Source organism: Homo sapiens, chromosome X (assembly GCF_000001405.40).
Source record: "Homo sapiens chromosome X, GRCh38.p14 Primary Assembly".
Taxonomy (NCBI): Eukaryota; Metazoa; Chordata; class Mammalia; order Primates; family Hominidae; genus Homo; species Homo sapiens.
In genome coordinates this window covers 50,369,632-50,946,347 of record NC_000023.11, presented here as the reverse complement: position 1 = coordinate 50,946,347, position 576,716 = coordinate 50,369,632, and the positions used below count along the sequence as shown (strand labels likewise).

At 40.0% G+C, this 576,716-nt stretch overlaps 3 protein-coding genes and 3 pseudogenes across 19 annotated transcripts in view, besides 9 other annotated features; 3 read left to right on the top strand and 3 right to left on the bottom strand.

Annotated features, from left to right (window-relative positions):
• HMGB1P15 (high mobility group box 1 pseudogene 15) lies at nucleotides 14,655-15,433 on the top strand (annotated as a pseudogene).
• Nucleotides 29,707-35,613, bottom strand: BMP15 (bone morphogenetic protein 15). Its single transcript, NM_005448.2, has 2 exons — nucleotides 35,237-35,613; nucleotides 29,707-30,591 (listed from the first exon to the last, which is right to left on the bottom strand). The coding sequence occupies exons 1-2, from the start codon at nucleotides 35,562-35,564 to the stop codon at nucleotides 29,741-29,743; spliced, it is 1,179 nt and encodes a 392-aa protein (NP_005439.2). The 5' UTR covers nucleotides 35,565-35,613; the 3' UTR covers nucleotides 29,707-29,740.
• Nucleotides 39,986-40,993, bottom strand: H3P44 (H3 histone pseudogene 44; annotated as a pseudogene).
• SHROOM4 (shroom family member 4) lies at nucleotides 132,154-370,814 on the top strand. Of its 17 annotated transcripts, none has more exons than XR_001755718.3 (11): nucleotides 132,154-132,446; nucleotides 250,411-250,562; nucleotides 308,040-308,174; nucleotides 310,680-313,170; nucleotides 318,673-318,734; nucleotides 327,384-327,497; nucleotides 338,164-338,967; nucleotides 343,535-343,715; nucleotides 347,813-348,082; nucleotides 349,384-350,650; nucleotides 368,764-370,814. XR_001755718.3 is itself a non-coding variant. In XM_017029682.3 (10 exons), the coding sequence occupies exons 1-10, from the start codon at nucleotides 132,330-132,332 to the stop codon at nucleotides 349,651-349,653; spliced, it is 4,596 nt and encodes a 1,531-aa protein (XP_016885171.1). In that variant the 5' UTR covers nucleotides 132,154-132,329; the 3' UTR covers nucleotides 349,654-359,552. The 17 variants fall into 17 exon arrangements, 8 of the variants coding, with proteins under 8 accessions (XP_016885171.1, XP_016885172.1, NP_065768.2 ...); XR_001755717.3 differs by lacking the exon at nucleotides 368,764-370,814 and adding an exon at nucleotides 357,759-359,552; XR_001755716.3 differs by lacking the exon at nucleotides 368,764-370,814 and adding an exon at nucleotides 354,204-359,552.
• Nucleotides 132,606-133,107: an enhancer, noted in NCBI's record as "H3K4me1 hESC enhancer chrX:50556241-50556742 (GRCh37/hg19 assembly coordinates)". NCBI's record gives its function as "activates a minimal SCP1, AML or CMV promoter by ChIP-STARR-seq in naive H9 embryonic stem cells {active_cell/tissue: H9 hESC(naive)}" and the evidence as "EXISTENCE:reporter gene assay evidence [ECO:0000049][PMID:30033119]".
• Nucleotides 147,305-147,599: an enhancer, noted in NCBI's record as "tiled region #11230; HepG2 Activating DNase matched - State 9:DNaseU". NCBI's record gives its function as "activates a minimal TATA promoter and a strong SV40 promoter by Sharpr-MPRA in HepG2 cells {active_cell/tissue: HepG2}" and the evidence as "EXISTENCE:reporter gene assay evidence [ECO:0000049][PMID:27701403]".
• Nucleotides 147,305-147,599: a silencer, noted in NCBI's record as "tiled region #11230; K562 Repressive non-DNase unmatched - State 24:Quies". NCBI's record gives its function as "represses a minimal TATA promoter and a strong SV40 promoter by Sharpr-MPRA in K562 cells {active_cell/tissue: K562}" and the evidence as "EXISTENCE:reporter gene assay evidence [ECO:0000049][PMID:27701403]".
• Nucleotides 219,642-220,177: an enhancer, noted in NCBI's record as "NANOG hESC enhancer chrX:50469171-50469706 (GRCh37/hg19 assembly coordinates)". NCBI's record gives its function as "activates a minimal SCP1, AML or CMV promoter by ChIP-STARR-seq in naive H9 embryonic stem cells {active_cell/tissue: H9 hESC(naive)}" and the evidence as "EXISTENCE:reporter gene assay evidence [ECO:0000049][PMID:30033119]".
• Nucleotides 248,179-248,710: an enhancer, noted in NCBI's record as "NANOG hESC enhancer chrX:50440638-50441169 (GRCh37/hg19 assembly coordinates)". NCBI's record gives its function as "activates a minimal SCP1, AML or CMV promoter by ChIP-STARR-seq in naive H9 embryonic stem cells {active_cell/tissue: H9 hESC(naive)}" and the evidence as "EXISTENCE:reporter gene assay evidence [ECO:0000049][PMID:30033119]".
• On the bottom strand, nucleotides 296,608-296,707 carry RNU6-935P (RNA, U6 small nuclear 935, pseudogene; annotated as a pseudogene).
• Nucleotides 310,940-311,441: an enhancer, noted in NCBI's record as "H3K4me1 hESC enhancer chrX:50377907-50378408 (GRCh37/hg19 assembly coordinates)". NCBI's record gives its function as "activates a minimal SCP1, AML or CMV promoter by ChIP-STARR-seq in primed H9 embryonic stem cells {active_cell/tissue: H9 hESC(primed)}" and the evidence as "EXISTENCE:reporter gene assay evidence [ECO:0000049][PMID:30033119]".
• Nucleotides 364,199-364,969: an enhancer, noted in NCBI's record as "OCT4-NANOG hESC enhancer chrX:50324379-50325149 (GRCh37/hg19 assembly coordinates)". NCBI's record gives its function as "activates a minimal SCP1, AML or CMV promoter by ChIP-STARR-seq in primed H9 embryonic stem cells {active_cell/tissue: H9 hESC(primed)}" and the evidence as "EXISTENCE:reporter gene assay evidence [ECO:0000049][PMID:30033119]".
• DGKK (diacylglycerol kinase kappa) overlaps nucleotides 475,523-576,716 on the top strand; it is a 105,417-nt gene continuing 4,223 nt past the window's right edge. Inside the window, exons 1-27 of the mRNA NM_001013742.4 lie at nucleotides 475,523-476,314; nucleotides 521,990-522,100; nucleotides 523,822-523,902; nucleotides 525,841-525,945; nucleotides 542,164-542,299; nucleotides 542,751-542,857; nucleotides 543,165-543,287; nucleotides 545,209-545,311; nucleotides 553,013-553,196; nucleotides 553,899-554,007; nucleotides 554,772-554,911; nucleotides 555,939-556,020; nucleotides 557,730-557,821; nucleotides 558,695-558,794; nucleotides 559,762-559,990; nucleotides 561,524-561,628; nucleotides 562,084-562,180; nucleotides 563,745-563,852; nucleotides 566,271-566,367; nucleotides 566,614-566,721; nucleotides 567,657-567,770; nucleotides 568,116-568,250; nucleotides 569,430-569,590; nucleotides 570,183-570,324; nucleotides 571,291-571,377; nucleotides 574,514-574,624; nucleotides 575,799-575,922. Of these exons, the coding sequence (NP_001013764.1) occupies nucleotides 475,670-476,314; nucleotides 521,990-522,100; nucleotides 523,822-523,902; nucleotides 525,841-525,945; nucleotides 542,164-542,299; nucleotides 542,751-542,857; nucleotides 543,165-543,287; nucleotides 545,209-545,311; nucleotides 553,013-553,196; nucleotides 553,899-554,007; nucleotides 554,772-554,911; nucleotides 555,939-556,020; nucleotides 557,730-557,821; nucleotides 558,695-558,794; nucleotides 559,762-559,990; nucleotides 561,524-561,628; nucleotides 562,084-562,180; nucleotides 563,745-563,852; nucleotides 566,271-566,367; nucleotides 566,614-566,721; nucleotides 567,657-567,770; nucleotides 568,116-568,250; nucleotides 569,430-569,590; nucleotides 570,183-570,324; nucleotides 571,291-571,377; nucleotides 574,514-574,624; nucleotides 575,799-575,922 (3,736 nt within the window). The 5' untranslated portion in view covers nucleotides 475,523-475,669. The remainder of the gene's footprint in view (nucleotides 476,315-521,989; nucleotides 522,101-523,821; nucleotides 523,903-525,840; nucleotides 525,946-542,163; nucleotides 542,300-542,750; nucleotides 542,858-543,164; nucleotides 543,288-545,208; nucleotides 545,312-553,012; nucleotides 553,197-553,898; nucleotides 554,008-554,771; nucleotides 554,912-555,938; nucleotides 556,021-557,729; nucleotides 557,822-558,694; nucleotides 558,795-559,761; nucleotides 559,991-561,523; nucleotides 561,629-562,083; nucleotides 562,181-563,744; nucleotides 563,853-566,270; nucleotides 566,368-566,613; nucleotides 566,722-567,656; nucleotides 567,771-568,115; nucleotides 568,251-569,429; nucleotides 569,591-570,182; nucleotides 570,325-571,290; nucleotides 571,378-574,513; nucleotides 574,625-575,798; nucleotides 575,923-576,716) is intronic.
• Nucleotides 475,563-476,360: an enhancer, noted in NCBI's record as "H3K4me1 hESC enhancer chrX:50212987-50213784 (GRCh37/hg19 assembly coordinates)". NCBI's record gives its function as "activates a minimal SCP1, AML or CMV promoter by ChIP-STARR-seq in naive H9 embryonic stem cells {active_cell/tissue: H9 hESC(naive)}" and the evidence as "EXISTENCE:reporter gene assay evidence [ECO:0000049][PMID:30033119]".
• Nucleotides 495,623-495,917: a silencer, noted in NCBI's record as "tiled region #2913; K562 Repressive non-DNase unmatched - State 24:Quies". NCBI's record gives its function as "represses a minimal TATA promoter and a strong SV40 promoter by Sharpr-MPRA in K562 cells {active_cell/tissue: K562}" and the evidence as "EXISTENCE:reporter gene assay evidence [ECO:0000049][PMID:27701403]".

Below are 576,716 nucleotides of genomic sequence, written 5' to 3'. Positions count from 1 at the left end.
AAGCCTGATTAAAGACTCTCGTTGTATATGTTGTAAGTCAGAAGAAATTTCTTAACACATATGCAGGAGATCTATGCAAACATTTTTTAACCAATCTATCAGAAAGAGAAAGAAACACAAAAAGTCAGCCTAGGAAATATTAACTAGGGGGCAGAGAAAGAGGAGCCTGCAAAAGAGAAAAATTATCCTAGGGACATAATAATCAGGAAAGTAGTGTCATAAAAGAAGAGAGGAATGAGGAGAGTTTCAAGAAGAGAATTTCTTGCATAGTTAACAAGATCAAATAGTATTGATTAGTCCAGGCAGATGAGGAGATAAAAGCACTCATTAGATTTAGAAACAAGGAGGTCATTTTTTGGCCCTGTCAGAGCAGAGTCAATGGAATGAGAGAAGAAAGTTGACTGTGAGATTTTGAGTGGGAGGCAAAAAAATTAGAGGCAGTGTAAGTTGAAATCTCTAAGAAACTTGGTTTTGAAGAGGATAATGGAGAAGGGGGAGGCAAGTTGGTATGAAAGTTTATATTTTTTTAGGATGAGATTCAAAATGTAAGCCAATGAGGATTCACATTAGAGTAGGAGGCTGATTCTACAGAAAAAAAATAAGGAATAAATTAAAGTGCCAAGTAGCTGATAAACTGGAAGTGAATAGCATAGAAAGTATAAGGCACAAGAATGAGCAGATAAAGAGATAGAAGCGATAAAATCCAGTAACACTGAGCACACCCAGTGCCAAGATCTTGGCTGTTAGTAACATTTTCCAATAAAAATATTCAATCAGGGATCCTTAGACAAATGGCTGATTCTAGGTCTTGGTCAGAATATATACAAGATAAGCATCTTATAAAGCCAAAAAGCAAGGAAATGCTCAAAATTTTTAAAAACCCACATATCTGTGGATGAATGTCAAAGGGACACAGGAGCCAACTGAAAAAGTTCCCAATATCCAAAACTGAAGCAATTTGGGCAACAACATAAATAACATAGTATATAACAAGTAGAAAATAAATACCTATTAGCCCACACTTACATATATAAATATATAAATGGAGGACAATAGACAAATTTCCTGTGGAGAAGAACTCTAAATAATTTATGTTGTTATTACCCTCTCAAGAAAATGGAGAATTCTTTCCAAAGAGTACAGAATGAAAATGGGGCAGGAAGAGTAATTTTGCATGGAGAAAGGTGTCAAATGCTATCTCAGCCAGGTGATCAAGTAATTAGGAGACCACAGTAATAAGTCACATTGATAGCATGTATGCTTGATATATGAGAACTGCACTTTACCTTTGTTATCTTCCCCCCTGAAACCCATAACCCTAGTGTAATCATAAGAAGTATATCACACAAATCCCAATTGAGAAACATTCTCCAAAATTCCTAACAAGTGCACCTCAAAATTGTCAGCATCATCAGAAACAAGGAAAGTCTGAGAACCTGTCACAGCCAAAAGGAGCCCCAGGAGACATGATGACTAAAGGCACTGTGTTGTCTTGGATGGGATCCTGGAACAGAAAAAAAAGCATTCAGTCAAAACTAAGAAAATCTGAATAAAGTATGGATGGTAGTAAATAATAATGTATCAATAAGGGTTAATTACTTTTAAATGTACCATAGTAATGTAAGATATTAATAGTAGGGAAAACTGAAAGTGGGGTATATGGGAACCCTTTTTGTACTATCTTCACAACTTTTCTGTAAATCTAATACCATATAAAACTAAAGTTTTGTTATTAAAATCATAGTAAAAATAAAAATAATGGAGAAACTAAGATAAACAAAAGCTGAAAAAATTATTTACTAGAAGACCTGCTGTATAAGAAGTACTAAAAATAATCTTTCTGGGCTAAAATGGAAAACACTAAATAGTAACTCAAATTGACAAGAAGAAATGACAAGCACCGGTAAAGGTAGGTAAATATAAAACACAGTATGAGTGTATTTCCGTTTGTAACCCTATTCTTCTCCTATCTGATTAAAGAGACAATTGCATATGTAAAGTAATAATTCTAAAACTATTCATGTCTTTATAATGTATAAAAATGTCTTTTGTATGACAAAAGTAGCACAAAAATAGAAAATAGAGCTATACTGAACCAAAGTTTTTGTATACCTTTGAACTTAAGTTAGCATTAACCAAATTAGTTTGTTTAAGATGCTAATTGTAAATTCCAGAGCAAGTGTTAACAAAATAACTCAAAAATGTAACACAGGAAATGACAAGGAAATTAAAATGGTACAGTAGAAAATATCTATTTAATACAAAAAAGCAGTAATGCAGGAAATCATACTAAAAAATGTCTCTAACCACAATGGAATGAAATCAGATATCAAGAACAGAAGGAAATTTAGAGACATTGGCAAATATGTAAAAATTAAACAACCCAGTCCTAAAAAACTAATGGATCAAGAAGAAATCACAAGGGAAATTTAAAACTACTTTGAGATAAATGAAAATGAAAACACAATGTTTCAAAATGAACGGGATGCAGCTAAACCATAGTTTAGAGATGAATTTATCACTCTGAATGCCTATATTTAAACAGAAGAGGCTGGGCACAATGGCTCATGCCTATAATCCCAGTAATTTGAAAGCTGAGGTGGGAGGATCGCTTGAGCCCAGGGGTTCCAGACCAGCTTGAGCAACATAGCAAGACCCCATGTCTCTACACAAAATTAAAAAATTAGCCAGGCATAGTGGCACACACTTATAGTCCTAGCTACTCAAGAGGCTGAGGTAGGAGGATCCCTTGAACCCAGGACACTCAGGCTACAGTGAGTTGTGATCACACCACTGCACTCCAGCCTGAGCAACAGAGAGAGACCCACATCTCAAAAAAAGGAAAGAAGAGAAAAAGAAAAATCTCAAACCAATAGCATACCATACCATCTTTAAGAAATTAAATAAAGAGGAGCCATAAACCCAAAGCAAGCGGATGGAAGGAAATAATAAAGATTAGAATGGAAACAAATGAAAGAGATAACAGAAAAACAACAGAGAAAAAAATGAAACCAAAAGTTTGCTCTTTGATAAAATTTAAGAAAATTGACAAGCCTTTAGATAGCAACATTATTATATCTGTAAGACCTCATGTAGCAGGGTGAGGCCAACCTGTGGTATTGATCTTGATTATGCCCTTTAGGGGTACTGGATTTAACCAGTTAGAAAAAAAATCCCATTCACCACAAAGGTCTATCTTAGAAAGCCATGTGACTTTTTACTTGTTTCCGTACTTTAAAAACACTAATTCAGGCACAGCACAACTCTGGCCACTTAGTTTAAGCTGACCTGAAATCCTTTTGGGACTCAGGCAGTGTCATGATAGTATGAGTACACACAAGAAGTATAGTCCCAGAAGGCTCATGTAGTACCCCTAGAAACAAAGAATTTATAATTATTAGGGTACCCCAAGTAGGACATACATTAGGCAGTACAGCTTATCAGGACCCCAACGTGGCCTCCATAATGGGAATTCCTGCCCTAAGTTTCCCAGTCCAGTCTGAAAAATTAGAATTAGTCTTGATTTCAGAGAAAATGACTAAAGTAATCTGTTCCAAACGGGTTTGCTTGCACATAACATCAGTTTATCAGCTTTATAAGCGTGGACAGCATTTGGAGGTATTCTATACAGAAGGTACAGGATCTGGGGCCACCCATTGCTGTCTGAGTCAGCATACCAACAGATATGATCATAGGCTCTGAAGTTTGCATACAAAGCACTTGCAGCTGTTTGGAAAGACAGCATGAGGAGTTTTCCTTCAAGACAAAGGGAAAGCTTCAAGGAATGGTTCTGAAAAACAGAGATCATTAATATCTCCCCTCCCCACTCCTCCTCATGCCTCCACAGGTGGCAGGGTTTTGATTTTTCTCCCACTTTTACAAAATGAGTGTGTTCCATTCAATTATCAAAACTTTACATTTTCCCCAATCATATTTTTAATTCTCACTCAGACCTTTTTGATAGAGGCAAGAAGCAGACAAATGCCTAGGCAGACAGGGTGGGGTCCCTGGTGAAACCCCACCTCCAAGCCAAAGACAGTTTAAAGCCTGAAAGCCAAGCTACAAGTCAAATTCACTGAGAACCTGTCTTCCTGTTTGGTGTACATTCCTCTGATTGATCTCCCCAACCCTTCTCCTATTTTACATATACCTATGCTTCCCTAATTGATTTTTTACACTGTTATGCCCACCTTTGAGTGGTACCTTTAACTTTTTTTGCATTCTCACAAATCAATCAGTACTCACTCCCTTATTCTAAGCCTTGAAAGCTCTGGACTCAGCCACAGTGAGAGAGAAACCACCTGACTCCAGGTGGCGGACCACCCTTATGTCCCCTCTCCACTGTGAGCTATTTCCTCACTCAGTAAAATTATTCTCTGCCCTCCTCATTCTTTGATTGTCAGTGTATCCTCATTCTTCTTGGACACAAGACAAGAGCTCAGGACCCACCAAACATGGGTACAGAGAAGGCTGTAACATTGTGGCCCTCTGTCCTCCACCAGCAGAGGGCAGCTGCCCCATGTGACAGAAACAGTGGCAGGGCCGAGCCAGCCCCAAAGCTGTGGGTCGAGGCAGGGCAAGGGTGTTGCCAGCTGGGTATCTCTGGCTGGCAAAAGTGATCAAGAAAAATTCTGTGTCATTTTCATCTGGGCAGGTTGTATGTAGGAGGGACAAAAGCATTTTCACAGGACAAAAATTATACAACATAACCAGAAAGATACATGTCATGATAGAATTTTGAGTTTCAACACTTTTCAAGATAGTTTTACATAACCTCACACCCCTTTTGTCCTGACCACTTATCCAAGTGGGCAGCCTAGAAAAGCAAAATCTCTTTCTGAGGAGAGCTGCATTAAATAAACTGCCTTACTGAGATGTGTGCACCAGGAGAACAGTAAGGGAAGTAGTTAGGCCATCAGTTTATTGTTGCAAACTGTAATTACTCAAGAAAGTAAAACAAATCAACATCAGTGAGACACCCCTAAGAATGTGTCAAGTGTCCAATCTGTCATGAGTGGACAGAAGATTCATATTCCTTGTAATATGTCCATCCCTAACTTATAATTTGGGGAAGGAATCACAGGTTAGGAACACAATTAGCCTCTGCATCAGAAATATAAGTCAATCAGCAACTCAATCTTAGATGGTTTCATCAGAGAACAAGCCCTTCCTCATGGGCATCTGCAAGTGATCCAGATAGTCCATCCAGCATCAATGACGTTTTTATAGACTAGGATCCCACAGAAGGGTGTTTAAAACATGCAACAGAGTCCCAGAATCAGAGTTCTGCTAATTGAGCCTATGCCTGCTTTCAGTTATGCACAGCTCTGCTCAGGCTGAAACTGCCCATAGAAGGCACTATCAGCTTAGAGTCAGGTTCAGGTAATTAAGATCTGTGAATTAAGAATTCCAAAAACAGCCAGTGGTTTTTCTTCAACAGCAGCAAAGTCAAAATGTTGCAAAGACAGATAGCCATGTTCCCAGTCCAAGGGACAAGCAAGGATTCCATAAGCCCTTAGCATCTATTTGACTCACTCAAAGATAGGCAGTGGGAAATCATTAGCCTTTAAGTGTCAGACTCTGACAGTCCATTTGCAACATAAAAATTTCTTTTTAAAACTCCAAAAGTAAATCTCCATCTAAAAATTGTCTCTTATTTCCTGTTGTTTGCCCTTTCCCAGAGGATCCAATAGACAAAAATCATAGCAAATAGCATCAGTTAGAGAGATTTATTCTGTTTGCAATACCCTAAGCATTTAAGTTATAATATTCTCACTGGGGCAAAAAGAAAGCAAATTATGTCCCATTAACACTTTCTTATATTGAGGTGATGTCTCTAGAATTTGTGAAATTATAAGAATTTTATCATACATCTTTCTATGAACTGAATATTTATGTCTCTCCACCCCCCGAAAGTCTGGTTTTGAATCCCTAATTCCCAGTGTGATGGTATTTGGAACTGGGGCCTTTGGGACGTGCTTAGGTTTACATGAGATCATAAGGATGGACCCCCCTCCCTGTGATGAGATTAGTGCCCTAATTAGAAAAGAAGAGACCAGAGCTTGCTCTCTCCTCTTGCCGTGTGAAGATACAGCACAAAAGTAGCTGTCTGCAAACCAGGAAGTGAGCCCACCACACTAGACACAGAATCTTCCAGCACCTTGATCTGGAACCTCCCAGCCTCTGAAACTGTGAGACATTAATGTTTGTTGTTAAATCTCAATCAATGGTATTTTGTCATAGCAATGTAAACTGATTGAGACACGTTTAAATGCAATAGTCACAAAAATACAATGTGAATTTTTACAATTCTCTCCTTTTTTTTCTCACTGCAGACCCCTAGCAGTAAACTCAGCATGTACATTGTTAACATTATGGTTGCTTGGAGATCACTACTGGGATTCAAGATGTGTGTATTTGGGGGAGTCGAGGAAGAAGCTGCTCTGGTATCTCACTGGTTTCCCTCCCCCCTTTTCTTTTTCTCTCTGGCTTAGCTAAAGCTTTGCTCTAGCCAAGGGAACGGATTTAACTTTTTGTCCCGCAACTTGAAGGATAGAGCAATGTAAGCTTTTAACATTTTTGACCCACCCAAAACTTACCTTTGGAAATGTTTGGGCTGTTTTTCCTTCTACCTGGAGGCAAAAAAACAAAACCAAAGCCACTTTTTTGCATTTCTTTTTTGCCCTTTAGAATGACTAAAAGCAGCTAAGGAATCCAGCAAATCAACTCTCAATATAATATACCCCAGTAATAAAACAAATGACAAATCACATGAACATCTCAATAGACACAGAAAACACTTTCAACAAAATTTATCACCATTTTTATGATTTTTTTTTTTTTGAGACGGAGTCTCACTCTGTCACCCAGGCTGGAGAGCAGTGGTGCAATCTCAGCTCACTGCCACCACTGCCTCCCGAGTTCAAGCAGTTCTCCTGCCTCAACCTCCCAGGTAGTTGGGATTACAGGCACCTGCCACGGTGCCCAGTTAATTTTTGTATTTTTAGTAGAGACGGGGTTTCACCATGTTGGCCAGGCTGGTCTCAAACTCCTGACCTCAGGTGATCCGCCTGCCTCAGCCTCCCAAAGTGCTGGGATTACAGGCATGAGCCACCGCGCCCAGCCCCATTTTTAAAAATCTCATCAAACTAGGAATAGAAGGAAATACCCTCACCCTAATAAAGGACATCTATGAAAAAAGTATTTCTAACATAATACTTAGTTGTGAAAGACTGGATACTTTCCCCTTAAGATCAGGAACAGACAAGAATGTCTGCCTCTAGCACTTCTATTTAATATTGTACTGGAGGTTCTAGCCAGGGTAATTAGTCAAGAAAAGAGAAATAAAAGACATCCAGATTGTAAATGAAGAAATAAAACTTTATTCACAGATGAGACGAACTTGTATATAGACAATCCTAAGAAATCCACAAAAAATTTGGAGCCAATAATTGAGTTTAACAAAGTTGTAGGCTATAAAACCAAAGAGGGTTGGGCACAGTGACTCACACTTGTAATCCGAGCAGTTTGGGATGCCGAGGCGGGCAGATCACCTGAGGTCAGGAGTTCAAGACTAGCCTGGCCAACATAGCAAAACCCCATCTCTACTAAAAAGTACCAAAAAATTATCCAGACATGGTGGCGTGTTCCTGTAGTCCCAGCTACTTGAGAGGCTGAGGCAGGAGAATTGTTTGAATCCAGGAGGCGGAGGCTTCACTGAGCCAAGATGGCGCCACTGTACTCTAGCCTGGGCGACAGAACAAAACTCCATCTAAAAATAAATAAATAATACATTAAAAAAACAAAGTGGAAAAAAATTGTTTTTCTATTACTAGCAATGAACAATCTGAAGATAATTTTTAAGAATCCATTTCAATACCATAAAAAAAATAAAATAATTGGGAATAAATTTAACAAAAAAAGCACATGACTTCTACACTGAAAACTATAAAAAAAACTTTGAAATATAGATCTAAATAAATGGAAAGATACTCCATTTTCATCAATTGGAACACTTAATATTGTTAAGATGGTGCTACTTTTCAAATTGATCTATAGATTTAACACAGTCCCTATCAAAAGAGCAGCTGGTTTTTTTTGGTTTTTTGTTTGTTTGTTTGTTTTGTAGAAACTGTCGACCTGTTCTGAAAACTCTTATGGAAATGCAGGGGAATCTAAATATTTTTAAAAATCATGAAAAAGAAGAACAAAATTGGAAAACAACACTTCCCAATTTTAAAACTTACTACCAAGCTACAATATTCAAGATTGTATGTTAATGGAACATGGATAGACATATAGATAATGTAATACAATTGAAAGTCCAGAAATAAACTCATATAGTAAACTGATTTTCAACAAGGGTGACCTGACCATTCAATGTGTGAAAGATCTGTCTTTTCCACCAGGCGCGGTGGCTCACGCCTGTAATCCCAGCACTTTGGGAGGTCGAGGTGGGCAGATCACAAGGTCAGGAGAGCAAGACCATCCTGGCTAACACAGTGAAACCCTGTCTCTACTAAAAATTAAAAAAAATTTAGCCGGATGTGGTGGCGGGCACCTGTAGTCCCAGCTACTCAGGAGGCTGAGGCAGGAGAATGGCGTGAACCCGGGAGGCGGAGCTTGCAGTGAGCCGAGATCATGCCACTGCACTCCAGCCTGGGCGACAGAGCAAGACTCTGTCTCAAAAAACAAAAAAAGGAAAGAAAGATCTGTCTTTTCAAAAAATAGTGCTGGGACAACTAGATATCCACATGGAAAGAGTGAATTTGGACCCCTACCTTACATTCTGTATAGAAATTAACTGAAAGTGGATCATAAACCTAAATATTGAACCTAAAACTATACAACCTAGAAAAAACATAGTGGTAAACCTTTGTAACCTTAGATAAGGTAATAGATTTTTAGATATGACATAAAAATACAAGCAACTAAAGAAAAAATAAGTTGGATAGACTACATTACATTAAAAATGTGTGTGCCATAAAGATACACAAGACAAAAACCCATGGAATGAGAGAAAATATTTATAAATAATATCAGATAATGATCTAGTATCTAAAATATGTAAAGCATTCTTACAACTCAATAATAAAAGATAAATAACCCAATTAAAAATGGACAAAGGATCTGTATAGATTTTTCTCAAAAGAAGTTATACAAATGACCAATAAGCACAGGGAAAGAAACTCAGCTTCATTATTCATTTGGGAAATGTGAACCAAAAACCACAATAAAATACCACTTCGCCTCCACCAGTACGGCTAAAATAAAAAGACAGACAACAAGAAAATTTGTGAGGATATGGAGAAATAAGGATCTTCATGCATTTCTATTGGGAATGTATAATGATGCAGCTGCTTTGGAATACGCTTTTATAGTTCCTCATAATTTAAGAATGGAGTTACCATATGACCTAGCAGTTCTGTTATGAGGTATATAGTATATACTCAGGAGAAATAAATGCATATGTTAAAACAAATACTAATACATGAATTTTTATAGCAGCATGATTTACAATAGCCAAAAAGTAGAAGAAAAAGTCCATCAACCAATGAAAGGATTAAAAAATATGGCATATCTATACAATGGAATCTTGTTCAGTAACCAAAAGGAATAAAGTACTGATATATACTTAAACATAAATGAACCTTAAAAATATTATGGTAAGTGAAAGAAGCCAGAAACAAAAGGCAACACACTTTATATGATTCCATGTATATGAAATAACCAGAACAGGCAAATCCATAGAGACTAAAAGCATAATAGTGTTTGCCAGGGGCTGAAGGGAAGGGGAAATGGGGATTGACTACCAATGGATATGAGTTTCCTTTTGGGGTAACAAAAATGTTCTGGAAATAGTGGTGATGGTTGCACAACTCTTTGAATACACTAAAAAACACTAAATTATACATTTCAGTGTTGATGAATTTTAAGATACGTGAACCTTTATAAAATAAGAACCAAAAAAAAAACCTTCTAAATCATGGTATATTCTATATGTTAATAGAGCCTTGAGTTATAGAGGTGTATGTATTTGTTAAAATTTGTCAATAGTACAGTTGTGAGTTGCGCATCTCACTTGACATAAATTTTACCTGAAGAAAGAATAAAGCACATATAAATATTGATCTCTAGTTAATTACATGCATACCAGAATATCCAGAGTTGAAGTATTCTGATATGCAACTTTCTTTGAAATGAATCAAAATAAGTTGGACTGTTGAATGGACAGAAGGATGAAAGAGAGATGGATATCTAATAAAGCAAATATTGAAAAACATTGTTGGTAGAATCTAGGTAGTGAGCTTATGGATATTCAATTTATCATTCTTTCAACTTTTCTGTATGTTTAAGAATGTTCATATTAGTCAAGATAGGAGGATCATTTGAGGCCAGGAGTTCAAGACCAGTTTGGGCAACATAGCAAGACCCCATCTCTTCCAAAAATTAAAAAAAAAATTAACCAAGCATGGTGACACATGTGTGTAGTCCCAGCTACTTGGGAGGCTGAGGCAGGAGGATTGCTTGAGACCAGGAAATTGAGGCCGTGATCATGACACTGCACTTCAGCTTGGATGACAGAGTGAGACCCTGTCTCCAAAAAAGAAGAATGTTCATATTAAAATGTTGGCCAAAAATGACCCTGTTTTATCTATACCACATTTTAATTAACACATCACCTTTCTCCATTTCTTATCTACCAAACTTACTACATTCATTCACCAGATATCTGTTGAGGGCTGTTATCTATTTGCCAGGAACTGTTCTAGATATACTGGATATATTTATGAACAAAACAGACAAAACTCCCTGCCTTAGTTGCTAGTGGGATTCAAACAACAAACAAACAGAAGTATAACTTGTCAGGTATGGGCAAATACTATGAAGATAATTAGAGTATCAGGAAATAATTATCCATACTAATGCATCTACTTCCACATCTTCCTCACTCTTCAATGTCTCATAATCTAGGTTTTATTCCCACCATTTTAAACTTCTTAATAAAACATAATCATTTTTCTTCAGTCCTCACCGCTCTTCTTCACAACTTGTCAGCAGCATTCAACATTGGTACTCAGTCCCTTCTTAAATGCAGACCCCCGTCTGATGCTCCACATTTAGCTACCTTCTAATAACTCTCTTTAACTATGGTTTCATATACCTCCACAGCTTCATTTATCAGGTATTTCCAGTTCTGACTTATCTTCTACATCCTAGATTGGTATTTTAACCACCAGAAACACCTTTATTCCTAGACATCTTACCAGTACCTTAAACTTCATACAACCAAAGACAAATTCATCATTGACCCCACAGGACCATTTTGTGCTCTGGGTTTCATGTATTTAGAGGTGGTACTATACAGGGTACAAAATTCAATTCTACCTTGGTCTTATTTTCTCCCTCAAAACCAATAAGTCACGGAGGCCCGCCATTTATTTCTTAGTAATATCACTCAAGGACCTAGGCATCCTAGTAACATAGGAATACAGGAATCTGAACAATAACCTGGTTGCCTGTACTTATTTCTCAGCTTTTTTGGTACCCGTTTGGGACTTGCAGCCCTCCCAAAAGTGATATTATAATCCCCTTGGATTGGAAGAGGATCTTCTACCAGACAGAAATGTAAAGAGCATGGTCAGCAACAGCTCACATAGAAGGAATCTTGATGAAAGCCCAATAAAGTACCATCTCTTCCAACTTGGCATGGTGATCACAGCTCATCACTCTGTATCTCAGTTTTCTCATCTGTAAAGTGAGAAAGATCGAATTTACCACATAGGGCGTTTATGAGGATTTAAAGTCTTAATACAGGCCTACCTTGGAGATATTACAGGTTTGGTTCCAGACCACCACAATAAAGTGAATATTTCAGCAAAGCAAGCCACACAAATTTTTTGGCTTCCCTGCCCATATAAAAGGTATGTTTATACTAATACTGTAGCCAATTAAGTATACAATAGCATTATCTTTAACAAACAATGTACATACCTTAATTAAGAAATACTTTATTGCTAAAAAAAAAATGCTCACAATCACCTGAGCCTTCAGTAAGTTGTAATCATTGTGGAGATGAAGTGTCTTGCCTCAATGTTGATGGCTGCTGACTGATCAGAGTGGTGGTTGCTGAAGGCTGGGATGCCTGTGGCAATTTCTTACAATAAACAATAAAGAAGTTTGCCACATCGACTATTTCTTTCACAGAAGATTTCTCTGTAGCATGAGATGGTGTTTGATAGCATTTTACCCACATTCCTTCTAAAATTTGGAGTGAATCCTCTGAAATCCTGCTATTGCTATACCAACTAAGTTTATGTAATATTCTAAATCATTTTCTGTTATTTTAATAATGTTCACAGGATCTTCACCAGGAGTAGATTCCACTTCTCAAGAAACCACTTTATTTGCTTATCCATAAGAAGTGACTCCTCATCCATTCAAGTTTGATCATGAGATTGCAGCAATTCAGTGACATCTTCAGGCTCCACTTTTAATTCTAATCTCTTGCTGTTTTGCTACATCTTCAGTTACTTTCTCCACAGAAGTCTTAAACTGCTCAAAGTCATCCACAAGGGTTGAAATCAACTTCTTCCAAACTCCTGTTAATGTTAATATTTTGACCTCCTCCAATGAATCATGAATGTTCTTAATGGCATCTAAAATGGTGAATTCTTTCCAGAAGGTTTTCAATTTACTTTGCTCAGATCCATCAGAGGAATCACTATCTATGGTAGCTATATGTGTTTCTTAAATAATAAGATTGAAAGTCAAAATTACTGCTGATCTATGGGCCGCAGAATCATATTGTGTTAGCAGGCATGACAATAACATGAATCCCCTTGTACATCTCCATAGAGCCCTTGCATGACCAGGTGCATTGTCAATGAGCACTAATACTTTGAAAGGAATCTTTTTTTCTGAGCAGTAGTTCTCAACAGTAGGCTTAAAATATTCAGTAAACTATGCTATAAACAGATGTGCTATCATAAAGGCTTTGTTGTTCCACTTACAGAGCGCAGGCAAAGTAGATTTTGCATAATTCTCAAGGGCCCTAGGATTTTTGGAATGGTAAATAAGCACTGGCTTCAACTTAAAGTCACCAGCTGCATTAGCCCCTAATGAAAGAGTCAGCCTGTCCTTTGAAGCTTTGAAGCCAGGCATTGATTCCTCTCTAGCTATGAAAGACCTAGATGGCATCTTCTTCCAATATAAGGCTTTTTGGTCGATGTTAAAAATCTGTTATTTAATGTAGCGATCTTCATCAATAATCTTAGCCAGATCTTTTGGATAATTTGCTGCAGCTTCTCCATCAGCACTTACTCCTTCACCTTGCACTTTTATTTTAAGGAGATGGTTTCTTTCCTTAAACCTAATGAGTCAACCTCTTCTCACTTTTCTTCTGCAGAGTCCTTACCTTTCTCAGCCTTCCTAAAATTGAATAGAGTCCATGCCTTGCTCTGGGTTAGGCTTTGGCTTAAGAGAATGCTGTGGCTTGTTTGATCTTCTATCCAGACATTCAAAATTTCTTCATATCAGCAATAAAGCTGTTTTGCTTTTTTATCATTCATATGTTCACTGGAGTAGTACTTTTAATTTTCTTCAATAACTTTTCCTTTGCATTCACTACTTGGCTTATTCTTTGATGCCAGAGGCCTAGTTTTTGGCCTATCTTGGCTTTTGATAGGCCTCCTTCACTAAGCTTAATCATGTCTAGCTTTTGATTTAAGGTAAGAAACGTGATTCTCTTCCTTCCACTTGAACACTTGGGGGCCACTGTAGGGTTATTCATTGGCTTAATTTTAATATCATTGTGTCTCAGGAAGTAGGGAGTCCTGAGAAGAGGAAGAGAGATGGGGAAATGATCAGTTGGAGCAGTCAGAACACATACATTTATTAAGTTCACTGTCTTATATGGGTACAGTTTATGGTACCCTGAATCAATTACAATAGTAACATCAAAGATCACTGATAACAGATCATCATAACAGACATAATAATGAAAAACTTTGAAATATTCCACTAATTACCAAATTGTGACAGAGACATGAAGTAAGCACATGCTACTGGAAAAATGACACAAATATACTTGCTTGATACAGAGTTCCCACAAACTTTCAATATGTAAAAAACGCAGTGTCTGTGACATGCAATAAAGTAAAGTGCTATAAAATGAGGTATGTTTGCACACACAAAGATTTTATAACAACTCATGGCATGTATTGTGCCAGATAAGTGTTAGCTGCTGCTATTATCACTATTCTAATATCTGGATTGGACTCATTATTTTTAAATGTGAGTCAGTCTCATTCCTTGGATTGGAAGGTTGAAAAAACTAACAAGAAATGTCAATACTTATTTCATGCTTACTATATGTGAGACACCATTCTAAATACCTTACATGCATTGGCTTAATCTTCATAACAGTATTATTAATAAGCTTAAGATTTGTTATTTTTCTCATTGTATAAATGAGGAAAGTGAGTTCCAACTCTAGCTATCTTCTTTGTTTAGGCCTCAGGAAAAAGCAATCATTAGAACAACTATGGAATGAGGTGGGCCTATATGTATTGAACATGTTGTTAATGAACAAGTTAAGAAGAGACTGTGCAAAGCAACATGAGTGATTCCATTGGTTTTAAGAAAAAGTTCAGGTTACAGAGTGGAGAGAGCGAGGAGGCTGCATCTGGCTCCCACTCTCACAGCCACTGCAGTACATTGAGCTCCATAGAGACAGCTCCAGGGCAGGTGAGAGCCAAACAGGCACTGGGTGATTCTGCCTTGCTGAAGAAAAATAACATAGGCAAAGGAGATCCTAACAAGCTGAAAGGCGAAATGTCATCACATCATATGCAATCTTTGTGCAAACTTCCTGGGAGGAGCACAAGAAGCAGCACCCAGATGCTTCAGTCAACTTCTCAGAGTTTCCTAAGAAGTGCTCAGAGAGGTGGAAGACCTTGTCTGCTGAAAAGAAATGAAAATTTGAAGACTCAGTAAAGGTGGACATGGCCCATTATGAAAGAGAAATGAAAATCTATATCCCTCCAAAAGCAGAGACCAAAATGAAGTTCGAAGATCCCAATGCACCCAAGAGCCCTCCTTTGGCCTTTTTCATGTTCTCTTCTGAGGATTGCCCAAAAATCAAAGAACATCCTGGCCTATCAATTAGTGATGTTGCAAAAAAACTGGGAGAGATGTGGAATTACATTGCTGAAGATGACAAGCACCCTTATGAAAAGAAGGCTGTGAAGCTGAAGGAAAAATATGAAAAGGATATTGCTGCATTTGGAGGTAAAGGAAAACCTGATGCTGCAAAAAAGGGAGCCATCAAGGCTGAAAAATGCAAGAAAAAGAAGGAAGAGGACAAAATGAGGAATATGAAAATTAAAAAGGTAATAATGATGAATAAGTTGGTTCTAGCCATTTGTTTATTGTCTATAAAACATTTAAGCCCCCTGTACACAACTCACTGCTTTTAAAGGAAAAAAATTAAACTATAAGCTGTACATAATTTGTTTTTAAACCTTACAGTGTCTTTTTGTGTGTGTGTGTGTAGTTATCCCACTACCAAATGTGTCTTTAGATGGCCACAAACTGCCTGGTATGGTATAGGGGTTGTAAATTGGCATGGGAATTTAAAGCAGGTTCTTGTTGGTGCACAGCACAAATTAGTTATATACGGGGATGGTAATTTTTTCATCTTCAGTTGTCTCTGGTGCAGCTTATATGAAATAGTTGTTCTGTTAACTGAATATCACACTAATTGCAAAAAAGTTGTAGCAATTTTGCTGACATTATGAATGCTTCTAATACAGTTTTTAAAATTAGTATTGTAGTCCTTTTCATAGGTCTGAAATTTTTCTTCTTGAAGGGAAGCTAGTCTTTTGCTTTTGCCCATTTTGGATCACATGAATTATTACAGTGTTGATCCTCTCATATAGGTAGCTGATAAAATGCTTTTGTCTACACACCCTGCATATCATGATGGGGGTAAATAAAGTTAAATTGAGATCATCGTCATCCATAACTGAAGCTCAAAAATCTTAATCAGTTGATAAATTTCACATAGCCCACTTATATTTACAAACTGAAGAGTAATCAGTCTACTCACAGCATGGGATTATTAAGATCAAACATTTTGAAAGTCCGTCCTTTGAAGCACTAAATAGAAAAGTGTGTTCTAATCTTTACATGAGGACTCTATGTTCTTTAACTCCCATTACCATATAACGGCAATTGTATTTTGCAGTTCTGACATTCAAGAAGACTTGAGACTGTATCCCCAAAAGGTGTGAGCTTAAAATATAAGACTGCCATATTAAATTTTTGGTTGATACTAGTAAAGACTATGAAAATGCTGGCTGTAGATGTCTTTTCCCATTTATCTAAATATGAACTGCTCAGGAAACTCAAAACTCTCCATAAAAAGTATTTTTAATTAATTGGACCAGCTTTTAAAATGAAGATGCCACGTTTAAAATAGGTTACATTTTCCTATATTACAGCTTGCCCCTTTATAAATCAAATAGATAGGAGGAAAGAAGATACAACCTTTGCAACTCAGTATGAATTATTTGATTTATTTAAATAATTTTTCTTTACAAAACCCAAACTCATTCATTAGTCATGTTTATCTGCTTAGCAGTTTAGGGAACAATTTGGAAATTTTGTTTATTTTGATATTATCATTTTCTTAAAGTGCCAGTATTTTAAAATAACATTCTTGTAATTTTACATGCTTTTGTGATGGAGTGCTATTTTGTTATACAATTTTGACTTGGATTATTTTCATTTACATTTGTTTATGTAATTTCAGGAGGGATAATGAACATCTGAGGCCTAGATGATACTAATAAACTAATAATTACAGAGATTTAGAAAACAGTTCAGCTACATATGTGTAAGTTTATACAAGAGTTCTGGAAGGATACACAATAAATTGGTAATAGAGACTGCCTCTGGACAGTAGGATTTTATATTTTTAGTACTATTGGGATATTTAACTAGGCATATGCATTACTTTTATTATTTTGAAAGTAATTTATTTTTTAATGCACCCTCGTGAGGGACCCAAAGCCAGAGGCACCCTACTAAGCTGTGCCCAAATTCTTGATCTGTAGAAACTAAGATGGTAAATATTGTTTTAAGCCACTAGGTCTTGGGGTAATTCTTTAGGCAGCAATAGACAACTAACACAGATTATATCTCATCGTTGCATGCAGTCATTCCATAGAGTCAGAGACAGTGTACACTTTAGGGAACAATTTTACAACAGATATCAATTGTAAAACAACTCTGTGTCCAGCTATGGGAGGCATAATAGTATCGTGGTTAAGAGCAGGGACTCTGAAGTCAGACCACTGGGACTCAAATTCTGGTGCCATCCCTTATCAGCTAATGACCTTGTGCCGGCTATGTGACCTCTGGGCTTCAGTTCTACATCTGCAGAACAGAGGTAATAATAAGAGCCACCTTATAAAGTGGCTGCAGGGAATAAACAATATAATACTTGTAAATTATTTAAAACATTACCTGATTAATAAGCATTTGATACATGCTGCCTATTATCATTCTTATGAGGATGATAAGAGAGGGTATAATTTTTGGTTTTGGACCACTGGGATATAAGAAAATAGTAAGAAGTAGGGAATTTATACACAGGGATCCTTCCTAATAACGTGCTCACTCCGGGTTTATGAGGGGATGTAAAAGATGAGAAGACCACAGTGTGTGTATACTCTAGAAAGAGAAAAATAATCCTTATGTTATTGGAAAATGTAAGACCTGTGGTGAATGGAGAAAGGCAGGGAGATGCGCCATATGATGCAAGGGTTCTGCATTCCTGTGGGATAGGAAAATTTGTGAGCTGATGTTAAATGTACAGGTCTAGAGAATGTCCATAGGAAGCACAGTCCTTCTTCTCAGCACTGCCCAGCTGTTGACAGACACAATGCATGTGTGTGTACTAAGTGGAAGGGTGAGATGAAGGAACAACAACAAAAAACATTTCTTCTACCTTGTTACACTGAACTCTCCTCAAAGTCAGAGCCTCCTCCTTCTCCTTCATTTCTTCTTTCTTTTTCTTCTTTTTTGTGACAGGGCCTTGCTCTGTCGCTCACGCTGGAGTGTAGTGGTGTGATCATAGCTCACTTCGGCCTCAAACTTCTGGGCTCAAGCAATCTCCTCATCTCAGCTTCCTGAATATCTATGACTACAGGCATGCAATACCACACCAAGATAACATTTAAACATTATTTTGTAGATACGGGATCACATTCCCCCCATGGCTGATATGTGGCCCAGGCTAAGTAAAATAATTCCCCATTTATTGTAATGCTGTCTTGACAAGTCCTACTGCTAGTAAGAAACATATAGGACAGGCCTAGGGAACAATGAACACATAGTAACAGCACTGATGGTTGTCTCTCCTCCTGGTCACATATTATTCTCAGCCATACCCAGCTTGATATAAAGTGTATATCTTTTTAGTAATATACAATAAAATATACTATAACCCAAAAAAATCAATTATGCCAATACTTATTTAGGCCTACTGGTACAGAAACAAGAGACAACAAATGAATTGCTCAACACAAGCAGTTTATCTCCCTTCATGGTTCTGTCTACTTTCCCCATGGTCTCAGCCCCAAAGTTTTTGACTACACAATATCCATTCCTAAAAAGGGGACAGTTTTACATTACCTGAGTCACCGCTCTCCCAACTACAGTCATCAGAGTGTGGAAAGAGATATCCTTTGCTTGGGTGAAAGAGAGAAAAGTGAGCATCAGACTTAACTTTGGATGCCAACACTAGATCTGCCACAGTAAAGCCCAGCAACAGGCAGACTCCACAGCTCCAGGCCCCAGGCCAATACCCATGGACTAAGTTTCTAGGCTTGCCCCAGCACCAGGCTGGACACTACAACCCCAGACTCCAGGCTGGTATGGTAGACTGAATCTCTGGTTTTCCCTACTGCCAGGCAAACCTCAGTGGCCCCAGGCTCTGGACCACCCTCAGTGCCAAGCCAGCACCAGGCTTTGGGCCCACACCAGTGCCAGGCAAGCCCCCCTCAGACCCAGTCTCCAGGCACATCCAGGGCCAAAGCCAATCCCAGGACTCTAGGCCTCAAACTTCACCCAGCACCCTAGCACAGGACAGCATCCACAGCCCTAGTCTTCAGGCCAGCACCAATAAACCCATCCTCCAGGCCAGCCCCTGAACACATAGGCCACAAGCCTGTTCCATGTTTTAGACTAGCCCAGAGCTGTGTCAGCCCCCATAACGCCAGGATATAGGCCTGCTCCAATCCACATATCTGATAAGAGGTTAATATTCAAAATATACAAGGAACACAATTCAACAGCAAGAAAACAAATAACCTGATTAAAAAATGGGCAAAGAGCCTGAACAGACATTTCTCCAAAGAAGACATAAAATGGCCAAAAGGTATATGAAAAAATTCTCAGTATCACTATTATCAGCAAAATGCAAATCAAAACCATAGTAAGATATCACACGTGTCAAGATGGCTATTATCAAAATGACAAAAGATAGAGTGTTGGCAAGGGAGTGAAGAAAAGAGACTACTTGTACATGGTTAGTGGGAATATAAATTAGTATAGTCATTATGGAAAACCGTATGGAGGTTCTTCGAAAAACTAAAAGTAGAAGAAGTACCATATGATATGGTTTGGCTCTGTGTCTCCACCAAAATCTCATGTTGAGTTGTAATCCCCATTGTTGGGGGAGGGACCTGGTGGGAGGTGATTGGATCATGGCATCAGATTTCCCCCTTGTTCTTCTTGTGATAGTGAGTTCTCACGAGATTTGGTTGTTTAAAAGTGTGTAGCACTTCCCCCTTAGCTCTCTCTCTTGCAGCCTTGTGAAAACGTGCTTGCTTCCCCTTCACCCTTCTGCTACGATTGTGGGTTTCTGGAGGCCTCGCCAGCCATGCCTCCTGTACAGCCTGTGGAACTGTGAGTCAATTAAATGTCTTTTTTTTATTTTTATAAATTGCACAGTCTCAGGTAGTTCTTTATAGCAGTGTAAGACCATACTAATACACCATATGATGCAGCAATCCCATTTCTGGGTATTTACCCAAAATATTTGAAATCAGTTTGTGGAAGATATCTGCATTCCCATGTTTATTGGCTACTTACAATAGCCAAGTTATGGAATCAACCTAAGTGTCCATCAGCGATGAATGGATAAAGAAAATGTAGTATATGTACACAATGGAATACTATTCAGTCTGCAAAAATAAGGAAATTGTCATTTTCAACAATATGGATGGGATTGGAGAAAATTATGCTAAGTGAAATAAGCCAGGTACAGAAAGACAAACACCATGTGATTTCACTTGTATGTAGAATCTAAAACAATTGAACTCATAGATACAAAGTAGAATGGTGGTTACCGAGACTCAGGGGTGGGGATGCTGGAGAGATGATAGTCAAAGGCTACAAAATATCAGGCAAAAGAAATAAGGTGTTTGAGATCTATTGCACAGCATGGTGAATATATTTAATAAAGTATAGTTAATAAAGTTAATATTCACTATGCATGGTACTGTACATTTCAAAATTTCTAGGAGAGTAAATTTAATGTTTTCACCACAAAAAGTGGTATTTGTGATCATAGAGATGCTAATTAGCTGGATTTAATCATTTCATGTTATATTTATAAATTATACCATGTTGTACCCCATAAATATATGCAGCAATCAATTTTCAATTTACAATATTTTTTTTAAAAGACAAAGGATAAAGTGTTGACAAGGATGTGGACAAAAAGTAACCCTTGCACACTGTTGGTGGGAATGTAAATTATTACACTCATTATGGAAAATAGTATGGTGGTTCCTCAAAAGATTAAAAAGAGAACTACCATATGATCCAAAAATTCCACTACTGGATATATATCCAAATGAAATGAACTCAATATGTTCAAGAGATATCTGCGCTCCCATATTTATTGCAGTATTATTCACAGTAGCCAAAATATGGAATCAACCCAAGTGTCCATCAATGGATGAATAGATAAAGAAAATGTGGTATATGCTTTAACCTTTTTTCAACAACAGATGCTGTAGAGGATGTGGAGAAATAGGAATGCTTTTACACTGTTGGTGGGAGTGTAAATTAGTTCAACCATTGTAGAAGACAGTGTGGCAATTCCTCAAGGATCCAGAACTAGAAATACCATTTGACCCAGCAATCCCATTACTGGGTATATACCCAAAGGATTATAAATCATTCTATTATAAAGACACATGCACACGTATGTTTATTGTGGCACTGTTCACAATAGCAAAGACTTGGAACCAAACCAAATGCCCATCAATGATAGACTGGATAAAGAAAATGTGGCACATATACACCATGGAATACTATGCAGCCATAAAAAAAGAATGAGTTCATGTCCTTCGCAGGGACATGGATGAAGCTGGACACCATCATTCTCAGCAAGGTAACACAAGAACAGAAAACCAAACACTGCATGTTCTCACTCATAAGTGGGAGTTGAACAATGAGAACACATGGACACAGGGAGGGGAACATCACACACTGAGGCCTGTTTGGGGGTGGGGGGCTAGGGGAGGGATAGCATTAGGAGAAATACCTAATGTAGATGATGGGTTGATGGGTGCAGCAAACCACCATGGCATATGTATACATATGTAACAAACCTGCACATTCTGCACATGTACCCCAGAACTTAAAGTATAATATAAAAAAAAGAAAATGTGATATATATACACAGTGGAATACTATTCAGCCATAAAAAAGAAATCTCGTCATTTGTGATAATGCAGATGAACCTGGAGGATGGAGGACATTATGCTCAGTGAAATGAGCCAGGTAAGAAAGCCAAATACTGCATGATCTCACTTACACATGGAATCTAAAAAAGGAGTTGAACTTACAGAAACAGAGAATAAAATAGTGGTTACCAGCAGCTGGGGTGGGAGGTGTTGAACAAAGAATAAAAAATTTCAGTTAGATAGCAGTAATTTTAGGAGATCTAGTCCATAACATGCTGACTATAGTTAATAGCAATACATTGTATTCTTGAAAATGCTAAGAGATTTTGTATTCTCACCACAAAAGTATTACGTGAGGTAATACATATTTTTTTTTATTTTTTTTTATTTTTCATTTTTGAGATGGAGTCTCACTCTGTCACCCAGGCTGGAGTGCAATGGCATGATCTCGGCTCACTGCAACCTCTGCCTCCCTGGTTCAAGTGATTCTCCTGCCTCGGCCTCCCAAGTAGCTGGGATTACAGGTGCGTGCCACCATGCCCGGCTAATTTTTTGTATTTTTCAGTAGAGACGGGGTTTCACCATGTGGGCCAGGCTGGTCTCAAACTCCTGACCTCATGATCCACCCGCCTCGGCCTCCCAAAGTGCTGGGATTACAGGCATGAGCCACCGCACCTGGCCGGTAACACATGTTAAATTAGCTTGATTTAGTTCTTCCACGGTGTATATTTCAAGTCATGTTGTACATGGTATATTGCATGCAACTTTGTCAATTTAAGAATAAAAACTTAAAAGTACAGAGCATTCCCATATACCTTTTTCTCCCCAACACATCTTTCAGCTTTCTCCTGTTATTAACATTTTTCACTGGTGTGGCACATTTGTTATAATTGATGAACCAGTATTGACACATTATTAACTGAAGGCCATAGTTTACATTAGTGTTCATTCTTTCAGTTGTACAGTTCTATGGGTCTTGACAAATACATAACATGAATCTATTATGGAATCATGCAGAAGAGTTTCACTGCCCTAAATATGCCCCATGCTCCACGCCTCCCTCCCAGCAAACCCATGGAAACCATTGATCTTTTATAGTTTTGCCTTTTCTCTGAATGTCATATGAACGGAACCATACAGTATATAGCCTTTTCAAACTGGCTTCTTCCATTTAGCAATATCCAGTCAAGGCTCTTCTATATCTTCTCATGGCTTGATAGCCATTTTCTTTTTATTGCTGAATTATATCCCATTGTATACATGTACCACAGTTTGTTTTTCATTTACCCATTAAAGAATATCTTGGTTACTTCCAAGTTTTGGCAATTATGAATAAATCTGCTATAAACATTTGTGCGCAGGTTTTTGTATGAACATAAGTTTAACTCAAATAAGTATCAAGAAATGTGATTGCCAGATTGTATGATGAGACTGTAGTTTTATAAAACTGCCAGACTGTCTGCCAGAGTGGCTACACCATTTTGTATTCCCACCAGCAATGAATGAGAGTTCCTGTTTCTCCATATCCTCACCATCATTTGATATCAGTATTTTGGGTTTTAGCTAGTCTAATAGGTGTGCAGTGGTACCTCATTGTTTTAATGATATATGTTGTTGAGCATCTTTTCATATGCTTATTGCCACATATATGCCTTTTTTTTGAGATGGAGTCTCACTCTGTCATGTAGGCTGGAGTGCAGTGGCATGATCTTGGCTCACTGCCACCTCCACTTCCTGGGTTCCAGTGATTCTTCTGCCTCAGCCTCCCGATTAGCTGGGACTACAGATGCGTGCCACCATGCCCGGCTAATTTTTGTATTTTTAGTAGAGACGGGGTTTCACCATATTGGCCAGGCTGGTCTTGAACTCCTGACCTCGTGATCCACCCACCTCAGCCTCCCAAAGTGCTGGGATTACAGGCGTGAGCCACTGTGCCCAGCCCATGCCTTTTATTTTTTGAGGTGTTTGTTCATATGTTTTCCCCATTTTTAATTGATTTTCTTACTGTTGAGTTTTCAGAGTTCTTTGTATATTTTAGATACAAGCCCCTTATCTAATATGTTTTGCAATTTTTTTTCAGTCTGTGGCTTATCTTTTCATATTCTTAACAGTCTTTCACACAACAGAAGCTTTAATTTTAACAAAGCCCAACTTATTTTTGCTTTTTTAGATAATGCTTTTGGTTTTGTCTCAGAAAAGTCATCACATAACTCAAAGTTATTTATATTTTCTCCTATGTTATCTTCTAGAAGTTTTATAGTTTGTGTTTGACATTTATATCTATGATCAATTTTCAATAAACTCTTATTGAAAGTATAAGGTCTTTGTCTAGATTTGTTTTTGTTCTAGCACTATTTGTTGAAAAAATTACTCTTTATCTGTTGAATTGCCTTTGCTCCTTTGTCAAAGATTAATTGACTGCATTTGTGTGGATCTATTTTTTGGGTTTTCTATTCTGTTCCATTGATCTATGTGTTTATTCTTTCCCCAATACTACAATACCTTGATTACTGTAACTTTAAAGTAAGTATTAGTCACATATCTATAGTAAACCACAGCTAACATCATAATTAATGATGAAAGACTGAATGCTTTCACTCAAGATCAAGAACAAGAAAAGAATGTCTGCTCTCACAACTTCTATTCAATGTTGTATTGGAAGTTCTAGCCAAAGCAATTAGGCAAGAATAAAAGGTATCTAGTTTGGAAAGAAAGAAAGTAAAACTATCCACATTCCCAGATGATATAAACTTGTTTACAGAAAATCCTAAGAAATCTACACAAACTATTAGATGTAATAAATGAGTTCAGCAGGTCTGCAGGGTATAAATTCAACACAAAAAAATGAATTGTATTTCTACAAATTAGTAATAAACAGTCTGATTTAACAAAATGTAGAAAACAATTCCATTTATAATATCATCAAAAATAATTTTAAAAGCTTAGGAATAAATTTAAGTAAGACATCTACTGAAAATGTTAAAACATCATTGAAAAAGTTAGAGTCCCTAAATAAAAAGATGTCTCATGTTTACAGATCAGAAGACTTAACGTCAAAATGGCAATACTATTCAAATTTGTCAGTAGATTCAATGTAGCCCCCATCAAAGAAATCCGGCTGGTATTTTTGTAGAAATTGAAGAGTTGACCCTAAAATTAATATGGAAATACAAGTGACTCAGAATAGCCAAAACAATCTTGCTAAAGAATAAAATATTTGGAAGAATCACACTTTCCAATTTTTTTGTTTTGTTTTTGTTTTTGAGACAGGGTCTCACTCCATTACCCAGGCTAAAGTGCAGTGGCATGATCTCAGCTCACTGCAACCTCTGCCTCCCAGGTTCAAGCCATTCTCATGCCTCAGCCTCCCCAGTAGCTGGGATTACAGTTGTGCGCCACCATACTCGGCTAATTTTTGTATTTTTTTTTTTAAGTAGAGACAAAGTTTCACCATGTTGTCCAGGCTGGTCTTGAACTCCTGGCCTCAAGTGATCTACCTGTCTTGGCCTCCTTAAGTGCTGAGATTACAGGTGTGAACCACCACTCCCAGCCAACACTTTCCAATTTCACAACTTACGACATATCTACAATTATAAAGACAGTATTGTCCTGGCATAATAGACATATGGATCAATGGAATAAACTTGAGAGTACAGAAATAAACTTATATTTATGGTCATTTTTTACACATGTGCCAAGACAATGGAGAAAGATTAATCTTTTCAATAAATGATGCCAGGACAACTATATAACCACATGCAAAAGAATGAAGTTGGACTTTTACCTCACACAGTATGCAAAAATTAACTAAAATAGATTTAAAACCTAAATATAACAGCTAAAACTAGAAAACACTTAGAAAAAAACATAGGCGTAAATTTTCATGACACTTGGATTATTCGATTTTTCTCCAATGATACCAGAAGCACAAGCAGCAATAGATAAAAATAGATAAACAGGGCTTCTTCCAAATTAAAAACTTTTGTGTTCAAAGAACACCATCAAGAAAGTTAAATAATCCACAGAATCAGAAAATATTTGTGTATCATAGCTCTGATAAGAGATTAATATCCAAAACATATGAAGAACTTTTACAACACAACAAGAGACAACACAATTTTAAACTGGGCAAATGGTTTGAATAGACATTTATCCAAAGATGATGTGCCAGTTGCCAATAAGCACATGAAAAGATGCTCCACATCATTAATCCTTAGGGAAATGCAAATCAAAACCACAAGGAGGCACCATTTCACTTCCACCAATATGGCTAGAATATAAAACACAGACAATAATGACTGTTGATGAGGATGTGGAGAAATTGGTACTCTCATACATTGCTGGATTATAAAAGAGTGCAGCCACTTTGGAAAATAGTTTTGCAGTTCCTTAAAATGTTAAATATACCATATGATATACCATTTCTACTCCTAGGTGTATACACAAGAGGAATGAAAATATGTGTCTACACAAAAACTTCTCATGAACATTCATGGCAAGATTATTCATAATAGTCAAAACATAGAAACTTGAACTTCCATCAGATTGATGGATAAAGGTTTGGTATATCCTACAATAGAATATTATTCAGTAACAAAAAGAAACAAAGTATGGATATATGCTATAACACAGGTGAATCTTGAAAACATACTAAAGCAGCCAGTTACAAAAACTAAATATCATGTGATTCTATTTATTTAAATGTCCATAATCCAGAGAAAAAGAAAGTAGACTAGTGGTTGTCAGGAGCTGTTGGTAAAGGTTGGGGGAATGGGGATTGACCACTAAAAGGCATGAGGTTTCTTTTGTGGTGAAATTAGATTGTGGTGATATTTACACAAGTCTGTGAATATACTAAAAACCACTGAATTGTACACCTTAAATAGTAGCTTTTATGGTAAATTACACCTCAATGAGGCAGTTTTTAGAAAATAAGACTAATACCTCCTACTTCATAGTGCTCTTGGGAGAATTAACTGAAGACATGAAATGTTTTACAAGATTAGGCCAAATAGTTTGTGTAACTGAAGTTCTGCCTGCTTCCCAACTTTGCCCAGAATTGGTTGTGACATACTACCAAGGTAAATGCAAAAGAGATCCACGATCAGACACAAGTTTAAATGCCTGCTCCTGCTCCTTTTGCACCCATACATTAAATGAAGTTCCAGCTTACTCATTGGGATTGTTGGGACTATGTGGACTTGCTTCCTACTTTCCCTTTCCAGATCAAGTAACCATTTCTCCCCACCTACATGGGCAGACAGGCCCCACCCCCACCCACGCACCCTCCTCCACTAGCAAGCATGTATTCTTCCTCTCAGAGGAAGGTTTGAGGTATAGAACTCTAACTTTGGATTTGAGAAAAAGTACTGAACTGAAGCAATATTTCAAAGGAAGAATCCATAACATCATCCTAAGTAACCCCATCCTGCCAGTGTTTTTCTTGGGTATTCTGATAACTCAGGGCTTAATGGATAATAGGGCCAATTAATCCTGAACCTTCCATAAACAGATTAAGTTTCCTATGTATTCAGCACTCACAAGGCTAGGAGATCATGACTTTCTGAAAATCCCTAAGAACAAAGATGCTGAACTCAGGATCTGGTCCTATAATCGAGGTCCATCTTCAGGCCTGTTAGATATTTGTGCCTACCCCAAGTAGGCTGGAGAAATGGCTAGACTGGAAGCCCATAGTTCCCCTCCCAGATAAATCTGCAGCATATATAATGATTACAAGAACTGCCTTACTTAACATAGCTATTACATTCTATTATAATTTAAATCATGATTTTGAAATAGTAGGATATAATAATCATCTTACTTGATACACAAACTATTTTATATTACATTGATTCCCATGGAAAAATAAAATATGTGAAAATTGAGATGTTCCATGTCAGGAAGAATGCATCACTCACAAAAAAATGTCATAATTGAGTGTTTGTATTCATTAAGGACCTACTAGATGCCAGGCTCTTATAATATAGAAAAGGGTAAGATGCAGTTGAAACTCAAAAGGGGCTCCGTGTTTTTGTAAGAATAGACATATATACTAGAGCGTATTAAAGGCAGGTATAAAGTGCTATATGAACACAGAGGGACACCTAGAGACTTGCAAAATATTCAGTCTAGCTGAAGATGGACCTTGGTTATAAGACCAGATCCTAAGTTTAGCATCTTGGATCTTAGGGATTTTCAATAAGTCATGATCTCCTAGCTTTGTGAGGTCTGAATACATAGGAAACTTAATACACACCTGAGGCTGGTATGTCAAGGGGACATTGAGAAGATGAGAAATGCCTGAGTTGATTCTTAAGGATACAGTAAAGAAGGTAGACAGGCAAACTGATGTTAAGGAATAGCTCCTCAGTCACAAGAATAAAATTTGCATTTATACACTTGCAAGATATTCAGCCTAGTTGGAACCAGCTTTTGAAGGGAGTGGTAAAAGGAGTTAGTTTACAATGAATAGGTAAGAAACGTAGGGATTTGACAAACACACATACCTACCCTAAATCAGTCCCATCCCATGAGAATTGCCATAAGACTAGTCAAGAGCAATTGGGCAGGGAAAGACTTACTGGCCCCTTAGGGGCTTCCCTAAAGGGGCACCTTGGCGAGGGCTGATGGCTAGCAGTGTTTCCTTAAGAGAGAAGAACTTCAGAGGACGCTCCAGCCCTGCCCCTCAGGGATTAGGGTTGAATTCCTAGCCATAGCTAAAGGGAACAAAGGAAATAAATTCCTTCCAATCTCTCCCAATTCTAAAAACAGTCAAGATTTTCTTCAACAGTGAAATGATTTATTTGCAACAAAACCCAGTCCCGTCATTTAAATACAGTATAGGAGTAGAAAGGAGTCACACTGCAAGCATCATTTATTTCAAGGCATCGTTCCATGTCTCCCAAAGACAACAAGCCCTTCTCCCTTAGAGACCCCGGTCCAGATCCAAACTGAACACAAGAAACAGGCAAGCCCAGAATAAAGTCAGCTCCAGGCCTTGGCAGGTTTCACCCTTATTCTGTAGTCCTTCCTTCACAGCCCTCTAATCCCCTGCACCCCCAATCAGGCCAACTCCTAGCCTCGGAGCCACCAAGGAACTTTGTAGGATAATTTACAGGGGTTTAAGTGTCACATAAGGAAAATACTCTGAACTCTATTGTTCCATAGAATACTTAAAATAACTCCCCCATTCATAATACTAATCAGCAATGACAGGTTTTCTCTTCTTCACCATAAATGCAGGTTTGAAGTAGATTATCTCAGACAGCTCCATACTCTAGTTTCCTTATGGGCTTCATTAAATGCTACTGTACTCACCTAGGACAGGAAATAATCCCAGATACTTTTCCCAGATTCAGAGGCTAAGAGGAAAAGCCCTGCTGGTTTAGAAAAACATTTCCTTCCTTCTAGTCCCTCAAAAGATTTCTATAAAGACTGTTACCTGAAAAATTTCCAGTCTGAGAAAAGTTTTAGAAGGTAATACTAACACAGAAGCAGGCAATTTATCTGATTAGCTACTAGTAGTTTCCAGGACATAGGAGGCAAGAAGAGGAGTATAAAATCCCAAGCTATTTTCACCACCCCAAATCTTATAGAGCGTCAGAATATGGACACTAGGAAAATATGGACACCCACCTTTCCCAGGCTGGGAAAAGTTGGAAAATTTCTGAAGTTCTACCACTACTGACTGCTGACTTTTGACAAAGCCCCAAGGAAAGTAAAATAGAGGACATTTTACCCAAGCATTAAGGGCTCTGATTAGTGGTCAAACTGTACTGATTCATGCTAGGGGACTGGTATCAGAACTGTTTCTATAAACTGACTAGCTCACAAGTGGGGGAAGAGACTTAAGTAACACTTAAGGCAAGAAATATAACCTACAGATTGGTACAGGATTACTTGCAGCTTTAACACTGATATTTTAAACTCTCCTCCAGTTTCCTGGGAAACCTGATCTAGCCGTACTGTTGCTGTCATCTGCATGTACAAGACTCAGCAATCATACCCTCATACTCCTTGTACAAAATACTCCCATTTGCCTCAATCATAAGGACACTAATTGGAACATACTTATACGGGACACAGGAGGGCCGGGGGACACTCTGGTCCACCAACTGATTGATAAGGTTCTGAATAATGGCGTGATTGGGGGAATTGAGACCATCGCGTAGTACTCGGAGACAAGTTCCTTTACAGTAGTTTGGGGTGTAGAAAGGGGGAGCAATGATCCAGTGATCCCAACCCAGCTGGCGGAAGCTGATTTGGAAAGGGTGGAGGGAACACTGGTTATTTTCAGGCCCGCTATGTTTTGAGGAAGAGGCAGTAACCTCAGCTGAGATACCATCTGCTTGTCGGGTTCTCCGGAGAAGAGATTCCCTTTCCATGAACTCCTCCATGCCCCTGGGAAGAAATTTAGCCTTCCGAATGCTTTTATGAGTATCATTGAAATAGAGTAACAAGAAGGCAATGTCCAAGGATGAAGTGCCATGCCAGAGCTCAAGACCACCACTATCTTTTTGCTGCTGACACATAAAACGGAGTCGTAGGATCCTGTGTCCCTTGTTATTCCAGAACCTTTGCTGAACAAGTTGTGTGATATCCATCTCTTTCCAAGCGTTAGACATCAGGGAAGGTTTTGAGGAATCTCCTTCTGAGGAAGGGAAGTGGTTGGTTGGGTTTTTCTGCACCCAGGGCTCCACATGGCAGGAGAGATTGAAGCGAGTTAGTTGGAGATGATGGCGGTAAACCACAGTGGCTCTAACTAGTTGGTATAGTCCTCGGTTTGGTCTGAGAGGAAAGCCCAGGATCTGTATATGCCAGGTACCTGCAGAAGTAAGAGGGAACAAGAGCAGAGGTTTAGCTTCTTACCTCTTAACATGAATATTCCTCATAAACTGTCTTGATATAGACTGATAGCTATAATCAGCCCTAAAATTAACTCAAGATAATGATACTATCATTTACTGAGCACTTACTAATACACTAGATGCTTTACATGTATTAGCTCTTTAATTCTTAATAGTCTTATGAGATAGTTATTATCCCCATTTTGCAGATAAGGAAATTGAGGCTCAGAGAAGCTATGACAAAGGACACACAGCTGGTATGTGGTAGAGTTAAGATTTGAACCCAAGTCTGTTTTTCTTAAGAGAAACTGTCTCACTGTTAGATTACTTACAGTGCTGGGCTCGGGGGAAAAAACTCAAATATAGAATTATCTTGTGTGCATACTGTATGTAGGGGAGAAGATCAATATTATTATTAGTTGACCATTAAATGTGTCCATTTAGAATTGTTGAAACATACATGGATTAAGAAAGAGTCTCATGTCATATCACTATACAGATGCAGCTTTGGGACAACAATTCAGTATTGGGTGCTATGGCCTGCTATAATTTCAAACTCAGGACCAAGGCACTACAAAATAATTTTGTCTATCATCCTCTAGTACAGACAGCTATCTTACCACTTCTGCCTTCCATCTACTTCAAGAATTGCTTCTTAAGCATCTTTTCCTCCTTTGGCCCTTAATCTCTCTCTTTACCACTCCTTGCTGGAAATTGTTCTCCATTTACCCCATTCATTTTACCACTATTCCTCTATATACTATTTTCAACACAGTCTTGATCACATAAATATTTTGTTTGCTGAGAAGTCTACTAAAAGCTGGATGCTGCTTTGTGAATAAGAGCTTTAATCCAAACTGTAGTGCTGACACTCAACGGCCAAAGGATTGAAAGGTTACATCCATGGTGCTCCAAACTTCTGCACCCCCTCCCGGCGAAGGTCAAGAGCAAAGATTACAAAAGCCTGGCACCACAGGAAAAAGCCACCTCTCATCTTCAGACATCTTATCAGTAAATAATTCCATGTTAATTTGTATTTATTCACCTAGTCCTTCTTCTCCACTGAATCCACAAGCCTGGAATTCTTCATTAGATGTGGCATTTTTAACACAGAAGTTCTTTTACATCTTGATGTTCCAGAATTTTTTTTTCCAGAGTCTCCCTCTGTCACCCAGGCTGGAGTACAGTGGCACAATCATGGCTCACTACAGCCTTGACTTCCCAGGTTCAAGAGATCCTCTCACCTCAGCCCCCATGGATAGCAAGGACTACAGGTATGTGCCAACATGCCCAGCTTTTTCTGTTTTGTTTTTTGTAGAGACAGGGTTTTGCCATGTTGCCGGGCTGGTCTCGAACTCCTGGGTTCAAGCGATCTGCCCCCTTTGGCCTCCCAAAGTGCAGGGATTAGCCGCCCTTTGAGCCACTGCACCCAGCCCCAGAATATCTTTAAAAGTTCAAATTCCGGCTGGGCGCGGTGGCTCACGCCTCTAATCCCAGCACTTTGGGAGTCTGAGGCGGGCGGATCACCTGAGGTCAGGAGTTTGAGACCAGCCTGGCCAACATGGTGACACCCTGCCTCTACTAAAAATACAAAAAATTAGCCGGGCGTGGTGGCAGGCACCTGTAATCCCAGCTACTCGGGAGGCTGAGGCAGGAGAATGGCGTGCACCCGGGAGGCAGAGGTTGTAGTGAGCCGAGTTTGTGCCACTGCACTCCAGCCTGGATGATAAGAGCGAAACTCCATCTCAAAAAAATAAGTAAAATAAAAGGTCAAATTCCAACTCATGCTTAATATACCCTTGGGCTTGGCGCACTAGACATTATTCACACAAATCCAAGCCAGGCTTGTATTTGCTTTCTCAAGTTATTCCACACTCCCATCTTACAGTAATCTTTCTTAGAGGCCCACCCTTAAACCTGCTCCACCCTGGCTATAAAGGAACTCAACCCAAACCTCTAGCAGGCTGTCTGGGGAGGAACTGCCCTTTTCTTTGAGACCTTGACATCACATGTTTCCTGAAGCAGGATGGGGTTGCTAAGAATCAGAGCCAGGAAGGGTCTGGTCAAAGCTTTTCAGGGAAAGGGCTGAATCACACATCCTGTGTGATTGAACCTGTCATCTGTCTCTGGATCCTTTCCACAGTCCCTAGATACCAGTATATTCCACAGTGAGACCAGGATACATGTCTAATTCTAGGCATCCTCCTTTCTAGCCTCACATCATCTGTACAAGCCTAATTTTTTCTTAATTTGTGGGGTTGTTGTTTTTTTTCCTTGAGACAGGGCCTCACTGTCACCCAGGCTGGAGTGCAGTGGCACAATCATGCCTCACTGCAATCTCAACCTCCCAGGCTCAAATGTTCCTCTAGTCTCAACCTCCCAGGCTCAAATGATCCTCTGGTCTCAGCCTCGTGAGTAGCTGGGACCACAGGTGTGCACCACTACACCCAGCTAATGTATTTTTATTTTTTGTAGAGACATGTCTCCCTGTGTTGCTCAGGCTGGTCTCAGTCTCCTGGGCTCAAGTGATCTTCCCATATTGGCCTCCCAAAGTGCTTGATTTTTTGCAACTTTCTGCTGCTCTTAGGATCCAGATCCCTTATCACAGCCTACAAGTCCCTGCTTCTCATTAGCCTCATACCCTGCCATTTCCCACAATGCTCATGAGGATCCAGCCATACTGATTTTCCTCTGTTCTTCAATTGGAACCAACTTGTTTTCACCCTCTAGGCATTTGCACCTGTTGTTCCTCTGCCTAAATCAGGCTTCTCCCTACTCTTCTCATGCCTAGTTTATCTTATAGACCTGAGCTCAAATGGCACTTCTTCAAAGATACATTCCCTGACAAGTCCATGGAAAGGGAAGGTTTCATTGCCATTCTCTATCTTAACAACCTACTTCATCCTTTGATAGCACTTACCACAATTCACAATTTAACTGTGTGTGCTTATTTGTCTCCCCTACGAGAACATATGTTCCATGAAAGTAGGGGTTTTACCTATCTTGATCACATCTGTATGCCTAGTACTCAGTAGGTGCCAACATTTGGCACCTAATATTTGTTCAATGAATCTCTACCCACACCATTTTCTCTTTCCTAAATCAGAATGCACTTATCTGCCTCAATGCATGACCTCTTTGCTCCTTCTGCAAGGTCAGTTTCAAGTACTACCTCCTCCATGAGGCCTTCCAACAGTCTCTTCACTTCAAGAAATGAGCCATTTCTTCTCATAGGTCCTGGGAGCCCTACTGTTTGTCCTTTCCAAAGCACTTGGCATACTGTAACATTATTATGTAATTATCTATCCATTCCACTATACTGGGAACTTCTAGAGGTCGGAAAAGTATTTGCTTCTATATACCCAACCCAAACACACTGCCTGGCACTCAATTAAAATCCAGTGGGGAGTCAGAACAGCAAGATGATTAACACACAGGCTTTGGGCCTGAGAGCCTGGGTTTGATACCTGGCTCTAGCAATTACTGGTTGTATGACATGGGTAAGTGACTCTGATCCTCAGTTTCTTCACCTATCAAGTAGGCATGTTAATACTACCTAATCTGGTAGTTGTGAGGATTAAGATAATGTTTATAAAACATTTTGTGCAATGCCTGGCACACAGTAATCTCACAGTAAGGGTTAGGTACGAGAATATTTATTGTTTTGCTTGGGGAGGGGATTAAGTCCTGTCCCTTTTCATCTCAGACTAGTGAAGGCTACAGATTGATCTCACTAGGTTCCCAAGAATTCCTTGAAGTTGATGACTGTCTGCATTCTCTAGAGAGTCCTACACTTCAATAGCCCACTGTTGTCCTGCAACAATGTCTGATGCAAATGTTAAAAGCAAAATCAAGCATGATGGGGACAAAAAAAAGTTCCAAAATACACTTAGTCCCAGAATCCCAAAGTAGCAATATGGCCCAAGTAGAAAAACTATTGGGGGTACAAGGATATTGGAATACTGCATTTAAAGACTTAAGAAGTTACCGACAGACTTTAGAATCAGACAGACTTCAGCTGCAATCCCATCTCTGCGACCCACTATCTGTGTACCATTTGCAAGTTACTTAACCTCTCCGTGCCTTAGTTTTAAAATTAGGCTAATTGCATCAAGACAGTTAAGATAGTAGCTTTCATTAAGAAATACAGTAGCACATGTTCACAGAGCCAGGTATACAGACCCTCAGATGTAAGCTTATTTATGTCCTTTCTGAGGCCTTATAAGTTTCCCCAACTCAGCAAGCTGTACTCTAAGAGCAAAACGCCACTTAAATAGCCCTCCACAAGAATATAGCTGGATATGTCTCTACAGTTTTCAGAACTATCACAAGCAATAAAAGTTTCTGTGAAAGATAGGTGATGGCACATCACTCAGTTGTCCTGGGGCCTGGGAAAGATTTCTCAGTAGGCACCAAGGCAATCTGTTCTTAAGTTGATGCCCTAAAGGGAAGTAGGCTTGGCGCTGGCTTCTCCAAAGCTTGCCATCCTTTGAAAACCAAGCCTAAAGAAACAACCTGCCCACAAGGCAACAAAGCCTGACAGTAAACCCACCAATTCCCTTTTCTCTACACTCCTCTCCACTTCTCTCCCTTCCAGGGCAGTATGGGGGCATAACAACTCACCTCTGTGAGGCCTTGCCACATTGGTCAAGGGCTTCACCAGCCTCACCATGGTGGCCCCAATGGTGCGGTTCTCTCTAGGGTGCCCATGCGAGTCAGCTGAACGCCGGTACAACTCCAGCATGTACCGCAGTGAATGCCCTAGGAGCCGGGGCTTCCTTGGCTGTTCGCCAGGGGATTCTTCTAGCAGCTCCTCAATCAGGGGCAAAGTAGGGGCCTCAGCCAGAAGGGCAATAGAGGACTGCCCTCCTTCTGCCATTTGGGCCCTGTGTTCCATGAAAAGCACGAGTTCACAAAGAAAAAGAATTCTAAGAATACTGAGGAGGACCATCTTGAAAGGCTTAGTGTTCAACAACAGGCCCCAACACAAGCCCAAGGGACGTCACTCTGACCATTTCCTTTCATGCAGATAACTGCATCCTGGCTCCACAACCAAGGATGGGGCAAGAAAAAGAAAGGCAGGCAGGCCCTATGTTGCTTTCTCTAAGAGGATCTCCTGGACCAAAGTTGCCTCATAACTTGGCCTCTTTGCATCAAAAGAAACAGAAACAGAAGGTGGGACAAGGCAGCATGCCCCTCCCGCTCTCCCGGGCTGAGAACAAGATAGTACCTATTGAGAGGCTCAGGTAACTTAAAAGGAGAGGTCCATTTCAGGACCCACTTCCTTAACTTATCCACTAGAATGAAAAAAAGCAGCCTGATCCTACTTGCCCCTACAGCCTTAAAAGTAGTCCCTTAATCCATCCTTAAAGGGCCAGAGGCCTCCTGTTCCCATCCTACTTCCATGCCTCTAATGCAGCATTTCTCAAAATATTGTCTGCTAATAATCTGCAGTGAAACTATCTGGGGTGATTATTAAGAATGTAGACTCCTGGGTCTGAACCAGGATTCTCTGGGATGGCGTCCAGAAATCTGGCTCTTTACCAGTGCTCCAAGAAGTTCCTATGAAAACCTAAAATGTGGAAACTACTGAGTATGGCTGCTGGAGCTTGAAGAAGATGCCGTAACAGTGGTTCTCAATCTTGGCTGTAGATTGGAATCATCTGGGAAGCTTTAACTATTATGAATGCCTGGGTACCATTCTGATGTAATGGGCCTGGGTTGTAACTAGTGCATCAGGATTTTTTTAAGTTCACAAGTGATTTTAATGTGCAGCCACGTTTAAGGACTCTGACTTATAATTTTCTGGTTTACCTTGGAAGGTGTTGAGATCCTTATTGGGCTTCATTAGAGAAGCCTGAGGAAGGGGAAGAGTAATCTATGGGAGCTAACCTAGCCCAGATGGTTAATGTGAAGCAGCAGGGCTCGGCCAGTTTTAAGGCTGCCTCAGACCATTATTCTGCAGAAAGATAGTAGGTATAGTCCTGGCCGTACCGAAGTAGAAACATATGGGGATCTGGAGAGAAACTGGGGAAGCAGGTCAAGACCTGGCTCTAGGAGATGATGAGTCAGGCTTGATTTGTGGGAGGCCTTTACCTTACACCAGGAGTATCTATGGACAGACATTACTGTGGAACAGGCGTGGACTTGGTAATCAGGCAGATCTGTGTTTGAGTTGCAATTCTGTCCCTAGCTGTAATTTAACCTTTCCAAGGCAAATTTCTAGCTGTAATTTAACCCTTCCAAGACAAATTTCTTCACTTCCCTACACCTTAGTTTTCTCATCTGTAGAATGGAGATAACACGTTTTACCTCACAGGTTGTTGTGAGGAAGCAAGGAAATAATCTATGTTAATTGCACAAAGCCTAATTAGACACAAGACATAGGGTTACATGTTCAAATTTATTTGTGCTCTTCCTCTGTTTTTTTTTCTAACATGACCTTGGGCCCTGGCATGTAGTGTAAAACAAAAGGCATAGGTTTACGGGTCCTCTACATCTGGACTCAAATTTCAGCTCAAAAACTCATTAGCTGGGTTACTTTAAGCAACATTTCTCCCAGACTTAGTTTCTTCATCTATACTGCTGGCTCCTTCAGAGAGCTGTTGTGAGGGTTGTATTGTATAATATACAAGTAAGGGATATAAACAGATGATTCACAATAGGCAAAATTTAGATGGTCAAATGTATGAAAAGATGTACTGGAAATCAGAAAAACGCAACTGAAAACAACATTAAGATACTATTCAACACCCAGTATTGATAGCACATTAAATGGATCGATAGCACATTAAAAGTCTGGCACTATTAAGTTCAGGTGAGGATATGGAACATAGGTATAATATATAGAATATCTATATAGATATTCTATATAGAGAGATTCTATATAGAGAGATATGGAACATCTCACACTGCTGTTGAGAGTGTGATTTGGTATAATAATTTTGGAGAGCAATCTGGCATTATCTCTGTTAAGGTTGAAGATATACAATTCAGCAATGCTATTGCTAAAGCAGTAGCAGTTTTAGATACTTTTGTCTGTGACTTACAAAAATGAATACATTTTACATTGCTACCCATTACAAACACAAGCACACACGCATATATACCTTGAAGTAAATCTTTTCTGAAACAATACTTATTCTTACAACATATTGGAAGAGGCAATACAGTTGACCCTTGAACAACATGGGGGTTAGGGGTGCTAACTCGCCCCCCCATCTCCCATGCAGTCAGAATTTGGTATAACTTGACTCCCCAAAAACTTAACTACACGTCAACCTTGAACAACATGGGTTTGAACTTCACGAGCCCACTTAAACACGTTTTTTTTTTCCCACCAAACATGGATCAAAAATACAGTATTCTCAGGATGCAAAACCCGCTTACATGGAGGACTGACTTTTTGTATGTGTGGGTTTTGAAAAATAGACTGCACGCGACTTGAATATGTGCAGACTTTGGTATCTGCAGGAGGTCCTGGAATCAATCTGTCATGTATACAGAGAGGAGGGATGACTATACTAATAGTCCGCTGTTGGCTAGAAGTCTTATGGATAACAATCAATTAACATATTTTGTATGTCGTATGTTTTATATACTGTATTCCTACAATGAAGTAAGCCACAGAAAAGAAAATGATTTTAAGGCCAGGGGCAGTGGCTCACACCTGTAATCCCAGCACTTTGGGAGGCCAAGGAGGGAGGATTGCTTGAGCCCAGGAGTTCCAGACCAGCCTGGGCAACATGCTGAAACAACGTCTCTATGAAAAATACAAAAATTAGCCAGGATGGTGCATGTACCTGTGGTCCTAGCTACTCAGAAGGCTGAGGTGGGAGGATAGCTTGAGCCCAGGAATTCGAGACCAGCCTGGGCAACATGCTGAAACAACGTCTTTATGAAAAATACAAAAATTAGCCAAGATGGTGCATGCACCTGTGGTCCTAGCTACTCAGAAGGCTGAGGTGGGAGAATTGCTTGAGCCATAAAGGCGTCACTGAACTCCAGTCAGCCTGGGTGATAGAGTAGGACCCTGTCTCAAAAAAATGATTTAAAAACATAAAATACGTTTACAGTATTGTACTGTATTTATCAGTACTCTAAGTTTTACATCGTCTGTCTGAAATGGCAGGTAACCACAGCTGCAGATCTCAATCTATGATACATATTAACCAATTCAACTTTTTGTTGGAATGTCATGACTTTGCTTTTTAGGAGCACTTCTGGCAGCAGTAGTGGCACTTCATGTGAGTCCCACGGTGTTATTCATGGTTTACAGTATTGCACTAAACACGATGAAATGTACATGGTGAAACGTACAGGAGAACTACCAGAGATGGCTTTTTTTTCTTTTTTGAGCCAGAATCTCACTCTTTTGCCCAAGCTGGAATGCAGTGGCATGCTCACAGCTCACTGCAGCCTCAAGAGAGATCACTTTTTATCTCCATATGCAATTTATTGTTAAAGCAGACCACTCAAGGGGAGATGATTAGCATCACATGGTGGCATTTTAAGCAGATACTCTCAACACTTGAGCTCACCACCATGGCAAGAGGAGGTGGGTACGTAATTTCATGCAGTTATGATTTAATACTGAATCTTTACATTTGTTTACATTTCTCTTCACTGTGAATGGCACCATGTATGGTCTGTGGGTGTGTAAATTTTGATAAATTTTAACTTTTTATAACAGATTTGTGTGTATTTTATGGTAGAAAATAATAAAATAGACTAGTTTATATATATATTTATACATTCATAACATATGTAACTTTTTCTTAAGTTTTTTGATATTTCTAGGCTACACAGTTCATCTGCAATTTTTACCAATTGTTGAAAATCTCCAAAAATGTTCTAATATATTTATGGAAAAATATCTGCAGTTCAAACTCTTGTTATTCAAGGGTTAACTCTATATCATGGCAGGTGAGAACACAGCTCTGGAGGCAGAATCCTAAATTTAAACTCCAACTCCACTGCTTGTTAGCTTGACCTTGGATAAACTACTCAACTTCTCTGTGCCTCAGTTTCCTCATCTGTAAAATGAAAATCATAGCCTCTCTCTGCTACAATGTTCTAACATGTAAAACAGGATTTTTGTGAGGATTAAATGAGTTAACAGATGTAAAGCACTTAAAAGAGTGCCTGGCACAAAGTAAGTACTAGATGTAGGTTAGTTATTATTATATTTGATGCAAGCTGAATTCCCCAGAAAGCTGGGGCTCAACCTGATATGCCACTTCTAGCCTCAGGAGTTGTAGAGCGGCAGCCACACAACTCCCTCCTTTCCTAACCCCTTCCCTGCTTCCCAACATTTTCTTTGTTCTTTAACCTCTGTCTGTTACCAATTTAAACTTCCTATCTTTCTTTTTTTATAGTTTAATGTATTTTAATAGCTAACTTACAGGAACAGCACAGAAGACAGACAACATTAAAAACATGTACTTGCATGTAAGACAACTCAATTAGAAAAGTATAGTGAATGGATGGAATCTACTGTATGATAAAAAATGCTACAAACACCATTTAGTTGCCGTCGATAAGAAATTAACTTGTTTAAAAAAAATCCAAATGCTGGCATTGTCCAGAAAAATTTAACAGATTTATAATTGTTATAAAGTTGAACCGCTGAAACTTGTTCACTGAAACATTTTAACTTGCATTAATGCTTTATGTCTCCACATTTATATTAAAAATTCAAACACAAATGAAAATGGAAAAACTGTCAATACCTGATTTCTGTCCCCTATTTTTCCACTCACAATCATATAGTTAGGTACATTTTGACCCCATGGAAAAAAAAATATCTAACGTTCAGAACTACCAATAACAGGAAGAAGATTTTTTTTTTTTTTGAGAATGAAATGTTTCACATCATGGTGTATTCTGAAACACGTTCTCCACGTATGTGGCGTGCTAGCTGGATGTCTTTTGGCATAATTGTTACACGTGTGGCATGGATAGCACACAGGTTGGTGTCTTCAAAAAGGCCAACTAGATAGGCCTCACTTGCCTCCTGCAAAGTACCGATAGCTGCCCTCTGGAAGCGCAGATCTGTTTTAAAGTCCTGAGCGATTTCTCGCACCAGACGCTGGAAGGGAAGTTTGCGAATCAGAAGTTCAGTGGACTTCTGATAATGTCTAATTTCACGGAGTGCCACAGTACCAGGTCTGTAACGATGAGGTTTCTTCACCCCTCCAGTAGAGGGCGCACTCTTACAAGTGGCTTTTGTAGCCAGTTGCTTCCTGGGTGCTATACCACCGGTAGATTTGCGGGCAGTCCACCTTGTACGAGCCATGGTATAGAGACCTCCTTCGTTATCCCCCTTCTGCTTCAGGTGGAGCTCTGCAAGCGAGAGGCGGCGGTGGTGTTGGAGAGCGAACACCACTTCCTATCTGTATTTATTTATTTATTTATTTATTTATTTATTTATTTATTTTATTTGAGACGAAGTTTCGCTCTTCTTGCCCAGGCTGGAGTGCAATGGCACGATCTCGGCTCACCGCAACCTCCGGCTCCCTGGTTCAAGCGATTCTCCTGCCTCAGCCTCCCGAGTAGCTGGGATTACAGGCGCGTGCCACCACGTCCGGCTAATTTTGTATTTTTAGTAGAGATGGGGTTTCTCCATGTTGGTCAGGTTGATCTCGAACTCCCGACCTCAGGTGATTCGTCTGCCTCGTCCTCCCAAAGTGCTGGGATTATAGACGTGAGCCACCGCGCCCGGCCCACTTCCTATCTTTCTATTCAAAACAACTATATTAAAAAAGAATTCAACACAACTACATAAAAACAAACAAAAAAAAAACAAGATGTCAGAACAACTAGCAAGAGGTCTATATAGAGGTTTGGGGCATGGTTCTTTTTGATGTTTCAGTGATGTTGGCTTGGGTTTACATATGTCAAGAACATTTCCTTGCCATCTCTTTTAGTAGTGGGATTTTGATACAGGATCATAAGAAGTAGAAAGAGAAAACATATTACACTGGAAAGAGCATGATTTGGGTTTAAATTCCTGGTTCTGTTATTTTTTGGCCAATGCTTAACCTCTCTGCTTCTCAGTTTTCTTAACTGTAAATTGGGGATATTGTTTGCACTTCTATTAAATGAGATAATGTATCTAAAGTATCTAGCACGTAGATAATCCTCAAGCGCTCAATTTTTTCATTAATAGCGTGCGATTTTAAAGTATACATAAAATATATCTGACTGAGGCCCAGTGCGGTGGCTCAGGCCTGTAATCCCAACACTTTGGGAGGCCGTGGCAAGTGGATCACTTGAGGCCAGGAGTTTGAGACTAGCCTGGGCAACATGGTGAAACCCTGTCTCTACTAAAAATACAAAAAATTAGCCGGGCATGATGGTACATGCCTGTAATCCCAGCTACTCGGGAAGCTGAGGCAGGAGAATTGCTTGAACCTGGGAGGCGGAGGTTGCAGTGAGCTGAGTTCCAGCCACCTCCCTCCAGCCTGGGCGACAGAGTGAGACTCTGTCTCAAAATAAATAAATAAATACATACATACATACATACATACATAAAATATATCTGACTGAAGGAAGCGTCTTCTCAGCACCACAGTGGAATTCCATCCCTCTACCCAACAGGGCTTCAGGAGACTCGCCTGGCTGAGTCTCCTATTTTCATTTTCTAAAATGGATATTAATAGCACCATTGTAGAGGGTTGTTGTGAGAATGAAATAAGCTTATGCATGTAATATGCATACTTTGTTCTGGACACTACAGTCAACTTTCTTATTTTCGGAAAGATATAGTTTCTTATTTCAAAGAAAGAATAAAAATCCAACCCTATTCTTATCATCAGACTTGAAAAGTAGTTGACATAATTGTTTTCTGGAAATGCCCCGTGGTGGGCCCAATGTATGCAACAGCCCTAAACCCCCAGAAGAGGGCACCAGCTGTCTCTCTAGCCTTCTAGTTGATAGGGGGTAGGGAGGGGCCGTTTAATAGGTGATCGGAACAAGATCTAAAAAAGGATATATACCAGCCCTTCCTGCTTTAGAAAAAGCCAGTATGTGAAAAAAACTAATTATAAATCAGACAGTTTAGGAGGTGATTACTGACTTGACAAAAGGACACAACAAAACGGATCACCGCAGTTTACTCTGAATAGCAGGAACCCTTAAAGCTCAGTATGGGTTACTTTTTCAAACTACAATGTGCTGGGCACACTAGTGAAATGCATGAAGTTTACAAAGAATTGATTTTTATCTAACTTTTCAGAATATCGCTATTGTATTAAGCACACATGTATAATGGAATTCTTCCGTTAAATGAACATAATTTACATTTTCTTGCAATTGCATTTATTCAACAAATATCTAGTAATCACTTCCTATCTGATTGTGTTAGGTGTTACCGTGCAGGCTAAGAGCTAGGCTGCTTGGTTTAAATTCCAGCTCTATCACTCTTAGCTTGGTAATTTAGGGCAATTGGCTTAATCTCTCTGTGCCTTAGCTTCCTCATCTAATAATAAGGATAATAATAGCATCATTTTAGAGGGTTGTTGTGAGAATGAAATAAGCTTATACAGCTATTAAGTTGGCGCAAAAATAAGCTTATATAGCTATTAAGTTTTGCCATTGAAACTAATGGCAAAAACTGCACTTACTTTTGCACCAACCGAATAATATGCATACTTTGTTCTAGACACTATACCAGTCCCTAAGAGTACAGAAATTAACAGGACAAGTCCTCTATCTGCAGTGCTCCCAGGCACTATGCTAGGCACTGGGGTTGGTTGGCAGACACCAAGATAAAGATTTCTATCTCAAGAAAATAACAACCTGGATCAGGACATAATAGATAGGAAACATTTCCCATAGCCATGACATTTCCTCTGATTACTATTCTGAGTTCGTGAGAAATGGACCTATTTCCCAGATAAATTTTATCTTAAAAATAATTTTCATTTTCCATAAAACAAGAGTATGTTGTGTTATATAAAAGTATTTATTGATTTGGCACTAGGCTACATTCTTTTACATATTATGCTTTGTTTAATCTTTATATCAACTCTATGAGGTTAAAGCATTATTATTCTCATTTACAGGTGAGAAAATTGAAAATAAAAAAAGGTAACTTGCCCAGGGTAGTAGCACAGCTCTCAAATGGTAGAATCCACTAGGATTTGGACCCCAGGAAGGCTGACCCTTCTTGTGCTTTATTAGTTGCTATATAAGCTGCCAATGAGCATTTGGCACCTTAAGAAAACACATTTCCCCTGTAAAATAATCCCACAGAGACTTCTGAACATGGCACGAAAATCTAAGTTCTGTGAAGTCAAAGATCATGCCTATTTTATTAATTATTGTAGATGCTCAATAAATATTTGTTGAACAAATGGTTGCAGTAGGAGCTTATCATTCTTTCAGAAATCTAGGCTGATGGGCAGACTCTCGTTGAATATGTTGTAATGTATCCTTAGAGAAAGCTCTTCTGAGTTTTGAAGTGCAGGAAAGTCTGAAACAACCACATTCCTCAATTCTTTCAATCCCATGTAGAAAAAAAAATTAATATTGCCTGTATTAAGAAGCCCTTGTGACTCTCAATCTGTAAAGATTTTAGCAGCCCCAAGACAAAAAGTGACTCCTTTGCCATGCCTAGGTAAGAAGATTCACTGCTCCCAGCACTTAGAAATGGGCATTGTACCAGCCTCACTAGCCTGAAGACCAGAGCAGGTCTAACCCAATTGCAGTTGGTTCAGGTCCAGACTCGGATGGAGCCAAATCAGCCTCAGGTCATGGACTCAATGCTAAGACATACTCATCAAGCCTCAATAGTATGCCAAGAATTGTACTAGGTAGATGATAGTGAAACCCCATATAACAAGCAAAACAAATGCAAAGTCCTGAGGATGCAGAAGACCTGTGTGGATGGAGCACAAAGAAGAGAATGGGGGTAAGAGTTCCAGGTAAGAATGGTGTGATAGATAGGAGCCAGAACATGCATGGCCTCGTAAGAGATGCTGCTAACTTTTGTTTATCTTTCTGAAAATTAAAACAAGGGTGGACAAAGTAGAAAAAGGCACTCCTTCTGGGTATATAGAGCCCTATAAATGCATGGTTTAGCAAGGAGAACACAGGCTGGATTTCCGTCCTCACACGCCCCTTTGACAGGGTACGTTTGTATTGGGCTCCAACTGCACAGCCATGCACAGCTACTCTATTTATAAGGCTTTTGGCCTTCCCTGTGCTTTAGCCTCACTGTTCTTCTGATTTTCTTTCAGTTTTTCCAACAAACTAGATTACCTTTTGCCTGAAGATCTTTACATATATTGTCTCCTCTACCCAGAATATAATCTCCTCTCCCCTTCCCTAGGGTACTCTCACTCAGCTTTCATCTGTCAGCTCAAGCATCTCTTCCTTGAGGAACTCTTCCCTTAGTCCCTAGGTAAGATCTAAAAAGTATTTGAGGAATATGTGCAATGAGGTTGACACTTGAATTGGGTCCACAGTTACAAATAGGGTTTTGATAGGTGGAGAAAAGAAGGTTGCCATTCCAGGATCAGTTCAGAATTTTTCAAATATTGCCTTGAAAATTGTAAGAAGGACCTGAAGAGCAGTGTCATCTCTACCATGGGTCCCTTATGGGGAGTTGGGCAGCATTTGTAAGGCACAGCAGTTGTAAGAAAGAAGTTCTGATACAAGTCACTGATACTGATTATCTACTGTATACTGGATCCTTTGTGCATTTGTTTGTTCATTAATTACAACTGTGAAGTAGGTACTGTAATTGTATTCCTGTTTTAGAGAAAGAGGAACTGAAGTTCAAAGCAGTTAAGTGATTTAACCTGGATCAAACAGTTATAATGAAAGGCAGATTTGCACACAGGTCTCTTGACTCCAAGTCCTCGGCTTTTGTCACACCTTTGAGTCTGTACTTATCTTCTACAGCACTCCTCAGATTTGGATTCCCGTGCTAGATCTCCAGAATTTGGTCTTCAGCGTGGCAACAGAGTTGCTTCTATCCAACAGTCCCTATGAGAGCTCCTCATGATGTTTCTGGGATCTTTAGGCTGGAGGGGGTGTCCAAGTAGAGAATCTCCAGGAAGAGAAATCTAGAAACAACCTTGTAAACCTTAGCATGAGAGTGCAGAATTTTAACTGTTATCATTGCTTACAAACCATAATAACTCCCAGGGAAACCAGGGGAGTATTTATTTTTTTAGTCAAGTAAACAAGCAAGAGCTAAGCATGATAATCTCTGAAGATCCTTTCAGCCTTCTCATGGACAGCATTAGCTGGTGGAGCCACTGGAGTTTTTGATCATCGCTGGATAACCAAGTCATCAGTAAAACATTGACCATATTCCCATCCTCTGTCCTCCCACCGTCTGGTCTCCGTAGCCATTTATATATATAAAATATATATAAAAATTTTATGCTAAAGCAAATGACTAGGCAACTAACTTCCTAGGAAGACTGTCCTTCCCCTAAAAGTCCTACAGAGACTGGCTGCATAATTATCACTCCATTTTCTACTGTATGTCAGCTTCCCAGGGATTGGGCATGGCTGAATAACAATGGAGCCTGGTCCAGAACAACTCAGTACAGGGAAGGTGTTGTGGATACTTGGGCAGAGAAAAGGGAGGTTTAGAATGGGCTCTTCAAGCACTCAGCAGCTACTCTGCTGTTCTGCAGATCTATAACCCCTGTCTTCATCTCAAAAGCCAGTGTAGAGTTTGGTGTTGAAATGAAAAAGACCTAGGGCTTGGAACTAAGCCATGCACTTGAGACTGACAGTAGGGAGCATAAGGGTTTTTTTTTTTTTTTTTAAGGATGGTCACTTTCTCTCTCTAAACAAATCCTGACACTGTCCTACTGAGTCAGACAAGGTCAGAAATGCCTCTATCTTACTTTTCACTTCTGATGTCTGGAAGAAAGTAGACAGGTTAGTGTTTCCCTTTCACTGTCCATAAGAAGTGTTCCTTTCCCCTACTACTATGACAAGACTTTTGGAAAGACCAGAGCTTACAGATCCCACGGACCCAGGAGCCAGAATCTGGAACATAACCACCAGGTGTCACAAGGTTTGGAAGCATAGATTCCTTATGTCAGATTTTCTACCTTGGGCCCTGAGTTTAACTGCTCCATTTGAACCACGAGGAGGGTAACTCCAGCTCTCATGTTGAAACTGAAAGTTGAGGGAAAAAAAAAAACCTTGTGAAAACTGAATTAGCCCCAGATAAATTGATTGCCAAACTTGGAAACAATCCAAAGCTTCAGCCAAATCTCTAAGCAAACTTCAAATGTTTTAGATTCTCAGGAAAATATAGTGAATATTTTTATTGTGTTTTTCCTTTTGACTCTTCTCAGGTTAAAGAAAAGCTGGTGAAAAACCTAGGGAGAGGACTGTGGGCAAAAGAGAACAACGCGGTATAATACTTAGCTCAAACTTGGAAGGTAAAATAACTTGGAACATTGTTAAGAACTTTACTGAGTTCTGAAAGATAGCCCTTTTTTTTTTGAGACCGTCTTGCTCTTTTGCCCAGGCTGGAGTGCAGTGGCATGATCTCAGCTCACTGCAACCTCCATCTCCCAGGTTCAAGCGATTCTCCTGCCTCAGCCTCCTGAGTAGCTGGGACTACAGGCGTGTGCCACCACACCTGGCTAATTTTTGTATTTTTAGTAGAGACGGGGTTTCACCTTTTTGGCCAGCCTGGTCTGGAACTCCTGACCTCAGGTGATCCACCCGCCTCTGCCTACCCAAAGTGCTGGGATTACAGGCGTGAGCCGCCGCGCCCAGCCATCAAAGATAGCTCTTAATCAGAGTATCTATTCATCAGACCCTGAAGTAGGTTCCCAAACTGAGAAGGCCCTTCCTCTTTAAGAGAGGAATATATGCTTTTTGAGAAAAACTTGTACTCATTCACTCATTTATACATATATTCACTGAACAAATATTTATTAACTGCCTCCTATGTGTCAGTTCTCAGTGTTGAGGGCATAAACAAGAGCAATACTTGTGGAATTTACAGTCAAGTAGTGAAGACAGACATTATGTAAACAATCTCACAAATAAATACTTAAAATTATGATAGTGTGTGTAAAAGAAAATTTTAAATCCTCAGGAGCCCCCAAACTTCTAATGCAAAAGGGAAGGTCACTCTTCCAAATGAATAGCTGTTCCTAACATATTATGCATCAGCTAGATCTCCACGGAAAGGTAAAAGGTCTCAGATATCTGTGAAGGACTGCCCGCACCCCCAACTAAGTTATTTGCTGGCCTTCCATAAACAAGGATATGCCACATGTGACTTTAGGTCTACAATCTAAGTCTAGCTCCTAATACTAAAGTCTGTTTGATTCTACACTGATAATGTCATTACAAGCTTATCCTCCCAGGTGCAGAACAAAGTCAAGACTCCTTCCTCCACCTACCTAGAGACTTCTGCATAATTGATTTATCTTTTACTCCCTTTTTCTTTCCAGACATTCACTTTATCTTATATAAAATGTAGATTTACTGAGCACTAACTAGTATCTCACAGGAATGCAACTATTCACCCAAACACCTACCTGCCTCTCTTCCTATATGCCTTCCCCGCTTTAAGGAAGTATACAAATACAAAATCTCCTGAAAACCTCTTCAGAAAAACAGCCATGGATGTATCTGTGATTCGTTTTCTTCGCAGACACACCCTAAAATAAACCGCAGTGATTGAGACTTATACCTCAGTCACTCATCTCAGTTGTCGAGTGCTATGAAGGGAAATTATGGGCTCCCCTGGGAAAATAAACCAGCAGGATATGAAGGTGGGATGGAAGACCGAATTTAGTCAGATGGGTCCAGGAAGATTCACTCAAAGAAGAAATATTTAAGCTGGTATATAAAGGTTAAGTAGGAACTCAGCAGGTAAAGATTTGGAGGAAGAATATTCCAGGAAGAGGATACACCAATATAAAGACTCTGAGGCCAAACTTTTGGGTGTTCTGGGTGTCCCAAAGGAATTGAAAGAAGGCAAGTTTGGCATGAGCACACAACACGAGATAAGGCTGGAGAATTAATCAGGGGTCAAAGCATGCAGCGACCATTTAGACAATACAAACAATTTTGGATTTGGGAGAGCAAGTTATCAAGAATGATCAAATTCTGGTATGCTGCACTGGAGGAATGGGGTTCCATGTTATTGAGTTGGTGAGCACTGGAAGAAGTACATGTTTGGAGACAAAAGGAGATAATGACACACACAGGAGATGGAAACACTGGATAGAAGAGGGCGGTTCCCTGACAAAGGCCCCACCCTCAAGCCCGGAGACCCATGGCCCTAAGTGAGAATAGGCATTTCTGTTTTTGTGCCCAAAAAGTTGCATTTTGGCCCATCATGCCCCCCTATCCTGTATCCATATAAACCCTGATCCCCAGGCTCCAGAAGCAGATGAGCAGACAAGAAGACAAGGAGACAAGCAGATGAATGGCAGAACAATGCAGCAGAGAAAGAAGAGGAGGAAGGTCTGAACGTCAAGAGGAGTTCAGCTAAGGGTGGTCATCAGAGAGGAGTCTGGCCACTGGACAGCCAAACTCCAGTGGAAGATCATCTTCCCACTGCATCCCCCCTTCTGGCTCCCCATTCATCTCACTGAGAGCCACCTCCACCACTCAATAAAACCCCTGCATTCATCCTTCAAGTCCACGTGTGACCCGATTCTTCCAGGAAGCGGGACAAGAGCTTGGGATACAGAAAGCTGTCACACCGACCCTCTGCCCTTGCAGAAAGGCAGAGGGTCCACTGAGCTGGTTAACACTCAAGCCGTCCATGGACAGCAAGGCTAAAAGGGCACACGCCCATTTGGGCTCCTACACCTGTCTGTCTGCTCCCCCTCCCATAAGGGGTTTGAGCAGCGGCAGTGACTGAACAGATGAGTCACATCCCTGTTGCATGTCCTGTGAGGGGGGTCAAGGAACTCTCCCGTTTCATCAGTGAGTTTGATTTTGGTTATTATGATTTCAAGTACATGCTAAATAGGTAACTGGATACACAAGCATGCCTTATTTTATTGTGCTTCTCTTTATTGCTCTTTATTACACTTCACAGATACTGTTTTTTTCTGTTTTGTTTTGTTTTTGTTTTTGTTTTTACAAATTGAAGGTTTCTGGCAACCCTGTGTTGTGCAAGTTTATCATGCAATTTTTTTTTTCAACAGCATATGCTCACTTCATGTCTTGTAACAGATTTTGGCAACTCTCACAATATTTCGAACTTTTTCATTATTATTATATTTGTAATGAGGATCTGTGATCAGTGATATTTGATGTTACTATTGCAATTGTTTTGAGATGCCATGAACCACACCCACATGAGGTGGCTGACTTAATCAATGTTGTCAGTTCTGCGTGCTCCACCAACAGGCCATTTCCCTGTCTCTCTCTCTTGACTCCGGCCTCCTTATTCCCCGAGACACAACAATATGAAAATTAAGCCAATCAATAACCATACACTGGCCTCTAAGTGTTCAAATTAAAGAAAGAGTTACACATCTCTCACTTTAAATCAAAAGCTTGATTAAGCTTAGTGAGAAAGGCATGTCTAAAGCAGAAATAGAATGCCACATTAGGCCTCTTGTGCCGGTTAGCCAAGTTGTGAATGTAAAGAAAAAGTTCTTTTTTTGATACATAATTGTTCATATTTATGGGGTACATGCTATTTTTTGATGCATGTATACAATATGTAATGATCAAACCAGTGTACTAAGGATATCCATCACCTCAAACATTTATCATTTCTTCATGTTGGGAACATTTTAAACTCTCTCTTCTAGCTATTTTGAAATATAAAATAAATTATTGTTAACTGTAGTTACCCCACTGTGCTATCAAACATTAGAATTTATTCCTGTTATCTAACTGTATGTTTGTACCCATTAACCAATTGCTCTTCATCCCCTCCTTTTCTAAGCCTCTGACAACCACCATTCTACTCTCTGTGTCCATGAGGTCAACTTTTGTAGCTCCCACATATGAGATAGAACATGCAATATTTTTATTTCTGTGCCTGGTTTATTTCACTTACCCCAGTGATCTCCAGTTAAATCCATGTTGCCACAAATGACAAGATTTCATTTTTTATGGCTGAATAGTATGCCACTGTGTATATATACCTCATTTTCTTTAACCATTCATCCATTGATAGACACTTAGATTGATTGCATATCTTTGTTATTGAGAATAGTGCTACCGTAAACATGGAGAAGCAGGTATCCCTTTGGTATACTGATTTCCTTTCCTTTGGATAAATACCCAGTAGAGGGATTGCTGGATTATATGGTGGCTTTACTTTTCGTTTTTTGAGAAACCTCCATACTGTTTTCCATAATGGCTGTACTAATTTACATTCCCACCAACAATGTGTAATTGATCCCTTTTCTCCACATCCTCACCAGAATTTACTATTTTTTGTCTTTTTGATAATAGTTATTCTAACTGGGGTGAGATGATATCTTATTGTGGTTTTGATTTGTATTTCTGTGATGATTAGTGATATTGAGCATTTTTTTCAAATACCTGTTGGCCATTTTTATGTTATCATTTGAGAAACGTCTATTCACATTCTTTGCTCACTTTTTTTAATTAACAAAATTGTGGGTACATGGTAGATGTATATATTTATGATATTTATGGGTTATATGAGGTGTTTTGATGCAGGCATGCAATGTGAAATAAGCACGTTATGGAGAATGGGGTATCCATCCCCTCAAGCATTTATCCTTTGAGTTATAAACACTCCAATTACATTTTAAAGTTATTTTAAAATGTTCAGTTAAGTTACTATTGACTACAATCACCCTGTTATGTATCAAATAGTAAGTATTATAAATTCTTTCTATTTATTTGTACCCATTAACCATCCCTGCCTCCCTGCCAGCCCCCACTACACTTCTCAGACTCTAGTAACCATCCCTCTACTCTCTACGTCCATGAATTCAACTGTTTTGATTTTTAGATCCCACACATAAGTGAGAACATGTGATGTTTGTCTTCCTGTGCCTGGCTTATTTCACTTAACATAATGATCTCCAATTCCATCCATGTTGTTGCAAATGACAGGATCTCATTCTTTTTATGGCTGAATAGCACTCCATTGTGTATAAGTAGCACATTTTCTTTATCCATTTATCTCCTGATGGACACTTAGGTTGCTTCCAAATCTTAGCTATTGTGAACAGTGCTGTAACATACAAGGGAGTATAGATGTCTCTTCGGTATACTGGTTTCCTTTCTTTTGGGCATATACCCAGCAGTGGGATTACTGGATTATATGGTAACCCTATTTTGGTTTTTTCCCGACTGTTCTCCATAGTGGTTATACTAATTTACATTCCCACCAACAGCATATGAGGGTTCCCTTTTCTCCACATCCTCGCTGGCATTTGTTTTTGTTTGTTTGTTTGTTTTTTGAGATGGAGTCTCACTCTGTTGCCCAGGCTGGAATGCAGTGGTGCGATCTTAGCTCACTGAAACCTCCACTTCCCGGGTTCAAGCAATTTTCCTGCCTCAACCTCCTGAGTAGCTGGGATCACAGGCACCCCCCACCATTCCTGGCTAATTTTTGTATTTTTAGTAGAGACAGGGTTTCACCAGGCTGGACTCGAACTTTTGACCTCAGGCGATCCACCTGCCTTGGCCTCCCAAAGTGCTGGGATTACAGGCGTGAGCCACCATGCCTGGCCGACAGCATTTGTTATTCCTTGACTTTTGGATCCAAGCCAGTTTAACTGGCATAAGACTATATCTCATTGTAGTTTTGATTTGCATTTCTCTGATGATCAGTGGTGTTGAGCACCTTTTCATATGCCTGTTTGCCATTTATATGACTTTTTTGATAAATGTCTATTCAAATCTTTTGCCCATCTTTTGATTGAATTATTAGATTTTTTTTCCTATAGAGTTGTTGAGCTCCTTATATATTCTGGTTTTTAATCCTTTGTCAGAGGGCTAGTTTGCAAATATTTCTCCCATTTTATGAGTTGTCTCTTCCCTTTGTTGATTGTATCCATTGCTGTGAAGAAGCTTTTTAACTTGGTGTGATCCCGTCTGTCCATGTTTACTTTGCTTGCCTGTGCTTGTGAGGTATTGCTTAAGAAGTCTTTGCCCAGACTAATGTCCTGGAGATTTTCCCCAGTGTTTTCTTATAGTAGTTTTATAGTTTGAGGTCTTTTGCTCACTTTTTAATGGGATTATTTGTTTTTTTTTTTTTTTTTGCTTTTGAGTTGTGCAAGTTCCTTGTATATTCTGTTTATTAGTCCCTTGTTGAATGAATAGTTTGCAAATATTTTCTCCCATCTATAGGTTGTCTCTTTGTTGGTCATGTCAATTGAAGAATCATGAGGTTCCTAAATTTGGAAAGGAGGGCTTTATTTCTCATAAAGGAATGAAGCCTGCAGGCTGGCCATCCCACAGGCTGGGATATGTAGCCTCTGCCCAGTAGCCGAGAGCAAGCACTTTGAGGGAGGGAAGCATAAGACAAGAATTTATGGTGAATGGGTTGGCTAAGTATACATATTCAATAAGTTATAGGAAGAGTCATGAATAATTATGAAAGGAGATGCGTGCACATGTGCAATTGAGCTTCATGCTTCTTCATCAGTCACGTGTACAAAAAATGGCAGTGTTAGCATGATCCAAGGGTGGAGTTTTTGGACCTCTAACATCAAATGGTAAAACAGAGGACATGAAAACCCTCATTGCACATCCTCTGTAAACTGGCCAGAACCACTCTCTGGTCAGTGGTCTTTTATTAGGAAGAGATGCATTATGAAGCTGCTGAGCTGTCATATTGAAACTGCAAAGACAGGGAGTCTGGTCATGGCCTCAGATGATTGGCTAAAGATGATAAAGGAATGAGTTATCCTTTTCTCACTTTCCAGAGCTAGTTTCTGCTCAGTCCTTAGGAAAGAATTCTAGTTGAAGGTTAATAAAGAAGGAGCATAATCAGGTATATCCAACCCCTCATCCATCATGGCCAGGAACACAGTTTTTAAGGTTTATCTGGGGTGCTCTTGGCTGAGAGAGGGTCTTTTCAGTTAGCTGGGGGACTTGGGATTTTATTTTTATTTCTCAATTATTTATTTTGCTGTGCAGAAGCTTTTTAGTTTGCTATAGTCCCATTTATCTGTTTTTGTTACCTATACTTTTAAAGTCTTACCCATAAAATCTTGGCCTAGACCCTGTGCAGAATTGTTTCCTTGTATTTTCTTCTAGTCATTTTATAGTTTTTGGTCTTAGGTTTAAGTCTTTAATCTATTCGGAGTTGATTTTTGCATATAGTGTTAAATAGGGGTCATGCTTTATTCTTCTGTATATGAATATGCAGTTTTCCCAGTGATATTTTTTGAAGAGGGTATCCTTTTCCCAATGTATGTTCTTGGTGCCTTTGTTGAAAGTCAGTTGATTGTAAATGCATAGATTTATATCTGGGTTCTCTATTCTGTTCCATTGGTCTATGTGTCTGTTTTATGCTGATACCATGCTGTTTTGATTACTATAGCTTTGTAATATTTTTTAAAGTCAGGTAGAGTGATGCCTTCAGCTTTATTCTTTTTGCTCAGTATTGCTTTGGCTATTGTGGTCTTTTGTGCTTCCATATTAATTTTAGTATTTCCCTTTCTATTTCTTTGCAGAATGTCATTGGTATTTTGATAGGGATTGCATTGAATCTGTAAATCACATTGGGTAGTATGGTCATTTTAACAATATTAACTCTTGCAATCCATGAGTATAGGATATCTTTCCATTTGTTTGTGTCCTCAAGTTGCTTTCATCAGTGTTTTATAGTTTTTGTTGCTGAGGTCCTTCACTTCCTTGGTTAAATTTATTCCTAGATATTTGTCTTTAGCTGTTGTAAATGGGATTGTTTTCTTAATTTCTTTTTGAGCTAGTTCATTGTTGGTGTGTGGAAATGCTACTGAACTTTGTATGTTAATTTTATATCCTGCAACTTTACTGAATTTGTTTATCAGTTCCTAGAGTTTTTTTGGTGGAGTCTTCAGGTTTTTCCAAATATAAAATCATTTCATCTGCAAAGAAAAACAATTTGAGTTTCTCTTTTCCAACTTGGATGCCTTTTCTTTCCCTTGCCTGATTGCTCTAGCTAGGACTTCCAGTACTATGTTGAATAAGAATGATGAAAGTGAGCATCCTTGTCTTGATTCAGTTTTAGAGGAAAGGCTTTCAGCTTTTCCTCATTCAGTATAATATTTGCTATGGATTTGTCCTATACAGCCTTTATTATGTTGAGGTATGTTCCTTCTATGCCTAATTTGTTGAGAGTTTTTATCATGAAGAGATGTTGAATTATATCAGATGCTTTTTCTGAATCTATTCAGATGATTATACGGTTTTGTCTTTCATTTTGTTGATGATCACATTTCTTGATTTGCATATGTTGAGCCATCCTTGCATCACTGGGATAAATCCCACTTGATCATAGTATATTATCTTTTTAATGTGTTACTAGATTTCATTTGCTAGTATTTTGTTGAGGATTTTTACATCTATATTCATCAGGGATATTGGCCTGTGGTTTTCTTTTGTTGTTGCTTCCTTGTCTAGTTTTGATATCAGAGTGATGCTGGCCTTGTAGAATGATTTAGGAAGAATTCTGTCCTCATCATGTTTTGGACTAGTTTGAGTATCAATGTTAGTTCTTTATAAGTTTATCTGTGTTCTCTTGTACTTCACTGAGTTTCTTTAATATTATTATTTTTAATTCCTTTTCAGGCATTTTATAAATTTATTTTTCTTTTTTTAATTTCTTTTTCTTTAAGATCTGTTACTGGAGTATAATTGTGTTGCTTTGGAGGTGTCATATTTCCTTCTTTTTTCATGTTTCTTGTGTACTTACATTGATACCCGGTGTAACAGTCACTTCCTCTAATTTTATGAATTATCTTTCATAGGAAAATCCTTTTTCACATAGATGTGTTTGTAGTGTTGATTGGATAGGGTTCTTTGGCTATGATTCTGGGTGGGCACAGTTTGTATTTTCTGTATGATTTCTTTGGCTCTAATCAGTGTCAGTGGTGTCCATGAGTTACTCAGTGGGTTGGCTGCAGTTATTAATGGAGGCTATGATGAGGCTTTTCTGTGGCTGGGCATGCCAGGCAGGCCAGTCCTTAGGTACTAGTGCTGTTAGCAGCAGGCAGGCATGCCAGTCTTTAGACCTCCAGGTGGTGTGCTCAGGTGCCAGGATTGGCAGCAGTGGGCCAGGTGGGCAGATCCTCAGGCCCTCAGGTGGTGTCTGTGATATCAGTGGTGGTAGTGGCAGTGACAGGCCAACTCTCAAGCCTCTGAGTGGCTCCTGTAAATGTCAGCAGTGGTGGCGGGCTGAGCAGGGAAGTCACCACGCCCCCAGGCGGCATACACATATGGGTGCTGGTGGCAGTGGTGGCAGACTGGACAAGCCAGTTCCCAGGCCCCCAGGAGGCATGCATGGGCACTGGTGGTGGGGTGGGGTGGGGTGTGGTGGTCTCACCCTTATGCCTCTAGATGGTGTGCATGTGTGTCCATAGTAGTAGGCAAGGTGAGCCTATCCCCAGGCACTGGGACTACATGCATGGGTGCTGGTGGCAGCAGCAATGTGGGTGGGCAGGGCAGACTTGTCTTCAGGTCCCTGAATGGCATGCATGGGCACTGGTGGTTGCAAATGGGGTTGTTCTATCCTCAGGCCGCTGGACAACATGTGGTGGTGCCAACAGTGGTGGTGGCCGGTGCGTTGAACCTGTACTAAGGCCTCTCAGTGGTGCTCACAAGCACCAGCTGTGGTGGGCAGGGCAAGTCAATCCCCACATCTCAGACACTGCATTCGTGTACCTGCAGTGGTGATGGTGGGAAGGGAGGTCTGTGCTCAGGCCCCCCAAATAATGCATAGGCAAACTGGTCCCTAGGCGCCTTGAAGGCACATGCAGGTGCATGGTGGCCCTGCCACTGTAGGGGGCAGTGTTGCTGGCAGTGGCAGTAGCCCCATGTAAGCAGCTCTCAGGCTATGGTTACCACGTATTTCAGCTCCCTTTGTTTGAGGGGCAGCCTCCCTGGTACACTGCACTACCCATTCCCTGGGTTTTAGAACACTGTGTGGGCTACAATGCTGGTACCCCTGCTGCACCACTGGGTCTAGCCAACATCGGGAGGCTGCAACCCTCTGGGTGGGTGTAGGGGGATGTCAGGAAGGCTCCAGTGATGTAGAGATATAGGGGCTGTTGGGTCCCAAGGCAGAATGTAGTCTATGGGGGCTGGGCTGTCAAAATGGTGCCATGGGAGTAGACTACGTAGTTTATGGGGGCTGGGCTGTCAAAATGGTGCCATGCTGCAGCTGCACCTCTGGAGGTGTGTAGGACCCAGCTTAAACAACCTCTCTGAGACAGTGCTGCTACATGGATTCCAGGCAGCTTCCTATACTAGTTTCGGGGCCTGCAAGGGCCAAGGGGCTCTCCTGTGGCTAGGATTACAGGAGTCTGGAGGAAATGCGGACTGCTGGGGATCTCTCACTTACTTTTTTTCTGTAATGCTCAGTTCCTCCTAGCTGTGAGCTAATTCTAGCCAGGCAAGATGCTTTACTTCCCTCTCCTTCTATGCCTTAGAGGTTCCCTGTCACTTGTCCACTGAATTCCAGTGTTCTCTTTCAGAATCTCTACTTAATGTGTTCTTATCTACGTACTGTTTTGGTCCTTCTTTGCAGGTGAAGTGAGTGTCAGGTGCCTCTAGTCAGCCATCTTGAAGTACACCTCCCAGGAAAAGTTCTTGAAGGACATTGAAAGTGCTACTTCAGCAAACACATGAATTATAAGAAAGAAAAACAGCCTTTGTGCTGATAAGAAGAAAGTTTTTGTAGTCTGGATAGAAGATCAAATAGAGAAGAAGAACAAATCACCTACAACATACCTTTAAGCCAAAGCCTAATCCAGAACAAGGCCCCGGACTCTTCAATTCTATGAAGGCTGAGAGAGGTGAGGAAGCTTGCAAAAGAAAAGTTTGAAGTCAGCAGAGGCTGACTCACGAGGTTTAAGGAAAGAAGCCATCTCCATAACATAAAAGCACAAGGTAGAGCAGCAAGGAATAATGAATAACCTACAGAAAGTTATCCAGAAGATCTAGCTAAGATCACTGATGAAGATGGCTACACTAAATATCAGACTTCCAATATATACCGAAAAGCCTTATATTGGAAGAAGATGCCATCTAGGACTTTCATAGATAAAAAGAAGTCAATGCCTGGCTTCAAAGCTTCAAAGGACAGGCTGACTCTCTTGTTAGGGGTTAATGCAGCTGGTGACTTTAAGTTGAAGGTAGTGCTCATTTACCTTTCTGAAAATCCTAGAGCCCTTAAAAATTATGCTATATCTACCCCACCTGTGCTCTGTAAATGGAACACCAAAGCCTGGATTACAGCACATCTGTTTACAGCATGGTTTGCTGAATATTTTTAAGCCCACTGTTGAGAACTACTGCTCAGAAAAAAGAAGATTCCTTTCAAAATACTAGTGCTCATTGACAATGCACCTGGTCATGCAAGGGCTCTATGGAGATGTACAAGGGGATTCATGTTATTTTCATGCCTGCTAACACAACATGATTCTGCAGCCCATAGATCAGGGAGTAATTTTGACTTTCAAGGTATTATTTAAGAAATACATTTCATAAGGCTATAGCTGCCATAGATAGTGATTCATCTGGTGGATCTGGGCAAAGTAAATTGAAAACCTTCTGGAAAGGATTCACTGTTCTAAATGTCATTAAGAAAATTCATGGCCAGGTGCGGTGGCTCACACCTGTATTCCCAGCACTTTGGGAGGCCGAGGCAGGCAGATCACCTGAGGTCAGGAGTTTGAGACCAGGCTGGCCAATATGGTGAAACCCCATCTCTACTAAAGCTACAAAAAAAAAAATAGCCATGCGTGGTGGCATGCACTGTAGTCTCAGTTACTCGGGAGGCTGAGGTAGGGGAATTGCTTGAACCCGGGAGGCAGAGGTTGCAGTGAGCCGAAATCATGCCTCTGCACTCCAGCCTGGGCGACAGAGCAAGACTCCATCTCAAAAGAAAAAAAAAAGAACATTCATGATTAATAGGGGAAGGTAAAAATATCCACATTAACAGGAGTTTGGAAGAAGTTGATTCCAGCCCTCATCGATGACTTTGAGAGGTGGAGAAAGTAACTGTAGAAGTGGTGAAAATAGCAAGAGAACAAGAATTAGAAATGGAGCCTGAAGATGTGACTGAATTACTGCAGTTTCATGACCAAACTTGAATGGATGAGGAGTTGCTTCTTATGGATGAGCAAATGAAGTAGTTTATTGAGAAGTGGAATCTACTCCTGGTGAAGATGCTGTGAACATTGCTAAAATAGCAACAAAGGATTTAGAATATTACATAAACTTAGTTGATAGAGCAGTGGCAGGGTTTGAGAGGACTGACCCTAATTTTGAAAAGAAGCTGTACTCTGAGTAAAATGCTATCAAACAGCATGGCATGCTACAAAGAAATATTTCATGAAATAAAGAGTGAGTAAATGTAGCAAACTGCATTGCTGTCTTATCTTAAGAAATTGCCACAGCCACCCCAACCTTCAGCAACCACCACCCTGATCAATCAGCAGCCATACACTTCAAGGCAAGACCCTCCACCAGCAAAAAGATTAGGACTCACTAAAGGCTCAGATGATCATTAGCATTTTTAGCAGTGAAGTATTTTTAATTAAGGTATGTACATTTTTTAGACATAATGCTATTACATACCTAATAGACTGTGTTATAGTATAAAGATAACTTTTATTTGCACTGAAATCCAAAGAATTCATGTAACTTGCTTTATTGCGATATTCACTTTATTGCGGTGGTCTGGAACCAAATCTGCAATATCTCTGAGGTAAGCCTATACCATTCTGAAGCTCAGAAGAGAAATCTAGAAGTATAAAACTGGTATTCATTGGCATATACACTGTTATTGAAGACATGAGAATGGTTGAGTTCATGTAGATAAAGTACAGGGTGAGAAAATGAGAGAGCCTAGGGTGAAACTCTGGATGATGCCAACATTTGAAAATTGGATAAACCTAAGAGGGACAAACAGGCAGGACAAGAGCTAGGAGAGTGCTGAGCCCAGAAGCCAAAGACAGTGTTTCAGGAAGAAGAAAATGATGAACTGTATTGAATTATGCACAGTAGTAAAGAAAATGAGAGCAAACAAGTGACCATTAGATTTAGCATCAAAGTCATAGAAAACAGGTAATAGTTCTGTTTGGTGGAGTGAAGTAGCACTAATGTGATCGTTTTGTGTTTGGAAGTGAATAGAAGGAGAGGCAATGGAAAAAGGCTAGAAAATCCTTATAGAAGTGTTGTTATAAGGAGAGAAAAATGGTAGCTGAAGGGAAATGTGGGGTCCAGAAAAATTTTTAGTGGGAGAAAGTTGTAAGTGTTGATGTCATGTACCAGTTCTATTTTTCAAGATCCAAAAACCAGAAATTGGTTAAGGTTAGGCCATAGACAGAAAGCTTGGGCCCATAGCCAACAAAAGCAGATTTCCTTGGGGTGCCCTGATCAGACTCAAATAGACTGCTCTCAATTGCTTTTAAATAAGCTATACTTAGTTTTTCTGATGTCCCCTAAAGAAAGAGGTGTTTATCTGTAAGTTTAATAGGCTAAGGCCCTGTTTTTCATTTGGATGATATCTTAATGTTGTCCTTAGCTATGTTCAAGATCATCTATACTGCGACTATAAGAGTAAGCTTTCTAAAGCACGTCTCATTATGTCACTGTCCTGCTTAACACATTTCAGTTGTTCTCCACTACTTTCAGGATGACATCGCAAACTTTTCAGAAAGACAAACAAGGCCTTTCTGATCTGATTTGATCCATAAATATTTATCAGACTTCATCTATGTTCATATCCACATTTGCATCCTATCCTCCATTCAAACCAAAGTACTAACCATTCTTTCAACCAGCCAGTCTCTCCCTTAATCCTCCCTGCCATTTCTCATGCTGCTTGCCTTGCCTAGAACGCCTTCAGCTGAGGTGGTCAACAAAAATTGGTAAATAAATGAATAAGCAAATGAAGGAATGAATGACTTTACCTCAGTTTCCTTGGCACTTTTTGAGAGAAGCTGTACATAGTAATGAGTAGGGTGTTTATTTGGGGAAGCTGAAGGATACTTAAGTGGTGGGACTTCTGGAAATCATTGAGGTCCTCACTGCATTAAACCATCACTCCTATTAGACTGTCTCTGGATCATATCCCATGAGAGTTTCATTTTCCTGAGCAAGGGATTGGTATTACTGGAAGTCCCTGAGGGAGGCAGAAGTGCTAAAAAAGGAAGAGGGGCCCAGATGGAGAAACTGGAAGTGAGAGGTAGGTGATAGGAAACAGTTAACAGTACCATTTTGCTCAGAACTGATGTTGTTGTGATGGCACGGGAACAGAAACAAGCCAATTTAAAATATAAGTAACTACAGGGTAAAGGTTGATTTGCAGCTTAAAACATACTTTAAGCAATTTTAATCATCCTGTTGTTGAGCTAAAAAGCAATTAAAATCACCTTTACTCTCCATCCCAGATGCCCAAGATAGAGAACTAAGTAGAATGCAGCAGGAGGGTTCAGGCCATTTCCAAAGATAGATCCCTTCCAGCAGATCCCTCTGGGTTTGAGACACAGTGGCGTGGGTATATTAGGATCCCCCAGCAGAGCCAAGTCCATGAGATAAACAGATCCAGAAAGTCACAAGCTTTTCATAGTCCTTGTGGAGGGCCAAAAGGACACCTGGCTCATAAGTATCACAAACCTGGTGAACAAGCCAAGAGGCTTCCTCCTCTGGTCACTTTCAGGCCTACCGAGAAGGAGATTAAACCCACCCAGTCCTATGGGCTTTTTGGAGCTGACTAGGGTTGATATTTCTGGGATTTCAGTACCCCAGATCAAAAGATTCCCACTCTTCTGCAAGAACTGTAACAGGAGACAGGAAGTAAGAAAATAAAACTCCATTATACTTTCTCTCTGAAACTCTACTCCTTGTAAACTACTAAACATACCTTCCTTGCACTGGCCAATTTTATTAGTTATTTGAGGAAAAGGAAATTTGAGGATTGGATAGGAAACAGAACTTGAGAAGGCATACGATACAAATAAGCTTTACGGTCCTGTTTTAAAAAATCTGTTCCCACAGATGTTGTTGAAGGGTGGTGGAAAAAGTATGGACCTTGAACTTGCTTTATTCCCATTCCACTTATGCCAACTTATTACCTATATGACTTTGAAAATGTCCCTCACTGGGTCTTAGTTTCCCCACCTGTAAGATGAAGTTATAGTGCCAAGTTCACCCATATGAGGGTTAAATTCTTGCTACCCAGGAGGTAGTCAATCAATGCTAGTTAATTTTTCCCCTATTTATGGAAAATGATGGGGTGGTAGGTAAATCCTGTTCTGAGGGACAAGGATTTTGAAGTCCTGAGGTCTAAGTTGAGCAGAAAGGGCTTGGGTAAGTACTTAGATGGGATTTGTAGAGGGGAGGGTCTTTGAATTGATAAAGTACAACTCTAGTTGGGAATTATTGTCTGGGTACCTTCTATATAAATAAGCTGAGTTTGGAGGGTAATACATAAGTGAGTGATGTAACAGGGTCTGTGACAGCAAAAAGTCTGGATTTTTTACCCTGCCTGGCTCAAATTTGCACGTATGTTGTCTTGTATATACCACTCTGTTTTCTCAACTCTAGTAGCTTTCTAAACAGACCCAGAACCCTCCTGCCCCAACTCCCACCATCAAACCAAGCTTTTATACAGACTAATAATTATTCACAAACTATGAATCTCTGGATACTCCATGGGGAAAGGAAGAGGAGGGTGAAAATTGGGAGAGAGATAGAAAGAAAGACAGGGTGTCATTAGCAGGAGAATGAGATTTAGAAAACAGCACTGGAGAGGTGCTCTAAAAAGATGCTTTGCATAAGAAGGGGTATGGTTTGGCATTTAACTTGCAGAATTTGAGACCAGAAATCATAACTATCTATTTGCCAAGAGTGGAATTTGTTTGAGTGGTCCAATTGGAGGGCCTTGCTTTGAGCCACCTAACATAGAGATTGAAAATATGAGTTTCTATTGCATGACATGGACATGTTTACAGGATTATTAATGGTTTTGTAGCTATGAGTACAGCTAGGAGCATTCGAAAATGATTTTTGCCCTGCCATCAATTGAGTGATATTTAAATTGCTCAATGGCTTATGTAAGAAACTCTACAAGTAACCATCTTAAACATGCTTTCCTCTCAATGTTTCTACTCTCTGGAGATCTATTTTTGTCTCTTTCTTTCGTTTCACCATCAAACATCTGGCTTCATAATTACTTGTTCAGTGACTTTGGCTCCTGCCATTCAACCTATACTTTATCTCAGAGGTTCCAGTGACCTCCACATGATCTAAATCTCTGTCTGCCTCCTTCTTGATCTCCTAACTTTGCTGATTTCTTCTTCTTTGAAACTTCTTTTCGTGCTGGGCCCAGGGGGGCCCAATAAGTGTAGATGTTCACTTGGCATGGGTGGGTCAAGAAGGTATTCTAAGCATGAGCAAGAGCATGGGAGAAAAAGAGAGCACACACTCCACTTAGGGAAATGCAAATTATGAGAGATAACTAGAGTGTAGCAGGAGAAGTGTGGCAGGAAGCCAGAGAGGTTGGTAGAGGTAAGATCATGAAAGGCCTAGTATCTTTACTGAGGAGTTTAGGAGCCTAGGAAACCATTAAAATATTTTAATCAAGAGAGCAACAGATGTGATTTGTACTCGAAGAAGTTTTCCCTGGCAGTGGTGAGGAGGTTGAATTGGAGAAAGGCAATTCCAGTGAAAATCTAATAATAATTTCTTGAAGCCTGAAAAAATAACATATACTAGGAAAGTAAACAGGCAAAATAATTAAGAAAATTGTACAAAAGGCCAATTAATAAGGGCCAAGAAATGCAAACACTAGGAAAATAACCCTGTGGTTAAACCCACTATGATGGTTACTTTTATGCGTCAACTTGAATGGGCCACACAGTGCCCATACATTTGGTCAAACATTCTGATTGTGTCTATGAGGATGTTTCTTGGTTAGATCAACATTTAAGTTAATAGACTGAGTAGAGCAGATTGCTCTCCCTAATGTTGGTGGACTTCATCCCATAAATTAAAGGACTGAATAGAACAGAAAAGCTGACCTTCCTACAAGTAAGACGGAACTCCTCCTGCCTTCCTTCTTGAACAGGGACATCTCCTCATTCTGCCTTATGACCCAAACACTGAAACATCTGCACTTCCTGGATCTTGAACCTGCCAATTCTCAGATTGGAACTTACACCATTGGCTCTCCTGGTTCTTAGGTCTTTGGACTTGGACTAGAACTATACCATTGGCTCTCCTGGGTCTGTAGCTTGCCAACTGCAGAGCTTGGGATGTCTCAGCCTCCATAATCACAGGAGCCAAATGTATATATGCATATATATATATGCATATATATATATGCGTGTATATATACATATATATATACGTGTATATATATATATACACATATATATACATATATATACATATATATACATATATATACATATATATGTATATATATATACATATATATATACATATATATATACATATATATATACATATATATATATACATATATATATATACATATATATATGTATATATATATGCATTCCTGTTGGTTCTGTTTCTCTAGAGAACTCTAATACAAATTTTGGTACCAAGAAGTAGGGTGCTGCTGTAACAAATATCTAAAAATGTGGAAGTAGCTTTGGAACTGGATAATGGGTAGCGGCTGGAAGAGTTTTGAGGTGCATGCTAGAAAAATGGATGTTAAAGGCAATTCTGGTGAGGTCCTGGGTGGAAATTAGGAATAGGTTATTGGAGGCTGGAAGAAAAGCAATCTTTGTTATAAAATGGCAAGGAATGTGGCTTCATTGTGTTCTAGTGTTTTGTGTAAAGTAGAACTTGTGAATGATGAAAATGGATATTTAGCAGAGAAGATTTCTAAGCAAAGTGTTGAAGGTGAAGCCTGGATCCTCCTTACTGCTTATAGCAAAATGTGAGAGAAGAGAGATGAATTGAAGAAGGAATTGTTAGGCAAAAAGTCACCTTTTGCCTAACACTCTACCCATTATCCAATTCTAAATAACTTGGAGAATTGGAAAATTTTCAATTTTTCCATATTATAAAAAATGAGAAAGCTGTTTCTGAAGAGAACACTAAGGGTGTGGCTGAATAATCATTTGATGAAGAGATTATGGGTGCAACACATGGATTTAACCAACTATCTCAGCAGAAGCCAGGAATAGAGATGGGATTATACTGGGAGAAACATACCAACAGGAACTAAAGAAGACAGAAAAAAAATGAGACTAAATGAGGAAGGCTGTTGGATTTCTTAGGTCCTACAAGACCAGACCATAGAGTCATTCACCTGCCAACATGCACTATTCTTCAAGAAAAGGGAAGAATGACTCACCCCAAAGGTGATTCAGAGATCATCATGTCTGCCTCCTTGGTTTCAAAGGGTGGTGCCATTGCCTCAGTTTCAACTGAAACTAAACAGCTTCTAAACAGGGACATGGGGGTGAAGCCACTGCCCCATTGGGTCTGGAAGGTGGATATCAAGCCAAAGAGGATTATTTTTGAATCTTAAGATCTAATAAAACTTGTCCTGCTAGGCTTTGGATTTGATTGGGACCCTGCACCCCTTCCTTCTTTCCTACTTATTTTTATCTTATGCCTGTCTCATCATTGTATTTTGGAAGCACATGACTTGTCTGGTTTCACAGGTTCACAGCTGGAGAGGAATTTTGCCTCAGGATCAATCATACCTCATTTCTCACCCATCTCTGATTTAGGTGATATTTAGATGAAACTTGGGTCTTCAGAATTTAGAGTTGATACTAAAATTAATTAAGAGTTTTAGGGCTGTTGGGATGATATGAAGGTATTTTGCCTGCTATAAGGACATGAATTTCAGAGGCCCAGAGATAGAATGCTATGAACTGAATTGTGTCTCCCCAAAATTTATATGTTGAAGCCCTAACACCCCACATATTGCCTTTAAGGAGGTGATTAAGGTTAAATGAGGTCATCAGGGTGGAACACTGATGTAAGAACTTGCATTACTATAAAAGAGGAAGAGACACTAAAGATCTCTATTTCTCTCTTTCTCTCTCTCTCTCTCTCTCTCTCTCTCTCCCCACACACACACACCCTCACCTCCCACCATGTGAGGACATAACAAGTAGGCAGCCATCTGTAAGCCAGGAAGAATTTCAGTCTTGGACTTTGCAGCTTCCAGAACTGTGAGAAAATTAATTTCTGTTGTTTAAGCCACCCAGTCTATGGTATATTATTGTGACAGCCCGAGCAGAATAAGGCACCCACAAACCCTGATGCTGCATTGCTTCGGTTCAAGTCCCAGCTTTACCATTTGTTGAGCAGGTGAACTCACATTATTGATTTGGCTTTCCTCTGCATCAGTTTTCTCACCTCTGACATATATTTCCATGTTTCTGCAACGTTTTTGTAACTATCCTTTTAATTTTGTATAGCCTTTACCCTGTTGTTTAGTTTTAAGTGTTTTTCTGTATTTTTACTATCATAAAAATATCCATAGATATAGCCTTTTTTCTATTAAATTTTTACTTTAGAATTGAATTTCAGGAGTGAGTTTGCTAGATTAAGGAGTGAGATTATTAGGCCTGGGGGGGAATTGGCTTTTTCCCATGGTCATAGACCATCTAAACCACCCCACATGACAAATGTCATTACTAGCCCTTTCAGGCCAATGTTTTTTTTTTTTTTGCAAGTCAGTTTCTGTCAGGGTTATTAGCTTGGAACTATCAGGCCTAGGATCAGCAGCTTTTCCTCTGTTCTAGGAGTAGAATCCAGAGTTGCTACTTGAGAGGATCAGGGCAGGGTCTCCCTAAATTGCTTCTTTGAGCCTAGATGGAAAAAAATTGGAACCAGTAGTAACCATTTTGATCAGGATGGCTGGTTGTATCAGCTACCCATAGTCTCTGGGAAATGAATTTCAGTTTTCAGAATTGGTTCCCTCCTATCTATAAAAGGGAAGCCTCCTACACAAGAATGCTATGCAGACAAGTAAATATCTGCCCATAATATAAAAAGATACAAGTGTCTAAAAATATCTTATTTGTACAGTGATATTCCATTAGAGCACAGTTCAATAGGACCTGAACTCAGACATACCACTTGGCAAGTGCACACAGCCTCAGAATCTATAAAGCACCTCTACTTCCATTATTCCATTGATCCTTACGACAAATCTGTGAGATAGAGACCATTAACCTCTATATTGGTTAGGATATAATAGGTTATGCTGAGATGACAAACAACTCCAGAATTTTAGTGGCTTAAACCAATGAAAGCTTTTGTGTATGTGTGTGTGTGTGCATGTGTGTGTAATATATTCATTCATGTCCATTGCTAGCCAGTGGAGGACTCTGGTACATGTCATTTTTACACAGAAACCCAGGCCAGTGGAGGTACTATCATTCGGAATGTTATCTAGTAGTAGCGTTAAGAGAAGACAGAGAATCACATGATCTCTTAAATGCTTCCACCCTAAAGTGACACATGTCACTTCTACTCATATTTCATTGATCAGAGCAAGCCATATGGCCATATCTAGCTTCAAGGAAGAAAAGAGGTATAGCACCCCTATATTACTGAAAGTAGAAAGGAACTGAATATTGGTGAACAGTAGTATTTTCTACCACAGTCTTCTTTTACAGCTGATAAATCTAAGGCTCAAAGGACTGACATGTTGAGGGAAGCAGTTTGAAATTATAGACTGAGCTTGCAATAAATGATTTTTAGCTATTGTTACTAAAAGACTTCATGCTTTCAGGGGAGAGAAGGTCCTCGGAAGCTGAGAACACGGGAACACAGGTTTTGGAGCCAGACTTTCCTGGGTTCAAACCCCAAATCATGCCACTTACTAACAGAGTTACTTCAAGCAGGTGACATCACCTCTCTGACCTTCGATTTCCTCATTTATAAAATAGGGATAAAGGATCAAAAGGAAAAGTTTGCAAGGTTGATGTGATGATTCCCTCACATATCAGTCCTTCGAGCCTTAGAGTTAAATGGAGTTAATGTGCATAAAGTGCTTGAGCCCAAATTCAGTTATTCTAATCCCAAATTTATCCCTTTACCCCCTTTCCTCTGCTAGGTATGCCAGACCATAAGCATCCTATGGAGCAACTCTGGGTCTGATTCTTCTCTGGCTTTCTATCTCCCATTGTGACATGTGAATAGGTGAGAGAATAGAAAGAAGGGGAAAACTTGAGACAAGAAGGACAACCATTATTACCATGAGTTCAGAAATGCCTTTCCATACTCTGTTCCCTCTCTTTGCAATGCCCTTTCGTGTCTCCTTTGCCTAGCCAACCTCTACTTATCCTTTAAGGCTTAGGTCAATTCAATCACTTTTTTGGGACATGTTTCCAGATTCCCTCATGCTGAGTTTGATGCCCCTTCTCTGGACCACCCCTCCAAAAAAAAATACTATGTGCCTAGATCTATCTCCTTAGCATGATGCTTTGTAAAGGTTTAGCACACAGCAAGTGCTTAATACATGTTTATTTAATGAATGGGTAAGTGCTTTGCATGGCATACAAGTCCTTGTTGATTTTTCTGTCTGGCCTCAATTTCTTGTTTCTTTTTTTTTTTTTTCTTTTTTTGAGACAGGGTCTCGCAGTGTCACCCAGACTGGAGTGCAGTGGCATGATCAAGGCTCACTAAAGTCTCGGCCTCCCAGGCTCAAGGGATCCTCCCAGATCAGCCTCTCAAGTAGCTGGGACAGGTGTGCACCACTGCGCCCAGCTATTTTTTTTTCTATTTGTTTTTATTTTTGTAGAAACGGGATCTCACTATGTTGCTCCTACTGGTCGCGAACTCCTAGGCTCAAGCAATCCTCTTGCCTCGGCCTCCCAAAGTGCTGGAATTACAGGCATGAGCCTCTCTGCCTGACCTCTGACCTCATTTCTCTCCATCTATCTCCTGACCTTGCTCCACCCATTCCCCCATTACCTCAAAACACACACTTGCTATTCCAGAAATACTACAATTTTTAAGGACCCTGGAATCCCTCAGACTCTTTAGGCCTCCGCCTTTGTAGATGCTGCTTCCTCTGCGTGACATGTTCTCTCGCTATCTGGCTGCCTTTCAAACGCTTAGTCATTTTTTTAGCAGAGGCTGAGGACATGGTAGTCTGCCACATGGGCTGTGAACCCAGGCTGTCTGAGTTTGAATTCCAGCTGCGGTCATTAGCTGTGTGATGTCAGGCAAGTTGTCGAACTTCTCTAGGCCTCTATTTCCTCATCTATAAAACAAGGCTAATTAATGTACCTACCTAATAGGCTTGTTATGGAGATTAAATGAGTTAATACATTTAATTGTTTACAAGAGTACCTGGTACGGAGTAACCTCTATGTAAGTGTTTGCTATTATCATTTAAATCTCAGCATAAACACTACCTCCTTTGTCTAAGCTTGGGTCATAAATTGGCAGCTTCCAGGGCATGTTTTATTAGGACCACATGGTGTTTAATTTTTTTTTTATTACAGTGCCCTCCAGTTTGGTGCAAACTCTACCACTCCCTGCATCCACCTGTTTGATTCATTGGCCTGGTCCTGAAGGCTTTGGGTTTGCAATCTGGAGCAAGCACATATCTTTCCTAACCCCATCAGACAGAATACCATAGGCTCAGAGCATACCTGCATTAAAGCAATTCTATAGCCTTGTAATCGCTTTCTTGTCTGAGTCTTCACTCCACTGTCAGCTTCTTGCTTATGAGGATGGTGGTCTCAGTATGGCTAGTACCTAGAATGCTGCCTTGCACAAAGAAGTGCTCAATAAATACTTGCTGACTGACTGAATGAATGACGAAATGAATAGTTAAGGTAGCCCCTATTGTCAGTGAAGAGCAGGCATCTGGAGAGAGCTGCCGGGCTTCTTTGCAGGCATGCCTAAACTCAGAAGCTATCCTCAGAGAGCTTTCTGGCCTTGGCTGAGAGATTTAAAGAATTCTCTTTAACCCCTTTCCTCCGGGGCCATATCTTCTCTGACAGTCATTAATAGGATCAAAATAATGAGACTTAGCCACAAAAGCTAAAGAAGCAAAACACAGCACGACTTCCTTTGCCTTTGTAAGTAATTTGGAAGTTGTCGGGATAAGAGTTTAAGTCTCCTAAATGAGAAAGACACGCGTTCTTTTTTGAAGATAACAAGCTCAGGGTTTGCACGAAATTGTCCCAAAACAACATTCCATCTTTAGAAGTGATAAAATTTTTTTCTGAGTTAAGAGAGTCTGGGTGTATTCATAAGTTAGTCAGTTAGGATTCTAGGCTGTGTAACCCAGGACACAGGTTTAAGGGGAAGAGCAGGCTTCTTAGAGGTACTCCACTCTGTGCTTGGCAAATGTATCTTTGAATGAGTGTATGTATATTTGAGAGTGGTGATAATGTATGTCACACATCCTTAATGGCAACAGTGTGATCCAGTGGAAAGACCGCTTGATCTGGCGTCAGACAAAGCTGGGTTGGAGTCTATGGCAAACAGACTTTAAGGTGGCAATCACAGTCTCCATCTCCTGGTGTTCCTGCCCATGTGTAAGCCTTTTCCCTTGAATATGGATGGAACCTGTGTCCTGTTTCAAACCAATAGAATATGACAAAGATAATGGGATATCACTTCTATGATTATATTCTGTTTTATAAGATACACTCTTGCTAGCAGACTCACTCTCTCCCCCTTGGTGGCTTTCAAGAAGTGAGCTGCCAGGAATCCTGCAGCAACAAGGAACTGAATGCTGCCAACAACCACACAATGGAGACACAGATTGTTCCTTAATCAAGCCTCCAGATGAGCCCCCAAACCTGGCCAATGCCTTGGTTGTGACTTTGTAAGGCTCTAAGCAGAGGACTTAGCTAAGCCATGCCCAGACTTCTGAGCAAAGAAACTCTGAAATAATAAATATGTAATGGTTTAAGCTGCTAAATTTGTGGTAATTTATTATATACAGCATAGAAAATTAATACAGAGTCCTAGCTCCACCGCTCCCTGGAAGTATAACTCTGGACATGTGCTTTCCCCTCTCTTTGCCTTGATTTGCTCATCTGTAACATAGGAAATGATGACCATGTAATTGCTTGTCCTGCCTCCCTTCTAGAAGTACTGTAAAATCCAATGAATGTGGGGTTTCTTTGTAAATCATAAAGCATTGTACCAATATAAGGAATAATTATTACTTTTCTTTTTAGACTCTCCAGGGTCTAGCAGTTAAAGCAGGTCACCTGGAAAAAACAAAGAGAAGATGGGGAATAAATAACCAAAAACTATAGTGGCCATAAAACTGACACTGGTTTGTCTGGCCCAAGTTGTAAAATATACTTTTATAAAAAAAAATCCCTGGGGGGCAGATTGAATCATCGCAAGCTGTTTGAAAGTCATCCTAGCAGATCCTGAAGGTGCCTGGCTCTTTTGGCCACACACTATCCAATGGCTCAGTGCAATGCCTCACCCTCTTTGTCTCCATCCACCTCTCTTCCAAATCCCCACGTACAAGTCAGCTCCAAAAGCCATTATCCAATAGGCTCATTCTTCCCAGCTGTTGCCAGGTGGAGTACAAGGCTGCTGACAGCTAAGGGAGGGTTGAGCCTCTTTCAGAGACAGACCAGCAGTTCATATGGCCACTCACAGCGATTCAATCTGAACCTGAGTTAAGGAAAAAATGTTTGTTGCATGCTAGGGTCACCAGACCACTTACACAGGTTGGTCATCAGCCTGCTCTTCCTTGAAAGTAGCAGAAATGTAGGTGCTATTCAACTGACCCAAGCCCATTCTGCTTCTTAGCTTGGCATTGTACATGCTTTTCAAAGCTCTTCCTGCTCTAGCCCCTGCCTCCCTCTTCTGCATCCTCCATCCAGGCAACTTCTGTCTCTTCTTCAAACACTGGCTTAGGACCTTCTCTTAGCCATTCGCACTCTATCATAAAACAGAGAAACCTATAATAATAATAATTATTATAGTGTCTATATGCTGGGTACCTTCCTAAGTTTATTGCATATATTAATTCATCCAGTCTTCACTATGACAATCCTATTAGGAATGAACTGATATTATGATTTCCATTCTGTGGATGAGACTATAAAGGTTAATATATTACTGGCAAAATATAGTAGTGTTCTGATTTGAACTCAGATACATTGAAGATGAAAGCCATGCTCTCAGTCATCATGCCATGGTTTGCTTTTTGTTTTCTTGTCTATCTCTCTCTTTAGACTTTGAGCTCCTTTTGAGCAACAATTTTATGCCCAGTGCATAGTACAAACCTTGGCACATAGTAGTGCTTAATAAATGTTTATTGGATGAGTGAAAACATGAATGTATAGTGAAAAGAGTACAGAACTTGGGATCAGAAAGCCTACTGTACAGCTTGGAATCTATCATCGAATGATTCCTGTGGCTTTGAGTGTGTGAGTTAACCTTTCAACCTTTCCATGTCCAAGTAGCATAGTGTTGGCTGGACACAGTGGCTCATGGCTGTAATCCCAGCACTTTGGGAGGCTGAGGCAGGAGAACTGCTTGAGCCCAGGAGTTTGAAACCAGCTGGGGCAACATAGTGAGACCCCATCTCTATAAAAAATAAACAAAATTAGCCAGGTGTTGTGGCATGTGCTTATAGTCCCAGCTACTCGGGAGGTTGAGGTGGGAGGATTGCTTGAGCCCTGCAGTGAGCCGAGATCACGCCACTGCACCCCAGCCTGGGTGACAGAGTGAGGCCCTGTCTCAAAAAAAAAAAAAAAAAAAAAAAAGGCCGGGCGCAGTGGATCACGCCTGTAATGCCAGCACTTTGGGAGGATGAGGCAGGAGGATCACGAGGTCAGGAAATCGAGACCATCCTGGCTAACATGGTGAAACCCCTTCTCTACTAAAAATACAAGCAATTAGCTGGGTGTGGTGGCACGTGCCTGTAGTCCCAGCTACGCAGGAGGCTGAGGCAGGAGAATCGCTTGAACCCAGGAAGCGGAGCTTGCGGTGAGCCGAGATCTCGCCATTGTACTCCAGCCTGGGCGACAGAGCAAGACTCCATCTCAAAACAAAACAAAACAAAAAAACAAAAACAAAAACAAAAAACCCAAAAAACAAAAAACATAGTGTTTACATATTTAGATTTACATAGGAATCAGGCTGCCTATGTTCAAAATAAGGCTCTACCACTTACTAGCTGTGTGACCCTGAGCCGGACTCTTAAACTCTTAACCTTTCTGGGCTTCAGCTTCCTATTCTGAAAAATTAAGCTAATTGTAATAACCAGATAATGGGTTTGTTGTGAGGAAAATATGAGTTAATATATACATAGTGCTTAGAACACTGTCTGGTACATAGCAAGCGCTTCACGAATGTTAGTCATTAATGATATTATTGTGCTTTAGCATGCTCACAAATAAAAATCAGGATAAGAATATTTATCTCACCAGGCTGTTGTGAGGATTCAATGAGACAACGGTTGTGGAAATGCCCTGTCATGTGAACAGCACAGTGTAGATGCTAAAGCTAAACTTAGTAACTGTCCCAAAACATTTGTTCAGGTCCTGAAACATTGGTTCAGTGTAGCTTAGCTTCACACTCACAAATGAGAGGCAAACTCCCAAAAGTCTGGAGAAAGCCAGTAGGGATGGCATTGCCCGTGCTAAGAGGCCCACAACTTCTAGAGTATGTGTGAGCACGGTGTTATATATGTAGACACTGTCCCTCATGTAGACTATGGTTGTCTGGCATTTGCCCCTTTAAAAGGCCAGGAGGTGGTTAGGACTTGGTGGGAAGAGTGCCTGGGAACAAAAAGGAACAGACTATATCAAGCAACATGGCAAGGAGAGAGGATCTGTGAAGCCTTAGGAAAAGGCTCCGCCCTACGCACCTTAGGTCTCCACTGAGAAAGGGGAATGACCAAGGCACAGAGCAAATGAGTTGGACACCATGAGCGAGAGAGAGAGCAGTGGGGAGGAGGATAAGGAGTCAAGCAGCAGTCCAGCAACTCTGGTTCTCAAGAAGGAAGGGAGTAGGGAGGAAAATAACCACACATTGCTCTAACATCTTGGGCTAGTATGTAGGCGGTACCTGAGGAGATTACAGTTCATACATGCTAGGATTTCCAGAGACAATGACAGCTAAATTTTGTTTAGGCTGTAGACTCTCTTTGATCTTCTTAGGACAAGAGTCTCATTCACCCAGCCTCACTGAGGGCAAGAGGAATCCAGTCACTTTAAGCAAGCAAAACACATTTTTTAACAGTGAGGAAAATGTGAAGTGTCTGGAAAATCCCCACTTGGGTTCTCAGAGCCCCTTACTGCTAGCAGCTGCTGACTGGGGTTTGAGACAGATGGTACAAAGGAGGCAGAGAAGGAAGGGAGGGAGAGATTTATGGACAGGCCAGAACAAGAAACTGATCCAAAGGAGGCTGGAGTATAAGAACATACAATGCCTGGACTGGAACCAGAGATAACAGTGAGTGCAGGATGCAGCCATTCTCCCCATGTGGAAGCTGGAGCACAACTTGCAGTATTTTCTTTTTGTTTTGTAATACCCACAGTGACTAGCATAAGGATGGCCATGCAAACACTCCACTGACTGTTTAACAGCAAAAGGGCTGCTGAGCGAGGACTTAGTGCAGTTTGGAAAGCCTAGGAGACCTCAGACTAGGTGTGAGAGCTGTGCTATACATCTTGTAGAATTTTAATATGATTACAACAAAAATATATCGCTAGAGCTACATGGCTAGCTGTTTGGCTGGCTTGTACTGAATCTGTTGCTCAACAACTGGATTTTAATATGGATATTCTGAGCCCCTAATTGGGGCCTAGCCTCAGGAGAAGGGGACTATAGCAGATAAAAAGAGGTTGAAATCTAGTCCTTGCTACCTAATTGGGAACAGAAAATAAACGCTTTGGCTCCATTACAAAATATACTGAAGGGCCATATGAGTAGGCTCAGAGACCACAGGAAGGTGAAAGTGGACTGAGTTGCTGGACCTTGAAGATGGGTAGATTTGTGAAGGTGGAAAAGAGAAAAAGTAGGGAAGGAGGGGAAGAGGGTACTTTAGTAAAGCCATGGAGGCTAGGATGAGCATAGTCTGTTCTAAACACATGATCTTCATGCAATGTAACATTTAATGCTTATTCAAAACACTTTCTTCACTCTTTGATCTAACAAAGGATTGGCTTGATAGTTAGGAGAGTAGTCCTGGGTCAGGAAACAGCACCATGGTTCATTATTCTGGGTTTACCACTACACTAATTGACTATATGACCTTAGACAGGTCATTTACTCTCTGTGTTCTCTGCTTTCCAATCTGTAACAATAGGGGATGGAGGGCGAAAGTAAGATGGTTCTTACAGTCTATTTCGGCTTCAATCATCACAGAAGTGTTTTCTATAGGTTAGTATTCTTTAGAAACAACTAGAGAAGCTTGTAAAGAATGCAGATTTCTAGAGATTCTGGTTTATTAGACCTATGATGGGGCTTGGGAAAATGTATTTCTCACAAGGAACACAGATGATCCTGCTGCATGTGACTCACATGTGACTGTGAGGCCAATGTCCTATAGGTTAGTATTCAAACAGATGTTAAAGACTGTTCCTGGGGTTCTGGATGGCTGTAACAGGAGTCTCAGACCTCCTCTCCCCTACCCTTGAGCTAGCTCGGAATCAGCTGTCACTCACCATTTAGGGACACCAACATGGACCACTCAGCTATAATGTGTCAAGGAGGAGTGGTGCCTCTTTTCTACACTTGTGGGGGCATGTTGCTGACTGGCCATAGTCACAGTCCAGGAAAAACTACGAATGCCTGGGCGGAATGGCCTGAGCTGGCCACAGGATGGGGCCAGGCACCCAGACTCTTAACCTGAAGGAAATTCACCCTCTTACCTATCCCTCCCTCATCCACATGCTCCTAACAATGGTGAACACCGCAAGGAACCCATATAATAGCCCCATGAAGTGAACAGGGCTTCCTGGATCTAATCAGAGGCAGTAACACCAAGAGCTAAAGCCCATGACAGCCTGAGCCCATTCTGCTCAAAAGATTAAAGCTCAGATTCAGGATGGTGGGCAGGGGAAGGGGCCACAGTGTGGACTTGGGACCTTGACTGCTGCTGGAGTAACAGCCCGTGTGTCTTTGGGAGGAAGAGGTTCCAGTTTTCCATCCTGCACCCCATAGGCTTCCCTTGGCCACCCAGGGAAGAGGCAGGGCTGGAGCTGGGCAGCCAAGAGACAGACAGAGCTGACCCAAGGCACCAAAGTGTCAGGTGCAGAAGAGGCCTGCAGGCCACCTGTCCTCCTTGGTCAGCCCTTCTCACTCCAGGCCCTCACCAGGCTCAGGCTAGAAAAGCTTTCAGGTCACCTGTTGCCACCCTCTTTCCCTTCTGCCAGCTTTCCCTCACCAGCCTTCCTGCCAAGTGCTCCCCATATATCTTACAACTGAACTGGGATGGACCTGGAAGTTCCCTGCCTCTCTCTGCAGGCACAGGATTCCACTTGTCAGAATGTTCTTCCTGCTGATGAACCAAGCCTGCTCCCCTATGACTTCCTCCTACTCACTCAAGTTCTGTCCTCGGACTACCACCCAGACATAACTGCTCCTTATTTTCAGGCATGCCCTTCACATATTTGAACACAGCAACCTCTGCCAATCTTGCTCCACAGCTAGGCTTCTCTTCCCTAAACAAAATACTCTCAACTCTTTCAGCCAGTCTTCATCAATGCCAAAGGAGTTGATGCTGATACTGGTGTCTGAGAAGTACTACAGTGAGGTATATAAATGCCCAACTTGGGCAACTTGGGCTTGATTCAGACTCGTAAAACTTTGGGTAAGTCATTTTGCCTCTCTAAGACTCAGTTTCCCATGTATGTGATATTTTTCTTTCTGGTAATGAAATGTGTTTACATGCTATGCTCTCTTGTGGGATATAATGGCAAGCTTATATATGGCTAATCATGATTTTTTCTATAAATCCCAATATGGCCTTAATAGGCTCTCAATTCCTTTAGATATGTACCCAGTGCATTCCTTGTATACGTATGCATATTACGTACATGTGCATATACAAGGAATGCACTGGGTACATATCTAAAGGAATTGAAATCAGTATGTTGAAGAGATTGCAGCACTATTCATAATAGACAAGATATGGAATCAATATAAGTGTCCATCAATGAATGAAAGGATAGAGAAAATGTGGTACCTATACACAATGGAGTACTATTCAACCATAAAAAGAATGAGATCCTATCATTTGCAACATGTATGAAACTGGAGATCATTATGTTAAGTGAAATAAGCGAGGCACAGAAAGACAAACATCATATGTTCTCAGTTACTTGTGGGATCTAAAAATCAAAACAATAGAACTCATGGACATAGAGAGTAGAAGCATGGTTACCAGAGGCTGGGAAGGGTAGTGGGGAACTGGGAGGGAGGTGGGGATGGTTAATGGGTATAAAAAATAGTTAGAAAGAATGAATAAGACCTACTATTGACAGCACAACAGGGTGGCTATAGTCAATAATAAATTGTACATTTTAAAATAACTAAAAATGGTGTAATTGGATTGCTTGCAACACAAAGGATAAATGGCTGGGTGCAGTGGCTCACACCTGTAATCCCAGTGCTTTGGGAGGCAGAGGCAGAAGCCTCACTTGATCCCAAGAGTTTGAGACTAGCATGGGCAACATAGGGAGACCCTATCTCTACAAAAAAAAATGCTTGAAGGAATGAATACCCCATTCTCCATGATGTGATTATTTTACATTGCATGCTTGAATCCAAACATCTCATGTTCCCCATAAATATATACACCTACTACTAACAAAAATTAAAATTGAAAACTTTTACAAAAGAAAATGTGGTATATGTATATAATTAAATACTAAAGCCTTTTTTAAAAAGGAAATCCTGTCATTTGCAACAAAATGAATGAATCCAGAGGATATTATGCTAAGTGAAATCAGCCAGCCACAGAAAGACAAATACCACATGATCTCACTCATATGTGGAATTTTAAAAAGTCAAACTCATAGAAGTAGAGAGTAGAATGGTGATTATCAGAGGCTGGGGGTGGGGGATAGACAGGGAAAAGGGAAATGCAAATCAAAGGGTACAAAGTTCAGTTACACAAAAGGAATAAGTTCTAGTGATCTATTGCACAGCATGACTATATTTAATAATAATGTATATTTCAAATTGCAAAAAGAGTAGATTTTAAATGTTCTCACCACAAAGTAATGATAAGTATGTGAGGTTATGGATATGATTGGTTCATCTGGGGTAACATTTAGCTAACAAGTTGTTGTTCATGTTGTAACATTTGCTCTTGTCATTGGTTATATTCTTAATTTTTCATGTTTCATGGTTACTATGTTTTCCATTTTATCCCTAATTTCCCAAATGTATCAATGGCTCAAAAGTGGTTCATTCAAGTACAAATGCAGTTATGAAAATCAGTAGTAACTAAAGGTAACATTAAAAACATAGTGAACTTGAATTTGGGGTAAATATAGAATATGAAGATATATGCATTGGGACCGGTAAATATGCAAATATTATGATTTAATATAAAAAATTTAAAATGCCTCAGAAATTAAGGAGAAATTAAAACAATGAATATCTAAACACTGACTTTTATTGGGTGGAGATTATGTCTGTTGTAAAACTTTATCCAGCGATGCCACAATAGCTTTCACAACATTTTCATACAAAGCACAGGGACCTCTCTGGTAATCAGTCAAATGTTTCCAGAAAAAGCAGAAATAATGGTTTTCCATACTACATTGATGCATATTATTACTAAAGGGAGATAACAGGCCCAAACTACAATGGCATCAACCAAAATTTCACTGCTTAGAGTATATGCACTAGTTCTAACAGTATTTCCAAGAATTTATAACGCTAATGAAAGAGTTTATGGCTACTATTATATTCAGAAAAAGTTCAGAATGAATTTTTGGCACAATTCCTTTATCACTATCATATGTTGGATAATATTATTGAATTAAAGAACAATACATGAATGTGAACATGCTATGGGATATTTTCAATTGACATATCTGATACACATATGCAACAGAAATGCTAGTGAACATTTATTCCATGTATCATTCAAAAACAATCCTTCAAGAGAAGATAATATTTACTATCTTAAAGATCATTTTGTGATATGTGAATCAAGACTGGAAAAAATCAGGCTGAAATTAATATTGACAAAGCAGCAGCTATGCACACAATAAGGAAGGATGCTGCAGCCACATGAATAAAGAAGTTGTGTCTGAATGTCAATTCATACTTAGTTGTGGTCAAAGAAACATTAGTGGTTGATAATATCTCTCATGGCTTTGATTCAGTGTTGAAGAAAAGAATCAATATTGGAGTTATGACAATGTATCTCCTATCAAATGTTCATCTTTTCATGATGCTAAGTGAAGAAATGGATAGCATAGGACAGATCTATTTTTTCACACTGATTTATGAGAGCTATCAAGGAGAAAGATATTCTCCCAAGTTTTTTGAAGGGTGAAGCATAAAGCATTTCTTCACAACAGTGATAACACCAGAAAAGATTATCTGTATGATTTCAATTGAATTGTTCAAGAGGTATAACTTGGCAATACATTCTGTATTTTCAACAGCCTGAGCTTATCACTTCAGGGCTTAAATATTAAATGTTATGATATCAGGATTTCTTTGGATTACTTAAATGTGATACAAATGGTTTAATCAGCAATAGTTTTGATTTGATGATTATCTTCCCTTAATGAATAAGATAATTTGGCATTTTTAAAAAACTTCATCCACATGCTGTAACAAAATGTGAAAAAAACACCTTTCAGAGCTATATGTAATCAAAGAAATAATTAGATTCATCTTCCAAGTTGAAACATTTAAACCTTTCAGCTTTTAATTGTGAAATGCTTATTATTTTCCTGTCTAATGAAGTATTGAAAGTAGTCTTTAGTGAGAAATCATTCTATAATTTCTAGGTTAATGTTCCATTCAAATATAAATATCCAAAACTGTCTGTCAAAGCCACCAAATACTCACTGCCATTCCCAACAACTTAAATTCATGGATCAAAATTTTCTTTTTTAGTGAAAATACAGCTAAGAAAAGAACCCAAAGGGATATCAAATCTAACCTATAACTCAGTCATTATTTATCTAGATATAGGTGTCATGGTGAAATATTGCAAAGAAATTATTGTCATCATTATAATAAAATTATTATCATTGATTTTTAAAAGTCAGTTTACTTGTTCTTAAAGCTTGTAATGGATATTTGTGTGTGTGTGTGTATGTGTGTGTGTGTGTGTATCAAAAGCATGGAAAATACTAACCTATATAATATGGACTGGGGACTGGGAAACCTCCAACCCAAAAATATCCCTGCATGCCTGAATTTCTGCTGTGAGAGTTTTTTAAAAAAAAATTTATAATCAAAATGAAAATCCCACTGACACACTAGCACATTAAGCTTCTGCCAGTTTTCAATGTCGTTTTGCAGGTGAATTGATTAGATCTTTTCCCAAGTAATTGATAGATTAGAACAAATTTTTGTAGGGAAAAAGTTGGGGTGGGAAAGACAGGCCAGACCATAGGATTATAGTCATCATTTAGGATGCTTTGAAACAATACTGATATCCAGGCTCCACCATAGACAATTGATTTTCCTAAGTCCCCAGATGATTCCATCATGCAATCAGAGTTGAGAATCACTGACCACTGGTCTACACGCTTCCAGCCAGTTTTGTTTTAATGTCGAGGTGGGGTTAGGGGTAGGGGCTCTTGGGCTCCTGACAGAGCTGCAGGGGGAAGAACACCTAGCAACAGAGAAAGGGAGATGCTGGGAAGAGAAGAGGACACTAATAAAAAGGAAGATAGAAGGGGCCTTGTAATAAAACTGGTTTAATTTTCAGTTCAAATTTTATTCGAATTATTTAGTTCAGATGGAATACATATGGTCTCTTTCAATTTTCTAGAGCAGTTTGTAAATATGTCAGTTGTTTCTAGGGGGAACTAGCTAAGAAATTTAGCAGTAACCTCAGCAATGTATGTAAGCAACTCCCTGCTTGAGGCACTCTTGTGGAAGGATGGAATGCGAAGTGAACTCTAATAGGGAAGCGGGGGTGGAAATACACACACACAAGGAAAAACTGTCCCGGCAAAACGGCTATAAAACTTTGTATGACTGGAGTAAACCTAATAAGTGGGGCATTTTTTCTTTTACTCATGGAAGGGAAGAAGGAAGAAATGTTAGAGGAGAGAAATCACCTTTCTCTCCTTTACCTCCTTGCCTCCACTTAACGTGTTCTTTCAGGCTATGAGAGGGAGAGACAAAATAGAAAGGAAATTTCTATCTGACAGCAGAGATGAAGGCTGAAGAGATTTTGAGGCTGAGCAAGAAGTGCAGGCTAGCCTGCCAGGAAAGGCATTCCTTTCCAAAATATGGCAAGGAAAGGGAATTAAGGATAAAAGAAAGGAAACAAAGATATCTAATTGTATCCAATGGCTTGCTTCAAAGTTGCCCTAAAGTATCAGCTTTTAAAGGGAGATATTTGTTTAAAGTTCTCTTAAGATTGGCCATATGTTTGATATAAGGAGGTGGGGTACTGAATTGTGCTTTTAAATCTTATGGCCCTGAATTCAGAATTCCCATGTGACTCTCCAGAAAGACACATGCCTTTCTATTTATCCTTTGATATTGTGCACAGACCACCCATTCTCCAAGACTAGCCTCCTGAAATGGAGAGGGCTCTTCAAGCAGCATGGTGTAGTGCAAAAGCCTGGGAGACTTGGGTTTCAGACAAATCTGGCTTCAAATCTCAGCTCTCCTCTCATAAGCTGTGTGATCTTGGGCAAGGTACTTGGCCTTCCTGATTTGCAACTTCCTCATTTATAGGATGGGGAAATGATAGTGCCCACCAGTTGGTTTTTGTTTTCAGGATTAAATGAGATGATGTATAATAGCATGCTTAGCATGTAGTAGGTGCATTTATAATTACAATACCAGGTATTGAGCTGTATTTCCTTTTTGTTCTTTTCAGTACTAAAAATGTCCTGTGAGGATGGAACCCAAAATTAAGGAAGATCAAAAATATAATGTTGAAATGAGGAACTAGTAATATGCCCAATTCACCACAAAGACAACTTGAGTTTGCAAAGGTGAGACTTTTCTGGCAGATCGTAATTGCTACCACCTTTTTCTTGTATGCATCAAATCAGAACCAGTGTCCATTTTCTCTATTTGATTAAAAGAAGAGTATTTAGGCTGGTCACAGTGGCTCATGTCTGTAATCCCAGCAATTTGGGAGGCCGAGGTGAGTGGATCACCTGAGGTCAGGAGTTCAAGACCTGCCTGGCCAACATGGCGAAACCCTGACTCTACTAAAAATACAAAAATTAGCCCGGTGTGGTGGCTTTGCACCTGTAATCCCAACTACTCGGGAGGCTGAGACAGGAGAATCGCTTGAACCCGGGAGGCAGAGGTTGCAGTGAGCCGAGATTGTGCCACTGTACTCCAGACTGGGAGACAGAGCGAGACTCCATCTCAAAAAAAAAAAAAAAAAAAAAAGAGTATTTACTATTTAGAAACTGGACACTTTATAAAGAAGGTTAAATTGTTGATTGCACAAATATCAGACAGTATGGCTCTCAACATAGCTCTATAAAGACCACCTTGGTCCAGGGATATCCAGCTCTTAACAGAACAAGTCGTTTATCTCACCAGTTCAAAGTGAATTATGAAGATAATTTTTAGCATTAAGGAAGATAACACAATGAATCACAGGCATTCTGTTTTGGGGCCATCTAGTGCTTGAGGCTACCAGGTAGAGTTTTTCTCCTGGGAACCATGAAATCACCTAGTAGGCCTAGATCCTCTTGATCATATTACAGCTACAGTTGACCAGCAATCCTTATCTCACTTTGTTATAGCTATTCAGGCTGCATCTGAGTCACCAAGTAGTCCACAGATAGAGCTACCTGCAGTGGTATGCTACTGGCCCACACCTGCTCATAAAAGCTGATAGTTATATTTTCAGGAAGATCGCAAGGAGGCTATTAAATACAACCATTATTCCAAATTAAATTATATAAACTTATAATCAAAGAGAATAAATACCCACTCATCATTTATTAATTATTTTACTACATTTACTGTTATCTATGATTTTGAAGTTATTTGTATCTGTTTTTATCTATATGGCGGAAATCCTATATGATGGCTTGCATCTCTTCTCAACTCTGCATTCAGTGATGCCACATGGAGAGCTTGAAATTGGCCATGGTGGTAGTATTTACAAGAAGGAAAATGACAAATGCCACAAATTACAGTCCTTTTCCCCAGAGAGCTGGTTGTTAAATATTTACCAGCATACCATTGGACTTGTCTCCCTCAAGTCTCTAGGGAGTATATTGGCCATCATCTCAAGTGGAATACTAAGACCTCTCTGCATATCTCTATGCCCCAAATGGTATTTCCTGTACAGCCTTGTAATTGGCTGTTACTCCTTACTGCCCTCTTCACATTCTCTCTGTCTCCTCCCCATAATGTCCTTCTGTCATTTCTGTCTCCTGTCTTTATAAAAATATCTCTTTATATCTCTTCTTATTGGGAGCATATATTGGACTCATTTCTCCCCTTTAAACCCTTAAGGAGCTCCAAACCCTTTTAAATGCAAAGAAAGAAAGAACTCTGGCTTGTACTATAATTGAATGGAGATATGCTGGCTATATTATCCATTTATTTATTCATACATTCATACAAATGTTTTAATAAGCATTTACTATGTGCCAAGCAGCTAGGTACTGAGAATCCTCAGTTAAAATAAGACATGGTCCTGCCCTTAACCTCACAGTCTAGAAGGGAGACAGACAAGTAAACATAAAATAATTCAATATGATAAGTACTGAAACGGAAATATGTATAGAGTGTCATGGGAAACTAGAGGAGATAAGTGCTAAACTTTTCTTGAGAGGGTAGGGACTGGGAAAGATTTCACAGAAGTTATATCTGGGTTGGTTATTGAATGATGAGTAGACACTCTTAAGGCCACAGAGGCATATAAGGGCATTCTGAGGATTGTAAACAAGGACTTGGTGTATGGGGGCATGGCAAACATTGTAGTTCAAACTTTTCAGACTTACGAAAACTTGGGCTAAATTGATAAAGACTTGAGGAGGGATAAAATACAAACTAGAGTGTCTCTGGGGATCTAGGTATATAGGAAAAGAGGCATGGTCTTTTCAAGGTACCACAGTATGGCTGAAACAGTTCCAACATTTTTCTGTCCTTATTCTCAAGATTCAAATTCCTGAGAGAGGGTGTGTTTGACATACTTTATATTATATGCCCACCCATGCCTTGGCTAGGGTTGGACATAGCACCCTGATTGACAGTACTACTAAAACTGTACCCAATGGGTTAGGAAGAGTTCCCTGGAAAGGAAAATCATGGCGTAGGTATCACAAGAAGTGAGAATGGATGCTGCTTGGTCAAAATCAAAAGGTATCCAGCAGTGTCGTCTAATTCAAGTGGCATCTCTAGCTGTGGCTGGGTCTACTCCTAAGTTCTAGTTTCTGATGACAAACTTTCCCTCCATTGTTATAGCTTTTACCTGGCAGTCTCTGCAATGAACTTGGCACCTGAGCTATAGTAACACTACCTCTTTCCTGTCTTCTTGCAGCCCTAGTGGTAGTAAGCAGGTTTCTACTATTGTTGATCTCTGACTTGCCTCGCTTTCTCTTCTTTGGCCTTTCAGCCCTCCCAACATGTTTTCTCTATTAAATTTCATCTATTGAACGTTTGATATAGGCTCTACTTTTCTAACTGGTATAGTTCCTACTCCCTTTGCCAGGCTAACAACTGACAAAAATGAACAAAAGGGGCCACTAGGCTCAGAAGAGCCCACATACCAAGGCTGCAAATAGGGCTATTCCATTTACATACCTGGACTTTAATCTTAGAACCACTAGTGCTGAGCAAGATTGGCAGAGAAAGCTGAAAAATCACAGTAGTGTATCAAGGGCGAAAGAAATAGCTATAAACTGTAACCAAACATTCACTAAGCTGTTGTTTTGTCCTAAAACTCCATGGGGGGTATTTTAAAAATGAGTTTTCCATTGAGTTAGTTAATTATTATAGGCCTTTTCTCGTGACCTTGTCCCTTTTTTGGAAATAAATGCTTTGTTGTTGTTGTTTTAGAGTAGAATAATGCTGTGTCTCAGCTCAAAGCATGTGTGTGGGGTGTGGCATGTGGTCTCTTAGGGAACCACGTGAGTGCAGGGGTCTGAGTGTACACGATTTCAAGTCTGGTGACTCCAGTTTAGACTTTTCATCTCTAACTTTTATATAGGAGAACTCTGACCCTAGACAGTGAGGCTGGAGATTTTTGCTGTCTCATCAGGCCAGTTCTTTCCTCAACCCAATCGAGTCCATTTCTGCATGATTTGTCATTATTGGCCAAGAGAATTTAGGGCCAGCTAGGGGAGAAACACCTGGGTTGGCATTAGGGCAGGATTGGGACTTTAAATTCCTTATGATCTCCATTAGTCACCCTCAAAGTCCCCAGAAAAGCATACAACCTAATTCAAAATAGTATGCTTGCTATGCAAAAGCTTCAGAACAAATTCCCTAGTTTGCCCTCACCCTGCACATTTACAAACAGAACAATTATCCAAGCTTCTTCTACTTGGAAACTCAGGTGTCTCCATTTCCCCAGAGCATCATTTATTTGAGAATTACTTGAATTTCTTTCAATCTCTGAATTCGGGGTCTATGGCCTTTTATATGGCTGTTATGACCAGCAACCCTGTCTCTGTAGAATGGGGTTAAGCCAAGATCTGTGTCCAGCCATAGCTGGTCTGGCTTTATTTACTCAGATATTGATTCACCTAGGTAAAAGTCCACTAGTATAAGGGCTGTGGAGCCACTGGTGAGTGACATGACTGTCTTCTCCACTTGGGAGCAGTAGGAAAGGGAGACACGAGTGGAGGTCAACTCACTACTGGACACCTGTTCTGGATTTCTCAAAGAATCCTGATACAGTGCTGCCAGATATTGCCACAAAGTTTCTAGCTACGGCATTAGGAAAATGAGCCACAGGTTATAGGCCATATTGCAGGTCAGACCAGAGGTTCTCAAACAAGATCTTGCATCAGAATCACCTAGACGGCTTACAGAAGTTCTGTCCTTTAACAAAAACATCATAAAGAAAGCAAATATTATCAGAATCAATAGGGTGACTACAGTCAACAATAATTTATTATACACTTTAAGATAACTAAAAGAGTATAATGGGATCGTTTGTAACACAAGGAAAAGATAAATACTTGAGGTGATGGATACCACATTTACCCTGATGTGACTGTTTTAGGCCATTCTTGCATTGTTATAAAGAAATATTTGTGACTGGGTAATTTATTTTAAAAAGAGATTTAATTGATTCACTGTTCTGCAGGCTGTAAAATCATGGCACTGGCATCACGTGGCTTCTGGGGAGGCCTCAGGGAGCTTATACTCATGGCAGAAGGTGAAGCAGGAACAGGCACATCACATGGCAAAAGCAGAAGCAAGAGTGAGAGAGTGGTGGGGTTGAGGGAGCGGGGGAGAGGTGCCACACACTTTTAAAGGACCAGATCTCACAAGAACTCACTCACTATAGCGAGGAGAGCACCAAGCCGTGAGGGATCTGCCCCCATGATCCAATCACCTTCCACCAGGCCCCACCTCCTACACTGGGAATTATAATTCAACATGAGGCTTGGGTGGGGACAAATGTCCAAATTATAACAATGATTATTACGCATTGTATGCCTATATTAAAATATCTCATGTACCCCATAAATGTATACATCTACTATGTACCCAAAAATACTAATTTTTAAAAAAAGAAGAACCAGTTTATCAGAATTCTGTAAAACAATTAAGGGTTTACAACAACCAATCAAGTGAATGCTTAATTATGAAAAATGCAACTTCAAAGTGGTAGGGAAGCTCTGTGGCACTTTTACTTGCCCTTCCCTCACCTTCTCCTCTGTGCGGCAGTAGTCTTAGCTCGCATTCCCAGTATAGGATCTTGGTCCCTGGTTCCAGAAAGAGAAGCAGAGATCTTATTTCCAAACTACTGAGTATGTCTATTCTAACCTGTCTAGGGGCTACCTGAAGGATAGACACAAGGTGCTCATCTCTGTTTCACCTGGCTTGAAATTCAGGCTGAAAAAGCATTTCTCATTGCTTGAAAACACTGAAAGTTGAACTGGCAACCCACAGATGCCTCAGCCAAAATATTACTTTTAAAATTTACAATTAGTCAGGCACAGTGACTCACACTTGTAACCCTAGCACTTTGAGAAGTGGAGGTGGGAGGATTGCTTGAACCCAGGAGTTCAAGACCACTCTGAGCAACACAGTGAGACCTCCATCTCTGCAAAAAATAAAAAATAAATAGCTGGGTGTGGTGGTGTGCACCTGTAGATTCAGCTACTCGGGAGGGTGAGGCAGGAGAATCACTTGAGAATCACTTGAGTCCAGGAGTTCAAGGATCCAGTGAGCTACTGCACTCCAGCCTGGGTGACAGAGTGAGATCCTGTCTCTAAATATATATATATTATATATTTATTATATATATTATATATTTATTATATATATTTTATATATAATATATATATATATATATATATATATATATATATATATATATATATATATATATTAGATTGCCCACGGCCTGAGAATAAAAGCTGGGGAGAGTTTCTTTGGGAAATTCAAACATTCAAAAGTGCCACTCATACAGAAGAATTAAGAAGGCCACATGCATGCCTAGGGAGAGGCACATGCTCAGAAAAGAGCTGAGATGCCCCTAAGCTTTCAGCCTGGGCTGATCATTAGCCAGTCTGCAAAGATTGCGAAAGGTATTTCTTTATTTGTTTGTTTATTTTGAGCTATGGACATTCAAGGAAATCGCTGTCAAAACACTAGTAGCTGAATATAAGCTAGGGAGCAGACACTTCAGTGAACACACACAACATACCAAAACTTATGGGATGCAGAAAAGGCAGTGCCTAGAGGAAAATTTATAGCTGTAAATGCTTACACTAAAAAAGAAAGAATATCTCAAATCAGTAACCTAACTTTATGCCTTGAAGAACTAGAGAAAGAAGAGAAAACTAAAACAAAAGCTAACAGAAGGAAGGAAATAAGACTAGAGTGGAGAAAAAGAAAACAGAGAATAGAAAAACAAAAAGAGAGAATCAATGAAACCCAAAGTTAGTTCTTTAAAAAGGTCAATAAAATTAACAAATATTTACCTATCTGATGGAGAAAAAGAGAGAAGACATAAATAAATAAAATAATCAAGTGGGGACATTACTACTAATCTTACAGAAATAAAAATGGATTATAAAAGAATACTATGAACAATTGTACACCAAAGTATTTAATAACCTAGATGAAATAGATAAATTATTTGAAACACACAAACTACCTAAACTTATTTATCCCAGGAATGCAAGAGTGGCACAATGTAGAGAAAAATCAATCAATGTAATAAAACACATTAATAGATGGGAGAAAAATCCACATGATCGTCTCCAATGATGCAGAGAAAGCATTTGCAAAATCCAATACTCTTTTATGATAAAAAAAAACTCTCAGAACTAGGAATAGAAGAGAACTTCCTCAACATGTTACAGGGCATTTACACAAACCCATAATGAATTCCATACTGAATTGTGAGAAACTGAAAACTTTCCCTTTAAAATCAGGAACAAGACAAAGATACCCACTCCCACTACTGCTATTCAACATTGTATTGAAAATTCTAGCCAGATAAATTAAACAAGAAAAAGAAATTCAGGGCATCTAAATTGAAAAGAAATAAGTAAAACTATCTCTACTTGGAGATAATATGATCCAATGTATATAAAGTGCCAAGGAAACCAGAAGACAGCTAATAAAGCTAATTAAAGAATTCAGCAAAGCTGCCAGGTACAGGACAAACACAGAAAAAATCAGTTATGTTTCTATATACCTGCAATGGACAATCTGAAAAAGAAATTAAGAAGGCAATTTCACTTACAGTAGCATCTAAAAGAATAAAATACCTAGGAATAAATTTAACCAAGCAGGTGAAAGACTTGTGCAGTGAAAATTATAAAACATGGCTGAAAGAAATTAAAGACTTAAATAAATGGAAAGACATCTCATATTCATGGGTAAGAAGACTTAATATTTTTATGATGCCAGTACTACCCAAAGAGACTTACAGATTCAACACAGTATCTACCAAAATTCCAACAGCTCCCCTTTTCTTTACAAAAATGGGAAAGCATATCCTCAAATTCATATGGAGCTGCAAGGGCCCTGAATAGCCAAAATAATCTTCTAAAAGAACAAAGTTGGAGGACTCACATTCCAGACTTCAAATCTGCCTAAAAGGCTACAGTAATCAAAACAGTGTGCTACTGGCATAATGAGAGAAATATAGATCAATGGAATAGAATTGAGAGCCCATAAATAAACCTATACATCTATACCCAGTTGATTTTTGACAAGGTTGTCAAGCCTATTCAATGGGGAAATAAATAGTCTCTTCAGTACATGGTGTTGGGACAACTAGATTTCTACATGCGAAGAAAAGGGCTTTGCACTCCTACCTCAAACCATGTACAAAAATTAACTCAAAACTGATCAATGACTTAAATACAAGAGTAAAAAATCATAAAATACTTAAAACATGGAAGTAAATCTTCATAACCTCAGATTTGGTAATGGATTCTTAGATATGCCACCAAAAGCATGAGCAGCAAAAGAAAAAATTACTAAATTGGATTTCCTCAAAATTTAAAACTTTTGTGCATTAAAGGGTGTTATTAAGAAAGTAAAGCCGGGCACGGTGGCTCACACCTGTAATCCCAGCATTTTGGGAGGCCGAGGCAGGTGGATCACCTTTGGTCAGGAGTTCAAAATCAGCCTGGGCAACATGGTGAAACCCTGTCTCTACTAAAAATACAAAAATTAACTGGGCACGGTGGTGCATCCCTGTAATCCCAGCTACTCAGGAGGCTGAGGCAGGAGAATCGCTTGAGCCCAGGAGGCAGAGGTTGCAGTGAGCCAAGATTGCACCATTGCCCTCCAGCCTGGGTGACAGAGTGAGACTCCATCTCGAAAAAAAAAAAAAGGAAAAAGACAACCTACAGGATGAGAGAAAATATTTGAAAATCATATATCTGAGAAGTGTTTGATATTCAGAATATACAAAGAAAACCTACAACTTAACAACATAAACAACCCAATTTAAAAATGTGAGAAGGACTTGAGTAGATATTTCCTCAAAGAAGATATATAAATGGCAACAAACATATAAAAATGTTCAATATCATTAGTCATTAGGAAAATGCAAATGAAAGTCACAATGAGATGCCTCTTTATACCTACTAGGATGACTGTAATTTAAGAAAATGGAAAATATTCAGTGTTGGCAAAGATGCGGATAAATTGGAACTCTCATACATTGCTGGTGGGAATGTGAAATGGTTCAATTACTGTATAAGATAGTTTGATGCTTCCTCAAACATCTAAACGTAGAATTACCATGTGACCCAGTAATTCTATTTCTAGATATATATCCAAAAGAATTGAAAATAGTTTTCAAACAGATACTTATACACTACTATTCACTGCAGCATTATTCACAATAGTCAAAAGGTGGAAATGGTCGGGCGTAGTGGCTCATGCCTGTAATCCCAGCATTTTGGGAGGCCAACGCGAGCAGATTACCTGAGGTCAGGAGTTCGAGACCAGCCTGGCCAACATGACGAAACCCTGTCTCTAGTAAAAATACAAAAGTTAGCCGGGAGTGGTGGCATGTGCCTGTAATCCCAGCTACTTGGGAGGCTGAGGCAGGAGAATCTCTTGAACCCAGGAGGTGGAAGTTGCAGTGAGCTGAGATAGTGCCACTGCACTCCAGCCTGGGTGACAGAGCAAGACTCTGTCTCAAAAAAAAAAAAAAAAAAGGTGGAAGCAACCCCAGTGTCCATCAGCATATGAATAAATAAACAAAATGTAGTATATACATATGATAGAATAGTATTCAGCAGTGAAAAAGGAATGAAGTTCTGATACATGCTTCAACATGGGTGCACACTGAAAACGCTATGCTGAGTGAAATAAGCCTGACACAAAGGACAAATATTTTATGATCCCACTTATGTGAAATATCTACAAAAGGCAAATTCACAGAGATAGAAAGTAAATTAGTAGTTACCAGCATCTGGGGTGCGGGAGAATGGGGAGTTAATTGCTTAATGCTTACAGAGTACCTACTTGGGTTGATAAGAATGTTTTGGAAATAGATAGTGATGATGATTGTACAACACTGTGAATACAATTAATGCCACTGAATTAATTAAATGGCACTTAAAATAATTAAAATGGCAAATTTTATGCTATATATATTTTACCACAAAAAAAAAAGAGAGGAGAGGAGGTGGTTAAATTGGAAGAGAAAGAAATGAAAACAATGAAAATAACTTCCCAGTTGCAAAAACAAACCCCAAAACCTGAAAATGCAAACTGATCTATTGTGACATGAGGAAATTTTGGGGGGTGATGGACATAATCGTTATGTTGATTATGATGATGTTATATATACATATACAGACACACATGTGTATATATACATATGTGTATATATGTGTATATGTATATACACACACACATAAGAGAGAGAGAGAAAGAGAGAGTCATCGCCTGGTATCCACAGAATATTGGTTCCAGGATCTCCCATAAATACCAAGTCCACAGATGCTCAAGTCCCTTACATAAAATGGCATAATATTTGCATATAACCTATGCACATCCTCCCACATACTTTAAATCATTTCTAAATTACTTGTAATACCTAATACAAGGTAAATGCTATGTAAATGGTTGTTATACTTTATTTTTTATTTGCATTATTTTTATTGTTTTAAAAGTATTGTAACTTTTAAAGTTTATTCTTTTGAATATATTTAATTTGAAGTCAGTTGAATTTTTGGATGTGGAACCCACAGATACAGAGTACCAACTGTATGTATATATGTATATATGTCCGAATTATTAAATTGTACATTTTTAATGTGTTGCTTATTATATACCAATTATACCCCAACAAAATATTTTTGAAAATTAAACTTAATACAAATCAGTTTTATTAAAGATTTTGGGTCTATGTTAATAACAAGGTAGAAGATAGACCCAGTCTCTGCTATCATGGAGCTTACATCCTAGTAGGGGAAATAGGCTTTAATCAAATAATCACATGAACCACTGCATATTATAAATTGGGATATGTTCTCGGAAGAAAAATTATGTGGAGCTCTGAAAGCATATTTCTGTGGGGCGTCTTCTAGTCTGGGACTGAGTAGGGAAGGCTTTCCTAAGCAAATGTCCTTTGAATTGAGGATTGATAGATGAATAGGCATTCATTCCATGTGGATTAATGGAAATGAAGAGATGGGGAAGGGGGCAGATTTTTAGTACAGGGAACAGTTTATGCAAAGGCCCTGAAGTATAAAAGTGCTTGGCATGTTTGAAGAACTAAATAAAGGCCCGTGTGGCTAAGGCATAGTCATCAAGAAAGGGTGGTAAAAGGAAAGACTGAAAAAAGTAGGCATACTCAGATCATGTAGTATCGTATAAACCATATAAAGATTTGAGTCTTTATCTTAAGAAAAGTATGAAGCCGTTGAATGGTTTTAAATAGAAATGAAATGTTAACTTTGAAAGGAACACTTCGGCTGCTATGTGAACTGTAGGACAAAAGTAGAGTGAAAGAAACCAATCAGGAAGCTACTGCAATGAACGGTCCAGGCATGAGATGACAGTGGCTTGATCCATGGTGGAAGTAGCAGAGTTGGCAAGAAGTGGACAAATTGAACATATTTTTATGAACTAGATGACAGAATGGGTTTTGAGGAAAAAGTTATGCCTTGCAATAATTCTTATCAAACTACAGCCTGCAGGCCAAACTGGCCCACTGCCTGTGTTTGCACAAGAGTTTTATTATAACACAGCCACATCCATTCATTTACATGTTGGCTATGGCTGTTTTTGTGCCACAACAGCAGAATTGAGTAGTTGTGACAGAGATTATATGTGGCCCTCAAAGCCTTAAATATTTACTGTCTGACTCTTTATGGAAAAATATTTGCTGATCCCTGATCTAGGATGATTACTCTAGGTACCCAGCTTATATGACTGGATGATGGGTAGGCGGTGCAGATAGAGAGAGAAGAAGGTAGAGAGGGAGGGAGAAAAGATAGAAGGAGCAGCATCCTGGGGGAAGAAGTGTAGTAATACAAGGAGAGAAAAGGATGTGAGGAGTGGTCCTCAGAAAGAGAAGGAAAAGGGCAGAGTTGCAGCTTCCGTTTTTGCTCAACTCTGGTAGTTGAGTGTTGTGGGGGGTGCTGGTATTCAGGAGACCTTAAGACACTCTTTGCAGACCTCAGAGGTGATGCTCACTGATGCTGATTCCAATCACAAAATCTCTCTCAAACACTGCTGTGAATACTAGTTAATGAAAATCCTGTACTGAATAGCAGGGCAAGGGGGTGTTTCTCAGGTAAAACCCCTGAGTATAGTTTGGATCGTCTGAGTGCAGCAGAGTTAAGGGGTGAGACCTTAATAGCCACAGTGCATATACATGTATGTGCCCGAAGTGTTCAGACAGCTCAGAGAACTGAATGGGAGGCTGGTAAGAAAGGAAGAGAGATTTCTTTTCATGCCAACATTATTTTTATTCAGTGGCTTGATTAGGGACATTTACAGAAGACACAAAGCAGGAAGGGCAATGACTAAGGTGGAGAATGACTCAAAACCCAAGTTATAATGTTTATTGCGTTCTTAGTACATGCTAAACTCTGTTCTAAGCATTTGACCTGTGTTATGATTCCTTATAAATAATGCAATGAGGACGGGTGCAGTGGCTCACACCTGTAATCCCAGCACTATGGGAGGCTGAGGCGAGTGGATTGCTTGAGCCCAGAAGTTCAAGACCAGCTTGGGCAACAGGGCGAAACCCCATCTCTACTAAAAATTTAAAAAATGGCCAGGTGTGGTGGTTCACGCCTGTAATCCCAGCACTTTGGGAGGCCGAGGCAGGTGGATCACTTGAGGCCAAGAGTTAGAGACTAGCCTGGCCAACATGGTGAAACTCCGTCTCTACTAAAAACTCAAAAAATTAGCCGGGCATGGTGGTGCATGCCTGTAGTCCCAGCTACTTGGGAGGCTGAGGCAGGAGAATTGCTTGAACCCAGGAGGCAGAGGTTGCAGTGAGTCAAGATCACGACATTGCACTCCAGCCTAGGCAACAGAGCGAGACTCCATCTCAAAAATATATAAATAAATAAATAAATAAATAAATAAATATTAGCTAGGTGTAGTGGCGTGCACCTCTGGTCCTAGCTATTCGGGAGGCTGAGGTGGGAGGATCACTTGAGCCCAGGAGGTCAAGGCTGCAGTGAGCTGTGATTGCAACACTGCACTTTAGTCTGGGTGACAGAGCAAAACTCTGCCTCAAAAAAAATGCAATGAGGCAGGTGCTCTCACTATAGCCATTCTACAGATGAGGAAACTGAGTCACAGAGTGGTGATGCAACTTGCCTAGGATGACACAGCTAGTAAGTAGCAGGGGTAGAATTGGAACTCAGACAGAGAAAGTATCTGCTCTTAGTCACAACATTATGAACCCAGATAAAGTCAAAGAGAGACCTAGCCTTGGGGACAGGAAGACATTCTAGAGAAAAATATCCCAACTATACTTGGAAGTTTTACCTAAGAAACACACCCTTGCCCTGCTAGACAGCACAGGGTTTTCATTAGCAAGTACTCATAGCACAGTGTTTGAGATTTTGTGATTGGAATCATCATCAGTGGGCATCAGCTCTGAGGTCTGCAGAGAGCATTTTAGGGTCTCTTGAATTCCAGTACCCCACCCACAACACTCAGCTGCCAGAGTTGAGCAAAAACAGAAGCTGCAGTTCTACCCTTTTCCTTCTTTTTCCGAACTGCTCCATTGCCTTTCTGAGGACATACTTTTCTTTCATCAGGTGCCCAGATGCCAGCATTTATCTTCCTCTGCATACTGAAACCACCTTTGCAAAATTATGACTAGAGATAGTGAAAGAGATCCAACCTAACCAACTTCATCTTGCTTCTAACCTCCAAACTGTCCTTGGTCATTCCTGGGTGTAGGCTGAACTAACTTTGGGAGGAACTTAGTTTACAGTTTATAATAGTTTATAGTTTAAAACAAAGATGATAACAGCCATTTCCCAAAACAAACCTTCTTGCCTGGGGACTAGACTGCCTCTGTAGGACTAGCATTAACCACAAGATTAGAAATTATGATTTAGGAGTCGTGCAGCTGGAGGCTACAAGATTCCGACCCCCTCTAAACTGCTCCTAAGATCAGTGCTTGAGATATTTTGCAGACCCTGCACTTGATGGATCAGATCAGCTGGCAACACCCAGATTGATAAACTGGCTCTTCTGATCTTGAGGCCCCCACCCAGGAACTGACTCAGCACAAGAAGACAGCTTGGACTCTCTATGATTTCATCTCTGACCTGACCAATCAGTACTCCCAGCTCACTGGCTTCCCCCACCCACCAAGTTGTCCTTAAAAAGTCTGATCCCTGAATGCTCTGGATTTGAGTAATATGCTCCAGACTGGTTTGAGTAATGATCAAATTCCAGTCTCCTGCACAGCTGGCTCTGAGTGAATTACTTTTTCTCTATTGCAATTTCCCTGTCTTGATAAATTGGCTCTGTCTAGGCAGTGGGCAAGGTGAACCCACTGGGCGGTTACAAATTTGGGAGCTCGTCTGGGATTGCCCTTGTGGCTACCTGCCCATGGTTCATCGCCATCCACCTGGCGATGGATCCAGAGGCCAGCCCAAGTGGCCACCTAGTTCTCTTGGACTGGGGTCTGACTCTGGTTCTCTACTTATGCTCTATCTGGTGCTGCTGACCCAATGTGCATTGGATTTAATTGCAATGGAGAAATAGTCCTGGGAAGGAATCCCATAACTGTAGCCCCATTAGAGGGTGTCGGTCTGTAGCCCCATTGCAGGGTATCTGGGTTGGTGAGTATCCTAGGCATTGCCAATGCCTCCTTCCTTCTCCTGACTGGCTCTGTAGCCCTATGGTGGGGTGTTGGTAGCCCCATTGTGGGGTGTCTGTTTGCAGCTCCACCTCAGGATGTCTGTCTCGGTTTGGCTCCTTCAGGGGTCTCAGTTTGTCTGTAGCTCCATTGGGTGGTGTCTGTCTTGGTTCGGCTCCTGGAGGGTCTCGGTTGGCTTTCCCTAACTAGTAGGAAGAATCTTGGTTCAGGAGACTTCTCAATCAGGAAAATTTGGGGGAGATTTCTCAGACAGAGAAGGGGAGGGTAGTTTGGAAGGGATATTCTTGGAGTTCTTGGTTAAGGATCTGATTTGGAAGGCCTTCTGTCTGTCTTGTCTTTGTGTGCATTTGTATATGTGGAGGGGATCTCAGAAGGAATTGCTGACGGAAGTCCAGCAGGCCTAACTCAGAGAACCCCCTTATTTGTCTGGTCACATTCCATTCGGTAAGCCCTAAAAAAAGCTCAACAGGCTTGTCTCAGGGTGACTATCTGGTCTTTGCCTTGCCCAAAGATCACCCATTGTGAATTATTATTTGGAAGTCAGCCCTCCCCACCTGGAGTGGATCAAAGACAACAGGGACCAACAGAAGAAAGTCCGAACTTTGCCAGGTTGATATTGGGTGCTGAATGAGGTGACTAGTGTCTGTTCTGTTACGTGTATTTTGTTGGGCTGGAAAATGTTAATTCGGTTACCCATGCAGCCTGTTGGGCAACATCTTGCAAAATTGACAATCTTTTGCCTATGGTTCCATAAAACAGAAAAGGGTGGCTTTTCAAGCCAGCCCAGCAGGCTGGTTGGTTAAAACTTTGCAATGGGTTCCTGAAACGAATACAGGATGAAATATCTCTGTCTTGTTTTGTATCCTTAAGAGCTTAACCTTGTGACCATGTGGGGATACTTTCTCTTGGTTTCTGCAATCCAGAGGACAGGAATTTGGGGGTTCATGTCATAGCCCTAAAAATTATCTTGAGCAGTTAAAAGCCTTTGCAAGCTTGAAATTAGCTGCTCTAGACTTCTTCTGGGAAAAGCAATGGAAACTGCTCAATGCTGTATAACTCAGTAGCTAAGCCTTTGTCTTTTTGACAATGGCAGCCTGGATTCAATTCTTGGCTTCTGGAATAATTCATTTCTGGTTTGTTATGTGTGTAACTTTGCCATTTATTGAGGGTTTTTTATTAACCCATCGATAGCTTCTGTTCTTCTGTTCTTGTCTTGGTAAAAACAAACAAACAAAAAAACAAAAAACTGCTTACCATTCCTTTGAGACACCGTATGTGTCCGTGGTTAAGTCATAACCTTAGTTAAAATTTATTAATTTCACATGGGAGGTTGCCTGCAGTAAAGTTCAAAAGCCAGAAATATTGACTGACTGTCCTGGCTAGAGTCTGGCAATAAAATATTTTAATTTTTTTTTTTTTTTTTACAAAAGGAGCTCTGTGGTTAAAATCTTCTTAATTAAAAACGGATATGTGGCTGGGTGCGGTGGCTCATGCCTGTAATCTCAGCACTTTGGGAGGTCGAGGCGGGCGGATCACTTGAGGTCAGGAGTTCGAGACCAGCCTGGCCAACATGGTGAAACCCCATCTCTACTAAAAATACAAAAATTAGCCATGCGTGCTGGCACATGCCTGTAATCCCAGCTACTTGGGAGGCTGCAGCATGAGAATCGCTTGAACCTTGGAGACGGAGGTTGCAGTGAGCCGAGATCACACCACTGCACTCCATCCTGGGTGACAGAGCAAGACTCCATTTCCCCACAAAAAAAGGAATGTATATACAAGCTATATGTATTTAAAAGGACTTTATCTTTTTCCTCTTCTTGGATTGCGTTTTTCCGAAAAAAAGTTTTATTCTTCTTGGTAGACTGAATTGTTATTCTCCATTTTGTCTTCTTGCCACTCTTGATGCCTACATGAAAGAACCTAAGATAATTCTTTTTTTTAAAATTTTTTTATTATACTTTAAGTTCTAGGGTACATGTGCACAACGTGCAGGTTTGTTACATATGTATACATGTGCCATGTTTGTGTGCTGCACCCATTAACTCATCATTTACATTAGGTATATCTCCTAATGCTATCCCTCCCCCCACCCCAACCCCACAACAGGCCCCGGTGTGTGATGTCCCCCTTCCTGTGTCCAAGTGTTCTCATTGTTTAATTCCCACCTATGAGTGAGAACATGCAGTGTTTGGTTTTTTGTCCTTGCGATAGTTTGCTGAGAATGATGGTTTCCAGCTTCATCCATGTCCCTACAAAGGACATGATCTCATCCTTTTTTATGGCTGCATAGTATTCCATGGTGTATATGTGCCACATTTTCTTAATCCAGTCTATCACTGATGGACATTTGGGTTGGTTCCAAGTCTTTGCTATTGTGAATAGTGCCGCAATAAACACATGTGTGCATGTGTCTTTATAGCAGCATGATTTATAATCCTTTGGGTATATACCCAGTAATGGGATGGCTGGGTCAAATGGTATTTCTAGTTCTAGATCCTTGAGGAATCGCTACACTGTCTTCCACAATGGTTGAACTAGTTTACAGTCCCACCAGCAGTGTAAAAGTGGAGAACCTAAGATAACTCTAACAGCCTGAGACTCCTGGAGAAAAGCAGAGGAGGCACCACAGAGACCATTCCGGGAAAAACCTCTGTTTTCCTCACAGAAGCCCAGGAGGTGAAAGAGAATAGATCCCTCTCAAAATATAAGGTTCTAAGATAATTCTAACAGCCTGAGACTCCTGGGGAAAAGCAGAGGAGGCACCACAGAGACCATTCTGGGAAAAACCTCTGTTTTCCTCACAGAAGCCCAGGAAGTGAAAGAGAATAGATCCCTCTCAAAATATAAGGTTCTGTTCTGTTTTGCATTGCCTTAGTTGATGGTTTTGACCTTTGTGGGTGTCAGAAATTACTTTGCATTATGAAAGAAGCTTGGTGTGTAATAACTAGGTAGGAAATACACTTTTGAGGATGGTTAATGGCAGTTATGGGGGGATACTTGGCTCTTTGATGTTTCGATTAGAGAAGCATGCTTTTGGCCACCTGGAATAGATGGAAACATCCCAAACCCCCACTAAGAGATGAGACTCCCATGGGGGATGAACTGATTACAAAATGGGCTGGTTGGCTTTGGGTTGCCTTGCAATGAAAGGCACGGTAGAAGCACTGCACTGTCTTCTCCCATAGTTTTCCCTCCTTTTTGGGGATCCAGGATCCAGTATAAAATGGCACCCTTAATTTTGGGGATCTATCTTTGCCTTTCATCTGTGTCTCTTTATTAGGCCCTAGAAACTGCATGGTTTCCTGGCCCTGTTTCTCCAAGGGCTCCACCTTGAAGCCTGTAATCCAATAAAGAATCTGGCAAATGAAAAATCTTACAACTACTGGATCTTCTGTCTGTCTATTTGTATGTGTTATGTGTGTGATGTTTATATAAAAGAGCTCTAATTAATTGGCTTAGGAAAATAAGCACTTAAGTCAAATATTTTGTTATAAAAATAGAAACTTTAGGGCTGGGCATGGTGGCTCACACCTGTAATCCCAGCACTTTGGGAGGCCGAGGCAGGTGGATCACCTGAGGTTGGGGGTTTGAGACCAACCTGACCAATATGGAGAAACCTCATCTCTACTAAAAATACAAAATTATCTGGGTGTGGTGGCACATGCCTGTAATCCCAGCTGCTCAGGAGGCTGAGGCAGGAGAATTGCCTGAACCCAGGAGGTGGAGGTTGCATTGAGCCAAGCCGCACCATTGCACTCCAGCCTGGGCAACAACAGTGAAACTCCATCTCAAAAAAAAAAAAAATGAATAAAAATAAAAATAAACTGTAATGCTATTTTGTTCACATGACTTTAGTAATCTTTTGGAAATAAAGACAGTTTTAAAGATTATTGGTAAAATAAAATGTCTTCAAAACATAGACATTTGGTCTAAATTAAGGTCAGATATCAGTTGTGCTAAATGCTTTAAGATCATAAACTGCTTCTTTGACTTTTGAAAATTGTTCAATTTATCTACTTTGGAGCATTAGATTCTAGATAAGGCCTGGGGACATGTGGAGTTAGCCATGCTCCCACTACCTATGCTAGAAAGAGTCATACCTTATCTTCACTTCTGTATAATGTCCTAGGTTCCACCCTTAGTACATAATTAAAATTGCTTCTTAGGTTTTTCACCAAAAGTAAAAGTTGCTAAGAGTTAACATTGTAACAGGTTATTGAGACTACTGGAGAAACAGTTTTACATACAAGGTATGTAAGGAAAGTAGAATGAGTTTTTGGTAAAAGATTATGAGAAGGCATGGGAATATGGCTTCTTTTAATGGGAATGTAATTTTGTATAGTTCATAGGGTTTTAAAGATTATCTTAACCTAAAAGAGTAATGAGACAAAACTGAAGGTTTAAGCAAAGTGAAAAGGGTTTGTGAAGGGTTGGTCTTGTAAAGAAAGCTCTGTGGTTATGAGCAAATTGGCTAAGATTTGAAGGGGATTATTTAATTTTTTTCCTGTAGGTTAAAACATTAAAATCATAATGATTTGGGGTCAGAATCTGGGCCTATGTGTCTGAATAACAGGGTTTTCTTAGAACATTAATGGACTATTTAATGGAAAATTATAAAGGGTTCTAAAACATTTGTGAAAATCTTACCTTATAGTCAAATTAATTAAAACTGGATAGATTTATAAAATTTTATGTAAAAACCAGCTTTAGCATGAAAGATGTACTCATGCAAACATGAAGTTTGGTTTTTTGGAAAAGATTTTTATGTAATATAATGAAAGGTTTTTGTTTGCCCCTTTGGGTAAGTGGGAGGGGGAAAAAAGGACAGAAAAGAAACAAATTCAGTTGGCCTCTTGTTATCTTCATTGGGTCTTGTTTGGAAAGCTAAGTCTCTTCTATCAGAGTAAAGATTTTTGCCTTTAAAAAAATTTTTTTTGAGTTACCGCTTAGTATAAATAAATAAGCTGTGATCCTATTTTGTGAGATCCAGTGTTTTAAACCTTTGATATTTGACAGACTTTCAAAAATCAGCTTAGTTATAAAGTATGTGATTTTCTGACCTAATTAATCCTCTAGACATTAGGCCCTCTGAAGTCCAAAAATGACACATTTGGCTTATTTGATATAAAAATCATACAGGAAGCATTGCCAAATATGAAATGGTGCTTGACTTTCTGTGGGCTATATTTGTGTAAATGTGTTATTGTTATATGTTCCAAAATTATGTGAAACTCCTATAATTCTGATATGACTTAGTGTATATTATCAGTAATAATTATAATTGTTATGTTAAATTATTGTGTGCCACGGAGGTAACAAATTTCCTTGTCAATTGTCTTTAACTGTGGCTGCCCTAATCTTTTTGTCATCCACAGACAATTCTTGTCTTGTTTTGATCCTGTTTAAATGATGGTTTTATTTTATTTTATTTTACTTTGAGACAGAGTCTTGCTCTGTTGCCTAGGCTGGAGTGCAGTGGTAGGATCTCGGCTCACTGCAACCTCCGCCTCTTGGGTTCAAGCGATTCTCCTGCCTCAGCCTCCCGAGTAGCTGGGACTACAGGTGCATGCCACCAAGCCCAGCTATTTTTTTTGTATTTTTAGTGGAGACGGGGTTTCACCATGTTGGCCAGGATGGTCTCAATCTCTTGACCTCGTGATCTGCCCACCTCGGCCTCCCAAAGTGTTGGGATTACAGGCGTGAGCCACCACACCCAGCCTAAATGATGGTTTTATAATCAGCTATGAAACTCTATCAGGTGCTCTTAAATGCAAGTTTCTGATTGATAACTCTGGAAATCGTCACATTACAATAGAGGAAACACTTTCAAATAGAAGGCTGAAGTAATCTTTTTTGACTTTTCACTTAAAACATTGCTAATCCTTTTATGTTTTCCAGAGTCAAGAAGGCTTTTCTTTTGAACTATTTACAGCTTTTAACAATTGAGTAAAATGTACTCCTGCAAACAAAATTTGGAGCATATTTGTTTCCCTCTACCTGATTTCTCCAAAATTTGGAAACTATTTATGAGTATTCTCAACTTATGGCAGTATAGTTATTTGCATACGTGCAATAAAAATCTGTTTTCTTTTGTAACAGACACATTTGGAGAAACTGGTTATTTTACCAAGGCTTTCATTGGAATGGTATGCTTTCTTTAAAGAATCAAAGTTGGCTGGGCATGGTGGCTCACGCCTGTAATCCCAGCACTTTAGGAGGCTGAGGTGGGCGGATCACCTGAGGTCAGGGGTTCGAGACCAGCCTGACCTACATAGAGAAACCCTGCCTCTACTAAAAATACAAAATTAGCCAGGCGTGGTGGTGCATGCCTGTAATCCCAGCTACTCGGGAGGCTGAGGCAGAAGAATTGCTTGAACCTGGGAGGCGGAGGTTGCAGTGAGCTGAGATCATGCCATTGCACTCCAGCCAGGGCAACGAGAGTGAAACTCCATCTCAAAAAAAAAAAAAAAAAATCAAAGTTGACTTACAGAGCCAGTAATAACCCCTTGGGGAATCTGGCCTCATACCTTGTCTACACAGTCCCTGTACAAGGTTCCTGACCTGTGGTAAGTAAAGAATGTCACTTTCTGAGAGGCCCAGGAGCCCCAAGTTATCTTGGGACCTCAAAAGGAAGGGAATTTACCCAAATCATAGGTATTTGAGGGTACAAACCCATGGCTGGGCTCAGCTTTAAAAAAGCTTTATATGAGATTCCTTACGGAACAGAGTTCCATCAAAGCCAATTTTAAAAGTCTATGTGAAAAATAATTATTCTTGCTGTACTTTATGCAAATAATCAGGCCAAGTACAATAAGACTAAAGTTTATTTTATAAACAAATCAATTCTATCATGATTTGTTTTTAATAAAAATGAGGACTAGAGAGAGAAAAATTATGCTTCAAAAGAAAAACTATAGTACACCTCTTGTTAGCTGTTCTTGAGTTTTTTCTGCAGTTTGGACTAAATCCTAAATTCTTTGTGGGCTACAAGTCCCCAAACTAATGCTTTCAGATCTTTACTTTTAAAACTGGGAATTGCACTCCTTACCCTAGTACACATTATTTACCTTATAGTATGCTGTTCCCTTAAATGCAGTACTAAAACTATAGATGACAATACTAACACCTTCACGATGCAAGCCTTGGAACCCCAGCCAGGCCTGCATGAGTGTGCTCAGACAGTGGCAAAGTGGTCCTAATCCTCTCACCTTGGGGTCAACACCTACCTCCACTACACCCCTGATCAGAAGGAAGAAGTTAGAGTAGTCTTTGCTCTTTTTCCATCTTCATTAGCCAACACCTTAAGATCAAGGTGTTATAAAACGCAAAGGGAGGGATTGAAACTGCCTTTGCAAAATTATGCTTGAGACAGTGAAAGAGATCTAACCTAACTGACTCCGTCTTGCTTCTAACCACTAAGCTGTCCTTGTTCATTCCTGGGCGTAGGCTGAACTAACTTTGGGAGGAACTTAGTTTATAGTTTAAAACAAAGATGATAACAGCCATTTCCCAAAACAAACCTCCTTCTTGCCTGGGGATTAGACTGCCTTTGTAGGACTAACATTAGCCAGAAGATTAGAAATTATGGTTTAGGAGTCACGCAGCTGGAGGCTACAAGATTCTGACCCTCCCTAAATTGCTCCTAAGATCAGTGCTGGAGATATTTTGCAGACCCTGCACTTGATGGATCAGCTGGCACGACCCAGATTGATAAACTGGCTCATCTGATCTTGTGGCCCCCACCCAGGAACTGACTCAGTGCAAGAAGACAGCTTGGACTCCCTGTGATTTCATCTCTGACCTGACCAATCAGTACTCCCAGCTCATTGGCTTCCTCCCACCCACCAAGTTGCCCTTAAAAACGTTGATCCCCAAATGTTCAGGGAGACTGCTTTGTGTAATAATAAAACTCTGGTCTCCTGCACAGCTGGCTCTGAGTGAATTACTTTTTCTCTATTGCAATTTCTCTATCTTGATAAATCGGCTCTGTCTAGGCAGCAGGCAAGGTGAACCCACGGGACAGTTACAATACCAGCTGCTTAGCTAGAAAAAGCCTCTCCCTTCCTCACTAGACAGGCTACACAAATCACCACACTGGCTCATCAGATTGTCTGCCCTCAGCCCTGATAAAGCCATGCCCTGGCTGTTTGCGCTGGCTGCCTTTTCTCCTCACTTGCTGTATCATTGAAAGGCTAGCCAGACCAATAGCAAAAAACAAACAAACAAACAAACAAACAAACAAAAAACAAAAAACAAAAAACAAAACCCAACCCTCCCTATGACAAGATTTGAAATACCTTGCTTTGCCTGGGCCCCAGGAAACAAGTTCCAGACACCACCTCCATCCACCCCATTTACCTGTGCTTGCTGCCACCCCCTACAATACCTCACACACTACCATCCGTCCAGAAGCCCATATGCTGTCCTCATTTCAGGGTCATTTTCCTAGTCACCTTGCTCTCCTTTTCAGTTAAATTTCCTGGAATGTCTCTGCTTTGCCTGAAGCTCGTTCTGCTTGCACTTCTGAAGCCGCCTTCCTAGCTGCTATTTTCAAATCAGCCTTTACCTGAAGAACTGCTTGGAACTAGAATTGGTATGGCTTTGCCACATCTCTATATAGATTGGAGATTTTATCCTTTTTAATAGTCTTTCATCTCCTTCTCTTCCCTCAGGCCTTCTCCTCTTTTCTCAATGTGTAGCATATTCGAATTTCATGGTCAAGGGCAAGGCTAAACAGAGTCCCTTCCACTTCTGAGGAGTCAAAGAACATATGTAGGGACAGGTGTCATTGCTGCCACTGCCAGCTCTGCCTGCCTGCCTGGAAGCCTTGAAGCCCCTTTATTATGTCTGGTATAAAGTACACACCCTAATTCAAGGAGCTTAACAATCAACATGAATCACACTTAGAAATCTAAGATTCTGAACATAGGCCCAAAACACAACCTAGTAGGGGTTATTAAGGGATGATGGAACTTAGCAGCAACCTGAATAGAAAAGACTTGAGGGCTTCAACCCCAGGCCTCAGTGCAGTGTGGTGTAGCTGCCAAAAAAGCAGTGAGGATGCAGTAGTTTTATAACCAAAAGTGTGGTGTCCATAGCAAGGAAGATGACAGTCCTACACAAGCCCAATGTACAGCCAGCATATGATGGCATGGCCATACTGAGTATTAAAATATTAAAATCCTTCCAGGCCGATTAGTATATGGCAGCAGCTGAGAACCCTCCAAGTTCCTCCTCTGTTACCCTAGTAATATCCTGGACCCTTGACTTTTCTATAGATCAGAAATTGGTGGGTTAGTGCCAGACCCAACAGAAATACCACAGGACTTTCATCATTGCTCACACATTCTGATGGATTATGTCCACGCTTTAATCAGTAGGGGTATCCAATCTTTTGGCTTCCCTGAGCCACATTGGACAAAGAAGAATTGTGTTGGGCCACACATAAAATACACTAACACTAATGATAGCTGATGAGCTAAAAAAAAAAATCACGAAAAAAGTTCTTAATGCTTTAAGAAAGTTTACAAATTTGTTTTGGGCCACATTCAAAGCCATCCTGGGTCACATGCAGCCCATGGGCCATGGTTTGGACAAACTTGCTTTAATGCATTATTAAATATATTGGATATTATGTAAATACTTGCATTATCACCCCCATGTCCTACTCTACCCCATCCCAATGAGAACACACCAGTTAAGGATGACAGCAGTAATCAGGAAAATCACTTTATAAAAAGCAGTAATAAAAGCAAACCCTCTGCTAAGTGTTTTACATGCATTAGCTTATTTAAGCCTCATCATGACCCTATGAGGTAGAAACCAATATTTCTGCTTTTATGCTTGGGAAACTGAATCACAGAGAGGTGAAGTGACTTACCCAAAGTTTCCCAGAGAAGGTGGATCAAACCCATGCTACCCAAACTTATATGACGTTTCCAGAATAGAAAAATCAATAGAAACACGAAGTAGAAAAGTAGCTGCCTAGGGCTTAGGTGGTGGGGAGGAATGGGTTACAAATAAGTACAGGATTTCTTTTTGGGTTCATGAAAATTTTCTAAAATTGATTGTGGTGATGGTTGGGCAACTGTAAATAAATGGAAAAAACTAAATTGTGCATTGTAAATGGGAAACTTGTATGGAATGTGAATTATATATCAATAAAATTATGTGGGAGAGAGAGGCAGGGAGAAGGCTTGGCTCACCAGCAGAAAGAACGTTCTGACAAGTGGAATCCTGTGCCTGCAGAGAGAGGAAGGGAGCTTCCAGATCCATCCTAGCCCACTTGGAAGATACATGGGGAGCACTGGGCAGGAAGGCTGGGGAGGGAAACCTGGCAGCAGGGAGAGAGGGTGATAACAGGTAATCTGAAAGCTTTTCTAGCCTGAGCCTGGTAAGGGCCTGGAGAGAGAAGGGCTGACCAAGGAGGGCAGGTAGCCTGCGGGTCCCTTCTGCACCTGACACTCTGGTGCCTTGGGTCAGCTCTGTCTGTCTCTTGGCTGCCCAGCTCTAGTCCTGCCTGATCCCTGGGTGGCCAAGGGAAGCCTGTGGGGTCCAGGATGGGAGACCGGAACCTCTGTCTTCCCAAAGACACATGGGCTGCTTCTCCAGCAGCAGTCAGGGTCCCAAGTCCACACTGTGGCCATCTCCCCTGCCCACCATCCTGAATCTGAGCTTTAATCCTAAGAGCAGAGGAGCAGAATGGACTTAGGGTACCATCTACTCTTGGCAGCCGAAGCTGGATAAATGTGAGCCACTGAGATGAGACTCACTTTTACCCTTGGCCATTCTCAAACTATAGGACACCTTCTACTTGAAGAATAGAATTGGAAACTCCCTAGCTTAACTCCAGCAAGCTGTGTAATCCCTGTATCCAATAAGCCCCACCTTGGCTTTAGTATAAATGTAATAGCAACAGCATGACTTAAGGAAAAGGCCAAGAATACAGGTTATCACCTGGTTTGCAATGTGACCAAAATACCAGTGTTATTAGTGTCATTGATATACTTTTCCAAGGGTAATGATAGAAGATTTTAGAGACTTAGTTAAATCATCTCTTTGCAATGCTATGGTATTGGCTGTCTGCCTAATTATCGCTGGCAGGAAGATCTCAAGGAATTCAAGAATTCTCTGTGGCAGCATTAGAGGTGGACACGGAATTGTTAGCTAAGAATGCTTTCCTAGGCCCAGGACTGAGATGCTCTGCACAGTGATTAAAAACCTGGAGTTAAAAATATTAACACGCTTCTGTAATGGTTTGTGAATAATCACTGCCCCAAGTCCCTCATGGATTCCCTTGGTCCTGGCCACTCAACCTCCTCCTCCTTATGCTCCTCCTACTGCCCAACTTGATCCAGCGACTACAGGACAATGACTAACACAAAGGGGCCTTCCAAAACCCAGCTCCTACTGAGACCAAGGGTGGTTAAATATTTTGAATATTACCACCTAATTAGGTCCCAGGTCTTTTGTCTGGGAGAGGAAACATGAGACTTGTGGTCAAGCATTTCCATGGCAAAAAGCCAAATTTAGAAGAATGCTATTGCACTGTACATAGAGAGGAAATATGGAGTGATTTCTGTCAGGAAGAAAAGTCAATGAAGGGCTAGGTCCTAATTCCCAGCATCGTGACCTGAGGTGAGACACTTAAGCTCTTTGTAACAAGGTGAATTTAATATTATAAAGTTAATTAATATGTTCCAAGAGCTTATGATGAAGGACAGGAAAAGTTTTTTAAAATCTTTAAGTTGGGATTTGTTAATTACTGTTATTATTCCTCCGATAGGTCTTAGTACAGTAGATTATACCAGTTTTTTTGTAATACAAGGATCCTCCTTGAAATACCTGTCAAACTTAATGATAATAGTTAAACATTTATAGAGCACTTACTCAGCCAGACACTATTTTAAGCACTTTGCATGTAGAGCCTAATTTAATACAACAATTGAGGTAGACACCACTATTGTCACTATTTGATGTTGAAGAAATTTAAACCTGGAGATGCTTTAACTTGCCCACATGGCTCACCTGGTAAGTGACTAAACAAGGGTTTGAACTGAGGCAGTCTGACTTCAGAGCCCACATGTTTACCCACTATGCTGTATTTATATGGTCGAACAGGCCTTACTACGATATGCCAGGGTGCTTTCACATAAATTACCACCATTTACTCTTCCAACATCTAGCTTATTAAGGCATTCATTATCACCTTCATGTTTCAAATAAAAAACTGAAGCTCAGAGATGAAGCCACTGCCCCTAAGGTTACCCAGTCGATAATCATCAGAACAAAAATGCTATAAAGGACAGTTTATTGCCACAATTGGAATATGGAATATTCCATAAATGAAATGTAGAGTGTAGGTTATATTAAAGTAGCATGTAAATGTTAAATTTAATGCTGGTGATAATGGTATGAGGATATGTAAGAGAATAGTGAAGTGTTTATGATTAAAAGGGCTATGATATATACAATGTACTCTAAATGGTTGGTTCAGGAAAAATCAACTATATGTGTGTATAGATAGATAGATAGATAGACAGATAGATAGACAGATGATAGAGTGAGTGGCAAATCATAAAGGAAATGGGGAAAATGTTAGCAATAGGTGAGTCTGTGTAAAAAACGTATGAGTACTCTTTTTATTCTTATTCTCATAATTTTTCTGTAAATGTGCAAGTATATTCAAATAAAGTATGAACAAATACAGGTCACAATCCGTACCATCCTATTTAGGAGCCCTCTCTGCTTAGTTTTGTAGAGGCTCTCATGGCTCCAGAATAGCGAAAGATGTCACCTGTGGATTTATAAGTTTTGACAATAGAAACTCACCACAATCATTTGCGGGAGATCTTCCAGGAGAAGAATAGTTACTCAAGAAGGATTTATTGTGTTCCAGGCACTGTGCTGCATACATGTTGGGATAAAAGGCAACTAAGGCAAACTTCATGCTCTCAAGAAATTCGTGAACAGACATGTAAGCTGTGTGTCAAGTGCTATAATTAGAGGTATGCACAGGTTCTAGGAGAAGCCAGAAGAGAGATACCTTATTCAGCCATGGGTGAGGATCAGAGGTAGTAAGGAATGTGGAGAAGTCAGGTAACATTTCCCAAAGAAGACTCAAATTAAGCCTTGAAGGGTTTTGCTTGGTGAACAGTAGGATGGGAAAAAGGACATTCTTGGCAGATTGTAAGAAATGAAAGAGGCAGGGTAGTAGTTAAGAACACAGACTGTCTGGGCTCAAATCCCAAATCTACCACTTATTTTACTGCATGACCTTAGGTAAGTTAGTTTGTCTCTCTCTGTCTCAGTTTTCTCATCTGCCACATGGGGATGATGACAGCACCTACCACGTAGGATAGTTGCTGATGATTAAATTACAAGATATGATACATTTAGGCCACTACCTGGCACATAATAGGTGTCCAATAAATATTAGCTCAGTTCATGTCCCTTTCAGGAAACTAAAAGTTTCAATCAGTAAAGTGCAGGGTTCATAGCAGGGAAGGTAGAGAGACAGGAGGGAGGATGTGATGCCAAGCTAAGGAATTTGTACTTTAGCCTAAAGCTGATGTAAATTTATTGAAGAGTTTTAATGACTTGCTCTATTAATAATTTGTGCTTTAGAAATGTCCCTCTGGGCCGGGTGCGGTGGCTCATGCCTGTAATCCCAGCACTTTGGGAGGCCGAGGTAGGCGGATCACTTGAGGTCAGGAGTTCAAGACCAGCCTAATCAGCATGGTGAAACCCTGTCTCTACTAAAAATACAAAAATTAGCTGGATGTCATGGCGGGCACCTGTAATTTCAGCTGCTTGGGAGGCTGAGGCATGAGAATCACTTGAACATGGGAGGCAGAGGTTGTAGTGAGCCAAGATTGCTCCAGTGCACTCCAGCCTGGGTGACAGAGCGAGACCCTGTCTCAAAAAAAAGAAAAGAAAAGAAAAGAAAAGAAATGTCCCCTTGGTGTGGATAATGAAGAAGTATAAGAATGCAGGCAGGGAAGGGTCATTGCATCAACTCAGATGAGAGGAGTTGAGGGTCTAAGATAGGATAGTGGGGCAGAGTAGTTATTGAAGAGAGAACATTTTCAAGAGACATCATGAGAATAAAAGTCAATGTTAACTCCCAGGTGGAAAAGGGCTCCACCCTTTGAGATAAGGAACAGAGAAGTAGAGGGGTTTTGGAGGTGGTGGGGGGCAAAGATGATGAATTGAGTTTTAGCCGTGGTAATCTTGACATCAAGCTAAACTTGGCTGGGCTTTGCTATCATTTAAGATTCACAAAGCAAATTTTACTATTTTCTACCTGTGTGGCCTTCAATTAGCTATATGCCTTTGCTCCACTTCCTCAATTATAAAATGATTGTGATGATTAAAATGTCCTAGTGTAAGTGAAAAGCTATCAATAAAGTGTGATGTATGATACAGATGCCAGATATTTTTCTTTTGGGGAGAGCTGACACAGAGAAAAAAAAGCTTGATTCTTGGGTCATCTTTTAGGAAACATTTCCCCTCTAGAGGAATAAAAAGAGCCAAGAATCCCTAGGAACAGACTTGTCCGTCCTAAGCCTGTCTTTTCCTCTCATCCTAATCTATCTAGACTAAAAATAGTCAGGTCAGAGACGTTGAAATAAGTCTTAAAGGAGGCAGAAGAATCCAGAGCTGAAATGAGGGGACTACAGAAGGCAAAACTTGAGGTAGAATTCAAAGATTCTGAGGGTATGTCACCTTTATTGAGATTTGACCAACTCCCAGATAATAATGGTTAAACTCCAGACTCTGACTTTTGCAAAGTGCTTGGTTCTCATCTACTCTTATCAAGGTAAGTATGGTTTGTGACTATAGAGGCCACACAAGAGGTATCCTAACTCTCAGTACCACAAACTAACCTTTCTCTGTAAATCCTTAACGGCTTGTCTACAAAAATTGTACCCTTGCTCCAATGACCTTGCCTCCTAATTTTCCTATGGAAGTCCTCACAAGCCCCCAGATTCTTTAAGAACAACAGAAAGAAAATTAACTATTTAAGTTTCAAAACTGATTCTACTTGTAGAATGTGAAATATCTGGGGGAAAGAGTACACAGTGTTTCTCTTCAGTTCAGCTTGGCAGAGATTCACTCATTAACTGGTATTTTTATTGGGCTCACATTTTTGTTGTATCCCCATATCTTGTGACCCTGATCTTTGAATCAATCATCTTTGAATCTATAGGCTCAACATATACACACCCGTTTCTCAAAACCTCTGTCCTTTTTTGTATAGGTGATGAGGAGCTTTCCTTTCCTCGCCTCTAAAACAGAAACATTAATACTTATCTTGGGAGGACTAAATTAGATTATATGTTGAAAGTCCATACCTACCACATTCATTCAAAAAATATTTACTGAGAACCTACTATGTGCCAGGCCCTGCATAAGCATTGAGGATTGTCAGTGGACAAAGACAAATATTCCTACCTTCATGGAATTGATATTGTAGTGTGAGAAGTCTGACAAACAACTCAATAAATAAAAGTATAATATAACAAACAATGATAAGTGCCATGGAGAAAAATAAGACAAGGTATGGGGCTAAGTGAGTGCTAGTCAGAGTTGGAGGCCACCACACAATAGATGTTTCAGAAATAGTAGTTATTTCTGTTAGGGATCTTTAGTGTCTATACCTCAAGCATTCCTTGGATACAGGTCCTAAGTGCTTGCAACAGTTCAAAAACATCTATCAAAACCTAAGTATGGCTCAAGCACGTGATAGGTTTTAGGGGGTATAAAGATGAACAAAGCATGATCCATGGCCAGAAGGATCTTTTCAACATATTGTAGTAAGTGATCAGACATGGGGTGTGGAGTACAGAGGGTACAGGAAAGTCAGTTAGCACAGGCAAGAATCAGGAAAGGTTTTCTGGAGGTGCTGATGCCTAAGCTTAGACTTAAAGCTTAGGCATCCTGAGAGGAAAGGAATTGGAAGGGTGACCTTGGCAGAAAATAGAACACAACCAAAGTCATAGGCGAGGTGAGTAAGAAGGAACTACAAGAAGTTCATGGGATGGAGAGTGGCAAGAGATGAAACCAGAGAAGTAGGCATAAGTCAGGGCATAGAAAGTAACGTCATAGACATCACTCAGAGATAATTATGGAATAACTAAGTTCTCAAGAGGGAAATAATATGGTCAGACTGCATCTTAGAAAGATTACTTTGTATAAAAACACTTTTTTTCTACAAAGCAATCTTTGTAGGATAAATTACAAGGAAGTCAAAACTAGAGGCAGGGAATCCAGATAGGACACTACTAGCATACTCCAGGTAGGGGAAGATGAGGACCCTACAGAAGATAGAGAAGAAAAGATGGATTTGAGAAGTATTAATATTTAGAAAGAAAAATGGGAAGGCCTTAGTGACTGGTTTACCTAAAAAATGAAAACTCAGTAGTTACTCCCAAGTTTCTGATGTAGGTGACTGAGTGGATGGTAGTGCTATGATGGCAAGTACAGAGCAAAGGATGGATTCCTTGATGAAAGATGATGAATTTAATCTTGGACCCTCTAAACCACATTCAATGACTTATTTCCAGAAACCACTCTTTTGGGGCTTGGTATAATATAAGGTTTTATGTGGGCCTAGACTATACTACAGAGGTAATAATAAAAATTTACCTCATAGGATAAGGAAGACAAAGTTTTATAATGCACATGAATTGCTTAGCACAATGCTTGAAAAATAGTAAGTGCTAAATAAATACAGATTTTGTATTAGCTATTATCATTAGGCCCATTCTTTTCTCTTCTTTTCTTTTCTTTTTTGAGATGGAGTTTCACCCTTGTTACCCAGGCTAGAGTGTAATGACGCAATCTTGGCTCACTGCAATCTCCACCTCCCATGTTCAAGTGATTCTCCTGCCTCAGCCTCCCAAGTAGCTGGGATTACAAGCATGCACCACCATGCCCAGCTAATTTTTTGTATTTAGTAGAGACAAGGTTTCACCATGTTGGTCAGGCTGGACTCAAACTCTTGACCTTGGGTGATCCACTGGCCTAGGACTCCCAAAGTTCTGGGACTAAAGGCGTGAGCCACCGCGCCCGGCCAGCCCTGTTCTTTTCTAGCCTCAAATCACACCTCCCACTTTTGCTCAACTCTCCTAAAATTTCTTTTAAGGTTTTCTAGCTGACTTGCCTCTGACCTCTTAGTATACTTCTTTGGGAGCTGCCCCATAGATTTCTATAATCTGCATTAACCATCCTGCTTACTTTCCAGTTTCTTCGTGGTTTTGAAAAGAGCTTTGTCTCTATTCTGCAAATGTTTTCCCTGCTGAATCACCACCTCATGCTCCCCTTGACCTTCAGATTACTGTGCTTTGTACTGCTTGCTTAGACAAATTTTTAGCAGGTACTTCTCTCCAGGCACCAATCTGATCAGTATCAGCATGATCATTAAATGCTCCCTCCATTATCTGATAATTTGTTACCGGAAGAGACTGCCCAGTGCAACAATTTTGATGATGATACTTACCATACATTTAACACCTATTTGGCCAGGGGTGTGACATTTATTCTCCCAATTAATCCCTATAAACCCTCTGAGGTAGGTACTGGTATTATCTCAATTTTATAGCCAGAAACTAACACTTATTCAGCATTTGCATGATACCAGGTACTGTGTATATTCTGTTTGGGCTGCTATAAAAAATACCATAGGCTGAGTGGCTTATAAACAACAGAAGGCTGGGTGCAGTGGCTCACACTTGTAATCCCATCAATTTGGGAGGCAGAGGTGGGAGGATTGCTTGAACCTAGGAGTTCGAGACCAGCCTGGGAAACATAGTGAGACCCTATCTCTACAAAAAATATATAAACAAATTAGCCAGGTGTGTTGATGCATGCCTTTGGTGCAAGCTCTTCAGGAGTCTGAAGTGGGAGAATCACTTGAGCCCAGAAGGTTGACGATGCAATGAGCCATGATCACACCACTGTACTCCAGCCTAGGAGACACAGCGAGACTGTGTCTCAAAAATGAAAAAAAAAAAAAACCCAGAAATTTATTTCTCACAGTTCTGGAGGCAGGGAAGTCCAAGATCAAGCTGATGGCAGGTTCATGTCTGGTAAGGGCCAGCTTTCTAGTTCATAGATGGCCATCTTTTTGTTGTGCCCTCACATGGCAGAAGGGGCAAAAGCTCTCTGAAGCCTTGTTTATAAGGGCACTAATTCCATTTATGAGGGTTCCTTATGACCTAAATCACCTCCAAAAGGCTCCACCTTTTAATACTCTCACATTGGGCTTTGGATTTCAACATATGAATTTTGAAGGGACATGAACATCTAGTCAATAGCATACTATGTTAACATTTTGCATGCATTAACTTATTTAATTCTCATACCAACTCAAAATGTAAGTAACATTATTAGCCCCATTATTCAAATGAACAAACTAGGCCTTAGTGTAGATAAGCTAAAGTAACATGCTTAAGGTCACACAGGTGATAGTGACAGTTCAGGGATGGAAATATGAGCATGTTTGCTCCTATGTCCTGCTGTATGCCACAAGGGGACAAGAAAAGGAAGGACTGGAAAGTGGGAGCCTGACTGAATATGTATGTCTGATTGGATGAGTGGATATGGCTACTGTATATCTTTTTATTTAAAAACAAAATTAGGTCAATTTCTTAGATGGTGTTACTTCTAAGGTGATGATCAGGAAATAGAGTTAAAAGGGCTGGAATTTGAAATTCCTTCTCCAACTCCTTCCCACTCCCCACCTCCTACCCAAACACACATTAAAACTTCTAATTCTGACATCAATAATCAAAGGCATTGAGTGTGGAGGAATAGACTATACTTTGACCCACGTCCTAACATAAGAATTTTCATTTTCTGCAGTCCTTTCTAGGTTGTATCCATATAATACAATTTTACATTGTTGTAACTGCTTTGTAATGTATTCATTTAATATTTTAAAGTAAATCTTTTATCATTCATATTTCATTTACTGATAGGCCCTAATATATATCAAATTGCTCAACATTTAGATTATTTTCCATTTCTCATTAGCAAAAGTAATATTGCATTGACAATCTTTGTGTCTATAGGCTTTTGTTTTACTTCTGCTAAAGTCTGTCCTTAGGACAGAATCCCCAGAGAGGAATTGTAGTATTAAAGGGCAGGAACATAATTATGGTTCGTGAAGCAAATTACCAAGCCAGTTTCCCAAAGGATCGGACCTATTTGCATTGTAGTTGTAAGAGGGCAGGCTCATCATGGCAAATGGATTTTTTAGTAGCCATTTTTCTTTCCATGTTTTTAGTTGAGTTTAATCTTTATTGCTTCTATGATGAGGTATATACTCAAAATAGCAGGAAGGCATCAATAAAGAAAATATTACAATTAAGGAATGAAATAACTGGCTACAATTTTAAATCCATTTGAGATAAATTTGTGTCCATGGGGTCTCCCAGCAGTCTAACATTTCATTACTTTTCAGATCTACTGTTCCATAATGAGATGGCAGGTGGAAGTACACCCAGCCTGGCAGGAGCCCCAGTTGGGAAAGCTTAGGTTGACAGTGGGAACGGACATCAGCCAGTGTTGGGGGACCTGGTGAGTGCTGTAACCAAGAAACAGAAGGCAAAATAACGGTTTGAGGATGGACTAATAACTATCTTTGGCAACAAAGTTTTCTCCGTTTTGTAATTAACCTAGTAGTATCTCCGTCATACAGAAAATAATTTGTACTCAGACTAATTAGAATCAAGAAGTAGCATTGGCAATAAGGAAGGGAAGTCCAGGCCCCTGCTTCTAGGGACAATGGAGAAACAGAATAATAGCAATGCTTATTCAAAGAGCACTTTCCATGTGTCCAATATTGTGCTAAATGCTTCCCCGAGCTTATCTTGAATTCTCATAGCAACACTGAGATTGGTACAATTAAGTCGATTTTATAGATGAAGAAGCTGAGGCTCAGAGAGGTTGAGCTGGCAGACAACATGAAGAGGTGGTTAACCCATTTATGCCTGAGGTTGCAATTTTTTTAATTTTTGCAATCAGACCTTTGCGATGACGTTGAGCAGTAGGATATAAATAACTCCCACATGCTTAGCGTTCCAATAATGGAACACTAGGCGTAAATTGGTAGCAAAAGCTCGTTGGAAACCTGGCTTCCCATGTTACTAGTTATGTGACTTTAGGCAAGTTACTTAATTTCTCTGCCCTTCAACCTCTTCCACTGGTAAAGGAAGATTAATATAAAAGCTTACCTTATAAGATTGTTTGCAAGAACTAAAGGAAGTAATACATGAAAAGTGCTTTAAACAGTGACAAGCACACAGTAAGCACTCACACTAAGCTGTAATCATTATTATTACCTAAGATGCCATAGTCAGTAAAGAGGAGAGCTTGGATTCCAGCATATGTCCGCTGACCTCCAAATGTTATCCTCTCATCATTACATCAAAGGCTCCACTTAGAACCAATATACGTTGTTAGCAAAACCTGGTCAGCCACACAAGCTATTTGTTTGTACTCCAGTTCTCATAGTAAGCCATATGAAGTGGTAATGTTAGAATTTAAGAAAGTCTTTTCCTAGCTTTTGTGGATCACCAACTCTTCCCCGAGGGGAAAGACCACTTCTTCCTTCTCTGGATTCATGAGGCTTGGAAACTGGCTGACTGCGAAATAATCTTTTCACACTGAGAGATCCAAGATCGTAAGTTCCATAATAAAATAGAATCCGCCAGGCCAGAGATGAGCTACCATTCTGTTGAATTTTCTTTTATTGAAGCCCAGAAGGTATATTTAAGCTCAATTTTAAATCTCTAACCCAGGGCTTTGCCTCAGGTCAAGTGTAATAGGTAAAGTGATATTTAAGTAGGGAGGAGCTGCTGTTAATACCTAACCATAAGAGTTAACACTTATTAAGCACTTAAAAATATTCCAGGCATGATTCTCAATGCTTCATATCAATTTCTGCATTTAATCCTCACAACAACCCTATATGGTTGGTACTATTCCCATTTGGCAGAAGAGGAAACTAGGCACAGTGGTTAAGTAACCAGCCGAAGGTCACTGAACTATTATAGTAAATGCAGATGTTAGTTCAATCCAGGACCCTAGAGCCACAACCACTATACTATACTGACTTCCATTAATGTTAAGGGGTTAATGAACAGGCAAAGGCTAATCTTAGTGTCTAGTACAGCCCCGACCCATAGAAGACATTTATTACATTTAGAACGTCAAATGAACCGTTTACTATTTATGCCTCTTTACCATGCAACCCAGTAATAATTATGCATATAACCAAATAAATTAGAGTCATGTTATTAATTTGTCTAAGTATCAAATTAAACTGTTTGCCTGGATTTGGCTTTCAGTATCGCTCTCTGTAATTTAATCATCTGTTAAAAATGCACGGCAGAGCCATTCATTCATCCTTCATTGATTGAGAGCACCTACTAGAAGCCAAGCCCCCATACTGACCTCTAGCAATACAGAGGCAAATAAACATAGGAACTCACACTCTAGTGGAGGAGACAGGTACACACACACACACACACACACACACACACACACACACAAAATGATACAGTGTAATCAGAGTTACTGGTGGGGGAGAGGAATATGGGAGCATAGAAGAGGAAAACTGAGTATAAGCATATAGTGCTTTTGCTGCCCAACATATCTGCTTTTGGTATCAGGTCTCATCCCACCTAGATTCTGTTTCTTTGGTCATTGTGGTTGGTTCAGACATGTACTCAATTCTGGAACTTTCGCTGGGACTTTTAAGAAAATGGATCTGTGTTTCCACTGGGGTTGCTAAATGGTAAGATGCAAATCTATAGTTCTTGATGGCTATCTTGGCCATCATGTGGGAAAATTTGCTTGAGAGTTTAGTTAATATAGGAGAAATCAGAGCCAAGAGATAGAAGGAGATTGCTGAGACACCATTTGAGCACCTGGATCTAGAACTGCCTAAAATTATGCCTGAATTTTTCTTAGTATCAATAACCCCCTTCTTTTGGCTTAAGCATATTTGCATTGTATTTCTGTGACTTACAAGCAAAAGAGTCCTGATTCATAGAGACATCTATCTAGACTCAGTGTGTGTGTGTGTGTGTGCATGTTGATTAGTTAGAAATGGCTTCCTGGAAGAAGTGAGGCCCGAGCTAAGTCTTAAATTGTTAGTAGGAATTACCTAAGCAAAGGAAAAGCTACTCTGGGCAGAAAGACAGCATGGATAAAAACATAGAGGTATGACACATCATGACATAGCAGGTGCTGTAAGCAGTTTGGTGTGGCCAGAGGGTAAAGTGTGAGTCAGAGGAGGGAATGACAAAGCTGGAAACCCAGGCAGGGGTCAGTTTGTGGAGCACCTGGAATACATGTTAAGAAGATGACAATTAACATTCCTTATAGTCCTTGTCTATAATCCAGCCAAATTGTTACATTTTTGTATTAGTTCTCCAGTAGCATGTAACAGTAAACAGCATCAAAGTAGAACGTTTCCTAGGCCTGGAGCTGGGTTAGTCCCAGGGTTCTTTTTTGGGTTCTAAGTCACTAGAGGAGCCTCTCTGAGGTGTCCCATTTGCTGGCCACTCTACGTGGGGCAAGCCTCATATTCCACTCCATGATTAAAAGATCTATCAACACAATAGCCAGAAAGTTATTCTTATATAACCAAAAATGCCTTTGGTATTCCAGGCCCACGTCATGTATTTAGCGATGATTGAACATCGACTATGTCCAGGTCCTGTACTGAGGAACATATTGAGGATCCAGACATGGTTCCTGCCCTCACAGAATATCCAGCACAGGGAAAGAAACAAGTACAATAAAATATAAGCAGCACCATAATAGAGAGATACAAAGGAGGTAGTAAGAATATCAAGGGAGAACAGTCTAAGGTTGATTAAGGGTGCAAAGGAAGGTTTCTTTCTATAAGTGTGAATTCTGTACTGACTTGAAGAAGGAGTAGAGGTTTACCAGATGGACAAGGATGAAGTGGAGGGTATTCCAGAAAGAAATAATAGCTTATAAAAAGGCTGAGAGTTACAAGAGAACAGGTTGTACTTGAAACCATGCATAATTTGGTACTTTCAGAGAGCCATGTGTTGGGGGGGAAAGGGAACAGAGTTGAGGGGGCATGGGGGTAGAGTGCTGGGTATTATGTAGGCAGGATCCATGTATTAAGAGTCTTAATCAAGGAACTCAGAATTTATTCAGTAAGCAATGAGGAACCATTGAAGAAAATTGGACAGGGGAGTGACATAGCTTGTGCTTCAGAAAGAGCACCCTGGCTGCAAAGTACAGTTGTCCCTCAGTATACGTAGGGGATTGGTTCCAAGACACCCTCCCATACCAAAATCCGTGCATACTCAGGTCCTACAGTCAGCCCTGTGGAACCCATAGATAAGAAAAATTGGGCCCCTGTATATGTGGATTTTGCATCCAGTGAATACTGTATTTTCAATCCACCTTTGGTTGAGAACAATCCATGTATGAGTAGACCCACGTAGTTCAAACACATGTTGTTTAAAGGTCAACTGTACTGCAACGTGGAGAATGGATTAGATGCATCTGGGCAGAACTGCAGGCATCAGAGAACCTTGTTAGGAAGGTATTGCAATGGTCTAGGTGTGAGATGGCGATGGAGTGGCAGTGGGCATGGAGAGAAGTGGACTGATGTAAGAACTAATTTAGGACCAGAAATGACAGGGCTTGATGATTGAGTGGACATAGGTGATAGGAGGAGAGAAAAGAAAGAGTTAAGTATCATTTCCAGGTTTCTGAAGTTTACTCTAAACCAATGACAGAAAAAAAAAAACACTGAAAATGCCCTATATATTAGAACGTCAAGGAAGTGTTTCCAAAGAGACTCTTGACAATTGTTTCAGAATTTAGGAACCTCTTTCTCTAGTAAGTTGAGCTGCCAGACTCTCAGAAAAAAGCAGGTTTCCCCAATTTGAACATAAAGTCTTATGTATGAGTTTGTTCATGTGTCCGTATGGGTAGAAGGGTGTATGTGCACACATCCAGGCACATGTACACATGCCTGGGACTACTTCCCCCAAAGAAAATATTTGGAGAAAGCAATTCTTTTCAGAAGCCCCTCTGACACTCCTGGACAAAGGCAGCTGGTCATTCTTTCCTCTTTGGGCTAGGTCATTCTGGATCTGAACCAAAGCAAAATGATTTTCTCTTTAGCTAATATATCACAGATGGGGTCATTTCTACTAAGTCAAGAGTAAAAATAAATTATCAAAAAGGAAAGAAGAATCTATCTATCTATATATCTATCTAATGTATATCTGGAAAATACGGGGCAAGGGAGTAAAACAAACCAAACTCTCAAGCTTCCCATCCCATTTTCTATCTGTCTGCCTCAACTGCACATCACCCATGTCTCACCTCCCATGACTTGTTGAATATGTGCATATGTTTGTGTGTGTATCCCTGACACCACAAATAGTTCTTTTGACTGCCATCTGTGTATTTCTCAAGAGCTTCACCAAAACTGTAGTGAGGGCTTTATCTTGCTCAAATGCCCAATGAATTGGTGTACTTTCTCTGTCACTATAGGAGGGCAAAATGATGAACAACTTTGGAAGGGGAAAAAGTTAAAGCTGGGGTTTGTGCGTATATGCATGTGTGACTTTTTTTCTTTCCATGGTTGGATGAATTGAGGTCAGAGCTTAACATGTGCTGAAAATTTACTTTATGAATTATCAAGTAGTAATGGCTCACAGAAAACAGTATTTGGGAAATAGAATAAATTGGCTAACACACAGCTCAAAGCAAGGGGTAGCCCCTGTCTGAACTGGGTACCCAGAAGAGGCCATCTTTCAGCCCACATATTGGATCTGAGCAGTTCATCTGATTTTTACATCCTTGCTATGAGGAAGGAGTCAATTGCTGGCTGAAACTTCTCTAGAGCAATGGCAAACATGCATCACAGCCCAGCTAAACTTGTACCAAGTGAGTGACTTCCCCAAGGGCAAATGGAGAGTTTCCAATTGAGCTGACACTACTGTGAGCTTAGGACACAAACAAACCAACTCCTGCTTCAACAAGCCTTCTCTGAGAGCACCAACCACCACAGATAGCAGCCTTTTACACACACACACACACACACACACACACACACACACACACGAATGCTGTCTAGATTTATTAACTCAAGAAGGATGAAGAGGCTTTGAATCTAGTCTCAAATCTAATACGAAGCCAAGATCCTGAGATTCCATAAGAAAACTGGCATTTTTTTCTGAATGGATAAAAGAACCAGATGACCCAGAAGAGACACTTCAACAACAGAAAGATTTTTTTATAAAGTTACCCAAGGAGCAACATAAACTCCATATTTCTCCAGAAGTATGTACTTATAAGAATTTATTTACCTTAAATAATGTCAGCTATAACATTTTATACTAATGTTATACTAACTTTAACTCAAAATAAACAGACCTTGACTATAAATCTTTCCCTAGCCCTAGGCAAAATTTCCCAGGAATCAGACACACTCTTTAGTAGGACGGTCTACTTAGAATTCTCCTTTGCTGCACCTGCCCGTCCCTTACATACCTGCACACCCTTAGATGTATAGATAAATGGGAAGGAGAAACTTGCTACTATTTTCATGTAATCTGCATATGAATAATACCTAGAACATTCAACTTTTTTCCCCTCTCCACTGCCTATGATTATTGACCCAGATTCTCTCCCCTGTGAGAAACATCCAGAAGTGTCAGGGTAATTGTTTGGGCAGCGTAGGGTAAATGGGGAAGGAGAGAAACAGAGGCCCTAGAAACCCACGTGGAATACTCCAAGAGATTCAACTGATGAGACTAAAAATGAACACCTTTTGATATTACTTCTGACAAAATCTGTTTCATTAAAACATGGTCTGGTTCCCCTTTTGCCTGTTAGGCAACTGGCCCAGGAATAGTCGGCCCACCAACACCTGAAATTCCAAGGAAGTGTAGGAAGAATGATTAGTTAAGCAATGAAACTATTTTACCTTTGGTTTCATCTGTAAAAGGGTGACTATAATTCTGACTCTTACCTTATTTTTCCCAAGGGTGTGATGAAATTAAGAAGATGACTTGACATCATTTATCAAGTATGTTAGAAGTACGGGCCACAGAATGCTAGATAACAATCACAAAACACAGGTTAGATTTCTTTAGTATTATAATCTGCCTATGAAAAATGAGAATTTCCTTAGTCTGTAAACAATCTTCAATCTTTGAGCCAGCACAGAAAAGGCTTCTGAAATAGTGACTGCTCTCCCTCTTCTGACACTGCTAGCACAGAGATGAGAAGAGGAAGGTCTGTGGCCCCAGAATGAAACAATCGGCAAAGAAATGGGCTTAAGCATTCTTTTCTGGTAGAGCCTGCTTCTAGTAAAGGACAAAAAGCATTATGATAGTTATGTGAAGGTAGCCCTCAGAGCCAAATTCAAGGAACACACCTTCATTCTCTCTCCTTCTTTCACCCATGCACATGCAGATCATTTTCCTTAGGACCACATGGAGCTTTGGCCTAATACCCACACACACTTCCTGTTATAGGTATCTAGGCAATCAGAGGTACATTCACAGACAGGCTCACACAGACACTCAGGAGACAATATGGAATAGATAAGTGGACAGAAGGACACAGGCTGATTAGAAAATAGGTTGAATAAATACATTTTGGAACAGTAGTGAATAGTAGCACACCTCTCATTCATTCCCAAGTTCAGAACCAACTGATAGACACAGGAAGGAAATAAACAGAGATTAAAACTATCAGTTTATCACTGTTAAAGTCTGTATTGGAAGATAGGGAATAGAAAGTCTGCCATAATAGGCTTCCTAATACTCCCTACACTTAGCGATACAGACTTGCCAACTCACCCATCACATGAAGAGGGGGAGACAGGCCAGGAGTGTTATTCTAACAGAAGTCCTCCCATGTGGAAACATGAGGAGAGCAAAACGGAGGACTCCAACTCCCTTCCTTCTCTGCAAAAGAGGGGACTATGATAGAGACATGATAAATAAAGTTATCACAGGATGCTTCTGCAACCTCCCTGCCTTACAATCTCGGTTCTACCACTTCATGGAGCAGTTTCCTCACTTGGAAAACAGACTTAATAATGCCTACTTTGTAGGCCTATTATAATACTTGCCAATAATATATGGAACATGCCTTGCACAGTACCTAGTGCTTAGCAAGCATTCTTTCAGTCTAGGGCAAATTTAACTTACTGAGTGAATACCTTTTCCTTGTTTTGTTTCTTTTGTTTGTTTGTTTTTTGTTTTGAGACGGAGTTTCACTCTTGTCGCCCAGACTGGAGTGCAATGGCACAATCTCCACTCACTGCAAACTCCACCTCCCGGGTTCAAGTGATTCTCCTACCTCAGCCTCCCAAGTAGCTGGAATTACAGGCACCCACCACCACGTCTGGCTAATTTTTGTATTTTTAGTAGAGACGGGGTTTCACCATGTTGGCCAGGCTGGTCTCGAACTCCTGACCTCAGGTGATCCACCCGCCTCTGCCTCCCAAAGTGCTGGGATTACAGGCGTGAGCTACCGCACCTGGCAGTGAATATTTTTTTCTATTGAAACATTCTTTCAGTCTGGGCAATATAAAAGACCCCATATCTACAAAAAGTACAAAATTTATCTGTGCATTGTAGTGCATGTGTGTAGTCTCAGCTACTCAGGAGGCTGAAGGGAGGATCACTTGAGCCCAGGAATTAGAGGCTGCAGTGAGCCGTGATCACACAACTGCACTCCAGTCTGGGTGACAGAGTGAGATCCTGTCTCAAAAGAAAAGAAAAAAGAAAATAAAAGAAAGGAAAAGAAAAGAGAAAGGAAGGAAGGAATAGAGAGAGAAAGAAAGAAGGAAGGAAGGAAGAAATAAAAAAGGAAGGAAGTAAGAAAGAAAAAGGAAAGAAAGATTGGTTCAGTAAATATGTAAGCTCTTTAAGAGAACCTTTTAAAATAATTTCATTTTTATCAATATATAATAGATGTATGTTATTTTCGGGGTACATGTGATAATTTAATACATTCATATAATTTGTAGAAATCAAATCCATGTAATTGGGATATCCATCACCTTAATTTGCCTCTCTTTAATCAAGAAACATTTGAAGTATTCTCTTCTAGCTATTTTGAAATATATAATAGACTATTTTAAACTATAGTCACTCTACTGATCCATCAAACACTGGGTCTTATTTCTTTTATCACGTTATATATTCTTACTCATTAATAAACCTCTCTTCATTTCCCCCTTCCCTCTACCCTTCCCAGCCTCTGGTGATCACAAATCTACTCTCTATCTTCATGAGATACACTTTTTTTTCTTCTTTTTTTTTTTTTTTTTTTGAGACAGAGTCTCGCTCTGTCGCCAGGCTGGAGTGCAGTAGCTCGATCTAGGCTCACTGCAGTCTTCGCCCCCCAGGTTTAAGTGATTCTCCTGCCTCAGCCTCCCGAGTAGCTGGATTACAGGCATGCGCAACCACACCCAGCTAATTTTTTTTTTTTTTTTTGTATTTTTAGTAGAGACGGGGTTTCACTATGTTGGCCAGGATGGTCTCAATCTCCTGACCTCATGATCCACCCACCTTGTCCTCCCAAAGTGCTGGGATTACAGGTGTGAGCCACCACACCCGGCCGAGATACACTTTTTTTTAGCTCCCGTAAGAGTGATAACATGTGATGTTTGTCTGTCTGTACTTGGCTTAGTTCACTTAACATAATGACCTCCAGTTCCATCCATGTGGCTGCAAATGAAAGGATTTCATTATTTTATTTTTTTTTATTTTTGGAGAAAGGTTTTGCACTCTGTCATGGAGGCTGGAGCATAGTGGCAGGATCATGGCTCACTGCAGCCTTGATTTCCTGACCTCCTGACCTCCTGGGCTCAAACAATCCTCCCACCTCACCACCCCTAAGTACCTGGGACTACAGGTGTGCATCATCATGCTCAGCTATTTTTTTTATTTTATTTTTGGTAGAGATAGGAACTCCCTATGTTGCCCGGGCTGGTCTTGAACTCCTGGGCTTAAGCAATCTTTCCACCTTGGCCTCCTAAAGTGCTGGGATTACAGACATGAGCCACCACATCCAACCTCATTCTTTTATTATGACTGACTAATACTCCATTGTGTATATATACCACATTTCCTTTATCCATTCATGCATTGATGGACACTTAGGTTGATTTCATATTTTGCCTACTGTGAATAGTGCTGAAATAAACATGGTAGTGCAGATATCTCTTTGATATATCGGTTTCCTTTCTATCAGATAAATAACCGTAGTGGGATTGCTGGGTCATATGGTGCTTCCATTTTTAGTTTTTTGAAGAACCTCCATGCTGTTTTCCATACTGGCTGTATTAAATTGTATTCCAACCAACAGTATATGAAGGTTCTCCTTTCTCCCCATCCATTATTATCTCTTTTTGATAAAAGTGATTTTAGCTGGGGTAGGGTGATGTGATATCTAATTGTGATCTTGATTTGCATTTCTCTGATAATTAGTGATATTGAGCATTTTTTTCATAAACCTGTTGGCCATTTGTATGTCTTTTGAGAAAAGTCTATTCAGACCTTTAGCCTGTTTTTTAGTTGGAGTATTCGTGTGTGTGTGTGTGTGTGTGTGTGTGTGTGTGTGTGTGTGTTTAACTATTGAGTTGTTTGAGTTCCTTATATATTCTGGTTATTAATCCCTTGTCAGATGGGTAGTTCACAAATATTTTCTTTTATTCTGTGGGTTGTTTCTTCACTTTGTTGATTGTTAACAAATGTTCTTTTAGTCCATACCCAAAGTGATCTACAGATTCAGTGCAATCTCTATCAAAACTCCAAAGGCATTTTTTTTCATGAGTAGAAAAATCCCTAAAATTGGCCAGGCGCGGTGGCTCACGCCTATAATCCCAGCACTTTGGGAGGCCAAGTTGGCGGGGGCGGGGGGCGGGGGGGGCAGATCACAAGGTCAGGAGTTCGAGACCAGCCTGGCCAATATGGTGAAAACCCATCTCTATTAAAAATACAAAAATTAGCTGACCATGGTGGCGGGCGCCTGTAGTCCCAGCTACTTGGGAGGCTGAGGCAGGAGAATCACTTGAGCCTGGGAGGTGGAGGTTGCAGTGCCTAGATCGCACCACCGCACTCCAGGCTGGGCAACAGAGCGAGACTCCATCTTAAAAAAAAAAAAAAGAAAGAAAGAAAGAAAAAAGAAAAACTCCTAAAATCCATATAGAACCACAAAGGAAGCCAAATATCCAAAACAATCTTCAGAAAGAAAAACAAAACTGGAGGCCTCACACTTACTGACTTCAAAACATATTACATTCGAGGTTATTATTGATAGGGGAAGATTACTCCTGTCATTGTATTGTTTATTTTCTGGTTGTTTTGTATATTCTTTTTTTCTTCCTCTTTTATTGTTTATTTTTGCAGTTGGGTGGTTTTCCGTAGTGATAACTCTATAGAGATAACAAGTGTTGGCAAAAATGTAAAGAAAGAAACCCTCATACACTGTACACTGTTGGCAGGAATGTAAATTACTGTAGCCATTATGGAAAACAGTATGGAGGTTCCTCAAAAAATAAAAATAGAACTACCATATGATCCAGTAATCCCATTGCTTGGTATATATTTAAAGGAATTGAAATCAGTATTTTGAAAAGATATCTGCACTGCCATGTTCATTGCAGCATTATCACAGTAGTCAAAATATGGAAATGATCTAAGAATCTGTTGATGGAAGAATAGATTTAAAATGTTTTGTATACACACACGCATACACACGCATACACAGTTATGTGACACGTGATAATATTTTGATCAACAGCTGACTGAATATACAATGGTAGTCTCATAAGATTATAATGGAGCTGAAAAAGTCCTATCACCTAGTGACATCTTGATGATTCTAATCCTGTGTAGGTCTAGGCTAAATTGTGTGCTTGTGTGTTAGTTTTTAACCAGAAGGTTTAAAATGTAAAAAAATAAAAATAGAAAAATGTTTATGGAATAAGGATATAAAGAAAATATTTTTGTATAGCTATACAATGTGTTTGTGTTTTAAGCTAGGTGTTATTACAAAATAAAAAAAAATCTAAAAGTTTAAAAGTAAAAAAGTTACAATACGTTAAGGTTAATTTATTATTGAAGAAAGAAAAAATGTTAAATAAATTTAGTGTAGCTCAAGTGTACATTATTTATAGAATCCACAGTAGTGTACAGGAATGTCCTAGGCCTTCACATTCACTCACCACTCACTCACTGACTCACCCAGAGCAACTTTCAGTTCTCCAAGCTCCCTTCATAAATGCCCTTTACAGATGTGCCATTTTTATCTTTTATACTATATTTTTACTGTACATTTTCTAGGTTTAGATATGTTTAGATACACAAATACTTGCCATTGTGTTACAATTGCCTACAGTATTCAGTATAGCAACATGTTGTACAGGTTTACAGCCTAGAAGCAATAGGCTATACTATATAGCCTAGGTGTGTAGTAGACTATACCATATAGGTTTGTGTAAGTACACTCTGTGATGCTCACACGATAATGAAATTGCCTAACAATGCATTTCTCAGCACATATCCCAGTCATGAAGTGATGCATAACTCTATATATATGTGTGTACCCCTTCATTTAAAGAAGAAGGAAATCCTGACATTTTTGACAAAATGGATGAACTGGGAGGACATTATGCTAAATGAGATAAGCCAAAAACAGAAAGACAAATACTGCATTACTGCATGATCTCACTTATATGGCTGGGGGTGTGGGAAATGGAAAGATGTTGGTCAAATGGTACAAATCTTCACTTATAAAATCAATAAGTTCTGGGGATCTAACATGCAGCATAGTGACTATAGTTAATAATGCTGTGTTTTATATTTGAAATCTGCTAAGACAGTAGATCTTATGTCTTCTTACCACACACATGCAAAAAATGGCAGCTGTGACGTGATAGATGTGTTAATTAGCTGATTGTGGTAATCGTTTTACAATGTATGCCAATATAAATCATTATATTGTACATCTTAAAAATATACAATTTTATTTTTCAAATATACCTCAATAAAGCTGGAAGAAATGCTCATTGACAGATGAATGAATAAAGAAAAAATGTGTATTTTTTATATGAAATTGAATCTTATTCAGCCTTTAAAAAAAGAAGGAAATCCTGTCATATGAAATAACATGCATAAACCTGGAGGACATTATGCTAAGTGAAATAATGCAGTCACAGGAAGACAAATGCTACATGATTTCACTTATATGAGGTATCTAAAGTAGTCAAACTCATAGAAGCAGAAAGTAGAGTGGTGGTCACCAACAGGCTGGGTGTGAGGCGAGAGTTCTTGTTCAATTTAGGTAGATTCAATCGTGCAATATGAAGAAGTTCTAGAGATCTGGTGTACAACAATGTACATAAAATTATAAATACTGTTCTGTACAATTAAAAATTTGTTACGAGGGTAGACTTCATGATACGTGTGGTTTTTTTGTTTTGTTTGTGTTTTTTTTTGTTTGTTTTTTTGCTTTTACCACACACACAAAAAGAACAAATCTTGTCTTTTTCTAGAGCAAGGATATTTTTGTTTTTGTTTTTGAGATAGAGTATCACTCTGTTGCCCAGGCTGGAGTGCAGTGGCGCAATCTCAGCTCACTGCAACCTCCACCTCCCGGGTTCAAGTGATTCTCCTGCCTCAGCCTCCCCAAGTAGCTGGAAGTACAGGCGCGTGCCACCACGCCCGGCTAATTTTTGTGTTTTTTTTTCAGTGGAGAAGGATTTTCGCCATGTTGGCCAGCTGGTCTCCAACTCCTGACCTCATCCACCCGCCTAGGCCTCCCAAAGTGCTGGGATTACAGGCGTGAGTCACCACACCCAGCCTAGAGCAAGGATTCTGAAGCTAGGGTCTATAATCTCAGCCCAAACTATATATAGCATTGTGTGAACATGTGTAGCTTTCAGGGGGAGAGAGTGCATAGGTTTCTCTAGAATCTCAAGAGGTTCCTCATTCAAAAAGGAGTTAGATTAGATCCCACAGGGGAGGGAAAAATAAAATTTTTAAAAATGATAACAAAAACAAAAAAGCTACAGGCACTGCGATGAGGAAAATTGTATTCAAATTTGAGTTTAGAAAAAAGGTTCAGCTAAGGAAGTTTTAAAAAAAAAAAGCTCAGAGAAGGACTGCTATTTCAGTCTTCCTTCTTCCAAAAATGTAAACTTCTCAATAGCTTTTGAATGAATACAAGACTCCTGAGAGGAATGTTTAATGAGGTGGAAGTACCTAGCCTGGTTTTAATTTATCTCTCCCTGGTTGGCCTTTTGCCCACCTCCTGTGTCTACTCCCTTGTGGGTCTTTTGTTATCCTTCCTGACTTTTGAATATTAGCATATTTTAAATATTAGCATAATCCAGGATTCTACTTTCTGGGTGAGATTCTAATTTCTCTGAGTGAGATTATATACTGCAAATAATGGCTTCAGTTATCATCCAAGTGTGTATTATCAATCACCACCCCTTCCTTGATATGCAGTTTCCTATTTCTACCTGCCTAGTGGACTTTCCACCTTTTCCCCACAGGCAATTTAACATACTTTAGAATGAATTTATCATCTGTCTGATAGCTCCAGCGTGTGCATGCACTTTACACACACACACACACACACACACACACACACACACAGAGTAATATACCCCTCGAATGTTCTCCATTGCTTTCTTTTTACTTGGTTCAACTCTATCAAGATTTTGTTTGCACATATACTACGTTCAGGCACTTGCCAGGAAGTAGTCACAGAATTTGTAAACTGTAGAGGAACTTAAGAAATCAAGTCGCTCAACCCCTTCAACTTACAGAGAGTGGGGGTGACATGCTTAATATCCACAGTGAATTAATGGCAGAACTAGCTTAGAATCTAGGCATCTCAAGTTCTACCCTGTACCCTTTCCACTATGCAGTCATGCTACCACTAACTGTATACTTCCAAAGAAGAATGAGATGCCTGCTAGCAGCACTGATTTTTATCAATAAAGAAGCAAGATAATCTAGCCACCTTATGTTCAGAATATCTACTACTTATGCACTGTTTGTACAAGGGGCTAGGTAATTTATGTTCTGCTGTAATGATGAAAAGGATAAACTGAAGAGTGCAACAAGACATCATTGTAGAGTAAGGCTTGGAATGAAAATAGGTTAGTTAAAGACTAGCTCAGTGCTTGCTTTCATAATAAGGTTGTGAGAGGATTTTTACTTTTTCCTTACCAAAGTGTTTTCATATGTATTATTTCATCTTAGTCTCTCAACAGTCCTGGGAGGTAGGAAAGTCAGGGCTTATTAGCTAAAGTTTACAGAGGAAGAACAGGAGACTGAAAAGAGTTAGCTCAGTGATTTGCCCAAGGTCACCCATCTAGTTAGTGACAAGGCCAGGGCTCAGATGTGTGTCTACTGCTTCCAAACGTCTTTCCTCTAGTCTAGACACATAATTCTAATAGTCCTTGAGTGATGACTATATATCCTGTGAACTGAACTTTACAGATATGCTGGGACTGAAACACGCTGGATTCTACCAAGTTACAATCATAGAAATATTATCCGAAAAAGAAAAAAAATGCTGAGTTTCAAGGTGGGGCAGGGCAAATGAATGTTATAACATAGGTTAACACAAGTAAGAATCAACAAGTTGAGTTGCCATTTTATCAAATTTTCTGCTTTCAAATAAGGAAAATATAAAACAATAAACATGATCAAGACGGTGTTTGTAGGCCTAAAAGATCGAGGATGGTTTCCCATGTGCATCATCTCTAAGGACTTTAAAAAGGCAGGCTATAAACACCTAAATTGCCATTTTATTAAAGAAAAGTCAGGGCAGCATCATATATGCAGACAGTCCAGGGGGGTGCTAAGAAAAAAGGATTGATGGAGGGGGGTGACTTTGAGAGACATTTCAGTGGCCTGCTGCAGCACACCGCAGGCTGCTGTGCGTTGAAGAGGCAGTGACAGGTGAGGAAGTAGAAGTAGAGAGTGGAAACCTTGACCGCAGAAAGCTGGCTGTGAAGGAAGGGGCCGCAGTGTGTTTGTTGGCCATGAAGAAGAAGCTGCACAAGAACAGGGGAAGAAACTGAACAGGCGAGACAGAGTGGGAACATCCTGTTGAGTCACAACTGAGTTGTCAACACTTTCTCCGCTAGTGCGAGGCCCTTTAAAAATTCACTGCCCGCATGTGGCTCCAGAGAAAACACCTCAAAGAGAGAAGATAACCTGTCCAAGTGAAGGCAGAGAAATCAGCACAAGATTCAGTAACAAATTCGCTTTTCAGGACTATTATTGTGGCTGTTTGGTCTATTACAAAAGCCCAGCTCAGAAACTACAAGGTCAAGCTTGAACAGATGTGCAGAGATGTTCTGGACCCAGTCTAAAAGCTGATTCTTCCCAAAGGCACAACATTATTAATTGGCCAGCTTATCAATGGATGCTCTTTCCTGTAGGTTTGTTTAGAGACAATACTGCTAGTCATAAAGTTTGCTGATTGCTGGCTTGCTCATCTCGGTGGGGCAAGTGCAAGGCCGTGCCAGGAACTCCAGATGACTGGAACATACACAAGCACAGTGCTAGCCATAGACACCAACACTGAGCCAGGGTGCGGGGGAGCCCGAGCAGGGGGCATCCTCAAAGTGCTTCTTTATTTAAACTATGCTCTGGGGCAATGTTTCATAATGACCCCACACACCTAGCGCGTACACACAGAGCAGTCTACACACACAGCCTCACTATGTCCGCTGGCCTGCTGGCTTTGCTTTCCACCCCTCTAGGCAAGGTCCACAAATTAGCAGCCTTTTAACCCTCCCAGGTCTCCGTTCTCGGGACCTTCAGAAGAAAAAGGCAGTCAGAGAAACATGAACGCGCTAATCAGGAAACCAGCGTTTCAGCCCACTCAGCCACGCGGGCCGTCCACACTAACGACTTTCACCTCCCCTCGCCTGGGCTGGCTGGAGGGGCGGGGAACCCGGCAGTAAAGAGGAGGACCAAAGAGGGGCCCTGCTTGAATGAAACAATGTAACAATTGATGTGAGGCCTCGCCTCGCTCCCACTCCCCAGCGATCCTATAGGCGAGGTCCCAGTGACTGCCCCTCCCCATTGCTCCGTTTTCTTGTCCATTACGCGCTATCCCTCCGCCTCTCCTTCTTTCTTTTCTTTTCTTTTTTTCCCTTCTCCTTTTCCCCCCTCTCTCCCCCTTTCTCCAGCTCCGTGTCATTTCCTCCTTGCGCTCGCTCGCTGCCTGAGCGTCTCCAGCCGGGAGAGTAGGCGGAGCAGGGCGGTGCGGGGTGGCGTAGAGCTGGAGGGCGATGGTGGCGGAGCTGCTGGGGGCGGAGGCAACGTAGCCCCCTCGGAAAAGGAGCCCGGCGGCGCCTGAGCCCAGCCGAGGATGGAGAACCGGCCTGGGTCCTTCCAGTACGTCCCTGTGCAGCTGCAAGGGGGGGCACCCTGGGGCTTCACCCTTAAGGGGGGTCTGGAACACTGTGAGCCGCTCACAGTGTCTAAGGTAAGAACTGGCGGCTGATGTCCTAACGGCGCCTAACTTTGAATGGACAAGCGGGTGCGAAGGCTGCCGCTGGACGGGGCCCTCAGGCCAACTTTGAAACTTAGGGCTGGGAGCGAAAGACCCTCTGAGCGGCACGGAGGGGTCTTGCCACCAGTCCAGGTGCAGACATCCCCTAAGGGTGGCTGGAACACGAGCTGGGAGCACAACTGGCCCCCGGCTAGAACCTTGCGCGCAGACACACTCGCGAGGGCGCTGGGGCAGCCCTTGCTGCCCCACGTCGGGGCGGCTACTTCCCTCAGTTTGGGCCGAAGGAAGTGGAGGCTGTTGGGGATTTCTCCTTGGAGGCCTCTGCGTCCCTGCGGGACAGTGAAGGACTGAAGGGACAGTCATCGCGGCTTGGCAGCTCTCTTGGCAGCGTTGTCCCCTCTATCGACCGGCGGGCCGTCCCTCCCAGGCAGGTTGCAGGGCTAGGGGCTGGTGTGGGAACGGAGATGAGGCCATTGGTGGCTTTTGCCAGCCACACTTCCCACGGCCGGACGCGCACACATCCATTCAGCTCTTGGGGCGTTGTTGCCGCCGGTTCGGCTCGGCCTCTCCCTCCCTCCAGAGTCCTGCCCCAGCGCCGGCGAGATTTCCTGCACGTTGAGAAGTGTGGAGGAAACTTGCGCCATGGAGCGCAGCTGTGCTGGAGCTACTGCTGTTGCTGCTGCCGCTGCCGCCGCCGCCGCCGCCGCCGCCGCCACTGCCGCCGCCGCCGCCGCCGCCAGGGTTTGTTTGTTTTAGGAGTCTGTGATCTGCTGGAAGCCAAGTTGCAGCTGAGGACAGGAGAGAGGAGCTCTCCTGAGTGCTCCAGAACCCCCAAAGCGAGCCTCCCCCGTAGGGGTGAGGGCGAGGGGTAGGGGCAGCTGGAGCTGTTACCAGGAAGAGTGACTTGTGGGACGACTCACCTTGAGGTGCCAGATTGCCAAGTGAACGGACTTTACGAACTTTATTCCACTTTTTTGTTGTTTCTCTTAAATCCTCAAATCCGAAAAGCCCTCCCGCTTCCAACCCGCTTAAATGGCAGTTGAAGTTGTAGATGTGGGTTCAGGCTGGAGATAGAAAGATGTGTCTTTTCAGCAGGGAGCAAATATCACTTTTTTTTTGCGGGGGGGTGGGGTTCAACATTGGTCACATCTCAGCAGAGGGTTCAGCAAACGTCCACCGCAACACACACCCACAATAACCTGTGCGGCATTCGCCTTGCATTGGAGCCTGTGGTTGACTTCCAGTGTATGGGATCCTTCAGGCCTTGGGGCCCACACTCTTAGCAACCCTGGAGTGTTGCCATGGGTGTACCAATCAGATTGAGGAGTCTGAGGTATGCTGAGGCAACATTTTGAGGGGCTGGCAGGGACCCCTCTGATCATTAGCCTCCCCAAACTAGCCCAGATCTTCATCCAGCACCCTTTCCCCCATACTTGTCATGTACTTTAACCAGCCTGAGATGCGTTTGTCATCCACTGTCACAACCCCTCCTGAGGCAGTCTCCCTCCAGTGTTCTCTGGAGAAAGTTATATGCTTTTTTTTTTTTTTTTTTTTTTTAACAAAAACACTCAACTCCTTTGGTGAGGGGAATCCTGGCCTTCAGGAATTTCTTCTAATCAAGCTCCTCCTCTCCCCACTCTTTCCACCAAGGTCACAATGGGATATGCAGCCCTCCATGATCTGGCAGTTCCTCCCTTTCTTTTTCTCCTCACACCGCCCACAGAATTTCCACAGTCTGCCTAGACAACCTGCCTTGGAGAGGTCATTTTTCAGCTCTGCCCAGAGCTGACCCATCTTGAGAAGCACCCCAGAGAGTGCTTGCTGCTGTGGTCCCGGATTATTTTGTGAGCCAGTGAGAGCATGGCAGGGGGTGTTACTAAGTATGGGGCAGCCAGCAATTTGTGGTCTGGCTGGGGGATTATTTGAGAGGGTAGATGAGGGTTTCCTTGGCCAAGCTGTAGAGGAAGTGCTTCGTGTGTTGAGAGGCAGGGTGCCTTTTAATGATTCCCTTTCCACTGAATGTACAGTTGACCCCTATTATATGAAGGCTCATTATGACATGCATTTAGATATGCAAGGGATAAAATTATTTCTCCCATTCCTCCCAAATAGCCTAGTTCTTAACAGTAAAAGTCAGTTATAACTGGGTTGGCTTCAACGGTATATAAAGGGACCATAGTATTTTTTTAAGCACAATGATTGCCTGTATTGTGTTTTTCTTGACAAGACACTGTTTTGGCATATTTCATTAATTCCCTCTTCATTTTTCAACCTTGATTTTATTTCCTTTTATGATTCAGAACAATACAGCTTTCTCCTTGAAAACAGCCTTCTTAGTCTGTACACACTGGTTGGGATGGGTGGAAGGTAATAGAAAGATAATTGGGTTGGCAGATTAAAAACTTGGGTTCTAATCCTTTTTCTGCCACTCTCTAGTTCTGGAATCCTAGGTATATCACTTGCCCTACCTGGGTCTAGGCATCCCCATATCTAAAATGACATTCAAGTGGGTGGTCTTTAAATGATACTATGACAATCTAGTAGCCATGTTTTTGTTTGTTTGTTTTTGAGACAGGGTCTCACTCTGTTGCTCAGGCTGGAGTACAGTGGTGCCAGCTCGGCTCACTGCATCCTGTGCCTCCCAGGCTCAAGCAACCCTCCCACCTCAGCCTCCCAAGTAGCTGGGACTACAGGCACACGCTACCATGCTTGGCTGATTTTTTGTATTTTTGTATTTTTGTATTTCACCATGTTGCCCAAACTGGTCTCCAACTCCTTCAAACAATCTGCCTGCCTCAGCCTCCCAAAGTGCTGGGATTACAGGCGTGAGCCACCACTCCTGGCCAAATAGCTAATCTTTTATGCTAGCTCTGGCTCTCTTCTCAGAAGTGTTGCTGCAGAGTGAGGAAAATGAAGCTTTGCTTCATTTGCATACAGTGTTACTATTTACAATGTGCTTCCTCATCCTTTATTTCATTACTCTCTTGCAGCTACACTGTGAGGCAGTCAGGAAAGATTGTGGAGAAACTGATGGAAAACCCGAGACTGATGTATTCAGTGGCTTACCTATGTCTATCATACTGAGAGTCAATGGCAGTCCTACTAAGAGAGTTTCTGATTCTTCTGTTAGTACTGTGGTTTGTGAAGGAGCACAGGGCAATAACTTTCAGGGATGTATCTAGTCTTATTAGCCTCCTAATGCAGTGTCCCTTTCCATGCCAGCCTGTAATTCCATACTTGGTGACGGACTGGGTTGTAGGTACACTCTGATGGAGTCTGGGCTCAGAGTAGGAAAGGACTATTTTGATGACCCCAAATCACTTGTGATGATCTCAGGTCAGGGAGAGACAGAGGTAAGGTGCAGGAAGCATGGTGGAAAATGGCAGAGAACCTCCTTTGTGGAAAAAAAACCAGAAGCGGTTTGCATCAGGGATGGTGTGGCATACATGCTCAGAGATATCTTGTGGCACAAGTGGAGATATCTGGGGAGTGGGGGAATTTGAAAAAGTAGTGATTAGTGGGGGAAGAGGGTATGCAGTGTGAAAGTCTAGTTCATAGTTGTCATGGGAGACCCTTTGGACCAGGAAATGATCAAGTTGGGGAAATCATCAATTCCTGCTGGTTCCTATGATTTCCCTGAATATGGGGAATTCAACTGCCTGATTTATGGACACTTGTATAGTACCCCCCGACAGTCAAGTGGCAAAGAAAGAGAAAATTTTTTAATACTATTGCTGGATGCGGTGTCTTGCACCTGTAGTCCCAGCTACTCAGGAGGCTTAGGTAAGAGGAATCCCTAGAGCCCAGGAATTCCAGGCTGCAGTGTACCATGATTGGGCAACATAGTGTGACCCCACCTCCAAAAAATAAAATACGATTGATTATCCTAAATAATAAGGGATAGTTTATGATGTTTCCCTATATTGTGGTGTTTCGAGTGAGATCATGGTAACAAGTAAAAGATACATGACCCATAAAGGAATAGGGCCCATGACATTGGCATTATTGATTCCTTTGGTTAACATGTTACGCTACCTCATTGACTCAGAAGTACTGTCTGGATGGAATGGGGATTCTCTTCTAATCAGATGTGTCTGATGATATGTAGGCTCATGCTAACATATTTTCCCTTTTCTTGGCTCGTTTATGGTAGATGTTTCTATCTGGCATAGTGAAGCAAGTGGGGCTAGTTACTGCCCTGGAACAAAACAGAGTGGGGTAGGGGAGTAACCTGGAGGAGAAAGAAGCTTTACTCCCATCCACTTGATGTGCTCTGATATTGCTATATAATTTTACACTCTCCAGACCCAAGTCTCTATTTGCAGAGTGGGGCCTAGGCATAACTGCCCCATCTCTATTATCACAGATGATGAGACAATGAATTAGGCAAACTCTAATAGTGTTTGCCATCCTTAGCCTAGGACAGTGGCAGGGCATGCTCATCAAGTTGTTTTAGTCTGTATTCCATTCCTAGTCTGACCTTATTTCTAGAAGCACACAGAGAGGCAGTTGAGACTTCAAGAGGATCTGGATAAACTCAGATAGAGGTTGTCTTGTGGCTGGAAGTAAATTTGGCTGTGATTTTGAATTCTTATTGGGTGCAGAGGTGGTATTATGTGAACAATGAGAGTTCCTGTGAAATCTTTTGAGCTGTGTTACAGACCAGTGCCTGGCACTCACAAAGGGACCTTCGTGGGGTGTGCATCTTTGGAGCTTAGTCCAGCCTGGTTACCTACATGAATCCCCTCCTCATTTCTGCCTCTAGAATCACCAAAGATGTCCACTACCTCAGTTTCCCACCTGCTGCCCTATCCCAGAAAGTAGAGGGCATTTTGAGGCATGGATTAGAAATCCATCAGAGAGATACAAAGAAGGTTGGAGGGAGGTGGAGCAAGAAGGGTGGGTGGTATGGCTGGTAACCCTTGGCTGAGCTTTGAGTCGATACTACTTTTGGCCCTGCTGGGTTTTCATAATACACCTGGTACCCCATTGAGAGCCACATGTATGCTTGCTGAAGTTAAAAAAGGTCAAGCCTATTAGAGGATTTTCCCTCTCCAAAACTTCACACAAAGAAAATAATTCAACTCCATTGTCCCTTAAAAAAATTAAAATGATTTCCCCCCTTGCCTTCCCCAACCCCCTCCCCAGGAATTTCTTTAAAGAAAAAAGAGAGACTCAGACTTGAGATTGGAGGTTATGGATGATTATCTGGAGGGAACATCATGGCTTTTATAGTTAGACTTCTTTAGAACTAAGGGAAAAAAGATGCTGACCCATCTGAGAAAAGTTAATGAAGAACAGCAGGGATTATGGGAAGGGCTGCTCTCACTGCCTGCCCCTCTACCCCTCAAGCACCAAGGGGCAGACTTAACTCAGTGCTCCCAGAGTAATTCTGTTCTTGGTAGAGACCTAGAATCAAAGAATCTCAGAGTAAAGAGAGCCTTTTAGAAGTCACCTAGTCTAATCTTAACCATTTCATGAGCCTCCTGTGCAGTGTCCCTGAGCTTGTTCTACAGTAGTCACAGGGGAGCTCATTCCCTTCTAAGCCTATCCATTCTGTTGCTGGAAAGTTTTGACTGTGGACAGCTTTTCCTTTGTTAAGCTGCAATCGTTTTCCTTTTAGCGATCATCCATGGGTCCTAGCTGTATCCTCTGGATAGCATCACACAGAACAAGGGTGCTTCCTCTGTCTTGGGACAGCCCTTGGGATATCTGAAGGCAAATATTATATCATCTTGTTTCACTTTTCTAGCAGAGCCCTAGCTCTTTCAGCTGTTCCTTATGGGATGTAGATTCCAGCCTCTCCTCCTGTTTCCTCCTCCCACTCATGATGCACTTCAGCTTGTCCATGTTCCTCTTAAGTTATGGATCCCACAGCTGAATACTGTAACTGAGGAGAATCTGACCACAGTTGAGTATGAACATTCTTTAAAAAAATACAGCTGAAGATCACTTTGGCTCTTTCTGGCGGCCATGTCATACCAAGGCCCTGTGTCAAAATCTTTTAATGGAAGTAGCTGTGCTGCTATTAAGCCATACCTGCCTAAGGCCTCTATGAAGGCATCTGGGACAGCCACATAATAGATTTGGGAGGGACACATTTCATCTCCTACTATTTATTTAGAATTGCCTCTGCCCCTAGCCCTGGCCAGCCTTGGTAAATGCATCGTAGGGGAGATGAGAGAGAAGATATAAGCCCTGACTTCAAGGAACATGTATGTTTAAACAAAGAGATTATTAAGTTACAGAGAAGGAATTTGTATAATAGAAGAAGGAAATGGCATTTAATGAATAGTGTCAAAGTCAGAATTCCAGATCTTTTTTATTTCCTTTTTACCTCTCTGAACTTAATTTTTTCCCCTTCTGGAAAGAATAGTTGTCTCCAAGATTGAAGATGCTAACCATATGTGCCATACACTCTTCAATTTACAGAGCCCCTATGTAGGAATATAGAGACAGCAGTCTCTGTCCCTATCCACTGTCAGATATATATTTCCCTGCATACCTCCACTGACACTGATTGGAAAAGCCCCTGCTGTTGCTGCCATCCTTCAGCTCTGGGTTCTTCTGTCTGTACCTGGAATACACACAAGAGTGACTCCTGCTGGAGGTCTTGCATCCACAGCCTCTTTCTCCCCATCTCCCCACATTTACCAGTTGTCATCTGAGCTGGAAAAATATCTTTCGTTACTACTAAAGCCTCGATCAGGGAGTGGATTGGAGTGGGGCTTAATCTATATTATTACTGAAGGGTAAGGGGTCTGAGGAAGAGAGTGTAGAGGTCTAGGAAACGTGTCTTCACTGACACAATGTTATTTATAATGGTTACATTCAGAACAGTTCTGGAGAAGCCTATTTAATCCATAGTGTATCATTGATTAAATTACACAACCTAACCATCATTTATAATGTCCTATCTACAGGAAACAGAATTCAAAGCTCCAAGCTGCTTATTTATAGAAGATATTCTTGGGAAACAATGCATTCATAAGTTAGGAACAAAAAGTGCTCTAGATAGCTCTGTTACACAGTTCTGGGGGAGTTTGGGATTCTGCTACCATTAGTGCCCAAGGTGTTCATACCTTTGATGCTGGGACCAGATGTGTGTGCATGGTTACATTTCCCTCTGAAACGGAATTCCAGGTTTCCCTGAGAGTTATCTTGTAATCAGCAAGTAACGTTTTTATATTGGTTATGTCGGTATCAAGATCACTTTCACTCAGCTTCCATGGAGCCAAAATTTTGTCTCCTGGTGCTCCCTGAGATATACTCCCTTCACACATAATTCAATAAAATCATTAATGAATAAGTTGAGTTACTATTTTTTATGGCTAAAGATTGGGTTCCAAGGACTGGGAAGGGGTAGAGGTTTGTCTCCTTATACCTCTTTGCCCTATCCAGTGTAAATAGGCCAAGTGGAAAAATTGTCTTACGCATTAGTGTTGCAACGGATGATCCATTCTTCCTCACATCACACTGGCATGTTTGCTTGGTCAGATAGCCATCCTGGCCACGCACTGAAGTTGCAAAAGTCAAGATGACTTGATCTTTCAAAGTGAGCTCTAACCTCTCCCCTTTGACTTCACATCCACATCCTCCTCTTTCACTGTGAATCTATGACTGTACCATATCGCAACACAAGTACTGCCTAGTAGCAACAGAGACACATTTTCCATGCATCTAGGCTGTCCTTCTTTCATGTCAAGTCTTTAGTTCCCATCCCCCACCCAAGAGCACCAGTTGCTTGAGGCCTACATTTTGGACCGTCTCATTCAAGTGCCATTGCCCCTTTGTTCATTCATTGACTGCCCTGCCCTCTGTCCAAAACCCAACTTTTTTTTCTTTTTTGGTCACAGTGAGCCCTTCTAGTCTGCTGTACCAGCTTTGTCCCTCTTGGCTCAGCCATGCTTCCAGTGGTGGCGGGGAGGGGTGGTGGGTAGGGAGGAGGGAGAGAGAAGCTCACAGAGTTGAGGTTGATAGGTTTGAAAACAATCAGCAAATCATAACAGAATCAGAGGGAAATTTCCTCACACTGCATCTCTCTCTATCCTGTTTCAGTGATGGACAGAATCTCTGTTCTTATATTCTTTTATCAACTTGCTGAATAATCATGGCATGCTACTTTGGCTCTCCACACCCTCCTGTTTCTTCTCATACCCTCCATGGGACAAGTTCTTGCTTTACTGAAGGGTTGCTAAGGACCCTTACTTGGTCTAGGCTGTGGAAGTGTGAAGGCTGACTGACAGCAGGCAGCTCTTGGAGTGCATTGCTTTTCTCCACACTCCTACTTCCTATCTTTCTAGAAGTGGCTGTTTCCTGGTATGTTCTCAGGGAGGACATGGTCTGTTAACTTTCACTCAACTCTTTTAATGTTACATCTGTGAGGAATGCGGGAGGTGGGACTAATTTGACAGGATCAAGGGTTAAGCCCAGTTACGAACAGCCCCTTTGTGGTGTCTTCTGTCCCCCACCCTAATGCCACTCAACAGTTTCCTAGCTGTATGATCTTCTCTCTTTTTTCCTGAGCCTCTGGCAGGGAAGTTTTCAATGGTTCTCCTATACTGCCTTTCACGGTCCATAAGAAACTGATTTTTCGTTTCGGGGAGGGGGTTGGAGGTGAGATGAGGTAGAGCTAGAAGTAAAGCTGGTTTGACTAGTTATTCTGGAAAGGAGTTAGAGTCTTATGGCTGTAGCCCCATCTTTACTTATGAGAGGATGACAAGCTAAAGCCTTGTCTTTGTTGGGCTGCCTTGCTGTTTTCCATTTCTTTTTGTTTGTGTTTGATATAAGTAAAAGCCACCCTGAAAAATTCTACAGGTAGGCAGCTTTGGATGGCATCTTACTCTGACTGAGAGTGTGAGTGATGACATCTTGAAGCTTCAGGGGGTAAGTATCAGGCTTGACTCTCACATTCTGTAGAGGATTTGACAAGAGTTTGGAGCTCTGTATTAACTTAAATTGGCGATCAGGAAGGATCAAGACAACAAGCAAAAGTAGACCAGGCAAGGATTTGGATACTTCAGTTGTGTGGCTGTGCCTCATTGAGTTCAGTAACCTCTTGAACCCAAAGGTGGTCAAAGCCTAGACATGGTGGGATCGGAGAGGTAGTGGACCGCTGTATAGCAAATACTGCTATTTTCTAGGTGTTTTACATGTATTTTCATTTAACTTTTACAGTAACTCTTTGAGGCCAGATATTAATGTCTCCATTGTGCAGATGAAGAACCGAGACTCAGGAGAAGTTAAGTGAAAGACTCTAAGTCATATAGTAAGTGGGACAACTGACATTCAAATTTACTTCTGTCCAACTTCAAATCCCATGCTCTTTCTAAAATAGTGTGTTTACACAGGTGAAAGACAGAGAAATAGAAGAGAACTAGATAAGAATGAGAGGTTGGGGGACAGACGGAGGGAGGGAAATGAGGGAAATGAAATTTGATGCAGAAACTGATAATATTATGAGTATCTATTCCTCAGAGGTCAGGGTCAAAGGAAGGTCTTTGTTTTGTTTTAAATCTCAAATCAAGGTAAGGGGACTGGGTCGGTATTCAGAAAGCCTAAAGTTTAGTCCCAACTCTGCCACTCTTCATTTGTGTGACCCTGGGAAGTCATTTTCATCTCTCTATCTCAATTGCCCTATTTGCAAAATGAGAGTAATACAACCTGCGCTGTTGTCCAGTAGGGAGAGAGATTCATTTTATCATTTATTTCATATTATTATTAGCAGTATATGTGATGTAAGAAAGCAAGCAAGCGCATTCCACAGGTGTCCCTTATTAAACAGGAATTCTCTTAAGAAAATTTTGAGCCTAAAAATTGAAGTGTATGAAGTTACCTAATCATTGGGAATTATGTGAAATGGCAGGGCAGCTTTCGTGTAATGTCTGCTACTGCAAAAAGTTGGAAGACCAGCCATGATTTCTGCTAATGTCTGAACAGCCAGCACTTTGAAAGGCTAACATCTTAAGAGCTCTCAGTTAGGCCTCCAATCAATCAATCAATCAATCAATCAACTGATCAACTAACCAACCAACCAGTCAACACAGATTTGTTGAGCACTTTGTAAAGTGCCTAACCCTAAACTAGAGAATACAAGAGTTAGCCACCATAGAAGACCTGGTTTCTGGATTCTCAAAAGAGATGACAGTTTTGTTGAAGAGCTGCATTACTATAAGCCCAGGAAACAAAAAGCTTTAAGTACTGAAACTGTGGGGTAGGATCTAAGAGCAACATTTATTCAGTGGGAAGAGATTTCATTGTGGGCTGATGTAGCTGGGTGTTTTGTGAAAAAAGGAAGAATTGGAGCTAGGCCTTGAGGGATAATACAGGATTTAGGTAGGTAGGCCTGGGAGGAAGAAGGACGTTGATTCCAGTTACTACAAGCACTGCATGTCCTAAAGACACAGACAGAAGACTGAGACCAGTTTGTTCACTCCACAGTGTGTTGACTAACAGCATAAGGGCAGAGCATGTAGTGTTTGTTCATTTATCCACTTATTAATTCATTCATTAAATTTTATTGAGTGCCTGTTCTAGGAGCTGAGCTATTCTTCCTATGGCCAATGAAACCAGCACAGAGCTCCATAGATGTCACTTTTATTTGTTTTCTAACAAATACTTTATAGTGCATATTCTGGGCACTAGTTTTCTAACTTAACACATATTAGCTCTTTTATTTTATTTTTTGAGACGGAGTCTCTCTCTGTTGCCAGGCTGGAGTGCAGTGGCGTGATCTCGGCTCACTGCAACCTCCGCCTCCCGGGTTCAAGCGATTCTCCTACCTCAGCCTCCCGAGTAGCTGGGACTACAGGCGTGTGCCACCACACCTGGCTAATTTTTGTATTTTTAGTAGAGATGGGGTTTCACCATGTTAGCTAATTTATTAACTCCATTTTACACATGAGGAAATTGAAGAAAGATTAGGTGACTTGCCCAATGTCATATTGCTTGTGTGGATGGCTACATAAGTGAGTCAGTGGAGATCTTCTTGATTCTTGCAGACTAGTGGGATATAAAGGTGAATGGATTTGAGCCAGGTATTCTGGATACCCCAGAAAACTGGGCTATAGAATGGATGCAAGTTGGAAGTAGGTAGCCATTTTGTGGTTTGGATAATCAGTGTATTAAGAATAAGGCACCTAGTCTATGGTCATACCACCCTGAACCTGTCCGATCTCATCTGATCTCAAGAATAAAGCACCTAGCACAGTACCAGTCACATAATTGCTTCCATGAGGAAAGACCTGAACTGAACAATAGATAGGTAAGGTCATTTTGAAGGAATCAGCCCATCTTGGCAATTTGCTGACTTGTCATACATTAGTGAGTTGCCAGAAGTTAGTGATAATGCATACCATTGAAGAAATGAAGAAGAGGTAGGAGTCAGGGATTAATCTAATATGTAAAATCTAGAAGGCTCTGAGAGATTATGGGAATTGGGAAGACCAACCAGGTTTAGTTCAGTTTTGGATCTTCTGAGACTGAAGTGTCTGTAGGCCAATCAAAAAGTCCCTAGGCAGTTGGGGAGCATGTTTATTTAAAGCCACTGATCAGTTAAAACAACAAAGCATTATTTTAGGAACATAATGATCAACACAGACAATTTACTAATCTACTGGTTGTTGTGGAAACGAGTTAATTGCCAGACAATCTTATGCCCCAAAGATAGTAGAACAGACCTGCATTGTTATTTAATGGGCTTTCCTGGCCATAGCTTTGTCTTGCTATCTCCTCCAATCTGTGGGATGCTTTGTCAACTGAGGTGTTACTGGCTAAAGTTCATTTTGTATAACTTAGAACTTGAAGTGATAGGAATCACTTCTTGGAATGCCTTTCCGTTGCCACTTTTGTGCAACATCACCCGATTTTCTACATGGTGAAGAACTGAAAATCCGAATGTTGTAAAGATGCTTATGCCATGCAACCTGGTCTAAATTAACTCCTTCCCTACCTTCTTGTAGACTAAAGTCACTTCTTGCTAAAAGGCTAATGACCACATGGGTTCCTTTACCTAGCTCCTCTCTCTAACAACATGAAATAGCTTGTAATTTATATTTGAAATTGATTTGAATCTGTAGCTGCTGGGGAGATTTTTGTGTAAAAGATTGCCCAAGTGCTCTGATTTTTACAAGCGCCTGCTTGCTAACTTCCCTCTGTTGCGTGAGCCCTGGTGGGAGGCTGATACTCTCCTTTTCTGGAGGTAAGGGGCTCAAGATGTAATTTGCGTGTTTTTCCCATGCCTTTGGCTGAAGAAAAGTGCAGTGTTCTGAAACCTGCCCAGACCTTGCACATACTGTATCTGCTTAAAGAGGGTTTTGGCTCTTAGCCCTTCTCAGCTGCATTAGGGTTCAGGTTACATCCCTCTCCCCATCTAGCCACTAATAAAAGCCAAAATAATTAAGGATCAGGGAGAGTTAATTCCCACTGCTAAGACCCAGGTGGGGCCCTTCCATCTCCCATCCCCTAGCTTGGAGCCCTAATTTAAGGCTGAACTTTAGTCTAAGTCTATAAGTGACAGTGATCTGGAACAGGCCCCAGAAAAGCACTTGACAATCAGGTTTTGCCCCATGCTGGCAGTACGTGTTCTCTCTCTCTCTCTCTCTCTCTCTCTCTCCTCTTTCTCTCTCTCTCCTTCCCTCCCTCCTTCTCCCTCTCCCCTTCCCTCCTTTCCCTACCACGTTGGCATCTTAGAGGAGACCAGTGACCCCAGGGATCAAGCCAACTGATTCTGTTGCAGCAATGGAAATAATGTATCATACTTCCCTTTCATCTAAACTGGGAGATTCAGATGAAGCTTCTGTTTTTTTTCAAGCCCTTGACCCAACTTCAGTACAACATTAGGAGCCTCATTCAGAATAAGAAACATCATTGATATATCTCTCAACTCAAAAGAGTTGCATAGTAATGAGCTCTTAGTGAGCTCAGATGGGAAAGGGCAGCTTTGAAGGAGGATCTTGCAAGAGCTGGGACAGGCAGGAAGAAGCCTCATTCTGGAACAACTACACTACTGTAGTGGCCTCCTCAATGGTTTCTTTCCCTTTGATCATCCCCTCCTCCCTCCCTTAAAATTATTTAATGGTTCCCTGCTGCCTGTAGAATAGAGCCCAAACTACTTTTGCCTGGTATTACAGACCATTCTCCATCTGGCTCCAGTCTTAGCAATCCTTCCAGGCCCCAGGTTTTCAGGCAGAACGGTTACCTCTCTGTTCCCCAAACCCACCTGGGAAATTCTGGCCTCCGATTTTCTCACCATGATGTTCTTTCCAGTGGCTAGACTTCACACTGCATCCTTGGAAGGACTTCTCACTTCTCTGGCCCTCTCCATAGGACCTAACCTTCAAGCCCTACCTCTAAGCCTCTAGGGCATCATCTTTGATTGCTCCTGGTGGAAGCAATCAGAACCTCCCCTCTGAAATGCCGGAGTTCTGATTTTCCAGTAGCTGTCTTTGGGTACTTTGGCTGTCTTGTGTTTGGTTTGCTGGATCAAGATCTTCTAGACGACAATGGCTGTATCTTCTATATATTTTCCATAGTCAGCACAGAGTAGACTCTCCATCATGGTTTGCTGGTTTAGATAATATGTAAGAAGAGTCAAGCAAAAATTTTTTACTCCGTGATTGGTAATCTTTCCCCTTTCCACTTCCAAGCCTAAATTAGAGAATATGACTAGATGATCTGGATATACTGGCCAAGTTTCCCAAACTTTGTGTGACACCCCACCTAAGTGGGGTGAGCCTTGAATGACACACACATGGGAACTAGAGGCAGAGGGAACACTTAGAAGAAAATAATGTTGGGGACAGAAGTTGAGAAGGATCCCAGAGGCAACCCAGGATGAGAAGGAGCAGTAGAGGATGGGGTTGGCTACCTGCTTGTCCCCAGGCTGCCTGAAGTTTGGTTTATAACAGTTGAATTTCATGCTGCTGCTGGAGTTCCTGTGTGTAAGCTGTGTTCCGAGGTTTGCATGTGGGAGAGGCCGGCTGGCTGATGATTGCAGCATTTCCTATGGTGTTGGGACGCGTTGCTGTGAGACTCTTAAAACAACAGCCATCCCACTTGTTGCTATGTGTTTAAGGTGGGTGTAGTGTGTGTCTTCAGTGAAACTCAAGTGTTTCACTGCTTTAGCTGAGAGGCAGTAGCTTTGGGTGAACACACTCTGTGTGTGTATGTGTGAATGTATATGCATGTGTTTTCACTTTTTCTTAAGCAAGCTCTGACATGTTGTGTCTGACTGGCCTTGGATGTGAGTCACTGTCTGGTATTTATACCCAGTGTCTTAAGTGTCCTTATTATTTGACCATGATATTGCTATTCTCCCTATTTTACTCAAAGCTGAGAATGCTGAGAAGGGCCAAAGGGAACTCACTCTGTCTTCCTTCCAAATGGGGTCTAATCTCATTGGTGGTTAACTGTCTCTGTGGCAGTCAATTAGGTTATGTAAGGGCACTAAAGGGAACAGGTTGAAATTCACAGTAGTAGTACTGTGACAGTTTAAAAGACACACTATAGGGCTTCTCTTAGTTTGTTCCTGTCCAGGATACTGTTGGAGAGTTCACCCACTGGAATGACTTTAGGAACAGGCCTCGAAAGGGCCTTAGCACAATCACAATAAGTATGAAAGGAGTACAAACAAACTGAGAAAGCCTTAGAGAGGAGATGATCCAGCCTTTGCAGGCATTGGTGAGAGAAGCAGAGAATGTTAGCTTCCTCCTTACTGTTGTTTGTATTAAGTCCTTCCAAGATTGAAAATTTTGTCTTAGAAGCAGGCTCATAGAGTGTGGGAATGGTAAACCCCATCAGAGGCACTGTTGTTATCAAAGGGACAGAGCCTCAGATAGGAAGGACATGGCTGCTAGCATGGTCATTTGGAGGCCAGGCAGCCAGTAAATCATTTGAGAATGAGTTAAAGGTTCAAAGGGCAGGAGGGAATTCTTTGGGTGACCTCATAGGTGCTTGAAAAATCAAAGGGATAGCTCGTGTGCTTTTATGTTTTCAGGCCTGGTTCGGAGGGTCAAGGGAATGGAAATGCACAGTAGAAAATTGGCATTGCTGTTTTTATGTGCTTGGGAACCCTAACTCCGGGCTGGTGATCGTCAGAGTTACCATTAATTAGATGCATATTTTGTTCTGGGAATTTTATATGCATACTCTCTAATCTTCTCATCTCTACTTACTGTAAATTAAGTAGTAGTATTCCTATTTTACAGATGAAAATAATGAGGTTCAGAGGGGCAAAGTAATGTTCTCCAAGTAACCAAGCCAGTAAGTGGTAGAGCTGTGATTTGAACTCAACTCTACCTGACCCCAAATCCTATGCTTGTCCTACTATACCTTAAAATTTTACTTCAGCCCCAAAGCCCCTTTCTGTGTTTCATATTGTCTTTTTAATACCACTGTTAACTATGATGACTATATTCTGTGTTTCATAGCATTGGAAAACGTGGGTTTCACAGATCAGTCAGTTTACAACTTTGCTGGGAAGCTTGTTAAAAAACACAGATTAGACTCTGAGGATGAAATAATATAATGCACGAAGAGGTACTTAGTAGTGTCCCTATTCCAAGATGCAGAAATTGAGGCTAAGAGGGAAGTAACTTTCCAGAATTCATTGGACCAGTAACTGGCAGGGCTGGTATTCAAAATCCAGTTTATCTGATTTTAGAGTGCCTGTTCTTTCCCATGCTCTTGTTGCCTCCCAAACTAGAAGGGGAGTAAGCAATAAACAAAAAACCAGACTTGACCCTCTCGGCCCCTACAAACCTACCCTTCTTACTGCCCTCTCTGTCAATAAATTTTTTTTAAGTGAGGGGTGGCCTCCCTCTCTCCCTCTCCCCTCCTTCCTTCTCTTCTAGCACAATTTATTTATTTAAATGTTTATTTTGGGGATAGATGATAAATGTTCATGGAACAAAATTTTTAAAACTATATAAATGGGTACATCTTTCTTCATTCATGTCCCTAAACCACCTAATTTCCCTTCCCAGTGGCAATCACTGTTACCAATTCCTTGTGTACTCTTCCAAAGACACCCTTCCAAAGATACATTATATGTAGGCATGTTGTATATGCTCATATACGTGCATGCTCAGTGTCTCTGTTTCCTCACTGCCTGTCTTCCTGAATCCTCTCCAATCTGGCTTCCAATGAGGTCTTCCTGAGGGCCAAATATACTGGCCTTCTCACTGTTTTCATCATCCTTGTTTTCTCTATACAATTATTGTTTTTCAATAATTTGTTGAATAGGTAATGTAGTTATGTGGTTTAAAAGGTAGTTAGTATGAAAAGGCGGAGAATAGTTTCCCAGTCATCCTTGTCTCTCATCTGTCCAGTTTCACCACTACCTCCCACTGTGCTTAGATATTTCTGTGTGTCTTTTCAGAGCCTCTCTATACATACACAAGCAAATGTCAATATAGATTCTTTATTTTGCCTTTTATACAAAAGGTAGCATACTAAAACAATCTTTTGCACTTCGCTTTTTTCACTTACATATCCTAGAGATCTTTCCCTATCAAGCATACAGAAGGTTATCTCTATTTTTTAACAGCCACATTGTATTTAATTATTTAAACAGTTCTTAGTATTGCTAGTCATTGGCATTGTTTCCAAACCATTCAGACTCGACCTTCTCCAAACTCTGCTGCCAGTATAGCTCCTGTAATACTGAACTCTCCTGTTTCTGCATCTTCTCTTGCTGTTTCTCCATTCTCCTCTGTAAATCGACTGCCTCTCTTATCTCTATCCTGTGGATATTCCTCAAGGCTCAGCACTCAGTCCCTCCCCCCGCACTCTTTTCTCTGTTTCTTCTTTCCCTATTCTCCCTCCCCCCATCCTTTCCCCCTCTCCTCTTTTCCTCAAGAAAGCAACGATGAGATCTCATAACTCCTGAATCTCTAGTCTTAATCTTTTCCACTGTCTGATAGTATTCACTGGAATATTTCTTTTTTACCTCATACCCCAGTATGTCTAAAATGGAACTTATCTTCCCCTTGTAAAATGGGCTCTTTCCTTGGCTTCCCCACTCAGCTAGCATTAAAATCATGGAGTCATTGCTTACTCATCCCATATCCCACATTCTGTCAGTCTTGCTTCCTTTACAATAGCCCTCATATCCACCTGCTTCTTTTCAATTCCTGCTACTCCTACCCTCTTCCAAGCTCTTATTACTTTATGTCTGGTTTCTGGATTCCTGGCTGGCTTCCCTGCTTCTAAGATCACTCCTGTTAAATTTATCTTATAAGACACTTCTTCTATCCAAGAATTTTAGTTTCCCTTTCTATACAATGAGGAAGCTGGACTGACTGGTTCATCTCAGAGGTGGGTTAAAATCCTAGCCCTACCATTCCTTCCACCTCCGACATTCTAGACCAGAACTCCATCCTTTCCACCTCTAACATTCTAGACCAGAAATCTTCCCAGTGTCTCCCCACCTCCCACCATTTCCACTCTCTGTACTGTTCTCTTTCACTTGAATTGTTGCTATGGCTCCATGCTCCCAGCAGTGCCTTGAAAAAATCTTTCTTCCATATTGGTCCTAGAGTCTTTATCCTAAATTAACTTACAGTTGAAAGGAATCTTAGAGGCAGGCCATCCAAGCTGACCAACACTAACCTGCTGCCTGAGTGCCATTAATAACACCCTTGAATTTGGTTGGTCAGACTGTTCTTTTGAATGCTTCCATTGATGGAGAACATTATCTCATAAGCCAGCCCTTTGTATTGTCAGATAGCAAGAGTTGTTCTATATCTCCTACCACAAACTGACACCAACTGATCTGCCTTTATGATACTCTATTATTAAAAACTTGCTTCATCTTGATTTAAGTTCAAACCCCTCAGGTCTGGCATCCGAAGTTCTCCAGAAATATGGCTCCTATCTTCCCCTGTAGGCTGAAATCATGGATACTTCCTTTGCACTTCATCCACATTTTAAAAAATAGCTAATATTTATTCAGCACTTATTGGATGCCACTGTTCTAAGTGATTTTACATGTATTATTTAATCCACATGGCAACTATATATGTTTCTATTATTCTTCCCCATTTTATAGAGAAAGAAAATGAGGCATATGGAAATCCAAATGGTTTACCCAGAGTCTCACAGTTAGTAAATGGTAGAGCTAGGATTTTAACCCAGAAAGGCTATCTCCAGAGCACATACCCATAATCACTGCCATACACAGTCAGCCTCAAATGTGACAATAATTTTCTGAATATGCCCAGTGACTTGTTATCATGGTTTCTTAAAATGCATTTCTAGTCCCAGCTACCTGACTAAATCTTACCTGTTCCTTGAAGCCCATCAGAAATTACCCTTCCTTCTGGTCCCATTCTACCCCATCTTCCATCTGGTGCTCACCATGTTCTTTCTAATGAGCTGGGCATGCTTGTTTTATATACTTCATGGGATATGCTCCTTGAGGGCAGGGCCCACAGACATAAACTGCTGGATTAGGCTTTTAACCCCAAATCTGTTCCATAGAGCATTTAACAAGTAGAGCTAGGCTTTAGGAACTTCTGAAAGACTTGAGATTTCTTCTTTTTGAGTTTGTATGAATCTCCTCTTTCTAAATCTGGCTCTAAATTCTTTCTTTCTTAGGCTATTAATTCATTTCTGTTTATTGCCCAATAGTTTTGCACATTTGTTCCCAGGTACTCTCAGGGCCAGAAAACAAGTGTTGTTATCCATGGTTTTATATATATATATATCATATATATATATATATATATCATATATATATATATATATCATATATATATATCATATATATATATCATATATATATATCATATATATATATCATATATATATATCATATATATATCATATATATATGAGATATATATGATATATATAAAGATATATATAAAGATGTTGTTATCCAACATATATCATGTATGAGATATATATATATGCACACACCTATATTTATATATATTTATAGACACATACACATATATATATATATATATACACATTTATACACATATTCATACATATATATACTGGGAGCCAAATGAGGAACAATATTAAAAAGAAATTTCATTACATCCCTTATCTGTGATCTGACTTCCTTAATATTTATAACTTCTGATCTCCTCTCTTCCTTGTCCTTAACATGTATTACTATGCTAGGTAGATAAATAGGTAGGTAGGTACCTCACCACACAATCTAGAGATTGTGAATCTAGAGACTGTGAATTTTAGTGTGTGTGTGTGTGTGTGTGTATGTGTGTGTGTTTGTGTGTGTCAGAGAGAGAATGATGGAGGGTGGTTGGGTAGTTGGAGGGACAGTTTTTTGAGTGCAAAGCTTCCTTGTCTTCTGTGCTAAGAAAGTCTCTTTAAAATGCTGCGTCCTGCAGAACATCCCTCCCCCAACCTCCTCCTTCTCTTCTATTTCTTCTCTTAATTTCATAGTGATTGTAGTTTCCCATGTGTATTTTGTAAATGAGTTCTGTCTAAAATTTGCCAAGCTCTCTGTTCGAGTGAGATATGCTCATCTAGCATGTTAGACAACAACATGATTTACTACCCAGACAGGCTAATTCAGCGGGTAACACATCATTCTCTGAAGGATCACGGTACTGTTAATTCAATGTGTACCAATTTAATTATATTTCAGAAGTTAAAAAAAGTTAAATAGCTCCAGTTGCAGTGTTCTAGTTCACTAAGCATTGACTATAAATCATTAGTGGTTACTTTACAAATTTATGTTGATGCACTGGCTGGTATTTTACATAAGTATAAGCCACCTACCTCAGGGTGTCTAACTTGGTTTTGTAAAGTACAAAATGTGCTCTTGATTTCTCTCTCTGGCCCCATAATATCTTCATCAACCCCCACCCCAACCCATACAACTTTCACAGGGCCCCTTTTTTTCTCCCTTCACATATTTCATCAGACTCTTTAAGGAAGTCATAGACTGGTTGTGATTATTACTGAACCATATGGGAACCACACATCTTTTTTTTTCCTTCTACTTTCTTGTATAATGGTTATGACTTCTTAAATGAATTAAAAAGCCCCAAGATTAGTTTTTAACTATTGAAAGACTTAAGGCCAGGTAGCCCTGCTTTAATTTCATCATTCAAAAAAGCCAAAGTTAGTAACCCCTCTTTTTTCTTTTCTTTTAGATATCACCTGAAATCTGTTCTCCAGAAGGGTGATACTAGTTACTGCAATATACATTAGCGTGCAGCATTCATGACCCTTTATTGTTTTTACTAAAATCTTCAGGATTAGAAGGGTCTGGGAGTCATTAGATAGTCTCCTCTTCCAAAATGGGTTGTGCCTACTAGATAAAATTTGACTAAAAAGCAATGATACTGATTTTTTTCTCCAGTCTTTACTTTTGTATTTTCGATGTCAGAAAGTATATTCATATGTCTTGTTAAAATTTTACATTCATCTAACTTACTTTTTATTGTAGTGAGAACATTTAACATGAGAGCTACAATTTTAACAGGATTTTAAGTTCACAATACCACACTGTTAACCATAGGCACAATGTTGTACAGCAGATTTGTAGAACATCTTCATCTTGTATTACTGAAACTTTATACCCCTTGAATAGCAACTCCCCATTTCCCTCTCCCCCTGGCTCCTGGCAACCAACATTCTACTCTCTGCTTCTGAGTTTGGCTATTTTAGGTACGTCATATAAGCAAAATTATGCAATATTTGTCCTTCTGTGACCAGCTTATTTCATTTAGCATAATGTCCTCCAGACTTATCTATGTTGTTGCATATTGGAAGATTTCCTCTGGAATGATATTTCATTGTGTCTTATGCCACATTTTCTTTATTCTTTCATCCATGGACATTTAGGTTGATTCTACATCTTGGTTATTATAAACAATGCTCCAATGAACATGGGGTTTTAAATATGTTTTCAAGATCCTGATTTCTTTTAGATGAATACCCAGAAATGGGAATGCTGGATCTAGTATGTAGTTCTAGTATTAATTTTTTGAGGAACCTCCATACTGTTTTCCATAGCAGTGGCACCATTTTACATTCCTACCCATGGTGTACAAGTGTTCCAGTTTCTCCGTATCCAACACTTATCTTTTCTCAAAAAAAATGGCCATCCTAATAGGTGTCAGGTGATATCTCATTGTGGTTTTGACTTGCATTTCCTTAATGATTAGTGATGTTGAGCATCTTTTCATGGTCCTGTTGGCTGTTTATGTGTCTTATTTGGAGAAATGTTTACTCAAGTCCTTTGCCCATTTTTAACTGGATTTTGTTATTATGCTGTTGAGTTGTATAAGTTCCTTATATGTTTTGGATATTAACCCTTTATCAGATAAATGCTTTGCAAATATTTTCTTCCATTCCATAGGCTGCCTTTTCTTTTTTTTTTTTCCTGAGAGAGAGTCTTGCTCTGTCACCCAGACTGGAGTGCAGTGGCATGATCTCAGCTCACTGTAACCTCTGCTGCCCGGGTTCAAGCGATTCTCCTGCCTCAGCCTCCCAAATAGCTGGGATTACAGGTGTTCACCACCACACTTGGCTAATTTTCTTTTTTTGTATTTTTAGTAGAGATGGGGTTTCACCATGTTGGCCAGACTGGTCTCGAACTCCTGACCTCGGGTGATCCACCAGCCTCGGCCTCCCAAAGTGCTGGAATTACAGGCGTGAGCCACCATGCCCAGCCTACCTTTTCACTGTGTTAAAAGATTCGTTAGTTGTGCAGAAGCCTTTTAGTTTGATGTTGTCCCACTTGTTTATTTTTGCTTTTGTTGCCTGTGCTTTTAGTATCATATTCAAGAACCCATGGCCAAGACTAATGTCAAGAGCCTTTTCCCTCACATTTTCTTCTACAAGTTTTGCAGTTTCAGGTCTTATGTGTATGCATATGGTGTAAGAAAGTGGTTTGATATCCAGTTTTCCCATACCATTCATTGAAGAGACTATACTTTCCCCATTTTGTAGTCTTGATACCCTTCTCAAAGATCACTTGGTCGTATATGGGTGGGTTTATTTTGGGGCTGTCTCTTCTGTGCCCTTGCTCTATATGTACATACTGTTGATTACTATAACTTTGCAATATCAATTGAAATCAGGGAATCCAGCTTTTTCTTTTATAAGATTGTTTTGGCTATTTGAAGTTCTTTGCAATTCCCTCTGAATTGTAGAGATTTTTTTTTCCTATTTCTGTAAAAAATGCCACTAGGGTCCCAGCACTTTTGGAGATTGAGGCAAGAGGATTGCTTGAACCTAGGATTCCAAGACCAGCCTGGACAACATAGTGAGACCTTGTTTCTACAAAAAAAAAAAAAAAAAAAAAAAAAAAGTCAGGCATGGTAGCACATGCCTGTAGTCCCAGCTACTCAGGAGGCTGAGGTGGGAGGATTACTTGAGCCTGGGCAATCAAGGCTGCAGTGAGCCTTGATCATGCTACTGTACTCCAGTCTGGGTAAAAGAGTGAGACCCTGTCTCAAAAAAAAAATGCCATTAAGATTTTGATAGGGATTACATTGATTCTAGATCACTTTGGGTAGTATGGACATTTTAACAATAAGTCTTGCATTCATTAGCATGAATGTCTTATTTATTTGTGTCTTTGATTTCTTTCATCAATGTTTTATAGTTTTCAGTATACAAGTCTTTTGCCTTCTTAGTTACATTTATTCCTAAGTATTTTATTATTTTAGGTGCTATAGTAAATGGGATTGTTTTCTTATTTTTTTGAGGTAGTACATTGTTAGTGTATAGAAACACTGTTGATTTTTGCATGTTGATTTTGTATCCTGTAACTTTACTGGATTTATTAGTTCTAACAGTTTTTTTATGGAGTGTCTAGGATTTTCTCCGTATAAGATCATGTTATCTGACAACATACAAGATCATGTTACCTGGTAAGTAAAAAATAATTTTACTTGTTTCTTTCTTATTTTGATGCCTTTACTTATTTTTTCTTGCCTAATTATGCTGGGTAAGAATTCCAGCACTATGTTGAACAGAAGTGGCAAGAGTGGGCATTTTTGCCTTGTTCCTGATCTTAGAGGAAAAACTCAGCTTTTCACCATTGAGTATGACATTAGCTGTGGGGTTTTCTTATATGGCCTTTATTTTGTTGAGGTAATTTCATTCTATTTCTAGTTTGTTGAGAGCTTTTTATGAAAGGCTGTTGAATTTGTCAAATGCTTTTTTTGTATCTCAAAATGATCATGTGCTTTTTATCCCTTATTCTGCTAATATGTTGTATCACATTTATTGATCTGCATATGTTAAACCATCTTTGCATACCAGACATAAATCCCACTTGGTCACAGAGTATCATCCTTTTCCTGTGCCATTGAATTCAGTTTTCTGGTATTTTGTTGAGGATTTTCGCATCAGTTTTCATTGGGGATATTGGCCTTTAGTTTTCTTTTTTTGTAGTGTCCTTATCTGTATCAGGTATAATGCTGGCCTCATAAAATGAGTTTGGAAATGTTCCCTTCTCTTCAATTTTTGGGAGCGTTTGAGAAGGATTGGCATTAATTCTTTTTCAAATATTTGATAAAATTCACCAGTAAAGTAATCTGTTCCTGGGTTTTTCTTTATTGGGAGATTTTTAATTTACTAATTCAGTCTCCTTACTAGTTACAGGTCTGTTCAGATTTTTTTCTATTTCTTTGTGACAGTCTTGGTCAGTCATATGTTTCTAAAAATTTATCCATTTCTTCTAAGTTTTCCAGTTTGTTGGCATATACAGTCATGCATCTCATAATGATGTTTCAATCAATGACAGACCACTTATGTGACAGTGGTCCCATAAGATTGTAATACCATATTTTTACTATACTTTTTCTATGTTTAGCTATATTTAGATTCACAAATGCTTACCATTGTGGTATAATTGCATAAAATATTCAATACAGTAAGATACTGTATAGGTTTGTAGACTAGGAGCAATAGGCTCTATCATATAGCCTAGGTGTAATAGGCTATACCATCTAGGTTTGTGTAAGTACACTCTGTGATGTCACACAGTGATGAAATCACCTTATGACACATTTTTCAGAACATAATCCTGTCGTTAGGTGATGCATGATTGTAATTGTGGTATCAGTTGTAATGTCTTCTCTTTCATTGATGATTTAATTTATTTGTATCTTTCTCTTTTTCCTTGGCCTAGCCAAAGGTTTGTCAATTTTGTTGATCTTTTCAAAAAATTAACACTTCATTTTGTTGATCTTTTCTATTATTTTTCTATTCTGTATTGTTTATTTATGTTCTAATCTTTATTATTTCTTTCCTTCAAGTAACTTTGGGATTAGCTTTTTTTCCTTATTTTTCTAGTTTCTTGAGGTGTAAAGTTGGGTTATTTGAGATTTTTCTTTTTTAATGTAGGCATTTGTCACTATAATTTTCCTCTTGGTACTGATTTTGCTGCATTCCATCGGTTTTGTACATTCTATTTTGTTTTTCATTTATCTCAAAATATTTTCTAATTTCCCTTTTGATTTTTTTGTTTCACCCATTGGTTATTTAGGAGTGTATTGTTTAATTTCCACATATTTTTGAATTTGCCAGTTTTTTTTCTGATATTGATTTCTAGTTTCATTCCATTGTGGTCAGAAAATATACATGGTATGATTTCAATCTTCTTCAGTTTGTTTTGTGACCTAGCATGTGATCTATTCTGGAGAATGTTCTGTGTGTACTTGAAAAGAATGTATATTTTGTTGCTTTGGGTGGAATGTTCTATGTTTCTGTTAGGTCCATTTGATCTATAGTGTTGTTCAAGTTCACTGTTTCCTTTTGATCATCTGTCTGGATGTTCCATCCACTATTGAAAGTAGAATATTGAAGTCTCCTACTATTATAGTATTGCTATCTATTTCTCCCTTTAGTTCTGTCAATGTTTGCTTTATATATTTCGGTGGTTTAATGTTGTGTACATATATATTCACAATTCTTATATCATCCTGTGAATTGGCCTTTTTTCATTGCACATTGTCCTTTGTCTCTTGTGACAGTTTTTGGCCTATTTTGTCTGATATAAGTGTAGCCACCTTGCTGTTTTTTGGTTAGCATTTGTATGGAATGTCTTTGTCCATTCCTTTACTTTCAGCCTGTGTGTCCTTAAAACTTAAGTGAATCTCTTATAGACAGCATATAGTTGGATCTTGTTTTTTGATCCATTCACTCACTCTATATCTCTCAATTTGGGAGTCAACCCATTTATATTTAAAGTAGTTATTAATAGAGAAGAACTTAGTATTGCCAATTTTGCTTATTATTTTCTGTCTTATAATTTTTTTTTTTTTTTTTTGAGACGGAGTCTCGCTTTGTCACCCAAGCTGGAGTGCAGTGGCTCGACCTCGGCTCACTGCAAGCTCCGCCTCCCGGGTTCATGCCATTCTCCTGCCTCAGCCTCTCCGAGTAGCTGGGGCTACAGGCGCCCGCCACCACGCCCGGCTAATTTTTTGTATTTTTTAGTAGAGACGGGGTTTCACCGTGGTCTCGTCTGTCTTATAATTCTTTTTTCTTGTTTTGTAATGTCTTCTTTTGTGTTTTGATTTCTGTATTGAGTGATTTCTCTTTTTCTTTTGTGTATATTTTCAATAGGTATGTTCTTTGTAGTTAGAAGAGTTTACATTAAAATATCTTATAGTTATTGTAGGCTATTTTAAGCTGATTAACAACCTAACTTCGATCACATACAAAAACTACAGTTTCCCCTTCACACACTTTATGCTATTAATGTCACAATTTACCTATCGTTTTATTTTTATCATTAACATTAACATATTTTATATTTACAGTCTAACACTTTTGCCTTTTAAATTTTATACTAGAATTAAAAATGTTTTACCTACCACTATCACAGCATTACATCATTCTGTATTTGTTTATATATTTAACTTTGCCAGTGAATTTCACACTTGTCTGTATTTTTTGTATTATTATTTTATGTTCTTTCATTTCAACACAAAGAACTCCCTTTAACTCTTTATCATTTCTTGTAAGGCAAGTCTGGTGGTGATGAACTCTCTCGGGTTTTTTTGTTTGTCTGTTTGGTCTGGCAAAAGCTTAATCTCTTCATCTTTTTGAAGGATAGTTTTGACAGGTATAGTATTCTTAGTTGCTGGTGGGTTTTTTTTTTTTCTTTTAGCGCTTTGAATATATCATCTTCTGGTCTGCAAGGTTTCAGCTGAGAAATCCACTGATAGTCTTTTGGAGGTTTCTTTTATATGACAGGTTATTTTTCTTTTGCTACTTTCAAACTTCTCTTTTCATCTTTGCCTATGGACAATTTGATTATAATGTGTCTTAGTATGGATTTCTTTGAGTTTATCTTATTTGCCATCTATTGAGCCTGATGGATCTGGATGTTCATTTCCTTTCCTAGATTTGCAAAGTATTTTGCAACTATTTATTTGAATAAGCTTTTTGGAACTCTTTCTCTTTTTACTCTCCTTCTGGAACTTCCATAATGCATATATTGGTCTACTTGATCATGGCCTTTAAGTCCCTTTAGCTTTCTTCACTCTCTGTAATTCTTTTCCTCCTCTGACTGTATAATTACCAACGACTTGTCTTCAACTTTGCTGATCCTTTCTTTTGCTTGAGTCTCATGTTGAACCCCTCTAGTGAATTTTTTGGTTCAGTTATTATATTCTTCAGCTCCAAGATTTCTGTTTTTTTTTTTTTCTTTTTTGAGACATGGTCTTGCTCTGTTGCCCAAACTGGTGTGCAGTGGCAAAATCATAGCTCACTGTTGACTCAAAATCCTGGGCTCACGTGATCTCCCATCTCAGCCTCCCATGTAGCTGGGACTACAGGCGAGTGCCACCACGCAAGGCTAACTTTTTAAATTTTTTCTGTAGAGACAAGGTCTTACTATGTTGCCGAGGCTGGTCTCAAACTCCTAGCCTCAAGCAATCCTCCTGCCTCAGCCTCCCAAAGTGCTGGGATTACAGGCATGAGCCACCATGCCCAGCCTGAATTTTTAATATATATATTTTATATCTCTTTTTTGAAATTTTTACTTTGTTCATGTGTTGTTCTTCTGACCTCCTTGAACATCTTTATGTTAGTTTTGGCTGTCAGGTAAATCATATATCTCCAATTTATGATACCAGGACATTTATTTTGTCCCTTTGTTTGGGATATATTTCCCTGTTTCTTCATGTCCCTTGGCTCTTTGTGTGAGTATCTGTTCATTAAATAAATGGCTACCTATCCCAGTCTTCATGGCCTAGCCTTATACAGGAGAAGACCCTCATCAGTCAGGCCAGCTAGAGATTTAGGGGGCCTTTTAAAGCTTTATGCTATTCCACCCTACTTTCTTTGTTCTTAGCAGGGTAACTGCAAGGCCAAACCGCCATCTCTGATCACACTGGTCCTGAAACAGAGTGTGCTGGGTCCTGTCAGTACTTCAATACAAACAAGACATAAACCAGTCCTTTGTGCATCCCCCACAAAAAAGGTTGGAGCACGGGACACGTGGTCCAACTCCTTTCCTCACCAGAGAGAAGATAGGAGCTAGGGATTTTCATCTGCTGGCTCTGTGCTAAGCTGGGAAGAGGGGTTATAGCAACTGCTAGCCTAACATACTGTCTCTCATCTCTGGTTCCAAGGTGGCTAGGTGCTAGGTCCCATCATCACTCTGAGACAGGCAAAACTGAAGCCAATCTTCTGGACAGCTCCTGGAAAAGTTGGGGCACTGGACATGTGGTCTAACTCCTTCCCTTCCTAGGGAGAATTTGGAATCTGGTGAGGGGGTCTTCCCAATTGTATGGCTCTGTACAGGGGGAAGTTATTATGCTGACAGGGTCTCTCAGATTTCCCTGCTGGCTTTAATGTGGTAGTCTCATCGTACAGGAGTCTCTTATGTAGTTTCTGGATTTTTCAAAAAGGGAATTTGTCTATATTTTGTTGTTGAATTTGTTTGTTCATGTGGTTAGGAGAGTTGAGGGTTTTCTATTCCATCTTGCTGATGTCACTCAGGATACTGATTTTTATTTGTTTGGAAAATTAGTCTTATTTTATTAATATATTCACTATGATATTCAGGCAAATTGACTTAATTTTACATTTTATTGAGATATATTTGATGTACAATAAGATATACATGGATATACATGTATAAATACGTATATAAATTGATGAGTTTTGAAATGTGTGTGAAACTATTACCATAATTAAGATAATAAGCATGTTCATCACACCCAAAAGTTTCCTTGTGCCCCTTTGTAATCCAGCTCCACAACCCCCAGGCAACCATTGATGTGCTTTCTATCACTACAGTAGCTTGCATTTTCTAGAATTTTATGCCAATCGAATTATACAGTGTGTATTTTTCTTTGCCTTCTTTTACTCAGCATAATTATACTTATATCTGTCTATGTTGTTGCATATATCAGCAGTTTGTTCTTTAATATTGCTGAGTAATATTCAATTGCATAGATATATCATAGTTTGTTTATTCATTCACCTGGTGAACATTTGCATTATTTCTGGCTATTATGAATAGTTTTTCATAGCTATTATGAATAGTTATTCATAGCTATTATGAATAAAGCTGCTATGAACAGTCACATATAAGTCTGTGTGAACATATACTTTCATTTTTCTTTGTTAAATCTATGAATAGAATGGCTCATCATGGTTAAATCTATGAGTAGAATGGCTGGGTCATATGGTAGGTATATCATTATCATTTTTTAAAGCTGTCAAATCATTTTCTCAAGTGATTGTAAACATCTTAAGTCAATACTGTAGGAGGGTTCCATTCCTCCACATTCTCACCAACACTTATTATGGTAAGTTTTATTTTTTTAATTTAGCCAGTCTAATAGATATGTATTGGAATTTCTTTGTAGTTTTAATGTATATTTTTCTAATGGCTAATGATGTTGAGCATCTTTTCATCTGTGTATTTGCCATATGTATATCATCTTTAGTGAAGTGTCTATTTAAATCTTTTGTACATTTTTATTGCTTGTAATACTAATATTGAGTTGTAAGAGTTATTTTTTATTCAAGATATAAGTCCTTTGTTGGATATGAGATTTGCCAATATTTTCTCCCAGTCTGTGGCTTGCCTTTCCATTTCTTAATAGTGACTTTTGAAAAGTAAAATGTTTTAATTTTGAATTTTCATAAAGTCCAGTTTAATGATTTTTTCTTTTATAATTTCTGCATTTGTGTCCTATTTAAGAAATTTTTGCCTTAACCGATGTAACTATGATTTTTCTTTTATATTTTCTTCTAGAAGTTATATAACTTTAGCTCTTGCACTTGGGTTTAGGATCCATTTTGGGTTAATGTATGTTTTGTGAAGTAAGAGCTAAGGGATTTTTGGGTTTTGTTTGTTTTTGCATATGGACGTCTAGTTATTCCAACACTATTTGTTGCATATGAACATCCAATTGTTCCAGCACTATTTGATTAAAAGATTATCCTTTTCCAGGCCAGGTGCATTGACTGACACCTGTATTCCCAGCACTTTGGGAGGCTGAGGCAGGAGGATTGCTTGAGGCCAGGAGTTTGAGACTAGCCTATGCAACATAGCAAGACCCCATCTCTACAAAAAAACAAAAACAAAAACAAAATAAAACCACTTTTTAAAAATTAGCTGGGTGTAGTAGTGCCTACCTGTAGTCCTGCTATGCAGGAGGCTGAGATGAGAGGATAGCTTGAGCTTAGGACTTTAAGGCTGCAGTGAGCTAGAATCACACCACTACACCTCAGTCTGGGCAACAGAGAGAGACCCCATCTCTAAACAAAACAAAACACAAAGATTATCCTTTTTCTACTTAATTGCTTTGGTACCTTTGTCAAAAATCAATTGACCTTTTACATATGGATCTATTTTTGGCGACGCCGTTGTGTAACATTAACCCATATGTTTATCTTTATGCCAAAACCACACTGTCTTGATTACTGTAGCTTTATAATATGTTTTGAAATCAAGTCGTATAAGTCCTCCAACTTTGTTCTTTTTAAAGGTGTTTTGGCTATTCCTTGTTTGAATTTTTATATAAAGTTTAGAATCTGGCCGGGCACGGTGTCTCACACCTGTAATCCCAGCACTTTGGGTGGCTGAGGCGGGTGGATCACCTGAGGTCAGGAGTTCAAGACCAGACTGGCCAACATGGCAAAACCCCATCTCTACTAAAAATACAAAAATTGGCTGTGCATGGTGGTACATGCCTGTAGTCCCAGCTACTTGGGAGGCTGAGGCAGGAGAATCACTTGAACCTGGGAGGTGGAGGTTGCAGTGAGCTGAGATCACGCCACTGCACTCCAGGCTGGGTGACAGAGCAAGACTCTGTCTTAAAAAAAAAAAAAAATTAGAATCGACTTGTCAATTTCTATTTAAAATGGCTGCTGGCATTATGATTGGGTTTGTGCTGTATTTATAGATCAGTTTGGAGGAGAATTAATGCCTGAGCAGTACTGATTTTTCTAATCTAGGAACAATGTATATCTCTCCATTTATTTAAATCTTATTTGGTTTATCTCAGCCATGTTTTGTAGTTTCACTCTAGGTCATGTACATCTTTTGCCAAATTTATCTCTAAGTACTTTCATATTTTTGATGTTATTAGAAATGGTTTATATTTTAAAATTTCACCTTCTGATGGTTGACTGCTACTATGTAGAAATATGTTTGATTTATATACATTAGTTTTATGTCCTGCAACCTTACCAATCTCACTTATTAGTTCTAGTAAACTTTTTCTAGATTCCTTAAAATTTTCTGCCTGCCTGATCATATCATCTACAAATAAAGATGATTTCACTTCCTTTGCAATCTGTATCCAAACCTCATTTTAACCAGCTGTACGTGACTTGGATGTTATATAACTTCTCATTTTATTTTATTATTTTATTAGTCCTTATTGTGGTAAGAACATTTAATGTGAGATCTATTCACTTAACAGATTTTTAAATGTACAATATAGTATTGTTATTTATGGGCACAATGTTGAACAGCAGAACTCTAGAACTCATTCATCTTGCATAACTGAAATTTTATTCCTGTTGATTAGCAACTCCCCATTTCCCCTTCTTCCCAGCCCCTGACAGTCACCATTCTATTCTTTGCTTCCATGAGTTTGACTATTTTAGATATTCCATATAAGTAGAATCATGTAGTATTTGTCCTTCTGTGACTGACTTATTTCACTTAGCATAATTTACTTAAGATTCATCCACATTGTTGCATATTGCAAGATTTCCTTCCTTTTTAAGGGTGAATACTATCCCATTGTGTGTATCGATTGTATGTATACATCACTTTTTGTTTTCCACTCATTCATCTATTGTAGGATATTTACATTGTTTTCACTATGTAACTTCTCTTAAACCTGAGTTTCCTTATCAATAATATGGAGATTGTAACAGTACATACTCAGAGGGTTATTGTGAGGATTAAATGAGATAATGTGGATAATGTTTCTAGTACAGGACCTGGCAGAATTATAGCCCCTATATGTTTCTCTTTTGGGCCCTCCTCCTATTTCACAAAGTCAACATCCATAAGTAATGGTTGTCCTCCTGACATTAATTTCCTTTTTAGTGTCTCTCATCAGCTAATTTATCCAAACCTTAAAAAAAATGGTTTATATAGTCAAGCTGTTTTAAACCATGGGAGTGATGTGCTTTCTGTTTACTAATTGTATACAGTTGGACTTAATTTTATTAGATTTTTTTTTTTTGAGATGTATTCTCACTCTGTCACCCAGGCTGGAGTGCAGTGGCGTGATCTCAGCTCACTACAACCTCTGCCTCCAAGTTCAAGCTATTCTCCCAACTTAGCCTTCCAAGTAGCTAGGATTACAGGCAAGTGCCACCACACCAGGCTAATTTTTGTATTTTTAGTAAAGATGGGGTTTCACCATGTTGGCCAGGCTGGTCTCGAACTCCTGACCTCAAGTGATCTGCCCGCCTTGGCCTCCCAAAGTGCTGGGATTACAGGTATGAGCCGCTACGCTCGGCCCATTTTATTTGTTTTAAATTGACCATTTTTAAGCCTTTCATATGAAGATCTCCAGCTTGATGCTATTGTCCCTGAGATGTGGTAACCAGACCTGTACACAATATCCCAGGTGAGAGCAAACCATGAAGAGGGAATTTAGGGGCAGGATGAGGTGAGGGAGTGAGGGAAGAGAGTATTTTCTGTCTTTATTTTTTTTTCTTTCTGTTTCTGATCTAACTAGACCGATAATTGTTTTGGCTGAAATAGCAATTTGGGCTGGTGTGTTCAGGAAACAGTCTACAGTGACTTTCATATCTCTTTCCTTGTTCGGAGCTGATAGCTTGGAGCCCATATTCCTAGAGACAGAATCTGCATCCCCCCCACTCCCCATCCTTAAAAAAAATGGCATTAATTATCTTATAATTGTCCCTGCTAAGCCTCTGAGTCTGTATCTGGAATAGCTGGGAGGCCTCTTGGTCTCAGCATATATGCGTAAGTAGTCAGGGTCAGACAAAAGCCTCCCTGGAAGTGTCCTGTGGACCCTTTCAGCCTTAAAACTTCTGGTTCCAACATTTGTTTTCCCTTCGTGAGTGTAATATGGAGCTTAACAAATTATGTTGGATGGTGGTTATGATGTTTAATTTTGTGTCAACTTGACTGGGCTAAGGGATGCCCAGATAGCTGGTAAGACATTATTTCTGGGTGTGTCTGTGAGGGTGTTTCTGGAAGAGACTAGCATTTGAATCAGTAGACTGAATAAAGAAGATCACCCTCACCAATATGGGCAATCATCATGGGATCTGTAGGGGTCCCATCCAAATAGGAAAAAAATAAGGCAGAGGAAGGGCAAATTCTCTCTCTCTCTTCTTTAGCTGGGCATCCATCTTCTCCTGCCCTTGGACCATTGGTGCTTTTACTTCTCAGGCCTTCAGACTCAGACTGGGACTTACACCTTTGGCTGTCCTAGTTCTCAGTCCTTTGGCTTGGACTGGAACCACAACACTGGCTTTCCCCCCAGCTTACAGAGGGCATATGATGGAACTTTTTAGCCTCTATAATCAGTGAGCCAATCCCTCATAATATCTCCCTTCCTATATTTATCTTTATATCCTTTTAGTTCTGTTTCTCTGGAAAACTCTGATTAACCAAAGACCATAACTCTGTTGGGAGTTTTGGATTTTAGGTTATCAAGTGAAACTCTTATATCCAGCTATAAATACTTGAAAAGAGATCGAGTGAGTTAGAAATGAAAGATGAAATATCTGGATCTATTTGGGGCCAAAAGTTTAATGTTTGTCTCTACAGTCCTAGTTTTTATCAATATGAAATCCCCTGAAGACATAGACTACAGGGTTGCTACTAACCCATATAGTGCTTTTGTGCCAATTACAGAAAGACTGTCTTTTCTGCAGGTGGATTCAGCCCTGTTTTGAGGCATGAGACTTGGCAGGTGGAGCTTAGGTTCTCATTTACTCCCTCAGCCTCGGGACTTTATGCACTGTTTACATGCCATGTGATTTCATTAATAGCACTTTTCATGATTTCCTTTTCAGATAGAACTCACCTTTGTTTCTCCAACTCCTTAAATTTGAATTTTCCAATTGTATCTTATCACTGCCATCACTGACTCATTTTCAGCTGCAGCATCCTTTGAGGTTGCAATGCAATTTTCCTTTTTCCCTACTTTCTTACCCTTTGCTTGGTATACCATATTGTTGATTCTAGATGCCATGAACTCTGCCTACTACTTAGTTGGCTTTTAAAAATTATCTTATTAATTTAGGTGGCTAAAATATCTCATCTGTATGCATAGATAATTCAGTGTCTATTTCTCTTCCTTTCTTGTAATAAATGGGACTGACTGACTCAAGACTCTTTTGCATACTTTTTTACCCAAGGGATTTATTACCTAACAGCCACACAAAGAGGTTCTCACTGATACGCCAAACACCATGCTGGGAGCTTCAGCTGTGCCTCTGGCCCCTGGGCCTATTCTCTCCACTAGATGCTGCCACCGCTTGCTATGAATTTGGAAGAATCCCAAAGGCCACCACTCCCCACATTCCCCTTCCAGGAATGTCCTTCCAGGAAGAGGACTATTTTCCTAGCTCTGGCCCTAATCCCAAGCATTATCCCCCTCTGACTTCTCTTAACAGCAGTGTGTGTTTTGCAGATGGTGACTGGGTGAATTCCCAGGGCAGGAAGGAAGAACCAGAGATAGCAATGTCCAGGAGAGGAGTGTTGGAGGCACATTGCGAGACTCTCTTCTTCTTCCTGCATGTTCCAGATTCCCTGATTCTAGCTTAGGAATATCTGTACATACTTCCTGTACAGGGGCAGTCTATGTAGCTGGGGATGTAGACAGGTTTCCATTAACCATTTATTGGCCTGAAATCCTGATGGAGAAAATCCCAGAGACCCAGATGATTATCCTTGGCTTGCTCTTTACAAACTGTTCACTTCATGTTTAAGTCACTGAATGCAATATCCACAGTACTATTTTAATTATTTGTATCACTAAGCTTGTGAGTTCTTACAATGCTAATCCTTCTTTTCTGAAATCTGGGCACCCAAAATAGTCAAACCATCAACTTTTACCTCATTCTATATTACATCTTCGAATCAACTGTTTCTTTTCTCTGTTGTCTATAAAGCCCTCTTCTTATAAGGAACATGGACTCTGAAATCCCTCAGACCTGAAGTCAAGTCAAGCTGTGTAAACTTTGCCTTCTGTAAAATAAGATTACCATTAATCTTGCTGAGGAGTTGTGAGAATTCAATAAGAGTATGCAGACACCAGAGACTTAAATTTCAGGCACGCAGTCTGTCATGGAACAATTCTATATTTATGATTATTAGTGGCCTAAGTTTTGAAATACTTATTATAATTACCTTCTAAAAACATTTAATACCTAAAACTTATACAGTGGTAACTCGGCCAGATGCTGTTCTAAGAGTTTCCCATCTCTCTACTCATTTAACTCTTACAACAACCTTGATGTGGATATTATTAGTATCTTCATTTCACGGATGAGGCAATTGAGGCACATATAGGCCAAGTAATGTGCCTAAGGTCATGTAGCTGGGAAGTGTCGGAAAGTGATTCTTGATCTCAGGCTGGCAAGCTCCAGATTCCCTTTATTAAAACCACTATGCTATAATAAATAAGTTTTATGGTTACTTTTAAATATGGTCTTTAAAACTATTTTTACTTGATGAGCACTTATTGAGGGCATGGATGGTAGAAGTTGAGACAAAGGAAGAGGAAGATTTAAGTTAATACTTTTTAATGATCTTACATCTAAGAAAGGGGATGAATAAACATATGTGAAAGACACAAGGACAGTTTGGAATGAGTCAATAAATCTGTGAAAAAGCTGTGAACACTTTGCTCCATCTGCCAACTTTAGGGCCTTCTAGACTAGTGTTTCTCAAATATTACTGTGTATACAAATCACCTAGGGAACACTCTTTGATTCAGTAGGTCTGGGTGGAGTCAGAGATAATGTCTGTCTAAGAAACTCCCAGGTGAGTCTGATGATACTGGTCCAGAGATCACACTTCGAGTAGGAAGGTGCCACATTGCCACTTACCAATAGATAACTTGCAATGAGGGTCTACTACGTAATGCAGTGCTTTCTAGTTAAGCAAAACATGTTGAACACTTTTAGCTGATTATATGGGAACTTGGGTGATAATTGAAGAATGTCATAGAATAATTGGCTAAAAAATTAGTGTGATATGTGAAGGGTACTCAAGAGTCTGCAGTAGTCTGAGCAAAGGATTAACATGGTCAGAAAGCTGATTCTTGATACATTGTGGAGGGTGGATAGAGGAGACCAGAAGACTGGGGTATGTCCAGCTGGAAGACTGGTATGGAAGTTCAGGCAATGGGAGGGTAAAGGCCTGAAGTGTGATGATGGCAGTAGAAATGGGCAGGAAGCCCTGGCTTTAAGAAAGATTGATTACTACAGAACACCAAAAAAATCAGCACATGTAGGATTTCCTCAGCAATATAGCTCAGAAGTGACTAGCACTCTAATGTTTGAAAAAGAAATCACTTCCACATCCATCATCTTATTTCATCAACACAGAAACTGTGGGAGATTAGTAATTACTTTCACACCCATTTTACAAATGAAAGCAGCAACTTCAACCATTTATGAGAAAAAGCGAACCTAATTGTAAGAGCAAAAACACTGTGGAAAGGGTCAGAATTATTAATCTTGGTTTTTATAAAATTGACTTTTTTTCATTAACAGAGTAATATATTTTGATTATAAAAGTAATATATATTTGAGATCACACTCCTGGTCATATTGTCTGTATCCTTCCCTCCAGTTCTTCCACTTAATTTATTATGGTTCTTTTCCCTTGTCATTATGATTGTTTTGAAAATTTAATTTTAAATTACTGCATAATAATAACCCATGATATGAATGCATTATAGTTTAATTTATTAGCTCCATGTAATTGCCCATTTAGGTTTTCATTTTTTGCTATTATAAATAACATTGTAGAAAACATCTTTGTATATACATCCTCATTTAAACATCTGATAATTTACTTAAAAACTTACCAACTCTTTAAAAAGTCTTCTTATCTATTTACAGCCATCTGATTTAATGCTTGATAAAGGATCATGTCAGTCTCCAGCTTGAGGTGATTACCTAAGCATCTCATTGTCCCAGATTATACAGTGAACTCCCACTGGGCTCCCGGGCTCAGGAAGTAATGTCTTGGAAAATTCTCCTGCATTCTAGTGTCATCACTGATCTTGGGTCTCCTCATTCTGGTCCATCAGCAACAGGTGTGACTACCCATTGGGGTAAAACAGTGAGGGGAAACTAAATAAATGCCTAGTTCTTGCCTTATCAGCTCTTTGGGGAAAGAGCTGTGGGATTATGAAGGAACAGGTCAAATCAAAACACTAGTTTATGTAGCTTGAAAGTCTATAGAGAGGCCGGTGCGGTGGCTCACACCTGTAATCCTAGCACTTTGGGAGGCCGAGGCAGGAGGATCAATTGAGCCCAGGAGTTTGAGACAGCCTGGGCAATATAGTAAACCCCGTCACTACGAAAAAATTCAAAAATTAGCCAGGTGTGGTGGTGTGCACCTGTAGTCTCAGCTGCTTGGGAGCTTGGGGTGGGAGGATGGCTTGAGCCCAGGAGGTTGAGGCTGCAGTGAGCCATGATCATGCCACTGCACTCCAGTCTGGGTGACAGAGCCAGACCCTGTCTCAAAAAAAAATAAAAAAAAAGAAAAAAAGTCTTTAGAGAATAGCAGATATGTAAATGATATTGTGGATGCTTTTGTTTTCTTCTTTCTGCTAATTTATATTTTTGTGGTATCTATATCAAAGAGGTAGGAAGGCAGTGTAGCATGGATCTGGAGGCAGACAGAGTTAAATGGAAATTCTGTCATTTATTTTCCATGCGACCCTGTGCAAGTTATTCACCCTCATTCTTCATCTGTGAATTGCAGATAGTGTTATTTATATGTAGATTTTCTGATGTGAATAGATGATCTAAGCCACTAAGCATTTGGTGCTGTGTCTGGCACACAGTAATGCTCAATACTACCTTGTATTATTATTATTAGATATTGTCTAAATAAAAGGTTAAAATATACGTATATATATGTATAAAATGTGTATATATGTTATATTTAGAAATAACACAATAGGTAGGATTTTAACAAAGCCTAGAAAGCCAATTTTGATTGGCCCTACTTCAGGAAAGCAGCTTTTCTCTGGTACTAGGCTGCCAGGGGAAAGGTGCTGCTGCCCCTCGCCCCAGTGTTGGGGGCCTGGTTTCTTAGTTACATAGGGCTGGCTCTGTTTAGCAGCCATTGAATTGGAAGACTACAAGATTTGGAGCCACAGACATCTGGCTCAAAGGCTGGAAGTGCTCTTTCCTAGTCAGTTGCCCCTCAGCAATTTCAGGGAAGCAACTCCCTGTATCTCAGTTTCCTCACATGTCATAACGGCAATCATACTTAAGTCCCAGGATTGTTGTAAGGAGAATTAAATGAAATGATGCCAGTATTTGGCTTACGGTTGAGTGCAAATTCTTTTCTTACTGGAATTTCCTCCTGGCTTTTGCCATACCACACCTTCCACTGCTTCTCTAGCTTTGGTTAAGCACCAGTTCCCTCATATGTCACACCTGGGTGAGACTTTGGCTCTTAACAGTATCCCCTTTTACTTGTCACCCAAGTCAGATGTTGGGCTCATAACATGAGTATGTAAAAATGTCCTTTTCATCAGGCTATTCAGAATTTTACTTCCCAGACTCTGTTTCTTCAACATCCCCCTTACCTGCCCTTGTGAGCATGCCATTTCTTTCTCTTTGCTTGCCTCAGAGTGCCCCACCTCTTGGTCACTTGGGTGGGCGTTAAGGGCTTTCCATATCGAAGCCAAACATTCTTTCCAGCCTGTAATTCTTACCCCAGTACTCTTCCTGGAAGCTGGACTGTCTACTGGTTAACCCTTCCCCCAGACCTCCCTCTTTGTATTCATGCCTAGGATTCTTCGCTCCTGAGTATGATCTTTGATCCAAACTGAGCCTGACTCTGACCTCGCTTGCTGGGTGCTGATTATTTTTGTACCTCTGATCCATTAGGCATATGAGCTGTAGTGGAAAGAGCCCTTTAGATACCATTGACTGTCCTACCCAGAGCCCAATATCAGCCATTTCTAAGAAGCTAGGCTGCTAGTTAAGGTAGTTGACACTAACATGGCCCTAAAAATATTCTGGGCCCAAACTGGTATCTGCTGTCTAAACTCAGCATTTTGGAGGTCCCAACCAAGTATCCAGAAACTTGGAACAGATCCAAAGCAGCAGCATCAGGAGGGTGTTGGCACCACTTGCTCACAGGCCCTTCATCAGGAGTACTGGGAAGCAAGTGAGGAAAAACAAAAGGATTGTTCACATGGGGAGGGTAATTCAAGACATGAGTGTCAATTTAAGGAATGATTATATGACAAAAGTATATTCTGGCAAAATAATGTCAGAAATATCAGTTTTTGTGTTTTTAAAGTTTTTTTCCTTTTATAGTTTGCATGTAGAATCCAGTGCTCATAAATAGTTTGCCTCCTGATAAATTAGCTTGTTTCCTTTTATCAGATTAAGGTTCTGAAACCTATAGTGTTTGCCTTTGTGTCTTGGCTGCTGGGAAGCTCAGATCAAATTTGAACATTCGATGAACATATATGTAAACAAAAGGTTTCCTTTTTAAATAAAATAACCTCATTTTCTGTTTTTTTTTTTTTTCTAAATCTTTCTTTTAATTTTATGACCCTGTGACATCAGAATTTTTTTGTAAGGTGCTTCAAATCTTTTTGGATATAAATGGCCACCTGGTGGGTGAGGATTATAATCCTTAATTTTTGGCCATCCTGAGAAGTAAGCAAAAGTATTTGAGAAACTCCCCAGTCTCCCTTGAACAGGACAACATGCCCTTTGGGGAGAAGTACCTCTGCAAGCTTAGTTTAAGTGGGATAGAGGGAACTGTTCGTGGTCCTTGGCATTTTGCTTTTCAAGAGATGTATTCTCAAGTCCCAAGGTGTTTTTTTCTGAGATTAGATGTAGGTGGTTTAAGTGAAAAATAGCACATTTTGGACATGTCAACAAGAGTGTTGTTGTTGCCTAATACCATACTGAGACCCTAGAAAGGCTGGAGTGTCTTCTTCAGTGTGAACTCTGTAACCAATACATTTGTACATCTGATGAAAGGGAACCAGGCCCTAGCTTCCTTTATCAACTCCAAAAATGTAGCCCTAAAGTCCTCAGTTTGGGAATTCAAGGGGACAAGTGATGTTCATGTGGATGCCTTAGCACCTTGGAGACCTCCACCGCAAAAGTGGCTTATTTTGTAGGCTAGCCCTTCTTGCCTGTATTCAACCTCAAAAGAGAGATGACATTGCCTCAGGGAAAAGGTGTCACCATCATCAGGTTAATTTTTCCAAAGCCCATGTTTGATAATGTCATTTTTCTGTTCATCACTCTTCTTTGGATCTGCCTTCATGTTCATCTCCTCTGATCTATCTCACCGATGGTACCCTGGTCATTGCTTTTAGCTCAAACATAATTCATTTGCCAAAAAGAAAGTGCCTTTCATAAAGCTGTGCAAGAAGCATAGGCTTTAGTGTCAGTCAGACATAGTTTAAACCTTGGCTTTTTCACACTGAAGCAATGGGGGACAAACCTCTGTGAACTTGTTTCCTTACCTGTACAATGGGTATTTCTCTGATATGATTATTGTTGAGATTAGTATATTAAGGCATCATTTATAATTTACTGGTCATATGCTATTTATAGCATCATTATTATCTCATGTATTCTCTAAGTCATGTACTAAAATTAGCACATAAGACAAAAATCATGAATCGTTGAAACTCTTCCTGGAAATCTTTTGTATTGCAGTACAGTACTGTATCTGTTGTGCATAGAAGTCTATACAGTAATTCTCTAAGTTTGTTAACCTGTGAGCTGAACTAGAGAAATGAACAAATGGGAAGTATTTATGTAGGTGTCTGAATATTCAAACCATTCTAGCTCTAAGATGACCTCATGGTGAATAAGGGAACAGTGGAGAATTCTAGATGCTTTGTTTGTTGATTTGTTTCATTTTGATTTCATATTAGGTAGGCCTCAACCTTAAGCCATGTTAATAGGTTTGTGGTCGTGAAAACTTACATTGTATGTAAAGCACTTAGCCTGGTTTCTGTCACTACCAGTGAGGATTTAATAAAATGTTAGTTGTTATTTTTCGTAATGGTAGTATGAATAGTAGTAATAGTAGTACTCATAAGATATGTGACAGCACCTAACACAGAGCCTGGTACATAGTCATTGCTCAATAATGTTTGCTAGATTTGGTTAATTGGATCTATATGTTTACTTTCCATATTCTTTGTAAGTGTAGTAAAGAAGAATTTGGCAACCTGTTTTCTGTCTTCCCAAGTTTCCTGCTGTGGCCCCTTGGTCATTGGTCACATTTCAACTTGGAGTTTGTTCTCAAGTAAGCCTCTCAGGTGAATGGGCCTGTGATGCACTAAGGATCAGATTGCACATTATCTGAAGGCAGGGAGTCTGCCTTATTCATCTTTGTATGCCCACAGTTCCTAGCATATGATAGGTATTCAATGAAGGAATGGATGGATGGATGGAGGAAGAAAACGTTTGAATCAAACAAAGACTGTCTTTGCATTTGTGAGATTTAAGGGATGAAGGTTCAATTTGAGCTATTGCTGATTTTGGTCACCTGGGTTTTGGCATCAGGCTCTAATAGTGCTGCTTCCTTGAAACCTTGCTCTGAGCTAGAAACAGTTATGCTCTTAATGGGGTCTTTCTGGCGTAAGTAATCAAAAGTATAATAACTGGCTTTGATACATTGTTTTGAGCACTTCAAGGGAGAAAGGGCCCTAGAAGAGGAAGGTGGTAGAGCATCAAATAAGAGAATGAGATTTGGAGTCAACAGAAACCTCAGTTTACATCCTAGTTTTGTCACTTTCTAGCTGTGTGTCCTTGGGAAGTCCCTTAAACTCTCTAAGCTTCAGTGTTTTCTCATCTCTAATATGGGGACAGTATTACATACCTCATAAGTACTGTTATGAGATCAAAATATAAGTGTACTTAAAACCAAGGTACATAGTAACTGCTCAGTAAATGTTAGCTACTATTATTGTTGTTACCACATGTTTTCTCTCCTTTCCAAAATGACCGTAGCTTTATTGTTTTCCACATCATCAAAAGCAATAATGTTTGTTGATTTAATATTAACTTAGAAAATACACAGAAGTTTAAAGAAGAAAATTAAAATTAGCCACATTCCTACCTCCTAGAGGTAACAGGCATTGATATTTAGGTGTATGCATATCTCACACTTCATTCTTCCATGTTTATACACACACACACACACACACACACACACACATAAAAAACAAGGTCATATTATATGTAATGTTTTCTAGCCTATGTTTTTACAACTAACAATACGTTGCAGAAATCTTTTCAGATCTACAGAATCACTTTAATGGTATCACTGTATTACACTTTATGACTATATAAATACTACAGGTATTTTCACCAGTACCATATTAATTGACATTTAATTTGCTCCTAACATTTTGCTAATATAAACAGTGCAACAGTGGCCATTTGTGTACGTACACCTTTGCACACTTATCTGATTATTTTACTAAGAGATATTTATAGAAAAAGCAGAATTGTTAGGTCAAAGGGAATTAGTCACACCACATAATGGATTAATCTTTATTAAATGGCATAATGAATGGGAGGATGCTGTGTAAACTGTCAAGTGCTATGTAAGTATGAGTTATTGCATTGCAACTGTTATTGCAGGAGGCGTGGCAGACCAATGACCTTATGGGCTAGAAGAAGGCAGAAGGCTTAATTTCTCCCAGATTTCCATGAATACACCTAGATGAACAGATACACACAAATGGATGGTTACTGTTTATTCTAATGGATCTACATTTCCACTCCCTCTCCCAAACTGCCAAAATGAAGAAAGGTTCTTGCAATCTTGAAATTAAACAATTGTTTTTAAACATGGCTGCTTCCAGCCAAATGTTCAGATCTGTTTTTTGCCAACCACACAGTTTAGGAAAGCACTCGAATAGAGAAGCACAAGGTCTCCCAAGCTGCTTCTGCCTGAGTTGTTCTGCTGCGCTCTAGAGAACCAAGACTGAAGGCCTGGCTACTTTCTTTGTGTGTGAAGGGAGGGTGGGGAAGGCAGATTTGGGGAGAAATACCTTTTTACTAAGACAGGGGTGGTTGGTCAGTTCCAGCTTAAAGATACCTTGGTCACACCTTCAGTGGAGGCATTCAGCTTTCTAGTGAGCCTGACATTCCACAGAGTTCAGGCCAGTCTAGAGAGCCTAACTGACCTACCCACTCCTCTGGCTTCCTGTTTTTCTAGCAGCCAGAGTGCCTCTTGAGCGTAACTTTATTGTAAGCATTGTTGAGTAGGGGGAAGTGTGTGTTGAGAAGTCTTGAATCTGGATCTCCTCATCTAACAGCCTGCATTCTCTCTGACTTCAAAGGCTGGGCATTCATCCAAGAATGATGCTCTTGGCCTCTGCTAGAAGGTGGGGCCAGGTGTGGGAATGCAAACAGACTGGGGGCCTGTATGAGGGTGGAAGGCAGCAGGAGACTATGTGACCATGGAGAGGAGCAGACGCCTGGTACTTGGCCAGGCTCCACCTTACAAAGGGTGCTCCTTGCAGGAATGTTTTCAATGATGTCTGTCAGGGAGCTAGGGCTATTTGAACCTCTAAGTCTGAATTGGGTGATGTTTGCCATAAGCAGTAATAAGCATGGAAATAATTTACTCTGGGACCTTGACTGCATTAGTATGAAATCACTGGCATACTGATGGGGCCTATTGATCCTCAAACTGTTTCCTGAATTCTCTCTGCAAATCCATTCTTTCCTGTCCCAGCAAACCAGTTGTCACTGCTGACTGTGTATGTATGCTGCTGCCTTGAAACACAGTATGTTGGACTTATTCATTCACCTTTCTATCCAGGTCTTCAGCTCACTGAGCTGTGAAATTTCCCCCTCCCAATCTGTTTACTTTTCTTCTGACTTTGTTTGTAAGCAAACCTGTGTACATACCTTTTCATGTGTTTACATGTATTTCTTGGAATGCATGCTGGCTCCCCGAGGCTATTTGTAAGTCTGTGGCTCTTTTATATAAAGGGATGTATCTCCTCTGAGTGTACCTAGTCAGGCACTTCAATTGAGTGCAGTGGGGGTAGTCCTTGGGGCAGGGGAGTTGCTGTGCTGGAAGAGTGATTGACCCTTCTCTTGGACAGGAAGGCTTTGGTAAGACCTTAATTGAATTATGACTCTGGAGAACAGGGAAGCTTATCCACCATCATTGGGAAAAAGATGGAAGCTTACACTGACTCTGGAAGTAAACATCTTCTTTTTATTCCCCCCGAGAACATGTGGAATGAACTCAGATGACTAATGCAGTGTCTAGATTCAAAAGGGCCCTTCTGTTCAGGAAAGTCCAGGGCTTGAGATATGCAAGTGGGCTTAAGCAGAGGTTTTGAATGGTTCTTATGTTCCCCACCCTAACCCTAGACTCTAAGCCCTTCAAGAGTACGTTGTTATTTTTGCATTTCCTCACTGGGCCTTGTACAACACAGACACTTAATAATTGGTGAGTGGATTATTAAGGCAGAAGGGTAGACTGGTTGGCCTACTGAGACTATTGATGGCCCTACAGACTCCCACAGAACTCCACAGGAAGGAAGGCTTAAGCCCAGGAGGTCTTGTTTCCAGAGCAGGCCTTAGACAAAGGTCCCGCCCAACCCTACTCATGAAGTAATTGGCAGAATGGCTAGAACAAGTGAATGATTGTGCCATAATTAGTTTATGACCTGAGGGCATGCCAGTTTGTAGCCCTGCCAGTCTGCTAGCTGCCACCAGCACAGATATGCCTCATAAAAGCTCAAGCAACAAAGCTGTGGTCCTATTGGGCCTGCGACGCCTAATGATTCAGGCCTATGAACTGAGAGAAACTGAGCCAGTGTGTTAACATTTCCTGAACTGACCTTTTCTATTTTCATTTTATGCAAAAGTAACCTTTATATTTATTACAGCTGTTAATTCTTGCTTTAATTGTAATGCTTTTCTTTTTCCCTTTCTTTCCTTTTTTTCCTTCTTTCCTTCCTCCCTCCCTCCTTCCCCTTTCTTCCCTCCCTCCCTTTCTTCACTCCTTCATTCCCTTCCTCCTCTCCCCTTCCTTTCCTCTTTTTTTCCCCTCCTTCCTTTCCTCTTTGTTTTGGAGCTGGGAGAATAGTTAGAATAGGGCAAGAGGGAGCATCTGGCCCATTGTGTGACAATAATTGAAATCATTTCCTTCGGATCTGCTCAGGAAATGGCTCAGCCAACATCTCCTTCAAGTCTCACCCTCCTGGCCTGCTGCTGGCATGATTGTTTTCCAAATATTCTCTTCTAGTTTCCTGAGAGTTCAAGAAACCCAACCTTGGTAATGAGAAATCTATCAACCTGCCAACCTAATTCCTATAAATGTATACAAGACTGTTGATGCCAGACCTCAGCAGATCTGGATTCTGAAACTAGGTTTTGCTTCTGAGGTTCCATGAGTTCCTCTTTCCTTTCCTGCCTATCAACCTGCATTATATTTTTACTTTAGATGCTCAGCATATGTAATCTTTGGACCCATTAAAGTTGAATTAATAATGTATACACTATTTGTTGCTGACAAAAGCACTAAGCAGCTCACGTTCATAGGTGGGGGAAAAGATTTACAGATTCCTGAATACAGGTTTTACATATAAGAAATAAAGCAATTTACAGAATGACCAAACTCGAAGGATGGCTCCCATTTAGTGATTTCTTTCAGAACTATAAGGATTATTGTTTCCAACATCATACAAGCAGACTTAACGCCCTTAGCCCCATCCAGGGAATAGACCTAAGGTGGGAAATTCTTCACTTTTTATATCTTCTTCTCATCACAGCCAAGTTTTCAAAGCTTAAATTTCTTCTGAGTGTTTTGTTTTGTTGGTTGTGTGGCTCAAAATGAAGGTATCCTTCTCTTTTAACATTGCCAGCAATCGCTTTACCCACCCAGAATGTTCTTATTTCTATTTATTTTGAAATGCTTTTAATGTGTCCACTGACTTCTTTGGTAGGAATGGTATCCAAGTCTTTCACAAAAAGGCTCTAATATGTTTATATTAGCCTCTATATCTGGGGACTACTTTGATTTCATTTTTGAAGGCTAATCATGTATGGCCTTAAGTAAAACCTCCAACTTAGAACCAACATTTTGTTTTTAAAAAGTAAGTTTGAGATTGAGTCCTTGATGAGAATTATGACTGTGTAATTTTCACATATTTGTGAGATTCAAGCACATTATTATTATGAAGCAGTAATAAGCTGTAATGAACCAAAAAGACCTCAGTTTTAAGAAATGTATTTTAGTTGACAGTAGGCATATTACCATGACTCTAATAGATGTATTTGTTATTACTTGTCCCCAGATTTCTTTTTAATCACAACATGGCCAATTCTATTCACAGAACTTATAATTTATAAAGTTTAAGGCTATCTTTCTTGATCAAAGGTGTTTCCATGTTTCCATATGAAAATATTTCTATTATGGACTAGAGGAGTTTTGCTCAATACATAGCGTTCATGAAAGGCAAACAGTTTTACTAAGAGCCTGTAATTAAAGCAAAACCATTTTTTTTAGCAATACCCCACTTATCCTGAAGCTCAGAGAACAGCCTGGACTCTGGTAATAAGTTTAAAAAGAAAAAAGAAGCCTTTGAGATTTTTCAAACAGCTGCCAGAAAGCCCATGGTGCAGGAGAAGAGGCCCTCATGTCTTGACCTCAGAGAGACCCACTGGTCCTTAATTTAATGGGAGCCTGATATTTCCTCAGTTACAGCAGCAAATTAGAATTTGGGGCGGCAGGATGGGTGGGTTTGAGGAGGTAGTTTACTCTAGAAATAGACACAGTGACAGCTAAGTAACAGACACCCAGGATGGAGAAATCATAAAAGCAAAGACCTGGCAATGTGGAATAGGCAGATACCCTTACACATGAAAATATAAGATTGTGTGGTATTGACATGCCAGATTTTGCTTAGCCATTCTATTATTGGAGATTTAAGTTATTTTAAAATTTTTACTCTTATAAAAAGTGATGCTGTGAATGGTTCTGCACAAATTGCATTTCTTCTGTTTAGAGTTATTGCTTTCTGGTATCTTACCAAATGTGTAATAACGAGGCCAAAAGGTATGAGCTGTTTTATAGCTGCTGTTACATGTTGCCAGATTGTACTCCCAAAAGATTAAACTGCATAAGTGTGCCTGTTTTCACAGATCCCTGCAGCACTGAATGTTATCATTTTTAACCTTTTTGCTAGTTTAGTAGGTATATAAGTATACTATCCATTTGTTTTAATTTTATTTAATGAGGCTTTTCATTTTTTAGTGTCATAATTTGCTGTTTCCTCGTTCATCTTCTTTCACCACTTCTCAAGTAAAATCTGGGTAATGACCTTATATATTTTTATCCATTCTCTATATTTTGGATAGTCAGCTTCATCATTTATATTTGTCACATATTTTTCCAATTTTATTGCTTTCATTTTTATGTATGCTTTATCATATTTCACTATGCAAAACTATTCCTTTTTACATTTATATATTCAAATCCATCCATCCTGTCTCTAATGTTTCTTTCATTTTTCAATATTCAGAAATTTACCACTCCTCAACAGCTGGGACAAATATGTGATTCTGTCTTCCCCACTCCCCCAGGGTGTTTTTTTCTTTTTTGTGTTTAATTTTTGGGCCCATCTGGAATTTATTCAAGTGTATGGTATGAGGTATGGATCTAAAGTAAAATCTCCATACTGATATCCAAATGTTTCAGCAATTCAATTTGGCAAATATTTCTTGAACTCCTCCTATGTCTCCTATGTGATAAGCATTGTGTTAAGTTCCACAAGAAAGTTTTTTTTTTAAATGAGGCAAAGTTCATGCTCTTTAAGACTGTGATCCTGTGTGTGTGTGTGTCTTTCTGTCTCTTGTTCGCCCTCTTTCTCTGAAGAGGGAAAAAGTAGTGGTGGCAGGAATAATGTAGGTATTTAAATAATTATAACAAAGCACAAGGGAAACTATGATAGGTATCATTAAAAAGGTTAGAAGCAAGAAGCTGTGGGAATTTCAACAGGTGAGAGACTTGACCCATTTGAGACCAGGAAAAGCGCCAAGGTGGAGGTGACATTTAAGGGTTCAGATGGTTCAGATGGCAGAAATTCATTCATTAAAAAAATGTACTGAATATTCTGACAGGCCTTGTGGTGGGTCCTAGGGGCAGAGATGGACAAAACACAATCCCTTCCGTTAAGGAACTTTCAGACTAGCAAGACAGGGTGATGACGGTGAAGGAAACATACCAGGTGAAGGTAGTAGAAAGGGAAATAAATGTGGTTGGAGAAAGTTACAAATTGGGGAACAGTGGAGATTGAGTCTGGAAAGAAAGGTTAGGGCTAGTTTAAAGTAGACTTTAAATGTTAGGAGGCATTGGTTCTTTCATTGTTTGGGCCTGCAGAAAGTTTAAGGGTATAACAGTGCCATGATCAGCATAGATTTCTCGGCCAGTTCATGTCATTTGGAAGGCTGTTGTTTATCTGTTTGCCAGACAGTTTACGGAAATGTGAATGAGGTAGATGTGTGCACCATTTGATATTTGGGATCCTTGGCAGTATCAATTATACTCTTTACAGTGTCTATCAATGTGTCTGACTGATCTCTATAATTGGCAAAGTTTGTGATGTCTTTCATATATTGTACCTGCTTCCTTTTTAGCAATCCTTCATTCTCCCTTTCAAGTAGTTAGAATCACCTGCCTTTGTGTAAGTTACTAAGGAGATATTTTAGAGTGAGTCCACCAACATGACTAAAATGAAATGTCTGGTACTTGATGGAATAAAGTTTGGGTATCTTGGATATTCAGTTATGGGAAAACAACTCATTTTTACTTTCTGCTGGAAAATGAGGAGGCTATATGCATGAGACCGAAAATTAACTTGAATGTAGTCACTCATATGAGCATACACCTAATGAATTTGTGAAATATTTTCTTTCTTGTTGTGGGCATTGTGTTTGTTGGTCTATATACATAAAGCCTACACTACAGAAATTAAACCATTGGTAAGCAGAACCAACTCATCTGCAAATCTAAAAATGGATTGTGATATGGTCTGGCTGTGTCCCCACCCAAATCTCATCTTAAATTGTAGCTCCCATAATTGCCATGTGTCATGGGAGGGACCTAGTGGGAGGTAGTTGAATCATGGGAGCTGATTTTTCCTGTGCTGTTCTCGTGACAGTGAATAAGTCTCATGAGGATCTGATGGTTTTATAAAGGGAAGTTCCCTTGCACATGCTCTATTGCCTGCTGCCATGTAAGTCATGCCTTTGCTTCTCCTTCGCCTTCTGCCATGATCGTGGGGCCTCCCCAGCCATGTGGAATTGTGAGTCCATTAAACCTTTTTTTCTTATAAATTACCCAGTCTCATGTATTTCTTCATAGCAGTATGAAAATGGACTAATACAAGTTGGTTTCCAAAAGCCAAGAAAAGCATAATAAAAGGCTTAAAAATCAGTGGTTTAGGAGCAGGACTTCCAGAATGGCTGTGTGAGGAGCTAAACATATTCTCTCCCCATTGAAGCAACCACTTAACTGGTGAAAATTATTGAAAACAACTATTTAAAGTCTCTGGAAATTGACCTCAGGGAATTCAGTATATTGAGATGAATTAATTCAAGAAAATCTACTAGGTCTCAATAAGAATAAAGGAAGTCCAGCTAGCTGTCATCACCTCTCCCCAACCCAGCTCTTTGTCGTGGAAGCTATACTTTGGGCAGGTATAGCCAAGAAGATGGGGCATCCTTTATGCCAAGCTCCTAGTCATAAGACTACAGTTTCACCTGAAGAGAGACAGGCTGCTCTTTTTCCCCCCACTCGCAGTGTCTTTTTCCCCCCACTCTCAGCTTCATGTTTTAGAAGCTCTATTTTGGGTTGGCGTAGTCAAGAAGACTGAGGTTCCTTCCCCACCCCAGATCCCACTTGTAGGGTAGAAGTTCCATACCAGGAGGTACAGATCAAAAAGATGGGGCTACCATCCCCATCCTCCAGCTCCTGCTTATAGGGTGATATCACTTAGGTAGAATCAGACTACTACCATATCTTCATTCCAGTAAGGAACGACAAAAATTCTGCTCAGGGTGTTAGGAAAGACTGGAAGACTGGCAGGTCAGCAGCGCTGTTGAGGGCTGACTTTATTTGGAACAGAGAATGGAAAAACTCACTCCTAAAAGGTGTTTTCAAAAACGGTAGAGATCTTTATGTTGAACAACTAGTAGGAAGCTAATAGTTCATGTAACTAGAAGCAACGAATTAAATGGCAGACCAGCCAGAAGTTTAACAGACAGAATCAAGGGGAGAGACAGCTAAAAAGAGTCCTGTTAAGATCACTGGGGGTCAGGATGGCATGCACATGTGCTACACTGCATTGACTCAAAAGCAACCAGAAAGTGTACTTGAGAGCTACTAGTCACTGCTTGAACATGGAGCCAATTTATAAGTATTCCCCAAGCCACACAGAAATCCATCATCAAAGTTCTATATCATTAAGGCTTAAGGGGCATAAGCACAATTCTGACCAATCACTAGGTAAATATTAAGTTATACTGACCCAGGAGCTACTCTGAGGTAACAAAGAAACAAACCAAGGAGAAAAAACTGAGCAGTAACATTGGAGATTTCACAGTGCAGGGAAATTAGACTTCACAAGATTAGTCCAGGCAAACCACCAAACAGCAAGCCCCATGGTAGTGGTGGGAAAGCTAATCAGAATCTAGATTTGTTACAGTATATCATCTAAAATGCCCAGTTCTCAAACAATTATGAAACATGCAAAGAAACAGAATAGTGTGACCATTGTACAAAAAAAAGCAGGCAATATAAACAACGTGTGAGGTTGTAGGGGTAGATAATATATCAGACAGACACAAACACTTCAAAATAACTATTATAAGTATGTTCAAAGAACTAAAGGAACCAGCCTAAAATGAGAAAATAACAAGTCAAAGAGATAATAAAGAGAGAAATTATAGAAGAAAAATCAAATGAAAATTCTGGAGTTGTAAATTACAACAATGGAAAGGAACAATTTACTGGAGGGGCTCTGCAGTAAATAAGGCTGGAAGAAGAAAGAATGAATTTGAAGATAGATAATTAGAGATTATACACTCTGAAGAACAGAAGAAAAGAATAAAGGAAATGAACAGAGCTCCAGAAATCTGAGACACCATTAAGTGCTTCAACATACACATGATAAAAGTACTGCAAGGAGAAGAGTATAAATGGGGCAGGAAAAAAATGAATGCATAATAGCTGAAAATTTCCAAAACATGATGAAAAATGTTAATCTACATATGGAAAATCCTCAAGAAATTCCAAGAAGGATAAAGGCATAAAGATATACACCTAAGTATATTACAGTTAAAATGTCAGAAGCCAAAGACAAAAGGAAAAGTCATAAGAGCAGCAAGAAAATAAATGACTCATAATGTACAAGTGAACTCCAAAAAGATGAATAGCTGACTTCTCATCAGAAAGAAAATGGAGACCAGAAGGCAAAGGGATGACATAATCAAAGTGCTTGAAGGATAAAGATATCAACCAAGAATCCTGTATCTGGCAAAACTACCTTTCAGAACTATAGGCAAAATAAAGACATTCTCAGATAAACAAAGACGGAGATAATTTGTCGATGTCAGACTTCCCTTACAAGAAATATCGAAGGAAGTTATTCAGGCTGAAAGGAAGTGATGTCACACAGTAATTCATATCCACATGAAAAAAAACTAAGAGTGCTGATAAATGTAATTATGTAGTAACTATAAAAGACAGCATAATTACATATTCTTATCTTCCCTTAATTGATTTAAAAACAATAGCACAAAACAATAGCAGTATAATTGAATTGGGGGCCTGTAACATATAGAGAGATACTTAACAATGACAGCACAGAGTAGGCTGAAGGGAAGGAAGTTGCAGTGGAGCAAGACAATGACATCAGGTAGTCTCTCAAATGCACAGGAAGAAATAAAGAGTACCAGAAATCATAAATAAGAAGCTCAACATAAAACTTTATAAGTATAGTTTTATTTCTTTTTTGTTCCTTCAAACAGCATAAGATTATTTAAAGCAACAATTATAACACTGCACTGTTGAGTTTGTACTGTATATAGACAAAATATATATGAAAATAAAAACACAAAGGAAGAAGGAGGAAATGGAGCTATAGTAGAGCAAATTTGTAAATATCTTACTGTAATTAAGTTAGTATAAAACTGAAGTAGAATATAAGATGTATATTGTAATTCCTAGAGCAATAAATAAGAATATAACTTTAAAAATAGAGTTTAAACAACTCCATTAAAAAGGAGGCAAAGGACATGAGCAGATACTTTTGAAAAGAAGACATACATGTGGGCCAGGCGCAGTGGCTCACGCTTGTAATCCCAGCACTTTGGGAGGCCAAGGCAGGTGGATTATCTGAGGTCAGGAGTTCGAGACTAGCCTGGCCAACATGGTGAAACCCCGTCTCTACTAAAAATACAAAAAAGCCAGGCGTGGTGGTGCAGGCCTGTAGTCCTAGCTACTCGGGAGGTTGAGGCAGGAGAATCGCTTGAACCCAGGAGGTGAAGGTTGCAGTAAGCCGAGGTCATGCCACTGCACTCCAGCTTGGGTGACAGAGCGAGACTCCGTCTCAAAAAAAAAGAAGATATACATGTGGCCAACAAGCAAGCAGATGAATGAAAAGCTCAATATCACTGAGCATTAGAAAAATGCAAATCAAAACCACAATGAGATACCATCTTAACCAGTCAGAATGGCTATTATTAAAAAGTAAAAAAATAACAGATACTGGAAAGGTTGTAGAGAAAAGGGGACACCTATACACTGTTGGTGGGAGTGTGAATTAGTATCATAGCTTTTGAGGAAACATAGATGGAGCTGGAGGCTATTATCCTTAGGAAACTAACGCAGGAACAGAAAACCAAATACTGCATGTTCTCACTTGTAAGTGGGAGGTGAATGATGGGAACTCATGAACACAAGGGAACAACAGATACTGGGGTCTGCTTGAGGATGGAGGGTGAGAGGAGGGAAAGAAAAAGAAAAAATAACTATTGGGTACTAGGCTTAATACCTGAGTAATGAAATAATCTGTATAACAAACCCCCATGGCATGAGTTTACCTATATAACAAACCTTCACATGTATCCCTGAACCTAAAATAAAAGTTAAAAAAATAGGGTTTAAAATTTAATAAAGAAATTAAAATGCTACATTGGAAAATACCTATTTCATACAAAACAAGGCGGTAAAGAAGGGACAGAAAATATTTTGTAAAATACGACATATGGAAAACTAATAGCAAATGGCAGATATTAATTCAACTGTATTAATAATAATGTGAATGTGAATGGAGTAAATAACCTGATAAAAAGAAAGAAATTCTCAGACTGGATAAAAAAACTGAGGTCTAACTGTATGCTGTCAAAAAGAGATGTACCTTCAATTCAAAGATACAAATAGGTTAAAACTAAAATAACAGAGAAAGATATACCATGTAAACTGCAACCATCGGACAGCTGGAGTAGCTGTTAGTGTTATCACACAAAATACGTATTAAAACAAAAAAAAATGTTGTCAGGTGTGCTTGTTCATGTCTGTAATCCCAGCTACTTGGAAGGCTGAGGCAGGAGGATTGCTTGAGGCCAGGAGTTCAAGACCGGTCTGAGCAATATAGTAAGATCCCATCCCTAAAGAAAGATAGAAAATTAGCTAGACATGGTGATGGGTACCTGTAGTCCCAGCTACTTGTGAGGCTGATGTAGGAGGATTGCTTGGGCCCAGGAGTTTGAGGCTGCAGTGAGCTATGATTGTACCACTACACTCCATGCACTCTAGCCTGGGTGACAGAGACCTGTCTCTTAAAAAAAAAAAAAAAAAGTTACTAGAGATAAAAAATAAATATTTTATAATGATAAAAGGGTCAATTAATCAGGAAAATATAACAAACATATTAAATATTTATATACTTAACAACAGGTCCCAAAAATACATGAAGCAAAAATTAACAGAATTGAAGATAAAATAGACAATTCAACAATAATAGTTGGAGATTTCAATACTCATTTTCAATAATGGATAAAATGATTAGAAGATCAACAAGAAAATAGAGGACTTGAACAACACAATAATTTAAATAGACCTAACAGATATTTGCAGACCACTCCACCCAACCACAGAAGAATATACATTCTTCTCAAGTGTATGTGGAACAATCTCCAGGATAGACCCATATGCTAGGCCATAAAACAAGTCTCAACAAACTTAAAAGAATAGAAATCATATGCAGTAAATTTGCAGATCACAATATAATTAAATTAGAAGTCAACAACAGATGGAAATTTGGGAAATTCACAAATATGTGGGAATTAAACAATATACTCCTAAATAACCAGTGGGTCAAAGAATAAATCACTGAAGAAATAAGAAAATAAGATTAATGAAAATGAAAACACAACACATCAAAACTTACAGACTGCAGGAAAAATAGTAGTCACAGGGAAATTTGAAGCTGTAAATGCCTATATTAAAAAGAAGAAAAAATGTAAAACCAATGACCTAATCTGCCTTAAGAAACTAGGAGATTCAGAAGGAATTTTGCAATGTAAATGCAAAACCAGTGGAAGGAAACCAATAATATGATAATTACTAGAGTTGAAATAAATGAAATAGCAGAAAAACAGCATAGAAAATCGATGAGACCAAAAGTTGGTTGTCTGAAAATATCAACAAAATTGATCGTTTGCTAGCACTGCCATAACAAATTACCACAGACTTGGTGGCTTAAATAACAGAAATCAATTTTCTCACATTTCTGGAGACTGAAAGTATAAGATCAAGGTGTCAGTAAGTTTGGTTTCTCCTGAGGCCTCTCTTTTTGGATTGCAGGTGGCTCACCTTTTCAATATGTTTTCACCTGGTCTTTCCTTTCTGCATGTGCATGTGTCTAGTGTCTCAATATGTGTCGTAATTTTCTGTTCTTATAAAGATACCTTTCAAATTGGAGTAGAGCCCACTTTAACAGCCTCATTTTAACGTAACTATCTCTTTAAAGGATTTATCTCCAAATTCATTCATGTTCTGAGATACTGTTGAGTTAGGGCTTCAACCTACGAAGTTTGGATGGACAGTTCATCCCATAACAATCAACAAAATATATTGACAAAGAGAAGACTCAAATTACAGATTTCAAGAATTGAGGAGGGAACATCACTTCAGAACTTACAGAAAAATTAATTAAAAAGTATAAAGGAGCACTCCAAACAACTGTATGCAAACAAATTAGATAACTTAGATAAAATGGATACATTCCTGGAAAATGCAAATTATGAAAACTGCTCAAGAAATAATAGAAAACCTGAACAGACAAGTATGAAGATTGAATTAGTAGTTTAAAAATCTTCCCATAAAGAAAAGCCCAGGTCCAAAGAGTTTTACTAATAAATTCTACCAAACATTAAAAGAAGAGTTAATACCAATACTTCACAAACTCTCCCAGAAAATAGAGGAAATAAGCGTCAACTCATTCTACAAGAAAAGAAAACTATAGACCAGTATTCCTTATGAAAATAGATGCAAAAATCTAGAACAAAATACTTGCAAACTGAATCTAACAATATGTAAAAATAATTATACGCCATGACCAAGTGGAATTTACCTTAGGAATGCAAGGCTGTTTTAACATGCAAAAAATCAATGAATGTAAACATTGCATTAGTAGAATAAAGTACAAAAACAACATGATAAACTGCATACATGCAGAAGAATAATTTGACACAATCCATCACCTTTTCATGACAAAAACCCTCAACAAGTTAGGAATAGAAGGGAATTTCCTTAAGCTGATAAAGGGCATATACAAAAACCTTACAGGTAGCATCATACTTAATAGAGAAAGACTGAATTCTTTTGCTTTAAGATGGGAACAAGACAAATATGTCTACACTTACCAGTTTTATTCAACATTGCATTACAGATTCTATCCAAGGCAATTAGACAAAAAAAGCTAATTTGTCTTTATTCATAGATAATATTATATTTTATACAGTAAAACATAATTTTTCATCATGTCTGTAGGATATGACATCAACATAAAAAATCAATTCTATGTCTTTATAGTAATAATCTGAAAATGAAATTAAGAAAACATTTTCATTCACAATAGCATCAAAAAATGGAATAATTAAGAATACATTTGACAAAAAAGTATTTTGTACACTGAAAACTATAAGACACCAGTGAAAGAAAAGAAAGACTTAAATAAGTAGAAAGATATCCCATGTTTGTGAATTAGAAGATATAATATTATTAAAATGGCTGTACTTCCCAGATGGATCTACAAATTCAATACAATCCCTAGAAAAATCTCAGATGACTTTTTTTTTTTTTTTGAGATGGAGTCTTGCTCTGTCACCCAGGCTGGAGTGCAGTGGCGTGACCTTGGCTCACTGCAACCTCCACCTCCCGGGTTCAAGCGATTCTCTTGCCTCAGCCTCCCGAGTAGCTGGGACTGCAGGACTGTGCCACCACGCCTGGCTAATTTTTGTATTTTTAGTAGAGACTGGGTTTCACCATGTTGGCCAGGCTGATCTCGATATCCTGACCTCAAGTGATCCACCCACCTTGGCCTCCCAAAGTGCTGGGATTACAGGCATGAGCCACTGCACCTGGCCTCAGATGAGATGACTTTTTTGTTTCAGAAAATTACAAGCTGATTCTAAAATACACAGAGAAATGCAAGAAACCCAGAGTAGCCAAAACAGTCTTTAAAAAGATCAAACTTGGAGGACCTACAGTGGCCAATTTCAAAATTTATGACAAGGCCACAATAGTCAAGTCAGTGTGCTACTGGCTTAAGGAAAGACATATAGATAATGGCAATCAGTTGAGATCCCAGAAATAAGCCTTTACATGTGTGATCAACTGATTTTGGGCAAACTTGCCAAGAAAATTCAAAGGGAAAGAAATAGTTTTTTCAACAATTGGTGTTCAGGCGGTAGAATATTCACATGCAAAATAATGAATTTGATCTTTGACTTCACACCATACACACCAATTAACTCAAAAGTGTACCATATACCTAAGTATAAGAGCTTAAACTATAAAACTCTTAGAAGAAAACATAGGAGTAAATCTCTGTGATCTTGAGTTACACAAAGATTTCTAAGATACAACAACAAAACCACAAGTCATAAAAACATGATAAGCTGGATGTAAGCTGGACTTAAAATTTAAAACCTTCACACTTTAAAGATACCATCCAGAAAGTGAAATAACACCTCAAAGACTGAGAGACTATACCTATAAATCATATATCATACAAAGTCTTTAGATTCAGAAAATATAAAGCCTCTTACAACTCAGTAATAAGACAGATTATACATTAAAAAGCAGGATAAGAATTTGAATAGACATTTATCCAAAGAATATATATAAATGGCAAATAAACATGTGAACAGATACTCAACATCATTAGTCATTAGGAAAATGAAAATCAAAACCATGATGAGATTACATTTCTCATCCACTGGAATGGCTATCTATTAGACAAAAATAAGTGTTGTCAAGGATGTGGCATATCAGAACACTCTCATACATTGCTGATACGAATGCAAAATGGTGTAGTTCTTTGGAAAACAGTTTAGCAGTTTCTAAAAATGTTAAACATAGAGCTATCGTATGACTCAGAACTTTCACTCATAGGTGTATACACAAGATAAATGAAAACATATGTCTGCACAAAAAGTTGTACCTGAATGTTCATATCATAGCATCATGACTCACACAAGCCAAAAGGCAGAAACACCCCAAACATCCTCAACTTCTGAGTGGATAAATAATATGTGGTATAATCATACAATAGAATATTGTTCGGCAGTGAAAAGAAATGAAGCAGTATTATATGCTACTATATGAATGAACCTCAAAAACATGCTCAGTGGAAGAAGACACATAAGGCCACATATTGTATGATTCCATTTATTGTATATGAAATGTTCAAAAAAGACAAATCTTTGGAGGCAGAAAGTGATTAGTGGTTGCTTGGGGCTGGGTGTTAGGAATGGGGACTGAATATAAATTGCACAAGGTTTCTGTTTAGGATAATGGACATATTCTAAAATTAGATTGTGGTGATGGTTGCACAGCTCTGTAAATGCTAAAATTCATTATATTTTATGCTTTAGATGGGTGAATTTTATCATATGTAAATTATATATTTAAGTTGTTAAAGTGCAGTGGTTTAAGAAGATAAAAATTTTGATAATTTTATAAAGAACATCTCCACCAAAACATTATAAAATTCCTTCCCAGATAAAGTATAGCTCATGAATTTCTATTTCTATTTCAGGACCTTGTTCCATTTGTCAGTTTCCCCCATGTACCTCTCCTGTACCCTACTACCATGGACCTATTTCTCTGGATTCTGTGTTCCAACTTTCCCTTGCCTTGAGCCTGTTCACCCTTCCAGAACTTTCTCATTCAGCATTCTGGCTTGTGCGTTCACCTCTATCCTAAAGTTCTTTTCTCCTGAGTCTCATTTCATTTTTTCAAACCACTGCTTCTATTTCATTGATGAAAAGTGGCAAATAATTTATCCTGGGCTTGTTTATGTATTTGACAGATGTTTACTGAGCACCTACTGTGAACTTGGCCCTGTGATGATACTTGTCGTGTCTTATGTTGCTGGTTTTTATATTCAGGGGGCAATAAGTATGTTTAATGTGCCACATGAAAGATTCTGTAGAGAAGGACCGAGTAGCTATATTTCATGGCAATTTTTGCCCAGTCTGTAGAAGGGTCTCTGTTTCAAAATGACAAGTGTGTAATTGCCTTATCTTTGTCCCTGAGTTGTCCATGTGTCTTGCGGTTTAAGCTAGTGGAGTGCTGGCAAACCAGCTCTCCAGAAAAACAGTAAATAAGTAAAACCTAATTTGTAGCACTTGTGGTTTCTATAGCGGATATACTCCCACCATGGCCAGTTTCAAGTTGCTAAAATGATATTACTGAATACTTCACTGGAAAGCTAGCCAGTGTGAGCCCTCCACTAAGAGGCAATTGCTTAGTCCTAATCCATACAAGAATAGCTTTCATGCTGTTTCTAAAATACCACCCAACTTGGAAGGAATGTGGGAAGAAAACTAATGCTTCTGGAATACTAACTGTGCCAGGCACTGTGCCTGTTAGATATTCATTCCCATAATCCTGTGAGGAAGATAGCCTTTTCACAGGACAGCAGATGAAGGAATGGAGAGTTAAAATGATCTGCCTGAAGTCACAGTGCACTGCAGAGCTAGGATTTGAATCCTGGTCATTTTGGTGCCAAAGCCCATGCTACTTTCATTGCACCATGATACCTCCTGGGACAAAACTGGTAGTGGAGACAGTGAGATAATGTACTTTTCTGGTGGTAGTGCTGTGGATATTGTTTGCTTCCTGAGGGTTTGGCACGTCACTTGTAGCCCATTTGACATACTAGAGGATAGTGGGTTAATCTCTTTGTGGCAGGTAAGAGATCAGTGAAGACTGATGCATGGTATGTGGAGGGAGCCTACAAACCTTTTGATTGATTTGAGCCTAAGGAGGGGACTGCATTGATTGGCTAGTAATTCTTGACTATTCTGGGGAGTGGCAGAGATGCTGGAACAACACATACCTTACAGGCTTTAGGTGAGACCTAGAATGACCATTTGAGAGGTCAGTGCTGTCTATGGAGAAAGTGGTTTCTGAATCAAGTTCCGAATATAAATGATTGGAGCGAGCTTTTGAAAACAAATCTATGACTTATTTTTACCAGAAAGAAAAGTCTATAAGGGCAGGAATCTTTGCCTGTTTTGTTTATTGTTATATTCCCATTGTCTATAGAACAGTGCTTGAGACTCAATAAATTAAGTGTTGAATGATTGGATAGATGAATAAATGGGAGAATGAATTCTTTGCCTCCAGTTCTGTAGCTCCTTCCTAAGCCTGGCTACTGCTTAAAACCAAGCATCATCTCAGAGATCCATGAGGAACCAACACTGAGGCTTCTCACATTTTTCTCAGCTAAGGATCTCATTAGCAGTTATGTAAAGAAAAATGATGTTACCTGGATGGTAAGATGTATAACATTTCTTTGGGAAGCGCTTTTCACTATCTTTGGGCAGAATACCTGTCAATTGTTGAGTTTTTACTAAGTGCCAGGTACAGAGTACAGAGATAAGCGTTATGTATGCATTAGCCCATTAAATCCTTATGAAATTAATAACGTTATGAAATAGACAATTAGCCCCATTTGGCCTGGAGAGCTTAAGTAGGTTTCCCAAAGCTGCACAGCTAGCTTTTCTTGGGAGCATCTCAAATACCGAAAGCAAAAGGAAAAACTTTAGGAGTTAGGTATGACAAAATTCATAAACATAAAACAATATAACAATACGTATATGCCCTTTTAAATTTTCAAGTAATCACATTAAAAAGGTAAAAAGAAACAAGGGAGACAAATGTTAATAACATATTTTAGTTAACTACTCAATATATCTAAAATATTAACATTTCAACATGGAATCAGTATAAAAGTTACTAATGAGATATTTTGTGTTCTTTTTTAATATTAAGTCTTTGAAATCTGGTGTGATATTAAACTTGACAAGTGTGTGTCAATTTACACCAGTCACATTTAAGTGCTCATTAGTCACACGTGGCTAGTGGATGGCTACTGTACTGGACAGCTCAGTGCTAGGCCTTGCTCCCAGGTATACTGAAATGTATTAGAAACCTTTCTGTGAAGTGATGAGGAAAGGCACATAAACTGCAGTGAGCCCAATAACAATTTGTTTTGCAGAAAGCTGTTCTTTAAATTATTACCCATATAGGTTACAAATTATGAGATTAAAACCCGATGTAACATTAACAGTCCTTCAAGCTCCTTCAGAGTCTCCTCCACTGGATTTGGGAGAGTAACTCTCTTAAAGCAGGACATCATTTTGATTCTGCAAATATTCTCCAAGGCAAGGAGGTTACATATCTCTGCAGAGTGTCTGTGAACTGAGGCCTGAAGCAATTTAAGGTAGGGACTTCAGGGTCATCAAAGAAGAAGCACATGCCACTCAAGTCCTTTACGTAATCTAGAGGAAAGACCAACAAAGAACTAGCTAATAGTCTGGGAATTATTTCTCGTTTCCCTGTTCTCTGCCCTTCTTCACCATGCAGTCTATTCTCCCAAGACACTCCATCTCTCAGAGGTTCCCAATCTCTCTCTATAGTCTAGGGGATGTATAACTATATAAGTGAGGGTATGTGACCCTATGTGAGATTAGGTGTGTGCTGTCATGGGTCAGCTATGTAAAGTATGGAGAGTGAGTTGGCAGCCCCAAAAGCATAGCTATGAATAATCAAGTAAAAAGATTCTCCCCATTTCATGTCCTCTCAGAAGAAGGAGACATAAATTAATGGGGCCTGTAGGCACTGAGCTGACCTGACAATTTCCATCACAGAGTTTCCCTGTAGTTGCAGGGGCTGTCTGGCATAAATGAGGATTCCAACCTGGAATTTGATTTTTCTCCTTTAGAGCACAATATTTGAAATCCATTTACTCACATAAAGGGCTTTTAAAGTTGTCTTAGGCTTTAGGTAGACTTCCTTGATTAGAGACTTAGAAATATGTTTCAAAGAGGGTCCTTGTAGAAGGTAAGTTTCTTTTTTTAACCTTTTAGGGTGGAAAGGAAAAGAGAGATGGTAGAGTAGTATTTTTCATGAAGAACCCCTCAGCCCTTAAGCTGTATCAGGCATACCCTCAGTCTGACTGTAATGGCAATCTGACTAATGGAATTAATCATCTGAAAAGTAAGGCAGGTGGCCATCTCAAATTGTGTTGTCTGCTTTCCCCAGAGATATGTGACTCTAAGCTAGTGTATCAAAAAAGAAGAAAATAGGCACATTCCTTAAGATTAAGATGTGGGTGAAACTTAACCTGTCTTCTCTGTCAGAATAGGAAGTGCTTATGGACCAAATTTGCCAGAGGACTTAGTCTTCTGTTGAAGAACCATGTGCAGTCAGGAATGACTAAACCTGGCTTTAAAGCTGGAGGGAGATCAGGACAGGGAATCCCTATAATATTGGGCACAAAAAGCATGGACTAAAATGTTTTTTCTCTGTGTTTAGTCAAGATTTGGTGAACACCTGATCAGAAAATCCTGTATTGTATTATCAGATGCAGATATGGTACAGAGGAAAGGGGAAAGTAACTTTCATTTACAGAAATGTGCCAGGCACGTTACATATTCTTAGGGCCATCCTGTAGGTCAAGATAGCATCTTACCCACTTTATAGATGAGGGGACTAAAACTCACAGAACTTATGTGACTTACATAGCTAGCTCGGGAGTGGGGTTCAAACTTGGAAATGTCTTACTCCAAAGTGTATTCTTCCCACTGCCCTATACTACTGTCTTAGATCTTACTGTTTAGCTAGAAACACATGACTTGTACTCTCAAGTAACAAAGAAATAACTGTATTAATTATAATTAAACACTGCTAATATGAAGTCAGGACAGAATGTATTTTGCATGATCAGGAACAGTTCTAAGGTCAGAGCAGATCTTGTATTTCCCTGATGGTGTTGGTCAGTGTCATGATGGATAGTAAGAAATGTAGACAAGGAGCTGTCAACAACACAGCCCCATGTTGCAAAATACCATTATTATAGAAACCTTCCCCACAAAGGACGAAATATCTGACAGTGAGCCCCAGATCTTCCTGACGTACAGAATGTCATTAGCTCCTTAGCTAATATTTTTTTGCCCTAGTGATAGAGAAACACCATTTTGACAAGGCTATGTCTGAGTTCTACTGGTAGGTGAAGAAATACTAGTTCTCTGTTGTTCCCCCAGGAGCTATAGCTGAGGATTCAATGCCTTGATAGTTCTGGAAGATAAAGCTTCCATTGTTTTGTTGTTTTATTGTCACATCACCCTAGGAGCAATAATTTCACAGTTGACCAAAGTGGTAGTATCACATGGGTTCATCTACATTGTGGACTCTCTTTGGCATAGACTCCATGAGTTCGATTAGAGTGGTAGGATTCTATCATTGTTTCATAGCTCTTGACAAAACTAACTGTCCTAACAAAAAAGAATAAAGATAGGTGTAAGTTAATACTGCTTTTAAAAATGCATTTTCTATATGTATGTCTTTATGAAACCTTGAGTTAAAGATGGTGAAGGCAAGCCTTGTAATTTCATCCCATTTTTACTGAGCAAGACAAACTCCTATTGTTGAATATGGAGTGACATATTAAGTGATACGTTAATGTTTTGTCAAATCTTAATGGCCAGCATCTTCTAGTGGCCCATTTTAGGACAACCTTAATCAAGCTATGGTTAGAGAACTTTTATTAAATGCCCAGCACTGTACTACTTTCTAGCATTTCCCACTCTGATCGTTTGCTTGAGGATGATGAAGGATGATAAATATTATAAATAAGATTGCTTCCCATATAGGTCTTAAAATCAGCTGAGGTCAATGCAGATCTACTGCTAGAAATGATTTGGAATTTTGGCTGCTTCAGGAGAAGCATAGCAGCAGAAACAGGAGATCATTGAACATTTTAAGAAGGAGGCTACCCGCAAATTCAGAAGTTCATCCCTTTAGGAAGGGTCTGTCATAATAGTAGGAAGGGACCAGGCACAGTGGCTCACGCCTGTAATCCCAGCACTTTGGGAGGCCGAGGCGAGTGGATCACCTGAGGTCAGGAGTTCGAGAGCAGCCCGGCCAACATGGTGAAACCCCATCTCTACTAAAAATACAAAAATTAGCCAGGTGTGGTGGCAGTCGCCTGTAATCCCAGCTACTCGGGGGAGGCTGAGGCATGAGAATCACTTGAACCCAGGCGGCGAAGGTTGCAGTGAGCTGAGATTGCGCCACAGCACTCCAGCCTGGGCAACAGAGTGAGACTCCGTATCAAAAAAATAATAGGAGTAAGGATTCCTGACTGAAGCCCTTTGGACACTTCCTGCTGGAAACGCATGGGCCTTTAGTAACTGATGTTGGCCAGGTGAGCTGGCACATATGGCATTCTTTTGTGGTCTCAGGATTTCATGGTAAGAAGATCTGGGCATAGCTTATAGCAAAGACCTCTATATCAATCATTCCATTCCTAGAAGTGCCACCTGGAAGAGGCCAAGATAATGAGATGTCTGTCCTCTTGTGTTGGTGGCTATGGTCAAGTTGAGGTCCTCAAGAAGCTTCCCTGTTGTCCAATTCCAGTTCACTGTGGCTTTGGTAACCCTCAAGAGAGAGATAGTAGATGGAGGTCTTCTAAAAACCAGATTTCTAGTGGCAAGCGCACAGCCCAGTCTGCGGTCATCAGTGGAAGCCAGTTCAGGGTATCAGCAGTTGGTAAGCTTGCTGAACATGCCATTTTAGAGAGAATCTCTCCATAGCAAGAATATGAAGAAATTGATTCACCACTTTCTCATACATCTTATGCCCTAGCCAACCCATACCTGACAAACTATCTTTCTTAAATATCCCAAGATCTTCCCTACCTCTTTTTCTTTGCACATGTTGTACCCTTTGCTAGAATGTACCCTTCCTCTTTCTACATGGTGAACTCTCATCTATTTTTTAAGGTCTAGCTCAAATGATATATTCTCTGTATAACCTTTCCTTCATTCCATCCCTACTACTTCTGTGGTTCTACAGCCTGTTGTATAGATCTCTATCCTCCCATTGCTCTATACAGGGAGTAAATTATCTATGAAGATATCTCTCTACTACTAAACTGTGACCCTTTTAAAGGTGGTAATTGTTTCTAACTTCTCTCTGTTATCTCCATTAGTCAGAACAAAGCCCGGCATATAATAAGATGAACCAGGGAAATGCTGATGAGTGAGTGACTGACTTATTTATTCTGATATGGCTAGGGTTAGATTCTTTAGATTCCATCATCATTAGGCTTTATTTGGTATCATATTTTATAAGTGTGTATTTCAGTGGCCTCTTCTCTTTTTATTTGTATTGTTTTTTGACACAGGATCTCACTGTGGCACCCACGCTGAAGTGCAATGGTGTGATCACGGCTCACTGCAGCCTCCATCTCCTGGGCTCAAGCAATCCTCCCACCTCAGCCTCCCCAGTAGTTGGGACTACAGGTGTGCACCACCATACTCAGCTATTTTTTTGGATTTTTTGTAGAGGTGGGGTTTCACCATGTTGCCCGGGCTGGTCTTGAACTGCAGAGCTCAAGCAATCCACCAGCCTTGGCCTCCCAAAGTGCTGGGATTACAGGTGTGAGCCACTGGGCCCAGCATCTTTAATGAAATGGCTAAACTTTTTGACTATGTTTATTTGTTTCTTTGAATAAAAGGTACATTTGTAGTCTTTAATTGGTCCAATATACAGATTCCAGTGGAACAGCAATGGCTCCCTCTTGTGAGGCAGTCTCAGAATTTCTCCTATAATTTCTTTGGAGATGTGTGGATAAGGTCCTCTTAGGAGAGTTAATTCTAATGGTCTGAATACTTTGGCTCCTAAGTATGGGGGACCAACTAGTTCTTTCTTGGAAAGTTTTAAGAACATCACTTGACAAGAGTAAAGAAGCCATCCCGGGAGTCTTAATCAGCACAAAATCTGAACTTCCTGGAGTTGGAAGGGTTCCTGGAGGTCATCTTTACAACTGAATCTCACACAGCAACTCATGTCAGTTTTGAGTTGCTCTCTCTCTCTTAGAGTTTTATGTTTTTTAGTAGATTATTCCTTTTAAGAAACTAAAATCTCCCTCCAGCTGATCTAGGTCCTAGCCTTTGGAACCACACAAAACAGTATGTACCTTCTTGATAACTAATTGCCCTTTAGGTAGTTAAAAGACAATGTTAGGTTTCTCATGATATTTTCTACATTCAGTTTTTCCAACATGTATGAACACCTCCCTAGTGCCAGGCATCCTGGTCTAATCTTCTCCAAGTCTCTCAACTGTTCCCCATATGTCAGTTTTCCAATCCTCTGAACCACTTCTTGTAGATCATTTCCACCTTGTCACTGGCTCTGAAGTTTATAATTTTTACATGTTATCTTTGTTAAATGTTTTCCATTGTTCCAGCCAGCCTCGATCTTTCAGGATACTATCATATATGGGACCTACTCTATCCTAGGAGAGTCTCCTCTTTCAGTTCATCAGTATAAGCTTCCAGTTTTGACACTTTAGAATAAAGCAGTACTTTTCAGGCAACAGCATGGAATAGTTGAACTAGATGGCACCAGATCTGCGTTCAATTCATTTAACCTCTTTGAGGCTAAAATGGTGCTAATAATCCTTCCTTTATAGGGTAATACCCATGATTCATGAGATACTGTCTGTAAAGCATTAAGCACTGTATCTGAGCACTTAGTGGGTACACCACAGAAATTAATGTTCCCCCCTTCTCCTCCTGCCAGTCTTGCCCTGCCCACCACTGCCCTCTACTGAGGAGAGTCAGTAACTGCTTTAAACTTGAATTCTTTCTTGTTTGAGCCAAGTAGCCCTATTCCATTTAATCTCTTTGTAGCCTTTTAATGAATGACAAACCTGCATGAGATGCAGCACAAACTGGAAGATGGCATACTGGCCTCAATTTTGTAAGATAGCCCTTGTAAAAATATTGCAGTAAGCATCTTCGCCAATTTCTGACACAGCATAACTGAGTTAGAGTTCTACATTCCATGGATAGCTATTTGTCAGAACTTTTTTTTAATATTACAAGATTCCAAGGTGCTAAACACAGATGCTTGGAATGTAATCCAGCATTTGTGGTTCGCTGTCATGTAAACAGTCAAAGTCACAGCCTGATTCTGAATTCATTCATGGGTTTTCTGGATATTTCCCATGCTCTTTTTGAAGAGGGGCATTTATGTGAATTAGCACTTTTAATTCGTCTGACAGAGTGATATAGGCTTGTATAAAAGCAATAAAAATACAGGGTCCCAGGTGGCATTTATTGCCACACAGATGAAAAGCCATATAGTTGGAATTCTCCTCTTATGAGAGGCTTTTGGGATGTGGAGGGAAATCCCTAAGCTTAGCAATCTGACATTATAGTACAGTGGATAGAGGGTAACCTAAGTGTCAGATCTGAGTTTCAGTTTCTCCTGTGCTAGTCACTATGAATATGATCTGGGACAAGTCCTTTCACCTCCTTTTACCTCAGCTTTCCCTTGTGTACAATGGGAAAAAATTGTACCAACTTTGTGGATTGGTTGTATTATAAATGAGATTAACAATTCTATACCACCTAGCCCAGTGCTTGATATATGGTAGGCAAGCAATAAATCATTGCTCTTAGGATCAGTTCTAGTTGATAACAGCTAAGCCTGCTGGAGTTGCCATATCATTTTCCTCTTGAAGAGTGAAAGAAGTAATAGCATGTGTATAGTTTGGGGATTCAATTCCTGGGTCTCTGTAGAAACTGGACCACCCTGAGTCCCTCAGACTGTGCTGGGAGTTTATAATCATTCATGTGAAGGACAATGGGAAAACATTGGGTTGCTTAATAGCCCTTGCTGGTACCTAAGCAAAGACAGTGAGAAGAACCCTGGTGACTTCTCAACCCTTCTCCACTGTAAGGGAAGAATCCTAAGGCTTTTCTTACACTGTAGCCTATAACTCCTTAAATGCAAGGACTTGAATTTACCAACTCAAACAGGAGTGAAATGCTGTTGCCTTTTTTGGAGGTCTGGAAACATATACTTGGGAATCTGGTGAGCTGGTTACTAAAACTCCCTTTGCAGAGATGGCGGTGGCTGGATTCTTTGTTTTCTCTTGAGTAATTTTGACCTAGAGGCAAAAAGAAAATCTCTAAAAATGTTCTGCTCATAAGAAAAGAGCAATTGGGCTGAGGGTGGTCCCCTGGTAAAAGAGAAACTTCACCACCAATCAGCTTTGTAAATTAAAAACAGGTGCAAAAACTAATCTATAGTGACAGAAGCTAATTAATGGTTACCAGAGGGAGGGGGACAGAGAAAACTGGGTGGCAATACAAAGGGCACAAGAAATCTTTTGGGATTAATGGGTAAGTTCACCATCTTGATTATAGTAATAGAAGGTACATATGTCAAAGATAATCAAATTGTATACTTTAAATATGTGCAGTTTAATGTATATCAACTATACATTAATAAATCTGTTAATTCAAACAAATCCAGTGTATATAACACCTAGTACATAGTAGGTGTGTGCTAAACATGTGTTGAATTAACAATTGTGACAGACCAACTTCTAGTGTGAAGAGCTCAACAAACCCTCTCACCAGTAAAACAACCATTAAAATGGTAGAAGATGATGTAAAACAACCATTCAAAGTATCTGGAAACTGGCTCAAGGTCATGCAACAAATTGAGAATCACTTATTTAAGAAAAATCTATGGAACCTTGGTAAGAACAATTGGCATTTGAGCAAGGAACTGCTTCCATTCCTCCTCCCAACTTTATGTTGCAGAAGATTTATTCCAGGTGAGTACAACCGAGAAAACAGGGGGTCTCTTTCTTACCAGCTGTTGATTATAGAGCTATAGTTTCATTCCAGAATGATCAGGCTGCTAGTGACTCTCATTCTTCCATCTCCAGTTCTCTGTTGTACAAGATTTATTCTTGGCCACAAAAAACAAGAAGATTGGGGGTTCCCATTCCGTGCTCAGTTCCCACTCTTAAGATGAAGGCACTACCCTAGACAGTTGCAGCAAACTGTGAATGGCAGTTGGAGAAGACCAGGGCTCCTATTTCCCCACTCCCAAGTCGAGGGCCCAGTTTTTTTTTTGTTTTTTTGTTTTTGTCAGACAAGGACTTCAGGGGGCTCATAGAGCAGAGATGTCACTGTAGAAGAAGCAGGCTGCCATATCATTCTCTCCTCATCCAGCTCCAAATAGTAACATAGCCTATGGGGACTGACTGACTTTAGAACAGAGCATGAAGGAATTCATGCCTAAAGTTATTGTTGAAAACAGCAGAGATTATAGTAGTGAATATTAGAGAATTACATATTAGTAGCAGCTAGAAGAAAAAAGACCAGCCAGACATTTCAGAGAGAGACCTGTGGAAAGAGTTTAAAAATGCCCTGCTAAGATCACATTTGTCTATTGGTCTGGAAGGCTGTACACACACACTAGGCTAAACCTGTGTGGGAGCTACCAGAGATATGATATTTATGAGCTGCTAAACCCTATTTGAATGCAGGATAAAATTAAAGACTTCCTGAAGTATGAAAGCATTCCCCAATCCATACAAAGATACATTGGCAAAAGATAGAAGCTTTACTGGATCTAGGAACTTAAGAAAAACCTGTGACCTTTTGATATAAGATGACTCCTAGAAAGCCAGACTTAAAAGTAAAACAAGAAGAGAAATGAACATGACATCAGAGACTGTACACTACAGATGAAATAGACTTCAGAGAGAATTAGTCCAGGCAAGACACTGAAGAGAAATAGAGAAAAAGCAGAAACAAAAACAAAGCCCAGGTTATGGGGGTGGGATAGGTAAACAGAATTCAGAGTTACTACAATACATTATTTAAAATGTCAAATTTTCAACAAAAATTATGAGCATTGCCAAAAAATAAGTTAAGTGTGACCATGGACAGGAAATAGGCAATATAAATCACCTTTGAGGGAGCTCAGATGTTGTACGTGACAGACAAGGACTTTAAAGCAGCTATTATAAATATATCCAAAAAACTAAAGAAAACTGTGTTTTATGAACTAAAGGAAAGTGTGATGATAACAACTCATCAAATAAAGAATATCAATGAAGTGATAGAACTTATTTTTTAAAAAGAACCACATGCAAATTCTGGACTTGAAAATAAAATAAGCAAAACAAAAATTCTTAAGGCCAACAATATTTTATATCATGGCAGAAGAGGCAGAAGAGAGATTACTGAAGCAGAAGACAGATTAATAGAGAAAGAAAAACAGAAGGAAGAAAAATGAACAGAGCTTCATATATGTGTGGGAAACAAACATATCAACATATATGTAATGAGAGTACCAGAAGGGGAGAAGAGAAAAAGGCAGAAATGTAGTCACAGAAATTATGGCTTAAAATCCCCAAATATGATGAAAGACATTAATCTAAACATCAAAGAAGATCAGTGAGCTCCAAGTAAGATAAACTCAAACAGATCCATACCTAGACATATCATAGTCAAAATGCTGAAATTCAAAGCCAAAGGGAAAATCCTGAAAGCAGCCAGAGGAAAATGACTTATCACATACAAAGGAATCACAGTAATTTCAACAGCTGACTTCTCATCAGAAAAAGTGGGTAACAGGAGACAAGGGGAGGACATACTCGAAGTCGTAAAGAAAAAAAATCAACCAATATGTCTGTATCTGGAAAAACTAATCGTCAAAAATGTAGGCGAAATAAAGATGTTTCCAGATAAACAAAGATTAGGAGAATGTGTTGCTAGCACCTGCCTTATGAGAAAAACGGAAAGAAATATTTCAGGCAGTCTGGGGGCAGTAACTCGTGCCTGTAATCCCAGCACTTTGGGAGGCCAAGGCAAGAAGATCGCTTGAGCCCAGGAGTTCCAGACCAGCCTGGGCAACATAGTGGGCCCCATCTCTACAAAAAATTTTAAAATTAGCGGGGTGTAGTGGCACGTGCCTATAGTCTGAGCTACTCAGGAAGCTGAGGTGGGGTGTGGGGGTCGCTTGAGCCCGGGTTAAGGCTGCAGTGAGCCATGATCACACCACTGCACTCTAGCCTGGGTGATAGAGTGAGGCCCTGTCTCAAAAACATAAATAAATAAAAAGAAATCCTTCAAGCTGAAAGAAAGTGACAACAGACAATAATTTGAATCCATAAAGAGCCCTGGTAAAGGTAATTGTGTAGTGATTAAGACAGTGTAATTACATATTCCTTCTCCCTCTTCTCTTAGTTGATTTGAAAAACAAAACCATACTGAAGCAGCAGTGAACACAACTAGTGCCCAGAACTTGGATTCTAATACCATTTTTCAATGAAAGGAACCAGGGATCCTTGAAAAAATGGCTGGTTCTAGGACTGGATCAGGAACTACATGAGTCTGGAGAATCTCGTAGTGCCAGGAAGTAAGGAAGTACTAAAGTGCACACACACACACACACACACACACACACTACTGAATGGGTTATGTCAAAAGGACACTGGAGTCAATTGAAAGAGGTCCCAATGGCCAAAGCTGGAACAACTTGAGAAAAAAAGTAAATCAATAAAGTACTAATAGATTATAATCCAAGATATTTATTTTATGTCCATGAGTCCATATGGGTTAAATAAATAAATGGGGAGAACCATACAAACATTTTATGCAGAAGAATTCCAAATGATTTATGTTACTACTCTGTCCTCAAGGACATAGAGCATAACTTCTCACTGTTTAAGTGGGGCCTGTGCATAGTGACTTCCTTGAAAGAATACAGTATGGAAAGGAAAAAATTGTAATTTAAGTGAAGAAAGCTGGCAAACACTACCTTAGCCAGAAAACCAAGGTTAACATCAATGAGATAAGTCATGTTGGTAGTGTGTTCCTTGATATGCTGTGATGAAAATGGTATTTCACTTCTGTGATTGCCCCCCCCCCCGAAAAATTCATAACCCCACTCCAATTATGAAGAAACCAGCAGAGAAATACTAATCGAGGATTATTCTACAAAATACCTGACCAGTACTACTGGAAACTGACATGGTCATCAAAAACAAGGAAAGTCAAAAACTGTCACTGCAAAGAAGAGCCTAAAGAGATATGCCAACTAAATGTAATGTCATATGCTGGTTGGGATCCTGGAACCAAAGAAAAAGAACATGAGGAAAAAACTAAGGAAAATTGAATGAAGTATGGAGTTTGGTTAATGATATAAGTGTATCGGTATTAGTTAATTATTACAAATGTACCATACTAATATAAGTTGTTAATAACATATAGGGCATTGTGTGTGAGGTGGATGGTAAATCTCTATAGTATCTTAGAAATTTGTCTTAAATCTAAAACTATTTGAAAATATAAGCATATATTTAAAAAGCAACAGCATAAAACAGTATAATATTGACAATAATAGCACAAAGCAGGGGGGAAGTGAAAGGAGGTATAATAGAGTAAGGAAATGAAACCAGAGAGTAATTTCATACACAAAAAGAATATTAGAAGTGGCAAATAAGATTGTTTATAATTACATACATTTTTCTTAAAAATTATAATATGTATTTTTCTCCCATCTTTTAGCTTTTTCTAAAGACACTAGATTAGAAAGCAACCATTATAAAACTATATTAGCATATAAAATATGTTTATAACATATAAATAGGATTGAAAGTTTGGTTTAACACTTAAAAATTAATAAATGTAACACATTAATGGAATAAAAGGCAAAAACATGATCATTTCACTAGATGAAGTAATATAAAAAACCTGGGAAACACTCAGGTAACAACCTACAACAAATTAGGGAGATAAGAAAATTTCTTTGACGTGATAAAGAGCATCTATTAAAATCCCACAGCTAGCATCCTACCAAAAATGTTATACAAATGACCAAAAGCACATGAAAAGGTGCTCAATATCATTAGTCATTAGGGAAATGCAAGTCGAAACCACAGTGAGATACTATTTCACACTCTAAGAATGCCCTTAATTTTTATTTATTTTTAAATTAATATTTTTAATGACAAATCATAATTGTATACACTTATGGGATATAATGTGATGTTTTCATATATGTGGAATGATTAAATAAAACAAATTAACATATATATCACCTCATTTACCTATTATTTTTATCATGAGATATTTGAAATTTACTCTTAGTTATTTTGAAATATATAATATGATTATTGACTCTAGTCACCCTGCTGTGCATAGCTCTCAAAACTTACTTCTATCTTAAACTTTGTATTATTTGTTGGACAACACCCCATTGCCCCTTTCCCCGCTCTTCCCTTCCCCTTCTCAGCCTCTAGTAACCACCATTCTACTCTCTATTTCTATGAATTCAAGTTTTTAGATTCCACATATAAGTGAGAGCCGGTATTATAAAGTGATTATAATCAAAACAGCATGGTACTGGCATAAAAACAGACACATGGACCAACTGTAGGGACATAAAGCCCAGAAATACACCCATACATTTACAATCAATTGATTTTCAACAAAGGCATCAAGGACATACAATGAAGAAAGGACAGTTTCTTCAATAAATGATGTTGGGAAAACTGGTTGTCCACATACAGAAGAATGAAATTGGATACTTATGTCCCACCATCTACAGAAATCAACTCAAAATAGATTAAAGACTTAAATATAAGACCTGAAACCATAAAATATAGGGGGAAAGCTGTACAACACTGGTCTGGGTAACACTTTTTTGGATATGACCCCAAAAGAGCAGACAATAGAAGTAAAAAGTGTATTTAATTTTGTATATTTGCATGTTTTCAAATGGCTTTGTTATTTTCTCATTTAATTTCATTGTTGATATCACACATTTCTATAATTTCAATTGTTTTACATTTTTTGAGACTATTTTATACCCTAACATATGGCCTATCTTAGTGATGTTCCATGTGTGCTTTGGAGGAATGTATTCTACAGTTCTAGGCTAAGGTGCTCTATACATGTCTGTCAGGTCTGATTGGTATAAGTCAAGACTGTTGTTCAAGTAACCTACATCTTTGTTAGTTTTCTGCCTGGTTATTCTGTCTTTTATTGAAAGTGGAGCATTAGAGTCCCCTGCTATCATTGTTGAGTTGCCTATACTTCCTTTTAATTTTGTCAGTTTTTGCTTCATATCTTTTGTGGCTTTTTGTTTGGATGTTCATGTAATTGTTTTATCTTCCCAATTGATTGACCCTTTTATCATTATAAAATATGCTTATTTATCTCTCATAACAGTTTTTTTAAATTATACTTTAAGTTCTAGGGTACATGTGCACAACGTGCAGGTTTGTTACATATGTACACATGTGCCATGTTGGTGTGCTGCACCCATTAACTCATTTAGCATTAGGTATATCTCCTAATGCTATCCCTCCCCTCTCCCCCGACCCCACAACAGTCCCCAGTGTGTGATGTTCCCCTTCCTGTGTCCATGTGTTCTCATTGTTCAATTCCCACCTATGAGTGAGAACATGCGGTGTTTGGTTTTTTGTCCTTGCGATAGTTTGCTGAGAATGAAGGTTTCCAGCTTCATCCATGTCCCTACAAAGGACATGAACTCATCATTTTTTATGGCTGCATAGTATTCCATGGTGTATATGTGCCACATTTTCTTAATCCAGTCTATCATTGTTGGACATTTGGCTTGGTTCCAAGTCTTTGCTATTGTGAATAGTGCTGCAATAAACATACATGTGCATGTGTCTTTATAGCAGCATGATTTCTAATCCTTTGGGTATATACCCAGTAATGGGATGGCTGGGTCAAATGGTATTTCTAGTTCTAGATCCCTGAGGAATCGCCACACTGACTTCCACAATGGTTGAACGAGTTTCCAGTCCCACCAACAGTGTAAAAGTGTTCCTATTTCTCCACATCCTCTCCAGCACCTGTTGTTTCCTGACTTTTTAATGATCGCCATTCTAACTGGTGTGAGATGGTATCTCATTGTGGTTTTGATTTGCATTTCTCTGATGGCCAGTGATGATGAGCATGTTTTCATGTGTTTTTTGGCTGCATAAATGTCTTCTTTTCAGAAATGTCTGTTCATATCCTTCACCCACTTTTTGATGGGGTTGTTTGCTTTTTTCTTGTAAATTTGTTTGAGTTCATTGTAGATTCTGGATATTAGCCCTTTGTCAGATGAGTAGATTGCAAAAATTTTCTCCCATTCTGTAGGCTGCCTGTTCACTCTGATGGTAGTTTCTTTTGCTGTGCAGAAGCTCTTTAGTTTAATTAGATCCCATTTGTCAATTTTAGCTTTTGTTGCCATTGCTTTTGGTGTTTTAGACATGGAGTCCTTGCCCATGCCTATGTCCTGAATGGTATTGCCTAGGTTTTCTTCTAGGGTTTTTATGGTTTTAGGTCTAACATGTAAGTCTTTAATCCATCTTGAATTAATTTTTGTATAAGGTGTAAGGAAGGGATCCAGTTTCAGCTTTCTACATATGGCTAGCCAGTTTTCCCAGCACCATTTATTAAATAGGGAATCATTTCCCCATTTCTTGTTTTTGTCAGCTTTGTCAAAGATCAGATAGTTGTAGATGTGTGGTATTATTTCTGAGGGCTCTGTTCTGTTCCATTGGTCTATATCTCTGTTTTGGTAGCAGTACCACGCTGTTTTGGTTACTGTAGCCTTGCAGTATGGTTTGAAGTCAGGTAGCGTGATGCCTCCAGCTTTGTTCTTTTGGCTTAGGATTGACTTGGCAATGTGGGCTCTTTTTTGGTTCCATATGAACTTTAAAGTAGTTTTTTTCCAATTCTGTGAAAAAAGTCAATGGTAGCTTGATGGGGATGGCATTGAATCTATAAATTACCTTGGGCAGTACGGCCATTTTCACGATATTGATTCTTCCTATCCATGAGCATGGAATGTTCTTCCATTTGTTTGTGTCCTCTTTTATTTCATTGAGCAGTGGTTTGTAGTTCTCCTTGAAGAGGTCCTTCACATCCCTTGTGAGTTGGATTCCTAGGTATTTTATTCTCTTTGAAGCAATTGTGAATGGGAGTTCACTCATGATTTGGCTCTCTGTTTGTCTGTTATTGTTGTATAAGAATGCTTGTGATTTTTGCACATTGATTTTGTATCCTGAGACTTTGCTGAAGTTGCTTATCAGTTTAAGGAGATTTGGGGCTGAGACGATGGGGTTTTCTAAATATAGAATCATGTCATCTGTAAACAAGGACAATTTGACTTCCTGTTTTCCTAATTGAATACCCTTTATTTCTTTCTCCTGCGTGATTGCCCGGGCCAGAACTTCCAACACTATGTTGAATAGGAGTGATGAGAGAGGGCATCCCTGTCTTGTGCCAGTTTTCAAAGGGAATGCTTCTAGTTTTTGCCCATTCAGTATGATATTGGCTGTGGGTTTGTCATAAATAGCTCTTATTATTTTGAGATACGTCCCATCAATATTTAATTTATTGAGAATTTTTAGCATGAAGGGCTGTTGAATTTTGTCAAAGGCCTTTTCTGCATCTATTAAGATAATCATGTGGTTTTTGTCTTTGGTTCTGTTTATATGCTGGATTACGTTTATTGATTTGTGTATACTGAACCAGCCTTGCATCCCAGGGATGATGCCCACTTGATCATGGTGGATAAGCTTTTTGATGTGCTGCTGGATTCGGTTTGCCAGTATTTTATTGAGGATTTTTGCATTGATGTTCATCAGGGATATTGGTCTAAAATTCTCTTTTTTTGTTGTGTTTCAGTAAGGCTTTGGTATCAGGACGATCCTGGCCTCATAAAATGAGTTAGGGAGGATTCCCTCTTTTTCTATTGATTGGAATAGTTTCAGAAGGAATGGTACCAGCTCCTCCTTGTACCTCTGGTAGAATTCGGCTGTGAATCCGTCTGGTCCTGGACTTTTTTTGGTTGGTAAGCTATTAATTATTGCCTCAATTTCAGAGCCTGTTATTGGTCTATTCAGGGATTCAACTTCTTCCTGGTTTAGTCTTGGGAGGGTGTACTCTCATAACAGTTTTTGTCATAAAGTCCATTTTGTCTAATATTAGTATAGCCACTTCAACTCTCTTATGGTTACTCTGCGTGGTACATCTTTCTCCATTTTTTAAACTTCCAATCTGTTTGTATTTAAATATATAAATATGTGTCTTGTAGATAGCATGCAGTTATATCTTGTTTTCTTATCCAATCTGACAGTCTATGCCTTTTGACTGGGTTATTTAATCCACTTAAATTTAATGTCATTGATTTGGTGGAATTTATTTTGTTGGTTTTTTTCTGTATGTGTCATGACTACTTTGTTCCTTTGTACCTCCTTTACTATCCCCTTTTGTATTTAATGAATATTTTCTAGTGTACCGTTTTAATTTTTCAATGATTTTCAACTATTTTCAAGTTATTCTCATTGTGGTTGTTTTGGCACTTATGATATACATCATAAGTTATCAGAATATACTTCATATTTATAGTAAGTTAATTCTTATAATATATTTTACATTTACTTTTATATAGTTCCATTCATTTCCCTGTTGTCTATTATTTTATACGTATTATGTTTACATATGGTGCAAACACAACAAAATATTCTTTTGAAAATCCAAGATGCAACTTTAGTACATATTTCATTCTACAGAATACTTATACACTTAATCATTTTCCAAAGTACATTTTGCAAGACATACTGGTCTTCACCAGTAACTACTGTTACTTCCTCTTTTTAAAACAGATTTATTGCTTTTATACTGTTGGCGGGAATGTAAACTAATTCAACCATTGTGGAAGACAGTGTGGCAATTCCTCAAAGACCTAAAAGCAGAAGTACCATTTGACCCAGCAATCCCACTACTGGGTATATACCCAAAGGAATGTAAATCATTCTACTATAGAGACATGCAAATGAATGTTTATTGCAGCACTATTCATAATAGCGAAGACATAGAATCAACCTAAATGCCCATCAGCGATAGACTGGATAAAGAAAATGTGGTAGGAATACTGTGCAGCCATAAAAAGAAATGATATCATGTCCTTTGCAGGGACATGGATGGAGCTGAAAGCCATTATCCTCAGCAAACTAATGCAGGAACAGAAATCCAAACACTGCATGTTTTCACTTATAAGTGGGAGCTGAACAATGAGAACACATGGACACAGGGAGGAGAACAACACATATTGGGGCTTGTTGGGGGGTATGCTGGGGAGATGGAGAGCGTTAGGAAAAACAGCTAATGCACGCTGGGCTTAATACCTAGGTGATGGGTTGATAGGTGCAGCAAACCACCATGGCACACGTTTACCTATGTAAGAAACCTGCATATCCTGCACATGAACCCCAGAACTTAAAATAAAAATAAAAATTAGACTGCTTTCCACAGTGGCTGGATTATTTTACATTCCTAGCACCTAGCATGTATGAAGATATGGAGAAATAAAAACCCTGTGTGTGAGGGTTTTTATTTATCCATATCTTCACTAATGCTTGTTGTTACCTGATTCTTTGATTCTAGCCATGAAGTGGTATCTCATTGTGGTTTTGATAAGCATTTTCCCCCGATGGCTAATTATGTCAACCATCTTTTCTCTCTTCCTTTTTTTTTTTTTTGAAACAGTCTCGTTCTGTCACCCAGGCTGGAGTGCAGTGGCGCGGTCTCGGCTCACTGCACCCTCCATCTCCTGGGTTCAAGCTATTCTCCTGCCTCAGCCTCCCAAGTATCCGGGACTGTAGGCGCACACCACCACGCCCAGCTAATTTTTGTATTTTTTAGTGGAGACAGGGTTTCACTATATTGGCCAGGCTGGTCTCAAACTCCTGACCTCGTGATCCGCCCACCTCAGCCTCCCAAAGTGTTGGGATTACAGGCGTGAGCCACTGCGCCCAGCCACGTTAATCATCTTTTCATGTGTTTGTTGGCCATTTATATATATTGTTTGGATAAATGTCTACTCATATCCTTTGTCTGTTTTTTTTTCATTGACTTGTTTTTCTCTTTATCATTGAGTTCTAATTTTCTTTACATATCCAGATACTATCCCTTATCAGATATATGGTTTTAAAATAAATTCTCCTGTTCTGTGGGTTGCCTTTTCACTTTATAGTGTCTTTTGAAGCTCAAAACTTTTACATTTTATGCAGTCCAATTGATCTATTTTTTCTTTTGCTACTCATGCTTTTGGTATCATACCTAAGAATCCTGTACCAAATCAAAAGTCATTAAGGTTTACCTGCTTTTTCTTCTAGTAGTTTTATTGTTCACATTTAAGTCTTTGATAATTTTGAGTGAATTTTTGTATACAGTGTGACATAGGGATCCAGTTTAAGTCTTTTTGCATATGGGTATCCTATTGTCCCTGCAACATTTGTTTAAAAGATGATTCATTTTCTATTGAATTGTCTTGGCACCCTTGTCAAACATCAGTTAAACATAGGTTTATCGGTCTATTTCTGAACTCTCAATGCCATTCCATTGCTCTGTGTGTCTATCCTTGTGCCATTACAAGACTGTCTTGCTTTCTGTTGTTTTTAAATAAGTTTTAAATTGGGAAGTGTACTAGTCTGTTCTCAGCTGCTAATAAAAACATACTCGAGACTGGGTAACTTATAAAGGAAGGAGGTTTAATTGACTCAGTTTCACATAGCTGGGGAGGCCTCACAATCATGGCAGAAGATGAAGGAAGAGCAAAGGGACTCCTTACCTGGCGGCGGGGGTGGGCAAGAGAGAATGAGAGCCAAGCAAAACAGGAAACCTCCTATAAAACCATTAGATTTCATGAGACTTATTCACTACCACGAGAACAGTATGGGGGAAACTGCCCCCATGATTCAGTTATCTCCCATGGGGTCCCTCCCACAACACATGGGAATTATGGGAGCTACAATTCAAGATGAGACTGGGGCCGGGCACAGCAGCTCATGCCTGTAATCCCAGCACTTTGGGAGGCTGAGGCAGGCAGATCACTTGAGGTCAGGAGTTCCAGACCAGCCTGGCCAATATGGTGAAACCCCGTTTGTACTAAAAATTACAAAAATTAGCCAGGCGTGGTGGTGGGTACCTGTAGTCCCAGCTACTCGGGAGGCTGAGGCAAGAGAATCACTTGAACCCAGGAGGCAGAGGTTGCAGTGAGCCGAGATTGCACCACTGCACTCCAGCCTGGGTGACAGAGCAAGACTCCATCTCAAAATAAATAAATAAGAAAAAAGAAAAAGAAAGATGAGACTGGGTGGGGACACAGCCAAACCATATCAAGAAGTGTGAGCCCTCGTACTTTATTCTTCTTTTTCTGGATTGTTTTCAGTATTCTGGGTCCCTTGTAATTCTGGGTCCCATATGAATTTTTGAATCAGCTTGTCAATTTGTACAAACAAGTCAGCTGAGATTCTAGTAGGAATTGCTTCAAATGTATAGCTCAGTTTGGGAAGTACTGCCATCTTAAAAATGTTAGGTCTTTGAATTTATGAATGTAGTGTAGTTTTTCATTTATTTAGACCTTTAATTTCTTTCAACAATATTTAGTAGTTTTCAGAGTGTAAGTTTTGTACTTCGTTTTTAAAAATTTATTCCAAAGTATGTTATTCTTTTTATGGTATTGGAAATAGAATTGTTATGCTCAATGTCATTTTCAGATTGTTTATTGCAAGCAGATAAAAATACAACTCATTTCAGTATATTGATCTTATACCTTGCAAACTTTTTGACCTTATTTATTATTTTAGTAGATTTTTAGTGGATTCCTTAGGATTTTCTATATATAAGATCATGCCATTCTTGAAAAGAGAAAGTTTTATTTCTTCCTTTCCAATTTGGATGTCTTAAATTTCCTTTTCTTGGCTAATTTCTCTGGCTAGAATATCTAGTACAATGTTGAGTGGATTTGACGAAAGTGGACATTCTTATCATTTTTCTAATCTTAAAAGGAAAGCTTGTAGTCTTTCATTATATGTATCATAGCCAGTTTTGTGTGAGTATAACAGAATAGCAGAGACTAGCTAATTTATAATAAACAGAAATTTATTGGCTCACAGTTTTTGAGGCTGGGAAGTTCAAGATTGAGGGGCAGCATCTGGTGAGGGCTTTCTTGCTGTATCATTCCATGGTGGAAGGGCAAAGAGAGGGCATGCATGAGAGACAGCAAGAGTTGGATGAACTCATTTTTTTATAAGGAACTCAATCTAGTGATAACAGCATTAATTTATTCATAAGGGCAATGCCCTCATGACCTAATCACTTCCTTTTAGGCCCCACATCTGAACACCTTGCATTGGGATTAAGTTTCCAAAATGTAATGCTCTGGGGGTACACATTTAAATGATGGCAGTGTGGATTTGTCATAGAAGCCCTTATCAAATTGAGGAAGTTCTCTTCTATTCCATGTTATTCAGGGTTTTATCATGAAGAAGTATTGGATTTTGTCAAATGCTCTTTCTGTGTTGATTAAGGTGGTCATTGATTGTTTGGTTTTTATTCTATTGATATGATGTATTACATTAATTGATTTTCAGATGTTCAGCCAACTCTGCATCTCTCAGATAAATACCACTTGCCATGTTTTATAATTCTTTGTATATGTTGCTACATTCAGTTTGCTAGAATTTTCTTGAAGGTTTTTGCATCCATATAAATAAGACATTGTTGTATAGGTTTCTTGTGATATCTTTGTCTAGCTTTGGAGTCAGGGTAATATTGGCCTCATGAAATGATTTGGAAAGTATTTCTTCCTCATCTGCTTTTTCTCTTGAAGAGTTTTTTAAGAATTTATATTAATTCCTCTTTGAATGTTTAGTAGAATTCAGCAGTGAAGATATCTGGGCCTAGGCTTATCTTTGTGGATAGTCTTTTTATTACTTATTCAGTCTCTTCACTTGTTAAGGTTATCTGTTACTTCTTGGGTCTGTGTTGGTAGTTTCTGTCTTCCTAGAAATTTGTCCATTTCATCTAAGTTATCTAATCTGTTGGCATATAATTGTCCTTAGTATTCCTTTATAAGCTTTTTAGTTCTGTAAAGTCAGTAGTAATTCTCCCTTCAATTTTTGATTCTAGTAATTGAGTCTTGCTTTTTTTCTGGTCAAACTAGCCAAAGAGTTGTCAGTTTTCTGATCTTTTCAAAGAACTACCTTTTGGTTTTATTGATTTTTTCTATTGTTTTTCCATTCTCTGTTTTATTAATTTCTGTTCTGATTTTTATTATTTCCTTCCTTCTACTTGATTTGAGTTTAGTGTACTCTTGTTTTCTGGTACCAACTCTGGATACTAGCCCTTCCCTTCTGGAGCTTGTTATTGTTATTTGCTTATCTGTTTAGTAATTGGCTGGATTATTTTAGTGAAGTTTACCCCTCCAGCACACACGCAGTCTTAAATCTTTGATGTTGCCCCTCATTTAGGCACAACTTTGGGTGTGCCCACAATCACCCTGGAATGACTGTGGTGGTACTGGCAGGGCTGTTATCCTCTTTCCTTGGCCACACCCAGCTGTTAAGTTCTACCAATTGAAGGCCAATTATTCTGTTGTTTACAACAACTCCCTAGGACAAGAATTCTTCTACAAATTTATCTAATCTGAGTGTGGCTCTTTTCAGGAAATAGTTTCTGAGGTCAGTGTTTGATACTTTTTTCGGACCACAGGAAGGCTCCTACCAGCTGTCTTATTCTCCAATTCTCTCCTGCAAACTAGCCAGCCTATAGTCTTGGCTGTATCTTCATTAGATTCATGAGTCTACTCCCAATTTTCTTTATCATAACCTCCAATTTTTTTTAGAGTGTTTTTAGGTTTACACTTATCCATGCTCTCTTGCAAATGAAGTCAGCCTCTCTGAAAAGAGATTAGTAGCTATCCATTTTTATAGGCTGCTTCTCCCCTTAGGTAAAATCTCTGGGCTCTGGTAGGGACAATGGCAATTGTAGGAGCTGACTTGACTTTGTGCATGACTTTCACAACTGTAGGAGCTGAGTGCTAGGTGGAGAGGTGTCACTAGCCTGAGGTCCTCTTGGTTTGCCTTTTCTGGTGTGGAACTACAATCTCAGAACTGAGAGAAGGGCTATTGGAGCTCTGGTGTTCATAACACACCATGACCATGGTAGATCCTCTCTTCCATGAGTGGGGATTGGATGGAAGACAGGATCCCCATCTCTTGACCTCAGTCACCTGGAACTTATTCTCAGCCACAGACAGCTTAGGGACAAATGAGAAATGCTGAAGTCCTGTTCCCTTCAGAAGAAAGCCTGCTGGCTGGGAGCTGAGGGGAGAAGGAGTTCTGTGTTCTTAGCTGCAGCAGTGTGGAGTGGAGTCCCCAGATCACTAGGCTGGGTGGAAGAAGGAGAGAGGGAAAGAGGGGATAGAGGGGGCAGTTTTTGTTCAGATACCACAGACTTGCTTTTTTTTTTTTAAACCAAATTTCTATGGATTTTCTTCAATAAATATTTCTTCATTTTCTGTTTTGCCCTTAGGACCATTTCCAGAGGCTTTAAATGGTTCACCTGTTTTAATGCGACAGAGTCAACAGAGCACCTCATATTGTAATGCCAGAACTCAATCTCCCAATAATATATTTTATAATTATCATTTTATATAACCTTATATCTTTTAAAGAAGAGAGGAAAAGAGAACATAAATATCTTTATGGCTTTTAAAAAATAACCTTCTCATTTACCATTTTTTATTCTCACCATTTCTTTCTGTGTACTTGAGTTACCATTGGGTATCGTTTTCTTACTCCAATACAGCTTCATTCTGACGCCCCTCCTATGTGGTGTTATTGTCATATGTATTAAATTTCTATATGTTATAGGCCCAACAATAAATTTTGTAGTTAATGTTATTTTTTTTTTTTTTCTTTTTCTGAGACGGAGTCTTGCTTTATCACCCAGGCTGGAGTGCAGTGGTGCGATCTCGGCTCACTGCAACCTCTGCCTCCTGGGTTCAAGCAATTCTCCTGCCTCAGCCTCCAGAGTGGCTGGGACTACAGGTGTGCACCACCAAGCCTGGCTAATTTTTGTATTTTTGTAGAGATGGAGTTTTGCCATGTTGGCCAGGCTGTTCTTGAACTCCTGACCTCAGGTGATCTGCCCACCTTGGCCTCCCAAAATGCTGGGATTACAGGCTTGAGCCACTGTGCCAGGCCTGTAGTTAATGTTCTGTGCAATTGCTTTTTATTTTTTTATTTGATTTATTTTATTATTATTTTTTTGAGATGGAGTTTTGCTCTTGTTGCCCAGGCTGGAGTGTAATGGGGCGATCTCAGCTCACTGCAACTTCCACCTCCTGGGTTCAAGCAATTCTCCTGCCTCAGCCTCCCGAGTAGCTGGGATTACAGGCATGTGACATCACTCCCGGCTAACTTTGTATTTTTAGTAGAGATGGGGTTTCTCCATGTTGGTCATGCTGGTCTCGAACTCCCAACCTCAGGTGATCCGCCCGCCTCGGCCTCCCAAAGTGCTGAGATTATAGGTGTGAACCACTGCACCCAGCCTGCAATTGCTTTTTAAATCAGTTAAGAGATAAAAGGTAAAGAAATATATTCCTTGTCACTACCTACACAATTAACCTTTAACACAATGCTTTGTTTTTCATGAAAATTCAAATTACTCTCTGGTGTCACTTTGATTTAGCCTGAAGAATTTCCTTTAGATTTTCTTGTAAGTCAGGTCTATTAGCAATGAATTCTTTCAGGTTTTTATTATATGGGAACATCATTATTTTGCCTTCATTTTTGAAAGATAGTTACTGAGTATATGATACTTGGTTGATGTATTTTTTTTTCATTCAGCACTTTAAATTTGTTATCCCACTAATTTTGTTCTCCATATTTTTCTATTGAGAAGTTCACTGTTAGTCTTATTGGGGTTTCCTTTAGATATGATTAGTAGTGTTTTGCTTGATGCTCTCAAGATTTTTTCTTTATCTTTAGTTTTAATATTTTAAATATGATGCATCTGGGTGTGGATCATTGAGTTTCTTCTACTGGAGTTTGTTGAACCTTTTGGATTTGTAAGTTAGCCTTGTCCATCAAATATGAGAAGGTTATTGTCATTATTTTTCTAATTTTTCTGAGTCTCTTTATTTCCTCTCCTTATGGTACTTGTAATATATGTATGTTTGTGTGCTTAATGGTGTACCATATTTCTCTGACGCTCTGTTTCTCTTTATTTTTTTCTGTTCATTTTGTATAATCTCTATTCATCTGTATTCAAGTTTATTGATTCTTTCTTCTGCCAACTTAAATCTCTAGTGAATATTTCATTTGGATTATTCTATTTTCAACTCCAGAATGCTATCTTGTTTATAATTTCTGTCTCTTTTTCTATTCTCTATTTGATGAATTTTTATCATACTTTTCTTTCATTCTTCAAGCATGCTTTCTTTCAGTTGTTTAAACATATTTATAATAGCTGCTTTATAGTCTTGGGTAAGTCCAACATTTGGACTCTGTCAAAAGCAGTTTCTTTTGCCTGCTTTTCTTCCTATGTATGGGCTGTGCTTTCCTCTTTGTTTCATATATTGTAATTTCTTTTGAAAACTGGACATTTAAAATAATATGTGATCTCTTTTCCACATCAATGATATGTGTAGCAGCTTTAAGTAATGACCATCTCCCACCCCCACCCCCAATTTTTGGGACTTGCTGTTATTTGTTTGGTTGTCTGTTTATTTTTTGACTTGATAGTCTATTTCCAGTAGTGTATGCAGCCTCTAATATCCATTCCCCAATTTTTTTTCTTTGTTCTTATTTTTTATCCTGTCTTCTTAGGGGTCACCCTTGGGTGCACATGAACCATTTAATCACCAAAGGTTATGATTACTCCCCTTAGTCAGTTAGACTCTTTACTTTTGCATGTATTTGTAGCTTTGAGTTTGTTTTCACAGTTGAGGGTGTTTATGATTTTTTTTTACATTTAGCCAGATGTTCTCTCTCTGGTCTTTTCTATGAGGGTGCAGCCTTGGGCATGCACACAATGTACCAGACCACTAGGGATTAGTTTTACTTTGTTTTTAGACCTGAATTCCTAGAAGCAGCCCTTGGGTCAGAATAGCCTATTGTTCAGCCAGTGTTTCATCAGGAGTTGTGCAAAAGCCCCTTGATCTAATGGATCTGTGTGTGGCTTGGAGAATACTTTCAAGTCTGCCTTCCTTCTAACTCTGATTGCTTCTGATTAGGTGTAGCCTAGCTTATGCACACAGGCTTTCAGATGTCCAGTGATGTTGGTGACCCCAGGAGGGCTCTGCTTGGCTATTTCTTTTTTTTCTTTTTCTTTTTTTGAGATGGAGTCTTGCTCTGTTGCCCAGGCTGGAGTGCAGTGGTGCAATCTCGGCTCACTGCAAGCTCCACCTCCCAGGTTTACACCATTCTCCTGCCTCAGCCTCCTGAGTAGCTGGGACTACAGGTGCCCGCCACCATGCCTGGCTAATTTTTTGTATTTTTAGTAGAGACGGGGTTTCACCGTGTTAGCCAGGATGGTCTCCATCTCCTGACTTCGTGAACCGCCCACCTCAGCCTCCCAAAGTGCTGGGATTTGGGCTATTTCTATGGCTCTGTCTTTTAAACTTCTGATCAGTTTGCATTTCACTAGTATCACAGAGCTACCAGCCTTCTTGAAATTGCTCACCAAGATCTCCATTGATTTAATAACATTGTCAGACATAAACTTCTCCATATTCTGTTCCAAATAAAGTCAATCCCCTCAGGCAGAACTGCTAAAGCCTTCTGTTTTTATTACCTGCCTCTCCCTCTGGGCAGAAGCTGTGGATCATTGCACTGGAGCTGAATGTAGCAAGAGCGGCCTGTTTCTTCTAGATTGACACCCCTATTATATGAGCAAGTCCTGGTATAGGGTATATTCATTTTCACACTGCTATAAAGAACTACCTGAGACTGTGTAATTTATGAAGAAAAAAGGTTGAATTGACTCACAGTTTCCCATGGCTGGGGAGGCCTCAGGAAACTTACAATCATCTAGAAGGTGAAGGGAAAGCAAGGAACATCTTACGTGGCAGCAGAAGAGAGAGAGAAAGTGAGGAAGTGCTACACTTTAAAACCATGAGCTCTTGTGAGAACTCACTCACTATCATGAGAAAAGCATGGGGGAAACTGCCACCATGATTCAGTCACCTCCCACCAGGTCCCTCCCTTGACACATGGGGATTACAATTCAAGATGAGATTTGGGTGGGACACAGAGCCAAACCATATCATTCTGCCCCAGCCCCTCCCAAATCTCATGTCCTTTTCACATTTCAAAACCAATCATGCCTTCCTAACAATTCCCCAAAGTCTTAACTCATTCCAGCATTAACTCAAAAGCCCAATTCCAAAGTCCCATCTGAGACCAGGCAAGTTCCCTCTGCCTATGAGCCTGTAAAATCAAAAACAAGCTAGTTACTCTTAAGATACAATGGGGGTATGGGCATTGGGTAAATGTTCCCATTCCAAATAAGAGAAATTGGCCAAAACAAAGGGGCCATAGGCCCAATGCAAATCTGAAACCCAGAAGGGTATTCATTAAATCTTAAAGCTCCAAAACAATCTCCTTTGACTCCATGTCTCACATCCAGGGCATAGTGATGCAGGAGGGGCTCCGAAGGCCTTGGGCAGCTCCACCCCTGTGGCTCTGTAGGGTACAGCCCCCATGGCTGCTTTCATGGGCTGGCATTGAATGCCTGTGGCTTTTCCAGGTTGTACAGTGCAAGCTGTCAGTGGATCTACCATTCTGGGGTCTGGATGATGGTGGCCCTCTTCTCACAGCTCCAATAGGCAGTGCCCCAATGGGGACTCTGTGTGGGATCTCTGACCTCACGTTTCCCTTCCAAACTGCCCTAGTAGAGGTTCTCCATTAGGCCTCTGCCCTGCAGCAGAATTCTGCCTGGACATCCAGGCATTTCCATACCTCCTCTGAAATCTAGGCAGAGGTTCCTAAACCTCAGCTCTTATCTGCTGTGCACAGGCTCAACATCATGTGATAAGCCACCAAGGTTTGAGGCTTGCACCCTCTGAAGCAATGGCCTGAGCTGTACGTTTTTCCCTTTTAGCCATGGCTGGAGCTGGAGTGGCTGGGATGCAGGGCACCATGTCCTGAGGCTGCACAATGCAGTGGGGCCTTGGGCCCGGCCCAAGCCATTTTTCCCTCCTAGGCCTCCAGCTTGTGATGGGAGGGGCTGCCATGAAGATCTTTGAAATGCCTTGGAGATGTTTTCCCCATTGTCTTGGTGATTAGCATTTGGCTCCTCGTTACTTATGCAAATTTCTATAGCAGGCTTGAATTTCTCCCCAGAAAATGGGTTTTTCTCTTCTACTGCATGCTCAGGCTACAAATTTTCCAAACTTTTATGCTCTACTTCCCTTTTAAACATAAGTTCCAATTTCAAATCATCTTTTTGTGAATGCATATACTGTACGCTTTTAGAAAAAGCCAGGTCACTTCTTTAACACTTTGCTGCTCAGAAGTTTCTTCTGCCAGATATACTAAATCATCTCTTAAGTTCAAAGTTCCACAGACCTCTAGGGCAGGGGCAATGCCACCAGTCTCTTCGCTAAAGCATAGCAAGAGTGACCTTTGCTCCAGTTCCCAATAAGTTCTTCATTCTATCTGAGACCACCGCAGCGTGGACTTCATTGTCCATAACACCATCAATCAGCATGTTGGTCAAAACAATTCAACAAGTCTCTAGGAAGTTCCAAACTTCCCCACATCTTCCTGTCTCTTCTGAGCCCTCCAAACTGTTCCAACCTCTGCCTGTTACCCAGTTCCAAAGTCACTTCCACATTTTCAGGTTATCTTTATAGCAGTGCCCCACTCCCAATACCAATTTTCTATATTAGTCTGTTTTCACACTGCTATAAAGAACTACCTGAGACTGGGTAATTTATGAAGAAGAAAGGTTTAATTGACTCACAGTTCCACATGGCTGGGTAGGCCTCAGGAAACTTACAATTATGGCAGAAGGTGAAGGAAAAGCAAGGCACATCTTACATAGCAGCAGGAAAGAGAGAGCGGAAGTGCCCCACTTTAAAACTGTCAGCTCTTGTGAGAACTCACTCACTATCACAAGAACAGCATGGGAGAGACTGCCGTCATGGTCCAGTTACCTCCCACCAGGTCCCTCCCTTAACACGTGGGGATTACAATTTGAGATGGGATTTGGGTGGGAACACAGAGCCAAACCATATCAGAGGGAGATATGGCCCTGATACTCTCTGCTTGCGCCTCCCACCGTGGAACCTATGCCCTATGAGCAAGTTGTGGTGAGGTGATTGGGGCCTTAGTATTCTTGGCCTGCTTTGCCAGAGCAGAGCCCTTGGCTTATGAGTGGAGCGAGGTGGGGGAAAGAGACCCAGTCCACTTAGCTGCAGCTTCCTAGAGCAGCATTTTCATAACAAGGGCCTACTGAGGATAAGAGGTGCCAGTGGATTTCCCCTTCTGGGGTGAAATCCTAGAATAACCTTAGCCTGGGTCTTAGTCTTGACTATGAGCTGGGGATAAAGGGAGCCTTCCTCTTTTCTTAGCCACATCTGCCTTGTATCCATAAAACTGGGATAGAGATGGGTTAGGAACAGGTCATGTATCAAATGCCACTGACTCCTATTGTTCTTACCAAAATTCACTAAGTTTACTTGAATAAACATTTCTTCACTTTCCATAAGCCATTAGGACAATTTCCAGAGACTTTAAATGGGAGAGGATCCACCGAGCTCCTCATATCCCTATTCTGGAAGTTCTATCAGCAACGATTTCTTATATACAATACCAAAGACATAAGTGATGAAAAGATGGATAAAGATTGGACTTAATCAAAATTAGAAACTTTTGTTCTTTAAAAGACACTGTCTAGAAACTGAAAGGGGGCCGGGCACGGTGGCTCATGCCTGTAACCCCCGCCCTTTGGGAGGCTGAGGCAGGCGGATCACCTGAGGTCAGGAGTTCGAGACCAGCCTGACCAATGTGGAGAAACCCCGTCTCTACTAAAAATACAAAAAATAAAATAAAATAAAATAAGCCAGGTGTGGTGGCGCATGCCTGTCATCCCAGCTACTCGGGAGGCTGAAGCAGGAGAATCACTTGAACCCAGGAGGCGGAGGTTGCAGTGAGCCAAGATCGTGCCATTGCACTCCAGCTGGGCAACAAGAGCGAAACTCTGTCTAGAAAAAAAGAAAGAAAGAAAGAAACTGAAAGGACAATTTATATTAGTTTTCTACTGCTGTTATAGGAAATTACCACAAACTTAGTAGCTTAAAAAATACAAATTTATCATTTTACAGTTCTGTACATTAGAAATATGACATGAGTCTCACTGGGCTAAAACCAACATGTCAGCAGGGCTCATTTTTTTCTGGAGGCTCAAGGAGAGAACTTCCTTGCCTTTTTTAGCTTCTAGAGGTTGCCCATATTCCTTGGCTCATGGCTCTCTTCTTCTGTCTTCAAGGAGAGTTTATAGGCTTTAAAAGGCCATGCTGTAACAGGCAAGTGATAACAGGCTTTAGTGCTGTGGGATGGGATATTGGCGTTGAGCGGGGTAAGGGTGATTAGGTTTTAATGGGATCGTAAGGGGTGCATCATCCATCACCAAGGAGGGAGTAGAGGTGTCCTACACTTGTGGATTAAGGTGGGGAGATACAAGGAGAGGATGTGAAGGAGGCTTTGAACTGGGGGAAAAGGTGGCAATGAGGTGTGGCTGTGCAGGGAAGCAGATAATTTAGTTAAAATGTCTCGACCTAATAAGGGAACTAGGCAGGTGGGGATAACTAAAAAGGAGTGCATAAAAGAATGTTGTCCAATTTGGCACCAGAGCTGGGGAGTTTTAAGAGGTTTAGAAGCCTGGCCGTCAATACCCACAACAGTTACGGAGGGAAGGGATACAGGCCCTTGAAAAGAAGATAATGTGGAGTTGGTAGCCTCTGTATTGATTAAGAAGGGGACGGACTTACCCTCCACTGTAAGAGTTACCATGGGCTCAGAGGCCTGAAAGGAACATGGACTGACTGTATATGAGCTCAAAGCTCTGATCATCAGCACCTGCTGTAGCCCCAGCATACCCTCAAGGTGTGGACTCTCCCCTCTAACCAAGGAAATTAAAGCATCAGAATGAACCAAAAGCATTTAATGGGTAAAGGCAGCCATCAGTACACTCATAGGAAGCCCACACTCCTAAAGAACAGGAGGGTCTTGCAAAAACCTCCCAGGCTTGTTTGTTTCTCCCTCTGTTTCTCTCTCTCTCTCTCTCTCTCTCTCTCCCTCCCTTGCTCCCTCCCTCCCTCCCTCCTTCCTTCCCTCCCTGCCCCTCTCCCCCTCCTCCCCCTCCCTCCCCCCCTCCCCCCACCACATTTCTGAAATAGAGCCCAGATGAGAAACCTGCTCATGTGTATGTCTGTCCCATTTAAGAATAGTAGATTCTGACTCATGGGCAATTTCATTCCTGAAATTCCAATTGCAGAAAAAAGATTAGCAGAACAGGTTTTATTTCATTTTCTATCCCCCTCCCTTTCCATCATTTCCCTTGACATCACATATGTCAATAAGTAGCATGTACGGAAGCACTGATCATTTCTTAATTAATACCTTTACAGTTTCTTTTTGAGGACAATGGAAATGTTCTAAAATTAGATTGTGGTGATGGTTGTACAACTCTTTAAATATACTAAACAATCATTGCATTTCGCTTAAATGGATGAATTTTATGGTATGGTAATTTTATTGTGTGTAAATTATATCTCAATAAAGCTATAAATTAAGAAACAATCAGTGCTTCCCTACATGCTACTTATTGATGTATGCTATCTCAAGGGAAATGATGGAAAGGGAGGATAGAAAATAAAATAAAACCTGCTCTCCTAATCTTTTTTCTGCAATTGAGATTTCCGGAATGAAATTGCCCATGAGTCAGAATCTACTGTTCTTAGATGGGACAGACATACACATGAACAGGTTTTTCATCTGGGTTCTATTTCAGAAATTCATGGAGAGAGAGAGAGAGAGAGAGATGAAAGGAAGGATGGACGGAAGGAAGCAGGCCTGGAAGGCTTTTGCAAGACCCTCCTGTTATTTAGGAGTGTGGGATTCCCGTGAGTGTATTGCTGGCTGCCTTTACCCATTAAATGCTTTTGGTTCATTTTAATGCTTTAATTTCCTTGGTTAAAGGGAGAGTCCACACCTTAGGGCTGCGCTGGGGTTTAGCAGGTACTGATGACCAGAGGAAAATCTACTGAGTGCTAAATGCAAACAAGTCAAGGACTGAAGCTGGCCTGAGAGTCAGGGACCCCTTCCCTTAGGTAGGTTTTAGCCTAACTTCTATACATTTGCTGTAACTGAAGCCCCACCCCCAGCAGCTACATTCCCTGGCCTTCCCAGAACATTGCTGTGGGCCCCCATACTAGATTTCCCTCCTTCCTCTGGACATCTCTAGAAACATCTTTTCTGCATTGCTGCAAACTTTCATTTTAACTCCCTCTCTGCTATTACTTAACTCAAGGACAGAGGAAATAGCTGCAGTCCAGAAACAGAATAAAACAAAGAAGAAAGAAAGAGAAGAAGCCCCAAACTCCTCCCAAATCTTTAAGAAAACAATCCTGTAGGATTTGGTTGGGAATTGCCATGCAATGTGGGGAATGTGAAACATGTGCTAATCATGGCCCTTTCTGCTTGGATCCTACCTGACTTCTCTCCACCACCCCCAGCCAGCTGGGCTAGGCTAGGCCCAGGGGAGCCACAAAGCTGCCAGCTTAGAAAATGGAGACAAATGAGGAGGCCCCAGAGGACAAAGCAAGACTTGTTACTAGTTTTGAGGCCAAAGCAACACATACAGTATTTAAGGGCTATGGGGGTAGATGCTGCAAAGCCTGGAATCCTAGCTTTGAGCTTAAAGATTCAGGCTAATTTGCAGTGACTGACTGTGTCAGAGGTGTTTGAACCAGAGCAACTCCATCTTGAATAGAAGCTGGGTAAAATGAGGCTGAGACCTGCTGGGCTGCATTCCCAGGAGGTTAAGGCATTCTTAGTCACAGGATGAGGCAGGAGGTCGGCACAAGATACAGGTCCTAAAGACCTTGCTGATACAACAGGTTGCACTAAAGAAGCCAGCTAAAACCCACCAAAACCAAGATGGCGACCAGAGTGACCTCTGGTTATCCTCACTGTTACACTCCATCCAGCACCATGACAGTTTACAAATGCCATGGCAACATCAGGACATTATCCTGTATGGTCTAAAAAGGGGAGGCATGAATAATCCACCCGTTGTTGAGCATATCATCAAGAAATAACCATAAAAATGGGCAACCAGCAGCCCTCAGGGCTGCTCTGCCTACAGATTAGCCATTCCTTATTCCTTTACTTCCTTAATAAACTTGCTTTAACTTTACAGACTCACTCTGAATTCTTTCTTGTGCAAGATCCAAGAACCCTCTCTTGGGGTCTGAATCCAGACCCCTTTCTGGTAACAACTGTTCTGGAGTCAGTAGTTTCTGAGCTAGGCCTCACTTGGTTCACCATCTTGACTCTTGCCTTGATTATTGCCAGACTTTCCTGGCTCGGTGTCCCTGCATGCAGTCAGTGCCACAGTGATCTTTTCAAAACAGAGATCAGAGATCTGATATCAGTACTCCCTCTCTTCCAGTCTATCTCATCTCCAGGAGAAAACCCACATTCCCTAACATGGCATATGAAATGAAACCCTTTATAATCTGGCCTTAGTTGCTCTCGCTTCATATTCTATCACCTGTCCTCACCCTCAGGTGATCCCACAAAACTATTTATACTTTCTTGAACATTTTTTTTTTCTTCCCCACATCAGTGCCTTTCCATCTGCTATTCCTTCAGCCAGGAATGAATGCGCTTTCCATCTTTTTCTCCATTAGGTTATAATCCCACTCTTCATTTAAGACTAAGTGCCTCTGTGAAACCTTAGGCTTGCTAGGGAGGGGTTTTCAGCTTTCTTCTTGTTGCCAGATCTCACTGAACATACCTTGGGAAGGCAGAGTTGTGCAATGGAAAGAACCTACATGATAGAGTCAGACACACTATGGGATGGTGAGTAAAAGACTTTATCTCTCAGTTTCTTCATCTGTAAAATGGGAGTATGAATCACTACAAGGCAAAAAGGTTTATATTGGTAAGTGCCAAGCACAGTACTTAATACATAGTAGGTACTTGGGCAATATTGTATGTTGTAGAAGAAATAGAAAAATGATTCCTTTACTCTCAGTTGGGGACTCTAAGGAGGAGTTTCTGAGCAGACAACCAAGTGGATGGTGTTCTCTGGGGCCTGTTTACCTGTCTTCTTGGGGTTCACCTGCCTTTGGCCACCCTCATGTCTAAATGATATTTTGCAATTATCCTGCCTTGTTGGGAGCAGCCATCAGCTGCTTTCCCATTCATGTCCCTTAAAAATCTGTGTGGGCAATCATAAGAGGAGAGGGAAGAAATTTTCACATCCCCTTCTTTTCTTCCCCATGTCCTTGTCTTGCCCCCAAGCCTCAGATTGTCTAGCAGTCACTTCATGTCGGCCTTACCCCTTCCTGCAAACATGCTCCCCCTAGTCTTTTTTCTGCAATTGAGATTTCAGAAACAAAATTGCCTATGAGTGGGAATCTACTGTTCTCAGATTGGAATGGACATACACATTAGCTGGTTTCTCATCTGGACTCTATTTCAGAAATGTACACAAGATGTCAAAAATATACCATTTGGAACCAGAGCAATATTTATTTTGAAAAAATTAGGGAGAAAAGTTTCCTTGCTTCAATTCCTACTGGAATGTAAAATAACTATGTGCTGATGCTGCATTTTGACAGCATTGAGTTAGTTACCCTCAGGGTCACTAGATGAGTGGTGCACAGACACACACGCACACACATGTGTGCACACACACAAACACATATATTCAGAGTGCTTTGTTGTTGACTGGAAATTGCAGGCAGTCTGATGCCAGAGTTAGGCTTTAATGGATCAAGCCATACATTAACAACACTTTAGTAAGTGTTCCCTTATGTGCCAAATCTTGTGCTAGGCGGGGAGAAGAAAAGGACAAGTCACAGATGGAGTAATCTGAACACAACAAGAGAGCATAAAGCACTAACACATTAATACTGAGAGTAAATATTTAAAGAAGAAGGGGTTGAGGTTACTGAACTATAGTTACCAGGGAAAATTTCCTGGAGGGAATGGTGAGACCTGAGCAAGGACTTGGAGGATAAAATTGGCGACTCTGATTTATCCACAGAATTCTCTTAGAAATGACTATTAGAATAGATAGAATGAATATTAGTTTGCAGGAGGTGGAAACAAAAATGACCTGAAATTGTATCTGAAGGAGGTTATATGGAAAAGATTGAGAGGAACATGGGACCAAGAAGTAGAAGGCATCTTAGTCGTAGAGTCACTACTGACTCATTGTGAATGACCTTAGGCAAGTCCTTTCTCTTTGAAGGACTTTTCCCGTCTCTACATTGGAGCTAAATAATATCAGCCTTACTGACCTCCTAGGACTATTGTTAAGAGAACAAATGAGATAATTGTGTGACTGTGCTTGGAAAAATAGAGAAGACTATCCAAAAATATAGTTTGGGTTTATGAAGGCAGAGTTTATACTGTAGCCACTCTCTTGCAGCTGGGAATAGGATGACCTCAGTATTTGAATGAATTTTTCTTGGCAGGCCTCTTGCCTGCCATAATTACAGCCTGCCAGCCACTAGTTGAGTATACATACTGAAGCAGGATCTGCACACAAGCATGCATGTGTGTGTGTAAGTTTGCATTGGGCTAGGAGATTGTAGCCAAGAGAATAAAAAGACGGGAGAATTCTTAGGAACCAAGGAGATCTATAGAAATGGAGATTTATGTAATCATCTTTGGGCCTGCCACTTCAGTAATTCAGGACATCATCCATCTTCCTTGGTATATTACAAAGCCTTCCTACTTATCTGCCTGACTTCATGGTGCCCCAATCTAGCCCATCTTCCACACTGCTGCTAAAGTGTGTTTCCAACCCAATGACATTTTGGGGCTCCTGGATGACCACAAGGTAGCACTCATGCTCATTCACATGACATAGAAGCAGGGCTGTATTTAACTAGTATTCACTGATATGACCACACTTCTTGTTAAAATTATGGGATCCTTTGAGAGGCTCTTTGAGCCTCTTCAAGACCCCTCCTGCTGCCCCAGCTGCCCCTCCCAACTCTTGGACCCAGCCACTAAAGGGTTAGTGCCCAGCACAGCAAGGGACCTGGAGGACATTGTTCCATGCACTGACCTGCATCTATTCTGCTTTGTTGGTGCTGCTGCTGCTATATTGGTTTTTATATATGTTTAGGATTACTTTTGCATTCATGATTCATCTCATCCCAGTGCATGTTTCCAGCTTATCTCTCACAACTTTTCCACACAGATATCAGCAAATTGAAATTATCATATTCCGCATCTGGATTTATATGCCTGTCTCTACCACAATACTGGGAACCCTTTGAGAGTAGGGACAAGTGGCTTCCTCACCAATGTAGCCCCAAAGCCAAGCTCTGGACCCAGCACACAGTGGACACTCAGTATATGTTTGTTGCTTATCATAGAGGATGTTGGTAGATGGAGCCATTCTGTTTGTAATCCTCTAAAAACCTTCAGGATCTAGGCCTGAACCTGGTGCAGGGCACTTTCTTGGTCTTCTTGCAGACCTCATGAATGTTATTCACATTTCCAGTGTCCTTGGAAGGGAGGGAAAGAGCAAGTATTATTTCCATTCTATTACTGGGGAAATGGAAGTATTCCAAGAGTACATCTCAGCCACACAATGAATGTTTAATGGAACTGAGACATAAAGTCATCTCTCTGGAAATTTTCCTTACCCACAGTGCTGGAAAGCCTTTTGAGATTTGGGGTGAAAACTGCTGCCCTAATGTGAGTAATTGAAGACTGCTGCCTTCTGGGGAGATGCTGGCTTGGAGTCTTTTTAAGTGGGCTGAAGGACTATCTGGTGGAAGTGATGTAAATGTTCTTGTCCCTTCTGTCCCAGCACTGCCAAGAGAGACACTGGTGTGTGGGGTTGAGGTGGAGAATACATTAAATCTCTTCTGATTTGGTTGCTTGGCTTCTGCTGCAACCAATTAACATGGCTTCAAGCCAGGTATGGTGGTTCACCCCTGTAATCCCAGCACTTTGGGATGCCGAGGTGGGCAGATCACGAGGTCAAGAGATAGATCGAGACCATCCTGGCCAACATGGTAAAACCCCGTCTCTACTAAAAATACAAAAATTTAGCTGGGTGTGGTGGCGGTCGCCTGTAGTCCCAGCTACTGGGGAGGCTGAGGTAGGAGAATCGCTTGAACCCGGGAGGCGGAGCTTGCAGTGAGCTGAGATCGCACCAATGCACTGCAGCCTGGTGATGGAGCAAGACTCTGTCTCAAACAAACAAACAAAAAAACCATGGCTTTACAACTGGTGGTCCCTTCAGCAACAAGTTAACTTTCATTTCAGGAAATCCTCTGGCACCCTTTCTCTGAGATGGATCCCCCTTACCCCTACAAGAATAGTCCCTTGTAGTGAGCCAGCCTGGAAGTGCTGTAGAGAAGGCCAGACTGGGAGAATGACTGGAGCCCTATCTTTAAGAAATTTAGTCTTCCTGGGAAGCAGGCATCGTACGTCAGGTACGACTTAGGCTGCAAGTAACTGAAACCCAAACTCTAACTGGCTTAAACAATTAGGAAATGTATTATCTCACATAACAAGAATTCTAGGGAAGAGGCAGGCTTTAAGATTGGTTGATTCAGCTGTTCATAATGACTGTCAGCGGGTATCAAGGTAAATCATTACTTTGTTCTCCAGTTGAAGTGAGAGGAACCTAACAAGTAAGTCTGGGAAACCATATAGGTGTCAAAGTTTCTCAGTTCTATCTTTATAAAAAGGAGAGAAACATGGGCACTGGAAAACAATAGGGTAGATTCAAAGTATCCACTGAGTTCATATTAGCTGTGTGGCCTTGGACACTCAGTTAATTGCTCCAAGCCAATTCCCTTATGTGTCAAATGGCAGTTGTTAAAATATTTGACTTGCTTCTAAACAGGCTGCTGGTAGGGGTCATGTGAAATAATGTGAAGACATTTGGTAAGTCACATAAGGTGCCATATACCTTTGAAACCTTTGTAAAAAAATTATTTTTAATTGACATAAAAATTATATATATTTATGGTGTACAACAGGATGTATTGAAATATGTAAACACTGTGGAATGGCTAAATTGAGCGAATTAAAATATACATTACCTCACATACCTGTCATTTTTGTGGTGAGAACACTTAAAATCTCTGTGATTTTCAAGAATATGATACATTGTTCTAACTATAGTCACTATGTTGTACATCTCTTGAACTTATTCCTCCTGTCTAACTGAAATTTTGTATCCTTTGACCAATATCTTCCCCAAACCCCCTTCCCCCTACTTATCTGCCCCCACCCCTGGCAAACACCATTCTACCCTTTGATTCTAATAGTTCTAATAAGCTCTCACATGAGTGAAATCAGGCAGTATTTGTCTTTCTGTGCCTGGCTTATTTCACCTAACGTAATGTCCTCCAGGTTCATCTATGTTGCCACAAATGATGGGATTTCCTTCATTTTTAAGGTTGCATAGTGTTTCATTGTATATATCTACCACATTTTCTTTATCCATTCATCCATTAATGGACATTTAGTATCTTGGCTATTGTGAATAATGCTACCATGAACATGGTTGTGCAGATATCTCTTCAAGATACTGATTTCCTTTTTTTTTTTTTTGGAATATATACCCAGAAGTAGGATGACTGGATGATAGGGTAGTTTTATTTTAATTTTTTGAGGAACCTTGATACCGTTTTTCATAATGGCTGTACTAATTTACATTCCCACCACCGCTGTGCAAGCCTCACCACAGCACCTAACCACCACCTTTCCTCCACAGCCTCACCAACACTTCACTCTTGTTTTTTTGATAGTAGCCATCCTAACAGGCATGAAGTGATATCTCGTTGTGATTTTGATTTGTATTTCCCTGATGATTGGTGATGTTGAGCATATTTTTATATGCCTGCTGGCCATTTGCCATGTCTTCTTTTGAGGAATGTTTTGGCAGATCTTTTGCCCATTTTTTAATCAGGTTATTTGTTTTCTGAGGCCTTTTAAAAATTACTATCATCAGACATAACACCTACTGTGTAAAAGGCACTGTTAGATTGAAAGTTTAAAATAAAACCTAGGTACTAACCTTAAGTTTCCCCAAACAGTGCAACACACATCTACTGAGCACCCATAGGTGCTGGGGACACAGGTATGAGAGAGACCCCCTGCCCAGTAGAGCAGGGGACACAGACTTATGAACAGACAACTTCAGTACAACTTGGTAAGTGAACACAAGAGTAGAGGTGTGTGCAGAGTGCTCTGGGAGTGCACAGGCCTTACTAACCTAACCAGGCTTCACAGGGAAGGGGTAGGCAGAATGTCAGGAGCGTATCAAGCAATAAGAGGGATATGAAAAAATCTGTATAACATAGAAACATATATAAGCAAAGCCCTCAAACAGCCTTCTTATTTTGTATTTTAGGGACACACTAAGGGGTAGAGTCTATAGAAAACAATGAGTAAACAACAGTGTAATGAACTTTTTTCTCCCTCCTCTCCATCTGTTGTGGTTAACTGGCACATGTTCCCTAGAGCTTCTAATCAACAGTCTGAAAACTAAGCCTCTCTATGTAACAGGGTCTCAAAATGTCTCTGAACATGGACCTTCATTGGCAGAACAGTATTCTCTGAAGCTTCATGATCTTCTGTAGCATATCCTCTGGGAATTGCAGAAGATTGAGCCTCTAATAACTGGTTGGGCAGGTGTATCAACTTTTTCAGGAAGGATTATTTGACTACAGAGTTTCACATATCCTATCATTAAAAGTTGCACTCTCCTATACTGTGTTGCTATCTTAACATACTGTAAATTAAAGTTATAATTTAAAAGTGTTGAAGTGCATTTTAAAAACAGTAAATATTATTTAAATATAAAGGAATCTCCCACCCCATTGTCCAGTTTTTTCCTTTTTTTCTTTTATTGATACATAATATTCTACATATTTAAGAGGTACATGTGAATATTTGTTACATGCATATAATGTGTAATGTTCAAGTCAGTGTATTTGGGGTATCCATACCTTAAGTATTTATTATTTCTGTGTTGGTAACATCTCAAGATACTTTCTTCTAGATACTTTGAAATATACAATATATTGTCCATTGTTGGATGAATAGTTTGCAAATATTTTTCACAGAATTGGAAAAAATAATCCTAAAGTTTGTATGAAAGCAAAAAAGAGCCCAAATAGCTAAAACAATGCTTAGCAAAAAGAGCAAAGCTGCACGCATCACCTTCTGACTTCAAAATATATTACAAGGCTATATTACAAAACAGCATGCTGTCGGTATGAAAACAGACACATAGGCCAATGGAAAAGAATAGAGAACCCAGAAATAAAGCCATGTAAATAAATAAATAAAGCCAACAGATTTTTGACAAAGGCACCAACAGCATACAGTGGGGAAAGGACACCCTTTTCAATAAATGGTGCTGGGAAAACTCAATAAGCATATGCAGAAGAATGAAATGATTTTTGTATCTCTCACCATATAAAAAAATCAAATCAAGATGAATTAAAGATTTAAACATAAGACCTGAAACTATAAAATAACTGGAGAAAAACCTAGGGAAAACTCTTCAGGACATTGGTCTGGGCAAAGATTTTATGGCTGAGACCTCAAAAGTACAGGCAACAAAAACAACAATAGACAAATGGGACCATGCTAAATTTAAAAGCTTCTGCACAACAAAGGAAGCAATAAACAGTGAAGAGACAACACGTTGAATGGAAGAAAATAAAGCAATCTTTTCATTTTTTCAAGTGCTAGTTTAATCAGTCCCATCAGTACTGTGGGTGGCACTGTGAGGACAGGGTGAACCTTAGGGTTATTTTTAAATTTATTTTTACTTTTGTTTTTTGAGACAAGTCACCCAGGTGGGAGTACAGTGGTGCAATCATGGCTTACTGCAGCTTCAACCTCCTAGGTAGGTTCAAGCAATCCTCCCACCTCAGCCTCCTGAGTAGCTGGGACCATAGGCACATGACACCATGCCCAGCTAATTAAAAAAAAAATTTTAGAGACAGGGCCTCCCTATGTTGCCCAGGCTGGTCTCAAATTCCTGGGCTCAAGCAATCCCCCCACCTAGGCCTCCCAAAGTGCTGTGATTACAGGCATGAGCTACTGTGCCTGCCCCGAATCTTTGGGCTAGATGTTGAGTCCCAGTGACAAATAATTGCTTGACATCACTCTCTTGTGTAGACATCATTGCTGCCAAAGACTTTTTGCCTCCTAAAATGCCTTAATTATAGCCTGATTAGGTCTGACCACTATAAAGTCTGCTGCACTTTGGGTGCATGATTTCCTGTGCTACATAGAGCTCTGCTGTTAAACAGGCTCGTAAAGAACCCTCCCGGACAGCTTCTCAGGCCCAGGTTTCTTTTCTGCTGTGCTTTATTATCTCCTGGGGTGGATACCCGCCTGCCTGCTCTCGAGTTGCTTCCCCAGACCCAGAGTTTGGCAGTGCTTTCCTGGCAGAACAGTCAACCTTCCTGTTACCTCAAACCAGGTAGGGGACTCAGAGAAGCCAGACGCAACCCCTTGCAGAGGAGCATACACCTACCCTTGAAAAGCAGACTGTTTCACCTCTCTCATACCAATTAGTGAATGATGGGATACGCATCAAGGGGAAGAGTGCTGAGAGAATCCTCTCAGGAAGTGAACTGAAAAGGAAACCAACAAGGGTTGAGCATGTTTTCCAAATGACAGGATTCTGTTTTGTGGGGAGTCATCCCAGAGCTGGAAAAGATGTCAGAACTATGAGAGAAGGTAAGCAAGAGAGTGAGTCAAGTGTTTTCACCATGGGTTCAAATGGATGTAGGCAGAACTACCTTAGACCACACTCCAGCTTTAATCTCTTGCTTAAATTTTGCTTTATACTCCTTTCAGAAAGTTTCTATTTTTAATTAATTTTGGGGTACGTAATAGGTGTTTATGTGTTACATGAGATGTTTTGATACAGGCATGCAATGTGAAATAATCACATCATGGAGAATGGGGTAGCTATCCTTTCAAGCATTTATCCTTTGAGTTACAAATAATCCAGTTACACTCTTTTAGTTATTTTAACATTTACAATGAAATTACTATTTACTATAGTCTCCGTGTTGTAGAAGGATGGTTACCAGAGGCTGTGAAGGGTAATCTTTCTAATTTTTCTTGTTTGCAAAGGGGAGTTTGAAAACCAAAACTCAATTGAATGTCAGGGAGTCAGTTGAAACATATGAACACTATATACCCACCATAATATAAGGTCGTGGCCCAGGCTGCAATTTTCAAGAAACAAAAAGTGCTCAGCAATCAAGCTGAAGCTGACACAAAAGAATTTCCATAGTTGAGATCCCCTACAGATCCCACAGGGGAGAGGAACAAGTAGCACTTAATTGAGAGTTCCCTACTCAATATAGCTCTCATTAGGTGGTCAGCAATTGAAGTGTAATTTCAACAATAACCACCCTGGGAGGTAGGTGTTATTATTCTCACCATTAAACAAATAAGGAAACAGGTTTCAGAGAGGTGAAGTGACTTGCCCAAGGTCACACTGTCACTAAATGGCAGAACCAGGATTTGATCTAGTGCCTTGCACATAGTACGATTTCAGTTCATGCATATTGGAATGCATACATCAATGAAAGGTCTGTGGGACAATAAAAATCCAAATTTTTTACTTGTTTTTGTGTGTTTCTGACGTTTTATAACAGAATGTTTTAAATTTACAGAAAAGCTGAATTTTACATTAAACACTTATATATACCCATCACCTAGATTCTACTAATCTATTCCTGCTATACTTGTTTCATATCTATTCATGTATTGATTTTCTCTATTCACTCATCAATATTATTTTCTGATACATTTCCAAGTAAATTGAGGACATCAGTGCAGGTCCCCCTAAAATTTCAGCACGTGTATTATTTACTAGAGTTCAATGTTTGTTTACAGGTGTTCTTTTCCTTTTGAGGTAAAATTTACAGACAATGAAATACAAAATCTGACGTGGGTGAGTTTTGACATCCCATGCACTTGTGTATCCAAAATCTCTATTAATGTATAGAACACTACCATCACCCCAGAAATTCCCCTCATGTGTGTTGGTTTTAACCATGCTGTGTAACTTCCTTACCTGAACCAGAATCTCTGTTGGTGGTTAGAAGTCATTGATTCTAACTGGGAGGCTGTGTTGAGATCTCTTTTCTTTCCTTGACTGATGCTTTGGGAGAAAACCAGGTGGCATACAATAAGATTTGGTCCTCAGTGCACTTCACTTTGATAAGTTTCACCTGGAAGCATTTCTTTTCCTTTTCAGCAAATGTTTGTGAAAGGTTGCCCATTGATTGCAGCAGTTAACTTTGTCGGTTTAAACTGAGGTGAAACAATGACTATTTGTTGTAATTTATTTTAATTTAATGTTACTAAGGTATAAGGGCTAGCATTAAGTGGTGGTTCTTTACAGCAGGGACTCTTTCATCTGTGTTTGTTTAAAATTAAAAATAAGGCTGGTAAACATAAAATGTTCCTGGCTTGGTCCTAGAGTGAGCTCTAGTCAGTTCCTTGAGACTTAGATCAAGGCTAAGGGCGAAAACAGTCACAGAATACTCAGAGGAGTGTGTGTGCCTGAGTAGGATTTAGATGAAAAACCCAAAGGGACTTTGGCTTATTTGAAAGAATCTTATCAAAGCAGACAGGCTGAGTTACCTTTGAAACCCAGGCTTCAAGGAATTGGGTGTGTAGTAAGATTCAGACTATTCCATGACCCAGGAATTGTGAGATATTTTTTATTTATTTTTTATATGTGTATACATTTTTAAAAATAATTTCAACTTTTTAGATTCAGGAGGTACATGTGCAGGTTTGTTACGTGGGTGTATTTCGTGATGCTGACGTTCAGGGTACAATTGATCCCGTCACCTAGGTACTAAGCATAGTACCCAATAGTTAGTTTTTCAACCCTCGTCCCTCTCCCTCTCCCCTCTGGTAGTCCCCAGTGTTTATTACTGCCATTTTTATGTCCATGAGTACCTATTGTTTAGCTCCCACTTATAAGTGAGAATATGTGGTATTTGGTTTTCTGTTCCTGCATTAATTTGCTTAGGATAATGACTTCCAGCTGCATCCATGTTGCTACAAAGGACATGATCTCATTCTTTTTGTGGCTGCGTAGTATTCCATGGTATATATGTATCACCTTTTCTTTATCTGACCCACCACTGATGGACACTTAGGTGGTTTCCATGTCGTAGCTATTGTGAATAGTGCTGCAATGAACATACAAGTGTGTCTTTTTGGTAGATCAATTTATTTTCTTTTGGATACTCAGTAGTAGGATTTCTGGGTCGAATGGTAGTTTTAAGTTGTTTGAGAAATCTGTGAGAGTTATTATAGGCTAAATTAGCAGAGATACTGATGGGCTAGTGCCTGCCCCTACCAAACATGCCTGTGACTTTGATTCTTTTGGTTAATATTATTGTTGCTGGTTGGCAATGTGAGCATCACCAGGAGGACTTCTAATTCAGAGATTTTTACACTGTAGCATTCGTCAGCATCACCTGGAGGGATTAAAACACAGATTACTGGCCTCACCCACAGAGTCTGTGATTCATTTGACCTAGGGTGAGTCCTGAATTTCTAACAAGCTCCCAGGAGATGCTGATGCTACTGGTCCAGGTACCACACTTTGAGAACCACTGCTCTGAGTACTGAATGAATGAATGTATAAATAGGATCCCTTGTGCCAGACACATTTCTTCCCCTCTATAAATATGGCATTATTTATGATTCAGTGAGGACAGGCATGCCCCTTAGCTCCAGCTGCATTTTAGAGTGAAGAGATTCTAGGAAAGACACATAGACTACTCCTTTTCTCCAACCTGCACAGCAGGAATTTCAGTTTGTACTGGACTTATTATGACCCTATCTTTTCACAGTCCTAACTGATCTTGCTGCATACAGGGAAAGAATCTAGGCCCCCAACCACATGGCATAGTTTTAATTAACTCCCTTCTGTGTTGGGACCCTCAGAAGAGATAATATGTGGCTATGGAGACCATACACCCAGATTTCCTGGGACAGCTCTGATTTCATATATTCTATCCTTTTGTCCTCATAAATATAATTGTCAGACCATGTTCTGCTTTTGGGTTCAGAAAATATTGTTCCCATATGCATGGCCTAGGGGCCCTGTGGAGCCAAAAGCAAGTCTTCGCTTGCTTTCTTGGGATTGTGGGGGCCAGGGCAAAAGCTTGGCTCATTGTGAGGGATAGAAAGTTGGGGAGAATCTAAATGTTTAAGATCACCAGCAAGCTTCTCGTTGCTTCTTTCTTTTCAAGTGTCCCAGTGACCGTGTTACAGATCCCGGAATGTTGCAAATAAGAGATTCTGAGTGCTGAAAGGGACTAAATTGGACCTCTGGCTGCCTCTCTTTCCTCCGTCCCCCACCCCTCTGGAAGGACCACACAGAAATAGCAGAGAAGAGCCACTCTAAAGAAGGAAATTCCACAACCTTCATTGACTGACCACTCAGTCTAACATTTACCTATTTTGCCTGGCAGGAAGTTCTTCCTCCTTGCTTATATCAGTCCTTCTCGTTGCAATGTCAGTTTCTTTTCCTTTGCTCTGCTTTCAATCAAAATTGAGAACAGCTGGTCCTTCCCTCTAAATTTTTTTTATGTGCTTAGAAGTCATATTAAACCATTCTTCCTGGGTCCAGGTTTAACCATCCTTGGAGCTCCTTTATCCTTCCCGCATGTATCTGACTTGCCAACCATTTCATCATTTTGCCATAGGAAAGCAGCTTAGGCAGCCTGGGCGAACAGTACAGCAAAGCCTAAAGCTTTATGGCTTGTGCTAATGGGCGTGCTAAATGTTTAGTAGAGACTATTTTTGAGCACGCAATTGTGAACAATTTAAAGTGGACCGTACATGGAACCCATTTCCTCTCCTGGCTCCCCCAACAGGGCCTCCCCTTAGCAGCTGAAATGAGTTAGTGGCAATCAGCGCAAAGTAGGAATCCTGTGGTTTCTGCCCTTCCCTCCTGCTGCTTCTATGGCAGCTAGTCTCTTAAAATGAGCATTCTCTCTAGAATAGCCAGTAAATGTGACATTGGAATCAGTTGGACAAAGGGTCTAGGAGTCACTTTAGCTAAATAGCAGGAGGTGCTAGTGCTGAAGCACCACTGGAGGTTTTAGGAGAGGTTGAGGGGACAGGGTTGAACAGCGATTGATGAAAGAGTTTGGACCCAGAATATTTGCTATCCACAGAACGGTTGTACCTCAGAGTTGTACATGCCTTTTTTGCAAGTTTGTAGAGGACGTTTCTGGCCTTTGTTCACTTGGCCTTTGTCCACTGTCTCAACTATGCTAAAGTGATGCCAGGAATCTGTGGCAGAATCCCAGCTTCAGGGCCAGTTGGGTTCCTAAAAGAGAGGAGGGTAACTTGCCATGCATGGGATTCTTCTGTCAGGCAGGCTACCTGCCTTTGATGGGATATGTTCTTTGATTACTCAAGTGATTTGGGAGGGCTGCTGCCTTAAGTTGGCCTGCAGGGTGGGTCCAGGGCCCATGTTAGGGTGAATTGGATATATCTGATGGCACTGCAGAGAAAAGGGATATTGTCCTGTTCTCATCTTCTGACTGTTGGCTCCTCTGTTTTAATCAAACCTTAAAAGCTCTTCTCTTTATAAGCACCAGCCAGGCAGTTTGTCTCAGCAGAGCTACAGGAGCACTTAATATATGCAGCCATAAAGAAGAAGGAAGAAAAAGAGACGGAGAAAAAAAAAACCTTTGGCATTTGTATGAGAGTGTCACTGAAGGCTTCATCACAGATACACTCAAGACTTAGAAACTGAAATTGTCTTGGGGTGGGGGTGGGGAGAGCAGTTTGATTGAAGCGTTAGCTGCCTTGGCCCTGAGCCAAGGCAAATTGCCAGAGAACCATTAAACTCTGTGTAATTCCATATAACTCACAGCAGCCACAGGTAATCTGAATCAGACCTGACAAAACTTCACTATCACTTATTGTCCATTAGCACTGAATGCATGCTACAGATATTAAACTTTTTAAAGCCATATCATGGTGGCCATATTTTCTAAATCCCAATCAGAAAACCTGGCTTGACAAAGGATTTATTTTCTGACTTGTGAATTTGTTTATATGAAAAGCCTCACAAAAGGTATAATCACTAACTCACAGAGGTATAAAATACTAAACCCACTGAACAAATGGTTTTTAAGGAAAGAACTATAGTTGCATGAAATTGGGTCAGGGCAAACTCATTTGGACATTGATGAGGGTTCCCCCCACCCCACACATACTTTTTGGGGGTCTGAGGGCACTGGTTAACGAAGCACTAAATCAAATTAGAATCTGGTTTATGCCCATCATCTGGATTTGCTCTTAAATTTTTCAGGGATGGTGAACTGAAAGAGCCTGTTGTAATGTCTGTACACACGAAGGTGGAGTCGATGTTACTTTGAATTCCCAGATGGTGGGAGTAGTTAAATATCCCACTGTTCATGGTCTGTTTGTGAGGGCTTGTGTGTGTTTTAAATTAACTTCCTAAGGCAGAGAATGTTAAAAACTGAGGAGAATCATATCTGGATACAAGTTATTATTGCCATACACCTCAGTTTCCTTAAAGGCTCCATTCCTTCCACTAAATTGAGAGTCTAACATTCACCCTGGGGCACCTCGTGACAAATGGGATATTTAGCTCAAAGGATAATTATTCTGGATTATTCTGAGCCAATAATAATGCTTTTTACAAAGTTTAAAGTGTCTCTTTAGCAAGAACTCTTAGTATTGCTAGTTAAGGATCATGAATAGCAATATACCCGTGAAATCCAAAAGGTTTTGTCACAACCTTGCAGAAGAAAGTATCTTAAACCTAATAGATGCTCTATCCCGGGCAAGTCATATAATATCCCTGAACCTCAGTTATATGAAAAACAAAGTGAAAATATTGTTACTTCTCCAGAATCAGTCAAATGAATAGGGTGATATCCTGAGATCCCTTTTAATTCTAATTTCAACAAATATTTGTTGAGCAACTACAATGTGTTCAATACAGACATTTATTTTCCTAGGTGCCAGTGACAGAGCTGTATAAAGGCATTGACTATCTCCCACACTATAATGTATCTTGACAGCAAGTAAACATACATAGAAATAAGTGAGATCATGTAAGATGGTGGTAAATTCTATGAAGACAATAAGACAGGTAATGTGATAGAGAGTGATGAGATGTGGGTAGAGAAGAGAAGGAACATTCTTTATGTGGTTGGTCAGGAAAGGCCTCTCTGAGGAGGCAAGATCTGAGCTGACACCTGAATGATAAAAGGAGGTATGTAGGATCTAGAAGAAGAATGTTCTCAACAGATAGAATAGTAAGTACAAAGATCTTGAGATAGGGATGGGCTTGACCTCTCTGAAGAACAGAAAGTTTGGTATGACGTGTGTGTGTGTGTGTGTGTGTGTGTGTGTGTGTGTGTGTGTGTGTGTAGAGGATGAGAGGTTGTGGGAAATAAGGTCAAAAAGGCATGCATGGCCAGATCATGTAGAGCTTCTGATCTGCTGCTGTTTACATTGTAAAAATCATTCTTTGGTCTGTCTGATTTAATTAATGAATGTTAGTACCAGATGTTAATGACAGGAGGGCTTGAAGTTTGCCCATAGGAAACCCAAGGAGAGGGTCTGGGTGTGGAGTAGGGGGGCAGAAGGGGAAGATGAAGTAGAAAAGGCGAGCTCAAATGCCTTGTTGGCAGGGCAGGGAGAGGTGGGAGTGGAAAAGATAATGTGTAGGGAGGGTTGGAAAAAGTTTGAGGGAGGAGGAAAAGCACCAGAGTGACCTCGGCTGTGAGGAACACCGTCAGTGCCAAGGTTGTGGAGTCTGCTATCAGAGGGGGTCAACCTTTATAGGAGAAGGGACAGGACTGTACTCTTGTTTAAAGTTAGAAGAGTGAGAATGAGCAGGAACTGAAGCTAAAAATCTGGTCCTCTCTTTTTATCCAGCCTTAACTTAAAAAGCAGGTCTGATGTCAGAGAGAATGGCGTTCACATTGCTTGCCTTATTTATTTTCCAGGTCTTGAACTCAAATGCCTATCACTTCCTCCTGCATTTTCTTCTCAACTTAATCCTGTCATTGCAAAAGGAAATAATCTCTGATGCAAGAGTCCCTTCCCGCCACTAACACATAAGCAATTGAGTGCATTTTTTTTCTTTTTTTTCAGTTGTGGAAACTCAGTTTTGTTTTATGTTATTTGGCACGTTTTGTTGAGTAGGAAAGAGATGGTGTGTCATTTCTCAGTCATGATGTGAACAGGACAGTAGCTTGGAACAGACTGTGTGATGGCTCACTTATTCCCAGATTTGTAGCACTATGTGAAAGCAGCAGCAAGTGTGCTGATTTAATATAAAATGGGATCTGTCCTAGGCTCAGTAAAGGATGTTATTATTATTGCTTTTGCAACATACATGTATGCCTTGGTAGGTTATTTATTTGGGAGCTGTTTGCTTTGGTAGCAGTTATTCATAAGGGTAAGAGGAAGTTAAATCTCTTTTCTCCTCCTCCACCTCCCACTGGTCAGAGGTCTAAGTGGAGACCAGAGATTAAAATTACTGCCAAGGAAAGGGGGCCTGGGCAGGGTCAAATAATGTTCTGGGAGTGGCATGCAGGTGCCCACCTCCGGGAAATAGAAAACAAACCCCCTCTCCCTTCGTCCACATCTGCTGGAGGGTATACAGGCTCCTAGTAAGCTGGACAAGTGGTTTTCAGGCAGCAAAGCAGGCCTAGTAGTTTCCAGAGGCAGCCTTTTGTCCCTACCCCGAAGGGTGTTTAGTCCCTGGGTCCTTTTCCAGTCAGAAATGACTAATGTTGGCTATGTGTACTCTTTAGAAACTGTCTTTGGCTTTTTGCATAATGGATTATAAATAAATGGCTTTAGAGAACCAGCAGTGAGTTATTGAGTGAACCTGGCTTTGGGATGGTTCAGATTCCAGATAGTTAATCACATCCTCTTGGGCTGGAAGACTGTATCCAACTCACTCACATTCAGTAGGCAAGTTAAAAAGGCATTTTTGATCAACTTGAAAAATAGTTTTCACATCAACAATGGCTTGTTACTGAAGAAATAAAGATTATATTAATCCAAGTAGAATTATTCCCATCACTCTCTAACAGTCTGGTGGAATTTAACACACCTCTTGTTTTAATTTGGCCATTTCTTACAAGTATTAATGCACAGTTTGAAAATGACAATGAATTGATATGTCCTCTTTATAGTGTTTTTATATTAGGCGGTAGGTAAAAGACTGTTGGTCTTTTCAGCCTCCTAAGGCTCACCTGCTAGATTTGTACACAGTGCTCTCTTAATGCTGGAGGACATTATGGACTTTCTGGTTTGTCCTAGACTATTTTAATGCTATACAAGGGTAAACTCTGTTGCTGACAACTGCTTCTGGAAATCAGGAGCAAATTCACTTGCACTCTACCATATTCATTCCTCCGGTTTGTTCCACTCTGGTTCTCCCTGAACTCTCTCCACCACATCAGCTTTGCAAGGTTCTCTGATCATTTGTATCACTGAAAGTCATATCTTATTAGACAGTCAAGAAACATAGGCAATCTAACAAAGAGACTGCATTAGTCCATTCTCACACTGCTATAAAGATACTACCTGAGACTGGGTAATGTATAAACAAAAAAGGTTTAATTGACTCACAGTTCCACATGGCTGGCTGGGGAGGCCTCAGGAAACTTACAATCATGGCAGAAGGTGAAGTGGAAGCAAGGCACGTCTTACATGGCATCAGGTGAGAGAGAGCGTGAAGAAGTGCCACACTTAAAACCATCAGCTCTCATGAGAATTCCCTCACTATCACAAGAACAGCATTGGGGAAACTGCCCCCATAATCCAATCACCTCCCACCAGGTCACTCCCTCCACATGTGGGGATTACAATTCAACATGAGATTTGGGTGGGAACACAGAGCCTAACCATATCAGGGACAGTAATGGTGCCTGAGGAAAGGCTAGTTGCCTGTGTGACAACAGCCTGATGAAGTTCAGCTTCTAGGAGTAGGTGTCACGAACTCTGGGGACCGTAAGAAAGAAACATATCTGAGATTGACATGAACTCTGGGGACCATAAGAAAGAAACATATCTGATATTGACAAGAGGAGTAGCAGTAGATGGCTCCAACATTGGATGAGGAATTGATTCTATTTTTATAATATGTCAAGACAAAAATTGGCTGGAGATTAAAAATGGAATCAAATCATTAAGACTTTTCACCTTTACCTGTCAACTGGTAAAATAAAGTGTTGTTCTTTATTTTCATTTTTTACTGAAATCCTCTACCTTCTAAGAGGTAGGGAGGATGAATACTATCTCAAAGCAGACAGGAACAGTGGGTAGATTAATAGATTATAGCCCTATTGTGAAGGCTAACGTTTTAAGAGAAATGTTTTGCCTTGATTAAAACTATGAGTATGTGAAAATGATGCTGGAGTCTTGGTGCCTACCTCAGAAATATAAGCTGAATAGTCTAGAATTAAAGACTAAAGAATAAAGAATAAACCATCAGGTCTCGTGAGAATTCCCTCACTATCACAAGAACAGCATTGGGGAAACTGCCCCCATAATCTACCCTCTTTTTCCTTGTTGGTATCTCTTAGAATCTGATCTAATTATTCTTTTAATTCTTTCTTAAATTAAGGAATAATTTACATATAGTAAAATGCACAAATCTTAATGAATGTTTAGTTATGTATATTCCCATATGATCTGCAGCCAGATAACTATGTAGAACATTTCTAGCACCCCCCAAAAATTATGCTCATCTGCCTTTACAATCAGTAGTACAGAGTTAACCATTTTTTCAAATTATCACCTCTCTTCTTTACCTTCATATAAAATGAAATCATACAGTATGTGTTGTTTTTGTCTGGTCTCTTTCATGCAACATAATCTTTTAGACATTCATTTTATTACATATATTGCTTTTTTTTGACTGCTGTATAGCATGTCATTTTTTGTATGTGTATGTTTTGAAGGACATTTGGGTTGTTCCTACTTTCTATTATTAATAAAGCTGCTGTGAACAATCAAATCTTTTTATGGACACGTGCACTTATTTCTCTTCGGAGTCTCTAAGTATGGAATTGCTGGATCTGAGAGTAGGCATACAGATTTCCAAAATGGTTGTACAGCTTTATACTCCTGCCAGCAACGTAGAGAGATCAAATTGCTGTACATTCTCACCAATACTTAAGTCTTTTTAATTCTGGCCATTCTGGTGGATATGTAGTGACACTTTACTATAATTTTAAATCACATTTCCCTAATGAAGAATTATATTGAGCACCTTTTCAGATGCTTATTGGGTATTTGGCTATCTCTTTTAGTGAAGTGCTTGTTCAAGCCTTGCCAATTGTTAATTGGCTATTTGCCTTTTTCTTATTGATTTGTAGTTCTTTTAATATTCTGGATATAAGTCATTTGTCAGGTAATATGTATTATGAATATTTTCCCAGTCTGTGGCTTGTCTTTTCCCTTTTTTAGAGCTGAAGATTTTTTTTATTTTGATGAACTCCAATGTATCACTCTTTCCTTTATGATTACTACCTTTTGCATCCTGCTTAAAAAATTTTTGCCCACCTCAAGGTCACAAAGATATGCTCCATGTTTTTCTCTAAAAGCCTTATGATTTTAGTCCTCTCATTGGGTCTGTAATCCAGCTAACATTTTTAGTAAAAATGTACATCAGTAAAAATGTTTTGAGTATGTGTCCCCAGTATACACAATTTTATTTATGGATGATCTAATTTATTATCACCAATATTAAATATTAATAAAGCTTGATTTTTAAATTTTTGTAGATATATAAACAGAAGTTCCAGTGGATCACCTTGTACACAGCCTGGGATATATGTACCCCATTCTGAACACTATTGTTCTATACCACCAAAGACTAACATTTGCCACAAACACTGATAGCATTAATGTCAGAAGAACACTTCAGTGTAAACAAATGGCTAGAGGTGACAGAGCCCCAGTGAGCATATCTGCTAGCAATGTAAGAAACCCTCAGTTTACTCTTGTGCCGTCACGTTTGTCTCCCCTTACCAGACTTATAGAGACAGCAGGACGATCTGACTTGGCAGGAGCAAAGACAAATTTGCCTTTGGTTGCTGACATAGGGGACAGTGCTCTTGAGTCTTCTTCCCCTGTCCTCACCACCAAATTCCTAGAGCTGGTGGCACTGGGCTGAGTTTTGGCAAAGATGCTTAGAATTTGACTGGAGCTAATCCCCAGGGAAATTTAATGATTTGGAGCTTAGACGGCCTTTGTTGTGAGGATTAGTAAACTAGATGGTGATTAAGCAGCTGGGGAGGAAGAAGCTGTCTGTTGGGCTAGGTCATGCTGTGGGGCACAGCGCATAGTTCCGTTGGCTCAAGGTCAGGGGAGCCCTTGGGCCTGATTCACAGAGCTTTATACTCTGGGGCAGCTCCTTGTAGGATTTGGGCATCTGCTTATTAGCTGGTAGAGGGAAAGAATGGCTTCTCCCTTGGTGTACACCTCTTCCCTCTATCCACATATAGGGATTACTCCTTTGAATCAGGTCTACTTACATCTTTTTAATTGGTTATTGTTTTTCAATTCTCATTGAAAAGTTTTTGTTGTCTGTTTTGCCTTTTGGAAAACTGGTGTAAAGTACGGAAGATGAAATTAGGAACAGAGTTTCTTGGTTTTCTAATCTAGACTGCTTCGGAAATTTGAGAGCGGTTTTTAAGGGAAGAAGTTGCTGAAAGAGACAAGTTAGGTATTGAAAGCCATGGCAAGAAGACTGCCGAGGTTTGAAAGCCTGTATCTCCCATGTCCAGGGAACCCTGATTAATTTCTCCTAGCATGATCAGATTCTAAGAGATACCAACAAGGAAAAAGAGGGTAGATTAGAAACAGCCCCCAACCTGTGGTTTGCTTAAGATTTCAAACTAAGTTTCAGAATGAGCAAGCACTTTATTCATTCTTTGATGCTCCTACTTCTTAATAGTTAAACTTCCCAAAGCCAGCTTAACCCTAGCTCTACATTTTTCTATTCGTTTCCCAGAAAAGGCCAAATTGATGAACGGATGCCTGGAGTGTTAGTAAAAACTTGAAAATCTTTCTAAGATGCTAAAAAGATATTCGGAAGGTATATTCTTTCTTTAAATAACTGGACTACAGTATTCTGAGTGGATCTTTTCTGTCTATTTGCAAAAACAATAAAACAAAAACAAAAAAACAAACACATCAATTTAAACAATTATGTTGTTTGCCTTCTTTAGATGATAGACAAGCTGGTGGAGGTAGCAGTATGGGCTGGTAATTTGGCCAGAAGCTCTTGGAACTGACCAAGAAAGTTTCAGTTGATGCCCATTTTTTCCAATAAATTTCCTGTAGCAGGCAGAGGTATTCACAATCATGTCACTGATTTTTAATGCTGCTCTTACACTATTGTAATAGGTGTTCAGTACCTGTCAGTTATTGCTGCAGATGGTGTTTCTCCTCTGAATGCATTTTTAAATTATAAACCTGATTTAATAATTCTTCTATTCCCTTTTTCATCTCCTAAATGTATTCAAAGACCCAAGCAAGTATCTGTTAGTATCTGACTAAATAAAAGCTACTAGAAAGCCAGCAAGTGCTGTTAAGTCAATTGTTGTTTGCCTTTACTCTCAAGGGGCCAACTTGTCACTTTGTTGACAGCTATCAGAGTACTTCATGCTTCATTGAAGACCCATCAAAAATTTCCAAATTGCTAGCTCATTAGCACAAAATAGGGCTTCAGGAATCTCTTTCTCTCAGTGTCCTGACTGGGCCTTATTAAGTGTTCCAACCTTGGTGGACCACTCTGAAACAGTGGATAAAGACCAGGGGAATTGAGAGATGGATGTTAATTAGTCAATTTTGAAGGAGTAAAACATGGGTGAAGGCAGAGTACAATGGGACAAAAAGCTGAGATTATCTGTGTCAGCAGAAGGATAATGCATGACTTTGCTAACTGTTCACAGGTCACTGAATGTCAGAGCTGAAAAGGCCCAGAGCTGTCAGAGCCCCAGGAGATCATCTGGTCAGTCCCTCTTACACATTTTACCAGTAAGAGAAGAGAGGCTGCAAGAAGGGAAAGGGACTTGTCCAAAGTCAATCAGCTCTTCCTAGCTTTCCAGGCACCACCTGGCTTTTGGTTATATGACCTCTATGTAATCAATTTTCAATTACTTGGGCCACTCACTGCTAGCCCAGCAATCACTTGGGTAATCCAAAATGACACATAAGTTAACCATCGTTTACATTGAGCTTTGTGATGTGTGTTTATACCGACATTCCAATGCATCTGGGTCTAATCTGAGAATTCACAACACTTCAACTGAAACAAGAAAGCCACCCTGAAGGTCTGATTCAGGAAGAGCTGGAAAGCTTACTGAATGGATAGCATCATATATTGTTATACAGCCCCTCAAACAAGGTATGTTAATTTCAACAAGTTTGTTGATTCACACCTTTCCAGGGCCCCAGCCAGAGTTAGGAGGAGGAAGGTGGGAAGGGGAAAACAAAACCTTTTACGGAAGAATATGCATATCATCTTTCGCCCCTCCATCCCCCTTCACCCTTCCTCTCATTCATTTTTCCTTCCTTCCTTCCTTTCCTTTTTTTATTGATAGAAACATGAACATCTGCTTTGTCTTCCATATAAACAAATATGTGGCTGAGACATTGACCTATAGAACTGGCTGTAAGGAGGCCAGACAATAAATAGAAGACGTGCTAGACCTCAGAAATCTAGAGGTAGAGTGGGGAGGAGAAAGACCAGTGAGCAGTAATTTAAAAAGGACCAACAAGTCTGGAAGAGTATAGAGTCCATTGCACAGCTCAGTAAATACCCTGGGTCTGGAAAAGGGCTAGTCTGGGATATAGTTGAAGGGATCTTCAACCAAATGGAGTCTTACTTCCTGATCTGGACCCTTCTGAACTCTTGGATTATGCTGGGGACCCAAAATTTGCTGGCTTTTTGTCTGAGCATCTTCAGACTTGCACTAAAGTAGGATTATTTCACTTAACATATCTCTTAAGGAGGAGGATGCTGGTGACTGAGAAGGGGCATGGAACAGAAAAAAGGGGTATGAACAGTTGGCCTGATGCTGTAGTCCAAGAAGGAGTCTGTGCAAGGACTCAGATAGTGGCAGCTGAAGGAGCAGTAAGGAATGCCAAATGCCTGAGCTTTTGCTACAGCAATAATTAAGCATTTTAGTTTAAAAGGTTTTCCCCTTTTATCTTTTGGTCTAGAATAAACAGAGATCTTGCTGCTGTAACAGAGTGTTTAATTAACGAAAGATGGTACTTAATACATATTGAGGGGAAGACTTGCTATGGGTAACAGTAATATGGATAATTAAGTTGTATGAATTAAAAACAATGGGTAGAGTGAATTAAGACTAATGTACATCAACAGGGAAAATCTATTAGCATTCATTAGTTAGACTTCTGTTTGTGGTTCTTTGTTAGCCTCGGGAAACTCTTTCAAATGGCTGATCCCTGTTGAAAGTTCTGACTGGTGCTAAGGGCCTTCTATGGATGCCAAAGTAATGAGTCATTCAAATAGAACTTCTGAAATTCAAGTACAGCACTTTCCTTTTCTCTCTCTCTTTTTTTCTTGGCGGTAGGCAGCAGTGACTGTGAAGTAATAATGATAATGACAATGGAAATAAGAGTGTAATCCTGTTTAATTTGCTTAGAGTTGTTCCCCATTTACCAATATTGGCTTGTTTGGTGTTGAGTGTGGCCCGGGTACCGGAACAAAGGCATATATATTCAATGTCACTTGGCTAACCTATGATTTGTCAGACAAAGGTTAATTTTTTTAAAAAAAAGTTGGATTAGCAGCAATAAATGTAATAACATTCTGTGATTTAACTCAGAAGTTCAATTAATTCGATGGAGTTTAAAAAATCCTGAACTTAATTTTTTCTCTGCACTCAGGAGGTCTCATCTGCCAAATTTGCACATGAGCTGGCCAACCTAAAGCTCAACAATATTATAACTTCCATGGTGTGGGGATAGATGGAGGAGACATTATAAAAGACTGAGAGAGAGATTGGAACAAGAGTAGAAGTGTAAAAATACCTCCAGTGAATACCAGCCCTTAATTGCCCCATTTAGAATCTGCCATCCCCTAAGGACTATACAATTTAATTATCCTTACGTTCCCTTTCCCTGGAAACAAACAAAAACAACTCCTGATTATATCAGTGAGTTGGAGCCTTTTTTACCTGACCGTCTTAGTTGATAAACAAGCTGTAGACAACTAATTTCTGCCCCTGAGGCTAGAAATTAGGAGCCTTGTTCATTTTTATATCTCTAGCATGTAGCATGTTGTCCTGTACATAATAGAAATGTGATTCAATACTTAAGGAATGATTAATGGATGGATGAGATGACTCCTTTCATGGATTATCATGGATGGAATTGATGTTCTAATAGGTGGAAATCACCTTCATGGTAAAAGGAATGTAATAAAAATGAATGTATAAAATTAGCCATAAGCAAGGACCCCCAGAGACATTCTGCTTTGCTTTGCTTTGCTTTTGCCTGCCCCAGTGGCTATTATTTCTGCCTTTGCTTTCAATACCCCTCAGTCTGACAATCTTCTTCCCCAGATTGCCCTGGTTAGTGGAAATTCTATAGGCTGTGTTGGAACAGTAAATACCCATATTTCCAGCTTTCTCTGAATGCTCACTGTGTGTCAGACACTAGAAGCACTGTGCTGGGCACATGTTGAAGAGACATAGATAAAGAAGCAGCTACATTGTACCTACTTGTATCTTTTGAATTTGCCATTCTACTCACAGAATGTTGAACTGTAAGCCACTTTCCAGGTCTTCAGAGTCAACTCCCTTGTTATAATAATCAGAGCTCATGTTAATTGAGGACTTACTGTTCTCAGATATATACTATACTAACAACTCTGTGAGGTAGCTAGTCTTGTTATCTACATGTCACGTAGGAGGGAATTGAGACACAGATGTTAAGTAACTTCCTAAGGGTCACACAGCTAGGAAGTAGCAGAGCCAGGATTCAAACTTACGTTTGTCAGACTTCAAAGCCTGCCCAAAGATAGGAAAGAGCTTACCAAAGGTCATTTTGATGGAGCCTAGCTCTTCTGGCTCTAATTTGTCTGCACGTTTTGGTAGGCCACGCTGCTGCTTTAGCCACATAGTAGGGTTCATTCCAAGCATCAGTTTCGTATTTAGAAGTTCTAGTCTTCCCAGTTGGACTGCTCATTCCTCCAGTCAGGGATTGCATTATTTCCATGTTGCCTCCTTCCTCAAAGGTTTGCCCAAGCTTTGCCTTCAGTAAATAATGACCTGTGATCAGCTCCTGAGCTACTCCCAGGAGCTGCCTGGAGCCATTCCCCAGTACTACTTGTGGCTCCAGGGTTGGAAGAAACAAGTAGAATTTTGGGGAGAAAGTCATCTCACTACCTGCTTTCTGTTTTGTTCTCTGCAACACAGATTGAAGATGGAGGCAAGGCAGCTTTGTCCCAGAAGATGAGGACTGGTGATGAGCTGGTGAATATCAATGGCACTCCATTATATGGCTCCCGCCAAGAGGCCCTCATTCTCATCAAAGGCTCCTTCCGGATTCTCAAGCTGATTGTCAGGAGGTAAGGTACAGGGAGATTCTCCGTAAGGTGCAGAGGCCACTGAAACTTGGTTGGTAATAAAGCTCAATAGAGTCATGTCTCTATCAATATTATAAAGGAAAGAGGTGTTTCACTTGAATAGAATTTTGCAGACAACTGAAGCAGAATAGCACAGGAGAAAGAGCCTTTGGTTCAAATCCTGGCACTGCCACATAGACACATAATCTTGGATATATTTATTAGTCCTCTGCAAGACTGTTTCCTTATTTGCTATAAAGAGGACTAAATTACTCATTATATACCAAAGGGCTACCTAATCCAGTGTTTTTCAATCTCCTTCTTTATAATACACTATCATTCCTGAACCACATATCAATGGAGACTTAAAGAGCCCCTACTACAGCCATGGAGGCTGTAGCAAACTCTTAGAAACCCTTTCCTTGAGGATTGCACAGTCTAGCAGGGGACAAAATATACACATGTGACTAAGTAGCAGTATATTTTTAAAGAAGGCAATAAAGCCTTGTGTGTGATTATCAAATGGATTGTTCAGACAAAAATTGCTGTTAGAGAAAGAGATCACTGCAGAAGGTATTGATAGGGTAAGACTTCATAGAGGAAGTGGAATTTAAGCTAAAGGGTGAGTATAATTTGAAAAATAAACCATCAGAAGAGGAAGACATTGCAGGTAAGTGCAGTGGCATAAGCAGAAGGAAGGGAAGGACATATTTGGGCACAGTCATTCTGCTACCACCAAAAGCATCTGCCTATTGGTGAACTTTCCACATGGCTTTTCTTTCATTTTGCTGCTGCGCCTTTGCTTTGTATTATTGGAGCTCAGCCTTCTCCCTTTCTATTGTTTTTTTTTTTCTTTATCGTATATACACACCTAAGTTTTTCCATCTTGCATCTTCCCACAATCTCACTTCTCCCTCTGGCTCCTGCCCCGTCTTTCTCCTTTTGTTCATACTCAGTCTCAAAGGAAGAGTCTATAGTCACTATCTCCACTTCTCCACCTGCCATTTAGCTTTCCACCCTCTGCAGCCAGAATTTGACCCTCAGAACTCCACTGAAACTACTCTGTCAAAAGCTACAAATTATTGCCTAATTGTCAAAGTCAATGGGTTATTTTTCATATTCATCATATATGGCATTTAACATTATAGCTCTAGATTTTGCCCCCACCTTCCTTTATGAAACTCAATACCAAAAATCTCACACAGCAACTCAATAGCAAAAAAAAAAAAAAAAAAAAAAAAAAAATCCAACTTAAAAATGGGCAAAGACCTGAATAGACATTTCTTAAAAGAAGACACACAAATGGCCAACAGGCATATGAAAAAATGCTCAACATCACTAATCTTCAGGGAAATTAAAAACCACAATGAGATATTATCTCACTCCAGTTAAAATGGTTTTTATTAAAAAAAAAAAAACAGATGCTGGTAAGGATGTGGGAAAATGGGGAATCCTGGTACACTGTTGGTAGGAGTGTGAAATAGTACAGCCACCATAGAAAACAGTATGGAGGTTTAGCAAAAAACTGAAAATAGAATTATCATATGACCTAGCAGTCCCCTGCTGGGTACATATTCAGAAGAAAGGAAATCATATAAAAGAGATATCTGCACCCCCATGTTTATTGCAGCACTATTCACAATAAACAAGATATGGAATCAACCTAATCCATCAGTAGATGAATGGATAAGGAAAATGGGGAATATATATACAATGGAATACGATTCAGCCATAAAAAGAATGAAATCCTGTCATTTACAGCAACGCAGATGTAACTGGAGGTCATTAAGTAAAATAAGGCAGGCCCAGAAAGACAAATATTACATGTTCTCACTCATATGTAAAGGCTGAAAAGAGGGATCTCATGGAGATAGAGAGTAGACTGGTGGTTGCTAGAGGCTGGGAAGTGGGGAGGTTGAAGAGAGGTTGATGATGGGTATAAAAATACAGTTAGATAGAATGAATAAGATCTAGTGTTCAATAGTTTGGTAGGGTAACTATAGTTAACAATCTATTGTATATTTCAAAATAGCTAGTAGAGAAGAATTCATATGTTCTCAACATAAAGAAAAGATAAATGTTTGAAGTGATGGATATCCCAATTTTCCTAATTTCATTATTACACATTATATGTATGTATCAGAATGATACATGTACCCCCAAAATATGTATAACTGTTACGTGTTAATAAAAAAAAAAAAAGCTCTTACTTTTTTTTTTTTTGAAATGGAGTTTTGCTCTGTCGCCCAGGCTGGAGTGCAGTGGCATGATCTCGGCTAACTGCAACCTCCGCCTCCCAGGTTCAAACAATTCCCCTGCCTCAGCCTGCTGAGTAACTGGATTACAGGCATGTACCACCATGCCTGGCTAATTTTTGTATTTTTAGTAGAGACGGAGTTTCACCATGTTGGCCAGGCTGGTTGCGAACTTCGGACCTCAAGTGATCCCCCTGCCGCAGCCTCCCAAAGTGCTGGGATTACAGGCATAAGGCACTGCGCCCGGCCAAACCTCTTACTTTCAAGATAGTCAGTTTCCTTGTTATTTTCCTACATCCCTGTCCATTTTTTAAAAACCAGGCTCTTTACTACCTGCTCTTCCTCTGACCATTCCTTAAATGTTGGTGTTTCCCATAGTTCCACCATTTTTAACTTAATGTACCCTGGAAAATCTCACCCAGCCCTATAGCTTCAATTTATTTTCTATATCTCCTATGCTCCAGACCATATAACCAACTTCCTATTAGACATTTATACTTAAATGTGTCAGAGATATTGCAAACACAACATGCCCCAAACCTAACACATCATCATCTTCTCCCAAGATCGCTATCTATGACCAGGACCACTATGTATGTACTCAGCCAACCAAGTCAGAAACACAGAAGCCATCTTTAATTATTCCATTATCCTCATGTTCTATATCCAAATGATTTATCCTGAAGAGAGAATATTTAAGGAGAAAGGCTTTGGACCTAGGAAGAATGAGGTTATGTAGGATCCCACTGACTTCTATTACCTGCTGGTACCTAAGATTAATCCATACCTGCCCATGTACATGGATAGGAGGTGACATGTTAAGTAATGCCTTATATAATAGATACATTATCACTGATTAAATCTTGGATTGGTCAAGATTTAGGTCTTAAATAAGGCTTCTTGGAGGGGTAATTTGGTGAATTTGGAAGCGTTTTTGTTTTGGAGTTAGATATTCCCATGTTTGCAACTTCCTAGGTCTCTTATATGACAAATAATAATTCCTATATAATGGCATTATTGTGATGATTAAATAAGATAATTTATGTAAAATGACTGTCACATAATGGGTTGTCAGTGAATTTCATTCCCATTTGTTTCCTTAGGGTCTAAAAGAAGCATAATTGGAATAAACAAACATTGTTAAATTGGGAGAGCATCAGAATGGTGGTGTGCTTTGCAGCCTAACCTGCAGAGAATGATGTGCTAAGGAATCATTAGGGGTGGCAATGATCTGAATAAGAAATAAAGGCCCCTGTGAGATGCTGGTTGTACAGAGACACCAGCAACTTAGAGGGAGTGTGAACACTATCTAGAGTGTCTTCTGAGCCAGTCACAAGAATGAGAGTGTTCAGGTGTTTCACCCACTCATCTCGCCAGGGTGAGTTCCATGTCCTCTTTCCTCATACTGTAGCAACATCTGCCACTATCAGTCACTTAGGAGTGGCTATAATTATGGGCTTGGACTAGCAGGGCCCTTTGGTTTTCATGGTGTGGCAGGTCCTATGGCTCCCGGAACCTGTATTTTCTACCCTTTTAGCCTCCCCATCTCAGCCCCTATTGGTGAAGGCTTACAATGACATAATTTATTAGGTGATGCTGCCCTCTTGTGGAAAACTTAACCTTCACATGTGGACTACCTTGGGCACGGTATAGGAAATTAATTCCCTCTCGTTCAGTCCAAATTTTTCGTCAACTTTATGAAAGAGCTCTTAACACGTAAAAGAAGTGTGATTACCCTAAAATTTGTGAATATTCAGCCTAGTGTTTTATACAGGTAGAAAGACTTTGGTTTGAGTAAACAATCAGCTGACAAAGATCCAACACTTAGCTTTAGGTCTGGGCTTGAGTCCTTTTGGGATGAATATAAACAGAAGGAACTTTAGAACATGGCCAATTCTGAAAAGCCAACCCAGCTCTTCTTCCTATATTGCTGTCTAGATAATGGTCAGCTAAATCAGAAATGTAGGTGTCACCCTCAACTCCTCTCTCACCCAATTCAATTAATTCCAAGTCTACATAGACCTCTTGGTTGCCTTTGTCTTAATCCAGCCACTCATGATTTCTCACCTGGACTATTCTAAGAGCCTTCCCACTGGCTTCTCAGCTTTCAGTCTCACTTTTTCCTAATCAATCCATTCTCCAAATAGGTATTTGAGCATGTCACTTCTCTATTAGGAAAAAAAAATCAGGAACAATGACCACACAACCATGTTGATCCCAAGATATTCATTTTATATTGATTGATGATACAAACCGTATTGAAGATATTATATTTATGAACCATTTTTTTTTTGCAAAAAACATGGCATCCAAATATATAAAGAAAAAACTGTCAGCTATACAAAAAGTGATAGAAACTTCTGTATGGGAGAGTTTAACATAATTTAATTGACAATAAAGTAGACCAAAATAAAGTACTTAGAAGATTTGAAAAACAATTCATTAGATCCAATTAATACATTTTGAAAATTGTTTATAGACTGCATATTGTCTCTTCAAATATTGAGATAATATTTTTAAATGATCATATGTATGTCACAAAGAAAAGCTTTGCAAACTCTTTTTTTGAGATAGAGTCTTGCTTTGTTGCCCAGGCTAGAGTGCAGTGGCACGATCTTGGCTCACTATAACCTCCGCCTCCTGGGTTCAAGCAATTCTCCTGCCTCAGCCTCCCAAGTAGCTGGGACTACAGGCGTGCACCACCACACCCAGATAATTTTTGCATTTTTAGTAGAGACAGGGCTTCACCATGTTGGCCAGGCTGGTCTTGAACTCCTGACCTCAAGTGATCTGCCCGCCTTGGCCTCCCAAAGTGCTGGGATTACAGGCATGAGCCACCAAGCCCAGCCTACACACGCTTAAGAGTAGAAATATCTGATGATAATGTACAATGTTTACAATTTAAAAACAAATTTTAAAGTCTTCAATTACTTGAATATTTTAGATCACATTTATATGTGAATATTAGCACAAAGAAACACTAGCAGACTAACAAACAATAATAAAAATGAGATCATGACTTACCAAAACTTTGAGAATATTCAGAAGTAAATTCATAACCTTAAATATTTTATTATTAAAAATGAAGAATGAAATTAAATGACTAATAATTCAATATAATATGAAACCAAGGACTAGGTTTCTTTTCAGAGGGATGAATTAAATAGATAAGCCTTTAGCAAATTTAATCAAGAAAACAAAGATGAATTACCAATAAAATTTAAATGACAAATGGAATACAACAACAAAGAAAGATTTTTTAAATTAAAGGCGCACTACTATAATTGTACCTTAATATATTTGAAAATCTCAGAGAACTTAAAAATATCTAATAAAATATTAAATGCCAGAAATTATTGAGAAGTTGAAAACTAAATGGACATGTAACAGTAGAAACTTCGAAAACAATTATCAAAGAGAAACTTCCAAAAATACTTTAGGGACATCTAAAAATACTTTAGGGCTTTAAGGGACAGATATTTTTATCTGTGAATTCCTTCAAATTTTCTAGAAATAGCCACGTTTAATTCTATAAGTATGTTATAGTATTGAAAATGTTGCAGAATTATTCACATTGTTTTTGAAGCTAGCATTACTCTGATACCAAAACCTGACAGACTGCTCTAAGAAAGAATATTCTATCCAATTTGTGAATTTAGATGCAAAATATATACATGGAATTCTATGAAATCTAATTCAATAGTATAGGACAGTAACAATTCATTACAAGTATTAAAATAATTTTTAAAAGGCAAAATTTTGATTCTTACGTAGACAAAAAATGAACATGTTAAAGATTGTATTTCACTCATTAATGAGGAAAACGTAAAGTGTTACAACCAGTTCAAAGGAGAAGTCAAAGAGTAACAAATTTAAAGGTAACAATAGACCACAGTAATCAATTAGAAGCTATATGGAGAAATTTATGTCATTCGTAATGGGAACAAACTCATAAGCAATCAGGAATGCCCTTAAGAAATATGCATGAAAGAAAGAGGTTGTGTATGGAGGAAATTACAAAAATGTACAGACAGAGAAAATGAACACAAGTAATTTTTGATGATGTGGGTAAAGTCTTAGGGTACTGTATTACTTTTTCTTACAAAAAGGCAAGATACAATTGAATGTACAGTATATTGACATATTCTGGTTTAGCCATGCTCTCCATAGACAACTTCCGAACCATCATTCCTCCACCCTCATGTAAGATTCCCTTCATTTTTGAAGCTCAGACAAGCAGGGATTATCACTCTCATTTCCTTACCAATGTCATTTATCAGCCTCCAGGTTATTCTTTCACTTCCATTTTTTAATTTATTTTAACTGATACATAGTACGTATTTATGGGGTACATAGTGGTTTTCCAATGTGCAATGTATAGTGATCAGATCACAGTAATTAGCATATCTATTATCTCAAACATTTATCATTTCTTTATGTTGGGAACATTCAATATCCTTTCTTCTAGTTATTTGAAAATATATAATACATTAATCTTAATGCTGGTCCAGGATCTAGATACCAGGTTCATATAATAAAAACTAGATTTTTTGCTTTTTGATCAGTGTACCCAAAATTGATCAGTTATTTAAAAACAGTCTTTCAAATATCCATAATCATAATAAACTGAATGGAATGTCATATGCCAATTTAAGTGACCACGAAAAATATAACTATCAAGAAAACCAGTTACTCATAGTTCCTACTTCCCTACATGAGGATGTGTAAAAAAAAAAACTCCTGAGTCCTTCCTATGTGTCATAGAGTGTACTAGGTGCTGAGAACGCAACAATGAACAAGCAGCCCCTGTCCTCATGGTTCTAGTCTAAGGGTCATTTTTTTTCCTCTATAGAGCCAAATAAATATTTTAGGCTTTTTGTGTCACACAGTCTGCCACAACTCAATTTTGCCATTTTGTATTATTTAACAAATCTCTGTATATCCCTCCCTTCCCCCTACCTTCTCACCCTCTAGTAACCTCTGTTCTACTCTTTACTTCTATGAGATCAATATTTTTAGCTTCCACATATGAGTGAGAACATGTGGTGTTCAACTTTCTGTTCCTGGCTTATTTCACTTAACATAACGTCCTCCATGTTGCTGCAAATGACAGGATTTCATTCTTTTTATGGCTGAATAACACTCCATTGTGTATATATACCACATTTTCTTTATCCATTCATCTGTTTTTGAACACTTAGATTGATTTTATATCTCAGCTGGATACTGCTGCAATAGATATGGGGTATAGATATCTCTTTGATATATATATACACACATACATACATATATGTATATATTTTAAATGGTTGGTGGAAAAAAGAATCGTATTTCATGATATGTGAAATTATATGAAACTCAAATGTAAGTGTCCATAAATAAAGTTTTATTGGAACCTATTGATTTATGTACTATCTATGCTTCTTTCATACTAAAATGGCAAAATTGAGTTGTGGCAGACTGTGTGACACAAAAAGCCTAAAATATTTATTTGGCTCTATAGAGGAAAAAAAAATGACCCTTAGACTAGAACCATGAGGACAGGGGCTGCTTGTTCATTGTTGCGTTCTCAGCACCTAGTACACTCTATGACACATAGGAAGGACTCAGGAGTTTTTTTTTTTTACACATCCTTATGTAGGGAAGTAGGAACTATGAGTAACTGGTTTTCTTGATAGTTATATTTCTCGTGGTCACTTAAATTGGCATATGACATTCCATTCAGTTTATTATGATTATGGATATTTGAAAGACTGTTTTTAAATAACTGATCAATTTTGGGTACACTGATCAAAAAGCAAAAAATCTAGTTTTTATTATATGAACCTGGTATCTAGATCCTGGACCAGCATTAAGATTATGAAAAGGAACTGCCATATCTTTGAGCCTTGTCTAGGCCACCTGCCAGCCTCCCTAGCTGTCCTGTCTTTGTTGTTGTCATAATACTCCTGCCATCTATAATTAAATGGAAGGGGTTACAACTGTTGAAACTTGTTAAAACTGAAGTTGTCCTACCATGTATTAATATACCAGGGATAGGAAGATGTTTACAGTTGGCACAGTGTTAGAGAAGTCCTGGAAAGGCAAGAGAGAGAAAAATTAAAATAATAATATAAAACAGAGGTGGGGTAAACTATGGTCTGTGGCCAAATCTGGCCTGCTAACTAGTTTTCCAATTAACATTTTATTGGAATAAAAGCAACTGGAGCAGGCATGCTGATCTATCTATGTGTTGTCTATAGCTGTTTTTAAAAAAAAAAAAAAAAGACACCAAAATGGCAAAGTTGAATAGTTGCAACAGACACTATATAGTCTACAAAACCTAAAATATTTACTACCTGGCCCTTCACAGACTAAGTTTGCTGGCCCCTGGTATAAAGCATTCTCCAAAAAGAAGACCTTGAGGCTCTCTCTAAAGCTTAAAAAGACTGAAAGAGAACCATCGTAGTCTACAAGTGAGAATGAATAAAAAAATCACAGAATATTTAAGCCAACAAACATGGTAGGCAAACTGCTGGATTCTTGAGATTCAATTATTCTTTTGAATTTGGGCAATGATGTGGTTGGTACAGGGTAAAATGAATGGTATATGGGTTCACACAAGTGTGTGTTTGCTTGCCTGCTTCCTTCTGTTCACAAGATATTTATTAAATGCTACTTCCATCTAGATACGGAGTTAGCTGTTGGGGATACCATGGAGAATAACATAGACACATTCCCTGCCCACATGGAGCTTATAAATCTGTTGTGTTTGACTCTGGCACGACCCCTACAGGTTGTGTGACTTTGAGTAAGTTTATATAACCTCTTTTAGTCATTCTTTTCCCATCCGTATGATAAGAACACTAATGTCTCTTTTGCAAGTTTGTTATAATGATCAAATGACATTATATACACACACATATAAAATATGTGTATATATAAAATATATACATATATTTTTCAAGTCATTCAAACAATATTGAAAACTATGTGCTAAGCACTATTTTAGGTATTAGTGATATATCAGTTAATAAAACAGATTTAAAAGAAAATCTTGCCTTCATGTAAATTACCTTTTAGGTAAATATATGAAAGTACCTGAAACAGAGTAGCCATTTGGTAACTGCTCTTTTCTTTTTCCTAAGTAAAAGGAAGGCAGTACTTATCCTTCAGTACTGATTTTAGCAGGCAGTACAATACTGGTTAAAACTTCATCCGGCCAGGCGCGGGGACTCACGCCTGTAATCCCAGCACTTTGGGAGGCCGAGGCGGGCGGATCACGAGATCAGGAGATCGCGACCATCCTGGCTAACACGGTGAAACCCCATCTCTACTAAAAATACAAAAAAAAAATTAGCCAGGCATGGTGGTGGGCGCCTGTAGTCCCAGCTACTTCGGAGGCTGAGACGCAGGAGAATGGCGTGAACCCGGGAGGCGGAGCTTGCAGTGAGCCGAGATCTCACGCCACTGCACTCCAGCCTGGAAGACAGAGCCAGACTCTGTCTCAAAACAAACAAACAAACAAAAAAACTTCATTACACAACTCATAGACCAGGTGTTATTATCAATCACATAGTACCCTAATAATTGTCAATCAGAATGATCATTAGGTTGGATAGCTCAAGTTGTGAAAATGACTAGTTCTGAATTCATTCATTTCTCTTTTCTTAAATGTGCCTCTTTGCCATTGTATACTATTTCTTGATCTAGAAAGTTATCTACCTCTCTTGCCAAAACAAAGGCCAAAGTCAAGCTTCAATCAAAGGAAAATGTACTGCTAGAGCTAAAAGAGGTTTCTGTAATCACCGTATTCAGTGACCTCATTTTATAGGTGAGAAGATTGAGGATTAGAATGAGAAAGGACTTTCCTAAGGCCACACAGCGACAGAGGTAGACTAGACTAGAACCAGCAGCTTCTTCTTACCAGTCAAGGTTTCTTTCCACTGTTTCTGGGATGTTTCACATTTGCTACCTCCTCTAGGAAGCCTTTCTATACTTGGGGGAAATGTCTCCTTTCTGTACCTAAAGTAAGTTTGTGATTCTATCCTTTGCCTTAACTTTTTCCTCTGCCAATTCATCTTTTATGAATTTATCCACTTCCAAAGGTTTCACCTCTCTCCTGGATATAGGAGACTGCCAGATCTCTCTTCCCAGCTTTCCCTTCTTCCTGAGCTCCAGACTTCCATTCCAAGGTGTACATTAACCCTTACCCAACCAACCCCCTCCAGTGTCCTAATATCTCTATTTCAGTCTATGGCATCTTTCCCATCCTTGTCAATCAAGCTCACAATAGTAGAATCCACTTAAATTCCCTCTTTTATTCCCAGCAGTCACCAAGTCCTTTCTGAGCTCCCTGTGCAGTGTTTCTAATATCCATCTCATCTATTTCCTTTTCCTTCGTCCTGCTACTGCCAGGGACTCATTACCTCTTGTCTGGATGCCCTCCAACCCATTCTCTGCACTTCTGCCAAATTAATCTTCCTAAAGTACATCTCTGTATTTATTTCAATCAGCAGTAATTGTGCTTTGGGTAAATCTCATGAGTTATGAGGTCTCTATTGTGCTTAGCCTGGCTCATGTCATTTCCTTTCTCAAAAAAGCTCCAACTGCCTGCAGAAATAAGTCTAAATACTTCATCCCAGCATTTAAGACCCTGTATAGATGAATCTACGTGACTTTTTTCTATCCTTATCTTTCTGAAACCCAAAGGGGTATATCTTAAAAGAGTTTACCTCCTCACTTGGACATACCCAATTTTTTCACAGGTGTCCTGGACCTCATTCTCCTCCACTTTTTAAAGAAATCTTGCTCCTTTAATTTCCACTCTCCCTTTTTCAGGCATTTTCAACCTGTTACCCTTCTCTTGTCCTAGTTTTTTCCCCTAAGTCTACAAACCAGCTCAAGTCTCCCATTTTGAAAACACCTTTCCCAGACCTATAGTCATCTTTAGGTATTGTGCTCTTTTTTCCTTTCACAGGTAAACTATTTTGAAAAGCAATGAACTCCTTTTGGTTCCTGTGTTACTTCACCTCTGTATTAGTGTCCTAGGGATGTCACAACAAAGTGACACAGACTGGGTACCTTAAAATAGCAGAGATTACATAGTTCAGGATACTGGAAGTCTGAAATCCAAGTGTCGGTAGGGCCATGCTCTCTCTGAAGGCTCTAAGGGAGGGTCCTTCCTTGATTCTTCCTAGCTTCTGGTGTTTACCAGCAACCCTAGGCATTCCTTGGCTTGTAGACATAGCACTCCAACCTCTGCCTCCATCTTCACATGGCCCTTTCCCCTGTGTCTCTGTGTGTCTGTGTCTATGTGGCCTTCTTGTAAGGTCACCAGTCATTGGATTTAGGTCCTACCTTAGTCCAGTATGATTTCATAATAACTAATTACATCTGCAAAGGCTCTGTCTCCAAACAGGGTTGCATTCAAAGGTTCTGGGTAAACATGAATTTTGCAGGGGCACCATTCAACTCAGTACAACTTCTCATCAGCACTTAACATTGTTGAACATTATTGTCTTCTAAAAATTTTATCTTCCTTTGGCTCCAGAAACACTATGCTTCCCCTGGTTTTTCTTTGCTTTCTCTTGTCTATTCCTTTTTTATGGTTCCTCTTCCTCTACTTGCCCCTTATGTATTAATATTCTCTGAAGTTCTGCACAAGTTTCTCTACTCTTCTAACACTGTACATTCTGGGTGATTTAATTCATTCCATGATTTAATTTAGCAAATAAGACTTCTAAATCTCTCACTCCATCCCATACCTCACTCCCATTTATACCACTTCTTTCTAGGTATCTTCATTTTTATACCCCACACGTATCTCCAAAACTCTATATGTTAAAGTCATTAACTTCTACCTCCAAACCCTGATAAAATCTGCTTCTCCTCCTGTGTGCCTCTATAAAGGTAAATAATTCACAGTGAACCCAGTTTTTTCAGCTCCTTATTGCTATATCTAATTGAGCAAGTCTTGGCCATTTTATATATGCTGAAAATTTCTCAAACTTCTTCTCTCTTGTTTGCTCACTGCAAGTCTCTCAATTTGTTTACCTACCTCTAGTTTTACCATGCTCCCTACCTCCTGAATTTATTCTCCACAGTGCAACCAGAGTCATCTTTTAAAATGCAAATCTCATCATGAAATCTTTACTCACCAAAACCCTTCAAAGTTCCCTATTGTGTTCAGGTTAAAATCCAAACTCCTTAATTTGGTGAACAGGCCCCTTGAAATAGAACGCCTGTTTATCTCTGCCATCTCCACACAAGCCTGCACTTTATGTTATGGCCACATTCAACTGCTTATATTTCTCCAATGTATTCGTCAGAGTTCTCTAGAGGGACAGAACTAATAGGATATATATATGCACACACACATATATATAAAGGGGAGCTTATTAAGTATTAACTTACATGATCACAAGGTCTCACAATAGGCCATCTGCAAGCTGAGGAGCAAGGAGAGCCAGTCTGAGTCCCAAAGCTGAAGAAATTGGAGTCTGATGTTCGAGGGCAGGAAGCATCCAGCATGGCAGAAAGATGTAGGCTGGGAGGCTAGGCCAGTCTCTGCTTCTCACATTTTTCTGCCTGCTTTATATTTGCTGGCAGCTGATTAGATTGTGCCCACCAGATGAAGGGTGGTTCTGCCTTCCCCAGCCCACTGACTCAAATGTTAATTTCTTTTGGCAACACCCACACAGACACACCCAGGATCAATACTTTGTATCCTTCAATCCAATCAAGTTGACACTCAGTATTAACCATCACATCCAGCTACAACATATTCTCTCATATCTCTGTGCCTTTTCACATTCTGCTCCTTCTTCCCAAAATGATGACTGCTCCTTCCTCTTCTTTGTTTAGCTAACTCTTATTCAACACTCAAGACTTGACCTAAGCTTTATCACTTCTAAGAAGTGTTAGGGTTGATATCCCCAGACTGTATTAAGCTTCCTCCCATAAACAACACCCTTTAATTTCCTCTATCTAGAATCGTAACAGCCTGTTTACTTGTCTATTTCCCCCCTGTAAATTTTGGGCAGTGTCCATGTGTTGTTTTTCCTCCTATCTTAAGTATAGTGATCATAGTGCTTAGCAGGGTTACATGCTCGATACTCATTGAATAGCTAATTGAATGGAATGAATGTATGCCAGGCAAGGGCAGTAAGGGTTATTGCAGTGAGGATTAGAGGCTGAGACTTTTAGGGGTATTGGGTTGTCAGGCATCCAAATACTTGAAAGCTGAGATAGTGGATTCAGCAAAGGAAAGAGATAGAGTCAAAGATGAGTGCAAGGTTTCTTGCCAAATTGGATTGAGTTAAAAGATACTAGTTACAAATGCTATTTATAAGAACTAGCATTTATTGAGTGCCTCTTAGACACTGAGCATTTGACTAGGTACTTTATATGCTTTATATCAAAAAGAAACAAAATAATGAGCTAGTTTTAGACATGTGGAATTTGAAGCATCTGTAAGACGTCCAAATATAAAGGACGAGTAGACAGTTGTAACTATGGTTCTTGGGTACACAAAGAAAAAAATGACTCAATAATTAAATTGAAAGTTATTTGGGTCGATAGTAATTGAAGCCATTGGGATGGATGGGATCTTCCAGAAACAGTAATGTAGGGAGGAAAAGAAGACGATCAGGGACCAGATTCTGGGGGACATATGTGAGCTAAATGCAAAGAGGGGAACCATTCATTCATTCATCTAACAAATATTTACTAGAGCCATGGTCTGTGTCGGGTACTATTTTAGGAACTGGGGGTATATCAGTGAACAAAATAGCCTTTTCCCTCATGGAGCTGATATTCTAACAGGAATGGGAGAAGTAGACAATAATCACAAATACGCAAACATGTTATATCCATTACTGGTAAGTGCTATAAAGGAAAATAAAGCAATGCAAAGGCATATAAAATGACTAAATGTGGGTGTGGTAGGAGCAGCAGGGGCAGGGGAGACTTTAGCTCATTCAGGGAAGACCACTATGAAGATATTTGAACCAAGAGTTAAATGATAAGAAAGAGGCAGCCATATAAAGATCTGGGGAGAAGAGCATTCCAGCCAGAAGAATATCAAGTACAAGAGCTCTTAAATGGAAAAATACATGATGTATTCAAGGGTCAGAAAGAAAGCTTTAAAACTGGAGTGTGGTAAGCAAAGGAAGCATGAAAGGAGAGGAAGCCAGGCATATAATCACACAGGGCCTTGTAGGCTCTGGTAAGAAGTTCAAATGTGTACAAATGTATTCTATTTGCAGAAGGAAGCTGTTAGAGAGTTCTAAGCAGAACAGTGGTATGATTAGTTTTGGATTGATAGATGATCACCGTGGCTGCTGTATGGGAAACAGACTGTAGGGGGCAGAGAGGAAGCAGGAAAACTTGTTAGGAGGCTACTTGGAATAATTCAAGCAAGAGATGGTAATGAGTCGGATTTGGATTTTAGTGATGGAGATGGTAAAAAGTTGTTAGATTTAGGATTTGTTTTGGAGGACTTGCTGATGGATCAAGTGTGAATTGGGCAGGGCTGTGGTAGGGAATGGGTAGGCAAGGACTAAATGCTTCCTTGGGTTTTGACCTGAATAACTGGGTGGTACCATTTACTGAGGCGAGAAAGACTGGAGGAGAAACAAGTTTTATGGGTAACGGGAAGAAGTAGGAAAGAAGTAGCTTGGTTTTATACACATTAACTTTGTAAATGTAATGACATGTCTATTGGACAGCTACATGCTAATGTTAACTAAGAAATTAGGTAGAAGAGTCTAGAATTGAGAAAATAGGTCAAGGTTAAATATTTAAATTTTGGAGTCACCCTCTGATAAAGCTTTGACACCAGGTGAGAACATTAATGGGTTAAGTATATTATAAAATGGTATTAATATAAAAATTCCTGAATTTGATAATAGTACTGTAATTGTATAAGATAATTTCTCTCCTTAGGAAAGACAAACTGAAGTATTTAGAGGTAAAGGGGCATGAGGTCTGAAACTCTCTCTGAAATAGATGAGTAAATACATACATGCATATTAATTTATATGTCTAGAGAGAGAGGGAGTGAAAAAGCAAATGTGACAAAATGTAATCAGTTGGTGAATCTAGATAAAGGCTACACAGGAATTCCTTGTACTGTTCTTACAACTCTATCATACATTTTAAATTATTTCAAGGTAAAAAATATTTTTAAGCCTAAGTTGGACCAGTTGAGGAGGCAGCCTCTAATTTTGGCAGGAGCTAAAACCATGGACATTAAAAGGAAATTAAATCTTGATAAAATAAAGTTACCTTTAATTTTTTTAAGTGTAGGCAGCAAAGAGGAGAGGTCCTTGTATTGAGCCCTGGGATACTCCGATATTTAAAGATAGGGCAGATGAAGAAAAACCCAAAGAATAATCTGAGGAGAAGTGGCCAGTGAGGTAGGAGAAAAACCAAATGAGAGTGGTATCCCACAATGCAAGTGAAGAAACTGATTCAAGAAAGAGGGAGTACTCAGCTGTGTCAAATGTTGATGAGACATTGATTCTGAGAATTGACTATTGATTTTGGCAACATGAAAGTCATTGGCAACCCAGAGACAAAAGCCTGAATGGATTGTTTCATAAAAGAATGGACAGTGAAGAAGTGAAGGTAGTAAGTCTTTCTATGAGTTTAGTTGTAAAAGGAGTATAGAAAAATAAGAGTGTTAGCTAGAGAGGCAATTGGGATAAATATATGGTGATTTTTGTCGGTTAATAAAATTAATTTTTAAAAGAAAGGAATAAGTTCCAGTGTCTGATAGCACAGTAGGGTGACTATAGTTATCAGTAACTTATTGTATATTTCAAAATAGCTTTAAGAGAAGATTTGGAATATTCTTAACATGAAGAAATGATAAATGTTTGGGTGATGGATATTCCAATTACTCTGATTTGATCATTATGTATTATTTGCATGTATCACAATATCACGTACCCCCAAAGTATGTACAATTATTATGTATCTATAAAAATACATGCACACAAAACAATATATATGTTAAAGGGACACATTCAATAAAAGTATATTAAACATAAGGGGAAATTTTAAAATCACAAATATTAAATATCTGACTGCTAATGGAAATAATTCAGTAGCAAGGGAGAAATTGATGGTATAGAAAAGAAATGGACAGCATAGACAAATATAATTGCAGCAGCAAGGTCCTTGGGAAGATCAGAGCAGAAGTGCGGAGTTGAACTTTGTTAAGGATAAGGATAATTCACCCATATTAAGAGGAGATAAGGCAAGGTAGGTTGGTGATGCAGCGGTGGAAAGAAGAGGAAGTTCTTTTCTCAATGCTTATCTTTTTAAATCAACTATAAGGAGAAGCTGTCTGCTGAGAGGAAAGGGAGAAAGTGGTGTAAAGGAGAGAAAGAAAGGGCACTCAGAAATGTAGGAGGAGACGTGGGAGAGTGGTGTCATGGAAACCAAGGACAGGGAGAGGATTTCAAGAAAAAGCAGTCCAACAATCAATAGTGCTGAATATTCTTGCATTTTAGTTGGATGAATATTGAAAAAAGACTATTGAGTTTGCTAATTCAGAGGTTACTGGTTGACTTTGGCAGAAAAGGCTTTATTAAAACATTATGAGCAGAGGCCCAATTTCAGTGAAGAGTGAATGGGAGATGAGGAATTGTATTTTCTTTAGAAAAGGAGGGTGGCAGGGGGTAAATTGGGGAGAGGGACCTATTTATCTCCTGTATTAGACTGTGAATTCCTTGAGAGAGAACATGTCAGATTCACTAGGGTATGACACTGCTAGTTTTCAACAAAAGTTGAGTGTGAGAGTGAAGGAATAAGTTCTGCACCCAGATAGATTCAACAAAATCTTCTAAGATGTTCTTCTGAATTGGATCTGTTCTGCCAGACCCTCAAAACATGTGGTTAGAAAAAAATCACTGAGGAAGTACTTCTGTACCCTAGAGAAGTAGAAGAGTGGAGGTGACAGGATGTCATTGAAATGCAATTTGTGGTCTCTGGACACCTGCCCCACTGCCCAATGTATAGGAAGAGACCTGGAAGGTCTGACCTCAGAACTGCAAGAAATTAGTTGGTGTTTTCTGCATAGGGTAGGAAATACTGAGATGGCTAGAAGTTATGGTGGGGTTGCAGTTTTGTCTGCTGAGTTTAGCTTAAGATTAGGTCAGCCATGGTGGAGAGGGGAGAGAATTTGTTATGATAGGCATATAGCTATATTTGAAGGATATAAATACAGCAGCAAAAGAGGAATTGCATAGAATGAGATCAGGGTAGATCAGAGCTTAATTAGATGAAATCAGGACAAGGGCTGTTTAGGCTGACTATCAGAGAAACCATCTTGATGCTAAAAATTACTGGAGCGTGGGCTAACCTTTGAGAGGAAATGGTGGAAACTTTGCCACTGAGTCATTTATAATTATTTACAATTATACAGGACAATTTTGTTGAAAAATAATGTAGCATAATACAAGGAGTGGTTTTGCTCTGTTCCCAGGATGGAATGGATGTGACTTAATAACTTTTTCCTACGCTAATTTGGTTGATTGTGTCAGAGAAAAGATAGGTTGGTCATTTTGTTTTTCCCCTTTTGAATGACTCATACTTGAGTTGATCACAGCCATACAACCAAAAGAATACCCACTGATTAGGCAGATAACAGAATGTAGAATGGGAAGTCAATAGGTTGACTTAGAACTCAGACTTACCTAAAACTTGGAGAATTGGTCAGGAACCAATAAGTTTCCATAAAGCTAGGCCTTGTGTTTTTCACCATTAATCTCCAGGACGTGGCTTCAGAGCCTGGAATACAGTATTTGATGAATAAACAAATAGTCAATGAATGAATGCATGAATGTCACTTTGGGAAGAACACCTAGGACCACCAGTATAAGATTAGCAGTGGACTGATAAGTTGGACGTCTGCCTTAATATCTCTGGGTCCATTTTCTCACCTCTTTTTCACTGATTTCTACTGAGGATGAAATGAGAGCATGCAGATACTTAGAATTTAGCATCTTTAGAAGTATTAGCTGTCTTTTCCCCTTTATTTTTCTAGACTCAATCTCACCAGTCAAATCAAACTTTATGTTTTACCACATTAGGAAGAGAGAAAATTATGCCTTTTGTCTATTAAAAATCCTAGATATCGGTGTTGAGATATCTTAGATTGACATTAACCAAAACCACTGGCAATTGTAGAACAATTTTTAAAAACAATAAACAGCTAAGGCACTACCAGGTATGATACTCCTTCACTTTGCCTTTTATCAGCTCATCCCAAATCTTAATTTAAATTCAAATAAAATGAAAATGTTCTCTAGAAGCATGTTTTCATCCTTGGGCCTCCCTTAGTATCCAAAATACTCAAGTCTGCCATTCTCAGGGATTAACTATAATTCATACTGTGTTGGCCATTGATATGTTCCCCTAGCCTTGACTATTGGAGCTAACTAGTGGGAAACTCCAACTTTACCTGTTCAACATCTTTGCTTTCAGATTTCCTTCCACCATTCTTTGTCCTTCCACACCAGACAGAATTTATAGAAAAGGGAATAGCTTCATTAAGGAAGTGATGCCACTATGTATGTAAAAATCCCGTTTCTCTCTTTCTTTAAGCAGGAAATATTTTCTATTTTTATCCTTTGCATTACTTTTCTTCCTTCCACTTTGCTGCTTTTCAAGCTGGAATTAAGAGACACCAGTTTAATTTGGATACAATAACTGGACTTGATTAATATTCCGGTACAGCTCACTTCCTTTAACAACAGGGCCTGACACTTTTTTTTTCTCTGAAATGTTTTTTTCAAGGGCTTATATCCCTTGCACAGAACAGAATGTTTTGAACAATATTTAAACGCAGTTTTTGATCAGAGAGTTAAAGTGATCCTATCATAATAGCTAAAGATGGGTACAAAGAATTTGGTGAGCAATCAAGGAAGTGATATAAAATAATTAATGGATAGAAAAGTCATTCAAGTGAAGGCTTTGTGAAAGAATCAAGATTATTCAACCCAGAGAAGATAAAATTTTCAAGCCCTTAGAAATAGCCACTTGCCATGGATGGTTTCAAACACAAAAACAAAACAAAACCAAAGCAAAATTGCCGACTTAACTCATTTCACAGCCAATTTAATGTCCATAGGGGAGTTTTGCCTTGCAAAATAAATAAGCTGTGTATTTGATTCTTCATATATTTGTTTTGTAAGACAAGAAGAAGTGATTTAATAACTGCTTTCAAGGACTAGAAAAAAAAAAAACTACTTTTCTAGAATACCAGGAATTGAATCCCATAATCTTATCCACATCTTTTTCCCTGTCAACCCTAGGGCCTCCCATCAGCCACTTTATTTGTCTTGAAAAATCTACTTCCCCATGCTGTCCAGACTGGAAAACATAATTCCATGATACACACAATAGGGTATCTAACTGTCTTCTTTTTCCATTAAGACAGCACATGAAGAAACAGTATCATTTGTAGCAGGAAGGATTTTAGCTAGGTCTTCTAGAGAACTAAATCACTTTCTGCAGTCAGTAATAAATCACCAAAGAAAGCTATGGAATTTTCTTTACTGACTTCAGCAGATCCTTACCTCCCCAGAGATGCTATGTGGAGATAGAAGAGAAGGGAGTTGGCAGCAATGGCTGAGAAATGGCAGCCTTTTCATCTCTTTGTCTTATTCAAGCCAGAGTTCTCTAAATGTTAATGCATTGAGGGGAATCTAAACTAGTTTTGTGAAGACCGAATGGCAAATAGTCAAAAAGGAACATTGGACTTTGCTCTATCAATTTTTTTTTGTCTCTCAGACACCCAGCTTCTCAGTGTGCCCTTTCAGTATGTAACATAATTTACTACTATAGCATCAACTATTTGAATACTGATGCCTCACACATTTACATCTCTAGTCCAGAACTATTTTCTCAATACTAACTTCATATTTCCAGTTGTCTGGAGGACATTTTTGCCAAGAAACACAGGTACCTCAAACTCAATATGTTTTAATACTTTCCCCCCATCCAGAAACAAGAATGCCCTCTCCTCCTTTCCTGTTCCTGATCACATTTAATGGTCCTAGTCCTTTAAAGTAGGAATTCAAGAAGCATCTTGATCCCCTCTTCTCTCAGCTACCCACTTCACCTTTATCAAATCAGTTACCAAATCCTGTTGGTTCTACCTCAGATATGTATTCATTCAAATCTCATTTTTCAAAACTTTTATTGTAAGTTCAGGGGTACAAGTGAAGGTTTGTTACATAGGTAAAGAGTTAATAGGTAAACTTGTGTCATGGGGGTTTGTTATACAGATTATTTCATCACCTAGATATTAAGCCTAGTACTCATTAGTTATTTTTGTTGATCTCTCCCTCCTCCCACCCTCCACCTTCCAAAAGGCCCCAGTGTGTGTTGTTCCCCTCTCTAAATGATGACAACGTATGGACAAATCTCATACATTTAGCCTCCTTGAACATATTAACCGTTCCCTGAATACAGTGTCCTCTCATGTCTCTGCCTTTGCAGATACTGTTCTCTTTGCTTAGAATAGTGTCCCACTCCTTTACCTGCTAAGTCTCTGCTCATTGTTAAAGGTTTCTGCTATGTATTACAAACTGTTCCTCATCCCTACAGGAGAGCTCCGTCCTCTGTGCACTTAACCACATCTCATCATAACTGTTAGTTTAGATATTGCTTTTCTCTACTAAACTATGATTTCCTTGAAGACAGGGGCTGCATTTTAATTATCTGTAAAGTCTCAGTATCCACAACATGATAGTCTATGTTAACAATTAATGAAGGAATGAATGATGTAACTCAAATCCAATTTATCGGTTTTTCCTTTGATGAATTAATATATACTTTTGGTGTCAAGTCTAAAAACTATTTTCAATGTCCTAGATCCCAAATTTTTTCTCCTATTTTTTTCTAAAATATTTATAGTTTTACATTTACATTACCTCTACATTAAGTCTATGATCCATTCTGAGGTTTTGTGTGCATGTTTAAGTATCAGACTTAGGTCGAGGTTTGTTTTTAGGCCTGTTGTTGTCTCATTGTTACAGCACCATATGTTGAAAAGGCTATCTTTTTTTCCATTGAATTGCTTTTGCAACTTTGTCAAAAATAAGTTTGGCATATTTGTGTGGGCCTATTTCTGTGTTTTCTATTCGATTCCATTGATATATGTGTCTGACCCTCTACCAATACCATACAGTCTTGACTGCTATAGTTATCAAAGTCTTGAAATTGGGTATATTGATTCTTACTTTATTCTTCTTTTTCACAATTGCTTTATCCTAGTTGCTCTGCCTTTCTGGAACAATTGTGTCTATATCAAGAAAATATCTTGATGAGATTTTGATAGGAACTGCATTAAATATGTATAAACATTTAGAGAGGATTAACATGTTTACTATATTGCGTCTTCTAATCCATGAACACAGTGTGTCTTCCTATTCATTTGGATTTTTTTCTTTTTTCAGCATTATGTGGTTTTTAGCATGCATACCCTATACATGTTCTGTTAGATTTACATCTAAGCATTTCATTTTTTTGCAGCAACTGTAAATGGTATTGTTTTTTATTTGTTTTCACATGTCTATTATTTGTATACAGAAATGTGATTGCTTTTGGTATGTTGATCTTGTATGCTTCGTACTTGCTGAACTTGTTTTGTTTGTTTGACTGATTGATTTTGTTAGTTTTAGATTCTTTGGGATTTTCAACATATGTTATCTCCAAAAAGCGACAGTTTTATTTTATCCTTTCCAAATCTGAATGCCATTTATTTCTTTGGTTGCTTACTTTATCTGCTATTAATATAGCCATTCTCTCTTTCCTTTCATTCACATCTACATAGTATATTTTTTGTCTTTGTACTTTCAACCTGCTTATATTATTTGAAGTGAATTACTGTTGACAGCATATAGTTGAATCATGTGTTTTTATGCACTCTGCCAGTCTCTGTCTTTTCATTGATGTGTTTAGACCACTTACATTTCACATACTTATTAATATGTTAGGGCTTAAATCTTGTTTTGTTTTCTCTTTGTTCTCTTTTTTACTTTCTTTACTTTCTTTTTTCTCTGCCTTACAGTAGGTTACTTAAACATTAATTAGAATCCCATTTTGATTTATCTTTAGAGATTTTGAGTATATCTCTTCATATTGATTTTTTAGTGGTTGCTATAGGTATTAGATATACATCATGTATCACAGTTTATTGATATTGTCATTTTACCAGTTTGAAGTATAGTAACTTTACCTTTCTTTACATCTCTTTATGCTTCTCTTTTTACAATAAAATTATCTTAAATATTTCCTTTACATACATTTAGAACCACATCAGACAATGTTATAATTTTTGCTTTCACCATCAAACATAACTTAGATAATTCAAGAGAAAAAGGAAATCTATTTTATTTACCCATATACATACATACATATTTTCTATGTCATTTCTTCTTTCCTAATATTCCAGGAATCCTTCTTTTGTCATTTCCTTTCCATTTACAGAACTTCCTTTAGCCGTACTTTTAAAATAGGTCCACCAGTGGTGAATGCTGTTAGTTTTGCCTCATCTGAGAATGTCCTGATGACTCCTTCATTCCTGAAGGATATTTTCTCTTGACATAGGATTCTGGATTGAAAGTTCTTTTCTTTCAGTAGTTGAAAAAAATATTGTGCCACTTCCTCTGGCTCCATTGATTTCTGATGAGAAATATGATGTCATTCAAATTATTTTTCACATATCAGTAATGTGTCACTTCTTTCTCTCTGCTTTCAAGATTTTTTTGTTTGTCTTTAGCTTTCAGACTTTTGACTAAGATGTGTCTTGGTATGAATTTCTTTGGGTTTATCCTGTTGGGATTTTCTTACCTTCTTGAATCTTCAGGTTTATGTCTTTTGCCAAATTTGGGGAAGTTTTAGGTATTATTTGTTCAAGTATATTTTTAGTCTTGCTCTGCTTCTCTCCTTCTAGTACTTCAGTACTATGAATGTTAGATCTTTTGGCATGGTCCCAAAGATCCCTGAGGCTCTGTTTATTTTTTCAGTCTATTTTCTTTCTGTTGTTCGTATTGGGTAATTTATATTTTTCTATCTTCAACTGTACTGATTCTTTTGTCTTCTCCATTCTACTGTTGAGATTACAGGCATACCTCATTTTATTGCACTTTGCTTTATTGCACTTTGCAGATAATTATGGTTTTTACAAATTGAAGGTTTGTGGCAACCTGTGTCAAGCAAGTCTATTGGCACCATTTTTCCAATAGCATGTTCTCACTTCATGTCTCTGTGTCACATGTAATTCTCACAATATTTCAAACTTTTTCATTACTATCATATTTGTTATGATGGTCTGTAATCAATGATTTTTTGATGGTACTATTGTAATTGTTTGGGGCACCACAAACTGTGCCCATATAAGATGGCAAACTGAATTGATGTCAAACTGTCAAATTGATGGCAAACTGAATTGATAAATGTCGTGTGTACCGACAGGCCATTCCTCTATCACTCTCCCTCTCCTCAGACCTCCCTATTCCCTGAGACACAACATTGAAATTATACCAATTAATAACCCTACAATGCCCTCTGAGTCTTCAAGTGAAAGGAAGTGTCACATAGCTCTCCCTTTAAATAAAAAGTTAGAAATGCTTAAGCTTAGTGAGGAAGGCATGTGAAAAGCCAAGATGGGCTGAAAGCCAGGCCTCTTGCACCGAACAGCCAAGTTGTGAATGCAAAGGAAAGTTCTTAAAGGAAATTAAAAGTGCTACTCCAGTGAACACATGAATTATAAAAAAAGTGAAACAGCCTTATTGCTGATATAGAGAAAGTTTCAGTGGTCTGCATAGAAGAGCAAACCAGCCACAACATTCCCTTAGCCAAACCCTAATTCAGAAAAAGGCTTGAACTTTCTTCAATTCCATGAAGGCTGAGAATGCTGAGGAAGCTGCAGAAGAAAAGTTTGAAGCTAGCAGAGGTTGGTTCATGAGGCTTAAGGAAAGAAGCTGTCTCTATAACATAAAAGTGCAAGGGGAAGCACCAAGTGCTGATGTAGAAGCTGCAGCAAATTATCCAGAAGATCTAGCTAAGATCATTGACGAAGGTGGCTACACTGAACAACAGATTTTTAATGTAGACCAAACAGCCTTATATTGGAAGAAGATGCCATCTAGGACTTTCATAGCTAAAAACGAGAATTCAGTGCCTCAATTTAAAACTTCATGGGATAGGCTGACTCTCTTGTTAGGGGCTAATGCAGCTGATGACTTTTAAGTTGAAGTCATTGATCATTTACCATTCCAAAAATCCTAGGGCCCTTAAGAATTATACTAAATCTACTCTGTCTGTGCTCTATAAATGGAACCAAACCTGGATGACAGCACATCTGTTTACAGCAGGGTTACTGAATATTTTAAGCCCATTGTTGATAATTACTGCTCAGAAAATTCCTTTCAAATATTACTGCTCATTAACAATGCACCTGATCACCCAAGCACCCTGATGGATATGTACAAGGAGGTTCATGTTATTTTCATGCCTGCTAACTCATCCATTCTGCAGCCCATAGATTGGGGAGTAATTTTGACTTTCAAGTCTTATTATTTATCAAAAAGTGGGCGAAAGATATCAACAGACACTCCTCAAAAGAAGACATTTATGTGGCCAAAAAACATATGAAGAAAAGCTCACCATCACTGGTCATTAGAGAAAGGCAAATCAAAACCACAATGAGATGCCATCTCATGCTAGTTCAAATGGCAATCATTAAAAAGTCAGGAAACAACAGATGCTGGAGAGGATGTGGAGAAATAGGAATGCTTTTACACTGTTGGTGGGAGTGTAAATTAGTTCAACCATTGTGGAAGACAGTGTGGCAATTCCTTAAGGATCTAGAACCAGAAATAGCATTTGACCCAGTGATCTGATTACTGGGTATATACCCAAAGGATTATAAATCATTCTGCTACAAAGACACATGTACACGTATGTTTATTGCAGCACTGTTCACAATAGCAAAGACTTGGAACCAACCCAAATGCCTATCAATGATAGACTGGATAAAGAAAATGTGGCACATATACACCATTGAATACTATGCAGCCATAAAAATGGATGAGTTCATGTCCTTTGCAGGGACATGGATGAAGCTGGAAACCATCATTCTCAGAAAACTAACACAAGAACAGAAAACAAAACACCATATGTTCTCACTCACAAGTGAGAGTTGAACAATGAGAACACATGGACACAGGGAGGGGAACATCACACACAGGGGCCTGTCAGAGGGTGGGGGGCTAGGGGAGGGATAGCATCAGGAGAAATACCTAATGTAGATGACAGGTTGATGGATGCAGCAAACCACCATGGCTCATGTGTACCTATGTAACAAACCTGCACATTCTGCACATGTACCCCAGAACTTAAAGTATAATAATAATAAAAAAAGAAAAAAAAAGAAATGCATTTTGTAAGGCTATAGCTGCCATAGACAATCCTCTGATGAATGTGGCCAAAGTAAATTGAAAATCTTATGGAAGGGATTCACCGTTTTGATGTCATTAAAATATTCATGATTCAAGGGAGGAGATCAAAATATCCATATTAGCAGGAGTTTGGAAGAACTTCATTCTACCCCTCATAAATGACTTTGAGGGGTTCAAGACTTCTGTGGAAGAAGTAACTGCAAAGGTGGTAGGAATAGCAAGAGTACTAGAATTAGAAGTGGAACCTGAAGATGTGACTGAATTGCTGCCATCTCATAAAACCTTAACAGACAAGGAGTTGCTTCTTATGTGTGAGCAAAGAAAGTGGTTTCTTGAGATGGAATCTACTCCTGGTGAAGATACTGTGAACAATGTTGAAATGACAACAAGGGATTTAGGATATTCAACAAACTTAGTTGATAAAATAGTGGCAGGGTTTGAGAGGATTGACTCCAATTTTGAAAGAAGTCAGGCCAGGCACGGTGGCTCACGCCTGTAATCCCAGCACTTTGGGAGGCCAAGGCATGTGGATTGCTTGATCCCAGGAGTTCAAGATCAGCCTGGGAAACATAGTGAAACCCCAACTCTACAAAAAAAAAATTTAGTTGGGTGTGGTGGCATGTCTGAAGTCCCAGCTACTCAAGAGACTGAGGTGGGAGGATTGCTTGAGCCCAGGGAGGTAGAGACCGCAGTAAGCTGTGATCACGCCACTGCACTCCAGCCTGGGTGACAGAGCAATTCTCTGAAAGAGAAGAGAGGAGAGAGGAGAGGGAAATCCTACTGTCGGTAAATGCTGTCAAACAGCATGGCATACTACAGAGAAATCTCTCAGGGAAGGAAGGGTCAATTGATGCAGCAAACTTTGTTGTTGTCTTATTTTATGAAATTGCCACACCTACTCCAATCTTCAGCAACCATCACCCTGAGAAGCCAGTAGCCATCAACATCAAGGCAAGACCTTCCACCAGCAAAAAGATTATGACTCACTGAAGACGCAGATGATCATTAACATTTTTTAGCAATAAAGTATTCTTTCATCAAGGTTTGTACATTGTTTTTAGGCATGATGCTATTCTACACTTAATAGACTACAGTGTAGTGTAAACATAACTTTTATATGCATGGAGAAACCAAAACAATTCATGTTACTCACTTTATTTCAGTATTTGCTTTATTGCAGTGGTCTGGAATCAAAGCAATATCTCCAAGGTATGCCTGTATTCATTTTGTTTTTTTATTTTGAATATTGTATTTTTAAGTTCTAAGATTTCCAGTTGGTTCTTCTTTATATATTCTACATCTTTGCCAAGACTTGCTAATTCTTTGTAAGTCTTTCTGTTTTTTCATTTGTTTCATGCATGTCTGTCATTACTCATTGAAGCATTTTTATAATGGGTGCTTTATCATATCATTCTAACATTTCTGTGATCTTGTGGTGTCTCATGATTATCTCTCTTTCATTCAGTTTGAGATCTTCCTGGTTCCAGCATGATGAATGATTTTTTCATTGAAATCTGGATATTTAGGATATTATGTTTTGAGACTCTGAATCATATTTAAGCTTGTTTTAGCTGGCTTCCTCTGACACCACTCTGGCAAGTGATGGGGGTTGCTGCCATATTACTGCCATGTGGAGGTAGAAAGTCCAGGCTCTCCACTTGGCCTCTATTGACACCTGAGGAGGGAGGCTGCTTGTTTCTGCTAGGCTTTCACTGATATCTCCCTTGCTGGGAGTGCCTCTGACACCACAGAGAAGGGGAGTGGCTTGCTTACTGCTGGGCAGTGGTGGAGGTTCTAACACCCCACTAGGCCGCCTCTGAACACCACCTCAGCTGGGAGGAGGGGCTCCTTGTTACCGCCAAGCGGGGAGCGGATGCCTATGCTCCCCATGTGTTCTCCATTAACATCATGAGTAGGAGACTTGTTATCACCTGGCATGGATGAAAGTCCTGTCTCTGTATTTGGTCTTTCCTACCAACACCTGGAGGAGGAGATTTGCGACACCTTATTAATAGCCTAGTCAGAGTGGAAGTCTAGGCTCCCCACTCAGCCTTCATTGGCATGAGGGTGGCTGGGGCCACAGTTTTCCTGTGCTGTTTGACTGGAGTAGAGCAGTTATTATCTAAAAGTTTTATGTCTTGGTGTCTACCCCTCTCCCAGTCCTCTGGATAGTGAGAGCAGGCTCTTATTGGGGCTTATATTTGGTCCGTGCCCACAAGTATTTCCAGGTTGTTGCTTCTCAGCTCCAAATCTGGGCTATAGAAGGTAAAAAGAAAAGCCAGAGACCTTATCACTGTGTCATTCCTTGGAACTCAAGGTCCCTCACTGGTTTGCCTTCTTAATGTAATAGAAATCATTTTCATTACATTAACACCCTTCTAACTAGATTTTTTTTACTCCTAAGTTTTGAAATTTCTTTTCATGTTCTAGATACTAGTCCTTTGTCAGAAATGTGTTTTGCAAATATTTTCTCCTAATGAATGGTATCAGAGGCAGTCAGCTGAGAGTCATCTTATGTTTGTTTTATACATAATGTCCAAGGGTTCTAGTTATATTAGTGAAAGGAATGGGAGAAAGTTCATCTCCATTTTCCCAGAAGCAGAAGTCTCAATAAATAATGTTTTTGCCCCCAATCCTAAGATTTATAAGTATTACCTCCCCATATCTTTAATAAATTTTAAAGTTAAATAAATATATTTATTTAAAACCCAATATCTTTAGTAAAACAGCTAAATGAAGCAAACCTTAAGTACCTAAGCTGTTTGTTTCAGCTGATGAAATAAACGTGTGAATTTTGAAGATGTTGAATATGCCTCACCAGTCTATTACTTAACAACTTCAAGCCTCAGTCTTAAACTTGGGTTCTGATAAGCATGCCAACTCTGGATCTTAGCGCAAATGTCAAGATCCCTTCTGGGGATTAGTCTCTGAACTGCCGACTTTTTGGACATCAGGCCAGTTTCTATCCTGAGTGAGAGCTCCAATCTAACAAGAGTGCATTGATTGCTTTCCAGCTAATCAAAGGGAAAGCATGGGTTGGCTGTTCTGGCACCCTTGTTCAGCTAAAAATGATTGTCTCTGGCTCCTAATGCAGAGATATATTCTTCCTTTTTTCTGTGATGAAGGTGTAGAATATCCCTCAATTTTGTTAAGTATAAAGTTAATGAATGCCTTTGAATAGTCTTTGAGAAGTTATACATGGTAGTTTTTTTTTTCCTCTGGGGGAAAGAGTAGAACATCACCTGCCCTTCTCTCAGTCATAAAAAAAGGCTTGATTTAAATTTACACACATTGAAGGTTACTTACCTGAGGTTTTCCCTCTTTGCACTTCAGAAAGATATTTCTTAAAGTACCCATGGCCCTTCCAAAAGAATGGAATATTTTGAACAAAAATTAAAAACTTGTTTTGGTGTATGCATTTTGTATGAGATTAAGAAATGTTTCTCTTGTTATATTCCTGCCTCCCCACCTCCTCTCTCTCTCAGTATGTGTACCTGTGTATGATTCTTTTCTACTTTCTATTTCCTGGGAAAGGCCTGGAGTTGAGTAAAGGAAAAGTTTAAGGATGAGTAGGAGAGGCTGCTCATGAAGTGATGAAGAGTATGGCTGGTCTATAATATGTGATTCAGAATCACTATTATGATGAATTTCCTAGAACAAGAAGAATTGCTAGAGGCCCCTTTCACGCCACAGTAAGTTATCACCATAAAAATAATTTCTTTTCCCCTCCCCATAACTCATCAGGGTAAAAGCTTGCAATGACCATTGGTTTGTCCCAGCTAGACTGGGAAAGTAGCTCTGTGTTGCCTGTGTGTTGTATCCCAGGATCTGAGTAGCTTGCTTGGCCTGAGACCTCATGCCATCATGGAATACAATAGTGATAGCAAACCAAGGCTCAAATGGACATGTCAGTTGTCTAAGACCACAAAGCTAGTAAGTGTCAGAGCTGGAACTCAAATTCAGTCTCTGTGTTTGACTCCAGATCCCATCTATTTTCCCTGTATAAACGGGGCTGAGTTTTGGAGAATTCCATTCATTAGGAGTATCGTAATTCTACAGCTCACTGTGATAGTGCCATATCAGTCCTTGGCCCAACAGTTGGTCTGAAAATATTAAGACCAGGAAAAGATAAACAAAATTATCCTTAGGGATTTCAATCCAGAATGAAGAGTTCTTCCATGATGCCTTCCCACCTAACTTAGAGGCTTGGCCAGAACCATGATTACTTTCAGATTTAATAGACACTCCGTAAATGTTAGTTCTGTCCCTCTATCCCAGCACATACGGTGGGTGAAATACAGTGCTAGCAGCTAACAAATGCATCATGTCATTTAATTGGCACAGCTCTCTTATGAGGTGTAGGGATAAATACATCCCCACATTACAGATAAGGAGACTGAGGTACGAAGAAATGAAGTAACTGACATGTCCACTGTCTCACAGCCAGATCTATCTGACTTCATATCTAGTTTGCTCATATCTAGTTTGCTCTCTGTAGCACCTCAATTGGTTCCTACTGATGTACCTACCTACCTCTGTCTCAGCGGTATTTTCAGAGGCTTTAAATGAAATATTTTGACTGGGTTCTTCAGAAATCCTTATTTGAGTTTAAAAATCAAGTTGTGCATGCTTTCTCCCTTGCCTCACCCTGTGTTATCCTCAGTAGTAACCTTGACACCCCAGTAAAGCCCAGAGAAAAAGAAATTGTAAATTGATCTGAGAGGATAATTGAGGATTTCTAAGTTACCCAGGCTTTAACTTTGCCTCGACCTGAGATGCTCACCAGTCTTCACAGAAGAATAAACTGAGTTAATTAGCTCTTTGATTGGATGAGGGTTAAGGTTCTAGGTGTGGGTCTGCTTGCAACTAAAGTGATGATTGTTGGCTCCTAACGTTAAGACATTAGTAGCCATCTGTTGGGTGAAGGCATCCTCTTTTCTGATTTGAAGCTAGGTCTCAGTCAGTGGAAAAATGTCATTTGTATTCTGCATTCCTCCTGTTTCCTTGGGGTATGCTATGTTTAATAATGTATGCATTAGGAGATGCTGAAAAGTGTCTTTTCAGTATGTCTTTTTAATCTAGTCTTTTTCTCCCAATAGGTTTAAATTGTCCCCAAAGTGTGTGTGTGTGTGTGTGTGTGTGTCTGTGTGGTGTGTGTGGTGTGGTGTGTTGTGTGTTTTAGACCAAGTATTGCTGGAGAACACCTCATTATGTGTAGGTTATTGCATTTGTGGAGCAAAATCTCCCTTAAGTAATATATCTACTATGTGTCATTAAAAATGTATTCACTTTATATGTGCATGTTTTCAATTCAGGCATCTTTAATAGGGAAATATATTCTAGTAGATTAATTTACAGTTGTTTCTAAATAGTAAATCATAAACACCAATAAAAGAAAACATGCAAAATGTGCATATTTGAGAGTCGATTATATGTTGATTAACCTTATGTGCTTTTGCTATAATTCTTACTATTGTCATTTCCCTTGCTGTCAAACAACAATTCATTTCTGGAACATATGATGCATAATTATGAATGTTAATGCAACACCCAGCTGCATCTCATCTCCCTTTGCATTATGGTACAAGTTTACTTTGGGGACACAAAGGTACTTTCTCTCATTAGTGACAGAAACTGTAATTAGACACTAAACCTGAGATAAAAATATACTCATTATTTACCTATTTTCTTAATTAGAATTTTCATATCAAAAGTACAGAAAAATAATCTTTTTAATTCAAGTAAGAACAATATGATCCTGTTTAAAAAATAAAAATGAAAGAAAAAATCTGTGTTGTGGAGAATAGAGCAATGGACTTGGGGGTTTTGAATGCAGGCTGTGAGTACTCTGTAGAAGTAGTAGAAATACTGGGCAAGTCTTTAAACATGTCATAGTCTTCTCTTTATGGTTTCAGAGTAATAACCTTCACCCGACAGGGATCTGGTAAGAATTAAATAGGTACTTCAAGAGAAAGTACCTGATACTGGGTACATAGTCAGTGAATGTGTATTGTTGTTCTTAATATGGCATTTGAGAGTTTTTTAAAAAGGCATTTTCCAAAATTAATTCACCAATGATCTCTTCAAATGGCAAGGTCTCATGATACAATTTCATTGATTTAACAAATATTTTTGAGTGCTGAGCATGTATGTTAAGCAATGTGGTGGTGATCATAGAAGGAGTATGCTCTAGCCCTGTACTCTAGTTGAGAGAGATAAGACATACATAGGCAAAATGCTTGAGCAGGGAAGTACGTGGTTATCAAAATGAGTGATGCCAGCAGCAAGTGATTTTGAAGATTAGAGGAAGAAAACATAACACTATGCTTGCAAACAAGAGGGGGAGCTTTGCTTAATTCCTAAATAGTTCATAGGAATGCATAAAAAAGGGATGGAAAGAAACGTAGTTTTGGGAAACATAAAGGAGGTCCATCCAACTTAAGATTTATATAGGGGATCAGTGAGAGATAAATGTGAACAATCTATAGAAGGCCCAGAAAAAGCAAGCTTTACTTAGTAGGCCATGGGGAACCACTGCAGGATTGCAAGCAGATGAATAAGTATGAGATTGGAATTTGTGGAAAATTGGTGTGGGTTGGATTGGATGTAAGGAGCTCATGCTACACAATTGCTTATGTAGTACAGGGAGCAGTGACAGTAGGAATAGACAGGACAAGTTAATAGGTGAAGATATTTCAAAGCCAGCACTTGGTGACTAATTCAGTATAAAGGCTGAAGAAGAGGAGGAGTACACAATGATTACCAGGTTTGAGCCAGTCAGACCTTTAAGGATTTAAAATGAACAAACAAAACAAAAATAGAAAGAGCTAGGCTTGGCATCAATTTTTGTTTGGTTTTTGTTGTTTTTAGTTTGGGGTGATAGAAGATATAGAAAGCCAGTGGGCAGTTGTAGGGAGTAGGTAGAACTGGTGTGGTATTTAAGTGAGAGGTCAGGACTAGAGATTGTCCTGGAGCCTTAGAATGAAATTTCTAATCTAAATTAATCTAAATTCTACATAAATATTTGCAGGTGGTCTCTTCATCCTAAAAACATAATCTGCCCTTAACCTTTACCCTCATCCAACTACCAATTTCTTTTCCTTCACAGCCAAACATCTTAGACATTGGCTCTATTTTCTCACCTCCCATTTCCTCACTACAGTCTGCCTTCTACTCCTACCACTACTATGCCACTGTCCTCTGTATGGTTCCAAGGTGAATTAATGTCTTCCAGATTGAAAAAAAATCCAAGGAGCGTAGTTTCTTCTCCTTTTCTAATGTGCAATTTTTCAGTAAGTTTTTAAGCCATTATTATATGGTAGAACTGGTGTCAAATCACATATAAGCTAGATGACCTTTGGTAAGTTACTTAATCACAGTTTCCTTTTCTGTAAAATGGGGATAATGATATTTACTTTATTACATGAGTAAATGAGCTGATATACATAAGCCCTTTGGAAATAGTAGTTGCTTAATAAATATTATTTTGTTTCATCATTGCAGCTTTGGGCACTGTTGAGCACTTTCTAGAAATTTGTTTTCTTTTATTATCATAACACTTTTTTTTTTTTGAGATGGAGTCTCACACTGTCACCTAGGCTGGAGTGCAATGGTGCGATCTCCACTCACTGCAACCTCTGCCTCCCAGGTTCACGTGATTCTCCTGCCTCAGCCTCCCAAGTAGCTGGGATTACAGGCACACCCCACCACACCTGGCTAATTTTTTTATATTTTTAGCAGAGACGGGCTTTCACTATGTTGGCCAGACTGGTCTCGAACTCCTGACCTCATGATCCGCCCACCTTGGCCTCCCAAAGTGCTGGGATTACAGGTGTGAGCCACCACGCCTGACGCATAACACTTCTTTTTCCTTGTTTTCCTACTACTAGTTATCTTGAGCTCTTTTTCCTTAATTTGTCTTATCCACAGATATACCCTAGAACAGTAGTTCTCAGATTTGAACATACGTTAAATTTCCCTGGAGAGTTTATATTAAAGAACATACTGCTCCTCCCCTGTCTCCAGAGTTTCTGATCTAGTAGGAGCTCAAGAAGTTCTCAGATAATGCTGATGCTGCGGGTGTGGGGACTGAATTTTGAGAACCACTAACCTAGAGTTCTATCTCAGCCTCATTTTCTTATTCTATGAACTTTTATTGAGGGGCTTCAGGTACCACTGATGACTCCCAGATTTCTATATCTAGGGAAGAACACATGCCCAGATTCCAGATTATCATTTTCAACTGCATGTTAAATTTCTACACACGGAGTTGTCCTCCAGACGCATTACAATCCAACATGCCCAAACTGATTCTGAAGTACATATGTAAGACTAGTCAGGAAAGGTCTGAATAAAAGAGGAATAAAAGACAAAGCAGCTAGTCCTGTTAAAACATATTATAAAATTACAGTAATTAAAATACTTTGGTACTAAGCACATGAATAGACTGATCAGTAAACCGTAATGAAGTCTAACCATGATTCAAAGACAATTGTTTAGTATATAACTTTTAGTATATGATCTTATCTTTAAATAAGAAAAGTCTTTCTAAGCAAAACACAAAACCTGGGTGCTGGCCGGGTGCGGTGGCTCATGCCTGTATTCCCAGCACTTTGGGAGGCCGAGGCGGGCAGATTACCCGAGCTCAGGAATTCGAGACCAGCCTAGGCAACATGGCAAAACCCCGTCTCTACAAAAAATACAAAAATTAGCCAGGCGTGGTGTTGGACGCCTGTAATCCCATGAGAATCACTTGAATCCTGGAGGCAGAGGTTGCAGTGAGTGGAGATCGCACCACTGCACTCCAGCCTGGGCGATAGAATGAGACCCTGTCTCAAACAAAAACAAAAACAAAAAACAACCAACCAAACAAAAAAACCTGGAAGCCATAAAAGAGAAAATTGTTAAATCTGACAACACGAAAGTTGAAATTTAAAGCACCCGAAAAATACAAAAATAAAATCCAAAGAAAAAAACTGGGGAAAAGGTTTTGCATCTGATATGGCAAGAGGCTGGTTCCCTTAATATATAATATATAAAGAGCTCTTGAGAATAACAGGAAAATGCCAACAAACCATTCAAAAAAGGAAAAAAGAACCTGAACAGGCAGTTCAGACAAAAAGAAAGTGGGCTTATAAAAACAAATGAAAGATACTCTGTTGGCACAGTGTCTCATGCCTGTAATTCCAACATTTTGGGTAGCCAAAGCAGGAGGATTGCTTGTGACCAGGAGTTCAAGACAAGCCTGAGAAACATAGTGAGACCCTGTCTTGACAAAAAGTCTAAAAATTAGCCAGGTATGGTGGTGCACGCCCTGTAGTCCCAGCTACTCAGAGAAGGCTGAGGCGAGAGCATCACTTGAGCCAGAGTTTAAGTCTGCAGTGAGCCGTGATCACGCCCCTGCACTCCAGCCTGGGCAACAGTGCAAGACCCTAACTCAGAGATGGAGAGGGGAAGAGGGAGAGAGAGAGGGAGAGAGAGGGAGGGAGGGAGGAAGGGAGGGAGGGAGGGAGGGAGGGAGAGAGAGGGAGGGAGGGAGGGAGGGAGAGAGAGAGAGAGAGAGAAGCTCAACACTTACAATTAAAGCAGTATAGATTAATTTAAGCAATAAGATGTAACTTTCACCTATCAGAATGGGAAAAATCAGAGCGTTTAATGTACATTTTTTGGGGGGCAGGCATGTGGAGAAATACATGTGCTCTTATACCTTGCTACTCAAAGTGTGGTCCTTGGATCAGCAGCATCTGCATCAACTGAGAGCTTTTTAGAAATTCAGCTCCACCCCAGATCTACTAAATCAGAATCTGCCTGTTAATCAGATCCCCAGGTGACTTGTAGGTATATGAAACTTCGTAAAGCACTGCTCTGACACACTGTTGGAAGTATAAATTAGCATAACCTCTTTGGATCTTAGTATATTTTATCACAATTAAACATTGATGTACTTTTTGACCTATAGTTCCACTTGTAGGACTTTATATAAAATATATAATCATGTATGTGTGTGAAGACATGTAAAAAGGTATTAATCACAACATTATTTGTCTTAGCAAAAGCAACTTCAGTATTCATTACTTGAGTAAAGGCTAAATAAACTATAAAAAGTTCACTTGGTGAAATACTATTCAGTTATTTAAAATTTATTTAAGAAAAGTATATGTGGATACGGAATTATCTCCAGTATATATCGTTAAGCACAAACGGCAAGGTTCCAAGCAGTATTATAACCTGCCTTTTCTGTGTCCCATTATTATAATTCCCATTTTAGAGATAATGTAAGTGAGGCAGAGAGGTTAAATAACTAGCCCAAGGACATACAGCTGGAAATGGTAGATTCAAATACAGACAGTCTTGTTCTAGAGCTTATGTTCTTCACACTCTGCCATATTGCTGCTCAGGGATAAACAACAAACTGTTAAAAGTGGTTTCCCCTGGAGTATGGGGCACTCCTTTTTCATTGTATATGCCTTTGTACTATGTGAATGGTTTTCCTTCTACAAGTATTGCTTTAAATAATTTAAAAATACTTAAAAACTGCAATTTTTCTAAAACCGAACTAATTCTCCTCCCCACTCTTCTGCTGATGCTAGCGACAGGCTGAATCATAAACTAGAGTGAAAAATCTAATAGACACTGTATACTCCCTCTTATTTATCCCTCACATCTGTCTCATCAGCTACCAAGACTAACTGATTTTACCTCCTAGACCAGACATTTCTCAAACTTGCCCCTCTACTCTATCCCTGCATTATACATCACTTGGACTATAGTGTTCATTTCCTCTCTGATCCACCTGCATCTTTTCTCCCTACAAAATGCCAATGGACACATCTTTCCAAAATGTGAATCTGATTTTACTATTCTCCATGTTCTGGCCCAGTTTGCCTGTCTGGCCTTACTGTTCACCACTTCTCTTCCTCATATATCCTACCCTCAGGACACCATTGTTCCCCTTTCATTTCCATGATTTTAATATGCTATTCCTTCTCTAGAAGTACCTTTCATCTGAGTGAATTTCTACCCTTCCTTGACAACCAGATCTCAATTTGGATTTCCCCCTGGATGCAGACTGTTAGTAGACATTATATATTCTGTATTATGCATGTCAGAATACCTCAAGTTTCATGCTCCTTCAGTGTTCCATAAGAAATGTCCCCAGCATCAAAGCATTCCTGCCTGAATGCTGTGCATTCACATTCCTTGTAGACTCCTCTGCTCCCCAACATGGATGCAGTATCCTGCGGACTGCTTCTCCAGATCTCCCCATGGCTAATTCATGGTTTTTCTTTGTCCTAAGTTCTCTCCTGGCCCTCAGCACTCTTCTTGGTCATGAAGGATTTCTGGGAGGCTTTCCCTTTTATTATCAATTTCAGGTTCATCATCTTCCCTTCCTATCCCTCTACCTGTACCTGTAGAGGAGGGAGGTTAGAATAGTGGTTAAGAACAAGGAAGGTCTAGGCTGCCAAGCTAATGAATTTGGACTTTTCCCATAAGTACTAGGAAGCCAGTGAAGAATTTTAAGCATGAGAGTGGCAGGACCAGATTTGCACTCTGAAAAGATGTATTCATTGGCATTTTGCAGGGAGAAAAGAGGCAGGTCAACCAGTTACAAAATGAATGCTATAGTTAAAGTGATTCAGGGATAGAGTGGAGGGGCAGATTTGAGAATTATATAGTCTAGGAGGTAGAATCAATAAGTCTTGGTGCCTGATTAGACAGATTTGAGGGGTAAATAAGAGGAGGGAGTCCAGAGTATCTACCAGATTTCTCACCTTAGTAAATGTCACCTGTCACCAGCACCAGCAGAAGAGTGGGAAGGTGTCTTAGTTCGTTTATGCTACCACAACAAAATACCTTAGAGTGGGTAATTTATAAGGAACAGAAATTTGTTTCTCACAGTTCTAGAGGCTGGGAAATCAAGACCAAGGCACCAGCAGATTCAGTATCCAGTGAGGGCTATTCTTTGCTTCAAAGGTGGTGCCTTGTTGCTGTGTCCTCACATAGAAGGAAAGCAAAGGGGAAAAATGCTGTGTCCTCACATAGCAGAAGAAGTAGAAGGGCAAAAGAGGCAAACTCTTCCTCAAACCCTTTTATAAGGGCACTAATACCATCCCTGAGGGCAGAGCCCTCAATGCCTAATCCCCTCCCAAGGGGCCTTATCTCTTAATACCATCACCTTGGGAGATAAGTCCCAATATGAATTCTGAAGGGACATACATATTTAAACCATAGCAAAAAAGAATTAGTTTGGTTTTGTAAAAGTTGATTTTTAAGTGTTTCTTTTTTTTTTCCCAAAGCAATACTTGCAGAAGGAAAACCATTCAAATAGTACAAAGGCATATACAATGAAAAATGAGTCCTCTACACTTCAGGGGAACATTGTTAACATACCATAATGCTATATTATTTTCCTTCTGAGGAACATAGATTCACCTACCCCCACCTTCGCAACCCATTCCCCACTGAATTTCCTTATTTCCTTACTGCAAAGATAGTTCAACATACACAAATCAATAAATGTGATATACCACATTAGCAGAAGGATAAAAGTCTTATGATCATCTCAATAGATACAAAAAAAGAATTTCACAAAGTGCAACATGCTTTCATGATAAAAAAAAAAAACTGTCCAAAAATTAGGTGTAGAAGGAATGTGCCTCAACACAATAAGGCTATATATGAGAAGCCCACAGCTAACATTATATTCCATGGTGGAAAGCTGAAAGCTTTTCCTTTAAAATAGGGAACAAGACAAGGGCACCCATTTTCCCCACTTCTACTAAACATAGTACTGAAAGTCCTACCAGAGCAATTAGGCAAGAAAAAGAAATAAAAGCCATATCAATTGAAAAGGAAGAAGTTAAATTGTCTTTATTTGTAGGTGACATGATCTTATACAGAAAACCCTAGAAGTCCACCAAAAGGCTCTTAGAAATAATAAAAGAATTCAGTAAAGTTGCAGGATACAAAGTTACCCTGTAAAAATCAATAATGTTTCTATACACTAACAACAAACTTAGAAATTTTAAAAATGATCCCATTTACAATAGCATCAAAATAAATCTAAAATACTTAGGAATAAATTTAATCAATGAGGTAAAAATCTGTATACTAAAAACTATAAAATATTGATGAAATAAATTAAAGAGGACACAATAAATAAGACAAATAAATAAAAAATAAAGATATTCCATGTTCATGGGTTAGAAGAATTACTATCATTAAAATGTCCATACTGCTGAAAACAATCTACAGATTGAATGCAATCTCTATCAAAATTCCAACTACATTTTTTCACAGGAATAAAAAATTCTAAAATTTGTAAGGAACCACAAAAGACCCCAAATAGCTAATGAAATATTGAGGAAAAAAAAAAAGCTGGAGGCATCATACTACCTGATCCCAAATATACTACAAAACTATAGTAATCAAAACAGTATGGTACTGGCATAAAAACGGAAATACCATTCAATGGAACAGAAGAGAGAGCCCAAAAATAAATCCACACATTTACAGTCAACTGGTCTTCAACAAAGGTGTCAAGAACACATAATGGGGAAAGCACAGTCTCTTCAGTAAATGGTGTCATGAAAACTGGATATTCACATGCGGAATGAAATTGGACTCTTATCCTACATCATATATAAAAACCAATTCAAAATTGATTAAAGACTTAAACATAAGACCTTAAACTCTAAAACTACTACAAGGAAACATATGGAAAAGCTTTTTGACATTTGGCTTTGGCAAAGATTTTTTGGCTATGGCCCTAAAAGCACAGGCAACAAAAGCAAAAATAGGTTGGATTGCATCAAATTAAAAAGCTTCTGTACAGCCAAGGAAACAATCCACAGAGTAAAGAGACAACCTGCAGGATTGGAGAAAATATTTGCAAATCATATTTGATAAGGAGTTAATATCCAAAACATATAAGGAAATCAAACAAGTCAATAGTAAGAAAACAAATAACTTGATTACAAAATGGGCCAAAGATCTGAAGAGACATTTCTCAAAAGAAGATATATAAATGGTCAACAGGTATATTTAAAAAAATGTTTGACGTCACTAATCATCAGTGAAATGCAAATCAAAACCACAGTGACATATCACCTCACATATGTTAGAATGTCTATAATCAAAAAGACAAGTGTTGGTGAGGGTGTGAAGAAAAAGGAACCCTTATACACTATTGGTAGAAATGTAAATTAGTATAGCCATTATGGAAAACAGTAGGGGGGCTTCTCAAAAAACTAAAAATAGAACTATAATATAAGCCAGCAGTCCTACTTCTGGGTATATATCTAAAGCAAATGAAATCAGTATGTTAAAGAGATGTTTGCACTCCCATGTTTATTACAGTACTATTCACAATAGCCAAGATATGGAATAAATCTAAGTGTCCAACAACACTTGAATGAATGTGTTATAAATGAATGAATAAAGAATGAATTTATTCTTTATGATGAATAAAGATGATGAATAAAGAAAATATGTTATATAATATATATTTCATATATAAAAATATATGTTATATATAATATATATTTCATATATAAAAAATATATGAAATATATATATACACACACACATATACAATGAAATACTATACAGCCATAAAAAAGAAGGAAATCCTGTCATTTGTACAACATGGATGATACTGAAGGACATTATGCTAAGGAAATAAACCAGGCACAGAAGGACAAATACCACATGATCTCATATGTGAAATGTAAAAAAGCTGAACTCTTACAGAGCAATCCCATTACTTGGTATATACACAAAAGAAAATAAATGTTTCTACCAAAAAGACACCTGCACTTGTTTGTTCATTGCAGCACTATTCACAATAGCAAAGACATGGAATCAACCTAGGTGCCCATCAATGGTGAATTGGATAAATAAAATGTGGTATATATACACTATGGAATACTATGCAGCCATAAAAAAGAATGAAATCACGTCCTTTGCAGCAACATACACAGAGCTGGAGGTCATTGTCCTAAGCAAATTAATGTAGGAACAGAAAGCCAAATACCACATGTTTAGCTCCCACTTATAAGTAAGAACAATGGGTACTCATGGACCTAAAGATGGCAACAATGGACACTGGGACCTACTAGATAGGGGAGGGAAGGACAGAGGGGGACAAGGACTGGAAAACTATTGGGTACTGTGGTTAGTACCCAGGTGTTGGGATCATTCATACCCCAAACTTCAGAATCACACAATATACCCATGTAACAAACCTGCACATGCACCCCCTGAATCTCACATAGAGGTTGAAATTATATTAAAAATAATAATTATAATAGTAAAACATCAAACTCATAGAAGCAGAGGGTAGAATGGTGGTCACCAGGAATGGGGCGGGTGGGGCAGGAAATGAGCTGTTGATCAAAGGCTATAAAGCTTCAGTTGAACAAGAGGAGTACGTTCTGGAAATCTAATATACAGAATAGTAACTGTAGTTAATAATAATGTATTGTATACTTAAATTGCTAAGAGAGTAGATCTTAGATGTTCTCACCACAAAAAATGATAAGTATTTGAGGTTATGGATATGTAAATTAGCTTTATTTAATCATTTCACAATGTTTACATGTATGAAAAAATATATTGTATATTATAAATGTGTACAATTTTATTTGTCAACTAAACCTTAATAAAGCTATGCAAAATGAAATGAACAGCTTGATGAACTTGAGGTTTGTGAATGTAAATACCTCAGAAAGAGAAATTTCCCAAGGGCTTATGTGAACATTGTGGAACCAGACAAAAGCCTTAATGAAAAGAAGCCTTACCAGGGAAGTACATATATGGCAACTGCTCACCAGCACTTATCTCCCCCTGACAAGGGCAGCTGTGATTCAAGAATTGCCCTCTTGGTCCTGGGAGCTTCCTCACCCTAAAGAAGAACATTCCTGTCCCTGGAACCTAAATACTTTTTAAGCAGCTGCCCTCTATTATACACATAGCACTGATAGCTAAAGGTAGGCTTCCAGCCTACCTTGGAAAGCAGCACCCCACAAGAGCCAAAATAGCAGCAGCCCGTATTTAGAAGTCACTTGAAAATCTGTTTTAAAATGTATGCTACAGTAATGGTTCTCAAACTTATGAGCGTGCATTAGAATCATCTAGAGGATCCACCACGATCAAGTCGGCTTCATCCCTGGGATGCAAGGCTGACTCAGCAAATGCAAATCAATAAATGTAATCCATCACATAAACATAACCAATGACAAAAACCACATAATTATCTCCATAGATGCAGAAAAGGCCTTCGATAAAGCTCAACACCCTTCATGCTAAAAACTCTCAATAAGCTAGGTATTGATGAAACATCTCAAAATAGTAAGAGCTATATATGACAAACCCACAGCCAGTATCATACTGAATGGACAGAAGCTGGAGACATTCCCTTTGAAAACCCACACAAGACAAGGATGGCCTCTCTCACCACTCCTATTCAACATAGTATTGGAAGTTCTGGCCAGGGCAGTCAGGCAAGAGAAGGAAATAAAGGGTATTCAAATAGAAAGAGAGGAAGTCAAATTGTCTCTGTTTGCTGATGACATGATTGTATATTTAGAAAACCCAATCATCTCAGCCCAAAATCTCCTTAAGCTGATAAGCAACTTCAGCAAAGTCTCAGGATACAAAATCAATGTGCAAAATTCACAAGCATTCCTATATACCAATAATAGACAAACAGAGAGCCAAATCATGAGTGAACTCCCATTCACAATTGCTACAAAGAGAATAAAATACCTAGGAATACAACTTACAAGGGATGCGAAGGACCTCAAGGAGAACTACAAACCACTGCTCAAGGAAATAAGAGAGGACACAAACAAATGGAAAAACATTCCATGCTCATGGATAGGAAGAATCAATATCGTGAAAATGGTCATACTGCCCAAAGTAATTTATAGATTCAGTGCTCTCCCCATCAAGTTACCATTGACTTTCTTCACAGAATTAGAAAAACGTACTTTAAATTTCATATGGAACCAAAAAAAGAGCCTGGATAGCCAAGACAATCCTAAGCAAAAAGAACAAAGCTGGAGGCATCATGCTACCTGACTTCAAACTATACTACAAGGCTACAGTAGCCAAAACAACATGGTACTGGTACCAAAACAGATATATAGACCAATGGAATAGAACAGAGGCCTCAGAAATAATGCCACACCTCTACAACAATCTGATCTTTGACAAACCTGACAAAAACAAGCAATGGGGAAAGGATTCCCTATTTAATAAATGGTATTGGGAAAACTGGCTAGCCATATGCAGAAAACTGAAACTGGACCCCTTCCTTACACCTTATACAAAAATTACGATGGATTAAAGACTTAAATGTTAGACCTAAAACCATAAAAACCCTAGAAGAAAACCTAGGCAATACCATTCAGGACATAGCCATGGGCAAAGACTTCATGTCTAAAACACCAAAAGCAATGGCAACAGAAGCCAAAATTGACAAACAGGATCTAATTAAACTAAAGAGCTTCTGCACAGCAAAAGAAACTATCATCAGAGTGAACAGGCAACCTACAGAATGGAAGAAAATTTTTGCAATCTATCCATCTGACAAAGGGCTAATATCCAGAATCTACAAGGAACTTAAACAAATTTACAAGAAAAAAAACCCATCAAAAAATAGGTGAAGGATATGAACAGACACTTCTCAAAAGAAGACATTTATGTGGCCAAACATGAAAAAAAGCTTATCGTCATTGGCCATTAGAGAAATGCAAATCAAAACCACAATGAGATACCATCTCACTCCAGTTAGAATGGCAATCATTAAAAAGTCAGGAAACAACAGATGCTAGAGAGGATTTGGAGAAATAGGAATGCTTTTACGCTGTTGGTGGGAATGTAAATTAGTTGAACCATTGTGGAAGATAGTGTGGCGATTCCTCAAGGATCTGGAACCAGAAATACCGTTTGATCTAGCAATCCCATTACTGGATATATACCCAAAGGATTATAAGTCACTCTACTGTAAAGACACATGTACACGTATGTTTATTGTAGCACTACTGACAATAGCAAAGACTTGGAACCAACCCAAATGCCCATCAATGATAAACTGGATAAAGAAAATATGGCACATATACACCATGGAATACTATGCAGCCATAAAAATGGATGAGTTCATGTCCTTTGCAGGGACATGGATGAAGCTGGAAACCATCATTCTAGGTAAACTAACACAGGAACAGAAAACCAAACACCACATGTTCTCACTCATAAGTGAAAGTTGAACAATGAGAACACATGGACACTGGGAGGGGAATGTCACACACTGGGGCATGTCGGGGGTTAAGGGGCTAGGGGAGGGATAGCATTAGGAGAAATACCTAATGTAGATGATGGGTTGATGGGTGCATCAAACCACCATGACACGTGTATACCAATGTAACAAACCTGCACGTTCTGCACATGTATTCCAGAAAGTAAAGTATAAAAACAAAACCAAAATTCATATTGCTGGGCCCCACCCCCAGAGTTTCTGATCCAAAAGGTCGAGGATGGGTCCCCAGAATTTTCTTTCCTACAAGTTCTCAGGTGATGCTGATGCTGGTCTATAGAACAACTTTGAAAAACACTATTTGGGGGTTGGGGGACATAGAAATTTGGATGCAAAAAACTTGTGTTCAAGCCTTATGTGATTTATTTCACCTCCCTAAGCCTGAGTTTCTTCTTTTCTGAGGTGGACTTAGTAAGGTTATGAGAATGAAATGGAATGGTGTATATGAAAGTTCTTTATGAACTGTAAATGTTGCATAAAAATATTAGCAGTTAGATGGCTTTACAAATGGTACTTGCTGCCACACCTCCACCACCACCACTAAATTTTCTTGTACTTTTGTTCCCTCTCTAGCCAACTTTGTCCCACCAAGTCTATCAGGCAGCTGGAAAAGAACTAAACCCAGGAAGGCCCTGAGTAGTGTTTTTTTGTTGGTTTGTTTGTTTGTTTCAACACACTGGGCATGGCCTTGATACTGACCTTGACTTGACTTCTCTTTTCCTTTGCCTGGCCTCCTCTCAAACTTGCTCCTGGTTCTTCCAGCCCTGGTCTACTCTCACAGCAAAGAATAGCTCCCAGTGCTAATATTAAGGGTAAAAAACTGTCAGATGGAATTTTTAAAAAATAGTAAGACAAAAGAATCCACTGCCAAGCAGCAAAATTATGTGGAAAAAAAGCATTTTGCTAGGTTGGTGGGCTCTAGGCTGATTTCCCTGAGGGAAAAATCTAGATCTTTGAAATAGTTAAGTGAAATCACCAGTATAATTGCAGATTCCTAATTTAAGAATATGTCAGACAGTTATATCAGACAGTTGCCTGGGTAAATGATATGTCCATGTAGAATGGTGACATTTTTCTTTAGAAACCTCTTTTTATGGCTGGTTGCGGTGGCTCACGCCTATAATCCCAGCACTTTGGGAGATCGAGGTGGGCGGATCACGAGGTCAGGAGATGGAGACCATCCTAGCCAACATGGTGAAACCCCATCTCTACTAAAATACAAAAAAAAAAAAAAATTAGCCAGGCGTGGTGGCACGTGCCTGCAGTCCCGGCTACTCGGGAGGCTGAGGCAGGGCCATCTCTTGAACCTGGGAGGCGGAGGTTGCAGTGAGCCAAGATCACACCACTGCACTCCAGTCTGGCAACAGAGCAAGACTCCATCTCAAAAAAAGAAACCTCTTTTTATTTAAAAGGTAATACATGTGTGGTGTATAAAATCTAGAAATGATTTAAAAGTATGAAAAATAAAAATAACCCTTAATTCCACCACACAAAGATAAATACCCACTGATACAATATTAGTACATTTACATCCAGCCTTTCAATATTTGCATATCTGTATAAGAATATGTATATATGCATATATAGTTCTTGAATTGAACTTGTAATATGTTCAGGTTTATATACAATTTTTAAATTTACCATTACATTGTGAGCCTTTTTCAGGATCATTAAGTAGTCTTCAAAAACATGGTTTGTAATGACAAACTATTATTCCTCCATGTAAATGCACAATATGTTCTAACTCTTCCTAAATGTTGGACAGCTAGGATATTCCAAATTTTACCATTATGAATAACCCTGCAGTGGAAGACACTTCAAGTACATAAATAAATGTGTACATCTTTAATGGCTTTCTTAGGATAAAATCCTAGGAGTGGAAAAACTGGATCAAAGGATATGAAATTTCTTAAATATAATTCACATACCATAAAATTCACTATTTCAAGTGTGTAATTCAGTGGGTTTTAGTACATTCACAAGGTTGTGAAACCATTACCACTAATTGCAGTAAAAATACAGAGCATTTCACAAATTTGTGCATTATCCTTGTGCAGGAACCATGCTAATCTCTGTATCATTGCAATTTTAGTTATGTCAGCCAAAGCAAGCACAGTAGAAACATTTTAAGTCTTCTGATAACATATGCCAAAATTCCCTTAAGCAAGTGTGTACCCATTTCCATTCCCACCCACCAATGTATATCTATTTCCCCACAACTTTGTCAGCACTTACCTTTAGAAAGTATTGCCAATATGACTGAAAATGGCATTTCATTGTTTTGTCTCTATTACCAGCTCTTCTTCCTCTTCTCACTGAACTATAGCTCTGCAGAGATCTATCATCCCCCGTCTCCTTTGCATACATTCACCGTGGGCAGTCACATCCACGGCAACAGCCTCGGCTGCCTCCTCTGGATAGTGACCACATGTCCATACCGTGCCCCAACCTCTTTCTAGCACTGCAGTCCACACATCAAGCTGCTCGCTGGGCACACCTACCTACAGAATTTGCTAGCATAACAAACTAATATCTGAAATCAAACTCATGTTTCCTAAAGCTGGTTCTTGCCTATGACTTTGCTATTTAGATTACTGATATCAGCCTTCTAGGTGCTTCACAGTCATCTGTTCTCTCTGCTTATGTAATTAGCAGTCCAACGCTGTTGATTCTCTGTCACATTCTTCCTTTCTGCTCCATCCCCACTGCCATTGCTCTGATTTTACCTTTTATTGTGTCTATTCCATTAGCTTACTCACTTCTCTATGCTTCCAGTATCTATCCACATAATTTATCCTACACATGGCTACCATAATAACTTTCCTATAATACCGCTCGTACCATATTGCTCTCCTACTCTGGAACTTCCAAGGGCTCTCTCTTGCTTATTGGATTATGTGAAGTAAAGGCTTTAACTTGACTCTTAAGGCCCACCATGCTCTTGAATCATTCTAATTTCACTTCCTCTGTGCCTTATAAAAACTGTGTTTTCTTCCTTCATGGTATTCCTGTGCTTCTCACTTCTGTTCATGCAAATCTGGCATGGCCTCTCTCCCAGTCATCTTCAGTGGTGATTGTATTGACTCTTCCAAAATCAGCTCAGAGGCTCTGTGATGCCATTCTTGATTCAGGCAGCAGTGCTCTCTCCTTCTTTTGACTCTCATTTTGTTAGCATTTCCTTTCTGATACTTCTGACATTCCATCCTTTTTAATGGTTTTCTAGGTATTTTTCATCCACCCTCTACCACACTTAATTCCTTGAGCACAGGGATTACTTCTTCTTCATTTTGGCATGTTGCCTAGTACCTCTCCAAACACCTTAAATGTAGATAGAGGAGCTCTGTAAATGCTTGGACAAAACAATAGTGAAGACTGCCAATTTTCTTTTTAGAGCCCCTAATGACTCAGTTTCAGGAATGAATACTGTGCTAAGAAGGTACAGATGCCAGGTGACTCAAGTATCATAGCTCATTCTTTTTTCCTCATTCTCCATATTCAGTCCATCAACAAATACTGTCAGCCCTACCTCTTCAAAATACCTCTAATCAAATCTCTTGTTCTTGTCCCAACTGCTACTTTCCTAGAACAAACCACCATTATCTCTTACCTATAATAGCCCCTTTAAATGGTTCTCTGGCTTCTACTGTTGACCCCCACACACACAAATCCATCAGCCAAGTCAAACCTTTATAAAACTTACATCATGTTAGTCCCCTGCTTAACAACCTCTAACAGCTTCCCATTTCACTGAGAATAAAATTCAAACTGTTTCAGCCTTTGGAAACTCCATGATCTGGCCTATGCACCTCCCCAGTATCATCTCCCACTGCAGTCCACCTTGCTCACTGTGCTCCAGCTCTGCTGGGTCTTGGCTCCTCCTGATTGTCAAGTTGTATCAAAGCAGAGTGACTGGGTGTTCTTGTTTCTATTGGGGTCCTAACTGTTGTTGGTTATTGTCCTAGGGCTCCATGTCTTTAGTAGTAGAGATGACCTGGGGAGTGGCCAGAAGTAGTTCTGAGGATTTTGAGACTTGACTCTGGGGAAAACCTTTATGGATTCCATCAGACCTCTGAAAAGTGGTAGGTCGAACAGTGAGTTTGAACTGAAAGGGATAATGGGCTTTAAGGAGGAAGAAAAGAAAACTGGTATTATTCCTACAGCCTCTTTCCCAAGGGACGCTATAAATGTTACTGATAGAAACCAGAGCTGGAGGACAAACATCCTCCACCTTCTTTATCGCTTTGGGTGTTGGTTTAGGAAACTGGGCATCATGGCAAAACCTTTAAGGCTATCTGTTGAGTCAGATGGTGCACTGTGAACTTGATGCCATTTTCCCTATGTGCTCCTCTGAAGTCTCCCTTAGCCCTCTGGTGTTGCACCCTTAACTTCTGTACATAGAAGGGAGAGGGAAAAAAACTCTTTCATTATTCAGATTCTGGACTTGCTCCCCTTGCTCCTAGAAGCTTCGAAATATTCACTATCCACCTCTTTGCCTTTAGGATCATTGATAAGATCAGCCAGCTTTTTCCCTCTTCTGTCAGTTAAACAAGTCTATGACTGGTATGTTTTATCACACTATATATAGAAAAACTAGAAATTTCTCTCTAGCCCATTCTGAAAGAGAATCCCGAGTACTGCATTTCTAAAGTACTAAGCATTTTCCTACCCGCTGCTATGTGCAGAGCTTTCCCGAGTCATCTGTATGGTTACTTCCTGCCAACCTTCTTTGGAAAAAGAGGTGTCCCCCTGTGTCTTAAAGATTTCAATGTGAAAATGGAGAAATGGAAGCAGAGGGTCAAATGTAATGCCCTAGCCAGATGAAGTTATCACTCCCTATGCAGAAAGACAAAGAGCACCCCTGACACACACCACAGCATTTGTGGGGAGTCTTTATTTCCACTCGAACATTCCCTTCTTTTCTTATTCCCTACCCTGGGTTTCTTTGTAGCCAGGGATGGATTCTGAGGTGGAGGGTGGAGAGGGGGACCCAGCAGATTTACATGGAAGAACTTGAACTGGCTATTCAGAGGAGGTGGGGAGAGGAGGGGAGGCAGGGAGGCAGAGCTGGGTACCAAAAGCCCCTTCTCCAGAGAGTATTCATCTCTCAGATGACCCAGATTATAGCTTTCCCAGACTGATGAGAAAGCCATTGTCCTGAAAGTTCTCTTTCAAATTACACACACACACACACACACACACACACACACACACACACACACACACACTCTTCCCCCCTTGGTTGGGTCTATAATAAGGAAGGGTTTCCTGATTACCAGGCTGCAAGGACCCCAGCCAACAGTGGGTGGGGGTGGGCCTTCAGAGCTCTGTGTCCCTCCATGGTGACCAGGCAGCTTTTCCCCTCTTCTGTCAAATAAACAAGCCATGCATTGTTCTGTCCTCCGGCTTGTCTGTGGGCTTCCCTTCCTGCTGAGCCTGCCAGAATGAGCTTGGGCTTCTTCGTGTGGGGCAGGTGGAATGTGCTGTTTGGAGGGAGGCTGGAAGAGCCACAGAAAATAAACAGAGCTAATCAAGGACGTTATTTTGTGCTTCTATTTATATAAATACTTTAAAAAGAGGAAAGTACCCACACTCTGTTATGGTCCAGGCCTCAGGTTGAGCACAACCACAAGCAACAGGGGTTACATTTTCCTTTTTCCCCTAAGTTAGAGCAGAGTCATGGTTCTCTTTCTGCTCATCTTCTCCCAAGTATCTCTTCAGGGGTCTGCTGGGAGCCAGGCTCAAAGACAGATGGTGCTATCGGAAGATACTGGGGTGACAGCTGACTAGCGCAGCTGGAGACTGACTCCTTTCAGAATTGGTCCACCTCCACCCCTCACCTCTCACAAGAGCCTTTATAAGGCCTCTCCTGGGAGCCAGCTTCTGGCTTTTCTGCTGCATGTGCCCACCCTCCTGTGCCCCCATGCCAAGTTCACGTCTCCTGAGTACTTGGAAAAGAAGCAGTCATCTTTACCGTCCCCTGAGCACAGGAGGTCATACTTGATCATGTTATCTGGAACTCAGCTCCGCTAAATGGGAGCATATGCCCTTTTCCCTCCACCACCTCTCCCAACCTCTTCCCCAAATCCCAAACTGGCTAAACCGCTCAAGTTTCTCTCTCATCTTCCCTCAACGAAGGATTTCTTGAGTATACACTATTTGTGCCCACCTGCCTACTCCTCATCTGATGACATCCCAACTCTCATCTTCGCACCCTTTCTCCCTACCTCAGCCAGCTCCATGAACATGCTTGCACCTCTAGTCACAATTTCTTCAGCCTCACCTGGCCACTGGCAGGGTCACACTGATAACAAACCAGTTGCTCTTTATTTTGTTAGGAAGTGGGGATTGGCAAACTTCTTCAGGCAAGCGTTTGCATGGGCTGGGCCACTGAGCAAAAGGAGAAAGACATTTGGCGACCAGAAGAGCAAGGGCGGCCGGACACCCAGGCCTGAGGAATGAAATGAAAAGAGATTTTAACCTGATGCATTTTTTGGACCAGATTATGTCCTGGTATATTGCCACTCAGAATGTGGTTATCACACCAGGAGCATCAGTATCACTCTGGAGCTTATTAAAAGTCAGAACCTGGGCCTCGCTGAATCAAAATCTGCATTTTAACAAGATCCCCAGGTAATTAGTATGCCCACTACAATTTGAGAGTGCTGTTCCAGAGTGTACTGGGTTTGGCATTTGAGCCTTCTCTTAACTAGTCCTTTCTCTTTTATCTTCATTTGGATTGAAGAAATCAGTTTTCTTATTGCTAATGGTACCTCGCTCATTATTATTTTGCATACGGGTAATATTAAAAACAGATAGCATTTATTGAGTGCCTTTTACATGCCAGGCATGTTTTATAGATGAGGAAACCAAGGTTCTGTGACATGCCCAAGGCCAAACAACTAGTGAATGGTAGAGCTGAGACTGTAAGCCAGATCCATATGCTCCTCAAAGCTCCCAAACTTTCCCCTATACAGTTGATAAAAGTCAACCCAGACTCTCCTGTGAGATACAGAGGGAAGAAAGGGGAAGGGGCCTCCAGGCATGATTTCCCCAGAGAGGAAAGGCCCTAGCATACATACTTCATGTCCTAAGGGAGTTTGCATAAGCCCTCTCAGGAGCCAGAAATTACTGGAATTGAGGCCAGAGGCCAAGGGAAACTGGAGTAGGGAATTGGGAGTGTTAATGAAAGGAAAACCCTGACTCTAATTCCCCAAGATAAATTAAATCCTGGTGCCTGAGCCTGGGCTTAGGGGGTGCAACAAATCCACATAGGGCTGCTCTGGATTCTGGCTACTGCGCTAATCACTTAGGGCATCATTTGGAACCTCAGCCTGGGGCCTAGGACTACTACATCATAGCATGCTAGAGTGGGAAGGGTCATTTGTGACGATTGAATTCAATGTTTTATTTTACAGGGAGGAAACAGAAGCCCAGAGAGTGGGAGTAAGTTGCCAGAGGTCAGAGTGAATTCATGGCAAATCCAGGGACACTGACCCCAAACACCACATTTCCAGCATTGCTAATGGGCACCTTTTCTGGAGTTGAAGTCTCTGGTGTAAAATTGGGTTTTCTTTGGATCTGCTCAAGTCCGCACAGGAAGTGCAGACCCCTGTAAATACATCCGAAAATGTTTGTGAGCCTTCGTATCTCACCAGGACCTTCACCTTGGAAAATCTCTCAGTCACTTGCCCCCAGCTATATAAAATCAGCTGGAGTGCTACTCCTCTGGACCTGGAGGCTGCTAGTCCTGGCTTATCTGTACTTTTCTGGGGCCCAGAGGACCTGCAGAGATGGCTGGGTGGGGTCAACTCAGTCCAGGAAGCACAGGAATTCTTTTAAGTGTATGTGTCTGGGGTATTTTTCTCTCTCACTTACGTGTATTTTTAAAAATTCTTTTTAGACACCCGCTTTATCTTTCCCAAACATCATTTCCTTGCTCCTTTCCTGAGTTCTAGCAGTGGCTGGGGGCCCAGCTTCCTTATTGGCCTCTGAGCTGCCGAGGGGGTGGGCCAGGGCTCAGAGGAGGTTGGAGTAGGGAGCAGGGGGGCTGTTTATGCTGCTGGAAGTGCCTTTCATCCTTCCCTTTGCCACCAGGGTGCTGGCTGGTTCCTGGAGCAGCGTCTTCACTCCTATCCAGCTCTTGACACTGGCTTTCGTTCCCTAAGGCTGTGGCCATATCTAGGTCCATCCAGGCTGATGGTCATACCTTGCCTTCAGTGCTACTCCTTCCTGTTCTTAGAACTGGAACCTGACTGTGCCTGAGCCCCTTGGATCACACTCAGCATCTTGGGCTGATGGTCCCTCGCCCCAGAAGGTCTTAACTGGAGGGCAGATGGGTCCCAGCTAAGGGAGGACGCTGGCTGGAGGGTTTGTCAACGAGAGTCTGAGCTAGCCGGATACCCCGCTCTCTCCCAAGCCATCTCTCCACCCTGGGCAACTTCCATGGTAGGTACAGCCAGTAGCCATGGCTGCTGCCACTCTTCCCCCTCTTGCTTTCTTTCTTCAATATCTCTTTCTTTTTGCTTCCTAAGAAAAGCATTTTGGAGTAATGAAGGATGGGATGAGGTGTGTGCTTATTGATAGTGCCTGAGCCAGCCTTAGGAGAAAGGCAAGCACTGGGGTCACTGCCTTCACATCTTGGCCTAGAGCTGCATGGTTGGTCGTAGGCATTTTCTTACTTTTCTGTTTGTTTCTCCTCCTCTCTCTCCCCACTGCCTATGGAGGGAATGGTTTCAGCTCTAGGACTAATGAGACCTCCCTTTGCTGACTGCTTCTTGAGGGAATTGCTATGGGAAACCTCAGGAATACAGGCTTTTTCAGATAGACTCTTCCTTGGAGAGGAGGGGTCGTGTGGTATCCTAGGAAAAAACTGGAGGATCTGAGTTTCATTCCCAATTCTGCTGGTTATTAGCTATGTGCTCTTGGCGAATCACTTAAGCTTTATGCATCTCTGGTTCTCCATTTGTAAAGTGGGGATAATAACTTACCAGCTGGACATGGTGGCTCATGCCTGTAATCCCAGCACTTTGGGAGGCTCAGGCAGGAAGATTGCTTGAGGCCAGGAGTTCAAGACCAGCCTGGCCAACATGGTGAAACCCCATCTCTACAAAAAATACAAAAAAATTAGCCGGGCACGGTAGCATGCACCTGTAGCCTGTAGTCCTAGCTACTCAGGAGGCTGAGACAGAAGGATAGCTTATGCCCAGGAGTCTGAGGTTGCAGTTAGCTATGAGTGTACCATTGCACTCCAACCTGGGCAACAGAGCCAGAGAGGCCCTGTCTTAATAATAATAACAATAATAAAACTGTTTCACATAAGGTTAGAGAGATGATTAAATCAGTTAATGCATGTGAAATGCTTAGTGCCTGGCACATCTTCAGTGTTCAATAAGTGGTCCTGCTGTGTGTTTTCTTTAAGTTTATACAGTATGTCAGGCACTATGCTGGTTGATTTCACACATGGGACTGCATTTAATCCAAAACATAACTCATGAAAAACAGATGGTCATCTTCCCCATTTTGCAGATAAAAAATCTGCAACTCGCAGAAGTGACTTGCCCATGGCCACACAACTACAGTTTGAATGCAAGTGTAGACTGACTTCAAGTCTAGGGCTATTCCGAGCTAATAATAGGCCAAATAGTAGACCATATAGATAGTTTATTCTCCTGTCCCAAACTAGGGTTAGAAGGCTCTAGCTCTGGCTCCAGCTCCCTCTGTTTGGATTTTTCTTCTTCCAGTCTTTAGTTTTCTCTGTGTCCTAAAAGCCCCCACTTCCCTCTTCTGTCTACTTTGGGATTGGTTCCTACTCCTGGAGAAACCCTAGAAAGAGTAAGGGGCCAGCCAGGCGCAGTGGCTCACGCTTGTAATCCCAGCACTTTGGGAGGCCGAAGCGGGTGGATCACCTGAGGTCAGGAGTTCAAGATGAACCTGGCCAACCTGGTGAAACCCCATCTCTACTAAAAATACAAAATTAGCTGGGCATGGTGGCACATGCCTGTAATCCTAGCTACTCAGGAGGCTGAGGCAGGAGAATTGCTTGAACCAGGGAGGCGGAGGTTGCAGTCAGCCAAGATTGTGCCATTGCACTCCAGGCTTGGCGACAAGAATGAGACTTCGTCTCAAAAAAAAAAAAAAAATAGTAAGAGTCTTTGTAAGGTATGTTTCACAGTGTGGCAAGGTAGTGGTACAGTAGAACCTCAACAGTGGATGGTACCCTAGGTGTGGGTACTCTTGAGCCATCAAAAGGTACAAGTCTGAGCTAATAACCATTATTATAGTACCTGCTACTTACTGACCACTTGCTGTGCATCAGGCTGTGTCCCAGATGCTTTGAGAATACTATCTCTAATCCCCACAGTCACCTAGCCAGATAGGAATTATTGTTTCCTTTCTCAGATAAGAAAACTAAATTTCAGATGGGTTAAGCAACTTACAGATACACACATCTAAAGTGGCAGAGGGGATCTGAACCTACATCTGTCTCACTCATTTTTCACCCATTGCCTACTGGCTTGGTATAGTTGGTGAGATGAGACTGACACACATGAAATGATGATGGGCAATATCAAATATCATATTATTATGGACCCAATTGTGAGGGCTAGATTACCCTGAACAAGCTTCCTGGAGGAGATGGTACTTGAGCAGTACCTTGAAGAACAGGTAGGATTTAGGTTAACAAAAGGAGAGGGGGCATTCCAGGCAGAGGGAACAGTCATAGTCATAACTATGATTGGTCGAGGCCTTGCCAGGCCTGATTCAAAGCACTTGCATTGTCTCATTTGATCTTTCAACAATCCCATTTGGTACTATTATCCACATTTTACTGCCATGAAAACTAGGGCTCTGAGAAGTGAAGTCACCTGTCTAAAGCAACAGAGCTAATGAGTGGTAGAGCTGGGATTCAAACAAAGGTGGTCTGACCCCAGAGCCTGTGTTAGATCAACAGGAATATCAACAGCAAAGGCACAGAATCAGGAAGGGACAGAGCTGGTTGCAGGCTGTGATTGGAGCAGAGAAATGAGAGATTGAGCTGATGGGTAAGGATAGCTTATTGAAGACTTTGAAACTGATCTAGTTTACGTTTGATGTGGGACAGAGTAAGAAATAGGGAGCCAGTGAAGATTCTTGAATAGGAGAGTACCCCAATTCAGTTGGCGTTTAACATGATATGACCTAAAAGCAGTGACTGGAGGTAGAACAAGGCAGACAGGCCGGCAGACTTCTGCAGTATTTGGGGCATAAAGTTTCAAGGGCCTGGACTAGAACAGGAGCTGCTGGTGGTGGGTTCTGGGAGAAGAGCTGTGGTTCTGTCTAATGGCCACAGTGAAAATGGAGGGGGGGTAGGGGGAGAGAGAGAGAGAGCAAACCAGGGCCAGAGAAACATCATAAAAAAAAGACTCAGTAGAACTCCGTGTGGGATTGGATGGTTAGGGAGAAGGTGGCACCAAGGCTGACTGCCCGCACTTTAAACCCAGAACTCAAGAACCCTAAATATGGAAAAAGGCTTGAAATAGGAAGGATACCCTGTTCACCACTATATCCTCAGTGTCTAAAAGCATAGGTCATAGTAGATACCCATGGTACATAGTACTACTACTGGTAGATGCTTGACAAATAGTTGTTGACCGGATAACTACCTGGTAGCAGCAGCTGGAGAGATTTCCCGGCAGTGTGGCTTTGTGTGTAGGACTCCAGAGCAAGCATAGCCCCCAAGGTCTCCTTGTGCCTTCAGCCCCCACTCTGGGCACTCTGAAATCAATAATAGAACAATGTGATTACAAAGCTAGGGGCTTCACCTGGCTTTCCTCCGCTTAAATCTTAGCCACTGTTGCTGACCTGTGGCTATACTTCCTGGCCTTTGACAAACAGCTTCCCCTGCCCTTCCTCCTATACCTCCTGGTCTGTGTCTGGCCTATTACCACTCAATCCTTGTTTTCCCCAGCAAGGCTATTCTTCTGAAGACTATCTTTTTAGGCCTTAGCCCTCTAGAGCCTTGTACTACTGAGATCTTCTATGCTTCTGCTGGGGTGAGGGGCATTTCCAGCTAGGATGGAATCCTCCAGCTTGAGTGTGACCATGAATGCTCCTGGGAGGTAGAGAGCTGCTTTATCTCACGATATAGCCAGCTTGTTGAAGGCAGGGGCCCTTATCCTATTCAACCCTGTGCTACCAGTGCCTAGTCTGGACCCTGGCACAGTAAATATGAATAAATTGATGAAAATAATTTTTCTGTTTACTTCTGTATCATCTACTTATTTATCATGTTTCTTTTACTCTGCCATTCACCTCTTTCTCTGTCATCCATTTCTCTCTACTATATATTTCTCTACAATCTTTCTCAGAGTTTTCTCTTTTTCTGTCATTTATTTTCCCCTCTATCATCTCTCCTTCTTATCTCTATCATTTGTCTGGCGCTTCCAGCATCTCTCTCTCTCCATTCTCTCTCTACTCTCCCTCCTTCTGTCATTCTCCCTCCCATCAATCACCTTTTTATCTCCTGGCATTATCCATGCCCCACATGTACTCTTCACCACACTACTCTTCCCCACTCGCAAGGGTGGCAACTGCTCATGCGAAGTATGCCAGGGGACAGCGATGGGTCCTGTATGTGGCAGTCAGTGCAAAAGTTGTGGCTGTATTCAGAGTCATGGCCTCAGGCCTATTTCCCTTTATATACCCCTGACCTGCTGAGCAGCCAATCTCCTCTGTCAGCCTAACATGGTGCATTCACCACTTTGTTCTATCTTCCCTCACAGGAGTTGGGGCTTCCTGCCACCAGTTTGCCTACCAACTCAGGTGTCTCACCTCTGTACCCATCTTATCTTTCACTCTGTCAATACCTATCCCATGCTTTGTTTGAACCAGCTCTGTCTCTCCCATTAGTCTGTAAGCTCTCAAGAGCAAAGACTGTATTGGATTCATCTCTGTAATCCCAGAGTTACACGTAGAGGACACACAGTAAACATACAACAAATGCTTATTCAATGAATGGCTAAAAATTGGAGAATTGACAGCCCAGTGTTGACCTGTTCAAACTTTTCAATCACTTGCCCATTCCTTTCTCAGAGAAAAATGGGAAGATTGACCAGATTGATTTTCTTTCTCAAAGAGAAGTGAGGATGTGCTCACTGTTCATTAGGCAGCAGCACTCATTTATTCCACAAATATTTATTGAACATCTACTATGTGTCCAGCACTGTGATACGTGCTCAGGATACTCTTGTGAACAAAGCAGCCCTATGAAGCTGACATTCCATATCTCCAGAATGAAGGAGACTTGAGAACTAGGAGCTCAGGAGGGCCACTAAGATTCCCACACCAGTTCCTTGCAAGATGTTCTACTTTACTGAAGGAAAAGAGGGGGTGGGGCGGAAGCTGCCTGGGAAGTGATTTCAGCTCTGGTTCCTTCAGCCCACTTCCTGTCCCTTTCTTGCTGTAGGAGGAACGCCCCTGTCAGTAGGCCGCACTCATGGCATGTGGCCAAGCTGCTGGAGGGATGCCCTGAAGCAGCCACCACCATGCATTTCCCTTCTGAAGCCTTCAGCTTGTCCTGGCATTCTGGCTGCAACACAAGGTGAGTCTAGAGCCCTCCCCTCAAGACAGGCTGGAGGGTAGACACCTTGGACACTCCTCCTCCTCTGCTCTAGTCCCTGTTGGATGTTAGAGCCTCAAGTACTATAATGGAAAAGCAAGTGGGAGTCCAGAGTACCTGAGTTCAAGTGCTAGTCTCTTGCTAATTCTCTGTGATTTTGGGCTAGTCCCTTTCCTTCTGGATGATGTTTCCTTGAAATACCTCATTGGGCTTACAAGACACCACACTGTCCTGCTTTTCATTCTATTTCACTAGCTGTTCTTTCTCCGTATCTCTTTTCCTAATTCCTTTTGTTCTCCTGTCTCTTAATGTAGGAGGACCCCAGGGCTCAGTTCTGGCCTGCTTCTCTGTCAATGGCGACTCACTGGTGCCCTTATCTGGTCTTTATTACCTCTGTCACATAGCCAAAGCCTTCAAAATAGGGACCTTCCTGAATAACCATTGTTGAAACAGTTGCCCAAGAGGCAGACAACGTTTTCTTCAGGCTGAGAGCCAGCAAAGGTGCTGCCCTTCACTGCCTTTTCCCTTCCACAAGAGCTTCCCTCCAAGAAGGGATTTCTGTTGCAGGTTCAGAGAAACTAAGGGTTGCGTTTACCCCAATTCGGTGACTTTATTTGGAAACCAAGGGCTCAGGGCACAGGCAGTTTTGTTCTGGAAGAATATGCAGAAACACACTTTGACATTCTTGAGCTTGGCTCCTGTTTGAGTGAGGATTTGTTTTTGTTTTTGTTCTTTTCAGCAGGAATAGTGGTGGAGTGGGTAGCAGGTTCCCTTGCCAATAAGAAATTGATGGATTCCTTGCCCAGAGAACAAGTGAGCTGACTGACTAAGGGGCAAGGCAGGGAGCAAGAATGAGCAGAAAATGACCTGAGGGTCTCATGGGCTGCTGCCACAGTTCAACTCTGGCTTTCTAGACTATGGCCTTTCTGAGAGCAGCCTGCAACCTCTCGGGTTCTAGTCAAAGGGAGTTACTGGCATGACTTGGTTCAGTTTGGCTTTGTGTTTGGGAAATGGTACTTAAAATTGAAGATTGCATCTGATCCTAGCCCTTCCCTTGGTCTTCCAGGTTTGGCTTTGCTGTGGGAGTTGGGGGAGGCGTGGGTGGGCAGAGGCCCCTATATTATCAATACTAGTATTAGAGAGGATCCTGATGGCAAAAACTAATAATCAAGAGAGTAGCAGCTGCCATGTATTGAACCCTTGCTAGGTACCTGGGCTGTGGTAAGGACTTTACATTTACTATCTGCTTTATCTACACATCAACCCTCTGATATAGCTATTACTATTATTCCTATTTAAAAGACCATATGGCAGTAGCGCTAAGACACTGGACTCAGGCCTGATTCAGATTCCAGCTGTGCTTCTTCAGCAGCTTAGTGAGTTTGTCAGTTTACTTTACCTCTCTAAGCTTAAGATTCTTCCATTGTGAAGTGTAGATAATAATCTGTCCCATAAAGATGGGAACAATAGACACTGGAGAATACAAAAGCAGGGAGAAAGGAAGTGGGACAAGGGTTGAAAAACTACCTGTTGGGTACTCTGCTCACTTCCCAGGTGATGAGTTCAATTGTACTCCACACCTCAGCATCATGTGATATACCTTTGTAACAAACCTGTACGTGTACCCCCGGAATCTAAAATAAAGGTTGAAAAAGAAAAAAAAAGATCTGTCCTCTTCAGCTTGAAATGAAACCTTGTAAAGTGTCCGGCACATTGTAGGTCCTCAGTAAATAGTCAGGATTGCTATTATCAAGAAAAGAATAGGGGAACACCTGAATTACAGCCCTGTCTGTGCCAGTAGTTAGAGCTGGGTGTTCTTGAGTAAATCACCATCTCAAAATCACTTCCCTTTGCTGGGCTTGCTTTACACCAGTGGTTCTCAAAAGTGTGATTGCTGGATGAGCAAGCAGCCCCAGCAGCACCTGGGAAGTTGTTGGAAGTACAAATTCTCAGGATTCACCGAGACCTAAAGCTCTAGGATGAGGACAAGTGACCCGTGTTTCAACAAGCCCTGCATGTGATTCTGACGCACATGCTCAAGTTTGAGAATCACTGATTTATTTACAAAATGGTCCGGCTAAAACTGAATCAGCCCTTTAGGGCCCCTCTCTAATGCTGATATTCTGTGATTGTCTCTTTTGGCAGGGAGCCACATGCTGACTCCCTAGGGACAGGGACAGCCTAGAAGCAATTTCAGACTTGCTAATGTCAGGGAAATAGAGGATAACCCCCATAGAGCTCTCCCACTTTTAGTCTTTGGGGTGTTTCCCCATCTTTTTTCCATATATCATCTTGTGTCCCATTTTACTAAGCCCCTGAGGCACCCCAATGTCCATCTTCTTCCCTGTTTCCCTTTCTTCCCCCTTTTTTTTTTTTGCCTACCCTCCTCTCTTTTGTGGCATGGGTACCTCTGGGCTGGCCTGCCCTCTCCTATAGTAGGGCTGGCCATGACTTCGCTAACTAACCAGTATGCCCTGTGTCTTACAGTGACGTGTGTGTGCAGTGGTGTCCACTCTCCCGGCATTGCAGCACCGAGAAAAGCAGCTCCATTGGCAGCATGGAGAGCCTGGAGCAACCAGGCCAAGCCACCTATGAGAGCCATCTGTTGCCTATTGACCAGAACATGTACCCTAACCAGCGTGACTCAGCCTACAGCTCCTTCTCGGCCAGCTCAAATGCTTCTGACTGTGCCCTTTCCCTCAGGCCAGAGGAGCCAGCCTCTACAGACTGCATCATGCAAGGCCCAGGGCCAACTAAGGCCCCCAGTGGCCGGCCTAATGTGGCTGAGACCTCAGGAGGTAGTCGGCGCACCAATGGGGGCCACCTGACCCCCAGCTCTCAGATGTCATCCCGTCCACAGGAGGGATACCAGTCAGGGCCCGCCAAAGCAGTCAGGGGCCCACCACAACCTCCAGTGAGGCGGGACAGCCTTCAGGCCTCCAGAGCCCAACTCCTCAATGGAGAGCAGCGCAGGGCATCTGAGCCTGTGGTCCCCTTGCCACAGAAGGAGAAACTGAGCTTAGAGCCTGTGCTACCCGCAAGGAACCCTAATAGGTTCTGTTGCCTCAGTGGGCATGACCAAGTGACAAGTGAGGGCCATCAGAACTGTGAGTTCAGTCAGCCTCCTGAATCCAGCCAACAGGGCTCTGAGCATCTACTGATGCAGGCCTCAACCAAAGCTGTTGGATCCCCAAAAGCCTGTGACAGAGCTTCCAGCGTGGATTCCAACCCACTCAATGAGGCTTCTGCAGAGCTAGCTAAGGCTTCTTTTGGCAGACCTCCACATCTCATAGGACCCACAGGGCATCGCCATAGTGCCCCTGAACAGCTGCTGGCATCCCACCTGCAGCATGTGCACCTTGATACCAGGGGCAGCAAAGGGATGGAGCTCCCACCCGTACAGGATGGGCACCAGTGGACTCTGTCCCCTTTGCACAGCAGCCACAAAGGGAAGAAAAGTCCATGCCCCCCTACAGGAGGAACCCATGACCAGTCCAGCAAAGAAAGAAAGACCAGACAAGTGGATGACAGGTCTTTAGTTTTGGGACACCAGAGCCAAAGCAGTCCCCCACATGGAGAGGCTGATGGACACCCCTCAGAAAAAGGTTTCCTGGACCCAAACAGAACAAGCAGAGCAGCCAGTGAATTGGCCAACCAGCAACCCTCTGCCTCTGGCTCCCTTGTTCAACAAGCCACGGACTGTTCTTCAACCACTAAAGCAGCTAGTGGCACAGAGGCAGGTGAAGAAGGGGACAGCGAGCCCAAGGAGTGCAGCCGGATGGGTGGTAGGCGAAGTGGAGGGACCCGGGGCCGCTCGATCCAAAACCGGCGGAAGAGTGAGCGTTTTGCTACCAATCTGCGTAATGAAATTCAGAGGAGGAAGGCCCAGCTCCAGAAAAGCAAGGGTCCCTTGTCACAGCTGTGTGACACTAAGGAGCCAGTGGAAGAGACCCAGGAGCCCCCAGAAAGTCCTCCACTCACTGCCTCTAACACATCTCTTCTATCTTCATGTAAAAAACCTCCCAGCCCCAGAGACAAGCTCTTCAACAAAAGCATGATGCTCAGAGCTAGGTCTTCCGAGTGCCTCAGCCAAGCCCCTGAGAGCCATGAATCTAGGACAGGCTTAGAGGGACGAATAAGCCCTGGCCAGAGGCCTGGCCAGTCCTCTTTGGGCCTGAACACCTGGTGGAAAGCACCTGACCCATCCTCCTCAGACCCTGAGAAAGCACATGCTCACTGTGGAGTCCGTGGAGGTCATTGGAGATGGTCTCCAGAGCATAATTCACAGCCACTTGTGGCAGCAGCCATGGAAGGCCCTTCCAACCCAGGTGACAACAAGGAATTGAAGGCTTCTACTGCTCAAGCTGGGGAGGATGCCATCCTCTTGCCTTTTGCAGACAGAAGAAAGTTCTTTGAAGAGAGTAGCAAATCCTTATCTACATCTCATTTGCCAGGTTTAACCACTCATAGCAACAAGACTTTTACCCAGAGACCAAAACCTATAGACCAAAACTTCCAGCCAATGAGCTCCAGCTGTAGGGAATTGAGGCGCCATCCCATGGACCAATCATATCATTCCGCAGACCAACCATATCATGCCACAGACCAATCATATCATTCCATGTCACCCCTTCAGTCAGAAACTCCCACTTACTCAGAATGTTTTGCAAGCAAAGGTCTAGAAAATTCCATGTGTTGTAAGCCACTACACTGTGGTGATTTTGATTACCACAGGACCTGCTCTTACTCCTGCAGTGTTCAAGGAGCTCTAGTCCATGATCCTTGCATTTATTGTTCTGGGGAAATCTGCCCTGCCTTGCTAAAGAGAAATATGATGCCAAATTGCTACAACTGCCGGTGCCACCACCACCAATGCATTCGGTGTTCAGTTTGCTATCATAATCCTCAGCACAGTGCCCTCGAGGACAGCAGCTTGGCACCTGGCAACACTTGGAAACCCAGGAAGCTGACAGTGCAGGTGAGGACTTGGTTCTTGGGTGGGTAACCTTCATTATTGTCTTTGAGAGGGGAAAGCTACGTAAATTATTTAAAAATATAACAATTATAATTCCTTGAAACTGTACAGCACTGGCTTCAGTAGTTGTTAGCTTAGTAACCTTGAAAAAGATACTCAGCCACCAAAATTGCAGTTGTCTCATCTTTAGGGTTAGATAAAAGTAACTTTTGCTTCATAAAATGGGCACAACTGAGATTTATATCCTGACTATAAAATTGATATCTGAGTGACCCAAAGCAAGTCATTCAACCACACAAATTTGAAGTATGTAATTCTAAAGGGAAAAAATAATTTTTCTGTCATAAAATAGCCAGTATTAAGAAGAGTCTCACTACCTCATCTCTAAAATGGAGGAATATCATGGCCGCCTCATGGATCACTTGTGAGAATCAAATCAGATTGTGTCTATGGAGTTCTAGGCCCAGTGCATGATACAAAATATCACTTATTGCCTCCCATTTTCTACTTCAGAAGTATTTAGAGATGCAAAACTTGCAAATATCCCCAGGCTTTGCTTTCAGAGATCTGACTTGTTGGGTTTTTAAAAAGACAAATCCTTTCCCCTTTCTCCATCCTGTCTCTGTTGGAGACCCAGGTCTAAACTGGCTGCTCTTATATCCCGGTTATGACCTATTACCATAACACAAGCTACCACCATCCCCCAGGCTACTTCTGGGAGGACTCCCTAGGTCCTTGCCTACTCACTGCCAGATTACTTCCCCATGGCATCCCTGATGCCATCTTTTGGCCGGTGCATTCAAACCAGAAGTTAATTCCTGTGTTCAGCTGTTGCATACACAGACACTTTTGAAATGACTTAGTATCTGAATTTGCTCAATATATATCCTTGGTAAAAAGGAACTTCAAGGGTGATAGAAGCCTTACACAAAAGACTATGAACTCTACAATTCCTTTTATATGAAATTCTAAAACAGCTATTCTATGGGGGAACAAATTCAGAACACTGCTCGCCAATGGGAGGTGGCACAGAGATTGACTGGAAAAGGGCAGAGGGAACTTGTGGGGTGGTGACAATGTTCTATATCTTGGTAAGAGTTTGAGTTAAACATATGTACCTGTCAGAACTCAACAAATGTATAGCAAGGCTCCTAGACAGCCAATGCACTTAGTATTTGTGCATTTCACTGGAAGTAAATTTTGCCTAAAAATGTTGTAAACAAATATTAAACTTTATTTAATATGTATGCTGAAGTGTGTTTGAAGTATACTGCTGTATTCAACTTATGTTTTCAGCATACAAATCTTGTACATATTTTGTTATATTTGTCCCTGAGATTTTATGAAAGCGCCGAATCCTAGCCACCCAACCACCAGGGATATTTGTCCCTAAGATTTTATGTTTTTAGATGCTATTATAAAGAGTATTATTTTCTTAATGTCAAGTTGAAATTCTTGATTACTAGTCTATAGAAATATAATTGAATTTTGTGTATTGACATTGTATCCTGCAACCTTGCCAAACTCACTTATTAGTTCTAATAGCTTTTTGGTGGATTATAAAACATTTTCTACATACACAATCATGCCATCTCCAAATAGAATTTAGTGTCTTCCTTTCTCCTGTACATGCCCTTTTCTGGGAGAGAGAAGAGCCTTATTGCACTCTCACCTTCAATACAATGTTTGGAGGAAATGGTAAGAGTGGACATTGTAGCTTTTTTCTTAATCTTTGACTATAAAGTTTGATGTTAGCTGTAGGATTTTTTTGTAGGTGCCCTTTAATTGAGGAAAATCTCTTTTATTCTTAGTTTACTGAGAGTTTTCATCAGAAGTGGATGTTGTATTTTTTTTCAAATGCTTTTTCTGTATCTGTTGAGATGATCATATAGTTTTTCTCTTTTAGTCTACTGATGTGGTGAATGACATTGATTGATTTTTAAAATAAATAGAAGCCTAGCATTGCCAGGATAAATCCCACTTGGTCATGATGTATTATCCTTTTATATGTTACTAGATTTGCTAATATTTTGTTAAGGATTTTGCCCTTATGTTTATCAGGGATTTTAGTCTATAGTTTTATTATAACATCTTTTTCTGTTTTTTGTTTTTTTTGTTTGTTTGTATCAAGGTAATGCTAGCCTTAAAAAATGAGTTGGGATGTATTCCCTTCTCTTTTATTTTCAGGAAGAGTTTGTATAAAATGTCTTCCTTAAATGTTTGCTTGAATTCATCACTGAAGCCATCTGGGCCTGGAGGTTTTTTGGTAGAAAGCTTTTTAACTACAAATTCAATTTCTTTAATAGATTTGGGGACATTTAGGTCATCTATTTCTCCTTGAGTAAGCTTTAGTAGTTTGTGTCTTTCAAGAAATTTGTCCATTTCATTTACATTTTAAAATTTATGGGGATATAGTTGTTTTCAACTTACTTTAAAATGCACCAGGATTTTAAGATGGATTGGTAGATGGATAGAGGAGTAAATGGATATATGATAAGGCAAATATATCAAAATGTTAATTGTAGAATCTAGGTGCTGGGTATATGGGTGATCACTGTGAACTTCTTTCAACATTTTTGTATGTTTGAATATATTCATAATGTTGAAAAAAAGAGGAGAGGAAATATAAAATAATGGTTTTAAGGGCACCGAAGCTGGAACCAGACTGCCTGGTTTTGAATTTCTTCCCCCGAACTTACAATGCCTAAGCTTTCCCATCTAAAAGCATGGGGGTAGTAACAACACCTACTTCATAAGTTGGTTGTGGGGATTAAGTGATGTAACACATTTAAGACTCAGAGCAGTGACTGCCAGATTGTAATCATCTTATAAGTGAGTTATCATCTCTTAAAGGGACATTTTGGCTTAGCTTGAGAGACTTTTGCTGGAAGAAGGACTCACAGATAGACAGTAGACAAAGGGGGCTGAGATTGGGGGTGAGTGGGGCGGGGGAAGTGAGGAGATGACGGCTGCAGCGGTGTCAGCCCAGGACCAGCAGCTCTATAAGAGATGGAGGTACGATTTGCAGGTTGCAGCAATTGGCAGCAGTAATGCATGCGGGTGAGGCTGTGCCTACACCATGCCTCTATTTTTTGTACTCTGAGGGAGGGATACCTTGGGTTCCTAATGCTTGTTAGACCAGCTAAGCAGGTCTGCTTAGATACTAGGCATTCCGACACGTGGATGGCTGCCTAGGAGACACCACATGCCCATTTCTGCCCATCATCTGAACCTTCCACTCCTACTCCACCCCCCTCAAGAAATGGGAAAAACTTGCAGCATGGGTTAAGATGCCATCGCTCTGATGACTCAGGTACTTGTGGTGGTAGCTATCTGAAGTAGGGCTGAGATCCTGCTCCTAATGCCCCTGGACGAGGTTGGTGAACTAATTGTCTCCTGTTCAGTGCTGTGAAGACTGAAATCAGCATGCACTCACGTCCTTCATACCAGCTTGTTTTTCATTCATTGTCAAATTATTTCACTTACCAATTGTATGGGATAAGTTATAATAGGATCTCCCATTTTACAGCTGAGGAAGCTGAGAAAGCCAAGGCTCAGAGAGGTCACACATCTAGCAAGTGGCAGAGCCAGAATTTGAATAACATGACAGTAACTAGCATCTCAGTGTCTACTGGGCACCAGGTACTATTCTAGATGCTTTACATGTATCAAGTCATTGAGTTCTCAAGCAATATTATTATCGTGATTATACTATTATATAGTTGGGGAAACTGAGATAAAGAGAAGTTGAATGGCTTGCCTGAGGCCGCAAGTGAAAGGCAGGTGTGCGATTTGAATCCATGCTATCAAGCTCCAGAGGCCAAGCTCCTGACTGTGCTACACTGCCTCTCCATAAGCTGATTGCAAAGCCCAGGCCCTCTCTAGTGTGGCCGGATGCCCTCTAGCAGTATCACTTCCACTGGGACAGCAAGTTCCCATCACAATCTCCATTTGCAGCAAGCGGTGGGGATAACTGCCTCTTTGATTCAAAGGGTGCAAGCAATGTACCAGGAACCTATGTGGCTTAGGGAAAAAAAAAGTAGAGTGATACTGTGGACCTGGGAAGGTGGTTGGGAGTTGGTATAGGACTTTGGTTTGGCCACTGCTATTTACTGAGCACGTCCACAGGGCTAGACAGGGCATGGACAGGAAATCCTGGCCCCCACTGTGGTTGAACAAGTAATGGTGTCTTTGCAGGCAGGAACGTCTCACAAGGGCATCGAGGCAGAGTCTAAAGTACAAGTGGTTAGAGCTGTTCTGACATGCCAGATATAGGCAGGGACTGCTGTGGTCCTTTAAAAGCTGAAGCCAAGAAATAAACCTCAACTTTTCCATTGCTGCTAACATCCAGAGCCTCTTATGTGCCAAGCAATGTGCTAGGAGTTCTCTCTGCATATCTTATTTATTATCACTACTGGTCACCCAGATAGGAAACTGAGGTGAGGTTCAAGGAGGTAATATGAATAACCTCAAATAACACCACTATTAAGTGTCTTAGCCAGTGAGACTGCGCCAAGGATCTATGTTTATTCTGCTTCACCAGGCGTCTTACTTCCAGTAGGGAGACCTACTGGGGCAAAGGTAATAAAACTTTGAATGGGACTAATAGTAGTAGCATTGGAGAAAGAGGGAGTTTGGAAGATCAGTGAAATTTAGGAAAAACTGTGCATTCCCATTGAACTAAACTCTGAGTCTCTAGGTGTGGAGTATTGGATACAAAGAGAGAATCTGAAAGGCTAATTTGCATTCAGTTTGGAGCTAAAATAGGAAGGCAGGGACAGTTTTACAAACGGCACATATGGCTTGGCCTAGAAAAAAAAAAGAGTTGCTTGGACATGGCCCTTAAGGAAAAAATGCCCAGGGTAGAGAGTCTGCTCCTGTAATGTAGGGACTGTGGCAACCTGCACTCATATTCCCCAGAGATGGGCCCACCTCAGCCCCTGCCAGCAGATGTGGGCAGAGAAGGAGGAGCCACTGCAGTTGGAGGCATGCTGGCATACCTGCTGTCCCTCTGCCTCACCTGGGGAGAGGGTTGCTGCAGCCGGAGCTTCTGCCCTCAAAGCCCCCCTCAAGGGTCAGGGCTTCCAAGTAGATGCTTTCTCTGTTGGAAGAGGCAGGAGGAATGAGCAGGTTCACCCAGCAGAACAAACAAAAAGACCTCCATCTCTCTGTGCAGGCAAGAGCCAGGGCAAACAGCAAACATACTAAACTGGTTTTTAATGTGGTTTGGGAGGGGAGTGGAGAAAGAGGGAAACAGCATTCCTAGACCATGGTGTCCAGGTCCCTAAGTGCTCCCTTAGTCTCTGCATGTCTGCAGCAGTTTAGCAAGCCTGCCGACAGAAAGGCAGCCCTCCAGGTACAAATTTCTCAGCCTGCATAGCAGAGTAGAAGAAACAAGCTGGGGGGCTGGGCCAGACACCGGCTCCTGACCTCTTCACATTTTTGAGGCCATCTAGATACCTGGCTGCTCAAAGCTTTCTAACTTATCAGGATTTTTCTTTACAGGAATTTCCTGGGGACAAATGGAATCCAATAACAGGAAACAGGAAGACCAGCCAGTCAGGGAGGTAAGTGAGCGCTCAGGGAGTTGGGGTGGGTTGGTGCCTCTGGAGCTTCTGTAGAAATTGCTAAGGTCTTTGGTTTGCTTAGTTTCCTTTGAGGAAACTGGCCTGGTATCTAGACTAAGGGCTTGATACCATAGATATAATTCAGCCTGTCCCCCTGCCCCCCGCACTCCTAGATAGCTGGGTACAGACCAAACTGATTGCTAGGACATTTTGGAATATGCAAGTTTCCTGTATTAGACTGAGATCCTTGAGAGAGGACACCATACCTTGGTCATAGCTTTATTCTCTGTACCTAGTACGGTGCCCGATACAGAGAAGTTGCTCAAGAGGTACTTGTCATTTGCTTGCCAAATGAAGAAATGGAACCTCCTCCACCATTAATGGGTGAAATGACACAAAATAATGCTAGCTAACATTTCTTGAACACAGTGCTCTATTCTAGACCCCATTCAAATCATTTTACAAGTATGTATTTATCACTATGACCTTATGGAGTTGGTAATATTAGTCTCTCCATTTGACAGAGAGAAGAAATTGAGGCACACAGAGATACATTCATTTGCCTGAAGTCCCACAGCTAATCAGTTGACTAGACCCAGGCGGTCTAGCTTCAGGGACACTATACTACATTACAGTGTTTCTCTGAAATGGTTCTTTTACTGATTAGTCAGTGAAATAAGAGGACTTTATTGAAAACCTAATATAGGTCCTGCCTTTTTCTGGGCAAGGTGAGAAATACGAGCAAAAGAACAGCAGGAAGCACAGTGCCTGCCCACAGCTTGAGCAGGGAAGACTAACCCACACAAAGCTAAATGGCAATAATAATAAATTACCACTTGCCAAACAACCTATGTGCTGCAAGCCGAATTACACATATTATCTTATGCTTTATCTTCCCAACAACTCTGTCAGGTAGGTATGATTATAACTGGGGCGGTGGGTCTCAAAACTTGATTGCGCAATTGAAACACAGATAAATAGTTGGACCTGACCCTGCATCCTGAGAGTGATTCAGTAAGTGGGGAGTGGAGCTCAAAACCTGCAATTCGAACAGGCTCAAACAGCATCTGGGTGATGCTGATGCAGCTGGTCCTGGGATCCAGTTTGAGAATTGCTAACTCACATAAAGGGTCACAGTCAGAGAGCCTAAGGAATCTACTCAAGGTCTCACAGCTAGTAAAGGGATAAGCTAGGAATTAAGCCCAGCTTTTACTTTCTCACACAAGTTGACAGAAGATGAAACCCTGTCAAATACAGGGCTTAAGAAGCACCTGGCACCTGGTAAGGGGGCAGCACGTGGTAACTATTACTGTACACTATTTAAGTTCATTGGAGGATAAAAATAACTGAGGGTTGGTAGCTGTAAGAGGAAAGGCCCATAGAGGAGACTAAGCAGGGTGTGTTGGAGGAATAATCCCCACTGGTTAAGTTCTGGCCTTGGAGTCAGTTCTGCCTGGGTACAAAGCCAGATTCTTCTATTCACTAGCCATGTGGCCTTGGCAAGTGCCTACCTGCCTGCCTCACTCCCTCTCTCTCTTTCCCTTCCCCCCTTATTTATAAAATGGGATAAGAGTACCTATCTCAAATGTTTGTTGTTATGAGGACTAAATGAATTAATATATGTAAAGCATTTAGAGCAAAACCTGACACCGTAAACTCTCAGGAAATGTTATCTGTAATGAGGAGGAAGAAGAACAGCAGCAGCAGAGAAGAAAGGTGAGTAGTGAAGCACTGGACCAGCCTAGGCAGGCCTTGACCAGCCTAGGTAGACCAGCCTAGGTAAACCTAGATAGGATCACAAACATGGGAGCAATGAAAGGTTACCATCAGGTAAGTGATATGATAAATGTGGCCCTTTAGGCAACTTTGCAGTGTTTGCAGCCTAAGTGGGTTGAAGAGAGACCAATTAGGAGAAGTGATCTGGCCATGACAGAATGTGGCCCTGGATTGGGGAGGTAGAGGTGCGATAGAAATGGAGCAGAAGGAATAGATAAATAGGTGTGATATTTGGGGGAGGGGAGTTTGTTTATTGTAAAAACAATATTACAGGAAATTAAAAATAGAAGAAAAAAAAACCTTATTGTCACCACCTTAACACCTTGGTTGTTTTCATTTCCCTGTCAGCTTTATCTATAGGTATAGAGAGTTTTCTAAGCATGATTATAATAACCATGTAGATGTAATTTTGTGTGTCCTGCTTCTTTTTCCTCTCTAAGCATTATGTGGTAAACAACTTTTCATGTTGCTATGCAGGCTTCCTCAAGTCATAATTTTTAGTGGCTGTATAATATTTCACCAGCTTAATATGCTCTAATTTGCTTAATCATTCCCAAATTGTTGGGTAAATAGGTTGTTTCCAATTTCTGGCTATTATAAAGTAATGCAGCAGAAATATTTTGAGTCACTATAGCTTTTTTTCTCATTTTGAATTATCTCATTAAAAACAATTATGTGGAGTTGGGATTACTAGTGCAAACAATACAAACATTCTTATGGTTCTTCATAGATCTTACCAAACTGTTTTCCCCACGAGATGTTTTACATGCCATTAGCAATATATGAGCATACCAGTTTTCCAAAATTATGTCACCATTGAAAATTTTCTTTTTCTAATGCCATACAGTTTGATGGGACCTATTATAGTATTAATTTGCTTACTTTGATAATTCTAGTTTGAATATTTTGTGTGTCTAATTAATATATTAATATCTTTATTGCTTCTCATGTGAATTATCTGTTCAGATTATTTGCTCACAAATATGTGACACCTTTTGAGGGCAAGGTAGAGAAAACTTGGTGACTAGAACTTGAGGAGAAAAAAGGAAATATATCTTAGCCAAGCATGAGATAGTACACACCTGTAGTCCTAACTGCTCAGGAGGCTGAGGTGGGAGGATCACTTAAGCCCAGGTGTTCGAGGCGGCAGTGAGCTGTGATCACATGACCGCATTCCATCCTGGGTGACAGAGCGAGACCCTGTCTCAAAAAAAAAAAAAAAAAGATAAAAAGATAAAAAACAACTCTGAGCCCCAGTGACTTGGAGAATGTTATTGGCATAGATGGGGCACTTGAGAAGGGGACCTGGTTTGGTGAAGATGCTGCTAAGTTTGAATTGGGATATGTTGTATTTGAAGTTAGTGGAAGATACAAGTTGAGTCTTTCAAGGCTTGTCAAACACCCAGCCAGGGCACAGGATGAGGAAGAAGAATCAACAAAGGAAACTGAAGGGTCAAGCAGCTGAAGTAGTAGAAGGAGAAATCTGCCAGTGTAGAAGATAAGCAGATGACTGTTAATGCCCTTAACAGTTTGGAATTACAAGTGACCTTCAAGAAAGCAAATTCAGTAAAGCGGTAGGCATAGAAAATAGATGGCATGGTGGTCTGTAAGGGGGGAGCACAGAGAAGAAATGCAAGCAGCTTTTAAGTGTACCTGTTTTAAGTGTACAATTTAATGCAATTTAAATGCAAGTACCTGTTCTAAGTGTACAATTCAATGATTTTTAGTAAATTTACAGTGATGTACAATCACCACAATCAAGTTTTAGAACATTTCTATCACCCTAAAAAGACCCCTCATGCCCATTAGCCATTGCTCTCCATTCCCACTCTCAACCTTAAGCAACCACTAATCTACTTTGTCTTTATAGATCTTCCTTTTCTGTGCACTGCATATGACTCTAATCGCACAATATGTGGTCTTTTATGCCTGACTCCTTTCACTTAGCATAATGTTTAGCAGTTCATCCATGTATCAGTACTTCGTTCCTTTTTATTTCCAAATAATATTCCATTGTATGGATGCATCACATTTTGTTTACTAGTCCTTCCACTAATGGATTGTTGGGTTGTTTTCACTTTTTGGCTATTGTGAATATTACTGCTATGAACATTCATGTACAAGTTTCTGTGTAGATTTATGTTTTTAATTATCTTTGGTACATATTTAAGAGTGAAATTGCTGGGCCAAATGGTAATTTTATTGTTTAACTTTTTGAGGAACTGCCCGTTTTCTAAAGCGACTGCACCATTTTACATTCCCACCAGCAAAAGAGAGTTCCAGTTTCTTTTGGCTAATTTTACTACAAAGATTAATTGTTACTGTGTGGTTTTTAAAATGTTTAAAAAGGGGCCCGGCGCGGTGGCTCACACCTGTAATCTCAACACTTTGGTAGGCCGAAGCCGGCAGATCCCTTGAGGTCAGGAGTTCGAGACCAGCTTGGCCAACATGGTGAAACCCCGTCTCTACTAAAAATATAAAAATTAGCCAGCCATGGTGGCAGGCGCCTGTAATCCCAGCTACTCAGGAGGCTGAGGCAGGAGAATCGCTTGAATCTGGGACGCGGATGTTGCAGTGAGCCAAGATTGTGATACTGCACTCCAGCCTGGGCAACAGAACGAGACTCTGTCTCAAAAGAAAAAAAAATGTTTAAAAAGGAAGATGTTTAAAAATAGTAAATTAGCTAGGAAAAGGAAAGAGAGAAATAGGATGATAGTTAGAGGGAGCAATTGGGTTTAATTTAGTGGTTCTCAAAATGTGGCCCCAGGCCCAGCAACCTCAGTATCACCTGAGAACTTGTTAGAAATGCACATTCTCAGGCCATACTCAGACCTACTGATTCAGAAAGTGAGGATGTGGCCCAGCAATCTCTGTTTTAACAAGCCCTCCAGGCAATTCTGACGCAAGCTAAGTTTCAGAACCACCAGTTCAAATGAAACTTCAGTCAGAATCTAGAAAACTGAATTAAGTTTAAAACAGAAAGGAAAGCTCAATAGAAAAGGAAGTATTGACACTGAAGATGGAAGAGGCAGGTCCCAATTAAAGGTCTCAGGAAACATGAGAAGGACTAGGAGATGTCCAGGGCATAGATGACATCTGTGAGGAGAAATCCTGATAGAGTTTCCCTTCACACCTTCCCCCACCACCACACACACAAATTTTAACATTTACTATGTTATTTCTGTAAAAACTGGAATGATGAGTGTAGGTGGAAAAATCAAATGTGTATTCTTAAGCCACTCTCTTTGCCTGGAAGCCTGCAATGAATTGCTAATTTCAGGTAGTTATACTCTTAGTTGTCTTCCTCCACTGTTATTTGGTTTTCCGTGAAGAGAATGTAAAAATTGTAATATTAGCAGGAGGGATAAAAATGGTGAGTAGATCTACTGGGAGAAAAAGCTACATTACTGTGATATATTTAAAAGCCAAAATAAGTTATTTTCTGGATTATCTCTCTTGGTTTTCTGTACCTATGATTGCCTGCTGTGACCCTTTCCATTTTTTTCACTTTGCACAGAACTTTAGAATGTGTAGGGTGTTTTTATATGCATGACCACAGTTAATTCTCACAACAACACTGAGGTTAAACCTTATTTTTCCCGTTTTACTGATGAGGAAGCCAAGACTCAGAAAAGGTATTATACCATTAACAGCAGCCACAACAGGTATAATAGCTAACATTTATTGAGTGTTTATTCTGTGTCAGACACTGTTGTAAGCATTTCATATGAAGTATTTTATTATTTGTAATAACCCCGTGAGAGCATTACTGTTTATTGACCCAGTTTTGCAGATGAAGAAATTGACTCACAAAGAGATTAAAGTCATTTGCCCAAGGTCAAACAGGCATCTGACTTCAGAGCCCATTACTACTGGGATTATACAGCAAGTAAGTGACCAAACTAGAGCTCTACTTAGGATTTTCCATTCTCAGCCTAGGGTTCTCTTCCTTCCCTTTGTCACACCACATCATGAGCAGAGTGTGAAATACCCGGTACAGAGTTCCTATTTACTGATTGAGTGAAAGAATATGGGTAATTCAGAGTTGAATCTGATTTCATTAGGAAGAGTACACTTTTCAGGAAGCCTTTACTACCTAAGAAGAATGCAGCCTTCAGAGGCTCGGAAGGATTTGTCACAAGTATAACTAAGTGAATTTAAATACTTAGGAATTAATTTAACGCCAGGCACACGAAACTTATTCAAGGAAAATTATAAAACTCTAATGGGAGAAATAATATGAATAAATGCATAGTGTATACTTTGCTTTAATTTAGGAAGACTGAATATAGTAATGATTACAATTCTCCCTAAATTTAATGTGTAGACATAATGTACTCCAATTGTAGTCACCATGGGATACTTTATAGAATTTGTCAAATTTATAGTAAAATTTATCTGGAAGAATAAGTAAGTGGGCGGAAATACCAAAGAGTACATTTATTTTAAAAGTTAATGATGGTAGACTTACCCTATCAGATTTTAAAGCGTATCATAAAACAACAATTATCAAAACCATATGATAGTGGGTTAAAAAAAGTCAAACAGTGAAATTAAAAAAGAGCTTCTAGAAACAGACTCAAGCTATTTTAAGTATATAGGACACACTGGAAACAACCCTGAACTGGGGAAAGCAATTACTATTTCTTTAAAAAATGTTGGGAATTTTAGATATCAATATGGAGAATAATTAACTTAGATTCATATCACATACTGTATAGAAAGTGGACCAGTAGAATCGCATATTTATTCCAGGTGTGGATGGAAGATAAATTTGTGTCTGTTAAATGGAGGATATCATCAGAGACAAGATCGATGGATTCAAATATATAAAAGTTGGTGGGGGGGAAGCCTTTGTACAACAAAATGTAATAAAAAGCTAAGCAACAGAACGAGGAAAATGTCTGGGATCAGCATCACTGACAACAGTTGCATGTCCAAAAAATATATATATAAAAATGGGTAGAAGGTCAGCTTTCAGATTTAGCTTCGTAAGTGGGCAAGGAAAATGAACAGGCAATTTACACATGAGGCAATAAAGGGAGTAAAATCATTGCATGGAAAAGTACCACCTCTCTAGCAATTAAAGAAGTACAAATAGAAGCAACTTCAAGGCATCATAATCTGCTTATTAAACTATCAGCAATTAAAAAAATCAATAAATAGAAATTGTAAAATGCTACCTTGGCAAGGCTGTGAGGAAACGTGCTTCTGGAAACAATACAAATTGGTTTAGTCTTCCTAGAGGGCAATCTAGAAAAATGTGACAAGAGTATGTGTTTCTGGGTTTAGTCTTCCTAGAGGACAATCTAGAAATATGTGTTCATATTATTTGGCCTAAAATACCCCCAAGGAAATAACCTAAGAGGGAAAAAATTATTTAAAGATGTTCATAGTAGTGCTTATTATACTCATGGAAAGAGTTTACCAATCTAATATATCATCATCTTGGAACAAAATAGAATAGCCATCAACAGTGACAGGTATACAAATGTTGGGTCTTTCCCAGAAATGAGTGGTTGTAATATTAACAAAAAAATAATAAATATGAAACCACATGTTGAATCTAATCTGATAGTAGCCATACACAAAGAAAATTCAGAAAGGAATCTGGCAAAATGTAAATAGTTGGATATGAATGTACATGGTGTTCTTTAGGTACATGTCAAGTTGTTGGAATTTATAATTAAAAAGAAAATCTGAATAAGAGGTGGCCCACGTTGGTTTGATATAGACCCGAGAAGTTAAAGATCAAGGGCTTTGTAAAAAATCCCCGTACCAATGACAGACAATGTTACTTACCAGACATGCTTACTCTCACTGCTAGCTAGAATTGGGTTTGCTAGAATTCTCCATCCACTAGCACTTTTGCTTGCTTAAATCCACAAGAACTTTGACATCACCAGACCTCTACGAATCTCCAAATTTGTCACCACCACTACAACATAGTACCCCCTCACACACACCCCCACCAATAAACATTTTATTATCTGCCTCAGAACCATCCCTTTCTTAAAGCTTTTCCATTTCCCTTCATTTCTATCACTAGCACTAGTTTGCATTTCAGTGCTATTATTCACAAAGAAGCACATTTTCTCTCTACCACAGTGACTGCATATGTATGTATTACTTGACAACAAATATAGATTGGGGTCATTGGAGAGAAGGAGCTAAGCTTCACCCAGGACAGCCCCAGTAAAGCAAGGACTTCTCTGATTTCTTCACAGGACACTTTGCATCAGCCTCCTGAGGACTAGAGAAGGTTCAGGGCAAGCACTGCCACTTGCATTTGTTGTTGCCAAGCTAATTGTTCATTACTTGAATTTCTGTGGGCCCGGGGGCAAGCAGGGGTGGCAGCAACAGGCTCTCTGGGTCCTTCTCCCCTCCCTGTGTATCCTCCTTGCGTCTCACTTCCTGGATCTTGCAAATATTTCCTTCGGCAATAACCTGGGAGTGTCTGTTTCTCTTGGAGCAGTCTTACTTGGCTGCTGAGGGAAGGGAAAGGCGAGACGGGTTGGGCTTGTGTGCTGTTGCTACTGAGATTCTAGAATGCCAAGCTATTGTGGTGAGCTTAAAAATAAAGTTTCCAAACAAGAAACTTCAAAAGGGCCGAGGAAGAGGTAGGAGGAGATTTTTCAGTCTCTGCAAATATTGGTTTTCATTTTCAATTCCTATTAGGCCAAAAAAAAATATTTTAACAAAAAGGGAAAATCCGTTCTTCAGAAGAAAAGGCAACCCATGGAAGCGGAAAAGAGATGAACAACCCTGGTTTTGGCAGGCAATTTACTTTTGTTTTTGAGATGTAGTCTCCTTGCTGATGTCAACAAAGCCCTTTCTCATAGTTTGCTTTCATGCTTCCTCTGCTTTCCTCAGTGAGGCGCTAAAGCCTTCATGGACGCCCGAGGATGAATGTAGCACAAGTACCTTTTGCTGTACCCCAGGAGTCCCTGCTTCCCTGCGATTATCTCTCAGAGACAGACAAGGCAGGTCTGGACACTGTGCTTTTTACTAGCTGGGAAAATGATTTATCCTTTTTAAGCCTCAGGAGTCTCATCTGCAAACTGACAATAATGGTTGTTGTGAAGATTAATGGAAATACATACGTGAAAGTGCCTAACACGGGGCCCAACACTTGGCAACCAGAGTAGTCGACTGGGTGCGGTGGCTCACGCCTGTAATCCCAGAACTTTGGGAGGCCAAGGTGGATAGATCACTTGAGGTCAGGAGTTCGAGACCAACCTGGCCAACATGGCAAAAACCAGTTTCTACTAAAAATACAAAAATTAGCTAGGCATGGTGGCACACGGGGAGGCTGAGGCATGAGAATCACTTGAACCTGGGAGGCAGAGGTTGCAGTCGGCCAAGATTGCGCCACTGCACTCTAGACTGGGCAAGACACTGTCTCAAAAATAAGAAAGGAAGGAAGGAAGGAAGGAAGGAAGGAAGGAAGGAAGGAAGGAAGGAAGGAAGGAAGGAAGGAAGGAAGGAAGGAAGGAAGGAAGGAAGGAAGGAAGGAAGGAAGGAAGGAAGGAAGGAAGGAAGGAAGGAAGGAAGGAAGGGGAAGAGAAGAGAAGAAAAGAAAGAAACCAGAGTAGTTCCTTTTCCTTAATGAAGCTCCTTGCCCTCCACTCCAAGGAAAGAATCCTTACTTGGTCTCAAAGCAGAGTTGCAAATTTCTGTACATTTAGGAGGCCTGATCCCCTTGAAAATAGGACTTCTAGAGGCCAACCAATATCCTTGGCTTGAGGCTGACACCCTTCAATGGAAGCCTCCCTTTCACCATCACCATTTTGCTTCAATTGTTAAAGCCAGGAAGACAGGAGCAACATTGGTTTTGCTCCCCTTTGATCTGGTCATCTTGCACAGTGTAATATTCAGCAAGGATTTGTTGAAGGAATGACTAGTACACACGTTGGCCCAGATGATCCCATTAAGGGTAGCCCTTCCCCTTCTGGAGTTGGTCTTCTTCTGCCTGCTTGATATAAGTGACTCTGCAAGTCTCAGGCTGCCCCAACACAGGGCAAGTGAGTGGGAGGGCAGTGGTTTTAAAATGAGGGCTGATGCAGAGAATAGCAATTCCCAAGTTGCCTTGTGCCCAGTACCTCCAGATAGGGTCACAGTTCCATGACTTGGGGCACCAGATGTCCCTAGAAGGGCATGTTCTTTTCTTCCAACTGTTTCTGGAGTTTATTACCGGGATGGGGTGGGGGGGGGGATTTTTTTAAGGCTAACACACATAGTTAGTACTTAAGACACCTTTGAATATCCAGACCTTTTGATTGTCACACTGCTCTTAACCCTAAACTTGCCTTTTATTATATCTCCCTTTTTAGTAGATAGGAAAAGTTTGAGTGAATGAGTCCAGGCTTAAACTCCTTAGTAAACTAGGGCCTCCTGGCTAGTCAGCTATGTGGTTGAGCTGGGACTTGAGGTCTCCTGGTTTCTTGGCTATTGAGCAGGGTTGAACATTAATCAGGGAGTGCAGTCCAATTCTCTTGATGGGAACAAGGAGCAAGCCTGAAGCATACAATTGTGAAGGCAATTTTCCATGTTCCTAGCATCATTTCTAGGTCCTTTTTACATAGTTCATCCTTATGACTGCTTATTTGTAAGATAGGTATTTTGTTGAAAATGAGGTAAGTGAAATACCTTGCTCAAGGTCACACAGCTTTTGAGTTATAGAGCCAGATTTTTAAATTTTATTGGAATTCAGACCCAAGTCTTTCCAACACTGTGTTCTTTCTGCTTTGCTCAATTGCCTGTCCTGTGCCCTGGTTAGGGAAGAAGAAAATGTGGTAAATTTGATTGTTATCATGGAGCAGGGTTGTTTTCATCACAGCTGCAATACATTGGCCCAATTGTTGCCTTTGAGGATATTGCTGCATTTCATAAAATCTACATCGGAGGTGAAGGTCGGGAGAGAGGCAGGGACAGGAGATAGAAATGGGCAACCAGGTGTGTGTGGTGAGGGATGGGGGACAGAATGTATAGTTTGGAAACCAACCTAATTGGAACAAATAACTGCCCCCAAACCATAGCACTCCCAACCCTTTTACTCTGAACCTTTGTTTCCATGATATGGTCCCTGAACCACCTGTGTTAGAATCCTTTAGGTGAATTGCTTAAAATGCTGATTCCTGGATCCCACCACAGAGGTATGAAACCCAATTTCTAGGGTTGGGGCCTATGAATTTGCATTTTAAACAACTTCCTGGGTAATTCTAATGAGGAGCCACTTTGATTATGAGCTGTTTTCCCAGACTAGTGGTTTCCAATGAAAGTTGGATCATGTACCCTTCTCAGAAAGAATTTTTTAAGCATGTACCCTCAACATATGTTGGCAATATATTTATTAATTTCTTATATGTGCTAATGTCCTCATATTTATGCTTTGAAATGCAAGAAATAGAAAAAAATAAATATAAAAGAAGTTCTGTGAACACAACTACCCTAGACTAAAAAATAAATGACCAGTCAAAAAAAAAGGGTAGGTGGTTGAAATCCAGTTTCAGGGAGAAGGAAAAAAGAATGGTAAAAGCCCAGTAGAGTGGAGAGTTGACCTTATTTTTCTACAAACCCAGAACTCCTCCAGAATGAAGAAAAAGGGAACTGACCATAAAGGTTTCAAGGTAAATATCAGTAACCCATTAATCGTTAATCTTTGGATACCAAAAACTGAAAAAATGATTGGACAAGGCTGAAGGGCGTTGGCCAGGCACCCAGTTGAAGTAGGAAGCAGCATTTTATGAGAGCACCTACATGAGACAAGCACCTCATCTTTTGAGATGTGTAGCTAAGGACGGCATTGACAAGGCACCAGCTTTGATCAAAGCAGCAAAGCTCCATGCAGCTCATGAACTCCGGTGCTCTTTGAGCACTGTAGGGTAAATCAGCCCAGTAATAGAATTAGGAAGCTTGATAAGGTTGAGCAAAGCAAATAATTTCCATTAGCTTGCGCTACCCCAAATAAATACGCAATTTAGGTAAAAACAACAGACTTGCTATGCAAACACAGCCTCGAGATAAATCCCAGGCCACTCCCCCTCCCCCCACCACACACAAACCCCAATCAGATTCTGGAGCAATTGGACAGCTGCTGACTGCTTTACCTGCTACTCATTGTTCCCATTGCCTGGCAACCTGGGCTACGAGGTTACAGTAAAAAAGATCTAACTTTTCTTCTTTTCCATAGTCACACAAACCTGCATTTATTTCACATTGAAGAAATATGTACTGAGCACCCACTGTGTGCCGGGCACTGTGCTGGATACTAGTGATACAGTGGTGAACTTGACATGTGCCTTCACCCTCAATATGGTTATGTGGAAGGGGCAGACAACTAAGCAGTAGTGTGCTAGGAAAATTAATGGGTGCTGTTAGAGGACAGTCTGGGCACCTATCCCATGCTTTGGGGGAATCAGGGAAGGCTTCCTCAAGGAAATGATATCTCAGTGGAATTCTAAAAGTAAGTCAGATAAAGAGGCGGAAAGAGAAGATAAAGAGCAAACAGCATGTAAAGGCAAAAAGAAGTGTGGGAGGATAGGAAAGGCAGAATTTTAAGAAACCTAACAAATCCTAGTAAGGGTCTGTATTTTATGAATAATGTAGGCTTCAAGCAGAAAAATGTATAACAAAATCAGATTTATGCTTTATTTTTCTGTTTACTAATTTTTAATTGAAAAAAGTAATAAATGCATTTAGTGTATACACACACACACACACACACACACACACACACAATAAGAGAATCTCACCCCAAACCATCAGTACAACTCTTTACAAGAGACATTACTGGCAATTTGTTGTGTATCCTTCCAGAAAAGTAACGTGTGTGCATGTATATACATTCTTTTTTACAAAAATGGGAACATATTGCATATCTTTTCTATTGTACATCCTGCTTTTTTATTTTAGTGATTATTCTATGTTACACATAGCTCTATTGCATCACCTTTAACGCTACATAGTGTTCCATATATAGATATTCCCTATTTTATTTAGTCCCTATTGAAGGACATTTAGATGGTTTCCAGTCTTTTGTGATTACATACAAATCTACAGTGAATATCCTTATGGATATCTCTTTGTGTTCATGTTGGAATGTGTCTGTAGGATAAATCCCTAGAAGTTGAACTACTGGGTCAAAGGATATGCACATTTTACCTTCTTTGCCTTCCAAATTGCCCTCCCTAGGAGTTATGCTAATTTCAACTCCCACCAACAGTGTGTAAGATCACCTGTTTCCTTATACCCTCATTAATTCTTTAACTTTTTTTATTTAAAAAGTGTCATTATTGTTTGGATTTGCATTTTTTAAATTTTAAGTGAGGTCGAACACCTTTTGGTAAATTGATAAGTCATTTTCTGTGAACTATACCTTTTTCTCCCTATGGAGTTGTTGGTCCCTTTTATTGATTGGTAAGCATACTTCACATATTAAGGATATTTACTCTTAGTTGTATATGTTACAAATATTTTTCCCAGTATATCTTCACCTTTAGACTTTATGGTGTTTTTTCTGGACATAATTTTTTAAGTTTTAAGAAGTCAAATTTATAAACTTTCCCTTATTACTTTTATGTTTTGTGTCTTACTTAAAAAGAACTTATCCTGCCAAGATTATTTTATATTTTTAAAAATGTTTTCTTCTAGTACCTTTATGGTATTTTTTTGACAATTGAGTCTTGATACATCTAAACTTTATTTCGTTGTAAAAAGTGATAGGATGATTCAGCTTTATTTTTGTCTCAATGGCTATCCAGTTCTAAAACTACGTATTGAATGATTCATCCTTCCCCCACTATTTGAAATGCTTCATCACAAACTAACTTCCCCTATGCATTTGAGTTGACTTCAGTGTTCTAGTGTTCTCTGTTTTATTCCATGGATCTACCTTTCTATTTGTGAGACTGCCTTATTTACTGCTAACTTTAGAAATTATTTCAATAATTGGTAGGGCTGGTCTTCCCTCTTTCATCTCTCTTTTTCCATACCGTTCATAATAATTCTTACGATTTTAATTTTCCCATATGAAATTTACAATAATGTTCCAAAATGCAGTCTGTTGACACTTTTATTGAGTTTCTATTAAGTTTATAGATTCACTTGGAGTTGACATCTTAACAATGTTGAGTCATCGTTGCTAGGAAATTGTGAGTCCTTTCATTTATGTGCATCTAGTTTTATGTTTCTCAATAGAGTTTTAAAGTTTTTGCGTATAGATCCTGCATATATCTTGTTAGGTTTATTTCTAGGCATCTTACCTTTATAATTGCTGCAGTAAATGTGATCTTTCCCTCCATTATATATTCTAACTAATTGTTGCATCTATGTAGAAAAGATGATTTCCATATATGAATTTTATACCCTGACACCTTACTGAATTTTCCTGTTGTTGGTATTATTTTTAAATTGTTTATGATGAGGCTGCGCACAGTGGCACATGCCTGTAATCTTAGCACTTTGCGAGGCCGAAGTGGGTGGATTGCTTAAGGCCAGGAGTTTGAGACCAGCCTGGGCAACATGGCAAAACCCTGTCTCTACTAAAAATACAAAAATTAGCCGGGTATGGTGGTGCATGCCTATAGTCCTAGCTACTTGGGAGGCTGAGGCACGAGTGTCGCTTGAACCTGGGAGGCAGAGGTTGCAGTGAGCGGAGATCATGCACTCCAGCCTAGGTGACAGAGCTGGACTCTGTCTCAAAAAAAAAGTTTCTGATGAATTTTCCAGATAAATAATCGTATCATCTATACATAATGAGAAGATATCCCCTTCTTCCAATGTTTACATCTTTATTTTGTTAAATTGCACTATTGCTTTCAGAACAATATTAAATATTAGTGGGGAAAGTGGGCACCTTTGCCTTGTTCTTGTTTTTAATGGGTATACCTCTAGTGTTTTGCCATTAAGCACAATATTGGCTTTTGACTTTAAAACAAAAGTCTGATGATAATGATGGTATTATGGAAATAGACATCTTTTTCTGTTAGGTTTTTTTTTTATCTGGAAGTGATGTTGAATTGTTATCAAATACATTTTAGCATTAGGGAAATTGTTATGTGCCTTTTATCCTTTGATTTATTAATGTTGTCAATTATATCAGTAGATTTTCTATTACTGAACCAGTCTTACATTTCTAGGATGAACCCCACTTGATCATGGTGTATCATATTTCTTAACATCCTCTTAGATTCTGTTTGCTAATATTTTATTTAAGATTTTTGCATCTGTATTCTCAGATGAGATGGGTCTCTAGTTTGCTTTTTCTGTTCTGTTTGCTGGGTTTTAGTATCAATGTAATGCAGGAATCTTTTCTTCTCTCTCTATTCTCTAGATTTCCAGATTCTAGAAAATGTAAATAACATTGGTTTGATTTTTTTTCCTTGAAGGTTGGTAGAATTAACACAAGACTATGTGATTGTGCTATTTTTGGTCAAATTTATACTTTTTTTTCCTATGGTAACTGGTGGGTTTATATATTCTCATTCTTCTGAAATCAGTTTTGGTAATATTTGTTTTCACAGAAAAATACTTTAAGTTTTCAAATTTGTTTTATGGGGTAGAGCAAAGTATTCTCTTATTCTTTTCATTTACTCTGTAACTGTGGTTATTTCTCAATTTCTAATTTTGTGCATTTGGGTGTTTTTTTTTTAATTAGATTAGCAAGTGGTTAATCTGTTTCATTGTTTTTTATTTTCTTTTCAGGAATTGGTTTTGCCTTTAATTATTCTATCACTTGTTCTCTAGTATATTAATTTCTGCCGTTAGTTTTATTGTCTTTCTGCTTTGTTTTAGGTTTATTTTTATGATTCTTTTCTTCTTTTGTTGAATGCTTAATTCATTTATTTTAATTCATTCTTACATACTAATATAAGTATTTAAGGCTACAAGTTTTTCTTTTTCTTTTTCTTGAGACAGAGTCTCACCCTGTCAACCTGGCTGGAGCTCTGGAGTGCATTGGCGCGATCTCAGTTCACTGCAGCCTCCGCCTCCTAGGTTCAAGCAATTCCCCTGCCTCAGCCTCCCGAGTAGCTGGGATTACAAGCGCACGCCACTACATCTGGCTAATTTTTCTATTCTTAGTAGAGACAGGGTTTTACCATGTTGGACAGCCTCGTCTGGAACTCCTGGCCTCAAGTGATCCGCCCGCCTCGGCCTCCCAAAGTGCTGTGATTACAGGAGTGAGCTGCCACGCCCAGCCTACAAGTTTTTCTTTAACTACTGCTTTAGTCAACCATATCCTCTAGCTTCTGATATTTTCATTGTTTGTTGTCATTTTCTAGATATTCAACAATTTCAAATTAGATTTTCTCTTCGACTAAAGTGGAAGAATTTTTTTCCCGTTTATTTTCTACATGCTAAAGATTTTTATTTTCATTTTGTTATTAATTTCTAGTGTTACCGTATTGTCATTAGAAAATATGGTCTGGGGAGGCCGAGGCGGGCGGATCACGAGGTCAGGAGATCGAGACCATCCTGGCTAACACGGTGAAACCCCGTCTCTACTAAAAATACAAAAAAAATTAGCCGGGCGCGGTAGCGGGCGCCTGTAGTCCCAGCTACTGGGGAGGCTGAGGCAGGAGAATGGCGTGAACCCGGGAGGCGGAGCTTGCAGTGAGCTAAGAAAGCGCCACTGCAGTCCGGCCTGGGCGAAAGAGCGAGACTCCGTCTCAAAAAAAAAAAAAAAAAAAAAAGAAAAAAAGAAAATATGGTCTGTACTACTAGTGTTACCGTATTGTCATGAGAAAATATGGTCTGTACTACTTCCATTTTCTGGCTCAGTATATAGCCAATTAAAAATATACTCAATGGGCCCTTGATTAAAAAAATACAGTCTGTTTCAGTATATGAAGAAATTTAGATTTTCTCATTATCTTAGTTTTTGACTGTCATGATCTGTCATCAGCTGAAACAGTCTCATATTTTGTTTCTACTTTTTTTCTACCTTTGCATTTGCTATAGATTTTGCTTTAAGAATTTTTATGCTATGTTTTTTGGTGCATAAAAGATCAGAGGAGGTAGACCATCATGTGTTCTAGTTGTTAACATTATAGTGCCCTTCTTTGTCTTATTTATTGCATTTTGCCTTTAATTCAACTTATGTATGAAATGAGTATCATAATTTATTTTTTCTTTAATTTTGACCTTAATTCCTTTGTTAAACATATTTATTGAACACTTACTGTGTGCCAGGCACTAGAAACCTATGAATGAGACAGACAAGATCCTGCCCTCATGGAGCTTACATTTTAGTTAGAGATTGGAGCAGAAAATAATCAAGTAAAAATAGATATGTGATATGATATCAGGTGGGGATGAAGATGAATACTCAAAGAATGAAGTAGAATAAGGATAATTAAATGTAAGTTGTCTCTATTTTTGATAAAGTAGTCAGGAAAGGCTTCTCTGCCTGGTACACGTTTGTCATTTTTTTACTTTCCACTTGTCCATCACTGTGTGTGTGTGTGTGTGTGTGTGTGTGTGTGAGAGAGAGAGAGAGAGAGAATATGCCAGGTGGAACAGTTTGCACAAAAGGGATTGTTATAATCTTAATGATCTATAAGTGTGCAAAGGCCCAAATGAGAAGATAGTGGGTATGTCTGGATATGAATTTCTGATCCACATGAGTGGTGAGCTGACCAGAATGGGGGAGGGATAAGAGGAGAATTAAGGACATTTTGTCTTCCATTCTGTCTGAATTTGGCTATTATTATGTGTATTATTATTTTTTAAAGAACTATTTCCAATCTTCATCATGATTATTGAATGGATATTCTGTATGATGATTTAATTGAACCCCTGGAATTTCCTGTCACTGGGCAGGACTTAGCATGATGCTGATTGCTCACAGGCTACAGCAGGAAACCAGATCTTGTGGTTTAGAGGGCTTAACTCTTTATACTCTGAGGCTAAAGAGATGTCTTTTAACTTTAGTCAGTGTTTATTATACAGAAGTTTGAATTTTTATGTAAATTCAAATAAACCTGGACTTATTTGGAGGTTTTCTTCTATTGCTTATGAGAATCTTATTTCACCTCACAATGATAGTCTTTTTAATTTTCTGATAGGTTTTTCTTATGTTATATATGTGCATAATATATACACATATATATACACATATAACATATATAATATATTAAAATTATACACACACACACACACACACACACACATATCCATGACTCTTGATCTGGAATTTATTTTGGTATATAATATATGATGTAGCTCCAAAAAGCACTGCTTTGCAGTTATCTCAAAAAGATTTATTAAATAATATTTCTTTATCTCCTTTTTGGGGGAAGATTATGTATATGATGTTTTTATAGGTAGTCTGCTTTGTTTCTGAACTTTCTATTCTGTTTTGTTGATCAATAACACAGTTTCAATTACAATTATTTTATAATATACTTTATCCCTTACTTACCCCCTTCCCCATTTCTTCTGTAGCAGAATACTCTTTAATATTATATCCTGCTTTTATTACAAGTTAATTTTCTAAAAATTCTGTAGTTAAATGTAGTTTAAAAATTCCTATTGAGAATTCTGATTGGAATTGCATTAGGATATTTTTTTTTTTGAGACAAGGTCTTACTCTGTCACCCCAGCTGGAGTACAGTGGTGCAATGATGGCTCACTGTAGCCTCGACCTCCCAGTCTCAAGCTGTCTTCCCATCTCAGCCTCCCATGTAGCTGGGACTAAAGGCACGCACCATCATGCACAGCTAATTAAAAAAAAAATTTAGAGACAGGGTCTTGCTATGTTGCCTAGGCTAGTCTTGAACTCCTGGACACAAGTGATCTACACACCTCAGCCTCTCAAAGTGCTGGGATTACAGGCATAAGCCACTGTGTCTGGCCAGAAGGAGATATTTTAAATCCAAAATAGCAGATAACTATGAATGACCTGTGTGGTGTTTTTTGTTACAAGTATAAAAACACAGAAAGTATATATATCTAATTCATAATACAGGTTGCATCTAGAGAGGCAATAGGGGAATGGAAGTGGAGAGTTATGTGAAGGGTATTATTTCTTAAGAAACAGTCATAAAACATAAATGGCAAAGTATTCAAACTTACTAAGTCTGGGTGATAGGTAGGAACATGGGTATTATGGCAATCAATCTCTGTACATTTCTAAATATTCAACATTTTTATAATGAAAAACAAACAAAAACAACAGATGAGGCAGGATAACCAGGCTTGTAAGCCCCAGAAAACAGCACATGCAATCTGACTCCTATAAACAGACTGGGGTAGTATGTGTATATCCAGACTTTGGAGCTAAACTGTTCAAGTTCAAATCCTAGCTCTACCACATACTAGCTTTATGACCCCAGGCAAGTTACTTAAATGCTCTATGCCTCAGTTTCCCCAACTGTAAAATCAGTGCAATAGTAATAGCTACCTCCTGGGGTTATTGTGAGGATTAGATAAGTGAAGACATGGAAACCACTTAAACAGTGCCTAGTATTTAGTGTGTGCTCAGTAAGTGTTAGCTATCATTATTATAATATTATTATTACTATTATTACATTTACTACACATACTACATTGTTTTGTGGACATTTTAAATTTTATATAAATGTTGTCATCCAAAATATGGGCCTATCTGCAACTTGCTTGTTTTTCTCAGTACTCATCTGATGTTTTGCAGGGAAATGGCTCATTCCAAGACTAGCTTTTCATGGGCAACCCCTTTCCATCCTTGCCTTGAGAACCCAGCACTGGACTTGTCAAGCTACCGAGCAATTTCTTCTCTTGACCTCCTTGGAGACTTCAAACATGCTTTGAAAAAATCAGAGGAAACTTCAGTTTATGAGGAGGGGAGCTCCCTTGCCTCCATGCCCCACCCACTGCGCAGCCGTGCCTTCTCAGAGAGTCACATCAGCTTGGCGCCCCAAAGCACCCGGGCCTGGGGGCAGCATAGGAGGGAGCTCTTTAGCAAAGGTGATGAGACCCAGTCGGATCTTCTCGGAGCCAGGAAGAAGGCCTTTCCTCCTCCTCGCCCTCCTCCTCCCAACTGGGAGAAGTACAGGCTCTTTCGTGCAGCCCAGCAGCAGAAGCAGCAACAGCAGCAGCAGAAGCAACAGGAGGAGGAGGAGGAGGAGGAAGAAGAAGAAGAAGAGGAAGAGGAAGAGGAGGAGGAGGAGGCAGAGGAGGAGGAAGAGGAGCTGCCACCCCAGTATTTCAGTTCAGAAACCTCTGGTTCCTGTGCTCTCAATCCTGAGGAGGTCCTAGAGCAGCCACAACCCCTCAGCTTTGGCCACCTGGAGGGCTCGAGACAGGGTTCACAAAGTGTCCCAGCAGAGCAAGAATCCTTTGCACTCCATTCCAGTGATTTCTTGCCTCCAATAAGGGGTCACTTGGGATCTCAACCTGAGCAGGCTCAGCCCCCTTGCTACTATGGCATTGGTGGGCTTTGGAGGACATCGGGACAGGAAGCCACTGAATCCGCCAAGTAAGTACATATGAAAGATACTAGGTCTCTGAAGAGGCAGGCAGCACAAGTTTGAATTTTACCTCCACTATTTACTAACTGGATGACCTCAGGCTGGCCAGTTAAACTGCTCCCAGCCTCAGTTTTCTTACCTGGAAAATGGGTATAATGATACTTGCTTCACATGATTGTTATGAATATTAAGATAATCTACATAAAGGATATAGCTCCATGCTTAGCACATAGTACATGCTCAGTAAATATCATGTTCTTATCCCTAAATATCTTTATTAAAGTACTATACTTTTCCTTAGTGTGTCTTCATGGTATCCATCAATTTCTGGCCCCTGATCCCAAAGGCATTGAACACTTGTTGCCTATACTAGGTCTTTCCCAGAAACCTGGCTCAGGCACTTTTCCTGCCTTCTCTTCTGCTTGCCCTCCAGAATAAGAGGCCAGCTCACAACCTGACCTGCCTCTGCTCTAGGACAAGTAGCCTGGGCTTCTAAACTCGTCCCCCCACAACCACCAGCATCAAAGGTATTCCTGGGGCTGGGTGCTTCATGCCTTGATAATTCCTTACAATAGATAAGGACATTCTTTTTCTCTTCCACTTTCTCCCCCTCCTTGTTTACCTGCCTCTTTGCATTCATGTGGGTGTGTAATAGGTGGTAGTTGACAGGGTGAGCTGCCTGGGCAGGGAGGCCAAAGCAAGAGTGTGTTCTGGCAGCAGGACTGCCAGTGTTTGTTCACTCCACTGAGCCAGTTGTCATCTGCATGCCCTATAGTGCATGGTTGGGTTTTTTTTTTTAATTTCTTTTGCTCCAAAGCAAAAGCCCCAGGACCATCATTGCTATTATTGCTCAGTGCTCTGGCTGTCAGCAGCTCCACCTGCTCTCCTGTGGAGAGCTCAGCCCACTCTCTGCTGGGGCTGAGGTTCGGGAGGCAGGTGGCTTATAAGTGCTTTCCTTAACTCTCTTTATAGCAGGAATTTGCCTGAGACTTGTTGCGGTTAGAAGTACCTTGTTATCATGTCTTTTATTGTCAGACAAATCTGTGACTTGTCTATGTGGAGCTAGTTGATCAGTTTTCCAGCCCAAGATGCCATAAGCACAGCATTTACAGGGCCTGGCTCCCAGGCACTGTTAAGAATCCTTCATGAGGGGGGGAGGGGGGAGGGATAGCATTGGGAGACATACCTAATGCTAGATGATGAGTTAGTGGGTGCAGCGCACCAGCATGGCACATGTATACATATGTAACTAACCTGCACAATGTGCACATGTACCCTAAAATTTAAAGTATAATTAAAAAAAAAAAAAAGAATCCTTCATTAGATCCCATGTGGCTGCTTCTCAAGCTGTTCTTCTACCTGGGGAGCATTCTCATTGTAATTAGAAAACATTTTGTGAAAAATACCTGTGATTGTTATCTATCATAGCAGGGAAAAGGGAAAATGACCTCCCAATAGTAGGCACTTAACAAATATTTAAGAAGAAAGAACAAATAAATGAATGGATGAACATTTATTAAGTATTTCTTATATACCAGACACTGCCAGACATTATGTATCTATTTCATTTAATCCTCCCAATAGCCCTATTAGCCATTATTATCCCCATTTGACAGATGAGGAAACTAACTAATTCCAAGTTACACAGCAAACATTCAAAGCCAGAGCTGTCTGACTCCAAAGCCCATGCTTATTTTGCCTTCCTAGGCAGCCTCTCCCAGAGAGATCTTGTTCTTTCCATAGGCCAGGAGTCACAGGGTCCTCTTCTCTCCTGTAGGGCAAGGTGTACCAGAGGCAGCAGTTACAAGCCCTGGTTCTTCCTTCTTTGTGTAGCTCCCTTTGCCTTGGCACCTTGGCCAGACAGAAAGAAATCACTATTACTAGAGATCTTGTAACTTGCTCCAGAGATTTATTTTTAATGACTCTAGGATGTAAGGGAAAACATTTGTTTGCACACAGCTCTGCTTGTGACTACAAAATCAATTAGATGCTCCTTTGAGTGATGGAGATTTAAGGAACAGCATCATTCCCAAAATAGCTAATTTTTTTGATTGCTTACTATGTGCCCTGCATTGTTCTAAGCACTTTGGGTAATGATTGATTTAATCATGAAAATAAACCTATGAAATAGTTACCATTCATCTTCTCCATTTCTTAGATGAAAAAAGCAAGGCCCAGGGAGATAAAGTAACTTTATCACAAGATCTCAGGTAGCTCACTATGCTTGCTATATCATCCCACGATCTCTGGGCTCTTGAAGAAGATTCTATTCCAGACCCTAGGAGAGGACAGTGTCCTAGCCAGAAGGAAGCAGCTTTAAGATTTTGTAAGGGACATATAGATGCATAATATTTTGAATCTAAAATGCAAACAAAGATATCCTAATTTCAGCCAAGTTAAACTCTAGTACCTTTATAACCTACATACTGTTCTGTTAAAAAATGCTGGGATACACACAGAAGCCAGCTAGTGGAATAATTAAGTATTATTTAAGTCTAATAACTGATTCAGGTATAGGTATAGCTTGCTTTATGGACTCTATGCATTTCCTCTCAGTGCTCTGTGAAAGGAATCTGCTTTTTGCTTTGATGTTTACTACATAGACCACCTATAATCACTTCCCTATTAATGGAGGTGATAAGGAAAGGATCCCTAGAATATAGTGCCTAATGTGATATACTATAATATGATGCAGGGATGTGTATGCTGGGGAACTGAGTCTCCAATTAGCACATCCTTTTTTTCCTTTATAACACCTTCTGACACAGAACTTTCACACATACCCTAAATATTTTTCTTGTAGATAGGAATTCCCTAAGTTCAGACCTTCATATTCCCTCCAGAATATTCTCCATTATCTGCTAACATAGATATACTCCAGCCAGAAAATTCCTTACATGTAGGCTTTTATATGATCTCAAGTTGTCCCTTTGGCAGTATAGCATAGCGGCTTGAAGCACAGATTCTAGAGTCAGGTTGTCCAGGTGCAAATTGCAGGTCTGTCATTTAATGTCTGGTGACCTTGAGGAAGTCACTGTACCTCATGTTGCCTCATGTTCCTTATCTGTATAATGGTTTTCATGAGCATTCAATTATATATGTATATACCTATGTGTGCATGTATCTATCTTAGGATGGTTTCTGGGGCATGGTAAGTATGGTGTGCATGTTAGCTAGTATTGTTCTTTTATCAGTGTTACAAGCTTGAAACTTACATATAAATGAATTTACCTAGGATAAAAAATATTGGCGGGCCCAACTTTCTTTTGTGTGATGAATTAGGAGACAGCATAGCATGAATCAGTAAATAGCTGTGGAGCCTTTTAACCATTATTTTTGACCTTTAAGAACTGCAAATAGCTGCAAAAATGACTAATGAGTTTCTCCTATTTTCCCTTTCAAACAGCTAGAGGTTAGCGAAGGGGTAGTGACACAGACAGGTGGAGGATGGGAGTGGCTAGCAGGCAATGAGAATATAGTGAGGGCGGGCCACCCCCTAGCATAAACCACGGGCAAAATTATTTGCCCCTCCATCGCTGAGACCTAACATTGTAGCATTTCTCTCTACTTCCTTCCTCACACCAGACTGGAAGCTTTGATGGCAGAAGAGGCCAAACCCAAGCCAGCATGGAACCAGAACTACTTTTTTTCCTGAGAAGTTCTATTTCATGGGCTGGGGCTCTGAGAAGCAATGCCTCAGCCCCACAGGCTTTGGTGAACCCAAGACAACAGGGTCTGTTGCTATACTTGTCAAGCCCCTGGGTGCCACTGGTTCCATTTTTTTCCCCATTTCATTCTACAACCATGGAGGAGGCAGGAGCCATTGGGAATATGCCAGAAGTGGAGAGATGCTATCCCTTTTCAGGCTGAAGTCCTGCCCTACAGCAGGCAATGTCTGAAGAGTTCATGAGAGATGTGGTGGGCGGTGACAAGTCCCTGGCAGGGTGCTAACTGCAGCCTCCAACATGGTGACCACTGTTGAGGTCATGGGTGACCTCTTTGCTGTGGGAGATCTGCAGCAGAGGGTCCATTTCAAGTAGGAGTGGCATTGGAAAAGAAAAAAATGATGAGAGTGTCCAGGAAAGCCACAGGGTGCCTTTGTAAGCAAGAAGACTAGATAGAGCCAGGATGGGTTGAGATCCAGGGGTAGGTCTGAGGGAGGCCAACAGGCTTGGAGAACCAATAGATAAGGTCTCAGATACTTCTCTACCACCTAGCCCCTACTTTGGGATCCACATACTGGGGTCATGCACCAAAGGGATGATGATCAGAAGGCCTGCCAGGTTTTCTGGATTTTAATTGAGTGTTAATGACCAAACCAAATTATCTCGAAAGAAGTCTCCCTAGCCGATGAAGTCAGGGGCATGGAAATAGCCTTCTAAGTTCTTAAAACTTACCTTTACTTAACTCCAGTTTGCCTTCATGTGGCCTGTTTACATTTGAACAGTGCCTTCTCCATTTTTTTCAACTCCTTGGTGAAGCAGGGTTCCATTTTTCAGATGGAGAAATTAAGAAGCAGAAATGTCAGCAGCCTCTCAACAGAGGTGCTCAAATGGTCATTCTTTGTTTCCACAGACAAGAGTTTCAGCACTTTTCGCCTCCTTCAGGGGCCCCAGGAATCCCTACCTCTTACTCAGCTTATTACAATATTTCTGTGGCCAAGGCAGAGCTGCTGAACAAACTGAAAGACCAACCTGAGATGGCAGAGATTGGCCTAGGAGAGGAGGAAGTTGACCATGAACTGGCTCAAAAAAAGGTAAAGTTTTTTGATGTGTCCTAGAGATTTTCAGAATTTAGCTTGAATGTATCTGGAGGATGACCAGCCTTCTACACTCTCTAGAACATCTCGCATTCCCATATTTTCAGTATGGAAACCATACAGCCTCTCTGGATTTCTCACAGATCCAAGTCCTGTCTATTTTTGATCCAGTCAATAATAATAATAACAATCATAATCATCATTATTGTCTCTGTGATCCTTAGAACAACCCAACAAGGGCTGGGCACGGTGGCTCCCGCCTGTAATCCCAGCACTTTGGGAGGCCAAGGTGGGTGGATCACCTGAGGTCAGGAGTTTGAGAACAGCCTGGCCAACATGGTGAAACCCCGTCTCTACTAAAAATACAAAAATTAGCCAGGCGTGGTGGTGGGCACCTGTAATCTCAGCTGCTCGGGAGGCTGAGACAGGAGAATTGCTTGAACCCGGGAGGCGGAGGTTGCAGTGAGCCGAGATCGCGCCACTGCACTCCAGCCTGGGCAACCAAGAGTGAAACTCAGTCTCAAAAAAAAAAAAAAGAAGAAAAGAAAAGAACAGCCCAACAAGGCAGATATTACTATCCCTTTTTTACTAGTTGAAGGGACGAATTTGCCCAGGGATTACAGACTAAATGGTAGATCCAGCACTTGAAGTCAAGACTGTCTGAATTTCTACTGTACAGTACATGCTGTCTCTCTGAATTAAGCCAGCCTTGTAAGTAACTCACTACCCAGGGCACATCAGAGTTTCTGCCAGTGGGCTCCTCTAACCAATGGCAGTGCCATTGATTTTTATTCTTTGTGCAACTTTGTGGGAGACAGAAGAGACTAAGTAAAATAAGGACAACTTATAGGCTGGCAAACTTTAGTATTTATTTGCAAGGATAGTCAATTATGTCTTAAAAGTACAAAATAGTTAAGTGGAGATGATGATGTTGTTGTCGTTCCAAAGCTTTCCTTTCTTTGTCTAAGTACCACTAGTCTGGTTTTCTAATCCAATTCTTGGAATCACTTTCCCCTCCCTGCACTTACCTATTGTATTTCATAAGCAAATAGGGTTGTCATGGCAACCTCAAAGGCTCAATTTACCTTCTTTGTGGACATCTAAACTCAATGTAAATTGTTCTGCCCATATTTCTTTCAGGATATGACCCGTAGGAAGTTACAGGGCCATTTGCAAGAGTCCTTCCTCCAATTTCCTATCTGAAGCAAAATGTCAGGGGAAGAATTGGAAGCATGGTGGTGTTGAAGTTTTACTGATGCAGATGTCTGCTTCCTTGGATTCCATGTTCCCCGAGCAGGGGTACTCCTAGCTTACTCAGGGCCTGGCCTCTGCAGGGGCAAACCTAGAAGTCTGACCAGGAAAAGAGAGAGATGATCAGAAATGGCAGAGCACAGAACGACAGAAAGTGAACTAAAGTGATTGTGGGTGGGCTATGACAGTTTTTGTCTCTGAGGAAGAAAGGTGAGGAATGTCACCAATTTGCGATGTCCCAGAAAAAGCAACTCAGCTCTGGCTGGATCTGTGATGACTCCACAACTCTATCCATCACACTTCCCCAGGACTGAGGTTCAGGTTGTAGAGCCCAAGTTCCAAGAAGTAAAGGGCTCTCTCCACTTTTATCCTTCCATCTATCCCTGGAGCTTGGGAACTGGGGTAAGAAGGTGATTTTCCAAGTGGGTCATTTTCTAGATGGCCCCTAGCCATCCTTTGTCCCCAGCATTGACTTTTATTTGGGAGAGCAGATGGTGGGAATATAACTGACAGCCTCTTCATCTAATTGTGTTGCCTTATTCATATCACTGATCCCCAGTTCTCAGTGGGTTTTGGAACTTTCCCCAAATGCAAACCTATTATACTTCAGACTGAGATCATGGTGATCTCCTGACTTTTGAAGAGTTCTAAAATATGACAACAGGTCTTGGAACCTGGAGGAGGCTTTCTTAGTCTTGGTCACTTTGGACATCTCTAATTAAATTACTAGAGGGGAATACATTCCAGAAAACTACAAACCTATGGGCCCAGTGCTTGGGCTAGAATAAGATTAAAACATACACTGAAGCATACTCCTATGAACAAGATACTATTCTAAACATGTAACATGTGTTAACTTATTTAATTCTCATAACAACTCTATGAGGTAGGTCCTATTGTTATCTTATTTTTTAGATGTGGAAATTGACGTGCAGAGAGGTTGAGTAATTTGCTCAAGGTCGTATATAATACCACTACTTTCCAGCAGAGCAGGAGTTCAAACTCTGGTAGTCTGGCACTGGAGTCTCTGTGCTCTTAACCACAAAGCAGTACTGTCTACAGAGGCTATGGGCAGCCTGGGACAGGGCCATTCTTGTCATAACCTTGCAGCTAGACAAGTATCTATTAGTTTGGAGTATGTTGTAGAACTAATTTAATAATAATAATAACATTAGTAAGCATGCATTGAGCATTTAAGTGCCAGTCATAATACTAAGTCTTTTACTTATGTGGTTTCATTTACCCATCAGAAAATCTCTGGAGTTGGGGAGGTGTCCACTTTACAGATGAGGAAACAGAAGTGGGATTAGGTATCTATCCTAAGGCCATAGAGTTTGGAGGTGGAATTGGAATCCAGATGTCTCCGACTCTAAAACTTTGCTGTACTTCCCTGTGACTGTACTCACCTATAGGGGAGACAAATCAGAAGACACAGACAGCACTTCCCTTAAGAAACTTACAATCATTAGCAGGTGAGAGATCAGACACACACAAGGAATAGAAAGTGAGGAACTTCAAGTTACACTATAGGGTTCTAATTCTAAAATACTTAAAAGCTCGGACAAAAAAAGATCACTGAGAGAAGACTTACAGAGGAGGGCTTCCTGTGAGGGAGGGGAGGGGCAGAGCTGTCCCCTGAAGAAATTTAGGAATAATCAAAATGAAGAAAGAGATAAAGAGTAGGTGGAACTGCATAAGCTACTCAGGAACACAAGAATGAGTGTTGTGAACACAGAGGAGAATGAGGAGCTAATTCTGAAAGGCTCTGAGGAGGGACATTAGAATGGCAAGGTGGGGCCAGACTGAGTAACAAATAATAGCAGCCTAGCTTTTACGCAGCACTTACTATGGGCCAAACACTTTGCATGCATAATCTCATTGACTCCTTATTATGACTCAATGCAGTGGGTAAAGCAATTATCCCCATTCTACAGATAAAGAAAGTGAAGCTCAATAATGTCAAGTCACCCAAGGTCCCACAGCTACGAAGTGGCAAAGCTATAAATCAAACCCAGTCGTTATAACTCCAGAACTCACAGTCTTATCCAAAAGGCCTCAAAAGCCAAGCTAAGGAAGCAAAGATCTAGCATAGTGTCATGAACTTGAGAGGTACTTAAATGGATTGAAGGAGAATGAATGAAGTGATAGGCAAATACCTTAGTGCAAATGCTTTTCCAACCTAGGCTCTCAAAAGGACTGTAGCTCCTATTTATTAAATCGTCCCAGGAAGGGACTGGGTGCAGAGGCTCACACCTGTGATCCCAGCATTTTGGAAGGCTGAGGGGGGCTGATCACTTGAGGTCAGCCTGGCCAACATCATGAAACCCCATCTCTACTAAAAGTACACACACACACACACACACACACACAAACACACACACAAAATTAGCCTGGCATCCATGACATGCACCTGTAACCTCAGCTACTTAGGAGGCCGAGACGCAAGACTCGCTTGAACCTGAGAGGCGGAGGTTGCAGTGAGCTGAGATCGTGCCACTGCACTCCAGCCTGGGCAACAGAGTGAGACTCCATCTCAAAAAAAAAACAAAGTGCCAGCAAGTATTTATTAAGTTGCATCTGGTAAATGAAGTTTAGTGCATGGATACCACTTACCCAATGCCAAAAAGTTTGGTGGTGACATGGAGATCCCTACCAGACGGATAGAAGGTGCTTGCCCAAAAGACTGGAGTTGCTCATGACTTGCCCAAGTTTCCTTTGTTTCCAGTGACTAGGATAGAGCCCACCATCTGTTCCTTGGATTCCAAAACAGAGGTTACAGGCACAAATCAGTTTCTGTTGATCCCCATTCTCATCCTTTGTCTTCTCCTGTTTAATTCCCCTAGATACAGCTTATCGAAAGCATCAGCAGAAAACTTTCTGTCTTGCGGGAGGCCCAGCGAGGGCTGCTAGAGGACATCAATGCCAATTCTGCCCTTGGGGAGGAGGTGGAGGCCAACTTAAAAGCCGTCTGCAAATCCAATGAATTTGAAAAGTACCACTTGTTTGTTGGGGACCTGGACAAAGTGGTCAACCTGTTGCTGTCACTCTCTGGACGACTGGCCCGGGTGGAGAATGCTCTGAACAGCATCGATTCAGAGGCCAACCAGGAGAAGGTAGAGTTGGGGTCTGTGGGGTGTGGGTAGAGGGAAATACCATTTGTTTCTTCTCAGGGCTCCCTCTTTCAAGTTGGGCTACTATAGGAAACAGTAGAGCATGGGATTAAAAGCATGTGAGCACTGAGGATGGGCACGGTGGCTCATGTCTGTAATCCCAGTACTTTGGGAGGCCAAAGCGGGCAGATTGCTTCAGTCCAGGAGTTTGAGACCAACCTGGGCAACTTAGTGAATCCCCATCTCTACTAAAAATACAAAAATTAGTCTGGCAGGGTGGCGCATGCCTATAATCCCAGCTACTCCGGAGGCTGAGGTGGAAGGTTTGCTTGAGCTTGGGAGGCGGAGACTGCCGTGAGCAAAGATTGTGCCACTGCACTCCAGCCTGGGTGACAGAGCAAGACCCTGTCTCAAAAAAAATAATAATAATAAAATAAAAAAATAAGAGTGTGAACACTGGCTTTTAAGTGCCCTGAAATTCTTGCCCTACCATTTATTAGCTGTGTGACTGTGGACAACTTACATAACGTCACTCTGCCTCAATCTCTTCACCTGTAAAATGAGGTGAGCATACTACCTGCCTTATGGGATTATTGTGAGAATTAAATTAGTTTATGTTAATTACATAAAACAGGGCCTGGGACAGGGTAAACACTGAATCAATGCTAGCTCCCAGTAGTAGTAGTAGCAGCAGCAGTTTTGCCTCACTCTAGAGTTGGAGGGGGAGGTCTCATCAAGTATTTGAGATTGGAAAGCTGTCAGTTTCACAGGTTGGGTCACTATGCATATACTCCTGAACCAAAATTGCATCACCTTTCCCTATACAGGTGGCTTTGGATATACCTTTGAATCCACAACAAGAGGCACATATCTACATACATATACATACATACACAGACACATACACTCACACATATCCACTCACACAGACACACACATCATACAGAAAGCACCTCCACAGTGACAGTTGTTCACCAGGTGAAAGGGACACAGGCTGGCTTTGTCAGAGCCTTCCTCCACCCCAAGCCCAGTGGTGGTCCCTACATTGAAGACAGCGTTAAAGAGATGGAAAGAGGTAATTTCACATCCCCTATCCAGAATTGTTGTCATGTTTACCCTCCTGCTACAGGAAACAAAGGCTTTTGCATGGAGGTAGACTTCAGGGCAGAAAATCTAGGACTGACTAATTAGCAGAATGTATAGCTGCTTTGTGGCAGCATCTCTGGTGGAGTACTGCTAGGCAGCACTGTTGGACAGATGCCTGGTAATTGAGAGAGCCCTTACTTGGTCCTCTGCTTCCCCAGTTGGTACTGATAGAGAAGAAGCAGCAGCTGACGGGGCAGTTGGCAGATGCCAAGGAGCTGAAGGAGCACGTGGACCGCCGGGAGAAGTTGGTGTTTGGCATGGTCTCCCGCTACCTGCCTCAGGACCAGCTCCAAGATTACCAGCACTTTGTCAAGATGAAATCTGCTCTCATCATTGAACAGCGAGAGCTGGAGGAGAAGATCAAGCTCGGGGAAGAGCAACTCAAATGTCTCAGGGAGAGTCTACTCCTGGGGCCCAGCAATTTCTAATTCTACCAGCACTCTGCCACAGCATCCCTGCCCAGCCATGTGGGAAGTGCTTTCAATCTTCTTTGTTAGCAGTTTCTCAGCAAGTAGATAGCAATTAGCAGTTTGTTCCAGCCCTCTACCCTGGATGTCTCTCACTACCCCTTCCCTAGCAGTGGTCCTAACCAGCTAGGAGACCCTGGGGAAGCCACAAGCTTCTACCCAAGGGAGCTGCAGCAAGGTGTGATCTTAGAACCACACTCTCCTTCCCACAGTTGCCAAGGGCAAGTACTTGCTGCACAGAGAACCAAGGAAGTGCCTTCATTCTGCTTTGTACTAGGACACCAAAGACATCAAGTACTCATCACCCACCCATATCATCAACAGCCTCTAAAGGCTCAGAGGGAATCTGCCTTGCAGCTCTACTCTGCCCCAGGGCTTGTGGCCAGCCATTTCTCACAGAGAGCTGGCTGCCTTGAGGGCATTCACCTGGCACCAGTTTCAGGGCCTCACCCAAGCTTTGCAGGGGAAAGCACAGAGGGAGGAATTACACTGAAAAAAATGCAAGCAAAGGTTGAGTACCCCCAGGTGCCCCTTAGGAAGGAACCAGGTTTAAATAGGCTCTACCCTTACCTTTCCCAGCAGCAAGTTCAGGGGAAGAGGCCTACTCTTAGCCCTGGCTAGTGTGACCCTCTTCCTGTCCTAAGACTTTGGTCCTACCACCTCTTGTTTCATCTTTCCTTTACATTGCTGGGGGTTACCGCAGGTGCCTACCCCAGGGCTTCACCATATGGGCCATTAATAGCTCTACTAAAACTGACTTCTAGATGTAGGTTTCATTATTGGGGGAGGGGGTTCTTATTGTTATATTTTAAATGGCCTTTTGATTTTATTTATTTTTATGTTTTGATTATTTTTTTCTTTTTTAACTAATAAGGCGAGAAGAGGGAAGTTGGAGAGGGAAAAGTTAGCCCAGAAGGAAAGCATTTTCTGCAGATCAGCCTGAATCCACCGTGGCTAGGTAAGCAAGTGCCAAGGCGTTGAATTGTTCCCACCATAGCTACCGATGTCTAGGAAGGAGTTTTCCCCTTGAACTCAGAGCCTCCCTACTGTGGCCTGGCCTTGTGCTTCCCTTAAAGTCTAAGTGACTTGAGTTTAGCATTCCCCAGCAGGGTTTAAGTTTTTCTTACTGATTTCTTTTTGAAACCAAAGAAATCTCCTGAAATGGAGAAAGGTTCAGTCATTTCTCTACCATCTCCAAGCTATGGGATCAGTAGAGGTGAGCTCAGAAGGAACTCCTCTAACCATTGCTTTCTCAGCCTGTGGCCTGGCTCAAGGGAACCAAAACTCAAGGTAGCTGGGAGCTCCAGCCAGAGCCAGCTCCCCAGAGCAATTGAAGACCCAGCCAGGATCTTAGGCATACAAACAACTAAAACTGCTGCTGTTGCCAAGGCCCTGACACCAGTAGCTAGTTTCTATGCTGGAAAAGCAGCCCTCAGGTGGACGATGGCAAGAAGGGGGTTATGGCCAAATGCTGCCCTGTTATCCAGCTTAGCTCCCTGTTCCTCACTAACTGGGGCCAATCCTTGGTATCACACAACCCAGCCAAGGCCTGGCATCTCTTCTAGTTACTGCTGAGTTCCTCAGGGTCCTTGAAGGTCAACTGTAGCAGCAGGGATGTCTCATTCAACCAAAGAATTTGCCAAGGAACTTTTGCTGCTGTTACAAATACTTGTCACTAGCTTCCATTTCCTCTTCATTGTATTTGAAAACAATGGGAGAATCTTGGCCAGCAGGGTGTCCTGGGGTAGGGGGTGGGGTAAGCCTTTCTGTGGAGCTCTGGGTTTGCTCTTAGTACTGCTGCCAGAAACACTGTTAGAATGGCAACCCTGCCATTCTCCCCTCCAGTGGAAGATTCTACTTTATTCAGGAAGGCTGGTGGCTTGCAGGGGCTAGGCTTACACAAGCCAGCCAAGATTGAGAAGGTAGGGGAGTGCTTTCAATGGAGGCCATAGTTGTCATCTTTTCTTCTGAGCAGGCTCTAGGACAAACAATGAGCAAATTGAGATGTCCTGTATTGGGAGGATGAGGCTGATATGTTTCATCATTCTCAGAATTTGTGGGCTAGAGCACCTTTTTGGGAATATGGGCCTAGGGAAAAGAACGGTCACTTACCTGGACACTATGGCCATAGTCTTGAGTTTTTCTAGTCAGCATGTGATTGGTTGTACCTTAAGTTTATGACACCAAAAATACTATTAACTCTGTTATTTTTGTTCTTAATCCCATCTCAAATTAGTTTCTAGAGTTAGAATCAGAACACAAGGATGCTCATTTTCACATGGAGGGAAAGTTGCCAAAGCATTTAAAAAATAACCCCAAAAGTATATCTAGCAGTGAAGCTTGGTAGATAAAGGTGAACTGCTAAACAGACACTGGCGTGCCACACTCCTGCCAGGGCAGTCTCATTGTGTGTGACGGTGCTGCAACACTGCCAGTATTACTTGAGATGCAGTCTCTCTCCCCTGTTCTCAGTTCCTGGGCTCAGCCCTCCTCCAAGGCCTGCCAGTGAGTAGCAGTTTGGAAGGCAGGCCAAGGGAGATCCCCAAAGACAGTTATCAGTCTTAACTTCTGCTGTCTCCCGTCAAATACTTATACAGGCCCCCATGGGTAATAGGCAAGCATGATGGCTGATAGAGAAGTCAGTGCATGAGTTACTATCACATGTCCCCCCAACCCCTCCTGCCACCTCCCAGGGCTCTGGATAATTGAATCTTCCTGAGTCCCACAGCTGGAGACTCAACCAGGATATAGCTGTAAATGCCCAAGTAGAATCTGACAGAATAAGACAGAGACACTGAAAATAAAGCCCTAGAAAGGAAGAAATTGGAAGCAAAGAAAAGGAGAGGTGAAAAGATAAAAAGCCTCCTTCAAGGTTAGGTTCAGGTTCTGTTTTCCATTTAACCTCATGTGCCATAAAGCTGCCCAGGCACACCAGAGCCACATCCTGAACCCGACCCTCCCTGACAGTGCTGCTCTGCCAGTAGCAAGCCCCAGATGGAGGAAGCTGGGCCCATTTCTGGCCACTTCCACCCATTTGGAGCTTTGCCAGAGGAGTCGTCTATGCCAATAATATTTCTGCAACAGCATATTATATTATTTGAAGATTAGTAGATCTTTTTGGGGGGGTGGGGCAGGGGACAGTTTCTATAGATGAAGAACCAGTGTTGGTTGTACAGCTGTTGGGGGTCATCTATCCCATGTGAAGCTATTCTTTTTCCAAATCTTGTTGTTTCTGCATTTGTGTCCTCCACCACTCCCTTCTTGGCTGACATAGATATGCCTGCCAGATTGTCATCAAGGGTCATATTTCAATAAAAGGTGCTAAGGACAAAAAAAAATCTCATGTGTTTTAACTCAGGTGATGGAAGTCTAAAGATTCTGCTGAAAAGTACTGGAAAGGAATTTGGTCACCTATCCATAGTCCTTCACAGATAAACATATGACCAGACCCTTACCCACATCCCTAAACCCTTACCCTGGCCTCTGAGGGATGGTATTGATGCTATACCATTCATCATCCCCAGTTAAATAGCAGGATCTGCCATAGCCTTTTTAGGGGAACAGCTTTTAGACATCTATTTCAAGACCATCCTGAGTAGGGGGTACAGAGTTTAAGCCATTGGTTATTTCTGTTGTTATCACAGTATTGAAGCATGGTATTTTTCTACTCAGAAGGATCTCAGGATCACAGCCCTGCCCTTTAGCTCACTGATATATTTCTTCCTCTCTGGTTACTCAGTGGCAACATCACATCCAGTCTAACCCCATGTTTAGAATGCAGAAAAAGTCAACAATAGGTGTAATCTCAGGTATAGACCTAAGCAGTATACAGAGTCTAGTTCTGGAGTCTAGCCTGATCGAAGGTAAGCCATTCTTTCTAGACTTCTTCCAATCTTGAATTCTGTCTAGTATTTTCATCTTACTTCTAGCTGATAGTCCAATCTCACACCTTCATGCTCAGCTCCCTGGAAAGCAAGGGCCTTGGTGATCTGCTCTCCAAGGCAACCTCAAAGATTAGACTCAAATGTATTCCAGGAAGCAACTCTGACATTGAAAAGCTTTCTTTTTTCGTGATCCATATTCTGTTCACATTCCAACTATCCTCCTTCTACTCAAGATATCCATTGTGGTAGAGTAGAAAGAGTCCAGCTTTGGCATTAGAATGAACTGTGTTCAAATCCTGGTTCTGCCACTTATTCAATGAACCTGGGCTACTAGCTCAACTTCTGAGGTCATTTTCTTATCTGTAAAATGGGAACAGTATTATCTTGCTTGCAGTTATTGTAACTTGAAAATAATAAATAAAAGCCACTAACAATCCAAGAAGTTATTAGGCAGAATCCCAGGCCCACCCCAAACCCAGTGATAGCAGTCTGAATTTTAACTAGATTTCCAGGAGATTCATGAACATATTACAGCATGGGAAGTACTGACTTGTTGAAAACATATTCAGTACATGGTAACCATTATTATAGTCCTGATCTACTCAATTCATTTTTTCCTTATCCCAGGCATATTCTTGCTCTTCTCGTGTTGCTCACAACTACCTGCCTGGATGAATTTAGGAAAGTTGCAGGATACAAGGTTAAAACACAAGATCAAATGAACAATCCGAAAATGTTATTAAGAAAACAGTTCCGGCCGGGCATGGTGGCTCACGCCTGAAATCCCAGCACTTTGGGAGGCCGAGGCAGGTGGATCACGAGGTCAGGAGATCAAGACCATCCTGGCTAACACGGTGAAACCCTATCTCTACTAAAAATACAAAAAATTAGCCAGGTGTGGTGGCACGCACCAGTAGTCCCAGCTACTCGGGAGGCTGAGGCAGGAGAATTGCTTGAACCTGGAAGGCAGAGATTGCAGTGAGCTGAGACCACACCACTGCACTCCATCCTGGGCAACAGAGTGAGACTTTGTCTCAAAAAGAAAGAAAGAAAGAAAGAAAGAAAGAAAGAAAGAAAAGAAAGAAAGAAAGAAAGAAAGAAAACAGTTCCATTTACAATAGCATCAAAAAGAAAAAAGTACTTAGGAATAATTTAACAAAAGAAGTGCGAAACTTTTACACTGAAAACTATAAAACATTGTTGAAAGAGATTAGAGAAGATCAAAATAAATGGAAAGACACTCCATGTTCATGGATTGGAAGACTTAGTATTGTTAAGATGAAATGTGCCCCAAATTGATCTACAGATTCAATCCAGTGCTTATCAGAATTCCAGTGGCTTCCTTGTGTAAGTTTACAAGCTGATTCTAAAATTCATATGGAATTACAAGGGACCTGGAACAGTCAAAACAATCTTTAAAAAGAACAGTTGGAGGGCTCATACATCCCAACTTCAAAACTTACTGCAAAACTACAGTAATCAAGACAGTGTGGTACAGACACAAGGGTAGGTGTATAAATAAATGGAATTAAATTGAGAGTCCAGAAATAAATCCTCATGTATATGGTTAGTTAATTTCAACAAGGGTCCCAAGAGAAATTGAGGAGAGAATAGTTTTTTAACAAATGATGCTGAGACAACTGGGTATCTACATGGGAAAAAATGAAGTTTTCCTTAAATCACATGCAAGAATCAACTCAAAATGGATTATAGAATGTAAGAGTCAAAATTATAAAATTCTTAGAAGAAAACATTGTAATAAGTCTTCCTAATGTTAAGACGATTTGCACAAGTGATACAAGAAATAGAAATAAATTGGAGTAAATCAAAATTAAAAACTTTTGTGCTAAAAATATACCATATAAAAAAGTGAAAAGACAAGCAACATAATATTAGGAGAAAATATTTGCATATCAGATACTTCAAAATATGAAAAGGACTCTTACAACTCAATGATAAAAATAACCAATTAAAAATGGGTTAACAGATTGTAATAGACATTTCTTCAAAGAAAATATGTGTTTTAGTATGCTTGGGTTGCTATAACATACTACCATAGACTGATTGTCTTAAATAACATTTATTTCTCACAGTCCTGGAGACTGGGAAATCTGAGAGCAAGATGCCAGCAGATTCAATGCCTTGTGAGGGCCCACTTTATGGTTTGCAGATGGCTACCTTGTGGCTGTGTCCTCAGCAAAGACAGAAAGGGATCTGGTCTCGGCCAGGCGCGGTGGCTCACGCCTGTAATCCCAGCACTTTGGGAGGCCGTGGCGGGCGGATCAGGAGGTCAGGAGATCGCAACCATCCTGGCTAACACGGTGAAACCCCATCTCTACTAAAAAAAATACAAAAAAATTAGCAGGGCATGGTGGCAGGTGCCTGTAGTCCCAGCTAGTCGGGAGGCTGAGGCAGGAGAATGGCGTGAACCCAGGAGGCGGAGCTTGCAGTGAGCAGAGATTGAGCCACTGCACTCCAGCCTGGGTGACTGAGCGAGATTCTGTCTCAAAAAAAAGAAAGGGATCTGGTCTCTTCCCCTTCTTATAAGGGCATTATAATTTCATTATGAATGCCTACTCTTGTGACTTCATCTAAACCAATTTACCTCTCAAAGGCCCCACCTCCATATGCCATCACATTGGGGATTAGGGCTTCAGCATGTGAGTTTGGAGAGGACACAAACATTCAGCTTATAGCAATATGCAACTGGCTAGCAAGCACAGGGAAAGATGCTCAAGCACTACTATTCATTAGGGAAATGCAAATCAAGACCACAATGAGATACCACTTCATACCCACTAGAATAGCTATATCAAAAAGCCAAACAATAACAAGTGTTGGTGAGGAAATGAAGAAATTGGAACACTCATACATTGCTGATGGGGATGTAAATTGATGCAACCTCATTGAAAAACAGCTTGGCAGTTTCTCCAAATGTTAAACATAGAATTTCCACATGACTTAGCAATTCCATCCCTAGGTATATACCCAAGAGAATTGGAAACAGGTGTTCAAACAAAAGCGTGAACATGAATGTTTAAAGTGGCATTACTCATAATAGCCAAAAAGTGGAAATGACCCAAATGTCCATCCACTGAGGAATGGATAAACAAACTTTGATATATGCATACAGTAGGGTATTATTTAGCCATAAAAATGGATAAAATACTGATACATGTAACATTGATGAACCTTGAAAATATGCTAAGTGAAAGGAGCCAATCACAAAAGACCACATATTGTATGATTTAATTTATATGAAATGTCCCAAACAGGCAAATCTATAAAGGTAGAAAGCAGATTAGTGGTTGTCAAGGCTGGGGGCTCAGGGGCAATAGGCATGGGGTTTCTTTTGGGGATGATGAAAATATTATAAAATTAGATTGTCATCCTGGTTGTCCAACTCTGAATGTACTGGAAACCATTGAAGTATACATTTTAAATGGGTGTGCTAAATGGTATATGAATTATTTCTCAATAAGTGTGTTTTTTTAAAAAAGCTATTGATTATTTCCATCAGTCTCATTCCTCTTGACAAAAATCTGAGTTGATGGTGAGCATGTACTTCATTCCTGACTCCAAAGGGTACAATATTTACAATATTTGAATTTGGGAGTGACTTTACTATTACAACCTTCCCCTTGAAGACCTGGAAGACCCAGCAACATAAGGACAAACAGTAGTCTCAGCCTTGTACTAAGACTTCAGCAAAAATAAGAGAGATGGGAGGGACTACTATTGGGAAGGAGGGGCAATATTTCTAGGCAAATATTGTGGTAGAATGGATAAGAGCTTCGGCTCATTGGGCAAATAAACCAAGTTTTAAATCCTGATTCTACCAATTTACTGTGTCACCTTAATAAGTTACTTGACTCCTCTCAACCTTAATACCTTCATCTACAGAAGGGGGCTAATAAAAGCCCCACCTCAAAGTGTTACTATGTTGATTAAATGAGATAATTCACATGAAGCACTTAAAATAATGTCTGCCATGTAGTAAGTATTTGATAAATGTTAGCTGCTAGATTTATTTTTATTGAGGTGAGATTGAAGTAGAACAATATAAGGAAAAGTAAAGCATCTTCAGCTTTGGAGTCAGACAGCTCTGTTAATGTGACCTTGGAAGTCACTTTATTTATTGAGCCTTAGCAAATAATGAGGATAGTAATCCTTCTCTTACAGAGGCAGTTCCAAGCCTGGACACTGGAACCCACACCACGTAGGTTTTCATACTGGCTCCACCACTTACACATTGTGTAACCTTGAGCATGTTTAACTTCCCTGTACCTGGATGTCCTCTTCTGTCAAATGGTGGAAACAAAAATACATCCTTGTGTTGTGAGGAATTATTGAGTTAATCCATGCAAAGTACTTAGGACAATAAGTACCCAATGAATGTTAACTTTTATTATAAAGCTAAAGTAGGAATCAAATGAGGTCTCTGGTAGAGCTGTTCATATGGTAGGTTCTCCGTAGATGATGGTTCCTTTCCTTACCTACCCTGCTGTGTGCACCAGGTCAAGATTTTTTGGACCTGCAGATAAAATGTTTCAGCCTTAGGAGTTCCCCACTGTAAGTAAAATTTTCTGGCAAGCTCAATACTACCATCTGATGAGAACAATGTAGTCTGTTAGCTGCCTGCAAGATGACTAGTCTATACTCCCAAGAAAACACCCCCTTCAGAACAATAGAGAAGGAACTGTTTTGCATGTGGACCACTTAAGGTCCAATTTGAGGCTGGTTTGGGGAAAACATCCACTCCTCCTCAAACCTATCTTTAGACTTAAAGTCAACTTAAATGTCATTGAGTTTCCCACCCTGGGTTAAGCACTTTCACTTATCTTTGCTTACACTATTTTTCTATCTAAACATACATTTTTAAAGCAGAAATCCTCATTTAATCTTTAAAACAGATCTGTGATTTTGAAACACTATTTAATCAAAATTCAGAATTGTGGTAGCATTTTTGCTGTTTGTAAGTTAAACAAAATAGATTGTAAGTGTGCAATGCCATTCATTCATTCAACTAATGTGCCAATAATTTGTTTTGTGCTTCAGGGATTCAGAAGTGGACAAGATAGACAAAGTCCCCACTCTCGTGGGGCTTTTATCCTAATGAAAGAGATAGATAAGTATAAATATACAATTACATAATACTTTATATACAGAAATATACACACAATCACTTTTTACCCTGGTATGGCAATGCGAAACATTCTTCCTTGATTTCTTCAGCTATGTGCAATAGGCTAAACTCATGAATCTCTTTGCTACTGCAGTAACTAAAATATTTTTTGCATTAATTTTCACCAGAGAATAATGTTTCAGTGAACATGAGAGTGCAGATATCTCTTCGAGATACTGATTTCATTTCCTTTGGGTATTTACCCAGAAGAAGAATCTCTGCATCATATGGTCATCGTATTCTTAATATTTTGAGGAATATACACTATTTTCCAAAATGGGGTACTAATTTACATTCCCACCAACAATGTACCAGGGTTTCCTTTCCTCCATACCCTCATCAACATTTGTTATCCCTTGCCTTTTTGATAAAAGCCTGCTATTTATGACAAAATGGATGAACCCGGAGGGTATTATGCTAAGTGAAACAAACCAGACACAGAAAGAAAAATACTGCGTAATCTCATATGTGGAAGCTAAAAAAGTCAAACACACAGGGGGATGGAGGTGGAAGAAATGAGGATGTTGGTCAAAGCTACAAAGTTGCAGCTACATAAGATGTATAAATCTAGAGATCTCATGTACAGCATAAGTTCTATAGTTAATAATGCTGTATTGAATACTGGAAATTTTCTAAGAGTAGATTTCAGGTGCTCTTACTGCAAAAGAGGGTAATTATGTGAGGAAATGCATATTTAATTTGCATGACTGTAGCAATCATTTCACTATGTAATGGATGTCAAAACATCATTTGTACACCTTAAATATATACAATAAAAGATTTTCACCAAAGATATTTTCTCCATAGGATTTGTGATGAGATTTTTAAAAAATTGTCTAGCAAAAGGATGACAAACTATCACTGAAGAGGTAGGATTTGAAAGTAGTTTAGACAGAAAGGTTGAATTCCACTCTTGATAGAGAAAATCAATTCATGTCACATGGAAATCTTGCCCATTCTGTGCAACATTCAAACATGGCCAAAGACTAAGGGGTTCTGGCAAAAGCTCCTCTCCTCCTGAGCAGTGTAAACATTAACAGACCACATTCTGTTTGTAAACTGCTTAAAAGTTTCTTCAATATGACCCTTCATTCTGGAGTTGCTTACTGCCATTAACAGAGTAAAATAACATGGCTTTGAATTCCCATTTTCCTCCCAGCTACTTATTTTCTATCTGAAAAGGATAATTAATGGAACTCACCTCCCTGGGTGTTGAGTTGATTCTATTTTTTGCAAAGGAAAAAATCTGGGAAAAGGCCATGAGTAAAAAATCTTTCCAGCTTGAAAATGCATTAGATTAAATGTGAATAAGTCAAAGTGCTGAAAAAATAACAACTTGTTCCCTGATTTCTCCTCAGTTTTAAATTTGATAAAGATGAAAAAGCAGACCAAACTCAGCAGATACAATAAATGATAACTTATAATTGAGAGAAAACTCTTATTTGGGCTAAACTTAAACAGCTACTGTTTAGAAGTCTCATAAATGACTATATATTTAAGCACCTTTTACAAATATGGAAGCTTTAGTTTTCTTTTAGAAAAGTGGGCAGTGGTAAGAGTGAGGAGAGGCAGATAGAAAAGAGTAATGAGATTGTGGATAAATTAGATAATATTATGCATTTAGAACATAATTTTGGACACTTTCTCACAGGCTGGTAGATATTTTGTTCTATCAGATAAGCCTGTCATAAAACTCAGACCGTTACTAAAATCTTTTATAAAAAAAAATCCAGTTTTGACAAAAGATAACCCAAACCAAGTCTGTTATTGAAGCAATCTCTGAGTGAGAAAAACCATGTATCTTTGGGAGCTCGCTGGAATGGCACTCAAAACCCTTAGACCTGGACGCAGTTCTGCCCTTCTCACTCTGTGACCTCGTGCTCTTTTATCAGTTTTGTGAAGAGGATATTTTGGTGGCTATTAAACTGAAGAACAAACACCCTGCCTAGCTGCATAACACCATGCTCCAAATTTTGCCTCCAAATTGCACACTGGCCCAGCTCCCTCTAATTGACCTGGCTGCCCAGAGGATGAAGTCCTGATTCTTGCATATAAGGCCCTTCATGTTCTGTCTCCTGTGTGCTTCTCCAGCTATGACCCCTAACACCTTCTCACACTCATCCTTAGCTCTAGCTGGTTCTGCAAATGTGTCATGCAGTCTCATCCCTCTATACACTCAAAAAGGCTGGTCCCTCTACCTGAAAATCCACCACCCCACTCCCTGAGTTCCCTATTTAGCCAATTCCAGCGTGTCCTTTGGTGTCAACTCAGATTTCACATCCTTCAGAAACATCCTGTTGATATACTAATAACAGTGTGTGGTATTCGGATATGATCATTGTTTACACTTTCTGTCTCTCCCTTTAGGCTGTGGGCTTCTTGAGGGCAGAAACTAATTTATACCACTAACACTTAGCACAGTGCCCCAAGCTCATAGTAAACACCTCAGAAATACATGGTAGTAACAATTCACGAAGGCTTTGCTGTGGGCTTCATATTTCTGGTGATATCTTACACTGGCTTATCCTCCTCAATACAATCATTAAATGTTGGACTTTCTTAAAACTTGGTCCTAGGCCCCTCTTCTCTTCTTGCTGTATGCTCTTGCCCAACTCTCTTTCTTAATCATACATACCCATGGTTAGTTAATCTCCCATATAAAGCTGGCTCCCAAATTTATATCTCCAGTTCATATTTTTTCATAGCTCCAAAACTTTATATCTGGTTGGCTCAATGACACCCCAAAATCCAAATATTAATGTATCCAAAATTAAACATTTGATTTTCCCCTCCCGAACCTGATTCCCTCTAGTGTTCTTTATATCTCAGTGATTAATACTCCTCTCCAACCAACTAGGAAAGCTAGAAGTCCTAGAGTAATCCCAGACATCCTCCTCTTTCTCACCCCTTCCATATAGAATTGATCACCAAGTCCTATCAATTCTGTCTCCTAAATATGTCTCAAATCTATTCACTTATTTTTCCACAACTATTATCCTCTGAACTACATCATTAGCCTAACTATTCTTCTTATGCCATTTCTTGCTTTCTGTAGACTGTTCATGCTGTAGCCAGGGTGATCTTGCCAAAACCCAAATATGATTATATCACCCCTTCTCCTGTCTAGGTCATTTTGATAGGTTTCAAAGCCCTTTCCATTGCCTGTGAGGCTCTGCATGCCCATCTATGCCTAATGATGTACCAACATCAGCTTCAACCTCATTATCTGGGCAAACCTGCTTTTCAGATTCATTTATAGCTTTGGCTTTGATATTTAAAGACTGAATAGCCAAATATCTTCTTCAGCATTGAATTACTTAGCTTTTGCTGCAGCAGCCAATGACCCTCAGTTTTCAGTGGTTTGCAACAACAAACATTTTCTTTTCATCTCACATGAAGGCTAATGGCTAGCTACAACTTTGCTGGCCTTGGCTGGGTTCAGGTACCATCATGAATCTTCTGATTCAGGGACTGAAGATGAAAGATCTGCAACTCTCTTGGGTACATGTTTCTCCTTTTGGAAGTCAAAAGCTCAAGAGAGACAGAGCCAAACCATGAAAGGATATTTAAGTGGCTGCTCTGATGTAGGGTATATCATGCCCATTGTATTAGTTTTCTATTATAACATTACCACAAACTCAGTAGCTTAAAACAACACATATTTATTACCTCACAGTTTCTGTGGGTCAGAAGTCTGAGCATAACTTAACTGTGTCCTCTACTTAACAGTTTCACAAAGCTGCAGTCAAGGTGTCAGCCAGGCTGCAATCTCATCTGAAGGCTTGACTGTGGAAGAATCTGCTTCCAAGCTCACTCATATTGTTGGCAGATACATTTTCTTGTGGCCATAGAGCTGAGGGCACTGCTTTCTGACTATCAGCTGAAGACTACCTTCAGATCCTAAAGGCCACCCTCACCTCCTAGTGGCTGCCTGCAGTTCCTAGATGCTGCTCAGAGTTCCTAGAAGCCTTGCCACAGTTCCTTATAATATGGCAACATGGCTGCTTACTTCATCAAGCTAGTAAGGAGAGTCTCTAAAGTGAATCTGATAGTAAGACTAGATCATATAGAATGTAATATAATCACAAATTAGACATTTTATCACCTTTGCCATATTCTATCATTTAGAAGCATGTCACAGGGCCATCACACTCAAGGGGAGAGGATTGTACCAGGGCATGAATACTAGGAGGTGAGGAACATGGAGGCCATCCTAGAGTCTGCACATCACATCTACTTACATTCTATTGACTAAAGCAAGTCACTGACTAGCCAGTCCTAAGGACAATTGGACACTAAGGTATACTCTACCTATAGGGTGGGGACGAAATGAATAATTTTTAACAAATAATACAGTCTACCAAAACCATTATTTCTGACATTCTTAAACTTGTGCATGATCAATGATCAGGTGATCACCTAGGCTACTGCATAATAATGACAGTAATATGAATAATGGAAGTCATTTGGAGTTATTAATATTTTAATATTCACTTTAAAACATAGTTAAGCATTCTAGATAAAACTAGGGAGAAAATCTCTTATGTTCTATATATTTTAATTCTGTCAATCCGTTGAAAAATAAATGTGTATCTTTGAAAGAATAAAATACAATAATGCTGATTGTAAGAACTCTTAAATTTATCTCCATAAAACTTAACTTCCAAATAGTTAAATATGGAAGCAGATTGGTAGTTAATACAAATTATGAGAGCATACACTCACTAAATAACCTTAGGGAGAATATTATATCAATTTTGAGACAGTCTTTGAAAACTTTAAATAATAGAGGTTCAAGTATATTATAATTTTAAACTATACACTTGGTTGAGGTGTTAGCATTCACAATAGTAACCAAAATAACCTTTATGTACATATTAAATTTTAGTTAATCATTTCATGATTCCTTTAGGAAAAAATCTTATTTGGGAATTTTTCACATCTTATGAGGATGACTTAAAACCAGTGTCAATCCAAATTTTTCAAGGAAGAAAAATCTCCAAAATGGAAGTTAAGAGAATCTTTCCAAAGGAAGTAACAATTCAGTTAAAACCTGAAAGAGTTAGCTAGGCAAAAGTGAAGTGAAGAAGGAGAGGGAACAATCCGGGTAGAGGGAGTGTCATATGAGAGACCAAGAATGCTGAATACAAGTCAAAGGGGTTGAAGTGCTGAGGAGGTATATTCCTTTACTATGATGCCACAACTGAATGGCTTAAAATGACTCACATTTACTATCTCATAGTTTTTCACGTCAAGGCACAGCTTAGCTGGGTCCTCTGTAAGACTGCAATCAAGGTCTTGGTCAGGGCTGGGCTCTCATTTAGAGGCTTGACAGGGGAAGGATCCACTTCCAAGCTCACTCTAGTTCTGAGCAGTTCCTTTCCTTGTGGCTTTAAGACTTATGGCTGGCTGCTTTTTCCAAACAAGCAATGGAGAGAGAAAGACTCTAAAATCAGCTAGCAAGATGGAGTCATATATTGTAATCACAGGAGTGACATCCCATCACCTTTGCCATATTCTATTGTTTAGAATCAAGCCACACTTCCCACTTACACTCCAGGGGAGGGGATTATACAGGGGTGTGAACACCAGGAGGTGGGGATCATAAAGACCACCTGAAAAATTTTCCCCCACAGAGAGGCAAAGTGGTATAAGATATGTGGTAGAGGTTCACTTAATCTGCGGTTTAGCCAAATGATGCTTGGCTAGGTGTAGGGGTTCAGTCAGGATGGTGGGAGAAATTGTGAAATTATAGGAAATAAACACAAACCCTCTTGGAAGGCCTGGGGGTTTGCATGGTTTCAGTAGTGTTTGGCTGAAGGCAGCTGAATTCTCTTAAAAGCTTAGGGCATAGATACATAGGAATGTAGAGGAGTTTATCTAAATAACTTGTTTATTCATGTGGTCCTAAAACTAACCTTTGATCATTCAAGGGCAGGATGGCTCTCTCAGGGAGAAGGCTACCAGGTTAATTACCCTCTAATGGTGTTGACCCAAAGCCTTTGTCATTTAATGTGTGCTAAATAAATGCCAGTAGGGCCAGCAAGTCAGGGCTGCAGCTGCAACTCTTTACACCACCCTCCTTGGTGTCTATAAGTGGCCCAGACCCTCAGCCGGACTGACAGGCAAAATATCTGTGTCAGTATATGTTATTCATCCATCATTAAGTCAAGGTCTGCAGGACAAACCCCCACAGCTAGGTATCAAAATCAAGATTAAGCAAAAACTAAGCCCAAATCCAAAAATCCTCATTATATATTGAAATTCCAGTATACAGGCATAAATTTGAAAATATGTCAAAATATTAATCATAACAAATTTATTATTAAAATGTTAGTAGCCAATTTTTAAAAGTTTATTATTACAATCTGGGAACAAAATTCCCAAGTACTATCACACTGCCTACCACACTGTTGATCTTTCCTTCACAGCATTTTTACATCCACAACTCTATATTTACTTGTATGAATAGCTGATTAATATTTGAATCCTGTGCTAGACTGTAATCTCCAAGAGAGCAGGAGCCTGTGTCCAGTTTTGCTTATAGTAGTACTTTTGGTGGAATAGGATTTTTTGGCTCCCATATTCCCTTTGATCCTACCCATCCTCACTCAGGAGACTTTAGCATCATTAAATTGCATCAAAGTTATTCTATCAATGGTATTCAGGAAATGACAAGAGAAGGGTTTGGAACAAGAGAGTTAACTTTAAATTTGTTTAACAATTGTGAAAATTTGGAAATAACCTAAATGTCCAACAGTAAAAGAATTGGGTGTTTTTTTGTTTGTTTGTTTGTTTGAGGTGGGGTCTTACTCTGTGGCCCAGACTGGAGTACAGTGGCATAATCATAGCTCACTGCAGCTTCAAACTCCTGAGCTCAAGCGATCCTCCTGCCTCGGCTTCCCAATGTGTTAGGATTACAGGCATGAGGCACTGTGCCTGGCACTGGAATTGTTACATATACCATGGTACATTCAATCTATGCAGGGAGAATGGATGCCACTTCTTTCTTTATTTAGTGGTTACCTTGTCCAGGATAAAGAAAACAAGTGAGGCTGTTGCCCAAGCAGTACCACATGCATTTCCTAATAATAAGGTAGCAAAAAATTAATTCAAACATGTTTGTGTTCAAACTCTAATTCTACCAATCTTGGATGACCAAATGGAGGTCTACCTATCCTGAAAAAGATTTGTCTAAAGCAGTGGTTCTCAAAGTGTGGTCCTTGAAGCAACAATGGCAGCATCATCTGGGAATATGTTAGAAATACAAGTTTTTAAGTCCCAACTCAGACCTACTAAATCAGCAAATATGGGATTGGGGCCCAGCATTCTATTTTAACAAGCCCTCTAGCTGATTCTGATGTACACTCAAGTCGGTGACCCAAGACCCTTGGTTATTTTTGCCTCTGACCACAAGGTGGCAACCTTTGTCTAAAGTCCTATGAGTTGTCCAATGGTTACGTTAGGTGTAATCTTGTCTAGCCACTGAACTGTCCAGAGGCAGTAAGTAGTGATGTGATATGGGGATGTGAGGGAGAAGTGAGAGATGGGAGAGGAAGAAAAGAGATGAAAGGAAGAATGGGGACTGGAGGAGGCTTTATCTCTGCTTTGAACACAGCAAGTAAACTACAGTGAGGAGGTGGGACAATGTTAGGGGTGCTGGTTGTTTATCATCTAACAATTCAGCTCATTCTGGATATAAAACAATGTGAAGTAATGTTGGGGATTTTGTGTGCAGCCAATTTTATCTATGCTTTTTATCCTTGTAATCCCTAGACACCACCCAAAGGCAAGCACCTCCTCACACTATCACCTATCCTCTTCCTACTCTCATAATATAATCATGAATTCCTTCCCCAGTTATCTTCCATCACAGAATCCCCTCTTTTTAAACCTTTCCACAGTTTTCCCGGGTGCCCTGTTGCACAGTAAAATAAGCTCAGCCTATGAAAATATACAGAAATGTTGTCCCTCTTATTTGAACATTTCCTGCACATCTGTAATTGAGACCTGGCACTCCACTGAAGATTCTACTTCCCATACAGCCCTCTCCGATTAAAATTGTTAATTTTTTCATTCCCCATAAATTATAGGGTTTTGCCAAGAGGATAGAGGGGAGGAAAATACAAAGACAGAAGTCTTAAAGGAGGATAAACTTTTCTCAGCTCTGGTAATGGTATCCATGCAGACATGTCATCCAACACCTTAACTTCTCAGTTCTGTTGAATGCCTCAATTCTACTTCGCTTCAACCACTGTCACCCAGGACACATAGTGGATGTTTTCAACATTTAGAGGAAATCCACACTGTAAATCATTTTTGAATCACTTATATTTTTCTTCTTTCCTATTTTCTACAAAATAGGATGAATTTTCTTCTTCTGGTTTACAAGTTATAACTGCCATTTTGGTTCTTATTTTAGTTGCCCTTAACTAACAAATACCCATGTTAATTTAACCATATTAGTTTCTTAAATTTATCAGTATCTACATTTTTCTCTTAACATTACAAGTACTTGAAAATGTTCTCATGTTTTTTGAGTTCCACCACACCTTCCCCATCACTTTGATAATGTTTAAAAATATCTGTTCTGAGTTACTATGGATATACACTTTTTCTTCTTTTCTGCTCAGTATTTAATTATCAAGTCAGCAATAAACTATACTACCAGTGTATACTTGCCCTTACTCCCCATGTCTTTGCAGCATCTCCTGTATTTTTTTCCTTTCTAATTTGAAGACCTCCTCCAAAATTGTCTTCAATGAGGGTCTTTGTGTGACAAACCTTCTGAGATAGTGCATGCCACAGAATATATTTATTACTATGCTACATTTAAGTTAAAAAATGGGCTGGGCACAGGGGCTCATGCCTGTAATTCCAGCACTTTGGGAGGCCGAGGTGGGTGGATCACTTGAGGTCAGGGGTTCAATACCAGCTTGGCCAACATGGTGAAACCCTGTCTCTACTAAAAATACAAAAACTGGCCTGGCACGGTGGCTCACTCCTGTAATCCCAGCACTTTGGGAGGCTGAGGCAGGCGGATCATGAGGTCAGGAGATGGAGACCATCCTGGCTAACACGGTGAAACCCTGTTTCTACTAAAAATACAAAAAATTAGCTGGGCGTGGTGGCACGCACCGTAGTCCCAGCTACTCGAGAGGCTGAGGCAGGAGAATTGCTTGAACCTGGGAGGTGGAGGTGGCAATGAGTCGAGATCACGCCACTGTACTCTAGCCTGTGCAACAGAGCGAGACTCCGTCTCAAAAAATTTATAAAAATAAATAAATTAATTAATTTAAAAATGGCTGAATATAAAATTATAGGTTCAAAGTCATTTTAAGCATTACAGGTCCAGTCCTTTAAAATATTGTCTTGTATTCAATGTTGCTAAAAGTCTGTTGTCAATTTAATTCCTTTCTTTGTAGAGGACTTGATTTTTCTCTCTGGAAACTTTGAGAAGTTTATGTTTAAGTTCTGTGATTGTGTGTGTGCGTGTATGTGTGCATGCACTTTACCTTCTCTGTATTAGTCTATGTCAGCCTCATTGTGTTTGAAGAGTGAGGAAAGGAGAGCCCCAGGTAGCTCAGAACATGTTAATAATTCCCATTTGCTGCCACTCTATAAGCAACTGATATGATCAAGGCTTCATCTTAAAACTTGTTTGAAAGAAGCAGTGCTGGGGGGGTATCAGTGTCCCAGGTTGTAACTCATCAACTTTGGGGATTTGAAAAGTGTGGAGGAGTGAATGAACAATGGAGCAGGGGAGTCCCTATCTGTTTTCAACAGCCTCCCACTCAACCAAGCAGGGCTTTTTTGCTGCCCTGATATACTCTGATACACCCTCCATACACTGGTAACTATGGTTGGAGATATTTCTGCCGATTTCTGTAGTGAAGGGTAGATAATGTAGGTAGGCAATTGGAGGAGAGACAAGAACAAAACTTTTAAAGCTTTCCTTAAATTTATCCTCTCACTGCTGCTTCCAACTACCCTCTATTTCAGGCTGCAAAAGAAAACCACCCAGCTATGCAGATTGAAGCCACTACAAAGAGATGGCTTGTTTTCTCAGCTGGACCCTCAACATCACTCAGCCATCATTTTACTTGTCAGTTCCCTCTCCCATTCTTTCAGTGCCTATTAAAATCTCCACTTGTATTCCTTAAACCTCTCCAATTCCTCTTACTTTCAGCAATTGGCTGTTTATTTTGCACAACTTCAGAGGCACCCTCTCATATGTGAATAACAGTTCTAAAATAAAACATAGAATAGTGAGTATTACAAATCTAGTGTTATGCTAGACTGTAGCCCTGCAAGGGCTTTGAGTCTTACTTCAAAGGAAAATGAAGACAACAAAATGACAAAAAAGAAAATTATAGGCTAATCTCTATGTCCAGTGAAAATATTTCTTAGGAAATAAGTGGAAATCAAGACATTCTCAGACAAAGGAAAACTAAAAGAATCTGTCACCAATATACCTTTGCTATGGCTAAAGTAAGTTCTTGAAGCATGAAAAAAATGATAAAAGAACGAATTTGGGAACATCAGAAAAGAAGAAAGAACAATGGAAGAGTTAAAATATGGGTAAATGCAATAGACTTTCCTTCTCCACTTAAGTTTTCTAAATTACATTTGATAGTTTAAATAAAAATTATAATATTGTCTGATTGTGTTCTTAATGTATACAGAGGAAATATTTGAGAAAATTATAAATGGGGGAAGAATAGAAATTTAAGAGGATATGAGATTTCTATACCTCACTCAAACCGTTAAAATGTCTGTAGACATTGATAAGTTATTTATGTATAATGTAATGCCTACAACCACTAAAAATTTTATATGAAAAGATACACTCAAGAACACTACAGATGAATCAAAACCGATTTTTTAAAAATATTGAAGTGATCCAAAGGAAAAATAAAACAGAGAAATGAAAAGCAGAGGGAACAAACAGAACACACACACACAAACACACACACACACACACAAAATGGAAGACTTAAATCCAGACATATATAGTTACATTAAAATGTAAATGGTCTAGGGACTTTGATCCAGACAAGAGGACATAAACTCATCTCTTTCTGCTTCTCTTTGCTAAATATAACTATGACATAACACAAGAAGCAACCGTAGGAGGACTCTGAATGGTGGAAAGAGGAAGATGGACTGGCTAGGGACCCCAGTACTGGAAGAGCAACATAGCAGTTGTGTGTCTTACCACCCCTCACCCAGCAACAGAAGGCATTTAGGCCTGGAATCTCCTGACCCTGACATATCAGATAAAGGTTACTCAGGTAGGCTCATGCCTTCTCCAGATCAGTTGGGAGTCCTGCTAATTACTCCAGTTGGGCCCAGTGGCACTGGTGATCAAGTAGGAGCTCCAGTAATGATAAGTGACCAGAGAAAGTGCATTTCATTCTTATGGGCCAGAGAGTTTCTTTTCTCACCTAGAGACACCCAATGGCCCCAGTGGTACAAGCAGGGTGACCCCACCACAACAAGCTGTCCTGCCTGGAAAACATTTTTCTGTACTCTATGGATTGGAAACTCTATTCGCCCACCTAAAGACACTGGAAGGCCTAGCGGCACTGAAAGGGGGTGATTCCCCCCACAAAAAGTGACCAAATACAGGAATACAAGGCAGTGTTTCCCTTCTTATATAAAATGTCCAGGAAAAGACAATGAAAGTAGGTTTCCTGGGATTGAGGATTCATGGAACTGCGGGTAGGGGAAAATGTTCTAAAACTGGATTTGATGGTTTCATAACTATACATTTACTAGAAATTATTTAAATAGGTGAATTTCATGGAATGTAAATTATACCTCAATCAAACTTTTTTAAAATGACTCACAGCTAACTAGGAATAGAAGGAACCTCCTTAATCTAATACAGTATATCTACAACTAACATCATACTTAATATGCAAGATTGAATGCTTTTTCTTTAAGACTATGGAAAAGACAAGCATCTCTATTCTCACCACTCCTATTTAATATCATGCTGGAAATCTTACCTGGCGCAATAACACTAGAAAAATAAAAGGCATACAGAATATAAAAGAAGGAATAAAACTATATTTATACACAACAAAATTGTCTCTGTGGGAAATTCCATGGAATCTACAAAAGAACTATTAAAACTAATAAATGAGTTTATCAAGGTCTCTGAATAAAAGGTCAATATACAAAAATTAATTGCATTTCTGTATACCAGCAATGAACAATTAGAAATCGAAAGTTTTTTTTAAAAGTACAATTTTCAATTATACCAGAAAAAATGAAATAGGTAGAAAACTAATAAAAGTGTTCAAGATATGTATACTAAAAGCTATGAAACATATATGAAAGATATGACAAACTAAATAAATGGAGATATGAACCATGTTCATATGTTGGAAGACTCAATATTGTTAAGATATTAATTATCCCAAAATCGATCTATAAATTCAATGCAAACTCAATTAAAATCCCAGCAGGATTTTTTTTCTAGATATTAACGAGGTGATTCTTAAATTCATATTGAAAGGCAAAGGAACTAGGATATCCAAAATAATTTTCAAAAAGAATAAAGTTGGAGGACTCGTAGTATCTTATTTCAAGACTTACTATTAACTATATCAACACAGTGTGGTATTTGGAGGAATTACTCTATTGGATGTTAAGGCTTATTATCCTGCTATAAAAAATAAAGGTAATTATTGTATTGGCAGAAGGATAGACACATAGATCAAGTGAAAAAATAGAGGCCAAGAAGTAGTCCAACACAAATAGAGTCAACTGATTTTTGACAAAAATTCAAAGGAAACAAGAGAAAAGGTAGTCTTTCAATAAATGGTGCTGGAATATTTGGACATCCATATATTTTTAAAATGAACCCGAATTATTTTTACACAAAAATAAACTCAAAATGGTTCCTAAGGCTAAATTTAAAATGTAGAATTTATAATATTTTGAGAAGAAAAAACAGAATATCTTTGTGACCTTAGGTTAGGCCAAGAGTTCTTACATACCACACCGAAAGCACATGTTATAAAAGAAAAAATTTGATAAATTGGGCCTTACCAAAATTAAAAACTTCTTCCCTGTGAAAGACAATATTAAGAGAATGAAAAGACAGTATATATAAAATATTTGCAAAACTCATATTTGATAAAGGACTTGTATCCAAACATATAAAGAACTCTTAAAACTCATCAATAAGAAACAAATGACTCAATTTAAAAATGGACAAAAGATCTTAACAGACAAGTCATCATAGAAGATATACAGATGACAAGTAAGCATAAGAAAAGATGCTCAACATCATATGTCATCAGGGAATTTCAAATTAAAACGACAATGAGATTATTTATACAAAAACTCAAAATTGTTCACTGCACACCTTTTAGAATGGCTAAAATCCAGAACACTGACAGCACCAAATGCTAGCAAGGATGTGGAACAACAGGAATTCTCATTCGTTGCTGCTGGGAATGCAAAATGATACAGCTACTTTGGAAGACAGTTTGGTAGTTTCTTACAATGATAAAAATAGTCTTGCCATATGATCCAGCAATCATGTTCCTAGGTACTAGCCAACTGACTTGAAAATTTATGTCCACACAAAAACCTCAGTGCAAATGTTTATAGCAGCTTTATTCCTACTTACAAAAAACTGGAAGCAACCAAGATGTCCTTCAAGGCGAATGGATAAACAAACTGTAGTGCATTTACACTATGGAACATTATTTAGCAATTAAAAGGAATGAGATATCATGCAATAACATGGATGAATCTTAAATGCATATGCTAAGTTTAAAAAGCCAGTCAGAGAAAACTATATACTACACAGCATTTATATGACATTGTGGAAAAGGGAAAACTGTAGAGACTGAAAACAGATGGGTGGTTTCCAGGGATTTGGGGAGGAGAAAAGGTTAAGTGAATCACAGGGGATTTATGTACCATATGAATATATTATATATGGTACTGTACTGATGGATACATGACACTACCCATTTGACAAAATTCGTAGAACTTTACAACATAAAGAGTAAACTTAATGTATACAAATTTTAAAACTCAACTAGGAAGTTGGGGATCTTAGGTTGGAATGTAGACTGTAACAAAATAATATAACTGTATTACAAATATATGGCACAATTTAACCGAAGGGTTGGGGAAAAGGAAGTACTGACCTCAGTAACTTTGAATATGGCCGAAAAGTACAAAACTGAAGACCATGGGAACCATACATAAGCACTTTACCACAAGTTGTTTTTTTCACAGGGGCACAGGTTAACAATTCTGAAACCACTGTACATGTATACCAGGATTGAACAAATAAGTGGTTGGTGGCAAACAGGTTTCTCACTGTTAGAGTGAGATATTACAGATAAGCAAGAGAGAAAGGCTAGAATGAACCATGTAATATTGCTATTACTGTTGGAGACATCAGTATGAATTTATGTTTAGCTTAGCATAGAAACCGATATAGAAAGAATTGTGTGTATCCATGGCTAGTATACATACATGTATTTCCTAGCTCTGTGAGAGGGCCTAGAAACAATGACACTGTAGTAGCAACAGGCACACCTAGAACCCAGATATTGGTTTTTAATATCATTTTCCAATAAAAGGAACCAAGGCTCCTTGGAGAAATGGCTGATTCTAGGACTGGGACAGGAAAGACATAAGACAAGCCTGGAGCATCTTGTAGTTCCAGAAAATAAGGAAGTACTCAAAAAAGTCACAGTGATGGGGGCATGTTAAAGGGACATACATACCAACTGAAAGAGTTTTAAATGACCAAAGCTGGAACGATTTGAGCAACAAAATAAAGTAATATTGGTCTATAAGCCAAAGTATAAAATAAATATCCATAAGTCTATAGTGATATAAATTACCAAATAAACAAATGGGGGAAGACATCTTTTATGCATAAGAATTCAAAATAATTTCTGCAGATACTCCACCCCTAAGGAAATGGAACATCACTCTCCACTTAAGTATGGGCTGTGCATAGAGACTTCTTTCCAAAGAGTATGATATAAAAAGGAGGAAAAAAGAATAACTTTATAGTAGAGAAACCTGACAAACACTAACTTTAGCTAAGTAATCAAGGTTAACATCAACTGTGAAAGATCATGTTGACAGTATGTACTCTTGATATGATATTATGAGAATGGCACTTTACCTTTGTGGTCTTCTGTAGAAACCAGTAACTCTAGTGTAGTCATTAGAAAAATATTGGACAAATCGGCTGGGCGCGGTGGCTCATGCCTGTAATCCCAGCACTTTGGGAGGCCAAGACAGGCAGATCACAAGGTCAGGAGATCGAGACCATCCTGGCTAACACGGTGAAACCCTGTCTCTACTAAAAATACAAAAAATTAGCCGGGCGTGGTGGTGGGCGCCTGTAGTCCCAGCTACTTGGGAGGCTGAGGCAGGAGAATGGTGCAAACCTGGGAGGCGGAGCTTGCAGTGAGCAGAGGTTGTGCCACTGCACTCCAGCCTGGGTGACGGAGCGAGGCTCCATCTCAAAAAAAAAAAAAAACAAAAAAGATAACACTATACAACTATTAGAATGGCTAAAATTTTTTTTAAAAAGCTGACAATACCAAGTGCTGACAAGGATGCAGAGCAACTGGAATTCTTATAAATTGTTAGTGGGGATGAAAAATGGTACGGTAACTTTGAAAAACAATTTGGCAATTTCTTTTTTTTATTATTATACTTTAAGTTTTGGGATACATGTGCAGAAAGTGCAGGTTTGTTACATAGGTATACATGTGCCATGGTGGTTTGCTGCACCCATCAACCCATCATCTACATTAGGTATTTCTCCTGATGCTATTTCTCCCCTACCCCCCCATCCCCCGACAGGCCCTGGTGTGTGATGTTCCCCTCCCTGTGTCCATGTGTTCTCATTTTTCAACTCCCAGTTATGAGTGAGAACATGTGGTGTTTGGTTTTCTGTTCCTGTGTTAGTTTGCCTAGAATGATGGTTTCCAGCTTCATCCATGTCCCTGCAAAGGACATGAATTCATCCGTTTTTATGACTATATAGTATTCCATGGTGTATATGTGCCACACTTTCTTTATCCAGTCTAGATCCAAAATTTGTTCTCTTAACCTCCACCTCTTTTGCCTGCACACTGTTGAGAGCTCTTTCCTGTTTATTCTTATACTGCTGGTGTTCCCTGGAGTTTATCTTCAACCTCCTCTGCTTTTCTCACTCTACAAGTTCTCCTTAGATAATCTCCTCTACTCTCATTATGTAAAAGACCGTCTACATGCCAATGACTCCCAAATCCATACCTACCACCCTGACCTCTCTGCCAAGTTCAAGACTGTCATCATGGTCATGTGACCTGTGCAGTCTCACAGGGCCCCATGCCTAGAAGGACCTTGCACATGGTTTAATGTGCTGCTGTAGCCACCTTGAAATTTATTTATAATTTTTGAAAAAGTGGCCAAAATGCCACCTGTACCCCAATAACTTATGGAAAAATAAAATAAATGTAAATATAAAAAATAAAAATAAATCTTTAATCCATCTTGAGTTAATTTTTGTATATGGTGAAAGGTAGGGGTTCCAGTTTCATTCTTCTGCATATGGCTAGCCAGTTTCAAATAAAATTTTTTATTTACATGGCAGGGTGACATACTACTAATTTAATGTCCAAATACTTTGCTCTTTATTTTTTCAGTGAAATGGATTAATAAACAAAGGCACCAGGAGGTTTGGGGCAGGTCCTAGGTTGTAGCATATTTAACAAGCTCTTGGGTGATCGTGATACACAGTGAAGTTTCTTATAAGCTCATCATGGGGATGAGGCTGAGTTGCCAAGATAGAGCAGCGGGGAGTTGGTAAGTTGTACAGCTTCCCTCAGGGCAAGAAACAAACTAGAACCACCAGTTTTCTAGTTCTGCTTCTGTTCATAGAGAACACATTGGTGGTGACAGGCCTGGGATAGTGGTAGCTCTGTGAAGACTTGGTTATTAGGCAAGCCTGAAGTGCCCCAGTGAAAGTCTCCATTGCAGAACTCAGCAAAGAGGGAGTTTAGCAGGGAATCGCAAAGTTCACCTTTGAATGAATGGACCACACCAGCCTAGAAGAGGAGCAATGAGATTTTTGTCGCCACAGCCTGGTAACCAGGGCCCTTCCTCTTTTCTTCCCAGACTGCCTAAACCCCAAGATTTGGATATAATCAAAGGAAAATGAAAGAATCCCACAAAGAAATTGATATTGGACTTCTAGCCAACTCTGCTGAGTGAGAGCTCATATAGGATGTATTTGTTTTCTAATTGAATCCACATAGATTCTATTGCACTTTAAAAATGAATATACATGGCAGTTTATTTCTAATAATTGATAAATCTAATATATGGAGTTAAAAGCCAACATTGTTCTAGCTTTTAAATGCACTGATTCTGAAGCTGCACTAAGTCCTGCAATAAAACTTCAGGTTCCACACCTCAAAATTGCCCCGAAATGTAACTTTCAAAAATATGTATATACTAACAAAGCTTATGTTTTACAAATTTATGCCAACACTAGCATTTACCTAAAACAAAGCAAAGCCATAGTTCACAATAAAATACTATTTTCTCTATTTCATGAATCAGAGAATCGATTTTATTTTAATTAAGCACTTAAAATATAGATTAATTTTTAATTAAATTTTTATTTGAGATATAGATTCATATGGAATTGCAATAAATAATACAGAGCATGGAACCTTCATTCAGCTTCCCCCAGTGGGAAATAGTACAATATCACAGCCATGATATTGACATTGATACAATCCACTGATATTCAGATTTCTCTGGTATTACTTATACTCCTTTCTATGTATGTGTATGTATGTGTGTGTATTTAGCACTATACAATTTAATACATATGTAAGTTTGTTTATCCTCCACAATAGTCAAGATATAGAGCAGTTCCATCCCACAGGATCTCTCATTTTGCCCTTTTATAACCACATACATTTCCCTCTCCTGAACCAAAACTCTAAATCCTGACAACTACTAAATTGTTCTCAGGTTCAATGATTTTGTCATTTCAATAATTTCATATAAATGGAATCATACAGTACATAACCTTTTGAAATTGGTTTCTTTCACTCAGCATAATTACTTGGGTGTGTTTTTTCCCATTAATGTATTTTTGAGTTTGCATTTGGTTCTTTTTTATATAATTTCTATTTCTTTGCTGAAATTTTCATTTGTTAATTTATTTCTACCATGTTCATAATTGCCCATTGAGGCATTTTTATGCTGACTGCTTTAAAACTTTTGTCAGATAATTCCAACATATGATTCATCTCCATATTGGCATCATTTGGTTATCTTTTCTCGTTCAACTTATTTTCCTGGTTCTTGGTATGACAGGTGATTTTAAAATATGTTCTACAAAATATCCACATTTTTGTTATTGAGTTAGGAAAGTCTGAGAGTCCTATGTCAATCTTCTATTTTAGGAAGTCTCCTTGTTTAGGTTTAGCATGCAAGTCCTGGCCTACTCTTGTGTGCTGTGGTTCCAGTGACAGTTTAATTTTCAGAGCTTTTACTGTGCTTTCATCTGCTTGGTTTACGTGGTGCCTTTGAGGCTTTCCCTGGTCTATGCTGATTCGGCCTGTGGAGGCAGAAGGTGCTTCCCCAGGCTAGGTTATTATGATGCCTCTAGGTGGGAAAAGGGAGTCTCCAGGAAGAAGGGTTCCTGCAATTGGCCATATGTTGTGCAGGATCCACTCCCCCTACCCCAAGGGCAACCTGGCCTGTCTGTGTGGGGGAGGGTCTTCTCAGGCCCAAGGACACAAAGAAGCTTCCAGGCTGGGTCACTTGTTCTGAAGGGATTCCTCTTACAGGTGACCTCCTAACCACCAAGTACTCCAGGCCCACAGGAAAAAAAAGGTTTATTATCAGAATTTATAGTTGTATCTAGTGGGGAGGAGCAACAAGAAAGGAGTCTATGTATGTCATCTTACCTGAACTAGAAGACCTCTCTGTTCTCTTTTCTGCTGGTTAAGATGTCTTAGTATTGAACTAATTTCTTTCCCCTTCTAAATTGTGTAGGGCATTTAAAAATATATTGTTTTTGTTTTACATTTAAGAAACTTACCATCTCTAATTTCTATAGCCAACTGGATCATTCACCAATAACTTAACTGGAACAGTCACTGGTGTTTTATGCAATGTCATTACTTTAAAAAACCTGTTTCTTAAAGTACGACATAACTAGAGAAAAAAATGAACAAATCTTAGACTTACACACCAGTGAATTACCACAAAATGAACATACTGATAGAGTATTCTATTTGATTTAAAAAAGAATCTGGAGATCTGTTTCATAACAATTTGAATCTAATTAACACTATTTAACTGTATACTTTAAAATGATTAAGATGGTAAATTTTGTGTGATGTTGTATTTTTTTTACCACAATAAATAAAAAAAATAGAATATCAGGAGACAAAGAAGCTAAATTCTGGAAGACACCAATAATGCCTCCAGACTCTCAGGCTAGTAGAGGTCACTGGGGCAAATTTTCAGCATATAGGGCCCTATGTCTTCAGCTATTTTTTCTCTCCCAGAGTCAGGAAAACAGTTCTTGATGTTTTTTCATCTATGAAGAAATAATAAAGAAACGTGGAATCCCTTGTACCTTAAGCATTGTGGAGCCAAAGCATAGCTGTTCTAGTTGAAGTTAAGATAGCATCAGCAGCCCTGCCCTTTTCACTGGACTTTTCACTGCACAGTCTTCCTGTCATCAGGGCCCTTGTGCAAATTAAGTAAAATAAAATAGGCAAAAGGCCTGCTACATGGCAGATGTTTTTTAAAAGTTTATTGAATATAGAGATAAAATGAGAGAGTAATACAGATTGACTCATATTATAAACACACACTGCTGACAAGAGATGTGCTCTTTTTTTTTCTGCCAGGGAAGAACAGACAAGAAGTGGGACTTACTTTGTGTGCCAAGCACCATGAAAAATGATTTATAAATGAGATCTCATTTAACCTCCTACACTTAATGCTAAGAAAGGTATCTATTAATTTTCCACTTGACAGATGAGAAAACTGAAGCTAAGAAAGGTTAGGCAACTTGCCCACTGACACACAGTAAAAAAAAAAAAAAGTGCTAAAACTAGGATTTGAATATTAACCCTCTAGCCCAGATATAAAGTCAAGCCTGTCCAAAGAAAAGAATAAAGCTCAAACCCTTCTTCTTGGAGTGCAATAATCCAATTCAGGCAAATCTTTCTGGCCTTTTCTCTCCTCACTTCCCTGCCTTGTATGTTTTGCTCTAGTAATTGAATACTCCCTTCTTCACCCCTCCCCCAAGCCAACCATTGCATCTTTACACCCTGCTGCTTCTCACTTCTGTGCGTTGTTCCTACTGCCCTCATCTTGACATCATCTTTTCCTCCCTCTCCCTTTTACATGACCAGCCACCTTTTCTTGGTAATCTTCCTAAATCCCCACTGCTTCTGTCTCCATAACCTGCCCCCTCCATACATTCCCACTATACCCTGTGCTTATTTATACTGAATTGCCATTGTATATTTTCTTTTCTGTGAGATCCTTGAAGGCAAGAACCATTTCTTATTCTTTCCTCATCTGTCTATTGTGTCTAACATAATATCTGTCACATAATCATTTTCCAGTAAATGTTTATTGAATGAAAAAAATGAATGACTTCAGATAGTGTTTCTTCCTCTTCAGCCATTCATCTATCCCATTCTGAATTTTTGGAGCCATATTCTTATGTCAACTTATTATCATTTATTTCATATATTTCTTTAACTCAAGTCACTTTTCAATATTTTAAATCAATTTAGCATTGTTTAAGCAATGTTTGTGAAATCATAGGCTATATGTATTATAGATAGATGTATATTTCTAATATACATCAAGATGAATACATAACTTTGACATTTAAAATGCTCACATTTATCTCCTAAATCATTTTGTGTACAGCCAGTGGTACGCATACCATGGTTAAAGAAATAATGGCCTAATGTCACTGCTGTTGCTGCATTAAGCCTAGATCTGGTGAACAGAGGGTTCTCAACCCTGGCTACACATTATAATTATCTGGGGAGATTAATTTTTTTTTGCTAGACATTCTGATTTAATTGGTGCGGTGGGGCCAGAGCATTGATTTTTTTCAAGTTTGTCCAACGTATAGCTAAAGTTGAGAACTACTGAGTTCATTGGAGAATTAAATGAAAACATGTACAAAGCATTTGGTACACAATATATTCAAAAGAAATGTAAGCTGTTATTAATATTCTTATCATTTTATTAGGTTTTTTCATTGGTTACTGTTTCTAGTTTCCATTCCAGTAACCTATCCACATCCTGCCTTACTCTGGCAAGCCCACGCATCTCTGGCCCCAAAGACCTGGCCAGCTGTCTGAATCACGTATGCTGCTGATGGCTTTGAACATCATCCTTTGCCCTCCTAGTAGAACATCTGTGATGGGCCTCTGCCACTGGAACAACATGTATTCTACACACTCTGGTTGAAGGCACCCATGGCCAGGTTTGTGGGTGATTGTGAATAAGCCCCCATACCCTGCTTCTCTGTGGAACTTGAAATGCAGCGGGTGGCCATGGCAATCACACGTTGCCTCTCTCCCCCTCCCGCTTATCCAGGGACATCAGGTTACAAGAGAACAGGCTGTTCTTCTGTCTTAGTAATGGGGTGGAGGAAGGGGGAAAGGCCAGCTGTATGCATATGAGTCGCATATGAGCTGCATATGAACCTCAGGTGAATTTGTTGTTATGGAAGTTGTTTTGCTTTTTTTTTTTTTCATACCATCAGCAACTGAAGCTGATTATGAGCCTAAGCAAGGCTGGTAATGTGGCTACTTGCTAATGATCACCCTAAAAGCAATAGTTAATGTTTATTAAACACTATGCACTGTGTTAAAGTGCTTATATATGGATGATCTTATTTAATCTCCACAGCAACCCTTTGAGACAGGGTCTATTTTTATCATCTTTACTTTTCAGATACAAAAACTGGAGGCCCAGAGAGGTGAAGTGACCTGTCTCAAGGCAGCAGGAGGAGAAGCCCAAGAAATCTGGCTCCCAAGATTGTACTTTTCACCCGATCTCTAGATTTAGTCCTAGAGATACAAGAGACCTGAAAGATCACCCAATCCAACTCCCTTATGCTATCAATAGGCGAAACTGAGAGCCAGCTAGGGAAAGGAATGTTTTTCTGAGCCATGAGCATTTTTTAAGAACATTTGTTTAACAAAAAATTTTAAGCATCTACCAATGCCAGACCCTGTGCTAGGTGCTGGGGATATCCAGTGCTTTTTTTAAAAGACAAAAATCTTGCCCTCATGAAGCTTATATTGCAGAGGGAGAGAAAGACTATAAACAAATTAATGAAATAAATGTGGTGTATTAGATGTTGATGAGTACTATAAGAAAAATGAAATGAGGAAGAGGCATAAGGAGTATGGATAACTTTAATTTTAAATAGGGTAGTGAGGGAAGATCTCACTGAAAAGGGACATAATTTGAATTAAGACCTGAAGGAGGTAAGGGAGTAAATTATTTGAATGTTTTGGGGAAGATTTTTCCAGGCAGACATAACAGTGTGGCTGGAACAGAGTGAGCATGAGGAAAAGTCGTAGGATATGATGTTGTAGAGCTAACGAGGGAACAAACCATGCAGGCACTTGTAAGTCATTGTAAGGATTTTTTTTCATTTTGTTAAGTATTTATTGATCAGCCTTTTTGCAATAGACACAGTTCTAATTACTCAGGATACTGTGTTGAGTACTTGCATTTAAACTCCCAGATCTCATTTTTTTAAACCTACATACATCAACAGTACATAGCCATCATGCCAAAAACAGTTGATACATTAAAAGGAGACATTCTCCAGACCAATGGAGACAATTCAACAAAATGTATGAGTGAACAAGGAGTCCTAGCTCTCAATTTGTTGTTACCTATATGTGAAATATTGGAGATACCATTTAGCCTACCAAGGCCTTAACATTTAACTATATGCTCTTCATATTTATACTTATTTAAGATCTAACTAGCTGCTCTTTAAAGCTTGTAACAAACAGAAATTTAACTAGATGATTTTTCAGGCTTATTTCAAGTAAAAAGAAACTTAAAGTTTTTCTTTTAATCTCTCAAATCAGTGGTTTTCAAAGTGTGGTCCCCTACCAGAAGCCTAGAAATTTGTTAAAATGCAAATTTTAGACCTCACCCTAGACATACTGAACCACATACCCTGGGGCAGGGAGTGTAGCAATCTTTGTTTTAACAAGTTCTGATGGGTACTAGAGTTTCCCAACCACCTCCTGGACATATATGATATATTTAATAGTAAATATATGTATGGATAACTTTTCTTTTTTATTTTTCCATAAGTTATTGGGGTACACAGGGTATTTGGTTACATGAGTAAGTCTTTTTTTTTTTTTTTTTTTTTTTTTTTTGAGATGGAATCTTACTCTGTCACCCAGGCTGGAGTGCAAGTGGTGCGATCTTGGCTCACTGCAACCTCCAACTCCCAGGTTCAAGTGATTCTCCTGCCTTAGCCTCCCAAGTAGCTGGGATTACAGGTGCCCACAACCATGCCCAGCTAATTTTTTAAAAATATTTTTAGTAGAGAGAGGGTTTCACCAAGTTGGCCAGGCTGCTCTTGAACTCCTGAGCTCAGGTGATCTGGCCTCCTCGGCCTCCCAAAGTGCTGGGATTACAGGTGTGAGCCACCACGCCTGGCCGAGTAAGTTCTTCAGTGGGATTTGTGAGATTTTGGTGCACCCATTACCCATATATACACTGCACCATATTTGTAGTCTTTCATCCCTCACCCCCTTCCCACTCTTCCCCCCAAGTCCCCAAAGTCCATTGTATCATTCTTATGCCTTTGTGTCGTCATAGCTCAGCTCCCACATATCAGTAAGAACATACAAGTTTAGTTTTACATTTCTGAGTTACATCACTTAGAATAATAGTCTTCAATCTCATCCAGGTCACTGAAAATGCTGTTAATTCATTCCTTTTTACGGCTGCATAGTATTCCATTGTGTGTATATATATATATATATCACAGTTTCTTTATCCACTCGTTGATTGATGGGCATTTGGATTGGTTCCACGATTCTGCAGTTGTGAATTGTGCTGCTATAAACATGCATGTGCAAGTATCTTTTTCAAATAATGACTTCTTTTCCTCTGGGTAGATACCCAGTAGTGGGATTGATGGATCAAATGGTAGTTCTACTTTTAGTTCTTTAAGAAAACTCCACACTCTTTTCCATAGTGGCTGTACTAGCTTATATTCCCACCAGCAGTGTAGAAGTGTTCCCTGTTCACCCATCCACACCAACATCTACTGTCTTTTGATTTTTTGATTATGGCCATACTTGCAGGAGTAAGGTGGTATCCCATTGTGGTTTTGATTTGCATTTCCCTGATAGTGATGTTGAGCATTTTTTCATATGTTTGTTCACCATTTGTATATCTTCTTTTGAGAGTTGTCTATTCATGTCCTTAGCCCACTTTTTGATGGGATTGTTTGTTTTTTTCTTACTGATTTGTTTGAGTTCATTGTAGATTCTGGATATTAGTCCTCTGTCAGATGTATAGATGGTAAAGATTTTCTCCCACTCTGTGGGTTGTCTGTTTACTCTGCTGACTGTTCCATTTGCCATGTAAAAGCTCTTCAGTTTAATTAGGTCCCAGATATTTATCTTCATTTTTATTGCATTTGCTTTTGGGGTCTTGATCCTGAAATCCTTGCCGAAGCCAATGTCTAGAAGGGTTTTTCTAATGTTATCTTCTAGAATTTTTGTAGTTTCAGGTCTTAGGTTTAAGATCTTCATCCATCTTGAGTTGATTTTTGTATAAGGTGAGAGATGAGGTTCCAGTTTCATTCTCTTACATATGGCTAGCCAATTATGCCAGCACCATTTGTTGAAAAGGGTATCCTTTCCCCACTTTATGTTTTTGTTTGCTTTGTCAAAGATCAGTTAGCTGTAAGTATTTGGGTTTATTTCTGGGTTCTCTATTCTGTTCCATTGGTGTATTTGCCTATTTTTATACCAGTACCATGCTGTTTTGGTGACTATGGCCTTATAGGATAGTTTGAAATCAGGTAGTGTGATGCCTCCAGATTTGTTCTTATTGCTTAGTCTTGCTTTGTTTATGTGGGCTATTTTTTGGTTCCATATGAATTTTAGAATTTTTTTTCTAATTCTGTGAAGAATGATGGTGGTATTCTGATGGGATTGCATTGAGTTTGTAGATTGCTTTTGGCAATATGGTCATTTTCACAATATTGATTCTACCCATCCATGAGCATGGGATGTGTTTCCATTTGTTTGTGTCATCTATGATTTCTTTCAGCAGTGTTTTGTAGTTTTCCTTGTAGAGGTCTTTCAACTCTTTTGTTAGGTATATTCTGAAGTATTTTTTTTTTTTGGCAGCTATTTTATAAGGGGTTGAGTTCTTGATTTGACTCTCTTCTTGGTCGCTGTATAGAAGAGCTACTGATTTATGTACATTAATCTTGTATCTGGAAACTTTCCTGATTTTTTTTATCAGTTCTAGGAGCTCTCTGGAGGAGTCCTCAGGGTTTTCAAGGTAAATGATCACATTGTCAGCAAATAGTGACAGTTTGACTTCCTCTTTACCAATTTGGATGTCCTTTATTTCTTTCTCTTGTCTGATTGCTCTGGCTAGGACTTCCAGTACTATGTTGAAGAGGAGTGGTGAGAGTGGGCATCCTCGTCTTGTTCCAGTTCTCAGAGGGGATGCTTTCAGCTTTTCCCCATTCAGTATTACATTGGCTGTGGGTTTGTCATAGATGGCTTTTATTACATTAAGGTATTTCCCTTGTATGCCAATTTTGCTAAGAGTTTTAATCATAAAGGGATGCTCAATTTTGTCTAATGCTTTTTCTGCATCTATTGAGATGATCATGTGATTTTTGTTTTAAATTCTGTTTATGTGGTGTATCACATTTATTGACTTACATACATTAAACCATCCCTGCATCCCTGGTATGAAACCCACTTGATCATGGTGGATTACATTTTTGATGTGTTGTTGGATTCTGTTAGCTAGTATTTTGGTAAGGATTTTAGTGTCTATGTTCATCAAGGATATTGGTCTGTAGTTTTCCTCTTTGGTTATGTCCTTTCCTGGTTTTAGTATTTGGGTGATGCTGGCTTCATAAAATGAATTGGGTGAGGGGGTTCCTTCTTTCTCTATCCTGTGGAATAGGTGTCAAAAGGATTGATACCAATTCTTCTTTGAATGTCTGGTAGAATTCTGCTGTGAATCTGTCTGGTTCTGGAATTTTTTATGTTGGTTAACTTTTAATTACCATTTCAATCTCACTGATTGTTATTGGTGTATTCAGGGTATCTAATTCTTCTGCTTTAAGTGAGGAGGGTTGTATTTTTCCAGGAACTTATCCATCTCTTCTAGGTTTTCTAGTTTATTTGCATAAAGGTGTTCATATTAGCCTTGAATGATCTTTTGTATTTCAGTGGTGTCAGTTGTAATATCTCCTGTTTTGTTTCTTAGTGAGGTTATTTGGATTTTCTCTCTTCTTTTCTTGGTTAATTTTGCTAATGGTCTATCAATTTTATTTATCTTGTCAAAGAACCAGCTTTTTGTTTCACTTACCGTTTGTATTTTTTGTTGTTGTTGTTTCAATCTCATTTAGTTCTGCTCTGATCTTGGTTATTTCCTTTCTTTTACTGGGTTTGAGTTTGGTTTGTTCTTGTTTCTGTAGTTCCTTGAGATGTGACCTTAGATTGTCTGTTTGTACTCTTTCAGACTTTTTTGATATAGGTATTTAGGGCTATGACTTTCCTCTTAGCACTGCCTTTGCCGTATCCCAGAGGTTTTGATAAGTTGTGTCATTATTGTCATTCAATTCAAAGAATTTTTAAATTTCCATCTTGATTTCATTTTTGACCCAATGCTCATTCAGGAGCAAGTTATTTAATTTCCGTGTATTTTCATGGTTTTGAAAGTTCTTTTTGATGTTGATTTCCAGATTTATTCCACTGTAGTCTGAGAGAGTGCTTGATATAATTTCAATTTTCTTAAATTTATTGAGTCTAATTTTATGGCCTATCATATGGTCTATCTTGGAGAAAGCTCCATGCACTGTTGAATACAATGTGTATTCTGTGGTTGTTGGATGAAATGTTATGTATACATCTGTTAGGTCCATTTGTTCCAAGGTATAGTTTGAATCTGTTGTTTGTTGATTTTCTGTCTTGATGACCTGTCTAGTGCTGTCAGTGGAGTATTGAAGTCCCCACTATTATTGTGTTGCTGTCAATCTCATTTCTTAGGTTTATTAGTAATTGTTTTATAAATTTGGGAGCTCCAGTGTTAGGTGCATATATGTTTAGGATTTTGATTTTCCTGTTGCACAAGGCCTTTTACTGTTATATACTGTCCCTGTTTGTCTCTTTTAACCACTGTTGCTTTAAAGTTTGTTTTGTCTGATATAAGAATAGCTACCCCTGCTCGATTTTGGTGTCCATTTGCATGAAATACCTTTTTCCACCCCTTTACTTTAAGTTTATGTGAGTCCTTCTGTGTTAGGTGAGTCTCCTGAAGGCAGCAGATAGTTGGTTGGTGAGTTCTTATCCATTGTGCAGTTCTGTATCTCTTTTGTCTAAATATCAAAGTTTATTGAAATAAAATATAATCTATAATAAAAAATACTACAGGTGTTATTCACTGGTTACAGTTTTAAGTATATTAACAAAAACAGCCAACATTTTAATCCAACTGTATCTCTTAAGTGGAACATTTAGGCCATTTACATTCAACGTTAGTACTGAAATGTGAGGTACCGTTGCTTTAATTGTGCTCTCTGTTGCCTGTGTACTTTGGTTTTGTTTTTTGTTTTTGCCTTTTAACTTGTACTTTTGTTTTGTAGGTCCTGTGTGACTTATGCTTTAAGGAGGTTCTGTTTTGATGTGTTTCCAGGATTTGGTTCAAGATTTAGAACTCCTTTTAGCAGTTCTTGTAGTGGTAGTTTGGTAATGGCGAATTCTCTCAGCATTTGTTTGTCTGAAAACGACTGTATCTTTCCTTCATATATGATGTTTACTTTCGCTGGATACAAAGTTCTTGGCTGGTAATTGTTTTGTTTGAGGAGGCTGAAGATAGGGCCCTAATCCCTTCTAGTTTGTAGGGTTTCTGCTGAGAAATCTGCTGTTAATCTGATAGGTTTTCCTTTATGGCTTACCTGGTGCTTCTGTCTCACAGCTCTTAAGATTCTTTCCTTCGTCTTAACTTTGGATAACCTGTTGACAATGTGCCTAGGTGAAGATCTTTTTGGAATGAATTTCCCAGGTGTTCTTTGTGCTTCTTGTATTTGGTTGTCTAGGTCTCTCACAAGGCTGGGGAAGTTTTCCTTGATTTTTCCCCCAAATATGTTTTCCAGGCTTTCAGAATTCTCTTCTTCATCAGGTACAGCAATTATTCTTAGGTTTGGTCATTTAACATAATCCCAGACTTCTTGGAAGCTTTGTTCATATTTTCTTATTCTTTGTTTCTTTGTCTTTGTTGGATTGGGTTAATTTGAAGACCTTGTCTTCGAGCTCTCAATTTCTTTCTTCTACTTGTTCAATTCTATTGCTGAAACTTTCCAGAGCATTTCACATTGCTAAAAGTGTGTCCAAAGCTTCCTGAATTTTTTATTATTTTTTCTTTAAGCTATCTATTTCCGTGAATATTTCTCCCTTCACTTCTTGTATCATTTTTTGGATTTCCTTGCATTGGGCTCTGCCTTTCTCTGGTCCTTCCCTGATTAGCTTAATAACTAACCTTTTGTATTCTTTTTCATATAAATCTGGGATTTCTTCTTGGTTTTGATCTATTGCTGGTGAACTAGTGTGATTTTTTGAGGGTGTTGAAGAGCCTTGTTTTGTCATATTACCAGGGTTGGTTTTCTGGTTCCTTCTCAATTGGATAGGCTCTGTCAGAGGGAAGGTCTAGGGCTGAAGGCTGTTTTTCAGATTCTTTTGTCCCATGGGGTGTTCCCTTGATGTAGTACTCATCCCCTATGGATGCGGCTTCCTGTGAGCCCAAATGCAGTGATTGTTGTCTCTCTTCTGGGTCTAGCCACCCAGCAAGTCTACCCAACTGGGGGTTGTCTGCACAGTCTTGTGACGTGAACTGTCTATGGGTCTCTCAGCCGTGGATACCAGTGCCTGTTCTGGTGGAGGTGGCGGAGGGTGCAAGGGACTCTGTGGGGATCCTTAGCTTTGGTGGTTTAATGCTCTATTTTTGTGCTGGTTGGCCTCCTGCCAGGAGGTGGCACTTTCCAGAAACTATCAGCTGTAGTAGTGTGGGTGGGGCTCTAGAACTCCCAAGATTATATGCCCTTTGTCTTCCACTACCAAGGAGGATAGGGAAGAACCATCAGGTGGGGGCAGGGCTAGGCATGTCTGAGCTCAGACTCTCCTTGGGTTGGTCTTGCTGCAGCTGCTGTGGGTGATGGGGAGGAGATTCCCAGGTCACCAGGGTTGTGTACCTAGGAGGATTATGGCTGCCTCTACTGAGTCATGAAGGTTGTCAGGGAAGTGGGGGAAAGCAGGCAGTCACGGGCCTCACCCAGCTCCCACGCAAACTGAATGGCCAGTCTCATTCCCACTGTGCCTGCCCCCAACAGCCCCAAGTCTGTTTCCAGGATGAGGGGGAGATGGGCTTCAAAATTTGCCCAGGGCTCTCCTCCTCCCAGCTGCGAGAGAAAAGGGCTTTAGTTCTTCCCAAGCCTGTGAAGTCTGCACACCTGATTCGCTCCCTCCCCTGAGTTCTGGCCAGGAGGCTTCTCGCCCTGTTCAAATCGTTACAAAGTTCAGCTAGAGAATTTCTTCTTCCTGTGAAGTTTTAACCCCTGCTCCTCTGGCCACCCTCCGGATGGATCCCTGTGGTGCCAGGCAGGAATGGGCTGCTTGGGGACCCAGCGAGCTCCCGGGGCCTTTCTGCTGCTTCCTCTACCCCTGTATGTCACTCGGTTCTCCAAGCTGACTCAGCTCCAGGTAAAGTCGGAAACTTCTCCCACAAACAGACATTCAGCTTCTCCAGTGGGGGTGTGTGTTTGGGAGAGGAGGGTCTCCCTTTCCCACTTCCCCTGTTGGGGCACTCACAGTATTTGGAGTTTCTCCCAGCTCCTGCAAGAGCAGTCTGCTTCCTTCAGAGGGTCTGTGGGTCCTTTCGGCATTGCTGGTTTGTTCTTGCAGTCGATCTGGAGGTAAAATTCACAGTGCAAACCTCTGCATGCTGCTGTGTCTTGAGGTGCAATCTAGTCCTGTCTCCCGTCTGCCATGATCCCCTGAATCCCCCATTGTAAGGATTTTAACTTTTACTCTGAATGAGATAGTCATTGAAGGATTTGGAGCAGAAAAGTGACATATCTGACTTCAGCATTGAAAGTATTCCTCTGGGCCAAGCGCAGTGGCTTACGCCTATAATCCCAGCACTTTCGGAGGCCAAAGCGGGCGGATCACAAGGTCAAGAGATCGAGACCATCCTGGCCAACATGGTGAAACCCCATCTCTACTAAAAATACAAAAATTAGCTAGGTGTGGTGGCGCATGCCTGTAGTCCCAGCTGCTCGGGAGGCCAAGGCAGGAGAATTGCTTGAACCCGGGAGGTGGAGGTTGCAGCGAGCAGAGATCGCGCCGCTGCACTCCAGCCTGGTGACAGAGCAAGACTCCGTCTCAAAAAAAAAAAAAAAGTATCCCTCTGGCTGCTGTGAGGAAAACAGACTAGACAGGCAAGGGTGGAAACAGGTGGAGGAGTAAGGAGGCCAGTGAGTGAATGGTGGCTTAGAACAAAGTGGTAGTGGTGAAAAAGATTAAAGAATGGTCAAATTCTGAGTAAATTATGAAGGTAGACCTGGTCGTGAGGAAAGAGCAGTTATGGTGTGGGGTGTGATAAAAAGAGAAGAATCAGCCGAGCACAGTGGCTCACGCTTGTAATCCCAGCACTTTGGGAGGCTGAGGCGGGTGGATCACGAGGTCAGGAGATCGAGACCATCCTGGCTAACATGGTAAAACCCTGTCTCTACTAAAAATACAAAAAATTAGCTGATCATGATGGCACGCGCCTGTACTCCCAGCTACTCGGGAGGCTAAGGCAGAAGAATTGCTTGAACCCGGGAGGCGAAGGTTGCAGTGAGCTGAGATCATGCCACTGCACTCCAGCCTGAACAACAGAGCAAGATTCTGTCTCAAAAAAAAATAAAATAAAATCAAGAATGTCTGGTTCAGACTCCTCCATCACATTCTCTGTTGGGCTCAAGAATTGCTTTAATCAAGCAGCTGCCATTAATTCTTATCTTCTCCTGTTTCAGTCCAATTCTGAAGATATTTAGCAGGTTGGCTATGTGCTCTGGGAAGTCTACTGTCCTCTAGAGGATCATAGAAAAGAGCTGAAGCCAGCAGAATCATAGAGCCACTGTAGTGAAGGTGAGGCAGCTTGCCCTGATGTGCCCTAAGCCAGTCTGATCACCTGCCTCAGAACCACTGCAAGAAAAAAGAATATTCTGAAATTTGAGGCCATACGTGCCCATTTGCCTGCTGAGTAAGCAGCAATTATGGCCCGAGCAGGAAAGAGTGTGACTCTCCTGGCCCCTCCTGCAGACAGTCAGCAGAGACCCACTTTACAGCCTATAGATAATATCCCAAGTGGGGAATCCACCCTACCCCCTTTGCAGGTCACCTTTAAGAAGTGTCTCAGATCTCTAGGCAGACATTTTTAACCTAGAAGAGAGAAAGCTCTGGTTTTCTATTTTGGGTGATAGCTGTACGTTAAAACATTTGCAGACATGTGAAAATTAATTGGTTTTGCTCCTCCCAACTCCCTGTTTTTTGGGTCCTGTCTACTAGGATTTACAGTTTGAAAATTCTTGAGAATAGCAGCTAATTCTAGTCATGCTTTCAATTGCATCCTTCTAACAACTACATTTCCAGGAAGATATCAGGCAGGTTAAAAGTTTCTTAGCAGATCCAAAAAATGAAAAGGGAGAGGCATAACACTTCATCAGAGAGCAGAGTGTACTAGGAAATGGGGAAAAGTCTGTCACCCTTTAGTCTATTCTGAATCTAATATAACACATCCCATCCATGTACACATAGCTTCCCCAAATTCTCTGGACTGGTGTAGATAACAGGGACTGGGCAATGCAGACATCTCCCAATTCTAGCAATGGCATATAGACCAATAGCAGGAAAAGTAGTTAAGATATAATCTCACTCCTTTTTAGCTATTCCCACCCCAATGGTGGCACACTACCCCCTAAGAATGGTGGCCACATATGTGGGACAGCTTTCCTAACTCAAGCCTGTCCATGGTCATACTTGCCAACTGGAAGATACCAGCAACCCAAAGCTATAGAGGGTCAGTAGTCTGAGCCACAAGCCACCAGGAGAGGAATTGACCCAAAAAGTAAATGTATTTTCACTAGGAATTCCATTTAGATGGGCCTTTAAGGGATCACTGACTAGTAACACTAAAATAGTTCTTCTGAAGTCTATGCTGAGAACTCTACAAGTCATAAAGTAATAATAGTCATAGCTTCCATTTATGGTGATCTACCCTGTGCTGGACACTTTACATGCTTTTAATTTAATAATTACAACAACCTTTCAAAATTGGCATTGACATACCCAGTTGAAATATGAGGAAATGAAGGCTACTACTGACTTTGCCCATGTCCCATAACTAATCAATGGCAGATTCAGGATTCAAAGTTGGGCCTGCTGTGCTTGTTCTACAACACTTGATGCAAGCCTCTAGAATTCAATATTCTTTGAAGCTGCCTCCCTTCTTACCTATCAAACTCTCTCGACTCATGACTTCACAGTCTGTGTGATCTAATTGGACCTCTATCACCACACACCCTCATGAAAACACCTTGCACACTCCAGGAGGTAAATGGGATATTAGTTAAGACTATAGGCTCTGGAGCCAGACTGTCTAAATTCATAATGCTTCTTCTACCATTTACCTATGGTGTGGGCTGTTTCTCATCTGTGAAATTGGGGTAATGGTACCTATCGCAAAGGGCTGTTTTGAGGATTAAATGAGATAGGGCATATAAAGCTCTTAGAATGGTGTTTGGTACATAGTAAGACATCTTTAAGTGTTAAGTATTATTTTTCCCACCTCCTTTCCCATTTCTGTTTTTCTGTTATGCTTTATTTAGAAAACAGTTCCCATCCTTTTCTTTCCATCCAGGTACTTCTTAGCTAGTCTTCAAGGCCTAGCTCAAACCTCCCTCAAGATTTTTCTGATCACAACTCTGCAGTACTTACTGTTGACATATTACCCACTTATTTTGTGTTAACTGTCCCTAGCCTAAGCCTGGAACCTAGGAGGTGCTCATTAAATGCTTGTGGAGATGCACAAATTTATAAATAAAGGAGTCTTGTTGCTAGCTGTTTTTTATATGTGAAGATTCCTCCCAACCACCCACCCTGCGACACACACGCCCAATTAGGCAATGCAAGCATTCCTGTCCTTTTTTATAACTTCGCTTAACAAGACTTGGATTTCAGGGTGGGATTTTTTAGTCCAGGCAACTTGCTCATTTCTCACTCTCTGGCTGGTCTCCAGGAGACAGATGAACACTAATTTGCCAACACTTTGCCTTCCTGACTAGGTACCTTAGCTTTATAGTGGGAAAAGCATAACTTTCCTCCTTCTTACTGGTCTAAGGACCACTGAGGGATTCAAATTTGAGGGTTTGAAGCTTCTCCTCCTAGTCCAATTCCTGGGCCCTCTTCTCATCCCATTCTGTATTCTACCTGGGTGATAGCATTAATTCACATAGTTTTAATTACTGCCTCCATATTAATGGTTCCCATATACTGCTGTGCTGGTAAATGTTTAACCATGGGCTCTCTGTCATCAATTGATGGACATTTGGGTTGTTTACACTGTTTACACCTTTGGTTATTATAAATAATGGTGCTTCAACATCTACACCCTCTTAGAATACAATTTCCTCATCTTTCCTTGGTAATTTCAAACGTCAGCTCAGATATCTGCACCTCCAAAAGTCTTCTTAGGCCTATGCAGAAATTATGGAAGTTTCTACAGTCTCCTTTTCCCCTACTTGATACTTATACTGTGATCAAGTGTTTCCCCCACTATACCACAAGTAACTCCAGGGTAGAGACTATATTTATTAATCTCTGTATCCCCAGCCCTAGCATAGTACGTATCTTGCAAGATATATTCAGTAAATATTTGTTCAATGAATGAATCAGCTCACTGTCTATGCTCATCCCCCATCTCCATATACTTATATCAGCGACTTTGTTCTGTCATTTACCTTAACCCCTCCTCAAACCCCACATACACCATTCATTGTCTCTTTCCATGGGTGCTTTTCCTCAGCCTATTGACACTCTCTTTCAATCATTTCGTTCATTGCCACCCTTCTTAAGTGGGTGTTTGGAACCCCTATAGGCATTCTCTCTCCACCCACTCCTTTCAGAACTCTGTAATGCTACTAGAACTCTATGGAAATTGCTCTTTTTAAAGCTTTTCTGCTACCAAATTCCAGGGGCCTTTCTCAGAAGCCTGTCCCCCTTTTGTCTATCCTGAATCTAATATAATACATCCCCTCCCTGTACACACACCTTCCCCAAATTCTCTTCTTTTAAATCTTCCATAATAGGATTCTAGCCTGGTGATCCTTCTGCCACTCAGGCCATGTCTTCTTTGTTTTCTTCGCTACAGTCTCTCTGGCCTCTCCTCACATTGGTGATGCTTCTCCAAATTCAATATTGTCCAACTGCGTTTTAATCAATACTCTCCAGAAAATTTTCCCTCTCTTTATTTCCTTTCCCCACCCTCCTCTCACTTTGTTCCTCTAATTCCAGATGTCCATTAAACAGTCCCATATAGGCTATTCACTTCCTCTTCATCCCCTGAACATTTCACCATGAAATTTGTGAGCTCCCTCTCTCATTGAGCATTCCAGCCCAACTTTCTTTCCTCTATCAGTGGAATTAAAAATGTTGTGTCATCTTTGACTTCCCTATTGCCTTTATTCCCAAGAACCAATTAAACTCTATAATCCAAACACTTTTATCTCTTTCCTCTCCACCTGTTTCTCTCCAGCCCCACCATAACCATCCTCTTCTTTACTCTTGAAACTTTATACTTGATCTTGTGCAACAGCCTTCCAGCTGTTCTCCCTGCCTCCATCCCTCTCTGCCCTGTCACCAATTCCAACTACCCAATGAATATTACTCAAGGAAAAACTGTAAGCATGTTCACCAAAAGACATGTACAAGAATGTTCATAGCAGCAATATTTTTAAAACCTCTAAAGTTGATACAATATAAATGTCTATCAACAGTAGAATAGATACATATATTGTGATATAGCCATACAATGTAATACTATACTGCTTATGAAAATGAAGGAACTACACCTGCATGCAACAAATGATGGAACCTAAAAATAAAATGTTGATCAAAAGCTCCAGGACATAAAATAGCACATATTATATAATTCCATTTATATAAGGTTCAGTAACAGACAAAAATAATATATGGTTATGAGAGTGGGCACACTGGCTCACACCTGTAATCCCAACACTTTGGGAGGCTGAGGCAGGAGGATCGCTTGAGTGCAGGAGTTCAAGAACAGCCTGGGCAACATAGTGGGATCCTGTTTATAAAAAAAATAAAAAATTAGCCAGGCATGGTGGCCCACAGCTGTAGTCCCAGCTACTCAGGTGACTGAAGCAGGAGGATTGCTCGTACCCAGGAGGTTGAAGCTGCAGCGAGCTGTGATAACACCACTGTACTACAGCCTGGGCTACAGAGTGAGATTCTGTCTCGAAAAAGAAACAAGAATATATGGTGATCAAAATAGGATATTTGTTATCCTTGATCAGTAATAGTGCCTGGAGAGAGACACAGGAAGACTTTGGCAGGGAAAAATGGAAGATAAGTTCTTTTTTTTGATACATGGGTGTGTTCCATTTGTGATAATTTATTGACTTGATTGCCCATGTGCTTTTCTGCATGCACATTAAAATTAAAATCTGACTGTGTCTCTCCCTTTCTGAGCTAAGTATAATAGAATGAGCACAGGCCTCTAGCATCTGACAGACCTGAGTTAGAATCTCAATTCTTCCAGATAATTGTTTATGACCTTAAACAAGTCATTTCATAAGTCTGTTTCCTCATCTGTAAAATGTGAATAATAATATCTATTTTTCTTGGTATTTGTAAGGATTACATTGAGAAAATGCACTTGCAGTTTATAGCATAGGTTCTGACATAAAAAGTAGTAGGCACTTAGTCAATGCTAATTGCTACAGTTGATGTTGAGGGTGGGAGGCAGGGGAGGGAAGCATCCCATAATCCTGTGATTAGCTGTCAGCCTTAGTTGGCTTGTTCCTCTAGGCTGTGACCATTACAGGGCTTATGAGCTTTTCTTCTTTCTTAGGTGAGACTGGAAGAATAGAAGGGGTTGGAGTTATCTAATTGCCCTTGCCCATACTGGATAAGGCTCTGGTGAAATAGTTTCCCTTAAGGGAATCCTTTTGTTATGGAGAACATAACACTCTGGGCCTACTTCAAAACTGTTACTTAAAATGGGTTGAATTATGTCTCTCATGTCCAAATGGATGTTGAAGTCCTAACCCCCAGTACCCTTGATGTGACTTTATTTTGAGATAGAGTCTACACAGAAGTAATCAAGTGAGGTCATTAGGTTGGTCCCTAATCCAATGAGACTCGTGTCCTTATAAATTTGGACACAGAGACATGCACGGAGGGAATGTGATGTGAAGATATAGGGAGAATGATATGATTCCTCCAAAGAAGATATGCAAATGGCCAGTAAACACATAAAAAGATGCTCAGCATCATTAGTAATTAGGGAAATGCAAAGCAGAATCGCAATAAGATACCACCTCACATACACTAGGTGTCCATAATCAAAAGTACAAAAAATACATTGCTGGTGGAAATGTGAAAGGGTTCAGCCACTTTGAGAAACAGTTTGACAGTTCCTCAAAATGTTAGACATGGAATACTATATGACCCAGCAAACCTACTCTAAATATTTACCTAAGAGAACTGAAAGCTTAAGTCCACACAAAAACATGTACATTAATGTTCATAGCAGCATTATTTATAATAGCCAAAAAGCAGAAACAACTCAAATGTCCAACAACTGGTGAATGGAAAAAAATGTTTATGCCTACAATGGAATAATATTTGGCAATAAACAGGAATGAACTGCTACTGGTACTGGTACAACATGAATACACCTTAAAAACATTGTTACATGAAAGAACTAGTCACAAAATACCACATATTTTATGATTCCATTCATAGGAAATATCCCAAATAGTCAAGTCTACAGAAACAGGAAGTAGATTAATGGTTGCCTAGAGCTGGGGAGAGGGAGAGGAGGTTGGCAGATAAGGAGTGACTGCTAACGCATATGGAAATTTATACATATATATAAAGCCACTACAGATACACAGGAAGTTGCAAACATAGTACCAAGAGGTCTCATGTATCATTCATTCTGTTTTCCCTAATGTTTACATGTTATATAATTATGGTGCAATATCAAAACCAAGACGTTAACATTGCCACAAACTGTGTGCATAGTTCTATGTCATTTAATCACATGTGTAGATTCTTGTAAACACCTCAATCAAGATACAAAACTATTCCATCACTTCAAAGATCTCCCTCATGTTACCGCTTTATGATTATACCTACTTCTTCTATACCCCAAATCCTCGTTCCCTGGCAACCACTAATCTGTTTCTCATCTCTATAGTTTTGTTATTTCAAGAGTGGTATATAAATGGAATCATACAGTATGTTATCTTTTAAGAGTGTCTCTTTTTTTGACCTAGTGAAATGCCCTTGAGATGCATCCAAGTTGTCCCATGTGTCAGTGGTTAATTACTTTTTATTACTGTATAGTATTCCATGTTATTGATGTACCACAGTTTGTTTCACCATTCACCCATTGGCCATTTGAATGATTTCCAATTTTCTTTGGTTATTACAAATAAAGGTGGCAAGAACAATTGTGTACAGGTGTTTGCATGGAAATAAGTTTTTGTTTCTTTGGGATAAATGCCCAGAAATGAAAGTTATGGGTCATATGATAACTCTATGTTTAGTATTTTTTTAAATACCATCCTCAGCAAACTAACACAGGAATAGAAAACCAAATACCACATGTTCTCACTTATAAGTGGGAGCTAAATGAGGAGAACTTATGAACACGAAGGAAACAACAGACTGGGGTCTACTTGAGGGTAGAGGGTGGGAGGAGGGAGAGGAGCAGAAAAGATAACTATTGGGTACTTGGCTTAATTTCTGGGTGATGAAACAATCTGTACAACAAAACCCTGTGACATGAGTTTACTATGTAACAAACCTTCACAAGTATCCCTAAACCTAAAATAAAAGTTAAAAAAACAAATAAAGTGTTTGTTGGGAGAAGGATATTGAAGTCTCCAATTATAATTGTGGATTTATCTAATTCCCCTTTCAGTTCTATCAGTTCTTGCTTCATATATCTTGGAGCTCTGTTGTTTTTGCATACGCATTTAGAATTTCTATGCCTCCTTGATGGATCGATCCTTTTATCATTATGTAATGTCTCTGTCCCTCATTATTTTCTGTGCTCTGAAGTCTACTCTATCTAAAATTAATTTAGGCACTCCTGCTTTTTTGATTAATATTTGCATAGTATATCTTTTTCCATCCTTTTACTTTTCACATATATACATCATTATGAAGTGATTTTCTTGAAGTTGGTATGTAATTGAGCCTATTTTAATCTATTTTATTGATCTCTGTCTTTTAATTGTTGTATAGAGGCCACTTACATTTGCTTTAATTATTGATATATTTGGGGCTTATGACTGCCATTTTATTTTTTATTTTTTGTTGTTCTCTGTTTTTCATTTTTCTGTTTTTTGTTTCCTTTCCTCCTATGGGTTAACATTTTTTAGAATTCTATTTTTATTTAAATATTATATTTTTGGATATATATCTTTGTATACATTTTTGGTAGTTGTACCATCTATTGTATTTTATATATTTATACATCTGTATCTATCTATCTTTAAAAAGTCTACCAGTTTGAGTGAAGCATAGAAAACTTACCTCCCTTTATGTACTTTTGCCCTTCTCCCATTATAATATAATTGTCTTAAATATTTCTTCTATATACATTGAGAACAATATCAATGTTATTTTTTCTTCAACCATCAATCATAATTTGGAAAATTCAAGAGGAGAAGCAAAATCTATTGTATTTCCCTATATAATTTTCTTTTTCCACTGGCCTTTTTCCCTCCAGATAGTCAAAGATTCCTATTTTTTCATTTTCTTTCTATTCCAAGAGTTTCCTTTAACAATTTTTTTAGGTTATGTAGATCTGGTAGTGACAAATTCACTTAGTTTTTCTTCTGAGAATGTTTGGGTTTTCCTTCATTCCTGAAGGATATTTTTGTTGAAAATGTAATTTGCGATTGACAGTTCTTTCCTTCCAGCTCTTGAAAAATGTTGCACACACTTCCTTCTGGCCACCATAGTTTTTGATAAGAAATGTGTTGTCTTTCAAATTGTTTTTCCCCTATAGGCAATGTGTTGTTTCTCTTTGGCTGCTTTCAGAATTTTTTTGTTTTTAGTTTTCAGAAATTTTACTGTGATGTGTCTTGTCATGGCTTTCTTTAAGTTTATTATGTTTGGAGTTATTTGATTCTTGAATTTTTAGGTTTATGTCTTTTGTCAAATTTTGGAAAATTTCAATCATTATTTCTTTGAATACTTTCTCAGTCCCTCCCTCTTCTTTCTCCTTTCCTTCTGAAACTCAAATAACATAAAGTTTAGGTCTTTTGTTACAGTCTCATAGGTTCCTGACACACTATTTTTTCCCACTTATTTTTTCTCTGTTATTCAGATTTGGTCATTTCTATTATTCTGTATTCAAGTTCTTTCCTCTATCGTCTCCATTCTGCTGTTGAGTTCATTGTTGATATTTTGAAGTTAACTATTGTGTTTTTAACTTCTAAATTTTCCATTTGGCTCTTTTTATATATTTGCTTGCTGAGATTTTTCTATTTCTTTGCTGAGAATTTCTATTTTTTGTAATTTTTTAAAGTGTGGTTATGATTGCTCATTGAAGCAGTTTTATGATAATTGCTTTAAACTCTTTGTCAGATAATTCTAACATCTGTCAACGTGTTAGCATCTGCTGATTGGTTTTTATCATTCAAGTTGAAATCTTCTTGGCTTTTTTGCATGTCAGTGATTTTCAGTTGAAACTTGGACATTTGAGGTATTATGAAAGTCTACATCTTATTTAAATCTTGTGTTTTAGAAGGCCTCCTCTGACCACTCTGCAGGTGAAGGATGGTGCCGCCTTATTACTTCCAAGGAGTCTGGGACTCCTTGTTACTTCTGGGTGGAGGTGGGAATTTAATGAGATGGTGTTATTCCTTGGATTTCAAGGTCCCTAACTGTTTTATCTTTTTTTTTCTGCACCTTTTTTTTTTTTTTTTGCATGTCAGTGATTTTCAGTTGAAACTTGGACATTTGGGGTATTATGAAAGTCTACATCTTATTTAAATCTCGTGTTTTAGAAGGCCTCCTCTGACACCACTCTGTAGGTGAAAGATGGTGCCACCTTATTACTTCCAGGTGGGTGTAGAAATTCAGGTTTCCATTCAGCGTCTGTTGATATCTGGCAGGAAGGGACTCCTTGTTACTTCTGGATGGAGGTGGGAATTTAGCGAGATGGTGTTATTCCTTGGGTTTCAAGGTCCCTAACTGTTTTACCTTTTTTTTCTGCACCTTTTAGATACTTCCAAATTTCTGTCCCACATAATGTTCAGGGTTTTTAATCTGTACTTAATTGGAAGAATATGAAAATATATGTGTATTCCATCTTTTTGAAGCATAAATTCAGGCATTATCTTTTGGGGTGATTAAAATGTTTTAAATATACATTTTAGTGATGATTGTACAACTCTCCGCATATATTTAACACCATTGAATTGTATACATTCAATGGGTTATTTTACAATATGTGAATTATATCTCTATAAAACAGTTAAAAGTCAAAAAACAAAACAAAAACAAAAAGAAGTGAGGGTCAGGTGCAGTGGCTTATGCCTGTAATCCCAGCATTTTGGGAGGCCGAGGCGGGTGGATCACTTGAGGTCAGGAGTTGAAGACCAGCCTGACCAACATGGCAAAAACCTGTCTCTACTAAAAATACAAAAATTAGCTGGGTATGGTGATGCATATACCTGTAATCCCAGCTACTTGAGAGGCTGAGGCAGGAGAATCGCTTGAACCCGGGAGGTAGAGGTTGCAGTGAGCCGAGATCGCACCACTGCACTCCAGCCTGGGTGACAAAGTGAGACTCTGTATCGAAAAAAAACTTAAAAAATAATAATAATAAATGAGAGGGTTGCTCAGTAGCTAGAAGAGTACAGGAGGTGGCTTATTTTTGGGGGGGGGGTAAATGTCAAGGGGGAGACTGCCTCTATTTCTGCCTCTCTATGTTCTCTCTAATTGTCCAATGACTAACTCCAATGTCACCATCTCTATGTCTCCTTATCCATGAAATTTTTCTCCATGGCAAACTAACTTTGTTGAGTGACTACCTCAACATTATCACAGGCACTATGATAGTCATTATTATATTCAGTTATCCCAATGATACTGTATGGTAAATAGTGTTATTTCCATTTTAAATTTGAGGAAAGTATGGTTCTATAAGGTTAAACAACTTGTCTAAAGTCAAACAAATGAGAAGTTAGGAAGCTGAGATTTCTACTTTATCATCTTATCTCCTTTAGAGTGTTCTTCACTTTCTGCCTTGCATTACAGATACTTGTCTATTTGTACCATTATCTGTACTAAGTTGCAAGCTTCTTGAATGAAGGAATAATGTCTTATTCACATTTGGATGTTTTGCAGTGCCTAACATGTAAGTGTTGTGGTCAATACTGAAATGTTTGTTGAATGAAAGAATGGCTATAATAAAGTCCATTGAATGAAAAATATTGTTCAACTAGTGCTATTATCTTCCTCTGCTAGGTAAACAGGAAACCTGAGAGGCCCCAAATGAGTCAGGCATGGAATAAGTGCCACTATTCAGTGCTATATGAGTCCTTTGTTGGATATGTTATTTTCAAATATATTTTCCCAGTCTATAGCTCGTCTTTAACAGTGTCTTTCACAGAGTGAAAGTTTTTATTTTGATGCATTCCAATTTATCTACTTTTTTTTTCCTTTGCTGATATCACTCTTGATATCATGTCTAGGAACTTTTCATCTAATCTCAGATCACCAAGATTCCCCCTGTGATTCATCTTTAAAATTTTATGGTGGATCTATGACCTGAGTTAATTTTTATATAAAGTTTAAGTAAACATCCGTTTATTTGTCTATGAATGTCTAATTCTTCCAGTGCCATTTGTCGAAGACTATACTTTCTCCATTAAACTGCTTTTGCACCTTTGTCAAAAATCAATGACCATATTTCTGTGGGTGTATCTATGGACTTCCTATTTCTATTACTGTTGTTATCTTTCTGTTGCTTTCACTTCCACAGTATATTGATTACCATAGTATTATAGTAATTCTCTATTCTGTTCCATTGGTCAGTTTATCTATTCAATTCACCAGTACCATGCTGTCTTGATTATTGTAGCTTTATAGTAAGCCTTAAAGTTGGGTAGTGTCAGTCCTCTGATTTTTTTGTTCTTCAGTATTGTGTTAACTATCTTGAATTTTTTGCCCTTCCATATAAATGTTAGAATCACTTTGTCAGTAACCATTGCTAAATTCTAGCAAGTTATTTTCCAAACTTTTATAGTTGGGAAAAATTGACATCATAACAATATTGAGTATTCCTATCCATGAGTATGTACTATCTCCTCATGAATTTATGTCTTCTTGGATTTCTTGAATCAGTTTTGTAGTTTTCCTCATATAGATCCTGTAGGAATTTTGTTAGCTTTATTCCTAAGTATTTCATTTTTTGGTGCTAGAGTAAATGGTTACGTTTCTATTTCAAATTCTAATTGTTCATTGCTATTATATAGGAAAGAAATAGACTTTTGTATATTAACCTTATATCCTGTGGCTTTCCTATAATTGCTTATTAGTTCCAAGAGTTTTTTGTCTATTCTTTTGGATTGTCTACATAGACAATTATGTTATCTACAAAGACAGTTTTATTTTCTCCTTCCCAATCTGTATACATTTTATTTCCTTTTCTTGTCTTATTGCATTAGCTAGGACTTCTAGTATAATGGTGAATAGGAGTGGTGAGAGGAGCATCCTTGCCTTGTTCCCAGTCTTACGGAGCAAGCATCCAGTTTCTCACCTTTAAGTTAATGTTAGCTGGAGATTTTTTTGTAGATTTTTAAAAAGTTGAGGGAGTTCCTCTCTTTTCCTAGCTTGCTGAGGGTTTTTATTATGAATCTGTGTTAGATTTCATCAAATGCTTTTTTCTGCATCAATGGGTACGATCAGATGATTTTTACTTTTTAGCCTACTGATGTGGTAGATTATATTAATTGAATTTTGAATGTTTAACCAGCCATGTATACTTGGAATAAATTTGATTTAGTCATGGTACACAATTCTTTTTATACATTGTTGGATTTGATTTGCTAATATTTTGTTGAGGATTTTGGTATCTATGTTCATAAGGATGTTGGTCTGCAGTTTTTTTCTTATAATATCTTTATGTGGTTTCGGTATTAAAATAATGCTGACTTCATAAGATGAGTTAGGAAATGTTCTCTTCTGTTTATATTTTCTGAAAGAGATTATAAAGAGTTGGTATCATTTCTTCCTTGAATGCTTGGTAGAATTCATCAGTAAAACCACCTGGGCCTACTACTTTCTGTTTTGGGAGGTTATGAATTATTGACTTAATTCCTGTAATGGATATAGACCTATTCAGATTATCTATTTCTCTTTGTGTGAGTTTTGGTAGTTTTCTTTTTTTCAAGCATTGGTCCATTTTATCTAGGTTATCATATTTGTGGGCATGGAATTGATCATAATATTCTTTTATTATCCTCTCTAACACCCATGGGCTCTCTTTGATTTCTGATATTAGTATTTTATGTCCTCCGTATTTGCTTTTCATGGTTAGCCTGGCTAGTGATATATCAATTTTGTTGACCTTTTCAAAGAACCAGCCTTTGATTTTATTACTTTCCTCTATTGATTTCCTGTTTTCAATTTCATTGATTACTGATCTAATTTTTATTTTATTCTGCTTGCTTCAGACTTATATTATTCTTCTTTCTCTAGTTTCCTAAAGTGGAAACAAAGATTATTGATTTTATATTTTTTCTTCTATAATCTGTGCACTCAATGCTATAGATTTCCCTCTAAATGCTGATTTTACTGCATCCCACAAATTTTGATAATTTTTATTTTCATTTTCATTTAGTTTAAAATATTTTAAGGTTTCTCTTAAGACTTCTTTTGACTTGTGTATTATTTAGAAGTGTGTTGCTTAATCTCCAATTTTTTTTAATTTTTCAGCTATTTTTCTATCACTTATTTCTAGTTTAAGATTCCATTGTAATCTTTAAGTATATTTTGTATTATTCATGGTCTTTTAAATTTGTTAAAGTATATTTTATGGCTCAGAATGTGGTCTCTCCTGGTGTTGTTCCATGTCAACTTGAGAATAATATGTATTCTGCTCTTGTTGGATGAAGTATTCTATGAATGCCAATTAAATTTAGTTGATTGATGGTGCTGTTGAGTTCAACTATATCCTTACTGATTTTCTGCCAACTGAATCTGTCAATTACTGATTGAGGGGTGGTGAATTCTCCAACTATAATAATGAATTCATCTGTTTCTCCTTGTAGGTCTATTAGTTTTTGTCTCACATATTTTGATGCTCTGCCTTTATATGCATATACATTCAGGATTGTTACATCCTCTTAGAGAATATGCCTCTTTATCATTATATAATACTTTTCTTTATCCTTGATAAATGTCCTTGCTCTGAAGTCTGCTTTGTGAAACTAATATAGCTAACCCAGCTTCCTTTTGATTATAGTTAGCATGGCGTATCTTTACTTTATCTTACCCCTTTACTTTTAATCTATTTATTTATATTTAAAGGTTTCATTTAGACAACATGTAGTTGGGTCTTGTTTTTTAATCTACTCTGACAGCCTCTGACTTTTAATTGATGCAGTTATAGCATATACATTTAAGGTGATTACAATATAGTTAGATTAATATCTAGCATGTCTGTAACTCTTTTATGTTTGTTGCACTTGTTTGTTCATTTTTATCTTCCCCTCTTTTCTGACTTCTCTGATTTTAATTGTACATATTTTATAATTTCATTTTCTCTCCTTTCTTAGCATATTATACTTCTTTTATTAATATTTTATTAATTTCCTTAGAGTGTACAGTATGCATTTACAATTTAATATAATTTACGATTACTATAAGTCCACTTTTAAATAATAGCGTACTTCACAGGTAATGCAGATGTTTTATAACAGTAATTCCAAATTATCCCTCATCACTCATAACATTGTTGTCATTTATTTCACTTATTGATAAACTACAATCACCAAATACATTGTTATTATTATTTCAACATGTTATCTCTTAGATCAACTAGGAATAAGAAAAATAAAAGATTTTATTTTACCTTCATTTATTCCTTCTCTAACATTCTTCCTTTATGTAAATCTGAGTTTCTGATCTATATCACTTTCCTTCTCTGTGAGGAGCTATTAACATTTCTTGCAAAACAGGTCTACTAGTGAAAAAGCCCTACAATTTTAATTGCTTTTTGAAAGTCTTTATTTCTCCTTCACTCTTGAAGGATGCAGAACTCTAGGTTGGTGGGGTTTTTTTTCTTTTCAAAATTTAAATATTATACTTCACTCTCTTTTTGCTTGCATGGTTTCTGAAAGGAAGAATGATATAATTCTTATACTTGCTCCTCGGTAGGTAAGGTTTTTTATTTTCCTCTGGCTTCTTTCACAACTTTTCTTTTCCTCTGGCTTCTTTCACAGTTTTCTTTGTCTTTGATTTTGTGAGGTTTGAATATGATATGCCTACCTGTAGATGTTTTGGTATTTATCCAGCTTGTTGGGGCTCCAAGCTTCCTGAATCTGTGCTTTGGTGTTTGTCATTAATTTTAGGAAATTCTCAGCTATTACTATTTTAAATATTTCTTCTATTCTTCTCTCTTCTGATATTCCCATTACACTTATGTTTTACCTTTTCTAATTGTTCCCAGTTGTCTTTTTTTATTCTTTCTTTTGCGGTTTTGTAAGCTTCTATTGGCATACCTTCAAGCTCACTGATTTTTCCTTTACCGTGTCCAGTCTACTAATGAGCCCATCAATGGCATTCTTCATTTCTGTTACAGTGTTTTTTCTTTCTAGAATTTGTTTTCAATTGTTTCTTAAAATTTCCTTCTCACTGCTTACATTACCCATGTGGTTTTGCACGTTGTCCACTTTTTCCATTAGAGCCCATAGCATTTTATTCACAGGTATTTTGAATTCCCAGTCTGGTAATTCCAAAATCTCTGCCATATCTGAGTCTCATTCTGATGCATTTTTATGTGTGTGCCCTTTAGTGCTTCTGGTAATTTTTTGTTGAAAACCAGATATTATGTATCAAGTAATAGGAACAGAGAGATAAGTATGCCTTTAGGGTGAGGTTTTATGTTTATCTGGCTAGGAACTAAGCTCTGTTTAATGTTTTTTGTAGATATAGGTGAACTTCAGTTTCCTCTAGTGTCCTTATTTTTATCTTCTCTGATATCTTTGGGTTTGCCTAGCAACTACTTCTTAAATAGAGTCTGCAAGTTTTTTTCAGCTACAATTCACTATAATTATAAAGGAACCCTATTAATGTGGTTAGATGTGGAGGAAAGTGAAGCCTCCTATAATCTTATTATTAGGTATTATCTTTTAGTGAGCCTGTGTTTTTTAACCAATATGATAATCTTTCTTTTTTGATTGAATTGTTTAATCCATAAACATTGAATATTATTATTGATAAATTGGACTTACATCTGTCATTTTGCTTTTGGTTTTCTATATATCTCATGTCTTTTCTGTTCCTCTGTTTCCTTTTTAATGCTTTGTTTTGCACTAAGTGAATATGCCTCGTGTAACAGTTTAATTCCTTTAATTATTTTTTCACTATATTTTTTGAGTTATATCCTTAGTGATTTCTCTAGGGCTTACCATATACATCTTAACTTATCAGAATCTAATTCATATTTATACTAGCTGAATTCTAGTATGATATAAAAATATTATTCCTATACAGCTCTATCTGCCCCTGTTCTGTGCTATTATTGTTATATATATGTAGATAGATAATACCTATATATATTTTAAAACCAACAATGCAGTGTTTTAATTATTACATTATATAAATGTATGTATTTGAAAGAAGCTGAGAGAAGAAAGGACAAGTATTTTTTAAACAGTTTAGTAGCCTTCTTAATTAGCTATTTGAGTTCTTTTTGTTTCTTCTTTTGTATTCGTATTACCATATGGTGTCATTTTCTTACTCCAAATCAGCTTTTTTCCTACCTGCAAGCTTTGTCCTTTTATTATCAAACGGATTACATTCTATTTAAGTCCAAAATACAATTACATGCATACATCTTTTATGTGATTGACTTTTAAATTGGCTATACTGTTATTTATAATTACCTGCACAATTACCTTTATCAGTGCTTATTTTTTCTTGTGGATTTGAATTTCTATCTGGTATCACCTGTTTTCAGCCTGAAGAACTTTCTTCAATATTTCTTATAAATCCAGTATTCTAACAACAAATTCTCTCTGGTTTTGTTGATCTGAAAATGTCTTTGTTTCCCCTTCATTTTTGAGAGGTAGATATTCTGGCTACAAGATTCTTGGAGTTGGGGGCAGTGGCTCACGCCTGTAATCCCAGCACTTTGGGAGGCTGAGGCGGGTGGATCATGAGGTCAAAAGATCGAGACCATCCTGGTCAACATGGTGAAACCCCATCTCTACTAAAAATACAAAAATTAGCTGGGTGTGGTGGCATACACTTATAGTCCCAGCTACTTGGGAGGCTGAGGCAGGAGAATCGCTTGAACCCAGGAGGCGGAGATTGCAGTGAGCTGAGATCGTGCCACTGCACTCCAGCCTGGCTATAGAGCAAGACTCTATCTCAAAAAAAAAAACAAAAAAAAACTTGGTTGACAGCTTTTTGTGGTTTTGTTTTGTTTTGTTTTGTTTCTCAGTACTTTGAAGATGTCACACCACTGCTTTCTGGACTCCATTGTCACTGATATGAAGTCATCTATGTCTTCTTTGTACATAATGAGTCATTTATCCTTCACTAATTTTAAATTTTTCTCTTTGTCTTTGACTTCAACATTTTAACTGTAATGTGTCCACGTGTGTCTCTCTTTGCATTTATCTTTATTGGAGTTCATTGAGCTTCTTGCATGTGTAGATTAATATTTTTCATCAAAGTTAAGAAATTTTCAGCCATTATTTCTTTAAATACTTTTCTGTTCATTTCTCTCTCTCTCTCCTCTCCTGGTTCTCCTATTATGTATATGTTGGTGTGCTTAATTATGTCCCACATGGTTTATCTGCACCTCTGTTTATTGTTCTTCATCCTTTTTTTCTCCATTCATATTGCATAATCTTTATTAATCTGTCTTCAAGCTCATTGATTCTTTCTTGTTTCAACTCAAATCGATTGTTGAATCCATCTAGTGAATTTTTCATTTTGGTTATTGTACTTTTCAACTCTGGAAATTCTATTTGGTTCTTTTGTATAATTTCTTCTTCTTTATTGATTTCTCCATTTCATGAGATATTGTCATCATACCTTCTTTTAATTTTTTAAGCAAGGTTTTGATTTGTTCTTTGAAGATATTTATAATAGCTGCTTTGAAGTCTTTGTCTCTTTTGTCAATATGTGGGTCCCCTCAAATGCAGTTTCTTTTGCCTTTTTTCTGTATATGGTTCATACTTTCCTGTTTCTTTGCATGTCTCATAATTTTTGTTAAATGGATATTTTAGATAATTTATTGAAACCAGTCTAGATCCCCTCTCAGGATTTTTTTCTGATTGCTTAATTGCATCTTCATGACTCAACTGGACTACTTCAGTGAAGTGTATTTCCCCTTAATTCAGAACTTCTGTTGCTCCTCAGAGGGTACAGCCTTAGGCCTACACACAGTTTTCCTGACTGCCAGGCTTGACTGTGGTTTAACCTGGCTCTGTTTGGCAGTCTCTTTACCTGATGTTATTCTTAAGCTTCTGGCTGATCTGATTCTAATAGCATTATGACCAACTGTTAGCCTCTATTAATTTCTAGCTGATTTCTCTGTTGTTTTCAACAATGCTCTGCAGCGTAAGTTGCTCCACAGTCTCACCCAATCGTAGTTGGGTTCCTTGGTGTTAGGCTTGCTCGGACATGCCTCTGGGAAGAAACTTCACATCACAAATCAGAAGCAGGGGTGTGGAGATGGGGGATGGGGAACTTGTTGTTCACTGTATATTCACTCAGATCCTTCCTCTGGAGCAGATAATGTGTGTTTGTGTGTGCACATGTGCACTAGTGCCACCTCCAGCTGCTGACACTGCTTAGTATAGATCTTCTGCAACTCAGAGCTGGAGAGGATGTGATCTCAACTTTCACTGGCCACTGATTCTACCAGGAATAGGTCTTCCACCTTGGAAATCTTGGCAAGATTGGAGCTACCACTTGACTGTGAACACAATGAAGCTGCTTTCCCATAACACAGAGATGTGCGGGAAAAGTCGACTATTCTTTTCACCAGCTACCCTGTCTGAATCCTCCCTACAGAGTGGGAATTGGGGATGGAAAACAGGCGGTTCCGGGCTGCTTCCACAACTCTATATAGGCTTTACATAGAACAGAACTGTGGAAAACGGGATATGATGATGTTTGCCAACTGCCAAACGCACACAAGATAGTTCTTCCACCCCAGGAGTCAGGGAAGATGAGAATTGTCACTTGGCAACCAAGCTTGCTGAAACAGTTTTTCTGCATGACATAACTGCTGGGGATGGCTACAGTCCCTAGCCCATATGCCATGGCCTCCCTCTGTTCTTATCAAGTTTCTGTACATTTTAAAAATAAATGTTTCCCAACTTTTTGTAAGCCCTTTGATCAATCTCCAGAGACTTTGTTAATTTTGAACAGCTTACTAGATCTTTTTGGGGGGATTTTCTTGAGCTTGCTTAGCTCTTCTGGAAGTTGGAAATACTCTCTTTCCTTTTATAGTCACTTTTATAGAATAAGTTGTTTACACATAGTTTCTCACTTCCTCTTTTCATTCCCTCCTCAAACTATTGCAGTCTGGCTTCTGCCTTCACTTTTCCCCACAGATAAATTTCCTCATGACCTGCTGCCTGTCAAATCAATGCGGGCTTTGCAGTCCTGATTTCATCTGAAACTCTTAGCAGAGTTTGACATTGTGGACCAATCCTCCTTTGAAACTCTCTCCCATCTTGGTTTTTGTGATGCCATTATCTCCTGAGTCTCCTCCTACTTCTCAAACTATGCTTTGATATTCTGTCTTTCAGAATCTTCTTTCTCTACCTGCTCCTGCAGTGTTGAGTTTTCTCAGATTTCTGTCTTTATTGCACTTACTCTATAAACTTTCCCTAGGTGATCAAATTCACCCTTTTGGTTTCAAGTACTGCTGATATTAAAGTGTCTCCCAAATTTACATCTATATTACCTTGCTTCGAACTTGATACTTGTGCATCCAAAATCCTGTTGAAAGTCTTCACACAGCTGTTTATTGACTCTTCAAATTCAACATCTGCAAAACTGGCCTTAGCGTCTACCTTCCTCCAAATCTGCTCCTTCTTCTATATTATCAGTCTCAATGAACTACACCAGTGTCCACCTAGTCCCCCAAGACAAAAGCCTGTAAATTAGCCTTAATTGCAATCCCTTATTTTCCTTAAATCCAATAAAGTCACTAAGTCCTGTTGATTTTATCCTCCGAAGATCTCTGTAATTCATCCTTGTGTCTCTAGTCTTACTCTCTCTGCCTTAATTCAGCAATCATCTTGTCTGACCTTGACATAATGGTCTTCATGTTCTAGTCTAAACACATCACCTCCCCATTCTTTACACAACAGCCAGAATGATGTATCTATAACACACAAATGATGTCACTGTCTTTGAAAAACAAACAACAACAACAACAAAACCCTGTGACAGGTCCTTATCACCAATAGAATAGTGTTCAAATTTCTTATGTCCTATAAAGCTCTTCATGACCTGGTCCCTGACCACTTATCTGGCTGCATCTCTTACCAATTCCTGTCCTTCTCTATCCCTTCCCATCGTGCATTCGAAGCTACCCAATACACTTTTAATAAATACCTTTTCAGCTTCAGATTAAGTTTCTGTTGCTTATAATAACAATTACAACCAATGCCCAATCTCTTTGTGTTACTCAGCAAATGAACCAGGCTTTTGATTGTTTCCAAGTATTTTCATAAGTTTTTTAAAAAGTTAGAGTATTTCACTTAAATCTCTTGACTGCTTGGCAATATCTACAAGTTCTTCAAGACTCATTACCAATACTAACTTTTCCTTGAGGCCATGATGATGTCCCTATACTAAATTAGGCATGCGGGATTTCAAGTGTAGTTAGTGTTCGTCTCCATATCCATGAGGCCTAGCACAGTGCCTGGCATATAACCAGTATTCTGTAAATGTTTAGTAAACAAATGAGTTATAGTTACCACTTACTGAGTTTCCGTTATGTGCAGGGTGATCTACTATTGCTTTCTCTTTTTTTTTTACATCTGTTAAGGCAATCCTGTCAATACCACTACGTGATTTCTATTATTATCTCTATACTATGGTTTGGATATGGTTTGTCCCCTCAAAAACTCATGTTGAAATTTAATTGCCATTGTGATGGTATTGGCGGATGGGACCTTTCAGAGATGATTAGGCCATGAGGGTACTGCCTTCATAAATAGATTAATGCCACTACCGTGGTAGTGGATTTGTTACAAAAGGATGAGTACAACCCCCTTTTGCCTCTCTCTCTCTCGCCCTCTTTTCCTCTTCCACCTTCCACCATGGGATGAGGCAGCGAGAAGGTTCTCATAAGATGCCAGCTCCTTGGTCTTGGACTTCCCAGCCTCCAGAACTGTGAGGAAATAAATTTCTGTTCATTATAAATTCCCTAGTCTCAAGTATTATGTTATACCAGTACAAAATGGACTAAGACACCCTATTGTATACACAAGGAAACTAAGGCACAGAGAAGCAAAATCCCTTGCCTAAGATCATATGGCTGGTTAGTGGAAGAGTTCATATTGGAACCCAGCTCTTCAGGACCCTGAAGCTTGCACAGTATAAACTGTTGAAATGAACTTCAGTTGAGAGTACAGGGAATAACACAAACAAGGTTCAGAATTGGAAACAAAAGACAAATATGGGGAACTGTAAATATTCTAGCTGGTTTGTGGGCTTGCAGAAGCTTCCATAGCAGGAAGACATCTGAATGCAGATGGCGTGAAATGCCAAACAGAGAAGCATGAACTTTATTTAGTAGACATGTATTGGAGTGACATGATGAATGTATCCTTTTGAGAATATTAATCAAGTGCTACTGTGCAAGATGGATTCGAGGGGAAGAGACTGAAGGACAGGAATAAAGTCAAGGCCCTTGATGCTGATCAGCAATCTTTTTTTTCTCAAACCTCACTCTCTCCTTCCTCTTAGCAGATTCCAAGTTTTTAACACTTTCCTTCAACCCTTTAACCACCCCCATTGCTTGAATTTTTATCAGCTAAGCTTTTTTGAGAAATTTAGAGGACTTCGGTTGGAATATCTTTCCATTCTTGGCCTTCTACTGCCAAATTTATCTCTAGCTTACCCCCATCCTGTTCTCATTGGTAGTAATAACTACCATTTTTATCATTTACTCTTTCATGTAATCCTTACAACTACATTGTGAGAAAGGTTTAGTTATCCTCAATTTGTAACTGAGAAAATGGATATTTGGAGTGATTAAGTGCTTGTCAGGTTTACCCAGATAGCAAATGGCAGCGCTGAGATTTGAATCTAGGCCTATTTGATTTCAAGATCACCCTCATCACTACTGTAGTCTGAGAGTGAGCAACGACTGCACCACTCTCCTCTTGAGTTCCATTTTATCTTCGCCTTCTATCTCCTTAGGGTCCCTCTCCAGCAACTATCCCGTCTTTCTCCTGTAAAGTCAACTTATCTGTTCCCGTGGACTTTTTCCTCTCAGTAAATATACACCCTAAGCTCTCATCTGCTAAAGAACAATATTAAATTAACAAGAGTCAACTTCACCCATGTTGTTCCTCATAAACATCATCCTGTTACTCTTTATTCCAAATGTCTGTAAATATTTGCCTATTCTGTCTCTACTTCCTCACTTCCCCCACTGAAATCTGGTTTCAGTCTCAATACTACCTGATAGCACTTTTGCTAGAGTCACAAAATTGACCAATCCTATTTCATCCCTAATATTATCTGGTCTCTCTGTTTCCGGTACTCTCCTTCATGTCACTCTTCCACTCTGTCCTATATTCTAAGCTTCCAAACCACTACATTACTTCAGATTCCCATCACCTCTTTTCTGGGTAAATCTCCTCTCTCTACTCTTGCCATCTCCAATCCATTCTCCACATTGTCTGTAAGAGTAAACTTTCTAAAATGTAAATGTAACCATGTTACTGTCTGCATTAGTCCATTCTCTCATTGCTATAAAGAAATACCTAAGACTGAATAATTTATAAAGAAAAGAAGTTTAATTAGCTCATGGTTCTACAGAGTATACAGGAAGTATAGCAGCTTCTGCTTCTGGGGGGGCTTCAGGATGCTTCCAATCATGATGGAAGGCAAAGGGGGAGCGAGGCATCTCACATGGCTAACGCAGGAGGAAAAGAGAGAGAGGGGAGGTGCTACATACTGTTAAACAACCAGATCTCACAAGAAATCACTCACTATTTCAACACAGCACCAAGGGAGATGGTGCTAAACCATTCATAAGTAGCCACCCCCATGATCAAATCACCTCCCCCAAAGCCCTACCTCCAACATTGGGGATTACAATTGATATGAAATTTGGGCGGGGAGTGGGAACGCGGATCTAAACTATATCACTATCCTACTTAAAACCCTTCAATTCAAATACAGAACTACATAGTAGGTAGTATATAGCTCTTATAGAATTATGGCCTTTGTTTAGGCCACATCTTCCCCCTCTTTTTCCTGTACACTCTTAAGTTCTAGCCATATTGAGTGCCTTACTTTCTCATATCCTCATGCCTTTACAAGTGCTCTTCTTCCTCTGTTTTATACATTTCTTCTCCTTGGCCATTGGTTGAACTTCTCTTCTTTCATGACTTAGTTCATTTATTCTGCCATTCCTGCAACTTCTCCACCCCAACTCTTCCCCATGTTCCAATCCCCCAAACAGTTTGTTGCTTTGCCCTCTATTTTAATAAAATGCCTCTAATAGCACTAATAGATTGCAATAACAGAATCATTATATGCTCCAATGAGACTGTCAGTTCCTCAAAGATGGAAACCTGATCATGAAATTTTTGTTTTCTTAGTGTCTGGCACATGATAAGTACTCAATGAATGTTTGTTGAACTTAAAAAATGAATGAATGAGGCTGTCCATTTTTTCTGTATATAAAATAAGAGAGCCACAACCTATGGTAGCAGCCATAAGGACAGACATTCAGATTTCCTTTCAGTCACCCATTCATTCGATAAATATTCAACCTAGCAGTGGACTAATACTGACAGTAAGTAACATGGTTAGATTTACATTTTAGAAAGTTCATTCTTACAGACAGTGTGGAGAATGGATTGGAGCTGACAAGAGTGGAGGAAGGAGATTTACCCAGAAAAGAGGTGGTAGGGATATGAAGTAATGTAGTGGTATGGAAGCTGAGAATAGAAGACAGAAAATAGAAGACAGAATAGGCCTTGGAAAATGACTGTGTATAGAAAAGAGGAGATGAGCAAAGTGGCAAAGATGATTGGGGATAACTGGGTACATGATGGTATCAATGGCAGAGAATTGAAAGCTAATAGGATTGAATCTCAAATGCTGAAATGGGACTGGTTATAGTAAATGTAAACATGAGACATTTAGGTGGCAATTTGGGGTCATTGGAAGTGGTATGAAATGGTATGAAAACCAAACTGCAATTTTCAGTATGGAAAGAACCTGAAAATAGCCTTCTCTTATAGAAACTAGATGTCACAATAGGACTTTGATTGAAATTTCCCTGCATCACTTTCTTTATCTCCAACAGATTTGAGGAAGATAGTTACTAAGAGCTTCCTATTTACAAGCCAGGACTGATTATTATAGTTGCATGTGTGTGAGTGAAAGAGTGATGAGGACAGACATTCAGATTTCCTTTCAGTCACCCATTCATTCAACAAATATTCAGCAAGCACCTATTCTCTATTATGCTCTGTGCTATGTGCTTATCTGAACAATATACACTAATTCCCTGCTTTCATGTGGCTGATGGAATTGTGAACAAAACACCATAAAACAAACAATTACATGAATACATAAAAAATCATAAGCTAGAAATTATGAAAACTATGATAAACGAAGGTGAAAATAATGGGGGGAATCTAGTTAAAATGGGAACAGAGTGTACAGTCAAGACTTTTTTGAGGAAGTGATATTTAAGCTGAGACCCTGATTTTCATCACACTTTTTGATGGTCATTTACTTAGAAATAGAACAAAAACCAGACATAAGGAGTCATTCAGCATTGGGGAGCTCAGTTGTGTATCAAACTGATCCCCTCAACCTGACTGCCTTACATATACACACCACCGTCACCATCCACATTTCACAAATCTGCCCCATTGTGGCTACAGAGGGACAAGGTGGCTGGGGCAGGGGGATTGAAAGGGCTCTGTGACGAGATCATGCCAGTGCACTCCAGCCTGGGCAACAAGAGCAAAACTCAAAGACAAGAAAAGAAAAGAAAAGAAACTCAAAAGAAAAGAAAAGAAAAGGGTAAAGGGAAGAGAAAAAAGAGAAGAGAAGGAAAGAGGGAAGGGAAGAAGGGAAGGAAAGAGCTCTGTGGAAGCTAGTCTACAATATAACCCCCCACTGTGAACCATACTTGCTAGTGTTCACACCTTCCCACATTGACTTTGGGCTATCCCTGTGATTAACTTTCACCAATAGAATGTGGCAGAAATGATGCTTTGTAACTTCTGAAGTTGAGTCTTAAAATATCTGAAATTTCTGCTTTCACCACTTAGTACACACCTTCTTGAACCCAGCTGTGTTGCTGGGAGGAAACCCAAGAAGCCATGTGAAGAGGCCCACATGAAGGAAAACCAAGCCCTTAGACAACAATCCCAGCTGAGCAATCAGCCAACAGCCAGCACCAACTTATTAGCCATGTGAATGAGATCATTTTGGACTGTTCAGTTATCCCAGCATCACAACTGACAGCACATGAAACAAAACTGCCAAGTCAACACACAGAAGCATGAGAAATAATAATCTATTGTTCTAAGCCACTAAATTTTGTAGCAGTAAATGAAACAGGTCCTTGCACACAGGAAAGACCAAAAGTAAGATAATGTGTTAAGCTAAAGTAACTTGTATTATCTTCTTTGCGCTTTTGGTTTTGTTTATTTCATATTTTCCAACCTTTTTTCTCTTATAATGATAAGCAACTACCTTTATAATTAGAAAAATAAACGTTTTTAGAATTAAAAAAATAGGAGCATTTCTGGGGCATTTTAGATATATAGTCTTGGTCAGAGGCTTGGGTGGTTAGCCTGATAGATGATTGTCCACATAATCCCTTTGCTGACTCTGTTGACTGCACTAATGAGAACTGCATGCTTTTTATGGAACCAGTGCAGTATTGGTAAAGTATCCTTCTGACTCATATGAGTTCAGACTGCTGTTAGAGGTTGAATAAAAGGCACCCCAAACTATTTGGAAATTTGGATATAATACAGGGAATTAGGGAGCAAAATTTGATAATATTATTAAAACATGGTTACTAAAAGAGGCTGGAAGATATGGAGTCATGGGCAGAGAATAGCTGGATATTTCTGGGAACAGTTGAAACCATGCTATTAGAAGAAATCTGGTGCAGAGACAATTAAGTATCTATTTTTTAGACAAGAGTCTCACTCTGTCACCCAGGCTGGAGTGCAGAGCCGCAACCTCCTATTCCCAAGCGATCTTCTCACCTCAGCCTCTCAAGTAGCTGGGACTGCTGGGACCGTAGGTGTGTGCCACCATGCCCGGATAATTTTGTTTTCTGTAGAGACAAGGTATCCCTACGTTGCCCAGGCTGAATTAAGTATCTTAACAAAACTCTGTCTCTTCTCAGTTCTCATCTTCCTTTCACTGAATTTCTTTGCTTGGCAAGAGGCATACAGGTAAACTTCAGCTTTCCAAATAAGCAAATCAAAATAACAGCTGCCCCACTGATATTATCTATCAGACAAGAATCCCTTCTTCTCTTGGTGAGAAGACATCCTAGTTGGCACCCAGCAGTTTTATGGCAGCAAAACAATGAAAAAGAGGAATTGGACACAAAAATGCATTTTCTTGTCACTTGCCACAAAAACAATAAGGGTTAGAAATTGCTACTTCAGCCTAAAAAAGGAAAGAAAAAGAGCTTTCTTCAGATTTACTCCTTTGGCAAAAGAGAGGCATGTTTTGAAATTTTCCTCCTCTGTTATTCCATTCAATTAGCAAGTGGCAATCCTTTTTCATTCAATCTGTTGATTAAATGTGCATCAACTTATTCAAATTCACCCAACCAGCAACTTTGGTGATAGTCTCCTCCTAAGTGTGTATAAATGTAATATAAACCGACATCCATAACTGGATTATAAGTATTTCTCTTTGAACAGTACATTTATTGCTTACCTCTGAATTATAAATAAACAAAATCAAAGCCACGTTCAACATTAAAAATAAGACTAAGGTCATTATGAAATAGCAGAATGAGAGAAGAAGAAATGCTTTAACAATTTCAGGACAGACCATCAGCCCCAAATTTTTAGTTTTGGAAAAAGTTTTGCTAAAATCTAGCTGCTAAAAAGACACAGTCAAAGAAACACACAAATGAATGATATAATTGGTAGGTTCTCGTTTCATACCTTGATAGTGTAGATATTGATCTGTTCATGAGTTAATGGTGCAAGAAAATAGACTATGGATGGCAAAAAGTACTGTGCTCTACTTCTTATTCAATCAACTGTAGTTTGAAAACAGTCACTTGTCACTTTAGAATAGATTACAAAAATGAAATTAATATCTAAATGTGTTCTTGTTCAGGCAAATATCTGTCTATGAAGATCAAGATCTGTGGAAGTATGGGACATTGTCTCAGTGACACCTAGAAAGGCTAGTAGGGAGGTGACTGAGAGATGAGTGCTCTTAGAGAAGATGTGGTTTCTTAAATCAATGATGATGGCTTTAAACATGACCAATACGGGTATAGTTACTTCAGTTGTTGGATACTTGTAAAGATCTTTTGTTCTAGATGATTCTGTAGACAACATCTGCGGAAGCTACAATATTCAGAATAGGATAGAAAAGGCCTTGAGTCACCAGAAGAAATGTAAGAAAAAGGTCTGGTTTTAAATGAAAAATACTATTCATTCATTGATTTATTGAAAACATATTTATTTCATTCCTACTCTATGTCATGCCCTATTATAGGTGCTAGGGATATAGCAGTGAGCAAAATCAAGTGTCTGCTCTCACAGAACCTACATTTTATTAACTAAATTGGAAACGGCAGTAAACAAAATTTTAAAATGGTTGTGAAAGAGGGATCCATTTGTGAGTGATGCCTATAATTTCATTTCTACAAGCTCTGTCTGACTCCTGAGCAACTGATTTAAATTACCCTATGGGCATCTCTAGATCAACATCAGAGAGCTGCTCCCACCCCCAAGATTCCCCCTGTCTGCTTTAGCTCCCACCTAAACATCCTTCGTCTCTCTGAGGCTGACCTTTAGGGGTCAGGATGAATTAAGAAGTTAATGTTAACTCCACCTTGTAGAATAGGCCCCTCAGTTTGTGCTATAGTCTCTAGCCCCAAAGGAAGGCCCTGAGTGTCCCAATCCATTGGCTGTAGGCCATGCCAGGTAAGAGAAGTTAGTCAGTGTGAACGCAAGCCAGAAAGTAGGGGCATGGAACTAAATTTTCACTCTAGTCATTTATATTTAGCTACTTGCTCCTAAGAAGCAGCTTGCTATGGGACTGTAAAACCAAGGGTAAATGATACTGCCCATGAGTAGTCAGAGAGAGAGAGAGAGAGACAGAAACACAGAGAAGGACCATGGGCAGATAGAAAGAATCTGAGCCAGAATACACATAATTGTGTTTTCCAGATTAAAGAAATTTTATAACCCCTTGGATAAAAAAACTACATGCATTTGCTGCCTTTGTTGTGAGCCATGAAAAAAATCCAAACTGAAAAAATAAAGCAACCCTAAGCATAGCTGGTACACATACAATGTAGTGTAAAAACACACCTAGACCAGGATAACTTTTTTAAAAGTTTTGAAGAGAAGTTAAACATACTAAAGAATTAGCATCTTCAGGCTCTAATTGCCTTGAAACTTTCCAGAAGTCCTCTTCAGAATTTCCATGAAATTCTCAATTTACCTCTTGAATTTAACCTGATTTTTCTCAAGCACTAGCTTTTCAAATACATAAAAGAACTTCTTGTTCAATTTTGTTTTCTCTTCTACATTTAAGAATATTACTTTCTACTCTTCTGCATCGCAAATGTCCCCATACTTTAGCTACATTATAGAGTAAATTGGTTTTATGGACTAGCCTTGAAACCTAACAACCATTTATAAAAGATTTTACATGAAAAAATGGCTTCTGTACTTCAGACACCTGAAATACAAATGAACTTTGCAGCTCAGACCAATTGTAAATTAGCTATGACCTGTTTGTGATTGACGAATGTCAGATGATGCTGCAGCCAATAAATTCCATTATAATTCAGATGGAAAGAGCCCTCTGTATTAAAGAATCTGGGAGGAGTTTTACAGATGAGATAAGAAAGCATCCTGGGCAAGTGAAACAGCAGGAGCTAGGGCATTAAAACAGGAATTTCCTAGGAAGTATTTAGGAGACATTGCTGGAGTGAATGACTTATATGGAAAATGTTGAATAGAGTCAGATTATAGAGATGTCTGAGGGTCTAGAACTTCACAGCAAGACACAGATGTACACAAGGAACCTGAATTTATATGGTCTCCCATGTTAATACTCTCAATCAACTTGAGCACAGATCAATGCACAGCCATACACACACACACACACACACACACACACACACACACACACACACATACATATATATATTTGCATATGTGTGTATGGAACGCATTGCCTTCCACTTCAAATTATGGTCTACCCTTTCATTGTACCTAATCTCAGTGAATGATACCACCATCTACCCATCTATACCAGGTAAAAAAAAAAAAAAACTGGTTAATTTTCCTTGACACCTTCTTCCCCTTCATTTCCACATACAACCCATCAGTAAATCTTGTGAGTTCTACACCACAAACATATCCACTTCTCTCCAGCCACGCTAGCCTGTACTCCTACCTCCATAGTCCAGTTCACAAACATCTCTCACCTGGGCTACCACAAGATCCTTCCACATGTATATTTGCCACTTTCTATCAATCCACTCCACTCCACAGTCAGAATGACCTTTACAGAAAGTCAATCCGATTGTGTTACATGCACTATTTAAACTCCTCAGTGGCTTCCCATTGCTTTTAGAAAACCAAACCTCTTTTTTAAATTATACTGTAAGTTTTATGGTACATGTGCACAACGTGCAGTTTTGTTACATATGTATACATGTGCCATGTTGGTGTGCTGCACCCATTAACTTGTCATTTACATTAGGTATATCTCCTAATGCTATCCCTCTCCCCTCCCCCTACCCCACAACAGGTCTGGGTGTGTGATGTTCCCCCTCCTGTGTCCAAGTGTTCTCATTGTTCAATTCCCACCTATGAGTGAGAACATGCAGTGTTTAAACCAAACCTCTTAACATGGCCTTTCATAGTTTGTCTCCTACTGTATCTCCAATCACACCTCAAAGCATATACCATCTACTCTCTACACTCAGCCATGCTAGCCTTCTTTCAGTCCTTCCTCCTTCCCGTGTTTCCTACAGCCAAAAGAACTTGGAATACCCTGCTCCCTCAGCCTGGAATGTTTTTTTTATTCTTCAGGCTTCACCTACTTAACTCCTTTTCATTCTTCAGATTTCTACTACCTAGCAATTCCTCCTGAGAAACCTTCCTTGATCTGCCAGTCTAAATTAGGCCCTCATATTATTCTCTCACAGCACGTGGAAGTTTTCCTTTCCAGCACTTTTCAAAGTTGGACTTTTAGATCTGCCTGTTTGATTAGTTGATATCTCTCTGATATGGTTTGGATTTGTGTTGCCCCCCATCAAATCTCATGTTAAATTGTAATCTTCAGTGTTGGAGGTGGGACCTGACGGGAGGTGATTGGATCATAGGGGCGGAGTTCTCATCAATGGCTTAGCACCATCCTCCCTTGGTACTGTATAGTGAGTGAGTTCTCAAGAGATCTGGTTGAGGTAGCACCTCCCTACCTCTCTCTTCCTCCTGCTCCAGCCATATAAGACTTGCCTGCTTCCCTTTCACCTTCTGCCATGATTGTAAGTTTCCTGAGAAGCCAAGCAGGTGCCAGCATCATGCTTCCTGTACAGCCTGCAGAGCCATGAGGCAATTAAATCTCTTTTATTTATAAATTACCCAGTCTCAGGTATTTCTTTATAGCAGTGTGAGAACAGACTAATACACTGTCTCTCTTATTAGACTATAAGCTCCAGGGGAGCAAGGACTGGATTTGTTTTGCTTTCTATCATATTCCTGATGCTTAGCACAATGAACAGGTGCTCAATAGAAATATGAATCCAATCTCCTTGCTCCTTTGTGCTTCTAGCCATACTAGCCTCCGTGCTGCTCCACTAACCTGCTCTTTGAACACTCCTGTGCAGGGGCTTTGGCACTTGCTCTTCATTCTGCCTAGAAAACTCTCCCACCAGCTTACCCCTTCACATCATTCAAGTTTCTGCTCTAATGTCTTTTCTTTGAGCAGATGTTTGTGGCATGCACACTTGCACAAAGTGCTGCTATGTGGTAGTGATGGTAAGGATTATTAACACAGCCCCAATGGAATATGAGCTTCATAAGAACAAGGATGATGATCTGTTTTGTTCACTGCTCTGTCCTCAAGGCCTAGAACAGCGCCTGGAAAATGATTGCTACTCAACAAATATTTGTATGTTCTAGGATAATAAGAAAGACTATTGAAAAATGAAGATCATTGGAAAATTTGTGGGTAGATATCTGAAGCAATTTGTATGAGGAGTAAATGTTGGGAGATTTACAAGTTATTGGAGGTTCTTTTTTTCTGGCTTTATGGGATATAATTGACAAATAAAAATCGTATATATTGAAGGTGTACAATATGTTTTGACATACATATATATTGTGAAATGATTGCCACAATCCAGCTAATTAACATATCCATCACCTTATATAGGTATTGACGTTTCTTTAGAACTTAGATTATATTAATGGTGAACACATCTTGAGGTTTCTCAGAGAGTCTCTCAAGTTTGGGTGTGAAGGATGTCTCAGCTTATATTATCTTCCTCCCAGAATTACCTAACATTGACTTTAAAGTTGTTCTCATATGGATTAGTTTGATCTTCTCAACTACTATAAACTCCTCGAGGTAAGGGAGTATGTTTTTCTCTTGTCTCCAGAAGAGATTCAGTGGTTTCCAAAATGCATGGACTGAGCCTCATTTAGGTAAATGCTTCTGAAGTTACGTATTTACTTTTCAAGACCAGTGCTTCCCTGTCCTTTTTCTTTTCTTCTCCCAGAAATACTGCAAGTCATGGGGAGAGGGGAATGGAGCTGCAATGATTGCTTCAGAAATAATCCCTGAGTGTTCCTACATGAATAAGAATATTGTTTTTCCCACAGATGGGCAAATCAGAATATTAAAGAAATAGAACAGAGATGTACTTCTTAATATAGTTAAAGAACGATGGCTTCTGCCCTATGAATCTTAATGGTAGTGGACTTTACAACCAAAATTATATGCTGGAAACAAACGATGGAACCAATTCACAACTTTATGGCAAGGTTTATAATTCACATCATGGAGAGAAGGGCCTCTAGAATTCATCTAATCAGTGTCGCAGGGCCCTGAGTGTGGTTCAAACCTCACAGACCAAACACAAAGTGGACTAAAAGTAATTTTTCAGCTTTTCTGAGGTGACTAGCTAACAAACCTAGTTTTGTTTGTTTGTTCACTCTTCCATGGACTGTATTCCCTTTCAAGCTTCTTAAACAAAATAGAATAATGACTATAGAATGCAGTTAGCCAGACTTTGAGGTTCTTGGGTGAAAATGAACCTTAAAGTACCCCAGGTATTATTCCAAATTATTCCAACAAAAGGAGTAGGTGGCAACAAGGCAGTGGATGTATTTTCCTTTATTCTTGTAAAGATAAGACATCAACTGAGCATTGCCAGACTGCCCTTATAGAACTGACAGGCTGTTACATAGGGAAAGAACCAAACACCACAATATACACCCTTCAAAGCCTTCAACTTACCAGGCTCATTTACAATGGCTCCAACGTGTGGGTATGGAAGAGGTGTCAGGCAGGGGCCTGCTTTGGTATTGTGAATTGATTTTTTTGCACCTTCCAATCTCCTTTAAAGATGACCCGCTCCCACATGCTAGTCTCTTATAAGTCTGTTCAGACATGTGAGGCACATACTAAAATGCTCCCAGGTATGTGGACAAGGAAATGTCAGACATGTAGTCAGGGAAGGAAAATGAACTACAAAACCAGAACAATCATATAAAATAAGAAACCAGCTTTGCCATCATTCAGGTTAATTTTATTGTATATTCTTTTGTTTTTTTAAAGGTAAGGTATCCCCAAAGCCCAGCCCCTCTGTCATTAACTACCTTGTGTTATGGCTAAGTTAACAGTATCTGGAACCAGGCTACTCTATTCAAATTTCAGTTTTACCACATGAGCCTTAAAAAATGAATTCACTCTCTGTTTCTCAATTTCCTCCTCAGTAAAATGGGGATAATAGTACATACTTCCTAGGGTTTCTGTGATTTAAAAAATATTTATAAATGAGTTAAAACAGTATCCAACTCACAGAACCTTGATGTTCAATAAACCATAATTATTATTCATTTAGCTAAGGGGCAGGGTAGTCAGTTATATCAGACAAAACAAAGTATTCATAAACTTAAGAGTAAACATCCATGGTTTTTAAGCTTCTCTATTTCAATATATTGCCATGTTGCTTCCTTTCCCCTTAGTTTCCAAATTTTAAAAAAACCTGCTTGGGCCCAAATCATGCCTATCATTTACTATCTGTGTGACGTTCATTAAGTTACTTACCCTCTCTGTTCCTTCACTTATAAAAAACATAATAGCACCTTCATGATAAGGTCATTATGAGGATTGAAAAGATTCATTCACATAATATCCTTAAAACAGTGCCTTCTATAATAGAAAGACTGGATGGAACTTTAATCTTCCCAACAAGACCAGCTCCAAGTACTTTTATTATCAGCCTCATTTTGTAGATAAGGAAACTGAGGCTCAGCAAGGCTAAGTGACTTATTCATGGATAGCATATTAGTCCGTTCTTCCACTGCTATAAAGAAATATCTGAGCCTGGGTAATTTATACAAAAAGGAGATTTAATTGGCTCACAGTTCCACAGGCTGTACAGGAAGCATGATGCTGGCCATCTGCTCGGCTTTTGAGGAGGCCTCAGGAAACTTACAATCATGGTAGAAGGGGAAGGTGGAGTGAGCACTTCACATGGCCAGAGCAGGAGGAAGAGAGGAAGAGGGAGGAGGTGCTACACACTTTCAAACAACCAGATCTCATGAGACCTCTGTCATGAGAAGAGCTCTAGGAGGACGGTGCTAAACCATTAGAAACTGCACCCATTATCAAATCACCTCCCGCCAGGCCCCACTTCCAGCATTGGGGATTACATTTCGACATGAGATTTGGGTGGGGACACAGATCCAAACCATATGAGCTAGTAAATGAAAGAAGGACACAAGGTTCTAATCCAGGCCATGTGATCCCCAGGACCATACTCTTTCCCACTCCACTCCACTGACTGGCGTCAGGCTTCTCTTCACGAATTTCTCTCAGCTCCCCAGTTTGATTCTGAGCTAATTGAGGGGAACAACTGTGTCTTATTTATCTCTATAGTTCCAGTGTACCTAGTAGCATAGTGTTTGGCAAGGAATAGGTATCATAAATATCTATTTAATAAGAATCAGCTTCCAACTTAATTCACAATTTCACCTTGGAAATCAAACAGAAACAAACATGAATCATGTTTATGGATGAAATTAGGCAAAGTAGTGTGGCTTGATCATCAATTTCATTAGTCATCAGTGGCAGGGTGATGTGTGCATATTCTGGAATCTGAGATAAGCTTCTTTTTGTCTTTCTGTCTTTCTTTCATCATTCATTCACTCAACAAACTATAATAGTGGTAAAAGTATGCATAGCAAGTTGTGGGAGCATATAGAAAAGAATTGAATGGGTAAGGTGTGGTGGGTAGGGGGTGTGTTGAGGAAGGTTTCTCAGAGAAGGTGTCATAGTCCCATTTAGCAGCCACTGCAGAACCATTTCAATAAGTGGATGCATAACAAATGGCAGTAATAATACCATTACCTAAATAAATAATGGAAATAGAATACAGTTGGCAGGGATCACTTGATTTTAGAATTCTTAGTGAAAGCATGTTAGAGAAAGGATCTTTAGGCCTAAGGGCATGGGATTTGCCAGAGCTGAAAGTATAGATACTTAGTAAGTAGTAATAGATGGGGGAATTAAAAAAGAGTTTATTTATTCTTTATCCCCAGACATTGCATGCTTGCTAAGTGCTAGATGTTTTCTGTGTGTTATTTCATTTAATTCCCAAAGGAATCATGTGAGTATTTCCTTCCATCTTATGGTAATAATATTAAAGACAGGAAGGTGAAGTGACTTACAAATGGTGAAGATAATTTCGACTTTAGTTTCAGTGCTCTTTCCATGAATACAAGTAGCAAACCCTTACATAGAGATTATTATGTGTCAAGCATGTTTCTTTGGGTATTACATTTATTAAGTTGTTTAATCTTCTTAACACCTCCAATGAGGTAGAGTCTACAATTATATTATTTTACAGATAATGAAACTGAGACACAAGAAAATTGAGTAATTTGCCCTAAATCACACCACAAAGAAAATGATGGAGCCAGAATTCAGACACGAGTCATCTGTCTCTTAAATCATTTACACTAGGCTGCATCCGGTATGTTAGGCCCAGTTAGCTAGGAGACTGCCTTCCTACTTCTACCTGGCCATTAACACAAACTGTTCCTGCAATGGTGACTGCCTGGGGTTGGTGGGATAGAGAGTAGGAAATGAGATCTGGGGTCAGCAGAAGAAATCAGCATTTCTTACTGCCTCTTTTCTTTCCCTGATTTATTTCAAGGTGAGAGAGGTAGATGTGTGGCAGCGTAGGGGTATAGAAGCCACAAACTATTTCCTCATCCCTGTCTCTGAGTATAACAAGAGCACTGTCAATCTTTTTGGAGATATCCCATTACTAACTCCCAATCCTATCCTAGAGAAATGCACAATTATCTGTGCTAGAGCCTTAAATTTCTCTTCAATTTGCCCTATTTACTACCTGGGATGAGTATCATGCCAAAGAGGGAAGCCAGAGAGAGTTAACTAGTGATAAGGGTGTCCCCTTTAAGGATCATGGTTAGGTATCTGTCTTTAACACTATTATTAATAATCTCAGGATATAATTATGATTTTCAGGAACCACAGTTAAGCTGCAGCAGCACACAGGGATAATCACACAAAAGGAGGCCTCTCCTATCTCCATTGCCAGAATGGAAAGAATTGGCAAACTGGTAGCCATCTCCAGCTTTCCTGGGTGGGTGTGGTTTAAGGATGCTCTCAATGTGGTGGGGACAGAAAAGGGTTAGAATAGGGATGTTGAGCCTCAGAGAGGAATAGTCTCAGACTGGGAAACCGGGAGTCTGACTAGGCTAACCACCATCAGCAAGGACTTCTGGGTAGAGAAGTCTGAACTTGTTTAGATCCCTGCTTTCTCTTGGTTAAGAAGTAAAGCACAGTCTAGGGGAGGAGAGGCATGGAACTTTCTATTTCTGGGCCGCAGGGACCCAACTTAAGGAATGAAAGAATATTCTGGAGGCCCCATGAGAATTATCTATCCTTCCAGCAACAGACCTTTGATTTGTCCTAGTATTAGTTGTCAAAATCAAGATCTCCTCTTATCCTACCCCTTTACTACTCAACTTACCTTTCATTTCTGTTGCCTTGTTTTTTTTGACAAAGTAGCTGGCTATCTGTCGTCAACATTTGTAATGTCATTTGAGTGAATGTGTTTCAGTAACACTTGTTGGTTGGTTTTCATGGACAGACAAATAGAGCAGACAGGAGCCTTTATCATGGCTCTGGTCCAGACTGTATTTCCTAAAGGCACTTCTGTCTGACATGCCAGTACCTCACTGACATACCACTCAATGACATTCAACTCATCTCAGGTCCCTCCACATAGTTGGAATTGAGCTTATCATGCCACAGCCCCCACTGAGGTGGCTAGGATACTCCTGCTTACAGAAAGGCATACATCAATTGAAATGGGCAACCCTTAATCCTATCATGATTAAGAAATGAAGCATACACATGATCCCTCCAAAATTTTCCAGTTTGCAAGTCAATACAGACAGTGGTTTGTATCAAGGCAGAGAAGTATCATTCTAAGTGTTTTCTGCAGTTTGACTTTATTGTATCTTTAATTAAATCAATGTGGTTGCACCTACTCCCAATGGAAGTGGTAAAGGACAGTTAGCTCAGAGGATTTCTGAGGGAATAAAGGGCTTCTTCAACCTGTAGGCAGAGAAAAGTGCTGGCTGAAACCAAGCCTGCAGCAACTGTTGTGGGAAATGAAAAAGGGAGAAGGAAGGGGTAAGGAAGGGAGATAAGAGGTACATATGGAGAGGTAAAGGGAGTGGAATACTGGATAGCCAAGGCCAGAGAGAAAATGAAGGATGCAGCAGCAACTGATCAAGCCCCATATCACAGAACTGAGATATCTGGAAAGGTTTTTTTTCCCCTCTGGGAAATAACTAGGACTGTGAGCATATTAAGATCTTCATTGAAATAATAAATATCAGCAGGGATGTGAATAAGAGGAAACCCTCATGCACTCTTGGTGGGAATGTGGATTGGTATAGCCATTATGGAAAAACAGTATGGAGGTTCCTCAAAAAATTAAAAATAGAAATCCCATATGATCCAGCATTCCCACTTCTGGGTGTTCATTCAAAAGAATTGAAATCAGTAGCTCAAAGAGATGTCTGTACTCCCATATTCATTGCAGCATTATTCACAATAGCCAAGATATGGAAACAACCTACATGTCCATCAGTGGATGAATGAATAAACAAAATGTGTTATATGTACACAATGGAATACTATTCAGACACAAAAAAGGAGATCCTTCCATTTGCCACAACAGGGATGGACCTGGATAACATTATGCTAAGTGAAGTAAAGTAGACACGGAAAGAGAAATATTGCATGATCTCACTTATATGCAGAATCTTTTTAAAAGAGCTCAAATACACAGAGGTAGAGAATGAAATAGTGGTTACTATGGGCAAGTGTTGGGGGGAAAAGGAAATGGAGAGATGTAGGTAAGAGGTTACAAAGTAGCAGATATGAAGGATGAACAAGTCTAGAGATCTAACCTATAACATGAAGACTAAAGTTAATAAAATTGTATTCTATTAGGAACTTTTGTTAAACAACTAGATTTTAGCTGCCCTAGTCACAAAAAGTAACTATATATGATGGTAGATCTGTTAGTTGGTTTCAATATGGTAACCATTTTACTATCTATATATATCCCATAACATCATGTTGTAAACCTCAAATATACACAATAAAAATTATTTTAAAATACAAATAAAAAAGAACCTCATTGAGCAGCTCTGTGACTATAGCTGCTAGAGCTATGGAGTAGGGAGGGCAAAAGACACAATCCTGGATGTTAGAATGACTTGAAGGGGTCTGGGATGGAGAGGGATTGAGAATAAAGGGGGGAAATGCAACAATTTCTAAGAGAATAGGGAAAAACATTGAAGGTAGGATTCAGATGTTGACATTCTTTTTGTTGTTCAGTGTCAGAGTCTCACAGGGGAAGAAAGAATTGCACAGTTCTCAAGGTGAAAGGAAGACACGTGCAGAATCACTGAGGGGAAGAGAAAACATCAGTAAACGATTCAAATGATGATTTGTTGTCAGGATTAGATACCCAGTGATATAAGTAAATATTCGCATGGAGACTGTGTGGTGGGAACATTAATAATTCATACATTGGGATGCTTCCCAGGGATCTATTTGCTATGATTCCAATCTGAGCCTTGACAGAATTTGATATAAGTTGGAGGCTCCAGGGACAGCAGCATATTGTATGGTGTTAGAAATAAGCCTACAAAGGAGAGAATCAGATAAATTTCAGAACTAAAGAATCACCTAATTGAACTATCTCCTTGACAGATAAAGACACCATGGCTCAGAAAGAAGAGACATTTGTCCAGTAAATTACTATGGGACCTGGGCTTTTAGGCCATGACCACACGCTCATCCCCAAACAATTGTTTGCTGGTGCCATCTGTGTGGGTCCAGGACTGAGGAGAATTGGGACAAAGAGACACCCAAGCCAAATGCAATCTCCCATCCCCATATCCAGGAATCCGGAAGTGGAGAGATCCTGAAATGAGTGATAAACAAAAGGGAGAAATGCCTGTAAGAAAGGCTGGGCCATCAGAGCAAGATAAAAATGGGCTCTTCAACTCTTTATCTGAATTAAATGGAAACAGTATCAAATCACATGCAGTCAAAATAATGCTCTAGCATTATTTATAAATCAAAAAGTACTTTTTGAGATACTTCTATGTATTCCATACTATGTGAGGCTATGAGAAATATAAATAAGGCATGATAATTTGCTCCCTCAAAGGATATCTCTGTGTCAGTGGGGAAAAATAGCTCCAGCACAAGTGATCCCCTTTGTATGTTCATGGTTGCAAAACAATGTCTTAAACCACTTGGGTTACAAATTTGGATCACACATTCATTCAACATATATATTTACAGGGTACCTGCTCTGTGTCTGGCATTGTACAAGATACTGGGGATACAACTGTAACCAAGACACAGTCCCTGGTTTTGTCGCATTCACAGTCTGGTGAGAGACGCAGACAAGTAAACACACAATTACAGACATAAGGGATAAGGGTGATCATGGACTGATCCATAGAATACTACTATAGGAACATAGAGAAGGGGACACTTTTATGCCTTCAGTGGGCTGAAAAGGCTCCTGAAAGGAGATGATGGTCAACCTAGGGACTGAAGGACAAGTAGGCAAAAAAGAGAGTGATGAAGGGGAAGGAAGGATATTCCTAGCAAAGTGAATAACATGTGCAAAGTTTCAAAGACAAGAAAGAAAAATATGGAAGTTATTCAAGATCAATTAAGTGCTAAATTGTGGGTTTGCAAGCATTAAGTATATCACAAGGTCAGAAGCAGGGGGAAGCTAAAAGTTTTTTGTGGAGGAGCATTGCAATTTTGACTTTCAAGAAAATGGAAAAAGAATGATTCTGAAAACTATTGACCATAGTGTTTGCTGTTAATCCAGGTCCATATTTCCAAATGTATTGTTAATGGACTGGTTTAAAAACAGATTATTTTTGCAAAGAAATAAAACAAAGCAGAGCTCACCAAGTGTTAACCGTGACAGGCTAACTTCATTTTCTCTATTTATGGGCTTACCAACTTAGGGAAAACCTATAAGCAGAGCATATCTGAGTGCCAGGCAGGTCTTTTCTGCTGTCTTTCTCAACAACTGGAGAAATGAGGCTGGATGAAAGTAGAATTTGATGGATTCCCAACAGGATGAATGCCCATACCCAAACATGCAAATGACAGGATATCAAATATGATGGAAAACAGAATAAGGAGCCACAGAGACTTTTTTCTCAACCAGGCCATAAATGCTCTATAATTTATTATCCAAGCTGGAACCTTTTGAGAATAACAGGGGGCATTTTTAACAATTATGTCAGAAAAACAAGCATAAACTAGAACTGTCCCCAGGTAGACCTGGCTCTACAGTCCCCAATCTATAATTATTTGTTGAATGAATGAAGTAACAAGTGCACCAATGGATCTCATCTAAGAACTCCACTCCTCCTTACAGTAAGTATCAAGTAAAGATACTTGACAGTATCAAGTATCTTTCTAGTTCTCCATTGCTGTTTCAAAAAAAAAAATCACTCCTCATGTAAAAGCCCTCTTTTTTTGAGGTTTGTATCTTCAAGTAGGTGGTCAATGCCATGTAAAAACCTCCTGGTCATTCTTCCATATTCATTACAGACTGTGGAACACATCCTAATTTCTCCCTCTCTCTCTCTCAAGCCTCCTGCCATCTTTGGGGGCTTTCAATGGTCATTAACCCATTCAAGCCCCTGGTCTTACAGTTTCTGGCTTTGTTTAATTGGGACGACCTTCTCTTTTCTGCTTCAACTGTAACCACATCCCGGACTTTGCTGGTAATTGGAACTGCTCCATTTCTGAAACTTTGAACTTGAATATCCTACCCTCTGATCACACCTTCCTATCCTTCTAACTCTCTCACTTGCTTACTCCTAGGACATCAATTCTTCAATTTCATTGAGACCTTAAATTACTTTCCTTAACCAGCATAGAACCCCTGAGTGATAACTTCTCTTCACTCTCCTCTCTCCTATTCTGTTTCCATCTTTTCTCTCACAACCAAACTTTAACCTGCTCTTTCCTCTCCTATCCCAGGCTGTGTATGACTAGAGGAAAATCACACAAGTACGTGTATAACTACTGATGGCAGTGGCTGCCGCCATCACGCCAGCTGCGCAGCTGGGGCTGCACACTCCCTGGAGCTGGCGGGAGCCCCCCCCCTTCTGAGTTGGGACCGGAGCTACCTGGGTGCCCGCTGCAGCTGCCCAATGCAGCTGTAGACCCCAGCCTCCTGCTCTACAGAATGGGCAGGAGCCCTGACCTCCTGGTGGGGCTACAGCCTTCCAAACTGCAGCAGTGGATCTCAGCCTCCATGTGCTCTTGGGGGAGCCACGAACAGGCAGGATCTGCCTTCCGGGGTGCAGTTGCAGTGGCTGGACCTGCGGCTGCAAACCTGGGCCTCCCGCTCCATGAGCCAGGCAGGAGCCGGGGACAAGCCGGAGCCCTGCCTCTTCTGAGTTGGTGGGGTGGGAGCTCCCAGGCGCAGCTGCAGCTTTCCTCACAGGAACTGGGTCTCTCTGCAGCCTGCACCCTTGGGGGCCCCAGGATGAACTCTCTCCCCACCCCACCCCCATTTCTGCAGGCTCAGGGTTGTCTGCCTGGTCTCTCTCTACTCTCAGCACCTGCTCCAATCTCAGAGCGGGGTTGGGGCTGAGCCCCAGGGCAATGAATGGCAGTGAGAGGCAAACAGAGTCCTGGGTGGAAAGGAGTGGCGTCCACAGTAAGGCTCCACCCTCAGACCAGGGAGGGCCTGAAGGCTGGGGACTGGGCTGCCAGTCTCGCTGACTGGAGTAGGGGCTCATGGTGCCTCTTCCCGGCCCACCCATGGCCACCCATGGATCAATCAGCTGAGCCCTGGGCTCAGCCAGAACAGGGCAGAGGACAGCCAGAGGATGAATAGGGCAGAGAGACACTGGGATGACCAGATGCAGAGAGGAGTACCCTCTCTGCTGATCTCTGGAGAGGTGGGACAACCAGCTGCAGAGAGGAGTACCCTCTCCACTGAGAGCTTCAGAGATGACCTGCTGGCAGAGAGGAGCTACTGTCTCTGCTGAGAGCTTCAGAGATTTGCAGAGATGTCCGAACGACTTGCCTGCAGAGAGGAGCCACCCTCTCCAGGGTCTCCTATCTGCTGAGAGCTGAACACTCAACAGGACGACCTGTCTACAGAGAGGAGCTACCCACTCCTCTGAGCTGTTCTAACACTAAATAAAACTCTTCGTCTTCTTCTTATTCTTCACACTTCACTTGTCTGCATACCTCATTCATCCTGGATGCAGAACAAGAACTCAGGCAAAGGCGCGTCTACCACAGCCCTTGTGGGATCCAGACCTGTGCTCTTGATCCCACATCTTCTGCTTCCTCCAGAACCTTGCTTCCTTGTCTTTTCTCTCTTCTGTATCTTCAACATCTCCCTATGCACTGAAATAGCTCTTTCAAAGGACTCTAATGACCACTTGGGCACAAAGTCATTTTCTTCAAAATTTGCTTAACTTTTTACTTTGAAATAATTACTGCTTCACAGGAAATTGCAAAGATAGTAGAGAGAGGTTCCATGTACCCTTCACCCAGTTTCCCACAAGGATAACATCTTACACAATTATAATACAATATCAAGACAGGAAATTGGCATTGGTACAGTGTATGTAGATAGTTTTATGTCACTTTAACATATGTTTTGATTCCTGCAACAACCACTGCAATCAAGATACTGAACTGTACCATCACCATAAAGAACTTCCTCACGCAACCCTTGTATAATCTCACTCACCTCCATTAACCCCATTATTCTTAACTCCTTGTAATCACTAAACTGTTTTCCATCTCTATTATTTTGTGATTTTGAGAATGTGATGTAAATGGAATCATACAGTATGTGACCTTTTGAGAATGGCTTTTTTTTACTCAGCATGATCCCTTTGAGATTCATCCAAGTTGTTATATATATCAATAGATTAGTCATTTTCATTGCTGAATAGTATTCCATAATATGAATATATGATGATTTGCCCATTCATCTGCTTTAGGACATTTTGGTTGTTTTCAGTTTGAGGATTTCAAAAAGATTGTTTTAACTATTCTAGGACCTGTGCCTTTCATACAAATGTTGTAATAAATTTCTCTATGTCAACAATCTTGCTGGGATTTTGATAGGGATTACGTTAAACCTATCTAACACTTTAAGGATAATGTCATCTTTACTATGTTAAATCTTCCAATCCATGAACACAGTATGTCCCTCAATTTATATATTTTTCCAACATATGGTTCTTGCACATATTTTGTTAGAATTACACCTGTGTGCTTAATTTTCTTTTTTTGAGTGATTGTAATGGTATTTTACTTTGTTTCATTTTATTTGCAACTGTTATTGCTGTCCAGGCAAATATTTTATTTAAAAATGAACAGAAAATGGCTGTCAATATTCATACAAAGGTACTGTGGACAAAATCAGAAAATTAAAATAAAAAAATTTCAGTGATAAAAATTTCTTTCCAAATAAAGCACAAGGCAAAATAAAATTGTGAGACATCACAAAATAGTAAAAGGTATTGTATTTTAAATTTCAATTTTTATGTGTTTTTGCTGTTACATAGAAATAAAATTTATTTTTGTAGTTGATATCATATCCTGTGATGTTGCTAATTTCACTCATTAGTTCTAGGAGTTTTTGTACCTTCCTGGGATTTTTTTATGTAAACTATCATGTCCTCTGCAAATTGAAACAGTTTTTTTTTTCCAATTGTTTTTGTCCTGTCCTATCTGTATGCCTTTTATTTCCTCCTTATTGAACTGTCTAGAACTTCCAGCACTGTGTTGAATAGCAGCGGCAGAAATGGATATCCTTGCCTTCTTTCAGTCTTTCACCATTAAATATGATGTTAGCTGCAGGTTTTTTGTATATGTTCTTTATCAACTTAAGGATGTCTTCTGCTATTCTCAATTTGCTGAGAGTTGTTATCAAAAATGGGTGTTGAATTTTGTCAAATGCTTTTCTGCATCAATTGATATGATCGTGTGATTTTTATTCTTTGGCCTCTTAATGTGGTGGATGGCATTGATTAATTTTCAGATATTTAAGCAGCCTTTCATCCTTAGGAAAAAAAACCCATTTGTTTCTCTGTTATTGATTTCTACTTTGGTTCTGTGCAGCCATAGAACACACTCTGTATGATTTCACTTTATTTAAATTTGTTGAGGTTTGTTTTATGACCTGGGATGTGTGTTATCTTGGTATATGTTGTTTAAGCAGTTGAAAATAATGTGTATTTTCACCATAGAATACTATGCAGACATATAAAATAATGAAATCATGTTCTTTGCAGCAACATGGATACAGCTGGAGGCCATTATCCTAAGCAAACTAATGTAGGAGAAACAGAAAACCAAATACTGCATGTTCTCGCTTATGAAGTAGGAGCTAAACATTGAATATACATGGACACAAAGATGAGAACAATAGACACTGGGGACTGCTTGAGAGGGGAGAGTTGGAGGGGGCATGGGTTGGAAGTTACTATGCTCATTACCTGAGTGATGGGATCATCTGTACACCAAACCTCAGTGACAAGCAATTTACCCATGTAACAAACCTGAACATGTACCCTTAGAACCTAAAATTAAAGTTGGAGAAGAAAAACATAAAAATAAAAATTACTTTATATATTAATTAATGAAGCAAAAAATATATAGACAAATTATTAATAATTTAATAAAAAAGTAATGCATATTCAGATGTTTTTGAGTGAAGTGCTCTATAAATGTCAATTGGAACCTGTTAGTTGATGGTTGTCTTAGTCAATTCAGGCTGCTATAACAAAATACGTTAGACTGGGTAATTTACAAACAACAGAAATTTTTGCTCACAAGGCTGGAAACTCCATGATCAAAGCACCAGCATATTTGGTGTCTGGTGAGGGCTAGCTTTCTGCCTCATGGATGATGCCTTCTAGCTGTGTCTGTACATGACAAAAGGCATGAACAAACCTCCTTGAGCCACTAATCCCATTCTTGAGGGCTTTGTTCTTATGACCTAATTACTTCCAAAGGCCCAACCTCTTAATATCATCAGTGTGGGGTTAGGTTTCAACATATGAATTGGAAGGAAGACAAACATTCGATCACAGCAATGGTGTTATTGAGTTATTCTGTATCCTTGCTGATCTTCTGTCTAGTTGTTCCATCAATTGTTAAGACAGGGTATTGAATCTCCAACTATAATTCTATATTTGTCTATTTCTCCTTTCAGTTCTATCAATTTTACTTTACAAACCAGCTCTGTTGGTTTGTCCAAAAACATTTAGGATTGCTATGTCTTCTAGGTGGATTGACCAAGAAAGACTATTACATAATGTAATAGCCACTCCTGCTTTCTTTTGATTAACACTTGCATGGAATATCTTTTGCCATCCTTTTATGTTCATCCTACCTATATCATTATAATTAAAGTGAATTTCTTATAGATAGCATTTAGTTAAGTCATGTTTTTAAAAAATTAACTCTGCCAATTTTTGTCTTTCAATTTGTGCATTTATACCATTTGTATTTAATGTAATTATTGATAGGTTAGGACCTAAGTCTATGAATTTATTTTTAACATCTATTTTTCTGTTGTTCCGTTTTTCAGTTCTCTAGTTTTCTTCCTTGTAGGTTACTTGAACATTTTTAGCTCAGTTTAGTTTTTATTTTAACTCTTTGTATAGCATTTTAGCAATTTTTTTTTGTATTCCACTTTACACACATAACTTATCACATTCTACTGGTGTCAACATTTTTCCATTTAGAGATAAGTGTAAGAACCTTACCTCCCTTTATGTCCCTTTGCTCTCCCTGCATTAGTCCATTCTCACACTGCTATATAAAAAACTACCAGAGACTGGGTAATTTATGAAGAAAAGAGGTTTAATTGGCTCATGGTTCTGCAGACTGTACAGGCTTCTCGTTCTGGGGAGGCCTCAGAGAACATACAATCATGGCAAAGGCAAACGGGAAGCAAACACATCTTCACATGGCTGGCAGGAGAGAGAGGGAGAGAAGGAGGAGGTGCTACACACTTTCAAACTACCAGATCTCCTGAGAACTCTATCACAAGAACAGCAAAGGGGAAGTCCGCCCCCATGATTCAATCACCTCCCACCAGGCACCTCCAGCAACACTGGGAAATTATAATTTGACATGAAATTTGTGTAGGGACACAGAGCCAAACCATATCACTCCCCCACTTATAATTTAATTGCCTAAATTTTTTTATACATTGGGAACAACTTTAGTGTTTTTATTTTTGCTTCAACCATCAAATATAAAAATTACAAGAATGAAAGTATTAGTTTGTTAGGGCTGCCATAATAAAATACCACAGACTGGGTGGCTTAAAAAACAGAAATTTATTTTCTCACAGTTCTAGAGGCTAAAAGTCCAAGAGTAAGGTTTTGGCAGGTTTCATTTCTTCTGAGGCCTCTGTGCTTGGCTTATGGATGGCCACCTTCCTGCTATCTTTTCACATGGTCTTTCCTTTGTGTGAGCACATATCTGTGTCCAAATCCCCTCTTCTTATAAGGACATCACTCATACTGAATTGAGGCAAAGCCGTATTACCTCATTTTACCCTAATTACTTCTTTAAAGGCCCAATATCCAAATATAGTCACATTCTGAGGTATCAGGGTTTAGAACTTCATACGAATTTCAGGGGGACATAATTCATTCCATAACATAAAGTCTGTTGTATTTACTCATATTTTTGCTCTTTCTGTGTTTTTTTTCTTCCTAATCTTCCAAGATTTATTCTGTAATCCCCTTTTTTGCTTTTAGAACTTCCTATAGCCATTCTTTTAAAGTAAATAGGTCTGCTAGCCACAAATTTTCTTAGTTTCCTTCCTCTGACAATATCTTGATTTTGCCATCCTATCTAAAGGATATTTTCACTGGATATAGAATTCTCATTTGGCTGTTATTTTCTTTCAGCTGCTGAAAAACTCTTGTACCATTTCCTTCCAGTCTGTATGTTTTTTTATGAGAAATTTGCTGTCATTTTATAGGACGTGCATCATTTTTCTATGGCTGCTTTCAAGATTGTTTGTCTTTAGTTTTCAAAAGTTTGACTGTAATGTGTCTTAGCATGGATTTATTTCATTATGTTTTGGATTCACTTAGCATCTTGAATCTGTAGTCTTATGTCTTTTGCCAAATTTGGAGAAATTTAAGCCATTTTTCTTCAAATACTTTTTCAGTCCCATCCTTTTTAACCTCCTCTTCAAGAACTCCAATTACATGGGGGTTAGATCTTTTATTATAGTTGCATAAGTCCCTGAGGCTATTTTTTCAGCCTATTACTTACATTGGGTATTTTCCATTGTTCTATTTTCAAGTTTACTGATTATTTCCTCTGTCTTCTCCATTATGGGCGATTGAGCCCATTCATTGTTTTTGAATTTTGTTATTGTATTTTTCAGTTCTAAAATTTCCATTTGGTTCTTCTTTATAGCTCCTTTTTTGCTGAGAATTTCTATTTCTTTTCTAAGACTTTCTATTTTTTTTTCAAGCATGTTTGTGATTGCTCTTTGAAACACTTATGACAGTTGCTTTAAAATTCTTTTTAGATAATTCTAACATCTGTGCCATCTTGTCTTTGGTATCTGTTGATTGTCTTTTGTCATTCAAGTGGAGATCATCCTGGTTCTTGGTATAATGAGTTATTTTTTATTGAAACCTGAACATTTTAAATATTTTATTATGAGACTTCGTATCTTATTTAAATCTTTTGTTTAGCAGGCCTCCTCTGACTCTGTTCTTGTGTGGAAGGGAGGATGCTGCTTCGTTACTGCCATGCTTGGATTAAAGCCCAGGTTCTCCATAAGCCTTCGTTGATACTCAGGGGGAACATTGTTGAACGTCTCAACCCTCCACACGACTTCCTCTGATATCACCCTCATTACCACAGGTGGATTGAAAGTCTAAGTTCCTCATGTGGTTTCCACTAACACGATGGAAGGAGGGTCTCATTACCTCCCGGTGAAAATTAAAATCTCAGTTTCACTCTTAGCATTTTCTGACACCACCCTGGCAGGGGTGGTGTGGGATTGGGGTGCCTTGTAATAGCCTAGCCAAGGTGGGAGTCTAGCTTCCCCAACTGGTCTTTGATGACAGTGGTGAAAGTGGGGCCACAGTTTTTCCTGGGTGTTTGGTTACAGAGTTTTCTGTCTTGTTACTTTTACCCTTTCCTGGTCCTTTGTCTAGCGAGAACAGGCTGTTCTAGGGCTTTTGTGTGTTTGCACCTGTTGGTGATTCTGGATTGCTGACTTCTCTAGTACCCAGTCTTGAATGTATGAGGCCCAAAGTAAACCCAGGGGACTCATCTCCATTTAATTCCTTAGGGCGCAAGGTCTCTAGCAGGCCTGCTTTCTCTTCTACACCTTTCAGAGTCTTCTTATTGTTGTTGTATGTATAACTACCAGGGCTTTTAGCTGTATTTAGTAAACAGGATATGGAAAAACATGTCTACATCACCATACTGGAAATAGAAGTTCCATAATCCCAAATGATAATTTTATATCTTTAACGTATTTGACATCCCTGCAGCATTTGATTCTGTTGAGTACATCTTTCTTCTTGAAACTGTTTCTTTGGATTGTTACCTTACTCTTCTTTTCTTCCTAATTCTTTTGGTGTTCATTGTTAGTCAACACTATGGGCTCCTTTTCCTCTGCCCATATGATACCTTTTGAGGTTCCCTAGGTTTCACCATCAAATTTTAAATTTCTCAATTTATATCCTATCATTATTAACTCTCGGACCTAAATATCAAGCTCAGATCCTTTTGTTAAACTCCCCATCCATATATCCAGTTGCCTACAGGACATAAACACTTGGATACCACATATTTATTGCAAACTTAACATGTCAAAAATTACAGTCATCTTTTTTTCCCTCAAGCCTGACTTTTTTGCCTGTATTCTTGGAGAGGTGGTATGACATAATGATTAAGCACGCGTACTCTGGAACCTAGATTCAAATCCAAATTCAGTTCATTACTAGCTGCATAGCTATGGGAAAGTTATTTAATTTTTCAGCATACCAGTTTTATCATCTGTAAAATGGCATAGTAACTACTTCACAGGTGGAAGGGTAAATTCTTATGACTTAAAATTTTTTAAAGGCTACTCCTCTTTTTCAAGATCCAATCCAAACCCATGACCATGCCAAACAAGGCATAGTCCCATGTGTTAATACCCTCCCTGTCACCGACACCTCTGTTATTGTCAATACACAGTTCATATGCTGTCCTACTAAACTGGTAGATTTCAAAATGCACCATGTTCTTTCTATCCCTACTCTGCGTGAAAGGTTTTGTCCTGCTCTTTTTAAGCAACTAATATTTTATGAAATTGCTCAAATGCTCAAGATCGAGCTGCTGAAGTGCCTTCCTTGATTTATTTAACACTTATATAGCCCTTACTGTACTCCAAAATGTGTTCTAAAAGATCCACATGAATTAACTCATTTTATCCCTACTATTCCATGGGTAGGTGCTATTATTATCCCCATTTTAGCCATAAAGAGGGTGAGGCATAGAGGGATCACACAACTAGTAAGAGGCTAAGTGAATCTATCACTCTAGTCTCATCCTTCACAAACTTTATTTTAGACTGAGTATTCCTTTTGTGTGCTTCCACATAACTCTAAGCACACTTCTAATTTAGTATTTATCTATCAGTCTTTTTACTACCTTTTCCCCTATAGTACATGGAGGTGACGGGCTATCTTTGTATTCCAATACCCAGCTCAAAACCTGGCCCATTAAATGTTTGCTGAGTGAATGAATGGGATGATGAGTTAAATGAAACAAGGTTAAATTTAACAGTAATGTATGCGAAGGATTCCCCCTGGGTCCCAAGGACCAGTGGTGCAATGCAGAATGAAGAACTGTGTCTTATATCAGCCTGTGATCCTGTAAGATCTGTATAGATTTGTGGTTCGTTTTGACAGTGCCCCTATTTGAGCCAACAGTGGGATGTGGCTGTCAAAATTCTAAAGGAACAGCAACCCTCATTAGCTCAACCCTTCACAGCTAGAGTCACTGCAAGCTCAGCCCTGTCCTTATCATGAGCCAATTGTGGCAAGGTATATAGTACATTTCAAGTCTAAAATGGCATCAAGTAGAAGTTGCATACAAATTTCAAAAACACCAAAAATGAAAAATGACTAAGAGCCATTGTAAAATGTCATTGATTGCAAGGCCAATTTTGTCTTCAAAGAAAACAGAAGCATGCATCTTTAATTTGATGAAATATCAGTAGTATCTGCATCCTTAGCCCTACCACTTGGTGGGACCTAAAATAGCTTCACTAGCAATTCATTGGCAGTGCTAGGGCTAAACACAAAGTTTTTGTATAACCTCTGAGTTACAGCACTTCCCTAATCCCTATCTTCCTTCCCACTTTCTCCAACTTCTCTATGTTAACTCAGGAAGTACAACAGAGTGTCTATCTGTCTGTCTTCATGTCCTTCTTAACATTGGATATTCCTCTGGTCCTAAAGCCCTACTCCAAATCTTAGTCCATATGGATAAGGCTGGACCTAGATCTCTGAACCTTCCAGTTCCTAGTAGAGACTACAGTGAATAAGTTAATTTTCCAAAATTCCCTGACTGTGAGAACCCCTCTACCCTTTGGGCCTCTGAGTCTCAATCAGCTTTTTCTGATGGCCTGTGCTTGCCCCACCCTTTAGACACTAGACATTAGACCTGCTAGTGGCCCCTCAAAGGCTGGCCTCTGCAGCCTAGTTAGTGTCCCCAGTACTGCTCTGCTCTGTCACGAAAAGCAACCTCACAGCTGCAACAAGAGCAGCTCCAAAAAAACACTTCATCATAGCTTGAAGCCTGCCGCAGTGTTTAAAGCACATTCGCCACTTGATTATCAGCCTGTGGATCCTTTATTTTCTGAATTATCTGTGGTCATTTAGAGTCCGAGTTTGCCCCTCCTCCAATGCAGAGGCTGCATCCAGGCGCCTCCACTCTCAACCACCAGGCTCCCTCCTCCCTTTGCCAACAATGCTTGTGTGCTTGGGAAATGCAAACTCATTCTAATATCAGCCCAGGAAAAACAGAATTAGGAACAGAGGTGGCTGTAAAACAAATTCTTAAATACATCTCTAAGCCAAAAGGACATCATTCTGAGCTTATTAGTACCAATGATAACCTCAATTAGCGCATACAATTAAGAATGGACCTGATTCTCTGAAGGCACTCTAAGGCACATATAAACATGTAATCTGATTAAATCCAGGCAGCAAAATAGGCACTATATATATTTTTTAGCTGTCCAGAGTTAGATCATGTTTTATATCTAGCTGAGAAAAGACTAGAAATCAGAGAACTAGACAAAAACCCAGAGAAAAAGAATGAGATGGCCTGAAAGCTCATTGCCACTGAAAAATAAGACATGGAGGCTGAAGAGATTTTTGATGAAGAGATGAAGAACTAACAAACATGGCAGAGGAGTGGAGGAGGAGGGAAAAGGGATGAGAGAGGGACTTTAGACACTTCGGAACATTTGATGTAACAATGATGAAGACAGAGAAGAAAACCAGCAGTGCTGCTTTCTGCCTGCTGCAGGGCTAAGGCAGCGAAAGAGGGCTCTAGGGTAGAACACAGTCTGGAGTAACTGCAAGGGGCGACTCAGGGATGTCTTTAGGGTTGAGCTGTAGATATTTGCATTTATTTGTCAATTGGCTCAAAATAAAGAGGACAAGCAAGTGGTGGGGGGAAATGGTAAAAAAAAGTGATGGGGAAAAAGAAAAACCAGAAAATGAAGCCCTAAGGAGGCTGGGGCCAAGAATAAGAAGCGAGTTGTGAAGACTGAAGATTAAAAGTACTTGAGGTCCAGCTATTTTAAGAGCCTGATGTGGAGAGCCAAATGAGGCATAGCTTTGGCCATCATTGTGCCCTCAATGCCTAGTTCAGTGCCTGGCACATACTGAGTATTCAAGAAAGGTATTTGTATGATCCAGGATGTGTGTTGTGCATGTGTGAGTGTGCACATGCATGTGCATGCATACTCCTATAGAAAGCTGGGTGAAAGCAAGAAAATTAAAATTTCCACAGAGATATGAGAAACCTAGCCAAATTTATTCCTATCTCTATCTTCACTAAGGCTTTGCCCTGCAGATCATATCAAGTCCCAATAATGGCTGCCTTCTCAGGACTCCAGCTGCTCTGCTTGTGGGATCCATTTTGCTCTGAGAGTCTGATGACAGGGTTTTCTGCCTTTCCTGTGCATTCATCAGGGGTATAGAGCAGTTATTCACAACTGGCACAAAGCTAGCTACATAGTAGGTGTTCAAGACATACAGAGCAAGTGGTTTAAATACCTGGAAATTCCAAGTACTCTCCAGATAAATCGTGGCTTGATCTTATTCTCCAACGAACTGCCTTATGGTAGAAATGGAGAGCAGCAACTTTCCAGCAATGATGGCTGAAGGTTGCTTATTACTTTGGAGAACACACGACAGGGCTGCTTATTCACTCCTTCCATCTTCTCCTCCCAGAAAGTGTCTTGACCCCAAAGGTCATACTGGGAATCAGAATACTCTGTTCTTAGTAAACCTGCCTTGCTGGAAAAACCCCTGAAGATGTTCCTACTACAGGAAGACAGCTCTGGTGCATGCAGTGTGACCTAACATTTTAGGACAAATGCCAATTTTAAGGCATTTCTATTTTTTTTCAAGAAAATAAATATATCTCTGCATATTATATTAAAGGGTTTACATGCAGTTTGCCGAAATGGATCCCATCTTGCACAGGATAGAAAGAGTCCCTAGAATTGCCTTAATGGAAAAAGAAGTAGGAGATGATAATGACACCTAACATTTGCATAACACACTCTAGTTTGCAAAGGTTCCTTATATCTATTGTCACATATAATCCTCATGGCAACCTGTAAGGTTCAGTTTACGATTTTACAGATTAAAAACTGAGATTTAGAGAGTTGAAGTGACTTGCTGGGAAATGACAAATGCAGGATTTGAACCTGCATATATTGCAAGTTATCAACTCCGCCTAGAAACTCTAGCTGCCCAGTCCCATTGCAGTTTGCCATACCCTCCTGATAACTGTGATTTAAAGCTTCTTCCTTAGGGAATTTCTCTATCCTCCCCATGAAGAGTCTGAAACGTAGCCTGGCATATCCCTCTGGCCCACTAGCTTTCTTTGGGAGGGCCCAGTCTTTCACTTGGCTGCAACTAAGTGGCCTATATCGGGTCTGATGGATGAATGTGAAATAAGTTACTTAACCACTATGAGCCTCATTTCATCTCCATGGAGCCATTATGAGGATAAATTATAACAATGTGTGCCAATTTTCTTATTTATCCACTTATTTATTTACTAAGGTGTCAGTGACAAATCCAACACAGTGCTGACACAGAGTAGGAACTCAGTGACTGTTTCCTCTTGGAAAACCTCTTCTCTGACTAAAACCTCCTTCCAATCCTTCTATCTCTGTCATTTCACCCTCATCAAGATGGTGAACTTCTCCCTTACTTCCAGTTTACCAATTTCTCCTTTGTCTCTATATCTGATTGAAGTCTCATAGCCCCTTTGATTAAACAGCTCATCATAGTTGTTTTGCCTAATCCAAATTCATGGGTCTATGTGCCAAAATTTTTTTCTGGTTATTTCTCTGGCCCCAAAGGAATACAATGGAAGAAAATTACACTTTCATATCTTCACTCAACCCATATTTATTGAGCCATTTATAAGCCACACTCTCAATAGGTATTGCAGATACAAAGATGAATAATATTTAAGTCACTATCTCTAGATTCTCACAAGGAAGATCAGATAATAAATAAACATAAACAAATTATTACAGCACAATGAGATAAGTATTTTAATAGTTTACTCCTTTATAATGCCCTTGGCAGCAGCATTCCCCCTTAGGAGGTAACATATGACTATTCCACAGTATCGTGCCTGGCACTGTCCTGTATGTATGTGAAATAATTAATTCCCGCAAAGTACAGCCGTTCCTTGCCTCCCCTATTCCCAGGCCTTACTAGGTCTACTTATCTGTACCCTTTGATTCCATTGACCAGCCACTTTCTCCTTATTGATGGGGTTTCCTCCCAATCCTCTGTGTCTTTTGGTTGTCTTCCTACCTCTTTGATTGTTCCCCTTCATTCGTCTTTCTTAGCTTCTCACTCACACCCTAAAAGTAGGCATTTCTCAAGGTTATATCCTTAGCCAACTTCCTTTTTTTGCTATATGCTTTTCATGGGCTCTTTTATTCATTCTCATGCTCTCAGCTGTCATCTATATATTATCTGTATATATTATCACACACATATATATGTGTGTGTGTGCATATATATATATCTCCATATATATCACCTGTCACCTATTATCTTTATATAGGATAATATATACAGATAATACCCAAATTAACATTTGAAGCTCTGGTTCTCAATGGGGGTGCTTTTGCCCACAGGAGACATTTGGCAATGTCTGGGGACATTTTTGGTTGTCACAACTGGGAAGGATTCTGCCACTGGCATCCAGTGGGTATAGGCCGGGGATGCTGCTAAACACCTTGCAACATGCAGAACAGCTTTCCATAACAAAGAATCATCCAGCCCAAAATGCCAATAGCGCTGAGATTGAGAAACCCTGATTTAAAGCAACCATAAATCTTAAACATTCAAGCACAGATATTCTGTTTCATTCCCAAGCAATAACAGTCATTCTTAGGACTAGGCAGTCAGCCATTTTCATTTAAGAAACTGTGACACACAGAAAAACACATACACACACACTCACATGCATGTGCATGCACACAAACACACACACACACACACACACTCCAAATCCATATTTTCAATTGACTTCTGGAGAGATCCGTTCAGATTTCTCACAGAAACCTCAACATTAGCTTGTCAAAAATGCTATCCATTGTCTATCCAATCTCAACTCTACCATCTGTGTTTCCTATTCTAAAAGGTGGGAGTCATTTTTGGCCCTTTATTTCCCAACACTCCCCCCAACAAATCAGTTAGAAATTCTCTTACTGCTACCTCCTGAATATCTCTCAAACCTCATTTCTGTTACCCCAATCCTAACGTAGTCACCATTGTTTTCTTATAAGGATTATTGAAAGAACCTCCCAACAGGTTTCACTGTCTCTGGTCTCAGTCCCTCCAATCCATTCATTACACTGCTTCCAAAGAAAGTATTTTAAAATGCAAATCTGATCACATCACTCCCATCTTCCATGGTTTAGGTTCCCCACATACACCTTGTACTCCAGCCACATAAGGTTGTTCAACAATCCTTGACAAAATTCTGCATAATCTCTAACATCCACTCAGAAGTATTACTGCATTATTTCAGTGTAAATGTGGTCAAGAGACTTCAACAGGTGCTTCACAAAATAAGATATTCCAGTGGCCAATTAAGCACACAAAATGATGTTCAACCACATTAATGATCAGGGAAATGCATATTGAAACCACAATCAGTTACCACTACATATCAACCAGAATATCTGTAATTAAAGAGACTGGCAGTATGAAGTGTTCGTGAAGGTGTGGAGCAATAAGAACTCTCATATGCCACTGAAGGGAATGTAAATAGGCTCAATCACTTTGGAAAACTGGCATTATGTGAACCTACATACATCCTATAACCCAGCAAATTCAGTCTTAGATACATACCCAAAAGCAACGTGTGCATATATACGTCAAAAGACAGGTACAAGAATTTTCAAAGCACCATTATTCATAATAACTGAGGAACAGAAGGTATCCACATGCCTAGAAACAATGGAATGAATAAATAAATTGTGGTATATTCCCACAATGGCATGCTTGTACAGCTACATGCAACAACATGGATGACTTTCATAAGCACAATGCTGAGTGAAATAAGCCAAAAGAGTATATTACATTATAAATTCAAAAAGAAAACAGAATTATATATTATTTGTATATATACTATATATATTCTTTATGTATCCACTATTATATATAGTTTTGGAATACATAGTTGGGTGGTAAAACTATAAAGAAATAGAAATACAGTGAAATAATTACATTGAAAGGATAATAATTATATTTAGTGGGTAGAGAGATGATGATTGGTCAGGGACATACAAAAGGCTTCTGATATACTGGCAACGTTCTATTTCTGGACCAGGGTGGGGGTTAGCCAGTTGTTCACTTTAAAATAATTTGCTAGCTGTACATTTATGTTTCATGTATTTTCTGTATATCTGTTATATTTTATTTTTAAAAGTTTTTTAAAGTTCTGCTGTTTTCAGTTTTTGAAATGAGTTGTGTACTTGTGGAGACTGTTTAAGTAGTTAAATATAATAAATGATTATAAGACAGTGCTTTTGAAATTTGTTAAATTGGTCGTCTTGATTATCTCTGCAACAACGTGTCAGTAAGTGTTAAGACCTTCATTAACATCTAAAAGACCCACAAAAGGGGCTATCAAATGAAGGCAGTCACCTCTAGCAGATCCACAAGGATTGGTTTGGGGTGCAAATCTCCGGGGAAAAAAAGTTTTGTGCTGCTGTCTTCTATGATCCTATGAACATTATCTGAAACCCAATGACAAGACACAGTGCTGCTGCAGAAGAAACAAATACCCAGGAATGGGTGTCTCACCCCTCTTCCTCAACCTTCCCAGGACTAGTCAGGAATATAGAAGTGTGGTAGAGCTATTGCACTATTAATTATTGGGTATTCCTTTGTCTTAATCAAAGACGATTCATTAAGAGTGGCTAGTGGAAAAGAATCTGATTTCTAAGAAGCAGTTCTACAAAAATCTCCTGCAGTAGATTCGAGCTATGGCTTATTCAAATAAATATCAGGAAATTACTATTTTTATTCATTCAGTAATTCAAAATTACTATTATCTGTCCCCCTCTTCCTCTCCCTATGCACATCACTAAACCTTACCAGATGCTGCTTCCTCTGCCTAGAACACTGTCCCCAATTCCCACCACAGCTCTTACCCAGGCAACCTGTACTCTTCTATCTCAGCTTACATGATAACCCCTCCAAGAAGCCTATCCAAGCCTGTCCAAGGCTAGCCTTGATGCCATTCATTTGTATTCCCAGAGCACCCTGCACTCTCCCTCACATAGCCTATGTGATCACACTAGATTGTAATTGCTCGCCTAGGGTCTTGTTTACCATGGTAGTCCCAGTATCTATCACAGTTTCTGGCATATAGTGGGTGCTTGATGAAGGCTGTTGAATGAATAAATGAAAAAAAAATCCCTTCTATGAAGCCTTCCCCATTTCTCCCAGTCAGAACAAATTGCTCTTTCCATGTTTCATAGCACTTTTTTTAACAGACTTCTATTCTAGGCTGCCTCATGTTATAACTAGTTGTGTACTGGCTGTCTTCCCTCACACAGTTTCATGCTTCCAGGAGGCAAGAAATTTACCTTATTTATCTTTGTACTTTCCCCAGGACCTACCTTCTTTCTTATATGTACAAAGTAGACCTCAACGAATTTAATTGAATTTCCCTGCCCTCTAGCCCCACTGTCACACAGTTAATGATCAATAATGATTGGTTCACGATTTGTAAATAAAAAACTTAACTGTGCTAGGGAAATAGCTATTTAAAGGAATAAGTTAGTGACTGGGGAAAGCAAACAATAAGAAAGAATAATGAGTAATGTGAATAATTATCTTCTAGTTTATCTAGTTTGTAAGTCCAAGATTTCATAAACTGGGTTTTGGGATTTTTTTCTGCAAGTATAAGAATAGCCAGCCCTGTGATCACTTTAAATTTTGCAATTTTTCTTATTTTGTTCTTCGGGATATATATTAATTAGGTGTGGTCAGAATTAATTTTAGAGAACTAGATGAGAAGACACTGAGATGCCACACGTGCATATGCAAACACACAGACACATACACACGTACCTACAAATGGAAAAAGGGTTGTAAATTAGAGAGACCTCCTTGGTCTCAGCTCTAAAATGAAGGGGTCCTAGTTAATTGAGATGAGAGGCAGCATAATGAATATAGCCTGACACCTTTGTAAGTCACTAATTTAAACTCAAGGCATGCATATTCAGTCTTTGTAATTTGTTGCTTATATCACGCTTGGTCACAACTTTAAAAAATTAAATGGAACACTGCCATCTCTACTCCACTGATCTCGCAGCTTCCACTCATTTCCTCGCACAGTCCATTTTCCACACAGCTTTCCAGAGCATCCTTATAAAACACAAATCATATCACGTATGTCCACTGCCTAGAACTCTCCAATGGCTTCACATCACATGAGATCAAAATCTAAACTATCTTGATCTAGCAGATCTTGAATGATGCAACCTCTACCTAACTCTTTTTACTATTTACCTTGCTCCAGTTTTCTTTCAGTCCCTTGAATAAGCCAAGGTATTTCCAGCTTAGAGACTTTGCAAATACTGTTTCCCTGCCTGGAGTGTTCTTCCCTTAGATCTTCCCATGGCCAGTTGCTTTTCATCTTTCTGATCTCAAATAAGATTCATTAGGAGATCTGACCTCTTTGTTTAAAGTAGCCTTATATCCCATTAGTCATTTTCTAAATTATTACCTTCATAGCACTTATAATCATCTAATATCATTATCCTATTTATATATTTACTTATTTTATGTCTTCCTCTTTAAGAAAGTACGTTCTCTTAAAGCAAAGGCTTTAGACACTGCTGTATCCTCAGCAGCTAGAATAGTGCTTTGTCCAGAGTAAGTGCTTAATAAATATTTGTGAAATGAATTATTGTGAAATCAATTGGGATCCTCTGCATCACTGAGTTAGTTCAGTGTCTCGCCCAGGGATGAGCCGTTCAATCTGATTCAATTTAATTTAGTTCAACAGGCATTTGTTTTATTCACCCCTGATTCTCCAGAACTAGAACAGTGCTCGGCACATAGCAGATTCTCAACTAACAAAGTTTAAATGAATGAATTACTTTTATTCTACTGTAGGCAACATTGAGATGGGGAGAGCCACTGGAAAGGGCATTTGCAATAATGAGGATAAGAGCCCAGGAGCCATTTGTTGACTGCCAATAGGGCAGAGGCAAAGGCTGGGCCAAGTCTCCATGGCAACCTTTCAATAGGAAGCATAGGAAGGAATCTCTCTTACACCTATTCCCCAAGCCAATTAGGAGCTATAAGGAAGATGAGAAAAGAAGAGGCATTTTTCTGAGACCCACGTCACCTGTCATTTTCACTAACAGGATGTGGATCTCTAAACTGCTTGCAGGGTACGTCTGGGAGAGAAGCCTCTCTGTCAATCTTGTTCTCACCAGAGATCACCGATGGAGGAGTGCAGTACAGCCCCAGTTTCCCAGTAAGGTGATCCCTTGGGGTCTACCTGAATCACCGCAGAGGAGGAGTTTCCATAGAGAGGGCTGCTTCCCTTAACTCCACTAGGCCTGGGTGAAAGGTGGGGATGGTAAGCAGGAAGGGGCCTAGCCTGGATTAAAGCTGCAGCTTGTGTGACTCTTCCTACAGCTGTGCCTCTCTCCTGCTGCCCTAGTTACACTATGGGTGACATCTTTATGAAAAAGCACCATCTATGCTGTAGAGTCTACAGAAGGGGTTCTTTCTAAAAGCATTTGCTCTAGACTGCCTAGTGAGAACTGGTCTCAAGATATATTATTTCTATTCTTCAAAACTCCAAAGTAGGGTAATACTAGCCTCATTTTACAAATGAGGAAACTGAGGCTTAGGTTGAGTAGAAATTTAAAAGCTCAGACTCTAGAGCCAGATTACCTGAGCTGAGCACCACCACTATGGGATCTCAGGCAACTCACTTACAGAGCTTCAGCTTCCTCACCTCTAAATTGAGGATAATAACAGTATCTTAATCCATAGGAATTCTACACGCATGCACACACACACACACACATACCTATACATATGTACATGATAAGCCCTTAAATGTGCTTAGCACATTATCTGATAAACGGCACGTTGTTCAATAAATATTAGCTCTTGTCATTATCCTAGGTTACCTAGGTAGTATGGAGATCAGATTCAAACCCAGGTGTGTCTGGCCCCAAAGCCCAAATTCCTCTCATTATGCCAGGGGTTCTCAAACCTTAGCATGCATCAGAATGACCTAGAGCACTTGTTAAAACACAAGTTACTGTGCTTCATGTCTAGAGTTTTAGGTCTGGGTAGAGCTTGAGAGTTTACATGCCTAACAAGTACCCAGATGATGCTGCTGCTGCTTCTGCTGGTCTGCGGACCATGCGAAATACCACTGCATTAAACTGTTAACCCAGAGCTTCACTCTCAAAAAGCATCTAAAAGCAGCTCAAGAGATTTTAGATGATAATAAGGTGTGAATGCTTGCAGAGCAACTGCATTTTAAATAGAGAATTATGGAAGCTGAGATAGTGCACGTCTGCCTAGAGAGGGGCAATGAGTAGGGTCGCTTTTTTAGAGTAAAGAACTTGCCCCTCCAGTCACAAATAGCTATAAGCCAGCTCTTTATCCTGAGACTGTGCAACTACTCTGTGCAACAAGAAGGCCCTAGAGGAGAATCTCCTCTTGACTGCTAATGGAGCCACATGGCAAATAGCCAGCCCTGGGGAGTGCTTGGGGCTTTTCTAGCCACATCCAAGCCACATTGTTGGCACTGGGTCAGGCCTGAGCTCACACCTTAGGGATTTGGGAGTTACTGGGAGATAAGGAGCTTGTAGGTCTGATTTTACAGTCCACTTGGCTGAGATGGACTTTTCCTTTCAGTGGAACAACTATGAAATACTGCCTTATCAACAATCCATTTCAAAAAGGATGGAACTTGGATATGTGTGCCCTCTCAGTTGTCCCACAAACTAAAATTTGTGCTTAGGAATTCTTCACCCTGAAGCATCCACATTGATTTCCTTAACCTCCTATCTCTAGTCCAGCTACTACTGGAGTGAACAATTCACCATGTAGGGTTTATACAAAGGCCCACTCCCCACTGCTTCTTAAAGCCCCCTGCCCTATTCTTGACGCCCATTGCAGGCATCCATTTCCACTATAGACTTTCAATTATTTGGTTCCCCCCACATCATCATGGGCATCCAAAAACCAGATTTCAGCCTCCTGGCAGGCAGCCTTTCCCCACATTTCTCCCATAAACATTGGTTCAAAATGCAGTTCTTTGGCATAGGTTCCTCAAAATGCAAATTTCCCTGGCAGAATAACACTTCTAAACACAGTAAGTCTGAATACCTAAGTGTCAGTGAGTCTGGGAGTTCTTACCAAGTGTCAGAAAGCTAGGAAAAGATGGGGCACAAAATTCAAGCTTCTTGAGGGTTGAGCCCATGACTGGTACATGTCTATATTCATTACCTGAAGAAGGCCCTGCTTTTATTCTGCCCTGTTTCTTTTCCAATTTAGTTATTTCTTTGGGAAAGGCAGGTGAGTGTCCATGTGCATTAACTGCTAAGTCTTTCAAAACCCATCTATACATTAATAATGTGAAAATATTACACTATTGTCTTGGCTCCCCAGTTTTCAATTGTGTAAATAATAGATAGCCTCCTTTCCAGAGAGTAAAACGTGTATGTGCTCTCTCTTTCTTTACCCCCCGCTCCCCTGACCCTCCCCTCATATTATGCTAGAACTGGAGATCCCTTGTGTGAGTCTGTTTTGCATTGCTATAAAAGAATGCCAAATGCTGGGTAATTTATAATGAAAAGAGGTTTATTTGGCTCATGGTTCTATAGACTGTACAAGAAGCATAGTGCTAACATCTTCTTCTGCTGAAGGCCTCAGGAAGCCCTCAATCATGGCAGAAGTTAAAGGGGGAATTAAATCACTTTATAAAACCACAGATACCTGGGCCCTACTCCATATCTAATGAGGCTCCAACAAGGGGACCTGGGTATCCAGATTTTCAAAAACATACTGCCTTTCACTTCTAATACACACCCTTAGTTCATCTAGTTTAAGCCCTTCAGTTAAAAAATGTGGAAACTGAAGTCCAGAGAGGGAAACAACTTGTCCAAGCTTACATGGCCAGTTAGTAGCAAAGCTGACTCCCCAGTTCAACCTTGAAATAGCCAATTCATTGCCTTCACTCATGACTGTGTTCAGAACTGCTCTTTCTCAGTGTAGCTTACAAACTTAAATGTACCCAGCAAAATCTATAAAAGAAAGAACTCAAGGGAAGGGATAAAGGAAAAACAAGGTGAGGGGAAAAGAAAGCACAGTGGATTTCAAACTCTTCGAAGACTTAGATGGGGATAAGAACCTATGAATATCTGAAATTTCCAGTACTCACTAGCCAGACAGAATCTGCACAGAAATGATTTGAGAGTCACACTGCAAACACTATTAGGAATTTTATGATCCCTGAGCTCAGTGGCTGTCATCTTCGTATTGCTATTAATCAGCCAGGCTTACTCTTCATTCCGCAGTATAATCTCTTCAATTGTCCCTAGCCCCAGACTATTTCATGTGATAGCATCACCCTATACCAATCTTCCATCTCTTTGTAGGTCAGACACACTCCCTGTTATCTTTTCTGCATGAAAGCCACTTAGGGAGGGGCAGAGACAATGGCCCTATGGACCTACTTACATGAGTTAGTTTTCTTTTCAGATTACTTTTTTTTTTTGAGACGGTGTCTTGCTCTGTCACCCAGGCTGGAGTGCAGTGGCGCGACCTCGGCTCACTGCAACCTCCACCTGGCAGGTTCAAGCAATTCTCCTGCCTCAGCCTCCCAAGTAGCTGGGACTACAGGCATGCGCCATGATGCCCAGCTAATTTTTTGTATTTTTAGTAGAGAGGGGGTTTCACCATTCAGGCTGGTCTCTAACTCCTGACCTCGTGATCCACCCTCCTCAGCCTCCCAAAGTGCTGGGACTACAGGCGTCAGCCATCGCGCCCGGCTCTTTTCAGATTTCTTGAAGGTGGAGGGGAGCTGGAAGCCTCCAAAGCTTTCTCTGACAACACATCAATGACATCCCAATCTAGAGGAGGGATTTTTAGCTGTCACAATTGTCTTTTTGAAATAGGATCTTGAAAGAAATCAAGCTATTGTAAATTCAAGATTAAGAAAAAGTGAATAGGGGGTTGGGAGCACCAATTTCTCAACCACCTTAACCATTTGCCAATACACAAGTAACCTCTGCCCTCTGTATTTGTGTTTTCTGCCCTTCTGAGCCTTGATAGAAGAGGTCTCGATTATATCATTTTACACATGTAGCTTTTGGCTCCCCCATCACATTCCCCACAACATCTGTCACATACCTTCTTTGCTCTTTCATGCTCCCTCTACTCAATCTTGCCTCCCACCTTACTGAAATCAAAGTCATCCTAAGTGAGCTCCCTAGACTTCCCTTCCTCTTACATTTCTACCTAACATTCTATTTCCTTCTTTGCATCACCTTTCTTCTCTGCAATGACTGCCTGTATCCACCCACTCACCCTTTCCTTAACCTCCAGCACTCTGGTTCTATCCCTACCACTGTCATACACTCTTTTATTTTTCATCAGTCAACCCAAGAAATGAGGTCATACTTGTAGAGCACATGACACAGTTCCTGACACAGAATAAGAACTCAGTAACATTGTAGGTCTTTCCAAATATAAGCAAGCATACACATGTGCACACATGCACAGAGTTAACTCCAGTGGCTTTCCCTCTCTCATCCACCACCTATTCATGGCATTTGACACTGTTGACCACTCGAAACTTTCTCTCACCTGACCCGGGAACACTGTACATTAATTCAGTATCTTATTACTTCTTTTTCTTTTGATAAGTCTTTCTCCTCTACCCCCTCCAAGTATGGTCACATCCAAAGGTTCACAACTGAAATCTCTTCTCTTGCTAGATTCTTCCTTCCACAGAGAGCTGCTACTCAAACTGTAGTCCATGTACCAATGCCCATCAGCAAACTGTCAGTTATTGGTTCACGACAAGATAAGGAGCTTGTCCAGAATGTAAATCACTCACATCGCTAAACACATACATTAGTTCAGCTGGCATTTTTTTGGTAACAAAGCTTTCTCAGTGAAGGAAGCAGTGCAATGAATTACATTCTGCCACAAGTGTCTCCTCTTGACATGGCCTGATGCTTTGAGGAGCATCACCTTTGAGGTCCCTTACACTCTTTTAGCTTCAGTACTCACCCCTATGCAAAGAAAACACACTCAAATTAACTCTGTAACTCCAGCTTCTCCCCAGAGCTCCAAACGTGCATCTGTGGCTGCCTGCCAGACCTGTCATCACTGACAACAACCTAGATATTTCATTAGCTCTTTAAACTCAACAAGTCAAAAGCTAAACTCACAGTTGAAATCTGTTTTAGGAACAGATAACAAATATGCATATTTTCAAATATATCTATTTTATATAAATTTTACTTATACACATAACACATGAATTCATTTTCCTTATAAATATTTTGAAAGTTACAGATAAGGTCCATTTTGCATATCATCAACAACCAAGGTCCACTCCTCTCCTCCCTAGAAATAACCATTGTTGACAGTTTAAATTTTGGTATCCTTCTAAATCTTTTTCTACACATGTTCATTCATATACAGAATACATATTTTTACACAGTGCATTGTTTTGTTTTTTGTTTTAAATCCCAGTGTTACTATATTGTAACATATCATTCCCAAATTATTTTTTCTGATCTCAAAATATTCTGCAGATCTTTCCATACCAGTCCACATAGAGATGTTTCATTCTTTAGAAAGTGCTGAATAATGTTCCATAGAAAAGACATACATAGTTTAAGAGAAGCAAGAGCAAACACATTCAAAAGCTAGCAGAAGGCAAGAAATAACTAAGATCAGAGCAGAACTGAAGGAGATAGAGACACAAAAACACTTCAAAAAATCGATGAATCCAGGAGCTGGTTATTTGAATGATCAACAAAATTGATAGACCACTAGCAAGACTAATAAAGAAGAAAAGAGAGAAGAATCAAATAGATGCAATAAAAAATGATAAAGGGGATCTCACCACTGATCCCACAGAAATACAAACTACCATCAGAGAATACTATAAACACCTCTGAGCAAGTAAACTAGAAAATCTAGAAGACATGGATAAATTCCTCGACACATACACCCTCCCAAGACTAAACCAGGAAGAAGTTGAATCCCTGAATAGACCAATAACAGGAGCTGAAATTGAGGCAATAATTAATAGCCTACCAACCAAAAACAGTCCAGGACCAGAAGGATTCACAGCCGAATTCTACCAGAGGTACAAGGAGGAGCTGGTACCATTCCTTCTGAAACTATTCCAATCAATAGAAAAAGAGGGAATCCTCCCTAACTCATTTTATGAGGCCAGCATCATCCTGATACCAAAGCCAGGCAGAGACACAACAAAAAAAGAGAATTTTAGACCAATATCTTTGATGAACATCGATGCAAAAATCCTCAATAAAATACTGGCAAACCGAATCCAGCAGCACATCAAAAAGCTTTTCCACCATGATCAAGTGGGCTTCATCCCTGGGATGCAAGGCTGGTTCAACATATACAAATCAATAAACGTAATCCAGCATATAAACAGAACCAAAGACAAAAACCACATAATTATCTCAATAGATGCAGAAAAGGCCTTTGACAAAATTCAACAGCCCTTCATGCTAAAAACTCTAATAAATTAGGTACTGATGGGACGTATCTCAAAATAATAAGAGCTATTTATGACAAACACACAGCCAATATCATACTGAATGGGCAAAAACTGGAAGCATTCCCTTTGAAAACTGGCACAAGACAGGGATGCCCTCTCTCATCACTCCTATTTAACATAGTGTTGGAAGTTCTGGCGAGGGCAATCAGGCAGGAGAAAGAAATAAAGGGTATTCAGCTAGGAAGAGAGGAAGTCAAATTGTCCCTGTTTGCAGATGACATGATTGTATATCTAGAAAACCCCATCATCTCAGCCCAAAATCTCCTTAAACTGATAAGCAACTTCAGCAAAGTCTCAGGATACAAAACTAATGTGCAAAAATCACAAGCATTCTTATACACCAATAACAGACAAACAGAGAGCCAAATCATGAGTGAACTCCCATTCACAATTGCTTCAAAGAGAATAAAATACCTAGGAATCCAACTTACAAGGGATGTGAAGGACCTCTTCAAGGAGAACTACAAACCACTGATCAACGAAATAAGAGGACACAAACAAATGAAAGAACATTCCATGCTCATGGATAGGAAGAATCAATATCGTGAAAATGGCCATACTGCCCAAGATAATTTATAGATTTAATGCCATCCCCATCAAGCTACCAATGACTTTCTTCACAGAATTGGAAAAAACTACTTTAAAGTTCATATGGAACCAAAAAAGAGCCCACATTGACAAGTCAATCTTAAGCCAAAAGAACAAAGCTGGAGGCATCACACTACCTGACTTCAAACTATACTACAAGGCTACAGTAACCAAAACAGTATGGTACTGGTACCAAAACAGAGATACAGACCAATGGAACAGAACAGAGCCCTCAGAAATAATACCACACATCTACAACCATCTGATCTTTGACAAACCTGACAAAAACAAGAAATGGGGAAAGGATTCCCTATTGAATAAATGGTGCTGGGAAAACTGGCTAGCCATATGTAGAAAGCTGAAACTGGATCCCTTCCTTACACCTTATACAAAAATTAACTCAAGATGGATTAAAGACTTAAATGTTAGACCTAAAACCATAAAAACTCTAGAAGAAAACCTAGGCAATACCATTCAGGACATACACATGGGCAAGGACTTCATGCCTAAAACACCAAAAGCAATGGCAACAAAAGCCAAAATTGACAAATGAGATCTAATTAAACTAAGGAGCTTCTGCACAGCACAAGAAACTACCATCAGAGTGAACAGGCAACCTACAGAATGGGAGAAAATTTTTGCAATCTACTCATCTGACAAAGAGCTAATATCCAGAATCTACAAAGAACTCAAACAAATTTACAAGAAAAAAACAAACAACCCCATCAAAAAGTGGGCAAAGTATATGAACAGACACTTCTAAAAGAAGACATTTATGCAGCCAACAGACACATGAAAAAATGCTCACCATCACTGGCCATCAGAGAAATGCAAATCAAAACCACAATGAGATACCATCTCACATCAGTTAGAATGACGATCATTAAAAAGTCAGGAAACAACAGGTGCTGGAGAGGATGTGGAGAAATAGGAACACTTTTACACTGTTGGTGGGACTGGAAACTAGTTCAACCATTGTGGAAGTCAGTGTGGTGATTCCTCAAGGATCTAGAACTAGAAATACCATTTGACCCAGCCATCCCATTACTGGGTATATACCCAAAGGATTATAAATCATGCTGCTATAAAGACACATGCACACGTATGTTTACTGCGGCACTATTTACAATAGCAAAGACTTGGAACCAACCCAAATGTCCATCAATGATAGACTGGATTAAGAAAATCTGGCACATATACACCATGGATTACTATGCAGCCATAAAAACTGATGAATTCATGGCCTTTGTAGGGACATGGATGAAGCTGGAAACCATCATTCTCAGCAAACTATCGCAAGGACAAAAAACCAAACACCGCATGTTCACATTCTTAGGTGGGAATTGAACAATGAGAACACTTGGTCACAGGAAGGGGAACGTCACACATCGGGACCTGTTGTTGGGTGGGGGTGGGGGGAGGGATAGCATTAGGAGATATACCTAATGTAAATGACGAGTTAACGGGTGCAGCACGCACACCAACATGGCATATGTATACATATGTAACAAACCTGCACATTGTGCACATGTACCCTAGAACTTAAAGTATAATAAAAAAAAGAAAAGACATACATAGTTTATTTAGCCATTTTGTATTGAAGGACATTGTGGCAGAGACATTGCTATATGTTCAGCAAACCACTCTGTTTTTCTCCTGGGCACACGGGAAGTCACAGGTGGACAGTATGACTAGTTCTGGCCAAAGGAATGTGAATAAAAGTGACACATTCTACTTCTAGGTCTGGGCACTAAAATCTACAACAAATCCCTCTGCTCCCTTTCTTTCACTTCTATAGTGACCATAGAGGCCATATGTGGAATATGGCCAAATTACAAGATGGGAGAAACTTGATTTCAGAATGACTATGAGGACCAGAGAATCTCTCTCCTCTCTGAAAACATTGGACAATCATATGAGCAAGTAATGTATCCTCATTGTGTTAAGTCACAGATTTTGAGATTGTTTATTATGACAGCTATAATTGCTTATCCTAACTCATACTGAGAAAACAAGATGGACAGAAATTAAGGGGAAAATGTTTAAGAGATGAAAATGTGACCACTCCTAGGTAGCCATGAACCTATGGTGGCCTTAACGTTTTCTTCTTTGTTCCATTCATGATTCAACCAAAAGCTGTAATTATGGTTGACAAGTATAAGAGCAGTGCTGATTCAATCAAATTAAAGAATGAAGAGTCATATGCTTTAAAATAAAATTAACCATGATAAAGAAACTTTGCAGTATCCTCTAAAGTCCTTGAAAGTGCCAAAAGTCTTATTCAGAATCTCCACATGTATATTTCTTCATCTTTTACACCACTCGTAATTAAACCAGCTTTTCTTCAAGTGCTATCATTTAAAACTCATGTATTGTTCAACTTGATAGTTCATTTTGCTTAATTATTAGTACCAGAACAATATTATTTCATATTAATTTTCCTAATAAATGTATAGCATTCCAGCTATGTCATGGACAAACTGGATTTATGGATCCACCTATAAAAGGTATATATCTTTAGTAAGTTCCCAAAGTAAAATGAACTTCAAGTTCCAAGCAGCTGCCTTACAACCCAGCTTTAAAAACACCACCTATTCTTTATTGTTCCATGTTTCTTTCTTAAGAAATAAACAACAAATCTAGCCAAACAGTACATAAGCACCTTAAAGTTAGGAACGTTGCCATTTTCATCTCCTACCCATTCCTAGTTGCTCCAACACAAGGCCAGGTACACAGTCTACATCTTCTTCAGAGAAGAGGACAGAGTTCAGATGAGAATTCAGTTGAGTGGCAAACCACACCTGCCTTCTCCATATGTGTTTCTTTTGCTTTCTCTCTTCCTTCACCACCACACTTCTTAACCAGTTTCCATACCTGTATCCTGGGGACATAGTAATTTACTTAATTGATGTAAAATGCTGAGGACAGTGTCTGGCTGTTTAACAAAAGTGGTCCGTCTTTATTATCTCACCTCCTGGCTCACTGTCAAGAAATTACTGTTACTGATAGAGTCAGGCCTCCTCAGGTGTGTTAGAGTGAAAAAAGTGTTGACCATCACTGCCTGAGATGGCAAGATGGCACCTCTGTGGATTTCAGAATTTAGTCTTTGTGACTGCCTTGAGGAACCTTGATGGACTCAGGAGTGCTTACCAGATCCATTTGCAGACAAATCTTTAAGCCCAGTAAAGGCGAATGGAGAGAGGAATGTTCCCAGCTTGGGTAAATTCAAATGCTTCCAGGAGAGTTGCATTCCCTGCATGATAACTTTCCCCCTGCACTGGAGATGAGGCTGCTTTGAGGCAGATAGGAGCTTTTCCAGAACCAAAGGGGTCAGTAGGTCTGCAGACCTTACTCTCCAGAAGGGATCTCCAAAACTGTGATTGATTCATCACCCTATCAGAACCAAAAGATACCCTCATACATGTATACTTATTCATATATATTATATATAAACCACAGCACAATATACAAAAATAAATACTAATATTAGATACAACTAAAAAGTATCTGTTGCTGATCATCCTGGCTGTATACTTCAGTGTACAAGAGACCCTCAGGACGAGGTGCACTGTTATTAGAATGTTTATAAATCCATATGTCAAAGTAAAAAAAAAAAAAAGAAGAAAGTAGTCTGTACTCTCAGTCTCCAATTCCTTCCCTCCCATTTGTGTCTCAGCCTACTTGGGCTGGGCTCTCCTGGCACCATTCTACTGAATATACCCTCTTTAAGGTCACTAACACCCCTGAGTGCTAAATCAAGTGGGCTCTGCTCCTGCCATCATCTTTCCTGACGTCTATGCTGTATCTGACACTGTGGACCATATCTTCCTTCTCCTCAGGTTTTCCTCCTATCTCTCTGATTATTCATTCTCCTCCTTCATAAAATTCTCTTCCTGTATCTACCCCTTAGAGGTTACTATTTTCAGAGACCCTCTTCATAAGGCTCTTCTCATATCATTCTGGAAACTTGCCCAGGGAAATCTTCTCCATTCCCATGGCTTCAACTACTCCATTGATGATACGGAAATTTTTGTCTCTGACTTTCATATCTCTCCCCTACTCCAGACCCATATATGCAACTGTCTCCTGGATGTCTCCAACTGATCTCTATTAATGGCACTGTCATCTATCAAGTTACCTAAATTAGAAACCTGGGAGTCACACAAAACATTTTTCTCTCTCCAATAACTATGTTCAATTGGCTGCAAAGTCCTATTATATCTTCTTTGGAATCACCCCTTAACCATATTCTCTCCTTATTGTTTCCACTGTCACTGCCTTTGTTCAGACCCTTATCATCCTCACACTAGGATTTTTGCAACAGCTTTTTAATCTGTCTCTGTGCATCCATTCTTGCCTCCCTTCAAACTGTCCTCCATGTAGTTGTTGGAGTGAACTTTATAAATTGCCTATAATAGTATGCCATGTCTCTGCCTAAAAATGTTCAATGCTAAATCCAAGTACCTTAGCATGGCATAAGGAGGTTCCTCATAATTACTCTAACTTCCCTTTTTAGCAAGACCACCTGACATTGCCTCAATCAAAATGAACTTCCTGCAGACCTTTGAACACTCTGTGCCCCTTTACATTTCTGTGTCTTTGCATGTGCTTTTCCTAATGCCTGAAAATAACTTTTTCCTTATTCTCCATCTTTGAAACATAGCTCAAATGTCACCTCCTTTGTGAACATTTCCCTGCTTCCCCAGAGCAAAACAAAAGCCCATACTTTGTCCAGGCATCTAATCATCAAACTTATTATTCTGTGTTTAGGTGATTCATGTGGGACTATCTCTGGAAGAGAGATCCGTATGTGGAGCTATAAGTGCATCAAAGGCAGGAAATTGTTTCTTACATGTCTTTAAATCTCCAGTATCTACCACAGTGCCTGGCACACAATAAGTGCTCAATAAATGTTTGGTGAAAGAATGAATATGGTTGGCTGCATAAAAGGACACTAACCCCTTCCTCAAAAAAAACCCCCCAAAAAACAGACTTTCATGCATTGAGAACCATGGACTATTTAAAGCTCAAACCTCTTGCTATATCAAGATATCTTAGAAAAAATAATAATAAAGCTCAAATATCTGGATTCACCGTGAATGGCTAAATGCACTGTTCTGAAGGTACCTAGAGTAATAACAGAAGGCTCTCTAGCAGGAATCAGGACTATAATAACTGAGAAACTAAGTTACTTAGTTACTTATGGCACTGTGATATCCCCTTCTATTCTTTAGTATGTTCACTCTTGCCCTTGAAAAAGAAAAACACTAGTCCTTAGGCTAGTGGTGGAGGTGGGAGTGGAGGAGGGGAGTGAGAATTAGCTGACTCATCAGTCTCACTCACACATTTTGGTTTCCATGGAGGAGAAAGAGCACACATGTGATGTCGTCAAGACTACAAAATCTTCTCCCATCACTCTTGTCTCCAAAGAAGTCAAATATCTTTTACAAACTCTATACTCTGAATTACCATCACCCCCTTCACCAGTCACACATACAAAAAGAACATTTTTCAAGGAAGGAAAGTCAATGATATTTTAGTACATAGTCAGTCAATCTGGCCACCTCATTTATCATCATAGAAGTATGTCTTGATGAAGCCTAATATAACACAGTAGAAAGAAATTTACAGAGGAGTAAAAATCCAACCAGAACTCCGCAGAACATAAATGGTTAGAGACAAAGAGTGTCAGCTCTACAGGAACTGCCAGAGCTAATGTTACAACGGAAACACAGGGGTCTAGGCAAATCTCACCTATGTTTGCTGATTGACTTGATTGTCAGTGTCCTCTGTTCTCAATTGTATTGATTAACACTAGGGGGGAAGAACCCAAGAGGACTTGGCAAAGCAGAGCATAATCTCTGCTATAGACTGAATTGTGTCCCCCCATATTTGTATGTTAAAGCCCTAACCCCCAACATGACTTGAAGATAGAGCTTATAAGGTGGTAATTAAGGTTAAATGAATCCATAAGGGTGGGGCCTTAATTCAATAGGATTAGTGTCCTTATTAGAAGAGACACCAGAGAACTTGCTCTCTTTCTCTCTCTCCACCATGTGAGGACACAGTGAGAAGGCAGCTATCTGCAAGCCAGAAAGAGGGCCCTTCCTAGAGCCCAACCATGGGGGCACCCTGATCTCAGACTTCCAACCTCCAGAACTGTAAGAAATAAATTTCTGTTGTTTAAATTCCCCAGTCTAATGGTATTGTGTTATGGCAACCCGGGCTGACTAAGACATCCTTCCAGGATTTCTCCTAGGGGTAAAAACTCCAAGTAATTCATAATAAGTTAATGTAATTTGTACCGTCTGTTCCCAGTCCCCCCAACTCTTCCATTTCTCAAGAAACTTGGGGAAAGTCTCAAATTGCATTAAAATTACTTCTTCCTGTTCCGCTTTTTTGCCCTCTTCTAGGCTACGTTCATGTGAACAATTCAAGACATTTCCATCCTTATGCGTTTTATTCCTGAAATTCCACATAAATTTGAAGATTGGGCAAAGTTCTCATCTCCACTCCAAGCCTCCATTTCTCCTATGAAGAGCTTGTGGAGTAGAATAAGGCTGTAGTTCCATGCTACAGTTGAGGCAAAGGGGACATTCTTGCCACTTTGGGCAATAATACAACTATAAGAGAGGATTTTCAGAAGAAGCAAAATTCTGAGGCAAGAATAGGAGGAAGTGGTTAACCAGAGGGACAGGCAGTATGAGCAAAGAGTAGATGCATCCTACCACAGGTGTGGAGTAGACAGCAAATGAGTAGGAATGGCAACAGCTAATGCGATGTGCCCTCTTACTACTTCTAGAGCCCCTGTCATAATTTGTTTTGAAACTATACTCCCCAGAATTTGATTGATTTAGAAAGAATTCACTTGGGGAATTCAATGATAATAAACTACAGATGGGTATCTACCTCACAGGGCTATTGGGGAAGTTAAATAAAATAATATATGGAAAGTGCTTATTATGGAACCAGGCTTATAGTGATCACTTCATAACTGGGAGCTGGTGTAGTAGTAGTTGTTGGTGGTGGTCATTACATTAGGGCTTTCTTATCATGGTAACTGTGTTCCTGGCAATGTTAGATTTGCTCTGAGCTGGTTTTGTGGTGACACCAATTGTAGTAGTGAGGGAGACAAGTGTGTTGATAGCTGTCCTGGAAAATGACATGAAAACAATGAATCACAAAATGGGTGAAATCCACCATCCATCCTACTACACAAGCTTAGGAGACATTGGTGACACCTCCCTCTCTCTTCTCCCCACTCTCAATCTACTACCAAGTGCTATCTATTTCTTCTGTTAGAACTAGCTACCTAACTGTTCTCCCAACTTCCACTGTTATCCCTCCCTCATAGTCTTCTTCACAAAAAGGTCACAGTAATCTTTTTAACATGTAAATTAGGACATCTCATTGACCATGACAATTTGAACACGTGTATTTACCTCCACTTCGCTGCCAACCCTCATTAAAATGACAGTAATTTGGGGAGAGAAGACAACAATGCAATATTTAAAGCTAGAAAATAGACATACAAGGGTAACTGACAGCCGACCTGCAGAAACTGAATCCAAAACTGGCATTGGGGAAAATTGACAACCAACACAATTCACAATAAAGAACCTCCAAAAGGCTCAAAAATTGGCAGTACCAGTACTTCTGGAAGTGGAGGTGAAAGTAAGTCTAAAAACAAGAGTATTGGTTGAAATTCTTATTAACCAGTTGGATCCTAAGATCTCCCCCACAACTCCTCACGGTTGTGTGATTGTCTCTGCCCCAACTCCCATCAGATGTGAGGTTTATTCTCTAGAGAGAGTAAAACAGAGGGTCTCTGGACTGCGGAAGCACAGTTGAGGAAGAAGTACCATATGGAAAACAAGGACATTCAGAAGTTTATATATTGATTGTTGATACTCTTAGCCTCTTATCCCACTTAGTACTTTTTTTTTTTTTTTTGAGATGTTGTCTTGCACTGTTACCTGGGCTGGAGTGCAATGATGCCGTCTCGGCTCATTGAAACCTCCACCTCCTGGGTTCACGCGATTCTCCTGCCTCAACCCTCTTGAGTAGCTGGGATTACAGGTGCACACCACCACGCCCAGCTAATTTTTTTTTTCTTGTATATTTAGTAGAGACGGGGTTTCACTATGTTGGCCAGGGTGGTCTCAAACTCCTGACCCCATGATCTGCCTGCTTCGGCCTCCCAAAGTGCTAGGATTACAGGCCTGAGCCACCGTGCCTGGCCCCACTTAGTTCTTAGAATGCTGACAGTCAGGCTTACAACCTCCAGGCTGGAATATCCTTCTGTGGAAATGTGAACAACCTCAGAAAAAAATAATAATAAAGAAAAAGAAAAAAAACCCTAAAGATGTTGATATAAAGGGTTGTCCAATGAAATGACCCAGCCAGATCACCTTGCAGTGAAACCCATTGTGGTAGACAGACCCAAGGTAATCCCCAGTGGATACCACCTCCTGGTACTCATGCCTTTATATACTTCTCTCTTCTTGAATGGAGATGGGAAATGTGACTTGCTTCTAACCTAACAGAATATGGCAAAGGTGATGGGATGTCACTCTCATAGTTAAGTTACATTATAAAAGGCTCTGCTTTAGCAGACAGAAGCTAATGTCTCTTCCTCTGGGCTTGATGAAATGGGAGGCTATGTTGCAGAAGCCTACATGGCAAGTAACTGCCAATCTCCTTAAGGAGCTGTGGATGGCCTCTAGGACCTGAGGGTAGCCTCCAGCCAACAGTTAGCAAAAAGCTGAGGCCCTCAGTCGTGTGGTCATTAGAAAATAAATTCTGCCAACAGCCTGATTAAGCTTGGAAGCAAATTCTTCCCCAATCAAAACTCCAGATGAGTTTACATCCTGACCAACACCTTGATTACAATCTGGGGAGACTCTTGAAAGAGGACTCAGCTACCCCAGACCTGAACTCCTAATGCACAGAAACCATGAAATTATTAATGCGTGTTGTTTTAAGCCACTACGTTTGTGGTAACTTGTTACGCCACAGTAGAAAACTGATATACTCACACAAGTCTCACTAAATACTCTGACCTTCTAATTAGCTTTTTAGGAACCTACTCATAAATATGAGCAAACAGCCAAGGATGACAAGCTATCTGAGGAAAGCCTCCAATATCAAAGATAGAAACCTAAACCAACCAATAAACCAAAAACTTAAAAGAAACAGAAATGAAAATTAATAACCATTATTGTACTCAAAGAGATAAGATGTTGTATCTATCAAAAAAGAGCAAGATTATATTTAAAAGGATACTCAGAGGGCAAAAAATTGCTCTGAAAAATTCCTGCTTTAGCTGGAGGCCATTATCCTGAGCAAATTAACACAGGAACAGAAAACCAAATACCACATGTTCTCACTTATAAGTTGGAACTAAACACTGGGTTCTCATGGACGTAAAGATGGCAACAATAAGTAGTGGGGACTACTTAGCAGGAGGTAGGGAGGGAGTCAAGGGTTGAAAAACTATTGGGTACTATGCTCACTACCTGGATGACAGGATCATTTGTACTCCAAGCCTTGGCATCACACAATATACCCATGTAACAAACTTGCACATGTACCTCCTGAATCTAAAATAAAAGTTGAATTTTTTTTTTAAAAAAATCCTGCTTTGAACTTCTTATTAGAAAATGTTGTAGAATGAAAAATTTGTCTGGTTTTTGTTGCAGGACCTTTGTCTCAGTTTCCTGGGAAAGAGCTTCTAAACTCTTAAAATTTCTTGAGTGATAAGAGTGTCTTTGTTATTCATGATGGGCCTCTGGGCCCATGACTGAATTTATGATAATGAGGTGGCTTAGGGTGGGCTCTTGGATAGTTTCAGGATGGGGGTTGGTGAGGCTGAAAAGACCAACAACCATGTGACTAGAGAGTTGGGGCTTTGTGCCAGATGATATCAGGCGAAGATGACCTCTGGGGAGGGAAGAAGGGGGAATGGAGACTGAATTCAATCACATGATCAATGATTCAATCAGTCATGCCTGTATAATGAAACCCCAGTGAAAACCCTGGACACCAAGGCTCAGGTGAATTTCCTAGTTAGTAAACATATTGATGTGCCAGGGGTGACATATCCTGATTCCACAAGGGGAGGACACGGAAGCTCCACAATTAGGGCACTCCTAGACCTCATCCTGTAGGTCTCTTCATTTGGCTAGTCCTGATTTGCATCTTTTATAATAAAACTGTAATCATAAACATGGTACTTTTCTGAGTTCTGTGAGTTATTCTAGGGAATCATCAAACCTGAGGGGCTCATTGGAATACCCAAGTTGGTAGCCAGTTGGTCAGAAGTGCAGGTAACCCTGAACTTGTAGCTGGCATCTGAAGTGAGAACAGTTTGTTGGAGACTGTGCCCTTAACCAGTAGAGTCTCTGCTAACTCTGTTAGTGTCAGAATTGCATTGCAGTATTGCAGAAGCAATGAAAGATAAAGCTGAGGGAACAGCCCAGAAGTAGAGCAAACAGACAAGCACATGGAAAGAATAAGAAAAATGTAAGCAAATTACATTATTCAGGTAGTCCAACATAAGAATAACATGAGTTCCAGGGAGGAAAAGGTCAGAAAAACTGGAGAGAACAAAATTAAATAAATAATTCAACAAAAGTTCCCAGAGTTGAAAGACAGTTTTAAGATTGAAAGGGTCCACAGAATACCCAACACAGTGAAAGAAAATGGACACACACCAGGGGAGATCAATGTGATGTTGCATCCTAAGGACAAAACAAAGAACCCAATGGCTTCCAGAAAAGAAAAATTACAAGGGATCAGGATTCCAAATGGTTTCAGGCTTCTCAAAAGTTAGAAGCTAGAAAACAATGAAGAAATATCTTCAAAATTATTAGGGATATCATGGGATGAGAGTGCTCTACAGATCTAGAGAGCAATTGGGCCATATTGGAGCAATTCAAAGATGTCTCACAGAAGACGAGACTGACAGAAGAGCCAATGCATCTTCACATATTGGGAGAATATTTAGTCAACTGGGGAACAGGTTGTGGATGAGCTAATGTTAAGTACGTAGAAAAATAAGCAAGAGAATAAACAAGACAATTATCGGCTCCATTAAAAACAAGCAGATGTGCAAGAAAGGAAAAGTAATCCTAGTGTGCTATGTAACTCAGCTGTGAATAGCATTTCCAGAGTCATAATAATGTAAACACTGAATATTGATCTAGTCAAAATTATGACATAACTGTACTGGTAGAGTGGTGGAATGGGAAGTCTGTGTTTGTGCATGCACGGGGGCTTATGGTGATAATGAACTAAACTCTCCTCTTCCATAGAATGCTTTAATCTGAAAAATTATGAATTAGCTTTACAAGCATGCTATTTAGCTAAAGGAGCTCCAAGTAGTTCCCTCTAGGGAGCAGATAATGGGAGAGGGGGGCAGGTTGACAGCTATGACAAGTACCTATTTGTTTCTTTAAACTGCATACAAAGCAAAATTCTTTAGAAAATAAAAACTATTTTTATTTTTTAATTTTTTATTATATTTTTTCTTTTTTCTTTTCAACTTTATTGTATTTATTTTAAGTTCTGGGATACACGTGCAGGACGTGCAGGTTTGTTACATAGATAAACGTGTACCATGGAGGTTTGCTGCACAGATCAACCTATCACCTAGGTATTAAGCCCCGCATGCATTAGCTATTTATCCTGATGCTCTCCCTCCCGCCACCTAACCCCAGGTCCCAGTGTGTGTTGTTACCCTCCCTGTGTCCATGTGTTCTCATTGTTCACCTCCCACTTATGAGTGAGAACATGCGGTGTAAAAACTATTTTTAAAAGCAAATTCAAATCAGATCATGTCACCAAATTACATAAAACCCTTAGTGGCTTACCATTGCAATTAGAACAAAATCTTCTCTTTCCCATGACTTATATGCTTCATCATGATCTGAATCCCGCCTATCTTATTTCATTTCATGGGACTCTCCCCCTTGATCTCTAGGCTCCAGTCACTCTGGCCTGCTTTTTCTCCCTCAAACACAAGCCTGTCTCCATCTCCAGGAATTTGTACTTGCCATTCCCTCTGCCTGGAATCCCTTTCCCCAGATATTTTCACAGCTGCCTCCTCCTGTTGACAAGACTCAACTGAAAGTTGCCTCTTCAGAGAAGCCTTTCATGACAATCCAATCTGAAACAATCAGGCAAACCCAAATTGAAACTGAAATCCAGTCTAAAGACAACTGCTCTGTACTCTTCAAAAGTGTCAATGTCATGAAAGACAAATGAAAGCTGGGAGTAATCTAGATTAAAGAAGACTAAAGACACAGAACTAAATGCAATCTATGATTTGACCCTATATTTACAAAAAAAAAAAAGCTATACAGAGCATTATTTGGACAATTTGAGAAATTCAAATATGCATTGTATTCTAGATAATATTAATGTATCATTGTTAAATTTCATAAGTGTGATCATTGTATTGTGTATGAAGGAGAATGTCCTTGCTGTTTATGAGATACATGCTGAAATACTTATGTGTGACATGTCATGATGTCTGCAACAAACGTTCAAGTGGCTCAGCCAAAAATAAAGAGGTAGATATGCAGATAAATAGATGGAGTTATAGATATTAAGTAAATGTGATAAAGTGTTAGCAATCAGTAAAGAATATGTAAGTGATCACTGTATTATTCTTGCAACTTTTCTGTAGGATTGAAAAGTTTTCAAATCAGAAGTTGGTGGAAAAAAAATCTTGAAGTTTATTTAGTAGGTTTGTTGTTGGTAGTAGCATTGGTGAAGTAATTCCAAACTATTTTGGATGTGCTATAGGATTAAGCAAATGAGTAAATAAATTGACTGACCAAAGTAGCCCTCCAGGCACTTTCTATCACATCATCAGTTTTTGTTTTCTTTATTGCACTTATTTTCTGAAACAACGTCTTCATGTATGTATGTCTGTATTTCCCCAGCCCTTAGCCAATAAATGCTATTTGAGCACGGATGATGTCTGTCTTGTTTTTTGGTGAATCCTCAGCATTCAAATGAGTGCCAAGCATGTAGTAGATGTTCAATAATTATTTGTGGAATTGATGACTGAATAATGCAATCCCTAGAAACCCTGGGTGTCAGGCTGCTGCAGTTTTGCCCCAGGGCCACGTTAAGGTTCTGAGACCCAGTTGGGAAAGGGCCTTGTTATTGCAGAGACCAGTGAAGCTGAGAAAGAGAAAGGGGGAAACTGAGCCTAGTTCTGTCATATGAAGTGTGGTTAAAGGGAATAGGCCCTTCCAGAAATGGCCATGCCTAAAGGTCATAACTAGAGCATGGGGACTTAAAACCAAAAGGTGAATGATAGAAGGGAGGTCCTGGAAATGACTGTTGAATGCTTTAATCTCCATCTAAGACAACTGAGTTCTGTGACGCCTTGTCCTTGCAAGTCACTTCAATTGTGTAAAGCCTCTCCCCTGAGATTCCTTCTTATGACAGAACTGATTAATTCTGCATTTTGAGCTAACTCTCAGTAAGGGAGAACTACAAGAAAGAGAAAAAGGGACAGCTGGAAAGGCTGCTGGCAGTTCTTTGGAGGAAAAGAAAGCCACCTTCTTCCCCAACCTTTTTCATCACAGCAGTTCTGCCTATCAACACCTCTTTTTCTTAAATTCCTTTCTCTATTCGTTCCTCCCTCCTATATCCATCACTTTCCCTCTTAAAGTCAGTCATAAAGCGTTTGTAGAGGGTGGTGAGGTAACAAAGTAATTTTGTGCGAGACAATTCTTACTAACATTATCTTTTTTCCTTTTTGGATAAAGACACACACACATACACATATTCAAATACTGAGATTGAGTATTACAAATGTCTGCCTGCCTCCATTACTGACACCACACCAGGAGGGTTCTAATAATCTTTTTCACTCCTTCTAAACACCATCACCTAAGGGACACTATCAGCTCTATACTCCCTCCCTCAGATCCCCCCACACACACCTGTGATCTGCCACACCAAAATTTCCACCACTTTTTTCTCTATGCCATTAGAGCAATCTGTTTTCTCTTATTAATACAAGCTGGGTTTAGATCCTTGGCAGGTTAGACTGGATGGCTGTTTCTCATCAGCTTTCCCCCATGTCTAAGCCACAGTGAGTTAAAGATTCTGCAAAGATTCATTTTTTTTCTTATCTTTCTTCAAACTGTTTTCAGTCTCTGAATCTGCTTTGAGGTCCACAACCATCCCACTCCTGCTTACCTACAAAGACCTTTCTCTCATCCCCTGGTCATTCATCATCAGTTAGAATTTTAAATTAGAAATCCCATTAGCATGTTGAGTCCATGGAAGCCAAATGACCCATTATGGACTAAATCCAAATGTATAGGCAGGTGGTTAAGCCAGTTGGGCCAGCAGCCTTGGCAATGCAGACCCAAAGCTAGAGGTTGCAGCAAAAATAAAGAAAGAATCATGATTTTACAAATTACCTCAAATCAACTGGATATCAGCTCTAGGGAAACAAAGCAGATTTGTAGATGCTTCCAGAACCAAATACACAGTCAAGGACAATTTTTCCTCACTGGTTAGTTTTACCATGTACACCTATATTCAAACAGCCTTCATTGCTCCCATTACCTTTAAAACCAAATCTTCCAACTCTTCAATCTGATGTTGAAAACCTTTTACATCCCGCTTTCTCCCTACCACTTGCTTCACTCTAATCTCATCTCTCATCAGTCGTTGGTATGTTCCCTCTATCTCAACCAGCCTGGCTCATTCTCACCTCCAGATTTCTATCTTTGCTTCTCTCCTTGTCTGCAATGCCTTTCCACTTCCCCTTTGCTGATCTATGTTAATTGCATCATTCAAGATCCATTTCAAGATCTGTCCCCTTACAAAAAGCTGTCCGTGATTCACTCACAGGATTGCTGATATTTCGTGCTAAAACAGACTTTAGAGCTAGATGATCAAGCTCAACTTTATTCCCACCTCCATTTTTCATACGAGAAAACTTAAGGCCCAAAGACATTAAATGATCTGTATAAGGTCATGTTGAGAGTTTAGTGGTAGAACCTTAATATGAAGCCAGATTTCCTGACTCCCCTTGCAATTTCCTTTCCGCTCTGTCACACTTAGTCCCCACCCACCCCCAGCCCCCCAGAAAAGTACAAAGTGTGGTGTCATGATCATAAACTGGCATCTGTGTTTGGATTGCTTTTCACCTGTATTTGGCTTATCTTGACCACCAAGCTCTAATAATTCTTGTGGGAAGGATCACGTCTAATATTTCTGCCCTTTCTCCTTCCCCAGGACACCTAATAGGGCTGTATACACCACAGACTGGCAGTAAATACCGCTTAACTGTGGAGTGCTTCACTTCAAGAAAACATAAAAACAGAACCAATAAAATGAGTATACCCTGGTTGAATTATTATATTACATACATATTCAAAAATGTTCCTCTAAACAGGGACCTCCTATAGTGAGCTTGGTTGCAGATCATTAACTGCTGTCCAGAAAGAGTGAGAGCTGAGAAACCTCTGCTCCTTTGACAAGCTCAAGAAAGAAAAAGGCATTAAGGCAGCCTTCCCACTCTGCTATGAAGAGGATTTACACAGACCCTGTCTCACAGCCCCCAGCTCACAGCCCTCAGTATTGTGCTCTGGTCTCCCTCAGCTGGAAATTGAGTGACACAAGTTCTAAATGTCTGTTCCACCACTAATTATCTCTGTGACCTAAGACATGGCACTTAGTCTCACTGGACTTGTGTTTTCTCATCTGTTAAAGGGTAGGGGACAGGGGTATGTGATGGAAGTCCGAATTTGCTTGCCTCACACATTTGTTGTGAGGCTGAAGTGAGATAATATATGTGAAAGTACTTTAGAAATAAAAAGGCATTATACAAATGCAAGGTATTAACTTTTTAACTCTCCAATCCTATATCAATTAATCCTAGGAGACTAGAGTGAGTAAAGGTTAACAGGTTTGCATTTTAATCCCAGCTAAATTAATAGTCTGAATCCTCTACCTTCTCCATACATGCTGCCTGTTCTTCATCCCATCTCCTTATTTTATTTAGTAGATTATTATAAAGGTTGCTATTTTGGCTTGGCACATCCCGAGGTAGTACAGTAGGGGAGGTTGGCAGCTGCTAAGACTCGGGAGAGACACTGATTTCTTCCCAAATTGCTCTAAAAGGGAGGACTTAGGGAATTTAAAGCTACTGATCAAGGGGGGAAGGGCTTCCACTCTAGCAATACAGTGCCACTCTCTCATTCAATAATGAAAATGAAATGAAAACAGGAAGGGAGAAGAGATTTAATTTTGTCACATTTCTCAGCTTTTCTCTCCTTTGCCTCTCCAGAACTCTGAGCACGGCTGAAATTGAAGGAGCTCCATGCTGGCTTGGATAAGCTTTATTCTGGGTAGAATCAGAGTAAATGCTGGCAGTTGGGTAAGGTAGTGCATTGCATATTCAAAAGATATGAGCCTATTGTACTGATCGATCCTTCATCCAGCCCAATCAGGTAACTTATATAACATGCCCAAAAGTCCCAGGCTAAGGACCATTTCTGCCCTGGGACATCCAGAACTATGTTCATCCAAGCCTCTGTGGATACGGTCATCATTCCAGATATGTCTGGTTAAAGAAATTCTTATGTACCTCTTTGCCTTTTTAAAAATCTGTATTGTTTAATTAAAAGAGAGCCTCTTAGGAGATCATTAATCATTTGAAATATCAAATAGTGCTGAAAAGCAAGGCAGAAAAATACATCCTAACCAGTAACCTACAATGAATCATCCACTTAACAGACATTTCCTGAATCCTGACTATGACCTCAAGTCCTGGGTTAGGTTGTGAGGAAAATACAGAAGCATCTAAGTAAAACTTTATTAAGAAACCAGCAGGTTATGGGAAAGAGGAAGGTGTAGCTTAGTTACAGCAAAGGTGCCTCCCCAAATCAGGTACCAATCAACCATTCTGGCCATCCCTCTACTCTGCCTCCAATGTAAAGCATGGTATTCAATGCTGGGCTAAGGAACCCCCGACACACACACACAAAGAACCCTTACTATGATATGAGGCAATAAGGTAGCTAATGATGGGCTGAAAAATAATTTTTTAAAACCTTCAAAACTAATCATAATGCAGTTCAGGCAGTATATCTCCAGTAACCTACCCTAATGGAGCAAAAGCCATGTACAAGCAACTATTTTAGCATTCAATCTCAAAATGACCTTGTAGCAAGAGTCTACATCATAAATGTTGGCCTCATTATAATTGAGTGTAGAATTATAGACAAGAGTTTCAATAAACATACATAAAGCAGTAACTCCAAGTTGTCCCCTGGTGGTATCTCGCTTGACAATACACTGTCTATGCCAAACCCCAAGAGGCCATCTGTAACCCAAGAGGCCATCTTACTCTGTGACTGCTCAGCCTTCAGCCCTTCTAACTACATGTTGGGTTTAGTAAAAAGCAAAATTTAAATGTGGGATATCTGCCCCTTCTAAGGACAGGGATTCCATTAAGGTGTGAGAGCCAGAAAAGTGATCTCCAGTCCTGGACTTGCTGGTTGGTCAGATCTGGCACTTTAATGCACCAGATCCAATAATGAGATCTGGCACCTGTATATTTCAGTCCTGAACTCTTAGGGTTAAAGGCGGCTTGGCTACTTGAGTGTGGGATAGGGGAAAGGAGAACAAGCCCAAGGAGGGTGAAGAGAGTGGGCTCCTAAGGTGAATTTACTGGAAGGAGGACTGCCACGTGAGGGAATTGATAGGGCTCACTTCTCCTGGTCTTCCCATCCCCAGAGTTTAAGGACGGTCCCTGCACTAGCTTAGTAGCTGCCAAGCAGTGTTAACACATCTCTGGAAAGGTGGGCTTAGGCTGTGAGGCTGCAGCGAGGATCTGGGAAATGCAGACCTCACCAGAGATTCTGGTCTTTGGAGGGATTTAGGTGAAACTGTGCTCTTATGGTATTATTTATTGCTGAGACATAGTATAGGCAACAGAAAGATGTTGCAGATTCTAGAAAATTCTGGCTAGGTCAGTGTCCGTTGGCAAAAGAAGAGGGAATAGTGGGGGATATGGTCTGGGAGTAGATGGCTAGAGAAGGGGCTGCAGAAAGAAGGCTGCTACCCACAACTGCAGCATTATGTGTATGGGAGATAAATTCACTTGTCATATTTCAAATCAGGTTTACAGGTATTTCTCCCCCGTCCGCTCCCCCCACCCAGCTGTGGCTTAACAGGTAGTCTTCTCAAATTTTAATTACAATTGGTAATATATTGGCGTCTAAAGTCTAGGTCTGACTAAGATGATGGTTTGTGTGTATGTGTACGTGACTATAACAGAAAGAGCTTCTAAAGTCTTCCGATGTGGTGGGAAAGGTGCTGCGCTAGGCATCAGTCGTTCTCTTCCCAAGAGAATCTCCCATCTCTAATGTCAGACTGCTTCAGGAGGTGAAAAGGGTGTGGGTGTTGCAGTGAATTTCCCCAGCCCAAGACACACACACACACACACACAGACACACACACACACGCGCGCGCGCGCGCGCGTTAACAAGTTTGGGGGGGGCGGAAAAACAAACTCCTGCTGATGGCTGGGAAATCCAGCTAAAAGCACAAGGCAGGCTCCTATAGCATAGGCGAGCCAGACAGACGCCCAGATAGCCTCAGCTCCCGAGCGCGAAGCCCAGCTGCTGCCGGGGCACTCTCGACTTGCTCTCGGGGAGGCTGCAGGCTGCGGAAAGCCGGGGCGCCAGCCTCCCTCATCACACTCCTTTCCCGAATCACCTCAAACTCTGTACCCAACGGCAAAGCTCAGAAATGCAAAAAACCGAAGAGGGTCAAATTGTACTTCAATCCAAAGGAGGCTGAACACCCGCCCCCCCCGCACCCCCCCCCCCCACCACACACACACCATGCCGCTTAATTTCTTTTCCCGGCTTAGATAAAAAGCATTACTTGCCCATCGAGGCTTGGAGATGGGGGGCAAGAGGTTGGTCCGAGGCTAAGCTCACCTGCTGCTGAGGTGAGAGAGCAGACACAGGATGGAAGCTATTCTGACCAGCAGCTAAGTGGTTGGGGGATTGCAAAGACCCTCAACTTCGCCTCTGGCTTTTTTTTTTCATTCGTGTCACTAAAGGGTTAAACACGGCAAGGCTCCAGCCCGCCCCCCAACCTCCACGCCGCTCCACTCCCCCTCCCCTTTTTGTCTCTCCCCTCCCCTCCCGCGCGTCGCTAGGAGGTCATCAAGCGCTCTGCCCAGTCCGCGTTCGCAAGCCCCTCTGCTTCCCGCCCATCGGACCCGTGGCTGCTTACGAAGAGGTGTGCGCACACTGAGGGGCGTGTTCCAGCATAGGGAGACGCTGAGCGCCCACGGGTTAGACCTCAGAGCCAAGCCAGCCATGGAGTGGGATGGGGGAAAGTTTGGCACCCTGCGAGGGGCTGCCGGACTGGAGTGGGCGGGGCGCCCGAGGGTACTTTAGCCTTCCAGGCTTAGGGACTCAGGCTGCCCAGACCTGAAGCGGTGTGCGGCCATGGACCGCGGAGCTGCCGCAGCCCAGGGCACTGCCCCGCCTCAGGATGGAGAGCAGCCCGCTGAGTCTCCAGAGCCTCCGCCGCCTTGGCCGCCGCCGCCACCACCACCGGCTCCGCCGCCGGCTCCGCCGCTGCTCTCCGAGGCTTCGCCAGAACCCATACCAGAGCCCTGTCCAGAGCTTGCTCCAGGTCCCTGTCCAGAGGCGACCTCAGAATCAGCCACAGAACTGTACACAGAACCGACCCCAGAACCAGCCACAGAGCCGGCCTCAGAACCGGCCCCAGAACCTGCCACAGAGCCGGCCCCAGAACCTGCCACAGAGCCGGCCCCAGAACCGGCCCCAGAACCTGCCACAGAGTCTGCCCCAGAGCCGACTCCAGAACCTGCCCTAGAGTCGGTCCCAGAGCCGGCCCCAGAGCTGACTCCAGAAGTTGCCCCAGAGCTGGCCCCAGAGCCGACCCCAGAACCTGTGACAGAGCTGGCCCCAGAGTTCTGCCCTGAGGCGGCTCCAGAGTTCCGTCCAAGTCCAGCACCATGTCTATTGCAATGTCCGGTGGACACTCGAGAGAGAGGTCTAAAGACCTCGCCATCGCCATCGCCATCGCCATCGCCCAGAACGCCAATGTCGTGGTCCAGAATAAAGGTAAGCAAAAGACCCCCTGAAGCGGGGAAAAGAAGCAAGGCGAAGTCAGATGGCTATGGAGCCCGCGGGACTCCGGGTACCCCTTGCATCCCGCTTGTCTGGCACTGGCTGGCCAAGATGCTGAGAAAGATGCAGGGATGGGGAACCCGGGGGAATGGGAAGGGGTTGGGAGGCGGGAAGCAACATGTGGGAATCGAGAATGGGCTGTTTGGGGCTAGAAACGGGGGTGACAGCAGGGGGTGGGAATCGGAGCAGTTTTCCCCTTGAAGAGAAGCGACAGTGCGGTGAGCGCCAATATCTTGAAAGAGAGGAGGAAGATACCCTCGGGGAGCGCAAGAGACCTGGAGAAGTGTTTGGGGCTGGCCCCGAATACATAGCGGACGGATTGAGTGGGGGCGGTGGGACACACCTCTTAGCCGCGGTCACTGCCGCAGAGGCCCAAGCTGCGGAGCCTTCGCCTGCTTGGCCCCCTCCCTGCCACTGGGGAGGGGGCGCCTCAGCTGGGCGCAACTGGCGGCCCTCCAGGGAGGTGCCCGGCGCCTCTGCCGGCTGCTTCGAGCTGGTACTCCTGGTGAGGACGAGGGGATGGGCGGCGCCCACGCGCACTGCAGGGGAAGGGCAGGGTTCTCCGGGAGGAGGGGGAGAGCATGCGTGTGTCGAAGCCACCATTCCATCTGTCTGCAGGATTTCCCAGCAGGTAGGTGCAAACGCAGTGATACAATGTTGCGCAGCGTCACAAACGGGGCAACTGGCATCCCGCACCAGGGCCAATTGGAATGGTACAGGAGTCCTGGTTTAGAGACACGAAAATAGGAGTTGGGATTGCAGAACGTGTGAAGGGGAACCTTCATCTCTACCAGTCTACCGCGACGCCTTCTAAATCGTTACACTTAGCCGGGAAAAGATGAGTGGAGAATCTTCTGGCACTCGCCCAAGGGGAGTAGGGAGGAAAAAGGTTTTCGTGTTTACCTTGGACCCTGAAACCCCGTCTGCTCTTAAGCGGGAGTATGCCTGTCTTTCCTGCTTTCTCTGCACTCTCCCTACTCTTCCTTTACCCTAAACTTCGTTCCACAAAACTGAAAACCAGGATAATGCACACACACACCTCAATTTAGCTTCCCCTGCAGGAAGACATACACACGCGCGCGCATTCACACACACACACACACACACACAAACGAATAACACAACACACGAACAATACCGGTCCATCCTGCTGCCTAGCAGACCATAAGGACACGGCTCAGGAACCCTTCTGCTGTGGACCGCACACTTATAGAATGTAGAATGCGGGAGGGGAGGGGGCAGATTGGCATCACGAAATGGAAGCATTGGTTGCTTCCTGAGTTCTTAGTAGGGAGGCTTGAGTTTGCAAAATATCTGCAATGACGAATAACTGAAAAAGAAGGCTAAAATGAAAAGTTTCACAGAGAAAAGAAAGTGCAGAGGTTTAAAAATAAATAAAACATGACGGTGGGAGACTCTGATAAGTTTTTAAAAATTCAACACCCTAGCTCTCACCAGGGGATGTATCCCTCCCCTTCCTGAAAATACCCTTTCCTGCAGTGATCTTAAGAAGGGCAAAGTTGGGGTGGCTAGATTTGGGAGCTCACCCTCACCGGGTGATTGATCTTGTCTTTTTGGAAGAGTTTGCATTAAGCTGGTGGGAAAGAGACAAGCAGGAATCACCTGACCTGTGGCCATCTTAAGCGAAATTTTGGGAACATGGCTGTGAAACTGACACGTGGGGACGTAATACCCAGAGAATGCATCTCCCCTTTGGCCTCTGAAAGGCTGACTGGCGACCAGGACCCTTCCCCCAGTGAAAAGCATCCCCTGCTCCCATGCGAAAGCATCTCCTACCTGTTTGACAGGAAAATGTCATTGCCAGACAGATGAGGAAGATTAAGGTAAGGGGAATCAGATTAGTTTCCTCTACGTAGTGCCCACTCAGACGTGCTGGCTAGCTGACCCACAGACATCTGGCAACACTGGCAGGAGACCAGGATCCCAGGGGTTTGACTTTGCCCTTAGTAGAGCCAGACATTTGTTGAATCACTTATCTGTAGAATGGGGTTAAGAACCACGACCATCCGTTAAGAAGGCCATGCAGATTAACTAATCAGTGGCTCTGGAGAATTTTGAAGGATGTAAAGGATCTAGGTACGTGCTCAAATTAAATTGCTTGGAGCCAAACCCTTTTACAACACCCTCAATGTTGCTATGCAATTGCTCTCTGGTGCAGCTGGGAACATCTGATCTTCAGTGATAGGATCATTCTCTCCTGCATCTTCCTCAGACAAATGGCACCTGCAACCAGCTGGCTTGTATCTTAACATTCAAGGCAAACAGGTTGTCATCTTAGCTGGGGTGATGTTGTTTTCAAACACTGCCTCCTCGAGGCAAGCTTGGGGGGAAAAAACTGTGCAACACGCACAGGCGTGCACACACCCCTAACACACACACATACTATACATATGTGCCCAAAATGTCAGGGAACAAAACAAAATACAGGTCTCATCATGCAATGAAATCCTCCATAGCAAGCATGAAACTATCCTGATAATTCAAAGGATGAAATGAGCAAAACCAAGTGTTTGAATATGACTGCAAGTTTCTCCCAGATAATTTTGTTGACTGGTATTGTAGCAAAAAACCAACATCTTTCAGCCTTGTAGTCTGCTCTTTTTTGGAATTTCAGGAAAGTTTCAGAACCTGCAATTGACTGAGAAAAGGGGGCTCATGTTTTCTTTTCAAATAGCTACCAGGATAACACAGTCAGTCTGTGAACCAAACATGTCTATTTCTTTCCTTTCTAAAATGTTTCAATTCCCAGGAAATGAGCCATGGTCTCCCACCTGGTGGCAGCAAGTGTAAGTAAGGATGTGTGAATTGGTTCTTTAGCAATGCTATAACTCTCTTGGGGGAGGGATGGGGCTTATATGAAGTAGACCATGTTTCTTTCTCTCTCATCAGCTGTGCTTGAAGAAAGACAAAATTTTGTTTATTCATTGGGTTTTGACCAGCTATGAAATGAAAATCACATCATACAAATGATTGATGAAAATCTGAGGGGAGATACACTTTCATGGCTTTTGGGGGAGATAAAAGGGGTCTGTGTATCCCTCCTGATGACTGCACAGTAATAACCATTATCCTCAAACCATATCAGGACAGCTTTTATGCACAAAACTGATATTTTTGTACATTTTCTTGCAAAATAGCAAGCATTTGTTTATATGATATCTGGTGATTCCTATCAATATTTTATTAGTGATTTCTGAGCTTCTCAAAAATAGGGGTGGCCTTTCTCAGTGCCTAGTTCAATGCAGCCCTCCTTGATTTTGCTTAATAAACACTTGCTGAAGCTTGAAAACTATCCATTTCCAGCAATGTAGAGGCTGCTGCTGTGAATGAATAAAAATTTGTTCTCATTGGTTTCAGAGTGAGAAGTAAATACTTATTTAAATGGCATGGAATATATAGCCCTTAAGGAAATACAGTCAATCTTTCCATTTTCAGAGTGGTTATTGGAACTATAATTAAGAAGCAAATTACTAACAATTTTTATTAATGGCTTGGAAAGTGTCCTTATCCCATGCAGTCCCAGCAGCAGCAGACTAATAATGATATTGTTAGCTTCAGGGGATAATAAATTTTTTTCCTAAGTGAACAGAGTATCTGCAGTGACTGTAAACAGATTTGGGATTATAGATTCAGATGTTTAACCTGTTGAAGGTCAGAATGAAATTACTTTCTTTTCTCTTCAGTTTTTCCCCCCTCCTTGCCAAGCTTTGATGATACCATCTGATTTATTTGGTGTATTCTAATAGTTCCTAAGCAGTCACTACAGGGTGTTCTAGAAAAGATAATGAAGTATTGGTCAGTGGTCTTTAGTTTCTCAGAGTACAATTCTTATGCACTTATTAAAATCTCCGACTAGGGCTTCTGCAGATCTGCAGCCCAAAGGGAAAGTGCCTCCAAGGAAAGGCAAAAAAAAAAAAAAAAAAAAAAAAGAAAAAAGAAAAAGAAAAAAATATCCATAGAAACCAGGAAACCATTCAGGGGTATTCTAATAAGGATTATATAGTTCCTTCTGCTCCTGTGGCACTTTACAGTTTACAGAGTGCTTGCCTCTGCATTATTAACCCTTTTATTTCCTTGAACAAGGCAGCAGGTGGGGGAGGGCAAAAATAAAACTTGACAGCTTATAGGATGTAATGATTGAATTTTCTATTGTAGATTTTTTTAAAAATCTGACATATGGCCTTTTGTGATACATAGGATCCTCATTTGTCTAAGAACAGTCTTTTAGCTGACATTTCATCAGCTCTGAATTTTTTTCCAAAGCGGTGGTTGCTGCTCCACTTCTGATGCTCCCAGAGGGGGCCAGCATAGAAGAGGAGCCAGAGAAGAAACGAGAAGAGGCAGAGACCCTGAACCGATTACTCACAAAGACCTTTTTTGTTGGTGCGTGTGTGTTTTGTAAAGGAAATAAATTGAAATCCTGCTAAGGATAGGGTGCCCGACCTTTCCAAAGCCCACCCACTGTAATTCTTTCAGTGGAAAAAAAATAATTTTAAAGGAAAAAAAAAAAAGCAAGCAAGCAGCCATTCTAAAGGGAGATGCCCCACCCTCACCAAAGCAAATAGAGCTCATTCTCAAAATAATAAAAACAAATTTATGAATTTTAAAAACGAAAAGAAAGGGACAGTGACCCCAGATAATGAAATTTATCTCTCCTCTGAAAATTATTTTAAGAAAAAAAAAGAAACAGCTTCTAAAAGGAAGTTATCCTCACCCTCATCAAAGCCCATGGAACTTATATCCCCCAAAGAAAAATTTTAAGATGAAAAAAGAGAAATCATCTTAAGTTAAACAGTATTTCTAACCTTAAAATATTCATGAAATTTGTAAACTTTATTTGACTTCATGGCTCATGCTTAATCTCTTGAGAAAATTAAGGGGGCAAAAATAAAGGGAAGGTCCCCCAACCTCATCAAAGCTTCCTGACATTATTTTCCCGATTACATAAAATGTGCAGAGGAGGCAAATCCTTAGAGATGGAAAGGAAATGAGGGAAGCAATATGGGAGGTGGAAAAGGGGATGATGGCTAAAGAGTACAGGGTTTCTTTTGAGGGTGATTAAAATGTTCTAAAATCAGAGAATGGTGATGGGTGCACAACACTGTGGATACAATAAAACCCACAAAATTGTGTATGTTAAGATGATGAATTTTATGGTATGTAAATTACATCTCAATTTTTAAAAATAGTTCAAAGAAAGATACCATCCCTCTAACCACAAGATAAGAGACCTATTATTCTCCCAAAAACAAAAAACAAACAAAATTGAAAAAAGGAACTAAAAGAAAGGGAGATCCTCTTAAAGGATCTTCAACCTCGCCAAGGATAATAACCTTTATTTGCCACCCCTTCAATTAAAAAAAAAGAAATTAAGGAAAACAAACAAAAAAAGGAAATCTTTTTAAGGGCAGATATTCTCAAAAATCATAAAAGTTAATGAAATTTACGAATCCTCCCCTCTAGATACACACATTTTAATTAAAAAAAGAAAGAAATATTAAAGGATAGGTCCCTGACTATACCAAATCTCCAGAATTTTTAATTCCAAGAAGCAGGGGCGCGGGGGGTGCGGGAGGGAGGGACAAAAGAAATACCACTCCTCCATGACTAAAGAGCATAAACCTTATTCTTAAAATACAATTTTTTTTAAGATTTAAAATAAAATTAAGAATGGAAGGGTATATGTGTTGGTGAAGAGGATATTACTAATGAAACAAAAACAGAATCCTCTTAAAGAGAAGAAGTACTTCAATGTCACAAAGACCCATTAATTTTCCTGTCAAAACACAACCAAAAAAAAAAAAACCGATTTTTTTAAAAGAAGAAAAAATGAAAGAAAATCCTTCTAATGGGAGTTGACTCAAATTCACTCAAAAACTTTATTCTTTTTATTTTATTTATTTATTTTTAATTAATTTTTAACTGATGCATAATAGATGTACATATTTTCAGGGAACATGTGATAATTTAATATATTTATATAATTTACCAAAAGATTTATTCTTAATATAGAATTTTTGTAATTTGAGAACAAATAGAAAAGATAGGTAGGGGAGAAACACAAAGCCAAGAAAGTCCTCTTAAACAAAAGTATTCTCAGCCTCAACAAAGCCCCTTTTTTTCTCAAAACAAGCAAATACATTTAGAATTATGGGGGGCGGGAAGGGAAGAACATGAACAGTATATTTTAAAGAGAAATATTTTTCTTAAGGAATGAAGATGCCCCCAAACTCACCAAAGTCCTTGAATATTTTTCTGAAAACAAAAAAGAAACAAAGAGAAGGAGAGAGGGAGAAAGAAGGAAGAGAAGGGAGAAGGAGAGAGAGAAACAGAGAGAGGAAGGGAGGGAGGAGGGGAGAAGGAGAGAGGGAGAAAGAAGGAAGAGAAGGGAGAAGGAGGGAGAGAAACAGAGAGAGGAAGAGAGGGAGGAGGGGAGAAGGGAGGGAGGGGGAAAGCCGGACAGGTAGAGAGGAGAGGAAGGTAGGAGCAGGTAGGGAGAGACTGAGATAGGGAGAGGAAAAAAGAGGGAGAGAGACAGAGGAAGGGAGGGAGCCAGAGAGAGAGACAAAGGGAGAGGTGGAGAGGGAAAAAGAAAGAGGGGGAGAGAAGGGAGGAGAGGGAAAAAGAAAGGGGAGACGGAGGAAAGGAGAGGGAGAGAGGAAGGAGGATGGGGGGAGAAATGTGAAGGGAAGGGGAAAAGGACTAGGTAGGATAGAGTGAAGGTGGCAGAGAAGGAGGGGTGGGAAAGAGGAAGAAGAAAATTAACAAAGGGATTATTTTTTAAAGGATCAAAGAAAGAAATTCTCTCCAGGAAAATGCACCAACACCTTACTGCAGACATTGCGTATTATTCCTGATGACTACCCTCTCCATCCCCCACAATAAGGAAAAAAAAACCACACACACACAAAATCTCTTTCTCAAGCTTCTTCAAGGTGGGGAATGTGCGTGTGGGGGGGGTGGTGGGTATGTACCCAATCTCACCCTATCCCAGGGACCTTATGTATCTTTCAGCCTTCACTGTTTCATTAAAAAAAAAAAAAAAAAAAAAAAAAAAAAAAAAAGCAAGGAAAGGAAAAGAAAATCTTTCCAGGAGAGATGTCTCCCATTCTAATTTTTCCCAATAAACTGTTTCTTTTAAAGAAAAGGAAAGAAAGAAAAATCCTACTAGGGAGGGCTCCCCAGCTTCATTAAAACAAGTTGCCCTTGTAGGTCCTCTCCACAAAACCTATTTTTTAATGGAAATCCTCCAGACCTAAAGAGAGATGCTCCCCCACCTCCACCAAAAGCAATGAATCTTTTCCCCTGGAGATTTTTAAAGAAAAAAATCTTCCATTGTAAGAGGAGATACCTTCAACTTTACTAAAATCAATGGACTTTATTCCTCTCCACATCCAAGAGGAGAAAAAAAATATTTGAGGAAAAGGGAAGAAATCCTCCTAATCTAAGGCAAGTTGGCTATAATCCCTCCAACACCATTGAACTTTCTTCCTGAGATTTTTTAAAAGAAAAAGCAAAGACAGAAAAAAAGCCTCAAAAAAAAAAAAAAAAAAAAAGCACTCACTTCTCCCACAGGCTCCACAGATCTGAAGTGTTGTACAAAGAAAAGGTACTATCCCTCTCAAATGGCACCAGTGAACTTTACATTCAGCACTAAGGCTAAAGGATGATACATTTTAATCCCAGGCTGGCTTCCCGCTGCCCCAGTCTATTTCTGGTTACCTTCCCCATCATCCAGGTAGGCAACACTCCCAAGAAAGGCACTGTCCAAAAGAAAAAGAATTAGGAGGCAAACCTTCTGGGGAAAAATCATACCTCTTTTCCAAACCGAACAAATGATTTGGGAATTCGCTGCGTCATTGTTCCCATCTAACACTACAGAGAATTAAGAGTTGATGATAAACTCAAAAGCAGTGACACTCTTGCTATTAACTACCAATTAGTCAGACACCCCTACCTAACAGGGAAGGACCCTTCGCCAACTCAGTAATGGAGGTGATCCATCCTCCATTATGTTTCATTATGTGCTGGCTTTGATGTCTGTTCCTGCAGGGCGATAAAAGGGCTTGATTTTCACAAATCCATAAAATTTGCAAATCATATTTATAAGCAGAGAGACTCAATTAATGTTTTCCAAATTTTAAAATTCATTTATTTCTTTAAAACGTAAACTGATACCTGCTCCCTATGTGCTATGTGTTTAACATTGTGCTAACCACTGAGGATTCTACAGTGAACAAAACCACATGGATGAGACTACCTTTAAGCAAAACTGGTAAATGAGAGACTCAATTACCAAAACAAATATGCAGATGGTGGTTATTTGTTTTACCAGATGCTTTGCCAAGGTATTCACTATTAATAGTCAGTTCTCTCAGCATTCCTCTACTTAAACTAAAATTCAATGTAATAAAATAAAGGAATGCATGCTAATTTCAGAGAATGTGGAAAATCAAGAAAGCTTCTAAAAAGTAAATAAAAATCATCTAGTACCCCACCACTCAGAGATAATCACTGTTAATATTTTGCTATATTTTTCATTTATTTTCTCTGAATATTTGCTTATAGTCTTCTGTAGTAAGACTTTGGGGAATGCACAATTGTGTCTCGGGCTTCACCCTGCCCCAGTCACAGCCCCACACGCTTAATTATTAGATCGTGTTCATTATTCTACCTTGGATTTAGGAAACACTTGTTCATTTTAGCTTAAAGTTCATCTAGTCAAACTCCTGTCTGATCTGATTGTTAAACATATGCTTGAATCACAACCATTCAGGGGCATATTTGCTGTGTGAAGCAGTAAGTATATAGATTTTATGTAGACACAATTGTTGCAGTTGCTCCCATATACAAATGCAGTTTGATCTCACATTTACTTACTGCACTTTTTTGGACACTTAGATTTTATTTGTCCAGTTAGCTTTTGTGACTTGGCCTTGGAGAAGGAGATCCAGAACAAAACCAACCTTATCTTCCCACTGTTAAATTCCCAAAGGGAAAAAATCTAAATTTCTGAGTCACTTTTAACTATATGCCAAAAAAAAAAAAAATTAGTGATGGCTTTGTCTCTTTAACAAGAAGTTACAGCATTATGCTAAACTGGGTATGCCATACCCAGAAGGGAAATAAGAATATATGAGGACATTATCCACAATTATAAGGAAATAGAATATTCAATTCATCCAGCTTTCATTAACCAAGTGTGATCAAAACTTGAGAGAGTTAATAAACTGTATACAACCCAACCAAGGCTGAATCAGTAATTTAAAAGGGAAGTGTAATGCATTATTGAGTAAGATCAGAATCTTCAGCCTGGTCAGTAGCACTTCAGAGATTTTCATCTTCCAAAGCATTATAGGCATTTATTGTTTAAGCCTCTTGCTTTAAAGAGCCTGTAAAGGAAATATTGGCCCCTGAGGACAGGGATTCTTACCCCTTGTTTCCCTCAAGCACGTGTAGGATACTGAGAGATATGCTTAATGCTCCCCACCCACCCACACATCCAGAGCTTTGCAGTGTTCTTCTGAAACAAGAGGCAGTAGTTCTGAGGACTGAGCCTTTTCCCTGCCTCCAAGAGTAGAGGGGAATGAAAGTATGGCTTGTAGGACTAAATCCTGGATGTTCATTCATTTACCTTCTCCTGCAGCAAATGTCTCTACCTTTTCTCTTCTGGGATTTTGCAGCTTGACGCAGGAAATGAAAGGTACCTGCTGAGCAAAAATTGTTAAGCTCCTTGGCTGTCAGTAAAGAGACTTGAAACCCAGAAAGTTTTCATGAACTCTGGGCTCTGTCAGTTGAGCCCTCACTGTCCTGAAGTCAGCTCCAGCATCATGGTGATGTCCTCTGAACCCCAACTCTAAGAGTAGTTTCTCAGTTCCATTTTATAATAAACTTGGTTTTTAATTTTCCCTTGATAAGTGTCACTTGCATTTATTATGTACATTTAACATATTATTTCATGGTTTATTCACATCACTGTGCACTATAGAGGAAAATATGATGTAGCTTTATTAAAACAGCTAAGTGTAAACAATAAAGAGGACAGTAAATGAAGCTGCAGAACAAGATTCTTGATTTCAGAAAATTAGCAAGTTGGTACCCTTCTCACTAACCTCAATTAATGCTTACTGTGACAATTTCCCTCCTGCAGAGCTTGAGTAAAACAACTTTTCTCTTACCCAGAATTCGGATATTACTGTCCCTTTCTTCCCTACCTCACCTCTAGTGCAAACTACTTAACTCTCTTTGACTGTTAAGACTAATTAAAATGATAATTTTGACATTGTTATGATCTCCTCTGCTTGAATTTACTTAACTTGGTGACATTTTTTTTGTTTGTTTTTTTGGATGTGAGAGCTTCACTTTGGTTTCACATGGAATCAAAGTACCCATTAGTGGTTCTCTTCATGGCTTTCTTATTATATTCCTTCGCACTTGTGAGTCCTCTTTCTAGAAATTCCTGAAAAAGCCTTACTTTGCCTTTCCACAATTCCTTACTGGCACTGAACTTTTTGAATTTCTCTGTCTTTTTTTCTAATGATGAAAATGATGAAACACAAAGGTAGACCTTTGAAACAGCTTGAAAGGTTGTTTTTTTGTGTGGGAAGTACTTTGTACTCCGTATAGCAGGGCATTATTGTGACCTACTCACAAAGTATCTGCTTGTCTGTTAAGTGTTCAATAATTAGGTACTTGGTGTTTTAAATGCTTTATAATATGATACATATTTGGAGGATTGTTACATGGGCATTTAACAGTGTTTTACCATATTTGAAGAAATATTGGGACTTTTAGATGTGGTGGGAATGCATTATCGCTTTTCCAACCTAAATAATGGAACAAAGGTTCCTACAATTCAAAATTCATCATCCAACAAGTTTTCAGAGATGGATTAGGTGCAGATATGAGAGACTGCCTGATAGCAAATTCACTTTGATGTAAGAAGTTTAGGGGAAAAAATGAAGAAGTTGTTTGAGGAACGTAGGAACAATATATCCCCCTCAAACCCAGAGAGGAGAGAAAACTGGTATTAAATTAAGCAGTGACAGTGAAAAGTATCAGTAGAAGTGAAGTTATACTTGAATTGGGCAGGTGAGGCCAGGGCCAGGGAATCATAGGGTACTGATTGAAAGATTGTAAAAAATAAAGTAGATGAGGCAAGTCCTATTGAAATTTTAAAGACAACAGATTCCCTGGCAAGTAGACTCAGAAAAATAAATAAATAAACGCAACCGACAAAATTTTGTATATCACCTGATTAATGTTGTGCAATCATTGAAGAGCTGTTGATTAGTATAACATGGCTGAAGTGGAGGGTTGGCTGATGGGGCATATAATTAAAAACTATCCAGCTTTCAATTTATTTGTATGCTAAATTCCAATTTAAACTACAAAAGCTAAAACGGGAGAAAATAAATATATTATCTAGTATCCTTTTCCTGCTGTTTCAGGCCCTCTTTTATCCACATTACATGGTTACAAAAGTCTCATCTGCTTTCTCTATGACATTTTTTCCTATTTCATTTCAGTGTTTTCTATAGTGGAAATAAGAAACCATGATGAAAATCCAGTGAAGCCTTTTATCTTCAGTATTATAGACCCATAGAATGTCCTGGAAAGAGCCTTTGGGGGTCAGGTAGTCCAGTGGTTTTAAAACCTTTTTAGCAGTAGAATCTCATGTTTTTCTCAATGAAATAATAAATGAAAGCCAGACACTTAACATAAAACATGCAGTATTTTATCACTCCTCTTCTATGCTAAAATGGGTTTGTAAATAACTTAGCTTCCCAATTGCTTATTTTAGGCTAAGAGGAGAGTGTGTTTGCGCTCCCTGTTTATTACTAGCTCCTTAGCAAGGAGGCTGGTGATGCAGGAGCACATGGGACCAAAAAGAAAAAGAAAAAGAAAGAAAGAAACAAGTCAGGGTTTAAATTTTGGCCTGTAATATTCCAGAAGGTAGATCATACTTTCTCGGAAACATGGCCGTTCTCTCAAGTTTCTTTCTTCCCTCCTCCTAACCTGGAATGTGTTAAAACTATCTCATAAAGTGGGTTGTCATAATGCACACTGTCTTTGCTTATAGCTCTTTATTATTTTTGGGGATTGTGTTCCTGACAAAGAACACTACACCAAATAAACTGTAGATATAACTAAAAATATGTGGTAAAAGCTAGTATATAACTGTAAGCCTCTGTAATCATTTAAAGCAGCAAAATTGTTCCAAGTCCTATAAAATAGGCATAAACGTACCATCCACATTGAATTTGTAAGGGGCCTCAGTGTACTATAAACTGTACATGAAGCACATAAAAGAGCTAATTCTACATAACTTTAATCCGTTGTTTATTATTTATTTAGAATTTACACTCTGCCTGCATCCAGAAAAGATACGAAGTATCTTACAAAATCAAATGCACATAAAACAGTACAATTAAGCACAGATAAAAACAGGACAAAGCCAGTTCAAAGCAAGGGTGAATCAGACCTAGAACAAATGTATGCTAGTTATAATAAACCCTAATTACATTATTAATTAGCGGTACTTTTGTTTGCTGCCTTTGATGGTCGAAGGACTTTGGGTAATGATTTGAATGACTCAGGCCTCTTAAAGTTGGTGTCCAAGGAAGTTTGAGCTGATGCAATACATCTTCCTGTAGCAAGCTGCAGCAACTATAAAATGAAGAACTAAAGGTTGCCAGGATTGTGGTATAGGTGTTAATGAGCTGTCCTAAAATGCTGCAAGACTGGGTTATTTTGGTGTGCCTGCATTTTAATATGCTAATGTTCGTGTCTGTGAGGCATATCAGTATGGAATTTTCTCACAAAAATCTTTGCTCCGTGGTAACTTGTAGCAAGAAGTTGAAGAGTTTGGACTCTTCTTAGATTGGAAGTCACCTCACTTTGGTGGACTCCAATTTAGATGGTGGTGCAATATGGGGTAAATTGCTTAATCTTTCTGTGGCTTAGCTTTTATGTCTCTTAAATAAAGCCAGTGATGTGCCATTAACTCAGCTCAGCAGTCTCATCCAGCAGGCCTTCACTGCTATCCCCTCCGGGCTAGACACCCAGAACCTAGGGTTCCCATAGCACCCTGTGCAAACCTTTGCATTACCAGTAGGCGGTGGTAAGCAGGACTGCCTCATATCTTCCCAGAGGATTATAGATTTTTCTAACTCACACAGACACACCATATGTACTAGGAGGAGGCCCATATTGATTGTGTGGTCTTGAATTACTAGTCTTCAGTCATGAACATAGTTAATTTTAATAAAAATGAGAATGATGATTTATCTCCCCAGTTCTTAAAAAAATCCAAAATGCACATTTATTAAAATACTACATAATAACACTAAATACAGCATAATAACACTAAAGACTATTGCATTTAAGTGTACTATATGGAGAGCAGGTTGAAACAAATAACTAAGTACCATTTGGTAACCTTTTCACTAATCTTAACTGTTAATCAGAATTTAATCTATTTCTGGTAGGCTTTTCACTTTAATTGAAAAGCTCTTGACTCATTACCTTAGTGTCAAATTTCTCCTGTACCTGGCACTTGAATTTGGAGCTAGGTGTCAGTAGGACTATTCCAAGGCTCTCTCTTTTTTGTGAGGACTGAGAAGCAACAGCTAAGCTCTGATGTTCCTTTGGCAGTCCAAGTTTTATCTAAAATAGCGTTCTACTAATTACAGGAAAAGCCTTAACTTGTTTCACCAATGCCTCTGATCAGATTAGCACCCTGACCTTGAAATGGTCTGGTCAGGGAAGAGAATATGAAGTCTCCAATCAGAGAGCAGGAAACCCCAACAGGCACCTTGTTTCCAATCAGAAGGAACAACTTTTCCTTTTAAATGAGAAGGAAAACTTCTACCCTTTCTAGAATAGCTGCAGGGCAAGATGACCACATAAAGTTGTACAGGTTGTGCACTATATGAGGGTGTCATGTCTAATGGGACACCTTTCACATTGTAGACACCATAGATGTATATATTCATTGTGGCAATTTTCTAGCAGATGGCAGTTAAGTGCCTTGCTTTGACAAAATTGGTATATTATGACAATAAGGGAGTGTAGACAAATGTGGGCAAATAATGTTTAGGGAAAAGGGGAGGGGAAAAATACTGAATTAGAGGTTGAAGTATTGGAAGCAAACCAGGAGAGAAAGAATGTGTAATTTTTTAAGGAACATTTTCCTTTAAAGGGTTGATCCTGAGTAATTTTTTCAATAACTTCTATTTTTCCTTTGGCTATTCTCTCTTTGTTGATGAAAATCCTCCAAATGGCTTTGAAAGGAGGGGAATATTATTAATGTGTTGCCATTGGATGGAATGCAAGTGTCTTTTCTCTCATTACACAACTGCTTATTTATAAGCCTTGGAATATATTGCGCTTAGGGAAACTAGTAATGAAGGTTAATATTTATCCAGTTATTAATAGGAGGAGTATGAAAATACTTCTCTTTTATTAAAATAATGAGAATATATTGTTCTGTATGTAAAAATTCTATTTTAATGTTCTTCACACATAGTGTGAAGTATTAAGTACCTATACTTAATAACTGCTGAATTAACATGAACAACAAAGCAGTGATAGACAGATAAATAGAGACATAGATAGATACAGATATTAAAAGATCTCCAAAGACAGCAAGCTAAAATATACTCAGAGCATTATAAAATTTGCTCTGAAAATGTTGAGGGAAAGTGAGGACTTTCTTAAAGAAAACTGGTCTTACCAAGTCAACATCATCTTTTAGGTATCAACTGAATAATAAGCTCCTTAAAACAGCTGCAGACAGTGGAGGAAACAAAGGGAAGGCCAGACAGAATAATCAGGGAATAAATCAGTAATTGTTTGAAAGTGTGAACTGAAGACCTAGTAGGTCCCCAGTTTGTGGAAAGAACAAAATGGATGCAAATTCTGCAATCTCATTTGAAAGACAAAACGTGTACATTGGAGACAGGTACATAACAATATAAGGAAAGATATGATTTTGTTACAGGAAAAGTGGTACAGAGAATAATGCTGTAGAATTATAAAAGAGGACAAATAAAGGATGGAGGAGGCTTTTCTTGTAATTAGTAGAAAACTATTTTAGATAAAACTTGAACTGCCAAAGGAACATCAGAGCTTAGCTGTTGCTTCTCAGTCCTCACAAAAAAAGAGAGGCTTGCATTAGTCCTACTGACAATCTAGCTCCAAATTCAAGTTAGGGAAGGCTTCCTGATGGACTTGAGATCAACTGAATTTAGATCTGTGGAGAGGAGAAAGCATTCCACTACTAGGGAGCAAGCAACATACACAAATACCTGGAAGCAGCAAGAACCCTATTCAGCTGATATCAAAGAGCTTTGAGAGAAAGGCAGAGGGATTTGGACCTTATTATGTATAGCAGGATATTAATTAATGTTCTTGAGTAGGAGAGTAACATAATGAAAGTACTGTTTTTAAGATATATATTGTGACAGTGTAAAGGATAGATTGGAAGGGAACAATACAGAATGCAGAAAGGTTACTTGGGCTGTTGCAGAAATCAAGGTGAGAGATGATGGTGGCCTGCTTACCTCAGGCAATGATAATCTAAAATCATTCATTTAACACCTACTCTGTGTTGAGCGCTGTGCCAATAACTGTAATTTGCCTGAAGGAAGGAAATTATAGTCAAGTAAAGGAAATAAGACCAAGTATACAAATAACTGTAATCTCAAATAGAAAATGAATATAGCCACAAGAGAAACTCAAATTTAAAGGAGATAAGAATTGATTGGGGCCTAGCAAGATGGGGTAGACTTGGGTTCAGTGATGAGTAAAAGAACATTCCAGAATTTTTCTTATTTGGGTGGAGGTGCTGAGAGGAGTGATGAGAAGGGAATTCTAGGCAAGCAAAACGGTGTGAGCAAAGGAACAGAGATGGGAAAACTGTTTTTTTCTTTTTCTTTCTTTTTTTTTTTAAGCCTGAAGGTGTGAGAGAACTGGGGGAGAACAAGTGAATAGTGGAGTAAGGAGAAAGAAATGGTCAGAGGAGGTAGCATAGGATGTTGATAATGTCTCATTTTCTCTCCACTCTGCAACTCACCCTTTTCTCAGGCTGGCTGGATTCTTTGTGGGTGCCATCCGAGGGTCTGCAATGCTTTCGTTTCCCCTCTGGATTGCCCATTTCTATGCACCATCTTTCTCTGCCATGAGAGCATCAGATCTTGATTGGCTTTCAGAGATGTCCATGTCTGAGAAGGGAGCTAATTCCCCCATGCATTTTATACAGGGCCAGTTGCTACATGAAGGAACATCTATATTCAGTCTTTGGTATTCAAGAGAATCTTTCAGTCTCAGTTTTGTTTCCTGTATATGTCTGTTTGTCATACTTTTGGAAGGCCTTGTCATGCATGTAAGGAATACTACTTCTAATTGGCTTTCTCTCTAGGCTTATAATATTGCAGAATGAGCCTTCAGAGACCTTCCCAATCAGGCATGTTATAGCCAAAAAATGTAGTTGTCTTTCTAAACTACCCCTTGATTTTTGTATCATACTCTAATGCCTTATACACATGCATTTCCCATGTCCTATGTCCTTGTATTCTCACCCCAATCCTCTGTAATTAGCGATATTCATTTAATTCCCATTGTGCAGATGAGAAAACCAAAGCTAAAGGAAACTTAACTGAAGATCAGAGTCAAGACTGAGGCCCAAGGCTCCAGACTACAAAACCACTTCCTAGTCCACCTCAAGATAATTAATACAAGGTTTTCAAAGCAGCCTCTTTGAGCCTAGAAATGATCTAGGTTCCTCTAAACAAAGTGGGATAATGGGGGCCACTTGCCTGCCTTTTAGGACTAATTACTTTCTTTAGGGCTAAACAAATCCAGACTTAAGATGAGATACCATTTTAAGGTGGTTGTAATGATTGATTTTTTAAAAGGCTTAAAACTTTTAAAATGCTTATAATGATGATTCATCATTTAAACTGTTTGAGACTTCCTGAGATCAGAATTCTCAAAAGGTTCTACAATTCCTAAGAGATTAAAAACACACCAGTCTAGTGCTTTGGGCCCAGAATTGAGATTTAACAGGCTGACTCTATTCCTAGCTGTGCCTTTGTGATTTGAGATAAATCTTTTAACCTCTCACTTCTTATTTATCCATTTGCAAACAAGCATATTTCCCACCATAGAATATCTGGGAAGCACTTTAAAATTCTAGGCTCAAAGGTATTTTAAAGCCTTATGAATTCTGTAAAGCACTTTGCATAGCTTTAAAATGAATGTGACACCAATACATGGTGGAATTCATTCACTAAAAAACAGTAAAGAGCATGGGGACAGGGTTAGAGCCCAGATTTCTGCCTGCTTACTACTGTTTTTTAACAAGTGCATCTCAGGACTGTGCTGTGCTTCCATCTCTGCCACAATGTGGTGTTGTCACAGCAAGTTGGATTATTTTGTACACTGCCTCTTGTTGAGCATTATGTCACTAAGACTGATTGCTGGGTAGAGATTTTTCTAAGGTAGAAGCCTAGTGAAGAAGGCGATTTCTTTACTTCACTTCCCCGCTTTGGAGCCTAGATTATATGAAAGAAGAAATGTTTTAGACTCTTTGGAATAATACTTCTCTGTCCTATGCCTTAATGTCCTTGTCTATAAAATGGAGTTAAGATTTGCTTCTACCTACAGAAAGTACGGTGTGAGGGTAAATGAGAGAGTTGCAGTGCAATATAGCGGGCTTCAGAGTCAGACGCATTTGGGTTGCAATCCCAGCTCTGTCATTTCCTAGCTCTGTGACCTTGGGCAAAGACCCTCACTCACCTTTCTGCGTCTCATTTTCCTTATTTATGATATCAGTCTAATAATTCCCACCTTGTAAGGTTTTTCTAAGGATCAAATGACATATCAAGTTCTTAGTTCAGTGCCTTGTGCCTAACTGATTCTTTAAAACTATGGTAGCCCCTACAATGTGGAGAACACTGATTTTGTTTCAAGCAAATGCTATACTTGCTCATGACCTCTGGTCCGTTTTCCTTTCAAAAGGATGAGTGCCCTATGCAGAATAAGGAAAAAGTCAGAACAACAAGGATGGCTATCTTAACAATGCATCTTAACATCAGAGTCATATATCCCCTTTAATTACTGCTGTTTCCTTCTCTTCTGGTTAAAGGGGAATGTTAAGAGAAAGATCCACAATTCAATTCAACAAGTATTTCTGAGTACTTAGCATGTACCTCTCTGACTTTTTTCATAGTAAGTTCTTGCCTGTTGCCATAATTTTTCATAGAAAAGTGGTAGATACTTCATTGATATTAGTAATTGTAGGATTTCCTGAGTTTTCAGTCAATGATTATTTTAATCTTTCCCGACATCTGAGCTAACAATATCTGACTAATCACTATCTCATATATATATTCTACATATAAATTGTATATAAATATATAATTTCCAGTGTGCATAGAATTGGCATCAATTTCATTTACACTTGTCTCTAGCAAGAATATTAGTAACACTTGGGTGACCTGCCTTCAATCATTGAGGATGACGATGAACTTTCATCATTCTGGAAAATGATGAACTTCCTTCAGCAAAGAATGGTGACCTTTCATGATCAATGTATGAGAGTTCACAAAGTTTTGTATTAACTTTATTCCAACTGCTGAAGAAATTGCTGGAGAAACTTAAGTCCTGAAAGAAGCTCTTTTCACTTGGAGTCTCTCCTAGGTAGATTTTTCAAGTAGATAGAGGCATTAATTCAATATCTACATAGAGTTTTTTTCCCATTCATAGAGGACTAGAGAAGTGCCATTAAATTTCAAAGCCCCATTTTTTTATTTTTTCACTTAGAGAAGAAAACTATTTTGTGTTGCCTTCCTCCCTGCCACCCCTCTTGATTAGAGTTGTTCTGAATCTGAGAACACTGACAACTATATTTTCCTAGGATGGCCTTGTAACTTGAGATTGCAGCATAACAAACATGGCAGACACAATTTCTGATGCATGGATTTATATCCATAAGACGAATTGGAGGGAACAAGGCTATTCTGTTTATGCATTGACATTGCAACATCTGCTACTATTAAGAGACCTGAGCTCTGATATCAAGTTTGGCTACCCTGACAAGGTCTCCAAGATCCTAAGGCTCCTCACAGTTGATGATATCTTCTATAGTCAACTCTCCATCTCTAGGTGAAATGAAGACAGATTTAGGTATTTAATCCATGGTCTCAAGTAGCCTTGAGATTTCATAGAGGAGGCTCATGGCAGAGCATGCCTCTTGTCCTCTGGGAAGAACTTTGACTCAGTAGTCTAAAAATAACATGAATGCCAGGGATAGTCATGTATACACTGCTGTGGTCAAATGGCTGTGTTTGCTAAGCATACACCTTAGAAGACAGACAAATGATTATAAATGGTTGTGAAGAGACAGCACTGACCTTCTGGGAAGTGTGAGGCAAACCTAGCTTATGTGTCATCCTGCAACAGGATCAAGTTCTGTATACAGTGGAAAGCTGCCACTTGAAGCCCACCAACGGAACAAGGTCAGCCAGATAAAAAAGGCAGGGCAGCAACATCCAAGTTCCCATCACAGTTCCACTCATCTGAGTTGGTGCTCTGTGTTTTATAAATGGCAGTTGGAAACTAAACAGCCAGTGTATGATGTGGTCAAGTAATCAGAAGCCTAGAGGATGAAGAAAAGCTTTCTGGAACACACTGAAATACAGCATGGCTTGGCCTTGGACTTCCAGCAAATGAGAATGTATGTGCAGACCGTTCTAGTCAGGAACTCTCAGAAACAGAATGTCTTTTTGCATATGGAGCCAAATATGAATCTTAGTTGCAAAAGTATGAAAAATATCTAGTGTGAGTAGTGGATAAGGCTGGCCTCAAGGATAGGGTTTGTGTGTAGAGCATGGAAGATAGTGACCACAATTATTTGCAGCCATGTGTATACATGACTAGTCATCACTCTCACCTGTACTACATTTCAGCATAAAGGACAACAATGTGTGCCTTGTTTCTCAAGTCCATCTCGCAGAAGGCTAATCTACACATTTTCTATGATTTAGAAGAAAGAAAATATTTAAAAAACGCCACATACAGTTAGTCATCCTTTCTAGGCTAAAGTCAATTCGAGGGATTGACTCTCAGTTGCCAGGGGGACTTTCGTGGGAAAAGTTAAAGTACTGTAGCTGGAGAAGTCAGTCAAGAAAGCTTCAACTCAGTCGTAGGTGCTATTGGGGCCCTCTATACCCCATGCGTGTCTGAGCAAGGTCGTGGTACTAGTGGTGTAAACAGTAGCACAGGAGTGGTTGTGAGCCGGCTCAGCTCTTGAAGCCACTGTGCTTCATCATTGCCTTTTCTCTCTAGGGAGGCTGATCACTAGAGTCTTTGTATGACCCATTACATTATTTCCTCAGAGGCAGCTTAGGGTTTCTGTTCTCTGGCATGTGGCTTCTATCTCTGCGCAGAGGGAGGAAAAATAAACAATAAATTAGTCCGCCTTGTCTCTCCTCAGTGTCTTCTAGTCCCAATACCATTGAACGTTGTCTTAGATGTTTCAACCAAGGCTTCTACTACAGCAGACACTTCCTCTGTGGGATGGCTATTGATGAGGTATTTGAATATTTCATCACCTTTGGGTGGATCTTTCCCAGGTTCCACTTAAGGAGGGGAAAAACAGGAGGAGTGAGGGAGGAGATGAGGCTCCAAATGGGTAATATCTCAAATGCTGTTACTTCCGCTATCTCCCCTCTGACTACTCCCTGGGCTGCCACCCTAAAGGGCACATGGTTCTTGCTTTGGGGTGTCACCATGTGGTTTAGCATACAACTGTCATTCCAGAGCTTGATCTTCCTGCAATGTAGTGGTGATCTCAACAAAGAAGGAAACTGATGTGTGCAAGCTAGTGTGGGCAGGCTGTTGAGGCTGTAAGCTGACAACAATGACTTCTACTTTACCCTGCCCCTGCTCTGGGATAAAAGGCCCCAATACTCACCACAGGAAAAGATGCCACTCAATTCATTCTAATATCCTGGCAATTATTTTATCAGGGTGAATACAGAGGCACTTCCCCATTCCTCCCTGCTTCACAGGTTCCTGCAGTCCCTCTGGGGCAATGAAGACCATTATTCCTAGGGCATCCTGCAGGGGGAGTTCTAGGTCAGAAAGCAGATAGAAGCCCTTAACCTGGTTCACTGTTGGGACACCTTCAACTGTGACTCATAGTAGGCATCTGATCTTCTGAGTCACCACTATTAAGGGATACTGGTCATCCAGTGCTCATTGTGAGCTCCTGATAGCTATGCAGACTTTACAGACTCTCGGAAGAACAAGAGAATCTATTTTGAAGCTCACCACTCCCTACCTCACGCCCTCCATGCATTATTGAGTCCATTTGTGGCTGTGTGTATACTTATGCACACTCATATGGATTTGCCCCTGCTGATGTATGTGTGTTTCTCTTCCTACTAGTATGAGTTAGTGTTTCTGTGTAGGAGTCTAGCATTATGTCTTTTAGTCAAGTCCTGTGAGGGGCATTCTCGGATAATTAATAGAGTAATTTGTTTAGAAAGCACTTCCCACCCCCAGATGTCCCTAAGCAGACTGGGCTGATCACAAAAAATGAATGAATAAATAAATAAATCAGAACTATCTGGGGAGCTCCCAGAAGATCAAATAGCCCTATTTCAGATCAGCCATTTGGGATCCAGGAAATGGTATTGGGGCCAGAGCCTGCAAGATGGAAGTACTGGGTATGAGATGGAAAAAAAAAAGAGAAAGGAGCTTTAATAAAAGGTTAAAAGTATTCCCACCCAAAAAATGGATGTAACCTCTGCCAGATGCCTAATTTCTCTTTCGATGTTTAGAAATACCACACAAATAGCTCTTGCATTTGAGTTGTCCAGGTGGCTGGAGATCCATTTATTTTACATTTAACAAAGGGTCAAAGGATCTTTACAGATGTTTTTGCTTAAGGGTCCCAAATAAACTGTCCACCACATTTATCTGGAGGTTGACTGGGGTGGGGGTAGTTTGTTCAGTACTTGCTATTTTTATGTCACCTTTAAGTCGCTCCTTTTTTAAAAAAAATAATTGAAAAGCAACATTTATGTCCTGAAAGATTTCCGAAAAGAATACAGAAGATCTGAGTTACTGCTCCCCCTCCTTCCCAAGAGAATTTCTCACTGGAAATCCAAGCAAGTCACTTGGACTCTGCCCTGAACACAAAGGATTATCCTGCAAATAACAGAAATTGGTTAAATATTGGTACAACCCAAGGGAAAGTGTCAGAAATCTAGCCCTACCTTAAGCCAAGTTGGGTTTTGAGAGTTGGCGGATAATGATAACTAGTCAGTGTTTGACAATGTAAGCTCATAGAATCTGATTGTCTTTGTATGAAACACCTAAAACCAGTGCTCTGCAGTGAGTTCCAGTTTACTGAATTTTGATTCATGTTGGTTCCTTATTAAGTAGGTGTGTCATGCATTTGTTGTACAGTGGCCTTGGATCTCAACTTCTGTGAAATATATATATAATATATATATATATATATTATATATATATATAATATATATATATTATATATATATATAATATATATATATTATATATATATATAATATATATATATATATACATACACACACACATACTACTTCTCGTAGACATTAACGAATTTTAGATTTTTGACTTATGTATGACCACATACTTTTCAAGACATTTATATAAATCAAGACAGATTTATATAAATATAAATATATATATATTATATATATACACACACAATAGTCATGCTTCCCTATTTAATTTTTATAAATGGAGCAGTATAATTTGAAGAGGAATTGTAATTTTATGAGCTATTTCCTCCCCATGCACATCAGGCATGGTAAATAAACCCTCACTAGATAATATCTTTTACAGTATTATATTCAGCTCTAGGAGCTATGGTTCTATGAATTCCATCGTAGTACATATGCATTAGCATTTATGCATGAGCAATAAGCTCAAGCTTTTCTAGTTAGACCAGTCAGCGTACATGCACATGCACACATGCATGCACGTACACATGCACATATACATATACACACATGTATGCACATAAATGTAAAAGCCTCCAAAAGCATGAAAGACAGCAGAAAGAATTTCATGAAGAACGTTTCTCCAAAGGCAATATATAACAATATGCTATCAAAAGCATGAGCCAGAACAGTAAGAATTGATCAATTATACCTCATCAAAATTTACAACTTTTACTCTGTAAAAGAACTTCTTAAGAGGATAAAAAGACAAATTGCAGATTAGGAGAAAATATTTTCAAGTCACATATCCAACAAAGGACTTGTATCTGGACTCTATAAATAACTCTAAAAACTCAACATTTAAAAAACAAAAAATCTAATTAAAAAAGAGACAAAAGGCACACAGAGACATTTCATCCAAGAAGATATACAATAGCAAATAAGCAAAAAATGCAAAGATGTTCCACATCATTAGCCATTAGAGAAATACAAATTAAGACCACAATGAGATGTCACCATACACCTATTAGAATGGCCAAAATAAAAAAGTAATGACAACACCAAATGCTACAGAGGATGTAGAGGAACTGTATCACTTATAAATTGTTGGTGGAACTCCTATTCAACATAGTACTGGAAGTCCTGGCCAGAGCAATCAGGCAAGAGAAAGAAATAAAGGACATCCAAATAGGAAGAGAGGAAGTCAGACCATCCTGTTTGCAGACAACATGATTCTATATCTAGAAAACCCCATAGTCTTGGCCCCAAAACTCCTTCAGCTGATAAACAACTTCAGCAAACTCTCAAGATACAAAATCAATCTAGAAAAACCACTAGCATTCCTATACACCAACAACAGCCAAGCCAAGAGCCAAATCAGGAACGCAATTCCATTCACCATTGCCATAAAAGGAATAAAATACCTAAGAATACAGCTAACCAAGGAGGTGAAAAACCTTTACAAGGACAATTACAACACACTTGTCAAAGAAATCAGAGATGACACAAACACATGGAAAAACATCCCATGCTCATGGATGGGAAGAATCAATATCATTAAAATGACCACACTGCCCAAAGAAATTTAGAGATTCAACACTGTTCCTATCAAAGTACCAATGACATTATTCATAGAACTAGAAAAAACTATGTAAAAATCCATATTGAGCCAAAAAGGAGCCCGAATAGCCAAGGCAATCCTAAGTAAAAAGAACAAAGCTGGAGACATCACGTTACTCGACTTCAAATTTTACTAAAGGGCTACAGTAACCAAAACAGCACAGTACAGGTACAAAAACAGACACATAGACCAACGGAACAGAATAGAGAGCCTAGGAATAAGGTTGCACACCTATAACCATCTGATTTTCTACAAAGCTGACAAAAACAAGCAATAGGGAAAAGACTTCCTATTAAATAAGTGATGCTGGGATAACTGGCTAGTTATATGCAGAAGATTGAAACTGGACCCCTTCCTTACACCATATACAAAAATTAACTCAAGATGGATTAAAGACTTGAATGTAAAACCCAAAACTATAAAATCCCTGGAAGACAAACTAGGCAATACCATTCTGGACATACAACTTGGCAAAGATTTCATGATGAAGACGCCAAACACAATTGCAACAAAAGCAAGATTTGACAAACGGGATCTAATTAAACTTAAGAGCTTCTTCACAACAAAAGAAACTATCAACAGAGTAAACAGACAACCTACAGAATGGGAAAAATATTTGCAAACTATGCATCTGACAAAGGTCTAATATCCGGCATCTACAAGGAGCTTAAACAGATTTACAAAAAAAAAAAAAAAAAAAAAGTGGGCAAAGGATATGAACAGACACTTTTCAAAAGACATACACGCAACCTACAAGCATATGAGAAAAATGCTCAACATTGCTAATAATTGGAGAAATGCAAATCAAAACCACAACGAGATACCATCTCACATCAGTCAGAATGGCTATTAAAAAGTAAAAAAATTACAGATGTTGGTGAGGTTGTGGAGAAAAGGGAACACTTATACATTTTTGGTGGCAGTGTAAATTACTTCAACCATTGTGGGAAGCAGTGTGGCAATTCCTCAAAGAGCTAAGAACAGAGCTACCATTTGACCCAGCAATCCCATTACTGAGTATATACCCAAAGGAATATAAATCATTCTACCATAAAGACACATGCATGTGAATGTTCATTGCAGCACTATTCACAATAGCAAAGACATAGAATCAACCTAAATGCCCATCAATGACAGATTGGATAAAGAAAATGTAGCACATACATACCATGGAATACTATGCAGCCATACAAAAGAATGAGATCATGTTTTTTGCAGGAACATGGATGGAGCTGGAGACCATTATCCTTAACAAACTAATGCAGGAACAGAAAACCAAATACTGCATGTTCTCACTTATAAGTGGGAGCTAAATGATGAGAACTCATGGACAAAAAGAGGGGAACAACAAACATTGGGGCGTACTTGAGGGTGGAGGGTGAGAGGAGGGAGAGGATCAGAAAAAAGTAACTGTTGAGTACTGGGCTTAATACCTGGGTGACGAAATAGTCTGTACAACAAACCCCTGTGAAATGAGCTTACTTATATAACAAACCTGCACATGTACCCCTGAACCTAAAATAAAAGTTAAAAAAATAAATTGCTGGTGGAAATGTAAAATGATACAGTCACTTTCAAAAATAGTTTGCCAGTTTTTTTGTTAACATTAAACATGGATGTACCATATGACCCAGCAATTACACTCTTGGGCATATATTCCAGAGAAATGAGAACTTATTTTCATGCAGAAATGTACACACAAATATTCATAGCAGCTTTATTTATGATAGCCAAATACTGGAGACTACCCATAGGCTATAAAAACCATGGCACATTCTTATCATGGAATACTACTCAGCAACACAACTTTGATGAACCCAAAGGGAATTATGCTGAGTGTAAAAAGCCAACCTCGAAAGGGTACAGACTGAATGATTTCATTTATGTAATCATTGTGAATTAACAAATTATAGAAAAGGAGAATAGATTTGTGGTTGCCAGGGATTAGGGATGGGAGGGGGCAGAAGGAGTAGATGTGGCTATAGAAGGATAGCAGGAGAGAGTTTTGTGCCTACGGTACAGTTCAGTATCTTGATTGTGGTGATAGTTACCCAAGGCTACACATGTGATAAAATTGCATAGAGCTACACACACACACACACACACACACACACACACAAAATGAGTGCATGTATAACTGTGAAATCTAAATAAGCTCTATGGATTGTACCAATGTCATTCTCTTGCTTTTGCTATCATACTATAGTTATACAAGATGCTAACATTGGGGGAGCTAGGTGAAGGGTGCACAGAACCTCCCTCTGCATTTCTTTGCACATTTCTTTCCTGTGAGTCTATAATTATTTTTAAAAATAGCAATAGTGTTTTTTTAAACCCCAGTAATAACATTTTTTGGATGCTAAATATTTTGCTTTATATGTAGGACATAATTTCTTTGTTTTATGTATTAAAAATACATTTTGGTTCTATCTGTGTCATTTTGTGCTCAAGTATAGTACAGTATATTTAAAAGTACAGCATCTGTTGTAAAAGATGTTAGTTCTCTGGCATAGGGATGTCACAGTGGAAATGGGAGGATTTATGCCACTGGACTTGAAGTTTCCTAGGGTAGAATTGTTGGTGTGTTGTGGCAAACAAGCCCCAAAGTGACCTCAAATGATCCCTGCCTCCTGGTGTTCACCCCTTTGTATAATACCCTCCCCTAGAATGTAGGCAGGATCTGTGAATTTCTGTGACTTGTTTCTAACCAACAGAATATGACAAAAGTTATGAGATGTTACTCCTGTGATAATGTTACTATATGTATCTATATAAACTCTGTGTTGCTAGTAGACGAGCTAGTCAGACTCTCTTTCACTGGCTTTGTAGAAATAAGCAGCCATGAAGTAAGTGGCCATGTTGGAGAAGCCCATGTAGCAAGGAACTGTGGGTGGCCTGTAGGAGCTAAGCATGGCCTGCAGCAAAAAACTGAGACCTCAATCTTGTAACCATAAGGAATTGAATTCTGCCAGCAACCTAAGGGAGATTGGGAGCATACCTTTCCACAGCCAAGCTTTTGATGAGAACATAGCCCTGGAAGATAACTAGATCACAGTCTGGTGACACCTTGAAGCAGAGGACTCAGCTAAGCTGTGCCTGAGCCTCTAACCTACAGAAACTGAGATAATAAATGGTTTACTTTTTAAGCCACTAAGTTTGTGGTAATTTGTTACTCAACAATAGAAATGTAATACATACATGAATCCTCTGCAAGGTCCCACTTAGAGTTGAGGCCACAACCCACACAGATCTACTCCCCATAATCTGTCTCATCATCCTGAGACGGAGAGAGGTCAAAAAGAGCAGCTTCACACATTTTGTTTTTTGGTGACCGTGTCCTGAAATAGTGTTGTTTCTTCTTCTTATTTGTCAAGGGGGTACCTTGACACAGCTGAGCCCAGGGTTTTACAGCCCCATTGTTAAACTGTAATCAAGAAGTTTAATAGGTTTGTTTGTTTAGAATTTTGTAATCATCAGTTCTCAGTTGTGGCATGACTAATCAAAACACATTTATATTTGGCTTTTGGAATGTGTTTTATGCTTTCATTTAAATATAGTTACATAAACCTGAGTGACTTCATATTCCATTCAGAAAATAGATGGCATTATATCTTGGATTCAAGCAAAGTACCCAACTTAAGCAGGGTGCCTGTTATGAGACTTGAAAATGTGCATTTCACATATTTTTTAGCTCTTAGTTGCTCTAGGTTGTTTGTTATGTGAAGAAATGGCCTTGTGAGATTTACCTTGAGGAAATTAATTGAGCATTCTGATTCAAGAAGCCTCTTTTGGGGCTGTAGGTTGCATTAGAACACAGAACTCAACAAGAGGACAAGGAATATTATCTATGAAATTTCTCAAGATCCATTGTTGAAGTGTATCAATGAGACCCTGAAAGCATTTTGGCCCAGGAAGAAGACATAAGATGACATCATTTTTATTTATTTATATCAATGTATTAAAAGGTTTATACTTAAGCTAATATATAGCTACACACACATTCTGTTAAAAACCATATAAATGGCAATAATACAAAATGAATATGGTCTGTAACATACTTTGACATTCTTAGAAATAGATGCTATTAAGAAAATATGACATTTTACTGCATTTTAAACTTGGGGAAGAGAAAGCACTCTCTAAGTGTATCTACTGAGGCAATGAGTTATGAAAATGATAACTTACTTCCTCAATTACCTTTGTGGGACGTTGAAAGGACAAATCAGGCAGAATGTATAAAACATTTTAAGCATCATGGAAAACGTGTGCTTGATGCTTTTTTTCCATACAGTAAAAGGTTTTATACACGGAATTTTGCCTTCCTGAAATCCTTCACTGACAGCTTTTCCTTTAACTACTGCTTCTCTCTTTGATTCTACTATTCGCTCATTCCAGAACTATCTTCTCTCATCCAAATATTCGTGTACCCACCTTAGTTTCAGGCCATCAGTTAGAATGTCCTCTTACCTCCAAACATGCTATTTGGAGAACATTCATATATGGGAATCAATTAGTAAACCACGATTGACCACAGGGATTCCAAGGCACCTCTGAGTCCTTGAATGAGGAGATAGTGTGTGTATGCACTTTATACATTTTGAGGTAAGAGAGACTGTCCCCTTTCATATTTACTTAAAGTTTATGAGGTTTTCAGTTCATGTTTCCCTGTTATTTCTCATTATGTAACTTGCTACTCCTGGGTAAAAATAGTTCAGTGAATCATGAGCCTGGAAAAGAGTTTCACCATGTCTCTAGGTGAGAAAGACCTGGAGAAGTCAAAAAGCTCATCAAGTTAGGAACACTAAAGTGGAAGTTCTGCTCACCAGGAAGCCATGAGGATTGAAGGCAAATGGGTTGTTCCCTTATAGCTAATTTCTCTATAATAAGCAGAGAAAGTTTATTAGCATAAGCTATGCCCACCTACTCTATACTCACTTCCCCACATTAAAAGTTCTTTTGGTTTTCCAAAAGATTTGTTGGTATAGCAAATCTTCAAGTGCTCCTGACAGAATCGAGAACTAAATAGAATTAGCATTTCCTGCCTCTGCATCAAAGGTAAATGGAAGAGGAGGAACTTCTAGGAAAGGTAAGAACAGCCATTTGGAGGGGACAAGTTAACTATACAGTCATCCCATATAGCCATGAGCAAAGAGACGGATTTTTTTACTGTGACACCCACTCCAATTCTCTTAGCTTCCCAAAGGCATGCAGTAAATAAGAAGATGCATTTGCCATTTGTCACTGTATAACTCTACATCTAGACTTTCCTTGAGAGCCCAAAGCACATGAATGACAAAGTATAATAGAATAAGAAAGGGTTGGATTTTTGTTTTAGGCTAAGTGCATGGCAGAAGCTGTTACGTAGTATATAATTGTAGACTTCCAGGTCCTGTCCAGTAAAGTCATAGATGTTACTCATTGGTATGATAAAACCCTGCTCGTCATTGTTGGTTTCGTGGAAAAATGGCCTTGTGATATTTACTTTTATGTCATGTAACTAATTTGGGGTTTGCAAGGTTAGACTCTAAAAGCTATTGCTTTCCTCTTAGGTTATTGGCCCAGAATTACGTTATGCTATGACTAGAATACATTGACACCAGGTGAATGGTGATGCCTCAGTTATGGCAGATTATAGCAGCTCTTGAAACTACGTTTCCCATAACTGTGGCTGATGGAATACAACAGAAGAGGATATTTTCAACTCAGCCCTTTTTTGGGGCCTTCAAAAATTGGCTCGATGTTTTAATAATAAACATTCGAGAGCATTAGATTCGAAATGTCAATGTGCTAAATTTAAAGAGATACAAACACTTGGGTTCACTAATACTAACTGTTCTCATCCCCTTATTCTAACACTGGTTTCTCTTCCAGGCTTCAATAGAGCATTTCTTTCAACACACCTTAAGTCTTCATACCTATCATCAGAAGCCCTTCTGATGTAATAGGTTCTGTTTTTTTCTCTGGGGACCTCATGAGTCCTAGCACTATGAGTGTCTACAGTAAGCACAAATTCTTGCACAGACATAAATTTGATTTTCTATTTATAGTCTTTGTTTCTTTTCCCAGTGATCTTTGATCTGTTACTCATGGGAAGGAAAGAGTCTGTGCTTGCATGGACTAATCCACACAAATCAAAAGTACCCTAACCTCTGGTAGTAAAGTCCTTCTGGGCTTGGACTATTTATATGTAAATTATGCTTCCAAATTTGGGGCAAAACACTAATATCAAATTGAGCCCCCACTACCCTGTTGCAACCACATATACACTTATACTTGACAAGACTTGTGTTCTAATTTAGGGGTCAAAAATATAGCCACCATATTCACAGAAAGAAATAAGAAATATGTATTGCGTTTCTACCTTATACTGGGCACTTTAATGCATTATCTTGATCCCTACTGAGAGTTGAATGCCATTATGTGTATTTTTACAGATAAAATTGCAAAGGTTTTTAAGTTAAATGACTTGCCCAAGGACACACACCTAATAAGTGATGAAGCTGTGTTTCAAATTCGGATTTATCTGAGTCCAAATCTACACTCCTTTTTGCTGTACTATATTGGTTTTGCATAAATATATGTGCTTGGATATATTAATATAAGAATCCTCAGTGTATTTCTTCCAATAGTGACTGGCCTTTAGGAGCCAATTGATAGAAAAATGAATCCAGGAACATTTGAGAATACCTTTTTCATTGTCCTCTCCAGATGTGTTTTCCCCAATTCAATTTCACTTTATAAATATCCATCAAGTGCTAATTATGGGTAAGTTGTGGCACTTTGGGCACTGTGCCTGACAGATATAACTTGGCTATGACACATATTTGTGATTTACCCAGAGAGTTTTATGCTGAGGTTTGCCTTCCTGGCCTGCTCAGTTTTGAAATAATCTCTATTCCTGGGCCCAGGGTCTATCCCCGCAGTGTTAAATTAAGTAGGAGGCTACTTTATGGCAACAGACCTAAGCGATATTAATAGCTTGTTTTTTCTGTTATGCCTTGGCTTCCCTTGATGAATCAAGTGCCAAATTTTCATATCTTTATCCATAGTTCCTAGCAAGGAGATGGCAGCTTGGAGAAGTGATAGGATTTGCTCACACAGCAGGTTACTGCTGGTGGCTAAACTCCATGAAGTTCAGAATCCATTAAGTCCACTGTCTTTCCCAGGTGCCATATTGGTGCCCATATTGTACCTGTGTGCAAATGTTTCTGTGAAGTGGTATTATTCAGGTGTCTCGTGGTTTTGCAAACTATTCACCCTCTCTCACCTCAAACCACTCCCCACTTTCCAGGAAAGAGTGGCAGTGTGTGTGATATAATGAGTAGAAATGTGTCTAGGCTTTGGAATCAGACAAATTTGAGTTCAAAGTCATCCCTCTTTGTAACTGTGTGTGGTCTTGGAGAAGTCTGTTGAACATTCTGAGCTTCAGTGTCTTATCTGTAATATGAGGATGATAATAACTACCTCACATATTGTTGTGACTGTTAGCACTAATGTATACAAAGGGCCTAGCACAATATTTCAGAAAAGGTGTAGATATCAGATGCCAGTCTAATTAGAACATTGCTTTTTAATTATATGCATGGAGGGGTGGAAGGGGCAAGAGGAGGGTAGCTGTGTCATGGTATTTGTGTTTCAATTTTGGGTGTGTACATTGCTGTTAGTGAGTTTGCTTCAAACTGGACTCTCCCCTGCCATCTCCCTTGCTCCTTCCCTTTATTAAGCTTTATTGTTTAGGCCCTGTTTCCAATTAAAAGACAGTTCTTCTCCCCCACAGGACAAATTTGCCCACTGTTTTGCTTTTTTTTTGTGTGTGTGTGATTCAAGACTGGCTGTCCCCCAGATTGCAGCTGATAACCCTTCTCTTCCCAGTAGCCACTACTGCCTCTTCCCAGAAATTTTAAACAGGGAGCAGCACATATGGATTAGGGCACAATCTCAGAGTCAATGAAATGGTGGCTCAGAGATCTTTCCAGGACCAGTGGGAATCCCATGTGTCATTGATGGGAAAATAAGCATCCCTTGTCATCTACAAGTCTATGAGTGTTTGCTGCCACCTCTAGCCCTCCAATGCAACATGCTCATCCTATTCTTATTTATTTCCTACTCCTCTTCCTCCTCCCTTTCCAGGCCTATCAGACTGAGTTATAATACCACTGATCTCTTCCTTCCCTCCCACCCCTCTCTCTTTCTCTCTTATTGCATTTGTACTTTTATGGTCAGCCCTTCTGGATATGCTATCAAGAGTTGAGCAGCACAAAATCCAGATGGTAACAGTCAGCCTTGCTCTAAGCCCTGGCTGGTAGGTGTTAGAATTTGATTACTGTAGTTAGTGGCCATTTAGGATTCAGCAACCTTAATCCCTTATACATAGCCTGGCTAGAGAGGAGTGTAATTTTACCAGGTGTTTGCCTGCAGGGAGAAGTTGGAAAAGGATGCAGATCTGGATGGTGTTTTTGCCTGCAGGGAGAAGTCGGAAAAGGATGCAGATCTGGATGGTGTTTTTGCCTGCAGGGAGAAGTTGGAAAAGGATGCAGATCTGGATGGTGTTTCAACAGGGAAATAAATGGAGGTGAAACACTGTGAAAAAGGTAGCAGTAGGTTCTAGGGTAAAACATCTGAACAAGCTGTGGGAAGTTGCTCCCTGGGAGGGGAGGCAATACTGAGAGCCGCACTCTCAGTCTTTCTCAGTAAGATCCTTGTGTGATGCTTTTGTGCGTAATTGTATGGCCACGTTAATTTTTTTATTACTAGGAGCTATCCAGGTCAGAGGACAATTTCCCTTTGGGTCCAGCGTCATATTACTTTCGTTAACCAAGAGAATGCCTGCCACTGGCACACTTGATTATGTCATACTTCTTTACCAGTGATGATGGCAGAGAGTTTTATTGCAGGATAACAGGAAAGGTAAAACTAGGCTTTGAAATATGGACTACTAATCAAAATGATATCAAACAACACAGAACATATAAAGTGTGGCGATAACAGTGAAAAGAGCCTTGTACTGGAAGTCAGAAGGCCAGAACAAGTTTACTACTTAATGACCTTGGGCAAGTCACTTTTTTGAGTCACGGTATTATTACCTGAAAAAAAAAAAGGCCAATAGCATTACTTACCTGGCCTACCCCTCAGGGTTGTGTTCAGAATCAAGTGAGAATCTTCAATATCTTTATAACCAACAAAGTGCTGTGTAAATTAAATAATTATTACTTTAATTACTTTAGCATTTAAAATTAAAAACAAAAACAAAACTGAACCAACAAGCTGTGATTCATACCACCAAACTCCTGCCAAATCTGCCTTCTTCTGTCGATTGACTTAGAATAGGATATAATTTCCAATAAGACCAGTGGTTTAAACCTTCCTTTTTTCCTTCCACTGAAGGGATAACTAGTTATTCATGTCCTTGTGAAACCTCAAGAGAGATTTTAGCTCTGTCATTTATTAACGCATTAGGGAAACTACTTCATCTCTCCAAGACTCAGATTAGCATGGCGTCTATCTTTCAGAGTTGCTAAAATCAAATGAGATAACCAATGTAACATGATTAGCATAGTCCTTCCCACATAGTCAGGACTCACCAACTGTTAGCACTTCATTTCACTATTATTTCTCCAGGAGGCTTGTCCCTGATAGCCTCCTGTTACCAAGAATACATTCACATTGGTACAGCTTTTCAGCTTTGTTACCTGGCCAGTAATTTCTGTGGAACCAAGGCCCACAACATAGTTTCTTCTTTGACAGACTAGTGTCTCATGCAGTCACTTCTCTTCCCTCTCTTTTCCCTCCAAGTGTGATAGACTGTCAAACTACCATATCTCCTGACTCCATGTGAGGCAATTGTGTTCAGCCAGGGACAATCCTCTGCTCAGAGGCAGCAAGGCTACCCACAGCTTTAGGAATTGAGTGAGGGCTCCCATCAATCTGTCATCACCCATTCTACTCCCAAGCCAATCCAACCCCTGAGGTGACCTTACCTGACACTTTCCTCCTGCTCTCACCTACCACTGGTGGTACAGAGGCATTCTCTCTCTCTCTCTCTGAGTCTCTCTCTCTCTTTCTGAATATCTCTCTCTCTCTCTCTCTCATACACACACACACATACACACACACACTCCTTTTCCCACCACTCATACACAACTCCTAATGAATTAGTGAATTTCATCTTCCCTAGACCACCACTGCTGCAAGAAGCAAACAGAACCAACTGGTCTAGCATCAATTTCTGTCTACCTTCCTCATGATTCTTGGTAATGCCACTTCATAAAACTGAGAAAAAGTAAAAACCAAACCCACACATCCCCTCTTTATAATCTAACCACTTATTCCCCAGAGGACTTTTTAGTGAATGTATTCTTAAGTATTATTCAGGCCTTCAGATGTCTGTCTGCATGGGTCCAGTTTGGCAATAAAACAATTTCCCCAGCTCAGGAGTAAACATGTACTTCCCAAGTATACGTGTTTAGGTGATGTGGGCTCACCATCCCCACTTCTAAGAGGCATTTAAAGCCATGAATGGAAAGAAATGGGTACTTTTAAAAACCAGAGCACAGAAATCACCAAAATTGAGTTTCTCTGTTTTGCTGTTTGAGTGAGTTGTAGCCAAATAAGTTACATACAGGCATGCGCTGCATAACAATGTCTCAGTCGATGATGGACCTCATATACTATGGTGGTCCCATAAGATTATAATATTGTATATTTACTGTACCTTTTCTATGTTTACATACACAAATACCATTGTGTTACAACTGCCTACATTACAGTAATAGGTTGTGCAGGTTTGTAGCCTAAGAGCAATAGTTTATGCCATATAGCCTAGGTGTGTAGTAGGCAATACCATCTAGGTATCTAGGTTTGTGTAAGCATACTCTCTTGTTAGCACAATGATGAAATGGCCTAATGACATGTTTCTCAGAATATATCTCTGTCTTTAAGTGAGGCATAACTGTATTTGCATATTTACAAGCTTCCTTTTTGGCTTTAGGTTGCAAGCACTTTTAAATACCTCTGGGGGCTGAAGTCTCCAGATTTAGAAGCTCCCAAGCATGGTCCAGCATATTGTTACAAAGTTGTATATATGCAAAATTCAGGATTATGACATTTCAGGTACCTCTCTAAAGGACTGTTTTTTTTTTTCCCTGCCTTCTTGTGAAATCATTTGCAGTACATGGTCCCCTTCAAGAAATTCAGCTAAACTAGTGGGAAATCTGCAGATATCACTGGTCCATGGCTTTTCCTGCTGGGTGAAATAGTGGCCCCTGGGGGAAAAAAGAAGTGAACTGAAGTGATCCCCAAGTTAGATCTCACACCCAAGTCAGATCATGATAACCGTCATCATGTAGTTATTTGATATGAGAGTGGGGTGGGGAGAGACAGTAAAGTAAAAAAGATCAGGGTTCAAACCCCAGCTCTGCTATTCACTGCGACTTAGAACTAGACACTTAACCTCTCTGAGCCCCAACTTCTTCACTTCCCTCACAGGACTGTGGCTGCGGGCATTAAATAAGATAATGCATGTAAAGCAAGGGCAAATAGCAGGCATTTGCCAGCCAGAAACAAATCTCTTCCTTTGGAGAAGGAGGGTTGAAGAGAAACTTAGAGAAGAAATTGCTACTCCTGCTGCTTCTAATGAGGGCCATCGCCAGAGTCACAACAGGAGCCACAGCTCTCATAGTAGATGGTTAGGATAAACAGGGCATGTTTCTTGGTGGTGGGAGCCCAGGGTTAGTTAGAAGCAGTGAGGGAAGTGTCCCTGAGAGAATAAACGTCCACGGAATGTTAGCAGAACCTTCTTCTCTGGTAGCTTATGGTCAGGTAAAAGAATGGAAAAGAAGGCAATTGGAAGCAGGCATTGCTTTGTCACTTTTTATGCGATGGCAGCACCAGATAAGCTAACTGATGTCCTGACCTCTGTGATCTTGCTTAGGTTGAGGACCAGGGTCCAAGTTACCCTGGTATCTTTTTGGAGGAACTTTGTGTGACCAAAACGCTTCTTTTCTAGGCAAGCAGCAACTACTGCTGTAGCCATAGGTGTCTCCCATGAAGCTTCCACTTATACTATTCCTTTCACTGGATTTCCTGTTTCTTGGCTTTTGGCTCTCCAATGGTCAGAAACAATCCTCTTTCCCCTACTCAGAACTTTGAGTCTTCCCTGGATTTGTGGAGCAAAGGCAACCTTCTGCAGGAAGGTTTATCATAAGCCACTTTTCTCCTCAAACCCCCAAAGCTCTTACCCAGCCCTTCCTTTTGATCCTACTCTTAGAGTCAAGCCATTTTCCTGCTGGTTTCCTCACATGCCATTCCATGCCATTCCCCTAGAGCCCTGTAACTGTGCACATATTCCAAGAGGCATTCCCAATACAGTGAAATCTCAATGGCTGCAGTTATAGGGCACCTTCACTCACCTTACGGAGGTTGGTGAGGAGTCCCAACACAACTGAAATACGGTGGCCTGAGGCCCAGTGCTCTACAACTAATTTGCTATTTGACTTGAGTAAGCACAGCCCCTCTTGGAGCATTATTTTCATAATCTCTAACAGGGCAGGGAGATCTAAGATTACTCATTACTAAGGTCACGGTTAGCTCAGAAAGTTAAAAGGCCAGTTTTGTGGCATGAACACAGACTTTGAACTAACATAGACCAGAGCTTGTATCTCCATCCTACCAACTTAACAGTAGGCCCCTTGTCGCAGTGAAATGGCTTGTTCAAGGCTGCACAGCTAGTAGGCAGCAAAGCCAGCATTCAAACCTATAAGTAGTTCTGGGCGGGCTCAGCAGAGCTCTTCCTCCTTCCTGGATGCAGCTAGTCCCAGGTCAATTACCAAGGGCCAGGTTACCACTTTCAGAACTTTGTCAGCCTGGGCTCAGATTGCTCACCTCCTCCCCATACCCCAAACAATTAGTGATCCTTACCCTCCCTAGGAATTCCAGTAATAGAAAAGAAGAAGGGGGGAGGGGCAGAGATATTTGAGAAGACACAGGCTTAAAGGCTAAGCTTCCCTTTACATTGTTCCTTTCACTGGGTTTCCTGTTTCTATGTTTTTGGCTCCCCCAAAACTTATAGGTGTTTAGGCTTTATGGTCCCAGCGGACTAGTTTTAAAGTCATCAACTCTTGATATTTATTTTATCAATGTACTCAGACCAGTGCAAAATGACATGTATATACAGAGTTTTTGCAGTGTCATTTGTAATAAAATAAGATTTGAAAGCACTGTCTTTCAATAGGGAATTGTTTAAATAAATCACATTACATTCATTTAGTAGAATGCTATGCAATTGTAAAAAGAAAGGAAACCACTTAATATGTATCAACATCTAAAAGGGTTCATTGTATATTAAGTGTAGAAAGCAAGAAACAAAACATTGTACATAGAATGCTACGATTTACAGGAAGAAAAAAGAATATATGTGTATATATGTTTGCTCACGTGTGTAAAATACCTTTTTAGTGATATGCAAGGAACTGGTTAAAGTTTTTGCCTATTCATAAAAATAAATACGTATAGCATCATTATCAACTTTCTTTTATTTCACTGATAGAGAACAGGGACACAGACGTTCATCTATAGCTCTTCCTTAGCACAGGAAGCAGTGGGAGGAGATTTGCAGATACAGTCCTTGCAGACCTGCGTGGTAGAAAGATCTGGCTTTTCAGTGTTAGGATGACCACGAGGTCTCAGTTTGCCCAAGACCCTCCTGATTGTAGTGCTGAAACTCCTGGGAAAACCAGGACAGTTGGTCATCCTATTCCTCATCCTGCTGCTGCAGCCCTTAGACAGCCAGGAGGGAAGATTCCAGTAGTGGCATGAGCAGAGCGATGGCAGCAGCCCTTGGCTCCACAATCCACAAGTGACAAGGGACTCACAGAGTGGCAGGCACATGCTCTGTAAGGTATTCTCATCTAACAGACAAGGAAATTGAGGCTCAGAGAGGTTAAGTGATTTGCCCAAGGTCACACAGCTAGTAAGTGCTGGAGCCAGTCTGTCTGACTCCTGCCATGTCAACAGGACCCTGGGGAATGTAAAGCTTTCAGTGGAGCAGTGGGTCTGACCTTTCTTAAAGCCTAAAGCACCCGGAGTTGCATTTTAACCAAATCAAACACAGTTGCTTTGAATCAACTTTGGCAAGCGAGTGTTAGGAAACAGCTTTCTTCCCAGCACTCTAACCCAAGCAAAGACAATAGATGTTCCAGGTCTTTGGACTGAAGGAGTCATAGACAGAAAGCTGGCCTTCTCAGTTGTGCCCGTAATAATTCAGTTCTCACCTGGGAATGATAGCTTACTCATCCCCCAACTTGATCCAGCCTCCTACACAAGAGCAACAAGAGAAATTAAAACGGAAGAGCAGCCAACTAATAACAGGTAGTGGTGCATGTCATGATGCTTGTCTACTTTTTGAGTGGGTGGGGGTGGAATTCAACTTGGCTTATAACAGGGGACCCTTTTGCTAGGAAAAGGTAAATAATTCCCCAAAGCCTTATGCATCAAAAACGAACCAAGCAGGCTGAACATGGTAGCTCATTTCTGTAATGGGATTACAGAGGTGGGAGGATTGCTTGAGCCCAGGAGTTCAAGACCAGCCTGGGCAACATAGCGAGACTGTCTTTACAAAAAGATGAAAAAATTAGTCAGGCATGGTGGCGGGCACCTGTAGTCTTGACTACTCAGGAGACTGAAGCAAGGGGATTACTTGAGACAGGAGTTTGAGGTTACAGTGAGTCATGATTGCGCCACTGCACTTCAGCCTGGGTGACAGAACAAGACCCTGTCTCTTAAAAAAAAATGCACCAAGCAACAGAAAAACAGATGTAGCAGATAGTAGAAGCTTTAGGGACTTGGGAGAAGCATAGGAAAAGGTCACAGCAGCAGCTGTACTTGCCCTTTCCCAATTAAGCAGCAGGGGGGTGTTAATTATATACAGGAAATTGGGCTGCTTTACAGACTCTGTTGAAATATTTTATAGAAGATATTTTATAAATATGGATTGAGGGAAATGTTTATCCTCATTAATTTATTAATTTACACATGCTGAGTTGTACAGAGCACCAGAGAGAGATACTACCTGTGCCAGGGTGTGGGAGTTTCTGGGAGCAATGGATTTGGGTATTGGTTTATCAAAGAGGATTCAGAATGAAACTGAAGCAGAGTTTTCCAAAGCTTTAGCCTTCTCTGCAAGGGCTGCCATGGTTTTGGCAAAGACCATTTTGTGTGAACACTGTACACAGGACCTGAATTACGTATGCCTTGGAGTCCTACATTCTTGAATTTGAATGAAGCCAATTGATCTCTGTGGTGATTGAATTCGGGACAATAGACTAATTAGCACCATACTCACTCTCACCACAAAACAATCAGCCTTGAGGGTTTAATAGTAGAAACCATAATGTTATTTGGGTTTTAATGTCTAATAGAGCTGGCAGGAAGAATTAGGAACCCTGCCTGCAGTGTGCTGTGGTTTAAGAAGCGTCGAGTGGTAACATGACATTTCAATATGTACAAGGATTCTACAGCCCTTCCTAAATTATTTCTATCTGCAGCATCACAGATATTGCCACAGAAATGTGGCAGCTTGGACCAGGAGGACTACATGTGTGTCCCTTCTTATGAAATAGCTGTGTGCTTATAAATGTGGCCACCAAGCAAAATTTCCCATATGGAGTCCCATTCCTCATTGCCTTTTGTACTAACATCAGAGATGCGTTCTTCTGACAAATGTTTTAACTCCAAGATGTTGCAAAGTCTCAAAACTGCAAAACAAACATGGGCTATCTTATTTGAGAGGAAAAATTTCAACTATTTCCTCGGGCAAGCCACTTGAAGATGCTAATTTCAGGGTGTCTTTCATAGGACAGAATTGCGTTAGAAAACGCCTTTCACTACCTGCTTCAGAGGGCTGATGAGAAGCAAAAGCACTTTATTAATTACAAAGTGCTGTCAACATGTGAATTCTAATTACTCTTCCAGTCAATCTTGGACTGTCACTTTAAAAAAACTGGAGAACTCCCTTCTCGCCCGCCAACGAATGTTAGGTCTTTAGAAAAACAAGGAATATCATTTGCCACTTTGAGGGAAGCTCATTAAGAGTTCTAGTATGGAATAGTCAGAGCTGTTCATAGAATACTTTTTTGTGTGTGTGACGGAGTCTTGCGCTGTCTTCCAGGCTGGAGTGCAGTGGCGCGATCTCGGCTCACTGCAAGCTCCGCCTCCCGGGTTCACGCCAGTCTCCTGCCTCAGCCTCCCAAGTAGCTGGGACTACAGGCGCCCGCCACCACGCCCGGCTAATTTTTTTTTTGTATTTTTAGTAGAGACGGGGTTTCACCGTGTTAGCCAGGATGGTCTCGATCTCCTGACCTCGTGATCCGCCCGCCTCGGCCTCCCAAAGTGCTGGGATTACAGGCGTGCTCGCCGGGCCGAGAATACATTTTAATTCTTAGCAATCTATGATCTTGTCATTCAGAATAAAGTTTGGCAGGGGGATGGGGTGGGGTCTGTGTTCAACCTGTTGTGTACATACTAAAAAACCAGGCCCTCCCAGTTTTCTCATCACGGGGAGAGGAAGCACAGAGTCCACTAGCATTTTGTAACTGTGGGTACTTGGACAAAGTAAGGGAAACCAAGCCTCAGATTTACTGTCTGGAAGTCAGACGTGATACTGCATAGTTGTGAGGAGGCAATGAGATGATATTATCTGCCAGAGGCCAGGGACCAGGAAGCAGTATGCAAATCTTCTTAGGGGATAGGCAAGGGTTCTCCCTTCAGTGCCTCCCTTGGCAGGATGCATTTGCTTGTTACCTTGCTTCTTCCAATTTTTGCCTCAGGACCTTGTTCAGTTTAGTAGCCCCAAGCGGGTAAAGATTGTTTTACATGCACATAGTTTATCGACTTGGGGCAATCAAGCAATGGATTTTTAGCTTCTGCCTGTTCAAACTGGCTTCCTGGGGCTGCCTATTGGTTTTGGGGTTTTGACAAAATAAACAATGGTTTATTTAGAAACAGTAATTGGGTGAGTAGGGAAGTTTCCCCAAAGGAGGACAGAATTCAGAAGGAAAAGGACTACAGGTACTTTACCTTTTCCAAGATCCAGGTTTGGGCATTTGTGGAAGTTCAGAGCTGATGACACAAAGCCTCTGTTTAGAACTTAAGGAACTCTTATCATGCACCCTGCGAAAGGAGGCATTGAAGGGAGAGCCCTTGCCTATCCCCTAAGAAGATCTGCATTCTAACTTAATTAACAAAAAGTAGGTTTTAACTTCATTTTATCTTATTCAAAGCAATACAACTTCATTTGGTTCCTTCCAACAATGCCCTCTTGGGTCTTTTAACTTGGTGAAGAGGTTTATCTCACTAAACAATTTTAGAACCACAGAGCTTACTTGCTCCCTAGCCTTGACATTCTGTTCTTGTCATGGTTGACTGTGTCCTCCTGTTTCCAGTTTCCAGATGGTAATTTGGCTTTTGACAGAAACAAAGTAACTTGATAGGCAAAAGAAGGACAGTTCCCACAAGCTACCAACCCTGTTCTGGTGCCAAAGGATTATAAACTTTGTGTTGACAAGCCATAGTATCTGCGAGAGTAATTCTAGACTTAATCTAAAATGTGTTAATAATAATAATAATAATAATAATTTATTATTGGAAAGTAGCTCCACAATCTCATCATCCACTTCAGAAATAAATCTTCCTCATCTCCACTGGTAGACACACATTGAAACTCTCCCCTTCTCATACCCTCAGACCTGGGGTATCAGGTATAAAACAGATTACTTCATTTCTGCCATCTCTTTTTCCCTTAAAGAACTCAAACAACCACTCCCTCAAACAGCCAGGGTGCAGACAGAGCTTTTGTTGTATTTTTCAATGAATATTCCACATACTTATGCCCCTGCCATATCACATGGGTATATGTTTATGTTCCTTTAACAATTTTAACATTTTAGTCCCTTTAATTATTTTTTTCATTATTATAGCTTTATACTAGGTTTTAAAACCTAAATAGCAGGTAGTTCCCTCTTAATTATTCTTCTTTTTCAGAATTCCCAGCCTGTTTTTGCTTGCTTATTAAAAAAAATTAATAGACCATTTTTGGCAGTTTTAGATATATAGAAAAATTGGAAAGTAAAGAATGTACCCATATACCCCCTCCCACCCCCTCCCAGTTTCCCCTGTTACCTGCTTGGGGCTACTAAACTGACCAAGGTCCTGAGACAATCATTATTATTATTATTATTATTATTATTATTATTAACGTCTTGCATTAGTGCAGTGCATTTGTTACAACTGGTGAGCCAATATTGATTTTTTATTATTAACTAAAATCCATCATTTACATCAGGGTTCATTCTTGGTGTTGTACATTCTATGAGTTTTGACAAATGTATAATGACATGTAGCCACCATTACAGTATCATACAGGGTAGTATCACTGCCCTAAAAATCTCCTGTGCTCCACCTATTCATCTCTTCCCAACTGCCCTTGAGCTTCTGGCAGCCACTGTGTTTTTTTACTGTCCCTATAGTCTTGCCTTTTCCAGAATATCATGTAGTTGTATTGATATAGTTAATGTAGCCTTTTCAGATTGACTTCTTTTACTTAGCAATATACATTTAAAGTTCCTCCATGTCTTTCCGTGGCTTTATAGTGCATTTATTTTTATTACTGGATAACATTCCATTGTCTGGATGTACCACAGTCTGTTTACCCACTCACCTATTGAAGGACATCTTGGTTGTTTCCAAGTTTTGGCAATTATGAATAAAACTGCTATAAACATTCATATGCAGGTTTTTGTGTGGACATAACTTTTTAATGCATTTGGGTAAATAGCAAAGATTTCAATTTTTAGATCATGTGGTAGAAGTATGTTTGATTTTGTAAGAAACCGCCAAACTGTCTTCCAAACTAGTTGTACCATTTTGCATTCCTACTAGCAATGAAGGAGAGTTCCTGTTGCTCCATATTCTTGCCAGCATTTAGTATTGTCACTGTATTGGGTTTTAGCTATTCTAATCCACATGTAGTGGTATTTAATTGTTGCTTTATGATGTATTAATAATTTTTAAAAGTTATTTTTCTAGTTGTTGCTCTGGGCTTATACATCTTTACTTATCAGAATCTATTTCAGATTTGTATTAATTATGGGGAGATATAGAAAACTTATTCCTATATAGCTCTATTGTCTGTAAGGGCCCCCTGAGTGGTAGAGCTTAATTGGGGTCCCCTGAGTTGAGGGTGGCTACTGGTTTGTTGGGAGTAGGCTCTGAATAACCAAACAGGATGACTTGCTGAGGAAGGGGATGTGATCTACAGGCAGATAAAATAGGAACTTGAACAAAGATAATAATTTCTCCTTCTTGCTCATAGTAATATCATTAAAGAGCTTATCAAATGCATAAGCTAAAATCTGAGTCCTCTTGGGCTATCATATTCACAAGTTATAAATTGAAAGATTTTTGTTTACTAGCCCATGACTTGCAATGCCTGAAAAATAGGTTCTTTAAGGGTAAGTGCTTCTCAGAACAGGCCAAGAGAATGTAGTAGTGTAAATATCTGACAGTCAGAGTTGCAACACTTTAAACTGTGAATGGAGGGAAGGGAAAAGTAGCCAACCAAAAACTGTAAAATGAGCTGGTACAGGGGACATTACATACGACAAAATAAGAAGAGTAAAGGAAGCATTTAATAATTTTAACAGAGCAGAACAAGTTGGGAAAAGGGCAGAGATAATGGATGTTGATTCAGTTGTACAGAATTGGAGCCGTTAAATTTTGGAAATTAAGTCTTTAGCAGAAAGGAGTAAATAGGACTGCCTAGGTATTATGAAGACTTAGTATGGAGAAGTATATGGATAGAGGTGAGAAGGTTAGGATAAAAAAACCAAAAGCCATTTTTGAGAACTGTACTTTAGGCCACCTGGCCAGAAAGGGGAAAGGAACAATATATTATTAATGCTTATAGCAGTTGTTTTCTCTTGGATGACTCAATTTCAACAATTTAAATATAATTTCTTACTCTCTCTCACTGCAACCTCCCTCCTTCCCACAAGATCTTATTGTTCTCTTTGTTCTGACTCCTCAGCACCATTCTTTTGCATCCCAAGGGTGTTACAATAACCTTGAAACTCCCATAAGCTATGAAGAGGGCTCAGGTAAATTGTGACTGCTTATGAACTGACTTTTCAGTTGAGATACAGAGGCTCTGTCTACTAGTACTATCCAATTGGTTAGAGAATTGAAGAGTGTATAAATGTGTGTGTATGAGTACGTGTGTGTGTGTGTGTGTATGTGTGTGTGTGTGTATTTGGGAGAACAGGAATGGCAAATAACTGTTTAGATCAGAGTCCTAAACTCAAATTCCTGCTGGAGTCAGGCACCCCATCTGAAGGGAGCAGCTGGTACTCAGTTTCTGCAGATTGTTGCCATGTGAGAATATAAATGCAATGTTACCAGATGTTCTAATTTTTTTTAAAAAAAAAGAAACAGGAAACCTGAATTTTTATATGAAGTCTTCCACCTTTCAAATATTACCAACTAATTTGAAACTTTGAAAAACACTAGGTAGGCCAAACAAAATACTTCTCCAGCCACCCAATGGTGAATGCTAATTTAGATGATAGAATTCATGGTAGAGCCTTGATGTGGTGATTTTAAACTCAGTCTGGCCCTTTGTCCATTAAGTATGGATTTGATTCCAGCTTGTTGGGGTTGAGTACTTCTCCCAAATGGCAGTCTTGCATGTTGGTTTGTATCCTATAACTTAAGTGAGAACTTCCTCAATGATGAAAATGGTAAGTAGACTCTATGCTTGGTTAGGATCAGTCTGTTCAGCAGGTAACTGAAAAATCAGTGGTTAGACTATGAGATGTAAAGAAAGTAATCAGAAGGTAGTTTTCTTGTGGTTCCTTTTTATGTGCTTGCTCCTTCATGAGATCATGAGTCCGCTGAAGACAAACCATGGTAAAGACTGGATTTGGCTCTAAACGTGTTGAGAAGCTATTGGAGGCTTGCGAACAAGGAAGGAACATGATCTAACTTAATATTCTAAAAGGAACACTCTAAAAGAGCTGACAGGAGAGCCCTGTCTGGAGCTACAATCTGGAGACTTCCAGAAAATCTGCCTTTACAGCCTTTTCCTCTACCACGCATTCTTTCCTAAGAATGCTGTTCTTATATTTATGATGTTCATGTCCCTGCCCTCTACTGCAAATAGAGATATCCTCTGTGGTTTTTGGGCCACATAGTCTGATAAACGTGAAACCTATATCATCCTGAATGAGTAATCCAAGGGTAACCAATGTCTCATCTGATTGAATGAGCTTCACTGTGTTCTCACCTGGCCTTCAGGCCATTTCTCAGATATGTGACAAGATAGAGCCTTCTAGATATCTGCTGTTTCCATCTGAGAAAACAAGTGATATGACCTTATGAATTGATCTAATTGCTCAACACCATGCTTCTATCTTTCAGAAAATATTGAAGGAAGGACCTATGCTGAAGAACTGTAACTCTTTCAAGAGATGGAAGCTTAGATATTTTCTGGTTCAAGGACAGAAGCTCTACTTTGCACACCATCCCGCGGTAATGTATAGCATATTGTCAACTAGATTAATGGGTGGGTGCCAGGAAACCTTTGTGTGGGAAGATGGACTAATAAGTAAAGACATGTCAGCAAACATTAGGGTGGAAGTTGAAGCCCTCTACTCTTTTTTTAACTTGCCCTTTTGGGTCAAATGGGGATACTTTTCTCTCCTTTCTCTTTTCTGTATCCCTTTCCTTTTGTATTTTTCCCAGCTAGCTTCTGCACCCAGAACCAACTATAATTTTGGGGATCCAGTGCAAAATGAAAATGTAGTGCCCTTTATTCAAAAAGCAGGGGGAAGTTGTATTAAAGCTACTAACATATAACGCTTTATGTTTATACTAAAATATTAATATAAAGCAAAGACTTGTCATGGTGTTTTTATTTGCTAATGCAATTCTAAGTAAAGAAAAATACGATTTTAAATAATTAGCATGAATTTCACTATTTATCTGCACACTATACAACACCAGTTTTAAATGCAAATGTAAGAGCATTTAATTCAAATAAAGAATCACTAAAATTATACAATTTGTGTTTAGTAGCTCATACAAGCGTAGTATTTTGTTCTCAGTAGTATAAAAAAACTGCACAAAACTAGCTCAACTGTTCATATTTTACTTCTCGATACTTGCACATTCCACCAACACTTTTTTAACTGAAAGAACTATGGGTTGCCTTATCTTTCCATTTCCTTCCATGTCATCATTTTTAGCAGAAATTGTTGGCTAACACAGGGGTGTAACGAGCAAGAAAGAATACAATAGGGCTTCTTGGTTCTTTGTATTTCTTAGAAACCATTGTCTTTTTCCTATGTCTGAAGCAAGTTCTGGTTCCAACAGAAAGTATGACCTCTCAGGGCTGTCAGCTCCCCTACTGCTTACTCAGTTATAGATGTAACACACTTATCTTGTACTTGATTTGAGTCTTGCTAAACTCCCACTTATCATGGGTCCACTAGAATTCTATGTTCACGGGCATCACAAATGCAAATGGAGCAACAAGACATGGGGTGGAAATGTATAATGCGCCTATCTCCTCTGCTCATATGCATGATCTGTTGTCCCATTGGACTTTACTTACAAAACACATGCTCAAAGACAAAATTATGAGGTAATTTTAAGATGACAACAACAAAGCATTAAACTAAGTGTGAGGCCCTTCTGAACATGGGGCCCTGTGTGACTGCACAGTTTGTATACTGGTGAAACCGGCCTTGCCTGTATCCATGATACTGATTTCCTGCTGCTGGCTAGATGGTATCTACTATGGCCAGTGAATAAGGAGGCACAGGCCTCAAACTGGATGGGACTAGCAACACTGCAAAGGTTGCCACCCAATAAAATAGGAGTTTATCACAATCTGTTTCTCTAGGACTCTAGTTAGACCACATCTCATTATCTTTTCCAGCATAAGCCTTTATGTTTAAATAATTCTGAGCTGACCAACTCAAGCCTTCCTATAATTCCACATAAATGTCTGTAAAAAGTTTATTTTGATTTCATTTTTTGGTCACATGATACATTAACAAAAATCATGTTGCTAAATAAATTTTAGCCCTCAAGCCAAAGAAATGATTGGATCATGACTGCCACAAATGCCTGTCAGTAAGTGTGTGTGTGTGTGTGTGTGTGTGTGTGTGTGTGTGTTTACCTTTTAATGTCTCTTTGCATCATTAACCAGACGGTTCCTTGTCCCTCTCTGTCTTATATCTTTCCAGTTTGCACACTTTGAAACGATTGATCTGTCTCAAGCCACTGTGGCAGAAAGCAGCTGTAGAAACCTTTGCCACAGTTTTTGTGTAAGTAAGATTGGGAATGACTGAATGGGCAGGGGTAGGGGCTAGCTGGGAAGATAGCTTTCCATGACCACTTCTTGCTTCTTTGAACTTCAGGTTTCCAAAGTTTCCTTTGATCCCAAAGTGTTATCATTCATGCAAACATTTTCTAGCAGCCCACTGATAGGGAAGAAAAAAAGTGATGGTCTTGTTCCTTATTACCAGTATAAAGCTAAGCTGATTTCAAGGGGAAGGGAGTATGTGACTTATAAAAATCAGTCCTCCCAGTGAAGGTGATTTAGAAGAGTATCACTGGGAGTCTTTCAAGAGACTGCTAATATGTTATAGAAAATGGCAGGATAATTGAGTTACATGACATCCTCTCCTCTGATGAGGTAGATAAGAGCCCTAATTCAAAGTGAAATCTACCCCATGTTGAGATTACTGATGAAAGTGCCTCAAAGAAAGCAGAAGATTTTCTAGGGAAGTGTCTAGGGCTTTGTGTGACTGAAATGTCACATGGCTTTGGTCATTCAAGTGAATCCAGACCAGAAAACTCACTGAAAAATAGAAAGCTTGGTGGCCCAGGAATTCTCCTACCCACCTCCTTCCAGAATTGTCTTCTCCCAGCCTCAGTGGTGGGATATGGAGACTGGAGTTCCTGCTTAGGCATGTAGGGGATAGTACCTAACAGACTAAAGAGCTGCAGACCCAATATCCTGCTTCCATAGTTGGTTCATGTTCCATCCTCCCTTGAAAGGAGAGCGGCTGGGTCTAAGAAGAAGATTTTGCTTTGTTACTCTCTCATTACATCACCCTGACACAGGGTAAAACTGAGGGCTCTGTTGACCAGTCCCAAAAAGCTGAGTCTTTGGGTGATGAGCCTATAGGGTAATGTTTTTGGTTTCCATTCTACAAAGAAAGAAATCATAAAGGCTAGGCTGCCCCTTAACTTAATTAAAGCACAGAAGCACTGAACATCAGCCCCACTCAAGAATGGGTTTGGACCAAAGGAGTGGCTGTTATCACAATCCCAACTAGCTCCTATTTCCATCGACCACATAATCTCACTGTGTTACATGCAAAAGAAGAAACAAATTCCTTGTTGGTGTGGTGAGCTCTAGCTTCAAGACTTGGGGAGCTTATAGTAAAGGCAAGTAGGGCAATGGAAGCAATGACTGATGCTGTAGCTATCCATGATCCCTCCTGCCCTCTGGGAAAAGATCAAGTCCTGCCCATGGTCTACATCTGCTAGACTCTCAGTGTGGCATTCTTATTATTCCTGCCTGGGTTCTTGTGCCAAGCAGGGTTAAGAAAGACAACTGTAAAATTCTCTTCAGGTTGTCCCTAACCATAAGAAAGAAAGAAACTGGGTTTTTAGACATCTCACTCTCCCACTAAACAGAAACAGGGACACCCTAATGAACCACATACAATTTTACCACTTCAAGTAGACAGAGTAGCAGTAAGCAAGTAGGGTTTTCAGGCAAACTAACTTGAGTAATAGATGGTACATGGTTTAGTATTTAAAAGAATGAATTCTGAAGCCAAAGAATCTGGATTTCAATTCTGGTTTAGTTTTTTACCTGCTGGGTGACCCTGAGCAAATCATTTAACTCTTTTTGTCTTGGTTTTCTCGGCTATGAAATGGGAAAAATAACAATGCCCATCTCACAGGGTTGTAATGAAGATTGAATGAAATCATATGCATAAAGTGCTTTAGAATAGTTCTTGGCACATAGTGAGTGGCATTAAAATGTTAATTATTGCTATTAGCATTATTATTATTTCGGATGGGTAACTAAGGAGCTACGAGTGGTTCTGGGAATGTCTGTCTTATATTCAAGAAGTGGCTTATGTTGTGCTTGGTACATCTGTGTAGTTTCTTAGAGAGTTCACAGACTGTGTTTGAAGGCAAAGTTATGGAGTGGGAACCAGCTAATAATGTGGCTTTTTGTTTAGGTTATTACACCACAACGAAAAATCACTCTGGCTGCACCCAACCGGAAAGACATGGAAGAATGGATTAACATCATAAAAACCATCCAACAGGGAGAAATTTATAAGGTAAGAAAACTAGTAGAGAAGCCACACAATTCTTAATAGGTAAATAATTAATTGCATTAGTTAAGCCACCTTTAGAGCAGGGAAATAATAAGATGGAAGCAGAGACCACCTGTTTAGGAATTATAGACAGAAAACCTCTTTAGAATTATTCATAAATAGGAGTAATTCACTTGGACTCAGACCTTTGTGAGTATGTGGTGCAGATACTTCTATACATATCCACTTGATATGTAGATGTCAATGTATGCCCAATGGATGAGTCACTCAAGATGTATGTGAGCAGCTAATGTAGATGCCCTTAGGTTAGGAAAACCGGAATCAGCAGTCTTGACTTGGGTCTGCTGAATGACTATAGTGATAGCTAAGGAAACTGAGACTCAGAAAGAGGTAGGAACGAGTCCAAGGCAGAATCACTATTCAGTAGTGAAACCAGGATTCTGATGCAGGCTATGTGACTCCAAAGCCTATGTCCTTGACCACTGTGCTCTTTGCCTTTCTGTTTTCTGTCTACTACAAAAGTAATGTAGAGGGAAGAGCAATAAGTATCCTCTCCAAAGCTTAGCAGGGTTCTTTTTTACCTGGTGGTACCAAATCTCTGGCCACTGCTCCCTGCAGTAACTGGTGCAATCAAACTTCAGGAGATACACTCTGCCTGCCCTTCTATAGATCTACCACAGTTAGAATTTATGTAAGTTCCAAGAGGAGAGAGATCTGTGTCACTTATTTACTTACAGCGGTCTCTGGCACATAGTAAAGGCACAATAAATATCTTTTGAATGAATAAATGAATCTGCAGGAAATCTTGGAACCAGAATTTGGACAGAGAATGATACATGGTTCATCTTGAAGCAAAGTTCTGCTGTAAAGGTCTTAGAGATAAAGGGGAAGGTGAATCCAGACTTTAAAACAACCTAATGTCTTAAATAACTAGCAATGGGTAGAAGATTGTTCTAGGCAATTTGGATGGAGCAGTGTGTGAAGTGGCTTGGTGATAATGCAGTTTAGAAATAAAACTAATGCCATAGAGAAGAACCATCCATCCCTACTCCCCGAGGACTTCTCAGGCTTTTGACCACTTAGTCTCATAACTATACATTCTCCTCCCTATAGCAATGATGGGGAACATGACAAGATGGCTGACTTGAGGTCTCTCCAATATCATTAAGGCCTCTCTCAGTCCCATGTTATATATGCTTAAATTGAGAGATCCTTGGCTTAGCATTTGATGGTGATCTTTATATGATTTAGCACTCAGAATTTTACCTCTTTGTTACTTTCTTCTTCCTTTCCTAATGGAGAAGCACATCCCCTTTTTGCCCCCGCCCCAATCAATGAGGCCACTATGGTACAACATTAGAGGCAGTCATAAAAAGTTGTGAATTCCATGCTCCTTTCCTGTCTTTGTCCCTGTGGACCAATATCTTTCCTTCCTATGACTTAACCTCTATTCAAACTGGAGGGTTTCTCATGAATCATATAACATTTTCAATTTGGCATAAAAGGTCGCATAGGATGTTTTGAATTTTAATTATTGTTCTAGGAATGCAAAAACTCCTAGAGAAATTCTGGTGACTACCAGAGAATTGGTGCGCCATCCCTGAATTCATTGAATTAAACACCTAGGTATTGATTACCCAGCACAAACTAGAAAGGAAAAAAATCTCCCTGTTTACTCTCTTGGAAGAGTTGTATCAGGTTGTAATCACAACTTCTGTGGAGCTTCTCCAGGGACCTAAATCTATTAAGGAACACTTTTAGCTGATAGTGAAACGTCTCGGCACCAGCATCTTAGCAATTTGTCTTACTTGAAGCTTAAATAGTAAAATATGCTTTCTCCCATATGTGCCTTATCTCTAATGGTCCCTTCTATCTTCTGTCACCACCAATGCCTGACAAATAGGGCAAGGGAAGATTAATCATGGATTTAGTGGTCTATTAAAGTGGTGACAAAGTAATTGGATAATCTATTGGAAACTAGTCAGTACACATTAATAAGCCATCCCCTACTAGTTGCCCAATTCTGTTTCATAAAGAGTAGAAAAAAAAGATGCAATACTTGCTCCAGGCCTCAATGAGCTTTGTAGGTAATAGGGAGACGCTATATACACAGAAACAAAAGAAACAGTTAAATGACAGTACCCAAGATAAATGACAGTTTTCAGAGATGTTACAAGGCAATGCATGATTGATTGCCAGATGAATGAAACAGACAATAAAGTGGTATGGGAGTTCAGAGGAGAAAGAGATAAGTATGGGCTGGAGTCCTCTGGGAAGAGTTAACAGAGGAGAGATTTGAGACTGACCTTGAAAGATAGATTGTATTTTATTGGTGGCAGGGAATTAGGGGCAGTGGGAGGTCCTGGGCTATGGAACTGGTATAAGCAAAAGCTGAATAACAGGAAAACAGAAACTTTTTGGAATACAGTGAAAGGGAGAATTCATTTCACCAGAAAAGTTTAGGAAAGTGAGTCCAAGAAGTATGTCTTGAGAGGTAGATGGGGCCTGACCATGGAGATTTTTCAATGCCAGGATAAAGAGTGGGGAAGATTTGCAATGTGTTCAAAGTAAAGCCTCAGGATGGATTCAAAAGGGAAGAGAATTGATAAGAGGGATACTTTAGAAATACAGGATGGGTTAGACAAGGGAAAAACTAGAGGCCAGAAGTTCAGAGAAGAGGCTATGATTAATTATGGCAAGACCGTGTTAAGCCCCAGAATGAGGATAGAAAGGGAGGACAAGTGTGGATACTGAGTTAGGGGTGGGGGAGAACCTAAATATAAGAAAGAGGCAAATGAAATAGAAAAGTCACAGACAGATGAAAGGTGTGAGCCTGGGGGATTTAAAGAAAGAATAAAAGGAGAAAGTTAGAAATAAGGAGCTCCTTGGAAGACTAGATTAAAAAGTTAGCTCTTCCTAATGAATTGCCATGGAATCATTGACCGTGGAAACAGAAATAGACCTTAAAAGTTATCTGGACTCCAGATACTAGATTTTAGAGCATCTGGAGATGTAAGTCATGTGGCCTTTATTTGAACTCTTCCAAAGGTAGAGAACTAAGTTTCTTGCAAAAAAGTCCATCTAATGTTCCTAAAGCTCTAAATCTTGGAAATTTTTTTCTGAAACTTTGGTCTAGTTGAAATAACTTTCCAACATTCACTGTAACCTGCAGGAATGACATCAGCTGGCTCTTGAGGTGGACAACTCCCTATCATTGGAAGTAATACAAACAAACAAATTGAACAACTGCTTGTCAGATGTTGTACAGAAAATTGATTTTTTTCAAGTGGGCAAACTAGATGAACTTCAAAATTCCTTTCAACTTGAAAAGCTTATGATTCCAAGATTTCACTTAGCAGATGAGAAAACTGAGCCTCAGAGAGGTTCAGTTGCCTTACCTAAAATCATAAGTTGATTCTGGCAAAATTAATATCTTAGTTCTTTTCATTTTTAATCTAAGTTCTCAGGAGGATATCGTAAATTCCTCCTAATTATCTTCTTTCTGTCCTTTAATTTCCACCCTTTGTGATTATGGGGCAGGAATACTAAGGTAGACAACTGAATCGTATAGATCAACAAATAAATTCAAAGTGGCAAAATGACTCTAACTCATGCATAGTGTGTCCATGGCTAGTGGTTTGCTCAGGCTGAGCCCAGTTTACACTTGTCCCGGCATAAGTATTAACAGCTCCCCTTTCACTGTAGAAAGTGGCCCAATTTGGACAACATGGTCATCCTACCAATGGCCAACCTGGGAGGCCCTAACACTCTTCTGTAATTCCCCAAACCTTGATAGAACTGAGCAGTTTAGTTCACATTAAAGCACAAACCACTGACTTCGTTTTATCTAAACTCAACATTTTATCATGTAAGCCATCCCCAAAAAGGCTCCTTTATGGAATTATATCTGTAGCCAACTTTGTGCTTTGTGGGATATTTCACCTGATACTTTTATGTACTTTGCAAACACTTAATATTACTAAATCCTCACATTTGGAAAGTGCTTTGGAGTCAATAAGCTTTCATTTAACTACTAGACAAATAATTAATACACATATATGACTTCTCGATTATGCTGAAAGGAATTCAGGAGGTGGAGAAAGTACCCTTAGCTGCCCTACATCAGTGATGTCTTAGTTCAGGCTGCCATAATAAAAATACCATAGACTAGGTGGCTTAAGCAACAAACATGTTTTTCTGACACTTCTGGAGGCTGTAGAGTCCAAGATCAAGGTACTGGCAGGTTCAGTGTCTGGTGAGGGGCTGCTTCTTGGTTCATAGATGGGAGTCTTCTGATTGTATCCTCATATGGCAGAAAAAGGAGCAAGAAAACTCTCTGGGGTCCCTTTTATAAGAGTGCTAATCTCATTCATGAGGGATCCATCACTTCCTATAACGTGTGGGGAGCATGCATTCAGTGCATTGCCATCTGCCCCTGCACACCTCCAAATTAATGGCCTTCTCACATGTAAAATACATTCATTTCACCTAAAAATTCCAAAAGTCTTAACTCATTCCAACATGAATTATAAAGTCTAAAGTATCATCTAAATATCATTTACATCAGATATGGGTGAGACAGCCTTGGACAAAATTTATTTCCAGCTGTGAACCTATGAAGTCAAACAAGTTATGTCCTTCCAAAATAGAAATGGTGAACTAGGCATGGGATAGACATTCTCATTCTAAAAGGGAGAAATAGAAAACAAGGAAGAAATGACAGGTCCCAGGCAAGTCGAAAACCTGGCAAGGCAAGCTCCATGAGATCTTAAGTTTGGAGAATACAGATGGTCTCCAACTTACGATGGTGGACTCACAGCTTTTTGACTTTACAATGGTGCAAAAGCAATACACATTTAGTAGAAACAGTACTTCAAAATTTTGAATTTTGATCTTTTCCTGAGGTAGTCATAGGCAGTACCGTGCTGGGCAGCAGCAGCAAGCCACAGTTCCCAGTGAGCCACTCAATCTTGAGGGTAAACAACCCATATTCTACAGTGCACTGTGTTGCCAAAGTTTTGGGAGATATTGTACTTTGTGTTTTTACATCCCATCATGTCTACAAAACGTCCATTTTTTACTTAACAATATTTCGAACTTACTGGGTTTATCAGGATGTAACCCCATAGTAAACTGGGAGCATCTGTAATCCTCTGGCTCAATGCTCTGCCTTCCAGACCTACACGAGTGGCAACATCACCCCCACAGATCAGCAGGGCAGTGCCAATGCTGTGGCTCTCTACAGTGGCCCTATTCATGGCATGATTCTCTGTTAGAACAGAAGCAAGTCCCCAGGGCTCTGCTGGACTCTTCCATCCCCACAGCTCTGCTGGGCATTGGTTTCCACCCTTTGAAATTGACGTGGAGACAGCCTTGTCACCTAGAACTGTGCACTTTGGGCCTGTGGTGGGATGGCAGCTCTATTGATCTCTGAATCACCTTTGGGATCATTCTTTACTTGTCTTGAAGAACTTCACATCCGAATAGTTCTATGGTCCAGTCCTGTAGGGTCTTCTTTGTTTCATCCCATTTTCTCAATTTCCTTTAGTCTCAGCTGACAGTGGTTCTGCTACTATAATCCCATCTCTATTGCTGGCTTTTGTAGAGATAGCTAATTAAGTCTGTGATTGACATCCACACTAATCTCCTTATCAAATAGTGGGTCTTTCACACCTTTTCAAACATATTTTCTTATTTTTTGTAATGTGGACAGACTGAGAATTTTCCAAAATCTCTAAATTCTATGGGATTTTTGCTTAACAATTTCATCCTCAATTCATTTATCTCCTCTCACATTTTTTCATTTTAATAACATTTTATTAACCAAATATATGTACAATATTATAATTTTAACTATAATCAAAATAAAACTGATTAATGAGCTATTTATTTATGTTTCATTTTTTAAATTATTAATTTTGATTGACAAATCATAATTACACAGATTTATGGAGTAAAATGTGATGTTTTCACATATGTATACGAGGTGGCATGATTAAATCAAGCTAATTAACATATCCATCACCCCGATTACCTATCATTTTTTATGGTGAGATATTTGAAATTTACTCTCTTAATTATTTAAAAATACTCTATATAATTCATTGTTATTGACTATAGTTACCCTGCTGCACAATAGATCTCAAAATTCATTCCTCTTGTCTATCTGAAACTTTGTACCCTTTGATATCCCCATTCCCTCCTCCTCTCCCTCAACCACCATTCTATTCTCTACTTCTTTGAGTTCAACTTTATCAGATTCCATATATAAATGAGATCATGCAGTATTTGTTTTTCTGTGCTAGCTTATTTCACTTAGCATAATGTCCTCCAGATTCACCCATGTTGTCACCAGTGATAGAATTCCCCGCTTCTTTAATGCTGAATAGCATTCCATTGTGTATATATACCACATTTTATTTAATCATTCATTTGTTGATGGACACTTAAGCTGTTTCCATAGCTTGACTATTGTGAATAATGCTGCGATGAACTTGGGAGTGCAAATATCCCTTTGACAGAATGATTTCAGTTTCTTTTCACATATACCTAGAAATGGAACTACTGAATCATATGGTTGTTCTATTTTTAGGTTTTTTGAGGAACCCCTATACCATTTTCCATAATGGCTATATTAATTTACATTCCTACCAACAGTGCCTAAGAGTTCCCTATTCTCCACATCCTCTCCAACACTTATTATCTTTCATCTTTTTTGTTAAAAAGCCATTCTAACAGGTGTGGTGTGGTATCTCAATGTGGTTTTAATTTGCACTTCCTTAATGATTAATGATATTGAGCATTTTTTCATGTACATATTGGCCATTTGTATATCTTCTTTTGAGAAATATCTGTTCAGGTCTCTTGCCATTTTTAATTGGGCTGTTTTCTTGCTATTGAGTTGTTACAGTTCCTTATATATTTTGGATATTATCCTCTTATCAGATGTATGGTTTGCAAATATTTTCTTCCACTCTGTGGGTTGTCTTTTCACTTTGTTAATTATTTCCTTTGCTGTATAGAAGATTTTTAGTTTGATGTAATCTCATTTGTCCAGTTTTGCATTTGTTGCCTGTGCTTTGGGGGTCAGAGCCAAAACATCCTTGCCCAGACCAATGTTGGGGAGCTTTTTCCCTTGTGTTATCACAGTAGTTCTAGAGTTTCAGCTTTTACAGTTAAGTCTTTAACCCACTTTGAATTGATTTTTTAATACGGTATAAGGCAGCAGTCTTCAAACTTTTTGGCACCAGGGATTAGTTTCCATGGAAGACAATTTTTCCATGGACTGTGGTTGGGGGTTGGTAGGGGGGCTTCGGGATGAAACTGTTCCACCTCAGATCATCAGGCATTAGTTAGATTCTCATAAGGAGTGTGCAACCTAGAGCCCTCATGTGTGCAGTTCACAATAGGATTCTCACTCCTATGAGAATCTAATGCCACTGCTCATCTGACAGGAGGTAGAGCTCAGGCAGTAATGCTCACTTGTCCACTGGTCACTTCCTATTGTGCGGCCTGGTTCCTAATAGGCCATGGACTGGTACCAATCTATGGCTCAGAGGTTCAGGACCCCTCATATAAGGGTCTAATTTTGTTCTCCTGTATGTGGATATCCAGCCAACATCATTTATTGAAAAGACTGTCCTTTCTCTATTTTGTGTTTTTGGAAACTTTGTCAAAAGCTGTCAGTCAACTTTTGTCAGTTAACTGTAAATGCATGGGTTTATTTCTGGGTTTCCTACCCTGTTTCATTTGTCAGTGTGTCTGTTTTTATGCCAGTACCATGCTGTTTTAATTATAATCACTTTACCTATGTTTTGAAATCAGCAAGTGTGATGCTTCCAGCTTTGTTCTTTTGGTGAAGATTGTTTTAGCTATTCAGGGTCTTTTGTGGTTCCACACAAATTTAAGGATTTTTTTCCATTTGTGTGAAAAATGACACTGGATGATCTTAGAGGAAAGGTGTTCAAAAAATGACATTGGAATTTTGATAGGGATTGCATTGAATCTGTAGATTGCTTTGGGTGGTATGAATATTTTTTACAAAATTAATTCTTCCAATCCATGAACACAGCATATCTTTCCATTTATTTGTGTTTTCTTCCATTTTTTAATTGATCTTCTATAGTTTTCAGTATGCAGGTCTTTTACTTCCTTGGTTAAATTTACGCCTAAGTATTTTCTTTTTTGTTGCTATTGTAAGTGGGATTGTTTTCTTAATTTCCTTTTCACATAGTTCATTATTGGTACAAGTTGAGCATCGCAAATTTCAAAATCCCAAACCCGAATTGCTCCAAAATCCAAAACTTTTTTAGCACCAAGATGATGCTTAAAAGAAATGCTCATTGGGGCATTTCAGATGTCAGATTTTTGGATTTGGGATGCTCAACAAGAAAGCATAATGCAAATACCTCAAAATCCTAAAAAATCTGAAATCTGAAACACTTTTTGGTCCCAGGCATTTTGGATAAGAGATACTCAACCTGTATATAAAATGCTACTGATTTTTGTATGTTGATTTTATATCCTGCAACTTTACTGAATTTGTTTATCAGTTCTAACAGTTTTTTGGTAGAGTCTTTAGGTTTTTTTAAATATATAAGGTCATGTCATCAGCAACTAGAGGCAATTTCACTTGTTTCTTTTCTATTAGGATATCTTTTATTTATTTCTCCTGCCTAATTGCTCTGGTTTTTACATATGACAATTATCAGAATTTGAAAAGAAGTGATGAGAGTGGGCATCCTTGTCCCTGATTTTAGAGGAAAAGCTTTCAACATTTTACTATTTAGAATGATACTAGCTATCAGTTTGTTATGTGGCCTTTATTATGCTGGTTACATTCCCTCTATACCTAATCTGTTGAGAGGTTTTTTTCTTTTTTAAATCATGAAAGGGTCTTGAATTTTGTCAAATGCTTTTTCTGCATCACTGAGATTATCATGTGATTTGAATTCTTCGTTTGTTGATATGGTGAATCACACTTATTGATTTATGTATGTTGCATCATCTTTTTATCTCAGGGATAAATCCCACTTGATCATGGTAAATGATTCTTTTTATGTATTCTTAAATTCAGTTTGCTAATATTTTATTGAGGATTTTTGCATCTGTGTTTGTCAGGGATATTAGCCTGTAGTTTTCTTTTTTTGTTGTGTCCTTGTCTGGCTTTGTTGTCAATGAGCATCAGAATTTATTGGATCACCTCTCTGACACTAGGGTTGGATGGGGCCAGCTGTTCCTCCATGGGTAATCGCTGGCCTAACAGTTATCCCTTGGCCTGGGGAAGAGTTAATCAGAGCACCCAGGTTGTCTGAAGAAGCTAGCTAGGGATTCAAGCCTGGAAGACCCGTGGACCATGTTTCCTGCAGCATGGTGCTATTGGCAAGCTCCTCTGATGTGGCACTTCCATTGGCAGGAACACAGAGCAGCCACCAAGATCTATACATTGATTACTGTGAGCCCCACCCCATTTTTTGTTTCTTACTGACCCCAAGTGACCTAGCCCTGCTGGTACTACCAATGTTTCCCGTGGGACAAGACAGGAGTGGACTTCCTTTGAAGGGTCCCGAAATGTGAGGAAGTTGAATATCTGCCTTCAACTCTCTTTTCCCACTTAGAAACCATAACTCCAGGGAAATTCTCTGAGGCACTGCACCAGCTTGAGGGGGAAGCGGCATAGTCAAAGAGAACCATTACTCTTACCATTTGACCCTGGGTTTTCTCAGTTCTGTGGTCCAAGGGGGTTGTCTCAGCCTCACTCCAAAGTTCTGGGATATTCATAATGGTATTCTTGCCTGTGGATAGTTGCCAGTTGGATTTCTGTAGTGCAGGGAGTGAAGCTGGAGAACTCCTATTCCACCATCTTGTTGATGTCACTCTCTATCTTACATTTTACTATAAGCAGTCAGGAGGAACCAAATATCCTCAGCTAAATATCGAATTTCATCATTCACAAGTTCTACTTTCCATCAAACACTAGAATACAAACACAATTCAGGCAAGTTCTTTGCCACTTTATAACAACAATCACTTTTTCTTTATTGTCCAGTAACATGTTCTTGGCCGGTCCACATTTCTACCAAAATTCTGTTCATGATTGCTCAGGTATACTCTAAGAAGATAGAAGCTTTCTCTACAGCTCTCCTTTTCCCTTTCTGAGCTCTCACCAAAATCTCCTTTAAAATTCTATTCAGAACAATCTAGGCTTTCTTGGCATGTACCTCAAAACTCTTCTAATCTCTACCCATTACCCAGTTTCAAAGTTTTTTCTACATTTTTAAGTATTTGTTATAGCAGTACTCCTCACTTCTCAGTACCAATTCCTGTCTTAGTCAGTTTGGGCTGCTATAAAAAATTCCACAGACTAGGTGGCTTAAAACGGCAAACATTATTTCTCACACTTCCGGAAGCCAGAGAGTCCAAGATCAAGCCACTGGCAGACTCAGTGTCTGGTGAAGACCCACTTCCTGGTTCATAGACAATTGTCTTCTTGTGTCTTCATATGGTGGAAAAGGGACTGAGATGGGTCTCTGGGGTCTCTTTTATAAGGGCACTAATTCGATTCATGAGGATTCCAATCTCATGACCTAATCACCTCCCAAAGGCCCCATCTCCTAATACCATCACCTAGAGGGTTAGGATTTCAACATATGATATGAAGGGGGTACACAAGCATTCAGTCCATTGCAAATGAAGAATCCGATCGGAGCAATGGACTGCATGAATGTATTCACCTAAGTATTTTACAGAGAGTAAAAATCAAACACAAAAACCCAACAACCACACACTGAAAGCTTTAAAGAAAACTACTTTCTTTAGCATTTAGAGATCCGTGGTTTGTGTACATGCCACAGTTTTAAATCTGTCTTCAGAATGGATTTTTAATCTGTGTCAACAAGTAAGAAGACCTGTAATGATATACTGTACTAGTTTCCTAAGGCTGCTGTAACAAATTACTGCAAATTTTGTGGCTGAAAGCAACAGAAATTTATTTTCTCAGAGTCCTGGAGGCTAGAAGTCTGAAATCAACATGTCAACAGGGCCATGATCTCTCTGTAAGATTTAGGGGAGGATTTTTTTTTTTTTTTGGCTTCTTCCTAGCTTCTGGTGGTTGCTGGTAATTCTTCGTGTTCCTTAGTTTGCTGACACATCACTCCAATCTCTGCCTTCATCATCACATAGTATTCTCCCCTGTGTCTGTTCCCTCTGTATCTTCACATGGTGTTCTCCTCTCTGTATGTACCTATGTTCAAATTTCTCTTTTTATAAAGATAGCAGTCATTGGATTGAGGCCCACCATAATATAGTATGATCTCATCTTAAATGTAATATGTCTTCAAAGACCCTACTTCCATATAGAATCACAGTCACAGGTAGTGGACGTTAGGACTTGAACATATCCTTTAGGGGGATACAATTCAATCCACAAGAGTCCACCCTCTAGTCCCCCCCAAATTCATGTCCTTCCAATGTGCAAAATACATTCACTGTCATCTCAACCTCTTCAAAAGCCATAGCACATTCCAGCGTTAAATCTAAGTCCAAAATATCATTTTGTAAATAATCTAAATCAGGTATGAATGAGACTCTGTGTATGGTCCATCCTCAGCAATATTCCTCTCCATCTATGGACGTGTGAAACCAAGAAAACAAGCTATATGCTTCCAAAATACAATGTTGAGACAGGCATAGGACAGATATTCCCATTTTGAAAGGGATAAAATGGCCGGGCGCGGTGGCTCATGCCTGTAATCCCAGCACTTTGGGAGGCCGAGGCGGGCGGATCACGAGGTCAGGAGATCGAGACCATCCTGGCTAACACGGTGAAACCCCGTCTCTACTAAAAATACAAAAAAAAAAATTAGCCGGGCGTGGTGGCGGGCGCCTGTAGTCCCAGCTACTAGGGAGGCTGAGGCAGGAGAATGGCGTGAACCCGGGAGGCGGAGCTTGCAGTGAGCCGAGATCGCGCCACTGCACTCCAGCCTGGGCCACGGTGCGAGACTCCGTCTCAAAAAAAGAAAGAAAGGGATAAAATGGAAGGAATAAAATGGTTGTGGGTTTAAAAAAAAATTGGCAACCCAGCAGGGCAAATTCCATCAGGTTCTCCAGGCCTGAGAATAATTCTCTGGGGCTAGGTGTTCTGTTCTCTAACCCTACTCTCTTAGCTCACTGGAGAGTCAATCCCCCCACAAGCCCCTGCACAACCAAGGAGACAGCCCCACCTTCTGGAACCCAGGAGACAACTCCACCCTCTGGAACCAAGGAGGCAGTGCCTCTGCCCCTTGGGCCCACATTCTTTGGGCCTATGATGGCAACAGCAGCATCTCTGGCCTCTGAGCCTCTCTCGGCAGCCTTGCTGGCCTCTGAGCTACCCCTGGAAGTCATTCTTCCATTTTCTTGAAGGATAACACATGTTCACAGCTGAGTCGCTTTATCAGTGTGTTTCATGCCTATAGAATCTCAGAAGTCTGACAACCTTCCTTCATTTTATCCCATATCTGTACCCTTAAGTCCAAGTTCAGTCCAATCTGACAGTGTTCTGCTGAAGTGGTTAATCGGAGCCAGGTGTCCCACATCTAATCTCTCCAGCAAAAGTTTGTCCAGACACACCCTTGATGTTCTCTGCAGGGCACACTTTCTTGGGTTTTGCAATATGGATAGGCTGAGAATTTTCTAAATCTTCTAGTTCTGGTGACTTTTTGCTTAATAGTTCTGTTATGGACTGCATTGTGTGCCCTCCACCCAAATTAATATGTGGATGCCCTAACCCCTAATGTGACTTTGGAGATAGGACATTTAGGAGGCAAATAAGGTTAAATGTGGCCATAGGGTGGGGACCTAATCTGATAGGATTAGTGGCCTTATAATAAGAGGAAAAGAAAGAGGTGTTCTCTCTCTCTCTCTCTTTCTTTCTTCTCTCTCTCTCTCTCTGCATGCACACGTTGAGGAAAAACCACAAGAGTACACAGTGAGAAGGTGGCCTTCTACAAGCTAGGAAGGAAGCCCTCACCAAGGACTGAATTGATTGATACCTTGATCTTGGACTTTCCAGCTGTAAACTGTGAGAAAATTAGATTTCTGTTTTTAAACCACTCAGTCTATGCTATTTTTTATGATGCCTGAGCAGACTAACACAATTTCTTTCCTCAGTGTATCACTTCCCTATCACATATTACTATAAACAGCAAAGAGAAACCAAGATGCACCTCTTATACTTTGCTTGGAAATCTCCTCAGTCAAATATTCAAGTTTATTGCTCACAAAGTCTACTTTCCACCCAACAGTAGAGCAAAATCAGCCATGTTCTCTGCTACCTTATAAAAGTATTACCTTTCCTTTAGTTTCCAATATGTTCCACATATTCACATGAGGCCTCATCAGAAACACCTTTAATGTTCATATTTTTAGAAACACTCAGTTCAAGGCAATCTAGGCTTTTTCTAGCATGTGTCTCAAAATTCTTCTAGTCTACCCATTACCCAGTTCCAAAGCCACTTCCACATTTTTAGGTATTTGTTACAGCAGCACCCCATTTCCCAGTACCAAAATCTGTATTAGTTTCCTAGGGCTGCCATAATAAAATAACTACAAACTGGATGGCTTAAAACCAACAGCAACTTGCTGTCTCACAGTTTTAGAGTCTAGAAGTCCCAAATTAAGGTATCTGCAGAGCCATGCTTTCTCTGATGACCCTAGGGAAGGATCTTTCTTTGCCTCCTCCTAGCTTCTGGTGATTGCAGGCAAACTTTGGCATTTTTTGGCTTGCAGATGCATCATTCCAATCTCCACCTTCATTGTCACCTGGTGTTCTCCCCTGTGTCTGTGTGCTCTGTATCTTTACAAGGTGTTCTCCTCTTTGTGTGTGCCTGTCTGTGTCCAAATTCCTCTCTTCTTATAAGGATACCAGTCATTGGATTAGGGCCCGTTCTAATCCATTATGGCCTCATCTTAATTTGATTATATCGGTTAAACCCCTATTTCCAAGTAAGGTCACATTCATAGGTACCAAGGGTTAGGACTTGAACATATTTCTGAGGGGACACAGTTCAATCGCCACACATACTCATCCAGGGTGGGAAGCATCAACTTTTTCTTACAGAATAGGATGTACACAAGGAATATAAATTCCATCACCTCAACTGCTGAACCTAAGTAATGTCCATTTTACCTATTCCTTTGTATTCTGTAGGCAATTTAGATGATGAAATTTAATATTATACCCAGGCAGAGCTCTGAATTTCTTCCACGCAGTCCTGTGAAACCTTGCACATTCTAGAAGAGCTTCACTTGTCACTCTATACAGGAATGATCTGTTTTAGAATTTGTTTCCTCCAGTAGACTATAAATTCCTTGAGGGAAACAACTATGGTTTATTCATCTCTGCATCTCCAGTGCCTACCATGGTAGATGATACATAATAGGTTCTTAGTAATTATTGGAGGAGAGGAGACTGGGAGGGAAAAAAAAGATGCTTGTAGAATTACAATCTAGTGACTTGGGGAGTAGAAAGGTTCTAGGAGCTCAAAGTGCCAAAGCCAAGAGTATGTCACTCCCTCAGGACTCTCCATCTTCTATTCTAATCACCCTAGAGCTTTCCAGTGTCTTAATGTACAATAAACATTACAATCACAAAGCAATCCCAGAACATGTGAGCCTTTAGTTCATCAAAATAGCTTTCCCTTCCAGAAGGTTCCAGGTTAAATCAACAGTAGCTTAGCACGTAACCAGCATGCCAGAAGTGGGAAGGAGTGGTCAGAGAGGGCAATGTGCAGGCTATGTCTTGGATATCTAATTCATGTAAATTGATCAAGGATGAATACTTAATGTGCTAGAGCCCTCAGTAGCTAGCTCTCTCTCTCTCTCTCTCTCTCTCTCTCTCCCCCCACTGTCAACTGATGTCAGAAAGAAAATATAGTTCTTTTTAAAGTCTTGTCATGCCTTTACACACCCAACTCATTATAATGTCAAGAATGAAAAGCTCTGTGTACGCCTATGTCTGAACTTCAGGGGAAGGCAGAGAAGGAGAAAATCAGACATTCTCAGGAATTAGTGAAAAGGTGTAAGAGTCCTTGGAGTTTTTTTGGTGCTCACCCTTCCCTTCTTTCAATCTCAAAACTGTTGCTGGTATACCCTTGCTTTCCCTACAGTCATGAAAGTCAGGCTGTGAAATACAAATGCAGCATTTAACAAAAAATGTTAAGGCACATTAACAAAAAATGTCAAACTCAGTACCATGAAAGAGGACACCAAAAAGAATGCCACTCCATGTAGGCAGGGGTTGTGTCTTGTTCACTATATCTCAAATGCTTTGAAAAGTGCCAAGCACAAAGTATTTACTCAGTAAATATTTGTTTAATGGATTATTGGATGAATTAAGCTGATTAATCAGGAAACTGCTGTAGGCAGTCAGAGCGTGGTATTCCTAAAAGAATACTCAAGGGATTCCTAAAAGAATCCCCTGAGATGAAACTGTCGTCCAGGTAAAGCAATGCTCTGCTCACCTGGCAGCCAGGAAGGAAAGTGTATACCTCCAGGAGGTAGTTAAAGCCTTATTATAATATTCCCTAGCCCAGAGTCAGAGCCTTACCTCCTGTCTTTATTCCCTGGCTAGAGAACCAAGGCCAAGGCTAAGACAACACATTTTTGCTTGAACTAAGACAATAGAGTGATTGGCCAAGCAGTATAAAGATCATTACTCCTGGCCGGGCACAGTGGCTCACGCTTGTAATCCCAGCACTTCAGGAGGCCGAGGCAGGCAGATCACTTGACCCCGTCTCTACTAAAAATACAAAAATTAGCCGGGCGTGGTGGTGCATGCCTGTAGTCCCAGCTACTTGGGAGGCTGAGGCAGGAGAATCACTTGAATCCGGGAGGCGGAGGTTGCAGTGAGCCGAGATTGCGACACTGCACTCCAGCCTGGTGACAGATCAAGACTTCCTCTCAAAAAAAAAAAAAAAAAAAGATAATTACTCCTGCCTTCAGCTTCTATTCCAGGGTCTGCCCCTCTATTATTTTTCTTTTTGAAACGACTGGCAAAACAAACAAAAACGCACACAAAGTATCCCAGGTCCCAGGTATTGGCTCCAACTTTCAGTCTTCCCCTTCACACGCTCTGACACCTATACAGCAGGCCATTTTAGACTTAGCAGCAGATTTTCAGGCCCTCTTTAATCCGTCTCTGTGATTCATCCTCCATTCTCTCTTCTCGTTTATTTATTTTAGATACCTGCAGCAGAAAACAACCCTTTTCTTGTTGGAATGCATTGTTGGTACTCCAGTTACAGCCACCGGACCCAGCACTGCAATGTTTGTCGAGAGAGCATTCCTGCCTTATCTAGAGATGCCATCATCTGTGAAGGTACCTTTCTGATTCCTTTAGGAAGTGAAGCTCAGTGGGTAGATATAGGGATGAAGGAACTCATGTGGCTTTAGTATCATTAACTCATACTAGGTCACTGACTCTGGTGTGAGGTTAACCCTGATTGAGGAAAGAAAAAGGGAGGAAACTAACATAAAGGGGATGAAAATAGAAGGATGAGTGTGGGGGGATGGGACTATATTATCACAAGTGTTAAAAAGACAGAAATCACCTCATTCTTACCATCAATTTTCATTCAAGTTGGATAATAAAAAGATTAGCCAGTAAGAATAAAAAGGAACTGGATCCTATTGGAAATAGGTTTTTGGAGGTGCATTAGAACTATTTAGAATGCATCTGTGTTCTAACTTTCAGAGCAGCTTTGGGAAGAGAATTAGAATCCTCACTGTCACCAGATTCACACCCATCTTTTCTCTTCCTCTTCTCACAGTGTGCAAAGTGAAATCTCACAGATTGTGTGCTTTGAGAGCAAGCAAAGACTGCAAGTGGAATACATTGTCTATCACTGATGACCTCCTTCTGCCTGCAGATGAAGTAGTAAGTACTAGCCATGTCTTCCCACAGTCGGCCTCTCCCATGTCCCCTTCAACCAGGATACACAGGGGGAGGAAGACTTCTTCCTAACTCCAGATAAGCAAAGTCCTAGGCTCACAATCCAACTTATCTGGAAGAATGAACCTCCCTCCTCCACTTGTCATTGTTCACTTGCATTGGAGTAGGGAGGGCAGGGTCATTTGGGTCATTTACCTAATGTCCTCCATGGAGTAGTACAATTATTCCAGTTGGCCCTTCCTCTCCTTATGTCTCTAACTTCTACCTCCTGTGTCTTTTTACCCTTCTGCAGAACATGCCCCATCAATGGGTAGAAGGAAACATGCCTGTCAGCTCTCAGTGTGCAGTGTGTCATGAGAGCTGTGGCAGTTATCAAAGACTTCAAGACTTCCGCTGCCTGTGGTGTAATTCTACGGTAAGACTCTTCTCATCTTGATATTTAGAGAACTTAACTCCTGGCGAGGGAGTGGCTTAGAGCTTGACCATGTATACACATAGATAGAAATCTAAGAAACTCTTATCTCAAAACAGGTTAAACAGATTCCATAGTATAAATCTTAGTATCCTGCCTTTCCAGATCTGACTATGGAGCCTTTCTTTGGGAGAAAGATTTAAGACCATCTTTGTTGCTTCTTAATTGGTGAGGCCTACTAACAAATGGGAAAAGCTGAGCTCTCTAATGGCAGTATGGGCAATTAAAAATAAGTTCTGAGTCTGCCTTTGAGAAACCTACTCCCTTTCTCATTCACTATTTCCTAGGAACTTGTAACCTTTATTAATTAAAAATGGTTGATAATATTAACACATTATTATTGCCACTATATACTGAGTGCTTAATATACATGATCTCATTTATTCCTTCCAATAAGCCTAAACCGGGCCTCATTGTTCCCATTTTACAGATGAGGAAGGTGAGGGTCAGAAAAGTGAAGGGGTCCAAGGTCATTTGGACCAATTTCATTTGTCCAAGGTCATTCAGCCAGTAAGCAAGAGTCTTGATTCATACATAATTCTGCAAAGACTATGCTCTTTTTTGTTTTGTTTTGTTTTTTGTTTTTGAGACAGGGTCTCACTATGCCGCCCAGGCTGGAGTACAGTGGCACAATCACAGCTCACTGCAGCCTCAAACTCCTGGGCTCGTGTGAGGTGGGCTCCTCTCACCTCAGCCTCCTCAGAGTAGCCGGGACTACAGGCACATGCCACCATGCCCAGCTAATTTTTTAATTTTTTTGTAGAGACGGAGTCTTGCTATGTTGCCCAGGCTGGTCTCAAACTCCTGGGCTCAAGTGATCCTCCTACCTTGGCCTCCCAAAGTGCTGGACTTATGAGCATAAGCCACCGTTCCCAGCCGACCACACTCTTAACTACAACACTACCATGCCTCTAAACCAGTGGTCCTCAACTGGGGGTAATTTAGCCCCCCAGGAGACATTTGTCAGTGTGTGGAGACATTTTTTATTTTTGCAACTCAGGGTGGAGGGAAGCGCTACTGACATGGAGTGGGTAGAGGCCTGGTATTCTGCTGAACCTCCTACAATGCACAGGTCAGCCTCTCATAACAAAGAACTATCTGGCTCAAAATATCAGTAATGCTGAAGTTGAGAGACCCTGATCTAGATTTCTAGCCTTTTAGATGCTTCTCCAAAACTGAGTTTTCTAGACAAGAAGAAACTGAAGTATGGGCTTCTTCTTAGAAGACTCTGGTTGTCCTCTGTTTTTTTTTTTCAATTGCTTTTGAATAACCAGGCCAGGTTCATTCCCCCTAGAAAATGTGTAATTTTCCAGGAAGTGGCACTTGAAGATGTCAGAAATCTGGAAAGAATGGCCGCTTGTGGGAAAGGCAGCAGAGTCTCAGCTGTCACTTCCCAGCTGTTTGACCTTGGGCAAAACCCTTTACCTCTCTGAGCTTTGGCATCTTCATTTTTAAAATGAATTCAATAGTGTTTTTTCTACCTCACACACCTGTTGTTATAAGGATTGAAGTGTAATATTAGATTATTATTATTAACTCTTTTATACTGCATGTAAGTTCCCCATTCTGCAGGCCACTAAGGTTGTGCCTTAGAACTGGTGATTTCTCAGTGCCTGTAGGTGGGTATCTTCTGAAAGCTACCTTTGAAAGGACCAGAGTTCTGAGGCCACACTGAGAGACAGTGTAGGCTCAGAGTAGAATGGGGGTGTTCAGGTGAGTTAGGGATATATGTATGGCACCAAATCTCAGAAAGGGAGATTAAATACTAAGAATCTAAATCTTGGTATTGGAACTCAAGACTGATCAATGATATCCTTTTCTCTCCCCCTCCTTTTTTTTCTCTGCTCTTCTCTTGTCGTTTCAGGTGCATGATGACTGTAGGAGACGGTTTTCCAAGGAATGTTGCTTCAGAAGCCATCGCTCATCAGTCATTCCTCCCACTGCTCTAAGCGACCCCAAAGGCGATGGTGAGTAGTTAAATCTTAACCTCAGAAGCACATTGGGCATGTAGGGAAGGTGCAAAGGCTGGGAAGAAGCACTGCAATTAAATTATTCTCCTCAACCAGTCAAACATTTTGGGGAAGTAGGACTGTGCATGTGTATATAGATAGCTCCTGGTTCTCTTACCTTTGGGATTGTGAATGTTGTTCTTTCTGGTGTATATGTATGTGGGCATGTTCTCTGTAGCTCGGTCACAATTGTTTCTGATCAGAATTGATTTCAGCTTTTTCATGATTTCCAAACACTGGATAAGTCATTAAATAAGTTTGTGTCCAGGTGGTCAAGGAAGAACTTCATGAAGGCCAGGTTATCTTACTTTTAAAATGGAAACAAACACCAATGTTGTTCCTAAATATGAAACTAACATGATCATTACCCCAACTTCACTGATGCTTTGTCAATTCCTGGACTCTAGTGATTTATTAAGAACTCTGTTCTCAAGGTGTCTGAAGGCTACAGAAAGATCTAAGACATGGGCATTGCCAGAGCTATTGATTATTGTGGATTCAGGCTACTGATATAATACAACAATTAACAATTTGATGTGTCATATGCTAAGTGCCAAGGGAATGGTAGAGACATTTGGAAATGAGAAAACCTTAGAAATATTAACCATTTATAGGAGGTTGAGCGGAAAGGAGGTAGTAATGAAATCAATGCAGCAAGAATAAACTTTGTATAGAGTCTTCTATCAAGAGGTCTAGCAATGTTAGAACAAAAAAAGCAGAAGCCAAGAAGAAGGGTATTTTGTATAGTTTTTGTGTTTGTTTAAGAATAAGTAAGACATGGAGGTATCATGACGTAAGGAAAAAAAACAAGAGCTAGGCAATTATGAGCTTTAGTTACTTACTAGATATGTGATGTTGGGTTAGTCACTTACATTCTCTGAGCTTTGCTTTCCCCATCTGTAAACGGGAATGAAGCTATCTATTGTGAAGATAGATGATAATATGTGAAGGGCCTAAGTATCTAAAAACATAACCTCAAAGGACCATAAAATTAAATCCCTCAACTTCTTGGGCAACTAAATATCTAGTCTCCTAGCCTAATAAAAAGTGCAGACCCCACAGGGATGATTCACTCTTTGGCACCTGCCTTTTGAATTCACCTCTCCTTCCCTACTTTTTCTTTGTTTTTTCTGAGAGACTCTCCTTTTTGCCATTGACTTGTTCATTTACTTCTCCCATTACTCATTATTAAAGAGTGGGAACTGTCAAGATCAAAATCATATATCACAGCTTAAAAGACCTAACCTATTTTACTAATACTAAGAGATTTAGAAATCTAATATACTTACCACTGACATACTACTATTTCACTAAGCCAGGGAAGAGATACACTGCTCATAAATTTCAGTTTGTGTATGATTAGTTTCACTCTATATATGGTCAATTTCACTTACTGGAGGAAAGTTCAAATTCTTCCTGGAATGTTTTAATCTATATTTCTCTAATTTGCTAATTTGTCCATCTCTGACGTGTGGGATATCCACTGGTCCAAGAGTGATTAGTGAGCCCTCGTTTCACTGACTTAAAAATTATCCCCACATAGATGCTAGTTGCTCACTTCACTGCCAGGGAAGAGCCAGCATTAGCTGGAAGCAAAGAAAGGAAAAGAAAGAAGAGTAGATGGTTTCCTTAGAGAACAGAAGGGGGCAAAGATTCCTGTAGCCGTTACAACATAGTTTTAGAACTAGACATACCACATGTGTATGTGCGTGCTCATATATATGTGCACGCGTACACACACACACACACACACACAGCCACTCTAGATCCTTCCGGTTATTTTTCCAACCCTAACACAGATATAGCTAGACCTTAGTACATGGAATGAGCCATTCATACAGGTTTCTGCAGGCAAGTATACTCATATGTCCCCATAATAACATGTAAAGACACAAAACTGAATTTCACTCAGGTATACATGCATATATTATTCTCAGATCTACTCAAATAGTTATCCATATGGAGTCACCCACCAGGTAGTTGACCAAAGAGGTGATGAAATTGATGACTTAGTAAATAAGAGATACTTGCCTAGTTAGGAGAATGAGGGACTAGGGGAAGATGCAGTTGATACAAGAAGAAAAGTAGCAAACTGGTCAGCTGAGCAAAATCAGGCTGGTAGTGAAATCAACCTAGTTTTGAATCTGAGACATTTTGCTCACCCCCACAGGGACCTGACAAAGATGTCTTTAAGCAGATGGCCCACCTCAGCATGCCACAAATGACCCCAAATAGGTGTTAAGAGGGTTGCCGCCTCTCCTTTGTAACTGGGCCAAACATGTTCTGTGCTTCCTGTCCTTGTGTTGGTGTTTTTAAAATTTATTTCTTCCTATCCTATATCACTTCTTATGCTTGTTATAGCTTGTCAAATAATGGCATTGTTACTTTCTTCTTCTTTCCACCAGTGATATAATATTATTGCTTAGGAGCACCTGGGCTAATCTATTCTTTTTGTTTGGTGTCTTATTTAATATCCCATGAGTTAGCTTTTAACTTTTCCTCCTAGTCATCTGCAATCTTGATCCAATTGAATCTCACTCACTGCCAGCCCTTCTTTCTATCATGCATTACTTGTCCTAGAACTTCTTAGAAATGTCTTTCAAACTTCCCTATCTTCTTGACTCTGTCTTCCTGGCTTCTTGGCTGTGGCTTTATGCCCTTTAATGGGTAAGTTTCCTACTGGAAGGTCCCATCCCAGAGGAATCTTTTGCATCTTCCAGTCATAGAATCTTAGCCATGTGAGGTCCTTAAAGATGGTCTGGTTCAATGCCCCCTGGCTGAGCTAGAGAATCCTTTCTTCAGCACCCAGCTGAAGTCATGAGGGCATCCAGCTCATGACTTTCTGAGAAGGCCCTTGCTAGCGTTGAGTCACACCCATCTGTTCACGTATATATTTATTCAGTCAGTAGACTCTAATTTCTGAGAATTCCTTCCAATTATCCCTTTTTCCTATCCAGTCTGCTTGGTATATTCCTTCTCTTATCCTTTAGGGTCCAGCTCAAAATTAAACATTGTCTTCTCTGTTTGACAGCTTCTGTAATGGCCTCTTCCCACTCTCCCAAACAAATCAATTACTTCTATGGCTATAAACCAAGAAGACATATCTCAAAGCACCTAACACATGACATTATAATGGTGTCCATCTTCCACCCCAGACTGTGAGCTCTCTGTATCCTTAGCACTTGACTCAGACCTGGGTATACGGTATACACACAGTCAAGATTTGTTACATGAATTCCTTAATACATTTACTGAATACTGCCTGTATGTAAGGCTCAATGCTGAGCAACGACTAAGATAGCATCACTGGCTCATATGGAGAAAAAATAGTGAAGTGCAGTGGTTGTTGTATCAGAAGCATCTGAAAGGCTTGTTAAAACACAGATTTCTGGGCACTACCCCCAGAGCATTTGATTCAGTAGATCTGGGTGGGGCCCAGGAAATTGCATCTCTAACAAGTCCCAGATGTTGCTGATACTACTAGTCCTAGAAACACACTCTATCATTTACTGTATGCCCCTGGACAAGTTACTTAACCTCTCTGTGGTTAATCTGGCATTTGTTTTCTGCCAATAAGGAATAACAATTGTACTCAGGTGTGTCATGAAGGTTAAATGAGTTGACATTTGTAAGGGAGGATTTTAAAAGTACGGGAAGAGAATGGTAAGCCAACCTATGCCAATTTCGCATCTTTCTTTGGAGTGAACAGAATGAATTTGAGTGGGACTGTTGGCTCCCTGTTTAGGGCACTATGGTTATATTAATGCAGCTCAAAGAAACATGAGCTTTTTTTGAAAGGTTCTTTCAGGCTGTTGACTCATCAGGAGCTTAAAGTCAACTAAGTCCCCTAAGCTCTTTTCACACTTGATGCTGCCAAGTCAAGTTCGTATTGTCCTGTTCTGGTACAATTTATGTCCTTGAGCCTAAAGGGCAAGCTTCACATTTATTCCCTTTACATTTCATCCCTGGACTTTGACCAGTCAGCCTGTCAAGGTCACTTTTCAATCTTGATTCTGTCATTAAGTATCTCTTCCTCCAGCTTTGAGTACTTCAGAGTTCACAAGCCAGACTTCTATGTTTCCATGTGAATTGTCAATTAAAATTGTGGAATAATACTGGGCACTCCCTTATGATTAACATCAGTCTATTCAAAAGCAATCTTGTGGAAAGGATTGCCTGGTTATAAATCTTAACATTATTACATTTCTGCCCTCAGTGGCACCCATCTTTGTCACCTGGTTCACAAGATTCTCTTGACAAACTTGGCCTTGCTGAAATTCAGATATTCTCTTCCTCAGGGGGAAATACTAGATGGAGCTGCCCCTGTAGTCTCCTGGGACTGCCTTCCTGCTGGGGCTATGTCCCACTGTCTTCCCATCCACAGATGAGGTTTGATGTTAAAGTTCAAGTTGCCTTAATTACAGAATTTTCTCCCTAAGCTTCCTATGCTCACTCTAGTTTACACCCTCATGGCTATTTAATTTATAGACAGCATTAGCATAATTCTTTTTTCCTATTTCTTAATTCAATTCTTGTCTAGTTAATATATTCACATGGTTCAGTTTTTTAAAAAAGAAATACATATATACACATAATACTTAATGAAAAGTCTTGCTGCTATCTTTTCTCTGATCTTCTCAATCTCCTACAGCCCCCATATCCTCACTCACAGTTCAATACTGCCATTAGTTTCTTAAATACCTTCCAGTAGTTCTTCATGTATATACCAGTAAATATAAATAGATATTCTTATCCACCCCTTTTAATACTATGCACATTGTTCTGCGCCTTGCTCTTTTTCTCCTTCACAGTATATTTTGGAGACTTTTCCTTATCAACAAATTGCTTCCTCGCTCTTTTTTACAGTTACAAGATATTCTGCTGTATGGATACACCATAACGTACTTAACCAGTCCACTATGATGAATAATTTAGTAGTTTTCAGTCTTTTGCTATTGCAAATAATGCCACAGTGAACAGCCTCATGCATATCCTTTTACATACACGTCTATATGAAAAATTCCAAGAAATGGAATTACTAGGTCAAAATGCATATGCCTCTGTAATTTTCATAGATACTGTCAAATTCACCTCTACAGGGCTTGTGTCACTCAGCACGTCCATTCTTGGTGTATGAGAGTGCCTATTTCCCCATGGCCTCCCCAGTCAAGTGTGTTATCTATTTTTTTTTTTTTTTGCCAATGTTCTAGACAAGAAAAAAAAATGTTAACATAGGCTAGTTTTAATCTGTATATTTCTTGTTATGAGTAAGTTTGACCATCTTCTCATCTTTAGGAGCCAAATTATGAGCATAATGATTGGCTTTTAAAGGTCCATTTTCATCTAAACACTGGGAAACTAATTTAAGTTTTTGAATGATTCATTTTGAAGATAAGGAAACTGAGGCCCAAATAGTACACAGTGGTTGGTCTCACTGCCACTGCTGTCTCACCTTTAGAGAGGAACTACCCCCAAAGGGCCTTTGACACTAAACAAAACAAAAACTTTGGGGGCATAGATAGGTTTATTCCAGGACCTCTGGCAGGGAAAGTGCTTGCTTCCAAGCACACCTCAGAGAGCCACTAGATGTTGGCAAGAAGTTGCTTCCATGAGTCCTTTAATTAGGGTGCATACCCAAAGTCATATGCTCACTTAGAGGGTGTTGACAGAGGGTTGCAGAGTGAGAAAGGGAAGCACAGAGCACAGACAGGTTCTAAAACAAGGGAGAGGTAAGCTTGGGGCTAGGCCATGAATTGGGGCCTGCATTGTTCATTGGTAGGGGAGCAAGCACATAAAAAGTTAACACCTTTTGACTACTTTCTTTAAATATCTTAAGACCTGACTCGTGACGTCTCAAGTCCATGCTGAACAGTCTTCCCCTTATTTTTGCACTGCTTCCTCCAACATCTTGTTGCCATTGGATCTGTCCCATGTCACCTCTCTGACCTCATCTTCTGCCACTCCCCCCCCACTCACTCCACAATAACCATACTATTCTCTTCACTGGTCCTCAGACAGCCCAGACAGTCTCCCTTTTCAGGGTCCTGGCACTTATTCTTCTTCCTACCCCCAAAACACTCTTCCCTGCATTGCTCACTCCTGCATTCATTCAAGTTTCATCTCAAATGTCACCTCCTGAAAGAAGCCATCCCTGACACTCTGTCTAAAATAACACCCCTTCCAATATCTACCCCCTTTCCCTACCTTATTTTTCTTCATGGCAAATTCTTTTTTATAATTCTTTGTTATGGTCTGTCTCCTCCATTAAAATATAAGTTCCACAAGGGCAGAGACTATTTCTATCTTGTCCACCACTGTATTCTCAGGACATAAAGCAGGCACAGAGAATGCCCTCCATACATATTTATTGAATGAAGGGATTAATGTGTCTTAACTACCATTGTGTCAACATATTACTTTAGTAAAAAAATGTTGGAAGGGGTACTACTTTTGGATAATGTATTCGGGGAAAGTAACTACTTCCGAGCTATGCTAGTGAGGGGACCCAGCTTCTACAAGACTCCCCTTGTAGCTGTGAGTCCTGGCAAGTCCTAAAAATTTGGTGCATGACTGGCTAGCTGGCTTAGGATGCCTTCAAGCTCCACTGGCCAGTGAGTGGGAATTGGCCCATAGGGGAAACCTGCCTTTGATTTTTCCAGGCAAACCAGTTATGAAATCTGCTCAAGTAGATTTCCTTCAGGCTCCCTTTCACCCAGGCTAAAACAAATGGGTCTTCTCAACCCACCTCCTCCCACCCCCACTGAGGAGTGAGCCACATGCTTTTTGCCCTGTGTATTTATTTTTGCAGAGGCATCCCTGTCAAGCCACAGCTCCGAGGTCTGGGGGCTCACTATTTGTCTAGCATCTCTTAGGAGGCCATTGCACACTGCCTGTCTCCCTGCCAACAGGCTCTGAGACTCAGCACGAGCTGGCAGGCTTTGGTTATTTAGACTGCTATAACCCTACTTCTCTATGGGTAACTACAATATTGGAGATTATTAAAAGCCTCTCCCTTGTTCAGATAATTTTCCTATAGTCTTGTTTCCCCAGGGAAGTTGGTGAGATAACACAGATTGCTCTGCAACAGCCTTAGAGAAGTGATTAAAGCTCTTTGCTTCACCCCACATTGATACGTTCTGTTATTAGCTCCTGGCTAAATGACAGCCTTTCCTTCCCCTCTCTCCTGACCTGGTATCTTCTCACTATAAGAACTGAGGTATCCTGGGCAGAGAAAGGACTAGTTGTGTGCTGGTCTTCCTCCTGGGTTCTCAATCCTCTCCTTCCTCAGTTTCCTCACAGTTTTACTAATCCTTTGTTGTGGCACCAATTTCTTTATTCCTTATGTTCCAACATACTGTTGTGTATGAGTCTCTCTCCTGAGCTTGAAGGCAGGGACTATACCCCTAGCAGTATCTGGCATGATGCTTGGCATGTGGTAGTGGCTCAGCAAATGTCATTTGTCTGACAACAGCTAGACAAATACAACAAATACTTTTAAGCCCCTCTGGGTGGTATCTTGACTTTTCCTCTGCTCCTCATTTTCAAAAGACTGAGACTCATACTCAAAAAGTTATTGCAAAATGTGATGTTAAGTCATGTCTCGTTTCCATCTCAACGGGTCCGTTCTTTTTTTTCTTCTTTTTCTTTTCGTTGTGTCAGGCCAATTAGTAGTATCTTCAGACTTCTGGAATCTTGATTGGTCATCAGCCTGTTCATGTCCCTTGCTCATCTTCATCAACTCCAAAAGTGGCGATCATCAGGGGATCGTCTTCCTCCGAAAATTCAAGCAATACCTTAACCCATCTCAAGTGTTCGACTTATTGAAGGGTGGACCTGAAGCAGGGTAAGCCTGTATCCCATGGATATGATTGGGTATGTAAGGGAGTCTTCCTTCTATACATTCTAAACTAAAACAGGCTTCTTGGAATCAGTTCTTGTATTTGGGCAGGAAAGGTCTATTTTCTCAAGTCAGGACACAAGCACATAACTCCAGAGCCTTTTGGGTTGGCTGGTAGGAGGGCTCTTAGCCCTCTCCCAGAAATCCCTTCAAGCCCATGTCCAAGCCCCTGTCAGATTTGCTTTATCTTTTTTGGTTGGAAAACGTAAAACTATGCCTCCTAACCTGAGAGAAAGAGACAAATGGATACTGCTGTCTACTTTTCCTGCCACTCTCTTTCCCGGGACCAAATAGATATATCTCCTCTATAGACCTGTTTTATTTTGGGACCATCTGGCTGCTCAGTCCTGGTTCCTGTGAGCCCACTGGCCACCATGCAAGGCATCTTCCTGGGCCTCAGCAAATGGGTCTGTTTAGGTTACTAGTGTTTTCCAGAGGCACAGAAAGAAAATGAGTTGAGGCAAAGCCTGATCTCTGGGATGGTCTATGGTCTTAGATCCCACAGACAGATAAGGGCTAAGGGAAAGAAGGCAGGTGGTCTGTTAGCAGAGTGCCAAAGCAGCAATCCTTGTGTCCTGACACATTGTAGGAAAAGTTACAAAACCCAGCTGTTCATGAAATGACCCCCTTTCCTCTTTGTCCTTCCAGGCTGTCTATGTTCAAGAACTTTGCTCGCTTTCGCATTCTGGTTTGTGGTGGAGATGGCAGCGTGAGCTGGGTCTTATCTCTGATTGATGCCTTTGGATTACATGAAAAGGTAAGTCCCTGGATGACTCAGTTTAGCCATTGCTAGAAAGAGTAGGGGTGTGCAGCTGCCCATCCCAAGAAGTCCCAAGTCTTCGCCCTCCCTGTCTGTAAAATATGTTTCCCCCAGGTTTCATATTCAGCCTGACTGGTAGATTCCCAATCTAAGCCTACTCATCTACACTGTTTTCTGGTTGTCTATCTGTGTGACATCGACAGAAAGAACGAGCAGTGCTCTGTTCCCTAGGCTTCAAAGTGAAGAATTGAAGGGGAGGAGAGCAAACAAAACAGAAGTGGTCTTAGACAGCACTCAACCCCCAATTTCCTTCCCCTCCTGAACCCACTGATTTTCTTCCTTGAGTCTCAAGAGTGGCAGAAAGTTTCCTCTATGTCTCCTTACTGTCCTTAGGCAGCCGCCTTGCTCTTCTCACTCCAGTAGCTTTGTCTCCTGACGTACTTCACCTCCTTGGCCCAGCCCAGATAGAAATTCACAGCTATATTTCTCTTCTTTAAGCATGGCCATGAATATTGTCATATTCCGGCAACTTTTCCCTTTACTTAGTAGGTTCTGTGTTGTTAACACTGGGGTCCAACTCCTTAGGGAAAATTTCACCCAATTGCAAACATCCTCTCATTACCTTCCCCAGAATCTGAAGTCCCGTAAATCCACTGGTTTTAAGACCATAATTCTTCCCAAAGAGTACCCTCTGGGTTCCTTCATGGGTGAAGCTTGGTAGAAAGACTGTCTGAAAAGGGTGTCTCCTTTTGTTCTTGCAGTGTCAGTTGGCAGTCATCCCACTTGGAACCGGCAATGATCTGGCTCGTGTTCTGGGCTGGGGTGCATTCTGGAACAAAAGCAAGTCACCTCTGGACATCCTCAACAGAGTGGAGCAGGCTAGTGTGAGGATCCTAGACAGGTAAGTGGCTGAAAGACCAGGCCCTTGTGCCTCTTCCTGTCCCACATCACTCACATCATCTCAATCAGGAATACTTTAACCTCTCTGATTGATAGAGCCTCATTTCCTTTCTGGCTTCAGTGCAGAGCCATTTGTGGGTTGGGTGGGGCTTGTCTCTTGGGAAGCCAGGGTCTACCATGTATCCTTCAAACATTGAAGCCCCTCTTCAAAACTAAAGGATCCTACTGGGAAGTTAAGGCTGCAGTGGGCCATGATCATGCCAATGCATTCCAGTCTGGGCAACAGAATGAGACCCTGTCTCAAAAAAACCAAAACAAAACAAAAACAACAACAACAAAAACACCAAAAAAACTAGACGATTCTAGAGCAGGGGCCCCATGGATAACGTTCAAGGGTTCAGTGAACCCTCTTCAAATTGCAGAGCCAATGATCTGTTTAAGCATATTCTCTCTTGGGGAAAAGTCTATAATTTCATCAGATTTTCAAAGAAACTAAAAAAGGGATGGAGGGAGAGTTTAGAAATAACTTGCTTACATTGTCACTGCTCTAGAGAAGAGCAAGTACTACCATCCTATCTCCTGAGGAAAAAAAGACTTTCTATGCTGGTGTATATAGGAGCATTTGATTTATTGCTGCCCATAAGGATCTCCTGGGGAGCTTTTTAAAAACATCAACCTGAACCCCACCACAAAGATTCAGTAGGTCTTGGCAGGGCCCTGGAATGTGTATTGTACAAAAGCACCTCAGATGATCTTGATGGTTACCTCTGGTTAAGAAGCACTGCTCTCTGAGAACCCTGTAAAGGGAAGGCAATTCCTTCCATCACACTGGCCTACAGAAGTCATGAGACAGAGGTCCCTCTTATGGTCACCTTGAGATCAGGTGACCAGAGATTGCTTGGACACCCCCTACAACCCACCTCCCCCCACCACATAAACATTTTTACTTCTGTCTTCACCTTTGAAGCACTAATTTTTACCAGTCATGAAACAGACCCTTAAATATCCGTCTTTGAAATTCATTTCAGATGGAGTGTGATGATTCGTGAGACTCCCAGACAAACCCCGCTGCTAAAAGGACAGGTTGAAATGGATGTACCACGATTTGAGGTAACTACTGTTCAGCTGTAATTCAGACCAATATCTTTATTACTCAGTGAAATAATTGGCAAAACCCAGAGAGAAGCTTTTGCATTGTGCATGGATGAGGATGAGATCATTGAGAGTTGGTGACATGTCAGTCAGCAGCTATTTACCAAGAACTATGTTAAGCACTGGGGATATAATTCATTCACTCATTTACTTATTCATTCAAAATATTTATGGAGTAACTACTTTATGTGAGATATTATTCTAGGAGATGTTCTTATATGCTACTGGGTAAAGAAGAATGACATAGTCTACTTGAATAGATGGAAAAATAAATTGTTTTAATCAAGTAGTATGAGTGTTAGTATATAAGGAAGTAGAGGGGGTTGGGAACACATAGCAGGAAGATCTATCTCAGTCTGGGGAAATCAGGGAAAGCCGCTCAGAAGGAGTGCCATTTCACAAGATACTTGAGATCCAGAGGGAATTAACCAGGAGAATAAGAAAGGGGAGGGCTGTTCCACACAGATGGAACAGCGTGTATTGTTCCAAAGGCAAGGGAGAGCATGGAATATTCACGAAACTGAAGTACATTCATAATGGCTGAGGCGTAGGGGCCAGGAAGGGGGCATTCAGGGAGAGTGACTAAAGATGAGGCTAGAGAAGTAATCAGGGGCCAGGCCAGAAAGGGCCTGATAAACCACAGTAGGAAGTTTGGATTTCATCCTAAGAGCAATAAGAATTACAGAAGATTTTTTTCTTATCTTATTATGAAAATTTCTACATTGATGAAAGTTAAAATGGTAGCTCTACTACTAACATTTTCCTATGCGTGCTTTATCACATATCCAGTCATCTATCCAGTCTGCTATCTAAGAGAAGGGGTTTAAGTAGAGGAGTGCCATGGTATGTGGAGAAACAATTGAAGGAATAAAAGACTAGAGGCAAAGAGAAAAGCTAGGAGATGTTGTAATTGTCTAGGCAAGAGGTGATGGTGATTTGGACTGGTGAAGTGGTAGCAGGGATGAGTAGCAGTGGATACATTTGAGACATACTCAAAAAATAGAATTATCAAGTCTTGGTAGATGTTTGAATGTCAAGGGTGATAGAGAGGAAGGAGTAGAAGTTGTAATTAAGAGCACAGACTCAAGAGCCAGACTACCTGGAATTGAATCCTGGCTCTACAATTTATCATCTTTCCCTTCTCTGGGCTCAGCTTTCTCTTCTGTGAAATGGAGATAATAACAGTCTTTATCTCATAGGGTTGTTATGAGGATTATATGAAAAAATATACATGTAGCTTAGAACAGAGCCTGGCACATAGTCAGTACTATATAAGTGGGTGCTGTTATTATTGGTAGTAATATTATTAAAGAAGTTACATTCTGGAATTGGAAAGATGTAGATTCGAATCCAGCTTTATTCCTTACTAGCTATGTAATATGAGATTGTTTGTTCATTTGAAACATGAAAGAAATAGTACCTCCTTCATATGAGGTTTTGATTATTAAGAGAAAATGAAATACATCTAAATTTTTAGAATACGCATAGATCTAAGATCATCTCTGTTGACCTTCAACAAGAATTCTTTGATCATTATCATTTCCAGAGAGGCAGTTGAGTTGCGGGTAGAGTCAGTAAGAAACAATGAGGCTGCAGGGGATGAGGATGGGCAGCACACTGTGTTATTGTACTAAGATTCCAGGGCTAAGAACTCCTTTTGCCCCTAGGCTGCTGCCATCCAACACTTAGAATCTGCAGCCACCGAGTTGAACAAAATCCTGAAGGCCAAGTACCCCACAGAGATGATCATCGCAACCAGGTCAGTCTTCCTTTGGCTCTCATCCTTTGGGGCTGTTCCCAGGTCAGACATGGGGCTCATTTTGATAGCTGAGGGTGTTGAGGCCAAGGAAAATACATGTTTATGTTCCCAAATCAGATTTCTCCCAACTCAAACCCCCTGAATGGAAAGTTTAGGAAAGAAAGATGACATTGAGGTGAAGTCGTCTGCTGCTCCAAAAAGTCAAAATTGCAAGCCAGAGATTTGGGAAGAGAATTATAGTAGGGAAACACAACATTATAGACCATTTAGGAGCATAGCATAGCTCCCTATAGTATAGACACCTTGCTTTCCGTCTTTGACATTAAGAAAGGTCTCTGCAATATCTGCCTATAGCTGCTTTCTCATAACCTGAGGAACACATTCCCCCTTCTAAATATGTGGGTCATTTGTTTCTTCTGGGACTTCTTAGGGGGCTCCTGCCCAGTCGACTACACTCTCCTTTGAGAAAAACTTCCCACAGGGAGAGTCCTCCCAATATAATTGTTTGTACTAAATTAGCTGGGCCCTTGAAACATAGCTGATTGAACCTAGGTGAAAACCTGACCCAAGTTGGACCAAGTGAATTCTCTTTTCTGGAAATTCAGAATTAGTACTAAGAAATGCTGGTCAAGCTCTATTAGGTTCTTGACTTGGGAAGTGGTGTGACACTGAACTAAAGTGGGGATGGAACATATTTCACCATATGCACAGGAAAAAAAAAGCAGAGAGAAAAAGGCTGGGAGCAGAGGGTGAGAGAAAGAGGACAGATCAGGAAAGAGAGAGAGGAGGAGGATGGGGACTGATGACATAAGAGAGAAGGGCTCTGGGCCTCATGGTTCATGTAACATTGTGCCATCTATTTTATCTTTCCAGATTCTTGTGTTCAGCTGTGGAAGATTTTGTGGTTGATATTGTAAAGGCCTGGGGTCAGATAAAACAGAACAACACTGCAATAGTGTCTGTGATTTTGAAAGTAAGTTCCCATTCCTTTTGTCTTATACTCTTTGTGGAGCAGCCAGGGGCCCTTTTTAATAAAAAGCAAACATGCCTCTCACTGGGAATGGTAAAAGAAAGGAAAGGAGGGGCAGCTGTTAAGCCTCCCTGATGAGGAAGGTCTAACCTCATTGAACTTCCATCTTTTGCTAAATGAAGGATGGCGCTCTGCATGCATACACACATACCATGTACATGCCAAGCATCTGCCCACAACTAGACACAAGTGTACATCAAGCAGGTATGTGCATGGTTGTACACCAGAACATGCTTACAAGTATGTACATACGAATACACACTACAAATACATTCACATTTACCTCTCTAACAACAATAGCCAACATTTATATAGCACTTACTCTGTGTCAAGGACTGTTCTGTTTTTAATGTATTAATGTATTTATTCCTCACAACTACCCTAGAATATGGAGGCACAAAGCGGTTAAGAAACTTGCCTCAGATCGCAAACTATTAAGTGATGGAGCTAAGAATCAAGGCCTTAAATCATGCAGCAGATGTAGGTCCCCAAGCCTGTACACATACAAAGACACACACCAAGCACCCAAGCAGGGACACGTTCATATCCAGAGGAGCGTGCCCATGAAAATCCAGAAATATTTGTCTTTCCTCAAGTTTGCATGTTATACATTGTTTTATAGGCCCGTTTGACACAAGAAAGACTCAGCTATATACACTGATGCATGGGGCCACTCAGAAACAAATGATATGTGTTTGATCTCCTAACACCCTTTGGTTATCTCATCACATCTTCCCACCTACTTCTTTTGCTAAGTACTTCATCTTCTCACATGTGGTTTTCTATGCTCAGCATTTATGGACAACTCTTACCCCTCCCTACCCTTCCCCATATCACCACCACTCCTCATTCTGTCCTCTCAAGCATGGGTCCCTCATAACAATGCCCTGTCTCCTTCCTTTCTATATAGAGTGACTTAATGTATGATAGGCTCAGTGTCCTGATCGATGTCCTGGCTGAGGAGGCAGCAGCTACTTCTGCTGAAAAAAGTGCTACAGAATATGCAGACAGCAGCAAGGCAGATAGGAAGCCCTTCATTCCTCAAATAGACCACATAGCCAAGTGCAAGTTGGAGCTGGCTACAAAGGCCCAGAGTCTCCAGAAATCCTTGAAACTCATCATATTTCAAGTTGAACAAGGTAAGGTGGCCAGGGTTGTAGTGACTGAGGTAGGGGAAAGAAAAAGTTCCAGAGGATGGTTTACTGGCCTCACTGACTCCGGGTTTGCTCTCTGACTCTGCTACAAAAAGTCTAGATTCTGCATTCATATTGTATACAAAGTCAGTATTCAGACTACTGATTTGAAAAGCCTCAGTCCTGCTAAGCTGCCCCTTTGGCTCCTCCTACCTCCCAGACAGTCAACTCCTGCTACTCATTTTTGGAAACCAACACTCATCCTATACAATTATATTAATAGATGCTAAGTGACCTGGTTCAAAGCTCTATCAGCTTCCACCACCAGCCATAAGACTTTTTTCCTCCTTCTCCTGTTTCTTTCCAACCACTGAGCCTATGACTATTTTAGAAAGAAAATGGTGTTCAACTCTGCATGTGTTGCACATGATTAATCAGGCACAAGGGCCCTGAGAGTGGTCCTGACAGTTCTAGCATTAATTACCATTGCTCAGAACTCACGACAGTCTGCAAACTTCCCAACTCAGAATGAAAACTCTTCAACTCCCTCAGTTTCTTCATTGAATGTTTTGCTGACCACTTCTTTCCCACAATACTTTGAGAAACAGATCAGAAGGTGGTATAAGAATGAGTGTATTCTAACTGAACTATTGGAACTGAGCAGAAGTCCCATGCAGCAAGGAAGTCCCTTTGGCTGGCCCTTGACTTTTAGCCATGGTGCCTTGCCCTGCCTTGGTACCTTCACGTACAACCTCAGCCAAGTTTCCTAGAAAGAAAGAAAATCTCCCTTCTGCACAGTGGAAGGATTAAACAATCAATTTGCCTCTATTTCTATAATTAGTTTCCAAGCAGTGTGGATCAGATTAAACGGATGTAGCCATAACTGTCGCAACCAACCCTCAGTCTGCTCCATCAACACATATGTTAGATTTAGAGGTGTAGCTTGTGGCTATGAGATAGGAAAATACCTCCCTGGTAGGGGTAGAGATTGAACCTATGAGCTTTGACACAGGCTGAGACTGGGCATCTCAGCTATACAACATTTGGCTGGTGAAAGGAAAGAGACTTCCCAAATGTTCCAGGTGTGGAGTGAGACATTAGAGTGAAAGAGTGGCACAGTCCTAGAGGCTCAATTATAGACAAAAGCCACATAAGTAAATGAACTAATAGAATGGAGGTAGAAGAGCAGAGAGTTTCCCATGCTGATACCCCAATCCACAGCCACAAGCTTCTACTCACAACCACATGTACTGGGTGAGAGAAAAAAGAGTAACCAGTAAAACAAAGAAAGCTCAGGCATGAATATGAAAAAACAGCAACACTGTAAGCAAGCTGAGACTACAAACAGTATCATGGAGGAGACGTGATGGTCGAATGGGAGTCTCCATCATCTACCCACTAACTAAACAAAATAGATGCTCGATAAATGTTCAATAAGTGTAATTAATCTTTCCTTCCTTCCATCCTCCCTCCCTCCTTTCTTCCTCCCTCCCTTCCTCCTTTCTTTTTTGCTTTCCTTCCTCCCACTTTTCTCTATAGCTCTGGATGAGGAAAGCAGACAGACAATATCTGTTAAGAACTTTAGTTCAACTTTCTTCCTGGAAGATGACCCAGAAGATATTAACCAGACAAGCCCACGACGCCGTAAGGATCTTTCTGTCTTCTTCCCTTATTCTAGCCTTCGTCACTGTTGTTTAGCTCCCAAAGAATAAATATGTATTTTTTATGCATCCTCTTTTAGCCATAATCCTGCAGTAGATACCCCTCCGTCTTTCCCAGAAACTCACACTATAAGATCCCATGCCAATGTCCAGAGTAATGACCCCATTAGGAACATTGAAGAGGCTGGCCTGATGAAATACAAGATTTGAAGTTGTTTTCACTGCCAGCAAGCAAGCAGCCCAGCTTTATTCTTCTCTCAGTGGAAGTCCCTATCCATCCAAGAGGATCCCTCTTTGGAATTAGAACCCTTAATATTATCTAGGAGAAAGTCACTGAGCTTGACCCTGCCTCCACAGAGAAAATAGGGCGAAATACAAGTGAGGGGAAAGGGCTTTTTTGTTTGTATCCGTCACCCAAGTGATGTCTTTTGTGTCTAGGTTCTCGTCGTGGCACTTTGTCTTCTATATCTTCTCTCAAAAGTGAGGACCTGGACAACCTTAACTTGGATCACTTACATTTTACACCTGAATCTATGTAAGTATTTAACTCTATCACCTTTTAATGGCTTCTTTCTTTCTCTTGTTAAGAGCACAATCTTAGGATATCCATAGTCAAATCCTTTCTCTTACTTACTAGCTGTGTCACCTACGCAAGTGACTAAACCAGTGTGAGCCTCAGTTTTCTCATATGTAAAATGAAGACCATTGTAGAACTTGCATCATGGGTTTGCTGTATTTATTACATTTATATATGAAAAGTACTTGCACTGAGTAGTGCTTGGCACCCATAATTAAGTGTTATATGCATTTGCAGTTATTATTGTTATTATTATAAATAATTAATAAATGTTAGTTGTTGTTATTACAGAGGACTTGCTTTTTTTCACTGTTGCCCTTAACAGTAAATGGTTGAAGATACTAAAAACTAAAATGGTCACTAGGGGACTAGGCAGCAAATCTAAGGACATCTGTCTCACCAGTTCTCCCTCTTTAGAATATCGGCAGCAGCCAAGTTCTGCCACACTCACTCATTCTGAGTTCCATTAAGAAGATCAGTTTGGACATTAGTTAGAGAAACTCCAATCTCTGGACTGTGGTTGAGGGAGGCAAATCTCATGTGAGAGATGTAAGGTCAGTATGGTAATGAATAAAAAAGTAATCTAAGATTAAACAGCTAAACTGTATCCATTTAATTTCTCAAAAGGACACAGCTAGAAATTATTTATGTTTTCTTAAATAATTTATTTAAGAAAACAATTTTTATTCCTGTCTCCAACCCGCATTCTTGCCCCCACACTTCACCATTGGCTCAAATTTATGTCTGAGCTCTCATGGATCTACCTAATGAATTTTGATCAATAGTGCACTGGCAAAGTGTTTAACAACCTCCTCTCTTGGGGGAGAAAGCCCTGATTCATTTATGGTGTAAACCCTTCCACCATGGCCTATTTAAGTTAGTGATATAATGCCATTGAATCTGGAGTTGGAAAGAGATATGCATAATCAGTTTACATGAGCTGGTGCCAACTGGCTATGGCACACCACTGGTTTTGATGCTGACACCCTAGATGGACACAGGAGACTTGACAAATAATTTGGCTTTTTTGTTATGTACATATCTACCCTCTTTTATCAGTCTTTCCTTCCAAATGTGTGGTCATTTTCCCCTTTGATGTCGGACATCACTGAGAGCAGTTGTGCAGACTTAACTGTCATGGCACGTTTGTGTCTAGGATATTCAAAAGTTCTTTATAGGAGTAAACAGTATTTCCCTTAATACTACATATGAAGAAAATATGGGCCACTCATACATAAGGCCTCCAAAGATGACTAAAATCATCAATGTTGCTTCTTTATTATGAGTTCCAATCCCACTGAAGCTTCCCAACTGGCGAGGCACTCCCTCTTACAGCTAATAAGCTAGTTGTTCACACAAAAGGATATCTACATGTGCCTCTCAAAAATGTTATAGTTAGTGCCCAGTGTGGAGGGGGCCTTCCCTCACTGGTTTTCCATCATGCAGATTCATCTTCATGCCCAATTGATAGCGGCACTTCTTTCCTGCACCAATGTCTGTCCTCTTCTTTGAATAATTTCAGACGCTTCAAAGAAAAATGTGTCATGAACAACTACTTCGGAATTGGACTGGATGCTAAAATTTCTCTGGACTTCAACACCAGAAGAGATGAACACCCAGGGCAATACAAGTAAGGAAAAGAAACTCCCTTCCCTACATGCAAACACACTATCACAATACACATACGTATTCCTACATTCTCTACCTCTCAGACAAGCAACAGAAAGAAAGGGACCCACTGGAAGTAAAATGCATTGGCCCCAAGACTAGTCTAGCGGGACAGTGTGTGCCAAATTTTGGATGACTGCACTGGCATCCTAAACTTGAGCTGCCTTCAAATCCAGACCTGTGGATTTCTGTGTAAACACAGCTACCTGTGTTACTGTTACTGACAACAGATTATGTTGACTCAATTTAGCAAATCGCCCACCTTTGTTCTGTCTGTGAAAGTTTAACCAGGTTTCAGTAGTGGCTTCAGATCTGTTTTCACTTGACAAAGTTGCAAAGTATCAAACATCCCTCTATTTGTTTTTGGTGTTCCTAACCTGGTTCCCCTGAACCCGTTAATTTTACCCTATCCAGTGTTGGCCTGCATGGCACCTTCTCGCACTTTCATACTTCAGACAAGGCCTAAGTCAGTCTCAGAGTTCTTGTGGTACATTGAAGCTATAAGTAAAAAGTGTGACACCCCACCCCACAACACCCCACCCTTGCCACCACCACTAGAACCTCTTTCTCAAAGCAGGCCTGGGCTGAGAAACAGGAACTTTGTCAGATATGTGATTTGCAAATATTTTCTCCCAGTCTCTTGCTGGTCTTTTCATTTTCTTAGTGGTATCTTTGAAATACAAAAGTATTGAATTCTAAGGCGGTCCAATTGATCAGTTTTTTTCTTTATGGACCATGCTTTTGGTGCCATCTGTAAGAAATCTTTGCCTAATCTGAGATCTTAAAAATTTGCTCCTAAGTTTTCTTCTAAAGTTTGTATTGTTTTAGCTCTTATTAATACATTTAAGTGTATGATCTACTTTGAGTTAATTTTTACGTATAGTGTGAGGGTCTAAGGTAAGAGTCTAAGTTTATCTTTTTGCCTGTGGATATCTAATTATCTCACCACCATTTTAATTTATTTATTTGTTTATTTTTTTTATTTTCTTGGAGACGGAGTCTTGTTCTGTCGCCTAGGCTGGAGTGCAGTGGCATGATCTCGGCTCACTGCAACCTCTGCCTCCTGGGTTCAAGTAATTCTCCTGCCTCAGCCTCCCAAGTAGCTGGGACTACTGGTGCATGATACCATGCTTGACTAATTTTTTGTAATTTAGTAGAGACGGAGTTTCACCATTTTGCCCAGGCTGGTCTCGAATTCCTGAGGTCAGGCAATCCGCCCGCCTCAGCTTCCCAAAGCGATAGGATTATAGGCATGAGCCACCGCGCCCGGATCTAGAGCCATTTTTCAAAACAGCTATCCTTTCCCCAGTGAATCGTGTTGGCACCTTTGTCAAAAATCAATTGACCACAAATGCAAGGGTTTATTTCTGGACTCTCACTTCTGTTCTATTTATTTATGTGTCTATCCTATGCAAGTACCACACTATCTTGATAACTATAGCTTTACAGTAGTTTTTGAAATTGGGAGATGAAAGTCCCCCACTTGATTCTTTTTTTCAGAATTGGTTTGTTCTAGGTATTGTACATTTTCATATACCTAAACTCCTATTTTTGTAGATGAGAACACCAAAGTGCCCAGAGAATGAATGGTTTAAACAGTGTCTCAATAATTTTGTGCTAGCCTTCTGACATTTCAAAACTCATTCCATGTGATGATGGCTCATTTCTGTGGCTCTACTTTACAAGCTCCAAGTAAACTATATCCAGCCTTTCTAGTGATCGTAAGTGCCCCACCTATTTCTATCAGAGATTCCACAGTCAACAAGACGCTGTCCTCCCCACCTCCACCTCAAGTCACCTGATATCCTTTCCTGTCTCCTATTTTTCTCCACTGGCTCCTCCTCTAAAATCTCCCTACAAGCTTAGATCTGTTCCATGGCATTGAATTAGGCATTTAGTATATGGATCTGGTGTTTGGAAAAGTACTTCACTTTGCCAGAAAAGTTGCTGCTTCAAAAAAAATTGCACTCTAAGAGTCACGTGTTTCAAATGAAATTGATTCCAAGCAGCTGAAATCTCCTGGAGTAGCACAACTAGGGTAGCTGGTGTGTACCAGCCAGCTACGCTCATAGCTTTTTATGAGCATTGATGTCTGAATATAGCCTGTTTCTTCCAAGTCTGGACCAATATTGGTAGCAAGCAGAAATGGAAAATTTATTTATTGATAGGATACTGAGGCTTCAAAGGGGCCCAGGAACCCATTTCTTCAAGTGTTTGCATTGGATATCAGTTACATTAACCGCTGTCCAGTTGCCATTTAGCATGACTCCTCTCTGTAAGAAGGCATTTGAGAAGTAAGATGGTTTTCCTTCCTGTCTTTTTCCACCATTTATCTATATATCATTCACCCTCTGCTTTCTTAATGCTTACCTCCATGTAGTAGCCGCCTTAAGAACAAGATGTGGTATGGCCTTCTGGGAACCAAAGAACTTTTGCAGCGCTCTTACAGGAAACTGGAAGAACGAGTGCATTTGGAGGTTAGTGGAAAAGCGGGTAGTCTTTCCTGGGTATGGAGAAAGGAAATCTCATGGCCTTGGGAATACCGTACATGCTGATTCTTCCTGAGCTTTAACTCTGTGATCCTCACAGCTCATGGGAGGAAGGCATGAAGATAGATTTCCATGTAATGGAAGAGAAGACAGAGCCCTTTCCCCATCTCTGTAAATGTTCCTTCATGTTGCTATCTAAAGATCCAGCTAATGAGAGCTACTCTTTTCTTTCAGTGTGATGGAGAAACCATCTCCTTGCCAAACCTGCAAGGCATTGTAGTGCTCAACATTACCAGCTATGCTGGAGGTATCAACTTCTGGGGAAGCAACACAGCAACCACGGTTAGTATGGAACAAGGAATGGGGAGGAAGAAAGGCATGATCCCACTAAGGTCTCTCTGAAGGAAGCATTGTGCTAACTGAAGTGAAAAATAGACAATGGGAGAAGAGGAGGTGGTCCGAGAACCTTTATTAGCAGCAGCTGTATGATCAGTTTTTCAGGCAATTACCATCCGAAAGCAGAAAATTCAACCAAAGACCTCAGGATAAGGTCAACTCGTAGGTGTTGCCTGGGCTTTGGATTTTCCATTCCTCGGGTCTGACAGATCCTTTAAAGGCTATCTAGACCATGCTTTTTTTTTTTTTTTTTTTTTGAAACGGAGTCTTGCTCTGTCATCCAGGCTGGAGTGGCAAGATCTCAGCTCACTGCAACCTCCGCCTCCCAGGTTCAAGTGATTCTCCTGCCTCAGCCTCCCGAGTAGCTGGGATTACAGGCGCCAGCCACCATGCCCGGCTAATTTTTGTATTTTTAGTAGAGACAGGGTTTCGCCATGTTGACCAGGCTTGTTGACCTTGAACTTTTGGCCTCAGGTGATCCACCCACCTTGGCCTCCCAAAGTGCTGGGATTACAGGTGTGAGCCACTGCGCCCGGCCAAGGCCATGCTCTTTTCTCCAAGGAATTCTGTCAGTAAAATCTCCTGGGATGCTGACCATGACCCCTTTACTCTGAGTTTACCCAAGAAGGTCATAAGGCCAATAAGACTGGCCTCAGGTATTTATGATGCTGGATTGGAAAAGGAGGGAACTGGCTAAGAGTGCAGTACCCTTTTCCCAGATTGGCTTTCTGACCTCATCTTTTTCCCTTTTAATAATGAAGTGTTTCCACTCTTCATGAGCTAGAAAAATTCTCACCAGGAGCCTTTAAACATGCCTTCTTGTTATAGACAGGGTGTGATTTCTCAAGGGTGGGAGATGTGACACAGTTCTTCCTCCTCAGGAATATGAGGCTCCTGCAATCGATGATGGGAAACTGGAGGTGGTGGCAATCTTTGGTTCTGTGCAGATGGCAATGTCCCGTATCATCAACCTGCATCATCATCGCATTGCCCAGGTAGGCAGGGGCTGGGTGGGCACTGGGAAGGGGCTGAGGTTTTTGACTGCTACCCAGGATGTGGGATAGTCCCAGGAATTAACTGGGTAGAAGAATGCCAGGGTGGAGTGAGCAGGTTATCTGGTGGGCAGTAAAGTGCTGACTGAGGTTGGAGGCAGAGGTGGCAGAAGCCAATGGAGCAAAAAGCCCATAGGAAACAGGCATTTCTTCCTGGGATGATCTGATTCACATCCTTTCCAGTCCTGCTTCAGATACACATTCAAGGCCATAACTATGAGATTATCAGATAGAGTTACAGCAGTTGCCCCATTTTTCTCTCCCATTCTTCCTCATTTTCTCTGGCAGTGCCATGAGGTGATGATAACCATTGATGGTGAAGAAGGTATCCCAGTGCAGGTGGATGGGGAGGCCTGGATTCAGAGACCAGGCCTTATCAAAATTAGATACAAGAACGCTGCCCAGATGCTGACAAGAGATCGGGTAAGGGGGAAAATCTTGTCTTGGGCTCCTATACTGCCTCATCCATAGTCACTTGAGTACTGAATATTTCCACTCAAGCAGAATTCCTCAAAAGGAGGTCTGTGTGCCCCTGGCATCAGAGTCACTTGAGATGCTGGTTATAAATGCATTCTTGGGCCCCCACACCAGACCCACTGAACCACATAGGGTTGCATAGTTCCCAGGAACCCAAATTTGCAAACAGGCTCCTCAAGACACTCTGATATATACTGACATTTGCAAACACTGTCCAAGAGAGTGAGACAAGGAGCTTCCTCCCCTGGTTTTCGACAAGGTTATCCTCCTCTTTCCACTGCAAAGAGAGCTAAAAGCGTCAGATGATTATGGAAAAATCTTCTCCTTCAGCAACAGATTCTGCATTGAACATGGTCTTTAGGTGTCTCTAAGGTTCCTTAAAATGCTGCATTAATACATGTCATCCACTTCAGCTAAAGCTTCTAAAGCTTATAAAGGAGCTATTATTGATCACATATTCAATGCTTGGAGGTTATCTTGCACTCTAACCTGTGAAAAGTCCATGGAAACAGCAATAGAGAAAGGAAGAGAAGTCCAGTTTATAAACTGCCTATTCTGTGCTAGGCATTTTACATTTCTCTCATGTAGGTTCTCTCCACAATCTTATGAGGTGGATACACTTATTCCCATTTTACAGATGAGGAAAATGAGGACCAGAGAGGTTAAATAATTTGCTAATGGTCACACAACTAGTAAATGACAGAAACACGATTCAAAATTAAATTAGATATGTTTGGCTCTAAACTGCATCACCACATATTGCCTACATTTGGCAAAGAAGGGAGCATGAAAGGTGCTCCACTGTCTTGTCAGTCATGATGCCTTCATATGGGAGCTTCTAGAAACCAGACATGTGTATGATCCAAGCCTGGTGTCCCAAAATCCAGCATACTCAGAACAACAAAAACTAAAGGGCATAGTCCAGAAGAGATTGAATAAAATGATGGATACTTGTATAGGTATATAGATGGGTATGACAGGGGGAATGGACAGGGGGCCCTCCTTCCCCTCTACCCACTGTACCCACATACCCATTGCCCACAAACGTCAGGCTCACAGACAGATCTGTCATGTGCACTAGTAGCTACAGCAATCATTAGGATATGCCACTGTATTCATCTCCAGGACTTTGAGAACTCAATGAAAATGTGGGAATACAAGCATACTGAAATTCAAGCTGCCCCTCAACCCCAGCTGGACTTCCAGGACTCTCAAGAGAGCCTCTCTGACGAGGAGTATGCCCAGATGCAGCACTTAGCTCGGCTTGCAGAAAACCTCATCAGCAAGTAAGTGGACTGGCCTAGATACAGGGCTGAGAATCCTAAGAAGGCATAGGGAGAAGAAGCCAATTTGTGTCTATTGGCTACTAGGGAGCCTGGCCTCAGAGAGGAATTTAGCTTAGAGCTCTAAAAATTGAGCGGGACCCTCACAATCCAGGCAGGAAATATTCTCTGTGCTCAGCAATAAGCCAGGTTAGACATCTCTCATTAGACCCAGGGATTAATTTGGATCTCTTGTTGCTAATCCAAACCCAATAGAACTAAGACTGTTTACCCTTGCCCTTAAATATCAGGAGGGCCTTGGAGTTCCTAGAGTCAGCTGCCCTCCTCTGTTCTAGCCTTCTACCCTCCCCAAATTCCCAATATCTAAATTCAGGTGAGACAAGGATGGGTAAAGGTAAATACCTAGAGAAGAGTAGAAACATTTGCTAGCATAGGTGGCTACCTAGAGAAGAGCAGAAATAACAGGAGGGAGTCATGAGTCCAAGTCAGGTACCCAGGGCTTTCACTTCTACCCTTACCCAAACCCTCACCAGTGCCCCAGGCCAGAAGTCCTTCAGAAATCCCAACTCATCTATCTGTCCTTGCTTTATTACAGACTTAATGACCTGAGCAAGATCCACCAGCATGTGTCTGTCCTCATGGGTTCTGTGAATGCCAGCGCTAACATCCTGAATGATATATTTTACGGCCAAGACAGTGGCAATGAGATGGGTGCAGCTTCCTGTATTCCCATTGAAGTAAGTAGAAAGGAGTGAATTAAGGAAAGGAGTCAAACCAGATAGGAAAGAGGATGAAAGGGAAAGAAGTGGAGCCGGAGGCTGGACGGAGAAACTGGGCAAATATGGCAGGAAACTGATGGAGAGAGTGGACGGGAAGGCAGGCATTCCTTGACTTGTTACAGGTCCAAGGTGGTTGCTGGGGGAAAATCACAGCAGATTTCATCAGCCTGAGAGCTAGCCCTCTTCCCTGATAGCCATCCCTCCCACCAGCTTCAAGGGAGAAATGGACAATAAACGAAGAGAAACTTGTACTTGGCCCTTCCTTATCACAAGTAGATCTCTGTATAACCTGATAAGGGAACACCTGTCATTGGAACTAGAACTTCCGGGTGCCTCGGTTTTCCTCTTGAGGGAAAGGTCCATATCAGGCAGGACACTTAATGTTAAATGTGTCACCCCATGGCTTTGTCCACTGCCAGAATTGTTAACTGATGCTTTTAAAAAGTAACTTTAGTGCTAGGCGAAAGATATAATTGTGTCAGGGCCTGATTACAGTTGGAGGAGGCCTACAACTCAAGGCCTGGAGTTGCAAGAAGAGAGATGTTAGGCCCTAATTTCACCTGCCCTGGAATGATGGTTTTGGCCTAGGACAACAAGTAGCCTTAAATTTACCCTCTGGTTTGCATATTTCCTATTTTCCTATACCCACTGCAATCAATCAGTGATGCCAAAGCCAAGCCGTGCTCTGCCACTTCACATAGTACTACACAACTACTGTACCAGCAGTTGTCAGCTGGCACTCGTTCTGATAGTACAGCTCATGCTGTGCTAGTTGTACTATATTTTGAATATTGCTTTTTCACCTATAGCCACATCCTACTAGCCTGCTTCTACCTTCCCACGGAGAAGACAGCTGCATGCTTACTAACCAACAACTCCCCTGTCTTTGTCTTTTTCTCTCCTTTTCCGTTCTTTTCCTCTCAGACTCTAAGCAGAAATGATGCCGTAGATGTTACATTTAGTCTTAAAGGTCTCTACGATGACACCACAGCTTTCCTGGATGAAAAGCTGGTGAGTGCAGGGGGTTGGAGTCTGGGAGGGCAAAGTATTCTATCTGAACATGGTCATGGTCTTGTGCTTGGTCCAAGGGCACTGGAGACCCGTGGGAGCATTTTGGCCAGGTGCTTGCCTGGAAGTCCCTACTGTGTCACCTAGGATTGTTGTTGGTTGTATGACTTCATGGGTTATGCTAATCCACAGGGACTACCATACTCTTGAGAGAAAGTCTCAACCTCTCCTTTGGTAAATGTCTTGTGGGTTCAGACCAGGCCAATAAAAAGTAGAGTGTTACCGTACTTGATACAGCTCCAGTAGAAAAAGGTGAGCTATTTTGAGCTGCTTTGTACCTCCCAAGTTTCTACATGCCTCTTTCACCCTATGAGAAGGTGGTGTGGAATAGTGGGAAAATTGGGAGATTCCTGGGTTCAAATCTCAAATCTGCCACTTACTAGCTATTAATATATTCGTTTCCTAAGGCTGCCATAACAAAGTATCAAGAACTAGGTGTCCTCAAACAACAGAAATGTATTGTCTCTCAATTCTGGAAGCTAGAAGTCCAAATCAAGGTGTCAGCAGGGCCATCCTCTCTCTAAAACCTGTAAGGGGTCCTTCTTTGCCTCTTTCTAGCTTCCAGTGGTTTTCTGGCAAGCTTTGGTGTTCTTTGGATTGTAGATGCATCACTTCAATCCTCTATCTTCACATGATGTTCTCTCTGTGTTTCTCTGTCTTCACAAGGCCATCTTCTTATAAGGACACCAGTCACATTGGATTGGGGCCTACCCTATCCAATATGACCTCAACAACTAATTGCATCTGCAATGACCCTATTTCCGAATAAGGTCACATTCTGATGTACTGGGGATTAGGTCTTCAACGTGTCATTCCTGGGGGGACACAATTCAACCCATAACACTAGCTGTGTGACTTCACCTCTCTGGGTCTTAGTTTCCATATCTACAAGATAGGAATTATAATCCCTACCTCTCCAGGGTGTTGTATATTAAGTACCTATCAGTGCCTAGCCTATACTAGCAGCTTCATAGTGCATTTTGTTAGTTCTAGGGAGAACAGACTGAGGCTCCATTTTTGGGCTAGAAGGCTAGTTGCATGTTTCTCAGAATGCAAAACCCATAGGCATACTTGGTGAGTGTGCTCTGATGAGGTGACTAATTATGATCATCCACTTTAGGGTTGGCTGGTAAGGCCCTGAGGCAGGTGCTGTGCTTGCCTCTCATCTAATTAAGGTTTATTTGAAGAGGGGCTTCAGAGTTGATATTGCAGAAGTGCATCTATTTCCTCTTTTCATTTGCTCATCTAATTGGCACACTGCACAGGAGGCAGAGTGGCTAAGGCAATCAGGTCAGACTGTCCCAACATCTGAGCCCCAAGCTAGTCTTTGAGCCTCAGACAACATCAACAGAAGTACTTTCTATATATAGGCAGAGCTCAATAGCCTTGCCCATTTGGGCAGCAGGAAATAGGTGCGTTTGGTCTCTTGTCGCCACTTTCCCGAGGCTCATGACCTGAAAATTGGTTCACACCAACCAACAACCCAACTTGAGCCCATACCACACTTGAGAAGTCTCCCACCTCATAGGGCCCAGTGAGGACTTAAACACACATACACATCCACACATCCAAATGTGGCCAAGAAGCAGGCAGCAGCTAAGAATGACCATGTATCTCCAGAAAGGCTGTCCTAGAGGTGAGATGGAGATACAGCTTGTTTCATTTGGGTGTTATTCCTCCCCTTGAAGAAGTAGGGCAGTAAGGAGCTCAGAGTTAGTAAAGGGAAGTAAATTGATGACGAAGTGAATCCCTCCCAGTAACTCCCACTTCCCTTACTTGGCACACACATGTCCCGTGCATCTAGGGCAGTTTGTATTGTCTTAAGTTACTAGTTGAAAAGCAAAAAACATTATTTGTCGGCACTGACTTGCTCCTCCCTCAGTATCCCATAGTGACTGACCATAACTTCCTACCCTGTACTCCTCTCATTCACATGCCACCCGTTTGTGACAGCCAGCAAGGCTCAACCTATGGCTGGAGCAGCAAGTGGCCTGTGCACAGCAAGAAGCCACATAAGTGCTAGATTGAAAGTAAAGTGCATGCCAGGGAGTAGAGGTGAGGCCAGGTTAGGTGGGCTGTAAGCATGTGAGGGCTGAAGATATCTTTGCCCATCTGTTCTCCCAGCTCACTACTTACTGGAATGTGAACCATCTCACCTGTGTTGATGTTCTAGAACTTGATTCTTCTGAGTCGAAGATGGTCCCAAAAGAATCCATTTTAAGTCTTCCATGGACTGTACAAAGTTCATCTTGTGGGCGCTGGGGGTTACTAGGGAGCACTTAAATTTGCTTCCTGAACCTGTGGGACAAGCCATCTAGAACTCATTTCTTAATTAGTCATAGTGATAGCTGGGGGCTAAAGCATGGCCTGGGGAGACAGACCCTCTTTTCCAGGAGGAGAAAGTTGAGCCAGCCTCTCTCTAGCTCTCTCCTTGCTTCACAAAACAACCTTTAAATTACAGTAAGCATGTAATAAAGATTCCCTCAGCATCTGGCCTCCCCACATGTCTTTGATAAGACAATGTTGTATAGAGGGCAGGCTATACAGTTAAACAGACCTGGGTTCTGTCTAGCTGTGTGATCTTGAGCACTAAACTTCTTGGAGTCTGTTTTCTCACCCATGGAATGAAAACAATAGTACCTTGTAAGGTATTGTAAGGTTACCGGGAAGATGGGACAAAATTATGTATGTACAGTGCTTGGCATACAGTATGTGCTCAAAGCTAGGTAGCTTTTACTTAGGGGAACACTGAGATGTCTCCAGGGACTGGAGGTCACAGTAGGACCCTTGTCCTCAACCCTAAGCTGTAGGGGTGAAGCTCAGTGTTAATTGATACTAATCAAAAGACCTCTCTGCTTGCAAAACTGTAAGCATGCCCAGCCCCAAGGAGAGCCCCACCATTTGGTTGTTTTCTGGATATTCCTTTTGAGAAAGAAAACAGCTGGCTATGGGCCAAAGGGATACAAGTTGGCACCTTGTGGTCTCTTGGTCACTAGCAGGGACTGGGAGTGGGGGAGAGTGTAAGAGTCTACAAAAGTGCTAGGCATTGGACACTTACTCTTTTTCCTGTCTGTACCAGCTGAGAAGTGCTGAGGATGAGACTGCACTACAAAGCGCCCTGGATGCCATGAATAAGGAGTTCAAAAAGCTATCTGAGATTGACTGGATGAATCCAATCTTTGTTCCAGAGGTGCGTAATCTTGGGAATTGGGAAATAAAGGGAAAGAGGGATTCTTCCTTAGTGCCTTCCCTTCCAGTGTGGGCCAGGACATGGTGACTGTAGTACAGGGGGTCCAGTGCTGGCTTTAAACTGAAGGTTACTGGAGCTTCCTCCCTGCCCACCTCCCCCCAATCTCTTCATCATAAATAGATAGGGTAAGGCAGAAAACATGTAGAAAAATTAGGTGACTGTGGAAAAATAACCAGAAAGAAGGCTCATTCTGTAACAAGAGATGATCAAGAAAGAATAAGCAAGATAGGTTTTTTTGTGTGTTGTTTTCCTGGCTGCAAATTCCCCCTCCCTGCTCAGCACCTGCTGCCAGGACTGAACTTCATCTGGTTCATACCAGTATGGCCATGCCAGTTTACAGCCAATACCTGTTCTAAATGGTTGGTGCCCAGGCCATACTGGTGGTTAAATCTTCCAAATATTACCTCTCCCTGCTGCTTTCCGTCCCTCCCACTCTGGGTTTTCTGACAACAAAGTTAATCTCAAAATTGTGTTTTACTGAGACCAGTAGTAAAACAAGCATACTTTAGCAGGCCTAAGCTGGAATTACAGAGCCTGCATGATCTGCACAGCAGAGAGCCCAAGTTCATAATTAAGAGTTATGTTTAGAGAACTCTCTTTGCATTCCAGACAGGGAAGCAGCTGGCCTGGCAGGCAAGGGTCTTCCCTATAAGAAGGTATTTGGCCAAGGCTCACCAAACTATATGTCTGAAGGAAGAGGTGTTTTTTCCTAATTCATGCAGAGATTCCATGTGAGCTAGCAGTGGCGCTAGCAATCTCATCCTTCTAATCCCTAGCCACATGAGCTCAGGTGAAATATTTAACCTCTCCAAGCTTCTGCTTCCTCATCTCTGATACAGGGATGTTAATAACCACTTTGCAAGGTTGCTTTGAGAGTTGTATGAGAGCATTTATTAATGCTAGCAAAGCACCTGGCATCAAGTAGCCTCTTGGTAAGGATCAATTGCTTTCCTAGGGCATGCGACCAGTGATGGGGGTGTTTCTCATACCTGGATAGAGAGCAGATCTCCCTGTTCTCTGTAGCCATTCTTGTTTACCACTTTTCCAGGACTCCAGCAATTATCTTTGAATATTAGGCAACTAACATTTTGACCTTCCTCTTGTGGTTTCTCAGGAAAAATCTTCGGACACTGACAGTAGAAGCCTCAGGCTGAAAATTAAGTTCCCCAAATTGGGAAAGAAAAAGGTAGAAGAGGAACGCAAGCCTAAATCAGGCCAGAGTGTCCAGAGTTTTATTGGTAAGTCTCCCCCACAGGCAGAGGGGTCATGAAGACTTCCCCCAACAGCCTGGCTACCTCCCAGGGACCTGAAGCCCCCATTAGAAATGTTTGTGGGAATGGTGATGATGAAGCGGGAGGCCATCTGGGAGTCAGCAGTAAGTGATACCAAGCCATATCTTGGACAAGGTGAGAGAAAGTGATATGGACACTGGTAAGGGGAGAACCTGTGTGGTCTCCATAACATATACAGAAAACAAAAATGCAAACAGGCGGTGATTTTTCTGCCTGATTCACTCCTAAGGGTCAGGAACAGGTTCTGTGGCCTATCTAAACACTTTTGTTCCTGTTATAGTAAGTGGTAGAAAAGCAACATATCTGTATATTTTATTGTTTGAATTTTGGTTCCATTTCTTCTTTCTTCAGAATTGGCCTTAAGCACTATTGACATATCAGTAGGATTCAAAAGAAGGTTCTCTTAGAGTTTTCAGTTGTGCCAATTCTGATGTAAATGGTGGTCCCTCCTAAATTTTGGTCCTAGACAACCTGGAAGCTTGAGAGATGCAGTAATAGTGGACATGGAAAAAAAAGGAACAGGTTCACACCTGTAATCCCAACACTTTGGAAGGCCGAGGCAGGCAGACTGTTTGAGCCCAGGAGTTCAAGACCAGCCTGGGCAACGTGGTGGGACCCTGCTGTCTCTACAAAAAATAAAAAATTAATAGGGCATGATGGTGTGCGTTTGTAGTCCTAGCTACTTGGGAGGCTGAGGTGGGAGGATTGCTTGAGCCTGGGAGGCTGAGGCTGCAGAGAGC

Coding starts and splice junctions, on each gene's coding strand:
- BMP15 (NM_005448.2), bottom strand. CDS start 35,564: ATGGTCCTCCTCAGTATTCTTAGAATTCTTTTTCTTTGTGAACTCGTG. Junction 30,592..35,236: donor TGTGGCAAGGCCTCACAGAG/GTGAGTTGTTAT, acceptor TTACTTCTGCAG/GTACCTGGCATATACAGATC.
- SHROOM4 (XM_017029682.3), top strand. CDS start 132,330: ATGGAGAACCGGCCTGGGTCCTTCCAGTACGTCCCTGTGCAGCTGCAA. Junction 250,563..308,039: donor CTCAAGCTGATTGTCAGGAG/GTAAGGTACAGG, acceptor TTCTTGCTGTAG/GAGGAACGCCCCTGTCAGTA. Junction 348,083..349,383: donor CAGAGGCCAACCAGGAGAAG/GTAGAGTTGGGG, acceptor CTGCTTCCCCAG/TTGGTACTGATAGAGAAGAA.